Source organism: Temnothorax americanus, unplaced genomic scaffold (genome assembly GCF_048541705.1).
Source record: "Temnothorax americanus isolate GAGA-0224 unplaced genomic scaffold, ASM4854170v1 Scaffold1, whole genome shotgun sequence".
NCBI lineage: Eukaryota > Metazoa > Arthropoda > Insecta > Hymenoptera > Formicidae > Temnothorax > Temnothorax americanus.
Genome location: NW_027509230.1, coordinates 8,267,517 through 8,738,366, shown reverse-complemented (window position 1 = coordinate 8,738,366; position 470,850 = coordinate 8,267,517). Strand labels below are relative to the sequence as shown.

General features: G+C 39.9%; 32 protein-coding genes and 3 long non-coding RNA genes across 62 annotated transcripts; 15 read left to right on the top strand and 20 right to left on the bottom strand.

The window, feature by feature from the left end:
• The first annotated feature begins 720 nt into the window (after positions 1-720).
• Positions 721-89,574, top strand: Dgk (diacyl glycerol kinase 1). Of its 3 annotated transcripts, XM_077426170.1 has the most exons (19): positions 721-1,127; positions 42,350-42,478; positions 45,625-45,713; positions 71,313-71,447; positions 71,758-71,971; positions 73,498-73,659; positions 78,340-78,462; positions 79,326-79,375; positions 81,264-81,338; positions 81,554-81,791; positions 81,987-82,192; positions 82,612-82,785; positions 83,121-83,412; positions 83,778-83,902; positions 84,071-84,355; positions 84,581-84,782; positions 84,911-85,092; positions 85,442-88,842; positions 89,047-89,574. In XM_077426170.1, the coding sequence occupies exons 2-18, from the start codon at positions 42,415-42,417 to the stop codon at positions 85,529-85,531; spliced, it is 2,706 nt and encodes a 901-aa protein (XP_077282296.1). In that variant the 5' UTR covers positions 721-1,127; positions 42,350-42,414; the 3' UTR covers positions 85,532-88,842; positions 89,047-89,574. The 3 variants fall into 3 exon arrangements, with proteins under 3 accessions (XP_077282296.1, XP_077282356.1, XP_077282392.1); XM_077426230.1 differs by lacking the exon at positions 73,498-73,659; XM_077426266.1 differs by lacking the exons at positions 721-1,127; positions 42,350-42,478 and adding an exon at positions 69,723-69,903.
• Positions 89,575-90,052: 478 nt separating this feature from the next.
• LOC143905854 (uncharacterized) lies at positions 90,053-91,076 on the bottom strand. The gene is made up of 3 exons (XR_013259352.1): positions 91,065-91,076; positions 90,222-90,578; positions 90,053-90,128 (listed from the first exon to the last, which is right to left on the bottom strand). It is a non-coding gene; the product is annotated as an uncharacterized LOC143905854 (long non-coding RNA).
• Positions 91,077-91,317: 241 nt separating this feature from the next.
• Positions 91,318-97,190, top strand: Ge-1 (Enhancer of mRNA-decapping protein 4 homolog Ge-1). Of its 2 annotated transcripts, XM_077404632.1 has the most exons (9): positions 91,318-91,575; positions 91,715-91,783; positions 92,840-93,045; positions 93,217-93,596; positions 93,680-93,948; positions 94,033-95,684; positions 95,770-95,977; positions 96,074-96,364; positions 96,481-97,190. In XM_077404632.1, exons 1-9 carry the CDS (start codon positions 91,565-91,567, stop codon positions 96,668-96,670), a joined length of 3,276 nt encoding a protein of 1,091 aa, XP_077260758.1. In that variant the 5' UTR covers positions 91,318-91,564; the 3' UTR covers positions 96,671-97,190. The 2 variants fall into 2 exon arrangements, with proteins under 2 accessions (XP_077260758.1, XP_077260764.1); XM_077404638.1 differs by lacking the exons at positions 91,318-91,575; positions 91,715-91,783 and having other exon boundaries at positions 92,908-93,045; positions 93,197-93,596.
• A 1,436-nt stretch (positions 97,191-98,626) lies between these two features.
• LOC143896716 (rRNA-processing protein UTP23 homolog) lies at positions 98,627-100,347 on the bottom strand. The gene is made up of 3 exons (XM_077404711.1): positions 100,052-100,347; positions 99,718-99,950; positions 98,627-99,146 (listed from the first exon to the last, which is right to left on the bottom strand). Exons 1-3 carry the CDS (start codon positions 100,169-100,171, stop codon positions 98,732-98,734), a joined length of 768 nt encoding a protein of 255 aa, XP_077260837.1. The 5' UTR covers positions 100,172-100,347; the 3' UTR covers positions 98,627-98,731.
• Positions 100,348-100,782: 435 nt separating this feature from the next.
• LOC143896672 (ribonucleoside-diphosphate reductase large subunit-like) lies at positions 100,783-104,900 on the bottom strand. Its single transcript, XM_077404650.1, has 11 exons — positions 104,487-104,900; positions 104,267-104,352; positions 103,917-104,094; positions 103,357-103,720; positions 102,986-103,287; positions 102,748-102,910; positions 102,142-102,530; positions 101,677-101,864; positions 101,270-101,590; positions 100,967-101,152; positions 100,783-100,900 (listed from the first exon to the last, which is right to left on the bottom strand). The coding sequence occupies exons 1-11, from the start codon at positions 104,503-104,505 to the stop codon at positions 100,847-100,849; spliced, it is 2,250 nt and encodes a 749-aa protein (XP_077260776.1). The 5' UTR covers positions 104,506-104,900; the 3' UTR covers positions 100,783-100,846.
• Positions 104,901-105,554: 654 nt separating this feature from the next.
• Zdhhc8 (zinc finger DHHC-type containing 8) lies at positions 105,555-113,284 on the top strand. 2 transcript variants are annotated; one of them, XM_077404664.1, is made up of 9 exons: positions 105,555-106,006; positions 106,282-106,406; positions 106,494-106,651; positions 106,731-106,903; positions 107,022-107,234; positions 107,302-107,446; positions 108,037-108,251; positions 108,330-108,497; positions 109,580-113,284. In XM_077404664.1, exons 1-9 carry the CDS (start codon positions 105,915-105,917, stop codon positions 110,292-110,294), a joined length of 2,004 nt encoding a protein of 667 aa, XP_077260790.1. In that variant the 5' UTR covers positions 105,555-105,914; the 3' UTR covers positions 110,295-113,284. The 2 variants fall into 2 exon arrangements, with proteins under 2 accessions (XP_077260790.1, XP_077260798.1); XM_077404672.1 differs by having other exon boundaries at positions 105,556-106,006; positions 107,022-107,216.
• On the bottom strand, positions 111,748-115,689 carry LOC143896686 (DNA primase large subunit). 3 transcript variants are annotated; one of them, XM_077404699.1, is made up of 7 exons: positions 114,983-115,687; positions 114,543-114,880; positions 114,237-114,464; positions 114,017-114,166; positions 113,503-113,884; positions 113,267-113,428; positions 111,748-113,180 (listed from the first exon to the last, which is right to left on the bottom strand). In XM_077404699.1, the coding sequence occupies exons 1-7, from the start codon at positions 115,134-115,136 to the stop codon at positions 113,155-113,157; spliced, it is 1,440 nt and encodes a 479-aa protein (XP_077260825.1). In that variant the 5' UTR covers positions 115,137-115,687; the 3' UTR covers positions 111,748-113,154. The 3 variants fall into 3 exon arrangements, with proteins under 3 accessions (XP_077260825.1, XP_077260817.1, XP_077260810.1); XM_077404691.1 differs by having other exon boundaries at positions 111,748-113,428; positions 114,237-114,474; positions 114,571-114,880; positions 114,983-115,689; XM_077404684.1 differs by having other exon boundaries at positions 111,748-113,428; positions 114,983-115,688.
• A 546-nt stretch (positions 115,690-116,235) lies between these two features.
• Positions 116,236-119,841, top strand: LOC143896706 (uncharacterized). The gene is made up of 5 exons (XM_077404706.1): positions 116,236-116,595; positions 116,702-116,830; positions 117,358-117,660; positions 117,747-117,994; positions 118,083-119,841. Coding segments are annotated over exons 1-5 (972 nt in total). The 5' UTR covers positions 116,236-116,593; the 3' UTR covers positions 118,373-119,841.
• Tay (tay bridge kinase) lies at positions 119,399-151,785 on the bottom strand. 5 transcript variants are annotated; one of them, XM_077404602.1, is made up of 16 exons: positions 148,535-151,785; positions 125,617-125,802; positions 125,398-125,511; positions 125,079-125,114; positions 124,955-124,981; positions 124,808-124,868; positions 124,512-124,714; positions 124,056-124,427; positions 123,723-123,961; positions 123,502-123,612; positions 123,202-123,422; positions 122,893-123,122; positions 122,593-122,757; positions 122,227-122,515; positions 121,962-122,100; positions 119,399-121,864 (listed from the first exon to the last, which is right to left on the bottom strand). In XM_077404602.1, exons 1-16 carry the CDS (start codon positions 148,991-148,993, stop codon positions 120,859-120,861), a joined length of 3,858 nt encoding a protein of 1,285 aa, XP_077260728.1. In that variant the 5' UTR covers positions 148,994-151,785; the 3' UTR covers positions 119,399-120,858. The 5 variants fall into 5 exon arrangements, with proteins under 5 accessions (XP_077260728.1, XP_077260713.1, XP_077260738.1 ...); XM_077404587.1 differs by having other exon boundaries at positions 123,502-123,615; positions 148,535-151,784; XM_077404612.1 differs by having other exon boundaries at positions 122,236-122,515; positions 123,502-123,615; positions 148,535-151,784.
• A 5,281-nt stretch (positions 151,786-157,066) lies between these two features.
• Positions 157,067-173,574, top strand: Chas (chascon). The gene is made up of 12 exons (XM_077403521.1): positions 157,067-157,363; positions 162,102-162,282; positions 162,956-162,992; positions 163,735-163,904; positions 164,324-164,536; positions 167,444-167,659; positions 167,866-168,112; positions 169,077-169,415; positions 169,695-169,900; positions 170,020-170,242; positions 170,510-170,954; positions 171,936-173,574. The coding sequence occupies exons 2-12, from the start codon at positions 162,214-162,216 to the stop codon at positions 172,447-172,449; spliced, it is 2,679 nt and encodes an 892-aa protein (XP_077259647.1). The 5' UTR covers positions 157,067-157,363; positions 162,102-162,213; the 3' UTR covers positions 172,450-173,574.
• Positions 173,575-173,812: 238 nt separating this feature from the next.
• Positions 173,813-175,960, bottom strand: Vkor (Vitamin-K epoxide reductase). Its single transcript, XM_077398401.1, has 3 exons — positions 175,530-175,960; positions 174,139-174,236; positions 173,813-174,062 (listed from the first exon to the last, which is right to left on the bottom strand). Exons 1-3 carry the CDS (start codon positions 175,712-175,714, stop codon positions 173,839-173,841), a joined length of 507 nt encoding a protein of 168 aa, XP_077254527.1. The 5' UTR covers positions 175,715-175,960; the 3' UTR covers positions 173,813-173,838.
• A 138-nt stretch (positions 175,961-176,098) lies between these two features.
• On the bottom strand, positions 176,099-178,031 carry Lwr (ubiquitin conjugating enzyme lesswright). Its single transcript, XM_077398518.1, has 4 exons — positions 177,736-178,031; positions 177,147-177,230; positions 176,823-177,085; positions 176,099-176,745 (listed from the first exon to the last, which is right to left on the bottom strand). The coding sequence occupies exons 1-4, from the start codon at positions 177,799-177,801 to the stop codon at positions 176,679-176,681; spliced, it is 480 nt and encodes a 159-aa protein (XP_077254644.1). The 5' UTR covers positions 177,802-178,031; the 3' UTR covers positions 176,099-176,678.
• Positions 178,032-178,121: 90 nt separating this feature from the next.
• Positions 178,122-184,453, top strand: Swi2 (Protein singed wings 2). 2 transcript variants are annotated; one of them, XM_077420786.1, is made up of 10 exons: positions 178,122-178,311; positions 180,832-180,999; positions 181,162-181,324; positions 181,631-181,787; positions 182,026-182,174; positions 182,256-182,441; positions 182,746-182,904; positions 183,128-183,238; positions 183,500-183,589; positions 183,707-184,453. In XM_077420786.1, the coding sequence occupies exons 1-10, from the start codon at positions 178,301-178,303 to the stop codon at positions 183,890-183,892; spliced, it is 1,380 nt and encodes a 459-aa protein (XP_077276912.1). In that variant the 5' UTR covers positions 178,122-178,300; the 3' UTR covers positions 183,893-184,453. The 2 variants fall into 2 exon arrangements, with proteins under 2 accessions (XP_077276912.1, XP_077276107.1); XM_077419981.1 differs by lacking the exon at positions 178,122-178,311 and adding an exon at positions 179,356-179,693.
• LOC143896131 (uncharacterized) lies at positions 184,261-188,226 on the bottom strand. The gene is made up of 8 exons (XM_077403729.1): positions 187,112-188,226; positions 186,293-186,387; positions 185,896-186,172; positions 185,371-185,780; positions 185,111-185,267; positions 184,760-184,889; positions 184,451-184,626; positions 184,261-184,355 (listed from the first exon to the last, which is right to left on the bottom strand). Exons 1-8 carry the CDS (start codon positions 187,383-187,385, stop codon positions 184,261-184,263), a joined length of 1,614 nt encoding a protein of 537 aa, XP_077259855.1. The 5' UTR covers positions 187,386-188,226.
• A 503-nt stretch (positions 188,227-188,729) lies between these two features.
• On the bottom strand, positions 188,730-252,136 carry LOC143894549 (uncharacterized). The gene is made up of 10 exons (XM_077401348.1): positions 251,233-252,136; positions 199,826-200,176; positions 197,871-198,007; positions 196,702-196,902; positions 195,987-196,330; positions 195,550-195,769; positions 195,013-195,318; positions 194,051-194,644; positions 193,080-193,810; positions 188,730-192,962 (listed from the first exon to the last, which is right to left on the bottom strand). Exons 2-10 carry the CDS (start codon positions 200,163-200,165, stop codon positions 192,587-192,589), a joined length of 3,249 nt encoding a protein of 1,082 aa, XP_077257474.1. The 5' UTR covers positions 200,166-200,176; positions 251,233-252,136; the 3' UTR covers positions 188,730-192,586.
• Positions 252,137-271,815: 19,679 nt separating this feature from the next.
• On the bottom strand, positions 271,816-273,578 carry Rfc3 (replication factor C subunit RfC3). The gene is made up of 8 exons (XM_077425131.1): positions 273,436-273,578; positions 273,311-273,375; positions 273,102-273,229; positions 272,865-273,027; positions 272,638-272,797; positions 272,327-272,538; positions 272,170-272,247; positions 271,816-272,100 (listed from the first exon to the last, which is right to left on the bottom strand). The coding sequence occupies exons 1-8, from the start codon at positions 273,468-273,470 to the stop codon at positions 271,958-271,960; spliced, it is 984 nt and encodes a 327-aa protein (XP_077281257.1). The 5' UTR covers positions 273,471-273,578; the 3' UTR covers positions 271,816-271,957.
• On the top strand, positions 273,305-275,510 carry LOC143908668 (ERI1 exoribonuclease 3). 2 transcript variants are annotated; one of them, XM_077426497.1, is made up of 2 exons: positions 273,305-273,439; positions 274,230-275,510. In XM_077426497.1, the coding sequence occupies exon 2, from the start codon at positions 274,256-274,258 to the stop codon at positions 274,988-274,990; it is 735 nt and encodes a 244-aa protein (XP_077282623.1). In that variant the 5' UTR covers positions 273,305-273,439; positions 274,230-274,255; the 3' UTR covers positions 274,991-275,510. The 2 variants fall into 2 exon arrangements, with proteins under 2 accessions (XP_077282623.1, XP_077282566.1); XM_077426440.1 differs by lacking the exon at positions 273,305-273,439 and adding an exon at positions 273,580-273,733.
• On the bottom strand, positions 274,971-281,665 carry Spd-2 (spindle defective 2). 2 transcript variants are annotated; one of them, XM_077400196.1, is made up of 20 exons: positions 281,139-281,665; positions 280,773-280,897; positions 280,591-280,692; positions 280,368-280,498; positions 279,980-280,299; positions 279,736-279,905; positions 279,152-279,655; positions 278,741-278,977; positions 278,445-278,656; positions 278,115-278,378; positions 277,934-278,039; positions 277,480-277,852; positions 277,240-277,407; positions 276,955-277,168; positions 276,668-276,838; positions 276,394-276,580; positions 276,115-276,313; positions 275,761-275,899; positions 275,506-275,690; positions 274,971-275,428 (listed from the first exon to the last, which is right to left on the bottom strand). In XM_077400196.1, exons 1-20 carry the CDS (start codon positions 281,234-281,236, stop codon positions 275,098-275,100), a joined length of 4,236 nt encoding a protein of 1,411 aa, XP_077256322.1. In that variant the 5' UTR covers positions 281,237-281,665; the 3' UTR covers positions 274,971-275,097. The 2 variants fall into 2 exon arrangements, with proteins under 2 accessions (XP_077256322.1, XP_077255528.1); XM_077399402.1 differs by having other exon boundaries at positions 279,152-279,661; positions 281,139-281,661.
• A 1,133-nt stretch (positions 281,666-282,798) lies between these two features.
• Positions 282,799-285,757, top strand: LOC143900732 (tRNA (uracil-5-)-methyltransferase homolog A). Its single transcript, XM_077412773.1, has 8 exons — positions 282,799-283,794; positions 283,874-284,032; positions 284,093-284,285; positions 284,362-284,489; positions 284,575-284,825; positions 284,895-285,129; positions 285,195-285,387; positions 285,473-285,757. The coding sequence occupies exons 1-8, from the start codon at positions 283,477-283,479 to the stop codon at positions 285,706-285,708; spliced, it is 1,713 nt and encodes a 570-aa protein (XP_077268899.1). The 5' UTR covers positions 282,799-283,476; the 3' UTR covers positions 285,709-285,757.
• Positions 285,758-285,871: 114 nt separating this feature from the next.
• On the bottom strand, positions 285,872-289,068 carry LOC143907111 (uncharacterized). The gene is made up of 5 exons (XM_077424005.1): positions 288,515-289,068; positions 288,134-288,275; positions 287,447-287,850; positions 287,190-287,356; positions 285,872-287,065 (listed from the first exon to the last, which is right to left on the bottom strand). The coding sequence occupies exons 1-5, from the start codon at positions 288,620-288,622 to the stop codon at positions 286,819-286,821; spliced, it is 1,068 nt and encodes a 355-aa protein (XP_077280131.1). The 5' UTR covers positions 288,623-289,068; the 3' UTR covers positions 285,872-286,818.
• A 129-nt stretch (positions 289,069-289,197) lies between these two features.
• On the bottom strand, positions 289,198-294,951 carry LOC143908901 (nucleoplasmin-like protein). 2 transcript variants are annotated; one of them, XM_077398175.1, is made up of 5 exons: positions 294,707-294,949; positions 294,163-294,278; positions 292,550-292,763; positions 291,631-291,707; positions 289,198-290,533 (listed from the first exon to the last, which is right to left on the bottom strand). In XM_077398175.1, exons 1-5 carry the CDS (start codon positions 294,726-294,728, stop codon positions 290,426-290,428), a joined length of 537 nt encoding a protein of 178 aa, XP_077254301.1. In that variant the 5' UTR covers positions 294,729-294,949; the 3' UTR covers positions 289,198-290,425. The 2 variants fall into 2 exon arrangements, with proteins under 2 accessions (XP_077254301.1, XP_077254392.1); XM_077398266.1 differs by lacking the exon at positions 289,198-290,533 and adding an exon at positions 290,933-291,284 and having other exon boundaries at positions 294,707-294,951.
• An 861-nt stretch (positions 294,952-295,812) lies between these two features.
• Sil1 (Sil1 nucleotide exchange factor) lies at positions 295,813-299,482 on the top strand. 2 transcript variants are annotated; one of them, XM_077417994.1, is made up of 4 exons: positions 295,813-296,181; positions 296,873-297,144; positions 297,388-297,653; positions 297,736-299,482. In XM_077417994.1, the coding sequence occupies exons 1-4, from the start codon at positions 296,067-296,069 to the stop codon at positions 298,481-298,483; spliced, it is 1,401 nt and encodes a 466-aa protein (XP_077274120.1). In that variant the 5' UTR covers positions 295,813-296,066; the 3' UTR covers positions 298,484-299,482. The 2 variants fall into 2 exon arrangements, with proteins under 2 accessions (XP_077274120.1, XP_077274993.1); XM_077418867.1 differs by lacking the exon at positions 295,813-296,181 and adding an exon at positions 296,231-296,460.
• Positions 299,483-299,559: 77 nt separating this feature from the next.
• On the bottom strand, positions 299,560-318,120 carry Zip99c (Zinc transporter Zip99C). The gene is made up of 5 exons (XM_077421757.1): positions 316,815-318,120; positions 304,335-304,445; positions 303,012-303,259; positions 302,335-302,929; positions 299,560-301,992 (listed from the first exon to the last, which is right to left on the bottom strand). Exons 1-5 carry the CDS (start codon positions 317,059-317,061, stop codon positions 301,823-301,825), a joined length of 1,371 nt encoding a protein of 456 aa, XP_077277883.1. The 5' UTR covers positions 317,062-318,120; the 3' UTR covers positions 299,560-301,822.
• Positions 318,121-322,806: 4,686 nt separating this feature from the next.
• Fipoq (F-box/LRR-repeat protein FipoQ) lies at positions 322,807-329,920 on the top strand. Of its 5 annotated transcripts, none has more exons than XM_077413996.1 (8): positions 322,807-322,906; positions 323,400-323,618; positions 327,151-327,350; positions 327,710-327,984; positions 328,213-328,479; positions 328,700-329,069; positions 329,357-329,560; positions 329,626-329,920. In XM_077413996.1, exons 2-8 carry the CDS (start codon positions 323,505-323,507, stop codon positions 329,759-329,761), a joined length of 1,566 nt encoding a protein of 521 aa, XP_077270122.1. In that variant the 5' UTR covers positions 322,807-322,906; positions 323,400-323,504; the 3' UTR covers positions 329,762-329,920. The 5 variants fall into 5 exon arrangements, with proteins under 5 accessions (XP_077270122.1, XP_077271524.1, XP_077270826.1 ...); XM_077415398.1 differs by having other exon boundaries at positions 322,853-322,906; positions 323,519-323,618; XM_077414700.1 differs by lacking the exon at positions 322,807-322,906 and having other exon boundaries at positions 322,929-323,618.
• A 271-nt stretch (positions 329,921-330,191) lies between these two features.
• Positions 330,192-337,991, bottom strand: LOC143893343 (uncharacterized). 2 transcript variants are annotated; one of them, XR_013255782.1, is made up of 4 exons: positions 337,843-337,990; positions 337,346-337,409; positions 331,663-331,825; positions 330,192-330,564 (listed from the first exon to the last, which is right to left on the bottom strand). It is a non-coding gene; the product is annotated as an uncharacterized LOC143893343 (long non-coding RNA). The 2 variants fall into 2 exon arrangements; XR_013255779.1 differs by having other exon boundaries at positions 337,346-337,991.
• LOC143908835 (ras-related protein Rab-28) lies at positions 330,344-332,788 on the top strand. The gene is made up of 4 exons (XM_077426690.1): positions 330,344-330,491; positions 331,728-331,913; positions 332,076-332,309; positions 332,433-332,788. The coding sequence occupies exons 1-4, from the start codon at positions 330,414-330,416 to the stop codon at positions 332,655-332,657; spliced, it is 723 nt and encodes a 240-aa protein (XP_077282816.1). The 5' UTR covers positions 330,344-330,413; the 3' UTR covers positions 332,658-332,788.
• Positions 332,671-337,283, bottom strand: LOC143900122 (hexosaminidase D). Its single transcript, XM_077411541.1, has 2 exons — positions 336,200-337,283; positions 332,671-336,070 (listed from the first exon to the last, which is right to left on the bottom strand). The coding sequence occupies exons 1-2, from the start codon at positions 336,360-336,362 to the stop codon at positions 334,599-334,601; spliced, it is 1,635 nt and encodes a 544-aa protein (XP_077267667.1). The 5' UTR covers positions 336,363-337,283; the 3' UTR covers positions 332,671-334,598.
• Positions 337,992-342,241: 4,250 nt separating the features above from the next.
• On the top strand, positions 342,242-350,904 carry LOC143899534 (uncharacterized). Its single transcript, XM_077410273.1, has 10 exons — positions 342,242-342,493; positions 346,065-346,502; positions 348,402-348,515; positions 348,604-348,698; positions 348,831-348,984; positions 349,141-349,269; positions 349,344-349,489; positions 349,607-350,132; positions 350,234-350,292; positions 350,444-350,904. Exons 2-10 carry the CDS (start codon positions 346,070-346,072, stop codon positions 350,588-350,590), a joined length of 1,803 nt encoding a protein of 600 aa, XP_077266399.1. The 5' UTR covers positions 342,242-342,493; positions 346,065-346,069; the 3' UTR covers positions 350,591-350,904.
• LOC143908336 (protein BCCIP homolog) lies at positions 350,644-353,462 on the bottom strand. Of its 2 annotated transcripts, none has more exons than XM_077426252.1 (3): positions 353,182-353,462; positions 351,780-352,034; positions 350,644-351,693 (listed from the first exon to the last, which is right to left on the bottom strand). In XM_077426252.1, the coding sequence occupies exons 1-3, from the start codon at positions 353,290-353,292 to the stop codon at positions 351,139-351,141; spliced, it is 921 nt and encodes a 306-aa protein (XP_077282378.1). In that variant the 5' UTR covers positions 353,293-353,462; the 3' UTR covers positions 350,644-351,138. The 2 variants fall into 2 exon arrangements, with proteins under 2 accessions (XP_077282378.1, XP_077282472.1); XM_077426346.1 differs by having other exon boundaries at positions 350,644-351,681; positions 353,182-353,457.
• Positions 353,463-353,600: 138 nt separating this feature from the next.
• Positions 353,601-425,171, top strand: LOC143896393 (protein Skeletor, isoforms B/C). 7 transcript variants are annotated; one of them, XM_077408362.1, is made up of 12 exons: positions 353,601-354,408; positions 378,067-378,253; positions 396,580-396,805; positions 398,119-398,230; positions 417,097-417,335; positions 417,725-417,905; positions 418,340-418,360; positions 418,460-418,817; positions 419,283-419,603; positions 419,806-419,929; positions 420,058-420,352; positions 420,488-425,171. In XM_077408362.1, the coding sequence occupies exons 2-12, from the start codon at positions 378,187-378,189 to the stop codon at positions 420,632-420,634; spliced, it is 2,091 nt and encodes a 696-aa protein (XP_077264488.1). In that variant the 5' UTR covers positions 353,601-354,408; positions 378,067-378,186; the 3' UTR covers positions 420,635-425,171. The 7 variants fall into 7 exon arrangements, with proteins under 7 accessions (XP_077264488.1, XP_077262253.1, XP_077265257.1 ...); XM_077406127.1 differs by lacking the exon at positions 353,601-354,408 and adding an exon at positions 355,041-355,281; XM_077409131.1 differs by lacking the exon at positions 353,601-354,408 and adding an exon at positions 355,300-355,447.
• On the bottom strand, positions 402,955-405,413 carry LOC143908634 (uncharacterized). Its single transcript, XR_013260203.1, has 2 exons — positions 404,855-405,413; positions 402,955-404,331 (listed from the first exon to the last, which is right to left on the bottom strand). It is a non-coding gene; the product is annotated as an uncharacterized LOC143908634 (long non-coding RNA).
• Positions 425,172-426,791: 1,620 nt separating the features above from the next.
• Positions 426,792-430,677, bottom strand: Nup107 (nuclear pore complex protein Nup107). The gene is made up of 7 exons (XM_077402418.1): positions 430,047-430,677; positions 429,275-429,759; positions 428,924-429,131; positions 427,918-428,771; positions 427,442-427,759; positions 427,102-427,353; positions 426,792-426,972 (listed from the first exon to the last, which is right to left on the bottom strand). Exons 1-7 carry the CDS (start codon positions 430,573-430,575, stop codon positions 426,871-426,873), a joined length of 2,748 nt encoding a protein of 915 aa, XP_077258544.1. The 5' UTR covers positions 430,576-430,677; the 3' UTR covers positions 426,792-426,870.
• Positions 430,678-430,786: 109 nt separating this feature from the next.
• On the top strand, positions 430,787-432,055 carry LOC143908777 (uncharacterized). Its single transcript, XM_077426604.1, has 2 exons — positions 430,787-430,928; positions 431,181-432,055. Exons 1-2 carry the CDS (start codon positions 430,893-430,895, stop codon positions 431,934-431,936), a joined length of 792 nt encoding a protein of 263 aa, XP_077282730.1. The 5' UTR covers positions 430,787-430,892; the 3' UTR covers positions 431,937-432,055.
• LOC143906447 (uncharacterized) lies at positions 431,963-433,686 on the bottom strand. The gene is made up of 3 exons (XM_077422893.1): positions 433,191-433,686; positions 433,018-433,080; positions 431,963-432,937 (listed from the first exon to the last, which is right to left on the bottom strand). Exons 1-3 carry the CDS (start codon positions 433,563-433,565, stop codon positions 432,092-432,094), a joined length of 1,284 nt encoding a protein of 427 aa, XP_077279019.1. The 5' UTR covers positions 433,566-433,686; the 3' UTR covers positions 431,963-432,091.
• A 16,151-nt stretch (positions 433,687-449,837) lies between these two features.
• Hbn (aristaless related homeobox homeobrain) lies at positions 449,838-466,276 on the top strand. The gene is made up of 4 exons (XM_077402676.1): positions 449,838-450,232; positions 458,947-459,212; positions 463,225-463,312; positions 464,236-466,276. The coding sequence occupies exons 1-4, from the start codon at positions 450,160-450,162 to the stop codon at positions 464,697-464,699; spliced, it is 891 nt and encodes a 296-aa protein (XP_077258802.1). The 5' UTR covers positions 449,838-450,159; the 3' UTR covers positions 464,700-466,276.
• The last annotated feature ends 4,574 nt before the right edge of the window (positions 466,277-470,850 follow it).

The following is a 470,850-nucleotide window of genomic DNA, read 5'->3' as shown; positions in this document are numbered from 1 at the left end:
TATCTGTTATTGTATATCATTATCATACATTGCATTAACTAAAGCGATGAAAAGAACAGTCTACAATTCGAGCTTGAATTTTTATCCACGGAAAGGGGGGGGGGTGCTTTTCCCGCGCGCGTGGTTTTGCTACAACAAAATACTATTACAGCGAACCCGCTCCAGATGCAGCTGAATCTGCAACTGCACCTGGTCACATAAGCACTTACAAAACGAGCCGTATCGAGCTTTGAATTACGAGAGAATCAGTGTTCGCGCTCGATATTGAAAAACGCATTGCAGCTGTGCATTAATGAGCCAATAATATGGGTATTGCCTTTAACTACATAAAGCATACCTTGACAGAAATAATTCTCAATTATAGCGTTTAATGTGCAACTGTTTAGATTTTATTTTTTTTTCTAGTTATAAATAACGTGTCTGCTGGCCTTTTCGTCGGATATTGTAAATATTTACGTAACTTTAAATGTTTCAATTGGAATTTTTTTGGGAGGGTCTTATAGTATATATTTAGAGATACGTCGATTAGAAATCTAAACGATATTTAGTGCCCGCGTAGCTCCTGAGAATCACTTCTTTGTCGCCGCGGCGATCAGGACGAATAAGGGGGGCGATGGGGCGATGCAACGCGGGGGGATTTTTGCGCGGGCGGCGGACGGCTGCAGGGGCAGCATCCGTGCGGAGCAGGTGGCGCTGACGCAGGGGCCGGAGATCACGGCGGGCGAGCCGAGCCAGTCGGTTCCGCGCTTCACGCGTGTGCGCATCTCGCGCCGCGTTATTAACGTGCCGTCGCGTCCAGCGGGCTCGAACAGAGATCCGAGAGAAAGGGAAGAGAGCGAGACGGGCACGCGGATAGATAACTAGATAAGACAGAGAAAGAACGAAAGACGTTTTCGGCGTTGTATGTACTACGCGTGGCGTACCGACGGTGATTGAATCGGCGCGCGCCGATTTATTCCGCGTTTTCTCGTGTTTTTTCTTCACGGTTTTCCCACTTCCACCGGAGCGGCTTCGACGGGGCGCCCGGAGCCGGCCGAGGACGATGAGGACGACGAGGACGTGAGAGAGCGCCGAGCGGCGCGCAACCTGGAGGAGCGTCCGTTACGCGGCGCGATGGCGCGGAAATGGTAAATACACCACCGTTCTTTCTCTCCCTTCGAGGAGGCGCGATCCCGCGTTCCTTTTCTCTTTTCTTTATATCTTTCTCTCATTTTTTTCCGCGTCTCCCCCCCCCGCCCCCCGCCCCGCGACGCGCGTCCGTTCGTTGTGCCGCCGCGCCGCGCCGGTTTTCGGCCGCCCTCTCGCTCTTCGATCGCCGCTCGCGGAAGTACTCGATTTATTACTTGCGCTCCGATCGGATCGGTTTACGTTTTATTGTGATATGCGATGGATGTGTGATACTGATACGCGGATAGGGTGTCCCTCATCGGGTATAGGCACATCATTATCCTTGGATCAACTGGGTCGAACGAGCGTAAACTATCAAACGTGCGTTGCTCAATGTTATGACGGTTCGGAAGGGATTAAGAAAGGGCGTGATGTAAGAGTGTTTACCGTTCTCACGGAAAGCGATAACCTTGTCTTAAAGTGGAAAGGGCAACGATTGAGAATAATTCTGTTTGTACAGAAATCGAAAATGAAATCACACATAAAATATAATTAGTTTGTTTACGTATACGGTTATATGAATAATTCCAAATTTAATTAAATTCATGCAGAAAAGCGTCTTCGTTTAAATCGCACAAAGATTCTATAATTAAGATTCACGTTAGAAGTTACAAAAATTTAGCGAGTAAATCGCTGACGGACAAATAGATGTTATTCAACGGTATTTTGATTGATGTATATGCTTCGTGTTAATTTCGCATTAATTTCTACCAATACCCTTGTACACCGATATCTCGCCGATGAATTATTTCCGGAGTAATGTGCGTGTGCCGCGAACAATTCGCGTATCAACTTTGTTAAGCCTTATTGTCCATCAAAGTATTTTTTTTTCCCCAACGAGGCGGGATTACAGGCAGGATAACTATAATCTAGGGAGAAATAGAGTTGCTAATTAAAAGAATTGTCGCGGTATATCTAGTGGTAGGGCAATCGGTTGCTAATACAAACATGCTGCGGCAATTAAGTATATAAAGTTTCTTCCAGAGTGCCGCAGGAAGCCGTTATCCATTTCTCCACGTGCCTTTTATAATACAACTTTTATACGAAAATTCTTTACTTGAAATTAATCGAGTGATATGATTTCCGTTATGTAATATTTTTGAACAAGAATGCACTCCAAATTAAATGAGAATCTCTTATAAATGTGGTACTAGAACAATCTGTGTAAAAGAAAAATTCCTCTTTTCATCGAAAGATTAGTGAGAGAAATGGAGCGACAATGATATTGTTTATAGATTCACACTTGAAATTAGCTCTACCTTTCATTCGGTATAAAACACAGCTTTCACGAATATGTGTGTGTGTGTGTGTGTGTGTGTGAGTAAAATCGATATAAAATCTTCCAAAAAGAAGCCAGGTAACGTGGCGAAATTATTTTCGCTTGGCTCTCGACAGCGACTCGGCGCCTTGTCACGTTATATCCGTTCACATCATTCGGTTCCAATCTGAGCAATTAATATCCGGCCGTGCCATGCGTTTTTAATTGAATATTCTTCTTCTGTTGGATGTTAATTGGTGAGCGTTCGAAATTTCGGCCCGCGGTCACACGAAACGGAGCCAATTCCATGCCCTTTGTCAGAGACTCCTTTTAACCTTTGACCTTCACACACAGCGGTGTGTTATGTAGTATAGTAATATATATAATATATACCTATATATGTGTGTATATATATATTTGCGCGCGACTTGCGGCGCGATGCCCTCGTTCTGCGACTCGAAAGGCAGGATCCCGCGGTTTCGAATGCATTAACATTGGAGCGAGCTTGAAAAAGCGATACAGCCCGCTTTTGCAGCCGCGTTTCCACAGCTTGATAACTTAGTTTAAAACTGCTTCGTATAACTTACAAAAGGGTCCAGGTCTCGCTACTCCGTTGTATGCAACTCACCCTGTCATGTGGCATCGCGATTTTCCACAAACGCGGTTGAACGGGTCGAATGCAATGAATATAGAATCAAAGATCAATGGGCGCGTGTTAAATTTTTACCACGTTCGATCTGGCTCTTAATATAATTAGTAAAAAATATGTCCAGCCTATATGGATTCATTTATGCATTCGATCCTGAATTATAATCACATTAGAAAATTCAGTTATTTAGTTATTACGTTATAGAAATTTACTTTTAAGTTTTATTATTCTAATCTACACCGCTAAAAACTATAATTAAGCATTTACATTATTTAACTTTTATCATTATCCCCCAACGTTAAGCGAGACGTATACCGAAACTTTGCATATTTCACTCGGACATCTTAACGCAGTTTTAACGTCGACAGAGACGACAGATGTTACTCTAATAAAATTTCTACGCGCGCGTACGGGCGAGTGAATAAGTCTTCCAATTACATCTATAGCCATGCAGTCGCGGAAATACAAGGGCTGAATGCTTAATGAGAAAGCGACCCGAATTCGTCGCATTTGTTTAAACTTGAGAAGTATATATTAAACATGCGATTTACGCTTACGTTGCACAAACAGATTTTAGCCGGAAATTTCTCAAGCGTATTTACCGCGGGCGCGCGTCGTGCGTGTCTCGAATCTTCCTTCGCGCGTCTAAACATAAACCATGACGCCGAGATTCTTCGCGAGTTTCTGCAATCGGACGTACGGGGAGGTAGGCTTTTGAAGAGTGATAGTCCGTGCGCGTCTGTCAAGCGTATGGTAATAGTTCGCGTTTCGCGTGCAGTGCCCTTGGGGTTCTTCCCGCGACCGTCTCTCCGACGAACGGACTATTAATTTATAAAGTTGGCTTTAATTCAAAACTAATCTGCCCGGGTCTCGCGAGTGAATACTTGTATATCCGAAATCTTCGTCCCCTCGTGGGAAATACTGCTTACCGAGGGACACCGCGATTCGTGAGACGCTGACGAATGAGAAACGCGAATTTTTATGAGCGGTAAAGCGTGATTGTGTCTCGGTGAAGATATCACCGCGGCACCGCGGTATTTCGAGTCGGGTCGCTATCGCTCCGAATTTAATCGCGCGCGGCGATAACCGCACGCAATATCAAAAGTATAATAGCCAGTGATATCACTAAGCGTAATTTTATCTATTTATTTTACTGGCCTGTTGTTTAATTTCTTTATAAATATAAATATATATATATATATATGGCACAAGTTATTAATTAAATAATTGAATTTAGCACACAATTAAATATATCGTTGCGTAATTTTTTTCCTTCGCCTTCGGTTTTTTTAACTCTTGATTTATCTGTAGGATTACCCGAGCAAGAGTTTTTTTTTTTAACAAAAAATTTATTTAATACACCTTCTTGTAACGATCAAAGCTGCAAGTATAATACCAGGGGACTCGCTTTTCTTCTTCGCTCATTTCATAAATGTTGTATTTCTGCTTTTTATACATGTTACATTCACGTGTGCATTCCAAGTACAAGTGACAGCTGCTGTTATCGTGAATGAAAAACTCCATTCTTGTTGGATCTTTTTTTATGCAGGCGTTTACAAAGGTTTGCGTTTCAACAGGTTGTCGATTCAACTTGTCTAATTATTTCGGTTTTAAATCATCAAAGGAGACAGCACGAATCTCTCTTGCGCAAGTACTATTTCGTTATTTCGGGAATCTGACTCCATTTTGAGTCAGCCTTGGCGTTTACAAACACCCACGAAACACAAGCCTGGCAGAAAGTACTTCGATTTTTATTCCGGCTGTCGAAAAAAAAGCCGAAAAAGTTTACTTTTATAGGTTATTGGTGGGTTGGTCTTTATTTTTTTTGTTCCACAACTTTAATATTCCGAAAACATTGCAAAATCATAATTCTATAATTTTACTGTAATAAAACATGATAATATAATAATAATTTTTTCTACTTTTCTTAAATTTCAGCAAATTCTGCATTTTATTTTCAATGACTGTTACAACGCCCATACAGATTTTGCGAAGAACATTGCAACATTATAGAAACATTGTAGGTAGAGACATAGATTAGCAAAAGGTATTGTCAGCGAGATATTAGCAACATGTCATAATAAATTAATATTCCGAAAACATTGCAAAATCATAATTCTATAATTTTACTGTAATAAAATATGATAATATAATAATAATTTTTTACTATACTTATTTGTGATAAATGAAAGTAGTTTAAGATAACAAATAATAGTCCATGCATTAATTAATAGTCTGTTCTCATATTCAAGATTGTTTTAATAATATTTCGTTGCAATCTTTCTAAAGGTGAAAATTTTAATGTTGCTACAGGTAATAGTGGTAATCTATATAAACTATAGGTAATAGTGCAATATTTTGCAATGAATTTGGCAACATTGCAATCTTTCAATGAAATTACTCTGCAATATGTATGTCTATTACGCCTCTCTATCCTGTATGGGAATATGTGTATAATGTATATGTATACATGAATTTTTTACGATTCATGTCTTAAATAAATTATGTATGACAAATCATATAAAATTGTAAATTCTATGTCGCGAAACAAGAGAAATTTGATGGTGTGTTTAAAATCAAATACGCGCAAAAATACGAATACTGTTACTTTATCGCAAAATTATTCCATCGAAAAGAATCAAGACATTTTTCTACTATTTTTTACAATGTCGCTCATCGAAATAGTAATCGGCTTTCGATGTACGATGAATTGAACATTTATGGAGGCTGCGCGATTGAAATCGTGAATATCAATTTCAAGAATTTTAAATTGCGAGGTAATGCAAACCTGGAATTAGAGACAGTTATTTATACTGTTTAAATAATTTAAAATTGTTTTAATGACGAAAATGGGAAAATAGGTCAATATGAAGCAATCCGCAGATCTTGCTCGGGATAAATAAATGTTATTTATTTTTATTAAAATTTGTCGTTGAAAAAGATCTGCGAATTTAAATCGAAAAATTCCTCAAATATGTACTATTATAGTATCAGAGAGAATAAAATATTTATTCTACCGATGTTAAAACTTTTATTAACTGACACTTTTTCATCTTTTTCTCTTTATGAATATTACAACACACGGTGAACACAAAAATAATGATATATATTTATTATTAATGAATGGGACATGGGACAACTCGATATACCACGTCATCTTCTGTGCCATATATGTAGTATATGAGTTGGATATATCGTGCAAAACATTTTATCGTGTTTAGAATATTGTCGTTTTTTCGCAATGATTAAAGCGGGTAAAACAGAGGATAAAATCAGCAACCTGTTGAAGCATATTTTTCAGTACACACGTTCACACAAATCCCTTTTATCAACAGGCATGTTTGTCAGAATCCAGATTTAACCAGGCGAATATATTCTGGCGCGCAAACTAGGAGGAAGGAATGCCTATATATATCGTAAATTAATGGTAAATTAATCATATCGAATACGCATCACGTTACGAATCGCACTCTGGCATCTGGTATCGCCAAAGATAAAAAAAAAATTGTAATCAAATTGTAACGCTTAAATTGTAACGCGTGATCCAGGATACCATCGATCCAGGTATCCACTTTGCGTGACACAGAAGTAAACGTGACTTTCACGGTAGCTCTATGAATATGCAAGCGCTTAATTATGTACTCTGCTCGGCGAGTTTGTAAGCGATTTTCTTCTGCAGTCAGACCGGAATTTCAAATAGCTCTGTCGCGCGTAAAAACGCTCGATTGTACCTCAGTGAAAATTCAAGGGCCCGCGCGAAGTATTTGCCGTTAAATGCGCGATTATGCGGCTCTCCGCGCGTTTTCTCTTCGTATCGTCCACGTTTCTTGCGTTTATACGAAATTCACGAATAAAGACTATATATATATATATATATATATATATGTTTATGTAACAGCTACGAATATATACCGAAACGAATCCTCTTCAAACCTAGAGCACCGACTTAATTATCGTGTACCCCGTATTATACAAGCGAAATTATACGAGTATTATAGTCACCTGTCTGCCGCTGAATGCGCAAGCAGGCAGACCGAAATAAATCCTTCTCTATATCGAATATCGAGCTGACTATACATACTATTAAGTTCTACGTTCAGCATTCAGGACTGAATCGTGTTAAGAACAATGAGCCTCGCCGCGGAAGCTTGCCGGCTTCATTAACGCGCTTCATCAGCGGCGCACGCGCGCGCACCGCTGATTTATTCAATATAAAAAGGAAAACGAAATTCCTTTACCGTTCGCAAGGCTGACCGTCAGCTTTCCTTTTGACTCTCAATCCCCTTTTTTATCCCCGTACTCCGACGGAGAGCCTTCGTCGCGCGGCCGCGACGAGAAGCTGTCCCCTCTGCTCCCTCGCGCCCTTTTGTCCCTATTTTTTTTTCAGCGTCTCCTTCGAGTGTTTCGCGCGTCTCTCTCATTTCCTCGTGTTTCCTTCACCCTTTCACGAGAGCCCCACGTTCTACCCTGCCCAAGGTCAACCAACGGAGAATACGTTACCATGACGACGCATGAGCTCGGCGTGACGTATCACCCGTTCCCATCCCTTTTCCGTGTATCATGCACGTTCCTATCCGTGCGTCGTGTCGCCGGTATGAGCACGTCCTCGGCGGAGAACCGAGATGCCGCATAATTTTGACAATGCGCCGGCTAAACACGTCGCTTCATCTGACAGAGGGTATAACGAAGGGAATGAAACGCGTAATTTTGTACGGTCGCGTTGACGAAAACGTTGTCGCTCGCGACGAAAAGTATGACGACGGATTCGGGAAAGCTATAAATGCGAATTACGCATCTTAAGTATCGCGGTTTCGGTCTTGGGCAGTTAACTTCGGGCGAGCGACGCGTATTGTATATATCGTCCGCGTTCCGATAGTCTTAATTAGGTACCGTCGGCGATGTAACCGACGCGCATTTTGTTTCGTGTTTGCACTTGGAAATGCGATACGTAAATACCACAAAATTGCATTTCCCAGGAGATTACGCGCGTGCGAGGGTGTGAAGCGCACCACCGTCGCCGTCGGCCGATTGGAGAACTCTGAATTGTATTGTTCGTGAAAGTGCATCTGGGACAAGTTGAACGGATTCCAGGAAAAGCTTTGCCAGCGGAATTTTATCGTCTTTGCAGCTGTTACCAGAGAACATTTATTCGAGGAAATACTTGGAAATATGCGAAAAAATACATCTTAAAAATAATTAATTATCCCTCGCGACAAGATAAATTCCGGATTTATGCAAAATACGACGTCGTTCGTATTTTTCTCCTGATAAATTTCCGCGTTCTTCGAGACGTACGTATTATTAGCCGTTACTTAATATTCCATGAAGAAATGCACGAGGGGAATTAATATTTCGTACGATGAGACTTAATAAAGAATTGGCCCTTCGATAGAACTATCGGTTTCAAATTAAACAAATCGAAAACCTAAATTTTGTCACGGTAGTGTATTTTATTTCCTCATTGCTAGTGTTTTTACGTCGAAAACTCTTTAAATCGACGCGACCGTCCCGTCGTCATTGAATCGAAATTAAATTCCCGCAGTTATTCCGCATGTGGTTGCCAGCAGTTTCGTAACTCGGGGATACATCGAGGTAACTAGATTAGATGGGTGCCATTGACATCGAAAATGTCAACCGACCACCTGTAGAAGCTACCGTTAAAGCTGTTAAAGCCAATTCACTGTCATCGCCAAAGGCGTTTACAATAACTTATCAATTACGATTACATGTGTGCGTCTATAATCTGGCCGTAACTACTTTTATTTCTTCCCCATAGAAACGACAATCCAGATCTTTAAATATTATAATATGTATTATATATTACATTATATTATATATATTACATATATATATATATATATATATATATATATATATATATATTAAATATTATAAATATAAAAATATAAATCGAATATATAGTTCGAATTAGACTTGTTATTGGAATAAGCTAATAAGCGTCATGTCATAATTTCCTAAACTATTAAAAACTGAAAGAGAGAGAAACAAATTATTAAATAATCAAATTTTTCAAATAACTTGATTCCGCTATTCGTGGAGAATATACATATTTTGGGCATATCGCATTTACCGGCGCAATAGCAAGACCGGAGAGCAAATAGTGGAAAAGTCGGAGAAACGCGTGAAACAATGGAGTGGACAAGTGCATTGTTCGCTTAGTTTACGCTACAATCCGGACAACGAAACTTGGAGTGCGCGGAAAGTTGGACGTCGAGTTTTAGCGACTAAAATGCTTATCGTTCGTATTCATTTCGTGTGAGTGTGTCTGCGACATGCATGTATGTACATAATGTAACCAGCCGATTGCATTCGTGAAAAAAAAAAAAAGATAATTTCGCAAATTCAGTATAAATACCAGAGAGGTCACGCGGGAATGGAATAAAAAATTGGAAGTACGGCGGCGCCCCCCCCCCCCCGTTACATGTTCGTTCATGCAGTTACGCCGAAGGCGAGAATCCGTATTCGCGAAACGGGAAATGAAAAATATCGTTCAACCCTACGCACAGCGAGGACATCGTTGCGAGCGTAGGGGGTAAACGCGACGGAAAGGAAGAAACGTCAAGCGATCAAACGCGATATTTTCCGTCGAATTCGACGAGCGACGACAAGGCGCCGCGGATTTTTATATGTCGAGACGAATTTTCGACATCGCACACACACACGCGTGTCCCTTTTTACGCCCTTTCGCGTCGCTCTTCTTCGGAGCTGACGTTTTTTTTATTAAACTCTCGCGCGCGCGTGCGAACGCCTTTGTAACACACACGCGACATTGTTATCACGCTCTGGATACCGGTTAAGTACCGCGCGGTTCGATTGACAGGCAATTGTCGATGCATTGTGCATATTCTACACGATTATAGCTATGGGCTACGGCACACAATGTAGATCCGCTGCCCGCCGATCGTTTGTTTTCATTCAAGGCGCCGCGCCGCGCCGCGCCGGCATCGCATTTTTCTTAGGACCGTGTCCGTGACGTTACGTATATATATCTGCGAACTCGCAACGTGGGGCCACGCGTTACCGCGTACGATAGCGATACCACTCCTACCCGTTTCTCGCTATACATTCTTATTAACCGTTAATCTACGTTAGCTCGCAGTGGTATATACCACTTACGTATCGGACGCAAACTCACTGTGAAGCTATTCTTCACCTAGGCCTTCTCTCCTCTTCAGTACGCCTCTTCTATGTTAGATCACTCGGAATGGAGAATCGCGATGCTCGCTCCATCATCTAATTGGCAATCCACGAATATGTTCCAGCGACAAGATCTGCTACTTTTACATCCGCGCGTATATCTGCAATCCTATCGCTAATTTAACGCAAATGATCTTGCAGTTTACTGTCTCTTTTGTATTCTATTGCGGTAAAAGAGCCGAAAGATAATTATTGTTTTGGTAAGACTTATTTAAAATATCCGATAGGATGTTTCAGATTCCCAACCCTTGCTTTCCAGGATTCAATTTTTCGGAATTCTCTTTTTCCTTAGCGAGAACGCGATCTTACGCCATCTTTCGCACACGTGTTCTTCTTAATTGAACGTCTATTCTGACTGCACGATTAAAGGAGATTATTAATATTGCACATATTCGCAGATATATCCCTATTCACTCCAACCATGCACTTTCGAGTCCCACGTGTTTTTCAAAATGTTAATAGCTTTGAAAAATTTTCCAAAAGTTATTATAATATCTTTGTACCTTTGACTAAAAATCAATGTAAAGAAAATTTGGAAATTATTTATTTAAATATTTTTTTACAACAATTATATGTTGACAAACACGCGTTACGACTCGTTTTACTTAAAAAATCATAACTCACGAACAAATTGACGAAGCTTAATGAACCAAAACGCAAATTAAAACTAAAAGTAGTGCAAATGAGAAAAAAATACGAGATAATTATTAATTAAATAGGAATACTTAATTTCGTCGCCGCAAATTTGGTAATTTTTAAATGGTACAGAAGGACTTTAAGGACTTAAAGAATGCTAGAAAAAGAATTTCTGAATAAGAAAAGGCGACGTTGAAATGTGACAGATATTTTTTATGTACAAAAATTAATTTTTTTTTTATAATCGTACTCCTCCCCACCTCTTCCACCTGCCTCTGAGCCATAATAGACCTCTGTGGAATGTAAAATTTTTTTTTAACGACAAAAATATTTTAATACGCTTAAATTATACACAAAAATACATTTTTATCGAAAAAAAAAAAATACTTATTTACCTTTCCCACAACACTGACGTAATCCTCCAACCATGAACTTTCGTGTCCCATCGAGATTTTGATTGTTCGCCGTTTCGAGAGTAAATGAGCTAGGACTTTGAAATTTTTACCTGAGGTTCCCTGCCACAATAACTTTTTTCCGGCGTGGAGGGGATTCTCCCACGATCATTTGTTTTCCGGAACAAACGACTATTATAAATTCGTGGGACACGAAAGGCATGGTTGGAGCGAATAGGGATATTATAGGAACGCGCACGGATTGCAGCTTCTTGCGTTGTCAATTCGGGACGTCAACGATCGCGATTCCACCTCCGTCTGTCACGCCGCGTTGAATGTATGACGCACATGGACTGCACGCGACAGTCGTGTCTGCAGTGATTGCCAAAATTTTCAGTCATTTAAACATGTCTCTCGACCGGCCAAGTCGAGCGTAGTGCAATAAATTTTTCTAAATAAAGCTACTCGAGATAAATCTTACTCATTCTGAGGTACCGTTACAAGCTGACTATTAGTTAACGTTACTAATTAACTTAGGTATATTTAACCGATCATTCGCAATTTATGAACGAGCAAATCAAATTATAAGACAATGAATAATAAGCATCGGTAATTAAAGTCGTTGTAAGAATATTACAGAAAATTACAATGCATTATGTATTATTATTATGTATTATATATATATATATATATATATATTATAAAAGAATTTCTAGCTGATTATAATCAGACGAAAAAGAAGTGAACGATGTTACTGCCTTTTTACAAGAAGCAGACGTTACGCTATCGGTTTAAAAAGGCGTTTCCGCGTGTATTTCTGGATATACCAGGGAACTAAAAGGGGACTAAAATGGCTACGTAAATAATTACTGAAGTTTCAGGTCGACGCGCCCACGAATTCTCGCTCGGCACCGTATTTTCTCCTCACGTCGACACCCAAGACCGTCGCCTTATCGCGGCCGTCTGCTCAATGTATCGCGAAAGAGTAGATCTTATCGACGGCAATTTATTTTCGCGAAAGGAAAAACGATGTACAGCACGCTTCTTCCGGTCCACGTCTTGAGGGGTAGATTCCCCCGGTGACGCGGAAAATTTTTCCGAAAAATGTATCCCCGTATTGGCGACGCTTTCGCGTCGGTCATGTATGAAAACGCGTATTTCGCCAATATAGCTGCTGGAATTTAATACGCCTCATATCGTCGTCATGTATCGTCGACGATTTTCATCATGGTATAGTCATGGATGCATGCCGGGCATAAAGCGTCGAATATACACCGGAAAAGGAGAAACTATTTGATGCTTTCATTACAGTAATGCGAACGATACGGATTTCTGTTCAAGTTGCCATGCAGCACACGAGAAAATCTACGTGTGAGAGAAAATCGATGAAGCGTTAAATTTCTGAATATCTACTCATTACAGGAAATATATATTCGGGTATTCTGCTTGCGAGTCATTTCTAAATGATATACTTTTGTGTTTTCAAGTTGATGAAATATTACGACACACGCCCCAACTAGAGGTTAATTTGCATTTCTATCTCTAAACTGAACAAGATAAGCCCACCATAGTTTCCTCCTCGTTTATTTCTCGCGATATTAATCGCTTATTAATTATTCCTTGGCGACGCGCGATAGGACGCGCGGAGACATTCTAGTCTCGTTATCGCGGCCGCGCGCCAACTATCGCGCGGGGCACGACAGATATGTTATCGGCGATAATTTATCTACGGAGTGTGGGTGGAAAGCGATGCAGCTCTCCCCCGAGGTGTGCTGCACTTTATGACTGGATGAGAAGGCTGGCCGGTGAAAAATTCCACTCCCTACGTCGCGCTACGTGTCGGTGACGATAGCAAATCGGCCGTCGACATTAACACCCCGCGGTCACGTATTCTGCAGGATCAGACCTTGGCCGCGCGCTGTCGCGCGCGGGCTCTCGAAATAACTCACTCTTCTTCTCGTGGCACCGTGGGTTAAATTATTTGCGCGCGGAGCGCGCGTTCCAAGACACACGGCCGAACATTAATTCGAACGAAGCGTGTCCGCCTTTTCTCATTCTGGTGCGCTACTTTGGGGAATTAGGGGGAATATCTCAGCCGTGAATTTTCAGCTTATTTCGAGTTAGCACATTCCGCTTATCGGAGCAATTTATTTAATAGACGTACCCTATTTCCTCAAATATTTTTTTGCGTATTTCATTATTCCTCTCTTATAAAGTTCTCTTGACGGTGGTCGGGATGTGCAAACTCGAAACTTGCGAATTGAGAATAACGGTAGATTAAAAGTCACTGTAATCCTTAACGCATCGTTCGTTGAATTGAAAGCGCGTTAGCGATATTAAAAAAAGATTTAATGTCATATAAGTACATATATAATATATATATATATATATATATATATATATATATATATATCTCGAGGAAAAGGATCAACACGCTTCTCTAGTTTCAATGCCAATAGCATCGGTGTTACTGGTTCATTAGTTTGTTCACGGCCGTTCTAGCTTATTTACAGCCTCTCGAGGCAACATTTATTTTGCGGCCACCGCTTTTTCACAAAATTCACGCTCTAACAGAATACGAGCCCTGATCATGTAATAACCAATATCAAAATTAAATCTGCTGAAGCGCGACACCCACTCCGATATCCAAAATTAATACGACTTTTTAAGAGAATTAGATATTTGTAAGAGATTGTTTATTTAAATTCTTATAATTTAGTGCAGTATACTCGGTGTAATTAACATTTTTCCCTTTCAACAATATGAAATTAATCTCTCGTGTCGGATAATTTTGTTTCACATGATACACCGCTGCTAAAATATACCGCGGTTTGAGAACGATTAACGCGGAAGAAATATCGATACCCGACTGTCAGCGCACAATCGCCGCAAAAATAATCAAGCTCGCTATGCGTGCTGTGTCGATTACGCGGCTTAAACCAGCATGCGGATATACATGCGGAGCCCGCGACAACGCTGTTTGCGCGAGTTGCGAGATGGCTATCGATCGTTGCGATATTATAGCGTAATAAATTTTAATAGGCAACGTCGAACGCGTGCGAGTTCGTCGTTGCGTTAACCACGTTATGCCTGCGGATGATCCTGTTTCGGTGCGAAACACCCGCAATTATACCTATATAGCACGGCTGCGGGTATATCGTTCGGTTTATGGAAGCCGACCGGATACTGGTCCAGAGGGAGAAAGAGAAAGACACAGAGCTTTCAATCCCTCATACTCCCGCGCATAAGCGGGTCTCTTTAAAGTCCCGACGTTTTAGCGCCGATTGCTCGTCCGGCCTCACTCACGCTTTTACGCAGTTGCGCCGCAACTCGAACAGGGTCAGGGTGGGAATATTCCGGAGTCTAATAATTCTTGGGAGCGACCAGTGGGAGTTTAACCGAGCAAAGAGATATGTTAAAGGGAACATATACCTTCCCTCCTCCCTTCCCTCCCCTTTTGTTCTATATATGCATCGCATAACTTTAAAAAATTTGGAAAATATTATACCTATCGAACGAAATTACACTGTGAAACGTTGCTCGAACAGAATTGTAATCCGATTTATTTGCTGAGATATCTAATATAGAAAGTTCTTTTTCTCTCTGTAAAACTCTTCGTCAAAATTCAGCAACCTTTAATAATAAGATGTTAACCTGCTCGTGAACTTTTCTTTCGCGCGATAAAACAATTTTATAAGAGCATTGCTTTTTGTACCAATTTATGCATGACTGTTTCATAAATAATTGTCAATGGGTTTAGAAACAGCGTATATAGTATTTAATTTTTGCCCAAGTCAGCATTAGGGTATAAATGAGTAGAATCTGTTGCGTTTTTCTTTTTGCGATACTCATCGATCCTCCTGAATTAATTCGGATTTATCGAGCGCCGTTATTAGGGCTACGAGCGCGCATTATTACCTCATTATCTGTTTATTTATTGAAGCGCAATCGATTTACACAAACGTGTATTTGTGTTTTTATTTTTTTAATTTGCACCGATGATATATGTGAATCGATAATGATTGTTACGCGTCGAGATATGGGATCCGCCCGAGAAAAACTGTCTTCTACCATTCATATAATTGCTAATATTTAATTAGTCTCTAATAAAGAAAGAGAATAGGTCACTTTACCGAGTAATAATTCCAATCTAATTTATTTATCGTTATGCATCATTTTTCCGATGCTTGTCGTCGTGTTTATGGCTATATTTTAAATATCGGCCCATTTCTTTTTCATATTTACAAATTGGAAGCGCATATGGTGGTCTGGGATAACACGAGAAAAGTTCGTAACTCTTTTCAAGGACTCCAATTACTCCGGTATAGACGTTACCGGCTATAGGCCATTTTAGATAACCGATAACACGATTATAAGTTTTCGCGAACGCGGATAATCTCATCAATAACTGTATTAATCCCGGATCGCTAATACGCACCACATATACGATATGCCTTACACTGCGAGATTATGTTAATCTTTCGAGTGACGCAATCACGATCGTATCGTTATCGTTGAAAATTATTTGTTTTAAAAACTCGGCAATTTTATATATCGTCGACTGTATTTAAATCAAAACATAATGTCAGCTTAATACACGGATTATATCTTTTTCATTTTTAACATCAATATGTCGTGCAATTTCAAAACAAAGCGTGTAACATACCGTGTTTTATTCTACAGACGAAATCAATTTAGGACATCGGCATTGATTGAAACTCTAATAACTCAATTTAATTTTTATCGATTCTAGTCCCAGACGAAGACAAGTAATTAGTTGAGTCTAAACTGTGAACTGATTGAACATAATCGACGTTAACGAAACCAGTCAACGTTGCCCCAAACGATAATTTATCTGTGTCTGGAATATCGCATCTGTTAAGCACGTCAAACTTATTTCGCACAAACTTCGCTCAATCTTTCGGAGCGTTTCGCGAGTCACAGGAATGGTAGATAATAAATCCGAGCCACAACCCCCAAAGAGCTTCATTAGGACAGAATGGCCTCAAAGGACCTTATCTTCCGGTTCTCGGAGCGAATAAGGGGTCAAAGATTTTTTTTCTTATTTGGAATATATCTCCGAGCGCGAGTGTTTTTCTTTTTTCATTCCTTTCTTTGTCCCCAAACTTTATTCAAATATCTCTTACCGGTGGAGACCTTATAGCGCGTGGGCGCCGAAGCGAACCTACGTGTCACTGTCAACTCGAATATCTCTCCAACTTCAACGTACCTCTCAACTTTCCTCGAGCCGAGCTGACTGAGAAATTTTAACAAAACTGTATCGCAAAGTATTCTTGAAATTGGGAAACGTAACTATGTTAAAATGTCGCTGTACTTTATGTTACGGTAGTTTTTAATGTATTCTCTCATTTCTCATTTCTCAATTCAATGAATTCATTTCACATATTTACTTAATTCGCAGATTATTGTAATTAGAATAATTTTGCGTATTGTTCGCACGACGTTTCGCTTGTTAATATATTTAATTGTATATTTAATTGATATATTTGTGTGTTAGATATAAAGATTAGATAAATAAAGAAATAAAAGTAAATCATTAAAAAAGATCAGAAAAAGCGCTTCCTTATGCCCGTATCAGACTACGGATTGGGATTGAGATTGGATTGAAATTTCACCAATCAGAGCAAAGTTTACTAAACTTGAGATCAGTTTTCTCTATTCTGATTGATTAAATTTCAATCCAATCTCAATCCCAATCCGTTAGTCTGATACGGGCTTTAGAATGTTTCGTAATTTAATTATAATCAGTATAATATATAACTCGCCTATTGCATTATAGTTTTTTTGTATATTCGTAAAATGTTTAATTTAATCGACATTTCATCAGACTGTGTATTCCATGCAAAATGTTTCCTCGGCGTACCAAAAGCGATATGTCATTCGACACGTGGGTGCTTCTGAATAAGCACTCTGTCTTCCGTTAAGTGGCGCTAAATGACGCTGAGCCTTAGCGACTATACATTCAACCCAATTAATCGTACAATCATTAACGTGATGAGCGATGCTGTACGTCGATTTGCTTAACGCCGTGAAACTAATTATGTCGACTAAATTTATATCTACTATCATTAGATGCGGTTTTAGTTGCCTTATCTCATATCGTTTAATACATTTCGAGATGTGCTATATGCGCGCGATTGTAGTCCAATCGACAGATGAATGGATAAACTAATTCCTATATAGAGTGTTTTTATTTTAGAGCTTGTAAACAGAACCGACTCAGTGTGTGTTAACGGTTACGCGTTAATTATTGACGCACCGCCTGTTTCCGCAAATTCGCTAACGCATTTCCAGTTCCGAGAGTTCACTAAGAGAACATCATTATTTATTATATTATATATTTCTACAATCCAGATTTCCCTCTTTCGTTCTTTGTTTCCTTATAATTATATATATATATATACATATCAGAACAGTACCTCTGCTGCTCACTCTGCATGTAATGAAGTGAACTTCTACCGACACAGAAAACGGCTTCGTTAAGTCGAGCGCTTCGCGGTAAAAATAAAAATAAAAAAACGATACCGTACCACTGATCGGATTTACCGGTATTTACGGATACGCGAAAAAGCTCGTATTACAATTTGGATATATCGTTGCATCATCTATCCTGGGATTCGAGCGCACCTGCAGACTCAGAATTAAGAACGCCGTTAGAGAACTACGGAAACACACGGTATATCAATAATTAACACGTATACGCGACCTCCATTACGACGAAGACATCGTAATGACATATACGCGTCGTGGATTAAACCTCATCTAGAGAATCCTCTGAACAGCGACATTCTAATTCGCGGTGTAATATTCGCGCGATATCATGTTTAAGATAGTAGCGCAAGTTGTAAACAGCAATCAGATCTTTCCTATCCCCCCCCGATGTTGCAGCGATTATTCATAAATAAAATTGTATAGTTTACCTCTTTCGTATATTTCAGATAAATTATAAAATATATATATATATATATAAATTCATAAAAATTATTATTAATAAAAGATCCCGTTTTAAAAGTAATTTATTTATTCCGTATTATACACATGTCGATTGCCGTTTACTTATTAAAGTGTTTAAATAAATTCGTACATGCCAGAACGGGCCACATCAGCTTACGCAAGTAAAAGCTTTCGCAACGCAGCATAAATTAGTTAAATCAGTTCGATTGGAGGAAGTTGTACTCGTCAAAGGACGAGTGTTGTCCCAATAGAGGAAGAATATTATTTAGTCACGATTAATGCTAATCGACGCCATCAAACACAGTTCCTCGTCGAAGGACGCGCGAAAAGCGTATAACGCGCGCAAGAAGACTGCGTCGCGTGAGCGATCGGTGAGAACCGGAGGCAATCGAAGTATAATGATATAATTCGATCGGAGGGATGAACGGGGGAAGGCGTTGCCGAGAGATATGGGCGACGAACTGCGCCGCCTGTAAAAGGGTCATGACTGACTATACGCGAGAGCTTCGAGGCGGGAATAGGGTTGGGTCGCTTTAACGAGATCCCGACGTCGGCTAACGAGACTTCCATGGGGATTTAGATAGCGCGTATAACTAGGCATAGCCGCGGTAATGACGCGACTCGGTGTCACGTTTGGTATCGTTTCCATGCTCGGCTCGCTTTGATTTCGCGCCGAGTCCCCCCTCAAGCAGCGGCGCGCGATATTTCAACAGCATGCATATGGCACGCGTGGCGAGAAACATTCGCAAATGAATTTTCAAAGCACCAATTTTGAAAGCGTCAGAAGCGTACAAAGAGCGCAATTGCGTTATCGCGCGAACATCCGCGCTGATAGACTCGGCCTCAATTCGATTTTTCTGTAGTTTTTTGATGGACAAGCCAATAACTGTTATTTATTTCATTGATTTTTATTCATTTATTAATAAATGAAATTAGTTTCTAGTGGTAGAAATTGTTCCACCACTTTCATCCATCCCTTAAGCGTGAGTTACTTCATGAAAATCTTACGGAGAAAAATATATGTATGGAAAGAAAATATTTGAATAATGAAGGATAAAAATGCGTGATAAGTTTTCGAAACATTTTTCTTTCTCAAACGACGTGATGTTAGCTTAACCTTCGCGGTAATGTTTCTACGAAAAATAGTGTAAAAAACGGGCGATATCTCCATTTGATAAATAAAATTTTTTGAAACGTTAAAGAACTTGCGGTTAATTGTTTTAAATTCATTTTATCAACAGAATAATTATTTCTCTTTTTAATTATTTTTCGACAATTTTATTGACCTCACGTTCCATTATCAATGAAATTTTCGCGCTATCGATAAAAAGTATTATTTTACTTTTATGAATATTGCAGTATCCTGTGAGTCTCTATAAATCGAAAAAAATCCAATCGGTTTTTTAATTTAAAAATGGATCATTTTTGCACAAAAATACGTTTCTCGTTTTTTTTTGTATGATATCTATTTTGTAACAAAACTCTCCGTCTTTAAAAAATGACTTTTATTTTTATCGTTTCACGAGAGGCAAACTTAAATTTAAATTTGCAGAACATTATTCATCGCTCTGTATTTTCTGACGTAAAATTATAATATAATGAGATTTTATTTTTCTTAAATTTCACGTTGCGGGCGTCGCAAGTAGGCATCAGAGAATTATAAGGTCCATAACTCACCCTAGATTCGCGCTAGACTTCGCAGTTATCTTATTTTTCTCACGTTAGCACCAAGTGCTGCTCAGTCGCGGTGCCATAGTACTTAGTTCATAACTCGTCGGAATCCGTTTACGGTTTCAAATAGGGTTTCGGGCCACGCCCAGACTTCTATTTTTCTAAATCTACGTATCGCAATGTTATCCCGCATACGTACTTATACTTTGCAATTTGAATCATAGATCGAGAAACGCTCAATTAAATGCTTAAACAACATTCTAATTAAACATTTGCCTGAACTTGGAATAAAATCAAATCTTGTATAGAATTGTAGATTAACTTCGATTCCTCCAACCAAATATTGCGCCATTCGATCGGAAATGATCATTTTTAAAGATACGTGAAGATGAATTAATTTGCTGGACATCTTAATTAATGTTCTGAAAGCTACAGCGTTGAATTCAAGATGAATTATTAGCGGAATTTAATTATTTCAAATTTTTTCTTTTTTTTTCAAATCGTACTCTCACTCATACGTATCTCTTTAACTACTTTTGACAATACTATAAATAGCTGCTTGATGAGAAAATTATCAATGTGCCAGAACGCTTTTATAAAAGAGAGGAAAGGTACTAAGATATTAGTCTTTAACGCGGAATCAAACCGATAAGATAAGATCTTGAAACTCGCTGTCAGTCCAGAGTTGTCAATTCGAGTTAACTCAATGATATCTCCGGCATCGAGTAATGACGTTCCATGGGGATTTAGATGTCCTATATAATTAGCGGCACAGTAATGACTCGGCCTACCCTCATTTCGTATCGCGTAATGTCTACCTCGTCCAAGATTACGTTAAAGGATTTAAATTATCTGTAATGTCACTGGCCATCTGCAGGTCTAATTCGATTACCGTGCCGTTCCCGGAAAATCTTTCTTATTCCGTTAAAAGTGCAAAAATTACAGCGACGTTTGCAATTTTTTCATGGACGAACCAAAGATGTAATTTAAGAAATGGAAATATCTGATCGATAGATGGAATCGTAAAAAAGTTGCTGATACGTTGGAAAGGCTGAGGTTGAGAAGGCTTAAAACGAAACCGGGCTTGTCTTCCCCGTCGCGAGGGAAGACGATGCAACAATTCACGATGGAAATTCTTCGGAAGTTTATGAGACTTTGCGTAGAGCAAGTCTCAGCCTTCCCGTTGGCAAACTTCTCGAATGCAAAATGCCTGCGAAGATGCCGCATAATTACAGTGTACGAGCAGAACTTGCCGCGATGATGACGTTCCGTCTGCTGTTTTAATATTTACGGACTTAAACACCCATTCTTCGCGCTTTCAATTCGGGTAACAAACAGGTGTTTAATTTTCGTTCTTTTAAGAACAAGCGCGCGCGCTTTCGCACCAAATGGAACCTGTCATTGCGGCCTTGTCGAATAACGCGTCGAGAATCGATTAAATGTGATACATTGATAATGAAAATTATGCTATACAAAATAAAATTTAAAATATATATAGAATCTCAAATATTTTGCATATAATATCTTATTTCTGTAAACTTTCCATTTATTTCATTCCGTTTTTAGAATTTTTTATATAAATAGAATATTATAAGATGAAACTTTGATAGAATTCTGGCTTTTTTAACATTATAAAACTCCTGATACATTAAAAAAAAGTTTTGACGAGATCAAATGTAAAAAATACAGATTCGAAGATATAAAATGTCAACATCACGGTTTTGTTACTCAAAAAAGGTTGGTAGCTTCTTTTACTTTAGCCTCTGGATCGGTTTAAGTCGTGGTGCTTTCCAATAGAATTCGTAAAGAGTTGTCTATCTTCTTAGAAGGTATGTGATTTCCGAAAAAAGTTTTAATCATGCGCGAAAGATTTCCGAGTTTCTCCAAAAAAACATTTTTAACGGAACAGGAGCGTGCGCACGAATACTAAGAATTTAGAATCAAGACAAAACAAATCTCAAACAAACTTTGAAATATATATGATAACGTTGACACGGGACAAAATTGCGGCGGGAATAAGCGAGCAATATGCGTAATCGAAATAACTACGGCATTGCTTTCGAGAGCTTTTCAAGCGACACAAGTCGACACAAACATCGTTCTATTTTTCTTTTTTGACAATGAGTAACAAAGACAATACGACACTTGTGTCGCTTGCTGGAAAGCTCCCTTCATCGCTGAAAAAAGTCGACGAGGAAGGTGCGAAAGTTGAGCGATTCGTGAAAAAAACGGCGCGCCTCGAGATTCCCGTTGTATGCGTAACATGAACGCGATTATATCGGATGTTAATTATGAGCAAACGGGGAAGGTAGAGGAGCGACAGATGCGCGATAATCAGCGGCTAATTAAGTGGAACGCGCGAACGAGGAGAGGAAATGCCGGGACGGAAGTTCCTCTACACGGAGGGAAAACTTCGGTGTTACACAATGGTAACGAGCCACGTTCGCCAACTCGGTACAACGCTTTTATCCTTTTGCCCGAAGAATCTTTTCCTTATTCTCTCTTCTCATCCGCTTTTGCTTCGGTAGCTTCGCATCGCGAAGCCACGATGCACATCCCGCTGAAAGCGGGAGGATTCGTTTCCGATACGATTTCCGTACGAATCCGTCCATTGATTATACACATCGATGTAATCCATTTCGCGTAGTAACTCTAACAGCTTACTGGAAATTGGCTCGCTAATTATTTACAATAAAGCTATATAGCTAGCATTTATATTTATACGCTGGTTTCCGCTTTTCTGTCCTAGATTGACAATTTTTCGTTTAGCGGCTTAGACCCAGTTTTACCAACGTCGATTAACTATATACATATAATCCTCGATTAAACTCACTCTTTCTAATGTCCATTTCTATACCAATGTAGATTAACTTTAATCGCGGCTTAACTTTTTGTCTTTTTCTAGTTCTTAAAATTAGAGTAAGATAAAAGGTGAGTTAAACCAAGATCAAAGTTAATCTACATTGGTAGAAATGGATACAAGGGGGACAGTTAAAAAAAGACGAAGAGTTTAATCGAAGATTACAATTAATCGACGTTGGTGAAATTGGGCCTTAGGATAATATATTTCATAGAGATTTGCGGAACTCTCGAAGGGCACAAGATACGCGGCATATTGCACTTGTCGCATGTGTTTAGATTTTACGTAACGTGTTGTACGCGTAAATATGCGTGATGTCACCGCGACGCATAAATGCATCCGCCCTGATATTTACATAAATCTATACTCCGTCCAACGAGAGATCACGGTTGATCAAACATAAATAACACGATATAGGGCACAGAGCCGCAACAAAATGTTCGCGTTAAATTATTTTTATTTTCAATAGATATATTGTCCAACACTATTAAAAATAAAAACAATTTAACGCGAACACCTTGTTGCGGCTCTGTGCCCTATCGTTATTTATGTTTTTGATCAACCGTGATCTCTCGTTGAACGGAGTATATATGTTACATGCGTGGCGCATTTTAATACGCGATATTTTGCACGCGAATTGTCACACGGACACACTTCATAGCGCGTCACACGTCGGGCAATTTTGCGGGAGTGCGTGCGTGCGGATGCGCACGCACACGTGCACATATATACTGTCCAGCGCACGTGCGGCATAATCCTCGATATTTCGTTCACGTTGCTCCATAAATCGCGACCGCGGAATCTACGCGCCGAAATAGACGTAATATTTACGGGTGCGGCAAAGGTATAGCGGCGGCCAGCAGATCCGCGCGATATTCTTCTTTAATCGCCGCGCGCCATATCGCGCATCGTGCGCCGCCCTGATTTCTCGCGCGCGACGCGAAACGCATCCGCGAGTTGCGCTCGTGCCAGCATAATTATGGATCGTGCGGGTTGTACGTAGGAATCGAGGCGCAAAACAATCCGCAGCTTGGGACGGATAAATAATCGTGTGCGCCGCAATAACTTGACGGCGGCGCGGCGGTTCGGAGTTTTAATGGCGGATCGTAGGCGGTACCTGGAACGCGAGTTAGATTATATGTATTTGCTCGGGACGTATAACGTTGTAATTTATTGCGCAAAGCGAGCGGTATACACAATACGAGGGGTGTTCGTACGAAGCACAACACCGTGAGCGCGAAACTTACCCAATGCAGGCAGGCCACGTACGTTTCTATAACCGCGACGCGTCGCAGGGCTGTATTACATTTGCATTCCGCGCGTATTCACGATGACTTAACAATTGCGTGAGATATGCACGGGCCGAAGATAAGATCTCGTACCGCGGCGCGAGGCATTTTCATCGGAATTTAATTTTGAATTTAGAGTAATATTTGCCTACAAACGAATATACCGGGTCATAATTTACACATAAACATGCATTTATTTGTGGCTGACCAATCCGGTATTTTACTACTTAGAAATATCCCGCGAAAAAAGCCAATTTGTTTTCAATATCGATAAAAATATACATCTCAATCTTACAATAATATAATAATAACAACAGTGCGCGGACAACACAAAAAATATTTCACTATCGCCACTATTTTTTTTTCGCGTAATGAAGATTTAAAAAATATTATTGAAGCATGAAACGTGTTGCTTTATCACTGACGCTAGTTACTTGTGACGGTATGTATAATAGTTCGTATAGGTCACACGCACATCTTTTCGATCTGCAAAACGGCCGTTTCAACGGGGAAATTTATGGACAAGCTTTCAGGTCGAGTTCGCGAAACTCCGGCATGAATATACCGGCATAGACGGTACAACACCACCGCACCGTCGGCATAAATTCATTTCTGCACACGCGAGCTGCCGCGACAAAGATGCACGTTGCAAGTCATTGATAATATTAAGGCACAAACACGCGCGTTACGCATAAAAACGCACGTAATAACCGATTCTTTTGCCAACTCGTATATACTTTGACCGTAAAAGCAGTAGTTACATGAAAAATGATGCGGTTGTTGCCACGAATTCGTTCAGCTCTTACAATTCGTAAAACGGTAATAGATGCTCCGAGGCGCGTATATTACCAACGAGAATTTATTTTTGACGAAGTTCCCATCTCACTTTTTACCAAAAACGATTTGTATTCTTTTTGTACAATAAAGTTTTGATATGTACGAGAATTTATTCTGTGGCGATCGAACCATAAATTTCTGTATGCCCCGAATTTGCTTCGGGTAAATGGCGAAATAAAATGAAATGGAGTTTGTTGCTTACCAATTTGTAAGTTTAATTTGCAAAAAGAGCTTTAATTTTAGTTAGCGTTAAATAACATATTTATTTAATGGGTATCACACTTTTTTGCAAACGTGATGATTGCCGACAATAAGACACAAGAAATTGTCTCATTAATTTGTTAATTTTGAAAACATAAATAAAACCGTGATCACAGTTGAAACGATATCGATTTGAACAGGAACGGCTCGAGAGCCTCCGTTATACGATTCTCTCTAAAAAGAAAAAAAAACGAATTGAAAATTGTGTACTCTCGACCGCCGAAATGTGCGATTGTTTATACGACCTTAATCTTCGTCCGCATTAGCGCGGGGCACCGAGTTAAACCGCACGCGAAGCCGCATTTGTGTTCTTAGCGTATGTCGACCAACCGTAGTCCAGCACGTGAAATCGAATTACCTATGTATATGTAGTAACCTCGTCAAACATTTTGAACGGGAAGCCAAATTGGTTCCTTTGAACTTCAACCTTTGGCTGCTATGCGCGCCAAAGGAAAATTATTATCGTTGTCGATGCGCATTATAATTTCGAGGAGAATACGAAAAAAGAATGTACAGTATGAAATATATATGATAATTTCTGTCGTAAATATGTATCGCTATATATAAAAGAATTTCTCGTCGAAATGGGCATCCTCTCGCGCGTCACAAATCATTCTGCGCAATTAAATGTAAAGCGAATCTCCTGTTACATTTCGAACGACCATCTAGTATATAGTTATGACAACGCGAAGAACGGCCTCCAAAAGAAATCTATTTTTATCGGCACTTAAGGACCGTCCGCCTGAACGCGACGTAAAACTTGGCAATCGAGTGACGCTTGTCACTCGGGGCTTCCGGTCAAAGAGGCCGGTGACACCTGCCCGTCTAAATGACTTCGGTTTCCGTATACAAGTTCGCAACCCGGGACAGATTGGACGGCGCGAATGTCGCTGGAGGAGGATCTTTGAGATCGTCTTAGCAGATGGAGATCAAATTTCCTTTGAAACCTGCACGACTACGGATACCGCAAATTAGCTTTTTTCTCCCGTCCAATTTTCTTTCTCGGGATCATGGTCGCGAGCGAACGCGTTGAAAAAGCATTAAGAGCACGCGGAAGTATACGGTCCCGGGAAAAGAGGGAAGAAAACTCGAAGCACCTTTTGCTTCGATACTAAACAGCGAGAAAAAGTCGGTCGTGAGAGCGGAAGAAGTTTCCTTGTCATGATACATCGTCACTTATATGTACACATATATACACATATATATACATAAAAACAAACGTATAGTTCCCTCCTCAGTAACCTCGGTAAGGTACTGCCCTTATCAGCTCACAGAGGAGCTTCTGGCTGCGTCTCCAGAAAAACGGTCTGATTTCAACACGAATAACCTTTTAAATTCGTCCTTTCGCACCTCTTTTTCTCTACACCGGTTGTGATTTTACGCTCGCTGTACAGATTTCCGGGACTATTATCAACAAATCACACACAGCACTCTTCTTGCCGAGCAATCCTCCGCGAGAATTTCTCGGGAAGTTCTCCGAGAAAGTTTCGAGAGAGGTTTCGTTGCTACGTGCCGCGCACAAAACGCCGGATGCGTTACACGCAGGATTGTGAACATATAATATCGTGAAATTTTGCGTGAGAGGCAATATTATATAAAAGATACGAATATGTCGATATTACGATCAAATATCAATATTAATAACCATATACAATTTCGGCTAGGTATTTTGTATTCCTCGGCGACATCACTTCGATTTCGCATACCGCGTTTCGGATTATGCATACTCACATCTCGATTTTTATTCATGTTGATATTTGTATGGCGACTTTGATAGCGCGTTTTCTACTCGCTACTATTCCGGAGCTACAACGCGAATGTCTTTTATTGGCATCTATTCCGAAAATCTTTGTCGGAGAAGTAATCGATACATTATAAGATTTTCTCAGTATTTATCGAGTTTATAATTGGTGTTTTAAAACGCGTTGAGATACAGCAGATGCTGAGTTCGCTTGGACGTCTATAAAAAAAAAAAAAATAACGTTCAGAATCTATCCGCGCGCGCGCGCGCGCGTTATTATTTTCGCTTATCTCAACATTAAAGAATAAGTTTAATATAAAATGACACAATGATTGCGATGTAAAATATCAATTCAATATTTTATATCCTTGAAACAAAATCCCGATGATCTACACAAATTAAACGAGGAACTGTTCAACCATTAATATCGGATCGTTTTAATTGGCGATTGCAAGAGCAAACACTTCAGAATTGCGGGAGTTCCAATAATCATTCATTCGAGTAATGCCCGCTGTCAGTGACAATGTTGTCAGAAATTTATCGTCGTATAAACTTGCCGAGCGTACGCGGCGCTATATCACGTCGTTAGATCCACCTTCGACCTTCTCTCGGCAAAAAGTGCATCGTCCGCGACGCCCGCCTTAAACCGCTTTACGGACGAGATCGTAAATTTCCTTCTGCTGATTCGTCTGTTCGCTCGCACGGACTATCAATGGTCTCTACCTATACGCGGACGAGAGCACGCGCACGAGATCACGTTCCCGTCAGATGGCTCATAATTTATTGTCCTTATTGCGGAAAATTCTGGCTTTCGACCACCGCTACCCGAAACTTTTAATAAAAGCGCGCGAGAGCCAAATCTCTTGGCGCATGTCAATCGCAAATGCGATGAATGCCAATCACGAGATTGTTATATATATATATATATATATATATATATATATATATATATTCTTTTTTGAAGGAATACACTGTATTTTTAAATTTTTTCCACATTTTTTTTTATTGGACTTTAACACGCTGACCGCTATTTTTTCCTCGCGATAAGAAAAATATTTGCCGGTGGGCGATGGTCGCGTTTATCGAATCGATTTGGCACGAGGTGTCTCGTATGTCAGCTCTTCTTTCGCTTCTCGCGCCGACCGCAATACGCGGATATTAAATTGGAATTACCGGCATTATAGAGTGGAATAAAGTTTCGCCGGGCACAAGTTTCCGCGAGTAAAAGTAATTTCCATCCCAGGGTGGTAAACTTTAAAATAGCAAAACGCGGGGATGGTCGAGGCAGGAACGGAAAATCTTCGTTTATACATATGGGAAGAAATCGTTTTCTCGTTTTCTCGTGAGTGCAGTACCGTCGGACGCGAGGCAGGAAGTTAATTAAACTTAAAGATTCATCTCTCCCCCCCCCGCTCATCTCTCGATATTCTTTTAAACATCGTTCGGAGAGTCTACTGAGCGTAGACTTGATCTACCGGTGATAGCATCTAGTATCCCTTCGCGAAATATATTCGCAGAATGAAAGCTTACCGATTTCTTATACTCGAAATTCTTGGAAATTATTCCAAGTATCGCGGGAAAACGGCTTTCACTCCAAGTACGCCAAGAAAATAGAGTTGATACTTTTGCCATTTCCAGGTAGCGCACGGCAACCTAAAGTGTCGATATCTCACGGGTGTCGCGAGTTTATGCACTTATCGTCGTCAGTCGCTAACGTCAGACGGAGCGTTGAATTTTAAAGCTCCCCGTATACGTGCGCAAACTTTGATGTACCACGTCCTGTATTCTTCGCGAAAACTTTTGAGTCTTCGCTGAAATCTTTGGAACGAGGGACGTTCAGTTTATGTTGTGATTCGAGATATTGGTAACCACCCTCTGAACCCACCACCCGTTGCCGTCGTCTCGCAGCGCGCTCCGAAATTTGCATATTAATTTCAAACTCGGTGAAATTAAGGAAATCGACTTAAAATTCTATTAGCCCAAAGAGACACAAAGAGCGCGTCGATCGCGTAAACATCCGCGTTGGATTTCACCTTGGCGATGAAAAACCCATAATCGGCGAGAAAAGGATCGGTTGAAGTATATACCTAATATATTACCGTCATACTAGTGTCGAACGATATTAAACGCATCGCACCGATGAATAATTATTTTGTAATGAGAAAAGTGCATGTCACGTCACTTTTATCACGGTGAAGCGATCTTGTGGGCCGGGGAGAAAAGTGCGGAAAAATTGCCGAGCAGCCGCCGAACGTGCTCATTCGAGGAGACTGCGGGAAGAGGCGAGATTATTTTTTTTGCCGACGACGAGAGAGAAAAGACGGCGCGTTTCGGAAAATCAAAACTCTTTTAAATCCCCTTCCTTTCTCTTTGCCCCGCGCTGTCGGTCGTACGATCTCTTGTCACTTGCCGAGATAACGGCTCAAACGTGTTCCGGACGGTTAGTACGTATTGATTCCGTCCTGTGGCACTTTCCACCCTTTCCCCACAACCACAGTCCATCCCCCTCGACACCCCGTCGACAGAAAAGCATTCTCCGCCCTCGGATCTTCCTTGGCAATGCTGCCACCGACGGCTTTTCAACAGATCACTTTTGATCTCGTGCGTTTCGACGCGTAATAAGAACTCCGCGACTCCTTACGACTATAATCAGATTTTCCGACGCAAAGTTGAGAGGAAAAAAATGATCGCTTAAATCTCGTATAAATGTACATGGAAGTGTTGGAATTAGTTTCCATTTTGTGTAAAGCGCGCGAACGATTCGCCGCCGCAATATAACGACTGCACCACTTGCTCCCGTGTAATTACGTTTAAAACGTGTTGCAGAGTAGCGCCTGTTTGGCGCAGCTGTAAAGAATATCAACTCAACTTTTGTCCTTAAAATGTATTTTGATTAGACATCAGTGTGTTAATAATGTAGAACAACATGGAGAGCGATGCGTGTACCCATTGCAGAAGGTGCGTGAATATTCTCATCAGAAGAACAATGCAATGGTGCCATTAGAACAGGCTAAAGTAAGCACCTTAGGACCAGCATAGATTAATGTAGAGTAGCTTGGAATAGCGCAAGAAGGACACATAATAACTTGGAACACACACGCGCGCGCATATAATATGCGAAACATGTGTAGCGTAACGCCCCGATCTAGTTTGTAATAATTAAAGATTTTAAAGACATTCATGGAATTGAATATAATTGTCCCCAAACAACGCAAAGGTCTTTAGAAATTTACATCCTTTGGACTTTTGCTAATTAGACTTATTACAATTTCGTTAAAATTTGATTTACGTCAGCAACAGGGAATTCCAATCAATCATCCACGTTTGTTTCATGCACGCTAATATCATGATTTCACAGACTTATCTATCTTAATTAGAATATAATAAATTATTATTTCCCTTAAACTGTTCGTTTATAATTAGTTATGAAAATAAATGAGTAATTAATTTACGTGCAGTATGACGATACGCAACATATATTATACAGCATCACGAAGCGGCATTGCACAATTACGAAACGATATTTTACGTAACTCGCGTAGTTATTGACAATATCGCAGTTTACTCCGAAAACCATTAAGTTGAATGAACTATCTCGTTAAGAACTTCGGGCCTTCGAGTACTAAGTAGATTAATAGGTATACTTCGAGAGAAGCGTGTTTCGAAATCATGGAGATTCCCTCATTACGCGAAAAGGATAGACCGTTGAGAGAGAGAGAGAGAGAAAGCAAAGTAATTAAACAATTATTTTACTGGCTTAAACATACGTGGTTTGCCGAGCACACGAGCGGGTCATATTTTTCTTACTGATAAATAAATTAAAAGAGTAGGTCAAACGAATTAAGTTACGCACGTCCGAGTTTAATGTAACAACGCGCGATTTCAGATAATGATAATTAAATAAAACGAGCTATATAGAACATTGCTTATCCCCTTAATTACGTCACTTAATTAAAGAAAAATGAATATGAAGCTTATGCACATGTTCCTTATACTCTCTATCACACAGCGAATCGCATTTTGCATTTGACCTCGTCTGCAAAGACATTACGTAGAAAGCGGAGCTCAAATCGCAAATTTCCGTGTTATTATCCTTAATCTCATAAATTGCTGTTGTATTTCACCTGGAATAATTTACTAATAAAGTGCAGCAGTGCAGCACACGAACAAACATTGCATTTGCGAAGCGTGGTTAAGGTCTAGCCAGACAATTCATGTAATTACCCCTACACGATGCAGACAGAGCTGCATTTCACTAAAATCTCGTAGGATAATGGATATGATCCAATAATTAATACACGAGTTATTTCGGAATGTTTCACTTAGAGAAAGTGTTCTGTATAACAATCATACAAATCAAGCTTAAGCGTGCAGCACTTTGGGGTAAACGTTAATATAATAGGGATCGAATGCCAAAGCGTCCACGTGGATTCACTTATCGTATAACTAAATCAATAATCTCTAACTCTCTTGTGAAAAAAATGATAAGTTATTAAAATATATGTGCGTCACATATATACAGCAACAGCAATATATTTGCCGCTCTCTATAATTTACTATGCTTCTCAGTTCATACGTGGGGAATAAAAGTACCATTCGTAATTCGCTGACACAGACAGTCCGCTACACGTACCAGAGACAGTCCGTTTAGTTCAGATTTTATTTACGACGACCCAGAAATCGCGGAAATTCATTATCGTTTTTACAACGCCGAATAAACTTCGCTATTCGTAATTCATCCGTTCTCTCGACGACAACCGGCACTAGGCCAAGCCTCTGTTTTTAATTAAACGCCCGTGTGGTGTGTCCCCCGACGCATCTTTCTCGCCGGCTTTCTCCCTCCGCGCGCCTATACGTTTGCTGCGTCCGCCACGCGAGCCTTTCCGTTTTTACAGGCATCGATCGTCTCGCATCGTCGGCGAGGCCGTAAATTTAAGAGCCGAGCGTTTGGTCGGAAACTGAATTTTCGATTCTATCTAACTTCGAATACCCGCAGGAATATTTATATGCGTTTGAAGACCTCTTTATCGCGTCGTTTTAAAGCTACATTTTCTAGAAAATGAGGATCACATGTTACAAAGCTTTCCCCGTGGCCCCCCCTTTTTTTTTTTAATCGCCCACGATTATATACGCTTATAATGTTTCTATCAATAACAATCGCGCCAAGGTTTAATGAGATAATTTACATAAAGCGGAAATCAAAATACCGCTTTAACCGCACAAATAATTTTACCGTTGGCACATCCACGTATGGACAAATCCGTTTCGAACATATTGTAATGATGCGTAGGAGTGTAGGATTAATACCATGTGCATGTGTGTGCGCGCGCGTAGATTGACACATTCGATATGCGCTTGGAATTTGATTTTCATATCGCTTTGATGTAGCCAATCAGCGCACTCAGTGTATATTATATGATCTATACGATATTAAATTCAAACGGTCAAAACGATATTAAATGAATACGCTTCTCGTGTCGCGCTGCCAGGTGCAGAATCTGAATTTTTTTCAAGGGTGATATTGCCCATTGTGACTGCGTACATCGAATGCATATGCACGCGCCGGCTTTGACATTTCGAAGTCCGGGAATCTGATACAACTTTTTATCGCAGAAAACCTTTCACCGAGAATATGTTTTGTTAGAATATTTATGCTAAAATAAAACACAAGATCACATTGTTATTATATACGTTTGTATATGTTACGTCATCGGGTTCTGTTATAGCGTAAAATATTTTATCGTATTATTATATTTTATTTGTTCCAAGAGTAAAAAAAAAACGTAGACCAAAGAGAGCGATGCAAAAGCCCACAGATTTTTCCGACGGTGATTGCTTCGCGGCAGCCGTGTAAATACGATGCTACGCGATGACGCAGCGCGAAAGGGATGATCGAGAGGGAGAACAAAAAAACGGTTTTCGAGTTACTGTCACCAGCGAATGGTGATACATCGAGTACGCTACCGTAACGAAGCTGCGTGTCCCCAATGTATCCGATTGGTATACGTTGTGAAATAACCGTGGTATTGGATAGACACATCAAGTTCGCGTGTAGTTCAACATCGCATTTATGAATCGCAAATAACAAATAGGTGTTCGATTACACAACGCTATAGCTATTCGCGTTGCTGTTATCCAATAATCTCTCATTACAAGGATTGATCATTAGCACGTTATGTATAGTTACGAACGTATTACCCCGACGTATACGCGCTTACCGATGACATATATCCGGATGGATCTGAGGCCGATTCCTTAGGTAATCGCTAATCTAATCTCGTTAATACCACCAATTAACTAGCGGCCGGAGATAAAAACATTATCACGAAGAAAAATGGCAAACGTAAGTAAGACGTCTCTTCGAGATGCGCTACCGCGCGCGTCGAGCAGGTCGAGCTTATTATTGGCGGGAGAGCGCAATTACTGGATCGTCGTGAGACGCTTGCAGAAATGGAGTCCGTAATTGTACGAGCGTTATTTGTAGAACTCGTTCGCGGCTTTAGACGGAAACAGAAATCGTCTTGATCGTGCTCGAAAGAAACGAAATTGTCTGTCACTTCGTAACACGAAATCCCTTTTTACGAGGTGACGAGTAACTTTTGATGAAAATGTTATATTAACGGAGGGAGAATTATATCGCGTAAAATATAATTATATGAACTAAGACTGCGTGAATTGCGCTTACATAAATAAAGCAAATATACATATATATGTATACACACACACACACACACACACACACACGCGCGCGCGCGCTTATGTATGTATGTATGTGTGTGTTGTGTGTATATATATATACATACATAGCAAGATCATTTTTCTTGAAAATAAGACATAATCCACGAGAAGGCTTGTGTTGTACTTTCTCTAACACGGCTATATTTTTATACTGACTAATTATAGTTCAGTTTGTGCTTGCTTGCTTGGGTTTTATCAATGCATAAAATCAGACACGTGCGACTACCTGATAATATAATATCGTTGCGCATATATTACGCACGTAATAGAAAGAAGGATATTTCAGTCGGTTATCTCGTTAGCGAAGTAATAATAATGTTAAGGAATTTCCATTGCATGGTAATTACGCTCGCCGTATTATTCTTAGCGTTAGCTAGAATGTATTACATGTGCAATCAACGCGCAATACGACTAATTTTAAGCTTTTTGCACAAATGCATTACCGTATCGAGTTAAGTATACGGCACGTGTGATAGCGTATAGGTATACAATGTACGAGGCGTGTCTCGAGGGGTGCCCTAATTATCCATCTAATTTAGTTAATTGCAATCAATGCGTAACCGTTAAGCGCCACACGAAGATCATTAGCTGCTTCGAAAGGTAGATATTCAAAAGATTTATCATATTTATTGCATTAGAGAACTTTAATGTCTTTTTATCATAACTCTCGGATTTTGCCGCTATTTCGCACATATTTATAAAAGTCCCACGTACATTTTAATTCTTCTATGTAATGCAATAATTTCATTATTTTTTATTGATTTCCCCAATAGGGAAAACGGTTTAAAACAAAAATGATTTATGACTTTAATAGCGAATACCTGAAATAACAGCATAATTTTTGTATATGATTCTAAATTATGATTATTGTATTACAGCTGTATTTTCTGACATACAATATAGTATTCATCGCTAAGATTGTTTTTTAAAGGCGAAACGTTGGAAATAGTTATTGATAGCCGGGCAATTCCGTGTTTCACCATTAATCGATTACACATAATGCGCGTTTACTTTTTCTATTTAATAAGCACAAACGAATGTGTGTCTATAAAGATTACAAAGTTCTACGCAATTTTAATTACGAGTTCGTAATGGTCCCTGGCGCGGAATTATTCTATCAAAGAGAGGAAGAGGAGAGAGAGAGAGTAGAAAAAGAAAAAGAGAGAGAGTAAAGATAGGCTGGACTCTGTTGGATTTTATGTACCTTCCCGTTAAATTGTCTGCGCTTTCAGCAACGCATATTCACTGCGGCATTATCGTAAATCAATTATCGTCGTACCAGCGCGAACAAACGGCAGAGAATTTTTTACTTAGTCCATTGATCCACCCCTTAAATTTTATTTCGCCGGAATCACGATTGATAGCGATTTGCAATGCTTTCTAATAAAAAAAACTGAAAATAGTCGAGATACATTCGAACCACGAAGAGGTAAATAAATTATACCAAATAATATTTAAAAGTAGAAGCAGTAGAATTTGCATCTAACGTGCAAATGTATTGTTGATTTTATTTTGTAATGGTGCTCGTGTAAAACAGATAAAAGAATAAATAAAAGAATTAAATAGAAGAAAAAATTAAAAGCTTTCAACACATATGACACGCTGCGCGTTAAAATAAATAAACAGAGAACATGTGGTTGAATGAATCACATATACCTACTATTTCAAGGAATACACATTTGTCTCGTCATTGAAAATAAGTCCCTGCGAGAAAAAGCTCAGCATATTTTCGCGTCGTATCATAATTCACACGATATATTATCTTATATTTATTTCTCGAGCAGTCTCATAACGGCTTTAACTCTTTGTCAATTGCAGAAATCGCCTATCCGCGAAAGTACTCTGCGAGTAACGTCACTTATTCGGGCTGTAAGCTGAAACCGTTCTTGTTTTTATTAAAATTATAAGCACGCGCGAATATACGTATATATTGACAAAGATTCCAAAGTCATTGTTCCAGTTAATTCTTCCAGTAATTCTTCTGTAGCGCGTCGAAATTAACCAAACGTTATAATGATACATCGAAAGAAATTATATACATATATGATTTAAACCATCAGATAGACCTCTCAGAGGTCTAAGGTTCGACCATAACGGAGAATTCATTAATACAGCATAACAAATACATTTCGTAGCGCGTATACTATCAAGCGTATACTATTCGAATTAAATGTCAATGGGAAATAATACGCCGAATACACTCGTTACTCGTACATTGCATGATCCGCGAGCAACTGATATATACCGCGGGCTGCGATTGTCTTCGAGATCGGTCCTATCATGGCTAACTGACGACGGTGTATATTTCATTCGGCTGTTTGAGGACAGGATAATAAATTTACTTAACTACCTTCCGTCGGCAATTTCATCGGTCGTTGTAAGCGCTGTAACGCGAGACACGCCGTTCCATTTTGAACGATTTTTCCACACCGCGCGAGAAGAAACGCAGTTTCTTTCAGGTTGTAAAAATAGAAGAGATTAAATCGCGGAACGACAACGCGCGAATACTTTTAGTAATTACGACGTCCGTGGACGTGCCGCGAAATATTCATCCCTCTCGGATGATGGACGATGCCTTCGATTAACGAGACAATTTTTTATCTACAATTTGTCTTGAAACTTCTATACGTGTATCTTGCAATCGGGACAAACTTCGAACAAATAAGTTTTTAATTCAAAATTACCCCTGTTATAGAAAACATAAATTAAAAAAAAAAATGTCACAAATGCGGGGACGTAATTATATAACGACATATTCGACGCGACAAAAACGAAAGTGAAAATTCATGTGAAAAAAACCTGCGAGTTTCAATTTTGCAGCCGCAATGTTGTTATTGCAACTGATGGGAGCAATTTGTCAACCGAAAAGAAAACATATGGGAAACTCGAGGGGAAACTATACAAACGCGCATAAGATTTTTTCATTCGTTTATGAAAAGAAAAAAAAATTTTTTTCCCGTTGGAAGAGTTTTACAATCGTGCAGGCGATTAAAAAAGTTTTTGAAAGCGAATTATTTTTAATATCTTTCTGTATGTACATCGTTATGCCGTAAATCTTGCAAACAAGATATTTTCGTTAAAAAATTAAAAAAGGGCATCTTTTCTTGGGAGGATGCCATGTATGCTATTATTCTGCGTGCATGTATTCTCACCGTAATCAACGCGCAAATGTATACGAGAATATAAATTATATATACGCATATGTGGTTATATATGTGTATACGTTTTTGAAAAGTATTTGTAACTCGGGTGTCTTTCTAAGATAAACTCGTCTACATTTTCGGAGCAAATCCATATGTGCTTTCTCCCCATTCCGGTAAAAAGCAGCGACGCGGGCTGTCACGCGAAAAAGTTTCGCAATCGCGCCCGCCCCCCGCGCGGGATTTATTTTTCTCCCGGGGGGATGGATTAAACGGCCGCCGCGCCAGGCCGCATTTCGAACTGTCCTTCATTCGGATTCGTGTGTGAAACTAATTACAACGCCGCGCGCCCGTCGCATCGATTTGTGGCGTTTTATTCGTAAAATACGCTGGGGGTGGGGGACCAGAGGAAGCGGACGGTCGACGGCACGCGGTAAATCACAGAAGAAGCCAGTGGAGCAATAAAATTGCATTTCGCGCCCTTGGCGCGTGCGAAATGCCTGCGTGCACGCGGACAAATCGTGCCGCATCCCGGTCTGGTTGCGCCTAAATCCGGATCATGTAATCCAGACCGGATTATAGAGCCGGGAAATTATCGGCAAATCCATGGCACATCCGCGAGAGGAGGGAGGAGGATGGGGGATGTGGAAAAGAGATCGAATCACCCTTCGGTAGTGAAATATTACGTAGAGGAGAGAATACGTCTCGGGATTAACGCGATAATGGTGTCGCGTCGCCGATTTGTGCTCGTTTGTATCAACGGCACGCGGCGAAATAAAGAAGGGCCTCGGCGAAACGGCGAAACATATAAATCCGACGCTAATCTAATAAATTCTTTTAATTCGCCGCGTTATCGCCCGATACCCCATTATCTGAAACCCTTGCCTTTGAACCGTTGCCGCATTAGCGGTTCCATTAATTCCACTTCACACCCATGCTTGTATCAAAAACCACTATGCGTCAGTATAAGTATAGCATTTAGTAAAAAAAAAAATACTTTGATAGTATTTAATAAATAGCAGAGATTGCTGATTTTTTATGAAAAATGACGGTGAACATTTATTTTCTTTTTGATAATTTAATTAACATCCAACGATGTGAATTATATATATATATACAATATATATTATATATATATGAATGTATAAAAAAAATATTTTGCAAACGAACCTGATGCGCGCGGCGACAGTGTCGCTATTAAATATTTGGAATGACAGAGCTAGGCCATTGTACAACACGCTGTGTGCGTTCTGCTTTATTTAATAATCCTCTAAAATATTATAAAGGGGCATATTTTAATTTATGCCGTTGCGTCAAGAGAATTTTCGCATTTTCAAACTGCATAAAATACTTATATAATATAATAATTATGTTATAATAACTATAATTATGTAAATAAGCTCGAGGGACAACAAATACTACATTCTCATTATATTAGGATATCTCTCTCCTTACAGCTATTATATAATGCTTTTAAAATAGCGTATTTTGGACATGAATTACATTCAAAAATTCTAATACAAGAAGATCACGATAATTGTCTAAAAGTTATAAACGATCCAAATTGATTAATTAGTATCGCACTGATTGTGAATTTGCGCGCTCAGTTCAGTAACTAATTACATGCGGATCGATCTGTCACACATCTTTTATTTATTTTTCCAACTCAAATATTAATTTTATCGCTCAGTTGATTGTATTTTAACTTCTTGCAAGTATTATGTACGTTAGCGTCTTATATCAGTTCGCTTTGTATCGTAGTTAATTAAGTTATCAATTAGTGGATACACATCAAAAGATTAATAAAAAAATTGACGCAATGAATAAATAAATTACTGAAATATGTTATGTGATTGTGAAATATTTATCGTTATTCTTTCATTCGTGCCGATGAAATATGGATATTGAAAAAATCTCTGAATATATAATTTTTCCTTGTGCCAATTTATGTAACGTTTAACTAACCCTGGAGAGGTCAAGCGCGAAGCCCTCAAATTTGATTAAAAACATTATTTGAAAAAGGAGGAAAAAGGAAAATAAAGTAACGTATCTAAATATTAATAATAATAAGTTCTATATAATGTGCTCTGCATGTTTGTATTTGCAATGTATGAATAATAAATCAACGGATGATCATGCATATTTCAGGGTTAAATATTTGTATTAATCCGTCCCAGCTTGTCCAAACACACACACACACACACACACACACATTTCAAAGCAATGAATCTATGAGAATTATTTTTAACCTAATATAACATAATATTTACAGATCATCCATCACCTCTAATTAAAATAAAAGATATTTTGGTACTTATCGACATGACGCGCAGCAGCGGAGTTTGTATAACTACATTGTAATTACACGTTGTTCTGTAAAGTCCAAATTATAGCAACACCACACAAATACTGGATTTATTTTTAAAATAGAATTACTTCAAAAAATCATTGTTGAGCATATTTCACTTTCTTAAGTGGATATTTAGTAAATTATAGCTATAATTATTTTATCAATATCTATGTCAGAGACCAATAAAAAAAACTCCAAAATTGAAAACGAATAAGGTATACCGTTTTTTTGAAAAACTCCGGCCCGAATATTATATAAACAAAAAGTAACTTACTCCTGGAGTTGCCCCGCCGCGCCGTCGCTTCGGTCGCCTGATGCCGCCAAGGCCACCTCTTCCTCTCAGATTCCTTCGTTGCTGTTTCCTTATAGCATTCACACAACACTTATTCGCGAAAACGCGATTAACTGCGATTGCGCGCGTTTCACTCGACACCCCCGGAGTTAATCGTACGCAACGGAAAAGTAACATATGATAAGAGCACGACTGCGCAAAGCCGTTGTGCGTACGCGATGTCTCGCAAATCTAAACGCAACGAACGAGTCTCGAGCGATGGAGAATTCCGTCGATGGTTCACCGACGTGTACGAATTTATGTTACGCGGTTGACAAAGTCATTATATTACGCGGTTATCAAGCGACAAAATTGATGGCGACTATATTCCGCAATTAAATACATCGTCGACATCACCAACGTTCCTTTTAAAGCCGAAAAGCTGGAAAACGACAGCAATTTCATCCCGATACTGACATGTACTATCGAATCAAGAAACAATTATATCTCAGATTGGGACGTAACAGTAATTTAACTCTCATTCCCTATCGCGTGTCGATTTCTCGCTTCCAACGAACAAATTGTGTAAGATTCCCGCGTCTCAATTAATAAACGGCTGTCGTTTCGAGCACTTGGTTACTTATCGTTTGTTTTACGAGAGCTTATTATATAGTCACCTGTAAATCGCTAATTGTATATAGGGAATGATTGCGTCTCCTAGCACTTGTCGCGACCGTGTTTCGTAAGGTAATGCGACGATACACGGAAGACACGGAGTGACTCACAACGTTGCTCGCCCGTCCGCCGGACCTCGCCGCGCGAGTGACAACAAAGTGACCAAGCAGGGATGGGGATGAATGACATTCCATGATTGACGATTGATAAATAAAAATGTATTCATAATTCTCCTTTCTATCGAATGACGAATAAAAATTTATTTGTTATTCGATTCATTTTGAATAATGAGTGAAATTATTATTTTTATTTATTCTACAAATTCTGAATAATAAATAAAAGTTATTTTATAATTTCATCATTCAATTAAAAGGCGAATTATGAATATATTTTTATTCTTTAACTTTTTGTTATTTAAATGAAAAATTAGTGAATAACGCCTATCCCTGCGACCGTGTTACTTTGTGTAATTCCGCCACAATAATGCGGCGTAATATGCAAAAACAATCACCGAGCAGTACATACACATGGTCAACTCGTTACCATGAAATATTTAATGTGCCCTATAAAATAAATATAAATTGAATATTCTTGAATATCTCTCAAATCAATATTGATAAATGAGTTTATTATCGCAATATTTTGCACTTTGTTTCGCAGACCCGTTAGCGTCGCTTGAGATAACAATTAATTTTTAGTAACGAAATTAGTAATGGAAAATTTTCATGGAAAAAAGAATTATATGATTTGCATATTACGGTTAAAATTTGTTATTCAACGTAATCAAATTGTCAATATCAGTCGATTGTTATAATAGTAACTACGCTATGAGAAAATGACAAAATCGACTGGAAAATAATAATCGTAAGACTAAAAATCACTGTAAAACAATAATAAATGGTAAATTAGTAATGCATAAACGTAATCATAGCTCTACTTCATTCTTGAACAGACAGAAATTGATGAAATTTTAGAAGGAGGAACAAACACAACGTATACCTACATATTCTAAGCAGTTTTTCTGCATCTATAGTAATTTGTTTATTTACGATCCGTATAGATTATTTATAAAAAAAAGGACAGACGTATAGTTTAATGTATTATAGCATCGATTTATCTTGTTTATTATTGATCGCGCGTTTTAACAAAGATATAATTTTTCGTTCGCGGGTTTGTGCGTGACACAACTGGACCGTAGCAAACTTTTGAAAAAAAGATTCGACACGTTGGACGTGCGAATATCGTGCCGGCTTTTTCTCGTGGATAAAGTTTTATCGTGACTCAGCTAAAGACAAGTACAGTGAAAAGGGATATTCGCAAACGTTCAAAGCATCGAGCGAACGAGTTTCATCGGACGCCACGGGTTTCGCTGATGACAGAGCATGTGTCCAGCCGCCGCCACATGTTTGCGGGAGAAACACGTTCGGTCGTTCGGATTCCTCTCTTGCATATAGGCGCGTTTACAGTGAGAGAAAAGCGGCCACAGCGACCGTAAATCTGTAATTTTAGCCCGAGCGAGTGATGCGCAACGAGTGTACGTGTGAGATCGTGGCGAACTATATTAATATAAACCACTAGCAAATAATAAATCAACAGCAAGCTTACAGGTTGATCCAACAGATAATTTAACCAACTAAATCTTTCGACGCTTTAAATCTAATTTTCCTTGTTAATTAATTTATTTGTGTTAACTTATCTTTGTATTAATTTATGTGACTTAAATGACATATTGCGTTTTTCGCTTGAGCCGCATGATTGTCAACAGAAGAATAAATATTTGTAAGTCATTATCTTTAATATTTGGAAAATAAGTTGCTCATTAGCTGTACGTGCAAAAGAATCTCTAATATTTCTTTAACGATATGTATTCTCTAAATCTGAATCAGTGCCCTATTCACTGATCCAGATTTAGAGAGTAAAGAATACAAAGTTCTCGAAGAAGTTGACTCGATATTGATCACACAGTTAGTCGTTAAACAGTTTGAAACTTTGATTAACTTTGATTAACCGAAGCTTATATTGAATCTGAGCGTATTATTTTCTTTATTTATTATTTTCTTTATGGTCTCCGAGTAATAGTAAATAATTTCAAACGTAATTCAACAGGATGTAGAAATATTTATTTAGTCATTTCTACACGAAGATGTTGAGTGACGAAGTTGTGCGAAGGGATCCGGTGCCGATTGCGTTTTAACAGACAGCGATATCTTTTGATTTGCAGGTGACGAATTTCAGTATCCAACACCTGACCACTCGTCTTGAGGGACACATAGATCAGAAGTAAGGATGGCCTTCCACTGGGATAAGCTCTCGCCAGCGGAATTCCAACAACTTCAGGACTTGGCAGCTTGTAAGTAACAAAAGGAGAAAACGGAAAAGGAAGTGCTAAAACGTGTAAAATAATGCGGATAAATCACAATGGAGAGCGCTCGGGGCGCTCTCCTTTTTTTCCCTTTTGAATTTTTTTACAGATCATAAATCCCAAAGTCCGCGTTGCTGATGAAGTTTTAACAAACTTGGACTTATCCAGCGTCGGCAAAATTTTGTATAAGCAACTTTATATACACCCGGCTTAATTTTCGCTTAATAGACGCTGTTATTAACTTGTGAACACTTAACGAAGATTAGTCTCTTAATTAATTATCGATATACGAGCTAATTTCCAAGTTCTGAATAAAAAATATAATTTGATAGAAATTTGATTGAAATAACTTATCAAATAGAAGTTCCAAAATTTTTTCAATATTCAATTACGTTCACATAATTATGATGCGGTTTATTCTTGACGAAAGTAGGATATTTATCGTAATTTTATTTCTATTTGTTTCAATGCCAATGTCAATGCATTGTTTTCACGTTTTTCTCGACATTTCCAAAGTGCAATCCCGAGGCTATACTTAATTAAGCGATCATTCACAGCGTCGCGCGAATGAATCGTACTGTGTGTAATTTTGTTTGTTCCGGACCGGATCAAACGTGCGCGCGATAATTTTATTGCGAGTTTACTTATTGAATACAAATGACTTCTCCGTGATGTCTGGTTGTGTTCTCTACAAAAGTTAAAACAAACATTTAAAAAAGTGTCTTTTGTTCGTTGCGATGGGAATAAGTGGAATTACGGCGCGCTATCGGGTGACTATCGTTGCACAAATTGAATCATGCAGGGAAATTAAGTTATTTGAACAACGAAAAATAGTACAATGATATCCATTACCGTCAAAGCGTAAACCAATACATAAGAAAATATGTCGTGATAAAAAGCTCTGGCATTTCGCCAAGATATTTTGTAATTATACATGTTCCTGAATAGAATAAAACGGCACGTATTTTCTTTTTGAAATGCATATAAACATAAACCTTCCTACTTATGCGCTTATCATAAATTATGTAGACGCAACAGAGTGAATATTCTCAAATTATATGAGTACCAAAGGCACTATCTTTAATTACAGATAGCACTTAACTGAATTAAATATAACGGAAATGAAGTGGTAATTGGCTCTGCTCAATTACGTAGAATGAAAGTCAACAACTGGAAGTTTGTTGAATGAAAGCCATTAAAAATACATCAAGATGGATATATAAAACGAAAATACTGTCACGTTGGAAAGGGAAATATCGAATAGTCGGCAATTCATACGCGTTTGCTTGTTCTCTTCCGTTATAAAGCGTTATGCATATTGCCTGAAATAAGGAATTCATAAAATAATTTGCGTTGACTTTAAGAGAAATGTTGTGGTATAATTAGTAACTTGCCACGTTTTCCTGAAAACCTCGTAGATATTTTCGCGGACATTGCTTTGAGTGAAAACAATCATGATATTTCAAGAAAAACTCTCGATTGGAATGAACAATCAAAACAAACATGCAAATAATGCCGCCTGTTATATACACATATATGTATGATCTCGCTGATATCATAGATTCGAAAGTTGAAATTCATATTATTCCGCCATGTATTTTCGTGCGATTTACCGGCCGGCGCGGACGGTAAACGCGCCTCGAGTTTTCCGCGTATAAATAACGCTTCGATCGCGGACTTGACGACATACAGGTGTTCCTACCGTCTAGTATTTTACATCTGGCTGACAGAGAGATGTTGTAGCAACGCCCAGCACGTCTTTCGAGAAGAGGCAACATGCGCGACATTCGCGCAGGAAAGCACTAATTCATCGTACAAACGCTGCACTTTGTCGTGCGAGCGGAATAAATTGCCGACGTTCGTCAACAAATTTACTGGCATTACCGTAATGCGGCTATCATCCCGGTAATCTTTTACTCGAAATCAAACAACGTCGAAGGTAAACGCGTTTGAACTCGCGCGTTTGAACTCGCGGAAAAAGGATATATGATTGCGAGATCACGGAAGTAAATATTATTACAATAATCTGTTAAAAAAATAATCGGACGAGTGGTATACGTCACGTTTATCGACACTTTAACTCTGTCATTGGTAGAATAAACATTTTCTTTCATTTCTTTCTAAATGAAACAATAACATAAAAACATATAATTACAAATTAATCAACTATACAAATCGAAGATTGTTTAATAGAAAGTTAATATTGTATTTATTTTAAAATTATCGATCCAGCGTGCTAATGTCTTTTTAAGAAGCTCTTGCAAATGTCTCCCGAATAAATTCATTGTAATGATATACTCATTACAGCTTTTGGAAGTAAATCGCATATCTCTTTGTCACAAAGTTGGCTGCCCACGATCCATTTGCGCGGGTATTCTACCGTATTAAAACAATCGTTCACAATAATCGTCAATAGTTATGCGGGGCGGGCTGACATCGAGGCGGAAACGTGAATTTCAGCTGGGCGCGTTAATCATCTGCCCGTCCGAATACGATCCATCGTAGCCGTCAATCGGCTCGAAAATAGTAGCCGGCCAAAAATATCTCGGTCCGTTAAGTGCATTATGACGTCGGTGCGGGTAGATTAGGCCAATGGCCTCCTATTATTAGTCAATTTATCGTCGTTGTTTCGTTTGTAAACAGTTGAATCCAAGATGGTTGATCAATCGCCCTCCCTCCACCCTCTTCACTGTCTAATTTATCAGAGACAAACTTGTTCTCGTGCCACATTCGCTGACATGTCGAATCGTACAATAAGAATAAAGATCTGTCACGAACTATTAATTTATTTATAATTGTACCTGTTTTTTATTCCTTTGTCAGAACGATCGATTTATAAATCTATAGATGTGAAGACAAAAGCACTTTAAATATTTAAAAAATTGGTTAACGTTGTGCGCTATATATAGAGCCAATTAAATCCTTTTGTCCAATAAAATATTTTTCATTTTATTTTATATATTTTGTATCCGTTATTAAACAATTTTATTTTTGTTACACATTTTATTAAAATTTTTAACCATTATAAAGACTATATTATTACTTAGATTTTCGATGTTTGACAATTATCGTTTCCAGTATCATAGAATTTAATTGAATGCGATAAATGATCAAACCATTAATTGTTTTCTCAGATTCCACGCGGAAGCTACAGGATGTTCTGACTGAATTTTGTGGGAGCGCCACGACGCCGGGCGGCGTGCCGAAATATCATCCGGACGGAGTGAGTCATAAAGATTGGTTCATATTTTACTCATAGCCGATATAGCATACGTATCTAAAATCTATTTCCCCTCTAAAAAAAGAACGTATCGTTTTAAAGATAGGACAAAATTAGGCGGAAAATGTATCTCTAACATGAAAGTGGTAAATATTTATACAATGTTATCTTAATTTTTCATCCGATACACATGTCGTACTCTATTCGATAAGTGTATATATTTTTTGTAAAGTATACGGTTTGATTCCATAGAAATTTTCGCAAGTTTTCTGTGTAAATCGATAGATGTGAAGGATTCCGCCGAGCAAACGATTTCGTTGCCGTCTCTCGTCTCAGGTGCACTTCAGCCTTTCTATAAAATGAAATTGAACGATCGGTGTGGTCGAGAGTGCACTTGAGCGACAAATATCTATTTAACTTGTACGCAAGCTGTTTATACAAGTTTCCAGGAAATGTGATATTTTACGGGAATCCGCGACAGAGAGATAATATCCAAAGCGATTTACATATAAAATAATTAGTACTTTTAGCTACGTCAGGAATGAGTTTTTGATTTTACAAAAAGTTAGTCGCGCGGCATCGCCTGCAGCTTTCGTCGATGATAAATTTCTTATCGTCGTGTTAAAGAAAAGGACTATAATTTTTTCGGAGGAAGCTGTTTCCTACCGTTTTATCTGGTCTTATATAATATCGATTGAAGTCTGTCAGATTATACAAATGTATAGTTCATATTTTGAATGAGAGGTATATAAGGACGACATAACGCGATAGTATAACCGTCCGCAGACAGCGAGGAAGCATTTGTTCCGTAAAATCGTAAACTATTCCCGTTGGAATAACATTCAGAACACGTACGATGTTCACGAACAGGTAAAGAAGTTATTGCGTGCTCGCGTTATATAAGAAGGACAGACGTGTAAGAGAGAGCTCCGTTCGACGACGCATTAATGATCGACTTGAATTCCTGATAGTAGTCACATGCAAAAGTTATTTCTTCCACGAAAAGAGGTTTCTTGCTGAAAATATCAAGCGTATATGCATGGACCATTAATTTAAGATATATTTCATATGAGAAATTTAAAAAGAACCAAAAACGATCGTCGAGCCTCTCTCCCTTTCTCCGTATATACGTTCTACATTTTTTCATCACGTGCATTTTTTTTTTTTTCAACGCGGCGCGACGGTTTTTCAGAGCTCGCATTTTCGCGGATTTTTAATGTTTCTCGGTACAGATAAACTCATGTGACCGCGCGCGCGAATTTATCTCGCGGATTTCACGACGGAACTAAAGTCGTTCCTCCAACTTCGGCGCCCCCGCGCCCATTTCCTGACGGTCGTTTTACTTTTGCGTCGGCGTGCGACGTATTGCCGGAACAATGGTGTAACATCGGGGCGCTACATACGTCTGTAAACGTAAACACGCGGGGAGAGCACATTTAGCTCTCCCGAGGAATATTAACTCCGAAACTAAAACAGATTGCTGAAGTTGCGAGTGTTGCGACGATGCTCTTTTTTTCGATGCCGGAACGTTCGTCACAGTTTGTCGCAACACGCGTTGCATCGCGATGACGTGTCGATCAGGGGGCTTCTTTTACGCGTATCTCTCTCGCGACTAATGGAGCAACTTTTTTGCATCAAGTCTCTTTGCGCGAACGATCACGAGTTTTATCACAAATATTTAAACGGCTAATCAACGAAATACGCGCGCTGTTTAGAGTCACAACAATTTTAATGGATAAATTCACTTCTATCATTTTTTTTCTGGGGGAACAAGATCGAAGACGCATCTTTTGTGAGTATTCCCTTTTGATAATGGGACAGTTGTTACATTACAACGAGCGACAAAATACATCCGCGTAAAAATGATTTGAAACGTTTATTTCCGTCTAAATTCCCGAACCCTTATAAAACTGTTCTGAGTTACAACAAGAAGCCTGACTCGTGGTGGTAATTGGGGTTCCTTTGAGGAACGATCTAAATTACTTTCTTCCATGTCGCCGGCGTCTTTCCGCAAATTTCGACCGCGCGACACTTTCGGAGCAAATTTACTGCCCCGCCATCGACTGCGGCATAATCCACCGTTCCCGTGTGACATTCTCATATGAACGACCGCGGGTCGGAATTTCACGATGCATTAATCTTGGCGTAATTATTGTAGAAACGGCAGTGAAGCTTAGGACTCTCTTCTTATGGGGTCGTAAAAAATTGCGACGTCAAAGCGCTTGGATTTTATGCTAGACATTTGTCTAAAGTTTCACGTTTCTTAAAACGTAAGAAGATGACTTGTACAACTCATACGTAATATACACCGTAATAATGCCTCAAAAGCTTTCTGTAAAGGTGGTAGAGATGTGAGGCGTGTTACAGAGATTCGCAAGACACCAGCGGAACTTGTTCGTTGGAGAGCACAGAAATTGCATTATTCTCACGAAGAGTGTTACAACGCCTCACAACGCTTACTCATCTTATTGCATACATATAATAACTGCAGTTAAAATCCATTAACGTTGAGCTATTGTCACGAGAACGATTTCGTAAACTTTATTCAGCCAAGGACGCTATTCGCCCGGGATTGAACACATCACTCGATTTATCGTAATATACATAGAGTGATAGCTGGTAGGAAAATATTGTCGACTACGGTGCGCGATTACATGAGGCAATATTGGCGAATTTAACGTGAAATTTAATACGAAAAGTCTTGATGAACTTTCAGTAATAATTTAAATCTCACTTTTTGCATCTTTAAAATATATTATATATATTTTAATCTACTTTTTAAATGTATATTTCGTACTTTTAAACATTCCGTATAAAAGAGAGAAAAGCGTGATAAAATATATAAAGATGACTAAGTTCAATTTTAAGTTTAACTTTATATGCCTTTGTGAACCGGAGAAGTCCTATACACTATTTAAGAAACTAGTAAATTATTTTCACTGGCGCGATATCAAACACGAGATACTACAGTGACAAAGCCACTGAAATCGGACCGACCGATATTGCGTCAACATTTACAACCGGGGTCTTTTGTGCAAGAGAACGCAAACTTGTGGAGGACCTAACCCCCGCGGGATACGACAATCGACATCGAATGCTAAGAGGCTACGGTCGGTTATGAGATCAAGAGGTCCGGAAATTCCCCCGCGGACGCGGTCTTTTGCCGTGAAGCGTAACCGATGTCGAGAACTCATAATTGGAGATTCCACCGAGGGACAAGCGTCAACGGCCGCATAAGAGGTCACAATCAACCGCCATGCCAGTTCGAAATGCGTGCTGCAGCACTCGATTATAGTTAGTCGAATCTGCGATTTGCTTGCACGAAATCTCACGTTGTAAATTTATCGAATTATTTATTTGAAAAGCACAAGTTTTCTACGATTACGCTAATTGATCGTCACATTATTAATCTATTAAATTACATTTACATACAAGTTTTTTTTTATATCTAGGGAAAAGTTTTATAACTGATTAATTAGAATTCGTCTGTTGGTTTATACATTCAAATATAGCAGTATATTTCTTTAGGAAAGAAATACTCTGCACCAATATCAATGACTTGATGCTGTAATTATTTTTGTAAAATCGCGCGTCTTTCACGTTTCATTCAAAAGTTTTATTCGTTAATTGTTCCAAAGCATCATTGCAGATGATACGAATTACGCGGTCATCAAACAATAATGTTGAGATCCGCTAATTGCGAATTTAATTGAATAAATACGTATGTATTGGCAACAGAAATATTCCTGTCTGATAGCGATAATAGTCAACGAAATAGTCATATGTACAAAAACAAGGACAAATAGCGCGGCATTAAATCAATAAAATTACGATGGATGAACGGAGCGTTGCTTGCGTTCGCTCGTTAGTGCAGGAAACACTGTCGAGATCTCGCATAACTGAATAGCCAAGAGGGAGTTCAGGTTTTGCGGCAACGGTCTGAACGACATCATATTCAAGTCCTAATTCCCTACAACTGTGGAGTTTCGGAAACACGCCGATTTATATTATCAATGCTGCGAAACTTTGGCTCTGGGAAGCACGATTTAATCGGCAAAAATTATTCAATGAAGGCTAGAAAATTTATTCAATTCTAAGCAGCTCGGAATTATTTTCTGCCGTTTATATTGAAGAAAAATATGAGATACACTTACATATAATATCCGTTCCATTTTATGATTTATTGATAAACGGCCGTTGCCAAAGAAACTTTAGAAATCTCGATAGATTCAAAGATCGAATCACACACAAAAATCGGATGAGATCAAAGACCGACGTCAGAAGAAATCCGAAAAGTACACTTGCCGGTCTATCCGCTATCGACGAAAACAGAATTCTTGAAACGAGAGAAAGTAATCAAACAAGTTAGATAGCGATAAGAAGATAGGGAAAGGGGAGGGAGAAGAGGAAGAAAGAGAGAGAGAGAGAGAGAGAGAGAGAGAGAGAGAGAGAGAGAGAGAGAAAAGGGAGCCGGTTACGTCCACCTAAAACAAGAACTTTCGAAGAACTGGATCTGTAAGCAAAGAATTATGCCATTTGTACGTCAACCGTTCATTCCGTTTCATCATTCTTACATAGATATAAAGATTTAGATCAGTGTAATTGTTTAAAAAAAATATCTTCCGGAACTCTTATTCGAAGCGATATGTATAAAAATAATTTTATATTTAAATCTGAAAAATATATATAGTATTTTATTAATATTAAAAAAAAGAGAAAGAGACATAAAAAATGTTTCTCTGGCATCGTAGAAAACGTTGATACAACATTGGAAAAAACAAGCGAAGTTTCTACACATTATACATAGGTATAAAATAAAATCGTTTCGATTATGCATTATGTGTACGGATTTATTATGGATTTGCCCGGGCATATTCGTACAAAATTATTTATAACTTCAATTTTAAAAATTTCGGCATCAGACATGCGATACTTTTTTTTAATATTCTTCAACGTTTATAAATTAATATTTTTAAGAACGAAGAAGATTGCTTTAAATATTTTTTGTACACTGATTTATAATTCTTTGATCATACACGATTTTAATTATTTTTTCACAGTACTTTTGCATCAAAGAGTAGTAAAATATAAAGATATTTACGCAGAAAATACGCAGCTGGTAAAATAAAATAGCAGGATAATTTTTTGTCAGATTTCAAGTAAACTGAAAATATACAACCAAAAAATTATATCTTGAAAACAACACGTAGCTAAATATTTATATTTGTGCAATATGTACAGTGTATACAGAATACAGTGTATACAGAATTACGAAATAAAGTTATTCGTTATCACGTTGAGGATTACTATATATAACTATAAATCGAGTATAAAAGATCATATATTGTGCAAGCCTAATTAAAGAGATTTGTCTTCCAGGATATTTCCGATCACAGATTATATGGTTTCACTGCTTTTATTTTTAGAAACATCCGCGAATGAAACTAGTTTCATTGATTCGCCCAATAAAACCGATCGACATTAAATCGAGCGTATCGTCATCGCACCTGAACCGGCCCGCGGCGAATAAACTAAATACGTTCGGCAGGGGCATTCTCTTAATTGAAATCCGACGCGAAATAGACGGGACGGATCATTACGAGAAATTGTTATCCTAATACAGCTTTCCGTGCTCAGGTCGATTGTCTTACTCGCTATCTCGTTGCGCAGGGAATAGTATATCATTACGGAGCACAGTGAGCACGTGAAGCACACTATTTCTATCTACCCTCCTTTTCTTTCTGTCTACCGTACATTTTCTTATACCACGCTAAAATTTCTTCCATTTTTTCCCGCGTCACTTGCATTCTCTCTCTCTCTCTCTCTCTCTCTCTCTCTCTCTCTCTCTCTCTCTCTCTCTCTCTCTCTCTTTCTCTCTCCCCCCTCCCTCCCTCCCTCCCCCCTCTCTTCATTGGTTAGAATGTATTAACATGTCATTCGAATGCTGAAAAGGGACTATTATCGATACCTAAATGAATCCATTAATGTTTGTATAATAAAGCATATCTTTTTATAACATATTTTTAATAAGAGAAGAATTTAAAATCACGATATATAATTTAAAATCACTCGCGATTACGACGAGAAAATGTGAATATATTATCCACGATTCTTGGGAGAGGAAACGCTTCACTCGCGACTCTTTCCGTGCTGCATTTTCCGTAACGCTAATTAAGAGACGTAGCAGCGGTTTTCATTTTGACGAGGACGGTTAATACGCTGTTGCTAATTGAATGAATGCGCCTTCGCGATTGTAGATGTTCAGTAATGCGGGTAGCTCGGAGTTACGTAACGATTCTCCTTATCTTTGCTTTGTATATAATCACGCGAATAAAGGTTACTTCCCCCCTCCCATCCCTTGTAAACATCTTCCTCGTAATTTTGGATTTTTGTGGAAAAGTAAGCACATATGTGAATTGCACATATATTAGACGAATAAAGTCGACGAGTATTTCCGCGCAGAAACGTACAAAGAATATTAAGTTCATCTTTAATTTCATTGTTATCGCACGTTCTCGCGAGGATCTGTGTAGCTTTAAGGCGAAAAAATCGCTATTTTACTATATACTTTTCTGTGCCAGGCATACGCGCGGGGATTACAAAGACCAGCACGTCGCCCGTGTATAGCATTCATGCTTGACTATCTTCCTTATGTATACCTATGCATACACGTATATAACCGCACGAGGTGGTGCAAACACGGATAAACAGCAACGAACAACAAGACGGAACGTGAGAGGGGAGAGCTACGGTTTCTATATTAAGCTTTGTGAACGGGATATTCTCGGCGAAAAGTCCCTTACGAGGGTCGGCAACGGACAAGGACATATATCAATGCTGTGACACGTCGCCTAGGATCGCGTTATCGATGTCACTCCCAGTAATGCACCTTGCTGCATCCCACGCCGAGACGCGACAAATCGATTGTTATTTGACTTTCATGATGCGCGAGTGATTAACGATTTTAGCTTTCGCGGCGCCCATGGACGCGAGAAGCGGTTTCTTCGATTGGCGAACCGGGGATGGGAGAGTTAATCGGCGCAAGAGTAACATTTTACTCGCCGTCACGCGTCGTTTATCGTTCCTTGCTTCACGTGCGGAATCTCTCGAAAGTTACGTTCCTTCATTCGGAATCTTCACGTGAAGAAAGTGCCGATAAAGTACCGAGATAAAGGGTTCGATGGATGAAATTCGTTCGCCGAAGGAGGACGTATCGTCGGTTTGTTAAATCAGCGTAAACCTACATCGTTATCGATAACTCGATATTCAAACTTTCGAAACAAACTCTATAACGAGATTGAACTGAACTCCGCCGTAATTATATTATCACGATGCTCTCCGACTGCGTGACATATTTCGAGCGATTATCCGGCAACCCGGACAACTACCCGCTTCCTCACTCGAGGGGATCCCAGGGACTATAACGTAACTTCTTATCGAGCCACCACCCGTTCCCGGCGTGTATGTGCACACGTTCCCCGAGCTCGTCCTTCGACCCGTAAGTATGAAGGACAATGAGAAACGGCTGTTGGGGACGGAAAGGCATGGAAAAACGGGTCTTCGTGGGCCGCAAGGGTGCGGTTGCCTAGCTACGTGACGTCATCTCTGACGCACCGAAAGGGAAGCGTGCCGACTGCCGACACCGGGGGTGCGACAAAGAGCGGACCGTCACGCATGCCGAGGTCACTGCGTCATCATCGCACACACGAAACCGCGAGGAGGAGGGTTCCCGAGGCGGATTAGACGACTATCCTATAAGACCGATCGAAACGAAGTCCGTCCTGGATCGACCCGCTGGCCCGAATGCAGCGGCGAATAGAAATCAGGATAGATTGGCTCTTCACAAGAGCGTCCAAGCCGGTGAGTACACGAACTCACGGCTGATCTAATAGATCCTGTCTAAAGGAGAATCTCCAAAATCCACTCGTCGCGGTGAAAAGATTATTGTGACGGCTACCTGACTCAATTAACTACTTAAATTGCTGCTTGGATCAACCCTTGTCTCTTTGAGAATCTAAAAGATTCCCATCTAAGGAAGATGCACTTTGGTTCGTTTGAAAAGATGAAAAGAAGCTACTATTGCCTGAATGAGAAATCTATTTGCTACTGTCGTCTCGATAATAATAGAAATACAATAGTATTTCGCGCGATAGAATAGTATTTCGATGGGAAGACATCATCAGCAAACATATCGAGACACGTATACGCCTCGGTAGAAGGCAATTTAACTGGCATGCTTTATAAACATCGTGAGAAATTCACAAATCTTGAGTTTTTTAACCCTTCGTAGTCACACTTCTCTAGAATCCCGCGATAGTCACACTGGGTCGTATTGACCCAGTCGACTTTTAATGGTTGCCATTTTAATGGTATCGGTCCGATCGGGTTCAAATAATTCTGGAACATACCTTGAACATTCTAGAATATATAACAACTGCGGTTTTGTGAAAAATCAAATGGCAACATGTTGAAAAAAAAATCGTGAACTAGTACATGATTAACGGTCTCTATACTTATAGAGGATATTTCAAACTCTTGTAGATGGCGGACCAAATCCCATTTTAAGCTATGCATTTAGCTGATATTTAGATCCAAATGAAGGTGGGTCAAATTGACCTAGTTGGACTACGAAGGGTTTTAGTCCATATCGTTTTCTACCCCTTATCTTTTATAATATTTTATTATTGTTACTGTTTGGAGATTGTTGGTCTTTGAAGGGTAATATAATAGCGTAATTCTCAGTTACCTTGGGATTAAATACATGTTTTGGGTACTTTATTTTCCATTTACATTCTAAATTTATCGTGTTATACATATATGTATGTGGGAGTCCAGGAATCGAATCCAGATCTTTAGCTTGGCAGGCAATTGTTCTAGCACTGAGATATTTGGCATCCCTATTAACTTGAAACTTCAGTTTAATGCTGTTTAGACTCTCAATAAGTAGCGCGATGCAGTTTGCATTCGATTCAATCAGCTTCTATGTATATACATTAATTTATGGTTAATTTATGAATGTTTGCAGAATATTCGATTCCTCTAAAAACCATATAATAAAAAAATTCATATTTTATGTGTTGAATAATTTTTCCCAACATAAATACTTATTTTAGATTTAAAAAATTATTAGATTTACACACGAAGTGCTCGTGTAGAATACTTCTGCTCATAGTCTTATTAATTTTTTATAATTATTGATAGACAAATGCACATCCGGCACTGTAATTCAACGTAAATTTGACGGTATACCGCGACGCGTCAGCTGCCGAGAAACACGCTGTCCTATCTCTTTAAGAGAACTATTTATCGTAAAGCGAAATTTTTGCGCCGTCAAGCTCGCGCCATCGTTTTACGACGCCTCCGAAATATCGGACTCGTAAAATATCGCTGTCCAGATTTTTCCTCGGCCACTCGATCAAATCTATTATTCGCGATAACTTTTTAGAACCACCGAGCGAGCGTCCACCTGCCCGATCAAGAAAAGAGATTGCAGATTCAAGAAAAAAAATTTGTTCTTCAAGAGTTTGCCTCACACATGACATTCATACCGTTTTAAATTCGGTGTGAACCTGACAAAACGAGAAAAACGCGCATTTCCACCGACAGTGACAACCGACACCGAAACGTATCGCGAAGCGACGCGATGACGTCGCGATCGGCCGTGCTTTTTGCGCGAAGGCGATTAAAAATTCACGTCATCGTTCAGAGGCCACTCGCGATTATCGATCCCCCGCGGGGGGAGGCACTATAACATTTTAGAAGTGGAAAACGTGATAACGGATGGATATTACATTTTCTTCGGATCATTTCACGTTACCTTGTCGCGATTATAGGCGCCGATGCCAAGTTGTTCACGCTCGATGGAGCGCAGTATGCTCCGGTAAAGGCACCTCAAAACGCAAAAGCTAACCCGCCTCTCATCCGCCGGCTTCCACACTTGCAACTTATGCAAGGTCTCGAATATAAAACGAGCACGTCCCTCGTCTTCGCCGTAAGTGCGACTCTATATACATCTCCATATTGAATTATCGGGGTAGAGTCGCGAATGCAATTTCGTTCTGTTACGTTGCTGACGACAGAAAATTAGACTTCGTTTTTTCTATTTTTCAAGGAGCACAGCCCGAGTTTCTCTCTTTCTTTCTTTCTGCCACTATAGCCGCGGATGACTCTAGAATGTGCAAATAGATTTTTGTTTTCTTCTATATCGTCCTTTTCTCACCACAAGCGGAATATCCTCATATATATGCTCTCATTGTTCCGTCGGATTATGAAAAAAAATAGCGAACAAAGCGCTGAATAAAGTAGTCTTTTTAAAAACTAAATAAAACAACGGAGATTTTATTAAGATCTTTGTAAGTGTTGTGTTGAACGCGCATTGCTTTACTTTATTACTTTATTTAATTGCTAGGAAAATGAATGCGGTTAATGAATCTTACTTGATTACTCTTTAACGATACATAGATACAGAACAAGAACAATAAGAGACAGCCATATCCATATTAAATTGCATTTTTCGTGTATAATTAAACGATCAAATTTGCTTAGACACTACAAAGGGAGAGTACAAATAAAGCACTATGGTTTTTTTCATATGTAAAAAAAAAAGAGGTCATGTCAAGCTGGTGTACTGTGCCCTCCACTTAGCAGTATACATATTGCCCACTTTTTCGCATAGCATTCGCCTTTTGAGTGTTTCGCCGAAAGAGTGCACCGAGTGGTCACTCAAGCGGCGAAAATGACGCTTTTTCTCACAACTGGGCCGTAAACTATTTCATTAATTTGAAACAGGTGTTACCTTCGCGTTTCGCGCGAGAAGAACATTTTCCATTCGAGGTAATGCAAGAAATTAACGAAAGTTACTTGTAAAACATTATTTCCGAGAAACTTCTTGTTTTTAAGTATACACTTTTATAATGCACACCGGGCCATTACAAAATCATGTTTATGATGTTAGTTAATGGACAAAGTTCCTTGTACATGACCGCTAATTTGACCGTAAAGGCGAGATAATCCACAAGCACTGTTAGATATTGCACAACACTTTCGTACACGACACACGTCTGCCTCAGTGAGCCAGTAAGAACCAGAACAAGGGTAAAAGAATTCACGCGGTTGAATATAGAAAGTATAATGTCATACGCGATGAGTAAACCGAAGTTTATATTCCGATTCTTCCACTTGGCCTAGAAAGCTGGCAACGCGAGGAAGATTTACAAACCGTTCTTCCCGCATGCTTCGCTGAATATTGCTAGTCCTGTTGCAATCATCCGTATAAATCTCCACCAAATCGCTCCTTATCTACATAACGTAGTAGTGTACCTCAATATTTCTAATACGATCGGCGAAAGATTTACGAGTTTAGAATGGAAGAGCAATCGATCAAGGAAACGAATGTAGTTCAGCGAGAAGAAAACAACTCCAAAACATATTTCTTCAGTTCTTCAACAACTAGAAGAATATTATTAAACTTCTATATACCTATTATTATCACATCGAAAGTTCATGCACCTCACATATACGTATGCAGTTTTCTTAAATGTATTCAGCCTGGATTTTCAAAATAAATAGAAAGAAATTTATGTCTAATTGACAATGATAAACATGTTATTTTAAACATTTTTATAGAACTTGTTTTAAACTTGTTTCTTGTTACTGATGAGAGCATTCAGTTGCTGAGAAAATCGCATAATCCGAAAGCGGCGCAGTAACGAGCAGGCAATAAAGCGTTTCATATAGTTCATATAGTTCATAAAAACATGTATTGTTCTATTTTGCATGAGTGATTAGCTTCTTTTTGTATCAAATTACGTCTAGTTACGCTAAATCCCGTTCTCAGTGATTTTGTTATAAACCCGCAGGATTACGTCACGTCGCCGAGCGGAAAGATCGATTGACAGCAGCACCCCTATTATTTGCCGGTGTACCGATACAGTGGCTATCAATTCGGCGACAGTGTCGGCGGTGCCGAAGGATATATTGTAGCGTCAAAGGGATAAACGGCAGACGATGAAAATGTCGAGAGGCAAAGCGGTTACTCGTAAACATCGCGGTAATAAAGCACGCGGACGATAAAGAAAAACTTGTATCGCCGGGTGCACGAATGAGGTTTATCGCAGCGAGGGAGAATAAAAGAGAGAGAGATTGCTGTATAATTCACAACTCTTTCTCGGTAAATGTATCTACTACCGCGAACACTCGGAAAAGGGCAATTGCTGAGCTTGCAGAGAAAACCTCTCGCTTTGCCCACGCTCTGTTATTCAACGATGCATGGGAAGTTAACACTTACCGAATATTATACTCAGAGCGCAGTGATATTTGGAGGAGATTTAGACGTGTGGTTTCCAATCAAGAAATTCGTCAATAGTTCAGTTCAAACAATGGCCAGCTTTTTCAATAACAAAATTTGATTTTTGTCTTTCTCTTTCAGATTTTCCAAAGCTAACTAAGACGTCTAAAACGCGCCTATGAGAATTTTTTATCGTGTTCATTATTAAATAGTGCACGAAATAATTCTACGAGGTTATTACTATCGCGCGAAATTTTCAAAAATCTTCGCGTTAAAAAAAAAAACCGAGGTATATCATTTAGACCAAGCTTGAAAACAACATTTTATTTAACACGCGAGCTCGACCCTTAATTAAACAAACTCATCCTGAAGCAAATCGCCAACGTGCAATCGTGTTTTGTATAGTCACGCCACGTATTCGAGATCATAAATCATTCGGATGCAACCGTAATATCCTTGCGCGCTGCTCATACCGTAACGGTCATTATCCCAACGCGCAGCTGAAAACACGTAAAAACACGTAACAACTATATTACGTTCACGACGGTGAACCCTTGAAATCTATAAGACGACTGGCAGTCAACGTCGGCGAAACGCGGAGCAGCTGGGAGAGAGCTTGTAATCAGTGATGAAATTTCTCGCGTTCTCTTGGCAAGGGGAGCGGCATTTCTCGCTTGCCGAACGCGACGCGAACGCACCCATCTTCTCGAAACCGATGAAAGACATAATAAAGAAAGAACGATGCGCGAGAGGACGGAAAAGATAGAAAGGCAGAGACGAGGGAAAAAGGGAGAGGCGCACGCAAAGGCCGGAGGCTGCGTTTGCTGTTCGTCTTTTTGCGCGATGAAACTCCTCCCTCCTGTCTTCCCGTCGCAAGGAAATATTTGCCGTCTGCTCAGCTAGCCGCGTGCGCGCGCTTTTATTCCAAACGGAAGGTAGAAACGCTGCAAAATTAAAGCGGCACTCGAGGGCTGATCTGCCATTCCAATCCTTTTTCTTCATTACATTCCGGGCGATCCATCGTTTGTTCTTATTGCCGGACGGACGGGGAGACTGTAAAGGACCGACACCGATCGATTCGACTTGATCGGTATTAAACGAGGATGAAGCTGTCGCCTCCTTTTCATTCACTGTCTCTCGCCGCGTTTCCTACGTCTCCCGGTTTCAATGAAAAAACTATTTACCAGCTGAATAGATGGATTAACCCGACACTGTAAATCATATTATATACTTATTAATTCGAAATAAGATCTTCTGCACGTCGCGTGACAGTTTCCTTGCAAAGTATCATGAAAAATTTGTAAAACGTGCAAATTATTTATCCGGAGATGTGCTTCAAATCATACCATAAATTTTGAACAGCTTAAAAGTAACTTATAATAAGCAAAGAAACATCGCAAATCTATAAGATTGCAGTGGCGAAGCACACGAAAGTATCGTTGTACAACATTATTAGGTGTTACAATGTAAATTTAAATGGAACAAGCGTTTTGTCGGGATTGCATTTTCGCATAATACAAAGTTTCCATTTCATTCACAAAGCGGATAAGCGACAGAGAATGAAAAGAGACGCTACAAAAACGAAGAATACAGAAAGGCAAAGTTAAGCTGGGCTTCACTAGTAATCAGAGTTAATTTAATCCTTTTTCTACTATATAACGATCTTTCTCTCTTTCTTACGTTTCGGAAGAGACACGCGAGATTTGAGAAAATTTCTATTATTGATTCGTTATCATATTGCACATCACGACCTTTAAGTTGTTGGAACTAATCAGAATTATGAGGATTAAAAAATCTTTGTAATTCCGTCTTCGAGACAAAACAGGAATCTCTGTTGAATATTTTTGCTTTCCATGTATGTTTCGCATGGAATACAATTTTCTAAAATTCGCTGCGTGCATCACGCGGAAAGTATGACGTCATTGTATCCATGGAAACGAGAGAGGGAGACTTTGTCAATGACGTCACTACCTGCAGTTCAGTGCTTGCTCATGGGTAGCCGAGGTCGGTGCCCTCGGAATTGCATCTGGTGTGCATCTCTGATACGACGACGTCACTACCTCTTTAAAGTTACAACATTTACATCACCGCATCGACGAACTGTGCGTTTTTCCATGGCATGCAATTTTTTTGGCTCTGTCTATTCTAAACTACTCCCAACTTTTCCCAAAAAAACTTTTCACGATCGTAAATTTTTTTATCGCCACACGAAACTTTTATTCGTTAGAGAAAGAAATATATTCGCATATGTGGATCGTGAATTTTATTGTCAAAAAATGTGGGAAAAACCTTTATCCTTTCGATAAGGTTTAAAGATAAAAATTGGTTTTATTTTAGCGTATTTCTTATCAATCTGCTTTTACGATTCATACTCACATAACTCTTTCATGTAATATCGAGCGAAATGCACATGCATATGTGCACTGCAGAGCTATCAGGAAAAAACTGAATGGCGCACGTACACCGTTTGATAACGAATCTGAAAACCGATCTCACCATTTTCGAGACCGACATGAATTAATCCTCATTAAAAAAGGTCTTAAAACATTTTATAATTCTATCGAATTTATTGTACATCTGGCAAAAGGTTACAGAAAATATGTATAATTTATGATTTATCTCTTAAAAAAACATAAACGGTTTTACGGAAGTAATATAAACATGGATATTGCAAAATAATATATGAAACCGTGGGACATAATTCTCTATATGCATAGAAATAGAGATTCACAGTAAGCTCTGGAAAAACGAATTTTATGAATTTATGAATAAATATATTTTAAAAAGACGAACACCCGAAGTTAGAGGGAAACTTTTTAACAATTTTTATTATACGCAAACGCAACAGTTGTTTTAAAAAATCATAAAGATGTAATTAAAATTAAAATCTCTCTCTTGTAAATCTTAGAAATACTCGTAAAAAGAGTGAGTGAGAGAAGGAGAGAGAAATTGAAAAAGAAAATTATAAATACTATCTTGAGAAGATTACGGTAATAAAAGAAGCATCAAGTGCGATTTGTGCCAGTGCCCTGATATTTCCCGTGTATTTTCGTGACTATCTCGCTACTGTACATCCCATCTAGAATGGCAAGACTCATCCAATCCAGAGACAATCATGATACGTCGTTTATACCTTGATCTCTGGCGCGGGTGAACGAGCCGAAATAAAGTATATTGCCAGATAACACCACATGCAAATTATTTCTAAATTCCCTCATTTTTTGCTGACGACATTTTTGTAACCTTTATCCTTTTGCATAACCTTTATCTGCATCCAATTTAGATTTATCTATTTGGTGTCTGACTTATACCTTCATTAACTACTTGTAAGTAGCGTGCTGTATAAAAGAGACAAAATAGCTTCAATTAATTCCTACAAAGTCTTAAACGTATGCATTTTATCGTATGTCATATTATCGCGGACTCGTTAAAAAATATCTCTCATAAATATACACAAAAAAAATTGGCTTTCGTATAATAAAAGCGCGCTCGCTTTAACGATATACTGTATTTTTTACTCAACGCTATATTTACGAAACTTTCTCTGCCTTTTTTCCCGCGCAACCTCGGGAAAACCGTTCACGATCGGAATTTTTACTATTTTTGGATAATATGTCGTAGAAGGACATAATCTCCTTACAAGTTTATTATGCACGCGCGCACAGTTTATCATCTCGCCCGTGCCTCACACGCGTGCGAGAATGGTGCTCCTACGCACAAACAAACAACCGCATCAAGCGCGTATGGAATTGTATGACGACATAGTCGCCATTGCAGAAACAAACACAGCGGGCGGCTATTTCAGGAGTATCGGCCGGCCGGCGTATTGTATATTTAGATGATGTATACTCGCTTGTCATACTCACGGAATCGAGCGTATAATATTCACGCGTATATTGTTCCCTTTTGAGGTTACGCACTTCGGTACGAGTGTCGCTGAACTGTCCGATAAACCAGCGTGAATTGCATAAGAGAAAAACATGGTTTATTATATCCCTGCACCAAAGTACCCTAGTTATATTCGCTAGTAAACGCAACATTACGTAGGTGTATATGAATAAATATGAGACGTGGTTTAAATGACACAAGTCACAGTAGTACAGTTGACACAGACAGTATAGTTGATAACAAATTATATTTTTATCGCGTAAGCTTTATCATTTCACTGGACTTTTTCAGCGTTTCGCACAATTAATTCCTTCTACACAAATTAATTTATCTAAGGCTGAATAATTACTCGAAAAATGCCATATTATTCGTCGTAATTATTAGTGAATACTGCATGTAATAAGTCAAACACTAATGAACATTGTTCAGGAGATCATATAGTATTAGTTGTCTTAATAGTCTTTGAGTCTCATGTATATTCATGGTCTCTTTAAGAATTCTTTAAATGCCTGTGAGTGTAACTTGATTTATATACTACTTCAGCTTCAAGTAGCTTAAGTAAGAATTGGATCGTTGCCAAAATTTTACGCAGGAATTTGCAAGAGACTGTACTTGTTAATTCTGGAATTGTTCTACAAAGATGAGTGAATAGATAGTGTAGTCGAGATCCCGTTATGCGTTTAAGAAAAATTTCCAAGTAGCTGTTTAATTCAGGACAAAGAACGAGATGATAACGGTCTCTTGAATACAAATTTACATATCAATGTTAAAAGCGTTAACGTGAAGACGTCAAACTTGTAACGTTTGCTCTTCAAAAATCGCGTAAGATCAGTATCTGATTTTTTTTTCACGCAGCAATGTGTGCGCAGCAGTTCGAAATTCTCGAAAATACCGACACGCTATTCTTAGCGAACATTCATCGCGAATGGATTATTTAGTCTGGACAAAAGTGTGAAAAGAGTGAAACAATTACTCTCGTTATAATTCATTTCAGACAGGTGGTGACATAAATATGTCAAAGCCACTCTTTAAAAATGCATTCCTACACGCACATATAAATGCATTTACCGCAAATGCATAATTTTTTTAAATTCCGCGGTGCAGTAAATCGTCATCATTCTCACTTCATATTTAGCAGCGCAAACCGTATCTCAAGTTTAAATGTCGTTTTAGAACGTGCTACGTATATAACTTGTAAGTGTAAGCTGGAAATTCAATAGAAAAGGAAAATGTAACGGCGCGCCGGAACATTAATCTTTTGACTTCGAAGATTAAAATGTCGCGTTAGTTTGTTTTGTAACTGTTTTGTAACGATTACTCGAACAAATAACTATGAAGAATTTCATAATATTTCTCCCAATTTTTCGTTTTGCTCCACTTTCAACCGTTCGATCCGTGCGGAGTTTGTGGGAGGTATTGAGTTTAGCGGCAAGAAATTCAGTCTCTTTCTCTATCTTGGCGGAATTGTTCTTTAAAAGGACGACGTGTTACGCGTGTGCCATAGATAAAAAGCAGATAAAATGCATATTTCGTTAAGATTTTATGAGCAAGGAAAGGCTCGAATTTAAACTCAGCCGCGAGAGAAGCTTAACTCGCCATTCAACATAAATATTCTAACGTAATTTTCCGATAAACGAACGTGTAACGAACGTGGTAAGACCGCGTACTAAAAAATCAGGTCAAAAGCGCTTTACGGTATTTCCGTACAAAGTCAGCGCCACATATCCGTGTTAAAATGTTAAAAAATTAACCTCGACGATCCATCCGTCGCGTACATTTAAATCCAGTATGTAGATATTTTTGATGAAAATCAAAATTTTTCAGTAAAAGCAGCATTAATTCGTAGTAATATTTGAGATACATAACAAAAATTGAAGTTTTGCTTGATAATGCTTCACCTCCAGAGGTGCTAATAAGGACCAAATTAGGATTTTTATCTTAGGACAATCTTAAGACAAAAGGCAATAACAAAGAAGTTTAGCTCAGAAATATTCCGCACATTCCGTACAAAAGAATAAGTTGGTTTTAGTCGCAGCGGACAATATACGTTAGGAAAAGTCTGATTAAAAATGTACCCTGAGGAAATAAGAGTTAAATTCGCATTTAACATGGAGATAACAGGTCATTTAATCTCAAGTATATCTCAACTTCGTCAAATATACGAGAATTAACATCTCATTATGCATAGAGTGGGACGTTCAACACACAAATTCTTCGATTTACGTAATGAAAGTAGATAATGAAAACACGACGCGACGCACAAAATTGTTCCCGGTGAACGTATTATCTTCCCTTTCCCGACGGTGTGCTATGCAGAAATAAATGGTCTCAGCGGCAAGCGGCCGCAGTAACTGCCTTTACTTTGGACGAACTTGGACGAACTTTGGTTGCCCAGACATCGACGGACCAGAGCCGCCACAAAGGATTCGCATCGGCGTTTATATCAAATTGAATTAGGAAAACTGCTATCCGATATACTTCGACGATCACGCTCTATGGAATGCGACACTTGGACAACGTTATGAGCTTTGGCGCAAGACAATGACCCAGAGAAGCGGTCTCACACTATAATGGAACTTTATAGTTCCCAAGCGGGGCGCGAGGGATATAAATCTGGAATAGAACCAGGAGAGATAGCCCCCCCCCCTCTTTATGTAAAATGCTCTTGCGTGCAACGTCAAATCGAATTAGGAGAGATCAGAAAAGCGAGTAAACTTATAAGAACGAACGCGAATTGTGCAACGAGAAACAGACCCCGAGTTAAAGTTCGCTTTCAACTTAAGCAAAGACAATTGTTATGCTAATTAGTGATCATATACCGGGTACCTTGGAATATTGACTTTGCGCTACGCTGTTGAAATATCCGCATAGAACAACATTTGCTTGTATAGTCGTATCATTATTGGTTTGATTGTTGCTTCGAAGTTATCCGACTTGAAATAAGCTTATTGCAAGTTAACAATGCCTGTACTTAGAAAGGTAATACTTTATTTATGAAATTATTTAAGGCGAATATCAAGTTTAATCGGTCAATCGTAACTCGTAATCTTTTATAACTTCATCACCTTTTAAGACGTAATGTTTTCGCAGTGATAGTACATTAACAAAGTTAGGAAAGTTAGTATATCACTTTATCCGGCGATAACTTCCGAAAATACGATTGCCAGTTAAAGCTTATTCATTTCCTACACTCCTATTCGTAACCTCATAAGGTAAGGGGAGAAAGAAGAGGACGCGGACAAGTTATTAAACCACAAATATACGCTCGTTTTATAGCGAGCGTCATGACTTACCAGGGGAATGGCCGTTTATATGCGCGTAAAAGATGCCGCGTCTATACAAAGGAGGCGCGTAAAAAAATGTGTGTAATGTGATATATCCTGATCGCGAGGATTGTACAGGTGAGGGTGAGAAGTTTATTATGTTTGAGCAGGGTGTGGATCCCCCACCGTAAGAGCTTTTAATTGAAGCCACCCCGCCTCGAGAGCAGCCTTTGGGATCTTCTTATAACCCATAGGCACATACGGACAATTGAGCTATTCTTGATGCTTAAATTGTTTACACTGCGACCCGACCTCCTATCGAATGATCGCGATCACGGGTGTCGATGTCGGGTGTGTGTATATATATACGTTTCGCGCACCGGTCAAACTGCTCGTAAGTACCCTTCACGCGTGTAAGCTCGACCTGTCTCGAACGCGGACAACGATCAGCCGTTATAGATTCAATTCGCTTTAACTAGAAGTATCGAAAGGTACATATCCCGTACATCCGACGATAAACTTTATACGGCGCGGCGATAAAGGCGAAGGCGAGTCGAGTAAAGAATAATCGTAACTTCCTCGCATCGGTCCGGGGGATTACTTCGCTTGTAAAACTGCCCCTATCTCCAAGGAGGGTCATACTTAAGAGTCGCTGCTATTACGAGGCGCTCTAAATCTACCGTGTACATCGGATCGTTATTTGAAAAACTACGTCGCCCTGCCGCGCCGTAACGAGATAAGTTAAGTAATGAGACTTTAAAGATGTTGATACTTTCCGCGTGAAAGAATAACACCTGGAGAAGCGAATAACGGCATGATGATGGCAACGCGATACAACGCAGTAATGCGTGGCTATCACTTTTGACGCGAAGCCGAGATGCAAGCACAATCCGCGGCGTGCTTGCTGGATCGACGCGACTTGAAGGATGAAGTGAACAAGTGACGGGCTTTATAGGTGACGTGATACCGTCAGCTCGTGACACGACATGATGGTCTTGATCGCGCGGTCGGGGTCAATCGCTATTTTCGATCCGGGAAGAATGCGGTTGCGGATTCCGAAGCGCGCGGATTCCGCAACGAACAGCGTTTCGCGCGTTGTTGTTAGCGGGAGTGTTTATTTTTATTTTACACAGCCGCCCGGGTACACGTGAACCCGTCGATACTGTCGTGCGCTAAACGCGATCAAAGTTTACGCAAATGCCGTTTTATGAATTATTCATGTCAAGTCGATCGATGTTTCGCGGATGTGCCATGGATTCGAAAAATTACCGTGACGCCGATGAATAAACCGATACATGTTTTATATTATAAGCTCCGTTTCTGTCAATCATTAATTTTCAGACGAATACGGGGATAGTTTCTCTCGTAATGAAAATTTCATGAGATTTTCCCTCTCCTACTACTCGTACTGCAGTCATGATATCGAATATTTTAATAGCGGTAAACTTCAAACGGTAAAATCTTAACAACTCTTTATTGATTAAAACTATCACGTAAAATTAGTTGACTTACTCTCATTAAGGAGTCGATATGTTGTTGAAGTATACAAAAATATCTAAATCAATATTACCATCATATAAATTAGACAGGACAATTATCTCGAAAGTAAGAACTTATATTGCTTTTTTCGTTGAGGATTTCCAAATAATTTCAAGGGATTGTCGTCCGGGATCGAAATCTCAGAAAATGTGTCATTCTCGAAATGACACGTTTTCACTTAACTGAAAACACACATTTTACTCTCTCTCTCTCTCTCTCTCTCTCTCTCTCTCTCTCTCTCTCTCTCTCTCTCTCTCGCTCTCGCTCTCACCCTCTGCGACCTATTTTTCCAGTGGAGTTATATGACGCCATCACGGTGACATCACCGCCGCACTGACGTCACCACCACTCCCTTACGTGACCATTCAGGATGACCTCGTTTCTCTCCCTTCGAATTTCGCCCTCTCCGATTTCTCCCCACCCCAGCGGCTCTGTCCCTAGAGCTTAATGGCCACCTCCTGCGCCATTCATGTGAACATTTCCTCGCTTAGCAGATGTGTTTTATTTCATAAAACGGTTTATTCGGCGATCCGTGTAAACGCGCAATGCTTTCCACGACGCCCTCGACAGTACTCGACATAGCGTGGTTTCTTCAAAATTGATGAAAATTCTATTACTTGCATGCTTTTGTTATTATATCATCTTACATAATTATATTTGCAATTATGTGTAAGAAAGCGAATGTGTCATTAAAAATCTTGCAACTATCGATGTTATCGAAGTATCGTATAATTAATACGAAGAGAAATTTAGGTATATCTATTTCTCACGTTTGATAATAGAATTCTTAAGTTATCAAAATTGTATGCGATTGTACGCTGGAAAATTAAGTTTTAATTTCTATTTAATCAAATAGAGCATGTTTGAAAACTGTCACGATCTATATTCTGTATCCGGACCGTGTTAATATACTTTAGAATTTATTAAGCGAGTAATGTTATTTGAATTATGTATCAAATAAATGTGTATCAAATAAATGTAGCTTTATTTAAATCACTGAAAGCACGTATGAATTGCATTTGCGCGTCAGTATATTAACTTTCATTTCGGATTATGATTTTCAAAAGCTTTCGTTTCAAAAGTTCAAAATGAACCACTTGAAACGTATGCGCAGCGCGTGAATTATTGTAGTTGAACTGATTGAATATTTCGAATCAAGTGCCCGTAACAAGCTCACATATGGTTAAACCGCAAGATAAAAATATGAAGTTAGTTAGAAATATATCGTAGGCTGCTGAAGCTAAATCATTTTAGTTGCAGAATGTCGATAATAGAACACGTTCGACCACGTGCGCTATAGCTACGGGATTGATGCACAAAATAGGATTATGGCCAACAGACGCATGCACGTTAACGGCTCAGTAGTAAAACCAGATATTTCGCCGACGTAAGAAAATTACGTGAAAATTCAATAGAGATCAAGCAAAAATCTATTGTTGCTTTCGTATTTCTTTCGCCGATAAAAAAAATATCAAACCTCATTAAAAAAGAAAAGAACTACAGAGAATTATCAAGTTATTAACTGGAACTTTTAAAATTGTATTAAAAAATATGAAATAATAGAACGAATATATTCAGTGAGAGAAGTGAACAAAATTGTAAAATAATTATAATTACAATTATTATTTTATGAAATATTATACGAAAACATAGATCGTAATTATTCTATCTATATGATGTAATTTGTTACATTTTTGTCATATTTTACATTTTTTATTTAACGTAAAAATGCATCTAATAAAATTTAATAGATTAAAATAAGTTGGATTGAATATATAGATATGCTTATACAAGTTTTTTATTGCAAATGAGATAAAGCCATTTTTACTATTATTGATTGAACCATTGCGCGTATATATGTATAATAGCGTGAATTATATTCGCTACAAGAAACATGAAGTCTTTTCGAAGTTACTCGAGTCTACTTATAAAACTTAGGTTCAAAGTAAGGTCGAAGAAAATTTCCATTTAATTTACCGCACAATACCGCGAGAACTGCAATGATCTTGCAAATTAGAACGGAAGACTGACTTATCACGCGAAGCAAGATGTTCTTAATAATAACGGCAGCCTAATAATAACGGGTTCGCAGTTTCTCGATTACCATCAACTTGTCAATCGAAGAGAGGCAAGGAAGAACGTATCGAATCAAGAATTTTTATTTCGCCAGATAGAAAAAAAGATGGAAACAAAATATAATTTCATAATTCTTTTCAGCCTGCCGGATGTTCATGATGAAGTTTGTTTTACTTTACAACGACCTAGCACGAACCGCGCCCTTTGCAACCACTTTCTGCTTGCGACTTTATTGTTCATAGCGCAGGTTTAACGGAGCAAAAGAAGGTAAAAGGCGACGCCCTGCGTCCTTGGCTAGGAGTATCGATAAATGTCACAGTGGTTCTCTCAATCCTACTCAAATAAAACTCGAAACTAGGTTAACATTTCACAGAGCTCATCTTCAACGAAACTGTTGGTTTTTGGCTCGACTTTTAAGCACTCTAAAAAGTTGCGATTATACACTGTGGAATATGCATATACTTAAGATTCACGAGTTAAGTTGACCGATATTTTTACACTGACAAGCCGTTTCATTAAGTATTCATGATTTTAATATTTTGCGTGTTTAAACGGATTATTAGGGAGTTTTTGCAATACCGTCTTTCAGACACGGTAACCGTATCTGAAAGACGATATTGCAAAAACTCCCTATTGTTGAAAGAAAAAACGTTAATTTTGTAAAATTCACCATGAATAATAGATCGAACGCAATGCGACTCTCGTTGATCATTAATGCGAGCGGAAAATTGCTGATTAAGTCGCGCAGGCCGAAAAATAAGCTTCTTTTTTCCTACCTCTGTACTGAATCGTATATATTCTGCTATTCCTATCCCAACCGGATTCTACAAGGTGGAGCACAGCACCAAATAAATTTTTACCAGGGGCACTTGCCCGTGCTTGATAGACCCAATATCCATGTTAGATTCGGTCGAGCGAATGTAGGCCGTGCGTCTCCGAAATTGACCTTTTCTTTTTCAGTCAGCCTCAGAAAAGTTCACGCAAAGATCCACGCAAACTTCGGTTCCGATTGTGCGACGCCGTAACTCCGCCGCTTTTCTGTCTAATTTTCTACCCGGAGAGCGAACGTCATCCAGCTTAATTGGTTCCTGCTTTAATTAAAGTGAATGAACTGGCTGCGTGGAAATATTCCGGATTTTAGGTACACTTTTGACATTTGGTGACCGACATTTTATCGACTCCGGTACAATGTAACTTTGTTTATGCTGCAATTTAGTTCTCCACTTTGACGCACTGTGCACATTTACAGAATATATGCAGCTGACTACATTGTAAATATTTGTAAATTTGTTTTCTGACTAGTTCATTATCTATAATGATCCACGTGTGTAATGAGTATAAAGTCAACAGTATAAATTCGCATTTTTATACATACTTCACGTTTAATTATTTTGGGTCATTGAACAATTGCGTTATACGTTTATTCAATCACAATCGATTTTATAGACAGCGATGGTTACATAAAGATAAAGATAATTGATTTGCTTTCTGTCCAATAAATACATTCGATAGACTTTTTGTTTAGTAAAATGGACGTTGTTTAAATTCAAGATTTTATCATTGCTTTTCTTTCACGAGACGCGCACTATATTCTCAAAAGAAATACTCAATAATCATTTTTTATATAAAGTAATTTATTCAATCGTTTCATCATTATTTAACCTCTGCAGCTATAAACTTTTTAAAACATTTTATTTTTTGTTAAAGATTCAATTTCATTCTTTTAATAATTGCTATAGCAGCAGCAGTACGCAGCATTGCAATTGTATGCAACTTTCCGTTTCGACGAATGCATTTGGGGAACGTTAGTGCCATTAGGAAAACTTGGGATAGATAGTTTCGTGGAAAGACTTCTCTTTCGGAAGACATGGCCTAAGCGCGCGCAGTTTCCGTGAAACGAATTCCGTGAATAGCAATCAACGGATGAGCACAGTTAATTGCATTAAATACTATCGATCCAGAACGTGGCGGAATCCAAACACGCCTCGCCGGGTGTAATTGTAATCAGTCAATTTGCGAAATGCGCACTTTGCGGGATCCATTGTATCGGCAGAAGCGTCACGTTTCGTTGGGCTTTAATCTTCCGTCGAATGAAATTCATTTGGATCGAATAGAATCGAAATGAATACGAGAAGCAGAGGCTTACGTATATCGGATTAATTAACGACGAATTTTTTTACGGTAATCGTGACGGAAATACTTTTAACTGTAACTATCGATTATAAAAAGGAAACACGATATAGAAATTCGATCGTCAACTCGTTTAATTTTTGATCCACCTACTTTAAGTTATTACTATATTAGCTTAAATATATATGTACACATATGCACAATTAAAAATATAGCAAGTTTTGCTTTAATCATAAATCTCAGTGATAATATATATATATATATATATATATATATATATATATATATATCATCATCAAAATAGACAAGAGTCAAGATAACACTTCATAGAAATTAAATTATTACTTTAATCTGTTGTTAAAATCCTCCTATTTTGTAAAGACATTCCAGTAAATAGCGTTATCTTTTCGGCTGTTTCAGGACATCGATTACGAGGGTTTCCGCAAATTCCTGAATTCGTATCTGGAGATCGATACACCGGATGAATTATGCCGACATCTATTCCTTTCATTCGTCAGGAAGGGCTCGCGCGGAGTGGACGGCAAAGCCTTCAAAGTACGTATCGCATGTTCAAATTAATAAAGGTTGCTGATATTGCTGTCGCTGCGAGTAAGATAGCCGTGAGCGCAAATTGGCCGCAAAGAAAAGGGGAAAAATAATAAAAAGACGCACACGAAGTAGTATTACACCGACCCAAGACGCGTATTCTAGTCGCAATAGTATCGCACGTTGGGGACACAAAAGCGTGTCGCGTCATGCGAGCGCGCTTGCGGCATAAAAAAACGACAATAAGAGATACTCATAAACTAGATGCTCGTGCCGGGAATTAAAAGCTCGCGTATTATCCACGTTTGTTGGCTCCCAGGAGATGGCCGTGCTAACCTCGACAACCGCCTGCGCCGCAATTACATCGCACACGACTTCCAGCAGTAACGTTAATAGCACCGGCGTACCAGGCGGAACTTCCACGGAGAGTCATGTTGGATCCTCGTTGGCCGACAAAATTCACGGAATTACGGAAAAATTGCAGGCGCTGGGCCATCACAAAACGGAAAGCGAAGCCTCGAGGACGCGAACGGGTAAAGTATTATACTCCGCAATTAAGTTTACTGACAGCTCATTATCTCGTGATAGTTAAATTATTAGTTCATTATATCCGTTAATGTGAAATATAGGTATATAACGTAAACTCTTCGCATCTTTTTAAAGGGTAACATGGAAAAATAAGCTATATCATTTTGCTATATATTTTACTGGGATATATGTGATCTACTTTCAAAAATCTTCCTGTAATCTTGACAAAAATTAAATTTAATATCAAATTATTTTAATTATTTTAATAAAATTATTTTAATATCAAACAGAATAATAAATTATTTCTTTCGCCAGTATAGAATAACAATTCAAGTAATTTCTATAAATCGACCGTGACTGGCAATATATAACGTCTTTCCGATATGAACATTGAAAAAACTGTGAGCCAACCGGGGGTAATATTTTTCGCAATAAAAATTTAAAACTATTTAATTTAGAAATTACATCAACTGACCAAAACCCATGGTCGAAAATCCGAAAAAAGTGCTGTGTGAATTCGACAAACCAAGTTGGCTCACATTTTCTTCAATGTTCATATCGGAAAGACGTTATATATTGCCAGTCACGATCGTTTTAAAGAAATTACTTGAATTTTAATATCATTTTAATCCTATAAACCGTATTTTTTATGACCCAAATTGTAAGTTATATTGCAACGATACTTAAATATCGTAACGATGCGCTGTCGAAGAACTAACCAATACAAAATGTGATCTTTATATCAATACTATTTTTAATGCGAATATTTTTCTTCCCGATTTGTGCTCGCTGCGCTCGAGCCTTCCGTTTCTCAGGCTGTATTTTTACGGTAAACGAATACCCTTGCGATTGGACAAAATAGGTCAGCAGCAGGCAAAAGGGAAATGACAATTCCGATGGTTGGAATTTTTTTACCCTGCATCACACATATCGGTGAATGCTATTGTTCGATTCGAAATGGCGGACGAATAACAATCGATCCGATCCAAAGGAGCCTTTGAACGAAGGCTCTTTTAAGCGCTGACGGCATCACCGTTCGTTAAAATAAATTAGCTCTAACTGTAAATATCGACTCATGATTCTTTAACGAGTTGATTTATAGAGACATTATGAAAACATACATGGTAAAATCTCTCGTGCGTATATTTTTAATTCCTAAATATAACATTGTAGACGATAGTATTTATCAGGAAAAGACGGAACAAGATGGGAAAAAATTTTTACTCATTTTTGCTCAAAAATAGAGTAACCCTTGCACGCAATCTGTCTTCTGTCCTTATTGGAAATAAAATGCGAGAGATCTGGGACACCCCCTGTGTAAACAGATGTGTTTCTCAGAAGACACGAAATATAGCCCCCCCTCCCCCCAAGAACATTAGATGTTCTGACTATCGGGTAATGAATATTTAGCCAATGAATCTTTCAAGAAGACGCCGCGCGTTCCTCATAGAAAAGCAAAATCAACTTGCAGAGCCAATCGATCATGTTGTTTGTTTTTCTTGTGTTTCACGCAACCACATGGACGATTCAGGAAGCGTGCATCCGATGTTAATGGTCACCCATACGTCGTACAGCTGTCACGACGTGCTAGAGAAGAAGAGCACGGACAGCAGTCCAAGTCAAAGCCAAATGTCGCGTAATTCATCCAGGAAGTCGAACAATTCCCTCCTTGTCAACAACGGGAAATTGGAAGGTAGGGGCAATCGCCTGAATCCAATACATACGGTACATTGAGCGCAATACTATTCGCAAACACGAAATCCTCTGTATTTCACCAGAGATTATTGCAGGATATAGATTTCCGCTCGGATTTGCGCGCTCTTTCCCGGTCGTAGCGCGTTAATCTTTCCGCTATATTTTTCATCCATCCTGCCTTCGTCAACTCGGGAAATTATTCCTCACTAAATTAACTAATTTCAATACACGCGCGCACGCGATTCCTTTTGACGCGAGCCTCCGTTTTCTATATTCCTCGGATATAATCCCCATCTGCTTTCTCTCTCTCTCTCTCTCTCCTCTCTTTTCAGTCCAGATACTTGAAGCTTACGCTCATAGAAGCTCTCGATAAAGAATCGGTTCTTCGTGATCGAGAGCTCCTTCTCGAGGCACATCCTACATTAAAGTTCCTCAGAGCAGCTGTGTACGGCTTCACGTGGGGATTATGCGGGATTAAAGGATGCTAGATCGTGCCGCTCAAACGATTTCTCTTCCGGTGTACGTGAGCTCGCGTATCCGTGAAATTCGGTACACGACGCAGAATTCATTTCTGTCGGAGAGATCGCGCCGTAGCGGTATGACAAAGGGTCCATTTCAGTCGCCATCGATCTTACGGTGGCGCGTACTCTCTGTCCCCCCCCTTTCTCTCTCTCTCTTTCTCTCTTTTTCTCTCTCTCTCCCAAACAAAACCTGAGATCGTAAATGCTGTGATGAATTACGGCTCGAAGGGACGTGACATCTCTTTCAGAAGTGTACTTCACCACATCGGAGCGACAGTCAACGTAATCGAAAAAAATAGCGACCGCAATACCGTGCGGATATATATACCGCCCTTTACATCGCTTTTACGATATCGACGTAACCATCTCTTTGCTTCATTAAGTATGTCGCTTCCGCGAGTTTTGTCACGACGTTTCGCGTTATTTTTATCCACGCAAAGCACATCTCATATACTTCACTCGATTCCATCACTTAGAAATATTCATATCGCTGAAAAAGTTATCGTTCGATGATTAATCTGATTAAAGCTCTCCACTGAGCTGAAACTCGATAGCTTCGTTGGTCGAGAAGGCTCAAGATCAAGGAGTGATTAGTTCCGTCAATTTCCCAACGCGCGCGACACGTTTAAAAAGTAATCGATTCAAATTACACGGGCGAGACGTCAACACACGGTGTGTTTATGTCTGCTCTAAATGAAGACGCGCCGGTAAGTGACGGAAATAATCATGCTTACATTATGGATTTTAAGGGAAATATTTATTCACGTCTGCGGCGATCGTGCCATCGATCGCGCCCGTAAACTTTGCGCGCGTCTCACCGGAGGATACAGGAAATGGATATCGCTGTCTTAAATTCTGGTTTTACACGACAATCCGCGCGTACGCCGAGAAACGAAAGACGAGTCTGATCTTCACGAAATGTCATGACGTACCGGGGACTGTATACGCGATTGAGAAAACTCGGTCCGGTTCTATTTCCAGGTCTGTTTGAAGAACGGGTCTGATCTTATCGTCTTTTCGAGAAACACGTGCTCTTCCGCGTCGGGATACATCGTCGGAGATGATGAAATCCCGAGTTAAAGCCTTTTGCACGCGTGCGCGCGCGCGCCTCTTGGTACACGTGGCTCGTGAAAAATGCAAGGAAAACATCAAATATGATCCGAAAATACATATAGAGAGTGTATGACGAATGTCCCGATAGCGCTAGGCTGCCCTCGAGGCATTTTGAAATTGTTGCCGAGCTGGAGCTAAGCCGCGTCTCAGACTCGATCTCGTCTTTTATGAATCAGAAGATGAATAGTCGCCTCCAGGTGCACGCTTCGTAATAAAAAGGGTCGTAAAATACATCATGTGAAAAACATATGAAGAGGACAGGAATAGAAAGCGGAAAAATTGCTTCGGCCTATATAGAAATTCGATTCGTTCGAATACATTAGTGATGAAATTCAACGATTTCATTAATATCCAGCGATAAGATCTTATAAAACCAACTTAGCTACATCTTCTATATATATTTTTGTAATAGTTTCGATATTCTGTATTTTCGGTCCGATATTTCTCTATGAACCAACCATTTATGCCATTTCAAATGTGGAAAACACAAAAAAATGCCGCTACAGATGGAACAGACCTAATGTAATTTCGTGTTTCCTTATAATTAATTAACTCCTAATCTACTATCGTATCGATCCCGAATAGCACAGAGTGCAGGGACTGGGACAGCGCGCGCTTCGAATTATTCGCGTGGCATACAGACGAGTTTGCGTAGCGCATGCACACACATGCCAGTGTCACCGAAATAGCTGTACCACCGGTATCATCCGGTATAAATGACGTCACGAGTGTGCGAGAGAATGATACCAGGTTCTTGGGACCACGTCTCAGTGACTCTTGAGTCGCAGCCGAAGCAACAAGTGCTAAATTATTAATCGCACGTTAATATTATATCAAACGCGTTATTCGACAATCGGATTAGTCTCATTATCCGATTCTGGTTAAACGTCGCGATACAAAGGGATTAAATAATTCAGTATATAAGAACAGTCTCCCCTTTTTCGTCGTTCTTAATAGTGGGAAATGGTCCAATTACCAAATGTGTCGGGAGTGAAGCTGAAGGAAGGTGAGATGAAGTTTTCTAATCCTCGAAGATTCGAAATGTAAAATACTGGAATATCACTAAGTGCTCGAAAGAAAATTTCTGCGATTGTATATACGTACAATCAACATTTACAGATTCTTTTTTAATTCACGATATGTGGCAAATACGCCAACCCATTTACGTGAAATCAACTGAACCACATAATCCATGCTGCAGCCCGCAAATAATAATTAAGAGTTCAATTTACTGAAGTCACTTATATTACTCGTGATTATCGTAGATTTTTATTAAAACGGAAGGAAGGCCGAATGGTAACTATTATTGTATGGTTATGAAATTACGTCCCATATAAACTTTGATAAATTGTCCACGTTGAGAGAAAAAAATAACGCGAGAAAAAAGTATTCGGACTGCTCGAAGTACAGCTAATATGAATGTTACTAGGCAATAAAAAATAATTTAGTAGATTTATTCAAAGATTCAAAGCTTCCGCAACACCGAATGTCACGATGATTAATCGTCATGTACGCAATCGATCAGAACGTCACCGTTCTCGTTACCGAACGATTTTTTTTTTTTTTCCAAGTGTCGTTACCAACGTTTTTTCGCGATTTTCAAGCGAAAATTTATTCCAAGTGAAATAAATTGGATTGTCCGAGCATAAAAAAAAAGTATACGATCCCGCGTGGATAAAACGCGTGACTGCATGTGTTGGCGCGACGCATCGTCTCGCGCGAAAATTTATTTTTAACTTATTCATCGTCATGCAAAATTATTCTTGCGAGACGCGCGATATCGTCCAAAAATAAGAGCAGAGAAATCGAATTATCGGAGGGAGAAGGTCGTATGCTAATTCTTCTATTAATGGAAAATACATAATTATATATTCATGGAACGTATTCGGAGTTATAAATCTTTTAAGACAAGATTATATATGTGCCTTTCTATATAAACAATACGGATCTCTAATAAATTGTATTTCAACGATGAAACTGATGCTAAATTAATTATTATCGAATCAGTATTATAACAATTATAGGGTTTCAAAAGCGGTGTGATATCAATGAGTGTATTTCTTCATACGGTGGAAACGCAGAATATACTTTCTATCAACCTTCTATTGTTACTTTTCCATTTCATCGCGCAGCAAGAGATCGCTTTGGCGTGTTTTTGTTTTTTTTTTTATTCGAATTTGTCAATATTAATTTCAGTCTACCTACAATTCGAATTTCGAAATCGTGACAGCAAGAATAAATTTTATATCAACGACAATCCAATCGATGTATAGAGCCGCGTTGATTCATGCAGAAGTACACGGCGGTTCGGATATAAATAGGCGAGCCAGAAATACGGGCTAGACGTCGTCGACCTGTCTCGAGCCGTTGCTAAATTCTAACAATCTATTATGACAAATCCAATTCATCGTTTATACATATTGACAATCGCGCAGTCTCGGTCGAAGCAACAGGTCCTTTAGACTTTTAGACACAATTAATCAAGTCCGCGTATGGTATACGTTTATCTAAAAATACGGCTCGATCGTCCTGCCAAAATTGCATCGTCGAATTTTCCGTTCACTTTAACGGCCGAATGCATCGTGATATTTCCACGAAATATGGGACAGATCCATCATATTGTAAGTCTGGCGATTCTCACTTTTGCCCGACATCCAGATGATACTTTAGCAGCGACTTTTACACGAAGTACGACGTGAAGGGAAATCCCGGTGAAAAATCAGTTTAACTGCTTTGGAACGAAAACGGCAGTTATGATAATTTCTTGCGGTTTGAGATCGCGTCGTTAATATTTGAAAAATACAATTAGGATTTTGCTGTAAATTAATACTGTTATTAACACAAATATAATATTATCTGATATTTAATGTATACATATTAAAATAATGCAATCTAAAATATTTATTTATAAAATTATGAGTTATTATGATTGTATAGAAACCCGAGTTATTTCATACATAATATTGCATTAATCACATTTATCGGACACTAATTGCGGGTTATTTAATATGAGATCAAATTGAAAATAAATTTCTGTTTTCCAGAGATGAGGCATCTTGTCAGAAAGCAAAGCACAATAGATGTCCAGTCCGTTAAAGTCAGCCTCAAAGACATCGTTTGTTATCTCTCCCTCTTAGAAGCCGGCAGACCGGAGGATAAACTGGAATGTAAGTAATTGCCACAAAACAACAATTATCTCTCGGAATTGGCGAAACTCCCCGTCAGCTTTCATGCCGAATAATTCGTTAGCGGGATGATCGACGATGCTTTGAAACAGACCCAACGGCGTTGTTTTCTGTAGCCGGAATGATGCTATTACGATTACACGGTTGTTTCCTGTATAATCAAAAAATATGCCCGCGCATAAATCACGACGGCATCCCGTTCGTTTTTAGGAGAACGTTATCAGAGCGATATTTCACGTGCGTGCGCACATTAAATAGTGAAAAATTGTTTCGCGGAGTATATACTTATATTGTATGTACATATTTATATTGTATATGTATATATAGTCGTGAATATCTCCAGGCTGAAAGCCTTCAGACTAATCTTCCCCCAAAATTACACGCTTGCTTTTCGGCGTAGAGTTTATTAAATTTTTTCACATGCGTGCCTCCTTTGAAAAAGATTTCAAGGTATTTCCGCAAAAAGATAAAAAGATAATGAGAGATGTCATTTAGGATATATTGAAAAATGTTAAAATAACGAGAGTTAATTGAAGAAACCGAATCTTATCTATGTAAATACGTTCTTTGATCTGTGTGATTTGAAATTTTGGAAGAATGCAATTATGTTAATTAATCGAATATTTTGTCCTCGGCGAGAAATTGAGGCAATAAGAAAAAAAAAGGAACGAGAATAATGACAGCTATAGGTATAGAATTTACGAGGAAACTCGCGTGTCGGCCGACAGTCATTCTCGATTTTCTGCTACCGTTGTTACAAGTCCATTCCGTCTGGACTTGTAGTGCAGCTGCAACTTGTTGCGCGGCAATTTCAGTTTGCGTTAACTCGATAATCTTTTTTTCAGTCATGTTCCGGCTGTACGATACGGATGGGAACGGCGTTCTTGATACGAACGTGAGTAAAGAATTATCCTCGTCAATTAACGCGGATATATAATCACGCAAGCAGCGACACGTGCGAGATCTGTCTTACAATGTCGTTTTTACTAGGCGTAAATGTCGTTAATTATCATTATCACATATGGTCATATGTGTGTATTACGGCTACATTACGATTACAATGCATTTCTATATGTAAATAAGATGGGAACCAAATAAATGCCGTGTCGTGTGCGCGATGTTAAAATAATCACTTTGAGCGACAGCTAAGTGAAAACGCGACAATAAGTACCGTCGCTTACAATTAGCTGAAAAATAATTCTAATTCTAATTTACGCCGGCGAAACTGACTTTTTCTCCAACGAAAATAGATTGACCTTTGCTGCTTAAGTAACAACGGCGGTATAGAATAGCTCCGGCTGATAATAATAGAAGAGATAAATACGTTTGTTCCATATACTGTTGGCCGCACCCATAACAGGCACGTCAATTGACATGTACCCCCGTGCGATCCGTTACAACGTGAATTACATGGAACGAGTGTAATTTCCGGTGCTTCGGTGACGCGCATCATTGACCTCTTTGCAATTGAAAGCCCGGAAAGCAGTATCAGTTGGCTAATGCATTATTATTATTATACGTGAAAACAGTCCATTTTATATCAGTACTGCTTGATTATATGCGCTCATCGTGCGTCATCAATAACGTCATACATAATAATACTTTTTAATCTTTTCTACGAATAGTGGAGCATTAATAAACGTTATCATTATATTAATTATTATTCTAAGAATGCAGTTAAAAGTCTTTCAACATTTAAATCTTAAATAATTATAAGAAGCGTCTACTTTTGTCCGATAGAATTTTCGCGGAGAACTCGTTTCGCGTTTATTGATTTCAAAATACCGCGATAGCCATAGTTTCGAAAGACAAAATAAGCGTTTTTACATTCAAAATTGTTTATGGCGTCAGGTGTTCAATGCACTTTGTTATTCGGCAGCGAGGCGTTGGAGATACGCGTGCATATATTGATGCATATATATATATATATATATGTATAGAACGGAGGCGCAATTTATGCGTTGACATGAAATTACGGGCAAGAAGGATGCCGGGAAAACGACGATCGCCCGCATAATGAGTTCCACGTTGAATAAATCATTGATATCGCGGTGTACAAATTGTGTGGCACGACGATAAATATTCACGTTGCCGATAGCGGAACCGCGCGGGTAAAACAGATGGAAATGAAAATGCGGCGGAGACGCTGCTCACTCGTTCGCATCTATTAAGTTAGAGCAAATAAACGGCCGAAGAAGATGCGAGCTTTTAATGAAAAATGTATTAGGGTCATACGTATGCGTGAAAATCGATATACATCCTCTTCTAAAAAGGGCATGTCATAGGTATTGTTGTCACTTTTCCGCGATGCCGATTGGTTCTCTTATTGCTGCGCTTACTTCATTTGCAGCTGTCATTGTATATTTTGACAGTTGCATGTGTGTATCAAGGGTTAATAGTGTAATAGTAATAGCATAATGTTAAAGCTAAATAGCGCGCGCGAAGCGCGCGTCTGTAGTGTCTAGTATGTATATAAAAAGGATATATTCGACATATATGGGCCGATTTCACAGTCTCCGATTAACTTGATCCTCCGATTAAACTCACACTCTTCGTCTTTTTCTAGGGGGACAGTTGGAAAGAGATGCAGAGTGAGTTTAATCGGAAGATCACGTTAATCGGAGACTGTGAAATATGCGGCTGTATATATGCGAAATTTCAAAGAGCGAACGATCAATATCTTGATATATTATGCGGTTTGATAGATTAATAGATTAATAAAGCGGTACGCGATCAACAGTTTTTTTATCGGTGTTACTAATGTTATTATCATGTGTATCCAGGAGATGGACTGCATCGTAAATCAAATGATGAACGTTGCGGAGTATCTTGGCTGGGATGTCTCAGAGCTGAAACCGGTAGGTATAGGAATGGTGTGCTTTTAGCAGACTCGGATTTTGGGGACTGGACGATCGTCTTTCTGTTACAATTCGATTAGCAGTTTTTCTCTATATATTTGAAGAAAATATTAAAGAAAATCTAAGAAATAGAAATTGAAAGAAAATTTCGAAGCTAGCTGGCAATTGGAATACGAGACGAATACGAGTAAAAAGTATATATAATTTCGTTTTAGATTCTGCAAGATATGATGATAGAAATTGACTACGACGCAGATGGTACAGTGTCGCTGGAAGAATGGAAGAGAGGTGGCCTCACGACAATACCCCTGCTGGTTCTTCTGGGTCTGGATTCCAACGTGAAGGAAGATGGGAACCATCTGTGGAGGCTAAAACATTTCAGCAAACCCGCGTACTGCAATCTCTGTCTAAATATGTTGGTTGGCCTCGGCAAGAAAGGGCTTTGTTGCGTCTGTGAGTAAGAAATCCTTGATATTGCTACCTCCATCTCGCGATGTCAGATATAGAGCAAGTTAGATCAAAAAGTAGCGATTGCAAAAACGGTACCATGCGAGGAACGTAACCAACGTCTCTAAGAACGGGTGCGTTTTATCCAAAACCGACAAATACGAATAATCATCGTTAACATGGTCCTCCTTTTCGGATCAGTTTGCAAATACACGGTGCACGAGAGGTGCGTGCAAAGAGCGCCAGCCTCCTGCATAGCCACTTATGTCAAGAGCAAGAAGACATCCCAAACAATGGCTCACCATTGGGTCGAGGGTAATTGCCACGGAAAATGTTCCAAATGCAGAAAGACGATCAAAAGTTACAATGGCATCACCGGCTTACGCTGCAGATGGTGTCAATTAACCGTGAGTACTCTTCTCAAATTGATACTAACGCAAGACACGACGCAATACATGTATATGTGTGAACATCTCGTAATATATATCGCCACAACTAATTATATTTATTATCTAAAACAGATTCGTGGTCTAAAATATATTCGTATAGTTATACGAGAAAGAGAAAGATTATATAGTAAAATATCTAATACTCCAAAAATATCATAAAATGAATAATTTATTGATTAAATAAGAGATTGGACCTAATGTAAATTATTTAATACATAATTATTTAATGTAACTGATTAAATAATGCAAACAAAAATAGATATTATAATTTGAGATTAATCACAAAATTTAATTACGCGTATTAATAAATTTATAAGCGATAATGTGAGAGTATGTTCCTAATTATTTACGTAAATATTTTCACGGAAATATTGCAGTTACACAATAGATGTGCGTCACAAGTGCGAGCGGAATGTACGCTCGGCGATCATGCGGTACACATCCTTCCACCTACGGCAATTTGCCCCGTTGTACTCGATAGACAAAGGTCATTGTCGAGGGACAGCAAACGTGGTAGCAAACACTGTCAGGACAGCTCATCGGTCAGTTCCGTAAGTGCAATACAATAATTAATTATCTCCTATCATTGAACATCCATCTCGCGAGGAAACAAACACGAAATGTCGAAATGTAATCACTTATGTGTATATGTTTAATTATTCAGTAAAATTAAATTTTAGCTCTTTGGATTGTAAAATTATGTTCGTAAATGAAATATATAAAACTTACATAATTAAAATTAATCGAGCGTATCGATTTAGGAAAGTATAAACTTCAAATGCTAAGAAAATAAAAATTAAAATTGAGAAATTGTACTTTCAAACGGGACAGTAACGAAATACCATATAATTCTGTAACATACAAATAAATGCAATGAATCTAATAGGGTGTTTTCCTGAGCTGCGGTAGTTCGTCGAATCAACAACCAGCTATGTCCTTTCAAATTACACCAGGGGAGAACACGAAGCCGCTTTTGGTTTTCATAAATCCAAAATCGGGCGGCCGGCAAGGGGAGCGAATGTTACGGAAGTTTCAATACATTCTGAACCCTCGGCAGGTCCATAATCTAGCGATCGGCGGGCCCATGCAGGGCCTGCAGATGTTTAAGGACGTGGAGAATTTTAGGGTGATCTGTTGCGGCGGCGACGGAACAGTCGGTTGGGTTTTAGAAACCATGGGTATGCATCGCGATTTAATTACGATGTACATATTCAATTAAATTCACGTCGAGAGAACGCGAGTAAAGTGAATAACGATTGTGCAATGGCAGCACGTAAAAGCGGTGCTTTGTAATAAATTTTGCAATATTTTGTGCTAATTGTTAGTCGTGCACGCATTAAATCCGATAATAGGTTTATCGACTATATAGACCAGCAAATGGACTGGATTTTAATAGACCCCTCCCCGTTAACCGATTACGCATAATAAGTTTATCATTTCGATGTTGCTTTTCGATACCGCTTTAATTGATTACTATATAATAATTTAACGTTTGACGACAACCGCATGTTGTAATTATTGCCTTCACGACTATTTCATCCAGATCGTGTGCAATTCGAGAAACAACCTGCCGTTGGCGTTATACCTCTCGGTACGGGCAATGATCTTGCCAGGTGCTTACGATGGGGCGGTGGTTACGAAGGAGAAGCGGTACACAAGGTGCTTAAGGTAAAGCAAATAATAATATACATTCTAATATACATACTATATGTGTACTTAGAATCTGAGAAAATATATTCTTCTCGTATTTTTATACGTCAGAAAAACGTCGGACGTTTTATTGTTTAACAAATTGCACTGTGGAAATTCACTACATGAGACCTAAACGATTCGCAGAAAATAGAAAAGGCAACGCAAGTGATGATGGACCGCTGGCAAATAGAAGTGGATCAAAAGGATGAGAAGAAACCGAATCAAGATAGTATACCGTATAATATCATTAACAATTATTTCTCGGTGGGCGTCGACGCCGCTATCTGCGTCAAGTTTCACATGGAGAGGGAAAAAAATCCCGAAAAGTTTAATAGCAGAATGAAAAATAAGTTATGGTACTTCGAATACGCAACCACGGAGCAGTTCGCTGCCAGTTGTAAAAATCTCCACGAAGATCTCGAGATAATTGTAAGCATGGCTTAATATATACGTAATCTCTCTTCATTCAGTTAATGGATTAGTATATCGAATGTCGAGTAGAGCCGATCGAGATTCAAATGCCGAACGCGGAAAGACCAGAATTAATCAATCGGTTCCGTTCTAAACATCGTCCTGAATACGTACAGTCAAATCCGTAATCAATCAGTTCAATGGAATTCGTGACGCTACGTGCATTTCATTGATTAATTGCAGTGTGACGGTACGCCTCTGGATTTGGCGCATGGCCCATCTTTGCAAGGAGTCGCATTGCTAAACATTCCTTTCACTCACGGGGGTTCGAACCTCTGGGGCGAACATCACGTGCGGCACCGCCTTGGCAAGCGAAAAAAGCGACCTGACAAAGAGCTCAGTACCAGTAGCTTCAATTCCGTAGACCTTACAGCCGCTATTCAAGGTGAGTTCAGTGCGAAGTAATCGGTTCTCCGCGAACGATATAATAATACTGCTGCGTCTCATACGCAGAAGAACGTCGCAAATAGAAGAAATGTTCGATAATATTGAGTACTTACCCATTGTCCGCAGACATCGGGGATAATCTGATAGAAGTAATCGGTCTGGAGAATTGCTTGCACATGGGACAAGTGAAGACCGGACTCCGACATTCCGGCAGAAGACTAGCCCAGTGTAGCAGCGTCACCATCATCACGAGCAAACGATTCCCCATGCAAATCGACGGCGAACCTTGGATGCAGGGTCCTTGTGCGGTGAGCTGAAACAGAAATTATTCCAAATCATGGCAAATATTTTTGGAACATTAGCGGGATTTTTTCTTCACTTAAGAAAAATTTTATCAAACCTTTGTCAGAGAAAAAATAAAACAGAAACGTTCTTTTCACTACTTTCCCAAATTTTGTCTTAATAAGCGTATAATTTCGTACTTATTATCAAAATGTTCTACGCAAAACTTGATTATAAATATTATTTAGTATAAATTCCTGTTCCTAAGTATATATATACATTGCAACGTTATGGAACATTATTAGTATATTATTTCATGTTTTCATATTAAATTGCAAGTTGACTGGAAGGCCTAAAAATATTTCTCTGGCGCAGATTCGCATCACACATAAAAATCAAGTACCGATGCTGATGGCACCGCCGCCAGATAAGAGCAAAGGCTTCTTCCGGTTCTTAAAGAGGTGAACGCAGCAACTTTACGCTTTTACCGAAGGAGGATGGATACTATCGAGTGAAAAGATCAATTCCACCTGTCTCTATACCCAGTCCTGTCATCGTCCGGCACGTTTTTTCCTCTTTATTACGGCGGAAACGTATCGGTTCCATCGTATGTAGTCGCAGCTTCGATACACGTCTAAATGCAAAAGAACACGAGCGTCAGCGCGCCTTAGGTATTCTTGTGTACAGTATTTTTCAAGAACGAAATTTTATGTCCTAGTCTTAGATCACGCCAAGCGGTAGGCTCGACCGTCTTAAGCCTTTTTAGAAATTTTTAATCCGTTTGTCTACCCTTAACTGGCAAAGTATGGACATCGAGCGGAAAGGGATCGGTTCGGCCATACGTACGATACGTCGTAATAACTCCGCCGCTTGACTTGTATCTTTCAGAGTCGCGATTATTTTTAATTTACGAATTCGTATTAAGGTATCAATTAAAGTATCTTTCAAATTTAGGTGAGAACAGGCTCGCCGACACAAAGACGTCGTCTTTCCAGTTAAGGGTCAAAATTACCTCGCGCGAGTATCGGTCGCACAGCGAGCGTTTTCACGTTGCGAGTTTTGAGTCTATCGCTTCTTACATGTGCAGATCGACACTGGCGCATGTATTTACGCAGCAAGTAGACGGCATATTAACACGGCGAGTATTGTGCGGCGTCGTGCAAACGAGAGTGGAGTTGTAACGGCCACTTCGACTTAACGCGCATGTGGATACGATTCTTTCAAGATCTATCGCCGAAACAATTATAGCGTCTCTAGCGTAGAAAGGAATGGGCGAAGCAGATGGACTGGACTGGTCGAAATTTTCGCTTGTGATACGTGATATATATTCCTAATTCTGGTTCTCCTTTGCACGAATCCGTCCGTCAAACACGAGTCACGTACTTTCCTCAATTAATGCTAGGTTTTTTGTACCAAGGGCTTAGCCGTAAAAATGCTTAGGCATAAATCACGACTTATTTATTTATTTCTACGACGTATTTATTTATTTATTTATTTATTTTTCGCGTATTTTATAAGTCAGAGCAATATATCATGAGCATATCAACGAGTAAGTGCGATCGCGCAGCACGTTGTAATATTTGGTTGTTAAATATTTATACATCTCGCGAAATTGCGAAGTCAGTGAATATCATTTAATCTTCGCGGACTGTAATCGTAATCGAATAGCAAATACAACTTGCATTTTTTTTATTTTAGCACATTTATTGTTTTCATTAATTGTATATAATCATTATACTTTTCGCGCATTCATGTTTCTCGTGCCCGCAAGAATTACAACTAAATTTTTCTCGTATATCCATTAATATACGTTGTCTTATTACACGTATAAATACCTATATTCTATGCATTATTGGTGCGGTCCTACGCTGATCTAAGTAACAGGTGCTTCAAAACGCTTTTCTTCTTCTCTGCTAATGTTATTCCAATTTAAACTTCGTACACCAATGACGATCGATTCAATATCATTTCTTAAGATTTCCGTAAACGTTAAGGAAGAAAGTAGCCCTCCCCTAACATAGCCATTAAGTGTATCGTCTATTAAATCATATAGATTCTATATTTCCGTGCACTTGTTGGACACATTTTTGTTAGTACGATATAAAATCTGAGATATATCAATTTTTAAATCTAATTGTAGCGAAATGAAACTTTATGTTTTTGTAATTATATATACATATATACATATATACGCAGCCAAAGGAATAATATATACAATTTAAAATCCCGCAGGGACCATCTCGATATATAAACGATAAAGATTTTAAATTTTCATATCTTCGTGCAGACCGAGATTTTAATCTTTTGTAATATTCAAACCGTCATATTTGCGAAACCTTTCGCGGCTATTTAGATTTTACTTGCGTTAGATATATATTACGCAGAATAAAGTGAAGAGCAACGCGTGACAATTAATTTATTCTAGAGCAACAAATAACCGTAAGCGAAAGTTTTGCAATAGTATAGTTTACATTTATGACAATTCGAAGTACAACATTATACACCTCTTTCCTAGGTAGATGCGGTTTAGTTTACTCTCCACCCATCGGTCACTCATGATCGTCATTGTTTTTTTACCGCGATCGCGCAAGATGATTTACGTGACGGTTAACGCGGTCGATTAGTCGCTATTAGGTAAATCGAAATACTACGCTTACAAAATAAAACTTATTGTAATCGACGAAGGAAGGAAGAAAAGTTTTAATTTTCAAGTCGTTACCTATACTAGCGAGCGAGCTCTAGAGGGAATGAAAAACGACGAGAAATTGAAAAAATCGCCGCGAGGACGAACGGGAGTCTATCCTTACAGTCCTACGTCTCTTCGATCTGTGAATACTAACGGCACAATAACGACGATATTGTTTTTCTATTGGATTGGCGCAGTGTCTCAGTGTGCTTTGTCATTGTGTAACATTATATATGATGCGAGAAGACCCAAAAATTACTCGTTATACGGCAGTATGGGGAAATGTGAGACGTTCGCGACGAGGGCCTGTTGGAAATTCAAGGGCACAGCTTTCGGGGCGACAATCGCTGATACCTGAGACAAAAGTCGGAAGTAAAGAACTGTAGTACTGCGTGCCAACAATATTCCAAGAGGGATCTCGCCGGTGTAATTTTAGTAACCGGAACATTGTGGCCGTCCCGTCGTAAAGAATGCGATCGCGAAGTGTGAATCGGATGTAAAAATTAGAATTCTATTCACTGGAATCGCTATAGCGATCCTTGCCTACTGTCCTAATGCAGAATGAAAACAAATGGACCGAATCTGCGCGAACAATGTGCAGAGCAAATGACAAATATCTAATATCATATTAGTTATGACATTGATACAGAAAAAATTGACGTAGCTATGCGGAACACTTATTGTTAGCAGAATTATATGCAGATAATTTCTGATACAAATAAGATCAGGGTGAGAATTTATTGCTGACATAGCAGTCGTTTGGAAAGTAAAAGATTTCGAGGAAGTTTTTCGTCGTTCGATAAGAAACTTCTTCATTTTTCATCTTTTTCGTTCTCTTATCATTTTCATCTTTTAAGTAACAAGACCCGCTTTGTAGAATCTCGCTCTCAGAAACATATGGTTCAAAAAATGTTGGTAAGAATTTTGTAAAAAATTAAATTATGAACCATCTTTACGTTGACTTGTAAATCTCTTTGGACATTTTATATTCTTCTTACGTTTCTTTTCAGTGTAATTATTCTACGATTAATACGATTTAATTCGGTATTAAATAATTTAATTCTCACATTCGAAATTTAAGCTACATCAAGTATCATCACTGTAAATTCTTTTTTTTATGCCACACTAAAGCTTAATTATACAACATCTCGGGTACTCGCAACCCGTCGCGTCGCGTAAAAAAGTCACGGTCGGTCTCGCTCCGCGTGTACTTGGCGCGAGACACTACCGTGTCTCTTGATCTCTGGACTTTTTTCCACAAACGAAACTTGAAAGAATATATTTAATTATAAAGTCTAATCACTCATAAATAAAACGTGCAATTAATATCTTAAAAATAGAAGAAAAAGGCAGAGAGCAATACAGTTTCAAACTAATTTTTTTGTCTGGATTAATAAGAATTTAGTTTCGCAAAAATGAATTTCCATAACTTTCTTTCAAACCGCTTAGCTTTTGCGTAATCGGAAAACGAGTTACGGACGTCCTACGTCGCTATTAAATAATGAGGCAAAAGTTAAACGCTATTGGAGTTGTACCATACTGTGTACGATGTATCATAATCCGATTCACCTTTCCCTGCGCCCTCGACGAATATACGTGATCCAAAACGCGATGTCTGGCATGCGGAACATATATAGGCGTCACAGTCGTTAAGCGCTACTCGTGGAGCGACATATTAGCTGAATTTTACTGCCATCTTTTTTTGGGTCTACGTACGTTTGAGCACTACTGCCATTTTCCAAAGGATAGACACATACGCGAACGAAAAAGCCTGTCTATAGTGTAATATAACGTAAGAAATAAAATGTAAATTTATCGCGAATGTGTCTCCTCTTCCTGTCAATAATTTCGATCTTTCAGAATTTCAGATCGATTGCACATGGTCGTCCCTCGTCATTTCAGGACGAAGATGAAATATTCGGCGCGGCTAATGTTATACGATTTCGTGAGCAACGTATAAATAGTATTAATTCTAATTGCCGAAGGTAATCTTTAAACCATTAATAGATTAAATTCTCTAGAAAATCTTCAACTTAAAACAAATTTAATTCTAATTTATTCCAATATTTAAAAACAAAAAATTCAGAATGTCATTATTTTACTTTTTTAAAATAAAAAGAATTTGTTTTTAAATAAATTTCTTGCTCATATATTTAGCTGGAGATTTACCAGGTTCCATCGAGTTGACCTTTCATTACGTCGCGTATTTTAAACAAAATACATTTAAAGAGCACAGTAAATATAGATTTGCGATTCGATATCTCTCTCAATAATCTTTATACATTCAAAATTATACTCACGATCGGTCGGTTTCATGTGCCGCGCGAGCGGCGCGAGGACGCGTTTGTCTCTCGCCGTTTCGCCAAAACCATGCACCTGAAACAAACAGCAGGCACTCTTTATAAGTCGCGGAGAAGAAGATCGAACTTACAAAATGCCTCAATCGTCATTTCGATCGGATGAAAATACCTTTCCTCGCGACAGAAATCATGTTCGACGACGACGTTGCTCGTGCGCTCACACGCGCGGCGCGATGCGCGATACCCACACACGACCGCCAACCGCCATGCCGTTACATGGCGCTGACGATTCGACATTTCAAATTTTGAACGCGCGGGCTTTGTCGACGGGAGAACTGCTTGCGTCCCCAAAATCACGTCTCGTCTTCTTCTTCGTCTTTAAGTTTTTTTATTGGCACCAAGTGAAATGTATTAATCGATCACAACAGGTTCGAATCATCGCATCACGTTTCATTTGACTTTACGTTGCGATTGATAATAGCAGCACAGAGATATAGTAAAAGAAAACTGCGCAACGATACCGAAACTGTCGTTATGGAGTTATAGAGGATTCACATTGCGTCCGATCACGTCCGATGTTTGAGACGTACAGACGATCCGACATCCAATAACAGAATTTATTATTAGAAACAAAAATTTTCCTATTGGATTGTTCGGAATCGTCGTACGTCGAACATCGGACGCAAGTGTGAATCCTCCATTAGCGCTGAGTTTCCACTGAGCGCGTCACGCGTTTTGTGTCGTCCGAGGTTGAACCAATCAAAACATCCCATTTCGATCCGTCACAAGAATGTAATGAAATGGGATGTTTTGATTGGTTAACTTGCGACAACGCGACGCGTGACTTAGGCTGAGTTTCCACTGAGCGCGTCACGCGTCGCGTTGTCACAAGTTAACCAATCAAAACATATCATTTCATTACATTCTTGTGACGGCATCGAAATGGGATGTTTTTATTGGTTCAACTCGGACGACGCGACGCGTAACGCGCTCAGTGGAAACTCAACCTTACGTTGCGATTGATGATAGCAGATAAGCAGATCGACTCGCGACTGCTCGCGACAGTCGCGGTCGCGGCGTCGCGGCGACTGGCACTCGGTGTTAATACTTCCATTGGATCGACCAATCGAAAGGTTCCGTTGAATTGGCCAATCCGGCGTCGGCCAACCGGACGCGCGAATAAAACTGAATACCAACGGCAGACATTTCGAATCTCGATTCTCGAGAGTCTCGAGACTCTCGAGAGCTCTCGAGTGTCTCTCGACAGGGATTGCCCGCACTGACGGTCCACTTCGCAAGTCGCACCGTCGCACCACTTCGCACGTATATGTATAAAATACGTACTGACAAGTGGGTGATGGCCGCCTGACGTTTCACTTTCGTTGGAATTTACCGAATTGATCTCGCGTGTGCGTGCCTCGAGATCGTTACGGGGCCGGTGATGAACGCGCGGCTGCTCGACTAGATCCATTCGATTCCGAACGAGCGACACGCCGAGGAACGACGGCATTTATGCCCGAAAGGTGAGAGAGAGCGAGAAAGATAGAGCGATCCCCGTAATGCCGATATCGTGCAGGCCAGCGGCACCGCCGACTGGGGTTAGGAATCGTCCGCGCCGTCGACCCGGGGGCCGTGCAGATCTGTAAAGTCGTTGTTTTGCAGGGACACGGCTGGCGACATGAGCAAGTCCGGGGAAGGCAATCTGAGGCATCTCCACTTTCAGCAGACGGTGTAAGTTCTCCGAGAGAGCTTTAGAGCTTTTAGAGCCATACGGGTATAGAGTCATGTCGCATCCCTAAAAACTTCTGCCAACGTAGATTAACTTTAGTCTCGATTTAAAATTCTTATGTCCATCTCTACTATTTGGATTAACTTTAATCTCTACTTACTTTTTGTCTCTTTCTAATTCTTATGTCCATTTCTACCATGTAGATTAATTTTAATCTCGTTTAACTTGCTTTTTATCTCTTTCTAATTTTTACTGTCCATTTCAACCATGTAGATTAACTTTAATCTCGGTTTAACTTGCCTTTCATCTCTTTCTAATTCTTACGTTCATCTCTACTAATGTGGATTAACTTCTCTCTCAATGTTGGTTTAACTTATTTTTTATCTTTTTTTAGTTTTAGGAATTAGAACGAGATAAAAAGTAAGTAGATGCATTGATAGAAATTGACATAAGAATTAGAAAAAGATGAGTGACAAAAATGAAAATATTGTAATAGCCACTTTTCATCAAATTCTCAAAAGGCTAAGCGAGATGTTAAAAAAGAGCGATTTAAAAATTCATAAGTTCTTAATATTCGTTAAATCATAAAAAATATGATCAATATATGGATCAGATAATATAAATGATCTATCCTTTTATCTTTTTGTCTGCTTGTGTAAAACTAGGAGATGAATAGTTTGATTGAAACAAATTACTTGTTTAATTCTAAAAAATTCATTTAAATCTATATTGAATAAGCATTCTTTTACTTAAGTTAAGTAGTAAGTGCTTTTAAATTTTTGAACTATCCTTGGAACTCTATGAGAGATTGAGGTACATGATTAATTATATTTTAATCAAATATTATGGTTTCATGTTTCTATAAATAAAAATTTCAGCTTTCTCCAAAATAATTTCCCACATAAACATGCTTAGCATTTCTTTATCAATATATTTGTTCTTGCATTACCCGTTTGATTTCTTTTTTCTTTATATATTGGAAGAAAGATATAAATAAATATGACATGCAGGTTTCAATTTGTATAAAAATCCTTATATGTAGCGTTCCATTTCTACAGGGAGTTTACTGGACGGGAGGATCAACATTCGGTTGAATTGTGTAGCACAAATGTGACCATTATCCCTTCTCCTGGCGATCACGATCATGGTAGTTCTAAAGTAAAGTTGAAGAACATTGTTGATTTCACGTGGGATCATCATCTTTATACCGGCCAGTTGTTGGCCGTTCATGTATCTGGAAAATATTTAGCCTATGGTTTAAAAGGTAATGTTTGATAAAATTGAGATTTGTTGTTTGCAATGTTTATTTTTTTTGCAAATTGAAATTGCTTTATATATATATATATAATACATATATATATATATATATATATATATATATATATAAGCGATTCAAGTCATACTTCTCTATTTAGATAAATTTTCTATCTTCTAGTCAGTGCCGGTGGTGGGGTAATTCGTGTTGTATACAAGGAATTAGAACATAGAGCTCTGCTACGAGGAATGCGTGGTGCTATTCAAGATCTTGCGTTCGCCCATGTTTCAAATGCGATTCTTGCGTGTATCGATTATACAGGATCACTTTTTATACACACAATTGAACCTACGCCGTCTGAATTATTATGTAGTTTAGTATTACAAGTAGACGCGGAAGACGTTTCTCCAACTAGTCACCGAGTGATCTGGTGTCCGTACATCCCAGAGGATGATGCCTCTGACGGAGACGAAGTATCAAAATTATTAGTCCTAACTCGTGGTTCCAAGGTTGAATTGTGGTCGGTTGCGACGATAGCGTCAAGATTTAGATCAGTAGAGGTATATGAACATATACTTCCATAATTTTTATTACATACGGAGCATGGGCAATGAATAATTCTCAATTTTTTTTGCTAAATCAGGCAACGGATCCAAGTATTAAAGAAACTGGTGGCATGATAGAAATTGATCAACACTCGGGAACTATTGTTGAAGCCACACTTAGTCCAGATGGCACCGCATTAGCAACTGCTAGTACAGATGGAGAAGTGAAATTCTTTCAAGTCTTCCTTCATAATAATTCTCACAACGGCCAACCGCAACCACGTTGTTTGCATCAATGGAGGCCTCATGGAGGACGACCCATTTCTTGCCTGTTTTTTCTTGATGATCATAAAAATTATCAGCCTGAGTGAGTATTTTGGAAATATCAATTCGACATATATATATCCATTGAGTAAACTCAACATAATTAAGGAAAATATCTATTTTTCAGTGTTCAATTTTGGAGATTTGCTGTGACGGGGTGTGACAATAATTCAGAACTAAAAGTATGGTCATGCGAATTGTGGACTTGTTTACAAACAATCAAATTTGCTCCAAATCCTTCTACGGGCAAAGTGCCGGTACTAAAAGCGGGCTTAGATCTTAGTGCTGGATATCTATTTCTATCAGACATATATAATAAAATTTTATATGTACTAAGTCTTTCAAAAGACAAAGGTGAGGCGCTAGCATGCATAAGCACGGTATCAGAGTTTCTCCTGCCATATCCAATTCTAAGTTTCGGAATTGTCGAGGCCGATCAACGTAAAATACGGTCGACTGGCGAATCACTGGAAGATCTATGTGAAGAGATCGAAGAGAACGATGAACAACTTGTCATAAATATGTATCTAGTCCAACCAAAGTCGTTACAAGAGTGTCACATTGCCTTTAAACCTGCCTCGCAAGGAAGTGGCAACTATCTTATAGGTACACGTACTCACGATTCGCTGGATTATTCTGAAGATATGCCAGATATGGGAACCGCTGCTCACAATGGCATGTCCGAAGAGAATTGTGAGGGAGAACGGTCTTTATCTACCACAACCGAAACGATAATTAATCATAGTGGTGGTGGCTTAAACTTAATGACGCCTGATGCATTCAGTTCACCTGCAAAAAAAGAGAACGAATTGGAGTCTGATCCCGAAAGTCCAGATTTGAGGAAAGTCTTGTCTAGTAGTCCTATTGCACAAGCGGTACAAGCTTTGAACGCATCTGATCCGCCACTCGTGAAAAACGAGATAGAAGAGCAAGCTCCTGCCAGTTGCGGTAGCAGTCCATCTAGAGAAGTAAGAGAAATTTTGTCTCTTTCTAAACCAGACGAAGAAACTGATATCGATGGCAAGCCGGAAACGAAAACGAACGCTGATGAGGATTGGTCTAATATTCCAATGGTCCTGCTTAAGGACGTTAGTGTGCATGCGATGCAAGAGTCGGAAGAATTTACCGAAGATGATGAGAATAATGTTCAAAGGCAGAAGACGAAAGATGAACCGAAGACGTCTCTTCCTACCGATGATCCTGGAACATTATGGCGAACAAACAATCTCGGCGACATCAATAATCTCGAAATGAACAACAAATTGAAATCTATTTTAGAGATAGTTCAGGATCAGTGTCAAGAGTTAAAAGAATTACGCGCAGAAGTTACTAGATTGCAACAAGAATCGCCAGTAACTACGCAAATAGAATCCGCATTGACGAGAATGTCTCAACAGCATAATGCAAGCTTGGAACAAACTCTATATGATCAAATGACTCGTCAACATGAATTTCTAAACACATTTGAGACAACGATCAAAGACAAGATTGAAAGCACCTTGCCGCGTACAGTCGAAGATACGGTAAAGCCTTTGAAGCATCAAATGAGATTAGACGCAAATCAAATGGACGAACTTTTTCAGAAGAATATTTCTGAATTGATAAGCAGTTCTCATGTAAAAGATACCTTATCTTTGACAGCTGCAAATGCAGCTAAACCAGCTCTGGATGCTGCTTTTAAGGAAGCATTCACAACTGTCCTTTTACCTAATATGGAAAAAGTTTGCCAAATTATGTTTAAGCAAATCCAGGAAGCTTTTATTAAAGGTACTCGCGAATGTAAGTAATTTATTCTGTCAGCATCATCAAGACAATTAAATATTTATGTATATATAACGTACTTACATAACATTTTCTTTTATAGATCTACAACATATCGATACAATCATCGATAAACAATATCAATGTCATAATGAGCAGCTAAGCGAAATGTTATCAACATTGGTACGCGAAGAAATGCAGGCTGAATTGAATAGAGTTTTGACGACGATACAAGATGGTACTATTCGAACGATTCGTGATTCCATACGAGAGAATCTGAATCAGCAACTTACAGAAATTTCTAGTGCGCGGTAAGAAACTTATTGTAAATTTTAAATTTAATACCACCATAGATACTATCATGCTGATAGATATAATTAAAATACCCTTTTTCTCGAAACCTATAGGTCAAGAGCTACAACACCTGCTATACCTGTAACCGCTGTAGCTGATGCTCAAGCGCGTGTCATGTCCCTCCTTCAAAGAGGTCAACTAAACGCAGCTTTTCAACAAGCTCTGAGTGCAAGTGATTTAGGATTGGTAGTACTAGTGTGTGAGAAAACAGAACCTTCGAGAGTATTTTCGTGTAATGGAGCCCCAGGACAAGCCTCAAGATGCATTTTGCAGCAACCTGTTATTCTTTCTCTCGTACAGCAATTATCTGCTGATTTAGGACACCGTACAGAACTAAAACACAGGTATTTATTAACTATTTTTTAAATTTATGTTTAGGTTGTATAATATAAAAATAGACATTTGTATCATTTGCAGAGATATTACAAGATATTTTAAATAAAAATTACCTTCTTTTTAGATGGCTCGAGGAAGCAATATTGAATTTGGATCCAAGTGATCCAGTAACACGAGAACATATGGGCACGGTGCTAATGACTCTACAAAATCAAATAGCTACGTTTGTAGCGAGTAATCCGAATCATCGATCGACGCGCCGCATGAAAATGCTCGCTATGGCTACACGTGCACTATTAAATCAACATCCTTGACCATCACGTTTGTGAGATTATTCAAATATATGATATAAGATTTTTTATGTTCTGTTTAAAGACTACTTTTGTCTAAAAGCAATATTAACAGAAGTCGTGTTTAAGACGCAGTCATTTTCATATAGAATATAAAACAGATATAGATATGTGTGAAACCATTAGCACTCACACTACTTTAACAAACATTCAGATTCAATTTAATTTTATTTAAGAGATAGATCTTTTTTTACATGCTTAAACGTTTTGTTGAAATTTTTTAAATTTATGTAATTTTTACATAAGCTATATCTGATTTAATTCTAAAGTGAAGATAAAAAACGTTTTAAGTTGAGCGTAATATCGATTTGACGATAGATTTAGTACTAGAAAATGGTCAGTGCTAATGCTGAAAAAAAATTATTTTTTCCGTTCCATACTGTTTAAGTTTTGCATGAACAGTGTTACATCCTACATGTGTGACGACTAAAAATAAATTTTCACTTGTAAGTTAATAATAAAAATTATAATATTTCTTCACAAATTTTATAACCTAAACATAGTGCATGTATTTCATGACATTACATTTAATCATACTTGTATGAAAGATCCGTCTGTAAAGATTTTTATTAAAACATCTAACTTTGAAAGCTTTTGGCTTAATAATTGTTTAGAAACATAATTTTTTGACAGAGAAATATTCTATTTTTGTGACTAGCGATTTGTGAACTAGGAAAAGTCTATATCGGAAAATAAATAACAATACGCGCTACATATGATAATTGTAATATTCAACTGAATGCGGTAAAGTTGGAATTGTTTTACTTCTATGATCGAGTTCAAATATTTGTACCTAATAGAAAGATTACGTTATTTAACTATATGTAGTGGTAGATCTACTTATAAGCTTGAAAATTATAGGACCTTGATATGCCAAAGAGTCCTCATACGTCAAGGTCGTGTCTTGAATAAATTAGAATATCTTCAACTTTTTAACTTCAAATTTTCTATGTTAAATTTCTCGTTTTTTTCATTGCAACAATTAGTTTTTTTTAATGCCATTCACGCTTAATTTTATGTATATATACATACACATAAAAAATATATAATATATATTTATAAAAATATATATTATATATATATATATATATATATATATATATATATATATACATGTGTGTGTAATAAATTTATATGTATACATTTTTAAAAGTTGTAACTTTTATATGAACTTTATTAAAATATATAAATATTCGTTATATTTATAAGTTAAATTTTTCTTGAGAACTAGAAATATCCTCCGAGAATAAAGATCTGCCACTATTCAACTCTGATTATCTTATAAATGTATACTTATGATAATATAGTTTTACACATTGTCTGAAAGTTCTTAAACAACGGCTGTAAGTAATACTGTGCCACCTACAGCAAAAAGTTTATTTTCCAACATTTTTATACTTTCGATATATAGAAGTTCCTAATTCCAGATTCATGTGTTCAACTGTATGTTAAGATATTCTAGGAAAATAACATTATACAACGTTATTTAATATCGTACTGAAGGATATAATATACACTTTTTTCTGAAGTGAGAGCTTTTTGTTACTTATTTTTCTTAGTCACTATATATTTTCTTATTTAAATGATATCAATCTTAATTTAAAACAGTGCACCTCATTATTTTTTCGTTAATAAAATCTTATTTTCATTAAATAAGAAACATTTCAGTCATTTAAAACTAAAGTTTTTATTAATACTATAGCTGTAGAATTATGAAAGATTTTTTTATAGAAATACTCAACATTTCATGTTCAACATGACCATAAGAACTATGATATATCTAAATACTTAAAGCTTATTAAAACTTTATATATATATATATATATATATATATATATATATATATATATATAAAAGTATTTTAAGTACTTTATTATTTTTATTTCTCAACAAAAAATATTAATCCAATGTGCAAAAAAGTACTTTGTTCTCTCAAATCCCGATTTTTAACGATTTTATTTTTATATTATATTCACAGAATACATGTTTACAATTTGCACATTCAAATTTTACATACATACAATTCTATGTCCTACATTCACTCTTCAGTTCTGTTAGTAAAGCTTCTTTAACGTGTGACGCTATTTTAATTTTTCTTTTCCTGACTTTACCAGATTTTGTACCACTTTTGTTCAATATTATTGTTTCCGGTTTTTTCTTTTTCTTCAAACAGCTAAGAGGATTTGGTCCTCCCTTTTTCCTCTTCTTCTTCATTTTACTCTCCTTCTCTTCTAATCCTGCTTGCTTTCGCAATACCTTCACATTTTCTTTCTCCCATGTGGTCATTCCTAAACCTTTCTTCGTAGCTTCAGCGTGTTTGCGACTTGCCTCTGAAGGAGAGTATAGAGTGGGTGCTTTTCCATGCAAATAAATTACAGGAACTCCTGGAATTATCCTCAACTTATCCTGAAGCTCACGATCTTGCGTTGCAACGATATATCTGTAACAAGCACAGTTTTATATATATATAAAAAAACATTGTTTTTTATTATATAATGGATATTATTCTTGATGCTTATATGTTAAATCATTTGTTTATTAGCATTATATATTTAAAACGGTATATAAACTTAAAATGACGAAAATAAGAGATAATCTTTTGTATATATCAGCTGAATGAGATTCTCTTGAAAAATGTGACAAAAACTCATCGGAATAAGAATAAAAAATATTTTACTCTTATTCCAAAATAAACAGTTTGGTTTACAACACACTTGATATACAATAGAAGAAAACTCTTATTTCTTTATTACTGGATTTTGAACACACATTAAACCTTCTAAGGACAGTTTTCTAAACCTAGACGTTTCAACATAAAAACTCGAGAGCACACAAATAACTGTTGTCTGCACATTGGTTACGGCAAACGTACATGAAAGATTCACGTGCGTTTAGTTCACAAAAACGATTATCGTTTTATCATTTCATCGACAGATTTGAATTTTATATTTTTAGGGAATATGGAAATATCCAAGGTCGATATTCATAGTCAGATCTTGTATACAATGTACCTTGCACTATTGTCTTTCCCTATCATAGATTGTAAACATTTTGAGCCGCTTATTGGTTTTTTCTCATGTCCACATCGGTGTACAGCGTACTGCTTCACTATTTGCGTGGCGCCGTTAACTGTTGAAGAGAATACACCAAGTTTCTCGGTTTCCGAGATGATGCACGCCGTTGTCAGCAGCTTTATCTCGGATTGGAAGTACTTTGCAAGCTGTTCCTGTATGTTGAATTTGTTCTGCAAAGTAATAAGGTACAAATATGATGGATAAGGTAAACCGAACGTTGTGAAAATTGATAACAAACAGAAAGATAATAATAAAAAGATGTATAACTAACCTGTAATGCCGCAAATGCAAATGTGCCGTCAATGAGGATTTGAAATGGTTGACGAAACTTGTAATTGTTTACATAAAATCCAAGAGTTTTTCGAGCTTTCTTGGTTCGTGAGGTCTTCATTTTATAAAAATAGCTTCAATAAAATTATGTCTCTACAAGATTAGACATCTGAGTTAACCCTGCTAACCTAATAACTCATGCTCCTCGTCACGATAGGAGACGGGTACGGGTGTAGCATTGCGCATAATGGCGGCCGAAGAATGTATTCCGCGCGAGTTTCAAACACCAATTGGTGATCCTAACCGATTTTTTTCTTAGCACTAATCTTTTAATTGGCATTATAAAAATGCAAAATTCTTGTCTAGAATTAAAGTACGCATCAAAATCTAGGTCATGGTGGTCGAATTTATATCGAAAACGAAAAAAAATTAATATTTTTTGTTATACGTGACAACCACCACATATAAATTCGACCACCATGACCTAGATTTTGATGCGTACTTTAATTCTAGACAAGAATTTTGCATTTCTATAAAGCCAATTAAAAGATTAAGTAGTGCTAAGAAAAAAACCGAAAAAAAACCCGGTTAGGATCACGGCTTTAGGATCACCTTAAATATAAAAAAGCAATATTTTTATTTATTAATATATTTTAATTTCAAAATGAAAAATACAATTTTTATATTTTGTTCAAACAAATCTTCACTTTTATTTTAATGTGGATTTCTGCATTGTTATTATTTTGTTTTTGGATATACGTTTTGTATTTGAACAAAACGTTTAATTTTATCTTGTCTATGTCACGTTATCGCTGTTACTTACGAGACGGTACACGCTAGATTTCAAACCCTGCAAATAAAAATACATATTTAACATTAAATTTATATGCCATCTCAAAATACACTTTAAACTTACGACATTCCAAGCATAATAATGTACGGATGTAAGCTTGTCTAATGGATCAACCATGTGAATATTTAAACATTGCGACTGATCGATAAAACGTCCACGAGAAGCTGCCATATCAAAAATAGTCTGTTGTGGCATTTCCCAAACCGTTTTGTAAAGCTGCTTTAAATCCTCGGGCATGTCTTCAATGTTCTGCAAACGAGAGAGCCAGTTTATTTATAAAACGTACATTATATCTATTTCGTCAATATTTATGTAATATAATAAAATCACATTATAACGTAGTTAAATTAAATAATGAATATTTACTTGTATAGATCCGCCATTATTAATGATTTTATTACACATGTTCTCATCCCAAAGATCTCTCTCAACCAGATCTTTTAGCAAATGTGGTTTGACAACCGGATATTGTTTTGATAATGCATATATCGTATATATGTTGCTCGTGTACGGCTCGACTGATATGTTGGTTTCCAACATTTGTGCCATAAACGGAACATACATTTGCGCTATTAACAAAGAATTGCGCACTCCATGATTGGCAATTTTTGCCTTTAAAATATCCCAATCCCATAAATTTGTTGGTTTTTCCTTGTTTTCCATATCCCACATTTCGTACTGGAGGATCTATAAAAAAAATTTGCATGTTTTAGATGTAAATAACTTCCAACAAATTAGCAAATAATAGAATAATGATTTTCGTGATTACTTACACCTTTACTGATTGGACTGCCCTCATATGACTCATAAGGGCCTTTCTCCATAGCTATCTCACAACTAGCTTCTAAAGCGCCGTAATAAAGAGTCTCAAAAATTTGGACGTTGAGTTCACTAGCTTCTTTGCTTTCAAACGGATATCTCATTAAAATAAACGCATCCGCTAATCCTTGTACACCAATACCTAAAGTTTTAAAAATAAGTTAAAGAAAAAGCAATACGCACACGAAAAAAAAAAGTTATATCAACAGCATCAGTGTTATTGAGATCAAATTAATTAATGTAACATCAATATTAATGAAACATCAGATAATTGTTTTAATAAATTAAATATCGGGTCCAATAATATCCAATTGAATTAACTATTTATGCTTGTGGCAGCCCGTGACGCAGACATTAAATTGAAGCAACTTCATTTTTCCCGTGCATATAGTACGTGAAATACGTTGCAAATAGCTTACCGATAGATCTATGTTTATTAGACGACAATTTTGCCTCTGGGAGAGGATAAAAATTGACGTCAATCATTTTATCCAAATTGTGGGTGACGATTTTCACCACTTCCTTAAGTTTATAAAAGTCGAAAGTTCTCTTAGTAGAATTCACGAACATGTTGACAGCGATTGAAGCTGTATTACACGTGGCAACTTCATCGGAACTTGAATATTGGACTATTTCGGTAGAGAAACTACCGCATTTAATTGTACCCAAATTCTGATGATTTGTTTTGCGATTACAATGATCTTTATAAACTATATATGGCGTTCCTGTCTCAAATTGTATCTGAGTGATGAGAAGCCACAACTCCCTAGCCTTAACTCGTCTTCGACAACGTCCTTCCGTTTCATATCTAAAAATATGAACATATATTTCATTCATAAATTATATAGGCCTAGTTTACACCGATCTCTTGATACGCGTATCAAATATATTAGTATATTTGAACTGATCAGCGAATAATCAGACTTATTTACTAGTTATTTACTATTTAATACGCGTATATCAAGTGATCGGTGTAAACTAGGCCATAAACTCCATGTAGTTTTAAATATTGGAAATATAATGACCTAGTATACAGTTTTTCAAATTCATCACCCCACGCTTCAACTAATCCAGGACATTCATGTGGGCACATTAGGCTCCAATCCTTATTATGATAAACACGTTTCATGAATAAATCTGGAGTCCACAATCCGTAGCACATACCTTTAGCCCTCAATTGCTCTTCGCCTATAAATTGTTTAGAAATATATTTATGTGTTTCTTTATCAAGAGATGAAAAAGATAACGGTAAAAGATAATAACCAATACTCCTTTTCAGATCTAAGAACTCATAAATATCGGCATGCCATGGTTCTAAATATACAGTAATCGGTCCTTCATTTTTGCCATTTTTGGAGACAGTCGCAATGGACGTATTGTACGCTTTTAACATAGGCACCAATCCGTTTGATACACCTCCCGTGCCTCTTATAGGCGTGTTCTTTGCCCGAATGCAATGCACATTGAATCCTATCTCGCCATTATGATGACAAAGAACGGCAAATCTTTCTAACGTATCCAAAATTCCATCAATGCTATCGCTAGACATTGTCAACGAGAATGAGCTGTAAAAATATCGTTTATTTAATAACACGTTACACCGCGCCCAATGGATCATTAGTGAAAGCAATTACCTAGCCATTTGTTGCGTAACGGTACATGCGGCATCTATTGTTTGTGCAGCGTGTACAAAATATTGTTTCGACATAAAATTGTAAGTTTCAATAACTTTATCGATATCTTCGCCGTAAATACCTACAGCAACTCGCATCAACATGTGCTGCGGTCGTTCAACGACCTTTCCATTCAGTTTCACCAAGTGATTGCTCTCAAGCATTTTAAACGTGGAATAACTGTAATTAAAATCTCTATCATATACTATCGCGGAATTCAATTTCTCTGCGTTGCTCTGGATAATTTTATAATATTCCTCGCTGATTACAGACAGGCGTTTATTCGTGACTGAGTTCTTCGCATGATATAAATCAGCTATCACCTCTGTAAGATATAAAAGGTATTAATAACAAATTATATATTAGCAAACACAGGCTGCGGTCCAATTCGCGCTCACAGCGCTGAAAGCGTCGCTCTATCTTTGTTTGATATTCGATGTGCAACAAAGAATGATGCTTACAACGCCGTGAGTGTGAATCGGACCGCAGCCAATATAATATCAATGCTCGTGACATCTCACCACTAAAGGCCTCCTTTGTCTCCTTTTGCAAATTGGATATGGCTATTCTGGCTGCTAAAATTGCGTAATCCGGATGTTGATTGATCATAGTCACCGCAGTTTCAGCAGCAAAGTTATCCAATTCGCTTGTTGTTACTCCCGAGCACAAATTGGTTATAACTCGATGTGCGATTGCAGGCTGCAAAAGAAATGTATAACAATGCATTTCTCTCAACAATCTTGGGTAAGTTATGCTAAACTTGACTTTCAAGAAAACATTAATGCGAAATTAAGTAGAAAGAACAGCGATAAAAAGGACAAGCTTCCCTTTCTGTTTCAGTTAGAGGGGTAACATGTGTGCGAACGCTTACTGGATCCACAGACTCGTCCAGACCGTAACATAGCGCCTCGATTCTCGCAGTTATCTCGTCGAAATGCACAGGTTCCTTACGTCCATCTGACAACAAAGAGAGACGTTAATCTTAAAGAGGGGACAGATCGCGGTAAACGCAGTAAAGACAGTTTTGCGCGAGGGTTCGTCGAATCGCGGCGGGTGCGAGTGCGTTTGTGTAAATAATTATCTTAAATTACCGCGCTTGAGCACGTGCATGTTGCCGCCCCGAAGCGTCACAGCTGCAGCAGATATATATTTTTCCAAAGATCGGCCAACCTCGGCTACGACGTCCCACGTCCTACGACGAGTAACCGGCACTTGAAAACATTGCTCCGTGTGATTTTACCCGCGAAACGGAAGTGACGTCGGCCACGTGAAGTCTGTCACGTGTACCGCAACTAATCGTAGCTCCGTCTAGCGCGGACGTCACTTCTGCGAACTTTGCGATTTGCCCTTTCTCGCGCCATTTCGAAAAGATCGGCCTTTTCATCCGCCGTTTTAAATACATAAATACGTACGTATGCGATTTTTGTGTTGTAAAAGAGAATTGCGTTAAACTTGAAAGTGTCAGTAATAGTCTCGCTAAAGAAAATTTAGAAGAAAACTTCATTGTTGCAACGAAATTTGTTGCGTTATTATACAGCTCGAGCGTGCTCGAGCGCCCTTATCGAGATACTCGACAGAACAGAGTATTTTCGCATTTGTAAACAACATCGATACTCGATATCTCCGATCTGCAATTAGGAGATAATTAGGCTATTTTCGACGTATTCAATACTGCACTTTTTAGATTATTATTAGGTTTGTTTGCGTTGCACGTTGCACGCCCCACCATGCTCCTATATACTCACTCCAACGCACTCCAAAAACTCATCTGCTCCAATCGCCACCCTTTACCCATTGGAGTATGCGACGCGAACAAAAACCTATTATTTAAGAGTATTTCTTCTCAGATTTTACCATCTACAATATATATGTACATGAAGGGAAAAAATTATGACTGCAATAAAAAAAATACATAAACATTATAATGTAATATATATAAATATATTAATTGCAATAAATAAACGCAATCGGGAAGGCGCAAAGCGCAAAACGTCAAACGCGACCTGAAGTCTGAAGTTGCCGTCGATCCGATGTGGTGGAAACTCTCGCAGTATAGGAAAGCGCAGTGGCAAAATACACGGAGCGAAAGGTGAAGGGGGGGCAAGGGAGGGGAGGGGGGATTGACACGCGCGCTGCCGCGCGAGAGCGCTAGATGCGCGTTGCGCGCTATATATGTATGTCACCGAGGTGGTGTGCTCGTCGCTCTCGGATACTCCGTACAGCCGCGAGCTGGCCCTTTAAATATTGATAGAGCGCCGCCGACGCCGACGTTTCCGCGCGGCCGGGATCCGGGATGACGCGCGAGTGAGGGCCGGGAACCGGGGAGGACTCCGGGAATCGTGGCGCGCGACGCCCCGGAACGGCAGCTAGAATGCGCGGCCGCCCTCGCCGCAGCACGTACGTGTCGCAAGTGAGCCGAGCTCGCGATGGACGCGGCCATGTTTCCTGCTAGCAGAAATCCTGTCCGTTAGTGACTCGCGCTGATCGTGTGTGCCACCGGAAGAGCGGGAGCGTGCAGAATGCCGAAATGCGATGTAAAGACGAGGTATCTGCCAGCTACGTTCGCGTGGACGGTCCTACTCGTCACCACGGCGCTCTTCTTCATCTTTCCGTAAGTTGTCCCTCTCTCTCTCTCTCTCTCTCTCTCTCTCTCTCTCTCTCTCTCTCTCTCTCTCTCTCTCTCTCTCCCCCCCTCTCTCTCTCTCTCTCTCTCTCTCTCTCTCTCTCTCTCTCTCTCTCTCTCTCTCTCTCTCTCTCTCTCTCTCTCCTCCTCTCTTTGTCTCTCCTCCGCCGCCTGCTCTCTGCTCTCTGCTCTCGTCGAGACGGAGCTCCTCTTCGCTCTCTCGGAGAATCTCGCCGCTGAATCTCACGTGTTTCGTTTCGCAGATGCTCGAATTACTATGTCTCTCACTTGGGCTTGTGGGTACCGGCTCTGCAAGGAGTCATCACCTTCTTCGTAGTGATCAACTTCTCCCTGGCGACGTTTATGGATCCCGGTGTTATACCAAAAGGTAACTTGACACACACGAGATATTTATACTTACTCCACTTTACGACGACGAGTCACGGATACGGAGTGTAATGATTTTTCGTTAAAGCGCCTCCTGACGAAGACCGGGAGGATGACTTCCGTGCTCCGTTGTACAAGAGCGTGGAGATCAACGGCATCACCGTGCGCATGAAGTGGTGCGTTACCTGCAAGTTTTATCGTCCTCCACGTTGCTCACATTGCAGTGTCTGCAATCATTGTATCGAGGTACGTTTGTTTTCTCTTGTCAAACGTTTGTTGGGAACAAATTAGGGACTCGGACCTTAACAAACCTCTATATTTTTAGACATTCGACCATCACTGCCCGTGGGTAAATAACTGCATTGGTAGGAGGAACTACAGATACTTCTTCTTTTTTCTTCTGTCGCTCAGTTGTCATATGACCAGTATATTTGGGTTCTGTCTATATTACTTACTGGAGCATAAAGAGCAGTTGAGCGAAGTTAATACCATTGTTGCGTATCCTTTACGTAGAAGAATTTTCATCCAAAATACTCGTGAAATACAGGCCGCACAGTTGTAAGGATTGATATCGATTTCCATTGTCGATTTTGTAAGATCCTTAACTTTCGCACAGTCTCATCCTCATGGGAGTGGTGATGCTCTTATTCATTCCAATCTTTGGACTGACCGGCTTTCACGTAGTTCTCGTCTCCAGAGGACGTACCACGAACGAGCAGGTAACAGGCAAATTTAACGGAGGCTACAATCCTTTTTCTCGTGGTTGTCTGCGCAACTGCTGTTACACACAATTCGGACCACAATACCCAAGGTATTGCAAGGAGCCAAGGTATTGTAAAATTAATACTGTACGCAGAAGTTATTTTGTTATAATGAATTTTCTCTGTGATTTGCAGCTTACTTAAGCCTGATAAGTATTCAGGGAAGCGACGTGGAGCGTGTGCGTCAGAGATATCTACTATAGGCAGTGAGAACCAGGTAAAGACCTACATGGATAGCAGCAATGGTGTTAGAAATGCCAGTTCAAATGCTTACAATAAGGTAAGAGCTAGCGCAGTCTCGCTTATCTTACTTTGTAAACAACGTGACTTCAATTCGGAATCTGGAGCTTGTATTGTTATGATTTGTATCCTTTTTTACTATTCACTAGCACAATTATTAGACAAATTTTGGACGAAGCCTATATCTGAAGCATTCTTCTATAAACACTCTTCTACTTATACGCAATTTTCAAGCATGTACAGCATGGCTAGCGACATAGTTGTACACCACGCTATTACAGTAATTGTAAACAATGTAAACAGTTTTGTATGCAATTCCTTAGCTTCGTAGTATATCTAGTATAGAAATTTTACTATAGAAATTAATTAATACATATATTTACGTCTTTTTCACTACATCTGTAGAGTATGAGTTGCAGCGATGATACCTCATCTATCAGTACCGTTCAATTCAGAGTCCTAAGATGCCTTTACTGATTTTTTCCTACGGTTTATGCATATCCCATTGATCCAAACTGATATCCTAATATTCATAGGAAATATATGTAATGTATATTACAGAGAGAAATATAATATATTTGAAATTGTTTCTCTGACGTGATTGATAACATCATTGATTCCTCTTTACAGTTATCTCCTGGACGAGATGGATCGGATACAGACATGGAACCGACGGCTTCTCAGTCTGCGGACTGCGAACCTACGCCACCGTTGCAAAGACACGGTTCCAAAAGCAATTTCTTCCTGCCACCTGTGGAGAACAACGAATCTCCCAGGCATCCTCCGCCGTCGCAGCTTCGCCATCCGATACATTATCCTAGAGGCAGTCCACATCCAAGGCCGAGGTACTTTCGATAAATGTAACAACGATTTTCAACGCGCGAAACGCTCTGGCGCGATACTTATGTACATCATATTCACAGAGGGATGAACGGATCTCGAAGTCACACTCCCGACCCGTTATCGCCGGAGACGAGTGGTTCGCCCGCCACAATCCCTCAGCGTCAGGGTGGCGCCAGCCCGACGATGCAACAACGTATCAAAGCTATTGGAGTACCTACTCCGCTTGCCATATCCAGCCCTATACGAAGGTACATCATACTTATGCATTACCGAAAGAAAAATCAAAGAATATATTAGCTCGATAAAAAAGAAAAATATCTTCTAATGTAAACACATTTATACGTAATACAAAAATAATGAAATATTGATAATCAATTTGATAATTAATTTGAGTACTAACATTTGATCGATTCTTATTCGAATACTTAAATACAATTTCAGATTTATTATATTTAACTATATATATCGCGATTTTCACATTGCACAAAATTATCTCAATGTAGAGAGCAAGAGGGAAGCGCCACACTAGTAATAGTTACAATGCATCTCTTAAGCACGCTGCCAATACAAAGTGAACGATATACCTCTATATGATATCCTTTTTGCTACCCTTCGATATGATGTCGGCCTGTTTTGTCAAGATCTCCTGTCCCTCACTGTCAAACACCTCACTCTTGCTCTTCTTTCTCCTCCTCTTCTGTCACCACTGTTTTCACCTTCCGGAGGACGAAGGAACGTGTCAAAAAGGAAAATTACGCAATGTAGCTTACAATAAATATTGTAGAGGATTAGTCTCTCTGCATGTACATATTACAAGATATATGGTATATAGATAAGTTTGTGTCCCACTGCAGGGGGTGGTAACTGCAAGGAGCTGCTTTCTATCATCATGTTGCAACCTACTGCAGGTAAACACGAACTTCATCCTACGAGGACATACCGTAGTTTACAATTATGCTTTCTTGCATATATATATCTTTGTATATATAGAAAAACATGGTTGTAAAAAATATATACACATAAGACACACACACACACACACACACACACACACACACACACACACACACATTACACGAGCCACTGCCACACATACATTTCTTAGGTTCGCTATCTTTTATGTTTCTTGAATAGATGCTAATTTCTTAACAGGAATGATGCGCTGCTCTCTCTCCTGTATGTCTCGCCAGAGCCGTATTTGTATGGCTACAATGCTCAAGCACTCGCATATTCATCTTGGTTCACTGTACTGTGCATTTGTCGAGTTATCGAAAGCATCTTGCGCCGCGGAGGATCTCGGGGGATCTAAGATTCGCTGTGTCTGTTACAGATCAAACCCGGGTACACCGACGCAGGTTCGTCGGCCAGACTTCATTGGTGTGAACGAAGCGCCGACGTATTACGATATACAGCAGGGAAACAATACGGGAGTCGGCGTTCCCGGTACCGTCATTACTGGCTACAGCCCGCAGCGGCGTTTCCTGTCGGAGAGCGAGCTCGTGCGACAGGGCATCGATCATCCGTATTCGAGAACCAACAACACGGTCGACAACATACGCGAACTGGCAGGTTCGCCGCAGCGCGGTGTTTACATGTGGAAGGACAACTCACCCGGCAGCTATCCAGGTCCACCCCCTGGTGGAGCGGTGAGCGGGGCGCCGCATCAATCGCCCTCCCATCGACCGCCCCCGCCGTACGACTACTATCGCTCCAATCCCACGAGTCCAACTCAGCAGTCGCAATACACGACGAATGCTCCTAGGGCGGCGTATCATCCAGCCATGAGGGGTGGAGTGCCCGTCTTCCCGCCGCATCAACCGCACCAGTCGCCGCAGGTCAAGCGGAAAGCGACCACGATGGCAACACCGACCACACCGACCTCGGGAGACGCCCGGCGTCGACCGATGTCCTTTGTCAGAGCCTTGGAGATGACCGACTCTATGGAGATGGTTTCGGCGCCCAATGATCCGAGGTCACAGAGACCAACTACACCGACACCGGACCGTGCGAGCGTATACGATATGAACTACGAAATATCCGTATAGCCCACCTTTCCGGTCTCCGCACCATCCTGCGGCTGGACGGAGATTCTACGAGAGCCGCCGAGTAGTCTGCGCGTCTTACGCTCCAACGAGGAAAGGATATATGCCGTTTATGAGATATCCGTCTGAATTCTTCCGCGATCGATGCAGTTACGCGCGTTTAACACTGCACGTGGGCAGTAAACGTAAACCGCGGCTGGTTCTTCAGTTTCGTTTATCGCCATGGGATTTTTCTTACGAATACATGAGCATTGAACTTGCCACAGTAATCAGGATACATATTGGACTTGCCCCAGCAATCAGGATACACACAGTGTGCGTACCTGAGAAATCGCCATCAGTGATGTGTGTGCGCTCGCGCGCGAGAATCATATCGCGATTGACAGTACATAGCATTCATTCTCGGCGAGGAGGTCGGTCCGTCGGCGCATTTAATACGTTGTGAATTTACACGAAGCAGTAAATGCACAACGAATCCTTATTTCTCTAATTCTTCCTTCGGCAGTGGAATCTTACGGTACGACAGTATAGAACTTGCATTTGACAAGATGTATCAACGGCACACGAATGTCCTGTCGTATTAGTAATCATTTAGTCGTTGTTAATGAAAAATAGATTCCATGTGCGTAGCAGCAAAGTATGTCCGTTACGTCGAGAATTAACAGCGCTCGGTCCGACTGACGATCCGAATTAATGAGTCACGGAGGCGTCAACGAAAGTATATCCCGAGCGCACAGAGGTTGACCTTTATTGGAACCATCGCCGATAATCGGTCCTCTCGCTTGACAGAAGCAATTATATTTTTTAGTACACGTTTAAGGTCAGTTTAGATTTTTATACAATGACACCGTGACTCATCCTCCTATAGAATACAATGTTAATCCAACGTCATCCTTTTCTTTCTCTCTTTTTTTTCTTGTTCATATCTCAATTGCCGATAAGGTGCATGATTTGATAAATGAGGAAAATACTAGGGATTACTTGATTACATCCTTATTAACTCTTCGGATACCAGAGACGTCCATTGTGAAAATGGAAAAAAAAAGGAGTTACTTAACCAATTTAAGTCATTATCGGGATAGAATAACAAATCTGTGTAAAATAATCGTGGAATAATATGTAGCAAATTTTTAATATACATATTTAACAATATTTATACGTCAATGATAAAAAAAAATATAAGACTTTATAATTTGACTTGTTTGTTATAAATGATGATTTTATCGATGTGGCCACTAACATATTTTATTTCTATATAAAGGGTTCGCGCGCAAAAGAGAATGTGAAAGAGAAAAAGGTATGAGTGTATAAAAAATTAACGTGCGAATGAGAAGAATGCATTTTCAGAAGAGTGGAAAGTACAGAGAGTTCTAGTTTTCTCAAATGTATACAGGGATGGCTGTTCATAATATATACGCAAACGTAAAAAAAATAAAAACTATTTTGATTTTGTTAAAAAAAAGAAGAAAGAGAATTGTAATATACGCATTGCATAAATCCATTGCTGCATCCATCGCTGCTGTTAAATTTGTGATATACATCCCGCTTTTGAAATTGCATGATAGTTGTTTCTCTATGGTGTATGTGTATAGGAAGCCAATAATTATCGGCTATAATTACATTTGCTAACAGGCTGCAACGCGATATTAATTGAATTTTGCGTACGCACTCGATTCACGACTGGAATCGACTTTAGTGTTACACGACACATATCATTTTGACGTCAAACATCGAATATTTTTTAGATTGAAACAAAAATTTATGCATTTGGTATAACGACTGCTTGACTACAGACACAAATGTTATATAACGAGGATTATAAGCATTTCTTCCGTGTCTCTTGATAAGCTACATTTAGGTTTCGTTTTAACAGATTCATTTTTTGTTTCTATTAAGATATAACAAACTGTGCCAAAAATTCCCCCGTACTGTTCAATCGTGTAGTCTTGCTTAAAATAGCATTTAATGAGACAACGGTACAACGTTACGAATTGACTAAGGTAATAATGCGTAAGGTATGGCGAGTGTTAAGTGTTTATAATTCGGTGTATTTGTACATAAATATTGCTCGTTACTTTTATCACTTAAATGTACATACATATATCATTCGGTACTTACGTATCGCCGCAGCAATCTACAGAATAAAAATCATGAAACATAGTAAATTATACTGTGTTGTATCGTGGCAATATTTTTTGATGTGACGTTTTTTTGTTTTTCTATTAAGCCTATTATTTTGTTGAAGAAAAAGAGAAAAGGTCACGTTGTCAATGGACTAAACGCGTTTTTGAATTTGTAAAAAAAAAAAGAAATATTTTATTCAAATTAAAGTGTCTACATCTCAATTAAACAAAAATACTGCATGAAGATGTATCCAGCATCAACGCACGTGTTTTTACAATGTTTCACATTACGCTTCATAAATTTAAATATATTAGCTATTTAAATATGAGTTATTAAAAAATTAACTAAAACTATTAATTAAATTAACTTTGAAATTGGAAACAACTATTCTTTTCAGTGTTAAGAAATGCTTATTACTCATTCATATTATATTGGTAACTAAAAATAATCTGATTTTAAATCGAAAAATTGCTGAAAACTTATTAATTTTGATAAGTTATTAGCAAGATGAAATTAGCTAAGTCAGTGAGTCAATTGCTTATCCGTCTTGAGAAATGTTTTGAGAATATTTAATATTTTAGTTTTAAATAAATTAGCATTTATATACATACATATATATATATTTACAATCAGGGATCTGTGTAAACAACGTTATAAAAATTCTGTTGATGATATTAAATATAACTTGCAACGGTCCTAACAGCTCTGACTTCTCCAATATTCTCATTTTGTATAATGATTAATATGCATCTTCTGTTTCTGGATCTAGATGTTTAATTTTAATGTAACTTTAAATTTTATATAAAATAGTAAATTGTTTGATACACAAAAAATAACGAAATAAATCTCACCATGATAATGATCTGAAATGCGATGTTTCATACTCTCATTAAAATATATGTTTGGATGTTTAAACAAAGTGTCGTTAAAACAATCATGTTTAATTTCATAACACTTGTTACATGCTGCAGAATATTTACCGTTCTTGGACAATTCCATTATCGTTGATCTCTCTGGTTTAGTAAATTAGTTAACAGACAAAAGAATTCACGTTATGATTGTATAAATTAAATATATTAATGCTTACCCAACGCGTTAAAGCCGCAATCAGTAAGTTCATCTTCAAGTATATCATGCAACATGTGTTTAAAAGGGCATCCGTGATTATCTCTAGGTCCAATGGTCGACTCCATAATTTTTTGACATGTGTAAGGCTGATAATCTCGTCGACTACCTTCCAGCCCATAGTTAAATCTTATGTTATAACCATGTTTGTTTTTGTTAAATGCAGCTTCGTCCATTATTTTCAAGAATTCATCTTTCCAAAAAGTCATTGAGTCGGAAAAAGAGATGCCTATGCCCTTCAGGAACAAACCGTACTGTATTCTACCACCATGTGTAAGATGATGATCCTTCTTTAGCGCTCTATGGAGCACTCTCATACAGAGAGGATAAGAGGTTTCTGCAAGCTATAGGCAAACAGCAAATAGTGGTATTATTACGAAGTTTGGGCATGTACGTCTTGTAAGATTAAAAAAAACAACTCTCACATTATTAGTTATACAAAATTCATGATTAAATATTAAGCAACGTATGTTTACCGTGTCCAACTGATTAAGCGAAACGTATTGTAGTATCTCTTGTTCCTGTACCAGTATGGTACTCTCAGTATGAATAAAATTTTCTAAATTGGCAAAGATGCCAGTGAACCTTTCATCATTGTACAAATTGGCTCTAGCTTCGCGTGCAATCTGGCAATGTAATGATAAAGTAGAAAACAGTAACAGTTGATAAATTCACGCTCATCATGTTCATACTTACTTCAAAACCCGATATGAGAATTCTCCTAAAGTGCGACACAAACACAAATGCCATTTCTTGTTCAGTTATAAAAGCTTCGCCTTGCATAATGAAAACCTTACGTTTTTTAATTAAACTGGCTACATGAGAAAAAGGTATCCTGTAAAATTGTGTGTTGTCAATGTCGCTAACATGTGAAGAAGACATTCGAAGATATTCCCTGATATCTTCCTTTTCGCTCTGGCTAATCTGGAAACAACTGAGAATTAATTAATCCAATATATGAGGAACATTAAATCTAAAATGTTGCAACAAGCAATAACCAACCGGTGTAAAGTCAAAATTGTTAACGCACATAAACCGCCTGAACCCTTCGTTGTCTAATGAAGAAAATCTCCACTTGAACAGCCTAGCTTCCTGCTTAAAAAACCAGTGTTTCTTGAGCGCATTGAAAGCAACTACGGATCTTAATATAAGGTGAGATATATGATCGTTTCGTCTGGCACATATATCCATGTCAGTGTGTGATCTACATCCAGGGCTATCAACTAATGTTGCAAATTTGTCCATTCCTTCTTTGCGCAATTTCTCAACCAAGGCAGCTTTGCGTTGTGACACTGACATCGTTAGTTTTTGTAGGTGGATACGTTCCACCAAACAGAGAACTATGACATATTAATTAAAAATACATTGATTAAATATGGGAAGAAATTAACACTATATTACCACATAAATAAATAAAACTAAAATGTGGAATTTAAATTAACCTTTCAGGCGTGTTTCACAAATTTCTTCCAACTCGTTTAACGTTACCTCGCCAAACGTAACGTTCTGATACAATTGTAAATCATGAGGATACACATCACCAGGATTCCTTGGTGAAAGTTTGATAGGAGTTTGAGGTCTCATTGTGGATGTCATGTTACTCGAACTCGAACAAAGTTGAATAGAATCAAAAGTGCAGGATAAAATAACAAATCAAACAAATAAACCAATCAACTTCTTATACGCTTTGGTAGTCACTTAAATTTGCAACAAACATGCACAAACATCGCTAAGCTGTACCACGTTCAAAAGTGATTGCAACAATTGAGAGACCTAACGTCCAATCACGTAACTACTAAACCCTTTCTTTTCCGTATTAACAAAAACAAAGGAAGGTAGAAGAACAAATGTTATTTTGTAAAAAGACTGAATTCATTCTGAAAAATATATAAATTCAATGAGAAGAAATAATTGACATAAATGTGACATAACGATCAATAAACAATCGGAAAAGATGAGTCATATAATAAAACAGAAATTATTTATCATATTAGTTTCTTTTATTATTGTACATATATATGCATCAGAGTCACGATAATGTATAGCTTGCATATTATTCGCGAACAAAGATAAAATATTTTTCTTCAATAAGTTGGAACATCGATATCATTTGCATTGCTGCGTTCTAAAACCAAACCTATCAGAAAAAGTTTGCGAATGTTTACACTTTCTACACTTGCTACACCTCTTTACTTTTTTCTAAAAATATATATTATTTTTACTAAAAAAAAATCATTAATAAAATCATAAAATTATAGATCATTATTAAATCATTATCATTAAAATCATAAAAAATCATTAATTTATTTTTACTATATATTTTTTTATTAGAAATAAGAATAAATATTAATAATATTAGGTAGGGGAGAATCGGAATTAGAAATAATAATTAAACATAACGTACAATGGAAAAGAACAAAAAACAAGATATATAAATATATACAAGAATATTATAGAATGCGGTACAAAGCATAAACAAATCAACCAATTAGCTTAGTGATTCTTCAATATGATTGGCTCCTGTCTTCGGTTGTTTCCCGGATCTAAGTGTAGAAACCAATCATAATAAAGAATCACTAAGCTGCTTTTCCCGCTGAATGCATCCAATGACGTCTCGCGCGGTAGTTGGCGCGTTGGATGGCGCCGGATTCTACGCCGGATGGTGAGAATTTGGACGATAGTGACGAGTGACGACACCAACGACACCAGTTGTGCCAATTGCCAATGCCACGACAGTCCCATGGTGGATGTATCGTTCGTTCTTACGCGCGCCAAGGGTGTTTTAATAAAATAATTTGACAGCGTCACGCGGTCGAGTCTTCGTCTGGACGTTCTCTCCCGACCAACGTCGTTTCGAACGCGGTGGGCGCGTTACTTGCGACAAAACGTCGTAACGTCGCGGGTCGCGGCTTCGTATTCCGTTCCGGTAGTCGGCCATTACTGGCGTGCTCCCGCGGCGTACAGTCCGGCGACCGGCGTACCATCCGGCTTCGTCGCGGAGCTGAAATCCTTTATCCCAAGAGTGCGGTCAGGAGGTTCTTTCGACAACAATCATGTGAGTAACCGTGTCACGTTACGCGAAATCGACGGTCGTGCAAAATTTTGTTTGGATTTTAACCCTTTATTTTTCTCCATTTCACGCTCGCTGTTTTGTTATTCAGGGCACGGAGCCGGAAGGACAGCACGGGTAAGAGCGACTCCGAAGCTACGGATAAGGAGAACAAGAAGGAGAGAGGCAGAGAGAAGGAACGGAAGAAACGGGCGGCATCTTCTTCCAGCAGTGGATCTAGGTGGTTAATGCTACAAACGATAATAAAAACGTTATTAACCCTTCTGTCTGTATACGTTTTTTTTTGCACTCGGAGCGTATACGTGGGTCTATCACATTCAACGCTATTTTTTCCTACCTTAAAGTATTTGAGAAAATTTGAAAAAAAATCACGAAACATCTGCACATTGTAGTCGACGATTTTATAGTCACTTCAATAAACATCGTTTATTTAATATTTTCTGGCAGGCTTGCAAGCTTTACGGTTACGAGCAGATATCATTTTGACTCGGACGCCGTAGACCCCTGTATACAGATGGAGGGTTAAATCTTGGGTTTACAATTATTTGATTTTATCTTGGTTATATCACGTTGATTAATAATGTTGAATTTGCTCACGTTTATGTGTTTTCATCGCAATGAAATATTTTTTCATATTCAAGAGTTCTTGCGTAACTAAAAGTTAAACCTAGACCTTTCGTTCGATGACCTATCCAATATTTTGAATTATATTTTATTAATTCATATATGTGAAAATATATTCGATAGCTCGTCAGATAGCAGTTCAGGATCTTCAAGCTCTAGCAGTGGCAGCAGTTCTAGATCAAGCTCCTCTTCCAGTAGTTCATCTAGTAGTTCTGCTAGTTCTTCAGCCAGTTCCAGGGAGCGAGGGAGAAAGAGAAGTCGTAGCAAAAGCGTCGATGCCTCGCGAAGACATGACAACAAGGAGAAGGAGAGGGATAAAGAAAGAGAAAGGGAAAGGGATAGGGACAAGGATAGGGATCGCGATAAAGAGAGAAAGAAAGGAAATAATGCTGTTCCCGAAAAAGCTAAACAAAAAGCACGATCCAGGTATTGTATTTGTTATAAAATTGGCTCTAATCTTTTCTTGCTTATAATTAATTGTCAAGTTAATAATCACTTTCTTAATTTTGCAGATCTCCCTCCCCACGTAGGAAGCGTAGAGAGCGTTCGCCGATTCCTAGGCCAACAAAAATACACATCGGCCATCTAACACGGAACGTCACCAAAGATCATGTCATAGAGATATTTTCCGCGTATGGTCAAATAAAGATGGTTGACTTCGCTTTGGATAAGCTTCATCCCAATCAGGGTAGGGGATTTGCCTATGTCGAATTCGAAACAGCGGATGAAGCCGAAAACGCGATGAAACACATGGATGGAGGTAAAACGCGATTTATACGTCGTATCGATTTCGTACTTGCGACTATTTTATTGTCATGCTAACGCATCTCGCGTCGACCTGTTCACAGGGCAAATAGACGGCCAAGAAATCACGGCTGCTCCAGTATTATTGCCGAAGCCCCGACCGTTGCCGATGCGCCGCATGTCGCCGGGCATGGGTAGGCGCGCGCCACCGCGATGGGGAGGCGGTGGTAGAAACACCCCGCCACGTTATCGCAGACGTTCGCCGCTCATGAATCGCCGTAGAAGCCCGCGACCACCGAGGCGCAGAATAAGAACTCGATCGCGAAGTCCACCGGGGAACCCTCGACATCGACACCGTCGTTACACAAGATCCAGTTCGAGTAGTTCTCGATAATGATTTTTCATCGCATTGTATATACAAGATATCGAACTAGATATGACCAACATTGTCGTGCAGTTGTGCTACTGCACTAAAAAAAAAGTAATGTGTAACGATTACGTCTTAATAATGATAAGGTACGTTTTCGCCAATGGCGATCGTAAACTCTCGTTTATATATATCACAACAGTTTCATGTTTCGTCAAAGCACACTTTTGAAATATATTAATTTCGCAACATGTATTGATGGTCTTTCGTAGTTGATACCTCAAGTTTTTACAAACTAGTTGTAATATTTACATCATTCACAACGAAGATAAATGGATATTTGTAGAAAGAATTGACTGTTTAAAAAAAATTGATATGATCTATTTTTTTTCTTGTCTCTTCCTAATTGTATTTGGTGTGCTAAAAATGGATCATGGAATTAAATAATTTGTTATTTAACAATGAACAAAAAGACAGACAAAATCATTTTTTTCAGTAATGATGTGTAAGAGAAATGACAAACAGTCTGAAGAAATGTTTCTCTAACATGAGATTTATAATATTTTAAAATATTGGTTATAAATTCAGAATGTTCATCTTTCACTTTTAGTAAATGAGGTATATGTATATGTACACATATACACTCATTTGCTATATTTATTCAGTTTTACCTGCAATCTCAAATTCGATATATGCGAATCTTCATTGTTGATTTGAACACACGTTTTTAAAGCAAAGTCAACCATTTTTATTTGACCATACGTTAAAAATTGTATGTATATATATTCATATATATATGTATATATAAACATATAATTCGTTCGTATGTATAAAAAAGAGATATTATGTAAATATATTTTAGAAATTATTTATATATAAATATATATGTTTATATATATATATATATATATATATATATTATATATATGAACAATTTATATAGGAATCCTATACATATAGGAGCATAATTCTCTTTTTTTTTTTTAGTTTTATTCCTGTTTCTTATACATATAGTTTTAGACAGGACTGGTAAAAATACTGAAAACAACAAGATTGATAGAAACTATGATTATTAGATCCTTTTACAAAGAATCAGTTTTAGAAAAAACCTATTCACACAAAATCCTTTTATACTTCGCGATATCTACATGAACAAAATCATTGCATCACATTGTAACTTTGCGTCGATGAAAAATATCTACAATTTTTAAACTGCGTGTGTATAGTTTGTTAATTATATAATATACAATTTTACTGTGATTTTACAATATAAACGGAACAGAGTCTGGGAATTATTTCGATTACTCGGAAAAGTCGCGTTTTTTCTTTTGAGGCACCAGGAATATTCGAACGTAACCTGGTCCATGGCACAGAACTTTTAAGAGATCTCGTAATTGGCTCTCTGGTAACACAACGACGTATATGGCTGAGAATTGAGAGAATGGTTAAAAGAGAAGGACAAAAATGTCATAATTTTAATTTTTGGGAACGTATTACGGATAAACTGCTGGTATAGTAAGCGTCATCCTGTGTTTTCGAAAATAAAATAAAAAAAGAATCTAATTGTCATAACTTTATCAGAGATAGTTTGATTTCATTTTATTTGTATCTTCGACTTTTTGGGATAAAAGAATCAATGACCTACTACTCTTGATTAATTTTTCTTTTTTATATCACAGGGAAGCACGAGAGTGCTTTTAGTCAGCATGCAAATGAAAAAAGCATGTGCCGCCGAAAGCCAAAGAACACTTTTCATTTTATATACCCTCTCCTCTTTTTCTACCGTCTCTAATATACAAATTAAAGTCTAAGAAGTAAAATTTACATTCGATCATTTGTATATTACATCAATTAAATAAGGGCAAATCTTACGCACTTGTACGTCAGTAGTAGAGATTCAAGTTCATTTATACGTCGCAATAAATAAATAATTAAATAATTTTTTGAGTAATAATAGAGATCCGCTTAACTCTTTCTCCTAACTCGGATTCGTTTTTTCCCTTTTTACGTAGCCATCGCCTCACGTTTTATAATAACTATTAATATTACACACGATACTTTTTTAAAATGTACGCATAGTTATCGTCGTAATAATTAGAGCTCGTTACCACTACAGACAGTCAGATCACTGAAACTGCAGAAATCACATAACGACAGCGTTATTATTTGTGATACATCAGCGATGCCTCCGTAATTACTTCACGAAACGTCATCATTCATTTAGCCGCCGTTATTGGTGGAACACCGGCATTACTAGCAAGGCATCTTCGTTACGTTTTCACAATAGTTCTACGCGTTTCCGTACTCTTTTTCTCGATAACTATAAATATTATATATATTTATATAGTATCTATATACAATTTCTTCTTTTTTTTTATTTTATTTTAAATAACGCTTCTTCTCTGTTAGCAAAATATCAGCACCGAGCTTCGAGAGTTAATAGGGTGGGGTGCTCAAAAGGTCGGCCCGTCAGTGCGTTCGCTCGCAGAAACCGAGGACGCCGGAACGATGTATCATCGAGACTGCGATCCGTCTTCTTTCTTATGAATATCCGCGTGCATAAGGGCGTTTTCAAGCGGACGTGACGGTACTCCTGGACCGGGTCCTGCTCTATGATGCATATGCAAGTTGCTGAGCGGACCTGGACTAGGGTCCTTACTTCTGAGCGTGTTTACCGGCGGTGGGGGATAGCCGGCGTACAATTTCGCCCGTTCCTCTTCTTCAGCTCTGAACGCCGCCACTAACGGGTTATATCGTAGCTGTTGCAACGTGTCGAACCGGTACTCCCGGAAAGGATCGCTCGGCCAAGGGGCTCCCGGTTGACCGGCAGGCGCAGATGGCGGTGGAAAATGTTGCATTGGATGTGCGCTTAAACTGGGAAGCATGCTACGCGGCATAGAATGTGATGCTGGCATACTGTGCGGATGCCTCGTAAGATAGGCATGCGGATGCGGGTGATGGTATCTCGGATCGGGCAGTGGATTTGGTCCAGGTCCTTGCGCGGACCCTGTCGTTCCGGGGCCGGGTACCGGCGGTCGTGGAAGCATTACAACTTCGTCGTCTTTGCTGCGTGGTTCCTCCTTTACACGCACTTCCCCGGTATCCAAAGGCGCCGAGCCGTTCCTGAGCGGCGAACGATCTCGGGAAACAACCATATGTTGTCGATTCTGGTGAAGTAGTCTCTCACGTTCCATCTCGCGCCTCTCCATCTCACGGCGCTCCTTGTCCCGTCTTTCTCGCTCCCGTTCGGCCGCTTCCTGCTGTTTCCTCTTCTCTTCCTTCTCGCGTTCTCGCCTTTCTCTCTCACGTTGCTCTTCTCTCTCCCTCTCCCGTTCTCTCTCGCGTCTGATACGTTCGCGTTCCCGTTCGGCACGTTCACGCTCCCGTTCGCGTTCTCTTTCCCGTTCGCGCTCGCGCTCCCGTTCCTCCAACTCGGCGCGCCTGTCTATCGCAGGAGGTTCCGGCTTCAAGCTCCACGAAACAGTAGTCTGTGGGAATCCAGTAGTAGCGCGTTGCAATCTGAAATTTTATATATGTATACATATGTTAGTGAAAAGAATGTTCACAATAAAAAAAAATGGTGGCTCGATAGCTGATTAATGTTTCATATACGTACCCTCGCCATGGATCATGCACCGCACCAAGTCCACCTAGAGGCGGCATTTCCCTTGGTGGAAAAGTTGAAAGATTCGGAAAATTGGGATTTGCCGCGCCGAATGTTGATGGATATCTTCCAAAAGGAGATATTCCTGTTCCTGTAATTAAAAAAAAAAAAAAAGAAAATCACAATGATGTAAACACTGATAATTATAATGCAGTTCAATGCATGTATCTACAAACATGAACGTGCGCACGTGAGAATAAATGTGAATCTTTGTTACCTCTATTACCTAAATGCGAGGTCGTTGCAGACAGAAAACCGACAGGATGGGGTGGTGGTGGTGGGGGATGAGCAGACGGCATGTTAGTTGGAAACGGAGGTGCCATTGATGGTGCACCGAGTCCAAGGCCACTGGCTGGTCCCCCTGGATAAAGATGGCCAGGTGGTCTTAATAACTCAGTTTTGGTACTAACGACACCTCCCGCCTTAGCTTCAGCCTGTTGCTTTTGTTGATGATTATATATCTCCCACGCAATGCGCACGTGCATTGCATTCCATTTTCCACTTTTCTGGATAAAAAGATCAAATGTTTAAACAAATATGTACAAGATGTGAGAAAAAAATTTAGCTTTTTGTATAAAAGCACCTTTGGCGCGAACGGAGTCAAGTGATTAGGTGGCACGAAAGGTGTTGAAGGCGGTCCAATTCCGGGATGAAGAAGGCCAGTGTTAAAACCAGAATAACCAGAAAGGTTTAAGTTTCCACGAAAAAATGGCGATTCGACTCCTCCCAATTTTGGGATGTCCTTAAACTAATAAAAGACAATTTTCGTTTAACATCAGTTCACATGTATAAACGAGTTAACAATGAATTGTGATCATGATCAGATAATTAGTATAATGGATATAATTCTTTAGTCTCATTGGATAATGAACACATTTCTTACAATTGGAGGTGGAAAAAGCGTTGACGCTGCAGCTGTTGGCAACAACGGTGTCGTGTGTTGATGTACATGCGTATGCTGATGCTGATGATGATGCATTTCCGTTCTAAGATACGCCGGTGGACCCAAATTCCCCACTCCAACTCCAACATTTCTGTCTTGAGACGCTAAGAACCTACTATCGAGTTCTCTTCTCAGAAGGTCTGCCTGACCTGTAACATGTGTCACCCCTTCTTTTGGTCAGTGCATTTATTATCTGCCCATATTCACATAGAACATATTGCAGTGAAAAAAGTCAGATTATGAGCTTACTTGTTTGGAACAAAGACTCCGCGGAAAACGGATTAGGATTAGTCGTCGGCGGGGGAAGCGAGGGCAGTGAAGTATGCGGGCTTGAATTAGACACTGGCGGTGGTAAAGGTGCTGCAAACATCGGCGGTGGAAACGTGTGTATGCCGAGTGGTACCGGTGGCGGAGTTGGCCTCGGGACAGACGTAGCTGTCGCTGGGGACAGCTGGGAAGCTGTGTTGCTGCTATTTTTTTTTTAGGTAAAAGATTTTTATACCGTTTTTGTGCTTAACTTTTATTGAAAGGTTACTTGCTCAGGCTTACCTAATCCAACCTTGTGGCTTGGTGTATGCAGGTAGACTAGAATTGGCTGGAGAGGAGGTGTTTGGCACACTAACAGGCGTTACGCTGCCTCGGCTTAGACTACTCACGTTACTGCTGTAACAAACATTACAATTATTATTATATAATTTCCTGTTAATTATCGAATTGCTCAATTCTGACAAACGTGGCCGTAATGCCGTGATCAGAAGGAAATATTTTACCTGTAACTATCCCTTTCCCGACTGGGGCTATGTCCACGTGGAGAGTTGTTGCTTCGTCCAGACAGACTGCAGGCCACCATGTCTCTATGAGCGATAGTATTTGCCGTGGTAACTGTATTAGTTATAGTGGATACGCATGTTGCGGTGGCAGCGCTCAATGGAGTATTATTATGACTCGCGAGGTTATTTCCTATAGTCTGTTTATTTAGGTTGGTACAGGGGGAAGCTCTACTTCCTCTCTAAAATACAATTATTATCCTCGTTGATAAACACTCATATCCCGTACTTGAGATAAATATTTGTCACTGACATACCACCTAACCAGTAACTTACCACGTCAGCGCGAGACGAAGCAGAATGAGAAGGGGATGGTACCGCGGGTGGCAGATACGGGCTGTGATTTAAAGCGGTGTACGGAGTGTAGAGCGGTGGATACGACGGTTGGGTCTGAGGATAGGCGGCTATAGGTATGGGCGGTGGATAACTCGTGGTGGCCGCCCCGTTCGATGGTGCTGCCGGCGCAACACCTAAACTGGCTACCGCTGGACTAGTTGTATGACTCGAGACGAGAGGCCCAATAGGTGGATGCAACGCAGGTATCGTAGTGTGCGGTTGCTGGGATAGAGAGGGTGGTGGCAGAGCAGGGGAAGCTGGCCGCTGTTGCGGAGCTATTGCACGTGGATTCGCTGCCAAAGGACTAGTCATCTGAAACAATACGTCAACAACGAATGTCACTACCTTCTCTGCGTGCGCAAGAAGAGCGAGTTTTTATGACGCTTAGCTACTTACAGGAGGCTGGGATATGTGTGGAGGCAACGTGGGGCTGGGAGGACTCGGCGCTGTTGGAACTGGCGCAGACGCAGGCACAGGAGGTGGTATAGGTGCCGGAGCATTCGTTGCTGGATTAGAAGTTTGACCACCCGTGTCCGGTGGAGATCCGCCTGCCCCGTTTGTGGGTGGTAAAACGTGTGGCGAAGAAGACGGCAATTCGTCTAGAAACAAAAAGGAAAATTGCAGATGAGAAATATATGGCGCAATAATGGCAATAACGTTGTACTTTCTCGTTTCTGAAAGCATTTACTTACATTTACGTGCGAGAGGTGGTGGGGTAGAAGATTCAAAGAGTATAGATTCGGCATCCGAGCCCTGTAACGTACAAAATGATGAAATTATTAAAACTGGATCGATTATTTTCTTCGAAATAGTGGGGTATCTACAGGAAATGTGCATACCTTATCGTCTTCTCCTTCACTATCACACTGAAACATCGAAACAATAAATTATGTACTTATTACCATAATATAAAAACGTAATTTACGACCTTTCGAGTGTATTGATTAAATAATAGATACTTACAATATAACCTTTACCCGAACTGCAATGACTGCTAGCCTGTAATATTATAAAAGCAGACTCGTGAATAAATATACCAATTAATTTTCTATAACTTTTCATTACTCATTCAATAAAGAAATTGATGTTGACGTATGAAAAATATATTTTTATCTTAATTACACAGAAATATTGAAGAGACTAGGGTAAGCTAATACAGAAAAGTATTAAACAGACGCCTGTTACACTTGGAGTCGTGAAATAACATTTGTTACATACATTCTAAGTTACACGATTGCATTACCGTTCCAAGTTACGTAACTATAGCGCGTGTGGGACTTACATCGCTGAGATGGTCCCTGGAACTGTCCGCGTCCTGGCAATCCCTAGGTATACCAGGGCCGTGCAACCGTTCAGACGCTCTGCCACTATCGTCGCTCGTACCTGCATCTAGGCCCTGCGAGAGAACGTTTCAACACCACTGTCACGTATCGCACTCCGATTGGCATTAGTCAGCGAGAGATGGACTCTCGACGCGATTTAACTAAGATTATTCAATTACCTGGTTTAGCGTCGAGGGTGTCAGTATGGAATTGTGTGTGTAATGGTTGTGCTTGAAATTGTTTTTGATGTGGTGCTCGTTGTGCCTGTTATTCTGCCCCGTGTCCACCTTTGGCTTCTCCTCCACTATCGATAGCAGCGTGTGCAGCTTCTTGACATTATTTTTACCAGCTAACTTTATTGCACTCTGAAAACGAAAAAAAAAAAATATATGAAGAATACTGTCTTATGTATGTACACAAATTGTGTGTATATACATGTACGTTCACAATCATATATATATATATATATTTGTATATATATATATACAAATTCTAATTTCACATTCAGCATCCGCCACATTTGCATTATCATTCTCATCGCGGGATGTCGAGGAGCTGTACAAATGTTCGCCGTCATTTCTACATAAAAAATATCAGCACCATATTTATCGATCTAAAAAATCGTTCGAGTCGCGATTACAAATCAATTCATGGATATGCAAAAGAGATGCGCCCACCTGCGGTCGCGAGAAAACGCGAAGCGTCGCCGCGAACGGAGGAGCACCCGCTGGCCAAGCAGCCGCTAGTCCGCGGTGTCGAGTTTCATTCTTCGCGCCCGCGCGACGCCGCTCCTTTAACGCGCGGCGGCGGCGACGGCGGCGGTGACAACGACGTCGCCGAGAGCCATGCTCCCGCACTCGCGCCGATCGAGATTCCGCACTCGTGTGTCGCGCACGCACCCCGACGCGTTAGCAACACAACGCGCCACCGTTCGTCGTAAACACCGTGCGAGCGAATTCCGGCTACGAGAGCGACGGACTGGACGTGGACGGCGGCGGCGATGACGACGGCATCGGGAACGTCATCGACGACGCGCAGTCGAGAGAGCGCGCCGGAGTCCGCGCGGCGAACGAACGCGGAACTTTCACGCTGTTGCGCGCGGCCCCGCCGGCGGAAAAAGCCCGAACGAGAGAGAGAGAGAACCGCCGCCGTGTCTCCTCACCTTGCCTTGCCCGCGGGGTACGCGCCTTCAAACCACCGCGGTGGTACGTGTGCGCGTTTCCGAACGCACCGCGTTCTCCCTCATTCTCTGCTCCGGACTCCGGGCCGAAAGCCGAACAACGTTACCGATTGTGATGCACGGTGCCCGGTGCCGGGTGCCGGGGCCGGGGGATCTCTCTCGCCCGCGCTGCGAGACTCCCCGTTGCTCGCCGTCGCCCGCCGACGACGTGGAGAGGATGACAACGGCGACAACGACGGCGCGTCTCGGGCCGCGACGAACTGATTTTTCGCGATCGGGCGCACGGGGCGCGGGATAATCCTGGCCGCGGACGGGCGCGTTCGTTCGCAAGATGACAGAGGGATTTCGCAGGCACCCGTGTCTCGTGTGCGCGATGCAGCACGGGAGTGCTGCTGGTGGGGGGGGGAGCGATGAAAGAGAGCGGGGAGCGAGAGGAGGCGAGAGAAAGAGCGCGAGGAGACGGTAGGTAGGGGGGACCGGGGACTGTGGAGCGAGGGAGAGAGAGAGAGAGAGAGAGAGAGAGAAAGATGGAGAAGGGAGAGAGCGAGGAAGAAAGAGAAGACATTGACCGAACGAGCAGCCGCGCGACAAGGCCTTCGTCGTGCCAGGCCAGCTGGAAGGAGCGAGCCGCGATCCGATTGCTCTTTCTCGCTCCCTCTCTCTGTCTCCCCCCCTCTCGCTCCCCCCCTCTTTTTTTCGCGACGACGGCGCGGCGTTGCGTTTTCTCCTTCCGACACGCGGCCACAGGACGTCGTCGCGCGTCGCGCTCTTCCTTCCTCTTTTCCCCTCCCCACCTCCTCCCCCGCCATTCCCCCTCCCTCGCGCCACGGGTGGGTACCAAAGAAAAGAAGGGAAAAAGCCACCAGAGACCTCGCGGTTGGCGCAAAAAACCACCGCCGCTGCCGCCGCCGCCCGGCAAAATCCGCACTCCACCTGCGCACGTGTGCCAACTGCGAGTCGAAACCCCCTAGGACGTGTTCGTCGCGGTCGGATCGCGTGCTCCTCGGCGACGCGAATTAATTGAAATAAAACCTCCGCGGCCGCGGAACGCTCGAGCGCCCGTTTCGCGGAAGGTGCGGGGCGCCCGCGATAAAGATACGTCCAGATTCTCGCGATGCGCGTCGTCGAGGGGTTCCTCCCCCGATCGTGCCCTCGGAAACGAGAGCTCGCTCGCGCGAGATGGCACATATTTTTTTCCTCCCTGATTTTCTCCCCTCCCCCCTCTCTCTCTCTCTCTCTTTCTTTCCGAGCAAAGATGCGCCAAGACGCGATTGATGAAAGCTATCACAGTTGGCAAAGCCGCTCGTTCATTCATACGGCTGCAGCCGAATCAGCTGACGCGCATTATTCTTAGAGATAGTCGCACATTGTGCCCGAACGACGCGATGTTTTGTCAGATTGAGATTAACCGGGCTCCCGTGTTACACCACCGCGTTGTCACCTCGCGAACGTCGATTCGTTTCCCTTTCTCTATACAGGAGTGCGCTGTACGATATTACCGCGCGCGACGCACGTTTTTCTATAACAAACAACACAGAGCTCTTCCTCCGCAAATCGCCCGGGTCTGTGTGCGTGTGTACGCGAATTAATTTACTTTTTTAATTAATTCACCTTTTCTCCCTTCCCCCGCTCTTTTACCCTTTTCTTTCTCTTTTAAAGCAAAGATGCGAACAACGCTCGCGCCAGAGGTTTTTGTTATTAGACGATTCGCTGCCTGGTTTTCGAGACGCTCGCGACACGCTCGCCGTTTGAATTTATAGAACGAAACACTCGACCAATTACCGCGCGCTTATCACTTGTAAATATATTACGAAAATTATGTCAGATAAGTAGGTAATTAAAAAGCCGTGTGACTCATGCTATATATATACATATATGTATATATGTATGTGTTTTTGCGTACGTATGCGCGCGTAATAAAGGCCTGCTCGCAAAAATCGAGCGAGTACCCCCTGATTGACGTTAATACCGCGTTGGCCAGCACACAACGTACGCTATCATCACGTATATCCACAATGATTAAATCCTTTCTCCCGTTTTGCCCCGCGACCACGCCGCCGCGCACGCGAGACCGTACCCCTGCTTTAATTCCGCGAATCCCCCCGTATGGCGTTTACCGGAGGTATGTCACAATGTGTATATAGTTTCGCAAGAAGGTATACGCACGCGATAATTCATTACGGCTGCTGCATGTAATCGAGGCGCGCTCCGCCGTACCGCCGCGATATCGCACGAGTGAGGAGGTGTCGTCTCCCCGCCCCCTCGTCGGTTTTTCCCCCCGAAAATCCGTCGGAACGAGCGATCGCTCTTCGAAAACGCGGGACGAGAAAAGAAAAGCCGGGTGTTCTGGGAAACGGCAATTACACGAGCGCGATTCAAGCCGACGAATTACATGACTCGTTGATTCCGTAACGAGCTGTTGGCCCCTGTCGTCCTGTCCTCAAGATTATCCTATTACGGGAACGACGCAAGAACTTAATTACGATTAAACGTCCGCATAAATCGAAAGGAAAAACCAACACGCGGGTGTAATTATGCGTTTAGGCGCACGTGAAAAAAAAAATAAAAAAGAAAAATTCTTCGAACTTTGTCGCCCGCTGCTGCTGCTGCTCTCCTCTCTTTTCTTTCTATTTTTTTTTCTGCAAGTCACGGCTCACGCCGCTCGAAGGGCAACGCGACGCGATAACGCGTTCTTATGCGATATACACAGGACGTTACGGCGTAACGAAGTTTCTTCACGTCGCGATACGCAACGTTGCATATTATTATGCATATAATTTTTGTCCGTGCCCTCTTTTCCCGCTCCTCTCCCCCGCCCTCTTCACCCCCCTTCGCCGTTCCTTTTCATTTGGCCGGGTGATTTGCGTACAAATGGTACACGAGTCTTATGGAGTCTATAAAAACGTACGCTATTGTCCATAAATCTGCGAACGCGAACGAAAATTAAACGGGATAGATTTTATCAATGAAAATGTATTCCTTTCATATTTGCTTCGGCGCAACTTTTGTTTGCAAATAAAAAACGCAAGCGCAATAGAAAAAATCAACGCAACGCTGCTGCGCCGCCGAGTATTGAGATGTAAAAGCCATTGGTATTCGTGAATAAAAATACTAGAGTTGAAGAGTCGCGGACGCAACAATCGGGCGCCGGGCCCACTTTTTCCAACAAACGACTTGCTCGCCATTTGGCATTCAATGAATAGTGAAATCTATCGATTGTCTCAAAAACCGCGCGTGCGTGAAATTAATGCCGCGCGCATACGCACATGTCGAAACGAGTAAAACACACGGATCTGTATACCAATCTTCTTCCTGCAATAATGGAGAAACGCGTTATTAAATGTAATAAAAGTGTGCCAATAGTACAAGTGAAAAAAAAAAGTATCTTTATTATCGATTCATTTACACTGTCCATGTTGCAAAGAATGCCGAAAATAGCTATAGGTTTCTAAATTTCCATCTTCCCATTTTCCTAATGCTAAAATTTTGCTGCCCGTGCAAACTGTGTTTAAGTAATTTATTCGTAATTAAAAAACACAATTTTAAATAGACTATACCTGTAGCGCGATACTGTAACAAAAACACGTTAAAACTGCAAAATCTTGCAGTTTTACTGCTCTGTTTACGAAAATTGATTTAAATTAAATTCTAATTAAACGCGCGTGCGCTCGAAAATATTAAAAAAAGGAAAAAGAACGAAAAAATCGAGGAATGTCCGATCTCAGCCGATCACCGCGGGAGAAATCTCTTGAGTCGTCGCCGGAGAATCGCGGTGTGCGCGCGCGCGCGCGAGGAACAAGATAGAAGCTTCCACGGCGCGGCGGCACGGCGAGCGAAGTTCCTTGGCTCCGCGGTGCGAATCGTGCGCGGAGGGAAGGTCGTTCTCGGACGCGCGGACGTTCCACCGTGGGGCCGTGCCGTGCGTGCCTGCGTGCGTGTGTGTAAGCGTGTAAGCGTGAGTGCGTGCGCGTGCGTGCGTGCATTCGGGACCGACCGACCGACCGACCGACCGACCGGCTACCAAAGTCGTCCGTCCGCGCGCCGCGTCGCGGCGTTGACGCGTTTCCGTTCGTTTCGTTATGTTGACATACGACATACGACCCGGGGCTTGCTCTAATCAACCGCCCGGTCGCCCCGCGTGCTGGCAACGTCGATATGCTCTCCGCCGGTGTGTATACACCAGGTACACGAACGGGCGCGCGGCGAACAGATCTCCTCCGCGCGGTTTACTCGCGAGAAACGCTGTTAATGTACTCGCGCGGGACGAGGGGACGACGACGACGACGACAACGACGACGACGGGGTTCCCGCGAAAGGAGGGCGATCGTATCGTTAATTCACCGCGAATTTGCGGACAGAAATAACGCCTCCTTGTAAACAGATACCTACACGTGTCTCCCGACACATCGTTATACGCTTGCCGAATCGAATGTCCGCTCCAATTTTCGCGTTAAAACGACGCGATACGAAACTGATTTTCTGAACAGCTCGAAAGAAGTCGTTCGGATGCAGAAACGCGGCGGTCTTACAACCGCGGAGATACAAGAGGTTGTTCGCTTATTGCCGCGTCAAACAGGACGTTAACGCTGTACACGGGGTTTATCGCGGAGACTTTTAATCCGGTCGCGATGTTTACGGGCCAAGTAATTACGCATAAATTATATTGCCGCGGTGAAAACGCAGCGTGCGAGCATAAATTAAATGTATAATATTTATGCCCGCGTTTAAATTTATATATTCATTTTTTATCAGCGCGCGATAAAGGTGCACGAGCGTGGAAAGTTTTATGAATTTTGAGCGACACGTTTTACTTACGCATAAAGGCTCTTTTTCGGCAATTGGCCTTTTACGGTCTCGTCTAATGCTTGTCTTTTCAATTAAGCGTTAATGGAATCACTTCGCCGTTAATAATCACGTCGGGGCGATACCGTAGACAGTGCATAAACTCTGCGTGCGCGCGCGCTTTGACGGATTTTAAAAGCCGCCGATTGGGTCAAGTGTACGAAAGGACCAACTTTACTTCCTATTACCCGTATAAACACCCTGGGTTTGTTTTCTTTGATTTTTCGCATGGGAATAAAACAACCCAGTGTGGCACTGTAATTTTATAGCCGCCATAAATCGTCCGCCGCGAGAATGACAAGGAGAAAATATTGCCCCGTACAGATTTACATTGAGCAAAATAAAACTGTCTCGCGGAATGAAACTGTCTCGTACTTTTGCCGTCGTCCGAACGATTATGGTTTTTTTTAGCGTATTTTCAACGCGCACGTAGCTGGCCTGAATTTACGCGTCGTTCGCGCTGACAGAAACTATCGAGGCTCGGCGAGAGAGAGATTTTCCGGAAGAGCGGCGAGAGCGCGATAAATCACTCGATAACGCGCCGACTTGTAACGAGCGTTAAATTTGACAACGACGGTTCTCCCTCCTTTTTGTCCGCGTGCCACACAACTCACGTGTGCATACGTTCGCGTATGTAAAACATACGCTCACTTTTCCCGACGAGAGTGGCCGACATAACACGGAGCACGCGCGCGCGCACACGAGGACATATGGTTTGACAAAGATTTCGGATTTCGGCGGTTTGCCAGTGGGGAATTGACGCGCGCTGAACGGCGTCTGGCGTTCGTCCAAAGTTATATGAAGGTAAAACACGTATCATTTCCCCGAGCATTGTTTGCGCTCGCGGAGTTACGGCGCTCATCGTGCCGTATTACCGCGCGTTTATTTCGCGCGCGCGCGCCCGTAATTCGTTCATTAGCGACGCGCGGATGAAATAAAAGAATCCCCAGATGCAGCTCGCTTTAAACCGAGAAAGCGTCATGCGTCACCGACAGTCGCGTCGCGTCTCTGATTAAGTACCGCACAGCCAGCTTATCCCTTTTATTTCTTATTTCGGAATTCTTATGTCTGCTAATGGCGAAAATTCGCACGTATATATCCGTGGGCAAGATCAATTTCTTTAAATAAACTTTCTTTGAATATACTTCACATGTTACGTGGCCGATAGCTGGCACGCACTTGGCTTAAATAATATGCGACGTCCGATAAAAAATCCTTGCTCCCTGCGCGAAGGGAGACAGCCCAGAAGGATAGGCGCGATTTTCCCCTCCGGCAAAGTGATGGCGCGCGGTCACTCGCACGCGGAAGCGATCGAGCGCGGCAGCGATGTCCGCGATAAGCATTAGGAACACGTCTCCGTGGCGCGGCGCGCGGAGATAATGAGTGCGCGGTGCTCACTTTTCAAGCCGTAGTATGTACGAGAGAACGCGGAATCCCGCGCGCGCGTCGAATGCGCGGTAATAACGGGTTGAATTACCGGTATGTGCGGCCCCGTGCAAATCGACGAGAGATTTTCGCGCGGGACGATCGCGCCCGGGACTTTACTTTATCGCCGCGTTTACACACACACCGCGCTAAATCTTTTTACCGCCACCGGTTTGTCGGTCCGCTGTTTCTTCTTCCCCCCCCCCCTACCCTCTGTCGGCTCTTTTTTCCCTCCTTTGTCCGTCTCTCTTCCCACTTTTTTTTTTTCGTTTACGTCGGGATAAATGCTTTATTGCCCACCGATCCCGGCCCCGGGCCAGTGGCGTATAAGCGAGAGTGGCCCACGCACTCGGGATATCTGACGCTCGATTCCCAGCGGGATGGAAAACCTAATGGTTCAGAGACGGCTGTGCCTTACTTTGGACCGAAACACCAGGTTAAACTTGTTAGAGAAAAGAAAATGTGTTTACGCGTGTTCGCACTTTCGAGAAAAAGTACAATGGAAACGTCCTTTTATGTTATCGCTGCTATAGATAATCCTATATATGATTATTTTCTAATGCTGTGTACCTTTCTACACTCGTCAGGAAAATTATTTAAGACATACGACTTAGTCGTCATTCTCAATAATGCGTCGATATTTTAAAAGTATTCGTTATCGGCTGTTTTTCTTCCTACGTAAATTATTCGAGTTTACAAATGGGAAGAAACGAAGCGATAAAACTATCGTTTCGCGATAATTCCATTGATACGTGAACGACGTTGGTGCGCAAGGTCAACCACTGGTTTATATAGACGAACCGTCGTACATCGACAGGCTGAGTAACGATGCAACTTTCTCGATCGGAATGACGTATAGGGTTAAAGCTCGAGATGCTCGCGATCGCATTTCTCTCGCTCTGTTTCACGTCGTTTCAAACGTACTTATCGGCACGGCGATAAGAACTTTTCCCGTCCGCAGCGATGGAGAATGGAGTTGCGTCGTCGCGCGCGGCATCCCGTCGCTGGTGTATCTTGACTATGTTTCTCAACACGCTGCCGTGTTCTGCCGTTTAAACCAAACAACCCGGTCGTCTTCCGTTTATTATCCCGCGTAGGCGAGCGTGCGTCTTCGCGTCGGATAAACGTATCGCGTAACAGCGTTCCCCGTTCCCCCTGTTGGGCGATTTTGCGAATGCTTGTAATAGACACGTCTATCTCGCGTAGGGAGATAATAAATTCGTATACTCCATATAGCGGGATTTTTTAAATTATAAATTAATTTAGGCTGATAGATTTTTTTTTATTGTCAGTTAAGAAGCACTTTTCTATAATCTTGTTATAAGAATTTATTTCAACTTATATTTTTGTTGAACTATATAAATTACTGAAATTCATTCAATCAAGCATTTTTTTTTCGTTTAACGCAATCTCATTTCAAGATTTTCACGTTGAAACTGAAGACATTTTCAAATCAACAATATTCTCTTTTTCTGTATATTGCGCTTTAACATATAGTCTCGAATTATGATTCAACAGCGAAATATTTAACGGTTAAGGTAGTCGTCTCGTCGGGGCATGTATTAGATAAAGTTTTCGATTTCGGATTTTATATCAAATTATATGATCAGCTTTGCGGTCGATTTTTTCTGTGGCTCCTTACCGACTATTTACTCTAGAAAATCGATCTCGAAAATCACAAATTTTGCATTACTTCATACAGACGGCCAGAAAAAGAAGGCTTTATCACGGTTTCAATCACATATTTTCGCATTTTTCGATCAGATGAAGTGAGAAAAAAACATTGCTTTTTGTAAATTAGATTTCGAAGAATCTGATACAACCATAAAATATATAGTTTACCGGAGATTTCGCTGCTAATTTTTTAGTTTATTTTAGTGAAAATGCGGTAATCGAGCAGATATTTTTTGGTCGAGGTGAGGTTGGGAAGACTTGGCAACGCCGCTGGCTAATCATTGTAGTTGCAGGTTATGGGGCTCGTCTTTCTTAGCCGACGTGGATAGTGATTGACACCCCTGTCATGCGTTTTGAAACCCTTTCTCGGTACGTGTCAAAATTCAATCGAAAAGTATTTTTCTCACTTGTAACCTTTCTCCACGACTCGCGTGATCAGCTGATCAAAACGGAGTCAAATGAAAAAAATCACATAATTTGCAAAAAGTAACATACTTTGTCACGTATGAAATTTTACACCATACGTCATAAAATTATTTTTCCCTTAGCAAAAATTGCCTGAAATATATTTCTGAACGTGAAAACCTACAAACAGTCACGTGACTAGCACGTAGCGAGACGCCTACCTTAAGTATATTGAAAGGAGGAAGGGTGATTTTTCCAAGGAAAGTTTATTTTAGTTTTGAGACTTCAAAAAAATTCTTGAAATAAATTTAAAAAAATCAGATCTCAGTCAAAAATAAATATTTTTTGATAATTTAACACATGTTCTTGAGGTGGAGTACTTTACAAAAAAAAATTATGATTGTAGTGGGTATTTAAAAAAAGGTATTTATTTTCATGATCGCCTGTGCCCCTTTTTTCTGAATCGAAATCATATTGATTTTTATAAGAAAACTCATTTTTATTTTATGTTTAAATCAGGGATAATCAATTTTACTGTAAGATGCCTAAACTTGACGAAATTCGTTTTGGGTTAAGCGAAGTGCCAGCTATTGGCCACGTAACATGTGGTAATGAATAATAATAAAGCTATTAGCCTCCTTGCCGAATACATTAAAAGTCCACCAAAATCGAAACTGTGTCGGAATATTTCGGTGTTCTCGTTTTCGCAATACGATAAACTCGCGGTAGAGGAAAACATAAATTTCATTAAACGACAAATGTGCTGGTTGCACGATACGTTTTAAATTTATCTTCTCGTTGAATTTTTGTTCCGATAACAGCTGTCCGTATCAGAAGAACTGCTCTTAGCAGCTTTTATTTCAAAAGTTTCTCAAGAACTGACCTGTCCTTATCCGTATCTCTAAATTTATCTTTATCTCTAAATTCTATATGTTTTTTGAAGAATGTAAATGGATAATCACGTCGTAGTCCGTGTCACGAAACGTATGTTGGAAATATTTATTCATACCCGTCTCGATGCCGCGCCGTTCCGACGGAACGAAAGATATCGATTTATCTTTGCAGGCTGTTTCGACAAGCACATAAAAGAATACGTATCTCTCTCTCTCTTTCTCTCTCTCTTGAACCATCGTATCTGGCGTACCTGCATGAGGCTCTTCAAAATCCGAGAGGCACTGGTGTGTCCCGTATACAACGAGGTACGTTTCTCGTATGTCTGTTAAGTTATAGGTTTCTCGTTGTACGGGGTTCCTTTTTTTCGAAAGCAACCGCAAAACGACGTGACAACCGCGACACAAAGGAAGATACGAAAGTAAGAGACGTGGACTTTCTTCCGTGTCTTAGGGAATTACGGAGAGAAGTAGGTCACTTTTCATGCAGGTGCGAGAGACTTTCTTTGTCGCCGGACATCGATACGGTGTGTCCCCTCCCTCCCATATCGATCTCTACCAAACGCGTGGCTTAAAGCCTCTTCAAAATATGTATATGCAAGAGGAAAAAATGTCACGGACCAGTTTTCGCGAAATGCACAGCGCGACAGCGCAAAGCGCGTGTTTTCGTCGAAGCGAATAGAAATGTTTGTTTACGGGACGCGTTTATATTCGCCGCGCGTATCTCGATATCATATCGTTGATAATTAATCGCTGGTAATTATCCGACGGATCTCGTGTATTTGCTATCGGTACCGTTGAATCTCATTTATTTACCAGTATTAATAAGAGCTTTTGTATAATTAATTAAAAGCTGATAAATGTAATGTAGTTTTTATTAATAACCGGGGGGGGGGATTTAAAGGATAACGATGTAGGAGCGGAGAGCGCGAGCGGAGCCCGATCGTGCGCGCATTTTGATTTATTATTAAAATATGCTACCTCGTTACGCATTCATCGTTGTGTCGCGTAATTCACGGGATAATAGAATTATTCGCCGATGATAGTCAATTACATTGTTGCCTTTGAGTGCCTCCGGTAATTTTTATAAATCGCTCGCTGTAAAATAACTCAAAGCGCATGCTTGATTATGAGGTAATTAGGTTCCCCGCGTCATCCAATTGTTACCGTTCGTACGGCAAATTGGCGGGCTGCCGATCGGTAGAGTTTATGATTTTTTAACGAACTGTGAATAACGCAGCGACGTACTGACGAATTATTTCACGAAGCAATCGAACCAAGTGAAAACAAAAAAAAAACCATAAAAAGAGCAGAAGAGCAGCGAAGTCCGTTGCTCAATATCGCGAAAAAATAATATCGTTTCAATACAATAACTTCAATGTTATTCCAACCGGCGCTAAAATTGTGCATATACTTCGAATTATTACGGCCCTCTTGGTGTTCATTTTTGCGTGCATCGAGATGAAAATAGAATCGCGACGAACTGGTGTGTGTATCGAAAATATACGATAAGTACGAGGATATAGGTAGGAAAACGGATAGAACGAACGTCTGTCGGAGATATTTTATCGCGAAGATGAGACACGGGAGTTTGCGCAGCTAAATTCCACGATGATAAAAAAAAGACGTAGTTTAAAAGATTCAAATCTGTTTTGCGGAATTATTTTCCTATAAAACAATAGACATTTGAATCATTATTAGGTTCAATCTTATATCCAATCGTCGAAATGATAAAGAAGCTAGCAAAATACAACAGAGAGTTGCTTGTGTCGTAACCCATAATTAAATGTAACTAAACGGTAATTAACGCACGTATAGCAATGAGCGATTTCAATTTGGCGTTCTACAAATAGACCGTCGCAGAATTTTCAATACAAATTCTCGCACTCGAACTTCCTACGGGTTCTTTCCCCGCAGAAATCCCGGAATCGGTGTCATCCTCCCTTTTGGCCTTCCAACCCTTGCGCGCGCTCGAGACTCCGGAGGCTTCTATAATATATACGGATAGTCGGTATATCCGATGCGGATGCGCGTATTTCATCCGGGTGATCTCTCTTGACGGATCATGTGGCGGAATTCGACCGTCCTCGCTTCCCGCACCGACACGCGTCGCGCGGATGCACCGTGTTCTCTGATTTATTGAGTGCGGCGAGCGCTGCTGGACCTCACTCCGTCGGCAGGGCTAACGATACCGCGAAGCGGAGCGGAGCGGAGCCCTCGGTGATCCGCCGAACACCGGCGATTTTGTCCGACGCAAAATTACGTATCTCGGCCGACGAACTCGAAAGCTCTTTGCTCTCTCTCGCTCACTCACTTTCCCTTCCCCGGTCTTTCTCCTTCTCTCCCGCTCGCGACGAGAAGAACTCGACTCGTTCCGCGGCGATATACGAGAAGAGAGTTTCGAGACATTCGGTCCGAGAAAGCCGCGGGACACATCGCTCGCCGAAACGAGTAATTCGAAGCCCCGTAGCAAGCGCATCGGGGGTCTTATCGTCGGGTCTTATCAGCGCGCACGTACACTCTCGGAAGGCCTCGAGTGTTTATTTTGTATCGGCCGCTGTACGATGATATTTTATTTCGCGTCGGTGCGCGTGCGTATATATGCGCCGACTGTTCAATTTGCAATTTAAATTCGTATTTCCTTTTCTTGCACATGATCGCACCCTGACATAAAGTTTCATGTATTTTCTTCCTCATCGGACAGTAATAAAAAATGTTATAATGACAAGACTGGGTTTTTTTTCACGTTTAACTTTTTCGCGAATTACGCTGCCTCTCGAAAGATAAGAAAAATAACCTTTATGTCATGACGTAAGTTGTCGGTAATATACGTATATTTGGTTTGTATATTGGCTGTTCGAAATCTTACCGGATGTATTGAGAAATTAACTCGTATAATTACATGTCAATTAAGGCATAATCTCCCACGTGCGACGCGTCCATGAATAACCTCTACCGTTCACATTACCGCGAATTTCAATAACATTATTAACATTAACAAAATTATCGCCAATTTGATATTTTATACGCTTTGTGGATGATAATGAAGAATCCCTCGTTAAATTATTAATTAAGACATCTCACGCGTCACATTCTATTAATTCTTAAACTCTCTCTCTCTCTCTCTCTCTCTCTCTCTCTCTCTCTCTCTCTCTCTCGGTCGCAATAGCATTCAAAATTTACAAAACAAATAACGTATTTAACGGCAACTGTGGCAACCGCATCGGCGGTTTCTTGTATAACGCGGCCTCACATTTGTCAGACAACGTGACACTGACCCACACTGACCTCATCCCGAATTCACGAGCGTATAACGTCGACGATTATGTCGATTGCCCCGGCGCCTTTCGGCTTTTTAATAGAAAAACCCCGCCTTTCGAGACCGAGCCGTCAACGTCGATGATCAACGAGCCCGATATTTCGATCAACGCGAACGGCCAGCGTCCTCGAGGAAAGCGATATGGTCTGATGTAATGCAGTTTGCGGACATCTTAATAGTCCATAAAGTCCGCTCCTCTCGATGCTCTATTCATAGATTTATCCGTGAACTCTCGTAAACGCGGATGGGCAAAACGCACGTTCTTAGCGGGGAGCCGATGACCGTAAATAACTATGTACTCCGTTCTTTCTTTTCTCTCCGTTCTGTCTTAACATTTTCAAGTGTTTTGCCACCAGGCAGGTCACGCGGCAGGCGTCACAAGGAAAACAATAGACGGTAGTGATCCTCAATGAAAAAAATATGTGGAGAGCGCGAAAATAGATTCTTTTGTATGTGTGCAACTTTGCTCCCGAAAAAAAAGCGGCGTTAAAAATTCAATCCAATTTCGCGGATCTCGCCGGTGACCACTGTTTTTTTTTGTCATCGTAGCGCGCAACATCGTGATTTAGTGCCCGAGATTTTGTTAAAATAAATAAAATCGTCTCGAATAGCTGTTAAATCGCTGCAAAACTATATAAAATCACGACATTTATGTATATAAGCCTATAAGCGTATATAAAAAAAAAAGATATCAACCATGCCATATAAACATATAGTAATTCGGGATCAATCAGGGAGGAAAAAAGGAACACGGGTGAACACGACTGTCAGTTAGAAATTCTGCCGCAATTGTAATAGCTGGCGTTTCTCGTGAATCTGTTCTCGTTAAATCTGTCGCTTTAAATTAGGTAAAAAACAGTGTATATTGCAAAATGTAATCACGTTAATAAGCGTTACATTGTAGCATTATTAATCGCCGGACATTTAATATGCGACGGAAGATATACGTTGAAAATTCGCGGGTCGCGTTTCCACACGTTAACCACGTATGATGCCCCGAAGCGTTATTACAGAATAATTACGCATGCACATACATTTCACGGCGATGTTAACGCGCGCGACGGTATTTTTCTCGGAAAACGGAAACGATCCCTCGTATACCGAGGGAGCAAATAAACGGGAAGAAACGGCGAAAGACACTCGCGGTTGTGAGAGAATCGGCACCTGGCGGCGAGGTCGGAGTTTGCATTCCGGCAGGATCGGCGATACCAAAAGGATCTCTTTTCCCTCCCGTCGCCATCCCTCCCTCCCCTTCTCCTTCTTCCTCCTCCTCCTTCTCCTCCTCGACTTCCACGCGCCGACGGCGATTGCAAAAGGACACGGTGGAGCAGCGAAATGGCGCCTTTGATATCGGACGCGCCAAATGCAATCCGAACGACACTCTCCCGAAACATTTCGCAAATCGGAGTCGAATGTTTAGCGGCGCGGGCAGACGAGCGAATGAAATTCGCTCGCAAGGCCGTCCGCCGTTCTGCGGCTCTCCGCTCTTTATACCCCCGTGCGGTATTCCCAAATAAGAAAACCAAGGTCACACATCTCTCGACGGCGAGAGAGAACGTCATTTTCAACAGGATCGAATTCTCTCGCCGTCTTGATGCGAAAGAGAGGAAGAGGGCGTATGAGAGTGCCGATCGTCTGCGTTCCGTCATCAGGACGGACCTTTCGAAGCGTTCTATTTGCCGCGTTTATTCTCGGCATATCGGCGATAACAGAGGCTCCAATAACCAGAGAAGTGAGCGTCGATAACTCACGAGCCAGCGGATGTGCTCCCTCGCCACATCCGCGTCCCGCGACTGTTTCTATTTAATTTGCAACAGATTACAGTGCGAGAGAACACATATATATATATATATATATATATATATATATATATATCTCGATACTTTTAATTAAGAAAATAAAAACCGTCACCGCGCGCGGCCGGAGGCGGAATTTCCGCTTTACCTTTTGAACATCCCCAGCAGCTTGATTCATGGCGGAATATCTATTCAGGAATGATCGACAGGCCCGTTTAGACGGTCCGCGTACTACTCTGCCCCGTCATTCGCACGCGCGATAACGATAACGTCGCGTTTAGCGCTTCAACGGAGTTAAAAAGTACCGGTTGTTTTTCAGCGCCGCAGGGACGATTGTACGATATTCTAAAAATATTCCGCTAGAACAAAAACAAATATGTATCGAAGAAGTGCATTTCATTGGTTTACGTAGCGTGATCCGTTATTGGCGAAAGGTAAACGCATTTCTACTGATCAAATTTGAAATCGGCGTTCGTTCGTAAAAATATCTAAATGTCCGAGTTATGATTGTCAAAATAAAAAATGCAAAATGCTTTTCTGCGAATTGTATTAAGCTTCAAAGATAAAAATAATTCCCCTTCGTTCTCTCATTGAACAATGAGAACACCGGCATTAGAACGTTAATGCAAGAAATATACTTAATGCAAATACATTAGTGCAGTCAATATGTATTAAAGTTTTAATAAATTATTATTCGATTTAATTGGGAATAAATTTGAAAAGAGATCATCTATATAATTACGAAAAAAGGTGTATCGACTATTCTGACGTCGACTTGACGATGCACGCGCGTTATAATTATCGCATCGTCGAAAAACAGACCGGCCGTAAGAAGTTGCGCGTTGCTTCGACTTCGTCACTTTTGTCCTTCAATCGTGACACGAGTACGACGACGGCGACGACGACAAAGTAAAAGAAGGCACGAGGCGATAAATATACAAGGAGCGCGCACCCGCACACAACCGAAGCCGGTTGCATAAACAAGCGCAGCGAGCGTAATGATTATGATAATGAGCGGTCACCTATGGTGATACGTATTTTGCGACCGTCTCGTAAAACGGTTGCCCGAAGATAAATGTCGGTTTTTTTTTCTCTTTTCGTTTTTCTTCTTTGCAAAATGAAAACACAAGCGCAAGAAAATGCCAGGGAGGCCGGCAGTTCCGCAATTACATAGTTACCCGAGACGGAAATCTATCTCGGATATTGTCAATAAATGAATTTACAATGTTTTCACACACATCGGGGCGAGGAGGGAAAGGCAGCAGCGCGAATTACTGCGATGACGCACTGTGAATCGCAATGCAATGACGCTTATGCAATGATATATCTCATTTTTATTCAATATTCTAATCAACATCTCGATTTTATTACACGATATTTTTTCATATAGTACTGAAGATACGTCCAAGTTTGGTGAATTTGAAGAAAATTCGCGTAAAAGAGCTATCGACCTCGAGCAAAAATTTCGTTGCCTTTATAAATTTACAATACGTTCGAGTAATTCGATTTAATGAGGATTTCTGTCGAGAGTCTGGCTCCCTTTTCGTTGATACGTGAAATCGATTTCACATCGAAAAGTGTTTTTGGAAACGAGACGAACTCCTGCGTCGAATAATTTCGCTTCGTGGATTTTGAACTCGTATATGTTATTCGAGGACCGGATGTCTCGACGCTGCGTTATTAATTAGAAAGCGACATGCGCGCTATATAAATGCGGGTTGTATTTTTATCGGCACAGCGATATATGAAGGCGGGATAGACGTGAACCACTGGGATCGAGCGGGTGAATGGTTCGCAACAGGCGAGCCACCTGCAGATTCAAGCCATGGATGCCCATCGTCATAAACACGAGGCAACCTTGATAGATAAACTATATAGATGCTCCATCGATACGCGAAGAAACCCTCGAGTGCCGCGCGATTAAATAAGGGAAACGGAAAGGGATCGATAAGGGTCAACATCGAGCTGCGTGTCGTAGAACATTAAAATCGAACGGGTTGATATGTTTACCTTAGAAATATACCGTCGAAACGTCTTTAACGAGGTGAAAAATAAACAACCGTGGTGATAGCTTCGCGCGACGGTTATCTTCACTGTTATCAGTTTGCACAGCAAATCGTCGTTTCAGATCTGATCCATGTTATTTTATGCTTCGACGAAACGTAGTATAAAAATAGAACAAGCGAGGAATATGTAATTATATGCAATTTATAACGTAATTATGGATTCAAGAAAGATCGTTAACATTTTCTAATGTAATTGCTCAATTTTAACAAAAATCTTAATTTTATTACACGATAATATCTCGTAAAGATATCACGCTGAAAATAATACGTCCAAATTTATTGAATTTAAAGAAAATCTTTCTTCTCTATAATGGACGAACGCACAAGATTCGAGGGATCCACATTTATTCGTGTCGACAAAATCGCAACATATAGCGCAATACAAATTTTAATTACACCCCCTCCCTCTTGTATACACGATACCGGAAATTTTTAAATTCAACGAAATCGTACCTGCAGTGCCGCAGCGTTTTGATCGCTGGACAAAGAAAAAAGGACGACGGTGTCGCGCTTAACGAGACCGCGCGATACAATAAAATGTAACGATTAACTTCCCGGCCGCGATAAATCGCGATAAAGGCGCCCGCGCGCGCGTAATTACGCGGCGTGTCTTCGAGTTAATTTGCGGATTTAATGTGCGGCGCGCCCGCGTTGCGCCGAGTTTTTACCGCGTTCCCAGCGAAATAAAGAAATAATAATCTCTCTCGCGCGACGCGGGAGCGACGATGCATAAATCACGAGGGCGCCTGGACGCGCGATTAACGAAACAACTTTCGCCTCTCGGATAGAACTGTTCGGTAACCGCCGCGGAAGCAGAAAGCGTCAACGCGTTAGTTCTACCGCTCTTTACGACCGATCCGCAAATAAAAAGCGCACGGCAAGATGAACTTAATGCCGGAGGGTGTTCGAGCGGCGTTTAAGCGTAAAATATAACAATCCACATATGCATCTGCAGGTATATAACGTAATAAATTATGTTTAACGTGTAAACGAGTATTCTGTGGATCATCGAACATTCATATTTCGTCAGAAATATCGGAAATTTTTATTCTGTTTGCAATTTCATTGTTATTATTTAATTCGGGCACAATTTTTAGAACGCTACGAAAAATTAATAATTTTGAAAATTTTTATTTAATACCTATGAAAACAAATAAATATTGTGCACACTGTGTGTACGCATATTGTAACCGTGAACTAAATAATATTGCTTTTTGTCGATTAATAGCTGAACACTGAACATAAATAAATAATGATGTTTTTATATTAGCGTCATGTATCTTCCTTATTACTGTATAAATGACAATTGAAATGCATGTAATCTAATCTAGCTTAAAACCACTTTATGTTTTTGTAGGATTGTTTCCGTGAATTTATCAAGTATTTATCTTCATTTTCTTCGGTGATAACGACAGTTACCGCGTACCTATCCCCCCCGCCAAGAAATCGCAAAGCCTCGTTACGTTTCTATAAAAAAAAAAATAAAAAAAAAATCGTGTTTATTTAGAGCAAAATGAGTGTCATTATCGTTACTCATCTTCAATCGCACGTAATGAGGTGCTCTGTGCGAGCAAAAAGATTACTACGTTAATGTCGACTGTGGCGAGATTTAATATCTTGTCACGTGGTCGGCGATAAGATATAAAAGAGCGTAGAGGACCGTTATAATCCCTCGATTAACCGATGAAAACAGTGGATGCGGAGGGACGGACGCGGCTCAATGTCGACGAATTTAGAGCAGGAGGAGAGAGAAAGAGAAAGAGAGAGAGAGAGAGAGAGAGAGAGAGAGAGAGAGAGAGAGAGAGAGAGAGAGAGAGAGAGAGAGAGAGAGAGAGAAAGAGAAAGAGGAGAGGTCTCTCGCGATACGTCTGATACGAGCGGTCTGAGGCTAGCGGGAAGCGCACACTCGAGAGAGTTTTGTTATCGAGGAATCACTCTCGCAGAGAACGAAACTCTCAATTGGGCACTCATTAAGTGTAGCTCTCAATGCACGCCGGAAATTTTACCGTGGATTCCCCGCGAGGGAATAAAACTCTCAAGGGCCACTCCCGGCGACACGTATGCACCGATGAGCTTTACTAGTCGAGAATCGCTCGTCGCAATAATGGGACTGGAGCCCATTTTTAAACAAACTGGGAAAGAAACAAAGACACCTATACTATATATATATATATGTACACGAGACAAATGAGATTTATTTATCTCGCAATTTCTCAGATTTCAGAAATTCCGTTAAAAGAAATTTAGAATCCAATAAGTTTATTCAATTAGCTTAAATAAAGTTTGCTAACCGCATTCGGAGTTTATACGCAGAATACGCGAGATCAATTGGAAAATAACGATCGATAGACGTTTCTAGTTAATTGAGATAACATACATTAAGTTCGTGAGAGACGTGTTAACAGCGCAGGTCAGCGGTTCTCAAATCACACTCCGCGAGTTCGCGATACAAGAGCACATTAGTGCATTGTCATTCAGAAACACGGCTGATGTTAATTAATAAAATTTCAGTGGCGTTTAATTGCGGACAACTCGCGGCGTGGACAGTTAGTGTCGCAAGCAGAAGAGTTTCGTAATTGAGAGAATATAAGAGCCACTGGCGCAGATGAACGGGCCAGGTAGTAAACTCGCAAGTGTTGAACAAAAAAAAAGCGCGAATAAACTTGTGTTTTTTTGTATCGAAAAATAAGTGGCTCAAGTGAAACAGATCAGTATCGGCCGTTATTTTCCAACAACCGGATACTTCGGTCGGCAAATTATGCTGGAAGCACTCTTGGCTTTCTCAGACCCCGAGGAGCTCGGCCACTCGCGCGGTTCAATCGCGGTTGGAGTTAAACCGACGCCGACGTCGTCCGCGCTAACCGGCCTTTGGAACGCGCCTCGGCGATATCGGCGACTGATAGCACAACGATCGCCGCCTCGCTCCTCGCGCGAGCAACGCGAACGTGTGCTCCTGCTTCGCGGCTCGCATCGCATCGCATCGCATCGCGCCGCGCCGCGTCGCATCTCGTCGCGTCGTAATGCGTGTACCGACCATCCATTTCTTTGCGGCGTGTAACGGTATTCGCGACGCAAGCTCTGCACGCGCGAGCGAGCAGCGAGAGATGAAAATTCGCTTGCCGGTTTTGTACGCGAGACTGGGAGTTCTCCTCGTGAAAGAGAGTGAGAGATCCGCTTTAAGACAAAATATATCCAATATTAGTTTTCTATTTAAATGTGCTCTTGCAAATTTTCTTCAACTTTAGACTTGCGCATAATAGAGGAGTGAATGTGGGCCAAATGTATAATTTATATACGAGCGTGTGATTTGTTCTCTTAAATATAGAAACGTATCTAAAATGGATTCTACGTATTATGATATTGATCTTTATACATTAGTTCTCTGAGTATATATAAAATATTCAAAACTATACTCTGAATGTGTGTGTGTGTGTGTGATATAATTATATAATATCTACCGAAAGGCATGTATTTTTAAAATGAGATAATAAAGTTTTAACAAACAAGTTTACAATTAACGTAATCAAAAATACAATTAAAGAATTAACAAAAGTTATTGATTGATCGTGAGATAGAGCGTTCAAAGCTGATTCGAATCGGAGATATAACGCAAGTGCGCTCTGGACATTCCGACGATATAGACAAATCGCTCGCGAAAGCTTTTCGTCGATAAGAGACATCGTAAATCGCTCGCGAGGAGAATGCCTATTTTCCCGCTATTTTTGACATAAATTTACATCGTAACGAATAACGACCTTGCCAAGTATCGCCGATACGGACGCTTTAGTGCTAATGTACTACACTTGTTTCTTTTTTTTTTATTTATTTGGAAAGTGAAAAATAATATTTTCTTCTGCGACAATTTCGAAATTTCGTAACGATTTCCCGGATGGTCGAAAGAGAATGCTCTTTCGCTCTTGCTGAAGAGCTGAAATAGACCTCGTAAAAAATTAAACGATCCAGAAATAAGAAACTATAGATACATATATCCACATTAAGTAAATCATCTTTCCCTAATAAAGCTATAATTCTCTAAATAAATCATCATTTCGATGTTTCTCGATGGTAAACACGATTGAAAATCTCTCGACGATAAGATCTAAGTACACGTAGCACGCAAAGCCAAGCGCCAGATTAAGAGGGACCAGCGTGACGACCTTTCCCACTGACAAAAATATCACTTCTTTTCAAGAATGTCCCGAACAGCACGACACGGACTAATCGTTTTCAGCGTGACGAAGAGACAATAAAGTCACCAGGCTTTCCGTATATTGTTATTGTCAAACTTATCTCAGTGACAAGAAAAGATGGATTTTCCTTCGAACAAACGGAAATTCGAAAATTTCAATTTTTCTTTCTTTCTTACCTCTCCTTCTAAAGCCCATTCACAGTTCGTATTTATTCAAGACGTAAGTAATATCTTAAGATGCTAATACGGCTGTGCGGTTGATTTATAACATCTTAACGCTGCACAAACACTGGTCTTAACATAAGAACGGACTATGAACACACCGGTCTAAAGCTGCGTAAAAGAATAATATAAGATTCTAAAACGGATTTCTTGATTCAAGAGGCGTTTCGAACATATTTCGTAAATAACTCTACTCCGAAGCAATCCCACATTGCGCTACAAAAGCACGTTTGCGCGAATGTACGATAAATCCGGAATGATTATAATGAGAGGCAAGAGATAAAGCTGAGATGACCCGAGAAAAGTCATTTTTTCGAACAATTTGTTACTTAGAAAGATAGAAAATTATATCAATCTGCAGCAGAGAGAATCGCGAGACAATGACTGCGTGCGGACACCATGGGCCTTCTACGGCCCACTTGATTTTTTTCATTCACGATTCCCACGGAACGGTCGCGTCGGCGCTTTGCTCCCTAAAAAAACTCGGTTCCGGCCTATGTAAGTATAGAAATCACTTTTTGAAAACCTCAAATACGACGTGAATTTTTATAGATTTTTTTGTAAACAAAAACGCTTTCAAAAACCCTTTGGACTAAAAAGTCCTAGAGGGCGTCCGAGCGGAGCGCTCCAAAAACACGGTGTTGTCCACGCAGTGTTAATTGAATTATTGAATTATTCTTTATGTCCGAACTTGAACACAATTTAAGTCGAAGCATCACGACTCGACTGTCACTACTGTCAGTCTCCTCAAAAGCTGTAGGTACGTACAAATCGTTCGAATTCACATCGCGAACTGTCCGCTTCGAATTGTTTTCGGACACGGCGGAACGTCCGCGCTGTCACCCTAATCCGACTTGAGAAAGGGATTTGAAAAAGGGTAGAGAGAAGGGACAAACGAAAGCGGGATTAGAAGGGCTTTTAGGTTATCTCTAGGTTATTTTTAGGTTACGGCGAGTACATGTCGCAGCTTCCCCCAGCCTCCTCCTCCTCCTCCTCCGTAGATCCAATCGCGCGAATCGCTCGGACGGGAGGAAGAGAGAGAGAGAAAAAAAAAGAAAATATCAGACGTTCGGTCCGCGTGCGGCTCACCTCGAGTTCCTCGTACGTGCGGAAGGCGAGGATGGCGAATCCGTCGATAACGTCCTCCTCGAAAGGTGGCTCCTTCTGGTTGGCGGCCGCGAGGGAAGACTTCTTACGGGGCCTCGGGGGCCGCGGTGGCCTGGGCGGTCGCGAGTGGCCGTCCCGCGGGTGACCGGTCTTGGCGCCGAGTCCGAGGCCGCCGCCGCCACCGCCGCCGGCACCGCCGCCGCCGCCGCCGCCGCCTCCACCGCCACCGCCGGCGGGGTCCTCGTCCTCGCCGCTGTGGCTGTCCTCCTCGTCGTTCAACGGCCGTTGCCGCGACTGCTGCGACTGTTGCTGCTGCTGCTGCTGCTGCTGCTGTTGCTGCTGTTGCTTCGCGGTGGCCAGGCTCTCCCTCTGCGCCAGCATGCGCTGCGCCCGCTCCCGCCGTCGGTTCTTCTGGCTACGCTGCTTCGCCTCGATCTCCATCTTCTTCGCGCGTAATCACCGACCACGGCACTTTTCACCGGTAGTATAGGTCCCCGTCGGCTCGCGGCGCGGTCCCGCGATCAACGTGCGACGCGGACGGCGCGGAGGAAGGTGACGATGACGACAAAGGGAGCGCGCGAGCAGACGACAGCGGCGTTGTCGTGCATTCTATGCGGTCGTCCCGACCGATGGCAAGAGAGAGAAAGAAATAGAGAGAGAGGGACGGGAGCGAGGGAAAGAAAAGCGAGGCGGGAATAGCGAGCGGGTGAGAGCGAGGGGGGAAGAAAGGAAGACGACGTGGACGATGGGGCGCAGGGCGCTGGGGGAGCGAGGGGGGGAACACGGGGGGGGGGAAGGGACACGGCGGAGAGGAGAGAGAGCGCACCGCGCTCACCGAGAGACGTTGCCGTCGGCACGCACACACTGTGCACACACGCGTAACGCGCACGGCTGGAGTCCTCCGATATATATGTATATATTTCCTCCTCGGCGCTCTCTCTCTCTCGTCGAACGAGTCCTCTCCGGCTCTCGGTGCTCAAGTCGGCGCGGATATATCGCGACCGCCACGGGAGAGCGAAACACACAGTTTTAACGGCACGGCGCGATGTCACATCGATCGCGCGGTGGTCGAGGAAGAGGAGAGAGAGTCCGGGTGCGTGTGGCGAAGAGGCACGCGAGAAACACGCACGCAGGTCGGACAGACGGGACAGAGAGAGAGAGAGGGGGAGAGAAAGACAGAAAAAGATGAAGAGAGAGAGAGAGAGGGAGGGAGAGAGACAGAGAACGCGCGAGAAAGAGATAGAAAATGACAGAGCGCACACCGAGATGGAGCACACTCGCGAATGAAGACTCGCGAGCGAGACGGCGCGACGCACGACCCTTTGGGGCCCCGAAGCCCCGAAGCACGCGTACAAGGGCCGTCGAGCAGTATAATGGACGTAGGCGCGCACTCTCTCTCTCTCACGGTGGCGCACGGGCGCACGGCGCACTTATTATCATCCGACGGCTGCTCGCGCACTACGGGCTAATGGCCCTCGCCGAACGCCACTGCGAATCACAGGCACAGGCACAGGCACAGGCACGCACGAAGCAGCACAAGGAGCCGAGCGTATCGCGGCAAGATTGTTCGCGGCGCGGGATTTCCGTCTCCCGAGTCTCCTGCCGTCGTTCCGGCCGCGTCGTCGACCTCGCCGTGACCGTCGCGATGGTTGTCTTCGTCGTCGCCGTCCACGTCGCGGCGGTGGTCGCGCGCGCCGTTATCATCCTCCTTCGCGTTATCGCCTCCGCGCGGCGATCCTCCGCGGTCCCTCTTCCTTCTTCTTCCTCTTCTTCTCCGTCGCCTCCTTCCTCGCCGCCTCCGCGCTTCCTCCTCCTCCTCCTCCTCCTCGCCACCGTCGTCGCCAACGTCGCCGACGTTTGTGCGCGAGACGTCGTCCTCGTCCACCACCTCCGGCACCTCCAGCACCACTACTGCCACCGCCGGCGGCCGCGGGCCGTCGTCCTCTCGTCCTCCGCGACGTCACGTCGTCTCTCTTACGTCGTGTCGCAGGCGCACCGCCTTACGCGTGCGGGGCAGCGCGTCTCGTTCGTGCGTGCGTGCGTGCGTGCCTGCCTGCCTGCCAGGCCGACTGGCTGGCGCGAGTGGCGCGGCGTGACGCGGACGCGCGGAACGCCTATCGTCGCCGACGCTGACGCAGCACGGCGGTGCCACCGCGACGACCTGCCGTCGTCGGACGCATCTTGCGATTCCTGCGAGGAGCGCGCGTAGCGCACCGATTGTTTGGAATGGCGGATCGAACGGGCACGCACGGTTGCCGCATCGCGCGCGCGGTGTAAATGTAAACGGTGTAAAAATGGCCGCGCCGATCAGCCTTTCGGGCCCCCGCGCCACGTTCCCCGTCCTCGGCGTCCTCTACCTGACTGACTCTCTCGTCTTCCGCGCTGCACCGGCTGCACGTCGCCGTCAGCCGCCGTGAGGCCCTCCCTCCCTCGCCCCGTGAGAGCGACGAGCGCGCGCGTATCACGGTACACCGTGACGAACGACGTCGTCGTCCTCGTCGTCGCCGCCTTGTGTCACGGGACGATGACGCGTGACACGCGCCGTCGCTGGTGCATCGTTGCCGATCGGCTCGGCGCCTCCGGCGTCCGGCGCGGCGGCGGCGGCGGCGGCGGCGGCGGCGGCGGAGTACTCGCCCGTGTGTGCGCGTATTACTCGTTGAACGTTAAACACACCGAGGTTAGCCACCGAGGGGTATACGGCACCGCTGTCAGCGGGACGCGGGGAAGAGACGGAGGTGCGCGAGCGTGCGCGCGCGCGTGCGAGCGAGCGACAGCGAGCCAGCGAGCGGACGAGTCGACGAGAGCGAGAGAAACGGCGCGGCGATGCTGGGCCAGGGACGGCGCGAGAGACCCGTGATCCACGGGCGAGAGGCACCGCGACGCGCCCCGCGAGCAACGTTACGCGCGAACAACGCGATTTTGCCGCCGACGCTGTCCACGTCCACGCCGTCCACCGCCCAGTCTCGCGCTCGCACGCCTATGCATTTCTGTCATCCGTATAGAGAGAGTTTTGGCCGGCCCCTATCTATCCTCGTCTCCGTCGCGCCGCCGAGAGAATATGACGTATTACCTACGCTCCGCGCTACTCCGATGCACATATGATAGACACACACACGCACACACAATATAGACACCGACAAACAGACACACACACACGCGCGCATAAGCGGAACGGAGAATCAACCCTACGGTCTCTCACGTCTGGGGTCGCGGTCGTGGCTCTCGCCGCCACTCGTTACGGCTTACGGCGTCGCGAGCTTCGCTCTCTCTCCGCTAGTGCGCTTCTCTTCCTCATCGGTCTTTGCCCCCTCTCGCCCCCTCCTCAGCTCTCCTCTCCCCCCCCCACGTGGCACACTCGACATTTCGCGACCTCTAGGCGACTAGGGTACTTTTCGTTTCTCCCCTAGAGAAGGAACGCCGGATCGCGCGACCTGCGGCGACGCAGTAGCGTCCTCCGTGGGTTCTTTTGATAAGAATTCAGACCGCTAGGTGCCGGCACGTATCTCGCGCGAGCGGTATCGATTTTCGATGCGCCGCACGGCGCGTAATTTTGACACGATCGTGCCGCGAATGGGAAATGGGAGCCGAGGCGCGAATCTACCGCAGTGAGCGGCTGTTCGGGCTGTTAGACATTTTATGGATTAACGAGCAAGCGGGCACTTAACTCGAAGCTTAACGCCTTCCCGATGCTTATCTTCCTTCGATTAAGATATCGTAACGTTAACGTTTACGTTTTCAGATCGCGCTGTTCATCAAGTTTTCGTTCTGTGCGGACAAAAACGAGAAGAGAGATATGATCTCACGATTGTAAGGCGGACGGCGCCGCGCGAAAAATCTTCTTAATTCTTTAACGTTCGCTGAGAATGTTAAAGGGAATGTTAAAAGGAAGAAAAGTCTCTCTTGGTTTTCCGACGTACGTAACGTTAAAAACAGAAAATCGCACTTTGCGCGGATCGTCGCGCTCGACAATCCCAGTCGCCGAACGGTAGGCTCGCTCCTTAAAATGACGAACGAGGACGTTGGACGTGCAAACCGGACTGGGCGACGTCACGCTGCCGGCCGCATCTCCTATCTCCTCTCGGCCGTCGCCGCGGTTGGGCCGCACCTGCGAAGAGGCGCGTCTCCTTTGAACCAGTTTGCGGGAGCACGTGCGCTCCCGCTTTTGCGAGAGCGCGCCTCGCGCTCTATTCCGCGATCCTCGCCCATTTCACGCGGCCGGTTTTGGAGATCGGAGCGTACGTTTCCGAATCCATGTAGGTAAAACCCGTCGCCGACTTCTAGACTCGTCTACGCGCGTGCCCGGAGATGCCCGGAGAGACGTGTGTGTCCGAGACCGACGTCGTTAAACGAATACATAATTGATTTGGAAGGCAGGGAAGGCTATCGTATGTTAAATAACACCGAGATTTTAAATCACGTTCGATATCAAAAAGACACGGAATACGTTCCACGGAGAGAAAAAAATCATAGAACGGTGAACGAGCAAATTAGGATTTTATTCCTTCTTCAGCCGATACAAAATAATATAAAAGAGATTGAGTCATAAATAAATAAAATAAAATTATTTTGCAAATAAGAGCTGATCTTAGTTTATTATTTGGATACGCTCCATTTTAACTCTATATGTCTTATATCGCATTGGACTCGACTGCGTTGTAATAGTCTCGCACAATTGCATAATTCTTCAAGAATTCGATTTTGTATGCGATAATGGATGCGATGAGTTTGGAGAAAAAGTATACAAAATTTACACAATATTATTATATCAGGCTACCATTGCAAGTCCGGACTGTGTAAATGACGTTTTTTTCTCTCTAATTGATTGCATATCATAACGGCCCTGTTTTACTTTATTATTGATATATTCTTAGGATTCCAACAAATTCGTCCAAATAATGAAAATTCCTTGATTCGTATATTACATATCAGCCGATTAGATGAAATTGAGGATGAAATATACTTGAAACACCGAGCCCATTTGGCGAGAAATAATTTTAATGCAAAGGATTAAGTTTCTACACGTTTCAAGGAGTACATACTCAACGAAGGAATCACTCGGGATATGCCGTTAGTTTCCAAAGTTTTTTAGGAACCAATCTGAAGGATCTGTCAGAAATTTGCGACGGCGACAATTCAACGCGCTCGCGGCATTCAGCGTGTATATTGACATTGACACCGTTTCCCCCGATATATCGGACGTATTATGCATTAGCCCCGAGATTAATGCGCGTGTTACGGTCCCAAGGTCTCTCGATAACTTCGAGATCTACTTGCACAATTTGCACGCGGCTGCGCGGAATCGGATCGCGCGCCGTCAAGGAAAGCGAGAAAATTATGATCGTAGACGTGCTGGAGAGAACGGCGCGTGATAGATACATTTCGTATACGATTGTCCCGGGCTTTCTATTGTCGATTTATACGAGGCGGCGTATAATACCGGCGCAAAACCATCAGCATCTCTCGATGTTATCGCGCGACTTTTGCACATACATTATTAGCACCGATTATCCGCCGGCTACGCCACTACGACGAGCGAATCGACGAAAGTTCGTCGAATATAACGATCCGCGGTTAATACTTGAATTTATCTCTCTCTCTCTCTCTCTCTCTCTCTCTCTCTCTCTCTCTCTCTCTCTCTCTCTCTCTCTCTCTCTCTACCTTTCGATGCGATTCGAGTAAGACAGAGACAAGACCATGTCGGTTCGCGAATCTCGAGTGATTTAAACACGCTTGGCGAGTATAGTCGAAGAATGTCATTGCGTGTCGCGTAATCTCCGGCGACGCGAGAAATGAACCGGCATAATAATAACCGTCGCAGAAAGCGATCATTCGAAGACCTAATGACGGCGATTCCGGCGATTCCGGGGCACTGTCAGCTCGACAAATAGAGCAAGAGCAGATCGTCATATCGTTGACTCACTCGCTCGCGCTGTCGCAATCGCGCGCGTGGACGTCGGACGGATGTATCACCGGATCGATCTGTATATAGCGAAAATGTGGGGGCACGCTCTACACCGATGTTCTTTCTCGCGCCGGCTAATCAATCATCGGGAGCGATCGCCATTTCAGGCCGACCTTGCGCGCGGCATCGCCGCGCGAGAGCATCGGCGGTTCCACGGTGAACGCCGGTGGAACGCCGAAGGAACCCGTATTATTTCGGATTGTGCGACCCGCGAATGAATCACTTTACATATACCGAATTCGATGCCGCGGTATATAAGGCGCTCGACTGGAACGCGCGCATTTGCATATTAACGACCTCGATGAGCGCTAAGAATGAGCTTCTGAAAATGTACGTTCGCGCGGATCGGAACGTATACCTATACTTACATATCGCGACGGTGCCGTTCGGGAACGCCTAAAAACGCGCGGATATTTGCGGCGAGAGAGACCTCGTATAGCGGGAAGTCGCGCGGTTAAATCGAGAAACTTTTTCCAGGACGTCGCTCACACTACAGGCGACATTCATAGTCGGATATCTTATATTTAAGATCTCAGGTTTATCTTCAGACTGTACGACTCGTTTCATTGGTTACGGGATATCTGAAGATAAACTTATATATATATATATATATATATATATATATATATATAAGACGTTCTTATATATAAGTTCTGACTATGAATATCCAGTCTGTAATTCGCGAAAGCGTGTTCCAAGTAAATTCGATAGTCTCTATAAATGTCAGGTAGATTATTACTCGACGGTGCAATTTTATTATCCTTTCTTTGTTTGGTCATGCATTCGCAGTATATCTACATCTTGCTAAAGTTACACGACGCTGGAATTAAACCGGATATATCTCGCAGATTTAATGTTCCTGCGATATTTTTATTTCTGTCCGCTCATTCTGACGCAATATGAAGAATTAATAATAATGCCCTCGCGAAGAGGACTCCCTCGATTCTGCTCGTTTGACATTTTTCAGCGTGATATTTCGCAACTGTATACGCGCTACGTTTTTGCTCTTTCAGCAAAACTCGCGCGCTGCTCTTAGTTTCAGCATCCTGAAAGTGATAGAAAGACGTCGGCGTGATTATTCTATAACGGAGTAAGCTTCGGAAAAGTCTCAAGGCGATCGCGGTCGTTAATGGGTTAATAGGACGTTATAATCTCCGTCTTTCGCGCGGCGATATCTCTGATTGGATGAACGCCATCGCGGCAGAGATATACACGGTGTTTGCCCATTCGGGCGTGTACTCGCCGCGGTTGTCGCGCGTATACGTGCTTGTTTACAGTGGTTTCGCCCCGCCGATCCTCGCCTCCTACTACTCGATGCCCCGTTCTCGACAGTCTCGGCATAAGCTAAGCAAAGTTCTGTTTCGTCTGTATAAAAAATTATTTCCCAGGCGATCTAATAAAATTAATGGACACGCTGGAATTATCCGATATTTTTTTCTGTATTTATTCAAGCTTTGTTAAACACACTCGGATATGAAAACCTAAATAATATGGAACCCAATTACATATGCTAATATCGCTCAAAAAATTGAAATTCTTTCGGAACAATGAATAAAATCAGTGAAACGAAAAATGATCCGCTCGTTTGTAGTCAAATTAAGATTCGCTTCAAGGATTGGTATTACAAGTCTAAAGCACACAAATGTATACGTGCGATAATACAATTACTTTTTTTATCCATTTCTAACGGCCTCCAATTTCTTGGCGCGCACACACACGCACATAAAGATCTTCTCGATTGATATTCGCGCGGTGTTCTTCACTTTTACACAATATAACGATGCGATTGTTGAGCGCGTAATTAGATTCGAGCCCGCTTGAAGTCTATTACGATTAATAATAATGGAGAGATATTCTATCTATTACATCAGAGAGATATATTCTTGCCTTCATACTCCTCTGAATGTGACCAACTTCTATCGTTGTTTTGGAATTCTAAAAAAATATCTTGAGACATTGTACACCGTTAAATTTAAAAAACCAATACCTTAAGTTAAATAACATTTTATTGTCTTTAACTACCATGTTCGTCGAAATTTATTATTTCAACACAAAATAGTATTATTTTAACTCCAGTGTTTTAGTTAAATTAACGACATATTGAGTAGGAGCAGTGGCGACCTGTAGGTCCTATAGGAATAGTTAAAAATGACTCGAATAGAGGATAATTTGACGCTACGAATTTAACAATGTAAAGAGTACACTGAAACTTTGTAATGAATCATCCAACGCGCGTTTCTTCCTTAATTCCGCGCAACTCTCGCGATAACTATTCGCACTTTCGTGACAAGCTGGTCCACTTAACGCGCATCCGAGACGTTCCTTTTTAGGAGACCTCGGGAGAGAAGAGGGTCCCGATTTCACGGAGCCCGAAAGATTTCGGTGGCGCGAGCAGATGCGCCGGATTCTATATTTGTCTTTCTGAGGTGAGTCGTCCGCGTTGGGATGAGTGTTCCATGAGGCGGTAAAACGGCGAATCACGCACTCTGGGGCGCTTCACCTGCTAGACTCGAGCCTGAGGTGCCCCAGGTGGATCCGTCAGAGAGTACTCGACGGCCGGACAGTATCGCGAGCGCTGGCGCGAAAGCATGCGGCGCGAGTCTCGTCGAGTATACTTTCGTTCCGCGCGTCGCGTCGTGAGCAACGCGCTCGTTCGCGTTCGTTCGCGTCTTTCGAATCGTCTCCTCGCTACAACGGAGTGGAGAAATTAATTTTTCACAGCGCGAGGAGCGTTTGTCGAGGAAAACATCGGTTTTCTTTAACTTCGCTGAAAATCGTGCTAATTTTCGCGAAGATTTCTGAACGCAACCCGCGAGAACAAGCGCGAACGAGTGATTCGCGGAGTGCGGGTGAGTGTGATTGGCATTCCTTCTTACTCTCTCACGCGTTTTCTCGTCCTTTTTTTTTCCACCGAAAAGTTTCATTCGCGCTCCAACGTCCTACGCTCCGATCTCTCTTTTACACGCGGCGCCGACACGCGCGTGCATTTCACGTTTCCGAGAAAGGATCGGCCGACGCATCGGCGAACGGCTTTTCCTCGCCGAGGATATTACGCGAGTGGCATTGTCAGCCTCTTACATAACGATGCCGTGCGGCAGGAGCGATGAGAATCTTCCCAGTGCACGACGGAGTATATCCGGGCGTTCGATAAACGCGCGTTTATCGATTTATCGAGATTTATCGGCGGTTTTTCCCGCGATCGTCAGCCGCCGATAACGATCGGTCGCCGCGCGAGTGTCGACCTCATGGCTGTATTTGGCGTGAAAGCCAAGGTGCCCCCCTCGTTCCCATCTGATAGATCGTCAGTGTCGCGCGGGCCTAAAATGGATTCGAGGCGCGATCGAACGAGCCCGCTTCGTATTTTCAACCAAAATGGCGACGTCCTTGGCGAGGTCACGTGTCCAGCGTCGCCGTCCGCTCGATCACCGTTCAGTCAAAATAAAGGGATCAAGCTGAAATTTACAGAGATTGTGCACTTATATGTTCTAAAAACCTGTGTTAAATTTCAGATTGATTGTCTGACTCGTTTAAAAGATATTAATTTTTTAATTTTGTATGTGTTCTTATGGAGATTGACAGTTTATCAAACATATACATTCAGAATGTAAAGAAACAATAGAAAACAAATCTCGAAAAAATTACGGTGTATAGAGGATACATTGGCACAAGTTCTCTATAAATTTCACGATGATTCACAGACTAGTTTCTGAGAAAAAAAGTAAAAACTGCAGCACTCTCGCAGATTTTGGCGTTTGACGCCGAAGACGCCTAAAGACGTGGCAACGTCGTTGTTTCATCGGTAACTAATATGGATATTTTTCGCCTTTTTTTGCCGGTTTCCGACATTTTCAGCCGATGTTTATATACGGGATCTGAAATTCACTTGCCCTTATATATATTAAAAAAGCGGGATTTTATTCACTTCAACATTTTTTATTTAACCACACTTTTCTAATAATCGGCTGTCAATATGTGATAGCAGTCGAGCGTTCAGTGCAGCCAACAGTTAAAATCGAGCGGTGTTGCCACGTCTTCTTGTGTTATTTGCTCGATATTTATATTTTTTATTCTCGTATTTAGCGTATTATTTTCATTTTATAATAATATTTTATACTATTGCGTGATATTTTTGATCATATTTAACCGTTACTTTCTGTCTTTATCCATATTATACATGTATGATTTTTATTTCTAGCAGTTAGATTCAGGGAAGATTCCCAGCCAAAAGTGTTGAGCCTCTATTGAGAATATTTACAAACACGCTGGTAATAATCATAAAAACTTGTTAAAATCACTTAAATCAGTAACATTAATGTCCTTGTTATGATATTAAATAGTAGTAAGCCGTTAAAGTATGCATACAACCGATATGTATTGGATTTCTCAGATTACTGTACTTTTGGCTGGGAAGGTATAGGTAATACATCCTTAAAATCGCTAGTTTTCGCGCGCGTTGAAGTCACCGCGAGGACGCGCCGCGCCGGGCCGGCGCGGCGATTCAAACGTTCCGCGCGCGCTTTATCCCGTATCTATTTAACGAAAGAGAGTCTCGCCACTGTCGATTAACGCTAATTTAATCTCCCGTCGCCCTGCGTTTACGCAGCGATCGGGGGCTGTAGAAGCGGTTCAAAGTTAATGAGACGTTAGTGAAACCTCGCATCGATGTAGCTTTCCGAACAGATGCAGGGGTGTGCGTGCGTCTTCAACCGTATAGATTTCTTTCTTTGAGAAGTACTGCAATGGCACAGATTTATTGAAATTTTACTTTAAGCCTTGAAAATGATCTGAAAATAAATTTTTATCGAGCAAAAATCTCTCTGTACGAATTCCGCGAATAAAATTGATGAAAGGAATTGTGAGAAATATGTTCATACTCGAATTTATATATATCAAGAATCTTGTCGCATTAATTACTTATGTCTACGATTAATTACTTATGTCTAATTCTTAAAACTAGCAAGGCCCAGTTTCATCAACGTCGATTAACTGTAACCTTCGATTAAACTCACTCTTCGTCTCTTTCTAACTGTCCCCCTTAGAAAGAGACGAATAATGAGTTTAATCGTTGGTGAAACTGATGGGCCTAAAAGACAAAAAAAAGTAAGTTAAACCGAGATTAAAGTTAATCTGCATTGACATAGAAATGGACATTATATATTCGGTCTTCGTAAAGAAACGCGGTAGAATTGATTGACAATTCGAGCGACCGTGAACGTATGAAAAAAGAAATGAGATTATCGCTTTCTATTAAGGTATACAATTTAATGAGCCATTACTGTCAAGGATAATTGCGTTATTCCTCATTTTTTACCGTTGCTCTCCGCGCGGAGTTCATCCTGTTCTAGACCAAGGTACGTAAAATGTCACGGACTCTTTTCGAGTTATTCGCTTTTACGCGCTGACGCATCCCTGACGTCACACGCATATCCAATAAGGTGAGAACGACATGGTTGTATGGCGGATTACCAAAGAAGCACGTTGTCAATGCAAAGTGCACGCTTGTCCTCTTAGATTTATTCATGAGATATGAAACTTTTATTAGCGTGACGTTTACGTGATCCCCAATGGCGGAAAAGCAGAAAAATAAAAAAATGTTAAATTTTAAACATGTTTATACGAAATAATTTTTGGGCGACGATTACATCCACGATATGTAATTTTATTACAAAATTTTTTGGCTTTTCTCCTGTATGATTAATTGCACGATACAATAATCACCATAATTATAATGTCGTGCAATTAAAAGACTTTATAATTAGCAGTACTGAATAAGTTAGGCATCGTATAGCGCATTAAGAGATTATACGACAACTGTACTTTGTATATACGTACCGCGGACTCCTATGAAGTGTTTAAAAATCGCATTAAACACATTTAATGTACAGTCATATTTTAAAACTACACTTTACGATCGTTAGATCCTAAAGGTAGAAAAGAATCTAAATACTTACACGCGTATATATACCTGTCCATAGTCTGAGGTGGGGCAAACGCGTGCGTAATTCCAACCGCAAGGACGCAAGTGTTCAGAGGCGTGGGCAAAGCTCTTTTTAAAACGGATTAAATCGCTCCGTTCGTGAAACTCTCGTGATGAAGCGATAGTTGAGTTTATGAAGAGCTCGGTGAAGCTGAGCCAAGTATCTTAGAACAGTCAATAATTACAGAGGTAGTACACTTAAGTAGATATTAACTGCGATCAGAAAATATAAATCTTGTGTATAAACTCTTCTCGTTTTTCTTTTCCAGTATTATGATACTCTACTATTTCTCGTATTAGTATTTTCTGTTATTTTCAATATCCATGAAAGATCACTCTCCGCTCATTCTATTGCTAGTCTCCTATTTTTTCAGTTTCAGGAATTATTATTTCAAGAGTCAAGAGTCGCATCAGCGAGAAATTAATCGTTCTTCAATTACGCGTTAATTATCCTTTCGGTCGAACAGACAACTCAATCCGCGCGAACTCCCCGATCAAGGACTCGCGAATGCTTGTAGGAGAAGTCACTCGCGCATCATTTTTACGCTACAGGTTCCCAACCTTTTTTTTTTATCAACAGGGCCATATTAAACATTTTTGTAATGACCGGATAAATTTTATTTCAAAAATGATATAGAAATAAAATCTTTTCCGGGGTTTTTATGTTTTAAATTTAATTTATTACACTGATAAATTAATGATAGTTTGATGACAGACCGAAAAGTATGTAAGTTATTATTTTAATTAAATATTACGACATAAACACGTTGTTGTGGCTCCGTGCCTCCTTTTTTATTCGTTGATTTCAAAATATGTGTTCATTATTCTTTTATATTATAACGTCGATTTTTCTTGGCGGGCTGGATACAATTTCACGGGGCGGAGGAGAGGAAGCCGAATCTAACCCGCGGACCGCAGGTTGGGGACCGCTAACTTACGCCATTGATATGGGACATACGTACAGCAACCGGCGAGGCAACCGGCCGTACGTGGTGTCTTTAGTCACCATACGATCATCTCGATATCGTATCGCGCGTACCATATCGAGGTGGCCGCGACCGCAGGCCCGCGTGCCACCGCGGCCTTCAGCTTCTCTCTCTCTCTCTCTCTCTCTCTCTCTCTACGCATCAGAGAGAGTCTTCCCGATGAATTATTGCAGGTCCGCGAGCTACGTGTTCCTCACATGCGCGTCGACGTAGCGGAAGAATTGAGGAAGAGGGATGGCGCGCTCGGGGCGGCAGAACTAATATCTCGAAGAATCCCGTATTACCGAAGGAACAATGACGCTTTTAGCGCGTCACCGTGACACACCTGACGTAAAAAATACCGGGCAACCATATAATATCAAACATATAGTTCCTTCAAAGATCTTCGATGTCGCGCAAGATAATCATTAGTCAGGAGTCTTTTTCTTAATTACCTACTTTGAAATTCCCTTTCTTTTCCCTCAAAGCTTCATCCTCTACTTTATCCTGGTTACAATGAAAATATTATCATTCTAATTGAAGGGGACATCGTTAACCAAAGCGTTCGCTTTTATTGGCACTTATATCTCCTGCTTTCTGACTACTTTACGGAAATTAATTATCATTTTGATATAATTGTAACAGGGCGTGAGCAAAAACGTTATTATTCACGGTTTGGCAGCTGAATACCTTCTCGCAACGACAGACCGAATAAAAGCCGACAGGAACATCAGGACCCCGTAGCAGACATGATCGAATGATGGAGGTGATTTCGACACGCCGATACGAGGCCCGTCCACCGGCGAATACCCACTCCTCTATTCTCGTGAGTAACATTTTCTCCGGCCTCTTCAGAATGTATTTTCTCAGATACTCGCGCGTTTCTCCTTCAAAGTTCACACTCTCGCGCCTACATTGGTACCTGTTCGAAAAATCTTATATATACTACTGATCTGATGTCGAAATAATTTAAGAATAAATCTGAGATTAACGTAAAAATTTGGAAAATGAATAAGAAATAGAATTGGTCGAACGGAAGATTGGTCACAAAATTTATTGAATAAAAAACTTCACGCTTCGATAGATAAATACTCGATGTATACGAGATTAACGGCTTACTTTTTAAAGATACTTTCGTTCAACTGAAATCTCCGGCACATTAAAATGTTTTTGATTAATTATCCTTGATTGACTGTAATTCGCGTAATTGTGTCGGACACAATCCCGCGCGAATCACTCGCGCGTTCGTTCGCCAGAGTTCGATCTTGCGAATGATCTTACTTCACGTTAACGTCCCTGTCGGATTGGAATCTGCCGGGTGTCGGTCAGGAGTTTAGTCGCGTGTAACATGGAGTAAGAAAGCGGTTACGGCGAAGTTATTTGCGGTGGACGTACTTCTCGCGTAACTTCCCCGGAATGTCCTTAGCCGGAAAGGAATCGCTTCTTCGACGAGCTCTCGCTCGTAGGCGGATTTACATACGTATTGTTTCCTTTTTCAGGTTGACCCTGACAACTCCGTGGCATTAATCAAAGAAGGTAAATTCCTCGAACAGAAATGTTAATCTACGAGCGAAAATGGCAATGGTAATCCTGGTCATTTATGCCGCCAGCGTGCAAATTAAAAGTTTATTAAAAACGAAACTATTAACATAAACTAGAAGAACAGAAAAAGAACGGTAAAAATATATTATTATCGCGCATAAAAAATATAAGATGAGACACACACAGATATTTTAATACACATTTATTCATAAAGAATTATTTTACTGGAATATTTTTCATTTTTTTTGTAATCTTGGAGGAGTTTAAATTTCCGCTTTTCACGATGCATCGATAACGGTAAGAGATTAATGCCCGACCCAAAAGTTTCTAATATTTGAATGGCCTAGATCTACACCTGCCGAACCGCCGAACCCTCATCTTTGTCGTTCAAACAAAAGATTAGGACAGATATGTCTGAGCTTTTGGAAAAGTAAATTAACCGAAAGGGTCCTCTTTTGTTGATTCTGTTCTATTTGGCAAACATCACGCTCGCAAAAAAATAACTGTTTACGCCAAGTATTATAACTGTTTTTTTTTCCGTTCATTCGGACGCTCGCAAAGGTGCGATAATTGACAGCGATGTCGACAGAGGCACAAAAGACACCTCTCCCTCTGCCATCGTCGACTCATCAACCCGCGTTTTATGTCCGTTTGTTCGGGACCGAGAAATTAGTTTCGCGAAACAATGCCGGTCTTGCGAGCCAGGCTGAAAAAACACCCGCTTCCGCCTTTCCAGAGGAATGGGAGACCCGCAAGAAAAAGGAGATTACCACCACGCGGCAGATCGAGACGAGGGTGAAGCGGCAGGTCGTCCTCGAGGATGGCGAGGTCGTCGTCGATTCCGGACCTCTTGTCACCACGAACACGACCGAAGATGTCGAGCAGCAGGAACATACGACTCAGGAGGTTTGCATTATTATCGAATAGTATAAACCCGCTAATGTATAAATTTAAGCTCAAGATAAATATATAGTATATTATATAAATTTTGACGATAAATATACAAATGACATAAATAATCATGAACTCTTGAGATCTATCCATCTAATAATGCTAAATTGTTCATATATCTTAAAGTTTTCTATATCATTTCTGTTCTTCGAGAAGATCCCAGATCGCGTTTTAATCGTAATAATTTTTACGAGACGAAAGATGCAACGGAGCAACAGTTGCCCCAGAATTTCCTTCCTCTCGTGTCCTTTCGACACATCCATTGTTCATTGATTTCTGCATACATTTGCGTATCAGAATCGGCTTCCTTTGTAGTACCTATCGCGCGCCCGTAAGGAAACGTGCTTTTAACTGGTCCGCGAACCGGTGTTTAGAAACGCACGACCGGGGATGAACCGCGGGAGGTCGACTGGCGGCCGGCGGCGGCGGCGGCGGCGGCGGCGGCGGCGGCAGGTGGTATTGTGACCGGAAATGGCGGTAACATCGTGCAAAAGGAGCTGAACGAGACGGTGATGAGGAGCCGCGAGGAGATCGAGGAGAGACTCGAGACGGAGGATCGTCAGCAGTTGGGAGATATCTCGGATGAGGTATATACATATATATATATATATGCAACCGTGACACACCCACCACCTGAATTCCACCTGCGCGTGCCCGCGTGCCGCGGGGGAAACACACGGCTGTATATATACGAGCATTCCCTTTCCCGCGGCGCGGCGCCGGCGGCGTCACGCGCCGCGAAAAGGTCGCGCTGTTTGTTCTCCAAAGACTCGTCCCGTCTGATAGCTCGCGCGAGAGTCGACCGTGTCTTAGCTCGGCGAGATTCGGTCAGCGCGGCGCCAGATAGGTATTCGCTTCGCGTTTGTGTTACGAAATCATTTGCAAAGCTGAGGAAAACCAGGCACGCGCGCCCCGCGCCCGCGTTCGAGCGATATTTCTCCGCGGGAGATCTCATCGCCGCATCTTTTGTCGGGAAGTTACGGTTCTAATGCCAAAAACCTATACCGAGAAAGATCAAAAGTACGGAATATATCAACAAATTTTGTTGGGTCGATCTAAAAGCTACGCGTACGTTAATTTTTCAATTTTTAACTAACGAATCAAACTCATTGTTTTTTTGTTTTTAAAGATCAAAATGTATCGTAACTCTGAAAAGCTTCTCGACCCGAACTTTTTCCTGTAAAGATTTTTATAAGTTTCACGTGTGGCGATCAAGAAGCGTCTTATATTCAGATTAGAACCTTCTCTTTGTTTTATCCGCTTTACCTTCTAACGTAAATTTAACTTAAAACCAATTGAGAGAGCAATATTTTATTAATTGTGCGTATTTCTCTGACTTAAAAGCTTTTTCTCCGATTTTATTGAAGCATCGCGAATACCTGTTGGCAAGATCGTGTAATTAAGAAAGCATAATATATATATTCATGTTCTTCTAAAGAAACATGTCAGTTTCTGATTTTATTATCGCGTTCATTTCCGATGCTAATCACGAACCATAAATTAAGAATATGTTAGCTTGACGTTTACGTCGTTTGACACAGTTAATATAGCAATAAATCGTATACGTGTCACGTTCTGAGTGTCATAATAACACAGTACACGTTTAACGCGTTAATGCGGATAGACAGGCCCAAGAATAGCTCTGGGGGTACCGAAAAAAAGCTCTCACTCTCCCCCCCCCTCCCGATATCAATCTACGCGGTATGCAACCGCATCCACGTAAATCGCAACGAGATTTCACAAACCTCGCGGGGATACCCGGGAGAGGATTACCTACCCGGGATTGCGAAAGACGGAGCTACGGGTAAAATATACGCGAGAGAGGAGACGCTCTCGCGCGCATGAACGATTCCGGACGGAGGAGGTCGTCGAATGGTTCTGGTCTGGGACGAAGAGGACGAAGGAAGGACGGAGTTAAACGGCGAACGGCGGAGCTGGAGGAGCGAGAGAGGGTACCGCGGGGAACGGGGTGAGCGAGGGAGAAGGGGGATCGCGGAAAGCGAGAGACAAAGAGAGAGAAAGAGAGAGAGAGAGAGAGGGGGGGGAGAAAGGGATCTCAAGAAGTGGAAGTCGATGATCTCTCGATTTTGCTCTCCCTTCACCCAATGGCGATGAAGGAGCCATGAGATGCCCGCAGCCGCAGTCTCAGCAGCTGTTCCGCACGTTTCTCGACCGCGGGTGCGATCAGCCGCGAATCCGATCCCGCGATAGTGTCCCGCGCTCGTTCTAGTCGGCGGAATCGGCGACGGGGTGTCGTCCCCGTCTGGAATTCGCCGGTGTTAACGTCCGCTCCACCGTGTGGTGGTCTTGATCCTTTATAATCTCGAGAGTCCCCTCGTCGCCGAACAGGATCGGTCGTCCTCGCGCGCGAGACGCGAGACACGCCGGGAGAACTAGAACTGATCCGCGGGAGGAAAGATTGGCCTATAATCGGACGCGACGTGCCGCGGCGGGACGTGTCGTGTGTCTTCTCCCTAACGAGATAATCGCAGAAGGTATATATATAATCGCATTGTTGCATCGCGAAATTGGACGGATCGCGGACTCGTTCCGAAGTGCATATATACGCGTATTCGCTGCAAGTAGATCGGAACACATCAGGTTCGATTGAAAGTGTATATATATATATATAGTGTCGCAGGGCAAACAGTTTTCCCGGTATATATCGCGACGGTTTATATCATGCTCGTCATTGTCCTCGGCGTGTTCAGATACCGAGCCTCGTTCTTTCGACGGCGCGGAGGTTGAAGAATCGTATTGTCTCATCGCAATCGGCGCTTTGCGTAATTTTTAATTTATCTGTCCGATAACACGTATAGGTATATGGACGTTAATACGTAACCATTCGACATGTAGATTTCACTTTAGTAGGATTGAGGAAATCGGTCTTGCGAGCATCGAATTTGTTTGATATGATATTTTAAGAGAATATCATAAATATATAAAAAATGAAGGCGAGAGAGAGAGAGAGAGAGAGAGAGAGAGAGAGAGAAAATTAAAAATTAAATCAATGATGAAACATGACGTGTCTTTGTTGATTAATTATCATATTATAGAATGCCTTATTTTAGACCGGACGAAAGAACGGCAATTATTATTATAATATCGATCATTGCCGTTGCGTTTCTATTACTTAAGTTTAATCTAGATGTTCTGCGTGTCAAATAAGCGTCTATTAATTCAAACTTGTAAAGATAATTTTCTGGTTTGTCGTCACGATTTCCTCTATCATTTGCATGCTTTTACACATTTATCGATATACGATTGCGTGCACTTACCCCATTACGACTGTTCTTAATCCGTCCTGTTCTTTTTCAAAAGCAATACATTTTCGCGGAAGAAAAAGAGAAAAACAGCTCGACTAGCCGCTCTACCGTGACAAGATTTTGGGGTATATATATGTTTATATGGGAGAAATATCTCGCGGAGAAGACAATAACGGTGATCGCGAGTTTTCGAAGAGGGTTAATGCGAGCCCTACGTCTGGTTTTCAGGCATACCAGAAGGCGGTGCGTAACAATAGGGGCGACTTGCGTGTCGCCCTTGCCGAATCTTCGAAACAGTTGGCGCCGCAGTCCGGCCCGCGGGTCATTCAGCACACGACTAGGTCAAACAAGGTCATCGACACCGAGAAGACCTTGGAGAAAAAGGAACTGAAGGCTGATGGATTAATCGTTACCGAGAAGAAGCGAACGGTCGAGCGCGAAGAGGTGAGCGTCGCAACAGCAAAAACTGGTTAATATACTCCTGCCGTCATTTTTCACTTTTTGTCTCGAATTACCTTCGCTTATTTTTTACGAATTCTAACACAATATTCAACTACAATAATACGTGATTAATATATTTGTATAATTTTAATATCGCACGAGTTGGAGAAACACAGTTGCAAAGTAACGCTTGATCGTTTTCGCTTCAGATTAAAGACGACGAGGTCCCGGACAACGGGAAGAACGACGACGACGACGAGGCCTCCGAAACGAAGAAGGAAAGCTCGCAGAGATACGTGAAGAAGAGGGAAGAGGACGTGGTGGACTACATCTCGGCCGGCGAGAGAGTCGGCCGAGAAATGCGCTACGTCGCAGAGACAACCGAAGGAGAACGAATAGGCGACTGGTCACCATCACCGACGGGCATGCGGACGACTCGTTTTCACAAGTATCCCGGTACGTCTCGCGCGCCTTTCTACATTGATTTCTTATCGCCGCGTTCCACATGTTTACGAATGGTTGGTTGACCGGGAGGTCAACGGATAATCGTGAATGGTACTGAAGTGTATATACATATAATCTGATAGCTGAGAGATAAACTGACTGAATTCCTGTTCCATTTTTAAGACTGCTGCGTGTTACCTTTAACCCTAATGTCAATACCCAGGTACCCGGGTACCCACCTGTGCATATATGGGTAAAATTTTTAATGTTTGCATGAAAATTTCTTTATAACCGCCCGGATCGTCGCTATTTGAACTTTTTACTATCGAAATACGCAATGAACTTTTTGTTTCAATACCCGGAAGTAAAAAAATTATCGTCTTGAAGTTTACCTATTTGATTCTAATATCCAGGGTACCCGGGTACCCACTTTTAAAAATATGAGTTTTATTATAGTTATTGACTAAATTAATTTATAAATAATTAATATGGTTATAGGAATGGTAAATTAATACAAAAACAATTATTTATAAATTAATTTAGTCAATAAATTAGTCAATTAATTTAGTCAAATGGGTACCCGGGTACCCTGGGTATTAGAATCAAATAGGTAAACTTCAAGACGATAATTTTTTTACTTCCGGGTATTGAAACAAAAAGTTCATTGCGTATTTCGATAGTAAAAAGTTCAAATAGCGACGATCCGGGCGGTTATAAAGAAATTTTCATGCAAACATTAAAAATTTTACCCATATATACACAGGTGAGTATACCCGGGTATTGAACAACGTCGCACATTCCGGGTATTGACATAAGGGTTAATAAAATCTATAAATTTTATATTCAACAAAACAACAAAAGTTGTTTTTATTATCTTGGAGGATTGAAGTCTATCGAAGAGAACATCGAGATGTCATTCTTCTACCGATATACGTTTCTCTTCTCCAAAAAATCATGACTATAATTATGACATCAGGTTTCTCGGATGCCGCTCGGAAAGACGCTCTGACAAAGAAACCGTTGGATCTTGAGGAAGAAGACGAGGCGAGGAAATTCGAAACGTCCAAGTGGCTCGAAAGCCACTTCGGCAGCGATTCGCGTTCCTCGCACGGGTCTCTCGACGCCGATGATTCTCCTCTTCCAACCGGCACTAACACGAGCTACATCAATGTCACCATGAAATCCTGCGCACCGAGGGAGCGCGATTATCAGAATACAAGTTCCAGTCGTAATCAGCGACGTGATCGAGAGTCGAATTCGCCTTCAGGATATTTTCATGGAATCAGCGAATGGTCGGAACGACATCAAGGGAAAGGTGTGGAAAAGAGAAATTTATTAGAAAAAGTATTTTTCGAGTATTAATTTAAAACGCAATTAATCTTTAACTTCACATATTATAATATAAAACGTTATTTTTATGATGTGTAGTGAATTATAAAGTTACAAAATTTTCTTAAAAAGAAAGAGAAATATAATAAAGACATATTTATTATATAAAGTTTAGGAAATAATCAACTTGATTCCAGCTTTATCGCAATAAATATCAATTGGTACACGAATTCGAGCTAACGTGAATATAATGTATTCTACACAGAGAAGCAAAATCATGCGCGATCGAACTCTCCGGCTCGGTACGTGGAATCTCCACGTGCCAACGGACAATTCCACGGACAGAAGAGAAATCAAGTTGAATCATCGTATTCGAAAACTTACGAATCGTTCCGACGTGAATATCAGGATCCTGTCGAGGAACGACAACGTACGCCTTCCCCACCTATACGTCGAAGATCGAAAGAACAGGTGGAGACATATATTTTTTCTTCGTTGTGAAATTATATCGTTTTAAAATAATTAATTTACGAGAAGATACGTAGTATTAGATTCGCTGAAAGTTTAGTTTAATTATAATCTTTTCGCAGTGGACAAAATCCGAAGAAAAGATCAGCTCGAACGAGCCGGCGGGTCGTACTTCAAGTCCGGTACACGTGGTGCAAAGAACTTGGGAGAGCCGTAATCGCGACATTCAAGCACAGACATCCGAACGCGATTACAGAACCTCGCCAAGATCGCGATCCATCTCACCGAAATCGCCGATAAACGGTCGCGAGGAGAAGAAGTCGGATAGTTCAAGAACATCAAAGAGCAAGTCTTCTTTCACAATTAATTCGAAACAGAAGCGACAAGCTACAAAAATACTCTAATTATAAATTTATAATTTTATTAAGTACTTTAATTTAAAATATTCTAAATTAAATCAAACATTATTATCAATCAAACTATAAAAGAAATTGATAAAGCTAAACGAGATAACATTGAGTAGCAGAGAAGATTGTCAACATCATCATTATTAATTATTATAATTGTGTATGCATTATATATAATAATAAAACACTATAAATCTACTCGCAGATCATGGAGCTAAGTATAAGATCGGCGAATCCTTTCGGAAGCTGGTGGGCAAATTACGTTCAGCCAGCACGGAGAGAAAGAGTAAACAGAGAAGCGGTGGTTCGACCTCGCAGTTGACGCAGACCGATGACAACGGGCCGACCTACTTGCAATACAACGTGATCGATAGGAACATTCCTTTCGTCAGCGAAAGAGACACGACGGAGGACAAACCACCGGAGAGACCGCCGCGATCGCCGCGGAACGCTAACGCGTCGAACAAAGTCACGAAGCCCAGGACGGCCGATCATGGTGCCCGGGAACAATTGCAGAGGTACTACTTGGGCGAGGATCCTTTCGGCGGTAGTATCTATGGCCGTGAAAAAGGATACGACGAGGACAGAGATCGGCTGCGACAAGGAAGACCGCGCGGCTCTGGTAAAATTGCCGTAGATTTCGAGCACAGGTAATCGAAGTACTCGATATACGACGTAGTGAGAGCGAGACAAATTTTGGCTGATAACTTCTCCCCTATTTAAATTAGACTGCGCTATGATTGATATTGCTCCTTTTATCGTTATCATTACTGCGCTTGCTACTGAAATATCTTTATATAACACATGACACTGTACATATAGTGGTGTCTTTTATAAAATATTAGCCTCTGTCTTTCTATCTTATGTCTGTTTTTTTTTCCCCGATTGGTATTTAAAGTTATTTAAAGAGTTACTTAAATTGGTATTTATATATATAAAGAGTTATTACACTAATTGAAGTTTATAAGGAAGTTTTTATAAATTAAATTATAGAAATTAATCAGATAATATTTTTTTATTTAGTTTTAAATGGTATTTATTTCGAAGTACATAATTTGGATTAAAGATATAATTCATATAATGTATAAAAATATGTAAAGAAGAATGGTAAAGAACTATGAATGATGGTGATTTTCACTGAGGGAAAATCGATTGCGAATCGAAAGTGCAAGGGATCAAATTTAATTCGAGACACTTTCGAGGCTCTCTATCTATCTATCTATGCATGAATGATTGTTAAGAATGACATAGCGTTTCGAAGATATTTCACGCTTTCACGTATTGTCAGTAAAAATTTGTCTCACGATTAGAATCTGTCATCGTGAATAGACGACGACAACTCGCTATCTCATGCCGCTCGATCGCCAAAGAACGTCGAGTTAGTTGTGCAAGCTTCAGGAGCAGGCAAAGTGCGAACGTCTAAATCGCTTGGGTGTCTTTAAGTCGCATTCACGGCGAATATTCGTGCTTTGATTTCGGGGTGAAGGCTGCATGAATAAGGGACGCATGGGAATCGAAACGTATTATATATCGGCTCGGTAGGCTTCATTCGATCGTCGCCGCAAATCGTCGACGAGAGATATAGTCCCGCACGACTCGGCAATCACCTTTCGGAAACGACCGCGTTTCAGCGTCGCCTCCAGCTCCCTCGGCAGGTTTAGCAAGTCCACCAGCAGACTGGCCGGCGATCGCGAGAGGGAGGAGCACCTCCGGTCCACCCAGACGTTACCGCGGAGCCTGCACTCCGCCAATGCTGGACAATCGGCACGCTCGCAGATCAGACGACACCAGGCGAACGCCGGCAGGCACGGCACACCCGGCAAAACGGGCCAGCACAGCAGCATGATCAACATATCGATCAAGAATACGGTGAGCACGTCGCCCAAGGTGAACGTGACGCCCGCGTACAGCACGCTTCATCAGGCACCGCCGAAACCCGAACGTACATACAAGTCGTCGCTGTTACGCAGCAAGAGCTTTAACGTCGAGGCCGACAAAAACGGCGTCGACGCGCCGGTCCGCGCACCGTGTACCTCCAATTTGCACCTGAACCGCCTGGACGAGACGCCGCCGCTCAAGAGCCCCGGCATTCTCGCCAGCATTAGCCGTAGTAACAGGGATCTGTTAAGAGATGGTAAATATTGAAGTGGCCAATAATATAGACCGTATATATCCTTCTTTTGGACGTTAAAAGTTGCGCTATCCTTCTCTTTCCCCGCAAATACGCGTGTGTCCGAAGAGCGTCCCAAAGCGTAAACGATACAAGTCTTAAGCGAGAAGCGAAAAGTCTGATAAAATAATGAATTTATATTTGTGTTTTACATATATCGTAAATTCCGATTGCATATATGCTTTCAATAATCTTTTATTTTTAAAACTTTTATTAAAACTTTTTATATTCCCTTTGGTTATCGTTGAAATCTTGCCTCCTCTTCCTCCTTCGCCTTCGTTTTTAATTGCGTCACTGATGGCCACCGTATTCAAATATTTGTATAGATAATTAAATTTTTAAATTTATTCTTATTAAATAGTTGACTCTCATTTTCTACGTTATCACGTATCACCTCGTTACGCGTTTTAATGTGGAATATTGTAGGCGTGACGTAAATAGAGTAGCAATCGTAGCGACGAGACACATCCTCTGGAAACTGTCCAAGAAATTAAAAGGTGTTGCAGCTACTATTTATAGTCGACGTTTTATTCGTAGACAAGAAAAATATTAAGTTCTCTCTAGATACCGTGCGATATGTACGCGACATCGTTCTCATGAATTATTTAACATGGAATCTATCGGAGTCGAGAACGTGAAAGTCACGTCCTCCGAAATCGATCATACGGAGTACATTAAAGTAGAATCGATAACAATCGCTATAACTTCTTAAATATTACAAAATGTTTCGTACATTTTTAATTTTACGTCCATGTGCCACATTTTTCAACAGTTAAATTACATTCACACAAAGCGGAATATGTAAAGGTCATTATACTATTCTCGATATATAATGTACAGAACGTTCCGCGTACTTTTCTCATCTTCTTAATAATATTTTCTTTTGGTAATCTGAAATATATATATATTTTTCATGCCGCAATCGCGGTAATAAAAACGATAGTCTTGAGAGGAATTATCGCGGGACATTCTGCATATTCGTTATCGCGCATAATTTTTATTAATAAATGAATATACAAGTTTCATATAGATGCGATATTATTTATATTATTGTTTATACTGTTGATTTACAATAATATAATATAAATATATATAAACAAGTTCTTATCTTTGTGTTTATCTTTATATTTATCTTTATACCTTTTATCTAAAATGTTACGTAAACAGCCTTTTTCGTTATAGTGAAAGAAAGAGACAGAGAAAGAGATTCGAGTGTCTGAGAATTCATGTTTATCTATAAAAAAAAATCTGTATTTATATTAAATTATGTATAAATTATATGCGCAAATAGAAAGTAATATTATATTTATAATAAATTGTTATATTTTTTCAAGTCGATCGCAAAAGGAATGTAGTTAATTTTTTCAAGATTTCTTCATCTTTTTTTTGTACGTATCACCTGCGGTCAATTTTCGAAATTTCTTAATGGCGAGATACGTGATCACCGCGTTTACAATATACGTGCTAACGCATACGACACAGATGTACTTCAACAGATATAATATATGGATCAAGTATATCGAACAAATATTAGATAGTATTCCCAGAACGACAATAGTGGCCGTACAGGCGTAGTTATCAATCATACCTGAAAAGAAAAAAGATTTTATTATTGTTACGTAAGGCGTGTGCACGCATATGGACAAGTGTAATCGAATACATACTTAAAACTGCAAACTGGGTATAAAATGCTAAACCATATATAGGATTTGGGACGTTAAACACGGAATCCTTTGGGAACAGTCCGAATCCCTTGCCATATCTGAAATACGAGGCGTTATTTTTTGTATTATTATCTTCTGAAAAAATTCTGCGATTATTTACGATCATCAATTCGAATAATTTTACGATCACGTCATTTCCATTTTGTATCTCGTCTAACGTTTATTCTCCTCGCATTTTATGGATCCTCGATGTATCGCTTTAAAAATTCGCGCGGTTAATACAGCATTATGGCTGAATGCATGGTGTCGTGTCATAAGATGAACTCCGAACTGGTGCAGCCATTGCAGTTCAGCAATATAAAACAGACCCTCGATTGCCGACTGCACTTTCTTCGTTCACGATTATATTACACTAGAACACTATTTTTCAAAACTACTAAAGATAAAATAATGATATTCACGCGTGTCTATTATCTGAGTCAAAATTCTATATAAAATTAATTGTTTGAAAGTAGAAAATACCAGCCAAATGAGAATAGTCATTGGAGATGCAAAAGTTTTTCATATATACAACTCTTGTTCAGCGACAATCATCTTTGTGTCTTACGTAATTATTGTAATTATTATTCATGACGTATGAATCGTCGCGTCGTGATCCTCTGCCTCATAATGCAGAAACTTCTCAATGTTAAATAAAATATTATTTATATATCGATATCATTATATATATTGCCACGTCGTGAAACAATCTATGTCTGAAGTAGTCTATGGCTGCGGTCCACTTGACGCTACAAATTCTTTGGAGCGTCCTTCTTCTCTTTTTTTCTTCATTGAAAGAAAAGAGAAGAGGAATGCTTCGAAGCATTTGTAGCGTCAAGTGGACCGCAGCCTATGTCTTCAAAAAATTGAGAGCTACTCAATAGTCAATAAAGAAACAAAACGAGAGAGGATCGAATAATCGCAATCAGACAACCCATACAGCACACACATGTCCAAAGGCGGGACATGAACTCAAAAAGGATTCGTGAAAACCTTTTCGAGTTCATAACCGATCGTCTGTGCTATCTGGGCTGCATTCCGATATTCACACTGTCAGAGTACTGCAAATCTATATTTTACGTCACGTATACTATAGATTTTCAGTACCGAAAGTCGCTGACAGTGAATATCGGAATGCAGCCGGCTATATATGCTCCGATATTTACTGCCAATATTGAAAAATTTATTTCAGTGTACGTGTACATAAATTAAACTACAGATTTTCAGTACTGATGCCGGTGAATATCGCAACGCAGTCATAGAGATCAACGCACGTTCAATCACGTTTCCCTAATCACGTTAGGATTGGCGAACCGCCAACACGACATCAGACGCTTTTAAAACTCGCTTACTCAGTCGTAAACACTTTCGTACAGGTGATGGTCTCGGAGATGTCGCACATCGCCTCGTACGAGTCGTCCTGCTCCTTCTTGATCTCCACGACGTACGCGTAGTACAACAAACCGAGACCGATCACGCACGCGGACACGATCCCGGCGTTGAATTTTCGTAAGGCGCAATTTCCAGCGGCCGGCATCGTGCTGCGAAACGGTACTCGTCGAGAGGTGCCAGCCGCTACTGGATTGTTATCGTTCCACTGTACACGCGTGTACAGTCATTGAGCTCGATATCTGACACACCGCGGTGATACGGTCTTGCACCGTGTGTCGTAACTCGGTTGAGATTGCTTCGAGATGTTTCGGCGCGGCGATGCGTCATGCTTGAACGAGAGATGGCCGAAGGAGCCGTTACTGACGATCGATGAACGAATAAACATTTATATATATATGCTGAACCTTGGGGTTCGCCGTCGTGTCGACTTAAGCTCCAAGCGTGCGCGCTCGCTAGAGCGGAAAACAACTTTCCTCGCTTGATTACATTTGCATGAAAATTACTCGGGATTATAATTTACCACGCGTGCTTGACGAGAGTTGAAATCTTTTATTCTTTTCGAGATTTGTACATTACTTAGTAAACTCTAAAATAAGTCTACCTACACATGTACCGTATGACGTACATATTCAAGAATGGAACTAATAGGGAACTCGAGAAGAGAGAGATATTTATTCAACAGCTGCTGCGATACTTTTTAATATCTCCCTACTTGCATCTCTGTTTTAAAAATAAACATCAGTAATCACTTATATAAGACTTAAAAATTAAAGGTTTGATCAAAAAATAATTCTGCCTTAAAGCATACGTATCTCGTTCCTAACATAGTTCTTAATATTAATAAGATATTATTTATGTGTTAGTTTTCACGTCGACATGTGGTGTACGCTAGGTATTCTTGGAATTTTGAGAAATACGCACGATGGATGAAGGCAATACCTCGGTAAATAAACGTTAAGAGCGTGAACCACTTAACTAGTTATATAACATATATTAAATTTGACTTGTAAAAAAGATTAATTGTAAGAACCATCAGTTTAGGAAAGCGTTTATCCACATATAATATCTTTCCCACATATTTTAAATATGTCGATTTGAGTTCTCGCGATTTATTCTTGCGGAGCCATCGCCCTGGCCTGAGCTTTAACGCGCTTCTCGTATTCCAAACGATTTTGGCTGCAAAAGAGATGCTCAATTATTCCTTCGAGCATTGATGGGGCTCATTAATCGCAACGTGTCTCATAAGTAAATACCAATATATTGTGTATGCTTCAGCTTGAGCCGGATCCTTCACGTTTGGCTCGTTCAACAAGTCCTGAATACCGAGCAGGATTTGCTTGATCGTGATGGCCGGTCGCCAGTCTTTCTCCTCGTCCAAGAGCGACAAGCAGACAGTGCCGGATGGGTAAACGTTCGGATGGAACAGCGGAGGTTCGAATTTACATTTCGGTGGGCTCGACGGATAGTCGTCTTTGAAGATCATACGCAACTTGTACAAGCCACCCTCCCACGGAGTCTGCAAAATCACGAGTTTGCGTACGAAACGTGGACAGTCTACTTGAAAATACTCGACCTACCGATTTCTTTCCAGGTATCGCGCATTCCCAACTCATCAAGTTGAGGGAGCCGTCTGGATTCTTGGTTGGTCTAGCTACGAAGCCCTGCAAAAATTGTGTTCTTGCGTCATTCGGGAAAAACTCATATACGAATTTTACACGAAAAATAGAGCCAACGTTTCTACGAGAGGCCTCTTGACGATTTTATGGGATTTCAATAGCACGGAAACATCAAAATATATAAGTTTCTCGAAATTTTTATAATTTTGCTTTACAAGTGTTACAACGTTTATGATTGATTAACTTATTTTCTGTCTCTTTCTATGAATAAAATTGGAATTGTTCACGTGAAAAATATCGGTTGGGATAAAGTAGATGAAATTGAACGTCAACTCTTTCTCGCTTTCGACGATCGGCTTGGAGCTCGGGGCGCAACGCGGGCCGATTGTTTACAATCGCACGCATATTCACGACGCCGGACAATCGTGATGATCGGAGATCGTTGCGTTCCGCGCGCGCCAAGCGGGGGGGGGGGAGGAGCCGACTTTTGATGGCGCGTTCCCGCGGGAAGTGCGGGAACGCGTGCACGCAGCGAGGCGCGGAAACTTACGAACGGGTGGTCCTTCCTCCATGCCTTTCGCTCCTCGGCGAGCCTGGCGATCGCTATGCCTGACATTACGTCTGCGACGACGCGGCGATTTTTTTTTCGGACGGGAGACACTCACGCGGCCGCGGACGACGCGAAACGACACACCGCGCGATCGCTTAATCACGTCTGCGACGTGCTCCGCTACTCGTGGACAGACTCCTGCCTACGGAGTTTAAATATTTTGTCGGTCGACGCCGACAGACGAGTCCGCCAAATGCGTTCTTCGCAATCCTCGCCTGGCCTCGCCAAGGGTGCTGCCGTTCGCCAGCTAGAGGGCTAGAGGGTTACACGCCGACCGCGTTCGTGAAAGCGTGTACGTACGGTTAGGATCGCAAGAGGGATTTTTTAGTGGCTGAACTGACCGTATAACGGCCGGCGACTCGGTCGATAAGGAAGGACAATATTTCCGGACTAAATGTGCAGTCGTGCGCCAATAACGTGGACCGAAAACTTGTCCAGCTCGCTGATTCGTTAGTCCAGTATCTAATCGCACGTGGCTCGCAATTTGAAAACTTGCTGATTAAATATGGAAGACAGGTATGAATCGTTTAAAAATAGTTTTAGGGAGCAAAAGAACAAATTTATGAATTTTATGGTTTAGATTAGTAACGTAAATTAATTTGCTCGTGTTACATATTGATGAATGATTTCTACATAAACCAGTCACGCGCTCTCAATTCTTGATAAAATTATAGCATTAATTCGAGAAACGTAGCACTACACGCCCAGATAGCAAAAGCTTCTAAAAGACGTTTGAAGGACGTCCGAAGTCCTTTAGACGTTTTTAAAACGTTATTTTTAAGAAGTCTTTCAGAAGCTTTTGCTAGCTGGGTAGTTTTACGTCATATGCCTTAACTATTTATTTATACTATCTTTAAATTTTATTTCTATTGATAAATTATTTCTGCAAGTGTTTTCATGTCAAGATTTGGCGAACAAACCTATTAGATCTATTATTCGATATTTATATTGTGGGTTAAATTTGCGCGAACACTTTTTTCGATCCTTTATTTTTACATTGCTTCAGTTTGTTCACTGAAATCATCACTATTTTAAATAATTTTGAATAACTTGATTCCAGTGCAATCATTTCCAATGCAACGCAATATTCTTATTAAATAATTTTTATGTGAAGATCTTGAAAAATATGTCACTTTGACGATGTCTTAAAAACGTCATTAAGACATTTTATGTCCCGATTTTGGACATTTACTACGTTTGTGCGAGCGTTACTTCTCTATAGTAATAACTTACGATAATTCCTTCGCGTAAACGGGATTTTGTAGTAACTTACGACAATTTACTCCGCGTAAACGGATAAATTATCATAAGTTACTACAGATGTAACGCTCGCGTAAACGCAGTAATTGGGTTAATTGTCTGTAATTAGACAATGAAGAATAAAATGCCATAAACTCTCAATAATATTGCCGCAAACATTTTTACGCGGTTTTTACGCGAGCGTCGCTTGCCGGCTGACGCTGTAGAGGTTCCACTGTTTGAAAAATGTATTATCACAATACGCAACGGCTGCATCGGGCATCATGGTAGATCACATCTCCGCCGCTGTTATCGCGCAATATGTTCATTACACGTTAAGCCATCGGACCGTTTTAGTTATCCACCTGCTGACACGCCGAATACAGCTTCTATTTTCTCATTAGCATCACTGCCATATTCTTCGACGCCCATCGCGATCGCGCATGTGATACCAGAGTCCGTCGCTAGGTCGATATCGAGTTAAAAAAGAAAAGTGACATCAGAATTCCATTTCATCTCTTTTATAAATATGTATCGAACTTTTGTTTTTCGGAAACAAGTACATTTGTTTGTGTGAACAACTCGTCAACATCGATATTTGTTTACGGTATTTTGATATTTTACGCGATGAGAATAATGACAGTGCAACGAACTTTTCTGTGAGTATTTAAATTTTGCTTTCTTTTCTGGATCTAATACTGCGTGGATTTTATTATAGTTATTAAATCAGTTATGCAGATATATCTTTGCCATAGCTTTTTTAAAGTCGCGTACTTAAAAGATTATTGTACGATTAAATCGAGTGGTAGTAAAATCGATTTGTGACGCACTCACGAAATCTTAAGAATGAGTTAAAGATTTTAAGACATATTACAATATAATTAATTATTAACAATTATTATTAATAATTAATTATATTAGTAATTATTAATATAGATATTATTAATAATTAATCATATTAATCATATTATAATTATTTGTCAAAGAACGTAATTAATATGATTGAATTTTGAAGCTATACTTGAAATATCTCACATCTATTTTCATTGATTTAGATTTAAAAAGACACGCTTAATGATTAATAAGTGACGTTAAATTTGTAATCGAGTTCTTCGTGCGAAGGACGGTCCACCGCGTTAAGCCGGAGAGATAACTGTAACAATATTTGCATGATATTTAGTATCAGCGCGGCAATGTTACGTTGACAATCAAAGGCAAGATCAAGGCAGAAAGATTTGCGTCGCGTGATTTGTTCATTGAGCATGCTTGAGCATGAAACTGGAATTGTTTGGCAAGAGCGGCGGCTAATTGATCACGAAAGTGTTTCAAAGAACTGATAAAGCTAAGACGATCGTGATGCGCGTCAAAACCGAGAAGATAATAAATGCGAGATATTAAATTATGTATATACGTAAGTCGGTTAGTGCTGACGAGTATAACGGTACATCGATCTCGTTATCGCGCCTTGCGCAAATAATGAAGCTGCCAAGTAATAAAGATAATAAATCTCTCACGCTAGCCTACATCCACCCACTTTCGTCGCAAGTCTTCGCGAGAGAGTCCACGAATTGTGTAACATCGTTAAACAAATTCTTACTTATTCACGATCAAACAAAGGATAAATTATATGTCCTCGCGCGATCACGCACAGATGTTAAATATGTTTATGACGAACGCATGAAGTTGATATTGATTTCATGAAGAAGCACGTACCTATCGCGGAGATAACTCGATCCGCGTCAATTCGGCTCCTCCAAATTCCTCCGCGGTTAAACAATCAAACTGTTTTATTTACAGAATCGCACTCTTCTTTATGCATGTAAATTTGTTGCATGGCTTTGCGAAAGACGATGATATTTGTTATCGACATCGTCCACATATCGACGATCATCCTGAATGCATTTTTGTAAAAGATCGGCAACATCTCGTTTGTTTTAACGGTCTTAAAGATGAATGGAGAGCAAGGTAAGTATATAATGACGCTGGAAAACCTAAAATGTAAGTCCTACATTTTCAAATTCGGTGATCATCGCGCTTGATTGAAGCTTAATTTGATATTGTTCGACAGTATTTATTTGATAGTTTGATGCGCTTTTATAAGAGAGCAAAATAATACTGAATTTTTAGGGCCGAACATGTACACGTACTTATTCTTTGCGCGTGGCCGAAGGCAACGTTTAACCCGCAGGAGATTTTACGGGGATTCACGTTCTTACGAAAATTAATGATTGCGAACGGTAACTTAACTCGATTGTCAACCGCATTTCCGAGCGAGATGCAATTTCTGGAGGTAGAGAATGTGCTTGCCAAATCCAAATGCTTGCTGGAGAGCACACACACACACACACACAATCGAAAGCTTTGTCTAGACTTCGTTAAAGTTGCTTTTTCGAATTTTCATGGACAATGGGCGTGATAATTGACAGTTTTTTCATCAAACGTTATATTTCATCGAAGAATAAAAATTAAATAGACTGTCTCGGAAGAGATATATTGATCATGAAAATTCGTTTTTTATCGCAAGATATATTTTTGCTTGCATTTTATCTCGAGAATATATTTACGAGAGTTTGGAGGAAGATGTTTGTATCGATAGAAAATCAATGTGACCGGCACCAAACTGCGTTCCCTACCGAAATATGCGTTCTCCAATCTGCGGACTTTGAGGTGTCTCGATTTAAGAAACAATACTCTCGGAGAGATTAATATTACGGCTTTCGATATACCTGCGTTGAAACACATTTATCTGGCCGGTAAGAGTAACTCGATGAAGTTTTTGTAAGAAACTACAAAAATATTCGTCAAATAAATAAATTACAATTTGAGAAAACGTGGCGAATTGAAATTATATTACCTTATTTCTGAAACCCTATTATGCGATACTTTTGTAATACTGTGACATCTTTTTATGTAATAAATTGTCTGATCACAAAATTGCGTTCGATTGATGCGCGAATCGTGGATATAATTAATGAAGCTGTACTGACGAAGGTAATCCATTGAGATGTACGGAAGATGTAGCGTGGATTTTGGACTCCAGTGAAGGATCAGCCGCGAGTAAAGTCGTCGACAAAGACAAATTACTTTGCGCCACGCCGTATGATGGAAGACCGCTTGTCCCGATCGTCGAGATAATCGCGGTAACGAGAAAATATATCCTTTTCTTGTAATTGATGATTAAACGGCTCCTCGAGTCCCCGTTAAATCAATCTGATTTTCAGACATTGAAAAAGGAATGCAAAAAGACGGTTTGCGACTGCGAATTGATTTATGTGGTTGGTGCGGGCAAACTTACGCAGAGGCAGCTTATAGCTTTTACCTCGGTCAACTGTAGCCATCGCGGTTTAATGGAAATGCCTAATTTTTTACCTGCAGATACAACGACCCTTCGTCTAAGTGGAAACAAGGTCGTTTATTCGCGCAATTAATTTTTACCCAAAAAATCGCGTCGTACAAAATATATTATTTAAAACTATTACAGACGTATATGATTCATTTTGATACGTATTTGTAAATATATTTTGAAGCTTATATCAATGTAAACTTACTACTTGTTTCGAAGAATAAATACAAAATATCGGCGAATTTCTTTTTACTTTTTTTTACATAACGTTTACATTTTGATGCATTTATATATTACGTTACTGGGGTAAAGGGATTCATTATATTACGTGGTAAATACTTTTAATCTCCATCTCTCGTTTACCGCAGATCAAGGACCTAACTCCGCTTACGACAAATCCTGCTTACAAGTCCGTGCGGGACCTCTACATAGACGATAATCTGGTAGAATCTATCGCTCGGCTTGAAGGATCAGACTGGCTGGACCGTTTCCGTCTCCTTAATCTTCGAGGGAATAAACTTACCGACGTTAGTTGGCCGATGTCAAAGTTATCCGATGTCACGCGAGAAGACAATCTGTTTCGCATGACGGATGTCGGAATGAGGAAAAATTGTTCGAGTTGATTTCGTGCGGCACGATAGACGATTAAGAATCGAGATACGCTATTCTACGTCAACGTAGCGCGTTGCTATTTCATAAGTGCACGAAACTACAGACACAGTTTATGATTCTTTGTTCCACGTCTTTCAGTTACCTACTTACGCTCTGGAGAACGCGTTGCTGCACAATAACAATGTAGCCGGCCTGTACCTCGGCAATAATTCGTGGGCATGCGACTGTCACTTTACACCAAGCTTTCAGGTATAATTAAACTGATATTATATAATTTGCACATGAATTTTTAAATTGATTGCCAGTATTAAGATTGGCATAATTACCGCTTCGTTTTAAATTTCGAAAAAAAAACAAATAAATAGAAATATAGTGATATAAATAAAATAATATTCAACCCAAATTCAGATTTCCATTTTAAGAAAGTTTGTAGCTATTTATAAATTTAAATAGCTTAAATAGCTTAATCATTATTATTTTAGTCGTATGCTTCTATTTACCTTTTTGTAGGATCTTCTGATCAGGCATTCGAATATAATAAAAGATATCAACGACATAAGGTGCGCTTTTACGAGTGACAACGATAACTCAAACAAACAGGTAACCAACTGCACGTCTTTTCTATATTAAGTCAGATTGGAAAGCAGATGCATGAATAATGTAATTAAGATATGCAATTGCGTTGCGCTTTAACGCTTAATAAAATGACTCTCACAGATCCGCGATCTTACGCGGACGGAGATTTGCATTTCACCAGACGAAGATTCTTGGCTTCATCCCCTCGACATTTTGAACATCGTATTGGCGTCATTAATATTTCTCGTGCTTGGCAAGCTTTTGTACGATTACTGGTCTTTTAAGAAAACCGGCAAGCTACCCTGGATCGTCGCCAAAATACCATGATAGCGGTACAAGTGCCTCTTGTCCCTTGCAAAAGAGCTATCAAGTGTTTGATCATTAGAGTAACGATGGAGATTGTAGCGGAGGGATGAATATATCCGCATAAAAATATTCCTTTACTTACAAGATCTTCGACATACACTTTTTTCTTGTAAATTTAGTACTAACTTTGAATTTAATTAAACTTTTTTAACATAAATAAAGACGAGATACACGAATAACATGTGTTTAGATCGAATAAAAGATTTCAATTCTAAAACTTCCGTTAACTGTTTATATGTATTTTGACGTTTATTTAAAATTTATTATTAAAGATAAACCAAGAGAATAAGCAGTAGATTACATCGTAATAATACGCAAATTTTTTGAGTTTATACCGATTGCTGTTCTGCAGCCTCACAAATATATTTCTGATACAAATTTTCAGCAGCAGCAATCTTAGCGCTATCGCCTCTCACTCCTTGTCCTACAAATAATATAATAGAAATTATTAGTAAGTATTTTTTGTATTTTCTAACCAAATTATATTCGAAGGTAATAAAATGGGAAAAAAAACCGTACCAATTCCAACACGCCCTAAAGCTACGCATTGAGCTGTGTACATAAACCCTTGATTTGTCTTCGTTTTGCGAATAGTATACTTCGGAATGGATTCCCCTTTCTCGAGACAAGACTTGTAGAGTTTTTGCAACGCGTTCTTCAACTCGTCTTTATTAAACGCTGTTATCTCTAACATCCTGACACAAAGAGAGCGCATGAAATTCTATTTTGCGTAAAGTATATTGTTTTTCGGAGCGTCGCTCCGATAAGTTTTATATCATCGAAATCCATATCCTAATTTCTCATGTATTTTTGCACCATTAAACTTACTCCTCCCTCGAGAAGTCTAGTAATTCGCGCGAAAGTTTCGAGCCATCCATCTGACACTCGGCTATCATCCACAATATTTTCGCTGCCAATTTGTTTTTTGCCAGATCTTCGGTCGCGGCACACGACATTGCTGGCACATTATCCAAACTATGTTTAACAACGTGTAAAAGAAGCACTTGCAACATTTTATATGCCGAATTTATAAACGACAATTAAAAGTTATTGAAACGATTGTTAAGGAATAACCGCAGTGAATAAACTGCACTGTTACTGGATAAGAAAATAATGCTGAAACGCGCGCATGACGTGGGCGATAATGTTCCATGTAATCTGTTTGTACGAAGTATTTACCGCTAAATCCACACAGGTCACCGTTTATTACGCACAGATTCGGTTTCAGTTTGTACTCGTATTTGATTGACACTTTGCACCGCTTTGCGTACTCCTCAAGGATAGTCCACGGTGACCGACGATTCGCAGTTGCCGCAGGACTTTTCGCGACGCTGTCCTATATTATTTAAAAGTTTTTTTTTTACTATAAAGCAATAGACGTAATTTTAGACAGACCAAATTTACATTTTATCAACGTATTATTACGTGGATAAAAAATTGGGTAAAAAATAAAAAATTAAGGAATATTTATTAACAAATACTTTAACCCTTTTCCGTTCCAAAAAAATCGGTTTTGTAATATTCCGCGTGCGCTTTATTTTTTCATCCATATTACAAATATAACATAAGTATCTCAATACCTGTAAGTTTTCAATTACTTTTTTATCGATTTTGTCAAATTTGTGATTGTCATTGGCCATCAACGGGTGATTTTCTATATTTCTGTCGATATTTGGCCGAGTTTCCGAATCGTTATCATCTGAGACAATTAAAGTAAGATTTATTTGTGTCATCAATTGCGAAATTAATTTTATACCTTCCATATCATCGTGCCATTCTTGCAATGCATTATCAGTCACTTTCGTCCATCCTTCCAAACTATTCGTTTCAGCTATTGCTTTCATTAGCCCTATATATTATAAACACAATCGTGCATTGAAGCAAATATAAGCAGTATTATAAATTTTCCTATGTTCGCGAATATCTCCTTTTAAGACTGTATTTTTTTTCTATATCACACTCACTTTCTTCCGAACTAATACCGATCGCTTTGTCAGCATTATTCTTTGATTCCTCCTGAGAATTGTCACATTTATTCATCGTGCTAGTTTTGAAATGTTGAACGATCTCGTCGACTCTTGAAGGTGAATTCAAATGATATCCTTGACAGGGATGTTTCTTCTCGCACTGAATGGATTGTTCACTACAATGTTGAGACTCTAAATCCGCCTGCATCTCGTGAATATCGTGCACCATAAATTGCGTTTCAGCATTCTCGGTGGCTTCGCGATGTTCCGAAATCTTAGAAAAAAAGAGGCACGTATATATATATATATATATATATACTTTTTTTTCATTTAATGCAGCAAGCAACCACAGCGTGTAACAATAAGCGAGAAGTGTTACGGGGAATCTACGTACATTCGTTTCTTCGGCGAACGATTCTATGTCGGATACCATCGAAATCGTCGCGTTAGATTCCCGGGAATCCGGTGTGTGAAACGAGCTGGACGTGTCTGCAATATCAAATGAGCGTCAGATCCGGCGACCTAGCACACAAGTCGAACAATATCGCCGTGTTGTAAATTTTAGATTCGGAGAATCGCTGAAATATCTAGAATACACACTTGAAATCGCACGACATGAAAAGTTGTTGCGCGTAATAATTTGGCAAATACATAAATTGTACACATTGCATTATAAATAGGAGGCGTGGATGCAGCAATTTAGCAAATCAGCTTACGCGATCGCGCTGCGCCAGAGATTACATCGCAAATTTTCGAATAAGCACTCTTTAATCATTAAACGCTAGATTTACAAAATGGAGCAAATGAAGGATTATTCCAGATAACAATTTGCTCAATAAGTCCGTGGCACACAAATGAGGTCGCGCGCGCGCGCGATATATATGTCATACACATTTCTATGAAAGATATATCTTCCTCGTGAATAAATTATTTGTGTGTTTCCCGTTCTATCATGTATACCATTAATTTAATACCGTGATAATTACAATGAGGTTAGCCGAGTGCACGAATAAACGCGGGCTATTTGCATAATTGGATCACGCTATTGTATAACCATTAATTTCAAGCTTAAGCTCGTTATTTTAAACACGTTAAATCGTAATAAAACATCGTTAAACTGAGCGTACTAAAATTCTCCGAGATTGTTTGTCCGTTACGCGTGTGCACGACACGGGAAAACATCGAACCCCCGGGGGTTCGAGCGAATGCTTACCATTTTCCTGAGCGCAAGGCGTTTTGAGCTGCTGCAGCAAATCCTCCGCACGTTCGATCACCGTTTCCATCTCGCAGAGGAGCGGGGCCGCATTCGGGAATCGCCGTGTGATCGTGTCCCAAATGACGTCGGCATCCTCGACACCGCGCAGAGATCTCGGTGGTTCGAGCTTGCCGTGTATCGCCGTGTCGGTGAACGATGCGCTCCCGCTGGACATTCGAGGATCCTCTTCCGTCTTCTCGCGAGTCTGTCCGCGACGCGATGAATATTTCATCGAGATTCGGGGCGATAAATCTACCGGGTTGTATAGGCGAGCGATTTTACATTTTTCGTGGACGGAAAATTGACGGATGTGGAAGACGTCAAGAGGCAAACAACGTAGGAGCGCGATGTTGTCCTTCTGATCGCGATGAGCCGTGCATGCATGCCACTCCGCGGCATGAATTTTTCGGGTCGTATATGAATAAAAAGTGAGGCGAAACGTTGCTATTTAGTAGTCAGAAGATCGAAACAGGGGCATTTATATTGAAGATTTTAAAGCAAAATATTGTATTCTGTGTTTTGTAGGGCTTTTATATGAACGCTCTGCTTTAATTACAAAGCACAGTCGCTTTGCATTTTAAAATTATTTTTATTACGGTAGCTATAGATACTATCCACATAGAATCGTGTAATATATGTACAAGTTAAAAATCTATTTATAATTTTGTAGAATATAAAATAATAACCTTTGAAAAAAATTGCCAACCAAGCCGATCACGTTTTTATCAAAAAGTTTGCTCTTGGAAATAGCATCCGTTTTTTATATCTACCTCTGCAAAATATACTGCAAATTTATATTATTACAATATTCTATATCTATATTTTTCAAAAAATTTCCTTTCAAATTATTTCTAACGGACAAAGATTAAACACAGAAAAACGTTTTTTTTTCATTATAATTAGTGCTACGCTGTTATTTTCGATGTCGCGAAATTTGTATATTAAAGATGAGGTATCGTTTTGCAAAAACATCTTAAAAATATACAAAAGAGAACGAATAAAAGTCGCACTACGGCGTGATATGAATTTATAAACTTAAATCAGAACTAGAATATAAATAGTGTTACTTCTCAAGAAATTGCGATTAAGAATCCCTACAATCGTCAGAGGAAAGTTTGTCGCGAGAAGAATTGACCTAAATATCAAAAGTTTTTGGACCTTTATACAGTGGACGAGAAAAAGGGACTTCCTTCAGCAAAAATTACAATTCGTTTAAAACATTTTTTTATCTCCATTCTTTTATATAGATGTTCCTTAAATTTATCTCTTCTATTAACTATTTTTTTCGCAGTGAATATCAACTATGTTTAAATTAATATTTACTTGAGAAAATAGGAATTTTTGAAAATAAGGACGATAATTTGAAGATTCTTACGTTCCAACGGTGAATAATTCTTCCGGCAGTCATTTGTTCATTACATAGATTTATGTAAAAAAACTTTGGACATTGGATCATATGTTCTTCATATAATTTTTCACGAGTATAAATGTATTCGGAGAGAAAGTTGTTTCTGAGAAAGAACGAAACGATAATAAATTGATCAATAATGCACTTGCTCACGGCTGATCTGCTGGGTTTCTTTAACGCGATGGTATTTTATTAAAATTATAAACACGGGATTACAATACATCGTGTAACGCGTAATACTTGCTTAGAAACGTCGTTGAATCAAGGCCTCTTTGATTCAAAACTCTTTACCATCCACTTTTTTTTAGCTACGTGTGTGCGAGCCAGTTTGTGCTACGGCATTTTTTTCCTTTTTTTTTAGTTATTTTTTTTTCGTGTACGTTCTTACATACATGCATAGTACTATAGTTTCGTAATCGTAGGACGCATTCTCGATTGAGCGCGACGTGGAGTCGAGTCGTACCGTATAAATCCCATGATGACTACACGCTCTACAGTTTATATAGATTCACATCCGTCGGAAGAATTAAACTCTCTCTCTCTCTCTCTCTCTCTCTCTCTCTCTCTCTCTCTCTCTCTCTCGATGCTGATCCGCCTCGGCTGCGGCGACGACTTTCCGCGTGGATGCTTTTTAAAGGATCGCACCAACATTTCGGTGCCGAGAAAGTTGCCGGAGAAAATAATATATAAATCGTCGTTCCCTTATGAATAGAAAACGGTGCGTCCCACAATGTTTATTACGTCGGTCTCCGTCGTCGAAGAACTTACGCGTTTACTTATTTATATAGATTTATTTATCGCGAACCGCGGGAAGTACCACCGAGTCGAGGATATATAAAAAATTTCGTGTGAAACGCTTCCTCTTCTTTTCCTTTTTGACGGTACTTTATGTAAAGGGAGAATCGAGGAAAGTTTCTTTTTCGAAAGGAAGTCACCTCGGTCACCTCGGTGAAAAAACGACTTCGCTATTTCATGGCTAGATAACGACGGATGCGATGGCCGATGGCGCGCTTAAATTAATTTCGGACTTTCGATATGTTGAGAGTAAATTTTCAACGTGTCTTTCAATGTGGCAATCGCGCGGTTAACACATCGAGGAGCCCGGCGGGTGTGCACAGTTTCGCTTCTGTCGCACGCTATACAGTTATTCGCTAGTACGTTATACTCGTTATCGGATTCCGCGTCTTATATAGAGTACAGAACGTCATATACTCGGACAGCTTTTCGTATTCGGGTAGAAAGAGAGACTTATAAAACTTTATGAATAAATAATAATCGCGGCAGTATTCGTTGGTAGACGATGTCCTTTAGGTAGTGAATTATTCACGGAGCAATTCATGAGACTGGCGAAAAAATATCTTAACGCGACCGACGTCTCTGCAGAATTTTCAAACTGTGACACAAACAGTGTATATAAGTTCGCAAAAATGTCATATCGTGTCAAAATACTGCAATTAACGATAAAAACATCGAAAATTGCAAGTGCACTTTTAATTTAATTGCGGTTCTTATGTGAGACTTTGCACAATTAACTATTGTTTAAAATAATGAAATTAGACATTTTTTTCAATTCGAAATAGATAGAAAAGATTACGAATATATAAAATCGAATCGCTTCTCATTGTGGTCATTTTCTATGTTTTTAAAAAAGAAGTATATAAAATTTTACTTTATTCTAATTTGATTAGGTTTTCTTTAAATATATAATATAATAATATGCCAAATTTTTATTTTTTTTCGACTTATATCGCCTTTTCGCCCAACGGCTCGCTATAAGTCTGCTTTAATCAATTTTTATCAAATTTTCTATCAAACTACGCACATTACGTTCGAAAAAAATCGTGAGTTTGCATCCCGGGTTTGGACTACACATCGCGTGTCTTCCTGATACGATTGACGATCTAGAAATTACAGGCTGCGGGGCCGCGTTAAGATATCGATCTCGCCAAGGAAAATTGCATTGAAGGGTCGTGATCCATCTTTTCGGCGATGGACGTTTCCGAGGATGCGCATACGCGAACGTGAAATTTACACGAGAGATTTATTTCCGATTGTTGATACGCTTACTTCTATCACAGCATACAGACGTACGTTAGACGTGCTTTACCATACAATGTCTATTAATAGGCTAACGCGTAGAGACTGCGCGTCCATTTGCTTAACAGGATTACGATGTACACGCTCCTGTGGCATCGAATTAATTACACGTGGGTATCTACGTCTTATTCAAGCCGCGCGTATTACCCCCCCCGAACCTAGATTATACGAGTAAATTATCTACGTATCACGTCGTCTCCCATAAATCACCTATCAAGTTCAAAATATCGAAAATCACGGATAATATAAAAATGTTTGTTGGATCGACGTTGAATGGAGTGAGACCAGCGACCCGATTATTGCATCGTAATGCGCGAACACATCACAGGGGTGTGTTACTAATGTATTATATACAATAACACAATATAATGCATTATAATATAATTCAGTTGTAATATAATTAAGACTGTACCAGAGATTGGCATCAGGTAATAATAATCAGATCGCAGAAAAGCATTTTGTGAGACGAAAGTCGATTCGGCTTTTTTCATTAAAGTCAATAATTTGGATCTGATCATAATGTCACGATGTCAGATTGCAAATGATCTTAATATTCAATTAAATCCTATAAAGTGATAAGAATTTTAACGGTTAATACTTTTTAATAGTACATAATATAAAAAACAGACAGTCCAGTGCAGTCACTCTAATTTAGAACAATGCATAACGTAAGTAGTCCAAGCCTACGGCTAGTCCGGCCGTAGGCCGAAATCATAGGTGATCTAATGAGAAAATCAGGCTAGACGGGTGTGAAGCGCGTGAGTCCGATTGTAACGGTCATCGAGATAGATCTCGCGCGAATGTCAAGGATCTAATCCTCCTTAATCACGGCTAACTCCTTATCAATTTTTTTCCCCTGGATCTCGTGTTAAAATGCAACGTGGTGTTACCGATAAGTGCGAGTCGTCGCGACGCACGCGTTCGAGATCAAAGGAGTACAAGTACATTCGACCTCGGTACGGCCGCAAATATCATTCGAATGCTATTCGCGGTATCGTTTTTGCGTATCCTCGCGTATCCTTTCCCGTCCATCGCGTCGTCATTCACACGTAAAGCTATCTGAAACGCTTCTCTCGCGCTTTAGCATTCGTACCACTTCGTCCTATTCTCAATTCCTCTCCATTTCTCGTTACTTTTATCATCGTACTCGCGTCGTAGACGTTTACGATGTTCGCTCGATAACCGACAGAAAGTGCACTCAACGGAAACAGCGTGTCCTACGTCTCTTAGAAGCATTGCGTACGCGTAAACGCCAATTTCACCGCTCTTCGTCCACTCGCGCGCGTATCTCTTTCTTCTTTTTTCTCTTTACTCCTAAATCGTGTGTATCTAAACCTACCAAGATACTGCGGTGTTTATCGTAAATGCCATAAACACGAGCGTACGAGGTGCGGTTATATCTACCTTTCATCGTGACTCCTTTCTGGAGGATTACAGGCGTTCCATGGTATCCATTCGCGACAGGCTCGGGCGGTTATCATCCATCCCGGTCTAATGTGTCGAATCGCGATCCGCTTATTCAAAGCAAGCCGATCGTTATGATTTGATTAGAGGAATAGAACTCGACTACGTTCGCCACCAGCCAAGTGCGGCTACAGCACGTCTCGTGCGCTCGCTTCTATGAGCTTCGGATATATTCTACGGGATTTTCGTACGATTACTGCGAGAGTATGTATACGTGTGTATGTGTGTGCGCGCACGTGTACGTACCCACGTGCGCATGTAAGTCTGTATGTGTACGTGTGTGTGTGTTTGCGTGTGCGTGTAACGTGTGTTTTTTGGGATGGGAGTGTTTGGCTGCCGTACACTCCGGTCCGCTACTCAGGGGAGGTTGATGGGAAGTGGAGGAGGGAGGGCCCAGAGCGAGGTAGGCATTTAAAAATCATGACTATTCACACGGTGGTCTCGATATTGGCGATGGCGTATTGTCAACAAATACTGTCCTTCCCGTAATTCTCCAGGTACATTTCCTGGGGCGTGGCTAGGTTGTAGCGTCCGCTCAACCGGCTCCCGGTCAAGCCGTTGTTGTGGTGAGTGTGATTCACATGGAGATGATTGACGTTCAGGGCGACGTTCTTCTTCTTTTTACGCGCCTTGTGCCGATAGAGGCAATACTTGAGACAACCAGTGGCCAGCAGGAGGATCAGGAATATACCGAGGGCACCGGCGCCCACCGCGACGTAGAGCAGCGTCACTCCGAAACGATACGAGCAGTTAGCCTCTTCCTCGTCGAAGCCCGAAGGACAATGACGTACGCCGTCGCACCACAGGACCGAGCTGATACACGCCTGGATCTCTGGACACCTGATGAACAGAAAGAGAGATGTCGAATTAAGCGATTTTATTCCTATTAAACTTTGACTTATCTCACAACATATAAAGAAGCTGACTTTTTTACATAATAGAAATCGCACAACGAACCTGTACGGACAATCTTCCGCGGGCAATACGGCAAACGCGTTGGCGCCCGAATTGGGCGCGGCTGGTGAACGTTTGGAGATCGCAATCCACGTGACGGCATAAAAACCGGGTTCCCGCTGGAGAAACTCCACGACGAAGCTGCGAGAGTGCTGCGCCATCGCCACACTCGCGTTCACGGCGCTGTAATTCCAGCCACCCGAGAAGAAATCGACGGTCCTGGCCGTGTCGACCCCACCCTCCGGACAGATCACGCTGCGCTCCTTCGTGTTCGCGGCCGAGTAAACGACGATTCGATTGAGGGTCGTGCACTCCATGACGTTGTCCAGGGTAATGCCATAGCCGGCGGTTCTCAAGTACAGGAAATTGATGCGCGCGTCCTCGGGCTCGATTAGCCACGGCTCGTTCACACATTGCGTCGCCGTTAGATCCTCCGTGTTCGTCAGAATCTCCTCCACCGCAGCTAGACCAGGAATCACCCGTGGCAGAGGACTCCTGAGGGAGATCTCGCCGCTGGTGCCGCGCAATCGTCGCTCCTCGAGTTTCGTCGAGCATCCGTGCTCGCTCGATTCCGCGCTCACCGGAACGAAACGGTATTCCCCCTCGAAGAAGAAGTCTCGGTAATCCTGGGTGACGTTCATAAGCGTGATGGTAAACCTGACCTCCACCACGTTCGATGTCAGGGTCCGGACGACGATTCTCTCGCTCATGTTTGAGCACAGACAATCGCGAACCTAAAAGCGGAAAATTACAAGGATCATAAAGAGAGTTGTAGAATTATAACTATAAAAATATTAAACTGCCTGTAATTATCTGGAAACAAATTGTCCGGGGCTTTAATGTCTCTCTCAATCTTTCCAGGGATTTAAAATTTCTTTAATAAGACTCTTTAATAACAAAGGCAGAGAGATAGATTAGAAAAATTAGAATAAATAAATTAAATAAGAAAAATAATTTTATTATATTATACGCACCAGTTCGACTCCTTGCCAAGGATATTCAGCGACAACAAGATCCGCCATGCCGAATTTCTTAACATCCGCCATACGGCGGTCGCACGTCCATCGATTCACCAACGGGTCCACGTAAGACGCGCAGCTCTTGCCACCGAAGGAAGCTCTGACGAAAGACAGTTCTATTCTGTGATCAGGGTCGGCTTCAAATCTGTACGAGCAGCTCAGATTCTGCGCCCCACCGCGACCATAGAAGAACACGGTTTTCGGCGACGCGAATTTACCGGCGTTGGACGATAAGGAAGATGAGGAGGATGAGGACGAGGAGGACGATAAAGACGACGTGGAAGACGTGGATGAGGCTGACGGCACCGAAGTGAACACGTGGTTACACGAGACGGCCTCGTGGACGAACTCGTAGCGCAGCACGAAACTGATTGGATACAACGCGCTACCCTGGCGCAATATGTGTTCCAGGGTGAGATCGCGGCCGGTCGACACGTAACTCTCCGCGAGGCTGCACGGCCGCGTGTGACGGCTGCTGTTGCGCAACAGACTGTGATCGCAGAGTCGCGGTATGTCGTCCTTACAGAACTGCCCCATCAGCGTAATGTTCTGCGAAATTATTACGAGATGTGTGTCAGATAAGAATGCCGAGTGTTTAGTCGTATTATCATAACTTGACAAAAATTTTGTTACGTAACGTATATTAATATGTAAAAAACCTTCGATGTTATTTTAATAGTTATATCCTTAGATTTCGAAGAAATTTTGTAATTGTTTATTCCCCTTTTGCGAGATATTTAGATTATGCAATTCTTATTCGTGGATTCAAAGCACTCTTTTTAGAATTTGTGTTTGTATCTATATTACTTTACTAACGAAGTTACTTTAGTAACGAAGTTATATTACTTCAGTAACGAAGTAAGAAAGTTGCTAAGTAACAGACTTTGTAGAAAGAGGGGATACAATTTGGTACGTACTTTTCGGTTGGAAGTAAGTTTGTCCACTGTGATATCACCATCCCATATCAGAAGCTTTGCATTGCAATCAGCGGCAGTGTCGATACTCGCAGCAGCTTCCACGCTGGCGGCGTAATATTTAACGAACGATAACCAAACGATTTCATTGAGTTTCCCTTGGAAGTGATAACGACAAGTTGTGTTCGGCGGTAAAGAGTGCTTCGGATTTTCCAGAATGCCAGACGAGTTTTCATCACCGGATATATAAAAATCGCAGTTGTCGTTTTCCTTCACAAAACTTCGAGACTTTTCGTCGACAAAGATCACCTGTACAGGCGTAAATGTACATATATATATAAAAAAAGACATCAATAAATTGGCGGATATATTTAATTTTTAATTATATTTAAATCAAATTTTACATTTTAATGACCTACGATATCAAAATAATTGCAAATAAATGGTTCTACGCGAATTGCAACTTTCATATTTTCGCAACAAACTTGTGACGAGATTACGTAATAAGATATAGAATATCATGGGATCCGGGAGCATTACCTGAACTTCGAGTTCAAATCCTGGCAGGAAAGACAGTGGCACTGGATGAAACGGATTGTCGTACGGGGACGTGTGGAACTCTAACAACATGGTATTGTGACTGCTGATGATGTCTGGCACCGCATCTCCCCCGCACAGCCTTACAAGCACTCGGTCTGAGGTTGAACCTCCATCGTATACCGTTAAGTAATCCTGCACGACGTTGCACTGATCCCACACCCTTGAAAAGCGCGTGAATTTTACTTGGAAAATCTAGTCTCTGTATATTACACTTGTCCTCCTTGCACATCTCTGTTTCTCTATCTTTGAAAAAACCTTTCGCACAAAGAGGTATGCTCGCGAAATTATTGACGGCGTATTAAATATCATTTTGACATTTTGTATTAACTTTCTGTATTAATATTGACTTTATTAGCGTCATTAACATGGCGATTTACCTTAATACTCGCTGACTTCTGTCGTACTTCACTACCTGATCCTTAATGTGTATCTTGTGACTGTTACGCTGACTAACGGCAAGTAGAGCCCGATGACCCACCGGCGCGCGGTTTTGCTCTACCCGATAGTAGCAAGTGACATTCCTGGGGTAAACTCCGGGATAATTCGGCGACTGCAGCCGGCAGGCTCTAGTATCGCATTTGGTGAGGACGCGATCGCAATACGTGCCGTTCACCAACTCGCCGCGCCATGTGGACATACTGCTGTTTCCGTATCTGAGATGCGCCTCGCTTCTTCTCAGGAACTTGTACGACAGCTTGAAGTCGAAGTTGTAGCCGATACCCTGAGACACGGAAAAATTGCCCGAAATTGTGCCGCGACGGTAACGCGTTCCTTTCACTTCACATTGAATATTCTCAGTTGAAAAACTTTTTTCAAAATGTTCCACGTTGCTGACACATTTCGAAATTCTTTTACGACAGACAACTTTTTTAGGACAAGTCGATTTTAACTGCAATGTAATAAATTTATAATATAGGAAGTAGAAAGATAGCAAATAACGACTCTCAATATTTCCCTGAGAAAAGCCGACTTCAAATATCGTTAATTTAAGGTAAAATATCGTGCAACAACTTTGATAAAAGTTCCATATTGCCGCGGCGAAATTACGGAAAATCAGATCGCGTATCCCCCTGAGCTAACTCAATTTCTTACCTGCTCTGATAAACGTAGTAAATATAAAGTCAGATTGATGGAAGGAGTCTCGCTGTAATAGACGGTGTAGCCCCACGCGCTGCCACACCATTGTCCTCCCGTCGCAGGACGACCTTCCTCGCGAATAGTCATGAAACCATCTGGACATCCTTCCGACGTAAAGGATAGAAAGCGGCCGACCGTGAAGGTATCAAAAGTTAACTGTAACACCAGGGACGAGAGAGAAAGGGGGCATTATTCTAAAAGTTATGAGCCAGCGGAGTATCCGCGTGAGCAACCGGCTAACGATTTTTGTTGGAAATAAAACTAAAGATAAAAGTTGGAATACAGTTATTACGGACCCTTCGCGATAAAAGCAAATATTTCTATTATCATCTCGTTGATTATTACGCAACGTTACATTTTGGCTCGTATAATACTGAGAATGAATAAGATAAGTCACTAGGAAAAGTTTTAGCGCGAAAAATCCTCCAAAAATATAACTCCCGTAATATAAAAATATATGAAAAAACATAGTTTTTTTTCGCAAATTTTCTATAACATGATTAACATGAGCATTATATACTATTTGTACAGTAACTCAATTTTGCTTTAAAATGTATAATAACTATCATATAGTTTCACAATAAAAAAATTTAGCAGAAACATTTTTAATATCTTTTAATTCGCAAATATTGATTTTCAGACGTGCCAAAGTAAAAAAGATTTGGACACTTTCAAGTACTTTTACGCCGTCATTTTTACGTTTTCATTGTCCCGAGATACTTGTCCCCCATCCATCGTGAAAACTTTATATTGACCGCTTGATTGTACTCCGCTAACAACGTAAGTATCGATTCTATCATTGCGGAGAGATGTAATAATCGGTGTGTCAATATCAATCGGAATCGAAAATATATACCTGACGGGAACTTAGAGTTCAGAATCAGGGGATCTGTGCGGAGTAAGCGTATTCCGCGATGGTGGAGCGCGATGTTTACTCAGCGCGGGAACTGATTTAATTTTGCCAATAAACGCGATAAGAATCGTAAAAGCCGGGATATAAATTATTATCCGGGCCCGACGCGGCGCGGCGGGTCGGACTGCTGTCTGTTCCATGACAGACTTCCTACGTTGGCTGGGCACCAGTCAGCATTATTTTCTACAACTACATCATTTCTATGTCCAACCTGGACTAGATCCCCGAGATCAGATCCGGCGGCAGTGAAGTTGAGGTGACACAGGAATGGCAGTCGATCTTCCCTCGGTCGGCGGATTTCCACTCTGTAAGTCCGGCCTACGTCACCGTACAACGTCCGATTGCAGGCTGAAACGTTTGTTTGTTTGTTTGCTTGTTTGTTTCCCTTTTTACATTAAGAAATAATTTATGTGCGGAAAAGTGTAATAACACAGCACGTGGTAAAATGATACCCAAAGAAATTTTACGCCTAACTAAGCGCACGGTATCCTGATGCACATCGAAGCGTATAATGTCCGATTGCAAACGGAGATGTGTTTCACATGCCGCGATCATACTACAAAAATATATTCTGAAATATTTCAATATTCAATTGTGATTATGCTTATGACATGGCCGAAATATAATAAAATATTCACGGTTTCGTATATCAAGCCGTACAAAGTCTGGCGGTAAATCGGAATGTTTTTATTGCGCAATTATTATGCGCGAAAAATAAATCCTGAGATATAATTATGCCGGATTATAAAAGACGGCGTAATAAATCATTATTTTATAAAATATAATTCTAAATTGCTTCGCACTCTCTCTCTCTCTCTCTCTCTCTCTCTCTCTCTCTCTCTCTCTCTCTCTCTCTCTCTCTCTCTCTCTCTCTCTTGCGCACGTTCTAAATCACGGGTCTATATGTTTAGTTAACATTTATAAATTAAATAGATTTTTGCATACTCTCAAATTTACAGGTCTCACATTTTTGTATTTATACTTCTTCTATACAAAAATCTTCTACACATTTCCTATATTTCTCTTATTCTTATTTCATGACTATTGGAAGCGTGAAGTATAATACGTAATTATTCCACGTAATTAGCTCGTTTGGGCCTGCGCATATTTTAATATGCAATTTGAAATTCTATGAAGGAATTGGATCATGAATGCTATAATAAATTTCTCCTATTATGTTACGTTTCTATTGAAATGTGTTGCATATATGATATATTATCGAAAATTAAAAATTCAAAGGGATGAAAATGCGATATTTGTATAACATAATTATATTTGAGCTTTGCAAATCGATTAAATTTCGTATAAAGTGGTAATTACTATTATACCAATAATGAACGGATAAATTATTTACCTCATTAAATTATTAGATAAAAATTATTTAATTGCGTGTTTGTGTGCAAATACAAAAGCCATGTGTGGGAACAAGCACAAGGCTAATGGCATATATTCTGTGAATGAGTTTTACATGATACGGTTTTAATTTTTATATGAATTAAGCTAAAATGGTAATGTATTATATATAGCTAAATAATTACTTGGAACATTGTCTGCTTGGATGAAAACTTTGTTTCTGGTTTAACGTATATTCGGTGTAATTCGTATTGTTTTGAATATGTCAGATAAACAAGCGGTCACGCATGACCAAAAACAATTGTAATTATTTTTCTGCTTCTCGATTACTACAATTACATTTTTCCTTTTATTATCTATTTACCTATTGTTAGGTATTAACTGTTTACTTGATTAATCGTGTTCGAGACACACAAAATAACAAAAGCTTTTAAATTTTCAAAAACATAAAAACGCTGATCCATTTGTTCACGATGATGAACATGGTGATCCACTTGGTGCTTTTTTATTGTATTATTCAACAATTGTGTATAAATTTAGTTTTAACAAAAGAATCACAACAATACATTTTTAAAAGAAATGATGGATTGGAATTATTTATTATTTTTCGGTTCAAGTGCCTAATAAAAGACGACTTCGAGAAGGAGAAGGAAAGAGAGAGAGAGAGAGAGAGAGAGAGAGAGAGAGAGAGAGAGAGAGAGAGAGAGAGAGAGAGAGAGAGAGGAACAGAGTGAGATACCTCGGCGTATCGATTCGTCCCGGCGCGGAGACTTGCTTTGTTCAATGTCTCCGTTCGTTCGCGGGGGTACTCACGGGTGCAATATCTCGGCTCGTCAGACTTGTCGTCGCATTCATTCTCGCCGTCGCAGTACTTGTCCTGGGCGACGCAATGTCCGGTGGTGCCGCATTGGAACTCGGACGGTCGGCAGAGCGGCTCGGTGTTGCTGGCTGCGGGCTCCGACGTCGGGCCGGACGTGGACGAGCTCGTGGACGACGCGGACTCGGGTGACGTCGCGCCGGAGTAAACCGCGTATCCGCTCGGGTATCCGGAGTAGTCCGATGACGAAATGCCGGGGTGGTAACTAGCCGAGCCAGCCTCGATCGAGGCCGCAATCGCGGCTGCGATCAGCAGCAACCGCCGACACACCAACATGCCCCCTCACCCTGAAAATAAATTAAATTTCGCCAAGTTGAGTAAACCTTTATGTAACCATGTAATATGTATATATATATGAGGCAGCTAAATAGATTGCTATATAAATTTTATTTTATCATTCGTAAGGTTCAACGCAGTATGGTGATCGAAATGTTTCTAACTTTATCTCATCAGGTTTGATACTTCAAATTATTTTTCATACGTCGAGAAAAATGTTGGATTTATTTCGATAAATCAATTGATCAAGTTTGTCCCAATCAAGATAATATCAAATAAGATTGAAAATATTTTGTCAAGTTACTTTTAGACAATATTTAAAATTATAAATAAAATTCTATTTAACTTTGTGCATTATAGATTATTTAAACTGGGCTTTAGTTTTATTACCAAACAATGGTGTTAAATATAATATATGGAATTGATTTATAATACATCTTGCGAACTTGTAATATTAGTTTGTACTAGATATCCACGGCTTCTCCGATAGCGGTAGTAGTTCTACAAGTTCTTATCCGAAGCGAGTCCACGGACAATGGAGTCCTAAGGGCTCTACAAATTGTCAATAAACGGTAGGAACCATCAGGTTCTATCAAGAAAGAGAAAGTTTCTCGTTTAGTTTCATCCTAAAGAAGAAGATAATCCGCGCATAAAAGAAACAGTATAACGTTTTTGGTTCTTTTAGCGTTTGCAGTATCGGTAGTCTCCCTTCTCCGCTCGCAACCGGCGCAAGAAGAGGAAACGACACAATTCCAAATCTTGAAGAAGTAAATTGATATCGCGGAAGGACCTGGGAAAAGTCTCGGCGAGACCTTGGATATATTCATTGGCCGAGGATATATATCCTCTTAAAAAGAACTGAATAAATAGTCGTAATATTTCACGACTCGCAGGTGTTGCTCCCAGCCTGTTCTTCCTAACACTTTTTAGGGACGGCTCTCTTACACGGCAAAGCCCCTTCTCTTTCGCGGTCACCTTTTTCTTCCTCCGCCGCGTGTGTGCCTCTCTTGTTGCTTCACAATTTCACGCGTATAGCTTCCGCGTGATATAATTATACCTTGATAAAAAGCAAACAAAATATATTTCTTTTCTCCTTCGTTCTCAAATATTAAGTACATTTTAATTCTTCGCGCAGTTTCATGAAATTAAACTTGTTACAACAACTTAAAAAGGTCTTACGTTCTCGATATTAACGCGCAGGAAAATACCACTTTTCCGGGATTTTTCCGATTTCCCATGCAGTCGGCGGCTCGACGATCAATGATTCGCCCGATTGCACGTGAATATAAAACGTTCTTCCCTTTATATCTCCGGCCCGCTCTTCCTCCGTGTCACAGGGGGATGTTGGCGCGGGATGTGCATCATCAACAACATTGGTTCACTCGATTTAAAATCTTCCCTCCTCGTGCCCAATCTCTCTTACAACTGGACCCTTCACTTTTTTACGGAGCTTTATTCATTCCACACTCGAGCCCTTCCTTTCTCTCAAAGTCGTTTATCCTCACTCAGATCTACGTTTCGACGATTTGTTATCGCCCCGAAGACGTTAACTCGACGCATCCCCCCCCCTTTTTTTACGTTAACACGGACGACGTATGCTTTGACAAATTCTCAACGATAAACGTACCGCTGAAGAAGATACAGATGTAATAACACACGCGCGTTCGCTCTACATGTTCTTTGATTAACGCAAACAAATTTCATTCGCTTTGACGAACCCGGGACGTACTCCGAAACGTAAAATGAATAGCCCGGCCGGCTTTAACTCGTTAAGACACCAAATACAACTCGGTCGGTGATTCGCGCGGAGTGTTTATAGAGAGAGGAGAAGCGGATTATGCTGATTCTATTCAGAAAACGTAACTCCTCTTACGCGAATGGACTCACCAGTTCGCCGTACAAATATCGGGGATCTATTAATTCGCACACGGCAACTCGCGCGCGGATCGATGCCGCGCGAGTGTTCATCGTAACAAAGTTCCGCCGCGCCGTGTCGACCTTATCCGCGGAAACTTGATAACACACACCGTGTATATATACGCTTGCGGCGCCCGCCGCGATATAGGTACCCGTGTTATCCTGCCTTTTTATAACCCCGCGTACGTGCGCTACAACCGCCTCTCGCCCCCCGCGCAAAACCCATCGGCTCTCAAGTCTCAAGTCTCACGGTGAATAATATCCATGCTAATGCAACGTCGCGTCCTCGCGAAAACGTCAGCGCTAACGAGCGACACGACAGGGCAGCGCGGAAGGAACGCGGAATAAAAATCTGATTTCGCCCAACACAACCAAGAGTAAAAAAAATAGACCCGGACGTTTTGAGCGACTACGGCGGAGGCGGAGACCGCCCGGCGCGGCGGGCGGTTAGGTTAGGTTAGGTGGTCGGGACGGTCGTAGTGTCGTACGGCTTGGGCGACGGGGGTGGTCGTGGTCGCGCCGGGCGGAGGAGAGTGGAATCCGCAATAAAAGCGGATAACTGATGGATTCAAGTGCGGAGACTGCGTTGCACGCGCGCGCGCGACAGTAAAGAATCTGGGCCAACATGTAGCGCACGGGCGGGCAACACGGAACATGCGGTAATTCGCCCGGCGCGGGCGGGACGGGACGGGACGCGGGACCGTGGCCGCGCTCTCTCCAGGTCCAGGCTCTCCTCTGCCTCACTTCGCAAATATATACACGCGCGTCGTACGCGCCGTACGAGTGTCACCGAAATTGCACGCGCGCGAAAGCTTATGCATGCCGGCAACGCGCGGTCGTACTTGCGGAAAAACAGTTAGCGTCGATCGGTTACGTTAAATTGCGTCACGTACCCGGAATATTGCAAAAATATGTTGCACACGCTTCACGTTGCGAATATTAAAAGGGAATGGGGTACGTCGTACATCATTGTCAAAATATAATCTTATTCTAGAGATTAGTTAGAATCGGAAATCTTAATATATAAGAACGTCCGTGACAGAGTTTTTGAGTTATAAAGTTGACCGATGGTATCGCATAGAATTTTCGTAATTAGGCACGTAATTGCGTTTGTAGATACGTATAGAGCTATCGCATTTATTAATGACTTTCACAGCTCAGATATGTGCAGTGAGATTTTTACTGTTCGATTAATTTTTCATTTTCTTAATTTGCGCAGAGATTACACTATAATTAATTGTTAAAGACAAGTATTACTATAAATAGCAAATTTTATCTGTGCAAATTATATAATCTTTTTTAATCAAAATTTTAATAATCGGTTAATTATTCTGCTTAAGAAAGACCATCGAATTTAAATTCGTAGAATATATATATAAAATTTGTCTTTTCTTCTCGTTATTCTTTTCCTGATTTTTAACATCCGAAGAGAAATAAAATCGCGTGAGTTTAATGAGTTAAGTAAGAATAATTTTTCACAATTTTATTCTTGGATTCACTAACATTGCGGAATGTTTGATGTATTAAAATAATAATACCTAATAATAATAAACACGTATAAAAATGTTTTTCCGAAAATAAAAATAAGTTTTATTTTTCAAATAAACGTTGAACCCCTGTATTATAATAATTCTCATTTATCTAAATTGATTTAAAATATAAAGGACGGCCTATATATTCGGCTATACTTATACTTTCATTTTTTATAAAGCGCACTTTAAACCGATCTATAATATTCACGTCAGATTTCAAAATCCAATTATATATATCTAACTTATAGAATATATAATACCTACTATATATAAATATAACTTTATGTTTCGCAAATTTCGAGATATTACATGCACTATTTTAACGCACCTTCTATACGTACCTTAATATACAGTCTAATTTAATTTTTTATACGTTTTATTATCGTAACAAGATTACACACACACACACACACACACACACACACACACACAGGAGGAATTATATTTCAAATCCCGACACGAATTATACATTATCTAAAATGAACCGCATATCGCGCTCTCAGATCAAGACGAGCGAGCGCGAACAAACGCGAATGAACAGCGCAATTTAAATGAGTGCGAACAGTGCCGTTATATAAATATTTCGCCGTATTGGATACGTTAAATATTTCATTTGAATTGGCCGGGTACCTATGGTACGACGCGGCGACGCTCGGCTTGTTTTCGTCGCGCACAGCGCGCTGCGGTATATACACAAGGTCGTTGCGTTGTCAAGTTGTCATTTGCGCGGCGACACTCGAGCGGACAGGTACGAGTTACGAGTCGCTCCGTGTCCGCGTGCGTAGCATTATCCTTCGAGACGCGCTCGCGGCGGGTACAGTGAAGACGCGTGTCATTTGTCCCGCGCGATCCAGTCGCAATCTTTTCATATCGACGATTCTTTATCGCGCTACCTCGCGATATCTCGCGCGGCTTGTTAATTCCGAGCTTTACTCCGAGCAATTTTGACGATAGAAATGACAAATTAATCCAATCTCTTTGCGTTTAGACCCGAATGCATTATCTCGCACAGCGTACAGCGCGTTCCCGAGCTCCTCTCGCAAATTTGAATGTGTAATTTGAGCGCCGTTTTCGCGTCGAGAGCCGCGATATGCACGCGCGATGCTTTAACGGACGGATTAACAATGCGCGTATTTGCCGGGATTCGTGCGAAACGTATTGCATTTCGACAATATTGTATATATTATCGACAACTGAAATGTGCAATCGTGCGCACTTTTTCGAACGGTCCGCGTCGCGTCTTTTTATAATTGCGGCGGGTTTCGACTCGCGCGTCGTGTCGCGCGGCGAACGAAGTGAAGTTGCCGCCGAGCGGCCGAGGCAGATGAGGCAACGTTGCCAGGGTCGTCATTCGCCGAAAGTCCGGAAAGTCGTGCCCAAACGAGGTGGCCACGGTCCTCGCCTCGCGTCGCCGCGTGCCGTGCCGTCGCGATCCGTTTGACCGGTAAATACTGGTCGTGATTAACTTCGATATTTGTTGAACACACAGCGCGAATCCGGGGCTTGTATGTACGGCGATTAAAGGTTCGTCACCCCCAATCGTACCGTGAAAATTGTCGCGACGGTGTCGTCGAGCGGGGGGGGGGTGGGGGGGGGGGGGCGGGGTCTCTTCAATGGCGTTCTCGCGTCGCGTCGCAATGAAGTACGCGTCGTGTGCGGCTGGCGTCGGAAGTGTCGCGCGAAGTGCCGCGAGAGCGTTGCGACAAAGCGCGCGTGTTCATAATTAATCGTGTTTTCGCGATTGAGTGAGTGCCATAAAGGAGCAGCTCGGCACCTGGGAGGAGGTGGGGGCGTCGGGCGACGACGGAGCAACCAATGGCGTGAGTAGCCTTTATATGTATATTATTTATCGCATTATTTGTACGTTATTTGTGGAGTTGACCCTGTTTAGTCCTGATTATTTGGGTGATTACGTTGCACGTAAAAATCAGAGGAGAGGTTTTTGTTTTACCTGTAAAATTTTGACAGTCTCTCTCTCTCTCTCTCTCTCTCTCTCTCTCTCTCTCTCTCTCTCTCTCTCTCTCTCTCTCTTTCTCTCTCTCTCTGTTCGAAAAATATACGGTTCTTTTGTTCGATATTTTTACGGTTGAAAGACAAATATGTTAAATCATTGAGCGCACGCAATAATATATTAACTATTGTTTGAAATCGTGATATTGATCGCTTTCGACGCTGCTACATAATTTGAATATATTTGTGTGCTTTACAGGTCGACGCAGTTAACTCCGTCGCTGCGCATCGTATTGGTGAGTGCCAAACTGCCAAATTATCTCTTATTTTAATCTGAGGTAATGGAATATAATGGAATATTACAGTTAAATATAACAGCTGACAGGTCCATTGCCTTAAAATGGTTGAACTTAGGAAATATTAATGTAATATTTAACTCTGATGTATAATCGTCCGTCGACCTGTGCACACGCCAATGCAAACGTATACAGAGCTCATAAAATAGAGTTCATCATTATTATCAATGCATTGTTAGTCGGTTAGATCATTTACCGACGCATTTCGATATCTTAAATTATATAGTAATTGCCCGGTAATTAGTGTTCAGTAATTACTAGGTGCGTAAGTCGCTTAATGTTTATAGGATTTTCATTCGCTGGCATGTATTCAAGTGAGAAAAAAAGGAGGGGGAAATGTTTTACAACTGGGGTAAACAAAAAGAAAGGATCTTCGAATCGTAAAGATATTATTAGGTATGTCTTTTATATTTTTTGCCAAGCACTTTATGAATCGGCGAGGATTTTTAGGAAAGTCATCTAATTGTAAGAGAATACCATGAAAAAAGAGATGATGTATTAATTTGGCACATTATTACAGAATTGATTAAAAAATAAAAATTTTTTATTTTTTTGTTTAGACACACAAATAATGAAAAATAGAAAAAAAATAAAACCTATGACAAATAAAAAATATTAATATTTGTCGTACCTATGTAAAATATTCTTATTTTACTTTTTTCATATCCCATGAGCTAAGAAGATCATAATAGCGTTTTTCTTGGCTGCACTATTGCCCACTAGTGCAACACTAGTGCAACATTAATGCAACGCTATTGGGTAGTGCAGGGCAGTGCAGGCGATAGTGCAGCCAAGAAAAAACGCTATAAGATATTCTATGTATTTATGTGAAATAAAAATAAAAAAAATATTTATAAAATATGTTAGGGAAAAATTGTTAATATTAGGTTAATATTAGGTATGGTTTAGCTTTTCTTCTTTTCGTTTTCTAAATATTCTTTTAATAAAATTTGAGATTTGCTTGTAATCACTCTATACCTCTCTCTCTCAGTTAAATATTATAAAATTGGTGCAAGAACGCAAAATGTACTTAATTTTTTAAACATCTCTGCTTAAATAAAAAAAAGAATGAAAATATTTTAATTATACAATACATTTCAATTAATTTTGATTTAATAAAAGAATATACTAATTATATATTGTTAATGATATTTATTGTTATGATGCACGCCACGTTTACATTGATCTTTCACAGTTCATCCATATTTATTAATAATTTGATCTTATACTAAAGGAAAATAAATTGACATGAGTTATTATAATATAATATAGTATAAAAAGTAATATTAAAAGATAAAATTAGTCAATATATAAAATTAGGCAATAAGAATCAATATTATTTGATTTTATAATCAATCAGTGACAGATTGATATAAATATAATTACGGGCCTATAAATATGCAAACTTTACGTGACGTTATTGATCAACTTTGATCGCTCATCATTCGATTGCATTTTTTACATATTTACATTAGGATCGATATTTAATTTTAATTAATGTTTTAAATACGTTATTAAAGTGTGCATAGTGGGATATAAAACGAATTTTTTTCACATTTACTTTGTATAAACTTTGTATACTCGTGAATAACATCTATGCGAGTTTTTGGATTAAATCTATTTTATTCACGTGCGCGAATCGCTTAAAATTACATACGTTGTGCTCACGTTGCAATCATCGCCGAATTTAAACGCTTAGCTCGTCAAAAAAGAATTTTTTTACGAGCGGGAGATCTCGTTTAGTTGCCCCCCTCGATTACTGTAACGTCCGCGGGACGCCGCTCTGCGGCGCTCTTAAAAATCGGTTCTGACCCTTATTATCCCACGATAGGCATTGAAAAAGTGGTCTTCCGCCAATCTGGCATGGCGAAGTGGAGGGAAGACCTGTGTTAAATTGCCCGTACCGGTCTGGGAAATTGGGTCGATGCACGAGAAAATCGACTGCAGATTGAGAGAGAAAGAAAGAGATGGGGGGAGGGGGGGAAGAGAGGAGCTTCCAGCATCGGGGATCGAGCGACGCTTCTATCGATGCGAAATTGGAACTGGAAATCGTGGTGCGCGCAAGAAGCCGAAAGGGGTTTGGAGGAGGCACGGGGAGACGAGCGGGGGGAACGAATAAGAGAGCGAGAGTAACGAAAGTCGATCGAACGAAAAGGGGGCGAGATGCCAGGAATCGACGATTTTCGCGATCGTTCGAATTTTCGTCCATCAAACTGACTGCGTTTCGATGACTGGCCTCCCCTCGGTCGTTACGCCCGGTGTTTAAAGTCGAAGAAAATTGGCGCGGATCGGGGGACGAGCGATTTGATAGCAGCACGCTCACGCTCCGATTCGGCTTTATACGCCCCGCCCGCGCCCCATTAACCGGACGCTTGCATCTATTCAATAACGACTTGCGTAATTTAAGTTTTCGCTTATAAGCGCGCACATTACGTGCCCTTCACCTCCTCCCCCCACCCCACCCCCCGTCGCGAGTTTCTTCGATCTCTCATCCCGGTATTTTGCTCACGCGCTTCGAGTTTCGGCGGATGCCGCGCGGCGATAGGTATATACCCGGTGCAGCGTTTGTTCCGACGAGGAATAAATGCATAATAAATGCCGCAATGTGCCCAACTAGCGAGATTAACTGTCTATCGCCGAGAGGGATATCGGGGATCATCCCGCAGTCCGAAACGGCGAACGATATCGTTTATTAAAACACGTCACAAAATTATGTTACCTTATCAAAAAGAAGAGTCGCGCTTCAAGTGATCTATTACAATTACAAAAAAAAATGATATCTCTTTAAGTTAGAGCGCCAATTACAGAGAGAACATGTATATTGCCTAAAAAAATAATTGTTGCACTGCATTGAAAAATCTTTACATTGTGTCAATTAGAAAAGAATGTATAATAACAATTTTATAAGATTAAAAAATTTTATTTAAATTTAACAAGGGAATACAAGATATTTAAATACAAAGTTATTTACATGTGTATTTTTTAATGGCCACAAAGAATTACAGAAGTAACAGTACAAAATAAAAATATTTTATTAAAATACATAAATTTTTCTTGTAAAAAAACTTGGCGCTGCTAGACCTTTTAAATAAATAAAAACAACAATAAATAAAAATAATTCAGAGAAGAATACAATGGGAGTAATATTAAATGATTATCAGCGTGGATGTGGGAGTGAGTGATATGGGTGTGCGTGACTACGCGGACGGCGGATAATGCGGCTTATAATTAAGTATAGAATAAGTTTATTTATTTATTTAAAATTTTGAGGTCTAGCAGCGCCAAGTTTTTTTACAAGAAAAATTTATGTATTTTAATAAAATATTTTTATTTTGTACTGTTACTTCTGTAATTCTTTGTGGCCATTAAAAAATACACATGTAAATAACTTTGTATTTAAATATCTTGTATTCCCTTGTTAAATTTAAATAAAATTTTTTAATCTTATAAAATTGTTATTATACATTCTTTTCTAATTGACACAATGTAAAGATTTTTCAATGCAGTGCAACAATTATTTTTGAGGCAATATACATGTTCTCTCTGTAATTGGCGCTCTAACTTAAAGAGATATCATTTCTTTTTTGTAATTGTAATAGATCACTTGAAGCGCGACTCTTCTTTTTGATAAGGTAACATAATTTTGTGACGTGTATCACTTGGGTTATAATTTTTCGGAAATAAAGATACTACTGCTTAGATTTTTTCGAGATTTTTCGAGATATAAAGATCTACCACTTGTTACTTAGGTTTTTTCGAGGTATAATACTACCACTTTCTTTTTTTTTTAGGTAACAACATATACACTACTATACGTGTACTTGGCGCCTTTTTTTACCTTTTTTTTTAAAAAGGTAATTTTGTACGGATATCACGCCTTTTTGTAGTGTTACGCAACTTAATCTTATAAACAATATATCTTAAAATTTCATAAACCGTATATAATACAAGGTATGAAGCTAAAAGTGTTACGGACTATTATTTCTAAAGAAAACAACAATTTAATATTTTGCTCAGTTTTTTAAAAATAATAATCTGTAACCCTTTTAATTGTACACCTTGTATATATTTTTCAATTTCAACATAAAACATAATCGCAATAAAGCATGATTAATGTTAATAAGTCGTTAACTGTAAAATTCTTTATTTATTTTTATTTGCGTGTCTTACTGAATGTTGTTCGCAACTGTATATGTACCGATATCTTCAGGTATCGATATTTTTGATAATTATTTTTACGTCAGACATAATTTTAATTCATCCAATTTTTATTATGTCTAAACATAATTTTTGTCCAATTTTTATTATGTCTAGACATAATTTTAATTCAGCGATTTTTATTATGTCATGACATAATTTTAATTCTGCCGCTAGGGAAATTTTAAGTCGATTTTTATGAATCAAGCTTGAATTCAATGTTTAGGTGTCCCAGGTTGCTGATGACGAGGTCCACATAGCGCGCTCTATAGTTTTCGGTGTCCAGGTGTATTAATACCTTGAATTTGATGGCCACGTGTTCCAAGTTGCCGATGACGAGGTCCACATAGTGCGCTTCGTAGTTTTCGGTGTCTACATGTATTAATACCTCGAATTCGATATCTACGTGTCCTACATTAGGTGCATTCAGCCGATACTTTGCTAGCCTAGCAATCGTGAGCAGTCGCTCGTTTTCGCTCGTTTCCTCTTTTTTGACTTACTGGATTAAAAAGAGAAGAAACGAGCAAAAACGAGCAACTGCTCACGATTGCTAGGCTAGCGGAGTATCGGCTGAACGCACCCATTCAGATTTAAAGTTATTAATACACCTAGACACCAAAAACTATGAAGCGCATTATGTGGACCTCGTCATGAGCAACCTGGGACACCTAGACATCAATTTCAAGGTATTAATACACGTAGACACCGAAAACTACGGAGCGCAATATGTGGACCTTGTCATCGGCAACCTGGGACACCTAAACATTGAATTCAACATATTATTACACCTGGACACCAAAAACTACGAAGCGCACTATCTGGATCTCGTCATCGGCAACCTGGGACACGTGAACATCAAATTCGAGGTATTATTACACCTAGACACCGAAAACTACGGAGCGCGATATCTGGACCTCGTCATCGGCAACCTGGGACACGTGGACACCGAAAACTACGGAGCGCACTATGTGGACCTTGTCATCGGCAACCTGGGATACCTAGACATCGAATTCAACGTACGATTACACCTGGACACCGAAAACTATGAAGCGCACTATCTGGATCTTGTCATCGGCAACCTGGGACACGTGAACATTGAATTCAAGGTATTAATACACGTAGACACCAAAAACTACGGAGCGCACTATGTGGACCTTGTCATCGGCAACCTGGGACACCTAGACATCGCATTCAACGTATTATTACACCTGGACACCGAAAACTACGAAGCGCACTGTGTGGACCTCGTCATCGGCAACCTGGGACACGTGGACATCGAATTCAACGTATTATTACACCTGGACACCGAAAACTATGAAGCGCACTGTGTGGACCTCGTCATCGGCAACCTGGGACACGTGGACATCGAATTCAAGGTATTAATACACGTAGACACCGAAAACTACGGAGCGCACTATGTGGACCTCGTCATCGGCAACCTGGGACACCTAGACATCGAATTCAACGTACGATTACACCTGGACACCGAAAACTACGAAGCGCATTGTGTGGACCTCGTCATCGGCAACCTGGGACACGTGGACATCGAATTCAACGTATTATTACACCTGGACACCGAAAACTACGAAGCGCACTGTGTGGACCTCGTCATCGGCAACCTGGGACACGTGGACATCGAATTCAAGGTATTAATACACGTAGACACCGAAAACTACGGAGCGCACTATGTGGACCTCGTCATCGGCAACCTGGGACACCTAGACATCGAATTCAACGTACGATTACACCTGGACACCGAAAACTACGAAGCGCATTGTGTGGACCTCGTCATCGGCAACCTGGGACACGTGGACATCGAATTCAACGTATTATTACACCTGGACACCGAAAACTACGAAGCGCACTGTGTGGACCTCGTCATCGGCAACCTGGGACACGTGGACATCGAATTCAACGTATTATTACACCTGGACACCGAAAACTACGAAGCGCACTGTGTGGACCTCGTCATCGGCAACCTGGGACACGTGGACATCGAATTCAAGGTATTAATACACGTAGACACCGAAAACTACGGAGCGCACTATGTGGACCTCGTCATCGGCAACCTGGGACACCTAGACATCGAATTCAACGTACGATTACACCTGGACACCGAAAACTACGAAGCGCATTGTGTGGACCTCGTCATCGGCAACCTGGGACACGTGGACATCGAATTCAACGTATTATTACACCTGGACACCGAAAACTACGAAGCGCACTGTGTGGACCTCGTCATCGGCAACCTGGGACACGTGGACATCGAATTCAAGGTATTAATACACGTAGACACCGAAAACTACGGAGCGCACTATGTGGACCTCGTCATCGGCAACCTGGGACACCTAGACATCGCATTCAACGTACGATTACACCTGGACACCGAAAACTATGAAGCGCATTATCTGGATCCCGTCATCGGCAACCTGGGACACGTGGACATCGAATTCAAGATATTAATACACGTAGACACCAAAAACTACGGAGCGCACTATGTGGATCTCGTCATCGGCAACCTGGGACACGTAGACATCGAATTCAACGTATTATTACACCTGGACACCGAAAACTATAAAGCGCACTATCTAGACCTTGTCATCGGCAACCTGGGATACATAGACATCAAATTCAAGCTTGATTCATAAGAATCGACTTAAAAATTCCCTAGCGGCACTTTCTGCCAAGCATAGAGAACCTACTTTTCCGTTGACTCAATATTTATTATATATATACCTAATTTTTACTTAAATAGAAATCTTCCTCCTGACCGATAAGTTTATCGACCTAATTTTGAAATACGCGCGCGATATCGAAACTGGCGATACCTGCGCCGCCAGCGTCGAAAAAGTGAAAAGGACGTTTCTCTGATAATCATAATAATATTGAATGAGAGCGTTAGGAGGAGTATCTTAAAAATAAATTTTCACATTTGGACTTTGCGTCGCAATATCTCCGCTCGTAAGGCACGTAGCGGAATATTATGAGAGAAACCCCCCCCCTAATTGGACCCCAAGCTATCGATCAAGCCTACTTAGAACTTGATCCGTTCACTCGTTATCGAGATCTCAACATCTCGGGTACTCGCAACCCGTCGCGTCGCGTAAAAGAGTCACGGTCGGTCTCGCTCCGCGTGTACTTGGCGCGAGACACTACCGTGTCTCTTGATCCAATATAAAAGTGTTTTTCTCAAAATCGTTCCCCCCGCTTACCTTTTTAAATTTTTCAAAACAGTTCAAAACGTACGCTCGAAGATTGCCAAAGAGAAATATTCTGTGTAACGTATAAAATTCGCCTCTCTCTTTTTCTCGTGCGGAAGTAAACTGCAGAATTGTAGCCATCAGAGGAGGTTGGCTGGAGTAAGACGGTCGAATTGGCCGGGGCGAAACACGTGCGTTTACGTGGAAACCTGAATTACGCAAATTATCATTGAATAGACGTAAATGTTCGGAGATGGCATATAATTTCGAATTGAAGCGTGACAAGCGTTCGATCGTTCTTATACGAAAACTCATTGTGACGCATTCGACAAGCGTCAAGCGAGGTAATTGAAACTCTCGATTAATAAAATAACGTTTCCCGGCAATGAAATACCTCATTGTTATTTTTAATGTTTTTCTAGCCATTACAACATGATGAGCACTCGTGAGTCTCATTGATAATTTCATAATAACTCAATCTTTTAATTATCGAAAAATCATTGTGTTATCTCATTTATCTCGTGTGTTATCAATTACCCTACTTTATTTTGTTAATTAAAAAAAAATGAAAATATTAGTAGACCTCATTTCAATCTGTTTTGTACGTGAATGAATTAATTGCGTCCCGTTGGGCATGATCAGAGAAACCTTTTTTCGCATTTCGAGAAACCAAGTTATTAAAGGTAGCAAAGTTAATTTAAAATCCAACCATTTTATTGCAGCACTTTCTATGGCTTTATGAAGAGAGAGATAGTAAAATTTCATTTGTTCAAGTAAACACGAAAATTTATACGTATCGGAATTTTATTTTGATAACATTATACCTATGTGATAGGCGGAATAATTTTTTGCGAATAGATTTACGAAATTCACGTGTTTCTCTTCATATAACGAAGTTTTCAACACGAAAAATTTCAATTTTTCGCGGGTAATTAACATATGACACACATTAATTAGCAATAATTTTACAAAGATAGAATATTATTTGAAATTGGTAAAAAAGAAATTCATTATCTCTAAAAAATAATGTTATCCGTTTTACATAATGTAAACACGATTGTTCGAAACGTATTTTATTTTCGCGTTAAAACTTTCACCCGTTTCGTATCGCGGTAACGCTTTGAAAGGTGCGAAAAACGTAAACTCGCGATAAACGAGCGCGACAGATACCTACGGCAAAAAGACAGATGAATTTCCAGACGGTCCTTCCTGCTGGAAGAAACAATGGCGCGTCTCTCCGCTTAAATCGCGACCGAAAAATCTCCTTAACCGAGTTCCCCGAAGAACCCGGCAGAACTTGACGAGCGGCACAGCGAACGTCGACGGCGACCAGCCTGTTGCTTTAACGCCTTCGCGCTACGGCCACCTTCGTCGTTCTGTTCCGCTTGAGACAAAGAGCCGCGAAGACAACGCCTATGGCTTTTCCCGAGAGCGTCTCGTTTCCGCCGGGCGCCGCAGCCGTACACGAAAATCAATATCTATTTCCATTCGAAACATCACGATGTCTATATCGCGATGTTTTCCGACCAACAGCTCTCCAACATAGAGTCGCCTGTCTTTCCATTTTTGATATGAAGGAGAGACAGCCGAGTTCGCCGAGATCGTTTCCTCTTATTGACACAGATATCCCTGGTTATTCTCCTTTGATATCCATCAAGTACTCTGCAATTTATTTAGATTCCAAAATGTTTATTGATTAATTTAATAGTGATAGTTTTTGATGCAGCTTTTAATTTTTAGTATTATTTGAACTTTTACTTTCTTTCTTTCGCGTAAACATCTAAATATTTTCGAGATATTGACTTTTTAATCTTGCTTGTTTAAAGAAGAAATTAGAAGAGATTCAGAAATAGTGAATATGAGAAAATAGTTAGAAATGTGAAATACATCTTTCACTTCTGAACAGAGAATATCAATTTTTGACGTTACATAATGCATCAATTCGTGTAAAAAATATAACTTCGAACGGTAGCAAATATTGGCAATAAATATCCAGAAATGTGGCTATCGGAGACACGTTCGAGTGTCCAAGGGGTATTCAAGGGTATCCATCGGACATCTGTGTTGTGCCGGGCCGCGGTCATCGAAAATCAGTCCTTCGATCCGATGGTTCCCATTGAGGCTCATACCTGGTGGTAGGCTGATACGGTCGCGGCCGAGCGACCAGATCCATTCGATCCGGAATAGTCGGCATTCAGTGCCGGCGGTCTGTCCGCTCGGACGCAACGAAGCCCGACCGCATATCTGGTTCTACTACTTTGCCGCGCGCGGGTTGATCCGCGCGATCACGCCGGGCAGCGTTCGACATTGCGGATACGGAGCGCATTCATATAGGCGAGCGTGTCCCAAAAGCGCGTCCGAAATCGCTGCGTCGGTGGAAAAGCGCTGAACGAACAAAAACCGGTTCCAGCCCGAAGGGTATGATCGTCTAATTTTCGTAAAAACGCTCGTGTCGCCAGAATTTGGCTCGCGTGCGACGATGTCTCATTGTACCGTGTATCCGTGTATAGGTGGGGTCCCGGGGTATATCGAGAGACACGGACAAATATCTTCTCTTCTCCTTTTCTCCTCCCCTCCCCCCCGCCTCTTTCCGTAGAAATTCTTCAGACATATATAGAGGAGAAAAAGAGCGGTCATTTATTTTTCCATAAAAATGTTACCGCCGATCTTGCTTATTTATTGCGCGTATAACTACATAAAATTACATTTTGTTTAAAAGTTGATGTAGTATTGATAATTATCGATAAGATTTAGGATCTGAGTTGCGAAGCAAAATCGAATGCAGATATATAGTTAGGATAATTTTAAAATTTGCTAAATTTAATATAGATAATATTGAAACCATAAGATACATTTATAAAATGGATCTACATTCTATAAATGAAATATATGTAAAACTCGAATTTAGAAATGATACATCCTGTCTGTATATTCAAACTATAAATAAGGAGTAACATTTTTATTATATTAGTATTTGACGAATCGGAACACGCTGTATCTTATAATTTTAAAATTATATTGATAGTCTCGAAATTACATGGCGCTCGTGTATGCTTGTAACATTTTTTAGAAACATGAATTTTCACATATGTGCGCGAAGTGTGATTGTTGCAAGTTGAATGGTCAGGGAAAAGTGCCAGCAAAAGGAGCGAAAAGTGGAAAAATAAGTATCGTACCGTAGACTACTGCGTATTACGCGTTGCCAAAAATCTCAAGTTTCTCCATCTTTGTGCACCCTAGGAGCCAAGGACGTTTCTAAATAAAACTAGAAAAATTTTATGAGTAACGTCTTCGTTCACTACAATGGATTTTAATTCTATTTCTGTCAATGTATGCGGTAGCACGATACGGCGGCTTTGATCGTTTAACATCGATACACGAAAACTTTTAGTGTATCGATGTGTAAAAAAAATGTACGATCGTTTAATTAATAAATTAAGCACTAAAAAAGGTGGATAAATATCCGAAAACAGATTACGCGCGATATTACTTCAGAGGAAATGGAAACGTGCATACATTCAATATCCTGCGTTAAAATTGAATTTTATAGAATCTTGATTCTGTCCAGTAATTCCGTTATAATCGCATTGGTAATTTAAATTTTCAAGCGCGCTCGTCTGTTGCAGCGCTTGTGTTTCCAATTCACATCAAAAAAATTCACCCAGGTTGAGCGGAATAAACGCCGCGATTGTCTCGTTTATGTCATTTAAATAAAATTTTTCAACCTCTGTCAACGATGAGAATATACCTGTTAAATAGGATATTTTTTTGAAGTCGCGTAATTTCGTAACGTGTTATCGAGTAACGAGTAATGTAACGTGACGTGAAAAACAATTATGCGATATAACAAGTTTTATTTTTGCCGAGATGTGGCAAACCACATATTTTATATTGTAAAAAGTTTCGCAATCGGATTACTTTTTCTGATAATTAATTGTCACTAATGCGCCGGTATATAAAATTTTGGAAGTATGCGTAATTACAACTATACACTGTATAAATATTGATAAAGCTACTTTCTGATTCTTAAATTCCACATTAATTGCGATTTTCTTAAATTTAGTTTTTGTTCAGTCGTCGTCGTGAAAAATATAATATTGTAACAAAAGGCAGTGAAAAGTAAAAAAAATACGAAGCGGAATAAGAACCCTCCGCTAGTGGAGTTTGTTATCGAATTGCTAACCGATCGACCGGCTCGGAGAACAAATACAAGCAATCCCGGGGGAACAAATAACGGTAGTTCCTTTCTTGGTGTAGCGTGTGAGCTGAGTAAGTAAACCGGCGCGACTTGGTATCATCAGGATTTTTATCTACGTACTGTAATTTCTCTCTGGCGTTCATTTTTTGCCGAATATAACACAGCGTGGAATGAAGGCACGTGTAAAGTGACCTATATTCGATATTATACGACACGCCGATATGTAACTCGTCGGTATTAATCAGATTTTATATGTAAAAAGTTGAGAAGGATGTGGATAATCACAAAGATTTTGAGACGCGTAAGGAAGATTTCGAAAGCTCGATAAGATCCGATATCTCATAATCCCTTTCGTAATAACTTATTCAAAACATTGATTGGTGAATAATTACTATTTGAAATGACGATTACCAGTTGCAGAAATCAATTAGAAACTTTCCATCTATAGAACTATTGTATAATAACTCAATTTCGTGTCAGATGAGATGTGTCTCAGATGTCGTTCTCAATGCTCCATATAACTACACAATTATGCTAATCAACAAATTACTCCGTCGCAGTTAATTCGAAGTAATTTGAGATATGTTATTTCATGCAAAAGTAAGCTATATGTATACATATACATATATATTGCATATATGCCATTATATCATTTTAATATGAAATTTTCATTCCAAATTGATGATAATAATAACCACAAATCAATACTCGGTCAAACGTCGAAAATCAAAAAAGCAGCTTATATATAATTAATCCTGCAGCCATTAAGTTATTTATCCTACGTCAAGTATTAAACGAGTGCCTTTAGATAGAATATAGTCGATTTTTTTATATTACTATACAGTTTGGAAAATAAAATTAATCTTTTAATTTGAATTGAGATTACTAAATTAATCACAGCACGTATAAAAATATTTTATTAGCCAGATAGCTATTAACAATCAAAAACTTATTTATTGATAATGTTCTGTGAAATAATAAAATAAAAAATTCCAAAAATGATAGCAAAAACTGTTGGGTTAATTACTTTTTGATAAAATAGCAATTTCGCATTTATTAGACCGATATTATATAGATAGACCAAAAGCACTTTAATGTCAGTCTATTTTATAAAAAATTAAAAGAATAAAACAATAGCTCAATGTGTGTGACATAAAAAGTAACGAACTCCGTTATTTTTATCGTAACAGTAACACAACCATTCTTTAGCAATAAAATAATATTAAATCTCTTTTTCGTGGCATGTTATTATAATGAAAAATATATATATACATATATATATTATACATATCAAATTTAAGAATTAATCAGACAAATAAAAGATCAACAACAGTAGCGACAGCATGCTGAAATCTCGCGAGGGTCGCGTTCGATAAAGGATTATACTTTGAGTTTTAGAAAAAGAGAGACAGAGAGAGAGAGAGAGAGAGAGAGAGAGAGAGAGAGAGACGCGATGCGCGTTCTATACTGATAAGCGACTGTAAGATAGAAACTCGTAACTCCCCCGTATAAACTACGAGCCGAGCTTCTGTCTGTGAAAGCAACGCCGAGCACTTGCCGGCGCAATCTAGCATCGTCAGAATATCTTATCCACGTCCGGCGATCTCTTCCGTTCATTGCCACCTACGTCGCAAACGCCGTCGTACATCACGCGTGCCCGGGATGCTCTATAGAGACTCTCTCATATACCTGTCTGATTCTTTTCTCTTTGTTTTTTATATCTTTTCTTCTTCTTCTTCTTTTCATCGTATTTTCGATATGCGCGCGGCTGGACGTCGAACCGGGAACTCACCCCCATTCTTCTCGCTGCCGATTTTCTCGCCTCTCTCCGCCGTTCCTTTCAATCCGATCATCATCATCGCGCCTGCCCTTCTATTACCCGCACGCGGAAAAAAGAATCCCGGCCAACGGAATAATGGCGTACGATTGTTGGCCGTTTCGCCGCGATTAATCCGCGTCTCCTCCATCGGGTCCTCCTACACCCTCCCACGTTTCTGTCGCGATTCACGGGGACACGCGTGCAAAAGACGAGGCGTATCTGACTACACCCCTCGTCGTTCTGGCAAATGAGAGCGCCATCGACGTAGACAGTATTACTCGATCCCTTTTCTTCTCGCGGAACACAATCAGTGTGCCGAGATGTAATCCCCCGGGCGGCGAAGTTTGCGACGAGAAGTGTTAATTAATTAACTATGCCGCCGTTGTGCTGGTACTTTCGCTAACGTCGTGCTGCGAGGGTTAAGCGCTTTCGAATAATTCCGGAAAATGGGATTCGCCCATGCGTCGTTACACATCGTCGGTTCCTGCGATCGCGATCGAGATCGATAAGTACGTCGACGGAGCACTTACATTTTTTTCTCTCTCTCTCTCTCTCTTTCTCTCTCTCTCAAACGGTAATCAAAGTACAGCGTTGAATCCCCTTTGAAAAATGTAAAGGGATATCGGAAAAAGAGAGCGTCGTGGTTATGAGTAGGCGAACTGCGCGGATAAAGATGAACGATGATAATGAAGCTTCTTGCCGGAATGTTTATTTCTTTCGTTTAAAGGTAATGCGTTTCGCAATAAACGATAAAGACACATGAATCACAATTGGATAGAATTATTAAGAATAATAATCTGTATATATATAATTTTTATTGCACGTTTTTCATTAACGTTAATTAACATTGTACCACGGCGAATATGTGCAATACGCAAATTATCGTAAAATATTTTGCAAAAGAATTGATTATATATTGCTCATCTCATTATGTTTTACTTATTGTTAGAAAAACATTAATATGAAGGAAATAATAATAACGTAATACTTATGGAAGGTTGACATCTGTTTGACGACAAAGCTAATAGAAATTGGTAATAATAGATTTTTACAATATACATGTATTTTAGCAAAATAAATGATAAGATAATGGTTAGAAAATATTTCTTATCGTTTTATTTTACAAATATTGAATATATATAATGTTCGAAATATTAAAATATATAGTAAGAAAGTTGAGATATATTTTTAGCACAACTTCTGAGTTAGATGCATAGGATATCAAAGAGTATATATCTTATGCAAAAGAAACAAACTATCGCGAACGATCTCTTCTGCTTCGTAAAAGATTATCGAGAGGTATAGGTATCTGCGAGATATCCCAGCGGCCCCTTCGATCCAGTTCCATCACACTAGCCGATCGAGAAATTCGATAAAGAGTTTCATAAATGTCTTATTCGTATCGTGACAGGGAAGTAAAGGGCGCGGAAGTGGCGCGTGAGGAAATCGATAATGGCGAATATCTGCCATAACCGCTCGCCATTAAACCCCCGCGGGTCAGTGGCGTGTCTCGCTAAATTCCCTCGGGCCATAATGCAGTCGTCACGTCCGGAGGATTAATACGCCCACAGTGCATTTATTCAACGTGGCGTTTGTTGTTTCGTCCGCAGTCAAATGAACGGCCACGGCGCGGCGCGGGCGGCGGTGGGGGGCGGGCAGGGGCGATCGGGATCAAAATTTACTGCCGGTCTAGTCCGGGGCCCTTCCGAACAAAACCGTTCCGAAGAGAGATCGATGCGACGATCGCGCTAGACAATCGGGATGAGGGTTGGTCAACGATCCCCGGGTCGGACAGTCCGTTCGTCGTCGGGGGATGCACTATGCAGCAACGGCGGCGTGGTGGCGGCGCGAGTGCATACAAACTAGCGCCCCGGGTATATGCATCGTAGCTGTCGCGGACGCGTCACCGTGTGCCGTATTGTCTTTCATAATATTTGGACGTCAGGGCGAAGGGGCTCTGGGGCAATAGACGTCGCATGATTACAGTAACTGATGGTGACTTAGGTAGGTTCTCGTGTTTGCAGATCGTGAAGGTATAATCGATTCGCGCTCGTGTAGTGCCGAAACATTCTCACGCATGTGCCGAAAATATGGTAATCGTAATGAATGAAACAGCGGTATAATGATAAGGTGAGATGTCGAGATAAAGTTCAGAACGTAAGCGTATTTTCTTCTCTCCAGTTATTCTCCAAATGTAATGACCACGCGACATATGCCGCATGTAACAGTAACACGGTAAAAGACGAGTAGATTTATAATTTATACACATAATTCAACTGTAGGTAACAGAATTTTTTGATTTTCTTTTGTCTAAAATTTATTCCTTGCGTTTACGTCGCTCTCGGCAGTTTATTGATTCAAGTTAACTTGTTTTCACATAAAACAACTGTTCTATATGTATAGTAGCGAATAACGGCAATGTCAACATGGAGAAACCTGAATAATGGGTTACGTTTGTATGTCTAAGGGATATATGTAAGATATATCCGGTGGATGTTCGGGACTCCGGGTTGCATAGATATACCGCTCGTGCGTTCGTTGCAAATCGTTCACTGTATGTAAAACCGTCGACGCGCGTTCCCTCTTCGAATGCGTGCGCTTCAATTTTTCCACCGACGCGGACGATCCCGGCCGTGCGCGCACTTTGATTTTTTATGGAACAACGCAATTTATGGTCCGCTTTTTACCGAAGTTTGCCTGTTATACATCCGCGCAAACGCTCCCACGATGGGACCGCCGGTCGTTTCCACTTCGCGGTCTTAGCTCTCTGTAATTGCGTCACGTAAAACTAGAAGAAGAAACTTTTGCAAATGGAGTCATTCGTTATCGACCGCCGGGGCTCTCTCTCCGGGACGGCGAGCAAAGCGCTACGCGACTTTTACTCGCCAGTGCGAATTCATTAAAAGCGATGATCCAACCATCCATTCCGTGGGAACGGAACGTTTAAAAATCCAATCTGCGTGGCACGATTTCCGTGGAACGTACGTCGCTCTCGCGCGAAAGAGAAAGATCGGCGCTGCGACAATCGTGTTTCCCTCGATTTCGTCCCGATGTTTAAACATGAAGTATCATGAAATATACATGCGTGCTTCGTGATCGAATGAAAAAAAAAGCATATACTTTCCCCGCATAAGGTACGGCGTTATCTCGACTTATGACGTCCCGATCGCGAGCGTTCGAAGGCAGCAACGCACGATGCATGCGTGCCTACAAGGCGCAGAGTCCTATCGTGTGTGTGCGAAGCGCAATCGATATCACTCGTTATTTTGGGAGGACGACTCTGGCGCACCGCTTACGAGGATCCCTAACAATAAGAGTCTGCCGCTGGTTGGATTCGCGACATTTATTTTGCGGCTTTTCCGGCGCCGTGGAGAATAATTAAAATGTGCGCGGCGAAACCGCGGTTTCCGCCGCGATCGTCGGCTTAATATCGCCGGGTTCGTCACGTAGTTGGCAAGTAAGAAAAACGAGGAAAGTGCCCCGACCAGCTGAGAATACGAATTTTCAGTGGGAAGCGCGACGGCGCGCTCCTCATCCGCAAAGTGATAAAATTTAATTATTCATAACGTTATCGTCTATTCGGGGAACATGACAGGAACTCTGATGACACAAAGGGTATAATAGTTAATTGATGTTTTCGTAGAGGTTGAAATATGAAAGCTATCCCCTTCAGCGTGTTAATAAAATATAAATTGCGATATATTAACGTGTGTATATATATATTTCTGTCACCTGCAAAATCATATAATATTGACCGTAATTTACATTTCAGAAAAAAAATCGTTGATACCTACCATCCATATTTATTACGAGTCATAAATCCTAAATTTTATCCCGATTACTTAATTAATTGGCTTAAAACATGCTCCGTAAATAACTTCTGCCCGGTAAATAGCGAAATTTTCGGCTAATTGAGGTTCTCATTCCTTATTAATTATAATGTAGATTGATGGATGGCCTCTTTTCTCCACCGCGTGGAATTAGCATGAGTAATAAATTGATAAGTACGAAGAAACACGTGCCCGCGCACAATCCATTAATGCATAAATTATTCACGATGATCTGCATATACGCGTCCGCGTTCATCTCGCACTTTGGAATATCGCCGCAAAATTCTCTCGCATCGTCAGTTATTCCTTCACAGCTGCGCGTGCACATCGTACACGAATCCCGTTAACGAGCAATTAACATGGTCCTACCCTTTAAATCGGTTAGAACAATCTGAAATATTAAACGCGTGCCGCTTTTGGTAGCTCATCGTTGTATAGATATATAGTGACCGCTTTTGCAAATGTTCTTTGTTGATATACCGTGCTTTGTACAGGATTTTCGCGAGGCAAAATTTCTAATTATTTCCTGACTCGAACTTCGGATCGAACATCATTTAACCCAATCCGAGACGAGCTGGAAATTTCCTTTTGCACTCTTAATATCTATACCGACCTGATCCACACTTGTTTCATTCCAGCCCAATTGAAATTCAATACTTGATATTATAAATGCATATATATCTGCATTACGTTCGCAAAGTTATTTCAAACTATCTCTGAAACGAAACAGTTACAAAAATTCTGCTAAAAAAACAGGTAAAAAAATATATGAATTCCCAAAGGTTAGCCAAATTTAACTTTGAGCGCGTATTCAATAACTAAATGCATTTATTTATCAGCTCTCTGCTCTTGTTTAAATGAAATATTTATTTGTATCGGCCGGCTATATTGTTGGAGATTATTTTTTATACATCTATATAACAGTATAACACAGTGTAACAGTACACTATACATATACAATATACACACACAAGAGCACACACACACACACACAAACTTAAAAAACTATAAATAAAGTAAAGCAAAAAAAATGATATAATACGTTTTTCAAAGCAAGAAATAATTGATCTTTGGATATCGTGAGACGCGTAAATGCATATCGTTCCGACTGTCTCTGATAAGAGAAATACGACGAAAGAAGGGGCAGCGAAGTTTGTACATACAATGCAGATCGCTGCAGTAACACAGTTGCACCGCTGCACCCTCGTAGCCACCCCTGCTCGCCCTCTGCTTCGCGTCGCGCCGCGCGCCGCGTCGCGTTGCATCGCATCGCATCGCATCGCATTCGCGTCCACGTTATACTGTTAATCCGACCGTGCAACGCGGGCGCACGAGACAACTCCGAAGCACGAAATAATTCTGCGAAATGCCGTTGTTGGATTACAATCGTCTTGTTTTATGGACCCGCCGCGCCTGTTTGCGCGAGATGGTGTGTACACGTGCCTTGAACGCCCGCGCCAGATCCGCCGCCAGTTTACGACTAGTTTCCAAAGGAACAAAGGGAGCGTTGTTTCGGGGAATGTAATTATTCGGTCCATTTTGTAACGTCGAACTCGCGCTGCGCCGCGATTAAAGGGTGCCTCTACGTTGCGCGTTAATCGACCGAATCAATTTATTTTTCCCAACGCGCGTCACTGATTTAGTTTTTTGGGCCGCTCCTCCTGACCAGTCGTTTCGGAACACTGATTCGTTGAAATATTCCATCAAATTTCGATACGCGATATAACGTTCGAAGCGAGGAATACTGTTCAAATAACACCGCCACAGTTGTAATTATAGCTATTATAATATTATCATGTGATTATTGTCTTTTTTAATCATTTAATCGTAAGACGCAAAACTAGTAGTATAGCTTTTTAATAATTCGGGTTTGTTTGTACATAGAGAACAGCTTAAAATGTAATTCTTAGCGACGGAATGTAGATTGCCAATTCGCGATTGCAACAAAATTCGACGTATGGTTGAAACACGATGCCAACACGAATGTCAACGACGTATTGATTAGAAATTAAGTTGAGAGATGTAACAACTTGGTTTTCAACATAAATATCTAATAAAATGCATCCGGATTTATCTAATTGCAGGATGATGAATTAGGAGTATTAACGATCACACATGGCAACATAATATTTCCTAAAGATAATTGTTTCACATAAATCACTTTATACAATTAATTATTCCTCAACGGAAACAGGAATATAATAGTTCTTGAATTATAGTCGATCCAAGATAAAAGGCTTCGTGTAAATTAAGCAGTAAAGATGCAAAAAGATAACGACGCCGACGTCTTATTTTGTATTTAATTTTAGATGTTTTACATGGAAAAATTTTAGTTGAAGAATTAACAAATTATTATTTGTTTAATATTAACAAAGCAATATATATATATATATATATATATACTGAATTGAATATCGAACATTTAGAAAGTGTCACTAAAATTAATTTTTTTTTAAAAAGAGATCAATTCCAAATATGTTGAAAAGTTTGTTGTCAAGAGAAACTGTAGAGAAAGTGCGCGATCCTTGGGATATTCTATATGCACAGACACTGTAAAGTAAAGTAATAAGTACTTTGAGAGACAGAAGTTTAAAATGGCACCTCATTAGATAGTCAATATTTGATATATAGCGAAGAATTTTTATATGTACGAGCAGTCAGGTGTTATGGAGCAATAATATTAATGACTACCTCAGTCATAACTTATCCCAAATATAGTTTATAGTTATTACGAGACTGTCCTCCTATTGTTAGTATAGGTGTGACATAAAGTGTTTTAATGTTTTGCAACATTATATTTCAGAAATAGTAATACAAATTAATGAAATCATTTAAATGCGTTATTCAGAATAACTTTTTTAAATTTTATTATTATTATAGGTTTATTCTGAATTTTATAATTATTATGAATTTATTATTATCCAACGTAACTGTCGTATTTGTGGAGTTACAAGAGTCTATATTAAGGATTTAATCTGCAATATGTGGTTAAGAACACGATAAAGAACAAGTAAAAAATTCTACACGGTGCTTCCTTTTAAAAAGACCCCTCTATTGTCTATTGACTGTTCATGCATGTTCTGTTAATCCGCAGCTCTTTTGCCGTTTAATATTTCTTTTATATACCGTAGCCTCTCATGCAAAAAGTGAATAAGTGAAAAAAGGCCGCGCGTCGACATCCTATCGTGATAAAAGCGAACAGAGGAAGAGTTTGAATTCCTACTTTTATGCAAAATACATATAAAATTATATTCCTGAGAGTATATCATACTATTCGTACCTCGACAAGGGATCCCTATCAATCTCGTATTACAAATCAACTTTAAAAAAAAATTTGCGTCACATCGAGATAGGAGTAAAAAAAACTTGTGCGATTAATGAAAATTTCATCGTTCTATACGTGATGGACATTAATTATTCACGACAGATAAGTCACATAAATCCCTGATTTACCGAAAACCGTTTCCACCCCCTCGATACTCGTATCTAGGTAGTATCTCCCCTTCGACGGAAAAAGCGTGGAACGACAGGATCTTCGCGACTGTCGCGAAGGATTCGCGAAGTCTCTCGAGAACTCTGGCGACGTCACTCCACAGAATCGTCCTCGCGTAATCTAATTTCTTCTTATTTTACATTCGCGCACTGGCATTTCTCGCGCTTTTCCTCCCGTCGAGCAAACAATAATTTATCACGTCGTAAATTCTTCATGAGGATTTCATATGGTGCGGAGAGAGGCTGGACACGGCCGTGGAAGAGTAGGAAGAAGTCGAAAGAGGAGTCGGAGGCTGAACCGAGAGGGGACGTAGAAAGAAGGCTGAGAACACTCGAAGGAGGGTAAAGGAAGAAATCGTCGAGAGGAGGGAGTCCGTCGTCGTCGCCGCTAATATTCCGAGGGCGGCCGTGGGATACGAGACAGCTGGCGCGCATGACGGATACGCCCCTGGCATAAAGGCGACATTTAGGTCGCCGCCAGCTTTTACCGGGCCATCGTGTACACGCGGACGATTGTCGACGATGACGACGGAACTCTGTTGCCGTTGTTGCTACTGACGACGCATCGCTCCGGTGCATCGTTCACCTGCTCATCGACTGTGAGAGTCTACCGCGACCGCAGTACTCCATACCGCCGATCCCTCTCCGCGTTCCTTCCCCCCGTTCGTTTAATAAGAACGAGCTGCATGATAATGCACTGGTTGCCGGCGTCGAAAGAGCGACTGTCGACAGCCGGGGCCTCATATTCTCGAAGAAACTCGACAGTGACTTTTGCGTTACCGTGATTTCACCCTTTGCAATTCTGCAGTCTATTGTAGCTCGTGTGTTTGGATCCTTTAGAATTATATGCGGCTTCTTTTACTACTGATTCTCTTGACAACGCTTGAAAAAAATTGGTAAAAATTAAACGAAAATTTTATTGTACATATATAGCATTTTTCACGATTAGAACGAATTTGAAATCTGTATCGTTATAAGACTTATCGAAAGATTCAAGAACAAGTGTTTTACGCGAATGTATTTTTAAACGAGGCACGCTCTTATAAATTGCATCAAGCACGAGAGACTTAGCGTTTGTCGATCATTGTGCGAAAATAACGGGGACGAGGTGTGACAAACTTACGTAAAACCGAATGCGAATTGCGATTCCTGGGGCATACGTCCGGTCACCTGCTCGAAGGAACGGGAAACCCGCGTGAAACATGGGTTTCCCGCGAGCGGTCGTTCCCCGAGGAAATTAGTGTGCCGCCGGTGAAAAACATTCCGGCAAAACGCAGTGTCGCGTCTAACGATGAGCCGCGGTGCAGCAAGCCCTTCCGATTTACCGCAAATTCGCTCCCGTGTTCAAACGGAATTTGAAATAAGGAACGCACGGTTGTATAACAGCGGGCGGTGTTTCGCTGCGCAATGGAACATTGCTCCCGGCAATCTAGCGAGATTACGTAAACGATACCTTTAATCTCAAAAATCAATATGCGGAATTTCCGCTCTTAGATAAAATTCCTGGAACTCCATCGAATTTTTACATGAAAGGGACACGCTGTAATCCGGGATTATCACGATGGGATAAAAATTATCGCGGGGCAGGTTAGTTTTTAAAAAGTTCGAAAAATAGCAAATTTCTTTTAATTTATTGACATGGCAAATCAACAGACTCGACAAGCATGAATTCACGTTCGCTTTTTACCGTTTCTTTTATCGGGTTCGATTACATTAACTGTGAATTTAGTCCGGACAAAATTATTCATTAGTCGAGATTTAAATATACAGAAGACTTAACGTGTCATCTCCAACATACACTATTTATACGGGAGAATCACGCGAGGAGGTGAGAGGTAAACACATATGTAAAATGTGTATAAAGTGTCCCATTCGTTTTAGGATTAAGCTTCGGAGCGGTATTAAAAATTCACCACAATCTAGGTTTCTCCATGGCAGCCAGCCCGGCTCGCTCCATGGAGCCCGCGCGCTGTCGTCGCTCCTTGTAACACGGTCATCTTCATCTCCGTGAGCGAGCTCGGGCGACGGCTAAGTGACAATAATTTGACAGCTGCGAGCGTGTACCGAAATACGAGCGGGCTTATAACGGACGAAAGTTATCGCCGACCCGGCGCCAATTTTGATCCTGACAGGATATCGCGCTGCCATCGCTGTATTTCCATACGTACATACGCGTATGACGTATAACGTATATACGCGTAGGGTTACACATAGGACTATCGCTACATATAGTACAATATTAAAATAATTGTCCATGCACTGATCGGTCAAATACTAATAGTTTTCAACTCGCAAGCGATTTTCAGGTATTCAATCTGGAGAATCCGAATAAATGCCGTACCGATCATTCTTATTTCAAGTATACAAAATGTTTTCTGTCCCTTGATACCTTGTCTTGGAAATTAATCAATCGCCCAGTATAAATAACGAGAGGTATAAAAGAAAAAAACCGACGGGTCAAAGTATTCGTTATATCCGAAAGAAGTTCCCGGATAATCCCGTGGAACACCCCGTACGTAAACTCGACGTATAACGGGGAATAACGACTGTCCTGCTATCTATGCCAGTAGTAACTGTCCCGTCGTGCGGAACGAGCTTCCGCCGGGACATGCGAGTCCCGCGCGCCCCAGAGAGCCCCGGAGTAACGTTTCTTCGGCGGCGGCGGTAGCCGCGGCGGTGCAGGATATCGGCCATTTCTATCTCTGAATTGCGGCCGACATTAAAGTCAGGTTTATTCCCGGGGAAATTCTGTCGCGATGGAAAAATATGGTCGACCGGCTGACCCATCGTTTTTCCAGCCGCCGCGCCGCGCGAACGTTAACAATATTTGTGTTAGAACTTGTGTGCAACAACTTTGGTGCGGCCGAAGCGATTTGTTTGCGCTCGCGCGCGCTACATGCGCCGCTCTTTCGAGGTATAACGGTGCGCGACGACGAATTTTCAAACGCTCGCGAAAACCATCCGTCCGCGCCCCGTAGGTATAATTATTCTCTCGGTCTGCTTTACGCGTGACGCGCCAACGAACGGTGTGTTACAACAACCGCGGTATAAAGAGTGTAGCCTCGTTAGTTTATTCAAACGTTCGGTCTGTACCGACGATGAATGTTCGGTGACGGCGGTGATTGCGAAATGATCATTCGGCTTTTATTGTCGGACATGCTGAAATGCAGAGAACTACCTGCAACAGGAATATTTTGTCGTTTCTAAAATCTCTGCTTCTTTTATTTAGATAAGTCTGGCTTTATATCCTTAAGCTTGGGGAAGCTAAGTTAAAATTTTATTATCGAGGATATAAAGAACGTAAAAATTGACACATAATTTTTATAATTCATTAATTCTTTCTCTCTTTCTTTCTATGTAATTTTCTTATAAGCGTGAACGAAAATTAAAAATATTTTTAAGACAATGTTGAAGTTGTGATTGTATAAATAGAAAGATATTTAAGACATTTATATTTTATATAATGTTTGACAACTATTGTATGTAGCACGCTTAGAAATGCGCGATTCACAGTTAGGTGCCATTATTTCATTTTATAAATAATTTATGTCGCGGTGAATCAGATAATATAAAATAAGAGTTGTATTTGCTCTTTCGTATATTGATCGTGTATATTTTCACACTGTGGACGTTTGATAAACATTCAGGAAACATCCCGAATCAAATAGAGCGTAAGAGAGATAGGAGGAAGGGTAGGTGGAGATTTTAATTCGCTCTAAATTAGTTCTACAATTTATTTGGAGCACGTATTTGCTCCGCGCACCGTGCCCTCCAGTGGCCGCGTCATCTGTTACCAACTGCTTGTCATTACAGATGTAACGGCACGGTGTGGACCTTAGTAATAGCGTTTTCTTAAAACGTACGTTAACAATGTTGTATGAAGAGCGCTAATGAAATCCATAATTTAAAAAGTTTAAAGGACATCCCCCGACCGTTGAAAGGAACACTCATCGGAGATAAGAAGAGGATACGATAGTGATTATAGATCCGGGAATTAACATGGAAAATGAAGAACGGCGAGGAATTCGCTGCCGGTGTAGTAACGATTCGTTAAATATATGATATCGCGCACGTCAGCACGTGGGACCGACTGATAACGGTGCGTGGGGAAATATCGGGTCGTGCGCAACTACCGCGTCGTGAAAAAATAATGAATGCATCCTGATTCCGATTTCTGTGTTCTCGGTTCTTCCTTTCTGCGTCTATTTCGCGTATAGGAAAAATGCAAACAATCGCTGCAATAAACTGCGTTCAAACAGGTGCGCACAAAATTTTATGCTATGCATAAAATGTTTTTAGTGCCGTTGTAAAAGATTTTGGAGTCTCTTGGTGAGAAGCGGAATTTGAAAACTTTAAAGTAATAATCTTTTTTATATATCACCGTAGAATAAACGTGTATATGGCATTTAATATATCAATCGCGATCAAGTTTTCGATATAATACTTTCTTGACAAAAAAAAACAGATAAATGTGAGCTAATAAAATTTATGCTATATACCTACGTACGTCTCTATTTCTTTCGTTGACGAAAAATCAACATCAAATTAGCCAAAGTACCTCGTCGAGCGATAGCAATATACCTTGTTCATCGTGGACAAGGGGAGAAATCCCTTTGGACATCTTCTTCCATTACACTCCTGAGGAACCCCAAAAGCCGATTAATTTCAGATCCCGGCAAAATCAGTATCCATACCGTCGACGGGTGAATATATAGTCTTGCGAGGGGGTAACAAATAATGTGGGCGCGAGGTAGGAAGAAATATTGCTGGGTGCGTGGCGTTTTTAGCGGTCGTTGCATATCGAGAAACGTCGACAAAGTAGAAAAAGTATCGCGGATAATAGCGCGACCACAGTGTGTATGGAGCGCGCGATAAGTTATTGCTGAATCAGTCGTCGCGTAGCATGGCCGGCGAGATCAATCCTGGTCGCTAGATAGGACCGAAAATATCGACGCGGCATCTATCGATGACGAGTTACGGTGCGGCGTAAAACAGAAAAAAAAAATATATATATATCCACGATAGAGAGAGAATGCACACCGAAATGGGAACGCGGATATCAGGCGGGTGTTTTGATGGGAGCGGAAAAGCGTCGGCGAAAGGAATCGTTCGCGGTTCGCGAAATTGAGAGATCATTTCCCGGGGCGTGACTTTTGCGGAGAGATTATTTTTGGTGTTCTACCTGTATCTATTTTATGCATACACGCTGATCGATATGTGACCCCGGGTTTTTTTTTAAATCATTTTTTTCCCATTTTTTTCTTTTCAATCTATATATGCATCACTGGAAAAAATTGAAAAAATACTGCTAACTTACGAAAGAGAGATTGAAAAGTGATATAGCTTCTGTTTTCAAAGTGACGATCGTTTAAATTTTCATTATATACAAATATACATATTTATCAACCTAATTGTTAAAAATTTCTTAAAATCTTAAATGGAAATTGAAATCAGAATGAAATTGGGTACGCTTTAAATCAAGTAAATAGAATAAAAAAAAAGTTTTTTTTAAATGGTTAGAATATTTTTAATATTATTATTTGATTGTTAACGTTTGCCGCGAGGAAAGATTTTACGTAAAATTCGTGACAGTAGACGATAAAAAATTTTGTTCATTAATTCTGATGTGAAGTCGATAATCCAAAACTCGCCGCGTAAAAATGCTGAAACAAGGGTCATATTGATTTATTCCTCTTCGAATAAAGTAATAAACGAGAATTTTATATCTTCGGCGTACTTTAACAGATTGCAAATACGAAAGTAAAAAACTATATATAATCATAATTTTGCCAGAGAAATTGAATCTAGCACCTTCTTGTAACGAGTTCGATTCGAATTTCGCGAGAGAATATTTAGCACAATACCCCGCGTGCGAATGCGAAATATAACTTGTGATAAACGATCATTTTTAATACGGCAGAAATTTAACAGGGGCATGCGTGTTGTAAATGTTGCGCGTGTACATCGTTTAAAATGTTGTACCTAACACTGCGGTGTGCGCGGGTACCAAAAAAGTGAAGCCGTGTCCCAATATTTGAAATTCACGTAGGAACAAACGATATTTTTCATATCGCACGTAACGACGCACGAAAAAAAACGTTTTACGATTTCAACGAAAGATTTGCGATATCACGTAGCAGCGAAGAATAAAACAGTTACTGAAATTGCATAATATCGATAGATTATATGCGGTGACACATATCCCGTGGCAAATATACGCAAGAATTCTTTTTTAATATCCGATACATTTTTAAAATTATTTCGCAACTGGAGTAACGCGCGTTCACGAATACACTTATAGTGAATTTTTAATTGTCACCGGAAAGGCAATTGCGAATAATTTGAAAGCGGAGTAAACGTAAAAGCACGAAACTGAATAATAATCGTTGCATATTTACGCGCAAGAACGATATTTTATATAATCTCGTTTAGCATCAAATACACCACGCGTTATTGATAAAAATTGCTATCTTCCTAAACCGTTTTTAATGCTTACTATTAAAGAGCGAAAATTTTTAATAGCAACATAGCGAGATAATAATTTTATAAAAGTAACAATCATATGATTCGTGTAATACATAATTGACGATACTCGCGGCAAAAAAGAATAAAATTTTTCAATATTGCGCACACGGTCTTATACCGTGACTGCGTATATATTTTATACGAAATATTTTAGAAACAAATATTCGCAGTTTCGGTTGTTGAAAATATGATTCATCAATTATTTTTCGTCTATTCCCGACGTTGAGCTTGCGTCATTGATTTATACGTATTTGTTTATACAAATAGAGTTAGAATGTACCGAGTTAGAATAATGCATCCATCTTAAAACTCAACACGTTGACAGCCAAATAAATTGAATTCGAACGTGCGGACTGATCGAATGGAAAAATCACGAAATTGTCTAACGCGTTCGCATAAATATATACGTCGGAACGTCATCCGCATCGCACCGCTCCGAAGCGGAATTAAAAATCGCGTGTGTTTAAAAAACAAGTCACTTGAATAATCGGGGGTTAACTTTCCGCGATGGAACTCTATATATATATATATACCGTTTTTTTCATCTTCGAGCACGGCGACGTGCGCACGGTCACGTTTAATCAACGGTCCGATTTCTGGACGAATTAATTCCATGCAGTTTAATACACCTGTCACACGTTCCCTCGCTCGCACGCACGCACATCCACATATATCTGCGAGTAACGTCATTATATATCGGCAGATTAGCTGGAGCGGCTTGAATTTTGTTTCGCGCCTCATTCGTTACCGTCACCGGCATATAATTTGCGGGACCCGGCTTGCTTGCTAATCGTAACAATTTTCCGATTCCCAAACGTGCCGTAAAAATGTCGTGCCTGCAGCGGGGGCGTTTTTTCGAAAATTTCGCGCGGTGCGGAGTTCGTACGAACGAGTGGGAGATTTGCGTTGTCGCTGCTTGACTGTCAACTGCACCGCGCAAATTGCCACCGACTGAGTTCGCCGTCGAGTAAGCGACGTAACTTTATTCGATCAACTTTGCCCCGGCAAGGAACTAAAGCCGGTATTTGTCCGTCACTATCGCCTCGTTGGTAAAAAGCGCTCGTCGACTTGATTCGCTTCGAAGTTTATTTCACATTTCATTTAACACTTTGTTTTTCACTCGTCTGTGCCGCGTGCGACATCATGGCAAATTGTTTCATTAAAGTTACGCACTCTGTCAAAGACCATTATGCAAATAGTTTTATGCACTATAAACTCAATAAACGTTGAGTTTATGAACATTTAACGTCTTCTCTTCCTTAGCTTTTGTTGTTATTACGTTCACGTTTCTGCGAAAGTTAATGGTAGTATCGTATAATGCGATAATATTAATGTTAGCATCTCCAGTCTCGCGTCGTCTCGATAATATGAAGTTGTGAATTCTGAAAATCTTAAGAGATTATTCGCCAATGGAAAATTATCGCTTTAATAAAAACCTGATTGCAGCGAAAGATTATTTAAATTTATCGAAGTGCGGTATACAGGCATATGTACTTTCATAGCTTAAATTTCGTACTTTGAAGAAAGAGAGTACGGCTCTTTGTACATGTAAGATTCACAATTCTCTGAAATGACCATTATTGAAAAAAAAAAATTTATCTCAATAAACTGTACAGAAATGTAGTGCATGAATAAGCAAGTGCTACTTTTTATATTGCTGCAGTTTTTATGCCATGCAAAAGTTTATATACGTTCTCCAGTTAAAATTTGAAGTATATCCGTATACGTAGCGCCTTACTTTTTTTCTTTTAATGAACAACGGGTGAGAGTCCTCGCGCGAAGCTACAGAATGTCGCCTTAATTATTTACTTTGTATCACGGCGCGCTTTTTATTACGAGTTAACATCTTACACGTCCCTAAACTTCCTGAAAAGCCCTCGCGCTCTTGTTACCGCTGAATCTCAACGACGACTTACGCAACAGGCACACACACACACACACACACACACACACACACACACACACACACACACACACACACGACACAAACTACACTTCAAGTAATACACCACGTAACTTAATTAAATCTAACGACCCGTTTTTCCCTCCTTACTCGCGAATTGTAAATAATTATATGACGTATGCGCATGATTTCGTACAAAATCATTAACTTCATATGTCATTTAATGCAAACGATGTATTTTTAAGGACGATAAAGAAATAATTGTCTTAATTATCTTTACTGCTATTTTGCTTCGCAAAATAAGCGTCTATAGGGGTAAATTATTTCCGTAAAATAATATTATGCATTCGAAACGATAACGCCCACTTGTGATGCTAAAATCCGGCAGATCCGCTCGGTGCGGAAACTAGTCCGACGTAACTATCGCGGTGACTACTTCTTATTTACTCGATGGCTACTAAACACACCGTGTGCCGTTACTCAAAAGGCCGAGAGACATAATTGGGTAATTTCCAGTACTGGGGAGAGCTATCGCTTGAGAGCCACGGAATTGGATTAGCAGATTAGTGAACTGCGACCTGATATATACGGCTCGGGCCGCTTCTCGTTTTGCTTTTACGTTCTAATTCCATCTCGTGACCCCGTTCGAAATTGTAATTGTAATAATTTCTCGCCGCCGCCGTTTGTACATGTGTTACTCCCGGAACACTCTCGAGAACACGTTCGAACTGTCCGGTCTGTATGCGCATACACTTATGCACGCGCACGTACGGAGCTATCCGATGATTTACCTATACGTATACCAGCTGCCTCAAGGATATACGGAGATTGCGAACGTTACGACGCACCCCGTGGGGAAAAATTTAAATATCGTAAGATATCGCAGAGTTACGTAAATAGTGCGAAACTCCTCGTGGATGAGCGGCGAGAACGGGATTAATATGGCGGTAATAACGGACTCGCGCGCATTTATTTGACGTACGTACATTAGCGATCTTACGCGCGGTTTTAGTGCACGGTGTACGATAATTAATTGCATTTTCGAGCTCGTTGATTAAATACATGTTGATAAATAGGCGCGCGCGCGTACACCGCACCCTCTCGGAACGCGATCTTAACGGAGTTATTAAATATTAAGATTTAACTTAAGTTGTTCCTGTTCAAGAGTATCCGAGCGCAAAGTTTCAAGCTTGTCGTCAGGCGCGTCTCGCACAATCGAGAATTTGACGTTCGTTTGAAACTTGCATTTTGTTTTTCTCTTTCTAAACTGACAGAGTCGCATTGTGCGCCCCGAGGTAATAATTTATGTAAGTACGAGTTTAATAGAGATTCCGGTTCAAGAGATTGCGACATCAGCTGTAGTTAATTAATATGATAAGGCATGACCTGGCGTAAGAAACATTATCAACTATGCTCGGTTTAACTCTCAAGCAACTCTGAGCCTTTGAGCTTTAGTATCTCTTCTTCGTTTCTTAGTGCTGTCTAAGCTATTAAAACCATTACTCTCTAACCGTCATGTATTTTGGTGCTAATTATACGAGACATTTTACCTCATCTCGCACATGTTCAAAGGCTTCAAAAAACGGAAAAAGCTTTCGCGGGGGAGAAAATACACGTCACGTACCATTACGAAAGAAAAAGTATTTTTATTCATGAGAGTAATGTATCCATTTTAGGGATAAACGATCGCGGTGACAAAGAATGTCTGGTAGTTAATTATTAACCCATCTGTTCGAGTTTGAGCGATGCTTTTAAGCTATTTAAATAAGCCGAGACAGGCAGATCTCGCCTGTATGATAGATTCGCCTTGATGCATCATGGCTTTTCATCGTGACCGATAGGAAATATCGCGCCGCAGCGCTGACTCTTTATTTGGTTACGTAAGGCAAAACACTACGAGGGGGTACATATGTTCTCGCATAATCTACGGGGTAATCGATCATGGAAATCCCGTAAAAACTCTCAGGACGTGTCTACCCCATCGGTCTTGAAGTGTCAAACGAGAATTAATAGCGCCGCGCTAGTAATATACAATGTATACTAACCCGCTGGTACACGATGAATAAAGATGAGCGAGCAAATCGCTTTATCGGACACGTAGAAACAAAGGAAAAAGAGGAGAATGGGGGGAAGAAAATGTGTGGCGAGAGACGCAGAGAAAAGGACGGAATGAGGACCGAAAAAAAGGGGAAAATAAGAAAATACTGAAATTTCGATGGATGAAAAAGAAATTAATAATCGAACGCTGCGTAACTATAGAGAGCTTTTTGAAATCCTAATACTGCTCGGAACTCCTGTAACGATGAATGCGCGTCTCCAGCGATGAACAGGAAATAAACGCTTTGGCGGGGTAAGATCGGATAAAAAGATTAATGAGAGAAAACCGTTTCCGGGATTGCGATTTTATTAAGGAGGACTCAAAGCGGATTTTCCGATGCCGGTTTGATTTACCCACTTCCGTGAATATCGATGAGAAAGTATACGCGCGAGTGTCTGTTAACCGTGTACTCGAGTTTGTATTATTTCACTGAAAGGGCCGCATTTCGAGCTGTTAATGATTTACGTTTCGTACGGAGAAATTGCAAGAACTTTACGGTCTGCGTGCGATGTAAGACGTTAAGGATTCCCGATACCTACGTCGGCCATTTCGAATTGCAGAAGCAAAAGGGTAGTAAACAAGAAATTTGCTTGTAACTTTGCATTCCGATATACGTCCTGAACTTTCCATTTAACTTCTGAAAATACGTATAAATATATAATTGAATCAGAATATGAAAGTTACAGTGGGACAGGATGCAATCGAATCACTTTGAAAAGAAGCAGATTACTTTTCAAAAACAGTTTTCTACAGGAATACAAAAACATTCGGGTATATATATATTACTAATACTATTAAGAAAGTAATACTACTGAAACAATATTCTATTATCCATAACTCATTCTATTATCGTTTCTATAAAATTTGTTGAAATACGTGTCTGCTTGAAAAGAAATATAATGTAAAACACGACTCTTGATCTTGATACTCTGCGATCAAAATATATTTTTTAAAATAAATAATTCATTTCTGTGTTGATGCTATTTTTTTTTGCTCCTACAAGAAACAGGAGAGAACTACTTTTATATATGCGGAAAGTAGAAGAGAGTGGGTAGTAACTCTGAATAATTCAACCATCTACGTTAAGCGCGAGAAGAAATCAGGTATCCCGGACGCACCAGGTATTTTTGCCTCCCTCTTTTAAAATCACGGACCTATTAAGCGTATACGGTCCATCTTTAGAAACGCGGTGAGAAGGAACACCTAATATATATACGTATACGCACCGCGAGAGAGCGTATAGCAAGAAATACGCGTCGCCAAAGCGGTCCTTCTAGCGGAAGATCCCCAAGAAGAGTCTTTTAAATCCGGGCGCGTCCCGGTACGCTCGAGATACAATATATATCTTTGCGCCGATGCCCGGTGGTTCATTATACAAGGCCGTCTCGCCGAAGTTAAAAAACTAAAACTTCGGCGCGAGTTGGAGTTTTCACTCCGTAAAGATTTACGCCTCTCGTCTGTAATTTAATACGGGATACTTTCTCGGGTTCCTTTCGAGGAGTCCCGCCTCTCCACGTCGGCGTCTCTCCCGGTTTCCCCGGGAAACGTGAGTGGACTTTGTATCTCGGTTTACCGAGCGTATCGGGAGCCGTACCGGCTGGGAAGTGGCGCACAGAAAGAAAAAAGAGAGAAAAAATGAAGAAAAAGAGAGGGACGGAGGGGAAAAGAAAAGAACAAGGAGGTGAAACGCGCGAGAAGAAAGAAACGGACGAAGAGGACGAGGGGAAAATATGGATATTTCAGTATCGTTATTCATCGTGCTCGGATATCTAATTACAATGACGGGTGGGGAAAGGACACCCCCGGCCCTATCTGTGCTCGCTTGTGCGAAAAATTCGCAGGACAAAGACGTGGATCGTCGACGGTGGCACGGTGGCGCGGCGGCTTCCCGAGTATTCTTCGCGGGGGATCGAGCGACGCAATGATTTATCACCGGCTCCTCCGTACGTTACGTGCGGCCCGGCGGAATTATTCTTTTTCCGAAACGTGGACCGACGATACTTTTACATCCTCATCGATCTCCAACTGTCGAACTGGCATTAGTTGTCGCTAAAGTAGCTGCCGGTGTCTTCGAGGAGGCGGTGCGGGGATTGCGCGCGGCGAGAGCAGATCTGAATCTAATTCAAACAGAGCGTCTTGGAGATAAGTTGGACTGCTCGTGAGCTACGAGCGCTGTTTATGTACTGGCGATGTAGATAATGTAAAAAGCGCAACTATATTTTCTGATATCAAATTCGACGAATATATCTGATGATTGGCTCGAACGTATCAGGCGCTGCTGGAAGAGCGCTATTTATATATATAAAGCGAGCACGATATTAAAAAAATGTTTTAAAATTTCTCGACATTTTTCAACATTTTGCATCTTTTATATCTCTCTTTGTAATTTAACTTGCACGCTTATTTAATTGCACAACAACTTCTTAATTAGGCAACTTTTATTTCTTTATTTTATTCAAAAGTACTTTTAGTTTTTACAGTCAAAGTATTTTCAGTTTCACTGCGGTAAATGTATAATTGTTAGAATTGGTTGTATATATTATTTCTCTCAATTCTCTAATACTTAATAATCATTATACATATCATTAATTACGAGACCCTGAAGAAAGAACGGAATCAGGTCATTCCTTTTTTTTTTTTATCGAGTCGCGAAAGTCACAGCCAAGCGCATTATCGCTAACGTATATTTAAAATCTGTTCGACTGACTGATCGTCGATAGACTGACGTCCTATCTGCCGGCATTATGGTAATTGACGATTCAAATTCTGCACGAAATTCTACGAAGACTTCGTTATCGCGGTGAAACCGCAAGAGCGCGAGAGCATACAAAACTCATGGATTATTCCAAATAATTCAACCGTAGAAAAATTCAGTGTTCCGTGACAGCGAAATTTCTCTCCTTCTCCTCTCTCCTCCCCTCCTCTCCCCCTTTCTCTCTCTCTCTCTCTCTCTCTCTCTCTCTCTCTCTCTCTCTCTCTCTCTCTCTCTCTCTCTCGTGGTAAAAATCTAGAAAACTTCGACGAGCAATTATTTATCAAAAAACGATGAATTATTTTTCATCGCGTTTCCAGGCTCTGTCAATCGCCCCATCATGGGGATCTGTTCGCCAATATTTTATTTATATTTCACCCGTAACCCAATTGTCTTTCAACGTCAATCGCGATTCGGTCAATTGTTCTCAACGAATCGCTCGTGCAAATGCGAGCGTGGGCGGAACGCGCGCGCGGCGCGCGGCGCAACGCGTCTGCAACAATGACGCGTAATAACCGCGGCGTTTTTTTAATTAGCATCGCGGCAGCGCGGTTTATCTCGTGGCGCGCGAGCGCTTAACCAAAACACACGAGAGAGCGCTCTGTTAAAATTACGTCGACCTCGTTTTCACACGGCGGGCACACCGGCGCGCCAGTAAAATTGAGATCGCGTCCTCTTCCTCTTGTGCGTTTTTCCCTATTTTTAGATAAATCTCATTTGCATAATAGCGCAGCACGGAGGACCGCGCGACGCGTTCTCGCCTACGGCGTGCGAATGGCTCGGGAACGGCCGGACGAATTGCTCTCGTTTACAATGAACGAAAAACATTATCGTAGAAGTAGCTGCCATGCATTTGCATTTCATACAAAATTTAAATAATATGCTTACATGTGCATTTACGTTGTATTGAGTTTCGGAATTGATATTTGAAATTTTTTGGAAGAGTTACGAACTGACTGATGTTTTTGATGCTCGTGTTATCTGTCAATAACCTCACAAAAGTGACCATAAAAATCGCCTTTTTTTTTTTTAAATAACGATAACATAGACGTATTGAAATATGTCGCAACCTCTCTCTCTCTCTCTTTCTTTATTTTTGCCTTAATTTCTATCTTCTTGTAAATATAAAAATAATTTAGTAGACTAAAAAACCAGAGAAATTTCTAATAAAATTATCTTGTAACAAAAGTAATGTAACCGCGCAATTATATAACACGAAGATGTAGCTTGAGTTTTAACCGTGACGTTATCGCAAATATCGGATCGCGCGACGAAGATACGAAGATACGAAATATACGTCGTATTGCAACCCGAGTGCGCGTCCAAGTTGCGATGTGTATGTACACGGCATACACAGCACAGCTCGTTCGCGCGCGAACGACGCGCAAAACCGTCTCAATCGCCTTATCTGCCCGAGATGATTCGATTCGAGTCGGCTGTCAGCCATGACAATCGTACCCATTCGAGCGGTCGATTACGCGCGCCGTAATAGACTGCCATTCGCCTACGAGAATCCGTTGTGTAGCGGACAGGTTCGACGAGACCGTGCGGATGTAGGCGAGAAGGTTCTACACCGCGCGGTCCACGCTTCGCTACGATCGGGATTCCGGATTTGCGGGCACGAAACACGTGTATACGAATGTGTATCGTCCGTTTACGGATGTTGAGGCTTTGTCGCCGCTCAAGTTCTTGGGTAAGAGTGGCGTGGATTGAGATAAAGGAGAGATACAGGTGGTCCGGTTTTCAAAATCCTTTAATCATTTCGCGAAATCTACCGTGTGACACGCCGAGTACGAGTACAGCGGCCGCGCGGCGTGAAGAGCGCGCTGATTATTTATAACGTGTAAACGAATGGAGGAGCTAGTAGTTAGGGAGCTGGTGGCCAAATCGGTATATGATTTGTTCATGTTTCATATCGATAGGGATTTAAAGTTTAGATCAATAAGAATCGATTTGGCCCAGTCAATTAAAGTCCTACGTCGCTGCGTTTTTGCGTTACAGCGCTTCAAATTTGTAAAAAAAAAAGTTTGTTTTCAGAAGGATTCTGAACATCAGCCTCAGAGGCAGACATGAACAAATCATATAGTACCCTCTTTTTTTTTTACAAATTTGAAGCGCTGTCAATTGACAACGCAGCTCTACCATGGTGGCAGACGAGGTCCTTAATGTTTCTTATGGTACAATTATCGCTATTAATAATGTCTGCCACATGAACAAATCATATAGAAATTTTGGCCACCATCAGCTTCCTAACTATAGTATCTTTGTTACCGCCGCGCCGTAACTCTCTGTTATACCGTTTCCGTTAATGTCAGGGATGACAAACGAGAGTAATTGACCGCGCTGCGTTTCGCCGTCATCATTACGTCAGTTTGTATATGTTAATCCCGAGATCCCCCGTTTGCAATATGCGGTTGAGTTGAAAACGTCTATAGGAAGGCTATAATCAAAGTGACGACGTAGACGTGAACGCTGATTAACGATTTTCATGCACGGTAACGGCTATTAGCGATAGTATTGCGGGGTCTTTAATCTAAATTTATTCGCTAAATATTTTCCTTGCGCGCGATTAAAGATTGCGCGATACTAACGAACGGCTTAACCCACGATGATTTATTATCCCCAGATCGCGATACGGCGTATTTTGCTCCTTCTTCTGGCTATACGTCGGCCGCGCGCGCCCGCACACGTAAAATGTAAATCCCCAAAGGAAGCTAATCAAATCGTTATACGCTTTACGACTCTGCGAATCACCGATCGTAAAGAAACTGCTGCCGCCATTCTCGCTTTGACCCTTTAACTGTGCGAGTAGGTACTCTTTCCATGTTTAAAAACAAATCTTGGAGATTCGATCATGCGACCCTCCCTCCCCCGTGTCCCATCCGTAAAATCAATAGAGCGCGCAAATTTCTGTAAATTTTTCGCTCGTAAAGTGTAACAGGCAGAAATCAAACGGTTACTGGCAAAACTTCCCTTGCAGTCGTCCCGTCTGTTTTAAAGGCTAAAGTAAGAGCAAACAATATACGGCTGCGTTCTACGTAATCCCCGCTCCTTTCGAGGCTCGTCAACTCTTCGAAGATCGTTGCTCGTAAATTAGATTATGCGCGTTTTTTCGCGAGACTTGCACGTTCGAGACGATCGATCCGGGGGTTCATTCGCGGAACTATATAGTTTATCTATTTACGAAGCAATTTACTCATTTACCGCCATTTACCACCGTTCAATGAAATAACTCTTTCTCTATTGTGCCTACGTTCGTCCGAGATACGATCACAATGTGTAAAAATCAAATTACTACACTTTTTCCTGGCAGTAAACCGATAGAGGGGTCTAACTGTTGCATGTTCGACGAAACACCGTATATTCGACGAAATACCGTTAAACAAATTCCATATGTTACCTCAGAGAATAGCCGTCGGTTTTTCGTTTAAGTGAATCGCTTAAACAGAAACAAATTAAACAAATTAAATATATAGGATTATATTAGATATTTAAATATTCCTTGTTTGTATCCTTTATTTAAATTCACGTAATTACCTGTTGTATTTTTAGAAGATCCTTTTACTGTACGTCAACAACGACAATATAATTAGCCAAGAGTAGGCTACGCGGGATTAACTGTGTAAGCAAGTGTACGTAAATGGAATTTCGAAAAAAAATTTTTTTATCGAAATTATTTTTTTCGGAACGATAAATTTCGCTCGGCAGAGTTTTCTCGTTAGAATAGCGCGAATATTGAGCTTCCAAAATCCGCTCGGGCTCTCCTGTGGCACTATATGTATAAAGGCGAAAAATGGCTGTCAAGGGTGCAGTGAGCGCGCTTAAACGTCGCGCTTGCATGGCGAACTCTTCCGCGTAAGAACTTATGGCGCTTGTAGCTTTACTTTTTTGAGCCGACGACGTCGTAATACTCGTAATGGAAGCGTATACACGAAATACTTGTAATTACTTGCAAGAATGTGTATAACGACGTGCGGGGTCTCGCGTGCAATATAAGTGGTATTACCATGCTGTTTAGTCGGGCGTTACACGCAAAAGAGGATACAAAGCGACGGGGAAATCTGGGTTCGTCCGCTTCATCGGCGACGCAGTTAAAAACTTTATCGGCCTGTCGGTTTCACCTATACGATCCGCATTAATTTGCACTGATTTCGCTTCACTCGCAGCTTTCGACAAACCGAAATTTGCATTAGCCCGGTACCAAAGCGACGATAATAGTGTCGCTCAGCGCGCGTTCTCGTAATTGGCCGAATTGCCCTTTAGAAATAGCGCGATTCGCGCGTGTGGCTCACTGCTCCGCGACGCGAAATCGATTTGACAAATTCACTCTCCCCTTCTCCTTCCCTTCTCCCCTCTCCTCTCCTCTCTCTGCAGGATTATACTCGTCGGATTGCCGTTAAACCTACTGCCCCCGCGGATTTGAAAAACAGTGCTCGGAAACGACGACGACGCGCGGCCACGTCGCCCCGAGCGGAGCGGAGAACGAGCGTAAACCCGTCGCCCGGAGAAATATGTCGCGATTTACGTTATGTCGCCTCGAAACGCGTCGCTCGGTTCCAGCGGGACGTGACGTCGGGATTAATTCTCGATCTTTTCCTCGGAGGCTGCGCGCTGTACGGAAATAATCAGGGTTGAGTACTTCCACGTATGCAGCGCGCGTTACGTAAATGGAAATTACACGTAACGCTCTATACCGTGTGGAGCGCGTTAAGAATATACGAAAAATTGTGCTGTTATTCTCCGTATTTCTGTTAAATTTGCTTTATTTTTTATTTTAATTTTAATTTTAATTTTTAATTTTACTTTTTTCTATCTTTGTGTCTAGCACAATGTTTGTTTTAGAGTTTTGATGTTACGCACACACAATGGTTACAAAGATATAACTTTTGATAATATTACGTGCACAATGGTTTACGAAGGATACAACTTTAGGTGAAATATAGAGCAGGACTTTGAGAGAACGAAATTTACACTTGAGTTATCAGTGCGTAGAACAAATCGTATCCATTCCGACGTATTTAATAAACGTTCTCGTGTGCGGCGTTAACTGAACGTTATTTTAAAAGCGCTGCGTGGCTACGCGAACGCAAATTTCCTTCTCTTTTTTACGAGCGGATATAAATTCGACTTTTCCATTAGAAAAAACGCGGACAAACTGTGCGCCGCGCCGTGCCGTTGAGATCTTTCGCGGGTCAGTAGTGGCATGGGGGAAAAAAGGGTGCTGTAACAATACGAGATAAACGTCATCGGTTTTGTACGCCTCTCGCGTCTCCCGATCCGTATTAATTTACATTACAAATGTGCCCTCGGATTCTGACGAATCAAATTCTGCATTACTTGCGTCGCGCTCCGGTGTGAGTTAATGGATATAGAGTGGGCATTCGATTCTGCAAGTTGCGCGACTATATATACCATTCAGCCGTGGAGTCTGCTTCTTGATTGGGCACCACTCGAAATGGGACAAATCGATCTAAGTTTCGCTTTCCAAATAATGGCGTACATCAATGATATCATATCTATTCCGCGCAAAAGTCATAATTTGATGACGCCCAAAATAATCAATAGTACACTGTTAAATATGAAAAGATGAAATTTAAACCACCTTGAGTTAACGTTTCGTCAATTTTAACTACCATGCGTGTCGAAATTTATTATTTTAACGGTAAACAGTATTATTTTAACTCCATTGGTTTAGTTAAATTAATACTGTTTTAGTCGAATTAAGATATATTGAGTAGGAGCAGTGGCGACCTATGGGAATAATTAAAAGTCACTCAAATTGAGTATAATTTTGACACTACGAATTTTACAGTGTATCTGTGCAAGACAAAAATAATAATTTCTGTGAACGCCTAGCAATAAGAAAATAACTATTACATGTCTAACTATTACATTTCTGTTTAAACTTTCTGTTTCTTAAATTATTATATTATTTGTTAAATATCTTATAAAAATGTGTGTGTACATATTAATTTTTTTACTCCTATATAACGCATTTTTATTTCTTGTATTGTGCATTATATTGCACGATAACAAACAGTCTTTAAAAGTAATGTATATTTTAACGTTATCTTTATTATTATCTTTCCTCTTACATCGATGTATCTTTTTTGACATGCGTTTTAATTGCTCATTAATAATTAATTAAAACCGATTAGCAGGTGTGTAGATATTTGTGTTAAGTATAAGGAGAAACTTAATTATGTAAATCTGAAGGTTTTTCGAATGAAACTATTTCGAACACGTTAACGCAACTTCATTAATAAAACACATCCGACGTGTAAACTAACTATTGCCTGATGGCGCTACGCGTAAGATCGACGAACGTTAAACTGCCTGCCCTGTACACCTAACTAGTTACTTCCAGGTCGAAGTTAACTATCAGACTAGCATAAGATCAGGAACTTGTAGCAGCAACGCCGGTAACGTTGCTTCCGCTCGTCAGATTATTCGATTGTGCGCATATCGAGAGCGACGAGCCGTTCTCCATTAGGGTGAATTCACACGCGAGAAGTCGCTAGTATTAGCACAGCTTGATTTATTATAAGTTATATAACGTAATACAGCGACAACAATGTCTGTAATACGTCAAATTAAGCCGTAAATGGATCTTCCAAATTTATCCCTAAAACAAACGGGCGAAATTTAATCTAACTCATTTACGTTCTGAACGCTTATGAATCCGTACTCCTAAATTGTTGTACGCGCGAACTGCACTTCATAAATGAGACTGCGCTAGTTTCCAAACTTTTGTAATATATACGTCAGTGAAAACAGATTTTGATGTAACCAGGCCAGTGTAATTCTAAGAAGAAAGAATAAAGAAAGAAATGTAGAATTTATTAACATTTCGTGCATGTCATCGGCAGACGGCTCATTTTAAAAATTTGTTATTGCTCATTTTATGATTTTTAAAATTACGATAATAGCTTCTATACAAAATTTGAATTACTTTTTTGTCAGCGTTTTTACTAACAAAATTTTGTTGGCAACATTAATACGAAAATTTGAAAATTATTTTAAAATTAGTTTAAAATTAGAATTGTCTCGCTTATAAAGATAATTACAATTTTTACAATAACTTTCATTTTGTACAGTAATTTTCAAACGCGGAATTTATCAATGCCTAAAGTTAATGCTTATTAAAAATTACTCAACATGTACGCGTTTAAAATTAGCAAATTAAAAGGACTAAGTGATTGTTATGGTACATGATCATTTAATTAACTGCTATAATTTTACATTTTACATAAATAATAATCACCTCTTCATGCATTTTAAATTACGTTGAAAGTATTTCAATCTCGCGCATATAGAGACTCCAAATACACGCGTTAGATCTGGACGGCCGCAGCCCGAAGCATTTCGGAAGCAGACGATCGATCTCGCGTCACTGTTACCAGAATCGCTCGTTTCCTTGTACATCCTGTTCCCGAAAGACACATCTCGCGAATACCTCGTTCTTATGCGCGGTGCACGATACGAGATAAATTCTTTCTGATCTGAGAGATGTTGATCCCGAGAAAAAGGAAAAATCGAAACGAATTGTCGGGTTACGTTGCGCGCGTATACACAAAGTTATGCGCCAGACGATGTTATAGAAAAATTATTCATAAACGCTTGCAATTCTGTTCAAGATCGAAAACAGAACATGCACGTGAATTTTTATTATATCGTCAAACAAAGAACATAAAAAATACTTTCTTCCTATCTTTCTTCCCAGCTTTTTTTTAGATATATATAATTTTAGAGAATTTATATAAGTGGCGATGCGCCGAAATTGGAAGACTCTCGATGAGAGGCGACAACAGGTCTCAACGGAGATATCTAAAGCCGCTTAGAGGATTTTAAAGTTTAGCTCTTTAGAACGGCGATGATCGACGATGCGCGTGATCGTCCGGTTGAGGTGAATTCGATCGATCGGAAACGTGCGCGCCGATCCTCGTTTGCCGGACCGACCGAAAAGCGTATTAGACGGCACTTTCCAGGAGTGCTTACTAACGACCGCACATATTTGTCGGATTTCGCTGTTTGATGAATGGAAACTGTGCTCTCTCTATCTAAACCGGAGTTAAATGCGCACGTTAGGCTCGCGTTCCCCGAGCAACCCCGAGCCGCGCACGTTGCGTTTATTATCGCGATCGAGAGCGGAGTTTGCGAAGACGGTCCCGAGTGAATTACGTTTCAAATCGTGGACGTGCATAGAGATAACAACGATTATTTTTACTCCGGCTGATATTGGAGAAAGCCGGCTGTCCCGGCTTGACAAAGGGAACCGAGAAAGACTGAATTGACTACCGTATTAGTAATTAATATAGCGACGCTATTTGATGTCTGTTCTATTTTATGTCTGTCGGTTTATGGTAATAGACTCGAATTAATAGATGTAATAGATGATGCCCATAATAGAATACAGTATTAATTTCACGATAATGAATTGCGGATGTAATATTATGCACGAATGGATCTAATTGGATTATGTATTTAGGAAAAATAAACACGCATACATAATGGACGTTAAGCGGCGCATTTTGCCCGCAGCAGCTAAAATTGACTCTGATGAGTATATAACTTAAGTTAATAATACCTTGTGTGTGTATGAATGGTAGTCTCTTTCTCGAATTACGCTTACCTCAAGATGTAATTCGGCATTATGCTGTGAATTTCTTGCCTTTATTCAACGAAAGATTTCTCATGTTCAATTTAGTTTCAGAGAACTGATTAATAGTAGTTAATAAAAATATTTTCGCGAATCAGGAACACAAATGTGCGCGAAATAATAATTTTTAACGTAGCAGAAAATTTTTCGTCTAACATAATATAATGTTCTTTTTAATAAAACAAAATATTTTGTTTAAAAACGGAGAGAAGTAATAATATCATTCGTATGGCTAATAGATAAGAAAACGTGCGTACTAGAACCTTCAAGTGAATTCGTATATAACGTTTCTCGTATACGGCTTAGCAGAAACTGACAGAGAATTGACAGGCTACGTTAAAAGAGATACATCCGAGAACAAATTCCGAATTTATACCGATCAATGTTGGTTCCCTGCCAACGCCATCCAGTCCTGATCATGACTACAAGAAAGATATAAAATGATAAAGATGTATTGTGCGCTCGTCCCTGTACTTTACCACAGAAATGTTTTTGTTCACTCAAGAAAAACACACATAAGTTGCACGATCAAACTTTTCGTTTCCTACTTGATTTTTCACTTTAGATTTTTAAAAAACATTTACCCCAGGTAATCAGTATAACGAATTTGGGTATTTCGAACAAATTAGAAACAAATGTTTTATAAAAGTAGATAAGTTTCTAAATTATAATATATAGGTTTTATAATTTGCATATAATATATATATGATCGTTGAAAGAATCGTCGCGTGTACGAAGCACAAACAGTAAGATGAAGAGTTTTCTCTTGCACAAAAGTGACGGATTATGTTCTCTGATAAAAAATACACTTTAGCATTTACTGTCTTACGACCATGGAAAGTCGGGCTCCTGCCATTAACAATGTTTTATTTGGTACGTCTATTATACACTAACTCCGGACTCTAACGACTCTTATATATAAAACGAAACGAATTTAAGTACATCTTTCAAAAATAAACGACGGTAATGCGGCCATCACTACGTAGAAAATTTCAACGTCGCAAGAGCCCTCTTGACTCCATCAGACACTTGTAAAAAACTCGTTCGTTATTTTCGATAAAAGTACAATTTTTGAAAATGTTGAGCGAAAAGTTTAGCAAAAAGTTCAATATGCGAGCATTCTATGAAATAATAATAAAATCCGTACATTTAATTTTCTGCAGTATACTGTGACATAAATATGGACAAATGCGCTCTTTTTACTTACGCTACGTTAAGAAATATTTAAAAACTTCTCTATCAGATATTCGTGTACCTAATCCTTCGTTCACGTTATCCACCGTTATTTCATCCGCCCGAGATAAGATAACGTTAAATCGCACCGATTAATACAGAATACCGTTGATGCATTATAAACCGTAACGCACGTTGCCGAAAGTTCGAAGAAGATTCGCTTTCAAACAACGGGCTTCTCCGACGCGACGTCGAGGCCGAAACCTTACGTGGGCGATGCCTGACAAATCTCCCCGGATTCCTTCAACCGGGCGCACGTTTCCCCTGCGGCGAGAGAGGATCCGGAGAAGGAAACCGTCTCGTAACCCGAGTCGAGCCTGCACCCCGCCTCAGGCTGCGCCGAGCTCTCGAGCTCTCGAGGAAAGCTCAGGGCGATTACATCGAATTCTTTTCCCCGGAGCAGACCGCCCTATCGCTCGCCTTATCTCGTCGCACACCCTGCCCTCCCTGCACTGGCCCCTCCCCTTCGTTCCAAGCCTTTTGCCTCCCTCGTTCCCCTTCCGTCGACGAGGAGACACGCAGCCCAGTTTGAGTGTTTACTCGCGTGCTCGAGTTCTGTCAGTCTCACACGTCGCGTCCGCCAAACAAATCGATCCCTCCTCACCGAGTTCGCGTGCACGGGACTTTCGGACCGTGCACGACGCGACACGACACGTTAGGGCACGTTAGAGCGTCGCGACGCATCGGTTTGACCGATTTCCTCGTTGGCTCGCGAAAATCGCGTCGAACCATGGATGGTGTGCAGTCGCAGCGCGAATTGCAGCATACAGGGCAAACGAGAGAAGTACGAGAGCTTCGAGTCAAATTTCAATCGCAATCCCGACGATATGTAGCATTATATACACCTAGGTAGAAATCCAACTTCATAATAGGCTTCTGTGGAAAATCGAATTTCGAGTGTCGCGTTCAACACATGACAGACAAATCTAAAAATTTATTTATTTACATTATATATATATAGTTCGAATCGCGAGACCGTACATATTTTTGTCCCTCAACTCGTTTTGTGAAAATTACAGTAATTTAAGGATACTTTTATACATCCGTCATGATTTCGATGCAGAATGTTCGGAAACGATATAAGCGGATCTCGTTGGACCTTTAGCCGATCTGCGATAATTACATCAAAGCATGCGTCGGTTTCCACGTCGGGGGAGGGGAAACCCTTTATGGGATTTGAATTCGATCGCGCATTTACGATCCCGGTTGTGTAATCCGCCGTTCTGTGCTCGGCCCTGGAAGGGGAGCGCGGAAGGGCAAACAAAGGCGAGAGCACGTCGGCGAAGCACGCTCGCGCGCGCGGCCAGCTGCGCGTTTGGGGGATGAAAAGGGGGATGATGAGTCTCGCGTCGGTGGTCGGTGCGCCTTTGATCGGCGATGACAACCGCGTCGTACGTGTTACTTACATGTCCAATGATCGGCCACGTTGAACGCCTCACTTAGGTGTACCAAGGGGGTTGGCCTCGCGCGAGCAACGGCGACGAGCCGGTCGGGACGTGGGGACGCGCGACACGGACCACGCGTGTCACCCGGTTGCGACGAGCGCACACGCACGCACGCACGCACGCACGCACGTACGTACGCACGCGTTCACACGCACGCAGTTTCGTCGTCGCGCTGCCGTAGCGGATAGAGCGGAGTTACGCGGAGTTCGCGGGCTTCACTGCGCACACAATTCCCCGTCGCCGTCGTCGCTCCTCACGCCATACCGGGCGTACATCGTCGTCGTGGTCGTGGTCGTGGTCGTCATCGGCCCCGTCGGCTGCGTGGTCATCGTCGTCTCTCCTCTCGCGGGGCCGTTGCTCCAGCGGCGCGGCCGTCACAACACGGCTTCGGTCGTCACCGGTATAAACGCGTGGAACGACGCGCGTGTCTCTCTCGCGCGGAGGGTTGTGCACGACTAGGGTCGGCGCGACCAAGTATAACTCGACGACACGAGCGAACGAGCCCTTCCTGCTCGCCGCTGTCACCCGGACAACCGGAGTACTCTCTTTTTTTCGGCCGGTCGGCTGGTTATCAAATCAGAAAAAAGGCGAAGGATGAGGAAGGGCGAGGGTGGAGGCTCGCGGAGGCTTGTTCGCGCTCTGCGAGTGCTTCGGGTGTGATTTTCGGGAGGAAAGGAACTACGTCGGCGAACGACGAGGGCGCGAGCCGTATTTCCTCCGTGTAGAGCCGTGCGCGACACGGATCTCGCAGACGTTGGCGAGCACTCTGCACGAGCTCTCTCGGCCGGGGATACACGAACGTACGAACGAACGAACGAACGCAGTAGTAGCGGACCGAACGGGGCGGCCAAAACGCATCGGAGAAGGAGTAGGAGAGGGTATATAGGAGTCGAATGCGGCGGCAGCGGTGGCGGCGGCGGCGATAGAGGAAGGAGGAGAAGGCGGAGAAGGTGGTGGGGTGGCGAACGAGGGATGACGCTGGGCAGAGAGCGGCGTGGGGCTATTGGGGGTAGGGGCTAGGGGTTGATGGCAAAACGGGGGCGGCTCGCCAAGCCCGGTGGTCCTCGCGCTCGCTCGCTCACTCGGCTGCTAGTAGTGCGAGTCGGCCGTCGCTGCGCCATCCGGCTCGCTTTCGCTCACCTCTACCACCTTTGCCGTCGTCGCTGCTTGCGCAGCACCCGCCGTTACCACCACCATCGTACCACCACCCCCCATCGCCACCGCCGTCGTCGCCGCCGTCGCGACCCGGCCAAACCTAGACCCGGCGCGGGGTAGATATCGCGGGCTCGCGACTCCGGGCTCCAGGCCGCCCCAGCTGCTCATGCCCCACCATCCGCGCGAACATCCCCTTCCGGCTCTCAGGGCCGTACGCGGACACGACGGCGCCTCGGGGTAAACGCGTGGATCGACGAATTGATTCGGTAATGAACGCGCGGACCGTTGCTCTGACGGGTGGGACGATGCTTGCGCCGCGAGCGAGAGCGCGACGCGCCGACGACGAGATGGGTTTGAGAGACGCGGAAACGCCGCGCTTGATTACGGCCGCATTCGCGACGGATCGCCACGGGAACGCCGGCGTCCTTCGCCGGGCCCCCTCTCGCGCGGAGTCCTCGGTAGCCGCGAGAACTGGCGGTCGAGGATATTGACAAATCAAGGGGCGCCGGCCGAAGATCTAGACGCGCGTTTTACTCTTGGACCTTAGGACCTCGCATATCTTTTCGGACGTCTCTTAATCTCGGATACGATGATAAATGACACGATTGCTGAAAGGATTCGGGTGTAGGTTAATGCCCGGGAAGAGCGGGTTGTCCAAAAATCGAGCGTATTGACAAATTAAGGGTTGAAGTAAGACGTGTGGGAGAGATTACGCGTTAAGTAGTTTTTTCGGCCTTGTCCGAAAAAGAATGACGATACGCTTTCTGAGGAAGACACGCGAGGGTCGGTCACGTTTGGGAGAAGCGTGCCGCACTTTCGGGGAAAGGTATCGTATTTAAACCGGATAGTATCGAGAGGTAAGGTAACTGGATAAGAACGGATAAAGTCGGGATAGAAATCCCATCGGAATATATTTGGATCCATGCGGATTTCGCCCGATACCATAAGTTCCTATATGGAATTTTTCGGCGACGCAGGGGTAGAGGGAGACGGGGCGAAACCCCAGGCTGAGAGCTCAGGCGAGGCCGACAACGCCGATGAACTTCGCGGAGACCCGCGCGCGGCGAAGAGGCTCGCGAAGATATTTTTATGAAAAATTCAGCTTGCACGTTTGTGGCGCGGAATTTTTTAACGAGCAACGTGGCAAAAAGTTAGCCCACGAATTGGAAATTCCCGACTACATTAGCGAACTTTCGTGTTCGGGGATGCACGCGGGCGCGCGGGCGCGCGGGCGCCCGGTTATTATACGCTAAGAGAACATTGTGCTCGCGCGAACAGTCAAGAACGTTTTAGGAAAAAAGGGGGGGCAGGGAAGAGAGGGAGGAAAGAACGTCGGAGACATCACTTGACCCAGTTTCTTGCCTCTTCCTAGTAGTTATATCGCGCTTGTTTCGCGCTTCTGTGTAAACGATCCTCTCTTAAAACGGTCTGGCAATCAAATACGTATAAATGGACCGTCTCTGTGTTTCTAGAGGTTTTTACGAGAGGCGCATTCACGTGTAAAAGGAGTGGTCGCTCGATTATGCGATTGAGAGAAAAAGGGATTTATAGTGCAAATCGAACGAGTTTCCTCCGACGTTCACGGCTGTTGCACGTATGTGCCTACGTAATCGCTGTCGTACAAAATTTTTTTTCCACGTGGCCATTAACTTTCAATTTATTCAAGAGAGAAAGAGAGTGAGAGAGAGTCAATAATAATTATCCACGCAAAACGACAGTCCCCCGGTGAAAGATCGTTTATCCGAGCAAGGGTTATCGATTCACAGCGAGAATTCGCCACTTAAATTAATCAGGTATAACAAGTCACAAAGGTAGACTTATTCTCGGAAATTGTTTTGTTTATTCTCGGATATTGAATAATTAGTGCGCGGCGTGGAAACGTTCCTTACACTTGGGCCGCATGTACGGGCATCTTGCGGAATTAACATCAAAGAACGGGCTTTAAGAGGAAAACGATACCCCCCAGAGATAGAATCCGATATCGATTTTGCAACGCTTACCGCTCGATTCTCTCTGTGGTAGCGCCGAAAGAGCTACGCTCTTTGATGGCGAGCAACATGAGCACGATCTGTCCAGAAAGGAAAAGAACGGAGCATTTTAATTGATAAAACTTTAATTCATAAACTGATGATAAACTATCGAGTTGCAAGGATTGTTTTCTACGATTCGATCTATTTTAGCGCGTAACCGAGCGCGCTAAATATTCCGTTTGAATAAATAATCGCATCTCTCTCTCTCTCTCTTTCTCTCTCGGATCGATTTGCGCCGACAACGTGGCGCCTGCAGCAAAGACGAAGCGTCTTACTGAAAATCTAAAAAAGGAAAAGATAAGATTGCGCATCGAGGGTCAATAATTTGAATTTGTTTCGTGCACGACAGATATTATATTTGCAACAGCGACATTTTATTTATTTCATTCGCTACGCTGTTCGCCAAGTATGCCCAGGATAGATTTTTTTAGTAATGTAAATTATTGATGGGATCATTTGAATTTCGGTCATAAATATATCTGTATGAAAGGTATTTATAAGACTGATTCTCGACAACTTCTTCATTCGTTGAACATAGTGTTTTTTCCGCTGAGAAATTGAATTAGCGAGCGTAAATTTAGTAACACTTAACACGAACGTCATATTTATACTGTACTACAGATCACTTAAATCAGATTTGTGTCAAATAGAATTGTTTTTGGTTGTTAGCTGCAGAGAGAGAAACACGAAAGTAGATATAGATAATCTGGAACATTTAGTTTTTAATTGCCGCGCTTGTCAATGCGCGCGCGGTTGAAAAGTAACGACGTACTATTAAATTCATCATGCTCGCACATGGGGTATCGCACAGTGCACTTACGCACACACACGCGCACCCCGCTACATCCGGTCGCAACAATAAACGTGAAAATCGTTCTCCGATGCGCCGTCGTCATCGTCGTCGTCGTCGTCGCCGTTCGCGAAGAGAGAGGAGGGCATAATGACACTAAATTTTCCGTGACAAACGACGCGACCACTCCGGGATACCATTTTTAAAGCTCACGCTTCGCTAAAAACGCTCGCGGGACACGCTCGAAAGCGCATCGTGGCTACACGCGTACATACGTGTTATCTACATAAGCGTGCACGTGCGTACACACGTGTATACACATGTGTACACGAGTGCGAGCCTTTAGATTTTTTTAGGCTACGCGCGTGTAAACGCGCGTTTAAACACGCCTATGTCCACAAGTATCTAACCATATATATCCGCCTTGTATACATGTGTGCATGCGTGTGCGCGTGGGTGGACGAGGGTATACCGACGCATACGGGAGAGAAAAGCGGCTAGCGCGTCACAAGCCAAAATCTCTCGCGTATTAAATTCGAGCTTCGTGGGCCTGACAGTCGCTAGTCATTTAGAGAGTAGTACGAGGCTCTTGAGTACCACCTTACGGCACTAACGCTGGCAAACGCCGATCTCGTCCGCCGCCCCCTGATCCTCCGCAGGAGAGGACACAGGTTCCTCCACCCTTCGGGCGCTCTCTCTCTTTCTCTCTCTCTCTCTCTCTCTCTCTCTCTCTCTCTCTCTCTTCTCTTCTCGCTCTGGCGGCGGGTCAAGCTCCGCGCGATCAGCATCGAGCCGCACCATACCGTGTAGTACCTGCAGCAGCGCGCTTTGCACTTGCACACACGCGATGTGCCCACTTGAACGAATATCTTACGACGCGACGAGGAGCCAGCCCTCGTCTTTTCTCTCAAGGACGAGAGAAAAGTGCGAGAACCCCCGGCCCAGTCGCCGTTTAAAGCAAGTTGCAGTGGTCTGTACAGGAGGCGAACATGTAACATGTTTGTTCGGATGTATATACAATATAGGATATCGTGCGACATGCACGGAAACTACTTGTAAAATGGATGAGAGAGAGAGAGAGAGAGAGAGAGAGAGAGAGAGAAACATGAATCCATAATCACACAGTATCCATATCCCATGTTTAGCATTAAACGTAGTCTGATACGCATAGATCGAGATAGCATGGTATACACGATCTTCATCGCGAGGCACGTAAAACCCAGAATTCGATTAATGTTAACGATCAATTAGTTATTGGCAAAAAGGTGCAAGTTTCCCGACGCGTATGAATCTTCTTCCCTGCCTTCGAGGATTTGAGCTCACCTTATAAGTATTTTTCATATATTATATATCACCCTTATATATGTCTCAGAGGACCATTCGAGGGCGAAAGAATGCAAGGATGGAAAGGCGAACAGGCGCTTTTTTCCCCCGTTCGATCGATCCTTCAGGTTTGATTTTCGGGATGAACATTCGGCTCCGAAACTACTGGCGACTGTGTGAGCTGACTTTAATCCCAGAAAGCCCGAAAAAAATTGTAGGCGCTTTAGTTTTTCATATAGAGCGTAGTACAAGCTATTTTTACCATTTTCCAGAATTAGACCGTCAGATTATAAAAGAATCTTATGTCCATGTGATGAGAATTGATATTTTTATTTTACAAGTAGAAAATGCAGAAAAAAAATAAAAATTGAAGCAGGCAAATATTAAATTAATGTTATGTCGGACGTCACTCGTGTAAATTCAACCTTTATGTTGATATTAATTGTAATTATATACGTGTTATTGTAACAATTATATCATCAGCACCGACGATAATATTGCTCACAGAAATTTGAGCGTATAGGATTGAAATAGCACAGGCTTGCGGATAAGTATGCGGACGCAGTTTAAAAATAAAAGTCATATCGGAATCTCTCGTACGTCAGCCGAGATGCGAATTCCAAAGTGCGCGCAGAGAGCCGCAACAAAAGCTTTCTTGATATGCCACGGCGAAATGCAGGCGATTGTATGGGTATATAGGTTTCGTGGATTGGACCTTGAGTCCTTGTTAGCGGTGGTTCTAAATTGAAATTCCTCGGACAGATAAGGAGAACCCCCCGTCGAGATACTGAATGTTTCGCCACGGTGCACGGTGCGGTATCTTGGTATCGCGGGAAGCGACGCTCCCCGAGTCGCGGGAAGTAAGAAACAAATACGAGAAACAAAACACTCTTCAGGCTTTTTTCGAGAATGCCATTAACGCCCCGTTGATTAGAACAAAAAATTTCACGATTTTGAGGAAATGGGATTACCCATGGAGTTATCGACTATTTAGATACTACATAAGGACTATTTGGCAAGTGCAACTAGCGTAAACTTTCTCAGAAATAACGGTGGAAAAATTCCGATAACGATGAAAGATACAGCGTAAAATGTGTTCGTGACACTCGAAATTGCAAACTACTCTTTTGGGGAAATCTCGTGAAGGGTTATAAATTTTAGAGAACATTCAAAGCACTATTCTCCGTTGCACAAACGATAACAAAAAAAAAAAAACGAAACACTCAACGGTTTTTATCGACAAAATTTTTGAAGGCCAAAAATTAATCTAATTTTTTATCTTCTAAATAATCTTATTTGAGTAAGAGTAAACGTTGTAACGTTACGAATAAAATTTTATCTCTGCGCGAAATATATCATCAGGATAAGTTTTGCTGATATCGAAAAAAATATATAGGCTAAAGATATCTTTTTATATCACGCTGACTTGTTAATCGAAGTAAGCGATACATCGTAAAACGAAAATGCCCCGAAAACTCTGACGTTAGAAAGTGATGGGAAAGTTTGCCAGCATTTGATCGATGTTTCGCGTTTGATTTTCGCGAGGGGCGTTTGTCGCTTTTGAGAGGGTGTCTCTGGTGTGATATCCTCAATGGACGAGTTCGCCCAAACGTCGTACACGACAAGAAAGGTGTGCGATCCTTCGTGCGAGGATCGTAAAGATCAAGGGGAGAACGAAAGCGAGAGAGAGGGAGAGAAAGAGAGAACATCGGATAGAGGAAAGGAGGAGGGACGAGATAGCTGGGACGGTAAGAAATGGGGGCAGGTTTTTTCTCCATTCGATCGATCCATCGAGTCTGATTTCTGTGAGGAGCATCCGTCTTCTGTGCGGTCGTCCGATGAGTCCATTCCGACATTCCAGACGTCGCGACGTCGTTTGTCTGTCGTGTTAGTGCCTTCACGAGAGCACGAGGGTGTAATGTTCCTGAAAAAAGAAAAAGTGTTTATCGGTGAAGGAAACGCGTAGCGTAATATCCAGTTCTTAATTACTTTCTCTAGCAATTGTTTACTCTGAAGAAGAACTTTTAAGGTCTACTTAAAATCAGTCATATAATTTATGGTTTAAATGGAAATCCATCGATGTTCCACTGAAAAAAGTTCATTTTCTTTTTGGACATAAACAACTGCATTTTTTATTACTAATAATTCCTCGGGAAAATGGAGAATCTTTATTTAGAACGTAACCATTAAACGTATATCGATAATTGAAAAACGCTCTTATTTCTCCAAAATTCTTTGCTATTAATAATTCCGCGAGAGAATGGGGAATTTTCATTTAGAACGTAACTATCGACCGTCTCGATAATTCAAAAACGCTCGCGCGCTGCAATCGATTTTCATTGTGACTGCAGAACAATTGTGACGAAAAGCGTCAGACGAACGGCGAATAAAGCGTCTGGAAAATCAGTTGCTGATGGACTCGCGTTAAGATAGATTAGTCGACCGCGACGCGCCAATAAGCAGATCAGCGATGCGAGGAATCCGGGAAGGAGGCGGCGCGCGGCGGCGCGGTAAGGTAAGGAGGAAGACGTTAAAGACAGAAACGCGGCCAGCTCTTTCGCCGTTCGATCGATCTTTCGGGTCTGATTTTCGCGGAGAGACATCCGTCTCCGCTACGAACTCTCGAACTCCGCCGGACGAGTACGTGATGGGCGCAGGTGGAAGATAAATGGGGAGTTACACTGGGACAGCGGTAAAAATGGATTCCCCTCGCTCTTCCCTCTCGCGCTGGCGCACGGTTACAAATGTATTCTCGAGCATCTGCCGTGACGATTTTGCGGCAGCATTGTTAGCACGTTATCGGTATCGTCGTGTCGCACCAAGTTATTAAAGCGAGAATTGTTCAACGTGTGTTACGCTGTAATTTAGAATGGCGTGTTTTTAACGATGCGGAAACAAGTTAAACACGCGCACACGCGCGAATAATTAACGCGCCTCCTAAACTTTGTTGATTTGTTACGCAGATGTGATATCTCTCGTGATATCTTAATCACGTTATGTACGCGTCCCCGTGCTCTCTTGCCATTTCATTATTTTAAAAGATACGTTAATTTGATACGTTATTCACAATTATATGTTGTAATCACGTTTTAAACATACGTGCGCTGATGGTGTGCTCGCAGTTATTGGAATATTCTTTCAATCATTCAATGTATAGCGTGACGCAATGTTACGCGCTCGCGAGTGATATTAAATACTTAATGGTTTCGACTGTAATTGAATGCGCATTCGTTGCCAATAATTTACATGATTATGTAACTTCGACATTCACGGATTTCGCTCGCGGACTTATCGCTATAATGTGAATGCTATCGCGGACAATGTCCGCGCGCGAGCGGCGCAACGCGCGCGCCGCGCTGCCAAAAACGGATAACGTCCCGGCAATATTCGCGCTCGCGTTCGTTCATTGTTAATCCGCCTCAGCGCGGGAACAATTAGCTCCCCTTCAATTTTTTACACTGCGGCCACGCGAGACAAGGAAAATATTTTGCGTTCGCGCGCATGAGTTTTTTCGTATTTAAAATTCCAACAAAAACACATATTGTGCCGTAACGAATATATATTTTGGTGAAAATATTAAAAAAAAAAAGCGAGAAAGAGAGAGGAATTCCGCAAAAGCAACAAAACGGGGTCTCTAATTTTTCAATAGTCGTGTCGCTGCGAGTCGGTCGACCGCGTCTAGGAACGAAATTTCGTAGCGATCACGTTGGATGATCGTCGGCGGAATATCGGATCAGCGATTTTCGGGAAAAACCGTCTTATCCGTGCGAGAGACGAGATTGTCGAAATGCGTGGCCGAGCGGTGCTCACAGCGGAAAATCAATACCGGCTTATACGGGAGATGAACTATAACATTACGGCTTCTGGCAACGGCGACGCAAAGTTACCCACCAGTTCGGAACATTTTTAACTATTTCTTCGAATTCTATTTGTTTGATCAACTAGTTTCCCCGACGGCGGGCTTTGATGCCAAACCCGAAGTACGCAAACCGTTCGCGCATCGATCGCTCACATCAAAAGTATACAGTGCGCCAGAAACGTTTCTAAGCCGTTCGCGATTCGTGTCCGAACTTCCACCGTGGTTTAACGTTCTTAGAAGGAACGTTGACGAATACTGTTCCTTATACACATGCACACCCGAATGGGCGACGAGGTCTGACTGGCGCGATAGGTAGTGCGAATATATGTATGGCGTAACAGTCGTAACACACTCGTGTGAGTTTCGCCAGTTTCTGACGATCGCGAGGATAAATGTTGCAAGTGTGCAGTTATTCGATATTTTTTAAAACGAATTTCGCGAGGACGTTTATATTACGCGTAAAAATTGTCTGTAATGCGGAATCCCAGGACACGGCATTTTTCTTACGGGAGATCAGTCGAAAGTAAATAGAGAGTATCCCAGAACCTCCAACCTCTTTCTCTCGCTCTTCATTATAATTTTAAATTCCATGATAAAACTAGAGTCAACTTATTTTCCGGTGAAAAAATATTGAAATAATTCACCGCGTGCGTTGTAATTTTTTGATATTCAGCATTAATTAAATATATCGATAATAAAACTTTGAATTAAAATTTTTGCAGAACAGATTAAACTAGAATTTTAATGAACGACGAGGTTTTGTTATTTAATAGCATCCCAGCAGCTTAGTTTGCAAAAACTTGTAATTATGATAAGGAATAATTGATCTCAGTTGCTCAAATGGTTATTAAAATTGAGATTGTCCCCATGAGCAACGAAATGGTTTGTATGGTTAAAAAGTCGCCTTTTCTCGTTTTCTACTTTCTTTTAAAATATTTCAAAACCCATCGAGTTTTCTAAAATATGTCGCGGGCTGCGAATTCTGCAGAAGTAGTCGGAGTTTATTATAAGCTCTGACATTGCATGTTCTAAGAAGTTAAAACCGCAAAAAATGTTATTAGCAATTTTTATTTGTTACTGCAATTTTATCGAAGAAATAAAAAAATTTGTACGAAGCACAGGACTAATAATAGTATAAGAGATTATTATTCGCAGTTAACTGATTAAACTTGGTTTCCGGAATATAGTTTTATCCAGTTATCTTATAACTTTGTACATACTTATCCTTTATTCTCTTAAAGCTTTAGCAAAAAAAAACTTGTTCTCTTTCCAAAGGATTTCTATTGCACCCGTCAGTTTCGACAGCAATGTGGAAAATTAAGTTTCAATCGAAACTTCAAATACCATTTTTTTCAACGCGTAGAACGGGCAAGGAAGTAGATGTAAACAAAAATATATGGCGAGCATAATAAGGGATTATCCGTAATCTGACGGTCTTAACGCCGATGCTCTAAAGATTTCAGACCTATGTTAAGTCCGTCGTTGGCGTTAATGCACAGCTTGCGTGACCATTCAGCGTCGTAAAGTCAGATTTAAAATTGAGGTGGCCGTAAATACGTATAAAAAATAATACTTGCTGTAAAAAATACTGTTGTTAATGAGATACGATTAATCATTAATTTAAGCGTTAATAATTATTTTGAGAAAGTCAAGCACATAATAACTAGACAAACTAGTAGATAATAATAGCGAATTTGACTATTTCGCCTAATGTGTTTTTTTCTACAGAGATAATGGGGAGAAAGCTCTTTCAAATTCTTAAATTTACCTCAGGCACAATATTCATCTTTTGTGAAAAGATCCGAGAGCGTGTTCGATTAGCTTCTTGAAAATAATTTGCCTTTGTTCCGTTTATGTGCCGCTTGCCGCTTATCATCCTGAAATTAGTTTCTTCTTCGTTTGAATAATTCTCGAAAAATGATTTTGCTGCACGACGTGCTTCGCGTGTGATTTAGCATAAGGATGCACGAGATATTTTGTAAAAGTTTGCTTTCAAATTCGTTAAATATAAAACGAATAGAAGATACATTTTTATGCGTAAAAAGAATATATAAATTATAATATTCAGTAATTTTAGTTTACAGAAAATATATAATGGCTAGAAATATTGTATTTAAAACCGATTAAAGTATTAATTTAAAAATCTCGTGAATATCTCGACGTTCTATAAAAATCTAAAAAAGTTTTCAGCCAAGCAACCAAGCGGCTGAACCAATTATGACATCAGTCTATGCAAAAATATCGCGTATACGCTCTAGTTATGCTGCAAACAATGGCAAATTGTTTTCGCCTGACAATGAGATGAGGTCAATAGAAATTTCGAAGGTCTAAAGAATTCTTTCATTCGTTAAATTTAAAATGGCAAGTGCTCAAATTATATATATATATATATATATATATATATATGTGTATGTATGTGATATATATAAATGGACGAGCGTGGCCTAGTAGACAGCGCACTGGTCTATTGAGCCAAATTGTCCCGGGTTCGATTCCCGGTGGAGCTAGAAAATTTTATTCGCTCGTCCTCCTCTCGGAAGGCAATGGCAAACCACCGAGAGTATGTCTTGCCACGAGAACTTCTCTAAAAAATTGCCTTTCGAAATCGGCGTTAAACTGTATAGGTTCCATATACAATGTGTATAATCCACGTGCGCAACACATGTATATGAAGAGAAGTCACCACGCTCGGACACGAGTAATAGGACTGAGGAGGAGGATGTATATATATATATATATATATATGTGTGTGTGTGTGTGTGTGTGTGTGTGTGTGTGTGTGTGTGTGTGTGTGTGCGTGTGTGTGTGTGTGTGTGTGTGTGTGTGTGTGTGTGTGTGTGTGTGTGTGTGTGTGTGTGTTTTAAATAAAGTTAACTAGATAATTGTAGAGAAAGAGAGGGAGAGATTTTAAAACGTTTCTAAAGCGTTAATAAAAAAATTTTGCAGTTCTTTAAAATATTTTTAAATCTATTTCGGCGTTATCGACCGTGTCATATAGCGAATATAGTCAGTAAGAATATACGGTACGATACGAGGCAAGGTCGATGTAAACAGCGGCGATTCCCTTAACTTCCTTATCGAGATGACATGTGTTCATTCGATGCACCCAGCGGAGCGAATCTGCTAGACGGAAACGGAGCTTTTCTCGAATTTTTCTCTTATTGTGTAGCGCGAAGGCTACCGGGGGGGGGGGGAAGCTGTCCCTGGCGCGAACGCGAAAGTCGAGGTAAAAAGAATACCCTTAATTCTTTTCCAATCAATCGATTTCTCGAGCTCGATTACCGTCGACTCGGTTGCACCGGCGTGATACAAATTGCGCGTGGTGCGCACATTTTCTACGAGTTAAATTAACATCCGACGGGGATTTACCGAGCGGGGGGAATGGGGCTGAGATTTTTACGTCGAGATCGATCCGAGATATCGAGCCGACTGAAAAATCTTCGTCAAAGATAGTCGCAATTGTTTTGCGAGGTGTTACGTGCTAAGCGCGACATGTCCGATATCCTGAGAAAAATTTATTTCTGCTTTGTACAAAAAGTAAATTATAGAGCTCATCAAAAATTATTTTGGAAGAGCAGATATAGAAATTTAAAAAAATTGATGTCATATTTTCTGAAACATATATTATAATGAAACATATGTAGATTGTGCCTTTTAAATGATAATATTGTAATATTTATTTCTCCGAGTTGTAAGTATAATAAAAGTATAGAAAGAGAGAGATATATATATATATATATATTTTTATGAGAGATGCATAAGAAATATATAATAATTATAATAGTGATATAAAGGACCAATGTTATAAATGCTTAATTATATAAATGGACAATATAATTCAATTTCATATTGGCTTTCTATCGTAATTTTCATTTTAGATTAAAAATTAAACTTGCTATATTATATTGTTACCACGAAATAGTCAATTTCAGATTAGATCAGGTCATAAATGAGAGCACTAAAAACTGGGGCACTCTGCATAGAATTATGTACAATCTGAAGAAACCGCGATGCCGCGAAAATAGAAATCGAAAGATGAAAAATATAATTGGGCGAACTCATGCTTGCCATGTACCACTTTTCAAATAAACTTCTTAATTTGTAGGAGCGAGACCGTTTTGAAATTAGGATAACGAGACCGTTGGAAATTGCGACCGGCGCACCTTTAACTTCGCGTAAAGAGAATTCGGTCACTGTTACGCGCGCGTATAAAGAACCCAGTCACCCGGCTCATCCTATTTGCCCCTTTTCCAAGAGCGATATTACAATCTCTCAAACGCCGAAAAGTCTTCACCATCGATTGAATCTTACAGTTCACCAATCATTCACTTTATGAACGTGCGTGTATGCGGCTGATAAGAATTATACGCACGAGTGGATGGGGAAAGATCTGCGTAATTTAGTTGCAGCTACCTAAGCTTCCTTTATTTATCGTGGGTACGCGATTTATCTGGAATCTCTCGCTAATGAGTGTCCACGGCGAAATTGAGATTGACATTGGCTAAGGATGGAGAGACACGTGACTTTATGAGATTTCTCTCGCGCCACCAACCAAACTAAGTAAGTTTGGTCGCTCTTGGCTGCCTCCGTCTTTGTTTCGCGGGGAGGAACTCAGCAGACTCTCACCGTGACTTCTTTTTCCTGACCGAGACCTGGCTTTCGTCCTTCGCCAATTAACCGTTTCAAAAGTTTTCCCTTTATGTTTCTCTCGCGTGCGCTTATCGCGCGCCCGTCCTCCCCGTATCTTTCGAGAGATCCCGAGCGTCGTAAAATCGCCTGCCAGAGATGTGAATCGCGTACGCGTCTCGTATCTCATTCGCACGGGATGAAACTGCTGATTCCCCGTAGTGATATACACACCGCGTCTCTGTATAAGCCGATCTGATTAAGGCCACAAGGTCGTTTATGAGATTACGTTCGCGTTTTAAGCAAACGATCATCATGTTTGCCTATTATTTCTTAGAGCTCACAAGACCTTACGTCTCTTTTATGAAACTCCGTGTAATCGTCTTGAATCAAGAAGGTCGGCGGGGACTTTAGCGAACTCGCTTTTAAGACAATTTCGCTTTATCGAAAATTCAGGTCGACCTTATCGCCCCGTCGAGTTTTATATCAGAAATTAAAAAGTTACGACGGATAAAATGTTGAAATATTGTAAGAGCCGTATTCCCTCGACTACGCTTGATGTCGTTGCTCCGAAGTGAGAATACCGATACGGAGGCCGTTAGTCGCGCAGAGCGCTGTATAACATCTTAGGAAGTGTACCAGGTACCCGCGGTACCTGCGAGAGCCCGGCTACTTTCGGGATCGACCGACCGACCGGCCAGATCCGGGCTGCGCGCATATATGAACGATACTATCGCGACGAAATATTGTTGCCATAGTTAACGAGATCGATGCGAATGCGAATCTCCGAGAGGCTCGTGCGCGAATACACGAGAGCTGAGTTCAGTTGATCTTCGCCTCGCTTGCGCCCCTCTCTTCCTCTTTCGCTCTCTTTCTCTCCCCTTCTTTCTCTCTTCTCCCCCTTCATTCTCTCTCCGCACTGGTCTGCCGGCATTTCAATCGCCAACTGTCGAAAAGTGAGATATAGCTAATCGGCCGTAAGCCTCCATCCTCCATCCCTGGTGCTGGACGCGGCCAGCGAGCGAGCGAGGGGGCATGGGGGACGAGGGGGATGGGGACACACCCCGTGTTATCCAACCTCGTCCTTTGTGAGAGTTTGCGCGGATTTCGTACCACCGACGCACCGATCTCTTGCGCGGATCGTGCTGGCGATGCGTCTTTTGTTCGACGTTGTAAACGATGCGTCGATCGGCGGGGCGCAACACGAGCCCGTTTGACGTTGCGACGTTGCGAGTCAGATTACGGAACGTCCTCATTTCCATCGCGCGTATATCCACAGCGGGAATCCACCTATAACCCCGAAAAGAGACATCGACTTTAGTCGCGAAGGCTTTAGCTGCCCGATTTAATCAATGAAAAACATCGAACGGTCGCGGGTAAATATTGATATATTTTTAATAACAGTTTCTATATTTTTTCGCGTAACAAGAGAAATGCGATTAGCGCGCGAGGAATGAACTTTACCCAAAAAAAGGAAGGAAAAAAAAGAATACGAAAAGAAAGAAGATACTATATATATATATATATATATATATATATATATATATATATATACATATATATATATGTATATATATATATATATATATATATATATATACAAACATTTACCTCATTTTTTTATGTTAAAATAACTATTCACGTGGCTGTTTCTTTAAAAAAATTAATTAAATTACTAACTATATATATATATACACATTACATATATGCTGATAAAATATTTCAATTTTATATACTTTGATCTAGGAAGCTTTTTTAAATTTGCACCGAGGCTCGCGTTGCGAAAATTAAATTGAAAGAACTATTGTTCATTCAGAACGAGTTTTAATCAATGTCACTTGAACGATCAAAAAAATACATTGATTCGAAAGCGATTCCTTAATCGAGGGTGAAACGTCATTCATTACTGCGGCCTCTTCAACCTGTAGTGTTAAATCGGACATGAGATCACTGAAATTTTAAACAGCCACATTCGGGGCCGCAAACGTGTGGTGAGAATGCGAATCGATGAATTTCCTGCGCCCGTTTTATCAAGATTCTCAAAATTTCACCTATATAGCACGCTCGAGATAAGCGTGTTGCATAAGCGCCGTTGGGAAATTCAAGCTTTGCGAGAAGGAAAAGGATAGGGAAAAGTGAGAGAGAGAGAGAGAGAGAGAGAGAGAGAGAGAGAGAGGGGGGAGGGAGGAAAAAGGAAAGCTGAACGCTTTCGATAAGCTTTCCGGTTAGTTCTCAAGTTTTCGATTAGTTTTTCGGTTACGCGACTCGCGACTCGCGATTTCCCGCGGATATAAACGTTCGTTGTATCCGCGGGATATAGATTATCGGATATTTACCGCGGGAGAGAGGAGAGAGTCACCCGAAGAAGGGAGGATGGAAAACGCGCGAGAAAGGGGAGCGGGGTGGAAGGGCAAGGGAGGGGGGAAATCCCAGGCACCGTGGAGGATGCGATTGAGATTAAGCGGAAATGCGGAATCTACCTGCCGTCGCGACCCCGCTTTTATTCGCGTCCTGCTTTGCGACTCTTGGTATATGGTTTTGCCTTGCCTCGAGAGTTACACCCGTGTGAAATTGAATTTCCATCCCTCGTCGCGGCATGCACGCGGAGCCAACTACTACTTACGACGGAAGAGAAGAAGGGAAACACGCGATGCGTCACCTTATTGTTCGCGATGGCACTCGCGAGCGAGAAAACTCACGGCTTGTGCTCGCGCGCCATACAAACGAGGGTACCGCCGGTTATTTTGCGCTCGTTTAAATTTGCATACGGACCACTCGGTCGCGTATTTCTTCGACGAGCCCAATGTCGAATTCTCTCCCCGGCGGGAATACGGCCGGGAGACCGTCGTTCGTCCCGCACGTCGTTCTCTTTAATTTACAGCCGCGTTCATATAAACATGCGGACAAATAGGATCGCAAATTGAATTGGTCACTTTGGAAGGAAAGAATTATTTTAGAAACCTTATTTTTCAGAGAAAACGCACAAATCACGTTAAAAAGTATTAACACAATTGTACAATATTTTTCGTTTTGTCCATTTATGTATCCGTTGCTAATCATAAAACTGATGGATTAAAATTTTGTCTGCACACAAACGTGATGTTTACATAAAAAAGCAATGACGTACAAAAATTCATTTTCAACATTTTTGAAAGATTGCCGTTTCTAAAATGGATTAATCGATTAAATTTATATTACGCATCGAATCAGATATGGTCCAATGAAAAGGCAATTCGTGTTATCTTACCATAAAGGTGAGTTAAGATACTCTATACTTTCCGTAAAGTACTAAAAGCTAAGAAATAAGATAGTATATATAGTTATGGCATTCTCTCTAGATTCTTCAATAAGTTTGAAACGGCAATTTAAAATCTTACTACGTGCAGCATGATCGTAGATTTGTATTTATATCCACAAAACATTGTCAGATCAATTAATTTTATGATTCAACATAATGATTAACGACGGTAGTAATCCACGAACGGCGCTATTAAAACTTTTTAAACAGTTATAAAAAATAAATGCCGTCTAGTATAAAATTTCGAATGACATAAATAGTTAGATAACGATGTAAGATAAAAAATGTGCTGTTTATAACTAATCATATAGTCTCATTTAATCATGGATATTTTATCATTATATACTTATGATAATGACTTTGTGGCGTTTGATAAGTCATACAAAACTCGTCGGGCAGATAACGTGCCGAACAAGCAAACCTTTTTGCCCAAGCAAGTCGATTAAACACACGGTCTCGTGTACTTTTAAGTAGGTATCGGTATACAAACACTTTTGGCAATCGTTCTTCCGGAGCCGGACGGCCGGCCTAAAACGAAAGTTCAAGAGAGGATACGCTGTGTCAAAGTTAAGCCTGGAAACGTGGATTACGTATACTCGCGAAGACGTAGTTAACCCCACGCTAGCACTGATATACTAATTGAATTAGTTATTTCGAAGCAGAAAGTTAAGGGCACGTCTGCGCCAAGTTTTCAACGTGAAATAGCTGGCAGAATCGACGTGCTAGCACGCCGAGTTCGAAAGTTCTTATTAACCCGGAAGTTTCGTTCAGTATCGCGCCTGAGTGTTATTTAATTACTAATTCGAAGAATATGTGGCCTCGCGCGCTTTCATGAGGGAGAACTTTTCCCCGATTAATTTCGACGCTCTCCCTCCCGGAGGATCGACATCGATTATTAATAACGGATCTTGAAATGCGCGATGTGTGCGGGAGCCGTAATTTCTGCGGGATCCGGGATCCAGTCGCCGTTCGTCCCGTGCGAAGAACTGTCCGTTTTAATTGCCACGATCGTCCCTATCAATTTTTCGCGCTTTATCTATTTATTTATTAATTTTTTTTTTTCATGGGCGCACCCCTGCGCGCGCTCTGGACCCCTCGCCCTCACTCCGCGTGCGCTGTTAACGCGAATTGCTGCTTCACGAGGAGATGAACAATTATATAATCTCGCGCTAGCCGCATGACGCGCACTTATCGAGGTCTAATTTGCGCATGATAACACTCGCGAAATGAATTAGAGAGGGATTAACAATTCATTATTTTATCGGAAGCAAAATCCACTACTACTCGAATCTCTCTCGATCTCTCCACTTGAGAGAAGTGCGCCTAGTCTCTCCGCTCTTTTATGGTAAATGCAGATGAGGGGGAGAGGAGGAGGGGAAGGGGGAGGGCATAAGCGGGCGATTAAAATATTTTATACATGTAAAGTATCCTATCTTTAGTACAGCAAATTCTGACGATAAGTTCTTTGATGAATAATGAGTCGATTTTTCTTTCCGACGGAGAGTGTATATACAGAAGCAAGTTTTATTCCCAACAGCGGAGCGCATTAGGTCAAGTAAAAAATCGTTAAAATATAATAAACCCTAAATCGAGAAACAAAGAAAAGGAAAAGATTTTGCTCAACGTCAACCGTTTATTTAAATCTCACAAACTTACTCTCTAATTCGATGTACGATGTATATTACCGCGATCCCTTAATATCTCCGTCAGACCTCACCGACTCTCGCTGAAAGGATTTAATCCTTTGTCGCGATGAAAACCGCACGTCCGCGCATCGGCGGAAGAACATATTAAACTTAAGCAAGGCCTCCCTGCGCGCGTATAAGCTCCATTCTGCAAAATATTCGGAAAATAACGGCAGATTGTACGTACGTACAGTGGATCGCACGGCGGGAGAGTTAATGGCATGGCGGGACTAGTGTTGGGTCATTCCACTTGCACGGGTTGCATATAGGTTTACAGCGGTACTGGGGGATGATGGGTCTCGCCGCGCTGCAGGATGTATAAGCCGCTTTATGTTTCTCCTCTCGCAAGCTACATCTGTAACGGTTGTCGCGCGAGTTCGGTGCCGATCGACGACGCGTATATAAATACCGGATGCTAGCCCTTTTGTAAATTAAATCGGATATCTTCCGCGACACTTTATCGATTGAACCACCCTGTGATTCTGTGCGAACGCGAAAACGCGTGCATAATTAGCTCGCCGGGGTTCCGTCTCCTCCTCGACGACGTTCGTCGTCGTGGACCCTCTCACGTCCCCTATTAGCGCGCATCCATCTTTTACACAATCTGCAGACGCCCGTATAGTAACGCGTCGAACGGAGCTCTCGCGTCAAATATTTCGTATCGGAAAAAAGAACGACCGCTTTTCGAAGCGGTGGAAAATTGGAAACCACAGCAAATAATTAGCATAAAGATCGGGGGGGGGGGAGGGGGCAATGGAAGCGGCGCTGTACGTTACGCGATTACGATCTTTATTTCAAAAAATTGCCAACACAATTTCGCAAGTTCGTTATTTGGATTCTTTCGGTGAACGATTTCGAAGTTTTTCGCGAAAACTTTCCGATGTTAAATCGAGCCACCTCGTGGATATTTTTCGTTACGTGCGGTTTGTCGTCGTGCGGTTTCCACGCGCAACGCGGAGGAGTAACGTTTACGTCAGGCCAGCCTTAAATTTGTACGACGGGGGTCTTTGCACGAGGCTCGCATGCCCGAAGTTTCGATGCGGTTCCCCGGTCGACGTGATGCTCGAACGGCTCGTACGATCGCGTGCTGATTGGACGGCATTTGCCGGGCTACTGTCGGGGTTCGCGCTCCCGTCTTGTGCAAGATCAAGAGTACGGAATACACTGATTGCAGGCTTGTAGCCCGGCGCCGCGGAGTTTTCCCTCGGCACCCCCGGTCCGTGTTTGCTGTCTGCTCGTGAAAGTTATCATCTCCTGAATGAAGTTTGCACTTTTCCGCGCACGTAAGATCATCGCGATCCCGAAGGGCAGAGGGCAGGAAGAGAGGCGGCGGCGGCCGGGCGAGCAGGGCGGGGGCTGTAATTTATGACACGAGAAATCGATGGTGACTCGACTGATTCGCGACTTACGCTTTGACGGGCTATTTTTAGATTTTTGTGTGTCGCCGATAAGACGCACGCCAGAATGCAATTAAGCGGAGGAACCGAGCGACGATAGCAATCTCGTATTGTAACTTATATCTAAAATATACACATTGCTTTTATAGTTCTATTATTTTCGGTTGTAAAAATTGTTGCGGGGAACGGAGTTACGGAGATCGATCGTGTGTAAATATATCTGATCGGCTCCATTGTGCTGACAAATTTATTACGTTTTTTACGATATGTACGCGATTTCTGTATACTCCTAAGATATTTCTAGAAAAATAAGGATTGGTATATCTTTCGCGGGAGATGCTGTAAAAATTTATTTATTCTTTTTTCAAGATAGCAAAAATATCCTTATTATTCACATGTTTATGTGTTATTATGTTGTGTATATAATATATGACAATCAATAGTTCTCATCATGAAAAAGAATATGATATTTTTAGACTTACAAAATAGAATATCTTTAAATTATCTCGCGTGACGGACGATATCACGTTTCGATATTGCGAAGCTTGTAGAATGCAGATATGAGAGAATTTACTTGAATGGCGTCGCGACATCCAGAAGCCAGTCTTTTTTCTATGTCTGCTATTTTGCACAGTACATCGATAAATAACGGATCGGGAAAATCAACTGAAAAACATGCTTATTAGTAATAATGACAAATATTTCGTATGCATGTACCTAAAACGCAATACGTACTTTTAACTATACACGAGTGGATCTCTGTCAATATATCTTGCAGCGCAAGTCCTTTGTCCAACTTCAACTTTTGAATCTCTGCGTAATATACATATTAAGGATTACATAATTCGGATATAGAGAGCTGAAATCTTTATTATACATTGTAGAAGGATACTCGTGTAGCATGTGTCGTAAGATTCATTTAGCAACCAGTTTACAATATTATTTATGTCAGCTGGTAACGGATGCCCAACACAATTATATACGTTCTCTTTGTTCACCGCACCGTAAGCAAACCATGTACTTTGAAGTACGCTTATCACTTTCCTCATATCACCGCCACTTAACGTCATTAATGCTTCCTTCCCGTCCTCCGTAACTTTTAAGCTGCAAAATTTTTCATTAGTCGAGGACCTTGAGACCTTGAGACAAACGAGAGAATAGAGATTTTACACACGTGATTAAATAAAACTGAACCTCACTCACTTTTCCGCTTCAATAACGTGATTCAATCTTGGCATTATCTGCTCCGCCGCAAGAGGCAGGAACCTAAACCTGGTGCAGCGAGACTGCAAAGCTGGGATAATCTTGTTGAGATAGTTGCATATAATGCAGAAACGTACATTATCCGTGTATTTCTCGATAACTGAAAATAATACCTTGATAGAGATATAAAATATCTTATGGCGCACAAATATCGGGATGACTCTTACTTCTCCTAAGTGCATTCTGAGCGTCATTCGTCATCGCGTCGGCTTCGTCCAGGATAATTAATTTGAACGCAGATCTGTACATAGTACCCGTACTGGCGAAACTCAGGATCTGGCCGCGCACTATACCTATGCCTCTTTCGTCGGAAGCATTCAATTCCAGCACCTAAACACGTGACGATTAAAACAACGAGCCGCCGGCAAAGAGATGTGAAATTATTTCAGCGACAGGTACACAACCATTGAATTGAATTGAGCTGGAGTATAGAGTTTACGAGCACACGCCAGGATAGTGCTGGTCTTTCCCGTCCCAGGTGGCCCGTACAGGAGGAGATGCGGCAGTTGATTCTCATCAATGTACTTGTTTACTGTAACGAGCAGTTCCTGCCTTATTATCGTATAATAAAACGCGCACGTCAGCATGTTGTTTACTCGAGTTGTTTACTTACTCGTCTTTATTATAGTCTCGTGGGAAATAAGCTCGTCCAGACTCTTGGGACGATACTTCTCGACCCTGAAATATAAGAAGATTCTTAGTCGGTGCTCGTTGACGCCTTGAGCGTTTCGTACTCACCATGGTAAATTCTGTTGTTCGTTGCTGGACGTCATTGTGCGTTATGAAATCCAGCCGGCTCACAATGCCACGAACGGAATCGTTTGAACGTTTTGAAGGTTATGTCCTTGCCGCGCGTTTCGCCGGTTTCGCGTTTCGCCAAACATGCAGCTCCGTGCCCTCCCGTGGAGTTGCGCGCGACCAACACTTTGCCATGTACTCCGAAAACGTGAAATCGTTCCGACACGCGTCTACTTGCATTCGTGCGCAAATTTGATCTTCTCTCAACAGAATTACATTCACGAAAATCGATTGTTAGGTAACGTCGGTGGAAAGTATTTGTTTCCAAACTGCGAGAATTCTAACCTTCAACTGGATGTCGGAATCTTGCGACTTTCCTGCACAGAGAATCAGACTTTATTTGCTTTTAAATAAAACTTGATTCTACGTAGAGAAATAAAAATAATCGCTCTTTATTCTATATTTTCTTATATCTTTTCCAGCATTAATTGTGTACATAATCAAGTTTTTTCTTTTAAATATTTAAATAATAAAACTCACACAGAGTGGAGAGCGATTATTTGTATTTCCTTTTTTTCACACGCAAAAGTAAGGATCTCTCTATCCACACAACCTTTACGTTGTAATAAATAAATACGGCGTACTTTGCACGAAATTTAATCTCGCGGTAAACTCGGTCACAATCGATTGAACAGACAAAGTACCGAGGTCACTGAAAAACTGAGTAAATAAGGGACGGATTAATCCAAGCGACTTGACCTAAAACGTTTTAATTTTGTTTGGCAATCACGCAGGAAAACGCGATCCGCTCGTATGGGAGATGAGTATGGCTCACCGAGTTCTCCGAAGGTATCCCAGAACGATGATCAATCGTTCTCGCGAGGTGACACAGAAGTTTGATTACCTACTGGTGATGGACTTCGAGGCCACGTGCGAGAGACACGAGGTGGTCAAGCCGCAGGAGATCATCGAGGTACCGTGCGCGGTGCTGTCCACCCACGACTGGCAGCTGAAGGACATGTTTCATACGTACGTGAGACCCAGAGTCCATCCCACCCTCACGCCGTTCTGCACCGAATTGACCGGGATCATGCAGGAGACGGTGGACGATCAGCCTTACTTCGCGGACGTGTTCCCGAGGTTCTGCGAATGGTTGACCAAGGGAGGATACCTGGATGAATCTGAAAGAAGATCGTCGTTCGTAACTTGCGGCAATTGGGACTTGAAAACCATGCTGCCGAGTCAGTGCGACTTGGATGGCATTGCTTTACCGGATCAGTTCAAGCAGTGGATAGACCTGAAGTACACGTTCTGCGAATCCGTCGGGTATTATCCGAAGGGCTTGAGGGACATGCTCGTGCGACTAAACCTTCCGCTGAAGGGACGTCTACATTCGGGCATCGACGACGTGAAAAATATGGTTTCGATAATACTAGCTTTAAAAGAGAGATACAACACGCAATTTAAGATTACCTCGTCGTTAACAACCTCTGCGATAAACCCTAGTTACGAACAGATTGGAGTAGCGAGGAGTGTAGCGAAAAAAAAAACGTGATAGTTTGTTAAAAATTAGTCTTGCATTAATAAAATATCACTTTTATAAAACTTTTCAATTATAATGATTACATAAATAACTATTCCGATTGTCGCAGATTTCCATCGTTATCGCCTCACGACGACTTTGATCAATACATCCTGTTTATTATTCTCTGTATAAATCTCAAGTATAGCCTGCATATTACGTTCTATTCTCTGCGAACATTGTATTTTTAAAGGAAAGTTTTTCTTGCCGGGTAGTATTCCTTCCGCAGGAACGACACTGAGGTAATCTGAATTTGACAGATTGGTCTGGAATGTCTCGGCCGTTTTAAAAAAGCTAAAAACGGTCACGGTTGCTTCGTTCTGTATCGGAGGATTAAGAATGATGCTGGACGGAGTTACAGTGAATTGATCTTGCAATTCAGGATGTTGAGTTTCATGTTCTGTCGTGGTTCTGCGCAACAAAATATTATAAGTTATAAGAGATATGTATATATTAGAAGAAATGCGAATGAATAAAAAGTCTCTTACTGAGAGGCGAAGTAACTTGTTCCACCCGCTTCATCCATATGAGTGGTGTCGCTTATTAAAGACTGATACATCTCTGATTCATCAGTGTCATAATGTACAGCAAATAAAGTATCATCCGCGCACGCTTCCACCGTGAGCATTATCTCGGATTGATGAACTCCGGTACATAGATCGCTTAGATTTTGCTATTTAATTAAATACGCGTTGTTATTATTACGTAAACAGTAATGAGGATAAATAATTGTATATACTTACGATAGAATCTCGAATTGACGCTATAGCAGGATTTAGTTGTTCCCCGGGAAAAGTTTTACATATAGGATGCACAATATTCTTGAACGCCTCATTTTCATTCCTCGTTGATTCACCTGATTCTTTTATTTTGTTATACAATCTGGAAAAAAATATATATACATTTGCCAGCGACGAAAATTAACGCCAATAAATATCTGTTTCAGTGGTTGCGTTCGAAAACTTCACTCGGGTGCACACCAGCGTCGTTCTATTCTAAATCCTTGTTCAACTTTTAGTAAATAACAAAGATAGAATAACGCAGTGTGCACCCGAGTAAAGTTTTCGAACGCAGCCGGTATTTAGTGTATCTCTTACCTGCGTATTCGCCAGCGGGTCGGTTCATCACCATAGGTAACATTTATCGTTGCGACGTGCGACACTTCCGAACGTTGCAATAACGCGAAGTCTTCTTTCTTCGGATGAAATTGTATCGCTATTTGCTGAGATTCTTTAGAATTAAGAATCACTTCTTTTGGATTAACGTACCAACTAGAGTTCATTGTTGAACAAATTACTGAAATATATGAATGCGTTTTCTTTAAAATTCATGTAAAATATGTGATATATAAAGAGAATAGAGGAGTTAGTTTAAACCTTTCGGTATAACTGTGATCTTGGCGAATGAACGTAAGTCGCCACTGTTATCCAATCTGATATTTGCACTCAAAGTTGTAGTTTCGGAGTTCAAATTCCCGAGCGACAACCACATTTTTCCACTCGCATCTTTAAATGTACCCGCGATTTTGACTTTGCTGCAGCCACCGTATCCGTACAAAGGTATCTGTCAATTTAAATCGTAATCATTCCCTCTCCAAATTCGTTAAAAAGTAAGTTAAAATATTTAGAAGGGGCATTAAAATATACGCACTTTTTTGTGCTGTTGAGAATCATTACTTTCTCTTGTATAATGCTTGATAGTAATTTTTCCAACTACTGGGCCTACGCAATACGGACTGAACACAACTGCGAGTGTCTTGATTTCTTGCCGTTGCATTGCCAGTACCATGCTTGTATTGATAGTCTGTTTATCTCCGAGAAACTATAATATAGATGTTTATTAATATAAGTTTCATTAATATAAACTCCTTTTTAGGTAACACGAGATATATATATATATATATATATATATATATATATATACCCATTACACAATACCTTAAAACTCTTACTATCGTCACATATATCTATTTGAATTTTAATCTTGTTATTGCTCGTATTTCGAATTGTAAACTCCTTCATTTCGCTTTTACCCGTTTTTACGCTATTCCACGCTAGCTCAGCATGTGTAGCTCTGATTGGAATTATATTTCCTGCTACAGCTATACTGGATACCGTACTGATTGGTGAATTTCTATCGAAAGGTCCAGATCTATACATAAAGAGATTATTGCTTATTATTATAGTAGTGGTCATTACATGCGTATGAACTTATAAACTTACCTATTAGAAGTTATACTTTGAGGTGACGTTGCTGGGCTTAGAGATACAACATTATTAGGCGTATGGCAGCGTAGATAATTTTCTTTTTCTGACTCCAATGATCTTTGTTCGGTACTTATGATGTAGTGGTAAACATTGTTCCCGGCAACCAACTTAATCTTTGCATATCTGAAGACATAACCATAAATAACAAAATAATGCGATAGGTAAATAAATTTCTAATTACAAATTGATCATCACCTTTCATCATCTGTACAATTTGCATCTGAAAATTGTGGCTTATATACAATTAAGAATGAACTTTTCTCTCCAGCTTGCAAGAATATATTATCTGGCTTTATAGAAAAATCTTGCGTCGTGTTTGGATGCCCCTCTATTGATACGATAGTAGCGGACACGTGGGTCGCCACATTTCCCGAGTTAAGGATATTCACCAATTTGCCTTGCTGTCTTGGAACAACTATAGGTATTTCTGTGTCGATAATTTGGATTTTACAAATACCTATTTGTGCGTAAAGAGGCACTTCTTTCCTGAGTAATACTGTGTCATCCTTGTATTGTACATATACAATTAATTTGCTCTTCCAATGTTGTGGCTGTCTCTGCGGAAAATCTATTCAACAAAATTTTCTTATCTCCAACAGAAAAAACGTATGTATATAAAGAGTACATCCAACGTGAAAGAGATTTTTACCTGATGTAGATCGCGATTTTTTACAACTTATATTAGTGGTAAATTTCTCAAGTGGTTTAAGTACTAGGTGCGTTGGTTCATTAATACTGAATATTTTTGATGCATCCTACGATAATTAAAAGCATATTAAATAGTTTTCAGTACATCAATCTAATTATACTTTAGTAGATTCATATCTCACAAGTAGCATAGAGAGCTTCACAGGCACATCAACGTTGCTTTTGTTATGAAGAGTTATAGGTAAAATTTTTGTTGTTTCCTCTGCAATATATTGAAAATCTAATTCCTGTTTGTCAGTAGGACATATGATGTCAAGTTCAGGTTGTTCCGGATTAACGCACACCATGTGTTTCATAGACCATTTTGATTTTGCTACCATGTCTGATAAATGTATATTTAATATTATAAATATTGGTTTGCACATTTTTGTTACTTTCACTTCAATCTAAAAGAAATAGTCCAAATTATCGATACAAATGAGATTCATTTTTAGCTGATTACCAAATTATACCTTTGTTGATTGGCATCCATTAGGGTTTATTAAATCATCTTCCGAAGGTATATTTAATTCAATACTTTGCGTATCTCCCACCACTTCAATTAGTTTAATGATATATGTAATCCATCTATCTCCATTGTTTACAAGTTCAACATTAATTTCATTCGTCACGCCAACAATGCAATTACATAATTTTTCTGTATTCTTGCCAAGAACAACATTCTCTGAAAAATTAAGGAAAAAAAAACATTGTTATATCAATCACAGAAAGAATAAATTAATAATTAAATAAGAATAAATTATATTACTTGAATCAGACTGCATTTCCGTATTCGTGTTTATTGAGAGCGATGAACTTATCGTATTATTAGAAATATCCTTTTTTCTTATCCCTTCTTTACTTTGTATATTTAAATCACTGTAGCTTTCTTCATTATAATTCATTTTGTTCATTTTAAATGATACGTTGGATGCAGTCAATTTATCACTGCACGGTAATGTGGGATTTCGTAAAGAAAACGTAACATCTGATGTTGACGACACACCTATTTGTTAAAATTATATATTAAAATTTTAATCTACCCTTTTTTAAATATTAAAATCGAATATATCAATGTTAGATGTATCATAAATACATTGAAATTGAAATATCGTGCAATAAAATCAATTTAAAAAAATACCAAATATATTAAATGTTTCACAGAGGTCTCAATACATACCTAAATCTTGATTAAATGAAGATATCACATTTTTACTACATGCTTCCTCTTTTAATATTTTGTTTTTAGATACATTTGTGAAAGAAACATCCTTCCCATTTTTACTTGAAGGAACTCTCATACGCTCCTGCTTTGTATCAACAATTTCATTTGCAATCTCACTTTTTTTATTATCTAGTGATAATTTAGCTAAAACATTTTTTATATTGATGTCATCAAATTTGTTAGAAATAGGCAAATGGCATGTAGTGGGCATCGCTAGGACGGATTTTTCATTGGAAGGCAAATTATAAGTTTCTTTTCTCGCATTGTCTTGTATTATTGAACTTTTCTTCTTTTTTTGTGCCATTAAAAGCTGATCAATCAATCGTCGTGGCGTCTCGCTATTAACATCTTGTAAAGTATTAACAATAGTGCTTAAACTTATGACACTATTTTCGTCTACGTCTCTTGTTGCATTAGGAATAAGCACATTCTCTTTCTCCGTCAATTCCGTCGACAACGCTGTTGCTACAATATAGTCTCTTGTACACAAAGATTTAATTTAATTTAATTTAAAATTTAATTAAAAATTGTATAATTACCATCTGCCATGATAGTCGACTCAACTAATGCTGGTAATTTGCCCGTTCTTACAGGAGTTTCCGAAACAAGACCAAAACTCGGTCTTACTTTATTACTTCCTAATATTCCAATATTATCAGACTTTCGTTCAAAGTATTGGCCTACCGATACTTTCCGTCCGGCACAGGACCTGTAATTCAGACATTACCTTATTACATGTATGCTAGACAACACTTATGCATATACACACAAAAATATACATACTGCACCGATAGTTCTAGGTCTCCAATAATACCAGACAGAGAGCCAAAATCTGTTGTTTGTTTTTCTGGATTCGTGACTGGCATACAATATGTGCGATCTTGCAGCCAGCGAGCCTCATCAATCGACAACTGTTCGGCCATTTTTGAGCCAGATAGAAATTCTTCCTTATTCATTTCTGCCATCAACTCGTTATTAACTTGTGCTATATCGTTTTCGTTTAAGCTAATGCCATTAAAAGTTCTGTTCACTGAAGGAAGTCCGTCAGCACTGCTGCTGATGCCAGACGAACGTGCTGTGATTTCGTTAGGTTCAAAATTAACCTGAAATTCATTTTTTTCTAAAATATTCTGGTTTTGAAAAATCAGATTCGTAAATCATAGATACCTACACTAGCCGTGCTAACTTTATTTGTTGAGTGATGCATACATTCCTTGTCCAACTCAGATATATAAGTCCTAATTGGTAAAGTGAAGTTGCCAGTTATATTTTGCACATTGGCATTGTTTTCTTTGTTTGTGTCTAAAACAATTGTTTACCACAATTACCTTCATGCAATCATTTATGTGCTCTCTCACGTATCCTTGCTATACATCTTTTTTTTCTCTATTTACCTGTGGTTAAAGGAGAGTTCTTTGTTTCGCTACACTTCCGAAGAAGCCTCCTGGCATACTCAAGCTCTAAATTGTCCTCCTCCGTGCTTATGTTTGTGAGACCTGTCATCGATACAATGTTAATGCAATGCTGATAATAATACTGCTGCGTTAATCTGAAGGATCTTGGTTGTCATACGTACCCGACATATTGTCAAGAAGACCTAACGAGGACCTATCGTCTTTCTGCGAGTCATTCTCATTTGATAAATCCTGCTTGTCTTTCACCTCACTCGAATGCCGCCTGTCGCCGAATCTGCTCTCCATCCTGGAAGCAAAATATCTTCGAGAACCATCCCCGCAAATATTCTATCCTAAAATCAACTACGGTCCACGTGATTCTCCAAGGACGAGAATGTTAGACAAGGAGGCGAATGATCGGTGGAACGAGCAAGGACGAGAACCGGTTCGAAGAAACGACGCTCAAAAGGGAAAAGCCCTGACGCCTGTTGATTCGCGAAAAGGTGGGACTTTTTCTTTTGACAGACCGCCCGAGAGGAGGAACGTACGTGCTTTTTCTGCGAACGGTCGACGACGCCTGCGGCTGCGGCGTGTTCAGCACCGTGTCGTCCACGCCGTAATCCTTGGGCTTGATCGGCGTGAACATCGCAGGGTCCTTTGTCCCCGAGGCGAACGGCGATCCAACGAGCAATTCGTGGGAAGTGGGAAGGACGAGTCAGCGACCCTTGCCCTTCATTGTTCCGCAACTGCGCGAGTTTCCCGCGGACCGCGTGACGGGAGACGGGACCGATCAGCCGCGATCCCACTCCGGCCCTTTTAAACAATAACAGTCGATCGATTTTGCAGTTCAAATTTGAAAAGTCTCGGAGGTCACCGACGATTGGACACGGACTTGAAGGTCGCGACGTAGTTTTATCATCCCGCCGACGCCTCTTTTCTGTGTCAACTCGCCATCTGCTGGCGAACGTCGTCGCGGGAATTCGGCGGTAAAACAGAAGGTTTGTTCTTCTTCGAAGAACTTTCTGAACTGCACGCACTGGGTGCAGCTTAAAATGAGACAGATATATATTACAGCTGTTGTTGGAGAGAAAAGAAGAAAAGAGATGAAAGGTTAACGAAAAGTTGGGTATTTATTTAGAATAGCTACTGCACCTCAAATATCGATGAAATTAGGCTTAATCGATTCGTTTTTGCATAAAACGAAAGAATCTGGCAGAAAAATGCGGCGGTCTGCCCTGCGAAGCGAGATATTTAGCGTTAAAGTTGACGACTCTCAGGTTATGAAACCTGTCATACCGACGAGATGTAGCGATTGTGGTAGCGACAGAAACATGCCCCGCGGCCACATGCGCATGCTCCGTGTCCGCACGCGCATGCAAAAGTGCGCGAATTTGAAACGTATGCATACTTATAATGCATAAATATAAATATGTACTTTTTATATACGAACTATTCTCTGCTTTAACAAATTATTTGTTAAATAATTTGTTAAAGCAGAGAATAGTTGGTATATGGAAAGTACATATTTATATTTACAATGAATAGTTGGTATATAAATATGTACTTTTCATATACCAACTATTCTCTGCTTTAACAAACTATTTGTTAAATAATTTGTTAAAGCAGAGAATAGTTGGGGTATGAAAAGTACATATTTATATGTACAATGAATAGTTGGTATATAAATATGTACTTTTCGTATACCAACTATTCTCTGCTTTACAAATTATTTCTGCTACAGATATTATGCGTCGAAGTTAACGAAACAGAAATAATTTGTTAAAGCAGAGAATAGTTGGTATACGAAAAGTACATATTTATATACCAACTATTCATTGTACATATAAATATGTACTTTTCATACCCCAACTATTCTCTGCTTTAACAAATTATTTAACAAATAGTTTGTTAAAGCAGAGAATAGTTGGTATATGAAAAGTACATATTTATATACCAACTATTCATTGTAAATATAAATATGTACTTTCCATATACCAACTATTCTCTGCTTTAACAAATTATTTAACAAATAATTTGTTAAAGCAGAGAAAAGTTCGTATATAAAAAGTACATATTTATATTTATGCATTATAAGTATGCATACGTTTCAAATTCGCGCACTTTTGCATGCGCGTGCGGACACGGAGCATGCGCATGTGGCCACAGAGCTGACAGAGCATGCGCATGTGGCCGCGGGGCATGTTCATGTCGCTACCACAGTCGCTACATCTCGTCGGTATGACCAGGTTTCATAACCTGAGAGTCGTCAACTTTAACGTTAAATATCTCGCTTCGCTGGGCAGACCGCCGCATTTTTCTGCCAGATTCTTTCGTTTTATGCAAAAACGAATCGATTAAGCCTAATTTTATCGATATTTGAGGTGCAGTAGCTATTCTAAATAAATACCAAAAGTTGTAAAAGAACAAAACGTAAAGCATACATAGGTTTGCTCCTTGTAGCTACGTTATGTTTACACCTTCCGCGCTTGAAATGAGAGATAAATGTACATAGTTAATAGATATTGAAAAAAGTGGGAAGATGTGAAAAGTGCTGAAATGGGGGAGTACCGTGCATGTAAACATGTATCCTAACCTGCTCCAAGTTGCTTGGAGCAGTGACATGTGCTTCCTGATCAATCTTGTTATTTTTCGTCTTTATCGCAACTGTTTAATTGGCTAACAGCCAAGCATTTAATTAGGATTAAATTAAACACGCTCGGTGTTTTATGCTTATATTACGCTCAGAGTGAACTGTAAAAATACACGGAAAATAAGGAAGCTTAGACGAGTCCAGCAGCACAATTTATCTCGAGATAAGTATCTTGTGAGACAGAGACGAGATTTTAACGAATTAAAAGTTGCGAATAATCTTGAGAAATTGACGCAATGGCTGACACAAATGCTACGGAAACGTTAGCGACCAGCGTCGCGGAGAACGAGAAAAATCCATATGCCTATCTCGAGAGAGATGATTTCACTTCTGAGAAGTACAAGATAGAGGTGCGCGGTTTGCCGAAGTATTACGGAATTGGTGAATTTAAGAAGCTCGTGAACGAAAAGCTGGACTTGCAATCGTGCAAGGTAAAGCCACCCAGGAAAGGCAGCAGCTGGCTGTACGTATGCTTCAGAAACGAGGAGTGTCGTCAACGAGCGATAACCACTATAAATGGGATTTTGTGGAAGAACAGTAAACTCACGGCGCAGGTATTCTCCAGCCTTTCGTCAATGCTGCTTTCTCGACGGAATTAAATGTATATCGTTTCAATCCGTGCTTTCTCTTTAGGTAGCCAAGCCAGCTCCGGATCCCTTTGTGAAGAGAAAACTAGAGGAGGAGTCCAGCAACAAGCGTCTGAAAACTGACTCCGAGGATCCAAATAGCTCCCCCACTGATAGAATCAAATTTATTACTACCCCTTTGTGGAACATGCCGTATCCGGATCAGGTAAGGGATTTTATTACGCTCTCGTTGGAAAGTGTCAAACCTTATGCTATATGTTTTTAGCTGGAACTCAAGCAGAAGGAGATGAGATCTATCCTGATAAAAATTGGCCAGCAAATGCTCGTAGAAAGTAAAGGTCTGTCAGAGTGGATATATTCGCAAAAGAAATTGTACGATGGATTGCCGTGCAAACTGGAGAATATACTTTCGGCGGATGTTACCGAGGCGTACAGAAATAAATGCGAATTCACAGTTGGTGATTATTTCTAAATTTATACGAGGATATACAAAATTTTGCCAAGTTTAAATTTTCCTTTTTTTTTATGATGCAGGTAAAGACAGTGAACAGAGCAAAATTATGATTGGGTTTAGATTGTCAACTTATGCCTCGGGTTCTACAGCAGTTGGACCTATCGACGATCTTTGTCACATTCCAGAAAATATGAAAATCGCTGTAAAGGTTAATTTCAATTGTTGATTTTTTTTTAGACGAGACCGATGGAGATGGACTTGGGATCTAAAATTTGCGCGTTTACATATTTCAGATACTAGAAACATTTATACGCGAGTCAAACTTGGAGCCTTTCAATCCGGTCGATCATAGTGGATACTGGAGACAAGTTACCGCTCGAACCACTCGTGCCAGTCATCTGATGTTGATAGTAGGAATACACCCTCAGGATCTAAGTAGCGACGAATTAGAGGAATTAAAATCACAGCTGAGAATATTTTTCGAAACCGGAAAAGGTGCCGGCGCTCATGTCACTTCGTTGTATTTTCAAACAATAGATAAGAAGTAAGTATATTATGCGGAATTAGCCATGTATATGTATTTTTTTTTTATTTGCATAATTTAATTTTGCAGAAGTATAGGCGGTGAAAGTAGCGACACCTTATATCATGTTAGCGGAACAGAATATATAGAAGAAACGTTACTCGGAATGAAGTTCCGAGTTTCGCCTCAAGCATTTTTCCAAGTTAATACATTGGGAGCGGAAGTTTTGTACAAGGCGGCGATTGATCTTGCCGAACCCACGATGGATACGGCGCTACTTGACGTGTGTTGCGGTACTGGAACCATAGGTCTCTGCTTTTCAAAGGTACGATCAATTATTATAAAATTTCCAAGGATGTACCATTGCAGATGTAACGTTCACTGTTGCAGCATTGCGGTGAGGTATTAGGAGTGGAAATTATTCCCGACGCTATAAAGGACGCCAAGGAAAACGCTGTCAAGAACGATATTACCAATTGCGAGTTTTTTGTCGGAAAGGCGGAGGATATTTTGTTGCCAGTCATTCACAGGGCAACGAAATCCAATATCACTGCCATTGTGGATCCCCCACGAGCTGGTTTACGTAAGTTGTCATTACATATAAGTAACATTTACGATGTCGATATTATAAAGAAATGTTAACTTACCTGTATGTTAACTTATTCTAGATCAAAAGGCTTTATTGACACTGCGTAAGTCAAGAAAGTTGAACAGACTGGTGTACATATCCTGTGACCCTCGTGCTGCCATGAGAAATTTAATTGACTTAGCACGACCTAGTTCCAAGCAATATCTCGGTGATCCGTTGGTACCGGTAAAGGCCATTGCGGTTGACATGTTTCCCCATACTAAGCATTGCGAATTGATATTGTGCCTTGAAAGGCTATCGAAGGCGATGAAATGAAACGAATGTACCATCCAAGAAAATACGGAATAAAGAACGTTCAAACGTATTTACACACACATATTCTTCCGTCGTATGTATGTTTTAGCATAATATATACGTATATATTAGTTTTTTTGGACACGAATAAAAAATTGCTGGCAAGTTTTAACAGTCTTACATTTGTGGAAAAAAAAAAGAATTATGTTTCATGTTATGTTTCTCTAAAGTCATTAATAATTTATGATTATTACTTCTTTTATTGCTTTAATTGCCGCCACACGGTCCGATAGTTGAACGTCCACGAATTCATCCTTGGATTGACGTCACTTCTGCATTTAGTCGATATCTTTTATTGGAGAGGAGAAAAAAAAGCGAATCTGCTTATATGAAACAGCGTTGGCCACCAATCGTTTCCATGATAGCTTTTATAATTGAGTTAATAATATAAACCATGGGTAAATAGAAGAAGAGAATAATCCAACGATGGCAACGCAGTGAAATAAATAATGCCACTTGCTCTCTGAGATTCTTGTTTTGATTGGTTTGTAGAAAATTAATACAAGTCTCGAGAGATAATCTCGACGCAGAACCAAGGTGGCACAAAATACGCATTGAAATCGGCGCCGCTTGAAGAAAAGCAGAAGAAAAATCTTAAAATGTTTAGATTTCAATCGACCTATTAATGTTCGACATTGCCTGATATAAGAAGATTCTCGTCCCGTAGATGAATCTCGCATCAATGCGTGACACATTAATGGAAGATATGAAAAAATAAAAACACATCAGGCTCCAAAACGTGTAATCAAGGAAACAAATCAAAGACAAGGAAACAAAGATGATAAAGGCGGATTTCGATACCATACGAAAGTATGCAATAACAATATTTTTATCATTCGGTATATTAATCACTTTAATTATATTAAATGTTTTGGTTTAAATTTTGGAGCTTGTTTCCTTGTCTTTCGACATTATATAAAGAAATGTTTGATATTGGCGATCCTTAACAAGCGGAGGCGATTTTATTACAACGTATCTCTTGCGCGTCGATTCAATAGATTAATTATTGAAGATGCGCGAAAAAAATTTGAATATATTTATACAAGCACACACGTTGTCTATTTCGAAGAATTATCTATTTCTATTCCATCGAGAAGCTGACGTTTCTACAATTCCTGGCGCACTTTGAGCGCGTTCTGCGTGAAATTCTTTAGAATGTTTATCATCTCTGCTTTTAACACCTCTGGCATCATTAAACACACATTCGTCTGGGCTCTCAGAATTCACTCGCGAGATCGTCTCTGCATATTCAGTATGATCAACAGGTTGAGATAGCTTAGAAAGCAAAGCGACTTTTTCTGCTTTATCTAGAGTTGATCTAAAAGTGTAAATAGTTATTTTTGAATCAACAATGTTAAATATAGATTTGATTTAATATTGATGAGAGAAATATGCTACAATAAAAGTTTGATATGGTTTTGTTTTTCTCACGCACAGAATACCTTGTACTGCTTTGCGCTGCTAATTTCTCAATAATTTTAGCGTCTACATTAATCTTTTTCGGCCTTTGCATGTGACTTTTCAATTTCTCTATGTTCTGCGTAAGTTGATGAACCTGTACCTTTAATGTTGCATTTTCATACGTCAATCTGTTATTTCTTTGTACAACCTAACAATTCATATGATATATCATATATATACGGTCTAATTTGAAAGGTTTAGACAAAAAGGATAAAGAGGCGTATATATTATCGTTTACTTGTAAAAATTTAGCTTTGTTAAGGGGCAACGGTTCCTGAAATTTTTCTGACACAATTAAATTAAGTTCCTTTCTCGCCTCGTCTAATTTCTCCATCATCTCTGCCATCACTAGCAAATGCTCGTGCAGCAACTGATCCAATTTATATCTTAATGTGTCTTTGGCATGCTTCATACGCAGGAACTTCACACATAAATTATACGTAACTTCGTTTTTATCTGACAACTCCACTCTGAGCTGCTTGTTTTCTCTTTCCAAGGAATCTTGGGCTTCTTCGAGCTCCTTATGCCGTTGTTGCTGAAACTTTGACGTGTTGCTGGTATGCCTGCCTCTGTACCGTTGCATTTCTTCAATGAAATGATCTTTCTCCCTTTGGTGGAAATCTCTCTCGCCATCTAACTGTTCTACAATAAAAAAAAATTAATATATACTGTTTTATTCATGTCTGTTGAATTAGCTCAAATTAGCTTGTTTTGAAATCTCTCTAAAGTTATTTCCTGGTAAAATCCTGATTTTATGAGCAAATTTGGATGAGGGTGTGCAAAATAATATTTTATTTATATTATATATAATATGTGTGAGTGTACACTACATAACATGACTCGATTAGAAATGAAAGTCTGACAATGTCTTATATTTTCATATATATGTATACTTCAAAAATTATAAGTAATGATTAAGTCTTACGTTTAAGATTTCTATTGCATCTTTGTTGTTTCTTTAACTCTGCCAGTAATCTACTTTTCTCTCGATGCGAATTTTCTAGTTGTACATCTCTTATCCTTAGAGCATCTTTTAAGTTTGCTATAGCTTCATTCAATTTTGCTATCTGGATACATACGATTAAAAATCACAATTATTGACAATGTCAAAGTTATAAAAAGTAATAATATGCAGGAAGTATATTTAACACAGTAGTGAATATTTGAAAAGTACAAAATAATTTTCTGGCAAGTCATTCATTTATATGTTTTTTTATTATGAGTGAGTAGACATTTGAGGTTGTCTCATAATTTGTAAAGAATTAATTAATGCTAATCGAGTAAAATACTAACATTACTAACGTACTTGCGGTGAAGTTACTATTTCATGATCGACTATGTTGTATTCTGCAGTGTCATAGGAAACTTGTTTTTCTACATTAGTAGAACATTTATTTAAATTAACATTCTGCATATCACGATATTTAACACGCCAATCCGTAATACCTCTTTAGATATAATTTTCTATTTGTTATATTATTTCATTGGTTATATCATATCGCACACTTCATGCTTAACTTTAATATTCAGGATTCAGAATTAATATTCAAATTTTTGAAAGTGCCTCTGAATATATGTAAAACTATTTTAAATTGGATTGCCTAAATAATTATGTTCTTCCTTTATGTATAAGACGAAGGAGAACTTGAGACATGTTACACATTAATTCTATATAAATAACCTATATGCAAAAGTTACCTGTCAAATACACACATATAATTAATGACATGAATAAGTTAGACTAGAGATAAGTGAAAAGCGTTAGAAATGCCAAGATGTGTCGAACGTAATTGCAAGTACTTATCGTATTTATAAATTTTAAATAAGCTTATCGCAAACAATAAAACAGCATTTTCCGCTTCAAAATAAAAAATAAAATGTTTTTTAAAATAGTATATACATGTATATTACAGATTACAAATAGATTAGAAAATTTCCTTTGCTACGATATGTGATAGGATACACTCAAATAAATATTTACTCAAGCAATACGGATTTTAAAAGTTGTGAAATTTTTTATTGTATCGTATATGTACAAAATAGGTGTACAGACTACTTATCAATCGCACGTACGTTTTTTATACATGCATCACATATGCTTTAATAGCACATGATACTGATGTAAGAGCAGTTTCTTTACCCCAGTACACCTGTAACTCCCGTTTCTATTACCTTTCATCAAATGGAATGAATGTTGAGATGACGTGTATATTTTCTTTTTTTTTTTAATGCTGATATCTTTAGAGACGTAAGTAAAATTTTAGAATTAGGATTTTTGAATGACTAATAATCCTTTCCCCATCTTGTACACACGAAAATAATAAATTATATTGTAGAGTCTCAGTTTCATAATTCCGTACATGAGAACTATTTCCAAAAATTCACGTTTAAATGGTTACATTAGAATATATTTTTGCATCTCTGAAAAAGAGTCGCGTCGATATGAATACGATATCAGAAAAAACCAAAAGTACAAAATCTCTCAATGTGGATCCATTCGTGCTTTCCACAAATTTTACAATAACAACAACTGGGCCAGAAATTATTGAATACACTGCTCTGTTATGCTGAAACTACATATATTTGTATCATATTTCAAGAAGTTGTCTAGTAAAGAAGAAAAAGATATTTTCATTCTAAGATATTCTTCTTCTTTCATCAATGGTATAAAATCTCATCAAGAGAAAAAATATTCAATTTTGTCTGAAAAGTCAGGCTAGTACTTGAATATAATAATAGATCACTTTTTGAAGAAAAATTATATTTGTAAAAATCTTGCCATAAAAATACTAGTCTTTCTTTCGTATTAAATTCTATGTTACTAAATATACATTATCTTGGAAAAATAATTGAGTATACACACCAGAGAGGTATGTTATACAAATATATGTCTCTGTATAACCGAGATAATAATAAGTAATAAACTTTGGAAAGAAGTATAAAAATATTAGTTAAACCGTAAAAAATTTTTTTTTGAAGTACAGCAACGAGCACATTAACGAAATAATCCGAAATTACTTCAAAATTATACATAATAATTGTCTTCTTAATATTTTGGTCCAGTTGTGTTTTTAGAAAAGTGGAAGGCAACCTTTTGTCGTGTGATAATCTGATGAAATGATACTAGATTCGCACAAACGCGGATGATAATGATGGACTTATGTATAATATCTTAACTTAAAAGTTTGTTTTATTTCCATAATGTTAAGGCTCGTATTTATTTTTTCTTGTTCTTGTTAGCCTGATTTTTGTATTTAGCTGCAGCTGCTAATTTAGCATTCTTCTTCTTAGGTTCGTCATCCTCTTCATCTTCATCTTCAGGATCCTACAAGAAATATAAAATGTAATCATGCAATTAATTCTACAAGCATTGATGGTTCGTCCATATTTAATAATACTTCATAAAAGATATAAATATAGGGAGGCTTTATATATAATTTATGTCTTTTAGTTTAGAGAAAATTCTAAGGAAAAGAATATGAAATTCCATTACGTTTCGTAATTTCATATTTCGTAATCAAATTAAAATTCTAAAATCAATTTGTGCTAGCTTGTATATTTGTCTTGATAATTTTTATTTTTAAACATATATTTTACATTTATTAATACACGAGATAATGTGTATACTTGATTTTCTAGGATCCAATAAACAATTATAATTCAAATGCGTAACTTTGCAAAAATGGACAAAAAGGAAGCGTGATTAGTAAGGAATAAAAGCAACTCTTTGCAAAATAAGATTTATTTTACAAAAATAAAACATGAAACATGAATGAGAACACAAGAGATACATTCATGACTTTTCGTAAATGGTTCATCTTCATCTTTTCCCTTTCTTAAATTATAATTCTGCAAAGACATCTTAAAGATCGTAAAGTCATAAGGCTTCAAGTAAAATAAAAAATGTTTCTTAATGCGATATTCGGATATTGTAATATTTTTAAAAGACACACTGACTACAGAGCGCAGTGTTCTGTTTTATCTTAATATTCTATTTATCTACATTCACGACTGTATTCATATTCAACGCCGTTTTTTTTATCTCCTGATAAAAGCTTTCGTTTCTTTCGCGGTGCCTGAAATGGATATTTATAATATATATAATTTGATATGTTCATTTTCTAGCAACATAGAAAATAAAGATAAACTCAAAATATCGTAAAGTGCATTAGCAAATTTTCTACAGCAAATTATAACTTATAAATTAAAATTATAATATCACAACATTGTGTATTCGAAAGATTTGTTTTTAAAGATGCATTCTATGTAAGTTGACATTAATGATTTAAAGTACTCGTACTATTTATTACACTAGTCTGCTAAATTTATTACGATAAAAATTTGTTAGGTATAGAATATATATTTTGAATTATTTTTCACAATATATTATATATATTATATATAACGTGTTATAACTCATACCTTCTCATCGTCCTCGTCGTCGATGTTCTCTTCCTCCATTTCATCATCCATATCCTCGAATTCTTCAATGTGGGCACCTATGAGGAGCAAAAAATCCATGTACTTTTCTAGTATTCCAAAGAGATAAAGATATTTGGAAAAGTTAATGTTATTAAATATTGTATATTATAAGATAATGCTGTGTGTCAGTTATAAATAAATAATGAGTCAAAATGGAACAATTAAATATTTTATTATACATTTCACGTATTGTTAATCAAAATTTATCTCGTAATGTACCAAAAAATTATTTTATAATAATAAAATTATGTAATTCAAATTAAATAAAATACACATAAATTTATCACTATAAAATTAAAAACATGTAAACATTTTTATACACATACATGTATACTGTAAAAAAAATTTATTTCATATCATCTTCAAAATATATATATTCGTGTGTATAATGCAAAATAAGATAGCACATATCTCATACATGACATATATTTTAAATATAAAAACGAAATCTATTCTCATAAACTTTTTCTCAATATTTTCTTAAGAAGGCGCCCAATTTCAATTTTATCGCCTTTATTTGATATACTTTCATGAATATAAATATTAACAAAATTAAAAATATTAACTTTCCATCAATAATTTAAAAAATACATGTTAGAGTTTAGCAATAATGTAAATTTTCATGATTAGTTAGTTCGTATATGTGATGTACCTATAGCTCATACTAAAATAACTTGCTCTAGTAGCTATCAAGCGAAAGATCCGGGTTCAATTCTCATAATTGTCATTTTGGATATGTAAAACTAAGAATTTATGGGAGGAAAATATTTCTTGTGTATATAATAGCAACAAAGTATCCGAAACGTGAACTTAATTCTCAAGATAACAAATTAAATACATTTATGTAGAGGTTACGTACCAAGAAGATTGTGTCCTACTATATGAACAGGTCCACTGCCCTTCACCAACGTAAACGTGACTGGGGGATCTGGGAAACTGAGATCAAGAATGATCTGTGCCGTTTTTCCCATCTCCAGCAAGGCAATTGGAGTTTTGATGGGTCCTTTTAATCCCATCGCCTCAACCTGTAAGACATTGAGCTCGCCAGGTTTCGCCTCTGGTCCTAAAAGAGCCTGAAAACATTGTGAAACGTTATAATAAATATTATGCAAAAAATTATACATTATTATATAAAAAATGTTGAATATTAATGAAAAATATTTTGGACATTCTTGGATCTACGGTCATCCAAAAATTTGAACTATAATATAAGTAGCGAATAAATTCTTATAAACCAAAAAGACCAAGGAAATTATATATATAAATTTCTTATAAGTTTGCTCTCTACACCAAGTGAATTTCACCTCAAATATTTTTGCTTACATCTTATATGCTACACAAAAATTCTTTGATCAATTTTGACCTTTTTAGGTTAGAAAGTAGTTCGTCCTTAAAAGAAATAAATATACATAAATAATCACATTTGTATAAAAAAAAATGAGCAGAAAAAAAAATTACAATATCTTTATGACTTTTAAGTTTATCGTCAACTATAACGAGAATCGTAATAGAAGAAACGTGAGGTAATAAAAGATTCTCTTTTTCTTCATAAATTCAGTTAAAAAATAATATTGGAATATAATTCAATGTGCTCTGCACATTCTTACAAAACTTCCCGCATATCAGCATCTTAATGCTCATCATTTACTTCGTAACGTGCACCGCAACCCGGAAACCGGCATGCCGCAAAAATTCGATCAATCTAATCCGCGTGTCGCAGCCCACGGGGGGAGCTTACGATAAATCGCACGAATCGTTCATTGCCCATTCAAATCGACTCGGCCACGATATTTCCGTTATAATTATCCCGCGACATAATAGAGCCCTATCTGAAGCGAGGTGGGGGGAGCGGGAGGGCGACGCCGTTGTGGAAAAAATGGCGCCAAGCATCAAACTTTCCCCCGTCGTGTTCGTCGGAGACGTTTCGCAATTTATAACGCGAAAGACGAATCAATCGGTAGTCGCAACGCCACGAGCGGGACTTGGCAAATAGGTGCCTCGTCCCGCTCATCCTCGAAGAGGAATCGCGATGATCGTTAAACGGCTCGGAGCGTGGAGGAACGTTCGCGATCCCGAAAGAAAAAAAAACGGACAACGTGGACGACTGTCATCCTGGATTATGCCGAGTCCGTCCGATCGGAGAAGACGGAGAATCGAGCGAGATCGCGCGCGGAGTTTGGCGGGGATTAGCACTGTAAAGAAAGAAATCGAGAGGTATCTCCGAGAATGACGCGGCACGCGAAACTCGACATCGCTGTATAGCCGGCGAGCGCGTTGAAACGGAGATGTTCGTCCGCCGTTCCGCCCCCGGGCGAGGGAAGCGCCTCGATGCCACGGGGATGCCTCGCGGAGACGACGTATCACGCGCTATCGGGCGGGAAAGGACCTTCCGGACGCGCCGCGCCGGGGGCAACGGCGACACGTTCCTGTTTTGCAACACGCCACGCCGGAACGTGGGCACTGGGCACTCACCATTTTTATAATGAGCTTCTGATCGGCGCCGATGTGCTGGGCCGTGCCGTCCGAGTCGTCGTTCTTGTGCTCCGGGTCCCATACCTCGGTCGCGTTCGATCCCTCGAGGGTGATTCCTGGACACAGAGAAGTCGTGAGTCGAGTAATCGCGGGGGCGGGTGGACGAGAGGGGGAGGGAGAGAGGGAGAGAGAGAGAGAGAGAGAGAGAGAGAGAGAGAGAGAGAGAGAGAGAGAGAGAGAGAGAGAGAGAGAGAGAGAGAGAGAGAGAGAGAGGAGCAGCGGCGGCGGCGGCGGCGTGCCCCGTCGGTTGCACGAGATTACGCGCGGCGTATTACCCGCGCGTTAATATACCCGTGCAGCCGTGCACGCCGGTTCCGGGCACGCAACGGTGGTCCGGCGGCCGCAATGGCCGAAAGGCCCAGCCGGCGTCCACGGCCGATGCACCCCCTCGGTCGCTCAAATGGCCGACGGCGCGTAAGTAACCGCGTGCGTCGCGAAATAGCGGAGCCACGGCGACCGCGGCACCCCGGCCGACGATATTTACCGTACAGATACTCCTCTGCCATGGCGATCGGTTTGCTATCAGCGGATTCTCGTCAGCGTGAATGCGTGAATTGCCCGTGTAGTGGACGGCGGTTGCGGCGGCGGACGTGTGCGTGCCGTGCGCGGTGATGGAGTACGAGTGAGCGAGTAGCGAGTGACGCCGCGCGCGCAACGGTTAGTGTGTTACTGCGCGAGGGCGAGGGCGAGGGAACGCCGCGGCCGGAACGAGCGCGTACTGCGCGTAGTAAATGAGTTTCGCCCTAGTGCTGAGCCTCGCGCGCGCGCGCGCCCCCGGACTACGTTCCGCGCGCCGATTGGTCGAGCGTGGCCGCGCGGCGTTGCCGCGCCGCCGCCGCCAAAAGCGACCGAGCGAGGTACTCCGAATTCCCGAAAGTTTCTCGTTTCTCCAGAGATTCCCGTCGCGTTTCTCGATTTTTCGACAATGTCTGCGTTCCGGTGTGCACTGCCAGTACTGAAAGTCCTATAGTTTACGTTACGTACATACGTTGTAGATTTTTCAGAAACGCAGCCGATGTTATCGATACATATAGCTCGATCTCTCGGCTTCGCATTGTCGGAAGACAAATTAACGTTTATTATTTTCATCTCACACGATTGTGTTGTTCAAAATAGCTGCTTTACATTGTTCAACCGTGTGATGAAAATGCAAAAGTAAACTCCCACATTGACCACGTGTATCGCATGAAAAGATTAAAAATTATTCAACAATTTTGGTATTGGTACACGGAAAATTCACACAACATTATTATTAGGCTACCAAGATCCAGTCTAGACTGTTTTTCTTTTTAATTGATTGTACGTACATATATCATAACTCTTTTACTTATTGTTCAAGGAATTGATGAATTTCATATAAAATTTGCAATTGATCGTAATAAAATCGCTATAATGCCAAAATACTGCGAGCACTTTTCTAATTCTATGTAATAGCGACTAATAATTTAGTGATTGTAAATTATTCGCGATAAAAATCATTCGTCTAGAGGAATAAAGGGGATTCGAACGCGCGGCAACGTCGCGCCTCTTGATTGGCCGGCGCCGGCGTCGACTCTGGTGGCGATCGCGCGCAACCACTATCGTCGGCACACAGACGCAATAAATAGATAGCGGACGCGACACGTGAACGGAGTTCGTTCGCGAGTCCCGCGATTAAATGTCATGCCGATCGGCCCGCTGACGATCTCACGTCGCGCTCGCGCCAGCTGATGACGGACGAGATTCTTCGCGCGTCTCCAAACGCGATCCGCCAGTGAAGAATCGGCGAGTCGTAAAACCACGGTCCGGCTCTCTTCCTCTCGGTGACGACAACCGACAACGTCGTACTCCCGTCGGAGTCGGAAATGCGTGTCGACACGTGCGTCCTGCTGCTCCACCTGACGCTCGCGATTTTCGGCGGCGCCGAAAAAAACGAGAGCGCCTTCGTCGCGACGCACGAATGGCAGACGGTGAAGAAGGGTGAGTATCCGTTGACGCGGGGGCGGGGGGCCGTGCCCGATCGTGGGACTACTTTGTACACGCCGACCGAGATGTCCGTCGTCCGTCTCTTCGACACCACGTCGGTCAAATTCGCCGTGACGCGCGACCCTTTTGCGACGAAGACCGGGACGCGATCTCGTGTAACGCGGGGTTTTCAGAGTTCACTCGGAGTCGTTTTAAATAAAGAGTAGCGAAAAACTCTCGATGGGGTCGCTTTGCAGATTGCTCCAGATCGCGAGCGCCTCCGGTGACAGTGACGTACGTTCGGATTGGATTACGTGGTTCAAGAACATGCAGTCTCGTGAAATTAAAATCTCTCTCTCTAGAATAATTGTTCTTTTTTTTAACTTATATGCACAATTACTTGTTAACTTATTTTTTTAACTTTAATTTTTTGGAATGTATAATATTGATGCTAGGATTTACTCATAAATATTCGAGAAAGCTCCAAAAACTGTTTAGATGAGTAGGTAATCGATATTCATGAGAAATGTAACTGATGTGCCTTTTAATAAAATATGAATGAATAAAACTAATTTTGTCGCATATATATATATATATATATATATGCATCTTAACGTGAAAGTTAGCTGTAGAGCTGAAATATTTAAGTCGAATTAAACATTGGTGATATATGCTGATAAGATTAACAAAGATGTGATTTTATCAGGAACCCCCATCCCCAAGGGACTTCACGTGAGACATAATTTTGCAACCGGAGTGACGGAGGCTAAATTGATGGACGATGCGGAAGAAGACGATGAAAATGCAAACCGATCGAATTCCAAGTCGTTGACGTTACATCCGGATAAATCGGTCATAGAAGACGAAGAGCCGGATCTGCTGAAAGTAAAGAAAGTTACGGACATGATTATCGACGATTTGAAAGCGAGTTTGAAGAAGCTCAAACAAGACGAAGCGGACGCCGCGTCAAATACGAATGTAACTTATATGTTTTTTTTGTGACATTTAAGAATTGAGTTTTGTAATTATCGAAAAACAGGACAGATTGTGTCACGTGAATGTTGTTGCACGTGAATTGCAATTGCGTTCGAGGTTTTGCTTATTCATTACTTCTAAAGTATTGCATTATCTTGAATTCTAGATCAAAGATATACATTAGGTTTTTAATTAAATATTTGGAAATAAAAGTTTAACTGTTGTCTTCTACTTTTTTTACTCTAGGACGGAGAGACCCGACCAAAAACTGAGAAACGTTTCAAACGTTTTTATGAAACTTTGAAAGAGCAACTTAATGCTCTTAAAGTCAACGTTACGAGCGATTCAGAATTATTAAAGAGATTTTTTCAGAAATTTCAATCTTATAAAAATAGTATCACTACTGGTACGTTAACCAGCATAGAGATTGAAGAGGTATTGGATATCTTAAACAATTTAGAATACCTTCTTCATCAAATAGATAATGCTAAAATGTTCTCGGACATGGATGGGTAAGTACGAACCCCGATACAATTTTTCTTAGAGAGAGACAATTGTTTATTAATATTTTAACTAATTTTTTTTTAATTGCAGGCTAACTAAGATCATATCACCATGTCTCAATGGAACTAACAATGAAATAAAATCAGAAGCATTACGCCTTTTAGGAGCAGCTGCCCAATCAAATCCAAAAGTGCAAGCTAAGGCACTGGAAAATGATTTTATCCAAAAAGTATTGCACGTCTTGTCTACAAATAGTAAAATTGAAGTAAAATCCAGATGTATGTTTGCTCTAAGTGCCTTAATACGCCAGTTCCCTGCTGCTCAGAAAGCTTGGATTGATCACGGTGGTTTGCAATTACTTGGGAAGATTCTATACGACGATCAATTACAGATACAAATGAAAGCAATGAAATTAATTAACGATCTAACGATCGAAAGACGGAATCTGGAAGAGATCTACGATGCCGAGCAGCGTCAGCAAAAAATGAAGGAGTACGCTATTACGGACTTCGAGTTAAAATTACTAAGGCACGATTATTGTAAACTCCTAAGTAACTTAATGGTTAAGTGTTTCAAAGAAAAGCTAACTGGCCAATTTAGCATAGAAAATAATGATTTTCTCGAAGTAGTCTCGGACAGCATGATCACGATAGCTCCTGTTTGTAAAAATGAATTTAAGAACATTAAGCTCTTACCTGTTATAGATAATCTCTTACACTTTTATCAAAATCCTAATATTATACTCACTGTGGATGAAACTGATGTTTTAAAGAGTTTAATATTACTGATTGAAAGATTAAAACTAACTATTTTTGAAGCACCTCGTGATGAACTATGAAAATTGTGAGTTAATGTCTAAGATAATTGAAAATATACGAAAGTATATTGAAGACTATAAACTAAATTCCAGTCTTACGTTAATAAATATGCAATCGTGTGCAACAACATAGGACTATTTAATTTGCATTTGTTTCAGTCAGTGTAAAAAGTTTGTGAAAAGAAGAAAATCATCGTCATAGTAATTGCAATAGTTTTGAAAAAGAGAATATTATCTGCGGATGAATGATTAGCTACAATTTACAAATCTTAAGGAAAATCTAAGCAAAAAGATATTTTGCTATTCTAACGTAGGACTTATTTAATTTCCATTTGTTTTAGTCAGTGTAAAAAATTTTGCGAAAAGAAGGAAATTAATTATCGTCATAGTAATTACAATATTCTTGAAAAAGAGAATATTATCTGCGGATGAATGATTAGCTACAATTTACAGACAATTTAAGAAAAGTTTATCTAAGCATAAAAGAGATATTTTGTTATTCTAAACGTGTTCATTATATCCCTACTGTAAATAGCTCGTCATACTTACAGCATTGATTAATGGAACACGCAAGTTCTCGTCTCTCGCATCCAAAGTATGAGATACTAGTCATTAGATGTCAATTAAATTTCAATTTATTTTTTAAATGGCATAGTTTTTTTTTCTCGTTATAATGATTTTTCCATTGTAGGGGTTTCTTTTATAATGGCCTATCAAGCTAAACATTCGAATTAAGCTAAACTAAACGGTCGAATTAAGCTCGTTTTAAGTTTAAGAGACGGGAACTTTTGATATTAGATTTGATCGTGCAGCTCAATTAACGTTTCATGTATACACCTCACAATTATGTGGGGACAACTAAGAAAAATATACTTTGGAAAGTAAAACGACTGAAATATATACGTGTACATAAGATGTAAGATTTTAGTTATCTGGCTGTCACATAGCAAGTACGAATAACTGTTTATGTTTTTCTTCTGTGTTTTAGAATAATTATTTAATAAATTATTTTGTACCGATTATACGCCACATCTTATTGTCTGAAAGTTCCTGTAGCATATATATTTAATATAAAAGAAGTGAAATATGAACAATCGTAGAATAGTATATTTTATTTACAAATCATAGTATTAGAGATTACATAGATATGAACAGTTTTCATTTATATAACCATATAATACATGGAAAATATTTTTGTAAAAGATGTTAAATTTTAACCAGTTCCCCAAATAGGGTCTCTATATTTACAGGTGCAGAAAAGAGCACTCCTGTATCATGCACTCTGAATGAAGTAATACCTTGTTTTCACCTGTTAAGTACAAGGATTGCGTTATCTTGTGCAACTCATAAAGTATGAACATTGCGCATGATACACGAGGCTAAGAGAAAATTACAAGAGCTAAATTTCTTCTGGAAGTTGCATTCGTCTTTACAAATTGAAAATTTAACAAAGTTTACATCCCGTAGGTATATTTATCTAAATTTCATCTGATTTATATAGCTAGATATCTAACGAAATACGAAGCTCGATCTGGAAAAGATACACAGTAGTACCTTTCATAGATATTACTTGACGCGATACATTACTATTACTACGTTTACACAAGCGTTACTTCTGGAGTAACTTACGATATATCACTCGTTTACGCGGAGGAAATTATCGTAAGTTACTACAAAATCCCGTTTACGCGAAGGAATTATCGTAAGTTACTACAGAAGTAACGCTCGCGTATATGTCTTTTAATAAATTTTAATGAAAATATATTATCATCATACACAATTTTCTTTAATATCGATAAAGATGGAAATATATCAAAGAATTCTGCATACTTTAAATATTTCTTGGGGCTTTTTTTGGCCGTGAATATTTGCATTAAGATATAGAAGAATATATACTTCGTGAATATTTAAATGCCAATTAGTATAGGCGTAGATGAAAGGAACGTAATTAATTTCGCTTTATACAAATTTACTCATTGGGTCTTATGTGGTCAAAACGTAGTCTCCATGCGATTTTACAACAGGTTTTACTAAATATGTTAAAAAGGTCGCTATATCGAAACTCAGAATTTATAAAATTTGAGAGCAAGAAGAAAAAAGAATTTGTATGTTATTTTATCATAATTAAGTTGTAACGAATGGAAAGAAACTTATTTAGCTATTGTAATTTTCTCTTCGTAGTCTCATGTATAGCGTTATCACGTTATTAATGACAAAATAACTATTATGAACCTCCTGTTGTGCGTTCGTATATAATTTAAATGTACATAAATACAATTTCATCATAAGGCAATACTGATAACACCCAGCATGTCGCAGTATAACTGATAATCTTTCTAGTAGAAAAAGGCAATATCAGTTAAAAATTAAACCTATTGACATATATTGCACAACCCCGGATTTTACCAAGTTTGTACGCAACTTTTCGTTACTTAAATTTTTTAGTTTTTTTTATTGTAAATTGAAAACACAATTTAAATTTTTTTATCTAAATTGAAAAGTTGAATTTGGATGATTTAACTTTATACTTCATTGGTATTAAATTATTTATGAAATGCACATCCTTTTGTACTTTGTTAAAATAAATATTCACACCATAAAGGTAATGTTAAGAGAAATTCAAAGTGTGTGCATAAACCTCTAATATATATTTATATCATTATCAATCGATATTATAGTGAAAAATTGTCAATACTTTGAATTAAATTTTTAACTGATGTCAGATTGTCTTGTACTTAGAAAAAATTATTAGTTATGGAAAAATATTAATATTGTACTTAATGATTTTGCATATTTGCGTGTGCATATAAATTAAATGAGGTTTACAACAGCATTTCTCAAATCATCTTGTCATTATAACGCGAAAAGTAACTTAATTTTGATAAAATAATATACAAATTCTCTTTTTTTGCTCTCTCTCTTTCTCTCTCTCTCTCTCTCTCTCTCTCTCTATTTCTCTCTCATCCTTCTTCTCTCTCTCTACGTTATTCACTGAAAGACTGTGATAATCTCGGACTAATATTTCCATACTGAAAAATATTCTTAGTAGAAAATATTTTACAACTATTTAGTCCTTGTTACTTAATCTCGAAATGGGAATTGCACTAGCGAGGAAAGAGGAACAGGGACGATAAACGACTCTTTTATAATTTAACATAAATTATTTTCATATACTCAAAATAATGATGACAATAAAAAAAGATACCACATGTGCTCTTTCAATAAATAGTAGAGAGAAAAAGTATTGTATAACTTTATGGCAACTTCAGAATATTGTACTGATGCATATATCAAGACAACTGAAATTTACATTATAACATAACAAACTTCTCTGTATATCTTCAATGAAGTATATTTGACCTAAACATAGATTAACGCAGCCATGATGATGACTCCCAAAAGTAAAGCGCCAAGTTGTTTCAAAGATTCTTTTGTATTCGTTTCTTTCAACAGATCGGGCAGGATGGTCACTAAACCAATGTGTATGAATCCTCCTGCCGTCAATGGCAATATCCAATTGGTTCTTTCCTCTGAAAAAAAGTTAGATATAAATTCATAAATTCTATTCAACAAAATTCTAATATCTATATAATAGATATTAATAAGATTAGATTATTTATATAATATGCTATAAAAATATTTAGAAATTATTTTGTGCAAAAAAAAAAAAAAAAAAAAAAAAAGCAATAGATAAAATAAATAAATTATAAAAAAATTATAAAATAAATAACATTATAATGTCAATATCGATAAAATTGTTACAGCTAAGTTAATAAAAAATGCAACTATATTGTTATTAGATTTATCTTTCATTATTTCATTATCAAGTTTTCATAGACCGTTTTACGTTTCAAATTTTGAAAAATATTTACCTAAACCACCGGTAAAGGAGACGGCTGCCAGAGCACCAACGATCCCACCGCTAGCTGTGATTAACTGCGCCCGCGCAGCATCCCATCTGCTAAATCCGCTTCGCAATAGAATAGCAAAATCGCCAACCTCATGAGGTATTTCATGCACCAATATAGTGAACGTGCTGAGAACACCTACACGGAAGGAAATTAGGAACGAGCCACCCACAGATAAACCGTGAGTAAAATTGTCGAGGAAGTTCATCAAAAGATTCAGGTATCCGGGAAAGGATTTGGGATTGAAAAATTTGCGGAACAAGTCGGAGGTGAATTTTTTCGTCCTTGCAGTCAAACGATTAACAATATTGCTCGGTGAGCGTACGCATGGAGAGTCAACGCGTGAAATCGCCGATGTGAAGCCATTAGTCTTCGCAAGTTTTTTCAAGCAGCTCCTCGCCTCGTCGACCAGCGGGCATTCGTCATTAGGACACTCGCTTGCTAATGCAGATTTCATAATATCAGCATCTTTAAAACCGTTCTTTCGCATATCTTTGATACTGATCTTTGGGACTTGAGCAAACTCCATCTTAATGGATTGTTTTTTCAGAAATTGTACCTATTGCAAAACGCGTTCGATCATTAGACAATTATTATCGATTTTAAATAATATTATAGCATTAGATTTTTAATTACATTACCTCGGTCGTACTTTTCAGACACTTTTTTAGAAAACTGTTCTTCTCAGTGCACGTCATTGTGATACAATTATTATTATCCATCTCTTTTTCTTTATTTACATCTTTGATCGAAGTTTCATCAGTCTGCTGTTCTGCAATGATCGGAGCTTCCTCGTTTACAGCGGCGATGAGTTTCTCGACGATTACGAAGAACAGAAAGGCGGACAACACCCACAAGCCTGCGGGCGTAGACGCGTGATTATCTTTGGCTGTAAATAAAATGCATAAAAAAGGTAAGTCAAATAAAAATAAAATATTTTCAAATAAACTAATTTTATAATCATATTACTAAAGTATCATTTGTAATGTCACTAAATAAGACTGATCCATATTCACAGTCGCATAATGTATTGTTTTCTTTAACGAGTTTTTAATATTCATTAATTGTTATTTAGATTGTGTAATTTATTATTACGGTTTGACTATTCTTTCTACTGACATATAGCGACAAAGGCGCAAGAAATATAAGATGAAAGCTAGGAAATTTGCAATTCAAACCGAGCAATTTACACGGATATTACCAGTCGGCCGATCACTTCGAATATCTAACGCGGTTCGGTCGGAGAGACATTTAATTTACGTGGACGCAGCTGGCAATTCAAATCTGCAACTGACGCACAATAGAATTCGAAGCCGCCGCTTAAATCGTTCATAAAGCTCTCGGCGATGCTCTTCAAGACCGCACTAACCGCAGTCGTACTCCGTTAACGTGCAGGACGTTGCAAAGCGCATTCAGAACCTATATGTAATACGCGTACAATATCATATAGAACAAGGAATACCATCTGGTATAGATATTGTATAGATATATTGTATCATATTCGTTACATATTCTGTGTCGGATTTCGTCATACCAGAAATATCAAGCAAAGGTTCATCAATGTAGATAATCTAGGCTACTCGTTGTGTGGTTTTTTTTTTTTTTTTTACGTTTTCTCCTAACGCCGTTAGTTTTGCATGACGTACAAATACATCATGCAACCGTATTACTCGTTTAATTAGTTTAATGATTGCATGGAAAGAATGTAAATCTTATACGTGATAAAAATTGTTCTTTTTATACACGTGCGTGTGTAGATTTACTTCTACCCATTATTCTTCACAAAGTAATTCTATTCATTTGCGTTATTGTAATCAACTTTTTATATATATTTTTTTACGACAAGGTTAATCTTATCAATACGATACATGAAAATTTCCTTGTACGATAAGATAGATCCATTTAGTTACGTCACCGCGTATGTACAAGGAAGAAAGTTCTACATGAAAAACAAATGAAATTACCTCTTGTTTGAAATTCGCTCGCAAATGCTTCCGGCAGAAGATGTAGAAAAACATCGCCCAGCAATGCGCCCACGGCAAAGCTCAAAAGGATCTTCAAAGTACCACCGATTTCTGCAATGAAAAGGATAAAATTAATGCTCATTCCATTACGTGCGGATTAGACAGATAGAACAATTTAAATTGTAAATACGACTTTGAGATTGGATTAAAGAAAATCTTGAAACGCAGAGCTCGTATTTCGTCAACAAGGGAAAAGATATAAGAGCAAGGAGCAAAATGTGCGATATGAGAAAATGCAGTCGACGATGGAAACCATATAAATCCTGCAATCAATCGTTCACGTATATCGTTGCGGACGCGTATATGGTAGACGAAGATAAGTCTGAAGCGAATTCATGCGACAAAATGAAGTATACGGGCGTTTACGCTTCTTTGCGCGTAGGTCACGAAATATGTGCGCCCAATTGACTCGCTCTAATATTGCCTACGTACATTTATCTCATATTTAGATCGCATAAATGGAAGATTCGCAACGTTCAGGTTTCTTCTCGAAACAATTTCTCTATACGTCGATTTATACTCGCGGTGGAAATTGGTAAAAATTAACTTTCCTTCTCGGCTACTCAATATTTATTTAAATTGCATATATGTATATACACTTCGCAGAAAAAGAAGTATAAATAATTATAAATATCGCGATGTGTGTGTCAAGAAAGAAAGTTAATTAATGAAATTGCAACTGCAGTTAATAAAGACATGTTAATTACGGAATGCAGTTATAATAGTTAATAGTATATGTAGTAGTTAATATCTGCAGTTATCTATTTAGAGGGGGGGGAAGTATATACGGTGCATCATAAATTCTGAGGCATGCGCATCACGTTAAGCATACGCGACTAGCTCGTGTGATGACAAATAGAAAATTTATAATTCTGCGTATATAGTATATGACGTTCGACGCAATTGATAACCGCTAATAGACTACAGTATATATAGCATATCTGCTCTGCCGCAGCAACGGTATGCAGAGGAGGCCACCAGATGATAACGACGCGTGATGTCAACGCGTGATTCATGGGGAAAAAGAGAGGAAAAGGAATATAAATAATACGTGAGCGGGCCTTGATCTCATTTTGACACGACTATATACGATTGTATTCACCGTTCTTCTCTTGAACTCGTTTGTCGCAGGTCGCAGCTCGTCGGACTGTCGCGAAGAAAAATGCAAGATGTTTTAAACAATTTCTCTTCCTATTGTCATAGAATTCTAACGTACACGCTTGTATACTGCAATCGGGAACTATTCAACTTTATGAAACAATCACCAGTATAAACGAGCGTCGCAATTTGGTTGTCTTTATACGTTCATTTCTACTGATACTGATGGAGATCTTCAATCGGTTTAACTTACTTTCTGTCTTTCTAGTTCTATAAAAAACTAGAAAAGTAATAGAAATAGACATTAAAGATATAGAGTTTTGACTCGCTATATAACTTGCAATGAGAGATAAAGTCAATACGACGTCTCAATTTGAGAGATTTCCGATGATAGATTTATTTATATCCGTAATAAATATCCCATAGTGTTCCAACAATATTATTCCACAAACTTGCATATTATTTTCATTAACTGCACGTTGTTGTTAATGACAAGACTAGCTTATTCTTAGGAAATGATATTTCTGATATGTCAGCGTCAATTTAACCATACAGAATCGGATGAACGGAAAGAAATATAATCAGTTTCCGGGACACCAGCACATTGTTAGCCAGTTGTAAATTCGTGTGGTCGACTCATCGACAAACTTGTCCGATATCACGACCTACTCCTGATACAGACGTATTATTATTACACTATATCGGCATTAGGTTGCATCAGAAAAAAAAAATTCGATCGGTATAGTTAATATAACTGGAATGCCATGGAAAGAGAAACAAAATGTTGCTAGAAAGTAAATGTGCAACGTGCTGACGGCGCAGACAGATAAAATTGGACCTCGGATTGGACAATAAGGATATTTTTTTTCTCTCTCACGCAAATTCTACTTTCCATAAACAAGCGTTATTCTGTGAGGAATTCTATGAGCAATCCTTTCCTTTATTGCATTATTCTTTATTCCATTATAATATTATAAGTTATTATAATATGTAATATATATATCGTAATTTAATGTTTTCATTGAGTACATTTTTTGAAAAGTTTAATTTGTTAGAAACATGTGTGTGTGTGTGATAAAGATATATAAATTGAATATATATATATATATATATATATATATAAATCGAAAGGTTTTTAAATATTAAATTTTTACAAGTTTTTTTTTTTGAAGATTATAAGTGTGAAAAAGATCTGCGACGTATGTCGAGTTTTCATTCGAAATATGTGCGATCTGTTAATTCTCCAAAACGATCCACTCTTGTACAAGAGCTAGGCAAAAAACTGAAATTTTTCATAACCTGCGTGTAGGATCAAAGACTGATTTACTGAAATGAGCTTTGTGAGTTACGTCTTCTTCCCAAGGGGAAACATCGCTTGCATGAGCGCGAGGCATGCGTGTGTATCTCATTCGAAATTCTACCTATAAACGTGCATCGTGCATGTAACTGGCAATGTAACAATAGCAGACGCTTTATCTCTCGTATTTTGTTTTTAGTTTGAGCAATTGCTTGCGGATAAGCAAGTTTAGCACGTTTCTGCGTTAAAACGTTTAAATCATACAAGATTAAAAAAAAAATAGAACTGCACTCCTGTTGCGTAACACAGGAGGAGGTAAACCTGCACGATGTTACGCGGAACATCTCTCTGGAACGCGCTGCACGGTGTCACACGAGAATATCTTCATCAGCATCAGCATACGTTAGTCATAAAATGTGCGAGGTGAGATTTGGAAAATTCAATATACAAGTAATACATATTTAATGTATAAATAATAACTAGCAGAGAATATTACTCTGATGATTAAATAAATACTACAAAATCTAAAAAACAATTAGTAGTTTTCAAGAGAATTTACGTTCTAATTCAATTTAATTGTTCCGTTCAAGAAAACATGCCTTTACTTATGTCCTTTGTTATTGTATCTCGATGTGTACTTGAAAATTTATTGCGTCGGGCATTTTATATGTTGCAATAATCGCATTGCGAGAGTTAGCGTTTATTGACGCATTTCCTAGAAGCGTGTGTGCAATTAATTTATCTCTTTTGATATCGAGCTCTCGAATAGTGTGCTAAAACTGATTTTTCCTCTATTCGTTTTTCATGCAAAAATTACTAAATAATTAAAATTACGACGCTACTATAGATTTTAGGGACAATTTCATGTTTATATATTAAAAATGAGAAGAAAAAAAAAAGTTGGGAACGCTGTTAAAATGCGGCAAGATGCGCATAAAAAGAGATAATTGATGGGTACTTGTAATTTGAATAATGATACATGTCGCAAATTCGTAATAGATGTCGATGTCGAAACTGCTATTGGAATAATAATTCCACTGGGTAATAGAATTATACCAAGAATTATGGAGAATACGAAGAATAGCTGTAACTGAGTTTTTAAGGTACTAAAAAACCGCATAATGAAACCATTAATAGTTAACGGATTTATTTTATAAATGTAATAGGAAAATTTACATAATAATATCTATACGAATATTAAAACTTTTCGATTTAATTTCGGAATAAACTCATGTTTTTCTTTAATGAGTTGTTTTAAATGCCAGATTTGTCGACAATAAATTACAGGCTTTTCTCGCATTACATTAATGACATTTTAAATTTAATTTTTATAATATTCAAGAGAGTAAGGCAAATGTAACAAAACACAACAATTTTGCAATCAAACAAGGGAAGATGTCATAATTGTTAGACATAAATGCTCAAATTATCTTATAAATGTGTATCGTCAATCGAATTATTGCCATCTTCACAAGGCTCACATAAAATATTCACATTTTACGCGGTTATCACAGTATATATTACAATTATGTAAGATTATTTCTGATATATTAAAATAAATCATGCACGATCGTACATACTCGACATGCGCACATGTTTGCAGGTTTTTCCCCAGTATTACTCGAGTATCAGGCTTCCTGGCACACGTGACTGATAAATAAATGATTATCGTCCCACGGGACTGCACAATAGGCGTGTGCAGAGATTCCAACGTTCTCGAGAAGATGATAGCACGTCGAAAGATCGTGGCAGCGAATCGTAACAACAGTTTCCTCGAAGACTTCGAAAATACTAGATAAAACTACCGCGGTGGCAAAAATTCTGACAATTTTATCAGATGTTTCAAAAAAGTAACAAGCGCGGCGTATTGTGTGCGTCTTTTCTATATACAAATTTAATTTCTTTTTCATGAAGATATAATCCAACGCATTATTACTTTGACAATTAATTAGTACACTTTGGCAAGCTAAAAACCTGCAATTATGTAAAGATTAACGCAACGTGAGATTTCTAAATTATTTTTAGCCAAAATTCGTAGCGCGAAACATATTTCCATTGGTGAAACGATTAAAAGTTAAAGAATTATACAATATTACAAAAATATAGAATGAAATATTTATTATAAAGATAACATTAAATTTCTTTGAGAATGCTGTTTTGTTATTGATTATTTTATCTTGTATTTTTTATGACAATCTCGTAATGCGCGTTGCCAAGAATTCTGAAGTATATAGTACTCGTCGCATGATCTTGATTCGAGAATACAGATGTGACAATTGTATTATCGTTATACACGCGGTTAGAATAAGTCGCTATATTTTTCGTCTGTAGTTCGTGGAAGAATGATATCACGCAAAAATATTAATGTATTATTATAGTAAAATACATATTAGAGTAAATATGTATAAAGACAAGTGAAAGCAAGCGTGGGGGATAAAGCGTAATTAAAACGTATGTTAACGTAAATTACATACTATACAATAAATTACAAATTAAATGCACTTCTTTAATTTAATTATTCTGCATTGAAGAGAGGTCTAAACCTAAAACCGAAACGTATATGTTATTGTAATTTATTGTATAATATGTAATTTACGTTCGCTTCACCACCGGCGCTTGCTCTCACTTGCCTTTATATATGTATTTTACTAATTTGATTGTATATCTGGAGAGCTGGGTATCGTTGTTTTCGTATAGATTAATGTATATGTATATTAAATAATATGCAAATTAATAGAACACAGAACTACGCTCATCATTCCACTCTGCTAATTTGCATGAAATATAAAAAAATATTCAGTTACTGTTTTTATATTTTTATGTTGAGATAAATCGATTGGGTAGTCATAGAAAAAGTAAGGGAAAATAAGAAAATAAGTGAATTCGAAATACGTCTAGTACTTATAAAGAATTACGTCATAATTATATACAACTAATGATAAAAGAGTTTCATTATCTCTATATCGATGTTACCGATATAGATATCGTCAAATATGACAATCATATTTGATTGTAAATTGTAAAAACTGTGAGATTAGAGAATTAGTTAAAGTTAAGATCATCAAGTAGGGGAAAGAGGTAAAACTACCAAAAAAGATTTAATCGGTGATAAAGTTGAAAAAATAAATTTATTATATCAAAAGAGAGTTGATCGATTATTTCAGATTATTTTAGCGATGTAGAAATACGCGCATAACGTATGACCGCCGACGGCAATAAAACTATTAGACCGACACAAATGTTGGGAAGTATTTATCGATCAAAGTTCCAAAAGTAGTTTAACATGCAATATTGATAATGTAGATCGTAGATAACTTGATGAACAAAGTTCACGGTAAAATCTATTAATATGCAATAAGTTGGTGCGTTTAATGCATAAAAGATAAAATCTGTTCTGCAATTCTCATTGGCCTCATTTAATAGAAAAAATTATTATCGCAGGGAAATGTAAAGTAAAAAAAATATTTAACAGTTTAAAAGAAGATTTGTTTTTCTTTCCGTGAAATTACCATCTTATTTTCAGAATAATTGATTCGATATAATTGATAATGGGATGCTGATTTTATCTTCAATATTGGCACAAAAGATAATTCATATGGTATCAAGTGATAAATCTTGTTAATATCTTGTTAATACACATATAAATCTTCTTGTCATTTATTTTTTCTTTGGATTGATATCGCTCGGAAGATCTGTTAGATAAAAAACGAAAAAATTCAAGTGCGAGGTGATCAAGTGATTAAAGTTACTATTTTTATTTGAGAGTGACTTGAAAAAAAAAAACATGTCTTTTGAACGCGACACGGACTTTTCCACGGACTTTTAGCGATAAAAACTAAAATTGTCTGGCTTGAGATTAATGATTGCAATATATGTATACATAATATATTGCAAAAGTGATATATATGCCTTATAAAATTTGCTATAAATTTTATAAACGTAATTCCTTGATAAACTCGAAATAAATTTTAATTATATTTTAATAGACAGCCATGTTTTATTTCAATTTTTCAAAATGCTTAATTGCTTGTCTTGTTTAACACCTAATTTAAATTAAATTAAAAATTGATTAATTTTATTGGTAAAAAATCTTTAATCTTCAATACTATACATCATTCTTGTCCTGGACCAAATTAAATGGATTTAAACGTGCAAAAATGGATTTTAATTGTAAGTTCATTGAAATGTAGAATGTACGCTTTCAAATGCAAAGATAGATGCGAACTTCGCGAAATAGCTCGTAAAAGCAACGTGAAAAGGTCCGACGACGGTTCCGGATCGGCGCGCGAATATGAATCTTTGTCGCCGCGACACGCAATTTAATCGCCGATAGAAAAAGTCGGTGTCGTAATACGAGTTTTTGTGTTCGCGCATTGGGGGAACGAGTAAATTCTCGCAACTTTCTACATTTGTAATTGTGTACGAAACTTTGTACTATTAAAGTTTGGCTTGGCGATGTAACATTTACCGTTAATCTCGCTAATATAACTTGGAATCGCCGCATCGTTGATTCGGAAAATACGAGATAATATAGAGAAAGTTATGACACGCCGCTCCAACGTGGACATAACTGCGGTATTACTCGCAAAATGAATAAGAACAACGAGAATATATCTGAATTTGCGAGAGAAATGTCGAAGCGCGCGTCTAACTGCGAGATTCGTTAATTTCAGTTCCGTTTAGAAACATGTTCATCTAGCCAATTAAAACCGCTTGCTCTCGATAAATTCGCTGTTACACGTTGTACGATCAACTTGGGCGTCTCAGCGGAAATCCATCTATTCGCCTCGATTGTGAGAAAGGAACGAAAGAAACAATGTATCGTTTATCTTCGCGCAAGAAGATGCGGAGAGAGAGGGGGGAAAACCAACGGATGAGAAACGGACTTTCGCATCGCGTCGTATCGGCGTGATTCCGTACGAAAGTTAAATTAAAGTCGGCGATTGAGAACACGATCGAGAGACTCCAATTGTCGCCGCACGGTCACCATTATAGCAACCGCAAATTCGCCAAATGTTATCGGCGCGAATGGAATTTTGGCGAATACCTAATACCGTCAGGCGCGTTTCCGTGAATATAGATACTGGTTTTGTTCGAGGGAGGTGCGACGAGATTCGGCTCGATATCAAAGCTCGAAAATGTTGGCTTTGTGGTGCGTATCTAGCGTGCGTTCCTGCGTAGCTCGTATAGCTACGCGAACTGTTGGTAGCTTTGAGATATTTTTCGCTATTTTTCCAAAGGTATATCCGCGGCAGACGGTAACGCAAATATGTGCAGCTTCCTCTTTTTCTGTCCAGCTGCGACCATGCAAAACCATCATGCGCGACGGCTGTTTCTCGGGTTACGTTACGGACGGCTGTTTACGGATTACTTCAACCGACAGAAACTCTCCGAGAACGAATAGCTATTAGATCGTATACCAAAACGGTCCAAGTTTTCAAACAAGTATACAAGGTTTTTCGGACGTCGAATACGTTACACTTTGTAGTATATTACCGTGCGATTTATCAGACACTAAAACGAACGCGAAAACAAGTTATATTCTTCCCGTCTTCAAAAGAGCTGTTCGCAGAAAAATATTAAAATGCACAGTCCAACTGTTCTGTCGCTTTAAGCGACATCAATGTACTTAGCGTTTCTATGTAAACCAACTGCTTGTATAGCTTTGACGCATTTGTCGCTTTTCCAAAGGTACTCTGGGAGTTGTGTGTTAAAACAACGTGTTGCAAAATTTTTGTTTTCAGCTGTCGCAGGATGTCGCGACACTCATGTCGCACAATAAACATTGTATGATAATTCATCGGGCACAGAATTGACTTATCGATTTTATACCACGTACCAAGACTAATTTTATCGGGTCGGAGGAGAGTCGATGTCTTCCGCAATGTCATTGAACTGCGCAGCTGTCACTTATCAGAATAATAAAATACAAATGAAGCGCGTCATATATTCATCAAATTTCCCGTTATTTCGCAATCCTCGGTGGAAACGCTATATGCAGCGTCGATACCGTTGGCAGCGATCGTCCGACAACAAACTCTCCATTGCATTGCCTCGTGCGTAGTTAAATTTCAACACGTGGCGATACCGATCTGTTTTTAGGCAAGCGTGAATGCAGCTCTCTGTCGAGCGATATTTAATTGCGTACAGTAAAACGTAATTTTGTTGGGAAGCACGTATACATATAACAGACACATTTTTATGCTTTGCGCGCAGTGCTTTTCGTTTTAACAAATTAAATGGCTTCTGCAAACGTTTTGTAATCGAGCAGACGCTATTTCGGTTCGCGCGACTAAATTAATAAAACGCAATTAACTTATTTATCTTTCCATATCTATTGTCTGTTATTCTACCTTCCAGTCACAAAATAATTGCGGGCATATGATTATATAATAATCTCGCTCACTGTTAAGTATAAAATATGTATAGCCTTCGCTTCGCTATATGTAGTTATAACGTAAATTAGTGTGCTCGCGAAAAAAAACCGCATTTGAATGCGGTACTTATTACTTACACAGCGACATAATAAATATTGAAAAGGTGAAATTTCGAGTGAGTTTTATGTGAACAGCGTATTTCTTCATTTTTAATTGCCTTCTTTAAAAGGTCGTCGGTCGTCGATCGGCGCGGAAAGCTTCGACAAATAATCACCTCGGTCGTTCTTATCGTTAAGGAAAATGTATTACGTTTTTCGTTTTTATTACGACTAGAATAGTCATATTGGCTATAATAATTTCTGCAACGAGGAAGATAGAAATAAAAAGTCGAGTTCAACGACGGATATGTTACTTCGTTATATTCATTTCCCATGGAAAATATTGCTGATGGAGTTAAGCTCTTTATATGGAAATGCACGATGAGTACACAATAAAAACCAATTATCACGAAAAAAAAAACAAGAAAAATTTATTCCCTCTCGTTTTTATCGCGTCTGCTCTGTTGAGTTTCAATAATTGAGTAAATCGTCCTACTGCGGTTACCAGTTACAGTAGTAACGATAGCGAATTTTCAAAAACAAAGCTACGAGGACTTGATTATAAAAGCTATGTGCTTTGTTTGAAGCTGTCGTGTTATTTGTACCTGCGGTCATCAATGCATCAAGATGTTAACAATAGTATTTCAGTCACAATCAGTGTTGATTGTGTTGATTTAATAAGTGAAAATATTGGAGAACGCGGAAAACAATTGTACTAGAATTATAATTATACACCATTTACGATAATGGATGGTAATACATGCTGGAATCGAGCAGCAAATCTAAACTGTGGCTTCAAATTTCTAAAGAAAATACAACAGTGAAACATAAGAATATAAATCGGTCAAAGTCCTCAGATTAACTCCGATTTATCCTCCACGCGTATATAATTCGCAATAGAATAATGCGAAGCAATTTGAAAAACTCTGAATTTTGCGATTCCGGCCAAGTATGACTTATCGCGTGGCAATCTGACTTATATGTATGCGCCGACGAATCAAATTGCGACAATTTTCGTCAAGATTATCGTGCGTTATTCAGGAGAATCGTCTCATAATTACTAAATCCGGATTGCTCGGCAAAAACAAGAATGACATTGCTGAACACATGGTCAGTTTACGCGCCGCGACTATATGTAAATGAGCGATAGTCGCGACTGATAAGGCAACGATCGTTCATGCAGCGCATTGTATGATTTTTCAGTTTTATTATATGCAAAAAATAAATTAATGTGTATAATGGAGAATTCGTGAATTTATACGAATTTTGTATAAAATAATGAGTTTCATTCACGATATTTCTTTTGTGAAGAAAATAGTGGCGTCGGATATCACACAAGATTAGACCTGTGTACTTTGATACCGCGTCTCAATAGGGAGACGTACTAATCTACATCCTATAATACCTCATATTCGTTAACGACTACCATATTTTACATATACATTTACATCAACACTACCGGCCTGGTAATTATGCATATTAGAGGCGACCTCACAGGTTTCAATGGCCTTGATATATATTATCAAGGACACGATCCTGAGTACTTATTTTAAAAGGTTTTAGCCGTCGTTAATTAAAAAGTCATAAACAAAATAAGTCTTATAAATAGAATGTAATTTTTTGACCCCATATGTACGTTAAAAAGAAACGATTTTTTAAATTAATTTACATTTTACCGAGGCTCATATTTTTCTCTCTTTACACCCTCGAAGAGTTATTTACCTCGAATAATGCTTCGCCATTTGAAAATGAGTTGGGTCAGATTAGAGTTTTTTGGGAGAAAAAGGTGCAGAAAAAGGGGATCTGCCTGTGCATTCAATTTACTACGTTTCAATACGGATTCTTAATTAGTAGATTTATTCTTCACGTATTCGGATACATATTTGCCATAAATGATACTAAAAAAATAGTATCAATCTGTTCATGATAATCATAACGTCGATTGTGAAATTCAGCTGAATATCCCTGCTGAATAATGTTCTTTCTGAATTCTGAGAAATATTTGCACGAGTTTCACGTCAAGCGCGTTCAATAATGCTATGTCTGTTTACGTTCTTAGCAAGTTATTATTTGTGATAATCAGTATACTTTTGCTAAGACTGGCTTAGAGTGTACAACAACTACTCAAAAGAGCAACTACTTTGCCCTGCACAATATACATCAAGGCCATTGAAATCTATGAGGTCGCTTCTAGTATATATAGTATAATTATTTTAGGCCTGCGTGGCCTACTTTGATACCATATCTTAATAGGGAATGTAGTAGTACTACGTATCTACATTTGAATACCTTATACTCGTTAATGACTACCAGATTTTACACGCGATGTAGATTCGCTGCCGTATAGAATTTTCGACTTTCGATGGCTGCGTTCCGATATTCACTACCAGTACTGAAAATCTATAGTACACGTGACGTAAACTGTAGATTTTCAGTACTGACAGTGAATATCGAGACGTAGTCGATGAAATTCTAATCGTTCATTGACCAACGTCTTCATTTATTTCCCGTTCGATAAATTTTTTACACAGCGTACGAAACATTAGTTCCAAGTGGCGATACTTAAACATAAAAGTATCAAAGTATATTATCTTCGTAAAATTTTATAGTTTTGTCATCGATAATAAAATCGGAGTAACGGACTAAGATATATATGTAATTATTATATTAAAATGCAAAGCAAATAATTTGCAATTAAGATCATTGCAGAATATAAAACTGATTATTAAAACCGCGACTGACTATGGAAAAAAGTTTCACCATAAGCCCGAGGAAAGGCTCGATAATCACTTTTTATTTCATTATATACGAAGAATATGAAAGTAATTATTAAAATGGAAAAATGGAAAAATTAAAAAAGTTAAAAAAGTTATTCGACCGTGGTTAGAAAATTAAACTTGATATTCACCCCTCCGTTCCGTTGCATACATTCAAGACTAATAACAGTAATTGTCAGTGCAAAAAAATTAAAAAAATTTTACTCGGCCGTAGTCGGAGAGGAAATTGAACCTAATATTCACTTAATATTCACCCTTTCATTTCGTCGTATGTACACATCCAAGAATATAAAAGTAACTATTAAAACAGATGAAAAAATTTTACTCGGCTGTAGCCAGCGCAAATTAAGCTTATATATATATATATATATATATATATATATATATATATATATATTCACCTCTTCATTTCATTTTATAATAATTATTAAAAGTAATTATTAAAACGGAAAAAAAAAACAATTTTTCGACCACAGCCGGGAAACTAATCGTATAGGAAAAAAGTTATTAAAAAAGTTATTCGGCAAGTCGCGGGAGAGCCGAGAGAGAGGCGAGAACGAGATATATAGAGCTCGGAGATTAAATAAAGAAAAAATTCTCTCTCACGTTACGCGTCGCGTATTTTTGTAATACGTTGCATAAGGAGAGAGAGCGAGCGAGCGAGCGAGAGAGAGAGAGAGAGAGAGAGAGAGAGAGAGAGAGAGAGAGAGAGAGAGAGAGAGAGAGAGAGAGAGAGAGAGAGAGAGAGAGAGAGAGAGAGAGAGAACACTAACCGCCGGTTTTCAAGTCCACGCCGTCCTGGATGGGGATGAGCCACAGGGGGAAGATACCCGTGAGGCCGACCATGGTGCTGCCCAGCAGAGAGAATATCCACGGGTTGTACGAGAAGTAGCCCACGATCTCGTGCCAGGGCAGCCATTCGTCGGCACCGGCGAGGATGCCGTCGCAGGCCGGCAGGACGTAGCCCGCGTCCGTGCGGTTGTTACGGGTGCACGCGTACGACGACGCCGCGGCGGCCATGTTTGTTGTCGTCGCGCGACTCTCGTCGATGTCAAAGCGTTCTCTCAAAGATCCTCGACGTTCCCCGACGTCGGAATTCAGCTTCCCGGGAAGCGCGGACGTTGACGTCAATATATCTGGCTCTCCCTCCGGTCAAGGTTCACCTCTCGCGCGCGAAAACGCGCGCGTGGACGACGTCGAACTGACGACGGCCGGAGGACGATCGTCCGGCTCCCACCGGGAGATAACCTCCTCGCTCTCGCTCCGCCGCGCCACGCGGAAGACGATGTTATCGCCGCGACGTGATCGACGCCGTACGCGCGATCGACGTGAAATCGAAGTCCGGATCTCTCGCGGTCTCCGCGACGGCAAGTGGAAGGTGGAAGGACGCGGACGGCGCGTTCGTCAGTAGTCTCTAAGTTTGTGTGTTTTTTCTTTCCTTTACTTTTTCAGCGCGTGCCCTCGTCGTTCTCCACGATCTCTGGCTCCGGAGTCCACTCCGGATGCTGGATTCAGCCTGGATGGACCTCTCTCGTCGCGGTTGGATCGACAATCGACACCGAGAGAGACAACGACCGCCGAGCGACCGACTAGCCTACACTGAGGACTGAGCACGGACGCTTGGAATCAGGACGTCGCCGCTGCCTGCTGCCGCCTCGTTGACTCGTTCCGGCCGGTCGTTATTTCATGCCGCCGTGCCGATCCGCGGACAAAGGCATCACCGACGCCGTGGCGATTGAACGCGCGCGCGATCGCGATCTCGCGGAGACGCGCGTCGCGTCTCGCGTCCCTCCCCGCTTATCGCCCCAGGCGCGCTCGTCCGCACCGCACCGCTTTCTCGCTCTCCGCTTCCGCGCTCGATTAGCTCGCTTCTGCCTCTCGCACTCTTATCCGGGATTCACTGGCACTGGTGTATCACCGATGTCGCAGCGATGAGCGACCGACAACGAATAACGCGCGTTGCGCCGTAGAAGGCTCCTTTTATAGCCGTCGGCCACGTTTACCGCGAGCGGCCGCGAGCGAAAGCGAGAGGGAACGCGAGAGCGACGCGCGTTCGACGAGGATGACGTTCGGACTCCGGACAGCGGCGGCGACGGACGGCGGCGGGTGGGAAGCGAGAGGCGGTTCAGCGGGGCGACGAGGGTTAGTTCGTTTCGTGCTCCGCGCGAGCGGAGTAACGGAGAACGCGAAAGGGTCGAGAGAGAGAGAGAGAGAGAGAAAGAGAGAGAACGATGCGACCGCGTGGCGAAGAAAGGGAGAGGAGAGGAGAGCGCGCGGAAGGAGAGATCAGAGAATCGGCGAGGATGCGCACTGCGCAGTGGAGGATGCGAGTCGCGTTGTTCGAGGCTGACGGAGGCGCTGCTTTTCGAACGGAGATACGTTCGGTCTCTCCGTTGTCCTTCAGCGGATTGGCTCCTCAAACAAATCTATAATGCTTCGTCGAGATCCTTACAATTTTAGAAGTGGAAGACGAGGAAGCGATCGAGCTGTAGGTTCAAGGACCCGTTCGGCATCTTGCGCAACGCGTCGCGCGTGTCTGTATATAAGTACACTATACATCAGACTGGAGCGTTGCCCTCTTCGAGACGTCTTGTATGTCCCGATTTTGGATATTGTGCTGTCTGGGTAACATGTTTTCCTTATACAATTAAATATTATAATTTTTGGTTTTTTTTTGTTGTTGCAATCAATGTCATTATTTGTCGATAGGCTTATCCGAGGCTTAGCAATGACGGCCTTGACGGCAAACGTCTTCCTTCAGTTTGGACAGATATTAATTCTCCCGTGTCACCCTTTCGCGCGCGCGCGCGCGCTTCGTTTTCCTAAACTGCCCCAAAGGAACGAAAGCCGAGACGGGGCCGGGGGACCGAAACTGGATTACGTACGCGAGTGCTTTTGTGACGCCGGATCGATCTTGCGTCGCGTACAAGTCAAAGGAATCGGAATTGTATTTGCGAGACGTGAACGTTTCGACAGTAATTCGATACGCAACCGTGAGTTTGTCATTTGGAAAAGAAAATATAAATTGTAGCAAATATGGTGCGGGTATCGTTGCCGAATTTAATGTTAGGTATATTATGTCTTTTTAAAGATTATAAATCCAGTAACTAAAATACGAAGGACGGGAAACCGTGAACGCACACGTTAGAACGCTATCTAACGGGTGATCGTCAAAGTATTCGCTGTGGTGTACTCTTCCGAACATTGAGAGCGTGAAGCAGTTGTTTCACTCAATTCGTGTTGACAACAAAATATCTTTAGAAAAGTGGAATAGCGAAATACACATGCGATAATCGACGGCTTAATTTTAAGTAAATATTTGCCGAAACATGATTTTGTTCTTTTCTTTTCTTTAGCATCCCGTATTCGCTTATATTTAAGATTATTCTTGAATGCTATTTATACCGCTAATTGGCGAAATTCAAAAGTTATACTATAATTAAATCTCATTCGTGTTTCATGCATTTAAAGCCTTTATCGTTATATATCAACGTTATTTCAGATATGCACAATTTCGAATTAAATGTTTCAAAATATCTTAATCTCTTATTTTAATTAAGAAGAATTAATATCGCGCAATATTTCCGTTCAGAAAAGCACTTGAAATATGTCAGAAGCAGGCGATTAAAAATTGTCACCTTATCAGATTGTATGATGGAGCGATAGTTTTTATTAATTTGACGGATTATTTTTGTAAAAATTACTTAAGTAACGAATGTGCTGTTCGTAATAATATAGAATGTGTCATACGGTTTCAAATTTTCAAAATCTGTTTATAAATGTACAAGTTATCTGATATACTTTATTTGTCAAATCTCGACTCGTGATCAACGTTTGGTCGTTGCGACACAATTTTTGTCACGCAATAAAATTAAATCACGAGAAATAACTCGACCTGATATATCTGTAATATAATTATATGGTACATTTCTACGCATTAGTACGTTTTATTTTATTGCATTGACGCAAAGCGTTTATCCACCTAATCTTCGATGAATTTCTTTGACTCGAGAATTATATGAAATTATTGCAGAGTTATCGCATAATTACTTTCTACTCGCGCGATAGTGGATTGTATCGTCGGCTCGTTGCAATTTGCTAATCTTATCTATCGTGCGCTGATCGCCGTAAATAGCGAGGAAAGAGATGCGCAGTTCTCGTTGCGAATTATGCATGCTAAATTCGCGCGATCAAACGTGAGTCGATAATTAGACGTGGACTCCTTGGACGATCACCAATTCGCGTCAACGGACGTCGGCGAGTGCGTATGAGTAGCGAATACGCATAAGTCGCGCATCCGGTCTAATGTTTATCGGCTTTCGCAGTCGATTCAAAAACATTATCGAGATTTACGTAACATCTTATTGTGCGAGCGCGCGACGTTGAAACTTCCTCGGGATATATATTTCACAGCGAAAGAGATAACGGTATCGAGCGATTGAGCGATCGATAATTCGATATATAATTTCTATGTGCAATTGCGTTTTCTAAATAAACAATTCTTCGCTATGAGATCCCGTGATAAAGATTTTCCTTATTTATATAACACGTTCATAGATAGCTTGTCGCGAAGACAAAGTTTTTACACAAAATGTTTTAAATGTGTGAAGGAACTCGATGAGGCTCTAAATTTTGATTTTAGGGCTATTCGAATGCGATGGCGTTTGTTTCGACAAAATCAACACACACCTTGGCTTTGAAACATCACAATCATGAACCTTGATTTCGTACAATGGATGAAATGTCTTCGCGATGGTATAATTGCGAGAATACAAATATTTAGTATGCGTGGATTGTGTGGAATTTAAAGAGATTAAAATTTACTGGAATAGGATGAAAATACGGGAGAAAGTGGAATTTACTGGAATAGAATGAAAATATTTACGAAACTTGTAATTGTGATTGACTCGTGGACTACTTTGTAAATAAGACGATATCTCGAAATACTTTCTACTTATTGATGTATGTAAACACCGATCTGTGTAGTTCGCTGTCTCTTTTTTTCCTTATAGAGACAACAGGCGTTGTAAGGATTGTCGACATGAAATTCGAAAACATATCGAATCTGACTTATGTGGGCATTAAGTTCTATCGATATTTGTTATTAAAATGAATTTTATTTCTAAAGAGTAACCTTTCTCATGTCTTGTCATTGTAGAAGTCCCCGTGTAGTGAATACTTTTGGGGACAATTCTTTTATACAGTCCTCCCTTGCATATTCCATTCTATCGTTCAGGTTCAGATTTTCTAGGAAAATAAGAAATTCATCGCACAGACTGTGTGATGAATGGATTGTGCGCGCAGTGTGACACAGTGCACACAGCTAGACCACTGCGTCCACTGCTGGACATAAGTCTCGATTAAGGAGTATTAACTTAAGGAAGTAAATACTCTCTTAAGGGAGTATTTGACCGTCAACCTATTACGCTGGCTGGGTTGGTAGATAAATAAGAAATTGGCGAATAAGAAATTGTCTATTTTGCGTCAACCGTAAGATAATTAATTGCCAAATTTTTATGAAAATCTATTTGGAATAAAAAGATTGGATAAAGAGACTGGATGAAAAAAATTGGATAAAAAAGGATAAAAAGAGATGAGAGCCTTAATAAACCAAAGTATTTTACCTGAATATAATATTACCTCCGAAAGGATTTTCCGGTAGTAGCAGATATTTCTCAAACACACAATCAAGGCTCTTAATTATATAATTTAATATATGATATGCCTCGCGATATCTTAATATATGAATCAGATAGCAGAAGAAACCATCTTTGATATGCTATTAGATCCAGACATTTATACATATAAAAATTATGTGCCTCGATCGTACTTGGTACATATTAAGCGCGGCCTTAATTAATCAAGTTGGCGGCAGGATGCCAAGGGTTTTCCTCTTGGATTTCGGTCAACGGGGAATTCTTCTCTCTCGCGATGCCGAATACTCGACCTTCGTACAGCTCCCACGATCTCGAGGGAGGAACTCATTCATTAAAAGAATTAATTTTCCGAAACTTGCGTGAATTAAAATAGTTTTCAAGTTGGACAGAAAATGTAAAAGCAAGAATCAGAAAATGCTAGAGTAACGTAATTTTGTTGATTGCACATATACATATATCATGTATTTGATTGCGCAAAAGGAAAAAAAATAATGTGTCTTCTATATCCCACAGAGTAGAAAAACAATGTACATTAGTGAATCATCATGATGTTATGAGTCATATAATGCATTCCTTGGCAGCTCAAATTCTACAGGAGAGGACAAAGACATTTACTGAAGTACATATTCAATTAGTCGCAATAAAATTTTAAATACTGAACATATTTATTCCATGTTCATTATCTGTTAATATGACGATAGCGGATTTATTGCGAATAACTTTTTTCCTTTCAGAGATAACAATTTTGTTTTATTCTTTTATTTTATTCGTTCGTCTTGTCTTTTTGTCTCGAAAACTCAGAAAAAATTTAAAAATTTAAAGCATAATACGAATACGTGGTTGAAGATACCTCGTATAACGCGTTGTAACCGTACATGTGAAAGAGCTAATTAAGTAGCTCTTGGTAAAAATTACGAACAATGTTTTGCACGTGCGTAAAAGGAGCGGATGTGAGTGGTCCATTGTCTCATTTCCACCATGTAAAACGTACGGTTTTTTTTCCTGGCGGATTGCACATAAAAAATGTACTACACCGGCCTCGCTCGAATGATTCGCTTGCACGAGGTGCTTGTGCTCGCGAACCACTCCAGTTGGGTCTATTTTGAGAAAGCGGCGAGAAACACGCGATTATTTTAGTTACGATTTTTCTCCTCCGACTCGCAGAACGCAGACGGACGTCTACGCGAACATCACGACGAGATGACTGAGTACGTTACTTTTCGTTTATCTAGAACGACGATCGTTCTCGACCAACGCACAAGCTATAGATGCGTGAAAAAGTCAGAATAGGATCAAAGCTCGGGGATTATTTGTATTTATCGGAGTTTCGTGACGGCGGCAATGGCTTGTAGTTCTGCGATTGTGAAAATGTGACGGATAAGTTATTGTGTGCCTCGCGAAAGTGCTAAAGAAATCGAGAATATGTGTTTTCCCGATTGTAATATAATTCTTAAATAATATTTATATAAAATATTTGCGAAAAGCGCGCTGCGATTTAAGTTAATAGTTAATGGGTTTACGCGCGTGCCGATCTCTCAGGTGTCGCGGGGAGTTTTGTAACGATCGAGTGACTGCGAAGAGACTGTCGATTGTGATATCGATCGCGATTCCCGATCCATCCTAAATTGATTCCCTCATTGCTATTTGCGTTATTATAATTGATAAAGTATCGATGAATTTATATGCGTTCGTCATTGTTAGGTGGCTTACGAAATAACAGCGTGACAATTGCTCGTTGCTTCTCGCATTCCGTTTATCTTGGGATTATATTCTAATCAATTGTCTCGTCTCCATAATCTCGCCATAATGGACATGCGAAGAATGTCGAATTGGAATGTCCTGAGCGTGGAGGCTGCGCTGCAACAGCTCAACGCCTTCGAGGGAGATGATCCCGAGAAGACAATGAGGCGTCCTAATACGGTAAGCGAGTCTATTTTTGCGGTACCAATGATCTGTCTCGGCGTTCACCTGCCAGGAAAAGAAAAAAAGAACTGCTGAAATCACCTGTGCCCGTAATTTAAAATTTCTTTGGAAATAATTTACGTTGAAGGACGTTACACGGTTATGATGTTTTATTCCATAAATATTCAAGACGCGCAGATTGCAAGTGCGCGTAGCGTGTGTGCAAATTCTTTTTTTTTTCTTTTATCTCGGACGGATCATCCATGAATGTCCGAATCGCTATCCGGCAAAGTGGTTCAGCTTTTAGCTAGCAAAACGCGCTTGCAGCTAAACTATAACCGAACGAGAGGAGATTTTCGCGACGTCAAATGTCAGGCGCGCGTTTGCTCACGTTTCTTTTCCACGTAACTAGATAGTGTGCCGCTAACACATCAATGCCGTCGGGGAATGTCAATAGCTCTTTCCATTCTGGCCTGATGCCTGCCTGCCACTCTGCCTTTATTTATAACTAATTAAAGCAAACGGCTCAGTCACGGCTGCTGACTCTCCTAGGACGGTCAAACGCTCGATCAGTCGGAGTCGATCTTCGGCATGGACCATTGGTGCGTTTCACCGAGGAATGCAAACGCAAATGTTCGCGAATACAATTTTTTTCTAAATCATATTCGTGCACTCATAAAGTTTATTTGAGCTTTAACAATGACTATGTGGACGCAATTAGCTGTGGAGCACGTCAACGCGATAACTAAGGAAGACTTTAACATGACGCATCGAGGGAAGTCAACGGTAATCCTGAACATTCGATAAAAAAAAAAAACAATATACTCTACCTTCACTAAATATTTTTTTAATATCTTAAAAAAAGCGGATATATATATATATATAAATTTTCTTCTTTGCTATCATGACAAAAATGTTGTAACTTGCGTGATTTTCTACACAAAATGCTGCACAGCAGTTTCCGGGCAAACAATTGCTTTAAAAAATTAGAAACATTTTATATCTTTATATCTTTGATAAAAAAAATTATTACAATTATTTTATAAAATTAAAGCTTGTGAAATAATAATCAATTCTTTACATTTCCATGCATTTTTTACTTTAATATGTAAATTGCGACATTAGATCGTTACGATGTTCTGATATAATTTTAAAACTTTTATTTTATTTTAATAAATTGTGACGTTAAATTGTGACGACACTCTGATATAACTTTAAAACCTTTATATTCGTTATTACTTTCGCTATTCTCTTCTTCGCTCGACTTGTCAAGATTCTGATACGTAGGTATTTGTTTCACGAGGACATGCGCCGGTTTTTATCTCATAAAATAATCGTTAATCGTTTCAGACTGACAGATAATTACAAGTATAATCTCTTGCGATCGTGTGTGTGTGTGTGTGTGTGTGTGTATGTGTGAAAAATAAAATATGTTTTATACGTTTCACGAATCTAATCTGTTATTAAGATAATGTGACACACAGAAGAAGCAATCAAATTTTGTTCTCAATTTTTACTTCAGCATTTCCTTGTGTCATATTTCTATCAACTTGATAAATAGATACTGCAAAAGTAAGTCGATAAACTTGACTATTACCGAGAAAATCGATTGACAAATCTTATTATTATAGTTCGATGCCCCGGTTAGAGATAGCCTAACTCTCTAGATGTAATTAGTTTCCTTAAGTCACACTAACTTCGCCGGCCAACACGTGATTTATGCACCTTAATTACGCGATAGACGCGTAACCTGTTGCTGATAGTTCATTAAATGTACTAAATTGAAATCGCGCCAATCATTACGCCAAAAGCACACGAAAGATATTAAGAAGGTTGTTTCGCGAGTAATCCAACGCTGAATTTACATAATATATCTATACATTGGCGTGAAATTTGTTAGAGTGACAGGAAATCTTTTCTTGAAAAAGTATAAGATACAGGTATATTTAATTGGCTCCTTCGTAAAATTTAATAACATTTATATATATATATAAATTTCTGCTATGTGTAAATATTAAATAATGATACGGATTTCAGTGCCAACTACTTTCTTCTGAATGTTATTAATTTTTGTAAGCGAGCCAAGACTACAAATCATGTAAATATTATAAAATTTTCAAAAATAGGTAGAATGTCTATATGTATAAACAGAATAATAATATATTCCAAAGGATAATTATGCAAATTATGAATCACTCGAATATATAGAACTAAATATATTAACAAATTATCAGCGTGCGATATTATGTAATAATTTGTATAGATATCGTGTGCATACAAAAATGCATCAAGACAGTTGTAAATTCGTTTTCCTTTTTGACAATTAAAATATTGCATTTAAAAGTTGAAGATTTGCGTGCGTGGTTTGATTGCGTATGGTGATCGCGAGTAAAATGCTTATTTCGAGTTTCATTCTTTATCAGGAAGTAAATTTCATAAAAAATATAAAACTCGCACCCCGGCCGATGATGTAGACACGGTGGGGTTTAAAATAAAGTACAAGCAAGCCTTCCAAGTCGTATATTTAGGGCGACGCGCAAGCGCGATCCGATTAGGACTCCGCTGAAGACTTGTAGTTTAAGCTTCCCCGAATTCTGTCTCGTGTGTCGCGATTCCAACAGATCTCGTGTAACTGCAAACAAATACCTCCCGTCTATTAAATTTTTATGTTTAAAAACATCAAAGTGCACGAATTAAAAATTTTAACGTTTATAACGTAAAAATCATGCCGAGATAAGCCGGATGGTGACATTTAAGAGCAAGAATAAAGGTGACCTCTCGAAATAAAATAGTAATAAAGACCGGAAAATAAAGATTTAAACGTCTAATTTATCGGGGAGAGAAAATAGACCGTGTATACGCGAAGAAAACTGCCTAAAGCCAAACGTCTTGATTTTGATCGAACGTCAAAAGAAGCAGCACCATGGATCTCGGTGGTGTGGACGTTTGGGGTCAGATTGCCCTGGAAACGTCTCAGATGTACGTTTCTGAGGGTGGTGCCGCTAAAAGCCGTACTGTAAGTTGATTTATTTAACATCGATGTAATACGATCGTTTGTGTTCGATCGTCTATTTTTCGCGCGACCATCTGAACCCACGTAGGTACATACGTCACGTTATAGATTTAGAACTTTTATCGAAGGAGGAAAAATTCGCACACTGTACTAGACATTAAATATTACTCGGTATTACGTTCATACGAAGATTCTGCGGAAAGAAAAATCAAAATCGGCATCTAAAAACTGATAAATATAGCCACTATAGCCAGATTTAACGGACAGGGCAAGCTCGACAAATAATGTATTTACGTCACAAGTTTAATTCACCTCGAAATCGCGCCAACGTACGAATATTACACGTTAATAATAATACGCGAAGGAAGCATATGTATACGAAAATCGAAAATTGCACAAGTCGATTTAATTCGTAAAGATATCCGATCGAGAGTTGTCACTTCCTAATTTATTTCCCAATTTCCCGAACAATCTTGAATAACTCCGATCAACGCGGCGTGCTGTGTCTAGTATAAATCAAATGTTTTTTCTCCGCAGACGATCGAAAAGCTGCCGGACAAAGTTCTTCTAAACGTATTTTGCTACCTCTCGCACCGCGAGATATGCAGGGTGGCTCGCGTTTGCAAACGCTGGCGACAAATCGCGTACGACACGCGTCTGTGGAAGCACGTGTCCCTAAGACCGGAAGTAAGCGGGCTTCACGTGAGCTCCCTGGAAAATTTGTTACACTTAATCAGGTATAACGCAATATAAATATAGCAATACGGGAAACCGTACAGGTATACGTAATCCTCGCGCTTGTCGCGCAAGTGTTTGTTATCCGTTTCACGCATACGAATTTTAGAGATAGATAATAATAGGTTTGCCGCGCACGTGCACGATAATCACAGAAGTAATTTTAGACAAATATATTTGATCTTATCGCAATAAAGTTGAATTATCGAACGAATCTCTTAAATCGAAACCGAAGTCGGAGAAATACTTATTTGATATTAATTGTTTGACGCGTGACGACATATGTAAAAAACAAAGTTCACTCTTATTTTAGACACAGAATTGTAATACTGCAAAGCAATGACGATTTAATAACTTCCAGCGTACGCTTTGGACCTTCGTTGAGGTACATCGAATTACCGATCGAACTGATCACTCATACGGTTCTTCACGAATTAGCGAATAAGTGTCCAAATTTAACGCACATGTTGTTGGACTTTTCGACCGCGATGCAACTGCACGACTTCTCCGAGATGCAAGCGTTTCCTACGAAGTTGAAATACATGTGCATTTGCTTGTCGGAAGTAATCTTTATGGAAGGATTCATGCGTAAGATTTACAACTTCATTAACGGACTGGAGATACTTCATTTAATCGGTAATTGATTAAACACCTATATTTTTTGTATTATCTTATATGTGATATCACTCGCGTATTATGTAGGGCACGTGGGCTATAAATCAATTGAATATCGATAACCAAAATGTGTTTTTGAAAAATGAAACGGATGCATTATTATTTATATATTAAAACATATTATTATAGTATGATATTTACTATAATATTATTTCTATAATTCATTACTATTCATCTATTATTCTCCAGGAACATATGAAAAGGTCGAAGAGGAAGAGGAGGAAATTTACGAAGTGATCAACGTGCACAAGTTGAAATCGGCGACGCCGAATTTAAGGGTGATCAATTTGTACGGGATCAACTTCGTGGATGATTCGCATATCGACGCTTTTTCCTCTAATTGCATCCAATTAGAATGCTTAGCCGTGAATTTCTGTGCCAAAGTGACCGGTTCGACTATGAAGACCCTCTTCCAAAGGAGCAGAAGATTGACGTGCCTTCTTATGCAAGGAACAAGTGAGATACACGTATTACTGTCTTGATTTATATTTTCTATGAAAAATGTATTTAACTAAAATTTATAGGAAGTCTCTGACATTTCGCAAAGTTTTGTTTAAATTAACTGTACTATCTGTACGTCGGAATTTAACGCAAAAAATCTTCCACTCAACTTAATTAAACATGTATGTATCTTTTCACGTCAGATTTTCAAGAATTCGTGCTTGCAATATTTTAGATCTGCAGAGTGAGTACGTAATGCAAGTTGAGTGGGAGAAGTCGAGTATCCAGGAGCTCGACATTACCGCTACCGATCTGTCGACGGAATGCCTGATCGACATGCTGACCAGAATCCCTGGATTACGCTTCCTGAGCGCCGGACAACTGAACAGCTTCAATGATAATGTCCTGAAGGCCTGGACCGAGCTTGGGAATACGCGGAACCTGATAGCCCTGGACCTGGATAGCTCCGACAATCTGAGCGACGACGCCCTGCACAAGTTCCTGTCGAGGCACGGCCATCAGCTGTACGGCCTCGCGCTGTCAGGCATGCCGCATATCACTGACCAACTTTGGCAAAGCGTGCTACCAATTCTCACTAATGCAAGGTAAACATTCGTGACACGACTGATCGTACCCATATAAGTACCGTGTTAATGGTTATCTGTTTAACGTGATTTAAATTCGTTGCACGCAAATTGTATACTAAATAATAATAGCGATTATTGTATATGTATCTTCGACTTAACAGAATTTTAAGCGTTCATTTGTCAACAGTTTTAGAAAAATTCCTTTCCTCTCTCTCTCTCTTTCTCTCTCTCTCTCTACTATTATAAGTTCAATTTTGATAGTTAATGTTTTTTTCTTGGAATTAGAAATTCGAATAATATTTCAGAATACTTGTGATGGGCACTCAAGAGAGGCTGGGCGTCAACATTCACGTGGATCAATTGATGGATGGAATCGCCAACAATTGTCCCAATTTGGAGCGTCTGGAGTTGCGGTGGGACCCGGAAAACTTGCGATTCTCGGACAAGAGTCAGAAAGCCATCGATGTTCTACGTGTGAAGTGTATCAAGATGAAATGTTTGAGTCTAAGGTAAGGAAATAAATAGCGATGTATATAGAACAAGCGACTTTTATAAATTATTATTTTTGTTTCAGTGACGGAAGGTACTATGAAATCGTCAAAGCGAATTTCGAGCGAGCCGACAGGCTTACGGTCGTGAGAACGATCACTTGTTGTAGAGTTTCGAATTACTACCTCTTGCAAAATTATAAAGATCTGATTTTTAATTGAGACACATCGACGATAGGTTTTCAGATTGTTTCGCGAATGTTATCGCGACTCTATTGACATAAAAAAGTGCCTAAAAATAAAGTGACAAAGTAATTTTATTTTCTTTACGACAGTATTAATGTAGACTAGCGTAATAAAAAGACAAGATTGTGTATCATATATAAACTGTAATTTAATATCGCAAGCATTAAGTATTAAATTTTCCGCACTGAACAACATTCGCTTCTAAACTTTCAAAAACTGTTCAAAGAACATCGCAGATGCGTCGTCGTTGTCCGGAAGCGTTACGCACAACGTTTTGTTGTCATCGTCGTCGTCGTCGTCGTCAGGGTGCTCCTCGCGTCCAGAACCGCTACTAACCGCGAAGTACGCACGTTGGCGATGGCACGGTTCCGTTTTATCGATTATTTGCTAATTTATTCATGTTTGCGCGAGTAGAGACGACGACGACGACGCCGTAAGTACTGGCCATCGGAGCCGGTCGATTCGGCGGACCTCGCTCGTCGGCCACAACACGCGAGCTGCTACATTCCATGCCGCGCCATTATAGTCAGTCGAGGACCGTCCCGACGGACGAGTCGTGCCGCTCGCATGATCATCATCGAGGACCGTCGCCGATTCGTCCCGCACCGTCGGCGTCGCCGCGTCCCCGATGTCGGACGTCGAGGAGGAGTCGAGAAGCGAGAAGCGGCTGAAAATCGTGCTCGTCGGTGACTCCGGCGCCGGCAAAGTGAGTTTTTCGGCGTCGCGTTCTTCATCCTCGCGTCGTAGACGCCGCGACGGCCGACGGAGGTGGTTGATCCCTAGTTTCGAGACCCAAAGATATTTAATAGCGTGCATCTGTTTAAATCCGTTTAAATTTGTTTGCCGATCACCATGGTGAAAAAACGGTATAGCAAGAGCCTTTCAACAGGTGACTAGGAAGAGCTTATCGAAGAGCTTGATGGTCGAAGAGTCTTCCTTTCGTAACGACTGTGCGGGCAGTGAAGTTGACGAGTGTTTTTGCGGATGTTTATAAAATTATTTGCGTGGAATTAATGTCAATATTATTAATAATGCGGTTTTTTTATTGCCATATGTTTCTGTGATAAATGTACGGCTGCAATATATATGGATTAACGATGAATGTAATACGCGAGCTAAAATCGATGAAACTTCTGGCCGCGACTTCGTGCCTCTGGATCCAATGCGGAAACTTTCGCAACATGCGACGCTCGCGGTTTATCGTGTTTTCTCGACTTGCCAATAATAGAACAATAAAGCAAATTGGTAGGGATGAATTTTATTCTAATCGATGCATTTTTGCATTAACGAGGCGAAATCATGTAGGTCAAATATGAATTTATTAACCTTCGGAAGCTATTCTCTTTCTCTCTCGTCGTTTCATATCGCATGCAAAATGTATCGCGGAATGACGCGCGCGATATTTCTTGCGTAATTCGAAATAAACTCTCATACATTTTTGGGCACAACTTTTACTTATTCCGCTAAATTTTAATGTAAATTACAATTTATCAGATTTTATAATCCAGGAAAAATGTTTCATATGTAATTATATATATAAAATATGTCCATATGTTTTCTTTCTCTTGTATAATCTCTGTTCGTATACAATATGAGAAAAATAACTTTTACATCATTTCTTTTTCAATAATGCAAAAATTATCGTTTTAATTACTTTTTAATTTTTTGCAATTCATCGAAGATAATATACGTACAGTAGGAATAAACATTAGGAATAAATTAGGATGAGAAATTAAGCAGATCGATGATTGTTTGTGACACGCGATAAGCAAACAATATTGCTTTAACTACAATTTTAATTTGTCAATCAGCAGTTACCGCACGGCTGTCATTACCGCGCGCGGTTTTATTGATTGCGTTTTACGCGTGTGATATACCTAGTTATTTCCCTGCTGCGACGCCTGTCATTCTTGATAATTGAAATTCAAGGATCCTTCTTTAGACCAGCATCGTCCAGAAGTTTTGCGACAACGATTTCACCAGGCAATACGCACCTACCGCCGGCATCGACTTCTTCCTCAAGAATATCAGCGTCGGCTGCTACAAAAATGTTAATCTGCATTTATGGGACGTCGGCGGGCTCGCTCTGCACGGCAACATGTTGGACAAATATGTATTCGAAGCGCACGTAAGGCCAAAATTTTTGCCGTTTCTTTTATCTTGCCAAAAGAAAAATTTTATTAAATTAAATTACATTGATTTTATTTAATTAATATCGATATACCTTTTTTTGTTTATGCGCTAATTGTATATGTCGTTGCAAGCCAAATGTATTATATTTATGACTCAGATCATTCTTTTGGTGTACGACGTCACGAATAGCTCAAGTTTTGATATTTTGGAAGAGTGGCTCAGTAAAATCAGGAATTTCATCGGCGCCTACGACGAAATGCCTCTAATGGCGTTAGTAGGTAACAAATGTGACATGGACCATCAAAGAACAGTTAAGAGAGACAGGTCGCATCGATTCGCCGCGGAAAACGGATTGGCTTATCACGACATGTCTGCGAGAACTGGAGAATCGGTAATTTTTTTTCTTTAAAAACGTTCTTTAAAAAATTTACATATATATATAGATAGATATAGATTTCTATTTATATACAATATATGAATGCGAGTTATAAAGATTCTTACTGTATACTTTCAGGTATCTTTGTGCATAGCAGGTTTGGCGGCGCAAGTCTTGGGTGTCCGATTAACAAGAACGGATCAAGACTTTCACAAGCCCATCATTATCGCTGAAATTGGGGACACGGTAGACATGAATGCAATACACAAAGTCGTAAAAAGGATTCCTAATAAGAAGCAACACTCGATTGCGTTCCATCCCCATTTCCCCATCTCGAAATCCGCGGTATGCGCGCTGCAATGATGACCATCGGACACTCTTTAGAACATATTTTTTATGTAAATTTATATATACATATTAATTCTATTAGATTCGACAAAAATTGTACACGTATGGCCGTAATAAAAATAATAAACACCGTATTTCATACATGATGTTAGACAACATCTCTTGCATAATCAATTGTATATGTTATATATAAGTTTCATTCATTCGAGTGCGCATGTATTTATAACGGCAAACACATAATGTCAATATCGGGAATGTATTTTTTACACTTGGATCTTGCGCGTAAATGTATCAAATTTGTGTGTCGCGCATCATATTTAAATTATATACCGTATAGATGAAAATAAAACTTATGTAGTGCGGGGCCAATGGATAAACATGATCACAGAGTTTGTCTACTGTAGATTGAAAAACAGATTTATTAATCGCATCTCGTTAGTTGTGATAATAGTTACACGCGCAATATATTATTTATATAACAACATTAAAAATATTTTTATAATAGTAAGAATCATTATGAAATAATAACAAAGCGCATGGTATAATGCAAAGATGAACATTATATATATATATATATATATATATATATATATATATATATATTGGTAGCTCACAGAAGAATTCAAAATTACTAGGAAGATTTATGAAATATCGTATTACAAGCAGTTTCGTTCATCGAAAAGTCTGACACAGCTTGATTAAAGACCCGATATAAAAAATATTCCAACAATAATAAAAATGTCAAATAAAGACACACAAGATCTGTATTCTCAATTTTTAAAGATATCGAAAGAATGGTCTTTTTAAGATATTCCACATATTATCCTTCTATATTTTACAAACATTGTTATTAATAGCACTTGTAGTTCTTTACAGTATTATACGCAAAGATATTTTTTAATCAAAAACACTTTTCCCTCATTTATCGTCTCTTTCATAAAAAGTCAATTCGAGCACATATACAGTAATCTTTTTATCTTTGAAAATTTTATCTAATTGGGCATAATGTATCATCTGCTTATGGCACGATTCTCTGCTTATACTAAAACTGCAGATGCTGCGTTAGCACGCGTAAATTAATATACATTTAAATTAATATACATATTAATTTAAATTGCCAATGTCTTTTCGATAAACAGTAAAATGTGACTCTGTGTTGTTCGTAGACAATTCGTTTATAATTAGAAGACATAACATGAAGAAGAGCATTTTGTGCGTACATGATTGGAAAGAGTAGCTTTATATAATCCGCGTTATATAAAGCTGTGTTCGCGCGCGCGCGCGCACGTTACGTATATATATAATATATAATAATTTTCAAAATCTAAAAAACAATAATTTGAGATCTAGCATATGCTTAATAAAATTACAATAAATTATTTATTTTAACGCTAAAAAATCATATTTTTTTTGTTCAATATATATTTTATCAATAGATTACTATAACTATCTTTATACACCGTCTATCTCTGTAAATCATTCAGAACATTAATAGTGCATTTATGATTTTTTTTGCATTTGGAAGAAAAAAAATAATTACATATAAATCGTTCTTCTCTAAACTTGGGTGACCTAAATAAGAAATATCTATTATTATAGTTCTATTATAAATAATGCAATTATTTCCATCGAGATAAACGAGATTTACTAATTTATACGGACGGTGTGCAAGTTATGATTTGATTTACTCCCTTATCAAATTACATATTATCACATATTCTGTACAACGATTGCTCAATATGTAAAATTACGAGTTCAAAATTTTTACATTCTTCACTGATTATCCACGCCGTTCTTAAAAAATAATTGCTAAAAAATTTTTCACAATTATTCGCGAAAAAAATTCGCGTTTTTTTCTCGCGCATTATTTTAATAAAATTTTTAGTCTCTTATTATACCACAAAGAACACGAATCATCTCGCCTACTTATTTCGAAAAAAAACTGCCGTTTTTATACTATAAATCAGATTTTGTGAGAGGTCTCCTTGGCCACGCATTTATCTCCAAAAGTCTCTCCTTAATTTCCCACAACTGATTGAGCTTTTCGTTTAGAGGCGCGACATACGTGTCAAGCCACTCTTGTACTGTATAATTGTCATAAATATCTTCCATCGCTGCACGCATATCTTTCTCGATATACATTATTTCCATTCTATGCCTGTCCAAATCGGTAACCGCACGCTCGACGTAACTGGGACTCGCGAAAGAGTATTTGATGTTGTACGGTTTTAACCATCCTTTGTAGGTATTATCCTGCTCCATCTTCGTTATCTCTTGCGTCAAAGAGTAAAGACGTAAAACAGCTGCGTATACCGACACCCCGTGGAAGCCGCACTTGGTCCAGCCGTATTGTGGCTCCGGTATGGTTAACGAGACGATACCGTCGCATTGCAGAGCTTCGGATAGACGATCGGGTAATTCTACGGGGAAGCCGTTTATATCCGAGGCTTGTAATATAGCTAAATTAATGGCGAGGGACGGTAGTCCTATCGGCAGTAATTCGCAAAGGACACTGAAGTGATCGTATCTCTGCCATCCGGTCAACATGACACCCTTGAACGTGATTTGACTCGAGTATTTCTGAATGATTTCTAGCCAACGCTGATGATTCTCCATGTGATACGAAATGTCCGTGTAATACCTGTCCGGCGAGGTGGCTCCTTTGAACGCTGTCGCGACCCAGACCTCCTTCCACACCGCGGCGTAACTTTCCCACAGCTGATCCGTTAACGTCGTGCCGGGATCAGTGGTGTACTTCCAAATGACTGGCTCCACCATCGAGTGAAGGCCTCGGTCGATAATCTCCTGCGGCGATATATCGCGGAATTCATCGTCCCACATAAGTACGGTCAGCTCCGGGTATTTCCGTTTAATATATTTGACCACCGCGGAAACGTGATCCAGAAATAACTGCCGTTTGCTCCACTGCCTCTTGGCCATAACGTCCAAGCATCTCGAGCATTCTCCTATCTGATAAACCTCGTCCGCACCTATGTGCAAATATTTCGACGTCGGATGCGCAGATACGACCTGGTTTATCATTTCGTAGATTAACGGTAGCGTCTTATTGTACGTAGGGCACAAGACTTGCGGGTAACGCGGAACTTCCCTGAAGTCCTTATACTTGTCCAACTTGAGAACAAATTCCATATGACCGAAGGTCTGTATCAACGGTATGACGATCAACTGATTGTTCCTGGCGATACTCCGAATCTGCGCGATGTCCTTCCCGGAGTAAGAGTTGCCGGCGCGTACGTCGTCGATGCTGTCGGCAAAGGGAAACGTGTCCTCGTACTCCACGAGGACGCCGGTGGCCCCCAGCTTTCGCAGCAGGGGAAATAGATAGCTATAATAGCTCATCTTCGGCGGGGCGCCTTTCAGATCTAGATGGACGATCTTATGGCCCTTGAACAGCGGTGCAGTGCCGTCTGCAAACGATTTATCATGAGTTAACTCGTTAACCAGTCTGTTCCTACCGTTCCTCAAATCACCCGTCATCCGCCCGTCTACTTGCTGCCCTAATCTGACAGCGCCCCGAGGGCCGACCGTGACTTCACCTGGTTGTTGGTACACATCCTCGGCTCTCAGACGCGCGCTCCCGATCTTGCCCGTTGACATCTCGTCGATCTCGTTGCTCAGTATGTGGTATATGACGACCAGCAGGACGAAGCTGATCGTCGCGACGACCATCAGCGACGCACGGCCCCGTAGACGCGTCATGACGTCGGGAAGAGTTCACAGCGTAGGATCAGCTCTTCGGGGATCTCGAGACGCCGTCGAAACACTCGAAACCTATCGCACGGTCACGTCCATCGTTCGCGCGATCTCCGCGACACAGAGAAAGAGAAAAGGAGAAGAAGAGAGAGAGAAAGGGAGAGAGGGAGAGAGAGAGAGAGACGGCGTTTATAGCTGTGGAGCAATACGGGACTCAGCGGGAGACACGCTCGGCGTTGCTCGACGAGTCGCGAGCCGCACGCATTCCCGCCCTCGGGAGACGGACGTTCGTCGACGGACGATCTCTCGAGCGCGAGAGTAATCGTGACGAGTCGCGCTGGGCTGGGCCGCCGCGCCGAACTATCCAACGCGCGCCGTCAACGCGTCCTCGGCGCCTTCGTGGACGAGAGCGATCGCTCGAGAGAACGCGGCGTGGCGTCTGACCTGTACTTCGGAGTTAATTCGGACACTTCGGACTCGGACCATTCGGAGTATTCGGAGTATTCGGACTGCAGCCGGACGCGCAACACAGGCGCGGTGCGAGCCACGCGCGCGGTCTGTCGGCGTCGCCGAGAGACACCCGGAGCCGGAGATCGGAGAGGAGACACGCGGAGACGCCTCGATTCCTCGATTCTCTGCGGCACGCGGGCTCTGGCCTCTGGCCGCGCTGCGCTTCGCGCTCCGCTGATCCGTGGGGATTGGGGGATATGTGCGTGTGGCGTAGCGGGACGATATAATTAAGTATTATTGATTCCTGCATCTCGCGCTACGCCGAGCGACAAGGCAGGGCCCGTTTTGAATTTTCACCGGCGAGCGGAGCGAGGAATAAATTGCGGCGTACCTTTGTCCATATGGGAGATCCTCTGAATGAATAAGCGAAAAATTTGACGAACTATAAATCGCGATTATAAGGAGGAGCTCATTATACGATAGATTCTAAATAATCTGTCTTTTCCTTTTTATTGCCCTTTTTATTGCCCATTACTTACCGCTTTTATTCCTTTATATAAGCACCACACCTCGTTCTGACGAACTGATAAGTTTTATTAGGCGCTAGAATAACCGATAAGTTATCGTTGAACCATTCGAAGTAACTATCGTATTTAGATAAGATACAAGAATATAAAATGTATAATCGGTAGTACATAATATTCCGTTGCCACGCGAATAAAACAACTTTTTGAATAGCTAAAATTGCCTAGAAAAAATTAAAAAAAAAAAATGTAAAATTTGACTTTTTGTAAAAAAATTTTTTTGCAGGAAATTATATAGCTATTCAAGAAGTTATTAATTTTTTATTCGCGTGGTGACAGCACTACCGACAGATGTTATATTTGTGAATCTTATCTAAATACGATAGTATTAAGTGATTACACAATACTCTATATATAATCACATATAATCATTTTATATACAAATCATCACATAAATGATTATTACATATTACATATATGGGCATTTTCTCATTTTTTCAAACTCTACTTACAAAAGAGAGAAAGATGAATCAAGACAAAGGTATAATTGAGAAGAGAGTTTGATTTACTCATTTCCGTCGCGCGTTTAGTTAAACAGCTTCGAGACGATCTACTTATTCGGCAGAACTGTCGGCGGCGATCGATTCAATCGGCAACGGAGTGCCGGAAGCTATCGGTTGCGATCGCAAGCGGTATAGGGCGAGCGAATGTCGTCACGCTCGCAACGTTAAGTACGTCGCGTTGCATTTCCGTCACGCGGATATCAATTAAATATTAATTTGCCGGATGCGCGCAAGCATTCCTGGCATGGTTCTCTGTCCATTCTTTTTTTTTTCATTGAAAAAATATAAGAATGCGTGAAAACTCACTCTCTTTTACAATTTTGTTCTTGCTAACAATAAGATGGAATAAAGTGTAAAAGAGGGTAATTTGGATAAAATTAATTAACACGCAGAAACATTGTAATTGTGAAACGACGCGACATCTGTCGAGACGTAGGCGAATTCCTCGACGGATCTGAGGGAATGAACAATGAGTCATCATATTATAAATTATAAATCGATGCATATAGTCACCAATTTATCATTTTCATAAATCTTTTGCGAGCAATATTTATGGATCTACTAAAGCCGATAGACAATAAAGAAAAAATAGCAATAATGATGAACGAGAAAATGTCATTAAACGTCATAAAATGACTCGAGACGATCTCTCTATCTACATCAAATTTTAGAATAATAGAAATTCTACTTATAATTTTACGTGTCGTTTGATATATTATATTTTGTAATTTATAATACATATTCCATGTATTCTGATTTAAATGTTTTTCGAATCAAGCCCGCTTGAAAATCGGTCCGCGAACTCGTGTGTCGAAATTCAGACAATTCTGTTTAAAATAACAAAAGCGAGAGTAATGATTGGAACAATCGCTACAAATTGCGAGTGTATATATGTTTCCTCGTATGCACATCAGGAAGTGCGTCGCAAAAATCAGATCGGTTGAGCGTACAGCGTTATTACAACCGCAACGTCCGTATATTAACGTAAACAATGTAAGGCCGAATAATAATAAGAATAATAATGTGAAGCTAAATTCTCTTTCTCTCTCTCTCTCTCTCTCTCTCTCTCTCTCTCTCTCTCCTACCTTCAATTATTAATCATGATTTTAGATCGTTTCTATCTTCATTATACAAATCTTCTCTTATATTTTTTTTTCGAATCCTCCTAAGACATTAAAACGATTTCTTAGAAGAGGAGGGTCTAGTTTGGATATCAAGAGAAGAACATCCTGATCCAAAGTCGCCCATTAAGAAAGAAAATTTCCGGTGCCGTCTGAGTCACACGGCTCGCTGAGTCGAAACGCCCGATTACTCCGTATCTCCTTCGACATAATCTCGAGCACCCAGCCCGGGATCGCCGGTTTTCATGGAATGCCGGGACACCCGTTACGCGAGTGACGAGCGCGATGAGTCACATCTCTGCGGCCACGAAGGGAAGCAGGAACATGATTCCAGACAATAAAATCGTTTAACGACTGCACCGCGCGATTCGAGGCACCGCAGACACGGTCGAAAGAGCGATTCGAGGTCGCAAGAGGCGCATACGATTATCGGCGCGTTTCCCTTCGCGATCTCTTTGTCGAAAATCGTGTGAGAGATCCTGGTGTAAAATTTGTCCGTAAACGCCAACACAAGCGAACGCGCTTCACCTTATTTGATATTTTATGTTTGCTACGAGCGTCATTGTAATTTGTGTATGAACAAATTCGCATTAAAGCCTAGTGGTGTCAGGCGATTTCTAAAACTCGAATTGTATATTGAGATACGCGAGAATTGGTACCTGATCGTCTTGAGAAAGGTCATGGCCAAAGTTCACTTGTCAATTAATATATATATTAGACATATATATAGATTTGCCGTACTAATATATGTACAATATAATACATTATACATGTAATACATATAATGTACTCATTTAATATCGTTAATAATACACATATTGTTAATATTGTTAATACATAATTAATTGCAGATAATTGAATGCGAGGGTCGAAAGGGAGAATGAATGTTTGTATCTTTCGATATCGGATTATAATAAAAAAGTAGCGAGTCGAAAGTGCTTTATCTTGGGTTTCCAAGTACGTTTCCTAACGCAAGAACCACGTGAAAGTTTGCTCGCCTAGTTTTTCCTATAGGCTTTATACAATCGCAGTAAATCACTTCTGCGTAGTTACTTAGTGTTCCGTAATGTAGATGTGCTCCTCTCTCTTCACACTTATCCCCTTCTGCGAAGCATGAAGATTTATTGCTTCGTAACGAACAAGTTGGTCGAACATCGATCATCATCGACGTATGTATTGTATAATCGCAATTCTATTAATTTATCTTAATAACATTTGACTTCCCGTTTCACATACGAGATGATTCAACAGTTGTACCATCTCTAGTCATTTTGGAAAATTTTGTGGGCTGTGCGTCTGTTTTTTATGATTTTCAACATCTTTGACTGAACTTTTCAAGTCGAGCTTTCATTATAATATAAATTGTAAATTAAAGATTAAAAATTGAAACAAATAACAAGAACTTTTGACACCCTTTGTGCGCTCGATCTTAATATATTTCTGTAAAGCTGAATAAGAGTACGAATAATTTCTTCCGCACAATTCCACAAAGAAACAAATTATTCCATCAAGTTCACGTGCCACAGATATACATGTAGCGTGTAACATGATGTGTAATCATTAAACTACATCTTCTTTGTGATGTAGTCTTGCAACAACAATGCGCTTTCGCAGCAACTTATGCAGACTGAAGAATTGTCGAGCGATTATTCAGAAGTAGTGACTCAAGCGTGCACTTACGCGAAGTATATTAGGTATATAAAGTTTCGCGCGCGGTTCTATGTACCTATATGCAGATATATGAGACGAGACTGTCACACACACACACACACACGCGCGCGCGCGCGCACACACACACACACACACGCGCGCGCGCGCACACAGCTATCAGCGTAATCGCAAAGTCGCTGTGTCTTCGCCGTTATCTTGCATAAAATTCTTCAGGCATATCTGCGATATGCATCATAATACGCACCTGTATTTTTATCGCAATTAAGTCGTACGAATGTCGCAGAGACATAAAAAAATCTAGAGTTTTAGAAACTTTTTATGAAAGGAGCAAATCCTGGAAAACGTTTGATTTACAAGTTGAATTTGTCGTCTTGAATTACGATTACAATTCAGTTCAACAATTTGCTATATACGAGAGATGATATGATTGAGATTCTCAGTGGAACGGTTAAATAGAATGACAACGATTTACTTTGATAAAGTTAATAAAAGATTGCAATTTTTTACTTGATACATTAAGTTAATGTTTTAATATTAACAGATTATTTTAAAGTAATTTTATAAAAATTAATTTGATCGTAGTTATACGAATTATGTAAGATTACATTTCAATATTTTCTCACTTCAATCAATGTAAATTCTTTCTTGCATCGATTTTATGCGATTATCTTATTAATTTTTGGAATTAATTCTATTCTAGTTTCGGCAAACGCTCGGGTATCTTATAAACCTCGATTTACTAATCTACAAAATCCTGCTGTTCTGATGATAAATATTTGAGTTTTTACTCATTATTCGTAACTCTATACAGATCGCCTTTTGTGTACTCAGCTGCTGACTAACTGCGTAAATTCCTCTCAGACGCAGCATCAAACATGCGTTGAAAGCAGCTCGAAATAATTCCATTTTTCGAGTTTTCGCTTACATCAAGATAAGAAGGAACGGATTAAAAATTCTTTTTGATCGATAATTGGCATCAATCATAAAGTTGTCGATAAAAATTTTTATTGCCGAAGAATACTCTGTTATTCACACACAACTCAGGCATGTTTCTCCAAAAATTAAGATACATATCCTACGTTCTATTCATCTTTTTTTATCCTTGGAAGGTACAGGAAGTTGTCTAAATTCTTAAAAACCAAGGTATAAAAAATTATTAACAAAAAATACGAGATATATCTGTGGCATTATGTTTCACACATATTACATTGTATTACATGCTTCTTTCGAGCAATATTTCATCGAAGTTCATCGTTCTTCCCCCTTTCCCTCCTCCACCCCTCGGGCCCCGATCTAAGGCGACACGGTAACTTCTTCAAACGAGAACGAGGTTCGACATCCTTAGTGCTGATTGCTGATCACGCTATCCTAATCGCGATAAAACGCACCTCGAGCATCGAGCGGCGCGGCGTCACGCGTCGAAGGCTATACCGCGTGGCAGGCTCCGCGGAAAGTGCGTGCGCGTGTGCGTCGCGCACACGCGCCCGGACGGTTTTCCTTAAAGAAACACGACGCTCTCCCGAGTCCCGCATTCTCTCTCTTTCGCGTATAAGTCACCGCGGGTGCCACGAGATAACGTAACGTTACAACGAGGCACGCGCGCTCGCGCGCCCGCCGCGCGAAGTCAGTACGCTCGTGGACGCGCGCCGGGGAGAACGCACGCCGCACGAGATTTTCTCGGTCGCGACCCGAGTCCGACGACGCGGGACGCGGGACGCGGGACTCTCGACGTGCCGTACTCGTGGAAAGGAAAGAGAGAAAAGAACAAGAACCTGATACTTTCGACCTCACGTGCTGGTGCAACGAACGTGAGTGCAACCGTCTGTCTCTCGTTCTTGTATAAGGGGAAAAAAAATTTATATTGGCTCCGCGCGTCGGTCGGTCGTGTTTTGCGAGTCAACTCGGAGGAGTAATCCGCGCGATTTCGGAAAGTGATTACCCGATCACTATCGTCCGCGACAGTTACGCGAATGCCGCAATCTGTTTGCACCATCGTTAAATTCGTAGTGTCAAATTGTACTCAATTTGAGTCATTTTTGACCATTTTTATAGGTCGCCACTGCGGTTCTGTTCAATATGTCGTTAATTTAATTTAAAACAATGTTAATTTACTACACCAATAGAGTTAAAATAATACTGTTTGTGTTGAAGTAATGAATTTTTGACAAGCATGGTAGTTAAAAATAACAAAATGTTGTTGTTTAACTCAAGGTATTGGTTTAAATTTCATCCTTTAATATTTAACAGTGCATCTCCGCGATTCTTCGGATGAGATCTAAGCGTCGCGCGTATAACGAGACGGGCCGTCGTCCTTTGATGCAAAAAGAGGTAAAGTGAAAGGATCAGAAGGTGCTTACCGTACGATATCTGACATGCGATTCCAAAGTCCGTTACGCGGCGCGTACACGACGTCGTGATTGACAATTAAAAGTTACCGCGGTTTTTGTTTTAAATTACTCCGCGAGCGCGAGTTGAGGGTCGTCGCAATTGGCCCCCGCGATTGGTACGAAAAAAAAAAACGCACACTCCGCGTTTAATCGAATTTAGATCGTTTATCACATGCGGGTTTGCGAAATCTCGCGTTACCGCAAAAATACCTCTCGACACGTTTTATTACAGCAAAAAGACAGGTGCTTTTGATTTGACGACGCGACTTAATCGGCAGAAGCACCGTTACGAGACAAGAAATATTCTTACGTCAAAATTATCGATCATTTAATTGATAATGTCCGAATAAATTAACAACGAATCGTCACAGTCACTTTCCCTTTAAACGCGACGCACGTTTCAAGGATTCTCGTTCCGTCACTCGTGAGTAATTCGCATGTATAATAGAGTAGGTATGCCTTTACCCTGGAAGTATTATCTTCTACATTTTCGCGGTACACAATTCTGCACGCGTAAACTTAGTCCGTGCCCTATCAGTCGGATTTTATCGGACACTTGGCTCGCCACTAGCTAATGCATGACGTCGAATGTGCACCCCGGTATTTATGTCGTGCATGTGTAACGAAATATATATAAGCAATAGTCAGCCGCTCGATATAAGCATGGAAGTATATATATATAATATATACACAATCGTTCTGTTTTAAATTCCTTTCTGCTTCAAATAAAATATATCTATATTTGTATAATAATCGATTGTTTGCCTAAAGAGGCAAACGATGTCCTTTGAATGTAAAATCTATAACTAAAAACGTACGTTTCTTCAAGTAATTGAATTCTAATAATAAATATCGAATTCTAATCAAACGATAATGAATCAATAGACTAATTCTACGTTCGCGTTAATTAGTTCGCTGCAGCTTTAATAAATATCTCTTACTCGAGTATTTTATTAAGTGCTAAATATTTCCACGTTTTCGCTTGCGTGAGGGGTGCTTTTATATTTTGAACGCGGTTCGAGAATACGCCTCAGTTTATCGATTTCGGCACGAACGCCTTTCCTGCTGCAGGAGCACGCGCTCGAATGCAAATGAATAAGGGGCTAATTGACATCTCGAATGTCAGTGAGGAGTATTGTGTATTCCGTATCGAAGTATCCCCCGCGTTTCGGTTTTCGACCGACTGAATTTTTACGGAGCTTCTCGACTTTCGCGCTCGGACGAAGCCGGGCTCGGACACGTTGGACGTTGCCGGAAGCCGGAATATGGCAATTACGCTTGACGTTATCGAAGCGATCGCAACACCTGGCGGACTTTTAGCCGAGGGAAAGTACGTACCGAACCCTCCGATCGACGTCGTCGGTCGGTTTAACGATCGGGCCGCACGAGCTCCGACACATAGACGCGCATTCCGACGAATTAACTTTAAATGGCCCGCGGGAGAGCTATTTGCCTTTGCTCTCCCGCGAAGCTCAGCACGCGCGCGTCTAAACCTAACTCTCGAGTAAACTTTTGGGAGGAATCCTATTTTAGAAACGCACAAACCGCCGTTCCGGGAACTCGAGTTTCGCGACGTGAATGAACGCGCGCATATATATGATAGATCTTATCACGAGTACTCTATAATATCTCTCCGCCAACATCCGTAATGTGGTAAAACAACGAACACATGTAGATATCTAATATCAATCTAACAGCAATAATTAATAATTGCAATAATTATTTGAAATCATTTGAGTTTTTAAATTCAGCACAATATATTATACACTGTTAAATATTAAAGGATGAATTTCAAACCAATACCTTGAGTTAAATAAGATTTTGTCGTTTTTAATTACCATGTGTGTCGAAATTTATTATTTTAACGCAAAACAGTATTATTTTAACTCCATTGGTTTAGTTAAATGTTAATTTAACACTGTTTTAGTTGAATTAATGACATATTGAGTAGAAGCAGAGTGTGGCGACCTATATACCAATGGTTAATAAACGATTAAATCTGAGTATAATTTGACACTACGAAAAACAGTGTAATATGATCTTGCTAGTTCGATAATCTTACACGGTGCTGTAAAATTATAAATAATAGTTAATGAAACATGAATATTTTCGAAATATTTTTCTCTCCCTACGAATTATTTAATATTGAATTGATTATCACACACAGCACACAGTCTAAACACAACAGTGTGATATAACAATAGTAAATGAAAAATAAATTTGCACAAAATTTGCGTACAGTGATCAGGATTAGGCGTACAAGAATATTTTAATACAGCAGCTATTTCGACTCCCGAGGGTGAGAGCAATATGTTTATTTTTAGAAATGTCCAAATGTTATTAACCTTTGTCGTATAAGTATAACCGGTGCCGATATGCATTTAGGTAGGTTCGTTCCTTGGGTCGTCGCACGTAAAAGAAATCTAATCGCGACGCGTTATTTTTCCGTCTGATATTGATTATGCAATTTAATGAATCAACGATGATGTTGTTCATAAAGAATTTACGAACACACACACATTCACAGATAAGACGCGTGTATTTTAAGAATTTCGTCCAAAAACACTTGCATGTCAAACTACTTACCGGAATCGAGATTACGTTTCGTATATTTAATATCATAATGAAACCGCGTATTCACCCGTGAAATCACATAAAAGTGACAAAACGAAGTAGAATAAATTCGATAAAACATGTATCGATATTCTCTCTTTTCAATAATTGTTCTAATAGTAGCAATAATAATAATACCGATATAATAATATCTAATGATAATAATAACGAAAGGTTCTTTTACTTCGTTAATAGCTGCTTTTAAACTGTATAACTTTATCATGAAACTTTTTGCCTAAGTAATACGTTGTATTTAGAAAAGGACATACTTTGGCCAGGAAACGGTCAATTCCGTGTAACCCTTCTGCCTGCGTAACTCCGTCATTATCGCTAACGAAGCTTATAGTAAACGAGATAACAAGCGTGCTTATTTCCGCAGACACCATGAACAAGACGGAATTCAACATTGTTCTGAGCACGGAGCCACCGAGGACATCTCCGAACGTGATTCACTCTCACATTCCGGTGTCGAGAATATCGGCCGCGATCAAGGCTCAAGAGAGATGTCCTCCAAAACGTAGAGGATCCTTCGAGAAGCTCAGCCGCGGGACGGGCAACGTGGCAGCCCAAAGAGCGTCCTTCGAGAAGCTCGAAGCTTCGGTCGTACAGCTGAGGTCACGCAACAACAATCAACTGTCGAGCTCCAGCATCGAGATGCGAAAGTCCGAGAAGAAGACGACGCCGGTGAGCGGTCTTTGCAAGACGAACGACGTCGCCAGGCTCAACAGGAGCAACAGCTTCTTGGAGAGCAAGTGGAAGAGCAAATATGAGGATTCGGAGAAGAGGCGGAAACACCTGCTCCAGAAGAGCGAAGCTGGTAATTAACCCTATTGGCTCCAACGTGTTTTCCGCCCTTTTTAATCCTCGCATCATAACTCACCAACGAATTGACGAAATTCAATGTTCCAAAGCGCAAATTAAAGCTACTACTTTTAGCTTTAATTTGCGCTTTGGAACATTAAATTTCGTCAATTCGTTCGTGAGTTATGATGCGAGGATTAGAAACCCGTTGGGACACGAAAGGGCTGGTTGGAATGAATAGGGTTATTAATTATAGAAGCGTCAAAGGACGCGGCAGCGTGGATTTTCGTGGATGTATTAAATAATGGCTATAATGGCTATATAGTTGCCATGATTCAAATCTTGTACTCTTTGATAAGTAGACATATCGTTTAAACTATCTTTGGAGTCCGACCACAGATGTCTATAACTAGATCGTTAATTTCGGGCTTTTGCTATAGAAAAACTGATGTGATCGGCCGACAGCCATATTACCTACCCTACAAGTGCGTACGCGATACCCGGCAACCGGCGGGCATGGTGGTGTTCAAGATCACGTGTCCAATGTCACGTGATTTGATAACACATGTCCGCCAGGTATCACATACGCACTAACATACGCACTAACGCACACGCACCGCTACTTTTTATCCCCTCTATTATACTTACGTACACAAGACGCATGCGACTACGCCGACTACACGAATAGGCTAAGCGTCTTGTATGCGTGAGCAGAGGGAGAAAATTGTCGTCAGTCGAGGCCAGGCCGGGATCAAAATTTGGCAAATCTGTATCACAACTTGTAGATAATGGCCGAACCTGGAAATCCGGGTCTACACGACTTTTTTGATGGAGTTAACGATCTAGTTACAGACATGCGTGAGTCTGACCTTTACCTTTTATCCGATTGATATCTCAAACGCCGATTCGACACGTACAGCGATTTTATACCGATTTGATTACTTTAAATTATTCTTGGCCTTCTTAAAGTGAGGAAAGTGACTTGCAATTAGACTATGTTTATATAACGATTCATATACACATATCTGTACTTGAATATCGAAAACACACACTCGACTGTTTATTTTCGAAAGTTCGACATCTGGGCACGATAAACCGACCAAACGATTCGGAAAGTCCATAAATAATGGAAAGCGTGTTCACCACACAGTTCATGGACACTCGAGAATGTTGTGTATTCGATTATCTCGTGATTCAGTTCTGCATGTAAAATGAAGGCAATGACGCACCATTAGTCACACTGTTTATACGCGATAGAATTATAAATCGATGGGGGGACGAAATATTACTGGCGCGAGTTGCTCGCGCGGGATCTATATTCACGGTTTGTTGCGTCGATTGACGGACGATCAGCGAGGCTGACCGTTTGAGTTTACGCGAAAAGGTCAGGCAACGAAATGTAAACTGCTGGCTGCATCGCGGAGGCGAGACGTTCTGAAAATCTTCTGAAAGTCTCTCGATTCATAATTAAGCAGCAAACATAAAGCAAACGGGAGAACGATATGTCAATCAGAACTTTGCAACATGTTAGAGTAACGCAACTTTCGACGACGCGTGTATATGTACGTAGTGCAATTAAAAAATTTTTTTGCTTCTTAAGTTGTTTGCTGAATAAAAAGCTACAATTATATATCACCTTTGATGAATGTTCCATCATCGCTGGAATTATATTTTGTTTCATAATGCGAACTCTTTAGAAACGAACGATGACATCATCAATCGTTTCTCAATAATTCTACGGATTATATATGACCTTAATCTGATTGTCGACTTAATCGAGGTATTTGATAACTGACTCATTTTACCCACGCACATCCGTATGCCGTTCCCTAACTATATAATAACTGGAAAGAAGGCTTAAAATAATTCACGCTAGAAAATTGCGTTCTGCGTTGTAATCGAGCATCTTTCACAGTGAATAAAGAGCACGGGGATTTGGAGAAGAAATACCAGCAATTGCAGAGAGAAAATGGCTTGCTGCAGTCGCAAGTTCAAGAGAAGGAGCAGAAGCTATTGAAATTACGAACAGGTACGTACCTAATTTGAAACTTCATCTTATAACGTGTAGCCGAATATACTCCGAATAATGTTATCAAATTCTTATTCCTTTTTCGCAGTTTCCGAAGCGGTATGTAAGGAATACGAACAATTAAAGCATCAGTATGACGTGGAAACAAACGCGATGCACAAAGCTATGCAACAAGCCTCTCAGGTAACGCTCTATCTGTTGTAATTTAATCTGCGTGTTATTTATAATAATCTGTAATAAAAGTATATGTGCATAAAATATACCGATTAAGTGATATATAGTTGTTCTAAAATGGTGCACATTTTATTATACCAGTGGTATCGACAAAACCGTGAACTGAAGCGAAGATCTCAAATCATGGCGCAGAAGTTTCTACATAGCAATCCGGATGAATCACTGCATTTCGACGTGTCGGACGAAGTGGACTCGAACTTTGAAGATTTGGATCAGTTGAGACAAACGGTGACAGGTCAGTGCGGCTGATTTTGATAGGTTCGAGAGCGGTTATTTTATTACCTATTTTCTCGAGATTCTCACGATTAAAATGCGGTTGCTAACAATCGGGAGTTAAAGCTAGCGGAATAACAATGGGGCAACTGGTCTTAAATGAAACATCCGTTTTCAGAGCTGAGCGGCGAAATAGCGCGACTACAAACGGAGCTTCATTCCGCGCGGCTTCAGGAATTCGAGGCGCAGGAGCAGGTGACGCAGCTGACCACGCAGCTGGAGGAGGAAAGGACCCTCCGACAAAAAGGTAAAACTAAATTTCCTATAATAATCTCGCGGTTGGTAAAACGCGGTAAACCGACTGATTTGTTTCTGTCGCAGGCGAGGAGAAAATTAACGAGATGAAAGTGCACAAGGATAATATGGAAAGAGTCACGAAAATGGTGGCTGAAGAGGTGCAGACTCTGAAGACGCAATGCGATCGCGAGAGACAAAGCGCGAAAGTTCTGAAGATGGAAGCCGAAAGGGTACGTGTTATTACGTATTCAGTTTAATTATTAGACTTGGGAGAGTATTTGAAAATTAAGATGCATTAACTGATTGCACTTTCTTATCTCGTACTAATTAGCCGGTTGCTCATTTAGGTCCAGAAAGAACGAAATGTTTTAGCGCACCAAAGCGCTCTTCTTATGGCCGAGGTTGGAGACGATCCGAATGGCAGATTGTTGACCGTTTTGCAAGAGGTGGAATCCCTAAAGAGGCTACTGGAGGAAGAACAGCAAAATCATGCTTCTCGAGTGCAGATGCTACAGGAGAAATTAGAGGAGAAAGAATCGAATGTGGAATTTGAGATTGTCGAGGAGAAGTTGAAGCTTGCGGAGTCTGAATTGGACGTGGTTGTTCAGAGAGCCGAAAGGGCTGAGAAATCGGTGGAAGAGTTGGAAAACGTTGTGCATTGCTTAAAACAGAAAATCAGCGAATTAGAGGAGAAAGTTTTAAAACCGCCACCGCCACCGTTACCGCCACCTCCTCCACCACCACCGACGTCGACGATTGGTCAGTCGTCGATAAAATTGCTGACCAGAGAAAAATTGACCTCGGCTGTAAGCGATATGGAAAACATGCTTGGCATTACGCCGAAAAAAACGCCTACGGTCGCGCAACAACCCGGTAATTACACAATCTATTGTTTTATCGGTCATGAATTATTTTGTTTTATTGTAAATGTATCAAAGTTATACATTGCAATATTATATGTATCTAATTTTCAGCTATCGATGACATTATTAATCAAATTAAAGGCGGACGTTTCACGCTGAAGCAAACGGATGTAAGTCAGACTATACAAATATTTTTAGAATACGTCATACAAATGTTTAGAATACCATTAATTTTTCAAACATTCTTTAAATCCAGTACAAAATGCAGTTATTCTTTTGATCAATTACAATATGCATATTTGAGCAAAACGTTGATTTCAGAAACAAAGAGAAGAAGAGCGGAAAAGACGACAAGAAGCGGAGAGCAAGCCGCCAGCAGTTTCGGAAATGTTAAATATCCTTGGTACCATGAGACGAAGAGCTAAACCAATAAGGCAATCATTCAAGTTTACAGATACAGCGTCATAGTAATCAGAATTGTTTGAACGGATACAATTTGTAATTCCAACAAAAGCCTGAAGTCTCAATCAGCTAAATGATATATATTATCTCTATTATTTTACAGTACGATATATTAGCTTTGTTACTCAATGTGTACAATTTGTCTTATAGATCTGTCTTGCTCAACCTAAATTTATGCAAAATCTATTTATTCGACTGTAAAAGTAATTTTTGTACTATATGAGAAGCCAGACGAGGTCTAGTACAAGATCGACGGCCATTTTGCAAATATTTTGTAACTTACATGGTAAGAGAAATAAAAACGAAAGAATGAAAAAGAAGCATGGGCGAAATTCTTAGAAACAGTATATTCCTACATTAGTGTATAGTATAAGCATTGTGTAAAAGGTAATATTATAAGAACCTTAATATAACGTACCGTTGCGTTGTATGCAGATATATAAAAAACTATCTTTGAGAAGCACGTTTTCTGTTCATAAATAGGAAGTTTCGCACGGGACTCAGCCGTCTCAGCCGTATCGTTCGTTTAAGAAAATATTAACATCATTATGAAATTAAGAAAACTGATTCTGTATTTTATCAAATATGGATTGCAGCTTAGATGCCTCAAAAAGTAGAACTCGTCTGTAGGGTATCATCTCATCGTCCGTTTCAGTCCACGTTCCGGATAAACCACTGTCTGCTTCTTCTTCGACAGAAAACTCGAAACTAACAATTGCCTCTTCCGCAAAGATTTCTTCTTCCGCATTGCTCCACAATATCGATACCGGCTCATTGCCAGCGTTTTTATTCTTGTTTTTCGTCTTTTTCCCGGCTTTTTTATCTTCCGTCTTATATAATTTACATATAAGTATGTAATAGGAAAAATTAAATGGCATATTTTTGCTGGTGGCACGTTTCAGTTCGGAAATTAGATTTTCAAGAAGTGGCACTGAAATCTTGGCGGGAATGTTGACAAATCTCTCATTGATAAGCAAACCCAATTGCGCCGAGTCATTTTCCAATACATTTTTAATCATAGTATTAACCGCGTCAGTTGCATGTTCGTCTGCCAACTGCTTCAATAGATCTCTAAGTTGTTGTATGCACAAAACGTTCTGAAAAGATTTCTTTTGTTAAATAGAATTGATAGAGATCGATACTAAGTTTTTCGGTTTGACAATAATAATAATAATAATAATAAGAATCAACTTACTTGCTTATCGGAGACATTGATAACAGTTGTAATACCAAACACGTCGTTGATGTCATTGTCCTCATCTTCGGATTCATCCGTTTCTTCTGACTGTTTAATGACAGATCCGACGTGATTTTGTGATATTATTAAATCCGTGAGTCCGCCTAAATCAATGTGCGCTTTGAGGAAAAGTTGTCGCAGCAACGTTTTAATTCCATGATAGTCTGGATCTTGTGGATTGCGACCTTCAAACTCCACTTGCAACTCTATTCCCTAAAAGTTATACTCATTATTGTACCATGTGTCTTATTTTATAAAGTGTAGAAATATAATATTAATTAAAAATTGTAATTAAGCTCCAAAAAAATTAATTACTGTTTATAAAGATCAATTTGATGCGCCGATATGATAGAATACGTAATTGTGACACAATTGTGATATTTAATATACGTATGTACGCAACGATGACGTTAGAAAATACGGAAAGGTTGCCTGAAAAACCGCAACTTTGCGCTTCGGTGACAACTTAGGGATAAAATACGCTACGCATTTCATTATTTTCTTTATAAACGTTTTTACATTGCAAAGGCAAAAAAAAATGCAGCTTGCTATTCCTACAGGGAATTGCGATTATATTCACAATCTTAATTTGCTTTAAAAATACGAGAGATAAATTCCAAACTGCTGTTGCATCTCTTGCACAATATTGTATAACACATATGCATATGCATGTCTATGCATAAAAAAATCGTTAAAAGCAAGAACCAAATATGTATACACCTCGATTTTTGTGATAATATTAAAATATTAACAGCAGTAACAAATATAAAAATTATTAATTGTTCTTAGAAACAGATTACTTCATTATCTGTATGTACCGCATCAAAATCTAAACTTATTAGAAGTATATCTGTTTCAATTATTCTATTCATAAATATCAGCCAGATAGAAAAAATTATTATAGTTATTAATAATAATTTTTTTAATAGTAATAAATGCAAAAGCAAGTAGCTTTTTTTCATCTCTGTCAAAATATGATTTTTCTCAGTTCCCCTGAGATCCATGCACTAAATATCATAATTACATAAAGATCATTAGATCGAACTGACAATATTTCATTCGAGTAGCAACTAGCAACTATTTATGCCAGAATAACAATCGAACAGAGCTTTCATCTGCGGGAGACACCTTGACAAACGATTTTCACGTATACGTCGCGACGTATCGGGTCGGCCTCGCGTTCGGGAATGAATTGAAACGAAATAAAACCGAGTGACTTTGAACATACGGGTCGTATGTACATACATACGTCGTACGGCAGCAGAGCGCGACCGCGTGCTCGCCGAGTGAGGTTAACCCAGGATAACCGCTCGATTGTCGTACCATGTATTTCATCGATAATAAATCGGTCATTCCTCACCTGCTCGTTCGGGATCTCATACTCCTCGTCCTCGTTGCTGGACGAGACGTCATTCTCGTCGTCGTCGGGCAACTTTTGCCGGATCTCACGCTTTTTCACCGGAGCAGCCATCGCAACGTAAAACGTGCCGCGTGCGAGTGGCGAGTGGAGTGGTGCGATGCGAAGTGCGAAGCGAACACTCAACACTCAACACTTGTGGAACACTGTTGAACACCGTGACTATTGTGACTGTGAACAACTGAACACCGCGAGTCCGTGCCGTGTCCGTGCAAGTCGACGGCGACGGTCAGTCACGATAAGGCAGGTTTTTTCCATGCCGATCGTGTTCCGATAATAAAAAACCCAGGGGACATATAAAGAGAGAAAGAGATGAATTAGAGAAAGAACGCGATATTTTTCTCTCCCATCCGCGTCTGCGCAGTGTCGTCTCCGCCGAACGGTCGATTCGCGGCATTCGCGCTGCATTGATTCTCGACTTTTTCGCGTGAATAAAAAATCGAAACTTAATGAAGAAAGAAGGAGAAGAAAAACGCTCCGAAGCATTTTGTAGTGTCAAGTGGACCGCAGCCTTCATTGAAAGAAAAGAGAAGAGGAATATGCGTGCGTGTGTGTGTGTGTGCGTGCTTTGAAGCATTTGTAGCATCAAGTGGACCGCAGCCAGAGAGAAACCTCTCTGCCGCAGCCTGATTCTAACATTCGCGGGATAATAAAATGTTCTAAATTCATTTCCACGTGAACACGACGATGGTCAAAGCTCCGAATTGTTATATCATCTATACGCGTTCTTAAAATTCATATGCCCTTCCGCGAGCTCTCGTTCAAATTCTTGCCTGGCGTCTCTGAAAAATTTTTGGACTTGTCTCTGGACTCTTTCGATTCGGGACGATTAACAACTTAGTTCTGAAAAGATCTCTAGGAACGCAAAGTAATGATTTTATGGAAGATCGCGAAAGAGGATCGAATTTTAATTCGCGTTTCGCTCAGCGCGCGAGAGCGCGTAGGATGGTTCCGCGGCGCGTCGCAGGATGGCGCCACTCGTACGCTTCCGCGGGCAACACCTCTCGCGCAAATGGCCACGCAAAAAACCGGTTCCGCTCACTTAAACTCGCAAGTCGTCGGGCGTTAATTTATGCGTCAATTAACGTTCTAAACGCCCCGTGTAGTAAACGTGGAGCGTGTGCCGGATAGCGCGCAAAAGTTTGAGAACGCGGTCGCGCGAGGCGAGAGGTGAGTAACGGAATAAATATTTGTATTTTTATTGTAAAATCAGTAAACAAATTGCAACGATGTGTGTGTCGTTCTCTTAATTGACGTATGTACAAAGAAGGTGAATTCGTACAAATCTCCCTGATCAACGCATCCGCGTTTAATCGTACCGAAACGCGTTTCGATTTTACTTTCATAAATTCGTTAATCTACCGTACAACGAGTTTCTCACAATGCCTCCTCTTAAAATATTCAAAAATTCGTCGCGCTTATATCCGCCATTAAGGCGAGTAAGTTGCGGTGCGCAGATTGCTGCGAGTGATAATTTAAACATTCTGTAACAGCTCGCAATTTTATAGCCTGTAACTACAATTATGCTTTTAACATTATCGCGACAAGCGTGAAAGAAGGGGAAAAAGCAGCGGCGATTTCCACGCTTTTCTTTCCATCGCTTTCCTGGTGCGATCGAGCGTTTATCCCGGAGGAGAGATTATCGGGAGGGAAAGCGAGAATCGCGAGGACGCGCGAGAACCGAATGGAAGAACCGTCATTACGATTACCGTAGCGCGGGTAAAAAATCAACCGGGGGAAAAAGGAAATCGGGGAAACCGGCGGTCGCGCGCGCGCGCGCGCGCGGCAAAATTCAAATTTCCTCGCGATCCCCGGAGTCGATCACGTGCAGCGGAGCGAGGCCGTCCCCCGCCGTTGTCGGCGGCGCTGCAACGCCGAAATTCGATTAAAGTTCTCGCGCATGGGCCGAAGGAGAAATGCCGTTTTCTCGAATTTCCCGGAGTCTGTCAGGTGGCACCACGGCGTACGTCGGGTCCGGGCCGCTACGCGGGCGACCGTCGTGTACCGCGACGACACGCAGGGACAGAGGAGCCAGTGCTCTTTGTAGGTTATCGAAAAGCACGTCCCAGGCCTATAGAAACACTCTTGCCCCGTTGAACGTAGACAGCCAACAATTGACCGACACTGACCAACCGTCACCACCGTCACCACCACCACCACCACCACCAATCGGCAGTTCCTCCCTGTCCGTGCTTTCCCGTGACGTTTAGTGAGTGCTTTTGCTTTGAGCTGTGGCGCGGGCGGTGAGATGGCTGTCACTCTTTCTCTCTCTGTTCCGTTTTCTTTCTTCTTCCTCTCTTTATTTTCCGCTTCCCCCCTCTTTCTCTCTCTCTCTCTCTCTCTGTCTCTCTGTTTCCCAGTTTTCTGTTCCTCTGGTGTTTCGTTCGAGATGGATCGAGAGCGTCGTCATCCGCGAGCGAACGTTCTGTCTGTTTTTTTTTATCTCTCTCTTTTTTCTTTTTTCCCGGAGAGGGGGGGGGGGGGGGGGGAAGGGCCGCCACTTTCCCGCGATGTCGGCCGTCGGAAGTCGGAAGTTGGACCGTGCCGCGGCCGTGACGACGTCTCGCGATCGCCGAGCTGGTTTCCCACTAGATGTTCGGCTGAATGGATGTTCTCGACCGCCACTCTCTCACCTCGTCCGGCGGGGTACGCCGCGCGAACGATTCGCGTACCCGCCACATTTCCACGCCGTATATACACATGCATACACCCGCACGCACCGCACCCTCACACGTGTACACACACACCTGGAACACGTACACCGACATCGCGAGCGCAAACAACAAGCTGCTTCTGGTTTTTCTTGGCTGTTCGATGTTTCTTAGCGCTGCTCCGTATAGCGTAGCTGTCTCACCTGCCTTGGACTGTCTACTTTACGTTCTCGTTTCCTGCTTCCACATCGGGAACTCTCGCTCCCGCGAGGCGTTTATCGACGGGCTCCGAACAGGGCTGGAATCCCGAATTGTGCGAAATTCAGGGGAGAATTACTCTCTCTCTCTCTCTCTCTCTCTCTCTCTCTCTCTCTCTCTCTCTCTCTCTCTCTCTCTCTCTCTCTCTCTCTCTCTCTCTCTCTCTCTCTCTCTCTCTCTCTCTCTCTCTCTGTTTCCCTTTCTCTCTGTCCCTCTTTCTTTCTCTCTTTTATCTATCTTTTTCTCTTTCTGTCTTTTCCTCTCGCCTCGTTCTTCCGTTGTGATGTTTAGGTAGTAAATTTTACATGTGTCATTTTTACTCCGATTACGGAGCGTTTAGTCCGCGTTTAACCACTCGCGACGACTCACCAACGTACTCGAGATGCGGAACACGCATTCACGAGGATCAAAAGTTTCATATACGTAAAATAATGTTCGTAAATCGCGTTTAGAACTTTCTTCCGGCAACGCCGTTTTGTCTCGAGGGGAGTTACCGGTAAATCCACTTTTAGTGATTCTTGCCGTCTTATCTGTTCTCTCGGCGCGGCGAATATGTTATCGTCTCCACGTCGCGAAATTGTTGCAGCAGCGTTACATTTCGATATTGCAGTGCTATACGAATAAACAATTTCTTCTAGTCTGCGTGATCCGAAAAATAGATGGATTTTATACGCGCGTGCGAATGCTTACTCGGATGATTTCGCGGAGCAAAGAGATCGCGGGGTGTTTCGTCGCGATAAACAGCCGCGTCGAAATTATCGAGGGCTCCGCAGTGGACGTGCGGAAGAGAGCAAGGGGGACAATTATGACGCGGGAAATGGACGTTTTATTTCTATCAGTCGGACGTAACGATCCATCAATCTCCTTGCGGGCCTGAGGATTGCGGCGTTCGGGACATTCTAACGGACGATTTATAACGATTACCCCTTTAACGGCGCTTTGCGCAGCCTCGGACGCGCCGCTCCGTATACACGTCGTCCGTACGCGCTTCGCGCCGTTACGTGAATCATCAGCGTGCGTAAACTTAAGGTAGTCGTCTCGTCAGGGCATGTATTATATAATTATATGATCAGCTTTGCGGTCGATTTTTTCTGTGGCTCCTTACCGACTATTTACTCTAGAAAATCGATCTCGAAAATCACAAATTTTGCATTACTTCATACAGACGGCCAGAAAAAGAAGGCTCTATCACGGTTTCAATCACATATTTTCGCATTTTTCGATCAGTTGAAGTGAGAAAAAACATTGTTTTTGTACATTAGATTTCGAAGAATCCGATGCGACCATAAAATATATATAGTTTACCGGAGATTTCGCTGCTAATTTTTTAGTTTATTTTAGTGAAAATGCGGTAATCGAGCAGACATTTTTTGGTCGAGGCGAAGTTGGAAAGACTTGGCAACGCCGCTTGCTAATCACTGTAGTTGCAGGTTATGAGGCTTTCTTAGCCGACGTGGATAGTGATTGACACCCCTGTCATGCGTTTTGAAACCCTTTCTCAGTACGCGTCAAAATTCAATCGAAAAGGAGATGTAACTTTACCTGTAACCTTTTTCGACGATTCGCATGATCAGCTGATCAAAACGGAGTCAAATGAGAAAAATCACATAATTTGGAATAAGTAACATACTTTGTCACGTATGAAATTTTACACCATACGTCATAAAATTATTTTTCCCTTAGCAAAAATTGCCTGAAATATATTTCTGAACGTGAAAACCTACAAACAGTCACGTGACTATAGCACGTAGCGAGACGCCTACCTTAAACGCGGTTTAAATTAGTCATTCACCGTGGGCACTCCGTTGTCTTTTGTCCAAAATAAAAATCGGGGAGATGCGAATCCGAGGATCGAGACGAAAAATACATTATTTCGCCTTTACGCTGTATATGTGAAAAATTATTTGATGCGAGCTCGCATTAAAGTTGATAAAGTGCTTCATCGATTTCTCATTTTAATTAAAGAGCAAATTGATTGACTTTGTGAAGACCGGTTCTCATTTTAATCACTGCAAATGAATGAAATCTTAGGGCGCTAATTGTACAATATTATTTACTTAATAATAAATAATAATAAATCTCGACTGTTCCAAGTGTCTACAAACATACAATCGGCTTGTCAAAGCTGCCATAATACGAATCTTATTTCCGTAATAAGAAACTTTTTTACAAATATCCCAAAGAGGTCTTTCTATCTCAGCGAGATAAGAATGAGATCAAGTTCGATCTCCGAGCCCGTAACGTAATTCAAACGAATACAAACTGGCCGAGAGAGATTATGCCTCGATCTTAATGCAATATCGCGGAAATCATTTGTTATTGGCAATCGAGCGGATATAAATCGGCGGGTCGCGGCATCGCGATGTCAGCTTTTCCCGTTCATACGCAAAACACTTTCCCCGCCCCCCCCCCCGGGCCTCTCGAAGTACCACACGCTCTACGAACGAAATTAAGCCATATGGCTACATCGTAGGGGCGTGCTGAGGCCGATGCGCCGCGGCGCAACTGGTTGATTTATCGGTGCTTCCGCGTAGCGAAAACTAGCGAGAGGGTCGAATTGGATTACTGCGCGTGCACAAATTGCTTTATTCAAATGCGATTTTAGGTCGCGCGTCTTCCGCAGACTGCAAAGAGGGACGGTGTTCCTCTTCGCCTTTTCTTTCATTCTTTCTCCCCTTTCTTTCTCTCTTTTTTATCGCGCGCAAAAGATCGTATTCCCCGGGCATAACCGGTCGGGAACGAGCAATTTTGCGAACAAGTTACGAATTATTGTTATGTAATGGTGTCCTCTAGCGCGCAGAAAACGAGACTCTTTTATATATAACAAAATTGATATATACGACATTAATTAGAGAAGACGACTCTCATTTTTTATCTCGTTTTGCAAAAGCGCTCGTTTCGCAGATAAGATACAAACATAGAGAGATTGTTTAGAAAAGATAAAAACTATGTGTAATTGCGTAATACTAACGTCAATTTTTATCTTTCAAATTTTTTATTAAAGCTTTTTTTTAAATGTAGAATTTATTTTCCCTGGGCGAGAGTGTCGGGAAAGAAATCATTTATTATTTATCGCGTTATTCTGATTCGCGCGGTAGTTTGTATTTTGACTCGGCGTGCAATTGACCGCGTTGTGATTTCATTTGTCCGATTCATCATCTCGTTCAATGAACCTCCGAACTTGTTTACCGAAGTTGGAAAAAAGCGGGTTGAAATACCGGGTCGGACTATAGGAAAAGTTCAAGGTTCGATCGTGGAACTGACGTGAGAATGGATACTAAGTCCATAGAGAGAAGCACGATGATCACCGAACCACAATCACAGCCGGAATGCGTGCACGAAGCGACGGCCCGTGGCAGTTAACGTCGTAGTTAGCGCCAAATGTCAGTCCTTTTTTATCGGCGCACGGTCGTCGAGTTTCGCGTGATACAAACACAGAGATACAAACCGGAGACGGTGATACTGCTGCATGCACGTAAAGAGAGAGAGAGAGAGAGAGAAATTTATGCAAGTCGTCTCAGAACATATGGAAGATCTTTCCGAAGACGGTTCCTTCGAATTCGTAAGCTAAATTTCTCGAGATTTTCGAAATTGAAGCAGATATCTTTTAACTTTTGACTTTTGCTGACAGGGAAGACGAAGGCTCTTGAAACGCGCGAGATAGCGAGTTTGCGTATCGTTGATTGTCGCGAGAACATCGAGGCTTTTTTCGCTACGCAGCTGCGGAACCGCGGGAGAAAAACGAGCGGGGAGACAATTCGCTTTGGAAGCCGGCTGGAGATTAATTCCCGACACGTTCATTTCAGTTCGTTCGTATTCCGCGGCTGCCGTCCACATTTCGGTATCGATATAGCCGGCAGGGAAAGGGGGCCGGGCGGGGGGAGGTGGGAAAGGGAAATGATTTTTAAACCGCGGCTCTCTCGGGGTATATCGCGCGCGGGCTATATTTCATATAGCTTGCACTCTTGAATCGTATCGCAGAGGCGGCGACGCGGCCACGAGTAAACAGTAAATTCATTTCGATCAAGCGTCGACATCAGCTTCCTTCGAGGTTTTACGACGGGGCTGGCGCGCGGTGGCGGCCGACCGACGAAACCGGGGCGGGGGGGGGGGAAGGGGAGGCGAAGGAAACCCGGGGATTTATTGCACTCGCGAGCCCTTCTTTATCTCGTTTCTAAAGCTTCCGCGCCGGATTGGGAATATCGTGTTACTCCTTATACGTCGTAACATCCAGCGGGATCCGCTCCCGCGCCATTTCTTCCGCTCTGTCTCTCGATGTTCCCTTCGCTTCATCCCTCAACGTTGGCTTCCCGAAACCATTTATTGTTTCTGACCGTTGTTACGTATGTGTATTTTCTAAGAGGATATATCGTATGCGCTTTCGGTGAACGCGCGTTCCAATGAATCGTCTCTCGTTTTCCGTTTCTTTAGTTCTGAAACGGCGGAAATGTATTACAGAGGGTGTATTTCACCTCAAGTTTCGAGGTCCCGTATCTTGATCTTAAAGACAAGAAAAATAATATATGAAACAACAGGCTAGAAGAAAAAGTAATTAGTACATATATATATATATATATATATATATATATATATATATATTCAATGATTTTCAAATTCTAAGGTACTTTTCACGAAATACGGCGTCGAAACTTGAAGCGAAACACCGTGTATATTATTAAATTATGTAATCTACAAAAAATATTTCTCGGCTCAGTCTTACTCTGAGAACACTTTTCTGTTGCTTACGATAACGACGCGATATATATAGCTGTGTCAATTCGCGAAGCATTTTCAGATCGATGAGAAGTGAAAGGAAAAGATACCGTCTTCGATGGTATAATGTGTATTGAGTTGATAGAAATTGGTACGCGCGAGATCGAACTTATGGTGCTCGTATTGTTATTGAATTTACCTCCGGGGCTGGGGAAAGGGGGGAGAGGGAGGAGGCAGGTGGAAATGGTTAATAAAACTGTACTCTAAGTGGGACGAAGGATCTAATAAGTAGCTCGGAAAGCAGAATAGACTGCGCAGTGAATGGGAAGAAAGGCATCGTATAACGTCAAAGTAGCAAACGGGAAGTTTATAATGTCCTTTATAATGTCGAATTGTTACGCGAGGAAGACTTCAGGCTATACGGCGCTTTTGATCGGCGTAATAATAGTTCTATTAAGTTCGCTATCTGAATACCATCCAGCAACGAAATATACCTAAAATCGCTCGCGAGTAATCACTTTTTTGTGCTACATTCTTCTTAAGAGCAACACAAAGGAATAAGCGATACTAACAGAGTAGCAAAAATACTATTGTTGTGTAAGCGTTGGGTAAAAGTTCGCAAATGCGAGTTAAAACATTCCCTTGTCGTGAATCTTGTGCAATCCATCTGCAATACACAAAAAAAGATAAATGAGATGGCTCAATAGATTATGTCAATATGTAACTTTAACATTTCTTATACCTATTCATATATCTGAAAATTGAAGAATACAAACGTATTATTCCTTGTAGGGATTATTTTTTGTAAAGAACGTGGTGGATGTTCCTTACAAAACAGAGCGACGTACTAGACTAATTTCGTATCGTCTAGAAATCGGCGAAAAGATGGAAGGCAAGCCCTCGAAAATTGGCGTCCTACTTCTAACAGTGAGAACGGGTAGGGGAGGGGGGAGGGAGGGTGGTGGATGCACAACAGAAAGTAACGGGTAGAATAAGGACCGGGCGAAGCGGGAAAGGGTGATCGGAGAAAGGAGGGAGGAAAAAACTCCACCGCGGAGAGAAAACCGAATCAATAAACCTACGATCTCATCTCCTACCTTGCACCTAGTTATATAACGCGGGACGCATTAACGAGCCGCTCGTACCTCGCGAATTACCAATCTTAATTAATTAGGCAGCATCCTCGCGAACGTCTGCGAACTTTCACCGGTGACGCATCTAACGTGAAATGTTAACCGTTGAAAATAAAATTACTGATGTTTTTTTTTTAACCTATCGCGAGTTTGAATTTGTATTTGTTGCATAATGAACTGGCTCTTACAGTCTTTCGATTTTAATAATGTCTCGTGTTAATAATAACGCGAATATACAAAAACATATAATAAATAATACTTTATTTCACGCGTATATAATGCAATCGACGCATGCACGAATATTTGTAGAATTGTTTACTTGTAGGCGTAAATTAAATATAAATGAAGGTATACTTATGCTGCGCAGTACTAGTCTAATTAAACATGCTCATTATTTGCTTTGATTTGCAAATGATCACAATAGATCAATTACACACAATTTATATTTGAAAAATAAAATTGACAATAAAATTTGAAAATTTTTATGCAGTGCAATATATTTATTGATAAGAGCACATTTATTAATAAGCATGTGCTATAATGAGACAAGATGTTGAGATAGTTCTTTTTATATGTTTACAGTATTTTGTCACTTGTAATATGGTACGGCTAATTTTACGTTTGTTTCTAAATTCCGTAATGCTTTGATCAGGCTGTCGCTGACAATGTATCGCGGAGTTTCGATTTCCGTTGACCGTTCGAATCCTTAGAGACGTCATCGCTCTGTTACCTCTACTTACGGACCTTGTTAGCTTTAGCTTTCGCTCTAGGGCAAAGTAATTATTCCCGAAGTATACTCGAAGCTGTTTTCTCAGATAAATATGCAAAGAAGAATTGCGCTAGGTAATTTAACATCGGCACGTAATTAATATTTGCAGATATTTCTTTAGTACAAAAATCTGTATTATTGAAAGCATGCGTTTTGTCTTCGGCAGTATCTTTTGCCATTTGCCGAATTAAAAAATCGGATGACGGTCACGTTTTATCGAACTGATGTTGCCGCATAAATACATATATCTTCGTTTACGTTTATTTGTTAGATGGCTATAAATAATCATCTAAGTTTGAATAAAAGTTTCTTTGAAATATGATTTAGTCCGGGCATTCGTTCGGGATATAAAAAAATTATTTATGTATTTTACATCTGTCTTACGCAATTTATTATCTAGGAATCTCGAATTGTGATTCCGAAATAATTGTTGTCGATATCGATAAATCACGTTCGTTCACGATGACGGGAGAGCTGCGCTCGTTTATAGTAAAGTCAAAGAAAGGGACTCAAGAGCACATAAGGATGAAAAGCACAATGGTATTTGCCTCGAGTTTCGATCGGGGCGTTCATTGTCTTTTACCCCCTTAATTATCTTTTTAATATAGCTTACGTGCGCATATGTATATATTGTATATTTATTTGCCTCCCATTATATATATATGTGAATATTATTCACGAACTTTTACAACAAGGAATAATCTACAGAAACAAGATATATTTACGAGTTTAGAATAGTTTTATATTACTTTCCATTTTCCGATATTTATTCATATTGATATAATATAATTAATGAAGAAAATTAAATAAAATAAGAAAATTATTTATGATTTATGAGTGAAAAATAATATTTGCCGCTATTCTTCGGTATAACTGTCAGATACACAATGTATAATATACAGTTTCGATTTTATGAAGTACTTAATTCAATAAGAAATTAAAATCAATATACATCCCAAGTTTCTTATTAATATTAATTTTTTGTAATAATTAAAAATTTTTGCATTAAGGAATTTTACTAAATTCAAAATTACTAAATTTACTTTAGGAACTCTGTTGCTAACGTATATCTTAAGTGTACATTTTATGTACAACTAAATTTGAAATTCAAATTAAATATTTACATTTATAAACAGTATATGAGATTTTTTCTCAAATTACTTTCTGTCTTCGTTTGTTTTTTGCTCGAGGTAGATCGTTCGGCTGTTAGTTACATTGATAGTCAGAGTCTATTGTATAAATCCACAGTGGTCACGTGCCAGAGTAGCTAGCTCAAAAGACCTCCCTTGGGAAGATATTAAACTTCTGACACAATATACCGGGCGCATCTCCGCACCGTACCGGGGGCGAAACTCGTGAAACAAGAACGCGAAAATTACGCTTAACAGCGTTTTGCTCTCCGTCGTCACGAGAATCATTTAGACATTTAGGTAAGTTCATTATCGTACTTAATTAAGGCAACATAAATATCTCTCTCGTGTTGCGTTTACTTTCTTTTCCTGTTCTTTAAATTAATAAAATTAAATATTTATTGTCATTTCATCTCGTAATAATCTCATAATAACATACCGCTGAAAATTGACAGTTCAATAGCGATGGCCCCGAGCAAAAAAGGGGAACGCCATATCGATTATTAGCTCGATTATTAGTGTTACTTTTACCGTGACTTCACACAAATGCTCTGCCATAATAATTCCTGATGTATACCTATTTTTTCTCGACGAGGTTTTTTACGTACAGCACTAATTATAATATCAACAAAATCTATACTTTATTATCAAACCATATTTTTGTAATTTTTTTTAAGTGAATTGAGTTATTCTTAAAGCGGAAATACATATCTTTTTAATTTTCAGTATTAGATGATTTCAGTGTTAAATGATAACGAAGAAAGAGGAGGCGTCAGATTTAGATTTCCTGTTACTACATAAAATTTACATGAAGATAAATAAGATTGAAATATTATTTATTTACATCTCTAAAACTTTAATTTAAAATTTGTTTTGATTGCTTATAATTTAATCGCTTTACAACATTTTTATTAAGAAAAACATTGACATATGGCATTTGGAACATTTTGTATAATTTCAGTGAATTCGTAACTTACAATATTTTCTCATTCGAGCATTATTCTCCTAAGTCGATATTCAAAGGTCTCTTATGACTTATGACACCGATTCGAGATATAGTCGCTCGCAAACATATCGCGTGCATAAGCCGAGAAAAATCGAGAGACAGAGATGCACGAAACTCATCGTGAGCGCGTGAAAAGCGCTCGTCTCATTTCCTTCGCGAAATGTCGTTTTAGATTTGTCATCGCGCGCGTGACGCGCGCTGCGAAAAAATCAACAGCAGGTGGAATGGAGATACGTGGTGTGTGACACAGACGACGGCCGGGAGAAATGGACCTCCTCGCTGCCGAGAGGTCGGAATAAAATAAGACAAAAGGTTTCGAGGGGAGCTTTGGAGCTCGCTCTACGAGATTCGTGCGTGTGTAGGCTAGGTGCGGCACAAAGCCGCAGTTCGAGCTTTTTTTTTAATTGTGCGTCCTGCCGTACCGCGCGCTCCCGCCCCCGGTGTCTTCGTTTCGATCCGTTTCTTTTTACCGCGTTGACCTACGATCTGCGACCCCATTACTTTCGTTCTTCGTATAGGGCAAACGCTTCTTTCCTATCTTCGGCGGCTTTAGAGAGGTCCGCTCGATCGTTTCGCTTCCGCAGAGCTTCCGAAATAACCGAGAGATTGGCACATAAATGTCCATGAAAAGGACGGAGAGATATCTCATGTTATAACATCACGTTATATCTAACATCTCATGATTCTCTGGGTTTTTCTTCTTTAAACTATTTTTAAAAGCGTGGTCTCAAAGTATTTTTCTGTAATTTAAAAAGCACGCACTCTCTATTTCTTTGTTTTATTTTATGCTGTGTATATGATATTCAATATACAATAAAGATATTGCGAAAGCAACGATAAAGTATTATACTAGTGTTTAATTCAATTGAATCGTGGATTTGATAAAATCAATTAATTCTGTCTAAATTTTATAAGTATGCCAGATTTCCGGCAAAACAGAGCTCAGGAGGTTGGAAGCGCGTTAATAATATTTTAAAGAGAAATATTCAATTCTCACCCTATCCCATGATTAATACATTTTCCAAAGCACGAAATATGGAAAATTCGTGCTGGGGAGCGATCTCCAAGAGCGTTACGTAATCGGTTGAGGGTTTAAATCAAGGGCAGGATTTCTGAAACACCCTGTGTACCCGGTACACAGATCGGTGTATTCTACGAAGGAATCGCAGCCGGAGTGGGATCGACTAATTTGAAATTCAGCCCCGTACCCTCGGCGCTCGTCGCACGAGCGGGCTTGACGCCTATTGTCGAGAGGAAGGGAACAGGAGGAACGTCGAGACGCGGAAACGCGGATCTCCGGGGAGTGGGTACATTATTACTTTTTTCTTCTCTCTCTCTCTCTCTCCCTCTCTCTCTCTCTCTCTCTCTCTCTCTCTCCCTCTCTCTCTCTCTCTCTCTCTCTCGGCGTAAAACCAATAGCGACTCCGGCGAAATGACGATATGATTTTCTCGTCGCGGAAACGAATTTACGAAACCATGAATAACGCGGTCCGCGTTAGAGAAGGTGCTGCGAATTTATCGGCGTGTATGCGCGCCCGTGCGTGAAGTACCTCCATGGCGCGGGGAAACCCGGGACAGGTTTTGGACTTTCAAAGCTCTCGAGCTTCGAAGAAACCCGATACGACTTAATACGATTCCATAATTCGCGCGAAAATTCGTCGGGATATTTATTAACCGCGGCGGTATACCGGTGTAGCCGCGGCGCGCTATTTCGTTCGGAGAATTGATTATACGAATTTCGTTCGTTTTAGATATCAGAAACGCGAGAATAATACTTAATACTCTTCATGAGGAAGTTACTTTTGTTTCCTAATAGATTTTCCAAAATTAATGCAGACAAATTTCTCTTTAATTGCAAGTTAGCAAGAACCTCGCGTGATACATAAAAAAGTTTCCATTAATTTTAATTCTAAAATTTGTTCATTGATTCACTAAGAATTGTCAGTAATGAACGCCCAGATAAATGACACAGTGATTAAATTGATATTTAAAGATTCACTCTTTGAATCCCGTATATATGAAATTATTATGTAGCTTTTTATCAAATTAAAGGCGAGATCGATAATAAATACATAAAAAGTGTGTGGGTAATATTTCATTCGACAAATTTTTCAAACGTATTGATTGGCTACAAGATAGAGGACTTCTAGAAACTCGAGAACTTTTCTATTTTGTAGCCAATTAACATATGCTTAAAAAATTTGTCGTATATGAAATATCAGCCTGTCAATGCAAGTTCGCAGGACACAAGTGTGCATCATAGATTTCATTCTTAATATTGACAAAGAATATCGTAAGGCTATAGGATCGATATCACTGGTTTAGTGGTAATACGGAGCGTAAGTTCACAAAAAGTAGAAAATCACGTGACGGTTTGGCCGATAGGAGAAAAAGATAAACGAGAATATAAGAGAAAGAGAAAGTGCGCTAGGAAGACGGGAAGAGGAAGCGTGGGAGAGCGTTCGTAACGCTCTTGAACGAATCGGCGCGGCGAGGCGAAGCAGCAAAACGGGAATATATACATTACCCAAGGCATTACGGAGCAAGAAGTTCATTTCTCATTGAAATACCGTCATATTTTCAGCCTGCCCGCGTAACGCGAGCACCGAATCTACGATTCGATGCCATTTCGCTGTCGCTAAGAAGTAAATGTGAAAAATGAAACATTTTTATAGGAAGAACAGGCCCGAGACGCCTCGGTATAGATCATGCTTTGAAAGAGCTTACTACGAGCTGATTCATGTGAGAGATATCTTTCTGTATATATTTTCAAAATTATTGCTACGTTTACTGATATTATTTACGGATAATATATTTTACCCAGATCCAGCCGTGGCAAAAAATGATGTAACTGATCACGTGCGAATGCTACATTATTATATTTTTAAGACGTGCATTATTTCTGAATATCTGACGGAGAAAAACGGGGTTTTTTATATTCATACTTATTTGCATTTGTGCATTTATCATTAAATGTTTGTGGGGGATTACCGTGTAATTTGCATTTGTACATTTCGTGTAATTGCTGTATGAGAAAAAAGGTCTTTTAATGTAATCGTGATGAATTAGATCGTGACGTCATAAAAAGCTGCAGAACATCAGAAGTTCGCGATAGTTTGGCGCGACGCGACAACATTTCAAACTAATATAATTGAAATATTCCTACTTTGCAATTTCGTAATTAAATTCTTAATTAAACGCGTATCTCTCTTTCCCTATTGCATCCAGGAAGCGATCACGCGCGCCTGATGGACGTGCATACGGTCATATTCTCTCAATCGTATCTATATATCTGTCTTGCCTATGTCGTTTGGAGCGCAATGAAATGTTTAATTAAATCACACAATGACGGCCCGCTGATGCGGTATCGCACTGGTATTAGCAAAACTGCCAATGCGATTGTTTAACGCGGTTGCAGAAAGTTTGACATATATCTAGATTCTATCGTTGTCCTGTTAAATTTTCACGGTGTCGTTCGTTTACGATACGATCAAGACCCACTTTGGTGTGACATTGGACGTCGGATCTTTTCAGTTTTGCGATCTATCTTAGATTTTCATTGTTTAAGTTAAAACTTAATTTCACTGATACTTATAACTGTTCTCAATTACTAAAAATGAGATGAGATAGAATCATGCATAGGTATAGGTAATAGTGTGGAACTGATACATCATATTGTGTATTGATGTGTCAGCTCATCAATGTATTGATGTGTCAGCTCTACACTTTATATATTTATATATTGACATTTGATATCATTTATTGATAAATATATTATTGCAAAACATTTTCATACTTTTATCTGTGCCGATATGTGGAAAACTGAAGATATAAAGGTAAAAGTTATGTTTTTTATATTTTTAAATATTTTGTGAAATTAAATATCTGCCGATTTTGAGGAATTGTCTAGATTTTTATTTTCCTAAATGCTAAAATGTATCAGACGTGTATCAACTATTAATTTTGTTATATACCATTCTAACTGGAAATTATATACTTTTAGTTTTATATTATATCTTTTCGACTTAGCGATGTTAATCTATCCGTGATTCCATCATAGCTCATTTTTAGTAGATCGAAAGAATCAGTTAAATTAAATTTAAATGTAAACGACATCGGAATGAAACAAACATTTTTTAGAATTCAATCAAAGAGAGATGTAGCGTGGAGCCGTAACAAGGTGTTGGTGTTCATATATTCTATACTTCCGTAAAGAATTAACGAATTGTATATAATGTACATACTGTACATATACATATATTCCAACTTAATAGACTGCGCGACGCAAATTTGTCGGACTTGAAACACAGCTGTCTCTTGGAACATTAAAAACCTTTTCCTACTCGGAATTAAACCTACACTATTTAATTGTTTAAAAAGCGTAAAGAATTTATTGCGAAAAATATTACTTCAGCCAGGATGGCTGTTACGGCTCCACGCTCCATCTTTCTTTGATTGATTTCTAATCTTATGAGCCTTTACTGTTATATTTTTTAGAATATTCTGTATAAGATAAACTGCAGAACTGAGAATTGAAATGATTAAAAAAGACTTTTTGTGCAATTTCCAGTTCATTATTACACCAAGTTTTGTCGCATAGGTGCGAGCTTTATTCGCAGTAGCTGAATAACTTTTGAGTGAGTTATTTTCCCGATATCTCCCAAAAACGTTATTTTTTTTATGTCGATACAACACGCGATTACAACGTTCATCGCTCGAGAGCGATCGCGCGCGAAGGAAGCACCATCGAAAATAGTATATAGCGCCTTTTATGCGTGTCACGCGGTGAAAGCGACAAACTAGGTATATGTCCCTCGCGCGAGAGTCTTTCTTCCTCGATTTCTCTCTCTCTCTCTCTCTCTCTCTCTCTCTCTCTCTCTCTCTCTCTCATATCTACGTTCTATTCGTGAGACAATTCGTTTGCCTTTTTGAGATAGACGTTCATATGCGTAAATCACGGCAACATTGACATCGTTTCCGGGCACCGCGCTTTCTACGAGCCTTTTGAGTACAGCGTCCACGAGTGTCGTTTGACCCGTCGAAAGCAATAATTTTATCCGTCCGTATCGGCGGCCGAACGTACTTAAAAAAGCGCGTAAACACGAGCGATCGAAAGAGCTGTTGACGTACTTATCGCTAGTATTTTGCACGCGCGTGTCTCATCGTCGAGAGGCTCGCGCGCGTCTATATTTTTGCAAACTGCATCGCGCAATTAGAAATATATTTAGAACGATATTTATTATTTATAAAACATTCTTCTGTTTTGTGATGTGAAAAATTCAATTCAGAAAGAATTAAATTCAATTTAGATCTCACGGCATACGTTTTTTCTATTTCAAATACAAATGTGTCTGAATTAATAGCAATATTCGGGGAAATTGACATTTGAAAAAAATAATACTCACGCGCGTAATATACGATTATTTTATACGCGTGAAATAATTACGATTGATTTTTTTTCCCAAATAACAAGTAATGATCGATAAATAACGAACCATTCACTTCCCACCGTTGCTCTTCTAGCCTCCATCTACCTCCGTTGCTGTTTCTTCGTTGTACTCACACAACACTCGCGAAAACACAGTTAATTACGATCGCGCGCTCTAATAATCAGAATACGATAATTGCACGGCACTTTGCACGGCACTCCTGACGTTAATCGTATATGCGACGTGCACTTCACTGCACGGCATTACGACGAATGAATAAGCAAGTACGATCCGCGTTAATTACAATTCACTCGATACACGAGCCGTTTCCTAAATTAGCACGACGAATAAACCTACCGAATGGTGACAGATAAAAAAAAAAATTATTTATGTACGAATGGCAGATTTATGTTTCTGATTTCTGACAAATATCAAAATATGGAAATTAATCGCGATAGGGCTTATTAGTACACACATGGTATACCCCCTTCTCCTTCTAACTCGCTGAGATAGAAGGAGAAGGGAGTATACGTGTGTGTATGTTCACTCGGGTGACGTTTCCGAACGTAGCCTAAAAGCGTCGCCGTCGTGACGCTCGAAGTCGATCCGTTCCGTGCACACGAATCGTTGATCACGGGTATATTAATTCGTCGCGCGGATTTAGTTGATATTCGCTAATTGTTCGCGATCGCGCTTCGAGGGATACCTAATAATGCTACGAAAAGCGGAACGACTCGCGCTTGATGGTTCGAGTGTCGAAGCGCGAATTGTATAGTGTGTTGTATGTACCACGACATGTTTAACTTACTGCGAAATAAAATATACGCCGAATATCCTGTTCATTCCGACTGCGATATATATATCATACAATTAATAAAAATAAATTAACAGTTAACGAAGACGTAATGGACTGGTCGAAGATACACAATTGAAAATTCAACGGTTGCACGCAGTACGTTTCGAACGCGTAAATCTCGCGAAATACATGTATTATCGACAAATGATTGATGTATCATTTTCCGTCACTTATTAAAGCTGGATCTGATGATTCGTGTATCGCTTCGCGCTCTCAATTGAAAAATGGCGGGTAAATTGCATTTTACAACGGCGCAAATTCACTACGCGAGATATATTCGAATCCTCGCCTCGCCTCGCTGAGGAAATAATTGTCGCCCGTAAATATCAGGAAGCAACAGACTAATTTCCATTCCTTATCACTTCGGTTCCTACCTCACACGAGTAAACCGCGCGAAATAACCGCTCTGATAATCGTCGCCTCGACACGCCTACAAATCGTGGGAATTAATTTACCGCGCGGGCCGACAATCGCTATAATTGTTCGTGATCGCGTTTATTTTCGGTATTCGCTGTGATTGCGTTTCAAAAGATGATATGATAACGCTATACTATACGCGCGGAACAGTTCGAGTGTCGATGTCCGAATGATAGCACGGCGACCTTGCGTATACAAGTACGTTATACGTTATGTATAATTGTCGAGAGATATATATACGTTGTTAGTGTATCGTGGCCAAGTAATATTTAACGTATCATGAGATAAATGTATGCCGAATATTCTGTTTCTTGTATTCTAAATTAACTTCGATGCTCGGATTGTATATTATCGGATCATTAAAATTTTTATCGTTCATTTGAAGAAAAAAATTTTAAAGCGATTTATTATTGTCATTATCAAATTTTATCATTGATTTATTATCTTTATCAGATAATAAAACGGCGTAAATTTAATAAATCAAGAATTTTTCTTGTCGATTTTAATATATCGGGAAAATAAAATTTAATCTCGTCGCAAAAATATGGTGGCTCTTTGTCGTCATTTTAGAATTTCACTTCTGTCGGTATGTAAAAAATTTTAGAATAAAAGAAAAATGCTATAAATTGTAATTTGTATTTTGCGGTATAAATACAGTTATACGGATATAAGCGTGTAAATTCTGCGCGGCCAACTTTAATCGTTTATAACTTGAAAACTATTATAATTTCTTGACGTTATCGAGATTTTCAAACGTAATTAATCTTTAGGATATTAAAGAATTGCATGACGATCGTGATGGGATTTTGTATAGAATGAAAGGCGTTCTTTCTCTCTCTTTTCTTTCTTTTTGTCTCTTTCTTTCTTCCTTTCTCTTTATTTGATAAGCTGCATTACTTAGATTAAAGCTATTAAAGCATAATATTGGATTTGAGACATCTTAACTCGAAAAACTGAACGTTTAATGAATCAGTGGATGTCGAACTTTTTACGATGGAACAAAGGCGATGGAACCTTAGCAAGGAAAATCAATTATTACCGTTGAGTTACAGATGCATATACGTGTGTATGCAAATACAATTGTAATGAATAGTGAGGAAGAGATTTGTATTTTGATTCTGAAACGAAAAAATCAGTATTTCCACGAGAATAAATATTTTTCCGTTCCTTTATTCGAGATATGTTAGAGCTATTCACAAAGTAAGCTCGATACAGAGGCGTAGTAGATGCAGAAAGGCATATGTACCTACAAAACAAAGATAAAGCAACGGCAAGATACGTCGAATGGCGCTGAGTTTCCGAGGAGACGCATACTCACTGTAGATTTCGTCATCTTGGAAAGTCGCGCTGTTGTCTAACTCTTGACGTTTCAACCTTACTTGCAAAGTAAAAAACCTACGCGAGGAGAACGGGAGGATGTCTGCTTCATACAAGAGAAAGTGACTCATTTACGCAGAGTGACTTCTCTACAAACGCGCGCGGTCGGAATGTCCCGAAATTCAGCCGGATTAGATAGGAAGGTGCATTCGCGCGCGCATAGAACGTAAAAAAGGGCAGAGGACAAGAACTGTGCTTGGAACGGTCCGGAGGTACCTAACGCAAGAAGACGCAATCTATACGAGCGTTCCGCAAAGGGTATACCCTTTGCCCCGCGCGCGCTTCTCGGATGGAGGAAACTCCTCGACTCCGTGTTTGCGGTCCGCTGCTGCTAGTCCGAATTTCGCCGTTTGGTGTTCTGTATCGCATTAGATAGGAGTCCCGTCGCGGCCGGCGACGGATAGGATGGGTGGAGAGGAAGAGGAGAGAAGAGAGCAACGGCGCGGCGCGGCGGAGAGATCGGGGGCTCTCGGGAGGGATAGAGAAAGGCGAAAGGCTCGCGCGGGGTTGCAGGATGGTAGCGGCGATGGTAATGACGACGGCGCGAGCGATGGCGAGAAAAGGGTCGCGGGGGGATAGGACAAGGGTGGAGGAGAGGAGGGCGCACCGCAAGCTCGAAAGTTGGGAAAAAGCCAAGGAAGGGGTTGTGCTTGGTGCGCGGGCCAGCCGGAGGGCGCAAGCTCCGGGTCTTCCTGTGCCCTCCCACTCGGCCTCGCGATAGGTGGAGCTTTCCTGCCCGCCAATACATGTCCCGGGAAACGCGTACTCTCGCTCCCGAGCGGCGCGAGTAGTGCCGAGCCGCCGCCACCGCCACCGTCAGTCCTTCCACATCCACGAAAACGCGCGTCCCACGGTGGTGGTACCGTGGTGTGTGGTGGCCTCTCGGCGCCGGCTCCGCTGCTGCTGCTGTCGCGCCATGCGTGGCTGATCAGGTCAGAAAGGGTTGTTGGGGCCTCGGTGAGAGAGGATAACGCGCGCGCGAGATAAGGCCGCGGAACACCACCCGAGCGCGCCGCGACCGCGGTGATATAACCGTCGGCGAAGGGCGGCCAGGAGTCCGTCGAGTGACGGAATGATATATCGTAGGGATGTACATATGATCGTAAGGGTTGGGTCGGCAGGTGAAAATTAGCGCGAACTCACATCGTACGATGTGCTGTGTGCGCGAAGAGAGATGTCGGTGAACGTAAGAATAGTTCTGATAATGGTGGACCGATGTGCGCGGAAAGGTCGGTTACGTGACGGCACGAAGAGGGTGAATCTCAGTTATTCCGGGTCTGGTAGAAGCGAGTTGTGCTACTGAGGTATCGCATTCGTGACGGAACGTCGGAATTATGCAATAATAATTATCTCGTTTCGGAGGATATTTTACCGATGACGGAAACTTATACATACATGTGTTACATTATAGCATTCTCAAAAAAATAGTTTGACTGAAATGGATATTCTCTTCCTCTTGTTTAACTTCTTAAGAAGAAGAAAATGGTTTGATAATAATCGAGGAGTGATCGCGTGATGTGTGTGTGTGTGTGGTATTCCAAATAATATGATACAATACAGTATATATTAATTTTCGATTTTGATTGTTAGCATGATGTCTAAAATTGTGCGAATAACGTTTAATTAATTTTCGCAAAAGCCTGGTTAGGATTATGCATCCATAATGAATAAATTCTATAGCTAAACTTCTTTCTCCTTTAATTTGCTCTTTATTAACAGTGCACATTATGTTATACAAATATAGTCTCAGTTATGTTTTATATGTTGCATATGAGATATATTAATGTCACATAGAGAATTAACACTGCTCATTAAGTTTCTTAGCGGTTTTATATTTTACGATCGTTGCGTGACAATTTAGCATTTAGCATGCTCTCGTATAAAGTTGTCAGTGTAGAAAAAAGTAGCGATCGCGATAAAGATACAAAATTCTCAATAAATTACCGGTTTGTATGATTTGTATCCTTGCATAAACGACTTAACGGTAATATGTTAAGGCGCGTAAATTAATTGGTGCGCGTGGAGTTCTTAAAGCATTCCAGTAACTGTAAGCAGTTACATATATCCGAACACGTATACAAAATTTTATAAATGTATGGATTCAGCGTTGCTGAATATATACATACATATATATATGTGTATATACGGATCGATTGCATGACATTTCATTGCAGTAATGAGAAATTCGTGAAACTAAAGTAATATCGTAACATTTATATGGTCGTAATTAATAAATTCGTGAGAAATATAAGTATCATAATGATGGAAAGCATATCATAATTAATTTTAATATAGTCAAGAAAAAACGCGTAATTCCTAGTATAATTACTGGAGTTTTTAAAGAGACAACTTATATGACACATTGATGAAATTTGAAATCTCACACATTTCTGATAATAAATAAAAAATACAAAGGTATAAGAATATGAAACGGAACTCTCTAAACACCTGAATCAGTGAATAGTCACTGATTCAGATTTAGACAGAATACGAACCAAGAATTAGGTATTAAATAGAAAAAGAATTTTGAGAATACCCATGTAGGGTTGGTCAACTTGGCCAAACATCGTACCAATCTCGAACATATATCAGTACCCCGATATAAGTAAAGCTGATTGGCCAAAAGGTGGCCGAACTGTGGAGCTTAACCATCGCGCGAGATTGGCAACCGATATAACCAAACTTTTGATTCTTCGATGGGCCAATCTTGAGCCAAACACTGGCTTTATTTATGTACGCCAAAGTAGGTTCATCTACGTTGACCCAAATATCGGCCTCGATTAGAATTACCAACGTTGGTGACAAGATTTTTGGCCGAATATTGGCCGAATTTATATGGCGTCTAACTTTAGATATGCGATAACGCACCAAACAATGGCCACGTTACCTACCTCGGCAAACCCTACATGGGTAACAGTAATAAATTGATAAAAAAATATTCACTGTTTTACAACGAAGAAAGCGAGTAAAATTAACGCGAAAAATTTATGTGAGAAAGTTTGCAAAATACTTGGATACATTAATTGAAACTTTTTTATCGCGATGTAAAGTTACGTGCAACAGCAAAGTAACATCACGTTATTTACATGTGCATTTTTATAACGCTTTTATTCACGATCATTCGAAATAAACTTCTTTTTTCGAGAAATGCATCGCGATAGATGGAAATTACTTCCGACTGAAACGCTGCCAAAATGCGGGGTGCGGGGTGTGTCTATACCGCGTGTGCTATCGAGCGATAGAAAGAGATTATATGTTCGTAACGATACATAGCAGGAAATATTTGGTACGATATGCATTTGAGCGATATTGCATTCGTTGTTTTTCCTAGATAGCTAAAAAGCCTGATATGTCCAGAGGATAAATCGAAAATCTAAACAACGTGAAAGATAAATTTAAAATACAGCTTCGATGCATGTGTATAAAAATAAAAAGAGACGTTTGCGAAGAAAAGAAAGAAAGTATAATTTATAATATATCTCTAAAACGCGACCCTACTTTCGTGTGCATGTAATTTTTACATCGAGTTCCAAAATACGAGACAGATTTTTGAATCGCGTGAATCTTATTTTATTTCATATTTTCGAAATTTCACGAATGTTACGCGTTACGTTAACCTGTTAAAAAAAAAATTTTTTACTGTGGAAAATTTTATCCTCGAACTTGTATAGTTTATTGAAACGGCCATATAAACTGTTTTTATTAATTACATTTTGCTTCCATTATCTATCGAAATTCAATAATATGCATGTCGCGAAACGATACGGAAGACAGCGCGTGAATAAATTGCTCTTTGACGACACCAATGACATTTTAATCGTTGACTTGTATTACACTTAACTCTCTCTCTCTCTTTCTCTCTCTCTTTTCCTACAATTTTGGTGCATAACGTACTATATCGTGGAAGGCAAGTAAATTTAGGTAATGAGACTTTCCAAACATGTTAGCATGAGCTCTTGTTTGCCAGATGCGCTAACACATAAATTCCTGTTTGCCGCAGCACATAGCAGCTACGAAATATACTTCAACGGATGCTTGCAAAGCACTTTGAACATACCTTATGATGTGAATATAGACCGATTTCTCTTAGGTATATATTTTACGCGATTTCATGAATAAGTGTCTTCGGCGACTAATAATTTCAAATGTTTCCTGTTTTTTAATTAGTTTTTTTTTTTATTTTTTCTACTTTTGCTGCAGCATAACTGACATACCGAGAGCAACGCAAGAAGAAATAATGTGAGATATAAAACGCAAATATGGAAGGAAAATGAATTTAAAGCGCTTATTAATAAACCACAGAGCCTATATGCATTGGCAAATGTAAACCGAGCTAATGAGTAACAAGATAAATACGCACTCTCAAGTTATATATATGAACTAAATTTCCGAGATCGTTATATATAGAGAAACTCTCCGTGTTGTAAGATACTCTCGTATGGCTTTTGTATCCCACAAGTATGATCTTCGGGTAACGGTAGATCGTATATACACGAGTTGTGAGCTGGGTGATCGCGCGAGAAAGGTGTGCCGCGCGATCGACGCCGCGACGTCGAATTTTCTCTCAGTCGGCTTTCAGCCGGTAGATCGTTACCATCGATTTGTTCGGATCTTTCGTCGATCGCTCCTCGTGCGTATTGAACAGTCGCTCGTGACTTCGCATCGCTTGAGACGCATCAAGAGCTGCGAATTTCTCGTCGACTTATATCAGTATCTTTTTATTCGCGCATTCCAAATATCCTTCTCGTATTGTTTAAAAATCTAAATCTAAAATAGAGGCACTTGTTCCGATGTTACATTCTTACGCTTCAGATCGTTCTATCGCTATACAATCTTTCGTCGCCGACCCATGGTTTTTCTTCTGACGTTTAAATACCTCGCGATAAATTCCCTTAATTTACAAATCGAGCAGGTTTTCTCTAATTCACATATGATCATCGATAATAACTAAAAATTTAAATTACACTGGCAAACGTATCGTAGTTATCCTTGAAAATTAAAGATCATCGAGGTGATTGACGAGGTCTGTCCGCATGAGGAAGATTAGCGCGAAGATTAGCTCATTCGAGGTGTTCTTTTCGAATTGCAGATCGAATATAAGTGCGCGCGTGTGGTTCGTGTGTGTGTACATGTGCCATCATCACCACCGTCCGCAGCAGTAACGGAAAAGAAAGAGGGCTCGACCCGCAGTGGCCGGAATCATCGAAAAATGGACGCGACGCCGCAGCGAGTTATTTCCGGTTTACTTTTGTTCGTCCTCGTCACATTACACCTCGGTAAGTTCCTTTCATTGTTATCATAATTAACGAGCATGGTGCGATCGTCAAACCGCGCTGGAGTACACGACATTATGCCGGCCCGGAGAAATCAACTTGGAAGAAGAAAATGGCGCATAATTGTGCTTTCTCGGTTGCTTTCCGGAAATGTTCTAAATATCTATGATTATTTATTAATTAACAAGTTTTTGTAATTTTTCATGCCAATTTTTTACTAAAATTATTGTCAAGAATGCAAGATCCATGACAAAAATATATTTTTATATATATACTTTCTCGAAATATTCTTTTAAATTTAATTTTTTTTATACGTGATCATCAATTACGTGATTTATTTATGACATCGTGTACTAACTATTTAAATATCATATTTTATTTATACCTTTGATATTTATCTGGATCTTTTATCGACTCGTACATTTAGTTTAGCATTATTGCGTCATAATATAGTAACGCTACGTGCAAACGTCCGTAATATATGCGTGACGTATTACGACTATGCACACAGCCATTTTTCCGCTTACCGTGAGAGTTAATATATTTATTCAGCTCGTAATAGAGACTGGCATTGTGGTGTGTACTCCGAGAAAGCTGTGTTATAATAATTTAAAATGGATTCGCGTGCGGTGCATCGCGCTGTAAGAAGCAGTGCAAGCAGTTACCTACTGCAGTTATTGTTATTACGCCGCGCCCATTATTTTGCGGTAACGTTCGCATCTCGAGTCTTGTTATTACACAAAGCGATTTAAATTACGCGGCCTTCCGTTCCATGGTACAGGCGGATGCAGGAAAATACTTTGTGCGCGGCCTCTTGACCTCCCAGAGAGAAAAATACGCGGCTATAGTTTCGTAAATTTCGCCAAACTCCTCTGTGCAATTTGCGTCAACTCTCTGCGCGGGATACATCACTTCACACAATCGTCATTTAGCCGAGCTGTTCATAACAGAAGTAATATAAAGACTTCAAATTACTATAAAATGAGGGAGGTTCCAGGCTCGAACCCTGGCTGAGGTAATACTTTTTGCAATAAATTTAATAATTTAATTTAATAAAAATGAGATGCTTATATGTAAGTATCAAAGATTAAATCAATTTAGAAACGACCAAAACCCATGGTCGAAAAAGTCTTGACGATTAATCTGACCAAAACCAATGGTCGAATTGTCACGACATTAGTCAAACGTCGTCGAATATAAAAATAGAGTCTTTCTCGTTTATTAATTATTGGCGAAACAAATACATATACTTTTCTGTTACTATAAAAACAATTAATATAAAAAAAATTAATATGAAACATAAACGAGGTGATGTAGTACAAGTGAAAGTTATTGTCATCTTGTCAGCTTTTTTAAGGTCAGACGACTCAACATCATTGTTACATTCGTATACGTATGAAACGTGTATCTATCGCGATACAATCTGACAATGAGAGGAGCAAGGTTTCAAAATTTAACCTAACCACGGACAATTTACGACCTTGATCTACCTTTGGATTCTGTCAGCTCGAGAAGGACTGTCTGCACCGAGTTTTTTTGGTATACTTACTCTCTCGGTTTCAAATAAGAACGCAAGATACTCCCTATATTAAGACATTACTTTCCTGCGTTTTCTGCATTTATTCACGCAATATTGTTATTATCGTACATATAGAATTTAAGAATAAAAAAACTGATTTTTTTTAGATTCGTATGTATGTATATACATATCGGATTGTTTTATTTAAAAACGCTACCGCGAGAGTATAAGATTAGTTCTCCATCTTCGGAAGTATATCATGGATCGGAAGAACGTTCATGTTACATTGCGAAAAAAAAAAAGGAAAACGATAATTCAACGGCCTTGTTTCACACAAATTCGATCGTGGTTGGTCGTCGTTAACCGGTAAAAATCCGTCCAGTAGTTTTAGAGAAAATCGTGGACACAATACGTACATACACGTCGTATATAGAACCTTCTTTTTTTGAAGTCGGTTAAAAATAATGTCGCGATGTCGCCGCCAACACTCGTCGCGACTACGGCTGCAACTTGAAAACTTTTAGCGACTTAGGACTTAGAGGACGTAAATTGCAAAGGGGAAACGGGGACGCGGCCGTCTTGACGATGGGACGCACAAGTAGACGGCGGTAAATACGTCGCCGTAATTGCATAATGTCTACGGTGTGTGTACGGTCCGCGCCAAGATACCGAAGCCCTGGCCTGGTTTTTGCTAGAGGACTTTCACTCGGCATCACACACTATCTTCCTCTTTCTCCACCTGTCTCTTTCTGCCGATGCTGTGGGTCGTTTTCCGTCTCGTCGCTCGTTCCTCGCTCGTTTCCTCTCAAACGTCGGTCTCATCGACCGAACTCGCTTTCAAACCAGTTCGCCATCATCGGTGATTCGAAGGGCTCCGCCAAAATCGTCGGATAATCCATTTCAGCGATTTCACGGCGAACACAAAGGCGTGAATAAGTCAGCGTTATCGCACCGTTCCCTTCCGGGAATTCGATTTGTCTTACCTTGCTTTACTTATAATACAAAGTAATATCGGATTATCCATCTCATGTTTAGTAAAAAATGAGTTATTAAATCTTTTTACTGTTTAAAATGCCATCAGTAACCATGAATTATGACGCGCAAAGAGTCTCCGAGTAAAACATGCAACGAGATTTTATATAATCCTATATATGCTTTTTGATTCTTGAATCTTTATGCAGACGTTCTATCAAAAATAATGGTATATATTTTTTATATATAATACCGATTTTTTGTAATAAATGTAATTTTTTAAGAGTGGGCTTAACGGAGTTATATACTTTTGGAAGATGATTTTAAAATATACGCTACATATTTTTTATTAATTTTATATGATTTTCGAAACTCTTAATAATTAAGATATTTCTTTCAATTTATTATCATATAGACATTGTACGCTAATTTGTAAATGTCATGCGATATATTGCAAAAATTGTAGCTGCTTTTTCATTAAATACATTTAATTTTCACTAAAAATAAAACGATACATATTAATTATACAAATACTGCAATTTTTCTCATGCTAAATCTAAATTACATTTGGAAGAAATTGAACCTCGCGAATTCTTCTTTATATTCTTCTTTACGGATTACTTTCTAATCAAGTTCTATTAGTCTCTCTCTCTCTCTCTCTCTCTCCATGTTCTCTTGTATCTCATTTTATCTTTATTTAACGGAGTGTTCGCTTAATAGACGTAATGTATTGAAATTCTTTCGTAATTAAACTCAAGCTCTATTCTTAAACCACTGTTTCCACATATCAAAACGTGTTTTATAAAAAGCACATTTCACGTGATATTAGTTTTACAGAAATTTTTGCAGAAATTAACTTCCTCACATGCGTAAAGTGTTATTTCTCTCATAATTATTTAATATTAAATAACTGCCAATTATTTTAATTGTAAACATTTTATATAAAAATACTTAAAAAAAATTTTTTTTATTAAACTAATCTAGTAGGAAATTTATAATTCTAGAAACTTATTGTTAGTTTGCAAGAATCTTTATTTCTTCAATAGCTTATACATAACTCTGAAAAACTATTGATCTCTATATTATCACATATGTATTAAGGAGAGATTTCCACATCGCTCGTAGGGAGCTGTCCGAGGCCAAGAATACTCTATGATAAAAATTCTCGCTGACGATCACCGGCGGCGCCCACTTCAGAGGCACTACGACAGATTCCAAACGTCGAATCGATGTAAAACGAACACCGACGCGCGAGTATCGGCGAGGCGAGCGCGCGGCGTGTAGCCTCCAATAAACCCCGGTCGAAGCCGTTCGATCGCTCTCGACGAATCTCGAATCGGACAATACCCGGCCTCCTGACGCGGATACGGTCCCTCCGGCTCGTCCGGGATAACCCGCGAGGTCTCTCGGGCATACATATACGCCCGCATGTTGCCGGCGGGGCATAATGCCACGAGTACAACTCCCCCCGGTTGTACATACTCGTGGCGCTATCAAACACGAGGGGGGAAAGATAGTCTCTCTATCTGTCTAGCTCTCTATCCATCTTTATCTTTTTTTCCGGGGATTTCTTCCGGGTCAGCGAGCCAGTCTCGATCGCGCTCTTACAGATTATACGGGGTACTTGTTGGTGCGTGACGCGAGGCGCATCCCGAAGCGCATGGCGTACCCGCGTAAGCTGCGAATCCCCCCCCTCCGGGCGCCGCGAGCTGCGTCGTCTCGAATCTCCGTTCGACGGTACGGATATTGCGAATCGTGGCACCGACAATATTTCACGAGAGATCGACCGTTCATCGCTCGACACATCGGCTCACGTTTCACGGATACTTGTTCTTCTGTGGAGAGAGCGTATACAGAACGGGCCAAAGCCCACTGTCCTGAGAGCGAAACTAGCCGAGAGAAACTTTAACGATTTTTGTTTTATTAATACTTGGACCGTGTCGCGTCACTTTCTTGATTGCTTTAAAACGTTACTTTAAAGAGTGGTATACTCTGTAGGAGCCTATTTATCTATCAGAAAATGGCACTTCAACTTAAAATATGTTAAGACTATTCAGTTTAGTAAACTTATCGCGAGATATCTAATGAATAATCCAACTATAATTTTGTTCTCATACTTATTAAAAATGCGTTTTGAAATATACAAAAATGATAACAATTATAAAAGATTATATTTTAACTTGAACATGATTTTTATTTTTCATTAACGCGCGTAATAATACACGTCATCCTTGCCGAATTAGTTTAAAAATCCGCACTGACAAGATCCTTTAAAAATTGACGCCGGTATACCTAATACGGAAAAAAAGGGTTAGCTATATTACCTATAGCAAATCTAGCCGTAAAATATGGATAATTAACATTCTTTGCAGCGAGAGCTATAATTTAGCACCAGTAGCAAAATCTTTTGCAATTATTACTAAATTATAGCTCTCGCTGCAAAAAAATGTTAGTTATCCATATTTTACGACTAGCTATAAGTGCGGTTAATCCTTTTTCCCGTGCATTCGGGTCTATGCGATTACGAGCCGTCGTAACATACACGAGGCGTTTGTTTTCTCTGTTAGTTTTCAGCACCGTGGGATTATCGAGCTTCGGCCTACGGTCCACAGTGTTCAGCTTGCTCAGCCTCACGGCACGCTACGGTGGTAGTACTCGTCGTAGTAACGTTCGTATAGTAAACCAGCACGTAATGGTACACGTGAAGGCGCGGGTTGCGCAAGCGCTGGGATATCCTTCATAGACGTATGCGCGTGTGTGAGTGTCGGGTGCCCAGGGGGATTTGTGTGTATGTGTGACGTGCACGTCGTAATCGTCTGCACTTTTTCGCGATGCGCTTCGTGTCTGATAACTAATGAGAATAAAGGGGGACGACGAACAACGCGTCGCGGTACGCTATCCATTACGAAAAATCATCGTGTAGCAATTGATTAATCCAGGATACTTGCTGATTTTCTGCTTTCTTCCTCTCTTTCCCGTCTTCGCTTGTGCGGCTAAGGGAATCGCACAATACGCGGAAAATCGAGAGAATATTTACATAGACAATACGTTGTATAACTAGAGATGTTTGTGGTGTTTGCACAGGCGACGATATCGGTAGTTCGCTTTGGGTATTTGGGACGTGGCACATCGACATTTTATTGTTGATATTGTACCGGAATTTGACACTTTTCGAATATTATATACGATATGTTTTTACAACATATATACCTAACAACTTAGATTTTCCTTACATAATTAGATTTTCCTTAATTCATTGTTGCGAAAAATTTCTTTTCTGATTATCATAAGCGACAGTGATAAATTTTTCAATCTAATATCTGGGTCTTGTATTTAAAGAATGGCATGAAATATAATAACAGGTACTATACACAATTGCAGGCATGTTGTCACATTTTCCGTCGCATAACAAGTTTCAAATAACAAGATGGTCAATCCGTTATTCTACGTAATAATTTCATAATGGAAAATTATAGATCCTATAAAATAATAAATCTCGGAGACTTGATAAGAGCTATTTGTGGGACATTTGACAATTACGTGCTTTCTACAAGAGAGAACTCAGGTAAATTATTACTTATATTTATACGGTGCTATAATCTTTTATGCGTGCATTAAACGACAATTAAGATGCAATTATGCTTCCTCGGAGAGCAATGACAGAACATTTGCACTTTGCACAGCTTGAAATAATAAGGTTGCTAATTAATTCACTTTCTATTTTTATATAGAGTAGTTACGTCTTATGATTTCGACCTTGCGTTCACTACGCACCTTGGCACTAATAGAACGAATTTACAATGCGTTACAACTGCTTATGGAATTTGAGCAATGCGTCATCCTTTCTCACGTCCATGATCTAGATTACCATTGAAATCTGTATCTGTATCTGTATCGTTCTTCAAAGCACAAGATTTTTAAGATGACAACGTTATTATCCCTTGCTAGTCTTCGTGAATAATTTGACAACTATATAAGCGAAGTGAAGAATTGTCGCATAAATTCCAATCAATGTCATAAAGAGAGAGAGATTACGGTATAAGATAAATAAAATAAAATAAAATTTTATGTGAAAACATCTATGAATTTATTCTAGAATAACTTGAAAAACTAATCAACATATATATTATTATACAGTGTTGTCGGTATACATCATATTTGATAGTTGAACTGAGATTTATTTCTATTTTATGGCTTGAAACGCGCAAATAAGAAGGTATTTCACAGTATAGGTATTCAAACGTGAAACGTTTTTCTCCGTTTCAAAATCGCGGAATGGCGGTCTCGGTGCTTTAGCTCTCGAATCTATTGATATAAAAATTGCAAAAGTTACAGTACGGTGTCCCACATGTACAAGCAGGGTGCACTCTATGTAATTGGAGTCGGTAAGCGGGATACATTCAATGCGTGTACTTGTTGCTCGATCGCCAGATGTGCGATTCCCAGCGTGGCGTTTATATGGATGTTGGGAAGTGATGAGCATACGGCGTTGGCCATCCCCAAATTCTGCGGCTCAAGCTTAATCGATGTAAATGGTGGCCGATTTGAGAGAAAGAGAGAGAGAGAGAGAGAGAGAGAGAGAGAGAGAGCGCTTTTCCTTCGATCGTTCTTTTCTGCCATTTAATCGCCACAATCTGTCGTAACTTACTACCTATGAATATTACGGAAATCGCGTTATTCTTTGATCCAGGTTAAATCCCGAGCAAATCGCGATCCACGCGATTTCCACTGCGTCTTTCTTCATGCCGGATTTTCGTAATCGCGAAGACATTCGTCGATGATCGTGTTCGTTAAATGATTCTGCGACGTGTCGGCCTTTTGTTAGAAGCCGGACGAAGACCAGGCGATTTGGCCTGATCACTTGAAGCAGATGATCTTGTGTGACTTTGCGATTGCATTCTCATTTCTACTTCAATTCTTAATCATCGCTTCGCTTTTATGCCTGAAATTTAGTATTATAAATTTCGAAATATTTGCATACGTGTTTATTAAAAGATTGGCTTTTTTACGAGTATATAGTTCTATATACTTTTATTTTAGGCTTGCTTCTTTATACAAGAATAAATTGGTCCGTCGCAGGCACACGCACTTAGATATGAAATAAGATAGCGTGCTTGTCAGTTAATCATAATTTGAGGGTGAAATTAAAATTTTTATTCCTCATGCTGCTTCCTGAGAGTTTCTTTAGCTGGAGAATATTTCTTTCATCTTTTACGTCCTAAGGCATAAGAACCGAGATTAATTTCTTTCCTTAAATGCGTCTGTATATTCAGAATAATATATTGCAAAAAGGGAACAAAATATATTATTAAAAAATATATATATTATTTTGCATATTTGTTTTAAGTATTTATCTTTGCTATCGACGATGTTTTCGCTATTCTATTCTGCTACGTAAATACGCTTTTTCAAATAAATGCGATTTGATGCGGATCACCCGGAAAAGGTGATTCTTATTTTTTGGAGGCATTGTGCCATCCCCGACTTCTCGTAATCTCGGATTTTCGCGGTCCCGGCTTCCTACATTTTGAATTTTCCGATAGGATCTCGTGCGTGTCGATATTGTAAATTAATCGATTGTATTGACATCCGAGTCTTGTATGAAAACTTCTCCTTTCGCGGATTTTCTTCCCCCCTCTCGTCCTTTGTCCCTTTTTGTCAAGCCCTTCCCTTTGCAGCGCGATACCTCGGCAATTGTATCGCCTCTACCCATTACCAAAACGAACAACTCGATCCCGCGGGGGTGAGAGAGAAGCCGAGGAGTAACGTTGAGAGAAACAATTTAACTAATGGATATCGGCCGGGAAAGTCCTATACGATTGCGTTGTGCCTCACACCTTCATCCCGTCATTTTGAGTTATTTGCAAGGAAAGAGTGTAAAAAAATGTCTCTTACGCAATGATTATACGACGTGTCGCAATAGAAATAATTGCTAATCGAGAGTCATGAAAAATAAAAGGAAACACACGCCGCATAACAAACTTGAAAATTCCTTGTGATTTTGTTGTGTTTTTTGCGTCATGACACACTCACAAGGGTTCTCTCTTTTTTGTCTGTGTTTCGTGTTTTCTACCTCCTTTCATGCCCTCGTGACGTCCGACAGTCGTAGTTGTTGATACGCGATTCGAATTCCTACGGAAACCGATCGATGTAGACTGATGGCATTCACTTGGGGTATAATACAACGACGAGAATGCAGGTTGAGGATTTGATGTAATATAAACGCGCAAAATCGAAATGTATATGAATAGAAATTACCATTCGAAGAATGGACATTTATTACGTACATATAAAATATTAGAAACACGGTATTCCAAAACATTACATTTCTAATTATTTCTATTTTTTGTAACTTTTTTTATCTTATAGCTTTACGCAACTCCTCGACTTTTTATAATTTAAAACATTTTAGGGCTAGTTTCTTACCTGCGGTCGAAATAATTGTATTTCTCGGTATTTTTGTTCCTTGAAATATCAATAATCTCGATAGTAGTAAAAATCTATCTTATAAACTCTCATCAACATAATAGGCATAATCATTTAGTCGACATTTCTTCAATCGACTAAATTATTTGGCCTGTTATTTGCAGCAACAAGTTAGCGATGGAATATTCGACCTGATTTGCCGATTGTACCTTAGACAACTGCCATTTGCGTATCTTCCGAGTACATGATGCTTTATTAGATAGGCGGGAGGTATACACGTTCCGTTACGAGATCAGTATCGACCAGCCGTCTTCCCTGTTTGTCCTCCACAAGTGCTTGCTAATTACATAATCAAATATCACAAACTAGAAAAAAGAAACACTTTGACCAAAAAATCGCGTTTGCGGTACAATGCACATAATATACACAATAAAAAAATCTGATTCATTATCATCATTAAAAAATCCTTCTTCTTAAAGAATTTTATAAGTTAGTATAGATTTTATATTGTGTGATAAAAAATACGATTTTTTTTAATAAGATGACAAATATATTACGGAATGTTTTTTTTACACAAACAGATAAGCAGTTTCTTCTATAAGAATTTAAATCTTATAAGCTATTACACGCAATTTTCCTCTTATCAAGTAATAATAATAAATGTTTAAAAATTGAATTATTTTTTAAAATAGGAGATATATCTCATATAATGTAATCGAAAGCGGGCTCGATCAAGATTAACGTTAATCGACGTTGCAACCGAGCCTCGAAAAAGCTGAAAATAGCGTCTTCCGGAGTAGGTTAGCCATTAGTCAGCCGGGCGCGACTTTGTGACTTCCGGTAGACGATCACGCCACGCCACGCTACGCCACGCGTAAATTGTCATAATCGTCGCCGTGCGTGATGCATTGTACACGGGTGCATGACGAATGTCCCGACTCGATATCATTATCGCCCAGTCTCGCGCCACGCCGCGCCCGCCGTCCACCTCCAGCCTCGACGACGACGCTTCGCCGGGGGCGATCCGCCACCTTCGATCTCGCTCTCCCGGCCCTTTCCACCATCCCAACCCCTCCGTTCCGACGATTTCGGTTCCCACGGAGCGCGTTACGCGAACCTGCTTCTACTACGGGGCACGTAAATACGTGTACGTCGTTCAATCGATATGCGACGGCAGCCGCATCTGCGTGTCTCTGCGCGCGTATATGCGTATACGCCTGGTGCGCGCGCGGGGGATGACATTCATATCGCGGTAGAACTCAAACACGAATCGGAGAGAGAGAGAGAGAGAGAGGGATGGAGCTGTGTAATATCGCTTCCCTTGCCTACGCGTTTTAGTACGTGCTATCGATGCGAGAGAACGTTTGGCACGATCTTCGTTCACGATCACTTTCATTCGGAATGTATATATATATGTATCGCGAATATGTATACCGAGGTAACACATGAGCAATTATCGGACTACAAATTGTGTTTCCCACAATTGAATGTTTATTACAATTATACAATTTGTAATATATAGTAAATAGTCCCAGGGGTGATTCACAACATTTAGTAAATATCTTCAAACATTAACGTAGATGTACCGTTTTAATAAATTGTTGTAATTACAATATACAATTTATGGAGTGATTGTAATTCTTGTTGATATGTGGTGTGCAACAATTGCGCGAGAAATAATGAAGTTAATAAAACGAACGATTATAAACGAGCGAAAATTTTTTTTTCCATATTTTTACGAATAAATAAATATTTTCTCTCTGATGACATTTCAGTCTGATACTCCAGCTTCTACAGACTTCTCGCTGTCGAATGTTCATTCGCACTATTAATTTCTCTACACCTTGTATGTTATCATTGTTATCGAAAGGGCGCGGTTTCGTTTAAAAGAAGAAATAAAGCGAAAATAGGCAATCACGAGATAAATTTTCAAGTGGCGCAACAACCACGTCGCCGTAAGACGACGTTTTTATTTCCAGTATCCTGGAAATGAACGGCGTCCCGTGGTGCGACTTGAGCCACCGGTTCCGTCCTCGCGGCACGCGTTCTATTTCCCCGAGATTTCATTTCTCTCTCTCTCTCTCTCTCTCTCTCTCTCTCTCTCTCTCTCTCTCTCTCTCGCAACGACCCCCTGCCTGGCCGCTCGAGCCGAACGTTAACCGATCGACCAAGAAGGGTTTCGCGCGTGATGTTTCCAGCACTCGAGAGCCACGCGAGTGCTTATATCGGATGGCAAACGCGGTCATTCAAGAGCGGAACGCCGACGGGGACCTTCTCCTCGTCGCACTCGCGCCCGGTGAAGTGCGCGGAATATAGCGTATTCGGGCCGCGCTCGCCAACAAGAATCGTACGATTATGTCAGTGCGATATTGCGAGGGACGACGGGACGGTGGTCTTAATGCATTTGGCGAGGTAGCTACGGTACGCATCACCAGGCACCCTTTCTGCAAGCTCAGCACTCACCCCCCCCTCTCTTTCTCTCTCTCTCTCTCTCTCTCTCTCTCTCTCTCTCTCTCTCTCTCTCTCTCTCTCTCTCTCTCTCTCTTTCTCTCTCTCTCTCTAGCTTCTCTCGGTCTCTGTTCCTATCTCTCGTTATATTCTTCCTCTCTTCATCTCTCTTTTCCTCTGTGTTCCTATGTGCCTCTCTTTATCCCTCCTCGAGAGGGTGTAATGGCCCTAAAACGAAGCGGGCGAAGTCCTTGGCTTTAATCTCTTAACGGGCAAACGACAAAAAATATCAGTCTTACTCTTCTTACGAGATGGATAAAAGTCGTCGACTCGCACGTTCGATTAAGAGATTACCTCGTCTGCGATAATTATCAGCGGCGTTGCGTCTCTTGTTTAGGACGCAGCTCTTTTACGGATTTTGCTATTCCTTGTTTAACTGCATGACGCTTAAATAAATTTTACGAAAATTAATTTTGCCAATTTCTACTTTGTAATTGCGATAGTTTTTATCCCAATTCAGACTAAAATGAATTTACTGAATTTAGATAAAAATTAGTGTAATAAATGTTCACACAAAGTGAATATTCTTCATAAAACTTACTTTACTTTAATTACAAACAAATAACTATTTATATTTAACTCTCTTGTGTGTGCGATTAAAAATACACAGGAAAATTAGTGTTAACTAATTATGATAAACATTTGGAAAGAAATAAAAAAGTATGAAATCAATTGCTAGTTTTTAAAAATTGATTAACATTTTATTTTTTATTTAACAAAATAGCCTATAAAATGACTATCAAGTAATTTTTAATAAGTAAGTTGTTAATTTTATTACTTAAATTCAGTTTTTTCCTATTACAATATACAGTAAGGATTAATTCCATGTTTTGATAATGAAATATGATAACAAACGACTTTTACATTTCACACTCGACTTGAGTTATGATGACACGAGAGTGAGCTTGATGACTTACGATATACATATAGGAACGAGCAGTTAGCTGGCATGCTGGTTTTGGACGATAATATTTTACGAACATGTCTAGGAATTCGTTCTGCGATGTGCAAACTGCTTGAACTACATCTAGAAATTACGTTGCTGTATTTGAGAACATAGTAACTGCTCTGCTAAATACGCTTTGGAGTTGTGATATATTAACATTCGAATAAACTTCCTTTATTTGTATGCCGAAGGGAAGCTAAACGTCTGAACATTTTTATGAAGCTACAAATAAGTCACAGTGTGGCATTGTTTTCGAACAACCTCAGAAAAAGACACAATTTAATTTGATCTAATATTTTTTTCTGGTTTCCTTCTTAATCACTTTATATATTGATACGTCATGTGCACACAACAAAAATGCAATATGTAAATTATTTGATAAAGTCTAAAATTATTGTACAAAATTAAGTTTATTTGAATTATTTTTCACATTAATTTTATATGTTCAACATGCGTGCTGTGTTGATCGTTGCTATTGTTGATTGATGATGAGTTTTAAATAATTACACACATATCTGCGTTGTATAATTTATAGCTGACTGTTTCCGTGATATTCTATATCTTATTGTTTTTATGTGTGAATAAGATTGAGTATTTTAGATATAAGTTTGAGTAATTATTTTTTTCACAAGAAGATAAGAATTGATCTTCAAATCGCATTAATCAGCGCGCATGTACTTAGTCCGCAAAAGTCCGTTTGATAGTTAGCGAAATATAAATTACACAATCTCGAGATATCTGTACTTGATAAACATGCGTAAATACTGGTAAGTTGAAGAGAAAGAATTTATTATATATTTCTAAAGCAAAAAAAAAATATATATAAATTGTTTTTAATTCTGAGAGAGAAATGTATTAAAATCTCTTAAAAAGTTTGTTATTGTACAGGTTGTGCGTATTTAAACCGAATATGCTAAAAATTATTTCAAAAAAGCAATTTTTTTGAATATCACGAATTATATTATAGAATACAAAAATTATTTCTATACAAGATTTCTATAGTTCTATGAATCGTAGATTTTAGAGTAAATACAATTCGATGACTAAACCTAAATATTCTGCAACTCGCTGACAATAAGAAAGATGCAAGATGTTTTTTTTTTAAATTCTACTGAATGCTCGACGATCGCGGGCGAATAATAAAACGCGCGCGTGCAAATCTCTCTTTCCATTAGTTTCAAATTCACGCTGGGTGTCGCGACGATGGCTCTGTCGGTCGGGAGCACTTAGAAAATCGATAAGCCCTGGCTCGCTTGATCCGCCGTTGGCTGCTGCCAGGCCATATCTTGATTAAAATCAGTGCCACCGCCCGGTGCTCTCCTTTCTTCGGCGTTTCCCCGCCGGTTCTCCCGCGCTCCCGTCGTCGCCAACGCCGCCGCGCGATGAATCCGGTTAGTCTCGTTAACGTCCTAAGTCACAGAGAGACTCGCCCGCCGTCCCCCGTTACTTTCTCTCCTACGGAGAAAACCTAGCGTGCGGAGCGACGCCGACGCCGACGCGACGGGGGAATCACCTGGGAACATCTCTCGCCGTTGATGCTCGCTTGGCGATCGAACGTGATGTCGGAAGGAAAGGCTGGCTGGGTTCGCTTGGTCGACCACGTTGCGAGATCCGTGCTCGACGAAAGTGAAAGCGCACATATACGTTGCCCGGCGCGCAACCGATCGCGTATACCGGCTTAGGAATGTGTATCTCTCGGGCTACTATTTCTGCTCGAACGCGCAAATTGAAACCGGTCGTAGAAAATCTATCTCTTTTTCCTTTTCTTTGTCTTGCCGGTGACCTGCGATCGGCGATGGTAATTGAAAATTGGAGATTTGCGGCAATCGCGACGCGGACGTTCGGAAACACGCTCCGAGAGCGAATACAATTTCCGAGGGGCTCAGATTTCCCGTGTGTTGCGGACCGATACGCGAGACCGATCTCGACGCGCGGCCGAGACCACGAAAACGTTGCGCGTTTCTCCCTTGAAGGAGGTGCGCGATGTTCGCAACGCGACGCCGCAAATGCAAACGCGCATCCACAGCCACTTTGTCCTGATCCGTCTGATCCGTCACCGCGTTATACGTACGTACATCACGATGCGCGTTCGCGCTTTGTCGAGCAAAAAGCAGATTAGGGGTCCGGTCAATCCTCTGTTGAATACGCGTCACAAAGAATCCATCGGATTCGTATGACAGTGATAGTGAAGACCATCATACGTCATCACGCGCTAACGAACCTTATACGCTCACGCGTACGCATTTGCGGCGCATGCAATATGCTTTGTATCGAGGCTCCGATGCCTCGGGGCCAAGGGGGCATTTCCCCAGGTCGCGACGGTCCCTAAGACGACCCTAGCTAAGATCAATGTGTGTCGGGGGACTATTCGAAGAACCTATACGCAATTCGGAAGCCGATCGGCAGAGAGGGAGAGAGAGACGGATAGATGAGGAAGGGGTATTGACAAGTGGGTGCTGTTTACCGTGCTCAAATGTTGACCGAACACCGAACTCCCTCGATCGTCCTAGCACCATATATCCTGCTTTCAAACGAATCTCGCGGAGTCTATGGCGAGCTTTCATTTGTGTAGTGGACCAGCTAAATGCGTGCCTCCCCGCATCAATATAAAGGTTTCGTTGAAATTAGTCTGAAATTTTTTTGCGATAGGAGATATAAACAAATGGATAAAACATCTCGGACATATGTATAAAGTCGTAGGTTCATTATGTTAACTAAAGAGCTATTAAAATTTAGTGTCATTTTCTTAAAACGTGGTGCTCCTCTTTATTTCATGTATCGAGAGTGAATGTACGGATTCGATATAGAGTAATACAGGCGCATATATATGTGCCTATTTCTCATCTATTTTTAATGACTCTTTAGTTAACATACTGAGACTATGGCCGGTATTCATAATCAGATCTTATTTCAAGACCGTCTTAAGTAATATCTTAAATGCTAATACGGCTCTGTGCGTGGTTAAAATGACATCTTAAGATTGTACTTAAGATGGTCTTAAATATAAGGAACCGACTATGAATACCGGCCTATGACGCGACAAACAATAAACAAATTTAGATCTTTTTCTTGTATAGAATCTGGTAAAAAAGACGATCCTTCTATTCTTTTTTTTCTGTAAATATCAAAATCCTTGTTTCAAAAATATGAATTTTTTAATTACTCGTTGTCTCGCGCGAGTATACTGATGTGTATAACATGAAAACAAATGGTGCAAAATATCCATTGAAATATTTACAGGCGACAATTTGATTCAAATTAACACAGGTCGAGAAAACTTTTATCTAACAAAATGACAAAGAGATATGTATAAATGTATATATACTGAGATTTTTTTTATATTTTGACGTCACAGATCGAAATATGAACAAAATTGGCCAACTTGTTTGCTTAAAACTCCCGATTTTACTGGCGTAGAAGATACCGAGCATGTTCGCGCATGAATATGATTCGTCACTTAATAGCTCGCCATACCGTCGAGCTCACTGCACCGCCCGAAGCCGATATTCAGCCCGAATGTGTTGAGCGAATTCAAGCTCCAAGCTCCAATACAGCGCGCGCGATCCTTTGAGACTTTCGGAAAACTGCACAATGAATTTAAACCAGTGTAAAGATCAATCTTCAAATCGAGTAAGATATATTACTCGTATAGCTGAATAACGGCTATCCCTGATGATAATGTCTTTCATAAATGGTCGTGATCGTGAAATTATATAATCACTGATATAATAGCAACTCAAATTTAATGGAATATATTTAAATTACATTTAGTTCGATCTGATTTTTATTCGATTTAATTTTTAGACTGTACACGAATATTAGTGTAGCATTGACGTTTGTTCACATATAATTCCTAGAAATGATACCTATACTTTAATACTAAACGACACTGAAAGTATCGGTAGCAAATCTAAGCATCCTCAGCTACGCCACGTTGACGGCTCCACGGAAGTAGGTTGATGATCAAGACGTCGTTGATGTCGGTCTTTAGAAATGACGCTGAAGGCTTTTATCCCACCCTCTCTCATGGTCCACCTCGTTCGGTACTTTCACACTGACATCGGCGGGGAATCCTGGGTCCTCGCGAGCGTTTCTTCGTTCGCCCAACCCTCCCTGCTATAGCGGGAGGATATTACAATGAATGCGACAATGAACGCAATGATCGCTATCTGCTGCGTCCTGCACGAGGGGAGGGTGACGAACAACCCTTGCAGATCCCGTGGACACGCGCGCATCTGTGACTGTAAAGCTCTCCGTTCACATGAACGGGAATATGTGTGTGTGTGTGTGTGTGTGGTGTATACACACTACTATACGCCACCGACTAAACTACCCCCGACTGGTGCCTAAACCTGGTTCCTCCCCTTTTATTATGGGCAACGACGGTTATTGGATTGTACCGTGCTATTTGTTGGCTGCCACGCTAATGGATCCATAATCACCGGGACGAATTAACGCGCTACAACGACGCTAACGGGCCGCTATTTTAAATACAGAAATGCCAACTGCGCACGCCACTTATTCCACATGGGCACTTAAACGATCACCGTTAAGTGAATTTTTCGGTTGTTTCTGACGCTTGGGAATTTTGATTTCGTCCTTTAAATTAAACAACGTAACGATTTGTTTTACTTTCTATATAATAATAATGTCGCATATATCAAAAAAATAGTGCGCATATAAAATGAAGAAAATAAGTTTTGTACGCTCGGCGTGTGTTAGCTTTTTTACCGTCATCTTTGAAAGTAAAATATGGAATTTGCAGCTATCTTCTCGTAAATTGGTTTTATGTAAGCTTTGTGTTTATTAATTTCAAGAAAAATGTCTTGGATATTTAAGATATATTTTTAAATATTTGTATATTTTACCATCGTTTTTTTTAGAATTATGTAATATTATATTACGCGTAATAATATTATATATCACGCAATTATTTTGCTCGATTCGATGATATTAAATACATTTTTTAGATTTCGTACGTTTCGCTGCAATAAATGGAATATTTTCACCACATTCAAGAATATCTCTCATTTATATGTATTCTCGCAGGTATTTAACTGAGCACTTTTCATACTCGATATATCGAATTAAGAGAGTCGATAGCGAGAGGCGGTCTTTGGGTCCGCGCGTGTTCCATCACGGTCGACTCCCCAAGGATTAAGGGCTAAGTCCTAATCCGCTAATTTCATTCTACCTTTTCGCGTCGAACCTCTACTTCTATTACTCTTCGGACGTACTTGGTTAAGTTTCTCCGAGAGGCCCCCCGTGTTTCGGCTTTTAAACTTACTCTTCCCAGACGACCCAGACGCACGCCGATCATCAGCCCTCTCCAGACCTCGGTCGTAAACGCCCTCTGATCTTTACTGCCGCGAGTGGATCTCCCGATATATATCTATATATACATTTACCGCGCCCGGCTTTACGGACCTGTCGAGCAAATGAAATGAAATTCATGCAAATCGCGGAACCGCGCCACGCCGGCTTCCCTTTGCGCTGTCGAGGCGGCGCGGCATCGCTTCGGTTTTGTATCGGGGCGGCGATGCGTCCAACCTACATCACGAGGGTGAAGCGTACTTCCTCCTTGGTATCCCCGATTCGCTGCTCGTTTGGACAAAATTCACAAATCGTTGTAGCTGTTTTTCAAGAAGCCGGGCTTAGTCAAGTCGAACGATCTCGTTGTTGAGAAGCAGGCGGTGCGAGTGAGGAAGCGAACAAGAGGGTAGAAAATAATAATCAAATTAAGTCTTTTTTTCGCGCGTACCGTCACCTAATTATTTTATTTGTGAAAAAGTTGTATAAATCGTTCATTGTGCAAACGACAAAAAATATTCTGAATTATAAATGACATATTTTAGTAAATGTCATTTATTAAATATAAAAAATATATGTATATGTATTCATGCATTTTTATTCCGAGAAAAAATTCTTTAATAACCATGATGCTACTTCTATTTTCAGGTTACGCTAGGAATGGACCCAATTATTATGGTAAATTAATCGGATCTCTACAAGAATACGCACACGGCATCAAAGGTAAAGTATATGCTGTTGATGACGCAACGATATTTATAAAAGGATTTTGCTACGACGGCACCGGCCCAGATGCTTACTTCTGGGTTGGGAATACCAGCCAACCCAATCCCGAAGGTTACATTGTACCTTATCCCGAGACTGATAGGGGCAGGTAATTGATATTTCATTTCTATATTTATAAAATAATTATTTCATATATGCGAGGAAAACATGTATTTCTCTAAAGAATTGATCATATAAAGATTTACAGCAATATTACCTAATAGAATCAAGTTATCTGTATTAGAGGAAAATAGCACATAAGTGATTTAAATTAATTAGGCCATTTAATCCTGACATTATTTCTATATTTTGTATTTCTACATTACTTTTCTAATATTTGTAATTATATTATATGAGAAAAACATATAGTTCTCTAAAGAATTGAGTAATCACACAAAGATTTACAGCAGTACAGGTTGAACAAAGTCATCTGTAGATTAGAAGAAAACAGTTACATAATTGATATAAATTAATTAGACCAATTAATCCCGCTTGTGTCGCACAACGATAAACGAGTAATTTTATGTGAGACTGATAATCCGCGGACTGTTGCGTTTAACGCGGAAAGGTGAGGCTGTGGATACATCGAATATCGTTTTGTATATATACCAAAAATTTCTCGTTGCACGGGATTTTCGAACGTGTACTAAACCGGGTAGGAAGCAGCCGAGTAGAAACGTAATAAAGTGCTCGCGCAGATGAAATCCGAACGAGATTGGCGTATAATTCCCGTTTTATTAACTGCACTCTCCCGCGCACGACTCACTCGTTCGGCCTTCCTTCTGTTTCTCACCCCCTCCCCCTCCCCCCCTTCGTCCCGCCACCCCTTTCCGCATATACGGCCGCGCGCACAACGGGCTCTTTGAATTTCATTTCATCCCTTGGTTACGGACTGCCGCGCGTTCACCCTGCATCGCACTCTCGCCACCTCCTATACCCGCCGCCCTTCTTTTCGGCCTTCTACATCCCTTGACCGCATGCACAATCCGCCTTCTTCCATTTCCCCCCGATCCTGCTCGCTTGATCGTTCGCGCGACACGCAAATTCGTCGATGACACCAAAAGGCGTTTAAAATCAATCAAATCTGTCATTGTAACAAACAAGTTAAGTCTATATAGCTTCCGGAAATAACTAATGGAATACGTTATAAAAGAGTGTAAGAAATACATGCAAGACGTTCAAGTTCTAATCTAATTACATTGTGATATAAATAGAGCGACATGGTAAATGTCAGAAGCGGTCGAACTTTATAAATAGAGAAGAGCAGAGTTTTTATTATATATTTCCCGAGAAGTTTCGGCTCTCATAAACTTATAATTTTCGAAATAATTGCTTCAATTACATTTTACCGCGGTGTCAGTTACGTTTAAATCTTTTTATGTTTTACTAGGTACTTTTATTTCTTTCTTTTTTCTTCAATAGCGACCCACGAGTATTGGAGGCGTACAACTACACAGACATTATCCTGAGGCTACCCGGAGGAAAACGCATACGAGACATTAAATGGTTGAGCGTTTGGTGCAGAAGATTTACAGTGAGTAAATTGCAGCTATCGATCTTGATATTTCGCATGCACTAATTGCATACAATATTTTGTTTTGCTAAAACAAAATCTGCAATTTAAACTCTTCCATAATTTTAATTAATAAAAAATCACCTGCTTTTTGTATCGAAAGATTTATATATAAATAATCAATAAACATCTCTCTGAGCGCTTTGAACATTCTGCTGTGATCAATAATTCGCATATTCAATTCATATGTTCGCCATTATACGAGATGTGCGTCATTTTCGACGCGTCGGTATCGATGAAATTTTTATTTTCTATATTCGCGCGGTAATCTGCCAGTGTTTCTCGGAGGATTTCCGCGCGAGACGCAAGACGTTCCCTGTTAGACTCTCCGGTAGTATATCGCGCGACGAGGCGCGTTTTACTCCAAACGCCACGATGCGCGGAAAATATAGAGATAACTTGATTTTTGAGAAGGTTCAGGGAAGCTCCATCGGACGTGCATTCGAGGTCAATGGTGCGTATGAGATGGATACGGAAGCCGAGTCTAGGGGGGCCTCGTACGCGTGCACGTGCGTGTGGGTGGGTGAATCCTTCCCTTTTTTCTCGGCTTTCTCCCGCGTCGCCCATTCGGGTGCACGCCGGTCTAAACGCGCGTGCGATTCGCTCTTTATCTTTCTGGTATCTTATTCGCACGCGTGCATGTGAGTAAACACGCGGCGACGAAGGTATCACGTTGACAAAAAGATATATTTTAAAATTTCTTTTTATTGACATTCGATGTAGCTTAGAATAAAACCTGGAAAGAATTGCACTTCACGATGGGTGACTTGTCCTTATACGTATAATAATTATACTTGTTACTAACTAATAAATTATTATTCATTTAATTGAATTAATAATAATTATTTACATTAAACCAACATCTTTTCTTCGTTTGCCCGGAAGTTGGCCGTATGACCTGTATGTATGTACAAGTACACAAATTAGAACGTAGAGGTATATTCTCTTAAATAGATTTCGCTCTTTCGCTTGAGAGTCGACGCTTAAAAATCTCGGTGCACGCGCGAGAGTCTACGTTTCAACAGGGGCTACCCTTTAGCTTTCCCTTTCCCCCTTTTATCGGACTTACACGTATGAATATAACGACACACAAGCGCGATATCGCTGCCTTTAGGAAGGGAAAAAGGTTTGAGGCGAGCATATCGACGGTGGAGAGCGGAGCTTTTGCTCTTATATTAGAGGAGGGCTTTAATATCGAAGTCTGAGGGGTGCTCCCGCACCGTGACAACCCTCCATCAGACACGCTCTGTCACCGCAAAACGCGCTGTCCGCCGCCTATACGGTCCATTCTATACCGGGTGTCCCATTACTATCGTCGCGAGTCGTCGTCGTCCGGGGGGGTTTGGTATAAATCGCTCTCGTTTGCGGCCGCTCCACCGATCGACGAGAAATAATTCACGAGGGATTCCGTCCGGGGGAAAGGTTTTACGGCGGGTAGGTTTCTCGTGCCTATATCGCATCGTAAAAGGTACGAGCTGAGGTGCTTTATTAAAAGTAGCAGAAACGAGCGTTCTTGTTACAAGGGAGCAAACAATTGGCTGCCGGTGATAATCGCTATTCTGATGACTGGTATCGCCTGTCGCTACGTTAAAAAAGCTTTCCCTCGGTTTTTGTGGTATTTATCAGATGTCCTGTGACCTCGAATAGCGGTCCATTATATCTAGAGCGACGCGAAACGTTTCCGATCAAACAGGATATTCCTTGATTACGGACGACCACAAAAGGAAATCTTATAATGCACATTATTGAAACGTTTCTAAGAATTCTGACTTTTAGAAGCGGTGCTTCCCTTTCGATGATTTATAGAAGAAATGGCGGGTCTTCCAACGGGATGGCTGATACTATACAGCGCAGTATAGGAGGGGAGGTGTAGGTTTTGCTCGCGGATATCTAGTAGATAGGAGCTGTCTGTCAGTCAGCACTCCCTCGCGTTGCCTCCGGAGAGCGGATGTATTGTCAGAGTAAGCCCTCTTCTCGTTCCTTCTTTCGTCCATCTTCCTCTCGCCCTGCTGGCTCTCGGGATCTCCTTCTGCTTGCTTCCTCTCAAAGACCCGCTCCTTCGCCGACGTATCCTTCTTCCTTCACACAAATCCGGGTTTCCTTTCAAAGGAACAGAGATATTCTTCGGCGATATCAAACCGCCGCTCAATGGATTCAGCCATTGAATCAGGTATAGGATTTAGCAATTTCTTTCCTCTCCGTCTAATAGCTTGTCTCCCGACCGCCGCGCCGTCCGAGGCGGTCGTGCAAGTGCCCTGTGTGTAATAGTGTGTATATCGCACGCGGAGGACAGCGCGAGAGTGGGTGGAAACAATTTCTCGTCATCCCGTTGCGATCTTATCTCCAAGCAACGGCGTTCGCCTTTCGCGAGGAAACTCGAACCGTTAAAGCCGGTGATCGGCTTGCCGTGTCTCGTCGTCTCGTTCGCCCGTCTCCTTCGTCTTCCTTACGCCTCGCGATATTTTATTTCACTCGCCCGACGATTCGACGACTCTTACTCGCGATTAATCGCGTTCTTACGTTTCGCATTTCGCATCGTAAACGCGTGAGCAGAATGCCATCGACCGAGTCCCGAGTGGAGTAGGAGCTCCACTTCTTTCGCCTATAAATGCCACTTATTGGAAAAATGTTGAACACCCGATGTATAATAATTTAAAATTTAATCGCGTTGCACGGCGAAAATGTAAATTACGCGACGTAGGATACGTCATCTTTAATTTCCGGATACGCATTTTTTATACTTTGCACGTAACAACGAACGATAATATCTGGAAAATTATATGAAGTTTAAATATTCAAAATTTAAGATACATTTTAACATTATTCTTATTACTAAAACTGTATTTTTTGAAAGTAAATACATATTCCTGTAACATAATAACGCATCGTATACCCTCATTATAATAATCATTAGTTTTATATAATTATTTCTCATTATTATTTATATTATATATTATTACAAGAAATTTTCGAGTTAATAAAATAATGAATAAAATAAGAAACCACATAGAATAAATATGCAGTAAAAACCATTACGTAAATAGCCTTGACAATTAATATTTAAAAAAATTATATTATATCTTAAAAAAGTATATATATATTAGTATAAAAATATTATATAAAAATCTGCACTTCAATAAGTTTTAATGCAATTTACAATTTCTATGAGCATTCTACATTGGTAAAAAAAGTTAAAAAATAGTGACAATTTTAATGCAAAATTAACGTGCAGTCGCGTTAACAACGGCCAACTTTCGCACGTATCACCAGTCTGTCGATTACATTCTTTATTTTCTGGCTGACCTATGCGTGACGTGACTACTTTGCTACTCGCGATTGCGCGATTGCGTCCATCATCTCTTGCGGAATGGTGACTCATTTGCGCATCCGATTACACAAACCAACGACAAGCCGAGTAAAAATAAAATTACGCTATCTACCGATGGTACGTTACGGATGTTCGTTATTCGCGTTACATCATCAGGATGTGATAATTCGAAATTACTTTACATTTCTCAATCAGTCTCGTCGCAATCATTATTTCTGCAATATTATAATAGTATTAACATCTCGCTTTTATATAACGGAAATATACTTTCTTTCACTTTTTCTTGCAATCTTCTCATTGAAGTATTTTATTTTACTGAAAAATAAAATACGCTATTTTTTTGAGAAAGCAACACGTTTAAAAAAAAAAAAAAGATATGTTACGTCTCCTTTTTATGTTTTTCACGTGTTTTTTCGGTGGATTTTGTTTTTATGTTAAAATGACGATATTTCCGTGTGAAATTTATCGGGTGCGAAGTGTCGGAAGTCGGCGGTCGGTTTTGCTAGCCGAGTTTCAGTTGGAAAAAGAAATGATTGTTCCGCAATCGTGTCACGGAGCATTTGCATGTGAATTCTACGGGTCTCTTTCCCGGCCTCCGCGGAGTTAATTAAACGCCTCATAGTTTTCGAAGTGGGATGACGGAGTACGATTGCTTCTGGCACCAAGTGGACGATCCAACCCTGCACGAGAGCGTCATTTAATAACCGCTTAGAATGGATTCCTGAAGTCCCCAAAAGGGAACATACAAAAAAATCGGGTTCTCGCTGAGCATAAGATTATGCGTCGATGTCGCGTACACCCTTTTAACATTAATATATTTATTAAAGCTTTTAGCATTTAGTATTTTTCTATGTTAATCTATTGAAGAATGTTCATTCAATTAATGCCGCGTTCTTTATATTAATGATATTTTTTTGCAGAAAGATTTTGGGACAATTACTTAAATTTATAGCCATTTGAAATTGAAATTTTTAACGAATATACATTGTACTATTGTTGCTACCTTTTTTTATCCACCATTATTTCTTTGTTATATTTATAATCCCATTGTTTTACATAAACTTGATCAAATTGATTCGAAATGAGCGTTAATGGGACGGATGCGGGAAACAGGAGCGGTAATAAATAACGCCCATTTTTCGTAACGCTTGTAAAATTTATTATTTACAAAATGCATTATTAATGTACATTTAACGCATCACATCGTTTGATTGTCGTTTTTTCATCGCATATCGGAATAAATACCTGGAAATATACCATGAGACGAAATCGTTTTCGGTCGAAACTCTGTAACCCGTCAGTCATTTCAGCGGGGTAATCGAATTTAGTGACATGTGTGGGCGATTTTGCGATTCCGTCAACAATGTATAACATAAAAGCGACATTGATAAGTTCATGGCGGCGTGCGTAAAAGCTTTGAAACATTTTTTCCCCTATATTGACATCATTCGTTGTATTGGCGTCGCGAAAGCTTTCCGAGCACGTCGTATAACTTCGAGAGCCATTCCATGCCGTTGGATCTCTTCTTCGACGAAGTCAACGTTAATAATCGATTTCATATTGGACACGGGGTCTTTGCAATGCCTTTTCGCACGAAGTATTTGGGAAAAAGTCTTACAGATTTTAGATCGGAGAGAGAGAGAGAGAGAGAGAGAGAGAGAGAGAGAGAGAGAGAGAGAGAGAGAGAGAGAGAGAGAGAGAGAGAGAGAGAGAGAGAGAGACGTATAACACATTTGAAATATCTTCTCATGAGCCCTTTCGATGACGTGACATGTAACTATTTTTTTTAATACCATACTTTTATTTTTTGACAACTGATGATTTATTTCTCCAACGGATTAGATTCTTATTTAAGAAAAATATGAACAATCAAATCGTGTATAAATATTACACATATATTCCATATAATTAAAAAAAATATATAGATATATTCCACTGATATTTGTATAAATTATGAGGAGAGATTATTTATACTATAACAATTTTTTATATTTGTCCAAAAAAAGGCAAAAAATTTTATACACTGTGAAAAAAAGCTGTTGCTTCAATTAAAGTGCTATCACGGGGTGCCAAAAACATAAATAGTTTATTCAATTGTATTATTATTAGACTCAATATCTGGATTATTAAATCAATAAATAAATTATTGATTTAATAATCCAGATATTGGGTCTAATAATAATCAATAATTAAATTATTGGTTTAATAATTTAGATATTGGGTCTAATAATAATCAATAATTAAATTATTGGTTTAATAATTCAGATATTGGGTCTAATAATAATACAATTGAATAAACTGCTTATGTTTTTGGCACTCCGTGATAGCATTTTAATTGAAGCAACAGCTTTTTTTCTCAGTAGTAAATGCTACAAATCTGTATTATATTACTCGTATTATATTACTATTTTTATATACATTCTTGCAACTATCTACGTTCTTGCTTCGGTATTCGCTCGGGTATTCGTATATCTTCGCTTTAACTGGAATACTTTTGCGGGACTAATTTTGCTGAAGCAACAATAACTCGCACGACGAGTGCAGTCGGACGCAAAGCATTTATCCATTGATACGACCATCAATAATCTTGACAAATCGGCAAACGACTTGTCACTGGATGATACAGTAGCAATCGGCATGCAGTTCCGTGTACGATGTCGATGTTACAAATCGGTGGACAAATTAACCAAACCGTTAAGGCATGTATTTACAATTTCCGATTACGATTCATCGCCTATACAATTAAAATTATATTATATTAGAATAGAAAATAATATACATAATTTTAAATTAAGAAAAAATAAATTACGTAATTAAATTAACTACTATGGTTTTCTAAAGTTCTGTGAATTATTTATATTTATATACTCACACTTATACTTACACTTTATTTGAAGATCATATGAAATAATATTAATTTTAATTTACAAAGTGTCTTTTATGTGTGAATACTCGTAATACATTTATTTATTTTATATTTATTTTCTCGCTCGTTAAAGAAATTTTTAATTATTTCAATAATCTGATGGCAAAAAATATATAGGAAGTTCTGATAACTTCCCTATAATTAGCATCTATTAGCATTAGAGGGAATAGCATAATTATTTCCTATAATAACATTAAGAGATATTGTTCGTGAAACATATTTTTATTCTTATATTAGAAAATATTGATCAAGTTTACTTTATTATAAACTTGTGTACCTATTACTAAAATTAAAATACAACAACTGGTGTATTTTACGTAATTACGTTTACCTTCGTCGCTAACGGCGAGTCGGCAAGAAAATCGTAGTGGCTCAACGTTATTAACGTGTTAAATGCTGCTCCCACAGGAAACAACCGTTTCGCCGATAACGCGCGTCGGTTTTCGCATATTTGGAGCTTCATTGATCATGCAGAAAATGACTATCCGCGAATGCGAGAAACCTCGAACGTCCATCGATTCGATCGGCCGCGCGAGATCGGGTTCGACGCATGACGGACGCCTCGCTCTCTCGCGAGGGACGATGATATCCGCGCGCGAGTCGCCGCGGGTACGTACGCCGCGTGTCCGTGGCGCGCACGTATACACGCGTGTATACACGTGCGTGTACACGGAGCCCCCGGCACACACGCGCACACACGAGCACGAACGGGGACACGGAAAACGGATGATCAGGAATTGAGGCAAGGTTGATAGTCCTGGATAACAGTGACGCAAGCGCAGACGCGACAATACCCGGTCGATGTTGGCCGGGGCTGGCTGACTGGCTGGATGGTAGTCGAGGATATATTTCTCTCTCTCTCACTCTCACTCTCTCTCCTCTCCTCTCCCTCTCTCTCTCTCTCTCTCTCTCTCTCTCTCTCTCTCTTCTTTCTCTCTCTCTCCCTCTCTCCTTCTCCCCCCTCTCTCTCTCTCTCTCTCTCTCTCTTCACCCTTGCCACCCTATCACCCATCCTCGTCCTGTCGGCCGTCTCTGTCATCGTGCAACCCTTTTCTCTCTTCCCGCGATTCTGCGTCTCCTCCTCGTTCTTCCGTAACTGTGGCTCCTTGTTGTTACCATTCGTTTCTACGCTGTCGCTCCGTCTATCCACTGGTTCATTTCTGGAAAATGACGCGACGCTTTCGTCCCTTTTTTCACTTCGCTCCACGTCGTTCGTTCCCTCTCGCTCTTTTGCGACTGTTTGGCGTATCCTCCCCCTTGCTCTTCGCACTTCGTCTCTCTTTCTCTCTTTCTCTCTCTCTCTCTCTCTCTCTCTCTCTCTCTCTCTCTCTCTCTCTCTCTCTCTCTCTCTCTCTCTCCCTCCCTCCCTCCCTCTTCCTCCGATTCTGTCGCGGTATTCCGTATCTCGAGCCGTCGCCATTTTGAAAGTAGAGGGATCAACCCCATGGCCCCGATGACCGGTGAGGTGTCGAGGTCGAGGGCCAAGAGTTTGCCTCCGAAGGTCGGAGCCTTCGATCTTGAAGACGGCGTCTTCTCACGGATGCGATGGTTCTGATTAGACAATTTTCGAAATCGTTCGACAATTAGATTTATTATTCGACGGTTAGTAAAAAAAAATCATATTATTAGGAGGGATAAATTTGTTCTTAATTCCATGGCATGTTACTCGAATCGCCCTGGTGATTCTCGACTTGTCAATTAACGCATTATTTTGTCGCGTGTTAGAAGAGATACGAAAAATATCTTTTCACCGTGCTACTTCTCAATGTGTTCAATCACCCTTTAAGCGTTTTATATTTGGAACAAAGAACGTATTTTGAAGAAAGAATTTTAAAATAATCCCTCGGAAACGAGTTGGAAAGAGAAGGAGAAAAAAAGGAAGAGAGAGAGAGAGAGGAAAAAATTTCGCTTTCATTTATCGGCGTAATTCGCGTATCCAATCACTTCCGCGCTCGAAAAATATATGAGGGAATTGCGATAATGGTTTCTTTCACAATATAACGTACTCGATACCCGGCGCGTACGATGATCAACCATTGTACTTGTTAACTTTCGCGCATTATCTTATCGCATTATCTTATTGTTTAAACTTACCGATATTAATATTCATGTTCCATTCCGAGTCGGGCGATTTTTTTTCATTATTTATTTTTCATTACTTCACCGTAATGGGTGGATTTATGAGATTTATGTACGCAAATACTTCGAGAGATTTGCGTTTTTTTAATGGTTTTAATGGGGCACGCAACAAACCGAATCTCGTTTAATCGGACTTAACGTCAGGAAATTTCAGAGTCAAGTACACACTAGACTAGAGTACACGTGTAATCTTTCGCGGAAGGTCTAAGGGCATTAAATGTCTCGCGCGCGCCATTTTGACATCACCTACGCGTCGACTCGTCCTCGTGGGTGTATATTCCAGCTGATGCTGATGTATGCCGAATGTATCGGATCTCATCGAATACGCAGCGATCTCACTGACGCACACACGGCCACGCGACGTTCTGGATATCAATGGGGGATGCGGTGCTCGATCGAAAATGGATAAATCGAAGTGGCTGACGTTAAACTGGTTTCCGCGGGTCTTCGTGGCGCACGAGCGGCGCGGCGGCGGCGCAAATTTAAAGAGGGCAAAATGGCTTCGCGTATAGCTATTTTCATTACGATTTCGCAGAAATATACTTGTTTTTCCGACGAATGATAAATAAATAAAAAGCAATAATGTACATGCAAAGTCGAATGCAGTCTCATCGTAAAAATAACCTGTAACAACGCGAGCGAGAAGAGGACTCAAGTTATTTTTTTGTAGTAATCCGTATAAACAGCGTTATTAGTATTCTATTTTATCGTCGTGCGTTCGTATATTGCAGTACTCTTTATTCGGCAAGCATACACGTGTTTTTCTCTGACGAGACAGCCTGAAACTGGAAACGCGCTTAGCATTCAGTATGCGAGGGGGGAAAAAAATATTGCTCGCGACTTTGCAAAATAAACAGCAGAAATTGTTCTTTTCGACGTGGAATGTCAACTGCAATTGTATATATTTCCACTTGTATCGCGGGAAGAAATTCGTTTCCATAGAATTAAATGTAACAGGAAATAACGCTGTGCTATCATGTCTGACTTGACTTCAGCGCGAAACTGCTTCTTCCTTTCTACACGGAATCATTGACCCTTCCCTTCAAACAGATATCGAATACCTGCGAACCAATCGACGAGAAAGGTCGTCGGCTCGTCGGTTCAACGGAAAGCAGGAGAAACCGCGCGCGAAACGCGCATGTGAAAATAACTGCAGGAGACACTTGAAACAAAAAAGGCAAGCAAAAATGCAGCAAAGTAAAGCGAAATTTACGTCGCGTTCATCTAACCGCAATTACGTATTCCAGCAAAAGTTGTCATTTTTATCCAGCGAGAAAGCTCTCTGTTTCCTGCACCCTACCAACCCCCCTCTTCCGCGTCCCTCTCTATATCCTCTCTGTTCTCTCTATCTACCTCTCTCGCTTTCCAACACGCCGATTGGACGGGAGCTTACGAAAGTTCCAGGTATCCCGGAGGACCGCCCACCGGTCCTTCTGTAGCCGGGAAAGTTTCGTCATTCATACTACGGCAGGACGGGCTACTAATATCGTCATATTATACCCGGAGAGCCGGCCTAGTCATCTTTAGAGATTACGAATATTTTTGCAGAACTCGGGGGAAGAATATCATTATTTCAGTAAATCGTTTCCGAGTGTCAGTTTAGAAGGAAAAGAAAGACGGGTCGATTTAAATATTTAATACGGGAAATATTGAAATATATAATATACATGGAAAATAAAATAAAATGTAAAAGGCACAATTCTCGCGAAATCCTCTGTATATAAAAGTATTCGTCAATTTTTTAAAATATAAACTTCTCTTTGCTCGTTTCTGTTGAGAGGCTCAGAAACTTGTATCTTCGCAGGCTCCAAACAGTCTCGCTATATCCATTCTTTATTTTATTGACTTAAAGAAAACGGAAAAGGAATTTTGTCTGTTAAGCTGCTTAAGCCAAATTAACAAGCAGTACTTCTGGTAACGTGACATTTGATTCCTGTTGTGATGTGGAATATATCACTATATATGCTATATGGTCTTCACTTTCGAGCTAAGATATGGTTTTGTCGTTCGTTTTTCATTGAACTTCACGAACCTACTTTACCTTTGTAGACGAAAGTATCCAGTGTTCGTCGTTACACTCTCTCAAGTTTCCCGCCGTTAGAAGTGAATTTTTAAACGATGCTCGAAACCCACGTAATTGGACTCTGGCCCAGTAGAACATATTTAACAAGAGCTTATCCGGGGTAGTAAAAAAGTTTCGGTTAAAAAAGCTCCATTAAATCTGGCGGCTAAAGATATAGAGGTATTATGGAGACGAGGACGCGGAAGACTCGTTTAATTTATCACCTACTTAAAGTCCATCAACGATCTCGCGAATAGAAGGCCTTTTTTAACTCTGGTTTCAACCTGCTATCTCCCTCGAACTGTCTCTCTCTCTCTCTCTCTCTCTCTCTCTCTCTCTCTCTCTCTCTCTCTCTCTCTCTCTCTCTCCTCTCTCTCTCGCTTGATCAGCTTTCTTGCCAATTGCTTGCCCTCCGACTTTGAATTGGGATTCTATCGAACGCTCGTAAAAGGATACTTTTCGATCTTGCTAAGCAAGGCGATACACGTTTGCACAAAAGACCACCGTACTTTTAGTGCGAATTTTACTCTTGTCGAATGACGATAGGGATCATTGGATTCTTTCCTACGTAAAAATCTTACGTGAGGTAAATATATGTGAAGTACCTCTACAAGGAATGTTCTTATTACGAAAAAGTATTACTATAAGAAGTTATACGCCAAGAGATCTAAAAAAATAACTAGAGATAAGAGAAGAAATATGGGCGTGGATATTTAAACTTAGAAGATCATAATTTTAATGAGAATAATTCTTATTTTAACTTTCTCTCTCTTCACAGAAAAAACTGTCAAATCAACATTGATATACTTGTATGTACGCAAGAACATATAATCTTTTTATAAGAATTTTAACTTTTTATTTTAACTTTTTTTTTTTTTATTAACCTACATAAAATTTCGTTTAACTATACAAATAGCTTTATTCGAGCAAGTTTTTTTTTGTTTAACGCAATATAGTCTCATTTTAAGATTATGTATTCTTGCGTATATACAAGTATAGGTATCAGTATTGATTTGACACTTCTTTTTCTTCTGTGTTGGAATAATAGATCCAATTTTATAACAGTAATATAAAGCTTTGGAAAATTCACTCAAAGCTCATACTCATTTACGATCTACTTTTTCATGTTCTTTGTTAATCCTATATAGTCTTTGCTTTATAGTTTTTTATTTAGTTAACTCTACATTTCGTTTCTTTTTTCCTTTAAGTTTAATTTTTTAATATAATTATTTATGTAAGTATTTTCTGTTTTTGTAGTTTAAAAAACCTCTTATTTTTTATCTTTATATATTTTTATCTTATTTTTATCTAAGAGTAAAACATCTTATATTATTGCTTTTATCCCTTTTTCTTATACTCTGTTCGATATATATATATATTTTTTTTGTACTTCGTGTGTACAGGCTCTCTCTAGAGAGCCAGTTCTAAGCGTTATCAATGAATGCTGTTACTATTAGCACCGTGTTATAGTACAGGCGTATATATTACTAGCCCTTGAGGAATGATCACATGCGTGCATTGCGTTACAGAAGCTATAAACTATATCGTCACACGCGCCTTCGATGCAGTCAACCGATGGAATAGCCGCAAGGGACGATGCTATTGCATCGGCCAACGCGCTAACGAGACCTGATGTCTCAATTTCCGAAAGGACGTACGTCCTCGCGACAGGGGGCGATTGCGTTGTGGGGGACGACGCCCCGTGCGACGAGGGGTGATACAGACCTGATAAGGCGTTAAAATAATATACAGCCTCGGCTCGGGACCGGAATATCCGCGATACGTAATGCCCCCTTCGTACTCATTCGTTTCTTTTTCCCGTCTGGCTTGCTCCCTTCTTCCTTTCTCATTTTCCTTTTTTTATTTTTGTCCCTCAATCTGCCCCTTTTTTCTCTCTCCCGCCGATTCACCGCCGTGCTTTATCCCCCCGTCCCTTCACGAATTGTTTCTCGATGCTATCCGTGACTCTCCAGTTTGTTAGGGGGATTTATTTGATTGAATATCGACTGCTCGAGTAGCCACCCACGGGTTGTAACGGGGGTGTATCAGTAGCGCACAGACCCCGATTGAGTGAGGGGGGGGGGTGAAAAGACGCCCCCGTAATATATACGCGGGACGAGAGAATGATGCGTTACTTTATTATTTCTTGGGCGGGGATGAGACTGATATTGACGCTTATTATAACGTTTCTGTATATTCTTGACGATGTTCGAGTATATATGCCGAATAATTGATTATTAATATCTGTCTAAAAATCTCAGGATTTAGTTACAAAATATATTTGTATGCAAAGGAGAGCCCAAAAGAACATAACGCCCGAAGAAAAAAAAAGTAAAGGTTGGACTAATATGAAGTACTTCGTTTCTCGTTCTTCTTTAGAAGTACTCTTCAATGCTGATGAAGCTGAAGTACGTCGACTTGAGCAATTATTGAGTTGAAGTCATAGAAGCATAATAATTTGAAAACGAGGTTTGTTTCTTTCTAGAAAAACTTACTTTTCTTACTAATAGAGTTGAATTCCAAAGTTAGTATTTCTTAATTGCCTTATATAGTTGTAATAAGAAACTAAATTTCACGAATGTTCAAGGAAAAGTTTAGAAGACGTAGAAAGATTCGTAAGTCGCTTAATTGACGTTTGCCGAACATTTAACAATCTTTGTAAGTATTCTTATTTTTATTTTATATCTCTTATAAAATCACTTTTTATATTTGTACCTAATTTTAATATTTTTAAACATCATTTTAAATATCTGTAGTTTTCTGACTGTTCGAAATTGAATTTATGTAAAATACTAAAAAAATGTTTCAAAGATTTTCATGAGTTTTTAGACATCGTGCACGAAAAATATCTGTGTATTAGTAATAACATTCGCTATAAATGACAATAAGATGATCATTAATTCGGTCACACTTTAATCGAGAGCATTCTATCACGCGAATCTCTCGTAATCATATTTGAGAGTCTCGAGCATTTTACGGGTTTTAGGGGCAAACATCTTTTGTGAGCCCCATAGAAAAATAGCTTCTCTAACGAGATGTTCCACCGTCGAAATGTAATTGTGTATGTTTATATCAATGCTACAGCTAGGATGTTTTTTACAGAGAATTTACTGATAAATATAAATGCAAGCTAGAAAGCTGTTCGATGTGTATATACACACACATATAAATATACTGTCAATTTAATTCAAAACAAGCCGCATAATCTTAAATAAAAACTCTATAAGCATAAAAATTATTTTATAAGCAAAAACTTCATTTTATAAGTATAAACATCTCAATTATCCTTGCCTTTACCATGAAGAAGGGTAGAAAATAAATGAGGATACTGCTTAGTATCTCACTTTAGATAGCCACACTCCTGCCTGGTACGTACGCACACGCTTTCGTAGGGAAGTTCGCATAATAGACTCTAATCCGAATCTAAATCTGAGCTTACGAGATAAACAGTCTATTAGGGAGGACGCGGGACGTTGCAGCGCGGGACGAACCCGCTCCGAAATCTCCGAGGGATCGGGGGATGTAACGGCTACATCAAAGGTATCGGATTGACGAGGAGAATCCCCGTACTGCCGCATCCCGGGTTTATAAACCGTGAGATACGCAGCCCTCTTGCAACGGTCGTCAATCGCGAACAATCGGATCAAAACGAGCTTTTCTTGGAAAATTATCGCGAAAAGATTAAACGGCGAAGAATCGAGCGAGATTTCGTGGGACCTTGTCGGTTTTTCGATGAAAAATTAACGGAGGGTCGATATATCACGGCGAGGGCGTGAATTCCGATATCATTGAATCGAAGGGTGCGACGGTGGATAAATCGACCTTTTTATAAAACTTGAGAAAATTGATTTAAATCTGGCTTCTTTGAATTTTGCTCTCGCCAATTCTCAAAAGAGCCACTTTACCGTTTAGTACTGTAATCTCCAGTTAAATGGGCGCCTGCAACGAGTTTTCAGAATTCTACACGAAATTTCGTAATAAAATAATAGATTTGAATGGAATAGCTTAATCCGATAAAAATAAAATACTTTTTATATATATAACGTAGTAAAGTGCTTCAGTTACATGTATTTATGTATTCTTTACGTCTTGAATTTATTGGTCCACTTTGCGAGCTGCATTCAAATTACTTCTCACGATTATATGTTATATCATAATACGGGGTTATAATTCGCATCGATATTCGCGTAGATTTTTTTTAGGGTGCACTCAACTTGAGTGCCGTTCACTTAATTATTGGCAATACTTCGTTATCGAGTGATACCACGTATCCGTATATCTACACGATTGAATCTGTGGTGCAAGTGGTTTTAAAACTCTGATAACAGTCGGATATTTGATAATCCCACAGTCATCGTAATACGAATATATCTTGTTATACTTTCCATTATGCAATACTAAATGTCTTCTTGTTTTCTTTTTTTTTTCACATTTCGTGTCTTATCTAACCACGTTTATTACGAGTTGTGCACGTAGTAGGGTGTACGTCAAATGACATATTAATAATGTCTTTAACATCATTAGGATATAATTCTGTTGGGGTATACGTTTGAGAAAAATAGCCCGTAGTAAATTAACAATACACAGAGAGAATTTTCTCTTAGAATTTATCCTGAAAATCATAGTAGTTGTGGGACGACGTCCCACGTATTACGAAGATATTTATGCGAGTTATTCTGATTAATATCTACCACAATAAAAAATATTAATATCCATTACAATAAAATATAAAATATGTTTGATTAATTTTACTAAAATATATAGTAAAATAATTTTTCAAATATTAGCAATCTGCTTAGCAATTTTTATTACGTTGTTTCTAAAATGTCTTTTGCATACATTTCCAAAATTTCTATCGTTACCGATAATATTTGATTGATTGCCAAGTTTTCCCAAGTTTGTAGTGAATTTAACGGTAAAATATAACGAAGAATTCTCTCCGTGTAGTTATTAATCATATACGAGAAGAATTATTTTTTTGTACAGATTATGCAGAATTAATTGTTTGTACATGTGCGATTGCAATCTCAGTTTTATGTTCCAGTTTTATGAATATTTTTCGTATAACGTCACATTATGTTACGTCATATCGTTCAATAACATAATGTCAAATGAATGAAAAATACTCGCGAAGTCGCTTAAATTAGACGTGAAAATATTGCATTTTTCCAATATATATCCTGACTTTCAATGCAGCAGAGAGCTATTCGAAATGCACCGTCAGGCATGCTAACGCTCACTCTCTCTTTGGCAGGAAACTATATTTTATAAAATTATAACACATTCTCTCTATTATAAGTTGCGACGTGGGACGCGAATTAATACGTCGGCAGGTGGGCATGGCATTCATTTCGGTGAATGGGAAACACGGATGTGTTCGCTGTATCACTGTTTAATGCCGGAGGCCATCGATAATTAAGGAAAGCTACGTAGGTGTTATCAAATTTATTGCCAATATACGCGTCGACGTAGGAGGTTAATGTCGCTGAATGGAGTAATTTCTTGTCGTTCCATTACAAAGAGCTATTACCGCAGTCTCCGGAATCAGTCGAAGTTGCGAACGTAAATTTAGTTCGGAAACTTGTAGTGCTTGTGGCTGTTATCGATTACGCGTATACTAAAATTAGAAGAAACCGGTATTTCTCGTGATAAACAAATGTCATTCTATAATGAAAAAAATATTTTAATTTTTCACCGAATTTTAATTTCCATCTTTCATCCGATCTTTTTTTTAATCGGCCAATAAAAAACTTTACGTTTACTTTAATAAGCAAAATTTCAAATTGATCGATAAATATTTGCTAGTTTCTTAGAGTAGTGTCGAACAACCTTTATTCAGTTATATTGAAGGGCTGCAGTTAGAAGGCCAATTTTAAGTATGCTCCATTCAAAATGCCATTAAGAGCGTCTCGCGGCTCATTCGTACAGAACATTTCTGGGCTTGGCGTGTACCGAGCCATCAGCTAGTCGAGGGCGGTATGATTGACGAGCCCTTAAACGAAATGGGATTAATGCGCATACAAATTTCGGAGTCTCGAGGGAGTTCATCCCAACTCGTCGATAATAATTATTATTAATGATGAAATTAGTGGGCGGCCGCGTGCCGTTGATTTAGCCCTTAAAACAATCGCGCACGAAAAATCGGGGAATTGGTATTCCCTATTTGCAGATTGTCTCTACAAAGGCCGTGTAAAATTTAGATCGGCCATAAATTAATCAGTAATTAATGATTCCTACAACGCAATTATATTACATATTTAATTCGCAAATCGTATAAATCAAAATATGAGTAAAGCAAAATCCAAATTTTTGTCATTAAAACACATATTTAATAGATAGAATTAAATTAATATTTGTCTGTTAAAATAATAAATGTTACTACATGACATGATATTAGAAAATATAAACCCTTTTGTGTACTTATAATTCTACGTATTTTTCTCTCAGTACGCGTGCGATAATAATCTTTATAACAATATAACTGAGATTTCGTTGATGATTTCGGTAAAGTGGAAGATCGGTGTTGTATTTATTTAGTATTTTGCGGTATCTTTTTTTTTTTTTTGATAATTTGTTAAGCAGGGCAATCGACATCGGAGAGAGAATTAATTACGGAGCTGATGAGAGGCTTCCAGGCTTCAAAAGACGCGAGTAAAGTATTTCTCGGAAATGGAAATGTAAATGATGGCGTGAGTACATGCAAATGTCAAAATTTCCAGCCATTTTGCCAGTTGTACTTGTGAGAGATGAAATTGGCGCACGGCCTCGTATATAGTCGCACAAAGGAACTTCTACAAAACCGAAGAAACTCCCGCGCCGTTGATTTGTGTACCGCACGCAGAATTCAGCAAAATGTACTCTGTAACTTCCAGAGCATATATTCCTCGGGAAGCTGTTTCCAGGGAAAATCATAGCTCATCGCGATTTCAAAGACGTAATCTTAGTTAGCAAACTATTTGCGGGGGCTGGAGCTCCTTCTCGCATATATACATCTTCCTGATTTAATCTCTCGCAGACACCATCATTTACCTAATTTCTGTTTTAATAATCCAATTAAATTCATTTCAATATTAATTACTCAGTTACTGATCGTAATAGAAATGCGAAATTACAAAAGTGACGAGTTCTCCATCGGTAATTATAGCATCTCCATTTTAATTTGCTTGATGGACGATTGTCCATAAATTTATTATGGCGCAATTACTCAAGAAATTAATTATTGACAAGCAGATAAAAAGAAATTTATAAAAGTACTTAATGCAAAAGTCCTATTGTATAGTAAGTTTTACATAACACAAAAATAAAAGTTTTTTCCTTATTCCAAAACAATTGCGTCCAACATTTAATAAACATTGTGAACATTTATTTTTATATGTATTTTTATATTGAGAGATCCAATCTCGAAAAATTGAGGTAGCAGTTTGCTTATGTAGGAAAGCTTTTTAAAGGAAGATTTCCTTTTAGCAGAAACTCGATTATATTATTCTCGCGAAAGACAGAAAACGAAGAAAATCCGTTCGCGAAGGGCTGGTATAATATAAGCTCGCTATATCGCCATTCACGAATAGATTTGTTCGAGGTTTCGGAATGAGCTGAGAAATCGTCGCGAACGTTGAATTTTCTCCTATAAAACGCTCCCTAGAGAAAGAGGACGGATGCAGCCCCGCTTGCTATACGACGGAGGGTGGAATCGGTTTCTCGGATTTTACGAACTTTCGACCGATAACTTGCTTTTTTACTCCTTGTGACTCTCTCTTTCTTTACTTTTCTTCATTCTTTTTTTTTTCAACTTCCTTCTCTCACGTTCTCGTGTCCCTACACTAAGACGTTTGACGGAACTTAGAATATAAACGAGCCGAAACCCCTCATCGGTACGTCAACTCGAACGCTGGGTGGGATGATAGATCGACTCTTTCGACGACGCCGCGAAGATATAAATGCACACTTTTGAAAGGCTAAACTAGCGGGTTTGCCGGAACGATTTTGTATGATAAAATAGCTTAAATTATATAGTCTATAAAAAATATTTGCAATATATATAATCGGATATGCGTGATTTAATATTTATTTGTGTTTTCTTCTTTCTTTTCTACGAAAGACATTTTGAAAGTCATTACTGCGTTGCATCAAAATCTGTGATATAGCTTCTTTCTATATAATTCAAAATTATAAGAATGTTCGTAAATTATTGAAATAAAGTCAAACAATCGAAATAAAATATTAAGATACAGAAGATACTTGGGAAGAGCTGTACGGAATATTTATTTAAAAAGTCAACATCGTCCCTCTATGAAAGTATTGAAATCGTAGAGTTGTTGGAATCGTTGGGCACGGAGACAGAAATAAATACGTTATTTCCACGCATGTTCCAGGTCGATTTCGGCGACGTTTTCATACCGTCTGACTTGAAGGTACCGAAATTGCAAGTGCTTCCTGAATTTTCGAGATTGGCGCACGGCCTCCGCAGCGGCAACATCAGTATTCTAGACAGCAAAACAATCTACATTCCAAATTTGCATTACGACGGTGGTGGACCGGACGCTTACTTCTGGGTAGGCAACGGCTCAGAACCCAGCCGTTTTGGTATCAAGGTCCCCAATGAAGTAGACAGGTCAGTTGAGACAGAAGCAGTCTGAAACAATTAATGAATTAATTTTCATAAAACTAATATCATCATTCTCCTGTAAAAAATCTAGAGGATGTAGATCTCTGCATTAAATTATACGGGAAATAAATAAAACCAAAGACATTATCGCATAATTTATTTTAAAGCAACAAGTTTATTGTTATACATTTTATAAACTTATTTTCTCCATCTGTATGTATATTTGTACATGTATCCGTATATTTAAGAAATTAACATTACTTAATATTTAGATTTAATTAATTGAAAGATATAATGTTTCTCTCTACAAAAGCTTGCATGTACTCGTACTTTAATTTGAAGCATTTTACTCAAGTTACTGAAATTATTATTAATCTCATCTAATCCGCCGACAGTTTGGCACCATTAAGAGGATACCAAGGAGAGGACATCGAGATCGTCTTGCCGGGGAACTTGACGGTGTACGACATCGGCTGGCTTGCGGTGTGGTGCGTTGAATACAGACACAATTTCGGCCATGTTCTAATTCCAAGGGACCTCGACGTTCCACCGGCTCTCGGCCAGACGAAAATTACGGTAAACCAAAATGAGTTCTCCAATCTTGATACGCCCCACAAACTTTCGTGCCTTACGTACCCTCATTAACGTTCGCTATGAAATGATAATATACGCGGCTCTGCTCTTTGATATACGGTATATACACGATGAAAAGCTTCGCCTTAATGAAGACGAATTGAATGCACTGTGAAGAGGAACGTTTGCGTCTTTATATGATAAAATACACGTAGCTGCTAAATTTTAGATTCAATAAAAATCGTACCGGCAAGGCTCTTACACTCTATTAGTCATTTTTAAGCAACTGTATACCAATATCTTCTTAAAGCTAAATGAAATGAAAGATCATGGATTTCATCTTGAGAAGTTCTCAATCTTGGTTATCACGTTTGTCGTTCAAATTCAATCATTATATTCTCTTTAATAACGTTGCTTTTGATTTTCAAATGGAATAGCCGCCATGGTGGTATAATCCAGTAAGTACAACGCGATCGATGCACGATATTTTGCCGTACGGATGATAATTCCCCGTATTGAGGTCACAGGTCACAGATTCGCGATATTTTCTTTTTCAGACGAGCAGCACACCGACGCCTAAGGTGAACAACTGCAAAGAGATGCTAAATGGCCGTATTCAAGTGCAGTGGCAGCTGAAGGGTGAGGACGTGCAGATTCGACTGTCGGGACGCATCAAGGAGGACCAGTACGTGGCGTTCGGGTTGTCGGGTGAGGAAGGCAAGGCCGAGATGATCGGCGGCGACGTCGCTGTGATCGGATACAATAAACGAACCGGCAAGTTCATCGCCGAGGATTACTACATGTCGGACTTATCTCAGTGCGATGGCAAGAAGGGTGTATGCCCGGATGAGAGGATCGGCGGGAGAAACGACGTGGTGCTCTTGCATGGGGAAAGGAAGAATGGCATAACAACGGGTACATTTCTATCCTATACATTATAAAGGACGATATTACGATAGAAACGGAAAAATAATACATGGCTAATTGTTACGTTTATTCTCTTTGACAATTTTACTCTTTACGCGACTTAAAACATGTGTGGTCTTATATAAGAGATACATTTACTAGTTATATAAATTTACCAGTTACATAATAAAAATTTACGAGAAATTTTTCATTAAAAAAACAGTTCAATTTTATTTAATAGATAAATTAGAATAAAAATGTAACAAATGAATATATATAGGAATTTTATAGTTAATTGAAAATCTATATTTATAAATGCCATTTGCGATTTTCAATGTATATAAGAACTAGCGTGTGTAAAATTATTTTTGAATGTATTCGCATCAACTTGAATGTTTGTCATAAATTAAGTAAACTAAAGTATACGAAACAGAAATTATTGTTAGAGTGGTGCAATTCATATTTCAATTGCAGTTACGTACACACGTCCGATGAGAACCAACGAGCCAGAGAAGGACAGGATGATTCCGGAAAGGGAAACCAGCGTGATCGCTGCCATCGGAGTTCTGAATTCGCAGGGCGAAGCAAATGCTCACGAGAGATTCGATAAGACTACCGAGGATATTCGTATCGATTTTACGTCGAGAAATGTTCACGACTGTACAAATTCTCTGTACAATATTCCGGACGAACCTGATCTTGAACCCTGGACGCCGGCCGTTATCAATGATAAGAATCTTTTCAGTGCAAGAATTGGACCGACTGGTTCGAAAAGAGGATACTCAAAAATCACAGGTATTAATTACATATATGTATAAAAATAATATATGTTATATTAATAAATTTGCAGATATTTTTTATATTTATTCTACTGTAAAATATTAAATAGTATTAGTATCATGATAATATTGAAATTGTTTACCGTTGACTTTTTTCCCCTTAAGATGATACAGTATTTTAAGGCCGAGATCAATCAGTGATCCTTATTGCAATTTAGGTACACCCTCTTGGGGCATCGCATGGTATATCAATGATTTGCTGATCCCGGAGATCACCGTCGAGCGAGGAAAAACTTATACCTTTATTGTGGAGGGTGGAGATGATTATACCAATCCCGCTAGGTGAGTCTTGAGAATAACACCCTTCAAAATACGTACACGGTGCAAGATTAGATTGAGATCGCTATATAATATTCCCAGTATGACATTGTGAAACACATTATTGTGAAACGTTCATATACCTTCGACAGGTATCATCCATTCTATATAACTGACAGTCCGGAGGGTGGTCTTGGACAACAGACAGGGAATCAAATAATGAACGAAAGAGTATTTGCTGGCGTAGAGCGTGGTTCTGACGGATATTTCGAACCGACCGCAAAGGGTCGTTATTGCGAATGGGTCCGCACTACGGTGGATAACCCGGATAATTACAAGACGTTTAAGAGCTTCTTCGAAACGCTCGAACTCAAATGCGACAAGGGCGAGCCTGCCAAGCTCGTATGGACCGTGGAAAAAGACACGCCGGACTTAGTTTACTATCAGGTACGAATTTGAGGGAAAAGCCAAAACTTCGAACAATTACCTGCAAATATATAAATTATTTTAGTTTTAAACAATCTTATTAAAATTTATTCATTTTCTGAGAAGATTATAATATCGTATAACTTACTTATTCAGTGTTACACGCACAAACATCTGGGCTGGAAGATTCATGTCGTCGACCCGGGACGATCGCTGAGAAACATTAACGGTGTCAGTCAAGTTTTGCCTGCGTTTACGACATCTGTGGTGTCCATCATCGCACTTCTTTTATTCTCAAGATGAATCATTGCGTTTCCTTCTTTCAACGTGGAACAAATAATAGAAGACAAAGATGACGACGAAAATTGATCGATTTAAGATGATTACGATAGCTACAACAATGTACACACGATTGTTAAATCGACGAAACACATACAAGGTTGTATGAAAGTATTTAGTACGTAAGATTTACTTGTAAGGTAAAAGATTAGCAAAATATTTTTAAGACCTATCAGAGAGATTCAATATTTCATATTATATATATATATATATATATATATATATATATATATATATATGAGATATATATATTATATATAATACATATACATGCATATACATAATATACACAAGTACACGCATACACATATATATGTATGAACATGAACGCAAAATTTCCATACTCTTTGATATAAAGTCAAGCTAACAATAATCATGATCAGGACTGAATAATCAATGAAATTCTGACAATAATTATAATCAGCACTGAGTAATTTCCATATTCTTTGACATAAAGTCGAGCTGACAATAAATAATGTTTAGAGATGGGTATTCAGAGAAATTTTGACAATAATCATGATCAGGATTGAATAACAAATGAAATTCAGACAATAATTATAATCAAAACTAAAAGTAATTAATGAAATTTGGACAAGAACGATTGTTTATTATTAGGGAAGGGATATGTCAAAACAATATCCGCGGACGAGCTGATTAGCACGTAACTATAGATATAAATTTGATGCGGAGAAATGGAGGTGCATCAACATGTACAATGTAAATTTTGCACAAAACTATAGTTGATCTTAATATAACTTTAAATCGATGATAATATGTAAGAAATACATTTATAAATGCTGTCGACTTGACAATAATACGTAGAGTAGTCAATCGAGAAAGAGAGAGAGAGAGAGAGAGAGGGAGAGAGAGAGAAAGAGAGAGAGAGAGAGAGAGAGAGGGAGAGAGAGAGAAAGAGAGAGAGAGAGAGAGAGAGAGAGAGAGAGAGAGAGATTAACGAAATGTGAATTATGTACAAGAAAGTAAAGAAAAAGTAATACTTAAGGGTGATGTGCAAGTTACAAACTATCCCTTATATGTATAACAATAATATGTATATACTATAGAGTGGACCTTCCTAAAACGGAATGAAAGTGTAAAATGTGCCTTGGGTACAGATAATAAATGTCTTTAATTACAATGATTAGGACTCACTCGGCAAAAGGACACCGTCTAGTACTTTGGAACTGGTCTCTTGTGCGTGAAGCGTGTCGCATGAGTAAAGCTACAGTTTAAATTTTCTAGAAAAAATATCAAAGAAGAAAACTCTTTCAAAAACTAATATTTCTTCAAATACTCAATACGGTTTTAATTATCTGCCGACACAACTATAATTGTTAAACAACGCATTATTCGCGTATATTTCGCGAGTAGCAAGAATAATTCCTATAAGTACAATAAAGGAAGGAAACATAAAATTATCAAAAAACGGCTTGTTGCAGACAGATATGTCTCATATCGCAAAACGTACAAGGGATATGTAAGGCGTGCAACCAAGAGAAATCAGCGGAATACATAATCAATTTAGGGTAGTGAATTTAGTGTAACGTTTCTCGTAATGTCAAGTTTTAAATGTGTCCAGCTCCTAAGTGCCGGGGTGTCCACAAAATTCGCAGCAGCAAATTTTTTGCGATTCAACCGCTTATCGCACGAAGACCAGTCTGTATTTAATTACATACATATATACACACACAAGTATCATACATATACCGAAGAACTCTCTGAAATTTACATTATCTAGGTTTACGAAGGATGAGTCGTTAAAAAATGAGAGAGAAGCGTTATATAGGGACTCGTATTAATTACCGTAAGTAAATAAATGACAATAAGAACGTTTAATCGATGTTTGTGTCGCTGAATTTTCGATATGACAATACTTGAGAGCAATCCCGATCAATAATGAGATCTTTGCTCGAGACGTAGGCTATGTCGCTATATTTTTCATCCGTTCGTTTTTCCTTTTTCTAAGGAAACCATTTGAAAGTAACAGATTCTAGTTTGTAAGTGGATAAAACTCCTACTTCTGTGAATGACAATAATAAATTATCAACTTGCAGGATTTACAATAGAAGCGGGCTGCTCCCAGAAAAGGCCGCTTTCTTTCCTAAATTAGCTATAATCAAAGCTCATAAATTTACATAACGATTTCATGTGTACGAATCAATCATTCGCCCATATAAATGTACGAGACAAATTATAAACAGTGTATTATTCTGCAATAAAACATAAGTCGTAAGTCGCGTAGGTGAAGTGTTCCATTCGCATGATGTACATGTACAGCTAATATATAGACAATAACGTATGATATATTGTTCGTAGTGTGAGTACAAATAAAATTTTACTAATTTCGGTAATTTTACTAATTTCAGTAATTAACAAAGTTAAGTAAAAAATGTTAAATGAGTTTTTAGTCTTTTAGTTCGTCATTACAAATAATTGATTATCTTCTCTGACGTTTTTACATCTTTCTCTAAATCGTTATGTGTCTAACTAGTCTCGCAAAATTACATGAAGTAAAGAGAAACGCTAGTGTACGTATTTGTATTAATAATTTCTACACATTTCTTATATAACTATATACTTTTCTTACCTTACCTACTTTGTTATTTCTTCAGTTGGCCAGTGCGTAATTTCATTTTTCCAGGAGCAGCCCGATGACATCCCAAGTTGTTAGTTCATAAGAGACAAATAATAGCTTAGGTCCTAAGGGAACTTTTTGGCTATATTACTGTACATTAATACGTATAAAAAGAGGATAAATGAAACGTGTTTGTGGAAGCGCCTCCGGAGACTAAATTCAAAATATTAGTCGTCCGGCACAGCATGCGAACGGTTACCGTCAATGTTGTACAGTTTCAAACGTGATTTCGAATTGTTAGTGGTACTTAGCGTGTAATATTTACAACTCTAGATCTATCTTTGAATTAATATAACTAAAATGGTCTACTTATAAGCTTCCATCCAAGCACGGTTACTATGTAAGACACGTGGAGCGACAGAGGTGCGGTGAGATAGAGTGAAACTTAACGCGTTACTATGTACGAATGCAATTTATGCATTTTTCCATAAACAGCGGATTCTGATGAAAACTAGGCATATAATCATATTAACGATAGGTTTTACAAAAGAGTTTTGGAATGACGTTTTAGCGCATCTTCCGTTGCGTTTTAATTGCAATGTCTCGTTTTAGATTTCATACGTTTTTCAAAAGCTATACAACACGAACAATGTTGCGATTTTACTCTAAAAATACTCTGTAATTATTTGATAATACTGTCGGCTTATTAAAGGCATCGATATACTCTGATTAGCAATTATTAGGAAGATTTTGCAATACTGTATCTCTATGTATTATATACATTTTTTCACAAATATCATAAGAGAAAAGTTTTGCAAATATTGTGAACTAACTGCGAGTTAGTATCAGCGCTTATTACTTTGCGTTTTCATCACCATTTATTATAATAATTACTTCAACGTTCGATGTATGCAAAATTTACACGATGTTGCAAGAACTTCTTATATATTTCTATTTTGGCTTCTCTTTTTCGCGCGATTATTGTATACGTTTCAAAACTGTACAACTAGCTTTGTATACGCGCAGACTAATATTTCAGATAATATATATTGTAAAAATGATCGCTTTAAGTACGAACGGTCTTGTAACTTTTCGGTAAGGGGAATAAATAGCTGTAAGAGTTCGAGATAAAAATTATTTTAAAGTTTGTATTAAGCAAGGAACGAAGCGTCGTTAATATGTACAGATGAACGATGGATCCAAATCATACCGCGCTTAATCTTTGCAAATGTTGCGTCCCGCAAAAACCTTTTTTGCGGTGTGTGAAGTCGCAATATCGGAACGGTTGCAACAATATCAGCGTTAATTATATCTTCTTTCTATATTATATAGAAGCTATACAAAAAGAAAGCTCTATATTATATAGAATTTATTTCTGAAGAAATAGAGCTCTTTATTGCATTTCTTCAGAAGAACGCGAGTTAATTAAATCTGCAACGAAAAAGAAGACTTAAAAAAGATTCAGAATTTTTTCATATTATGTTTTTCTAATTTTTTAAAAATTAGAACTTTTTAAATTTCAATCTTAAGATTTTAAACAACTCTTATATATAAGAGTACCTATATTTGTTGAATCTACAAAACTCGCTATCCAATTTAGAAGAACATTAATACTCTTCGACTTTTACTTAATTCTATTATAGCATTATTAATCTATAAGATCGTGTAAATTGAGCTACGTTGCATCTGACGTTCTTGATTGTATTAATTTCCTCGAGCACTCGCTGTCTTCTTCGAGTATTGATGACTCATCAATAATAAATGAAAAGACTGAAGATTTAAACGCCAAATCGCGATGTTGATGCATCCGATTCCTAGAAAGAATGAATTTCGCGAAAATTGATGATCTCATGGGAAAAATTTCGTAGGCAAGGCACTCATTTTTAAGCACTTTTTAGATATATCGTTCTGCATACGAAAAGTGCATCCGTACCGAAAAAAATCAGGACGTCTCACGTAGCGAGTGAAAGCTGGCGAACGAAAATTGATCGTCTTGCAGGACTAGCGCGCGCGTGTCGAATTGTATCCGAGGAATAACATTGAAATTGTCAACCCTTTTGTTTCTCTTCAGCATTTACGTGTTAGAATAGCTTAACTAACAAACTAACTCTACTAATCGTCTAATCGTTATCGCGGACACTTTATCCAAGATGCTCGTTTACCTCCTGTTTCAAGCAAATGCACGAACTACATTCGAGTTTAAATTCGAAAAGTATTTGCAAGAATGCCGAAGAATTCTGACACGACATCCTTTTTCCACCGTGGGGATGTCATGTTAGATAACACCGTGCTGAAAAATAGGAAATAACGATCTTCTCGATTGTTCGAATCTACCGAATATATAATATATCATCAAACATGTCCCTTTAATTAATTTCAAGTGAATACGCAAACACACACACAACGCAGGTGTCTGAAAGATGTCTGAAGGTGTCTAAAGAAATCTCTTTAGATGCTCAACCGTGTTGTAAACGTTTGATGTAGCTTTTTTTAAGTCTTCTGAGATGTTGTTGTCTTTCGGCGCGGTCAAGATCCAAGTATTTTTTGTGTCTTCGGGCCCCCATCTCACGTAATTGAGACGAAAATTCATGCATGATGATTTTCTCATATACATATGCATTAGAGAAAGTAATAATATCTAGCTATTCATTCATTCCGATGTAAATTTGCCTAGAGATTATTAAGATATCAATGCTCATGGTTTCATCGTCGCGAGCACCATTTAATGAAAAGTCAATCCTTACTGTTTAAATCGTAATTTAACATATCTCGTAAGATAAACAAAATCGGGCAACGTCGATCGCGGAGCGCGCAAGCGTCGTTAAAATTCCGATTGTTTAGTAGATAGGGAACTTTGTCGAAAATGTTAATTTTCTTTATATAGTCTATATGTGATGTACCGTATAAATGTTTCTCTCAGTTCACCTGTAGTATTATTTAGAAGGCGCACGCGTTCGATCTTCAAAATCAAAGCCATGCGTCCGAAGAGAGGGAAATTTTGGCTGGAAAAGAAGACTGCTCCCGTTTCTCGACAGAAAAACATCGTTCTCTTGACAATAGAATAGAACACGCAATGAACCATATCACTATTGCTCTTCAATGTACGACATACGTTCAGATTTCTATAGGATACGTCGTTTCATTTCAGGCATTATTCTTGCATTCCGTATTCGTACGGAGTATTCGTTTGCCGTGATGCGCGAATTTATATTTGTGCGATCAAGATACGTGATTAGAAGTGTCTGTCAACTGCAAAACCGAGTTCTAAGTGTTGCTACGAAATGTATCTCAGGATGTTCTGCTCTTTTACGGACTATGAGTTTCACCGCACGTTTCACACATTAATCTTAATGGCTTTGATAGCGCCACATTTATTACTAATTGGGTAAAAAGAGCATATCTAAGTAATCACGAGGTATATGATATATTATGATTACGAATTATTGAACATTGTATCAAATTTTATATTCACTTCTTGTGGTTGACAATAAACTGGTTTTATAAAAAAAAAAAAGAAAAAAAAAAGGAAAAAAAGAACCATGAAGATTGTCTTTGTACATTTAATGCGAAAGGCCAGCGAGCGATACAAATAGGTTTATACAGTAATATATTATCTACATATTCTTCATTTCGGATATCCCCAAGGATCTTTCTTTTGATCCATTAAGACGAGAGAAGATTCACAGATCTTTTTGAATATCTCGCGTAATCTTTCCTTTGAAAATACCTATAAAGACAATAAATGTATTAATATATATGCTTTTTATAAAACTTATATTTAAATATGTTACGATATTTATATATATATATATATATATATATATATATATATATATATATTACTGTTTATACGTACTTTGTACAGCTGATGTTGCTCGGAAGCAAGTATGTCAGCCAGTTGAATGCAACCGTCGTGCTCGTTCATCTCGGACATAACCGAATGTAACAAGAGTGTGACTTTAGGAATACAAACTTCGCGCAGTTTTTCCAACTGATGCTCTCTAAGTTCATCTTCGGGCGTGCATGGCTCGTCGTTGCTACCCTTTGAATCGACGAGCCAGCCGCCGTCGGGAAACAATAAAACATTAAATAATAATTGTTTCACAGCCTGAAAAGGAAACAGAGATATTTAGTTTTAGATCCCCGCATTCGGTTTCGCTTGTGCTATTATATTTTGCATTAATATTTTCGCATACCTTCGTATGATGCTGCATCGTAGATTTCCATCTTTCGAATTCTGAATTGTACTGCGTCTTTTTGTGATCGTACGCAACCTTTTCCGTAAACGTGGCATACGTCGGCAACTCTTCCGGTGGCGTAGGTTTACCGTGATGATAGTGCGAGAACCATTCACCGAAACCTTCTTGAGCGTCAAGATACGTTTTATAACAAAGGTATTCTCTTACCGATGCACCCGCTTTCTTCGACAAATTATTAGTTATCGTAAGATTCGTGAGTGTGCAGTCCATAGTCGGATACTCGGTCATAATTGATTCTATCGAATCTGATGGGATCTGTGTGCAACATAAAAATAATACCGTTAACTATAAAAACGTATAAAAACAACTACCATTTAACTAAATATTAAAAGTAATTCATTGCAGTTATAAACTGCGCTGAAAAGTATGAAAAAATTTATATAATAATTAAGACAATTATTTTCAGTCTTTACCTTGTTAAATGCTTTTCGCGCCGCATCGATCTTTTCGTTAGTCAGGAAGTATCTAATAAGCGCGTTTGTTTGTCGTAAAGCTTCTTCTCTTTGACTTTGATAGAAAATCAGCCAATCCAGACCATTAATCTTTTCCATATCCGCCTCGGTAATAGTACCTTTTAAGTCCGTTGCATCGCATTCTAGATGTTTCTTACGTATATTTTCCACCACCAATTTCGTAATAGCTTCTACATTTAAGTTCGCGTCTTCCGCCGCGCGTAAACATTTCTTCCGCTGTTCATGCTCTTTAACACATTCCAAGTAAGAGGCATAGTTGGTTATTTGATCCTCCTGAGGTAACGTGGCTGTGTAGAACGCGACTAAAGTTGGATCGCCTATTTCAATAAGGACGCGAACGTATGCCAGCAATACTTTGTCTTCCACTTTATCTTTTGTACTTTTCCCGATCTGCCTGAAAAACAGTATTAGATGCGCCAAGAATCTGAGGAACTGCGAGTCGCAGGCGCCGACATCAATCATACTTTCGATCTCTTCCATCAACTTCGGTATTTGATCTAATATTATATATTTTTGAATTAAATGATCGGGTTTGTTAGATTGGGCACGTATTATTGGATTTTTCGACGCGTGCAATTCTTTAAACGCGTCTTCCAACGAGATTTCATTTTTCCAATATTCCTCCGGCATAATTGTATATATTTTTATCATCATTAACCTCAGTGCTGATTCGACTTTAATATCAAGAAGGCTCTTCACATATGCCCACAATGCATCTTGCCAAGACGATGCTATCTGTAGTAGGAGTTGGACATTGCCGCAAAGACTTGCGTATATGGCACGATAAAATACACCTGCACGAAAAATATTTCTCTATAATTTATTTACATATAACAAACAGTTAAGTCTATAATTCATCATAAAAGTTAAAAATTTTATTATTTTAAAATCTTTATAAATTATTCTAACAAAGTGTTCTACATGATTACAATATTAAATAGATTACCTATGCGTTTATCTTGAGATAGTTCCCAAGCGCATAATTTCCAAAGACTTCTGTTAGGATTCCCTTCGATTGGTAATTTAGTGTCTGTTAACGGATTACTGTAATTTGGATCGTGATTAGGAATCCATCCTAATAAACATGCGGCTCTCCAAGGTTGGCCACAGTGCATAGCCAGTGATTGTGCTTTCTGAAGACGTCCGCAACGTACCTATAATAGATACATCTTTTAAAATACCACTCTTATACTTCTTTCATCTTTTCAAAATTTTTTTACATATTTTATATTAAAAGATTTATACAAATTATAATTATTATAAAAAATAATAATCATAAAAATAACCTATATGTTACCTCTATAAACATTCTTTTTTCAAGTCTGGCATCATCTTCTCTGTCCAGATCGTGTAATGGTTTACCCTCCCGTATCGGTGCATCGGGATCGAGGGACGAGACCAGTGGTCTGGACGAGCCGAATGCAATTCTTAAGTTCTGATTGTGCAATTGATGAACCGTATTTTCCCAGGCTACCGTTTTATCGGTAAAGAGCTCTATCGACGGATATTTGTCTGCCTGATCCAGAGCATTTTTTTCTAGCCAATCAATAATCAATTGATATTCCCTGATGTAGCCCTCAGACTTGTACAAATTTTCTATAATATCCTTCTCAGAGATGTAATTGTTGTTTACAGGCCCATCGTGTTCCATTTGAGTAGACAAACCAGCGGTGCTTATACGGTTCTGGTAGAGGCAGTATATCAGTCTCCATGTGTTTCTCTCACTTTCCAAAGAAGTCTCCTCTTCCGCTACTTCCGTATTCTCAACTTTTGACTGCATACCTATCGAACATAACAAACATTTTGTTGAAACTTAATACGAACAATTTGCTATATTGCTATATATATAATGCTATAAGATATTATATTAATAATAAAGTTTATTCGCAAATAGGTAAACAGCGTTTCAACCTTACTTGTTCTTCTTCAGTACTAAAATAAAATTTACAAGAATAAGATTAACAATTGATACTTATAAATAACTTTATTATTAATATACTATCTTAAATTTTTAGCTCGTATCGTTGGCCCATTGTTCCTTCATATAATTGTTCCATATTTCTCAATACCTCTCATGATGTCCAGCGTGTCGGTGCAGTTTTGTATGAAGTCCGCGACGGTGTCGAAGACCTGCGCCTCCGAGAAGTGCGCCTGCACGCTCTGCAGGAAGTCGTAGTAGAGCTTGGCCTTGGCCTCCCGCCACGGCTCGTTCGCCTTCAGGATCGCCCCGGTCGCCGTGCTGTCCTCCATCATCTCCTTGATGGTGATGTCGTTCCTCTCCGAGCGCACCATTATGTCGCGGATCTCGTGGGGCGCGAGGGTCAGCGAGCTGTCGAGCTCCACGTTGTGGAGCTTGCTCAGTCTCGAGCCCGCGGTCCTGTCGGCCATCCCCGGGCCCGGGCTGTGCGTGTCGTTGAGCGTCTGCCTACCATCGTCGGCGTCCTTTCGCGACTGACCGGCCGGCTGCAGCGATATCCTCCTCGGGGTGGTGCTTCGCTGGCCGCTTAACCTCAAAAACGACTTTCGCTGACTGTTCTGCTGGCTCAGCAGGCGAATCGACTGGTCGAGGTTCTCCTTGACGTCGGTTGACGAATCCATTTTCCACCTGGACAACCGCGGCCAACGCGGTTCGACAAGAAATCTCGGCTCGTTGAAAAGTAGAAATTAGAAATTCGAAAACGCCACGTGACCTATAAACAAATACGCCGGTAATACGCGCGCCTCTACACGGTTACCAACGTTCAACTCTATTATTTTCCGGACATCTTTCTCGTGGACGTAGGGATTTTTTACGTAAACGGGACAAAGTGACATTTCTAGTGACATTCGAGAGCAACTGCGACGCTGCGACATCTCTCGTCTTTCCTCGCACGCGCCATTCAACAAGTTATTTGACACTGACGGTTGACGGTTAGATGAAAACAATCGGTGGGATGGATGACAACAGTAAGGTGGGTTTTTACCTCAAGAATGTCCAAAAACTTATATTTATGCGTGCAGAGCAACATAACGTTATTTGCTTTATTATGAATAGTTATTAAAGATGTAATTTCATTAATGGTTATTAAAAAGGAATCTTGAGAGTAATATAATGCTATCAATTTTATTGTGAATAGTTATTAAAGAAATAACTTTACTGCCGTTAATGATTTTAAGGATAAATCTCGTAAGATAGACGTTAATCAGTAATTAATTGAAAATAGGTGGCATCGATCTCACACAATGATTCAGTTTGTACTGCAACTGGTGCTGCGAATTGCCACGAGGGAGATGTATCAGCCGAGGAAGTCTTGCTTCGCCACTTGCGAAAGGCCATCTCGGAGACGACAGAGGAGAACGTCGCGTATACAAAGGAGATGGCGACCTTATTGACCAAATTGAATCTTGATGTCAAGTCATTGCCCAATGACATAAGGGAAGGTTTAGAGAAAGTATCTTCGATCCTGAGAGCTGAGAAGCTATTCGAATTTGACGAGACAGCGCTGCGAGTTGTTAGAGAACGGAAGATCGTAGAGGAGAAGAGGCGGCAACGAGAGGAGAAGCAAATGTCCGTCAAGTATGATAATTTGTTTAGAAATTGCACAAGGTTACAGGCAAAGCTCGATCATCTTCAAGGTGCGGTGGATTCCCTTAAGAACGCTACCGACATCATGGAAGATAAGGATAATATCTATTGCAACAAGGTTTTTCTATCTACAAAATTGAAGGAGTACCAGCAAGCTGTGGAGAAACTGGAGGCGGATTTAAGTGACATGCAAGTCGACGAACGCTATTCGGAAAAGATATTGAATAAATATAAATTGTATCTGGAGAAGACGAGCAGATTGGCAGATCTCAACCAATCGCTCGCTCAATACGGCGATTTACCGCCTAATTTGCTGCAGGCTAAATTGCTGGTGGAAAGCAAGAGGAAAGAGTACGAGAACTTGGAACAGATGTTTCTGGAAAAGACTCAGTAAGCTCGAATTTCAACGACATCTCAAACTCCGTGGAATCTCAATATATTTCAATATTTGTAATATTCTTCATACATATATCACATTAATTTACCTTAAAAATAAACGATTATTTATATGTGCGCGCATCAAAGAGAATCTTGTACAAATCGTAGCTTTTAGAAGCCGTATTTCGATTTTGTTTGTTTCCGTGCCATTCTATTCTGAGACCATTGATTCTTGAGTTCCAGTTCCATGGCCTTAGCTTGATGCGCCAGATAAGTTATCTGATGTTTCTTCTTGGATTGAGAGTTCACCCCACCGCCCTGCATCGACACCGGCCTGTGTACAGTTTCTTCCGTCAGTGCCTTTACCAGCCATTCTCTTTCATCTGGTTTTATGTCTTCCCCGTTTATCTCGATTATATCCGCTTCGTCTATTTCCTTGCGTTTTATACCCCGTCGTCCACATAGATACTCGATCGCCTTTTCGTCAAAGGCAACGTTGCCCTCTACGTCGACATTGTATTCTTGTTCAGGAACGGGCAGCTTCGGGCCAACCTCCGCTTGGTTCTTCAGTAAAATCTCTTCCTTAGGTAAATTCATAATGTTGCTTGTTAACGTTTTGCTCGAATTGCTCGCTTGTCCATTCGTCGAGGTATCAGAATTAATGGAGGAAGAGCTGTGACCTTCCACGAACGACGCTTCAACATCTGGCCTATGTACAAGATCTGAAGACAGCTCCGAGTCTAATAATCCTGTTCCGGAACTGCCTGGCGCATCTTCATTTGTAGCTAGCCCAAAGAAATCTATCGCATCTTCTTCGTCAGAGCTCAATTCATTATGCGATTTATCTGAAGTTCGCCTTTTTACTTTAGAATCATTTTGACTTGTACTGGATTTCGTTTTTGACTGTTGTACATTTGATTTCACCGCTGCTTTCTTAACAGCCTGAGGTACTAGAGTCTTCTTGCTTGTCGTCTCCCCTTTTGGTGCTACCAACAAAGCGAAGAGTCCACAGCCTTTCTGCAAGGATCAATAAATTCATGAGTTATATCTGCTTAGTATATATATATATTTATTCAGAGAAAATTTTCTAAACTTACCAGTGACGGTTGTACGACCTTGGCTGGCTTCTCCTCGTCCTCCTCCTCTTCAAGATCCTTAAACTGATAACATATGACAGAGATTAATACAGAATGTTTGATAAAATTAAAGACCTAAATTTACATTTTTTTTTATTATTAATTTTTATCAGTAATTTTTTATATACGCATACCTCCGATAAAGAAGGCACCGATATTCTCACTGTCTGTTTCTTTGCTGGCTTTGGGACTTGACCTTTCGTTTCCTTCTTCAACAGAATATCGTCCTCCATCTCTTCGACTTTGCCCGTGAAAGTGGGATCTCTGGGCTTCGGCAGCGTGTCGAGAAATTGTTGGAAATTACCGTCGCTCTCTTTCTTCTCTTCCTCCTCATCGTTTGTATCTTGCAAAGTTACTCTCGGAGCAGGTAAGGACAATTTCGAGCTTATTTGCACGGTTACGGCCTCGGTCGCGTCGTTATCCGCATCGTTCGCGGCGATCGGCTCTGCGGGCTCGTTGTCCTCGTTTTCGGAGCCCTCGTCGCTGCTGTCGTACGCCACGAGGCTCATTTTCGATCAGGAATACGTTTTACACTCGGATTCTGTATATTCAACCGCGACATAACCATCACTGGTGACTGCTGACTGGACGATGCTCTGATGCTCCGACAGATTTTCAGATCGGTACCATTGAAAGCCACTAGAGAGAGAGTTTATGCGTTCAGCGACCTCATTCTACCAGATTCTACACACTTCGTACCTCTGTATCTAAAATTTTTCCCATTTTTATCACAGTTCATATTATAAATAATATACAATTATTAAATATAAATAATTTTTCTTTTTCTTTTTCAAAATCTTATTATCTCGAGTAGAATAAAATCTCGATACTTTCCGTTGATACTTTCTTTTACATATACCTATATAAAAAACAAAAATAAATTTTGCCAAATAAACACTTATTAATAATTTCTTTTGAATAGAGTTATCAATCAATTATTCAACGCAAACTCTTTGATTGTTTCGGATACAATCTAAATGTTTGTATAATAGGACATCCGATAGAAAACATTTCGGAGTAGAGCTGTCTTCGATTTTTTCTCTTCTTTTTTTAAATAATGATAAGTGCCGTTTTAAGATAGATACTGGATATTCGGTAATTTTTACTCAATTATGTTCATTTTCATCAATGCAGACTAACTTTAATCTCGGTTTAACTTAGATTTTTTTTTTTTTTATTCTAATTCCTAGAACTAGAAGATACCGAGATTAATGGACACATTAGTAAATATTATAAAGATTATTAGTATAACATACATCAGATATACGTAGACATAATTATCGACTGCTAATCGGAGTAGTCAATAATACAGCGTTCTGAGTAACCGATGACTGAATAGTTAGATACCGACTGAATAGTCGGATATCAGCAGAAATTATTATGCGTGAACCCGCGGTCACATATTTGAAATGTATTTTACAAACTCGAAGACTAGATGACAGCAGAATTAGCATTCATTGGCGCAATAAACGAACCATAAAGTATCTGTAAGCTTCTTTATCCTTTTGATAATAGTTATTACATCCTATAAGCTTTAAAAGATGTAATATGCGTCCTAATGTTAAGCTTATATGGCAATATAGTATAAGCGCGTTTCTCTAGCGTTTGTTGTAATTTATCTCTTTGAATAAAAAGGGATGCGTTAGACGAATTCTGCAAGGATGATTAATCCTCACAATCATTTCGGATTAGAAAACCCACGGATCTGAGCTCAACACACTGTGGACACACACACACACACACACACACACACACACACGCACGCACGCACGCACGCACGCACGCACGCACGCACGCACGCACGCACGCACGCACGCACGCACGCACGCACGCACGCACGCACGCACGCACGCACGCACGCACGCACGCACGCACGCACGCACGCACGCACGCACGCACGCACGCACGCACGCACGCACGCACGCACGCACGCACGCACGCACGCACGCACGCACGCACGCACGCACGCACGCACGCACGCACGCACGCACGCACGCACGCACGCACGCACGCACGCACGCACGCACGCACGCACGCACGCACGCACGCACGCACGCACGCACGCCCCCACGCACACACGCACACACACACGCACGCACGCACGCACGCACGCACGCACACACGCACGCACCCACGCACGCACGCACGCACGCACGCACGCACACACACACACACACACACACACACACACACACACACCAACAACACAAAAACACACACACAACACACACACACACACCACACCGCACACACACACACACACACACACACACACACAGAAACACACAACACCAGACCCACACACACACACACACACACACACACACACACACACAACACACACTACACCACACACACACACACACACACACACAACACACACACTCACACACACACACACACACACACCCCCACACACACACACACACATACACACACACACACACACACACACACACACACACACACACATACACACACACACACACACACACACACACACACACACACACACACACACACACACACACACACACACACACACACACACACACACACACATACATTTATACATATTATATATATAAATACACACACATTTTTTTATAACAGTTAGAGACAGTTCTATAAATATTTGAAGAAATTAAGTGGAAGCAAGGTATCATTTAATCTAAAAAAAAAAAAAAAAAATAAGAATAAAACACACTTATATATTTAATATAAATAGAGCAAAAAAAAGCAGCGAAAGCTTATTTTCTATTTTAAATAAAAAAAGAATACAATAAATAAAGAGATAATTATACCTCTATAAAATTATTTTTCGACAAAATCTAAGAAAATAACAAATGCAAAGCAATGCAAATTGCAGGCGTAGCGAAGAAATGGGATTTTTAAAAGGCATTATATCTCTACACTGCAGAATTTTGGAAAATATAAATTATATTTTAATACAAATATGATATCAAATATTAATTTTGCTAACAGAAATATGTAAAGTTAAATTCAATGTCTTTTTTATAAGTATAAATGATGCACAGAGAGGGACGCGTAATATAAAAATAAACTATAAAGTAAGTGAGGGAGAGATACATGTACACATAACAGAGACTCTTGTAAAACCCTAGTCTTTTTCCTTTTGGTCATCAATTAATTATGCTTGTTAAGTTGAATATTATATTGCGCTTATACGATAAATTACTATTTCGATAGTCCTCTCCTTTGTGTGACAGAGAGGTGTCTTTTCATTCTCCCTTTTCTTTCTCGAGTACACTGCCTCGTAATTTTCCAAAATTGTCTCTGTCTGCTCATATTTACCATTTAATAGAATGTAATAATGTGGTTTTTTAGCAGTTGACCGTATTTGCAGGTACCGTCTCCAACGACGAGAGATCAGCCCGTCCCTGATTCGTCCGTCTGAAAACCTTGCTCTTTTACGCAATTTTAGCGTTTATTAAAGTTTGCTCGCAAATGAAACGAAACCCATATAACCTACCTAATTTAGCGAGTAGCATTTTCGAGTGGGGGCCACTTCAGGAGAGCAGGAGCAGGAGGGGGTGGAGAAGGAGGAAGAGGAGAAGAGGTCGGGTTCTATTGACAGCGGTTATTGCCTAACTGCGTACCTCCACCTAATATGCCCGCTTGGGGATTCGCGCATCCAGATTCCAGGGCCGCTCGAACGAAAACTGCGAAACATACCCTCGAATCTTTAATTCCACCCCCGCGCGTACTTAGTCTCTCCATCGATTTCTCTGTAGCCGCTCTCGCTCGCGCGTTGCCGCGCGGATTTTCGCCCAAATTTATGTACATTTTTTTTTTTTTTTTCCAGTTCTACCAGACATTATTATTAAGTTTATTAAAAGGGAACAATTGAGAAAGACGTTTCGTCGGTAGATTTTCTAGATAAAGATCGATTCAGTTATATCGACATACATATTTTGATCGTTTATGTATATTTTAGCAAACATTTGCGATCGCTTGTGACGTTTGCAGAAATTGCAGTGCGCGGTATATAGTACTGTATTATGCGATGCATTATTGCTTGGCGGGGGCACGTCGATAGAACCTTCGTTTTTACCCGATCTACCCTCTTACGACGGTGATTATTTAATCACGACGAATCATCGCGGATCGCATCGCGATTTGCCATCGCCGAAACGGAGATCTCTTCCTCCGTTTACGACTGGGTTTATCCTTTTTTTCCCTTTTCCCTTTTGCCTCGATACCTCGACGTACGTGTATGCTCGCGAACGGATGCGGGCAAATAACGGCCCTGCCTGCATTTGAAACTCTATTAACTCTCCGAATATTAGCTCGTCGAGCGAGATTAACCTCATTGTGCCCCGTTGAAAATGATGACATCACTATTAAACTCCCGTCGGCTTACGGAAATTGATTAAACTATCAAATTAGCTCTACTAATATCAACACATCAACGCCGCGAGACCGGGCCTCTGGCTTCGAGGTTCAATCCTAAATGGCATGAATTTGCCGGTCCGCACGATCGTTCGACGTGCATTCATCGGTGCGACTATATTCTCCAAGTTATGGAGTCGTGACTGAAGCTTTAATACGATTGCGACACACCATCTCGCGTGTTTAAATTTTCCAGCGTGAATTATTCGATAGCTCCTATATCCTCTTTCAGGTTTTTTTTCCTGTCCGAGGCTTAATTGAGTCATGTTTGTAGATTGACATGCAAGTATTGCAATGTCAAATTGTACTAAATTTGAGTCATTTTTAACCATTCGTATAGGTCGTCACTGCTCCTATTAAATATGTCGTTAATTTAACTAAAACAATGTTAATTTAACTAAACCAATGAAATTAAAATAATACTGTTTTGCGTTAAAATAATCAATTTCGACACGTGGTAGTTAAATATAACAAAATGTTATTTAACTCAAAGTATTGGTTTAAATTTCATCCTTTAATGTTCGACATTGTAGCTCGAGAAAGCTAATTGTAAGATACTGTAAAATTCTTCGCTTCTACATGGATCAAAAGTTTTCACGCAAGTTTTCGAACGGAGTATTACACGCTATAATCGTTTGGTCAGAATGTGGTACAGCAGAATATCGATTAATAAAATACTGTGGCTAATTTAGAAAGGCGTGTTGTTCCGTTTCAAATACGCCAGTCCTATAGTTGGCGTTTCGTGAACACAAAAGTTATCATTAAAAATTCGTACGTATTTATGTTCCTTTAGATATTCGATCAGTGGTTAAAAACTGCACTTAGCGCGGTGCATACGGATAACATCGTACGATCATGTAAGAATTCGAATAGTAACGTTCCCCTTTCTCAGGCTACCCTTTTCCATCCGGCATTCAGGAACTACGGAGCGTTAGATGTACTGTTAAGGGAAGTGTGAACAATTTCGTGCATTGTCGAGACTATAATATGGATGGCTGGCAGGATAATTATTGGAGGCCGTTTGAATCTAACTGTTTCCTTCATTAGCAGTCTCAGTTCGCCCGTTTATCTCCCTCTCTCTCTCTCTCTCACTCTCTCTGCAGCTGCAACACCCCCTAGCCCGCCCGGCTTGCGCGAGCTTCCTCTCCCTCTCGCTCTTTCTCCCGCATGCATCTCTCTCTTTCTCCCTGTCTGAATTTTGTGCAGAATTACCCGCCATTATCATAATTGCGCTATTACCGATAATATCTACGACTCCGCTTCGAAACTGTACCTCGATGCTCTTAATCCATTTTCTATTTGGACAGCGGCGGGGGGCTTACGGTGGACGAGAAGTCGCAAATTCCGTTGCGTAATTTCCGCTCCATTGAATCGTTCCTTCACTTTCCCCCCCTCCCGGTCTCTCTCTCTCTCTCTCTCTCTCTCTCTCTCTCTCTCTCTCCTACTTGCCGTGAGATTATATATTTTGCAGCAACAGACTGGATAGCGCAAAAACGAAACACACGTCTGCATTTCTAATCGTCGCTTCTTTCTTTTGCTCAGAGACTTTTTTCCGCAAAGGCGTTACGTTGTTAACAGTGACGCGTGAGTTCAACAACGAGTTCATTATATGGGATTGTAAATTAAGATCGAGATAGTAAACATTGGAAAGTTACACAGGGATGTTGTGAATAACACAGAAAGTATAATATAATGTAAAAGATTCACTGTATGAGAGAAAAAAAGAAAAAATATGATAGCAGTTATAATTTTACCATATTTTCTAAGATAGTAATATGCGTCAAATGACTGTAAAGCAATAAGACCGTAAAACCGCACGACTATAAAGTCGAAACCAGGATTTGTAGCGTTCGACACTTCGACGCTTGTTTCCCGTGTCCGCAATTAGACCAAGCGGCAGGTGGTACACTGAACATGACAGTTTTTAGAAGGGTGGTAGAATAAAGGGTCACCTCAATGCCGCACATAAATCCCGTATGCATTATCCATTATTACGAGTGACGATCAGTATTTCCATAAACGTGGTCGGGATATTATGAAGCTCTTATGTCATTCCTCTCCTCTATACAATATTGACTTGATATGTTCTCTAAGTTTCTTCGCTGTAAGTAAGTTGAACTATATATCCTGTAGAGGTAGAAATTAAATGATATTAAATGATAATAATGAGTTAATTATAAGCTAATAACAATTTTAGAAAATCAATTTGTTATACCAACTTTAATTCTAGAAATGTGAAAATAAATACTATAGATATTTGATATTAATTATTTCTCCGATAACACACACACACACACACACACACACACACGCACGCACGCACGCACGCACGCACGCACGCACGCACACACGCACGCACGCGCGCACGCACGCGCGCACACACGCACACACGCACGCACGCACGCCCGCACCCACGCACGCACGCACGCACGCACGCACGCACGCACGCACGCACGCACGCACGCACGCACGCACGCACGCACGCACGCACGCACGCACGCACGCACGCACGCACGCACGCACGCACGCACGCACGCACGCACGCACGCACGCACGCACGCACGCACGCACGCACGCACGCACGCACGCACGCACGCACGCACGCACGCACGCACGCACGCACGCACGCACGCACGCACGCACGCACGCACGCACGCACGCACGCACGCACGCACGCACGCACGCACGCACGCACGCACGCACGCACGCACGCACGCACGCACGCACGCACGCACGCACGCGCACACACACACACACACACACACACACACACACACAAACAAATCAGACATACATTGCATCTTACACATATTATTTTATTTGATATATTTTCTGTTTATTTTTTTGTCCATAATTGATTTAATTATTGCCGGGCAATAACGTCGGGCGTCGTCGCGAAAGTTCACGACTGTGTTCACGACGAAATCGTTGTCGGATTTTCCTTAGCAGATAAAACAAAAAAAGAAAGGAAAAGAAAGGTAGATATCGCGATGACAACTTATCTCGTTAAATCTCGTTCTTCGACAGGAGGAAGATAACGAAGGAGCAAGAAACATGCCTCGGTCGAGGCGGGAGAGACGGACGACGCGATGAGGTGGGAGGGTGCGAGAGGCGACTGAGGGCGGTAGGTGGGGATGTGGCATAATTACGAATATTAATTGCGTTTCCAACGAGCTGCTGGAACCGGAGCTGCTGAGTGCAGATGTCAACCTATTATCATCCCCTGCCTTACAATGGGTGAGATCTCGCTTTCTCCGCGCCGCTTTATCCCCCTTCCTACCAGCCTCTGTCCGCGTCGTCCTATCTCGCCCACCTCTCGCGATTACCCCTCTCCCGTATTGCAAAGTTAACAATGTTACTCGCTCGTGAATAGCTGCGGAGTATCATTATCAACGTGTCATCAGCAGGGCGGGGTCCTCCTACCTTCATAAAGTAAGATACTACAAAACTGATGCGAGGCGCATTCTCGCGAGACATTACGGCCGCTTTGAGGAAAAATCTCTCTCCGATGAGTAACTCGGACTGTAACTTCGCCATTTTCGCCGTTACCTCGAAAATTACGCTCTTTAAGCTTGCAACGGTTTTTCGAGCGATTTCTTAACACGCGCCAATTAGGAAGACGTGGAATGTAACATATGTCATTCTATAAGCGTTTCTAGATCGCTCCTTCGCGCATTAATTATCGACGTAAAATGCTTTTATATTGATGTCCATAAATACTGAAACCAGTTACGTACACAAAAACGTGGAATATGGCTGCATATGAAAATTCATAAATTCAATAAATAAGTCATTATGAAAATAAGTGTACTGTATTTTATACAGAACTTCCGTAAACGCACGAACTTCAAGTATCAGCTAATTATCCGCTTATCAAAATGGTATATCCGCCCCAAAGTTCTTTGTACCGTGTGTAATATTGCATCTCGAGGTAAGTGTCGGAACGGAAAGATATTCGAGGACCAGGGAGGAGGGGGGAGGGTGAATGGCGAGAGGGAGAAGGCGGAGAGACGGTCAGAGAGCCGTTTAATAAAAGTATGAATATCGTCAATAGCTCGACGGCTCGTTCCCGAATAATTTCCACTCTATCGGAAAATAATTATACTTTATCGGGCCGGATCCTGTCTCCCTTCCTGCCCTCCGCCTATTTTTATACCCTCTCCCAAGGCGGCGTCTCAAATCGCTCAATTATATTTCCTCCCCGTTCTTCTGATGGCCATTGTCTCCTGAATCGCGCGCCGCCGCGCGCCGTGGCGTTACCCACCGAAGAAATCCCTTCGAGAACGATCATCTTCTCTCCTCGAGGCTCCGATCCTCTGCCTTCTGCTTCCTCTATTGGCCAGATCTCAAATGCGTAATCGGTGTCTGCGGATTTTGCCTCTATCCTGTCCGATTAAGCCGCTATAAAAAGGTATCGAACAATTTTATAGAATTCCCATCTCCGTCGTAGAGTAACGGGGTATTCTGATATTCAAAGACGCGTGCCACTTTTTAAAGACCAAGATTTTAACGCAATTCTATGTAATTTATATTTAATTTTATATTCTGATTAATTTTTAAGAAAAGTTATTTCATTTTTTGCAAAAAAAAACCCACTTTGATGGGCGAAAAGAATCTTTATTAACGCGATACAATTTTTTCTTACAATTTTCAATATGTCATTTTCGTTTATTAAAAAGTTTGCAATTCTAGATTTGTACACTGATTGCGATGCTTCATTCGCGAATCCGAGAGCGTCGAATTGCGCGATCGACATACATCGTCCGGCGCGTCATAATCGTAATTTAATAGAGCTCATCGTGGCAATTTTGCATGCTCCAAAGGACAATTAGCGCGCGACAATAGGGGGAACGCCATCGCGTTTAAGATAATTGACTAGGATGATTCGTTGTTACTCCACGCGACTGAAAAGAGATCGTACGAATACAGAAGGGAGGGGAGAAGCGCCGGGGTGGATGATGGTCGTCGAGAGGGCTTGATCATTTCGGGGATTACGCGCTGAAAGAAGAGAGGAGGACCGTCTACAGCTCTATACCGTCCGCCAAAAGAGCAGAAAGAAGTGACGGTGTAGACACACACAGTCGCGGATTAAGGCACTTAGAAACCCAAGGTGCAAACTAATTTTCTGACACTTTCATTGAAGAAACTGTTAGGAAGTTCAACAGTAAAAGAAATCTGTCAAATATTGTTATCTTTTAACAATCAATATAACTTCACGAAATAATAATCGAAATTATTGTTACGTTTACTTTGAGTCCTTGCGAAATTTCGGGCGAGCTCCTTACGCGCTTGTTAGGTAATCCGCCACTGTGCGTGGGAGGGCGAGAAGAGCGAGTCCTTGACGTGCGTAGGGGCAGGATCGCGGATGGCACGCGTGAATGCGTCTTTATAAAGAGCAGCCGGTGAATTGATATAAGTGAGCAGTTATTTCGCGATCATTTGGAATTCCTCGTGAATGTGACGAAGGGGACGGCGGCAAAGAGAAAGAGAGGAAGAGAAAGAGAGAGAAAGAGAGAAAGAAATAGAGAAGGGTGGCCTCGAAGAGAGGCGAAGAGGAGACGACGTGGACCCCGGGAATAGGGAGCGTGCTCAGCTACGTGCGAGATGCTGGATCCACGCAACGGATCAAAGCCCAATGGCTTCGATCGTTATAGGTACTTCCGCGAATGCTCCGCCGGTGTGTGTGTGTGTCCGATACTTCTAATCTCGCACGGTCGACGATTCGGCGTGTAATTTTGGCAAACGAAAGAGTCTCTCGGCCGCATGGGCTCCACGTTGAATTTATTTACAGTCCAGCTTTTCTCAAGCGGGATTTCGATATCGCCGTCCTTCTTCGATCTCGACATCGAAATTTTTTTTTCATTTTGGCAACGCCAAACCTTGGATCCGGTCGAAACAAATCCCGACTGAAGTTAAACGGATAAAAGAAGGAAGAATTACTCCAACGTTTCGCGAGGTGATGCACAGCGGTCTGATAAAGGTGGGCGTCACGAGGTGGCGAGGAGAGGAAGAGATAGGGGAGAGGGAGAATGGGGTGAGATGAGGGATCGTTTCGAGGGACGAGCCAGAAGCGAAGAAATAAACCGGGCACAAACCGGGCACAAACACAATAATTACTATCTCTTTATTTGGCTGTTTGTGTCGGGGCCGAGGTCTGCTCCGTTTTCTCTCTGCTTCGAGCGAGACGTGCGGCGCGCCGCCGTTGTGCAGAAGTTAATAAAATCCCCGCAGAGTCACGCCGGGGTGTGCAGTAACCCCCCTGTGCGACCCCCTTTCCTGCCATCCCCCCTCCCCTTCACCCTCCTGCCCCCACCGGGCTGCTGTACAGAGAGGAGGCTTCAGTTTATTTAGCAGCGACGTAGTCGCCCGTTCGTTGCATCCGATCTCTTCACCACGTCGAATCCCTGCAATGTGTATCTATCCGCGCGTTTCCTTCGAACTCACGTTCCGCGTGCGAATCTACATTTTCTGTTTTTCAGACAGAGGCTCCCCGATGTCATTATTACCATCCTTTTATTTGTGTCCTTTTATTTAATTCCGCGCGCATTTTCTATCCTATTCGGCGCTTCCCATTTCGTATCGCTACAGGTCACTTCATTGCACTATACATCAGACAAATCATTTTTCAAAAGCGAATTATACCTACATTACTCAAAACGGACGGAGGGGAAAGTAAAAGTTTTGACATTTCAGAATGAGGGAAGAATGATATTTCTTTGATCTTGTAAATTCCAGTAAAATGTCGGTTTTTCACCCTCTTTAACAATCCACACATATCTCCTTATACAAAATCATCTATCTTCGTACACTCTGTCAAAAATTACTTTTGTATCAAAAAACGTACGTTGTTACGTACATTATATGTATATAGGAATCTCATTGAGATTGCTTTCATGATTCGCTTAATCGAGTAGACTTGAGCGAAGGGTAAGAGAAGGTGTTCTTTTAACGCTAGCGATCTCGGGGATAATAACTCGTGGGCGTAATTGTTACATCATGGATCCGTGGAGGACGAATAAACGGGCGCTCCGCGAAACGGCGACGATCGAAGGAAGAGGAACGCGAGGCAGGAAGGAGATGAGAAAGGTATGCAAGGCACCACTGGGGGGAAGGGGGGGGGCTACAATAGGCGGCATTAAATCTGCAAAAGAGAGGTGGCTCGCTGCTCGCGGCGCGGAAAGCGACGGAGGTGGAGCGGAATCGAGGCGCAAAGGAAGCAGATACAATTCACAATGGACTCGGCGAACCGGCGCGAAGATCAAACGCCACTCCAACGGGAATTACCGACGTCCATAACTGAAACGACGAGTGTTAAGAGGTAGATCACTTCGTGCGTCTGCATCTGCGTTCGTCGTGTCGCCGCGCCGTCGAAACACGTGCCGCCGAGATGATTTTGCTGCTTTGGCTAACGTTCTCCACGTACTCTCGCAATATTTAGAACAAAAAGTTCTAATTTAAATTGATAGAAGAATACGAAATGTAGAAATAAATTTACAATGTATACGCAATTTGGTTAAGTGTTGCTTTTATATTATAAATATATTATGTAAGTATATTATCGAAGCATATACATAAATACACATGTGTAATTAATGTGTTTTATAAGAATCTTGTATTCTTGCTTTCTTTCTCTTTGCTTTTATTTTTTCTCGAGTCTGTATTCAAGCAATAGTCAATTATATAACAGTCTAATAAGACGAGAGTGACGAGCTGTTATCTAAGCTATAAATAGTATAGATGAATATTGTCGTAAATAGTTATACTGTTTTGATGGGACTATTTTTCATGTCGTTTCGTTAAATATTACTAATCGTTCATATGTGCATTTTCGAAATTATGTGATCCATTGAGACATGTGGTCAAATGGCAAAATTAATTCCCAACGGTAACGCGATGGGATAATGTCCTAAATTTTGACGCGAGCTTTCTTTCAACAACATAAAGGGGAATGAATCCCAACGCTGATTCTCCAAGAGAGGACAGAGTATCAAGGACATCGTTATTGGCCCCCGAGGCCACGCCGCGTATTGTTGTCGCCGGATGAAACGAAGAATCACTGAATTTTATGAGATAAACGAAGCGAGGAGATCCCGCAGATAAGTGATGCGTATGGTTTAGATTTCGACGGTCAAAGGAAATAAAGAGCTTAAAAAATTATACGTAGGCACGTGTTGAAACGGAAATAAAGAAGTTAATTATCTAATTATAGTAGCTTTATAACTATGTCATATAATATTACATGATAAAATGTAACTGCATAAAACGAATTTGTGCACAAAATATTTTTAAAATTAAATTAAATAAAAAAAAAGAATTTAAATACTTAAATTAAAATATACAAACAAAAATTAAGTCTAATTGCTAATATTATAAAAGTTCAAGTTATAAAATTGATAGATTCTCTTCTTTCTTTTTCTCTCGTCAGAATTTTGCGTCATATAAAATACATCTCGTAATTTCTAACGACAATCTAACTTTAATCGTTAATTAGATCAATCAATTGGACCAATACTCCATTCTTTGACGTGTACCTTCACAAAATGTCTTATAAATTTTTACAACAGATTATACAGACGCAACATGCGAATCTTTTGTAGTCTTTTAGCGAAAACGTTTTTTGCGATATTTCCAGCGGGTGGAGATATATTATTGCCGCTTTTCTTTTCTGTCGTCACGGAGGTGGATCACTTTCGGAGATGACAACAACGTGATTTAGCAGACACGGGAAAGTCGCCACGCGACGGTGGCAAGGGGTGGCGAAGGGGTTTGCGCCGCTCTTTCGTGGTTGTATATCAGGGGCGTCGCGTTATTGGCCCCCGAGGCGCAACCGGGCTTTGTCGGCTGGCACGCCGCTCGTCGGATAAACCGAGCTCCAAGAACTGCTGACTTTTATAGGATAAACGGAGTAAAGAGAAAGAGAAAGGGGGGGGGAGAGAGAGAGGGAGAGAGAGAGAGAGAGAGAGAGAGAGAGAGAGAGAGAGAGAGAGAGAGAGAGAGAGAGAGAGAGAGAGAGAGAGAGAGAGACCGTTTGGCGCGCACGGCAACATCGGTTTTATACATCCCGGCATGAATCCGGCGCGCAAATGAGGAGCCGAACGATGCTGTAATCATTCTGGATATGCAAACGTATGAGGTTATTTAATTTTTGCTCACTTAATTCGCGAAATGACTCCTTTATTTACGATGGGAGTTGCGGAGAAATCGTGCGTTAAGGATTAAAGTGTTTCAGAAAGGGATGAGCTTACGGCGATGAGCGTGTTAAAAATCTGTATAATACATTTCAACACCGTAATTACGTAGATCTTTATGATTCTATAAATACGTTATGATTTTACAGAACGTTCGTCACCGCAAATTATTGAAAACAGATGCGAATCGTATTTATGCAATATGAATAAATGTATGCGCACTTAGTTTGTTTAGCAGGCTCTGTGGAGTCCCTTGAAAATCTAAACGGAGATAAAATTATTTGAAAAGAACTTATATTGCGATTATTATAATTATATCTTGACGCGATTCGCAATACAGTGCATATTTAGCGAAAATGAGAAGTCAGTGCAGTTATGGTGACCAGTTGAGTAATTTTATTGACGAAATTACATTGATTTTCTTTTTACGTAATTCGCAAAATATAAAAATTTAATATATATAATATTTATAAATTCAAAATTTTTAAGAATATACGCAAGTTGAAAATCTTAAAATTTTAGAAAAACTTGTCAGTTCAAATTTACCTGCGGTAATCCGATTTTAGGATTACATTAATGTGTATTTTTATGTTAAAACTAATAGAGTCATGCGAATCTTTTCTTAAGAAGCACTAAAAAGCAGAATATTTTATTAATTCTTTGAAGTTTTCAAAACTATTAACACTACAGGTTGGCTATAATGACTGCAAGCCATTAACAGATTATCTTTTCGTACAATTTTTTTTACAGTCTCTAAGGGGACACTCTGTTATTCGGAGAGTTTATCTCATCTATTATATTATCTTATTTACAAAAAATCCTGTATCTTTTCTATAATAAAGTATTATATTGTGACCTTCTAAAACATTTTTTGTCAACGTCTATTTCAATGCCTATGTGACTTGTGAAGATAAAGATGTTTTTTTTTTTATAATGATGGGCATAAATGCCTTAAAAAATATTTGGATTTGTATTCATTCAGTGTATAAAAATAAATTTTATTTAAGATATTTATACATACATGTATATTAGTATATAATATCTGACGATATAAGTATCATGTATTTCTGTGATTTTATATTTGACGGCTTTATTAGTCATATCGGAGTAGTACTTTGAGAAATCTATTTTTTATCGTCACAACAACCGAGTATCGATACTATATTTGCATGATAAAGCCGACTATGAGGCAAGCAGGGACGAGATCGAACACCCACGCCTTTATATACAGATGGCGGCAAACATTCTGTACAACCAAATCAATGCGGAGATTCGATACCTCGTTTTATCGAACCACCAAGTCGCGCACGGACTCGCGACAAGACAAACTGTATTGATAAATCTTCAACAAAGAAATTAATATTATGTCTTTTAAGTAATTTTCAATATTCGATGATTTTCTTCTGCGCAATATTTGGGGGGGGGGGGGAGAGGCTATACTTCTCGAGCGCTGCACGGCATGGATTATAATCGGTACTGTGATTAAAGAGAAGCGATTAAACAAAAAATACACAATTTGTAATTTATGAAACGCGATACTTAACTAGCTCTTCTTTAAATTAACAACATGTAGAATGTTTCTTTGGATTTGCACTGGTTTAGAAATAGATTCTCACAGTCATAGTGAAATGTCATGATTTCACGTATTACGGAATTTTTCGGAATGGATTCCAATCGGAATTGTTTAGTTATTTCCAAAATTTCTATTGTGTTTTCTAGGGAAAACACAATTTCGGAATCTATTCCGAAAACTTCTATAATACGTGTCTAGTAGATTTCTATATTGATTTAAAGGATTGCTTCGTTCGAAAAATGTCTTAGAACCAGTCTGGTGTGTTAACGAGACACATACAAATCACATTTTTCGTAGATTCAAAAAAGATAGGCCTTGCAAAATGTCCCTTGGAATCTTGTTTTATTGTTACATGTTTATATTGCGAGATAATTCAAAATACCTTTCAGGTATTTTTGTCATTAATTCCGCATTATCGAGAAGACGTTTTTACCTAAGAAAAACTTTCAATAAGATAAAATCGCAAACCAAAACAGCATGTTTCTGCACAATAAATACTTTGTAAATTTTACATCTAAGGTTATGTGTGTGAGCGTGTGAGCGTGTGTGTGTGTGTGTGGGGGGGGGACTACGTGTTACTTATCTACGCTGAAAGTAACAAAAATAGAGTTGAAAGAGTTTCGAGCTAAATCATAGCGCACAATCAGACAAGCGAGACAGACAAGAGTCAAAACAAGTTGCAGTTCAAAAGAATGCTTAAAAGACCTCTTAGAGGACCATTTTTCGACAATTTTTCCAAGAATGTCTGTAGTCGCCTCGAGCGACATAGAAATAATCCGTAAAAGAGATTCCATTTCTTCTTCAGTAAATATATAAAAATAGATTTGATGTGTATTGGAAGAATTTATTATATTGTCTTATAATATTATGTAATATTTATCTACTTGTCAATGAGTAACGCATTATTTGTTTCTTTTTAATAAACCGCTCGGAATTCAGCTGTTAAGTTATCTTTCAAAAGAAGATAATATTATTTTCTCTCTTTATTCATAAAAATAGTGTCGCATTTTATCACACGTGACAATTTATAGTGTAGCATAAAATAAAATTAAGATTATAATTATATAAGATTCTTGATGGAGAATAGAATGATGCAATGAGACATCGTCATAATCGAATTATCCGTAACCTGTCAAAATTTCGCGTGTCAAAAGAAAACGGGAAAGGAAAACACATGAGAAAATGACGGGTACGAATGACAGGTGGAATAAATCCGCGAGAAAAGAAAATAAGGAACGGAGAAAGGAAGTGATACCGGGACCGCACAGGGCGAAGGAAGAAGATGGAAGCGACGAAGAAGATGAGCGTAGGTTGATGGATCGAATGTAGAAGAAGAGGAAAGAGCTGGAAGAGCGAAAAGAGACGGCAAGAGGGCGGACGGACAGGGAGGGAAGGGTGAGACGGGTAGGGGGACCAGAAAAAATCCGGGGATTTACGCGGAAAGGGCAAAATATTCCCCGCCCAGGCTTCATTCAGCCTCCGATTACGGGGTGGCTTTGGGTGAAAAGCACGCGCTCCCATTGGCCGAGGGGCTAATATGGCGGTGTTAGGGGTTGCAAGGTGGGGCTGGTGTACGCGATATTAAGGGCTGCTTTCATGTCCGACGAGCCAGTGCGTGGTGCGCCGTCGATTGACGCATTTTCCGTCGAGAAGGTGGAGAACGAGGTTCGGCGTTCCTCCTGTCTCTCCTCATTCCCTATCTTTCTTTCGTTCGCTCGTTTCCTTTCGCGCACCCTCTTCCGCCTGGACCGCACTCGACTCGGCGGCAGATTCAATTTGCGCGCGTGCCACCCGGGACGAGAGAATCTATGATTTGCCAGTGACTTTCGTGGATCAAGGACTGCCGTTTTTCGTATTGCGATTTATATTTGCGAATCGCGGGAGCTTACGTCAGTGATTTCGAAGACGAACGACTCCTGTCTCTCAGATATGGCCCAGACTTATAATCAGAAGAGAAATGTGTACAGCATCGATCAGATATTGGGTCACGCCAAGGATGAAGGTACGGCAAAGTGTCTTTCTTTTGTCTTTTCGAGAAACGCGCGCAAGTTATTTCTATGAGTGGACTTGGATCATTCAGAAGCTCTCTATGTTCTATGTTGACTAACATAATTTTCTTAATTATAAAACTACTTTTCATATATTAATAGAATAACGAATAAATAAGTACACATTTTATTTTAATTACATTTACAAATCAAAATGTAGAAATTCTAATTAAAAATACATTTAGTATTCTATTACGTATAATTATATTTACTAAAAACAAAACTTTGAGAAACCAAACACACAGTTGTTAATTCAAGTAAAGTTAAACGTAAATATAACTGCAATGTAATTCTAATTTTTGCTCTGACAAAGTTAGAGTTTAATACACAAATGTCTTGTTTTTAATCATTGTTATAGTTAATAATGATTTTAATCGTAGATATTTATGATTGATAACGTATTTTATTCTTTATCGCATTTCATTGTTTATCATTTTGCATTGTATAAAGTGCTGTTTACTTACACAGCAATAGTAAAATCTCAAAGACAAAAAACTTGCTATTTAATGTTGTTTAACTTTAATAACTTTGTTAATTTCATTCTTTTTATCTCTGACCTAATATCGTTTCTATTCGTACCTATATATATAAATTTTAAATACATTTACAAATGTTTTTTTTGGCTGTTCATTAACTGATCGATTGTATGTATTCTGACTGAAATTTACAACGCGTTTAATATAACGATATAATCATGTTTTCTTTCACGAAACGATCGTAATCGCGGTAAGATTGATAATTTCACTCGCTCTCGGAATACTTGACTTGTCAACAAGAAACTCCATTACAGATTTTATTACCTTGATACCTGCGAGTACGCTCTCTTTTTTCACTGTAATAAAATAGGTTAGACAAACACTCGCATAAATAACGAATAAACAGGCAGCATTGCAAACTTTTATTTATTAAAGTTCGGAAGAGGTTCACGCCATATATAAGATGAAAACAGAATACTCACTAACTTTCGATTTGAGATGGGCATCGTTAAAGAGAAAGTTTTAAATAAAATTTTCACCTTTTTCTGTTTCACCTTATTTATTATTTTCGTATACATTTTACGATGTTATAACGCCGCTGAAATGCGATTATTAATTTGATAAAACGTTCGTTATACGGTAATTATCCATATAACAATCAGCTAGTTATCGAAGTCATTAAAGATGACCTCATTTTGATATCTGCTTGCGTGGTAAATGGTCTTAGAAAAAACCTTTATAGGGGGTATATTTTCTTTATCAGAGATTTATTTATCTTTTCTTTAAAAGTACACAAATTAAAAAAATTAATTATAAATGATAATATAAAGATAAATGTTTATAACTAATAAATTAGAACAAATGTATCTCTGTATATTTATTTTAATTTGTAAGTTATAATTTTTAATCTTCAATGCCAGGGATTTTTCGTTTTAGTTCCTTCAATGAAAAAAATACATACGGACAATTTTATTTTTCTTATAATTTTTTTTGTTTGTAACAGAGAACGTACTAATATGTAAATAATAAATAAAAAGAAACGTAAATTTATTTATTTTAATCTCAAAAGAGAGTTAAGAAATTCAACTTCAACTGTAGATTGAAAGAATTGCAAATGGCACGGTAAAGGAAAGATACGAATCTCATAGGAATACGCCGTTAACCTTAGGATTGTATGATTAAAGGCAACGTAACGTAATTAGGTCGTCGCGGGTTACAAAATCTGTGGCGACGATCGGTGTAACGTGAATTTACTACACGGTATATTGCGACACGCGAGTGCATGCACGTGATTAGGTTGCGAAGACGCGAAGAGACCGCACGAACGGCAGATTGTTTCGATGCATTCACTTTTGCAGAATCGTCATGGCGTGATAAATCATATTATCAAGTTTAAAGAACTATACATTGCTACGTATACTGGCTGAGCCACAGCCGTGGCTTTATATAGGCAAACAAAACAATACGGCGCGATCGCTGCCCCACGTTTTTATTAAATGCACGAACCACGAACACGCTTTTGCCTTTTATTGCTCAATGTAAGTCATTTTTTCATATAATAATATCGTCTCAATAAGAAACCGTTGGAAGATCGATAATTTACGTCATAAACTATTGAACATAAGACGCTATTTCTGATGGTTATTAAGCTTCAAAAAAGTAATAAAAAGTATTAATTACCTTAATTAACTTAATTACATCCGTAATTAACTTAAACATTTATATATATATATATATATATATAATTTTAAGTAAATTTTAATTAAATAAAATTATTATTTGTGTGATGACCAGTTTAATGACCACTTAAAATTAAACAAATGCGATAAATAATGTTCTTTTTGACACTTCTGTTGAAAAGTTGGTTTTAAGAAGGTGGCAGAATAGCATAGCAAAGAGCTTTCTTATTAGATTTATACACGTGTTTATTACGGATATATCGTGCAAGTGATCGTTCTCTGATGATTCTGATTTTTAGATTGCGATAGATTTTAATTGCAACGATTCAAGGGTAACATTGTTTTCAATGTTACAATCTAAAATGATCAGCTCGATGATCCTTTTATCTTAAATTTTTCATATATGTATATACAGAAACTAATATAAGGCTTTCAAAGACCTAAGCTTGGATCGCATGGCTTTTGATTCTAATTGTTTAAATTTTTCATTCTTTATGAAGGATATATTTTACTAGGAGATTTACTTAGTTTTTTATTTATATGCGATCAGTGATAACTGCTGTAACGCGAATTTAAGGTACGACATTACGACACGCAAACATCGCATATATATACTCGACGCGTATACTGTCTCTTTGTGCGGTGTACAAATATAGAAATGTTACACGTGGCGTGCAAGTACGAAATAATCGTACGAACAATGTTCTGGATATTATAATAAATGTATAAATTATTGGAAGTGCAATTTATGTGTACTTGCAATGTTTGTACATTCTCAGATGAGTCGATTTATGTATCCATTATAATTCATGGCCAACTCTAAAAGCACTACTGCATGATTATTTTATATATATTTATATTTGCCATAATAATTGTAGATATTTTGTGGCTGTAGATATTTTATTGTTATATCACTATTTTTATCATATTATATGAACACGAAAGAAAAAGAGAGAGAAAAAGAGAGTGAAAAGATATGCAACTATAGGAAATATATAGTATATATTACATAAATATTTATTTTATTATACGTAAATGTTCGACAATTTTGTGATAATTTTTATAAATGTAGGTGAACAAACACTTCTCATTGCATAAATTATTAAACTCGGATTATAAAATCATGAAATCCCATCTTTATTTGAGTCAATATGCAATATTACCAAATATTATTAATCTAACATATTTTATATTATCTATACTTTTTATTCAGATATAAATGTACACATAATATTTAAATAATGACGTGTCTATTTACTCGCATATTACTCCAGTATATTCAAAACAAATATCTTTCCTCTAAACTTAAGGTAGGCGTCTCGCTACGTGTTAGTCATGTGACTGTTTGTAGGTTTTTACGTTCAGAAATATATTTCAGGCAATTTTTGCTAAGAGAAAAATAATTTTATAACGTATGGTGTAAAATTCCATACGTGACAAAGTATGTTATTTTTTGCAAATTATGTGATTTTTTTCATTTGACTCCGTTTTGATCAGCTGATCATGCGAGTCGTCGAGAAAGGTTACAAGTGAGAAAAATACTTTTCGATTGAATTTTGACACGTACTGAGAAAGGGTTTCAAAACGCATGACAGGGGTGTCAATCACTATCCACGTCGGCTAAGAAAGCCCCATAACCTGCAACTACAGTGATTAGCCAGCGGCGTTGCCAAGTCTTCCCAACCTCACCTCGACCAAAAAATGTCTGCTCGATTACCGCATTTTCACTAAAATAAACTAAAAAATTAGCAGCGAAATCTCCGGTAAACTATATATATTTTATGGTCGCATCGGATTCTTCGAAATCTAATGTACAAAAAGCAATGTTTTTTTCTCACTTCATCTAATCGAAAAATGCGAAAATATGTGATTGAAACCGTGATAGAGCCTTCTTTTTCTGGCCGTCTGTATGAAGTAATGCAAAATTTGTGATTTTCGAGATCGATTTTCTAGAGTAAATAGTCGGTAAGGAGCCACATAAAAAATCGACCGCAAAGCTGATCATATAATTTGATATAAAATCCGAAATCGAAAACTTTATCTAATACATGCCCTGACGAGACGACTACCTTAAGCGTATTTTATGCATTTTTATATGGGATTCCTAAGGGGCTTGCATTTTATAAATTTTCATAAACGCGCGCGTTTTACAATATTTTTTTTGAAAACATGGTCTCGTCGCGTTTTATCCCGTTGAACACTCGTGGCCGGCGTATTAACGTAAGTCCTTTTAAGGACTTTATTAGATTTTCAGCGTAAAGTCCTCGGCCACTTATAATCCGCTCCTGTCTCACGAAAGTATATTTCGTCGACTGAACGGATCGCAAATCCCTTTTAACGCTTAACGCTTAGGCGCATAATCCGCATAGATGTATAGGCGCGTAGGCGCATAGGGCGTTCTATCGGGAAGATGATCATTCCGGACCTGTCTGGTCGTACAAAAACATTTCCATTATCCTCTAATTATTGTCAAAACAAGATTTGTCTGGCCCATAATATATGTTTGTCCTTGGACCTAAGCTCCTGTTTTCTCTTCTTTAATTTGTGCAGTTCGAGAAGAAATAAAGACTGAACACAAAATGCCAGAAAATTTTGACCATGTTAACGCTTCGAATAAATCCTAGCGTGACAAAGATAAGTTTTGTGTTTCTCAATATTCTTAGGTATTAGTACTTCTAAATTTTCGTGACATATAATACAAATCTGAATAAAAAAATTAACAATTTCCATGAATTAATAACAATTTTTTCGAAAAGAAGATTTCTTATACTTTTGAAATTTCCGCGTATGTAATATAATATAATGAGTGCTTAAGATACGCTTACGAACACGATGCAATTATAGAAATAACACTTTAAGATAATACAATCTTCCAGGAAAAAGGATCATATTGTCGTTCAAAGGGCTACGTAATAACGCGTTTAGATACACAACATAATATAGAATGCCTTTGCTGAAATATGATAAATTACATCGACTGATTACCATGATGACTATTCTCTTTATTAATATCTTTTATCAATTGTTAAAATTTATTAGTCCGTATTTATGAATTGTTGCGATTCCCCTTAATCTCTACAATTACGCGGGTGTTTTCATCTATGACTTCATGACTGCATCAGGTGGTTCCTTTGGCGCCTTACGATGTGATGATTCGCGAGTCGCGACATGTGCCCGCGCGATCGGCACGGTAAATAAATTTTTAATTTCGCTCTGCGCGTCTCACCCTCTCGGCCATCCCTACCCTGCCCCATAGTCGCCTGGTCCACATCAGGCGTCGGCGCATCGTAGATTTAATAAAAAGCAGTGGAGAGCTAAGCATCAAGTGGGTACTCCATTGTGCCTCAGCATAAAAACATTGAAATCTCTCTATTCAGCTTGGATTAGTACGACGATGCCTCTCTCTACACGCGTATGTGTATACGTGCGTGCGTGCGTGCGCGCGGCTTCCGCGCGTGCACGCACACGCGTGCATACCGTGCGCCGCCGGCGCCGGCGGCGTGCATACGTTTTCAATCGTATCTCGGTTCATCCTATCACAACTGCTGGCTATGTATCGACATCGAAAAGTAGGATTAGCATTATTACGCACGAGTAGTAAATGCTTGTCTAATTAGTCCGCGCGGAGACGCGTAAAAGGATGTACGTGCAGGGGTGGATAATCGTAAAACCTTTTCGTACGGCCTTATTACGGTTATTCGAAAAGGTTACCATGTGTTGCCGATTGAATTTGTTAAATTGGAGTGCTCAGAACGGTAGAAATTTGAGTTACGAAGAAACTAAGTTAAAGAGGAGCCAGAGAAAAAGAAAACGAAGTACCTGGCGCAGGCAGTTCTTGATATGATTAATTTGTATTATAGTCATTTGTTTGGGTACTTAAATATCTGAAATAAGAGGCTTCTGTGTAGTTCTGGAATATTCTCACTAAAATGGGATTGAAACAATATTTTTTGTAGGCCGTATTTAAGTCCATTATTTTAAATTTACACTGCGCAAATGAAATAAATGACATTATTTAAATGTTTGCCAAATGATTTGCCAGTTGATTAACGAGGAATATTCGGAGCCATCTAATTTATCCATGACAAAAATTAATCGGAATTCTATTTAACATTTAATAAGATAGATTTTATTTATTAAACTGGACACTATGTTTCGAAGATGTAGTACAACGTAACGCAAAATGATTTCGAGCGAAACGTTTACGAAGCGGATTATAATTTAATATGAAATTTAGTCTGAGTATATGTGCATGTAAGCGGATGCAGACGGAGATGTAGCTTTGTAGTTAAATTGCTGCTTCGGTCTCAGATCGTTATCCAATTATAATAGGTATATTAATCTAAAACGCTACATGTAGTTAGCTAATTAATAATTAGCCTAGTTCGCGGGTAGTAATGAGGGCGCAGTCCATGTGATGAGTTTCATCAATAGATCGGCAAATGTTCGAGTTATTTACACCACGCAGACTTAATTTTTCCTCCATTTATATAAAATATAACCGCTGCGCGAGATAAAATAAAATGAATTTAAAGATTTTCTCATAACTGACGGATATTTTGATAACGTTATTTTCTTTTTCAAGGAGAAAAACGTGGCGCCGGCTTTATGCCACTCCAAATTCTCCATATAAAAAAGTTTGACCGCATAAAAAAGCATTGCGATATTTTGTAAAGAACCCGAGAAAGAACCTAAGTATAGAAAGGTGCTCCTCGCAAAAGACGATGAGGAAGTCGGAGAAGGATCGCGCGTATCGTTCTCAAGATTACCGACACGAGGGAGGGTTCACAGAGGAATAATAAATCGCGCGGCAATTTGTTGCGCGCGCGTGTGTGTATATATACAATATATCATCGCTTCTTACAAGCGTCAAAGAGGTAACAAGGTTTATCGCGATGCTCGATTTTTACCGCTCGCATAGCTCTCGCCGTGACATTACCGCGATGTATTTTTGCGGAGAATATGTGAGATACTTCCGCTACTTTTCGCTCGACGATACCTTCGCGACATCTCGTTAAGCGCACGGCACGATAGCTCGTTGCGCCTGCAAGCTCCATTTTTAAAACTCGTTACGATGAATTTATTTTTAACGCCGTCAAGTGCCTTTCGAAATTATATGCAGATCAACCGATTTGTTATTATCTGGGCGTTCGTGCAATATCAAGCGCATTGCACGGACGTTTTTCGAATATTTTTGCGCGTATCGATTTGACCGTTGTAGAGTTGCAAGTTTTATGGCAAAACTCGTTGAAATAATCGTTGTCGCTATAATTATATAAATTTTTGTAAATATAAAAAATAAAATATAAATAAAAATTTCATAAATGTATTAATAAATTAATCGCTACAAAACCTCCGCGAAGATTTTATACTATTTTATCATAAAGTTATTTATAAACTTATCTTTTATGTACGATTAAATTTTATGTACGACATACCGCGCGATTTGGTTTCTCACCTGAGACGAATCAGGCAATCTATATATGCGGCTACTATGTCTACGTGTAGTTTACTTTAATGAGGCTTTAAACCCTCGTTGATATTCGCGCAAAGACAAAACGAGTGATCGTGGTAGGAAATATGACTGGGGGTACGAGGCGGTCGCGATCACAGAAAGCCGGGAAGGGTACGCGTTTCACGGGGGGTGCAAGGCTCGTTGCTGTATCGTGAGAGAGAGAGAGAGAGAGAGACAGGAGAAGGAGGAGGAGAAGGTAGGGTGTGGGCAGTATGCACTCGTGATATTTGCTAATCACTGACAGCGACGGCTTTTAAGTACTGTCGAGCACATACGTATAATGTGCGCACTTACATTTGTAGGGTATTTCGCGGGCGTGTACACGCGGGCAGATGTATGGAGCGGTGCAAAAAAAAAAGAGAATAAAGCGCCGGGTGAGGCTTAAAAATTGGCAAATCCGCCGATCGGACGTCATCGGCGTATCGGTTATATCGGTACCGGTCGTTGTGCGGCTTAAAAATGAAATTGCGCCCGTATCTCCCCGCCGCTACCGCCGCCGCCGCCAGAGTTGGCATATCAGGCAAAACGACAATTTCGTTTTGGCAACGCGAGCGATATGGCTTAATCGCCTCCCGATCGCTTCCCGCGCTCAAGTATCGGACGTACCGTTTGACGTATATACGCCCGTTTAACAGGGCGAGGATGCGCCAAATAAATTTCGAGGATTACAAATTCTCGCGTCTTACGGAACGGAAAGTTCTCCTTTTCGATTAGTTATACAAGTTCCTCCAAAATTTGATCCTAATAATGTCACACTACAGCGCGCATTACGCACGTTTGGCACGCATGTCTACGGTATAAAAATAATGTATGTTTTAGAATTTTTATATAAAATAATAATACTTACGAGAGAATTTATTTAGCGCATCTCTTTTATTATTTAAAATTGTATTATTAATATTATTAATAAATATTCTTTGTCAAAAAAAAATACGCATTGAGATATAGAATAAAAGAGATAAATTGGCGCTTTAGAAGTTGCGTGTTGTTGATTTCAGACCACGCGACGTCGTCTGACGCTGTAGTTGATGGTGGCGATACGGAGCTCGGTCACCTGAGCGATCATCAGATCAACGACGCGCTGCACGATCCCTTGAATCTGGGTGAATCCGACCGACCGCGCAAGGTACGAAGATCGCGAACGACTTTCACGACCTATCAGCTGCACGAACTCGAGAAGGCCTTCGGGAATACGCAGTACCCGGATGTGTTCACCAGAGAGGAGCTGGCGATGAGACTGGACCTATCGGAAGCCAGAGTACAGGTGCTTTTCATTAATTCAATCATTGCAGAAATGACCATAAGCCCATGAGAGGAAAGATATTGCAGAAATAAGTAAAATTCTTGCAAATATTTAGATAGGAAGGTAAAAATATAAAGTAAACTAAAAAATTTCAAGGCACGTGGGTTCTTAATTTGAGAAAAGAGAGGAATATGGGATAGATATGGGATGATTTTGAGTAATTTACATAAATGTTTAAAATTTTCTTTTCTATGGGAATAAAATGCAAGAGGTATAAATTATAAATAGAACAGATGTAGCAAATTTAAATGTTATAAATATTGTAGCTCAAAAGGAGACAACGGGTGTCTCGTATTCCTATTGTCTTTTCAGTTATTGAATATCGTGTTTTATAAGAATACAATATCTAGTCGCGACACTCTCGATTATCATGTGCTTCCAAAAGATTAGCTTATGCCCATATCTCGCAATGACTAATTCAAATATTCCACAAATGCGGCTTGAGGCGAATGAGATAAAGAAGTCCGGCCAGATTTTACCAGACAGTTGCAGAAGTATAATTAACCTTTCGTCGCTTTGACTGTGGACGAATTCACAAAGCCTGAGAGGCACGCGAGTGTCGTTGAGTTTTGCTCATTTGATAGTGGCAAGTTTCGTAAGTAGTTTTAATGACGAGTTTTAGATTCGGTCATCAGCGGAATGAAATTTAAAAGGTTAACTCGTTGCTCGCACGTAATTTTGATGTTAAATATGGAGATTGTAAAAAGAATTCGAGGCAAAATGATGCAATAATCCATATAAGCAAAAAATGCTGTATTGTAATAACGTTCATGGCAAAACATATTTAAATAACTATTAGGATACTAGTTTTGTTACTCATAATTATAGATTTAAATTTATTTCATAATTCACACAAAGAATTAGGTTTTTACATTTCTTCGTCGCGATAAAGTGATTCTATAGTATAGCGATTAATGCACAATAGCGTAAACTGATTTTCTGCACGTGCAATTTTTACGAGGATCGATTTATACGTAGATTTTGCGAAGGTTTGAGGAACTTCAAGCATCCTCGAGCGCTTGCAGAATTGCGCTTTAGCGACTCAGCCTCAAGGCACTAGTCACTTAACTAATTAGAGACTATTGTGTCGCAAAATTTCATGCTGCGTTTTCCATCTGTAATTTTGCGAAACATACACTACGCCCCGAATTCGATGATTAATTTTATAGAAGAAGGGCTGCCTCGTGCAGACTAGTAATCTGCTTTGGAATTACTTTAAACCGGCGTCCTTGAAAATTCAAGTACGTTGCAGCGATGGGGTTGTAGTCCAATCCATGATAACGGCCGGGGTATACATTGTTTCGCGATGATTTGTACTCCCCATCTCTTTTTAATATATGCACTGTAGTAAAAGCAGATTAATTTTGAAACGTAAGAAATAATTCAGTTTTGCGATTATATAAATGAATGACGTTATGTATAAAATAAATAATTAAATTACATCAGTAAACAATTATTTGCGAAATGGTAACGATAATTCGCTCGAGTGCTGGTGAAATTAACATGCATAAACGGTATTTATACGTATAAATGAGTATCGAAATGAATACATTATAACGTCGCAACACGATCCTTAACGAATATCAGATAAAGAAAGAACCTCTTATCGATTTTCTTTCAAGAAATACTCTTGAATCGGTGCGTTCTTGAATCGAATCACCCGATTCGATTGTTTTATTCCGACGTATACGACAAAGAAACTGTCGACAATTTTAGAGGAGGCGCGCACGCACACTTGTACACGTACTTTCTGCATGTATATAACCGTGGGTGAGAGTGCGAAGGGTTGCGTGGTGCCGCCGGCGGAAGGGTGGCGATGATGCTGAAAAGAGACAGAGAACATTCCGATTGGCCCATTGTGGTACAGCGGAGCGACAATGCCGGCAATTGGCCGTCGCTCGACAAAACCGCTAAATGATCCGCCGCGGCGCACAGTGGTGCCACGGCCACTTTATTTCAATCTAGGAAATCCTCCAGTACCCCTCTCCCCCCGCGCGCCCAACCCCTCCCCCCGCCCCCACTCACGCGCCGATTCCAGATGCGAAATTACCCCATTTTTCGGTATTAACGGCTGGCCGATGTATCGACGATCGGGCGCGTATGGTAATGCAATCGCGAGTCGTTTCTGACGTTTCCTACACCCCGGCAGATTTGCCACCGCCGGACACTCTGGATGGAATTTTTATAAGCTACCGTGGTCGTCGCGGTGCGATTTTCGCGAAAAGACAATGTCCTTTCTTAATAAACAATATGTTATTTAAAAAAAGAGTTCTTTAAGAATCTTTCTCTTTTAAAAGGTAACTTTATGTTAATTTAAAAAAAAATTGGTTAAAAGTTTAATAGAGAGATCATATCGAAGGTTCAATTGATAAAAGGTATATCTATAAGAGTTCCAAATTCAACGTTGATCGATGTACAGATTGCGAAAGTACATTGCCGATTTCTATGGTAAATGGTTCGAGAGATTAATGAGGTATAGAGTTAAGGAAACGCGTCGGCGTTGCAAACTTTCGAGTTCGCGGTGGGTCGCTTAAATGACGCAAGGTTTGCGAGCACTTAAGCGTTAGAGGCTATTCAGGAGCGATTAAATAATTAACAGCAATTAGGCAATTGAATTTCATGCCCCTCCTCCCTCCGGTCTCGCAACGCTGACCTCTTTCCCTCGCTTCAACGTTATTCCTCTCTTCTCTTCCTCGATGCCACTTCCTTCTCCCTGGCAGTGCACCCTCGATTTTCTCACGTTGCCTTGATTTTATTCCGCAACCCGGCCGAACTAACTCGCTAATTTGTCTCGATCCAACGGCCTGCCATAAGTCATAATTTCATTTGGTTTTCAAGTAAGTTATAATTAATGTCGCGTCGCGTATACGATAAACCGTAATCTTTCGCGCCTTCTCCGAAGAAAAGACTAACAAACTATTCAGATGCGAAAGAGTATGCGACCTTAAAATTTTACTATTAATAAATTTAATCTTTTATTAAATGGATAATTAACTAAAGACTCTCGATATTAAAATTAACCAGGTAACAAGGAAAAAGTGGGCTTTGAAAGTCAAACACGATTATATATAGCTGTGCGTGAGTTAACGTTATGTAAAATTCAATTGTTACGATTTATAACTTTGTATAGAATTGTTAATTAAATGTTACGTAACGTTAACTCACGCACAGCTAACCGCGTTTGACTCTCGAAACCCATACTTTTTCTTTGTCACTTGTTAATTTTAATCTTTTGTATTATTTATAATATTAATTATGTAAATCTGCTAAATAATTTAGTATATGCTTAAGTATTCATTGTTTGTTTAGTTTATCTATATGTATCCATGGTTATGTTTTTTACATATTTAAATATATATTTACATTTTTTATATTTTATATATGTATATGATTCAGTTTTCTTTCTGTGAAAATAAAGATATAATAAAATGTTCTTTCTTTTTCTCTATTTTTTCTTTTTCTTTTCTCTTTCACCCCCTCTTCTGGTACCCACGAAAATTCAGAATAGCTCAGGTGGAAAGCGAAAGTATTTATACGGCAACCGGACCAGCGATAGGGTCGTCAGGGGTAGACGAGAATAGAGAGCCGGAGGCAGGGGTTGCTAGTACTCATGCAGGGGTACGAAGGAAATCAGGATAATTGTTAACAATTAGCTTAATCAACCTCGAGAGCAAGCTTTTGTTGTTGGCCGCTCTGATACGCGCGCGTCTGGGGTTCTCATGGGCTTCCCTTTCCTGCTAATTTTGGATCTTCATGACGTACATCTGGTATTTCGATAATTCATAATCAGTTGAAATTATGAATCGCCTCTCAACGGTTCAAATAAATTATTTAATTAAATTAAGATTATAATAATATTTTCTTAGTAATCTAAAAAATTATTTTGCAATAATTGCTTAATATCTTTAATGCCAATTAATATAAAGAAATCGTGCTGAATATTTACTCTACGAAGTATTCCTCTTTGTTTTAGGTGTGGTTTCAAAATCGACGTGCAAAATGGCGCAAGAAGGAAAAGGCCTTGGGCAGAGATACGAGTTTCATGCACGTCGAGCAAGGAGGTGAGTCTAATTGTAAAAAAATTAAAATTGCTCGTGGAGACAATACTATTTTTGACACAAGCAAAAAAGGAAACTTTTAGTAAGAAAAACTGTGTCTTGCAATTGTTAATTATTAGACAATCAGATATTTTACTTTACAAAATTTCTTGAAATGTAATACGGTTTAAATATTTTTTGCCGTGCGTTGCATAATTGTTATTCTCAAGTGTTTCAGTAAAATAGAAAAATTTTTCGAGTTAGAAATTGGTTTGTATTTTTCTTTTCTGTTTTTTTTTCGCAACAGTGCATGGATTAATGTCTTTTTATTCTCTTCATTCTTTTTCCTTCTAATAGTGAAGTAATCGCGAATGCTCGTTTTTTCCACCACCATTGCTCCCTTGCTTTGCAGTAACAGTAACACGTGTGTTATACGCTTGCTAATATGCGCAAGAGAGAACGATAGGGCGCAAGTTATAAAGGGTAGATGCAATCAACGACAATTACGTCTAATTTTAGTGTCGGTCGTCGCAGCCATCACGTGCGAATGATATAGAACAGAAACCTGGCCGATTATTTTTTCATGAGACGCTCTGCGGATAAAGCTTGTATACATCGAACGTGCGATATTAGCAGTGAAAAAAAATCTAATAACTTCAGCATTTGTAGTATTTCAATATCACATAATAATTATTTTTATTACGTATTTCCAACCGCGTTACGAGAATCCCAAATTTCTTCTGCGTATTAACTCTCTCTAAAAATAATTATAACAAATCCTTTTCACACTCTCTAGTCTGGAAAAAAAATAAAAGTAAAAAAATAAAACAGATTTCTAAAGTATAGATAGCGTAGATTGCTCACAAACAAAGTCGATTCAATTTTCTTATATCAGAATTTGAAGCAGCGTCAAAGGAGTAAGCAAGCTGGTCGAATCCTGTTTACAGGTGTTAACGAGCTGTCCCTTCACGCGCGGCTGCTGCAAACGGCCAGCGGCGTTCCCGGCGCGGATTCCTCGGGTCCGCCGACGAGTGCGTTTCCCTGGTTCATACCTCCGGTATTCCCGTCGCCTTGGCCACCGAGCGCGCCCAAGCTGCCGCCGTTGCACGCCCTCCTGTCGCAATACATCGGCCTGCCGTTGCCGCAGAACCTGGCGTCCCTCGGCACGATGCTCCCGGTCGGCCTGAACCCGAGCTCGTCGCTGAACCACAGCAACGTGAACGGTCACTCCCTGGGCGGCCACTTGCACGGGCACCCCCTGAATCTCGGGGTGCAGAGCATACCGCAGAACCTGAGCTCGAAGAACGACAGGGAGGAAGATTCGGCGTCGTCCGACGACGAGATCAGGAAGCAGAGCGCGGAAGTGCTGAGAGTGAAGGCGGAAGAGGCGCTACGCAAGGCGGACAATTAACTGTGAGAGCTTACGGATTTTTGTAAATACAAAGAAACCTCCTCGGTTTACCCGAAAGAACCGTTTGATACCAACGTAAAATTTTCGCTCGGCCGTAAACACCCGCGAACCTGTAGTATCCTGTATGCGTCAGAAGTTTATTTTGTTTGTCAGGCTGCAAAAAAGAGTATGGATTCGTGTCGTTAAGAAAAAAAGACTCTCCGTCACAAGATCTATTAGTAAAATTATTTTTGCATTTTCTTCCGGGACGTTCTGTAGGACTTGGATTCGAGTAGCATGTATTCCAGTAGAAAACAGACAACATTTGATACACATTTGGATATTTGTTGTGACGTATCGGTCGTATTGTTAATTTTGAACATGTTCAATCAGCAGCGTAGTCCAATCGATAGATTGTTGAACTTACACAACTTCAGCGCCAATTAGATATTCGCGCAAGACGCAATAATAAGTTTACCAGTCATTGATCAATAATTAGTTGCTGACTGAATACACGCGGCCTTTCGACCTAGAGTTATAGAGACTCGATTATTGCAAATCGGTTTATTCAAATATGTTTTTAAATAAAAAAGCAAACTCACGGCAAAACACAAAAATATTGGATTTTGAATAATATAATAATGTAACAGAGACTTTAAACGCACGGAATAACGAATGTAGTTTCTCCCATTCGGAAATATTCAAAAATATTCAACAAAACTAACAGAACAATTTGTGTTACTTTTTAATAAACAGAAAATAAATATATCATTCATGAATTATTTTTTAATATATTAATATACAAATATATGTATATAATACATATTTATTAATTTATGTTTTATATATAATATTATTTGTCGCTAAACAAATAACATATATATACAAATAATAAAATATTTCAGAAAACTACAGAGACCGCTAACAGTTTATACTTTATGAGAAGACATTTGATTGCTTATTTTTATTCGCGTTGCAGCGAAACATCAAAATGTGAGATTTGACAGATAACAATGCACATAGCGCAATCATGCATTGTTATAATATAATGGGTTACGTACTATTATTTGCGTCGTAATTATTTAGCACTGCTCGAGTTGTATTTCGACGGCGACACGTAACAATCTATTTCATCGATGTCAAAAACTGATTGCGTTTTTCTACGTGAATCAACATGTAAAGGCTGATCAGACTAATTGCTCCACTGGGCTAACTATAACATCAAAATATTATTTAATAATAAATAATTCATAAATTTGATTTAATTATGTTCCTTTACAAAAAAATATAAAAGTTGCGTATTCATCCTGTCACAACTGCCTTATCCCGTATGTAAAAAAGATAGATGAGTGCAACCGCGTAGAATTCCTTCAAGATTTAAAAGAACATAAGTGCCGTACAGGATCGTCGGTGTACGTATCAAGTGAAAAGAGAGAGAAAGAGAAAGAGAGAGAGTGTGTAAGGAAGTTTTGTAAAATACATGTATCATACGACCATTAGATATATATCATGTATACATATGTAACATATATATCAATATAAACTTTGTGTAAATATGTAGGCTACCCATTAAGTTAAAGAAATATATTAAACCTAACAAAGAACCACACAAAACTGTATTTCTTTCAAAACTATCATCGTCTATCGTCATCTGCCAACACAACGTTGACAGTCGGAAACGATCTTTCCTCACAAAAAAGTTCGAGATAAGTTATTAGTTAATTAATTACTCATCTCAAATAATTATCAGAATCGGTGCAGTTTTAAAAAAAAATTGTGAGAAAATTAAGTAGACATATTTGAATTAATAAAGATAATGAAATTAAGGGCTAGTGAAAGAGAGAGGTGCTTGGAAGCATTAGAAACGCCATCGACTGCACGTGATCAATTTTCAATATTTATACGTTACATTTTCAAGCGTCTCTATATAATAGTCTTTACTAGCGAATCACGATTAATAAGCCACAGGTGCCTCAGGTCCGACTCTTTCGCACCCGTCAATTCGGGCCTCAACTACTCTAATTCGTCCTGTCCGAGGGCAATTCACACGGGGGCGAGCTACAAAATCGCTTCCGCGTCATTAATCATGAAAAGATTTGGCGTATTGGCCGCGTCATTACAACGATTTCCTGAATTCCGCGCAGCTGGCGGTGCCCCCGCACGGACCCCCGGATTCCCACGGGCCCCAACGCGCCGACTGTGTCGCGCGCGTTTAATCGCGCACCCCCGCCTTCCGCCCCCTCCCCCTCCCTTAACGTTCTCTCCCTCTCCGTTTCACCCCGGGCTCCGCATTTTCCGCCGTCGAAAGTGAATTTCGTCCGTATGGGCGGGATCGGGCGCATCCCGGCGTGAACGCCGGTAACACGCACAACGGCAATTACAATCCGGCCAATTTATACGCGTTATCAGAAATTTATCTGTCGCAAAGGACGAAGGCCGCACGACGAACGCGAGAGTTAACGTTATCGCCTGGCGTTATCGCACGGGAAGGTAATTATTGCACCACCTGCTTGGACACTAGCCGCGCGATCCGCGCGAGCTCGATAAAACACACAGATAACGCGGCTGGGAGAATGATATTTCATTTCGAAGGTATTTTATCGAGGCTCGGCACAGGTAACATTTTACTGTAACGGTTACTCGATAGTTTCTTCTTAATAATTTTTAGAGAGAACTAGGGAAAATAAAAAATAAGTAAATAAATATGTCGACAGAGAAACGCAAATGGCAACGCAGGTTGTTGCGATGAGTATATAGGTGTTCACCTTCGTGGGTTTTTAGGCGAAGAACTCAGGACGGCGCGCTCGAGAAGCGGCGCAGACATTTTGTATTGACACATTAGGTGAAGTACGCGCACGCTTTCGAAATGCTCCGCTTACGTTTTAGCTCAACGACCGCGTCGCATAATGCTGCAAAGTTCCGCTAAATGGAACCGCACTAGAAGAAGGAGAAGGAAACGCTCGAGGTCCACTTCGCCTCGATTTCGTCCGTCAGACGGTATTGCTGAATTTCGGTTTCGGCCCTACAATCTCGCGTCTTTAGGATATTCGGCGCGAATATGTAAGCCTTCTTTTACAGAGAAGTTAGAGAAATAGCGTATATACTGAAGAATACTAACAATTTTATGATATTAGATGAACATTTTTAAAGAAACGATCTAACGTCTTTTATGTATCTTTTTGTTTTACGTTGTAAATTAATAATCTCGAAATATTTGGTATAATTTATGCATTCTGAATGTTAACTGGTTCACGTCTTTTTCAGATAAATTACAGGCCAATATTTTTTGGAAAACATAATGTTGTTCAGCGCCAGGCACACATAATTGCGCTCGCATTCTCCAAAATGGAAGAAAAGCGATATTTCCGGCTTTAAACGCCTGTCCGCCTGTTTCAACTGATTTCCACTAGCTGTTTCTCGCCTTTTTATAAAATGCTACAGCACAGATGAAGGATCACAGTTGAATACCACTGATCGCGATCGCGGTTGTTACGAAGGACAATTAGATTAAAAGCAGCGCCTCTCGCGGCGGCTTGAGATCCATTAGTGCCCATTGTGCCACCCCATTTACACCCCCGCACCGACCATCCCCCATTGCTCCATGCCCTTCTCTCCGGAACAGAGCACCCGTCTCGAAGCCAGGTACTTATTCTCAATAGTAATATGCTCACTTCATATTTCTACCTCTTCGTCCTTCAACGCTTCTGTCTGCATCACCCTCTTCTCCTTCTTTCCGTTCTTTTTCTGCGCAAAAATTGCTGGCAGTGATGACGTTTAAAGAGATTTTTCCGTCTTGCAAAAATTATCGCGACAATACACGTGCGAAACCCCGATATTAATGACGTAGCCCAAATGACTTCTATTAATTTATATCCATCAGTCGTGATATAAACCGACGTCGATTACATCATCGTCGATTAATCAACGACATTGATCTTTCCTTCGAGTCTATCACCATAATTTCGCTGCGTATTCGTCAACTAAATGCTGTTTAATCTTTTGCTTATTCAATACAATATACAATACAATCGCGGTGTGATTGTGCAATAAATTTATATAATAAAAATCAGATAGAGAATCAGACTCACAAAATAATCTTCCCGAACTAGGAAACTTAGGACGACAATTCCAAGGACATAAAATACAATAAAAGACGTACTTTTAACGAATAATAATGAACTATGCATTATTTTCCGATTTAAAAATATATACAACGACTTTATAAATAACATAATTTTTTAACTTATTTTTAATTTAACGTATATATAATATTCGTAATGCAGAAGTTGCCTAGGCATATGTGGACAGCTTTATTAATATAGCTTTATTTGAAAGAGCTACAATTTTACGTATTAACTTGTATAATTTAACGCGTAACTCAATATCCTTGCATTTGATATTTTGTACGTGTAAACATTGCGGCAAACATTATTATGGTTTCTACATAAACTTCGTATAAATGATTCGTGCAAAACCACAGACTAATTTGGATGTAAAGTCGAAATAATATTCCTAAGCACGCATATAGTACATCCACAATAGCTGATGCTACTACAGCGGTTTTGCGTAGGTGGAGATATAATGCTTAGAATCGCATACGAAACGTTGTGATTTTTTTCGGCGCTAATAATTCGTTGAGTGTCATTATCCGGAATTAACATTGCTTTCGCGAAATAATAATCGCTGCTCTTGTGCGAGAATGCCCGATCTGCCGTAGTAGGATTCATTTGAAATGTTAAAGCACACAAGTGAATTTCTGCTTAGTTTTATAGTGCCAATGTTCATCTGTTTAACGTTCCGTTAATTTACGATGTAACTAATCGATAAGTGTATTTTATATTCAAATCATATGTATTGTTTCGGGATACGTTATTCGATCACTGATTCGATGATAGTTCTTCTTGCAACTTATATAATAAATATAATAAAAACGCATATTACTCGACACAAATTAGCGCGTTCAACAAATTACATTAGTCTTACACGTGATAAGAACGTAATAATTGACATAAGGTACATATTTTTATTTGGACACTTATGTTTATAAAGCGTCAAGAACTGAACTATTCGAAATTAACCGGTTCGGATGCCCAATTTCAAAATCACCCTAATTTGCAGCGAAGAACGCGAAACTCCCCGCTGCGGATTCGGATCGGAAGGGATTCCGCGTGAAAGTACGTCCTGCGATCCTTGCCGGCGAAAGCCCGGGACCTTTGGAAACCTCGCTTGTTCACACGTTGTGAAACTGGGTGTACGGTTATGCTTAAAAATTAGTGTCGTTATGACGCCGCGCCCGACTCTACGTACACATTAGGTGTACACACTTCATTAAGGCCATTAGGGGGCATCAGAGCACATCCAGGGCGCGCCCAGCAAGGCGACGATCGGCGGTCTCAAAAACGATCTCTTTCTAGCCCTCGTCGTCTTTTCAACTCCCCCCCGCACGAGGGGTGACCAACAATAATGGCTTCTACGCTGATAGGCTTACGCTCAGAAATTGTGGGCTTCCCGAGGCCTGAGGCTCTCTTGAAAAGTGATATACCTGCAGCTTGCCGATTTGGTCGCATTCGTACTTTAGCGATCCACGACGTAGACATCGCGGATCACGGAGCGAAACAAATCCGAATGTTGAATCTTTCACGATACGTTATACTTCATACCTATAGGCCGTTCTAGCCTATATAAATGTTAATTATCATTTATTATCTATATTAACCTAAATTATTAAATAAACTAAATATTAATTTCTAAAGCATCGTATATAATGGTTCAAAAGACAAGATCAGATTTTCACAGTTTTTTGTGAAAACAGGACGACGCTTTATACTGATACCGTAATATTGCACGCGAATTAATTTAGAAAGCCGTTTGAAAAAATGATAAACCGTGTTAGACCGTTGTTTGGCTTGAAATTTAATTTCATTGCACTCGCGCTTGATTTCCGCGGAAATCGCTTTTCATAAAAAAAAGAGAACTGGGGGAGGGTCGACCGAGCGCGATCGGATACACTCCGGCTCGTTGAAAAGATCAAAGCGCATGGAATTCTAATGGATCGTGGAACGAGGCCTTTCACACTCGATCAATTTTCTCGAATGAAGCGGTTTTCGCGGAATAAAAGGTGCATTAAGGCGTGCTCGCATGTGACGGGCATCGGGAGTCCGTCGGGGTGCGA

Coding starts and splice junctions, on each gene's coding strand:
- Dgk (XM_077426170.1), top strand. CDS start 42,415: ATGGCCTTCCACTGGGATAAGCTCTCGCCAGCGGAATTCCAACAACTT. Junction 81,339..81,553: donor ATGTCTCAGAGCTGAAACCG/GTAGGTATAGGA, acceptor ATTTCGTTTTAG/ATTCTGCAAGATATGATGAT. Junction 83,413..83,777: donor TTGGGTTTTAGAAACCATGG/GTATGCATCGCG, acceptor TATTTCATCCAG/ATCGTGTGCAATTCGAGAAA.
- Ge-1 (XM_077404632.1), top strand. Junction 91,784..92,839: donor CTCCACTTTCAGCAGACGGT/GTAAGTTCTCCG, acceptor CCATTTCTACAG/GGAGTTTACTGGACGGGAGG. Junction 93,597..93,679: donor CAAGATTTAGATCAGTAGAG/GTATATGAACAT, acceptor TTGCTAAATCAG/GCAACGGATCCAAGTATTAA.
- LOC143896716 (XM_077404711.1), bottom strand. CDS start 100,171: ATGAAGACCTCACGAACCAAGAAAGCTCGAAAAACTCTTGGATTTTAT. Junction 99,951..100,051: donor TTGCATTTGCGGCATTACAG/GTTAGTTATACA, acceptor ATTACTTTGCAG/AACAAATTCAACATACAGGA. Junction 99,147..99,717: donor GGGAAAGACAATAGTGCAAG/GTACATTGTATA, acceptor TGCTTGTTACAG/ATATATCGTTGCAACGCAAG.
- LOC143896672 (XM_077404650.1), bottom strand. Junction 101,153..101,269: donor ATAATGGCGGATCTATACAA/GTAAATATTCAT, acceptor TCTCGTTTGCAG/AACATTGAAGACATGCCCGA. Junction 100,901..100,966: donor ATTATTATGCTTGGAATGTC/GTAAGTTTAAAG, acceptor TTTTATTTGCAG/GGTTTGAAATCTAGCGTGTA.
- Zdhhc8 (XM_077404664.1), top strand. CDS start 105,915: ATGCCGAAATGCGATGTAAAGACGAGGTATCTGCCAGCTACGTTCGCG. Junction 106,007..106,281: donor GCGCTCTTCTTCATCTTTCC/GTAAGTTGTCCC, acceptor TTCGTTTCGCAG/ATGCTCGAATTACTATGTCT. Junction 108,252..108,329: donor AGTCCACATCCAAGGCCGAG/GTACTTTCGATA, acceptor TCATATTCACAG/AGGGATGAACGGATCTCGAA.
- LOC143896686 (XM_077404684.1), bottom strand. CDS start 115,136: ATGACATCCACAATGAGACCTCAAACTCCTATCAAACTTTCACCAAGG. Junction 114,881..114,982: donor TTGTGAAACACGCCTGAAAG/GTTAATTTAAAT, acceptor AATATGTCATAG/TTCTCTGTTTGGTGGAACGT. Junction 113,885..114,016: donor CGCTTAATCAGTTGGACACG/GTAAACATACGT, acceptor GTTTGCCTATAG/CTTGCAGAAACCTCTTATCC.
- LOC143896706 (XM_077404706.1), top strand. Junction 117,661..117,746: donor AAACAAAAAGCACGATCCAG/GTATTGTATTTG, acceptor TTAATTTTGCAG/ATCTCCCTCCCCACGTAGGA. Junction 117,995..118,082: donor GATGAAACACATGGATGGAG/GTAAAACGCGAT, acceptor ACCTGTTCACAG/GGCAAATAGACGGCCAAGAA.
- Tay (XM_077404587.1), bottom strand. CDS start 148,993: ATGGAGATCGAGGCGAAGCAGCGTAGCCAGAAGAACCGACGGCGGGAG. Junction 124,869..124,954: donor GTGAAGGAGAAGACGATAAG/GTATGCACATTT, acceptor TGTACGTTACAG/GGCTCGGATGCCGAATCTAT. Junction 123,423..123,501: donor AAGCCACAAGGTTGGATTAG/GTAAGCCTGAGC, acceptor AAAAAAAAATAG/CAGCAACACAGCTTCCCAGC.
- Chas (XM_077403521.1), top strand. CDS start 162,214: ATGATGGAGGTGATTTCGACACGCCGATACGAGGCCCGTCCACCGGCG. Junction 170,243..170,509: donor TAGTTCAAGAACATCAAAGA/GCAAGTCTTCTT, acceptor ATCTACTCGCAG/ATCATGGAGCTAAGTATAAG. Junction 170,955..171,935: donor GCCGTAGATTTCGAGCACAG/GTAATCGAAGTA, acceptor ACCGCGTTTCAG/CGTCGCCTCCAGCTCCCTCG.
- Vkor (XM_077398401.1), bottom strand. CDS start 175,714: ATGCCGGCCGCTGGAAATTGCGCCTTACGAAAATTCAACGCCGGGATC. Junction 174,237..175,529: donor ACGAAAGTGTTTACGACTGA/GTAAGCGAGTTT, acceptor CTCGTATTTCAG/ATATGGCAAGGGATTCGGAC. Junction 174,063..174,138: donor TACCCAGTTTGCAGTTTTAA/GTATGTATTCGA, acceptor TTTTCTTTTCAG/GTATGATTGATAACTACGCC.
- Lwr (XM_077398518.1), bottom strand. CDS start 177,801: ATGTCAGGCATAGCGATCGCCAGGCTCGCCGAGGAGCGAAAGGCATGG. Junction 177,231..177,735: donor GGAGGAAGGACCACCCGTTC/GTAAGTTTCCGC, acceptor CAATTTTTGCAG/GGCTTCGTAGCTAGACCAAC. Junction 177,086..177,146: donor CGATACCTGGAAAGAAATCG/GTAGGTCGAGTA, acceptor GTGATTTTGCAG/ACTCCGTGGGAGGGTGGCTT.
- Swi2 (XM_077419981.1), top strand. CDS start 179,662: ATGAGAATAATGACAGTGCAACGAACTTTTCT. Junction 182,442..182,745: donor TTCGTCTAAGTGGAAACAAG/GTCGTTTATTCG, acceptor CGTTTACCGCAG/ATCAAGGACCTAACTCCGCT. Junction 183,239..183,499: donor ACTTTACACCAAGCTTTCAG/GTATAATTAAAC, acceptor ACCTTTTTGTAG/GATCTTCTGATCAGGCATTC.
- LOC143896131 (XM_077403729.1), bottom strand. CDS start 187,385: ATGAAATATTCATCGCGTCGCGGACAGACTCGCGAGAAGACGGAAGAG. Junction 184,627..184,759: donor CTAGACTTCTCGAGGGAGGA/GTAAGTTTAATG, acceptor TCTTTGTGTCAG/GATGTTAGAGATAACAGCGT. Junction 184,356..184,450: donor TTTAGGGCGTGTTGGAATTG/GTACGGTTTTTT, acceptor TATTATTTGTAG/GACAAGGAGTGAGAGGCGAT.
- LOC143894549 (XM_077401348.1), bottom strand. CDS start 200,165: ATGTTGGTGTGTCGGCGGTTGCTGCTGATCGCAGCCGCGATTGCGGCC. Junction 194,645..195,012: donor AACTTACTTCCAACCGAAAA/GTACGTACCAAA, acceptor ATAATTTCGCAG/AACATTACGCTGATGGGGCA. Junction 193,811..194,050: donor CTTGGCAAGGAGTCGAACTG/GTGCGTATAATA, acceptor TTCCGCTTTTAG/GTTCGCGATTGTCTGTGCTC.
- Rfc3 (XM_077425131.1), bottom strand. CDS start 273,470: ATGACGTCCAGCAACGAACAACAGAATTTACCATG. Junction 273,230..273,310: donor CGAGACTATAATAAAGACGA/GTAAGTAAACAA, acceptor TGCTCGTTACAG/TAAACAAGTACATTGATGAG. Junction 272,798..272,864: donor TCAGAATGCACTTAGGAGAA/GTAAGAGTCATC, acceptor TATTATTTTCAG/TTATCGAGAAATACACGGAT.
- LOC143908668 (XM_077426440.1), top strand. CDS start 273,580: ATGCAGCTCCGTGCCCTCCCGTGGAGTTGCGCGCGACCAACACTTTGC. Junction 273,734..274,229: donor TCACGAAAATCGATTGTTAG/GTAACGTCGGTG, acceptor GCAATCACGCAG/GAAAACGCGATCCGCTCGTA.
- Spd-2 (XM_077399402.1), bottom strand. CDS start 281,236: ATGTTCACGCCGATCAAGCCCAAGGATTACGGCGTGGACGACACGGTG. Junction 280,693..280,772: donor TCTTCTTGACAATATGTCGG/GTACGTATGACA, acceptor TATCGATGACAG/GTCTCACAAACATAAGCACG. Junction 278,657..278,740: donor GGAAATGCAGTCTGATTCAA/GTAATATAATTT, acceptor TTAATTTTTCAG/AGAATGTTGTTCTTGGCAAG.
- LOC143900732 (XM_077412773.1), top strand. CDS start 283,477: ATGGCTGACACAAATGCTACGGAAACGTTAGCGACCAGCGTCGCGGAG. Junction 283,795..283,873: donor ACAGTAAACTCACGGCGCAG/GTATTCTCCAGC, acceptor CTTTCTCTTTAG/GTAGCCAAGCCAGCTCCGGA. Junction 285,130..285,194: donor TAGGTCTCTGCTTTTCAAAG/GTACGATCAATT, acceptor TCACTGTTGCAG/CATTGCGGTGAGGTATTAGG.
- LOC143907111 (XM_077424005.1), bottom strand. CDS start 288,622: ATGCAGAATGTTAATTTAAATAAATGTTCTACTAATGTAGAAAAACAA. Junction 287,357..287,446: donor ACAAAGCTAAATTTTTACAA/GTAAACGATAAT, acceptor ATGAATTGTTAG/GTTGTACAAAGAAATAACAG. Junction 287,066..287,189: donor GCAGCGCAAAGCAGTACAAG/GTATTCTGTGCG, acceptor TTACACTTTTAG/ATCAACTCTAGATAAAGCAG.
- LOC143908901 (XM_077398175.1), bottom strand. CDS start 294,728: ATGGCAGAGGAGTATCTGTACG. Junction 294,279..294,706: donor GGCAGAGGAGTATCTGTACG/GTAAATATCGTC, acceptor CTCTGTGTCCAG/GAATCACCCTCGAGGGATCG. Junction 290,534..291,630: donor ACGACGAGGACGATGAGAAG/GTATGAGTTATA, acceptor TATTTCTTGTAG/GATCCTGAAGATGAAGATGA.
- Sil1 (XM_077417994.1), top strand. CDS start 296,067: ATGCGTGTCGACACGTGCGTCCTGCTGCTCCACCTGACGCTCGCGATT. Junction 297,145..297,387: donor ACGCCGCGTCAAATACGAAT/GTAACTTATATG, acceptor TTTTTACTCTAG/GACGGAGAGACCCGACCAAA. Junction 297,654..297,735: donor ATGTTCTCGGACATGGATGG/GTAAGTACGAAC, acceptor TTTTAATTGCAG/GCTAACTAAGATCATATCAC.
- Zip99c (XM_077421757.1), bottom strand. CDS start 317,061: ATGGCCGCCGCGGCGTCGTCGTACGCGTGCACCCGTAACAACCGCACG. Junction 304,446..316,814: donor CGTGGACTTGAAAACCGGCG/GTTAGTGTTCTC, acceptor TTTTCATTGCAG/AAATCGGTGGTACTTTGAAG. Junction 303,260..304,334: donor GAGCGAATTTCAAACAAGAG/GTAATTTCATTT, acceptor TTTTATTTACAG/CCAAAGATAATCACGCGTCT.
- Fipoq (XM_077413996.1), top strand. CDS start 323,505: ATGGACATGCGAAGAATGTCGAATTGGAATGTCCTGAGCGTGGAGGCT. Junction 327,985..328,212: donor GGAGATACTTCATTTAATCG/GTAATTGATTAA, acceptor ATTATTCTCCAG/GAACATATGAAAAGGTCGAA. Junction 329,070..329,356: donor CCAATTCTCACTAATGCAAG/GTAAACATTCGT, acceptor ATAATATTTCAG/AATACTTGTGATGGGCACTC.
- LOC143908835 (XM_077426690.1), top strand. CDS start 330,414: ATGTCGGACGTCGAGGAGGAGTCGAGAAGCGAGAAGCGGCTGAAAATC. Junction 331,914..332,075: donor AATATGTATTCGAAGCGCAC/GTAAGGCCAAAA, acceptor TTTATGACTCAG/ATCATTCTTTTGGTGTACGA. Junction 332,310..332,432: donor CTGCGAGAACTGGAGAATCG/GTAATTTTTTTT, acceptor GTATACTTTCAG/GTATCTTTGTGCATAGCAGG.
- LOC143900122 (XM_077411541.1), bottom strand. CDS start 336,362: ATGACGCGTCTACGGGGCCGTGCGTCGCTGATGGTCGTCGCGACGATC. Junction 336,071..336,199: donor GGATGTGTACCAACAACCAG/GTGAAGTCACGG, acceptor AATCGTTTGCAG/ACGGCACTGCACCGCTGTTC.
- LOC143899534 (XM_077410273.1), top strand. CDS start 346,070: ATGAACAAGACGGAATTCAACATTGTTCTGAGCACGGAGCCACCGAGG. Junction 348,985..349,140: donor GTTGAGACAAACGGTGACAG/GTCAGTGCGGCT, acceptor ATCCGTTTTCAG/AGCTGAGCGGCGAAATAGCG. Junction 350,133..350,233: donor TACGGTCGCGCAACAACCCG/GTAATTACACAA, acceptor TCTAATTTTCAG/CTATCGATGACATTATTAAT.
- LOC143908336 (XM_077426252.1), bottom strand. CDS start 353,292: ATGGCTGCTCCGGTGAAAAAGCGTGAGATCCGGCAAAAGTTGCCCGAC. Junction 352,035..353,181: donor ATGAGATCCCGAACGAGCAG/GTGAGGAATGAC, acceptor TATAACTTTTAG/GGAATAGAGTTGCAAGTGGA. Junction 351,694..351,779: donor TCAATGTCTCCGATAAGCAA/GTAAGTTGATTC, acceptor ATTTAACAAAAG/AAATCTTTTCAGAACGTTTT.
- LOC143896393 (XM_077408362.1), top strand. CDS start 378,187: ATGGACGCGACGCCGCAGCGAGTTATTTCCGGTTTACTTTTGTTCGTC. Junction 418,361..418,459: donor CGCCATGGTGGTATAATCCA/GTAAGTACAACG, acceptor TTTCTTTTTCAG/ACGAGCAGCACACCGACGCC. Junction 419,930..420,057: donor GATTATACCAATCCCGCTAG/GTGAGTCTTGAG, acceptor TACCTTCGACAG/GTATCATCCATTCTATATAA.
- Nup107 (XM_077402418.1), bottom strand. CDS start 430,575: ATGGATTCGTCAACCGACGTCAAGGAGAACCTCGACCAGTCGATTCGC. Junction 428,772..428,923: donor ATCTCAAGATAAACGCATAG/GTAATCTATTTA, acceptor TTTTTCGTGCAG/GTGTATTTTATCGTGCCATA. Junction 426,973..427,101: donor AGCAACATCAGCTGTACAAA/GTACGTATAAAC, acceptor TTGTCTTTATAG/GTATTTTCAAAGGAAAGATT.
- LOC143908777 (XM_077426604.1), top strand. CDS start 430,893: ATGAAAACAATCGGTGGGATGGATGACAACAGTAAG. Junction 430,929..431,180: donor GGATGGATGACAACAGTAAG/GTGGGTTTTTAC, acceptor AATTGAAAATAG/GTGGCATCGATCTCACACAA.
- LOC143906447 (XM_077422893.1), bottom strand. CDS start 433,565: ATGAGCCTCGTGGCGTACGACAGCAGCGACGAGGGCTCCGAAAACGAG. Junction 433,081..433,190: donor CGGTGCCTTCTTTATCGGAG/GTATGCGTATAT, acceptor ATATGTTATCAG/TTTAAGGATCTTGAAGAGGA. Junction 432,938..433,017: donor AGGTCGTACAACCGTCACTG/GTAAGTTTAGAA, acceptor TGATCCTTGCAG/AAAGGCTGTGGACTCTTCGC.
- Hbn (XM_077402676.1), top strand. CDS start 450,160: ATGGCCCAGACTTATAATCAGAAGAGAAATGTGTACAGCATCGATCAG. Junction 459,213..463,224: donor TATCGGAAGCCAGAGTACAG/GTGCTTTTCATT, acceptor TCTTTGTTTTAG/GTGTGGTTTCAAAATCGACG. Junction 463,313..464,235: donor CATGCACGTCGAGCAAGGAG/GTGAGTCTAATT, acceptor TCCTGTTTACAG/GTGTTAACGAGCTGTCCCTT.